The 536978-nt window shown below is 46.2% G+C and overlaps 18 protein-coding genes, 2 long non-coding RNA genes and 1 pseudogene across 51 annotated transcripts; 6 read left to right on the plus strand and 15 right to left on the minus strand.

Annotated features, from left to right (window-relative positions):
• Positions 1 to 310: 310 nt before the first annotated feature.
• Positions 311 to 13810, minus strand: PDLIM2 (PDZ and LIM domain 2). 3 transcript variants are annotated; one of them, XM_027077435.2, is made up of 10 exons: positions 13655 to 13810; positions 12121 to 12215; positions 11248 to 11399; positions 8415 to 8484; positions 8154 to 8305; positions 7919 to 7997; positions 4326 to 4414; positions 3933 to 4078; positions 2373 to 2490; positions 311 to 1056 (listed from the first exon to the last, which is right to left on the minus strand). In XM_027077435.2, the coding sequence occupies exons 2-10, from the start codon at positions 12211 to 12213 to the stop codon at positions 879 to 881; spliced, it is 1077 nt and encodes a 358-aa protein (XP_026933236.1). In that variant the 5' UTR covers positions 12214 to 12215; positions 13655 to 13810; the 3' UTR covers positions 311 to 878. The 3 variants fall into 3 exon arrangements, 2 of the variants coding, with proteins under 2 accessions (XP_026933236.1, XP_026933235.1); XM_027077434.2 differs by having other exon boundaries at positions 13640 to 13795; XR_003426722.2 differs by having other exon boundaries at positions 916 to 1056; positions 3933 to 4170; positions 13640 to 13796.
• Positions 13811 to 17154: 3344 nt separating this feature from the next.
• On the minus strand, positions 17155 to 45816 carry SORBS3 (sorbin and SH3 domain containing 3). 7 transcript variants are annotated; one of them, XM_027077422.2, is made up of 22 exons: positions 45691 to 45816; positions 41640 to 41794; positions 36400 to 36556; positions 36034 to 36151; positions 34118 to 34311; positions 33185 to 33248; positions 30744 to 30782; positions 30220 to 30313; positions 28452 to 28539; positions 28115 to 28201; positions 27962 to 28015; positions 27075 to 27161; positions 26490 to 26536; positions 25947 to 26086; positions 25671 to 25723; positions 25498 to 25544; positions 25198 to 25312; positions 23669 to 23794; positions 22178 to 22483; positions 21275 to 21375; positions 20613 to 20719; positions 17155 to 17998 (listed from the first exon to the last, which is right to left on the minus strand). In XM_027077422.2, the coding sequence occupies exons 2-22, from the start codon at positions 41744 to 41746 to the stop codon at positions 17937 to 17939; spliced, it is 2193 nt and encodes a 730-aa protein (XP_026933223.2). In that variant the 5' UTR covers positions 41747 to 41794; positions 45691 to 45816; the 3' UTR covers positions 17155 to 17936. The 7 variants fall into 7 exon arrangements, with proteins under 7 accessions (XP_026933223.2, XP_053072401.1, XP_026933224.2 ...); XM_053216426.1 differs by lacking the exon at positions 45691 to 45816 and having other exon boundaries at positions 28452 to 28536; XM_027077423.2 differs by lacking the exon at positions 45691 to 45816 and having other exon boundaries at positions 36034 to 36106; positions 41640 to 41793.
• Positions 45139 to 148038, minus strand: PPP3CC (protein phosphatase 3 catalytic subunit gamma). Of its 6 annotated transcripts, none has more exons than XM_027077429.2 (16): positions 147675 to 148037; positions 108634 to 108831; positions 108185 to 108309; positions 96312 to 96423; positions 84653 to 84798; positions 83103 to 83242; positions 77514 to 77591; positions 77333 to 77427; positions 73485 to 73610; positions 72684 to 72755; positions 60789 to 60815; positions 59803 to 59884; positions 59087 to 59184; positions 52257 to 52286; positions 50702 to 50905; positions 45139 to 50278 (listed from the first exon to the last, which is right to left on the minus strand). In XM_027077429.2, the coding sequence occupies exons 1-16, from the start codon at positions 147721 to 147723 to the stop codon at positions 50268 to 50270; spliced, it is 1593 nt and encodes a 530-aa protein (XP_026933230.1). In that variant the 5' UTR covers positions 147724 to 148037; the 3' UTR covers positions 45139 to 50267. The 6 variants fall into 6 exon arrangements, with proteins under 6 accessions (XP_026933230.1, XP_053072403.1, XP_026933229.1 ...); XM_053216428.1 differs by lacking the exon at positions 45139 to 50278 and adding an exon at positions 113380 to 113449 and having other exon boundaries at positions 50403 to 50905; XM_027077428.2 differs by lacking the exon at positions 45139 to 50278 and having other exon boundaries at positions 50403 to 50905; positions 147675 to 148036.
• On the minus strand, positions 136046 to 142167 carry LOC128314377 (uncharacterized). The gene is made up of 2 exons (XR_008295959.1): positions 139940 to 142167; positions 136046 to 139710 (listed from the first exon to the last, which is right to left on the minus strand). It is a non-coding gene; the product is annotated as an uncharacterized LOC128314377 (long non-coding RNA).
• A 13260-nt stretch (positions 148039 to 161298) lies between the features above and the next one.
• Positions 161299 to 206853, minus strand: SLC39A14 (solute carrier family 39 member 14). 3 transcript variants are annotated; one of them, XM_053216436.1, is made up of 10 exons: positions 206696 to 206853; positions 177740 to 177815; positions 175695 to 175975; positions 173744 to 173930; positions 172768 to 172937; positions 168496 to 168618; positions 167569 to 167757; positions 167243 to 167450; positions 166021 to 166205; positions 161299 to 164549 (listed from the first exon to the last, which is right to left on the minus strand). In XM_053216436.1, exons 3-10 carry the CDS (start codon positions 175959 to 175961, stop codon positions 164403 to 164405), a joined length of 1476 nt encoding a protein of 491 aa, XP_053072411.1. In that variant the 5' UTR covers positions 175962 to 175975; positions 177740 to 177815; positions 206696 to 206853; the 3' UTR covers positions 161299 to 164402. The 3 variants fall into 3 exon arrangements, with proteins under 3 accessions (XP_053072411.1, XP_026933238.1, XP_026933239.1); XM_027077437.2 differs by lacking the exons at positions 172768 to 172937; positions 177740 to 177815 and adding an exon at positions 170589 to 170758 and having other exon boundaries at positions 206696 to 206852; XM_027077438.2 differs by lacking the exon at positions 177740 to 177815 and having other exon boundaries at positions 206696 to 206852.
• A 9898-nt stretch (positions 206854 to 216751) lies between these two features.
• PIWIL2 (piwi like RNA-mediated gene silencing 2) lies at positions 216752 to 301303 on the minus strand. 3 transcript variants are annotated; one of them, XM_053216440.1, is made up of 23 exons: positions 295347 to 301303; positions 292854 to 293090; positions 291277 to 291364; positions 290986 to 291124; positions 290290 to 290496; positions 289570 to 289680; positions 285599 to 285719; positions 284989 to 285113; positions 284077 to 284157; positions 283657 to 283770; positions 273462 to 273650; positions 272782 to 272866; positions 271825 to 271914; positions 270235 to 270375; positions 265342 to 265455; positions 264462 to 264650; positions 262279 to 262380; positions 261581 to 261697; positions 260905 to 260993; positions 259948 to 260026; positions 221040 to 221293; positions 220361 to 220468; positions 216752 to 218580 (listed from the first exon to the last, which is right to left on the minus strand). In XM_053216440.1, exons 2-23 carry the CDS (start codon positions 293040 to 293042, stop codon positions 218424 to 218426), a joined length of 2889 nt encoding a protein of 962 aa, XP_053072415.1. In that variant the 5' UTR covers positions 293043 to 293090; positions 295347 to 301303; the 3' UTR covers positions 216752 to 218423. The 3 variants fall into 3 exon arrangements, with proteins under 3 accessions (XP_053072415.1, XP_053072414.1, XP_014934745.3); XM_053216439.1 differs by having other exon boundaries at positions 259921 to 260026; positions 295284 to 301299; XM_015079259.3 differs by having other exon boundaries at positions 259921 to 260026; positions 295347 to 301298.
• Positions 301304 to 322251: 20948 nt separating this feature from the next.
• POLR3D (RNA polymerase III subunit D) lies at positions 322252 to 327296 on the minus strand. 2 transcript variants are annotated; one of them, XM_015079253.3, is made up of 9 exons: positions 327151 to 327296; positions 326775 to 326944; positions 325775 to 325818; positions 324998 to 325149; positions 324714 to 324838; positions 324363 to 324531; positions 323725 to 323990; positions 323146 to 323298; positions 322252 to 323045 (listed from the first exon to the last, which is right to left on the minus strand). In XM_015079253.3, the coding sequence occupies exons 2-9, from the start codon at positions 326937 to 326939 to the stop codon at positions 322923 to 322925; spliced, it is 1197 nt and encodes a 398-aa protein (XP_014934739.2). In that variant the 5' UTR covers positions 326940 to 326944; positions 327151 to 327296; the 3' UTR covers positions 322252 to 322922. The 2 variants fall into 2 exon arrangements, with proteins under 2 accessions (XP_014934739.2, XP_053072416.1); XM_053216441.1 differs by having other exon boundaries at positions 327200 to 327221.
• Positions 327297 to 336096: 8800 nt separating this feature from the next.
• Positions 336097 to 347865, minus strand: LOC113604691 (uncharacterized). Its single transcript, XR_003426723.2, has 6 exons — positions 347726 to 347865; positions 342038 to 347583; positions 341430 to 341486; positions 338118 to 340964; positions 337884 to 337964; positions 336097 to 337432 (listed from the first exon to the last, which is right to left on the minus strand). It is a non-coding gene; the product is annotated as an uncharacterized LOC113604691 (long non-coding RNA).
• Positions 338349 to 349626, plus strand: PHYHIP (phytanoyl-CoA 2-hydroxylase interacting protein). Its single transcript, XM_015079260.3, has 5 exons — positions 338349 to 338490; positions 342205 to 342398; positions 343647 to 343821; positions 345681 to 345798; positions 347488 to 349626. Exons 2-5 carry the CDS (start codon positions 342234 to 342236, stop codon positions 348020 to 348022), a joined length of 993 nt encoding a protein of 330 aa, XP_014934746.2. The 5' UTR covers positions 338349 to 338490; positions 342205 to 342233; the 3' UTR covers positions 348023 to 349626.
• A 5143-nt stretch (positions 349627 to 354769) lies between these two features.
• BMP1 (bone morphogenetic protein 1) lies at positions 354770 to 398422 on the minus strand. 3 transcript variants are annotated; one of them, XM_027077440.2, is made up of 20 exons: positions 398132 to 398420; positions 390716 to 390829; positions 388457 to 388621; positions 388150 to 388267; positions 387667 to 387845; positions 386782 to 386887; positions 385200 to 385324; positions 384520 to 384635; positions 376209 to 376311; positions 372662 to 372778; positions 372269 to 372414; positions 371975 to 372170; positions 368784 to 368909; positions 367900 to 368060; positions 367335 to 367515; positions 363212 to 363337; positions 359937 to 360064; positions 359315 to 359528; positions 357457 to 357707; positions 354770 to 355513 (listed from the first exon to the last, which is right to left on the minus strand). In XM_027077440.2, exons 1-20 carry the CDS (start codon positions 398283 to 398285, stop codon positions 355379 to 355381), a joined length of 2961 nt encoding a protein of 986 aa, XP_026933241.1. In that variant the 5' UTR covers positions 398286 to 398420; the 3' UTR covers positions 354770 to 355378. The 3 variants fall into 3 exon arrangements, with proteins under 3 accessions (XP_026933241.1, XP_026933242.1, XP_026933243.1); XM_027077441.2 differs by lacking the exons at positions 390716 to 390829; positions 398132 to 398420 and having other exon boundaries at positions 387667 to 387882; positions 388457 to 388597; XM_027077442.2 differs by lacking the exons at positions 354770 to 355513; positions 357457 to 357707; positions 359315 to 359528; positions 359937 to 360064; positions 363212 to 363337 and adding an exon at positions 363636 to 364000 and having other exon boundaries at positions 398132 to 398422.
• Positions 398423 to 399279: 857 nt separating this feature from the next.
• SFTPC (surfactant protein C) lies at positions 399280 to 402044 on the minus strand. Of its 2 annotated transcripts, XM_027077443.2 has the most exons (7): positions 401889 to 402044; positions 401027 to 401185; positions 400575 to 400697; positions 400210 to 400320; positions 399959 to 400042; positions 399687 to 399834; positions 399280 to 399486 (listed from the first exon to the last, which is right to left on the minus strand). In XM_027077443.2, exons 1-6 carry the CDS (start codon positions 401955 to 401957, stop codon positions 399697 to 399699), a joined length of 684 nt encoding a protein of 227 aa, XP_026933244.1. In that variant the 5' UTR covers positions 401958 to 402044; the 3' UTR covers positions 399280 to 399486; positions 399687 to 399696. The 2 variants fall into 2 exon arrangements, with proteins under 2 accessions (XP_026933244.1, XP_026933245.1); XM_027077444.2 differs by lacking the exon at positions 399959 to 400042 and having other exon boundaries at positions 401889 to 402043.
• A 695-nt stretch (positions 402045 to 402739) lies between these two features.
• Positions 402740 to 404347, minus strand: LOC128314263 (60S ribosomal protein L17-like; annotated as a pseudogene).
• A 3518-nt stretch (positions 404348 to 407865) lies between these two features.
• On the plus strand, positions 407866 to 416992 carry LGI3 (leucine rich repeat LGI family member 3). Its single transcript, XM_015079257.3, has 8 exons — positions 407866 to 408342; positions 409248 to 409319; positions 410171 to 410242; positions 410591 to 410662; positions 410766 to 410837; positions 411593 to 411762; positions 411911 to 412075; positions 414240 to 416992. Exons 1-8 carry the CDS (start codon positions 408137 to 408139, stop codon positions 415055 to 415057), a joined length of 1647 nt encoding a protein of 548 aa, XP_014934743.2. The 5' UTR covers positions 407866 to 408136; the 3' UTR covers positions 415058 to 416992.
• A 2665-nt stretch (positions 416993 to 419657) lies between these two features.
• On the plus strand, positions 419658 to 423744 carry REEP4 (receptor accessory protein 4). The gene is made up of 8 exons (XM_015079256.3): positions 419658 to 420195; positions 420968 to 421040; positions 421424 to 421500; positions 421595 to 421715; positions 422143 to 422256; positions 422663 to 422798; positions 422959 to 423113; positions 423200 to 423744. The coding sequence occupies exons 1-8, from the start codon at positions 420164 to 420166 to the stop codon at positions 423263 to 423265; spliced, it is 774 nt and encodes a 257-aa protein (XP_014934742.1). The 5' UTR covers positions 419658 to 420163; the 3' UTR covers positions 423266 to 423744.
• Positions 423745 to 428152: 4408 nt separating this feature from the next.
• On the plus strand, positions 428153 to 431101 carry HRURF (HR upstream open reading frame). Its single transcript, XM_053216442.1, has 2 exons — positions 428153 to 428297; positions 430497 to 431101. Exon 2 carries the CDS (start codon positions 430841 to 430843, stop codon positions 430943 to 430945), a length of 105 nt encoding a protein of 34 aa, XP_053072417.1. The 5' UTR covers positions 428153 to 428297; positions 430497 to 430840; the 3' UTR covers positions 430946 to 431101.
• HR (HR lysine demethylase and nuclear receptor corepressor) lies at positions 430994 to 446810 on the plus strand. Of its 2 annotated transcripts, none has more exons than XM_027077447.2 (19): positions 430994 to 431122; positions 432429 to 433079; positions 433812 to 434601; positions 436268 to 436421; positions 436501 to 436685; positions 438114 to 438281; positions 439057 to 439146; positions 439323 to 439438; positions 440246 to 440327; positions 440667 to 440830; positions 440948 to 441184; positions 441397 to 441562; positions 441753 to 441822; positions 442012 to 442142; positions 442261 to 442380; positions 442480 to 442595; positions 444595 to 444759; positions 445192 to 445320; positions 445475 to 446810. In XM_027077447.2, the coding sequence occupies exons 2-19, from the start codon at positions 432468 to 432470 to the stop codon at positions 445535 to 445537; spliced, it is 3558 nt and encodes a 1185-aa protein (XP_026933248.1). In that variant the 5' UTR covers positions 430994 to 431122; positions 432429 to 432467; the 3' UTR covers positions 445538 to 446810. The 2 variants fall into 2 exon arrangements, with proteins under 2 accessions (XP_026933248.1, XP_026933249.1); XM_027077448.2 differs by having other exon boundaries at positions 438117 to 438281.
• Positions 446811 to 450883: 4073 nt separating this feature from the next.
• Positions 450884 to 453736, plus strand: NUDT18 (nudix hydrolase 18). Its single transcript, XM_027077458.2, has 3 exons — positions 450884 to 451350; positions 452204 to 452417; positions 452681 to 453736. Exons 1-3 carry the CDS (start codon positions 451189 to 451191, stop codon positions 453274 to 453276), a joined length of 972 nt encoding a protein of 323 aa, XP_026933259.1. The 5' UTR covers positions 450884 to 451188; the 3' UTR covers positions 453277 to 453736.
• A 480-nt stretch (positions 453737 to 454216) lies between these two features.
• On the minus strand, positions 454217 to 471856 carry FHIP2B (FHF complex subunit HOOK interacting protein 2B). Of its 2 annotated transcripts, XM_027077452.2 has the most exons (17): positions 471719 to 471856; positions 467819 to 467897; positions 464732 to 464904; positions 461878 to 461982; positions 461660 to 461782; positions 461205 to 461432; positions 460899 to 461095; positions 460501 to 460609; positions 460206 to 460282; positions 459458 to 459647; positions 458832 to 458977; positions 458586 to 458714; positions 458321 to 458411; positions 457973 to 458116; positions 457453 to 457593; positions 457137 to 457237; positions 454217 to 456908 (listed from the first exon to the last, which is right to left on the minus strand). In XM_027077452.2, the coding sequence occupies exons 1-17, from the start codon at positions 471761 to 471763 to the stop codon at positions 456770 to 456772; spliced, it is 2217 nt and encodes a 738-aa protein (XP_026933253.1). In that variant the 5' UTR covers positions 471764 to 471856; the 3' UTR covers positions 454217 to 456769. The 2 variants fall into 2 exon arrangements, with proteins under 2 accessions (XP_026933253.1, XP_026933256.1); XM_027077455.2 differs by lacking the exons at positions 467819 to 467897; positions 471719 to 471856 and adding an exon at positions 462352 to 462472 and having other exon boundaries at positions 457934 to 458116; positions 458321 to 458426; positions 464732 to 464872.
• On the minus strand, positions 467816 to 487096 carry DMTN (dematin actin binding protein). Its single transcript, XM_027077461.2, has 16 exons — positions 486956 to 487096; positions 486606 to 486680; positions 486081 to 486236; positions 485098 to 485142; positions 484668 to 484767; positions 484251 to 484307; positions 483868 to 484020; positions 483233 to 483357; positions 482511 to 482616; positions 478727 to 478791; positions 478510 to 478558; positions 478316 to 478323; positions 478072 to 478137; positions 477718 to 477798; positions 471719 to 477553; positions 467816 to 467897 (listed from the first exon to the last, which is right to left on the minus strand). The coding sequence occupies exons 1-15, from the start codon at positions 486971 to 486973 to the stop codon at positions 477440 to 477442; spliced, it is 1218 nt and encodes a 405-aa protein (XP_026933262.2). The 5' UTR covers positions 486974 to 487096; the 3' UTR covers positions 467816 to 467897; positions 471719 to 477439.
• A 16509-nt stretch (positions 487097 to 503605) lies between these two features.
• Positions 503606 to 512565, minus strand: FGF17 (fibroblast growth factor 17). Of its 3 annotated transcripts, none has more exons than XM_053216444.1 (6): positions 512433 to 512565; positions 509241 to 509374; positions 509031 to 509067; positions 505851 to 505995; positions 505504 to 505610; positions 503606 to 504473 (listed from the first exon to the last, which is right to left on the minus strand). In XM_053216444.1, the coding sequence occupies exons 1-6, from the start codon at positions 512466 to 512468 to the stop codon at positions 504180 to 504182; spliced, it is 753 nt and encodes a 250-aa protein (XP_053072419.1). In that variant the 5' UTR covers positions 512469 to 512565; the 3' UTR covers positions 503606 to 504179. The 3 variants fall into 3 exon arrangements, with proteins under 3 accessions (XP_053072419.1, XP_026933270.2, XP_026933269.2); XM_027077469.2 differs by having other exon boundaries at positions 505851 to 506028; XM_027077468.2 differs by lacking the exons at positions 509031 to 509067; positions 509241 to 509374; positions 512433 to 512565 and having other exon boundaries at positions 505851 to 506572.
• A 2108-nt stretch (positions 512566 to 514673) lies between these two features.
• On the minus strand, positions 514674 to 529314 carry NPM2 (nucleophosmin/nucleoplasmin 2). Of its 7 annotated transcripts, none has more exons than XM_053216449.1 (9): positions 528874 to 529299; positions 528438 to 528527; positions 528251 to 528336; positions 527975 to 528154; positions 516961 to 517051; positions 515983 to 516170; positions 515779 to 515813; positions 514897 to 514930; positions 514674 to 514815 (listed from the first exon to the last, which is right to left on the minus strand). In XM_053216449.1, exons 2-9 carry the CDS (start codon positions 528493 to 528495, stop codon positions 514771 to 514773), a joined length of 717 nt encoding a protein of 238 aa, XP_053072424.1. In that variant the 5' UTR covers positions 528496 to 528527; positions 528874 to 529299; the 3' UTR covers positions 514674 to 514770. The 7 variants fall into 7 exon arrangements, with proteins under 7 accessions (XP_053072424.1, XP_014934700.1, XP_053072423.1 ...); XM_015079214.3 differs by having other exon boundaries at positions 527975 to 528100; positions 528874 to 529247; XM_053216448.1 differs by having other exon boundaries at positions 514763 to 514930; positions 528874 to 529314.
• Positions 529315 to 536978: the final 7664 nt, after the last annotated feature.

Raw genomic sequence — 536978 nt, forward strand, 5'->3', positions numbered from 1 at the left:
AAATAAATGTTAAAAAAATTAAAAAAAAATAAAAATAAATAAAATAAATAAAATCTTTAGAGGCACCTGGGTGGCTCAGTTGGTTAAGCATCTGACTCTTGGTTTCGGCTCAGGTCATGATCTCACAATAGGTGGGATCGAGTTCTGCGTCGGGCTCTGCCAGTGCAGACCCTACTTGGGGATTCTCTGTCTCCCCCTCTCTCTCTCTCTGTGCCCTTTCCACTCATGCTGTCTCTGTCTCTGTCTCTCTTAAAATAAATAAACTTAAATAAATAAATAAGTAAATAAATAAATAAATAAATAAATAGAATAAAAAATGCAAGCCTCTTCATTAGAGGGTGTCATGTGGTGAAGCACCTGGTAAGGTTTGGTAAGGTTTGGGGATGTGGGGAATAAAGGGGGAAAATTACGTCAATAAAAACTCTTTGCCCAGTGGTAGACAGAGTTCATCCCCAGGGGCAGAGGCAGAGAAGAAGAGGAAAGAGCTACTTTGTTTCATCCATATATGTATATTTATAGAGTTCATATGCTGAAAACTTTACAGAGTGAATACTTTTAACCTCTGACCTATCCCTCTCTTTCTACATATTTATCTCTGTATCCCAACCTGCTTAATCCCTGTTGCACAAAGATATCCAATGCAGTGCCCACCTCACACTTTGGTGTACAGCCTGTTCTACAGGAGGAAGTGAGTATCTAGCAGAGGCCTGGGATGGTGAGGCTGTCCTCATCCACAGCCCATCACAGGTCCCAGGCTCTAGCCTCACCCAGCCTGGAGGCAGGGGCCCCACCACCAACCACCACCCTTCCATGCCAACTTGCTATTGGTGCACAGGTGCCTACGCGGTCTAGAGCAGGTTGAGAACCTAGCCGGGTACTCAGGCGTGGGAGCTGAGGGCGGGGGGCGAGGAGTAGCGCTGACGGGCATGCTTCTCGCAGTACAGCTCGTCTCCGACCCAAAAGTGCCCACGCATCTTCAGGTTCAGCCCACAGTCCGCACAGGTGTAGCAGCCTGGGTGGCGGTACCGCCCCTCCTGGATGCGCACAGCCTGGTTCCTGCAGGGGCAATGCAGAGGGGAGAACCATTAGCCTGGGGGAGAGTGGGGGTGGGGGAAGGCAGGGTGATAGCATGATGCTGCCATTCTCATTCCCGGAGAGCCTAGTTCCTGGCCAGTTCCAGGCCCACAGTCAGGACCTGGAAAGATCCCCAAATCTCAGACACTGGACTCCCCAAGCCTTCCTTCAGGAATCTCACTTCAATAACCCCCAACCACCACCTCCGGGACTTCTAATTTTTTAAAAAAAGGGGGGCACCTGGGTGGCTCAGTTGGTTGGGCATCCCACTTTGGCTCAGGTCATGATCTTGTGGTTCATGAGTTTGAGCCCCATGTTGGGCTCTCTGCTGACAGCTCAGAGCCTGGAGCCTGCTTCAGATTCTGTGTCTCCCTCTCTCTCTGCCCCTCCCCCTCTAACGCTCTCTCTTTCTCTTCCTCTCTCTCTCAAAAATAAATAAACATTAAAAAAAAATTTTTTTAAAGCTGTTTCTCCTTTACACAAAGGCAAATAAACTCGTCCTGAATTTTCTGGGTTGTTAATGGAGCAGTGGTCCTCTGGGTGTGGTCCCAGGTACCGGGACCATAGCACTACATCACCTGAGGACAAGTTGGAAATGCAAATGCTGGGGCCAGAGACCTCCTGAAGAGGAAACTCTGGGGTACAGGCCAGCAGTCCCTCTAACAAGTCCTCAGGGACTGTGCAGCTGCTCTTTGAGAACCACCACATACAAGACTTCCCTTGTGTCTGCACGGCAGGCATGCATAGTGTCCCATTCTGGAGCTGAGACAGTAAAGCCTGCAGAGGCTAAGGGATTTGCCTAAGGTGAGTCATCTGACCGTCATCATGGCATGTAAGAAATTCATGGCGGAGCGGGTGGACTTTCAGCACTTTTCCAGAGAATGTGGCTGCATTACAATGCCACCCTGTGAGGAAAAATGAACCTACCTCCGGAAAAGTCATCCCTTTCCAAAGGGGGTGAGGAAGGGGCAAGAGCAAAATTTTCCAGGAGGAGGCACTGCATCTAGAGGCAGATCTCCAGAGGCCTTGAGATTATTGCAGAGAAATCAGAAGCGTCGTTTCTTACTCCTCCCAGGAGGGAGGAAGAAATCAGGGAGAAGGGGATGCGGCAGGAAGAAGCCAGCAAGACATTTTAAGAAGGCTTAAAATAACCAACATAGCCCATCACAGGTCTGCTGTGGAAACACCCCTCCAGGGTCCCTGACTGGTGTTGACTCTTCCCGGGGGCATCCCATGCCCTGCCCCGCCCCACACCGCCCTGTCAGGGTGTGTCTGCCTCCCAGGCCGTAGACACTCACACAATGCTGGTGCTGCACTTCTCACACGTGTGGAGCTTGGGCGGAGTGGCCAGGGCCCTGGAGGTGGGCAGGGAGGACTGGGGGCTCAGCGAGCTGGGCAGGAAGGCAGGTGTGCCACCTGGGAGGGGTGGGGGCAGACGGACACATCAGAGCTCGTCCACTGGCCGCGGCACCCGGGCTGTGTTTACTCACTCACACTCCGCTAGCACGGTTCCCAGGAGACTCCTAAAAGGTACGCTTCCATGCAGACCCCTGAAGTAACACTGGGGGTGAAGGCGGGTGGGTAATGGAGGAAGGGACTGATCATGGCAGCTCCCTGGCTGAGGCTGAGTTGGCCCAAGCTGGGGCAACCTGAGGAGTGTCTGCGCGGTGCCTCCCACGTCCCGCCAAGCAGGCATGGTGATATTGATTAAAAGTTGCTGCTGATAGATAGTAACAGCGCCACAACACCTTTATAAAGTTTTCAAAGGGTTCTTATGGGCACAGTTGCATGCGAGCCTTGGAACAACACGAAGATGAAGCACAGATGTTACTGGGCAGTACGGTCCCTGTTTGCAGCCAAGGGCTCCGGGACTCCAGCGGTGAAGCCACTGACCGTCTGCACTCCCCTCACCCCGGGGCCTCTCCCGGGGCCTGCCAAGGCCTCCGGGTCATGATGCGCAAGGTCTGCTCCAAACCGTTTCACCCTGACCCCAGTGAACACCCCCGGAGCTAAGTGTCAGAGTTGGAGCCAGCCACCAGATACTGTGCTGGCGAGGCTGCTGATCCCGTAGTCCTGAATGTCCCATCCTCTGCCTCCCGGAAGCCACTGCCCAGGCCAGGCTTTCTCATCTCTCCCCTGGACTAGGCCGGTGCCCCTCCAACACACACAGTACAACTGCAGCACTGACCACACCTCAGGCGCTGGGTGGGCCTGTCTGTCTGCCCTCAGCCTCCACACTCTGCACATCACTGGCCCATCAGACAGGCACAGTGAATGTCTGTCGAGCGAACAACTGAATGGCTGGCAAGAGCCCATATCTCTTATGCACTTCAGCATCTGATGCACTGCCTGGCATCATTTAACCAGACCTTCTAGGTGAGGGCACTCCTCAGCCTGGCACGTGAGGCCAGGACTTAACCTCTGAGACCACCCTCCATGCTGCCAGGCCCCGCTGTTCTCTCTCGCTCCCACACCAAAGCCCTCCAGCTGCCAACCACTGCATGCCACGGCGCTCTCTGCCACCATCTTAAGGCCCTTTGTTAAAATCTTGATCTTTCTTCAAGGGTCAAGTCAAATCCATCTTCCTCTACGAAGCCCACCCTGGAGACCCAGCCCCCACAGGGCCCACCACCCACCTTTCTCATTCCCCCTTGGCACTTTCCTGACCCCAGCCAGCACCTCTGGGTCCACCCCTACAACACCCACCAGACTGAAAGCTCCTTTAGTGCAGGGACTCCCTTGGAGCCTATTCCTATGATGAGCACTTAGGAAATATTTGTTCTGTATCATGTCCAGTCAGGGTCCAGGGGTATCCTGCAGGAATCTCCTTCCTGCACCCAAGCCTCCAAGGGGCTCACCTCTCTCTTCAGCCTCCAGAGCCTCCTGCAAGAGCCGAAAGGAGCTGGACTGTCGGGGGGCCACCCGCCCCTCACGATTTTCCTGCAGCATCTTGTAGACTTCTGAATCCTCCTCCAGAAGGCGGCTTCCCCCCTCTGAGTCCACACTGCAGGGACAGGAGCGGCCAGGAGTGAGGGTTCCTTCCCGGGTATGAGGACCAGCAAGAAGGCAGGGAAAGAGTGTCCAGGGGAAGGCATTCTGAGGGAATTCAGAGGATTCAGAGGAAAGCCAAATGGGCTTAAAGTGGCCGGGGACCTCCCCCTGCCCAAATCCCTCTCCGGAAAGCCAATCTGTCTCCTGCCCCTCCCAGGCCCTCCAGGATTCCACCCCACCCTCCGGAGTCCACCGGGTACCTGAGTCTGGGACTGGAGGAGTGGGGACCCGGGGAAGGCGGCAGCACCAGCACAGCCGAGTCACCAGCCGCGGCGCGGGTGAGGCTGGCCTGTGGGACAGAGAGGCACCAGGGGAGGAGTCAGTGGCTGGAGCCTTTGGCCCGCACACCCGTCTGGGCTGCCGAGCCAAGCCCAGCTGTTCCCCAGGCCCGACACCAGAGGGCCCCCAGCTCTTGCTGACCAACAGGCCCTCAGGCGCAAGGGCCCAATACACCAAATCCTACCCTCGGGGCACTAGGGAGTGTTCTGCTCATTCCCAGAAGGGGAGAGAGGCCAGCACCCAACTATGGAGGTGTGAAGTTTCTGCAAGGAGATTGGGCAAGGGGCAGAACAAGCAGAGAGGAAGAAAGCAGATGCTTTTGCAGTGAGAAGAAAACACAAAGGGATGGAGTGAAGGGCCCAAGGACCCGTCTTGGAGTCAGGGATGGAGCAGCACAAGGGACCTCTCTCCTACACACACTTCCTCTCCTAAGAGGGCCCCGGGGTCTGGGCTGACCAGCCTCTTCTGGCTGCCCTGGAGGTCTAATTCTGCCCCATGGAGCCTTGGGGGCCAGGCCCATTCTGGACCCACACTCCAGCAGCGGCACCCCCTCCCCAGGTGCGTGCTATCCATCTTGGGCTCTTTTCACTTGCCGTCTACCTGGAAATCTTGCCTTCAACCTCATTGTTGCTCTGCTTTCTGGCATGCACCTCTGCACCCTCCCCTACTACCCTGCCCCCTCTCCACAGCCATCCCCCACGGAAAGGGGAACCCCAGAGACAAAAAGACAGGCCACCATGCACTAGCTGAGGGCACATTTCCCTGGAAAGCCAGCTTTCTTCCATTTTAAAATTCAAAATCAAGGACAAGTTATGGGGTCAAATGGTAAAACTGCATGGATTTTAAAGCTAAAAACAGAAACTGCAGAGTTTTGAGAAGAAAGCCCCAGACCCTCACTCCCCCAGCCATCTTCCCCCAGTCTACATTCCTCCTACACTTGGTGGCCTGCGGTCAACTGACAGACGGTAAGATAATTTCCTCAGGAAGGACAGTCAGCACCAGTTACTTAAGAACGACATCCCATCTCGCTGTCCTGAGCCAGCATGTGCCCTGCACAGGGGCAGCAGCTTGCAGGGAGAAATCCGCCCAGGCTCCCTTTGTAAGCCAAGTTCTCATGCCAGCCAGAGGGGTGCTGTCTTCACATCTGCTCAGCAAGGCGTGTACCTACCCAGAGGTGGCAACTTCCAGTTTCCAGAAGGGTACTATGGAGGCTGGTGGTGCCCTGTGCCTTGGACTGAGCGCAGCCTCAGCCAGCTCGAAAGCCAGCAGCAAAATCATGGCCACGGCAGACACCTCATCTACACTCACCTCTAACCCCCTTCCTCCTTCCAGACCACTGTGCCCTGAGAGAGAGGAGCCCAACTCCCTTACTGGAGAAAGTTCTTCCCTCCCTCCATCCTAGTCAGCCAGGGATACCTGCCTTCACAAAAGGAACCTTTCATCTCCAAGTCCAGCAAAGCTGTCCACCTGCCCAACAAGAGCTCATCTGTGGCCAACACCCTTCAACATGTGTTCTGGGCAACACAGGGATGTTAATAAGTGAGTGGCAGGTTGGGGTGGGGGGATTCCAGGAGAAATTCTACGGTTAAACAAGTTTAGACAACTAATAAAATTAAATCTATTTCTCATGGGACTTCTTAGAGTCTTTAAGGTGCTAAAAGTACACAGTGACTCCCAAGAGGGAAGTGTGGGACCCCGACACTCCCACACCATCTGACCACAGCCTCACTGGCAGACCAGAATGCAAACTTCATTGGATTAGGAACATCTGTTTATCCACCAACGCATCCCCAGAGCCTGGGAAGGGTGCCTGACACAAAGCAACTGCTCAATAAAAATTTGTTGAAGGAATGATCACGGTCCTTGGGGCCAAAGAAGGGAACCTGGTGCATGGGGACTGCTTATCCAAGGTTAGATGATAGAGGTGGGACTAACCCAAGTCTCCCTGCCACCCGGCCCAGGGCTCCTGTTTACACCACATGGGTGGTCCTCAAATCTTTGGATGCATCAGATCCCTGAAGGCTCCTTAAAACACAGACTGGTCCCCCTGTCCACACCCTCACCCCTGCATCTGATTCAGTAAGCCCAGGCTGAGGCCTGGAAATTTGCATTTCTAACAGGTTCCAAGGTGTTGCTGCTGCTTTGGGAGACACTCCCTGTACCACCAGCATCTCCCCTTTGCCCAAGTTTGGGACACCACAAGGAAGAAGGCCAAGATGGATGGGCCCTCTCCAGCCACGCCCTGGGCCAAGCACATTCCCAACTGGTCTCAGCCCAAAGATCTCCCAGAGAAGCCCCCCCTCACTGGGCCCAAACACGCCAGGTCTTGCTTACACACTGCTTTCCCGTCTCCCTGGCTTATCATTCTCTAATCTAAACCCTACCCGGTCCTACCTCTGACGTCCAGCAAAATTCCTGACAAAGCCTTCTCAGGCCACCCAGCCCACATTCATCTCTCCCCTCCCAGAATGCCTCCTGCTTTTATAATTAAGACCACACTGTTTAGTACTTAATTGTTCCAAAACTGCTTTACATGTCTGTCTTATCTCCCCAACTGCATTTTAAATTCTTTAAAGACGGGGATCTTATTGAATGGATTTCTATGCCCACATTGCCTGGCAGGCCACCTGGTGGGCCCATAGCAGGCCACTGGGGAGCCCCTACTGTGCAGCCCCCAGTGAAGCCCACTCCTTCCTTCTCCAGAGCCCCCAGTTTCTAATTCCCTCCCCCAGCCATCTCCAAAGACTCTGCTTTCTGGAATGCAGAATCAACTGGAGGTAGGATTCCAGCAGCTGGGCCTCATCCCTTTCACCCCAAAGGCTGGACATGCCCCCCACCAACTCTGCCCCCAGCAGCTGTGGCCCAGGACTGTTGGCCGACTCAGTCCCTCACTTCCTCAGCACCCCTGCCCTTAGAGAGGAGAAATGCTAAGGGAGGTGGAGGGGGGGGAAGGCTGTCACTAGTTCACAGTGGGACCTGGGAGGGGGGCATCCAGGGTAGAAGAGCAGGGAGAGGGGCAGACAGAGAGTAAGCCAAGTGCTACTTGAGGCAGAACCACAGTCCCATTGGTAGTTCTCTGGGCTGAGTCAGACAAGGAGGAAGGGGGATGGGTGATGGGAGTTGGGGGCAGGCATGGGGCTTGGAATGGGGAGGAATGTGTTCAAGAGATGCAGCCAGAGCCAGAGGGAACCATCCCAACAACAGCAGCAAAACTATTTCAGCCCTGGCCCAAGAGAAACACTCAGGAAGGGAGGAAGCTAGCAGAAGGGGGGAGGCGGCAAATGGGAGTATAAGAGGTAGAAGGCCACCTGGGACTGGCAGGGCAGGGCCCCAGGCACAGGAAGTGTGGCCTACCACCAGACACAGTGGCCTTCTGGCTCAGGAGAGGGGCATGCTTGTTGCTAAGAGATGAGGCGCTGGTTGCCCAGGTGGGACCCGCCATCTGCAGCCCAATGGGTGCCACTGGCAACCAGCCAGGACGGGAGGATCTATCCTCCCCACCAGGTATTCTCACCGGTCGACTTCTGGGGTGGCCCCCGTAGGAAAAGCGGTCAGCAGCAGCCAATCCCGGGGAATGTGCCAGGCTCTGGAAACTGAAATGGGGGAAATGGATGATGTGTGTGCCGGGTGTCCCACCCAGCCTGCCTCAGGGAAGAGGAGGGTGCCCTCAAACTCCCCTAAACCCAGTTACTCAGCCTGAGAGGCCTGGTCCAGACCCTGTGGCCGTGGTGCTCACCCCCTGGGCTCACCTGCGGCTGACAACAGTCTCTCCAGGGAGGGCCTGCGGGCTGGTGGGGGGCAGGGCAGAGAACGGGCTGCCGGGCTGGGGGCTGGAAAAGACTGGGCTGGAGCAGGAAGACCTCAGGGAGGACTGGCTGTCAGTGTGTGTCCTCACGGAGCCCTGTGGAGAGAAGGACTGAGAAGGGGGTACCCGTCCCCTACCAGCCCTGCCCCTCAGGTCTCCCCTCATTTTGGGGTGCTGGAGTTCCCCGCAGAAGGCACCATCCTACCTGGAAGCGAGTCGCCAGCCCTTCCACAGAGCTTTCCCCATTGGTCTCCTGGGGGGAAGCAGCCCGAGACCTGAGGAGAGGGTAGGGGGGGAGGCAAGTCACAGGGGTCCTGGCCCCCCACTAACAGGATAAGGGCCACAGATTGCAGCTGTTCCCGCAAGATTCTCAAGATTAGTACAAGGTTCAAAACATTTGGACATCAGGCTGTCAAATTTCAACTTTGCCAAATTGAAAACAAACAACTATTGTTAACAACTACCATCATTTCTCAAAGGAATGGAAGGTTTAGCATCAGTATGCAGAATTTCAGCAAAAAGTTCAATAAATTCAATTTTAGTAAAAACTCCTCCTATTATCTCTTGTCATTTTTTTCTTTTCTGTTTTTTAAAGTTTACTTATTTATTTATTTTGAGAGGGAGGGTGCAGGCGGGGGAGGGGCAGAGAGAGGCGGGAGAGTCCCAAGCAGGATCCATAGGCACTATCAGCTTGGAGCCTGAAGTGAGGCCTCATTCTGGGCCTTCACACGGGGCTCAGACTCATGAACTGTGAGATCCTGACCTGAGCCAAAATCGAGAATCAGATGCTTAACCGACTGAGCCACACCGGTGCCCCTTTTTTTTTTCTTTTTTTTTGAAGTAATCTCTGTGCCCAATGTGGGGTGGGGCTCAAACTCACGACCCTGAGATGAAAAGTCACATGCTCCACTGACTGAGCCAGCCCAGAGGCCTTTTTCTTTTCCTTCCTTCCTTCCTTCCTTCCTTCCTTCCTTCCTTCCTTCCTTCCTTTCTTTCCTTTTTTTTTTTAATTTCATACAGACTTTGTCACTGGTCAGCATCAGCTTGTAGATCAACTTTGGGGAAGATTGCTGATTTCACATAAATAATTCTTTATCTTTCACCCATAGAAAAACTGAAGCCTAGAGAAGGAAAGTGAGTTTCCTAAAGCCCAACAATGGCTGGGCCAGCTGCTCACTCTCCTCTGCCCAGCCAGAGGCTATTCCCACCAGCTTTGCTGCTAATGGCTGGAATATCTTGGGGAGGATCATTCCTGGTCCCTTCTTCTTCTTCTTCTTCTTCTTCTTCTTCTTCTTCTTCTTCTTCTTCTTCTTCTTCTTCTTTTTTTTAATTAATTTATTCTTGAGTGAGAGAGAGAGAGAGAGAGAAGAGAGAGAGAGAGGGAGGGAGCACGTGTGCTGCATGAGGGAGGTCAAAGAGAGAGGAAGAGAGAGAGAATCCCAAGCAGGCTCCACACTGTCAGTGGAGAGCCTGATGTAGGGCTTGAACTCACCAACTGTGACATCATGATCTGAACCAAAATCAAGAGTCAGATGCTTAACCAACTGAGGCACCCAGGTGCTCCATGGTCCCTTCTAAACATTTCTCCGTAAAACAAAGGGTGGAGCCAGCCCCCCTTCCTGCAGGACCTGGAGAGCCAGGGCAACAAGCAGGCCCAGCTTTCCACCAATCACCAAGGCAGCCAGCAAGAGAAGAACCCCAGGAGACCCCCTTCAAAGCCCTTCCCACTGGAGCCTTGAACAGGAAGACATTGGAGGGCTGGTACTAGCTGAGGGTGGAGAAAGAGCCTGCCATGTCCCAATCCCACTATACTGATCCTGGTTGTCTGGCCACTTCTAGAGAGGTCAACAAGAACCTCAGTCACCACACACACCAGCCTCAGCCTCCCCAGGGAGGGGTGTGGGATCAGAGTGAAGGGAGCCTGGGCCTTGGCTCCAGTCCAGAGCACTGCTTCCTGCCACAGAGCTCTGGGTGCTCAAGAGGCTTCCTGAGGTGGGGAAGACTAGGAGGGTTTAGGAGCAGGCCGGGCAAGGGAAAGAAGAGGCAGAGAGTCTTGACCTGCCCAACATGGAGCTGGAGACTTGGAGGGACTCGGCCAGGCCCACTCCCTGACGGACTGGATCCCTCTAAGAGGGACCTGAGAGGAAATGGTGGTGTCAGCAGCTCCCTGTCCCTCCCCCACCCGACTCTGCAGTCTCTTGTAGATTTTGGTCCCCTTCCCAGCTGCCATGAGGTACTACTCTCCACCCTCCTCGTCTGGGTCCCACTCCTGCAAACACTCATGAGTCTGAGTGGCATGAGGGAGTCACTAAAGGGGCCGGGACATCATGGGAGCCAGCTTCTACAGCACTGTGGGATGGTAGAGGTGAAGAGAGGGCATGGAGCCAGGGCCCAGAGAGAGCCCAGTGGGGAAGGGGGGGGGCAGAGAGGCAGGAGGTATCTGACTCAAGTTCAAGGCCCGCCCAGAGGGTTCTCCTGGCTGGGGGATCTTCCAGCATTCCTTCCCTGTGACTCACTATGATGCCCCACCCCAGGGAGCCACCTGTTCCCCTCCCCAACCCAGGCTTCTGGACTGAAAACCCAAGCCCAGGAATCTGCCTTCACCAACACAGCCTGGAGAGGCAAAGGGGAAGGACAGAGGGGTTCTTTGGGGAATGAGCCTCCAAACTCCTCAACCTACTCCCCAGGACGTGAACAAAGGCCATCCCCTCTTGGAGGCAGGGGCCCAGGAGACCCAGCCTAAGGCACACCTTTCCCCTCTTCAACCCACTTCATGCCCACACCCTGTGCCCTGCACACTTGGGAACCAGTCAAACCCGGGCATCCAGGTGGCTGATGCCAGCCTGCCCTGCCCATGGCTACATGCCCAGCTAGGTACAGGGACACCCCTCAGCCCACTCTAGACCATCTAAAGATGAGCTAAAAGGGCCCAGGAAGGCCGGGCTGGGACTAAGAACAGGGGGTGAGGGCAGCCACTGTGCAGCGGGCTGGTGAGGGGAAGAGAATGCTGGCAGGCCCAGCAGTGGTGGAGGGCCTACCGGTCTAGCTGCAGCCTCAGGGGTGAGGGGCTCTGGCGGATCTTGCTCTGGGCCTCAGCATGAAGCATACCCTCAGCACTCTCCCCGTTGATGGCCACAATAATGTCTCCAGGCCGGAGGTCAGCAGCCTCAGCCTTGCTCCTCTCAGTTACCTGGAGGGGATGAGAAGCAAGTGGTCTGAAGCACCCCTGCTCAGACAGTGATGACATTCATGTAGGGATGGAGGAGAGGGGATTTCTCTCTGTCCTGCCCAAGAAACACAGAACCTGGTTTGAACCAGACTGGCCTGTGTCCCCCTTTGTCTCTCTGCACAGCAGTGTCTGCCCAGCTTATCAGCTAATCCCCTCCAAAAGCTGGAGTGGAACCCCACCCCCCACCCCAGCACTGACACTCTAACAGGGGCCTCCAGAAGAAATGGCAGAGTTTCAGGGACTGTGCTTGGAAATACTTTTGGATAGAGAGCCCTGCCCGTGCAAATCACACCATGCAGGTGGCTGCCTGCACACAGGCCTTCTGCATGAATGCTCCCTGGCCTGGGCCTGGGTCAAGAGGAAACTGCCAAGAACTTGGGGCTCCTGTTCTCGTAACCTCCCAAAATGGCTGCCAGCAGGTATGGGGTTGGTGAGCAAGGAGAAAAGAGCAGGCCCTGTACTTGGACCAGCTCCCTTTCACTCCCTAGTAGTCTGCTCCTGAAGTGGTCACCACATCCCCACGGCAACAGGTCCCAGGAGCCTGGTCCTCCCCAGGCTAACACTCCCAGAAGCAGGCCTTCTGGATCCAGAATTAAAAAAGAAAGGTGCCTGTGGGGACCAGATAGACAGGGTAGACCCTAACTCTGGCGGTACCGCCTTAGCTCCTGGAATTAGCCCTTACCTTGGTCACCATGATAGGTGTGTGGAAATCCCTGCCCCCAGTGATCCGGAAGCCCCAGGGCCCTGGCCCCACCACATCCACTGTTAGGGCCATATCTGAGGAAGAAGGGATGGAGACATTGTAAGGTGATGGAAGAGGTAAAAGAGAGGGGATGACAGGTCCAGGGAGCAGCCAGTCAGGGGCTGGGCGGGTGAAGGGGAGGGTAGAGGAAGTGACTAACTCCCTCCCTCCCCCCCCTCCAGTTTCACTTCCCCCGCCCTGGGAAGCCGTGACTCTGAGTTCCCCCTTCACCACCACCATCTTCAGCAAAGCAACTCCCCAAAGGCAGGCTGTTAGGGTGCCTCACAGGGCCTTTTGCCGCAGAACAGGTGGCAGGGGCTAGCAGGTGATAGGAGATGTCATGGTTTCCTGCCTCTCCCCCTCCCCCACCACAAGGTTAAGTCCCACCAGTGCTGGCTTCCGGTCCCCAAAACTGACTGCACAAGGTACTTCCTCCCCACTCTGGGGGAGGGCTGCACTCTGGGAACAGGAGTGATAGCAAACAAGGGGGTGATGCCACCACAGACTCTTCAAGTAGTTGGCTGGATGGGGACTGGGCCAAGGTCTTCAGAGGGGCCTCCTGGCTGCCTGCCTGGCCCCTGGTGATGTGGTCCAGATAGGCAAGACTGGGCTTCCCACCTCCTCCAGGGGCCTGCTGCCCTCTGAACAGCCCCGGCCAGGAGGACGGGCTCATCTGCCAAGTTGGGCACACCCACCCCCTGGCAGTGGCCAGCAGGTTGAGCTGATTGATGCTGCCTGCTAGCTGGGGCCACAGGCCTCCCATCCACTGCCCCCTCTGCTGGGCAAGGGAGTGTCCTTGCACACCAAGCCCTTGTAGGATTTCCTGAGCCTCTAGTTATGGAGCTGGGAGCCAACCCAGGCAGGAAGCTGCAATGCCAGCCTGGGCCACCACCCTGCCCAGCACCCACCCTGGGGCTGCCCCTGGGAAGGCCCAGTGACTGCAAGTGCTGCCAATCAACATCAAAGACACTAGGGCCACTTCCCGTGTTTAGGAACCTGGGCAGAGGACGCCCAAGCAAGAGGAGCTGTCTGCCCTCTCCCCAGTCCTTGGCTTCCCCTTTTGCTCCGGACTAGCCCCTGTCCCTGCCTAGGTCCCTAGGTTGGCGCTGGCGGTTCATAGAGGCTTTGGAGTCTCAGACCTTTGAGCCTGCCTGTGGACTCCGCGCCCGGGGCCCCGGGGAGGTGCCCAGCCCGTCGGCCCGGCTCTCCCAGTTCTGGCACCTTCTGTGCTCCGAGACCAAAGTACCCACGGGCCGGGGGCTGGAGGAGGAGCGCCCGGGACCAGGAAAGCTCAGCACGCGGGGCGCACCAGCCTCTAGGGAGGCTGCAGGCCGTGGGCGGAGGAAAGAGCCGAGGCTCTGAGAGCTGCGCAGAGGGGACGCGGCGCGCAGAGCTGCGAGGTCCCCGGAGCCGGGAAGCTCGTCGGCCGTGCGGACGGTGCGCAGGTGGGCGCGCTCACCTGGCTCCCGCTCACCTGGCTCGCTCTCACTCGTCGGGCTGGGAGGCCAGGCCCGGTAGGGAAGGGAGGGGAAGGAGGGAAGGTGTGGAGACACCGCCGCTCCCGCTGCCGCCGCTGCCGCCGTCTGCCCGACTCTGGGGAGAGCCCGCCCGGGGCTCCAGGACCTGCCTCCGCCCATGTGATCCCGGAGCCGCCCCTGCCGCCGCCCCTGGCCGGGGAGGACGCCTCCTCCGCGCAGCCCAGCCCTGGCGCTGCCACCTGGCCCGCGCCCCGCGGGGGGTGTGCGGGTGGGGGGAGGGTCTCTTCCTAGAGCCCCCTGAAGGCTGCGGTCGTCGTCCCCGAGGTGCCCTTCTCCTCCCGACTGCCCCCTGAGGGTGCCGCGGAGGCGTTCCGATGACGGATCGCGAGCCCCACTTCACAAACAGCCGAGACTGGCGCCCCCCCCCCGAAGCTCCCCCAGGCCGGTGGCGCCCACCCGCCTTCGAAGGGCCCCTCGAGCACCCCCACACCCGGGGCTGGGGCGGGGCAGGGCCGGCTGGGTATGTCTGCAGTCCGCCTGGCATCTCCGCCCACTCCGGGCTCCGACACAGGCGCGGATGCAGCCCCGACACCCACAGATCCCCAGCCCCGGCCGCCCCTCGGACCTCTTCAACTCCGTTCCCCAACGGCCGGCGCCCCGGCTAGTCGATGGTGCAGACTGCTGGGGTTTTCGGGCTGCTCAGAGCTTCCCTGTTTGAGATGCTTCTCAAGCCTGCTCCGCTCAAGGAGACCTTCCAGGCCCAAAAGATGGAGAGACTGCTGGCTGGAGGGCGCTGGGCACTCTCCCGGGCTGATGCTCTTTCCGTTCCTAGCTGCCCTCCCCTCACGCTCTCTGCTGCCCCGCCTGGGGTGGGCCAGCCCCAACAGTCACTACTGGCCCTCGCTGCCCATGTGGCCAGCCCTCTGCCAACCACCTGGAACCCAGGCTCTAGGGCTCTGGAGAGGACAGCCGAAGAAAGGCCCCAGGCACCAGCTCAGTACCATCTGGCAAATGGTTCCCCAGAGCCATACCTGGCAACCCTCACCCTGGAGACCTCGGGGCCCACCAGAGCTGGCTCTGGCATCTTCCACCAGCCTCCAGTCTGCACTGTCTCTGTCAGGCTGGTTTGTTTTCAGGGAAGCACACCTGTGGGCACAGCTGTAACTTGCCTGCTTCAGGTATGAGTCAGTCCCTCCAGGTTCCCTCTGCAAGGAGTGCCCTCACCATCCCTCTCGCCAACCTATGCCCTGTGTCTCGTCCTCTTTGCACTCACAAACCCGGAGACTCTGGGTCTCCCTCCCACAGCCTCCGTCCTCTGTGTGCTTAAGCCACTCTCCCACCAACCACTCCTGGGCCTCCTGGAATGGCCACTTTGCCTGGTACATCTGCTCTACCTCCCCGACTAGGCTGGAAGCCCTTGAGGGAGCAGGAAGCTGCAGGACAGGCAAGCACAGCCTTGGGGTCACACAGACCTAGCCTCAAATGCATGATCTGCTTCTTATTGTGGGACTTTGGGTAATTTCCTCAGTTTCCCCACAGGTAAAGTGAGCATAATGCATACTTTAGCCTCCTGTTGCATAGACTGTCCTCTCATATAAAGCTGCTGGCGTGCAGATTCCTCTTAGGGCAGGGTGGGGGGATTGGTTCACTGCTCCATTCCCAGAGCCTAGTACAGTGCTTGGCACACAGTAGGCATTCAATAAATGTTGAATGAATATTGTTTGAAATGATTGAATGAATTAATTTCCCTTCCTTCACCCCCAATTTGTGGCAGGGCCTCTGTTTTACACCTCTTTGTGCTCCTGACTTTGCACTGGTCTCTAGAAACATCTACAGGTTAATCTACAGGATTTCTGCTCTGTGGGCCATGCAGTCACAAAACTCATGACAAAGACAAAGTCGTCCGAGCTAGGGACAAGGATCCTGTGGAACAGAAGGGAGTACTGTCCTGCTCTAAGCAACTCTGTGGCCCTGGGCAAATCTATCAGCTCACCTCTCTAATGGCATGAGCATACCCAGTGGCCTACAGCCCTTTCTGACTCTGACCCCACAGGTCCCCCTCACCCCTCAGGCCTGTGATCCTCCGGTGACCTCCTGCCTCACACCAGGTCAAGGCACAGAAGTAGTCATTGTACAGGCAGGTCTGTCGTGGCAGGCAGCCCAGGGGCGTAGGGTTGGCTTGCTGGGGAGGTTTCAGGGATCTATCAAAGAGGGTGTGGATTTGGTTTCTGCCCCAGGGAAAGGAAGTCACAACCCTGCTATCTTTGATGAGGGCATCAGGGAATGTGGAGAAGCTGGGACAGGGGATGAGGAACAGGCCAGTGGGTTCCTGGAGAATAATCATTTGCACAAGATGGGCTGGACCTACCAACTTAGAAGCAGATCGCGGTGAGGACCAGGGTGGACAGAACAGATGGTGTGCACGTAGGTCTTGTTCTTCCAGCTGCTGTTTAACCAGTGTTGGGGCCCAGGCCACACCCAGGCTATGGCCCTGTCATTCACAGGTCTCCCCAACCCCCATCCCGGCAGAGCAAGGCACCAGCACCTCTTCCCACCCACAGGCCTGGAAGACAGGATTGCCAGGAAGTATATAAAGGAGGCCCAATCTGGGGCGGCCCCAGGGAAGTCCTTGGCCTCCTGCATGACCTTCCTTCTCTGGGACAAGGACTGCCTGGGCATTTGATACACTTTGTGCAGACAGGTGGCAAGAGTCATTGGACCTGACTTCACATTCATGTGGCCCAGACAACTTAATTTCTCAGCCTCGGTCTCTTGTCCTATAAAACAGAATCATATACCTGTCATTGAGACACTTACGTCAGAGAACACACGTGTAGCACCTCATGCCCTGCTCAACTCCCAGCACCTGCCAAGGACTGGAGTTTTCTTTCTTGGCAGAGCAGCCAGCCCAAATGGTGCCACTGCTGTCACCTAGCAGGATCCACCAGGCCCCAGGACTCTGAAACCTTGGGCGAGAAGAGTCGCTTCAGGTAAGCTGTGCCCCACCACTCCCAGCTTCCAGCAATTGATTGCTCAAAAACCCGAGCTCAAAGAAGAAAGTAAACAAACACACGAGAGCTTTGGTGTGGAACTGGAGCACACAGAAGGAAAACATTAGGAGCAGAAGAACTAGAAATGTCATCTAGTCCAGCAACCCCATGGCCACTCCGGAATCAAAACAGCCTGCACACAAGGCCACATTCAGCTCCCATCTCTGGTTTCTCCCCATAATCAGGCCTTGCCCTGGGCCCTATGACGTGAGTTCTCTCTCAGCATTGCTTATCAGACTGCTGTCTGGTCCTGGGGGCTGCCCCATTCTGCCTGAGACCCGGGGGCTGAGATCTTTAGAGACAATGATGGTGCTTTTCCAGCCTCCCCTTTCACACACACACTCAACATCCCACCTGGTTCCCAGCACAGCTGACAGCAGAGAGAATTCCCACAATGCTAAGCAGGAGGAGCCCTCTCCTGCCCAGAAGGAAAAGGACTGGCAAGGTCCCTGGTCTCCAGATTTATTTGACATTCTCTTTCAGAGGGGACTTGGGGGTTGGAGGAGCTGGGGAGGCTGGAGGGCAGCACATATCAGTCTTCTGGGAAAACACCTGGAATAGGCCAGTCCTCTGAGGCCCAGCCCTTCCTGGGCACTACAGCAGCAGGATGGCCCACACAGCCCAAGCCCAGGGCTTGGCAGCCTTTGGGAAGAGGGCGCCTTCAGGCAAGACCTCTTACCAGGCCTTGGGCACGAAGGAGGTGCTGTGTCCCTCTCCCACCTCACTCCCAAGCCCAGCTGGAGGCAGGAAGGCAAAGGGGGCAGCAGGTAAGCTGGACTGAAAGAGGAGGAATCTCCTCCAGGCAGAGGCGGCCTTTGGTCTCTGTTAGGTTAGGAAGCTGGTCCTTGTTAGAAGAACCCCATGGGGGTGAAGCTGGGAGCTGGTCCCTGTTAGAGGAAATGCCATAGCAGGGCGGGGTGGGGGGCTCCAGGGTCTGGTCTCAATAAGGCCTGGAAACAGTCTCCACTTCAAAGCAGACCTCTATATTTGGGGAGTGTGGTAGGGGAGGAAATAAAAAGGCTGTTGGAGGAATGTTTGTGAGTTGTGGGTGGGAAGCAGTCCAGGGGGCTTCGAGGGGGCTCCAAAGAATGGCTGCTGGAGTTGTCTGCAGATGCCAGCAGGTCAGGTCTTGGGGAAGGGAGGAGGGTGGATCTTCTCTCCCTCCTGTAAGTGCTACCGCTCCCCACCCCATCCTGGCTTGGCTCTGAGTTGCCACGGAGACCACCACTCAAACCGGAGCTACATAATTTCCAGGGAACGTCCCAAATTTCTGGGTCCTCCGGGAGACACCTGAAAGAGAAAAAGAGAAAAGGAATTCCCTAAACTTCTTTATTTAGTAGGAATGTGGGGGTGTGGGACCTTCTCCCTACTGGCAGTGCCCGGAACTGCATGTGGAGTCCCTGTCCCAGGGAGGAAGGATTTGCTTTCCTCATTTCTGCCCCCTAGCGGGCATCTGGGCAAAGCTACACTTCCTAAATTCAATGACTCGGAGTTTGAGTACTCTACAGTGTATAACTTTGCACACAGCACTGAATTACCCAGCCTTCCTCAGGAAAGTAAGCAGGAGGATGAATTCAGACCTTAAATCTGAGATTTAGCAGACCTTAAATATGGAGGAAACTCACTGTTCTCACCTTTAATTTATTTTTAAAAACAATTTAAAAAACTTTTTTAATGTTTATTTTTTGAGAGAGAGAGAGAGTGCAAGCGGGGTAAGGACAGTGAGAGAGTGAGACACAGAATCGAAACCAGGCTCCAGGCTCTGAGCTGTCAACACAGAGCCTGATGTGGGGCTCGAACTCAAAGACCACGAGATCATGACCTGAGCCGAAGTCAGACACTTAACCGATTGAGCCACCCAGGTGCCCCTAAAAACAAACTTTTTAATGTTTATTTATTTTTGAGAGAGAGAGAGAGAGTGACAGAGAGACAGAGTGTGAGTGGGGAGGGGCAGAGAAAGAGGGAGACACAGAATCAGAGGTAGGCTCCAGGCTCCGAGCTGTCAGCACAGAGCCCGATGCGGGGCTGGAACCCACAAACCGCGAGATCATGACCTGAGCCTAAGCTGGATGCTTAACCAACTGAGCCATTCAGATGCCCCACCTTCAATTTATTTTTTTAAATGTTTATTTATTTATTTTGGGAGAGACAGAACCCCAAGTAGCCTCCACACCCAGTGCAGAGCTGGATGCAGGCCTCCATGTCACCACCATCAATGACCTGAGCCAGAATTGAGTCAGACACTTAACCCACTGAGCCACCTAGGCGTCCTTCACCTTCATCTTACAGATGGGATAGGCAGTCAAGGCCTAAAGAGAAGGCTGAGTGAGTTCCCCAAAAGCACTTAGGGGTAGAGGTGGGAGTAAAATCCAGGCCTTGGGTCTGCTACAACCCCAAAGAAACCCATGTTCTGGGGGTGGAGAAGGGGGAATGCTAGAAGACACAGGGATATAAAATGAAAGTAAAGTCCTGAACCTTCCCCTCCTAGCAGGCTGGCATCCTGACCTCCTTATGAGCAGCCTATGCTCACCCTGTCCCCAGCCCTTGCCGATACTGTTCCCCTACCTGGGATGCCTCCCCTAATCCTTCCCCTGCCCTTCAAGGCCTAGCTCCCCAACTTCCTCCAGGAAGCCTTCCCCATCCAAAATGATAACCACTAGCCACATGTAGCTACCGAGCTCTTGGACTATGCTAGCGTGACTAAGATACTGAACTTTCCAAGTCTTTCCTCTAAAAGCACTTGTGGCTTATACCACAAAAGTGGTGCTTTTTCTTCTTGTCTACATTTGCAAAGCTTTATTAGTAGTAAAGAAAAAAAATTCAAAAGCAGGGGCACCTGGGTGGCTCAGTCGGTTAAGCATCCAACTCTTGATTTCAGCTCAGGTCATGATCTCACAGTTCGTGAGTTCAAGCCCCGCATCGGGCTCTGTGCTGTGTGGAGCCTGCTTGGGATTCTCTCTCTCCCACTCTCTCTGCCCCTCCCCTGCGCTCTCTGACTGTCTCAAAATAAGTAAATAAACTAAGTAAATCCAGCAAAAGCAGAAGTGTACAGAGGAAAATGAGGATGTGCCCCCCAAGCCCACCCCTCTGAGGCAAGCGCTGTTAACACGTTAGTGCTCCATGATCGCTGGTGTGTCAGAAACTTGGTCAGCAATGAGGTGCTAGGATTCAGATGAGAAACAGTGGGTTGCCAGGTCAAGAGACTGCCCCTGGGGCCACCAAGCAGCCTTGCCACCCTTTAGGCTCGGCAGCCTGCTGTGGGAGAGGGCTCTGGCTGCTCGCTACTCTCTGAAAACGGTCCCTTCCTCTGAAGCTGAGGCCTGTATGGCCCTGCCCACTTGGAGGAAACAGGCTGTGTGAAGCCTGCTGGGTTGGTCACCTTGAACCAGGCCAAGGCCAACTTGAGGCTTCCTGCTTTAGTCCTTTGCCTGAGCTGCCCTAGGACCAGCCCTAAGGGCCGGGATCTTTCTCTACTCCCTCTTGTGGGCAGGGGAGCCAGCTGCTAACTGGGGGTGGGGGTGGGTATATTTGGATGTGAGACTTGGTCCTTCCCATCAGAGACAGGTGTGTGGTGGGAAGGACCAGGGCTGTGAGGGTCAGGAACGCTGCTGTCTTGAGTCCATGCTGACTTCATCAGTGACCCTGGGCTTGTCGGTCAGACTGCAAATCTTTGCTGAATCGGCACTGGCAGGCCGACAGCCCACTAAATCTTCCCAGGGACCCCAAGATACCCACTCTGACCTGTCCCTTGGGTCATCCCCCAGGACCCTGAGATATTCCCCAGCTATCCTGCCCAGAACTCACAGATATCCCCTTCTGGTCTGCCCCTCAGCCCATCTCCCTGGGACCCTGAAATACCCCTTCCAACCTGCCACCCCCCAGCCCACCTGCCAGGCCCACATACCCACAAACCAGCCATCATCACACTGCTGCATGACGTCTACCCGATCCCCCTCCCGCAGCTCCAGCTCATCCTCATTCTGGGGCCGGTACTGGTACATCGCCCGATACCTGTGGGAGACAGCATCATAGCAACAACTAGAGTCTGGCCCCTGCCTCAGATCAGGCCCAGAGAGTCTAACTCAAGTGTTGCCATGTCCTCTGAGTTTTCCAGATAATCCCATTGGCCCCTGGCCCAGCTTCTAGAATGGCAACTCTGTCTGGCTTCAGTGCAACCTTTCCCAGGCCTGCACCCTGTGCTCCAAGCCCTAACTACCCCAACCCCTCCTCCTCCGAGCTCCCAGTGCCTTCAGGTCTGTTCTACCAGTTCCCACACTTCACACATACATGCACTGACCTCAGGGCTGGAAACACAGTGAGGAGACTGAGGCCAAGGGGCAGAGTGTGGGAAACTTGCTTTAAGGACAAAGGGCTAGCAGAGACAGGTCAGGACCACCACAGACAAGTGGCCCCCCAGCAAATCATCCATCGGTGCCAAAGGCAGGAGTTTACCAAATCTATCTTAGTGGGAAAAGGGCAAGCTGGGGGGGGGGGGGCGTCACTGTGCTCAGCACTGCCTGCAAGCAACACTCCACCCCTGACCAAGCACCCCCAGATGGTACTCACGGGGTCCAGTGTATCTGAGTGGTGTTGGGGGAGGTCCCCAGGTCCACGGGACGGCTGGAGCCTCCAGGATGGGACAGAGCTGACCCAGAGGTGCCGAAACCCTGAGGGTCCACAGGAGGAAAGGCAGGCACATGCAGGCATGAGGGAGGGGAAGTGCAGTGGGCCCTCCCACTTTACCTCCTGCCCCCATCTCATCCTCTGAACCCCCATGGCAGAGAGGTCTGTCTGAGCATTGCACTTCACAGGGGCTGGGAAGCTGAGGCCCAGCTAGGGTAGGTGGCCGATTCTAAACGCCAGCACAAAGCCAGGCATGGGACGTGCCTCATGCTCACATAGGTTTGCTGAGTGAATGGATGAGCACAGGAGTGAGCGTACCTGTTTGTGGACTAGGTCAGCGTAAGTACCAATGATATCTTTTCCCCATCAGCTACTATAAGCTTTTAGTTCAAACCCACCCGAGTACCCTCTCCCGTGGGAATTATTATCCCCATTCCACAGTGGAAAAAAACTAAATCCAGAGACTGTATGTCATCTGCCTAAGGTCAGACGCAAGGGAATGGCAGATCTCTGACTCCCACATGACCCTGTCCTAGAAACTGATACAGGCAAATCACAAGAGTGGAGTCTATATGGTCAGGAGGTCGGGGCTGGCTTTGGGGTCACACCTAAAACTAGCTGGCTGCCCCATGCCTTCCTGGGCTGCAGCGCAAGAGCCAGAACCAACTTGAGAGGTCTGTGGTCCAAAAGGCCAGGGTGGCTCTGCCGTGCAAGGTTCTGCCCAGCTATTCCACTGATCTGTCCTGGGGCAGACTAGGAAGGAATCCAAAGGATTCTGTCAAAGGAATGGAGGAAATAGTGTGGGAAGCAGGGATCAGCTCTCTAAGCTGAGGCAGGTCACCTTACCTGGCCCTGGGCTCTGGGCTCCTGGGTGGGGAAGGAGAAGCCAGTACGGCGGGGGGAGGTCTGGCTCCCCCAGTCAGGATCGACTGGGCTGTGTGGTGCTAATGGGGAGCTGGAGTGCCGAGCCAGACGGGCGGTGGTCAGACGGGGAGATGCAGGGAGCTGGGGGCCATCGTCACAGATCCGGACCCGGGGATCACGGCACACCTGCACGTAGCTGGCAGGGAAGATGCCCTGGCGCGCTGTGCCGGAGATGCGCCCCTCGTACCAGTTCTCATTCACCTTGCGGATCAGGCAGATGCGCTCCCCCTGGGGGTGCAGAAAAGCATCAGCATCTGCAAGGCCCTCCTGGGCACCATGCCCCTGCGGGTGCCCACAGGGGCTGTCTCATTTAAACCTAATGCCTTGCACAGAGCAAGTTCAGAGCAGGTCAGCAGGTTGTGCAGTCACGTCATTAGAAGGTGGTGGAATCAGGAGCCAAGCCCCGGCTGCCTGGGCTCTTCCCACAACATGCCGCACTGGGCACGGATCAAGTCCTGCCTCTTTGGGAAGCCTATGTGACATGTACCCCTCTGACTCCAAAGCACCCTCTCCCCGGAATTCCAGTAATGGGGGAACCTGGTGGCTCTGCCAATTTCAAGTTGTGTGGCCTCGGACAAGTTACTGTGCCTCTCTGAGCCTAGTTTCCTCACATGTTAAGTGGGGATAGCAATCGTGTTGCTGTGAGGAGCAAGAGAGGTCAGTGGCCGACTGGTAAGAAGCACTGGACAGCCATCAGTCGCCACTGCCGTGACACGGTCCTGTCCCTGCCTCTTCCCTGGGTGATCTATCACCAGTGCATCAAAAAACAAACTCCCAGGGACAGCCAGTGTGTCCTCAAGCCCACATGCTGACTGACATTAGGCAGGGCTGCCCTGGGGAGGATGGTCTCCAGCCCTCTCCCGCCCCCCACCTCTCACTACCCAGCCAGCTCCTTCCCTCTCTCTCCCTGGGGCTAGCTCTTCTGGAGGACCTTTGCTAGGGGCATTCACGGTCTCTGCCCCCAAAATCAACCAAAGCGAGACCAGCTCCCGCTTTCTAGGACTTTTTCAAACTTCCTTATGATCTATAGTAAAAATTAACATTCTAATAACAACCCAGTACGCACACACGCACATGAGTACATATGTAAGTGCCTAAAAGTTTGATAAAATACCCTTTCTACATGCAAGGCATTATAAGATTTCCATTCTGTTCTTATAAAAATGCTGATTATGATCCTCACAGCCTACCAACCTGCAACTGAAAAAAGCACAACTACTCTAGAAGTTTCAAACTTTTAAAAAATGGGCTAAATTAGGGGAAACATATGCAAAGAGATTAGGAAAATTTTTAAATACTGGGAGAAGAGGGGTACACTTGACTCCTTAAAAAAATGTTTTAGCTACACATATTTACCCATGTCCTCACCGTACCCTGACCGCCCCCCCCCCCCCACTTCCTGCCTGGCCGCACCTTGCGGAAGGACAGCTCCACCTCCAGATCCCCCTTGAAAGTGTACTGGGCCACTGCTTCTCCATACTCCAGCACCTGGTAGGTTGGAGGCTTGATGGGCTTAGGGATCTCATCTGCAGGCAGCACCTAGAGGAAGAAAGGTTAAGCCTGGGCATCAACTGGGCAGACCTGAGGCTCCCGGGAGGGTGAGGTAACAAAGAGAAGATGGTATCAGTGAGATGTGCCCCAGAAGCCAGCAAGGATACAGACAGCAGACACAAGCTTTGGGGTGGCCAGGGTGAGCACAGCCAAGGGGTGGTTAGTCCCAGAAGGCTACTGGAGGAAGAATTTCCCCTGTGGTATGTGGAGTAGGCAGTGGAAGAACAAAGATGGAAGTCAGTCCTAAGAGACAGTTTAAATTAGAGTACAGAAGTAAATGAAGAGTTCTAAAAAGCAGGGAACATCTTGCAACCTGATCTAAAAGTGAGGATCTAACACCACTGCTGATACCAAGTATCCTTCTTCCCTGTCCCTTCTACCCCACCAGGTGCCTAGAATCCCCACATTCCCTTTGCTTCACCCTATTCATAAAAAAAAAAAAAATCAAGAAGCTAGTAAACTATTTCATACTAATATGTAAATGACTAATAACACGGGATACTGCATATATTTGGTGGAGTTTCAGAATCACAGAGACTGTTCCGAAGGTAAGGGAGGCCTACTGATTCTTATCAAATCAAGAGCCCAAATTAAACAATAACCTAATCCATGGGTCAAAGAGGAAGTCACAAAGGAAATGAGAAAATACTTTGAGTTGAATTAAAAAAAAGCAAAACATCAAAACCTGTGGAGCATAGTTAAATCAGTGCTTACAGAGAAATTTATATCATTAAATACTCAAGGAAAATAAAGTTTTATTTAAGTAAATTCTACTCCCAATGTGAAGCTCAAACTCACAACCCCAAGATCAAGAGTCGCATGCTCTACCCACTGAGCCAGTCAGGCACCTCTGGATCTTGTACTTAACCACTTGTCTCTGAACCTTACAAGGGCATCTGTAAAGTGGGGATGACTGATCTCTTCTCAGGTTAATGAGAGAACAAGGAAGGTACTACAGATGAAGAAAGTGATGCATGTACATGTGATGTGATTAGAAAGCTGTCACACACTACATGCCCTTGCCAGTTGCCCTCGGGATCCTTCCCAAAGACAGCTTGAGAGAGCTGCTGAATGGTGAAAGTCTGGGCACAGGGATGGGGTCGCTTGGTTCTCCTCCATGGGCTGCGCTCTACCTTTAGTCCTCATTTAAGAAACATGTCCTGAGTACAGGCAAAGTACTGGGTGCGGCCCTGTGGGGGCCAAGGGCATGAATGAGGCTGACCAGGCCCCTGCCCCTGGAGTTCACAGTTTTACCTATCAGGAAGCCTGTGAGATGTGTGGGAAGCAGTCAGCTCCAGAGAAGGGCTGTGGAGGGGTCAGTGCGTCTGCACCCTAAGTCTCTGCAACCCATCCGCCCTCCAGGCCGCACTCCTGCTTGCTCTCCTGCTTACTTCCACATAATTGGCAGGGAAGATGCCCAGTCTACCATGGTGCTCCCCTTCCAGCCAGTTCTTGTCCACCTCCTTGTGGATGTAGACAATGTCACCCTTCTTCAGAGTCAGCTCCCTGCAGGCCAGAGTAAGGACATCCAGCAAAGTGAGGCCCTCCCAATCCTCCTTCCCTTCAGACCCTGTCTAGTGCACCCAGAGTCTCACCCACCTCTGGGGAGGCCCCGGCAGCCCTGTCCTCCCCTCCTCCCATAGGGTGCAGAGACAGTCCTGGGGGTGGGGAGGAGAGAGAAGGGCACTTACTTGGGGGACTGTGCCTGGAAGTCAAACTTGAGTCTGGCGGCCTTCCTCTGGGCAGGAGCAGAGGACAGAGGGAGTCACTTCAGTCAAGCAGGCGGCGGGTCTGAAACAGCCATCACCGGGACCCACCCCAGACCCCCTCGCACCCTGACCCTAGTGCTTTCACCCCTCCTTACCTTCTTCTCTTCCTTCCTGGCTGGGCTGCCCCCTCGTTCAGAGGCACTAGGGTCTGTGGAGAAGCGCTACCTCAGCTTGGGAACGCCACGTCTGGGGGGGCGGAGTTGGGATGGTGTTCCGCTCCCCCCCCACCCCATGACAGGGACCAGTGGAAGCAGGGAGCTCTAGGAACGTCCTGCCTCCCCACCCCCACCGCCCCCCACCCCCAGCCCAGGCACCAGCATAACTGGTGCGTGGCGGCGGGCGTCTGGGTGAGAAAAGGAGCTGGTCCTTACCTCGGGCCGAGGTAGGGTAGACAAAGTCCCTGCGACCTAGGAAGGGGCTTGTTCCTTCCGCCATTCTGTGGGGGCTCAGGGGCCGGGAGGAACCCTGGTAAAGTGCATTCGGGTAACTGGAGCTCCAGGCGGAGGCCGGGCTGCGCGGGACACAGCGAGTGAGCCACCTGTCCGGGGCCTCACACCCTACGCCGCTCACCCCTGCCCGCCCAAAAGTCTCTCCGCATCTCCCGCCGCCTCCTCCCAAGGCGTCTCCCACGTCCCGGGCTCTGAACAGGATGTCCTACTTCCCCAGCGGTCGCGGCCGGGAAAGGGTGCGGCCTGGGGCCGCGGGAGGGCGCGTGGGAAGCGCGAGGCTCCCTCGGCCTCGCTCCGCCGCTGGCCGCGGCCACCCAGTCCTCGGACGGGGACAGGTTTCCCTCCGCGGCCACTGGCCAACCTCCCAGGCCCCTCCTCCCGCGCCCTCCGCGGGGCTCGCCCCCCTTCCCAGCGCGGCCGCCCCCTCCCCGCGCCACGTCCCCGGCGCCCCGCCGGGCCACTCACCGCGCTGGAGGCCGCGGCTCCCGGCACCGTCGGGGCACTTGGGAACTCTGTGCGGGGAGACCGGGCGCGGTCAGGGCCCGGGATGCCGGGGCCCCGCGGCAGCCGAGGCCGCCGCCTCCGGAAAAGTTTGCGGCTCGCAAGGGCGGGAGGGGTGGGAAGGGGCAGGAGGGACGCGGGGTCCTAGAGTCGCCCGCGCAGGCGGGAGGGCCGGGAACCCGGGAGGAGCCGACGAGCCGGGGGAGGAACCGTGGGGTGGCGGAAGAGGGGAGGCCGGCCCAGGAAACTGGGGCCGGGTAAGGGTTGGGGTCCCTGCGGGCTGAGGTGGGGGGGGGTGCGGGGCGGGGCGAGGCCGGGGCGGGGAGCCCCCGGCACTAGGACGTCAGGCTGACGTGGAGTCCGCCTGGAAGGGTTCTTAGGGGTCATTTGGAAAAGTCAACGCCCTGCATTTTATAAAGGAGAGAGCAGACAGGGATGAAGTCCGTCCAAGGTCGCGCTGGAGGCAACACCTCTGGTCTGCCTGCCCCTCCCACCCACGCTCAGCTGCTGCGGGCTCAGGGTCCCAGGAGGGGACTGGGAGGCCGGTACCTTGGGGGATGGCTGCCGGGTCTCAATTGACCGCAGGTCCTTGTCCAGCTCCGCACTCAGCTTGGCCAGCTCTCTCTCCAGCAGGACCTGGGGGCGGGTTATGGGGAGAGACTTGGGCAGTAACGGGGGTGGGGAGAGGGAGGAAGGGGCGGGAGCGCGGGGTGGTGGAGGACACAGTGCGGGAGCGCTGATCGAAGGTCAGATGTGAGAAACCCAATGGGCAGCTGGACAAAGCACGCAGTGCTTGGGTAAAGGGCAGGCTCCCTGCCTGTGGGCCTGCCCAGAGCTGTCTCAGGGTATCAGGATGGCCTTTCCACAGCTTCTCACTGGCCCCTCCCATCTGACCGGGCTCGCCCATCCCTACTCCCATGATACTACCTTAGTACTTCCTGATAGTGTCTGTTGTCTTGTTACTTCCCTGCTCCAGAGCCTATAAGGCTCCCTATTTCCTCTCTGATCAGGTCTTCTGTGCTTTCCACAGCCTGTACTCCACCTGCTCTCCCTCCTGCTGCCCCTCCAGCCTTTGCCTCTGTGTCTCCCCACACTGAGTGTTCTCTCTCTGGCTCAACAAGCTCTCCCAAATCTTGAGAGCCCAGCTCCACCTCCAAGAACACTTCCTGACAAGTCCACACTGACCACTCCCTTCTCTGGTCCTGCTTTGGTCAATAGACATTGATTCAACACATATTTGAGTGTATACTTTATGCCAGGTACTGTCCCAGGTGCTGGGCGTACAGAGGTCAACTCTATGGGACTGGAGAGGGTCAGAGCTTTGGGTCTCTGGCCTTGCCCACGGTCACTGGGGCCAATACCACCCAGGAGTCTCCCTCATTTGTCCCCCAACATAGCTGTCTCTCTCCTTCACCAACCTATCCTGCAGCACTCACCTCAATGGGCTGGGAGGGCTTCTCAACAGGGTCATCCACTAGCGGTTTCTTGGGCTAAGGGTGGGAAAGGTAAGTCAGAGGGGGTGAATCCCCTTTCGTAAATGCACTAGCTAAGGAGTATGACCACTCTCAGAGGGCCAGGAGGACACTCACCTTCTGCCCACTCTCTAGTTCTTGCAGAAATTGGTTCCAAGAATCTTCTGTCCAGACATTTTCCACTTTCTCTTGGCGTCTGAGCACCTGCATGGAAGTTGGTGGGCATCAGCTTGAGTAGAGGGGTGCCAGGAGACTGTCCAGGCTCAAAAAGTAGGCTTGTAGGCCACTGCCTCACCCCTGTGCCTGCCAGTGCCCTCCTAAGGATTCTGGGCTTTCATGGCTGCACAGGACAGGCCCCAAACTGAAAGGGCATTATCTATACTCTTTCGGCAGAGGGGACTGGCCAAAGGGCACAGCATTGGGGGTAGTGTGGGGAGGATGCTGGGAAGGCTACCTGATGTGGGGTCTGGTGTAGGGAGGATGCTCCAGGATTACAGTTGAAGGTGCTTCTAGAAGACTCTTCAGAGGGGTCCCAACTTCTTCTAAAGACAGGGGAGGACATCTCTTCAGTTTCCTTTTAGGGAGACTGAGGCATATGTGAAAACACAGCCCTGCACATACACACATCACCCCTCACTACTGGCTCCAGCCTGCGAAAGCAGTGTTACATACTGGAAAGTTACGAGCTCTGAGTTCAAATGCCAGCTCTACCACTTAGCTGTGACCTTTTGGCAAGTTACAGGGCTCTCAGAGCCTCAGATTCGATACCTATAATATGAGTAGGATTCCCACCTTCATGAGGGTGTGGTGAAGCTATGGCTAGACCTTTCCTACTGACCTTGGTGAAATACTCTACACTGGTGTTCAGTCTGGCCCCATGACTGTGGCTATGTATGTCTGTGCAGCTTTGATGAAGCTGGTCTTTCTGGCTGTCACAGCTGAGCGGTCTTACACACATGCCTGAGTGTGGGACCACATCCTAGTCCAAGGAGAACCCAGGGCAGGGGAAAGAGCCTGTGGCCCTGACTCAGGAGCCTGGGTAAGCTATTTCTGTTCCCTCAGCCTCAGTCCCTTAAGGGTTCTGGATTCAGTGATGTCATCTATGAAAACACTCCAGCCACCAAAGCTCCACACGGTCACATTTGCCCTAGTTCCCCTCCGGGGCTCCTTTCTTGGCTGGCTTAAATGTTCCAGCCTCTGTTGAGTTTGAATGTTTCCACCAAGTGGATTCACTGTACCAAGCTTATCAAATGATGGAATGTCTGACCGGAAGGTGAGGATTTATTGACTGTATGACTCTATTCTCTATTTTAGAAATAATGATATTAGTAATAACAGTGGTAATGAGAATAGAATACACCATTCCTAATTTAAGGGAGCTCTAGTCATATTTACTCCTGTATATTAGTGATATTTGTGGAGACTTGCTATGTGCCTTTATACTCACAACCACCTTGTGGTCCCCACTCAACAGACGGCTGAGATTGGTTAAGGTGCCCAAGGTCACATGGCTAGTGGCAGCACAGCAGCTTGAATCCAAACTCTGGGTTCAAATCTTGAGCTCTTAGCCTCTATCTTACTGATGACACCAAGAGCCACAGGCCAGTTATGGCCACGCTAATGAGGGTAATCCCTTCCTATAAAGGAATAAGAAACCCCTTGATTTCACTGTGAGCAGAGCACCTGATTCTCAAGGTCTGGCTGAGCCCCTCCAGGACCCTGGCAGCCTGGGCTGGGCTTGTGTGGTTTGTGCAGAACAAAGGAACTACAACCTTCACTTATGTGGAAGGGTGCCTCTCTCATCCTCATCTCCCCCGACTTGGGAGGAAACTTGGGATCCTCTGCACCCCTTGTTTTCTCTAAGGCTGTGGAGTGAATGGCCACAGGTCCACGCCCAGCCTGTGGGCCACTCCACTCTTCACCCCATATGACCTGTGGATCTTTGGTGTGATGAGTTCCTGCTACAAACCACAAAAGAATCACAAAAGAATCACAGGAATGGGTGCGGAGTCCACCCCTGCCCGCCATTCCCCTTTGGCCCTGGCTGCGAGGAGGGTATCTGGAGTGGTGGGGACCCTAAGGAGGAGCAGAGCTGTGGGGTAGGGCAGAGGGAGGGGGGCACGGAGAGGCTGCACTGGCCATGGCCACCAGGGGGTGCCAGTCCCCACAAGGAAGCTAGCACCCCTCTGCAGCACTTGGGCCCCTTTCCTAGGATGGCTCACCCACTCAGAGAAGAGGCCTGGCCTGGCCTGGCAGCCGGTCTTTGCTGGGGCGTTGGATGCCTTGAGTCTGCAGAGGCCGCACAGGAGGAAGCCACTGAGGGTGGGAGAAGACAGGCCAGGGGAAGTGAGAGCTGAGCTTGAGGATACCTGGGTGACCATTGAAGGCTCTGGCACCCATGCTCACACATGCTCATGGGTGGCTTGTGGGAACAGGGTTGGGGTTTGCACCAAGGGCTTCACACTCTTTACTAAATCTCCACAACTCTGGTGTAGGTAGTGTCCCCATTTTACAGATGATGAGAGAGAAGCCCAGAGAAATCAGAGCCAGGGCTAAGATGTCGACTGGACAGCGAAGCTGAGGTTTTTCATCGCCACCTACCAGGGGATTTGAAGCTCACTGAAAAAGGGCTATAGGAACTTCTCAAGTTGAAGGAAGCCAACGGGGGAGCCTCAAAGCCAGGCACGGCTTATGAGATGGGCAAATGCAGGCACTGAGTTGGGGCGGGCCACCCGCATCCCCTCACCTTTGGGTGATTCCTCAAAGGTCCAGTCCAGCTGCAGGTCTGCAGGAGCAGAAAGGACCAGATCAGGGATGGGGCCTCAAGTGAGGACACTGAGCCCTGTGAGGCTCCCTCAGCTGCTCCCAGCCATCCTCCTGCTAGAGCAGGGGACAAGGGGCTGAGTCAGGGCCTGAAGAATGTCCCGAGGGAGGGAAGGAATTAGGAGGGCAGTTCTCTGGAGGGCTTGAAATGCCTCTGGCAGACCTCGGGCCTGAGTGAGCCAACCCAGGCAGCGGACTTGCCCAAACCCTCCTGTTCCTCCCTCCCCACGTTCCCACACACACCCTTTCCCTGACCTTTGTAAACCTGCCCTCACCATGTCAGGTTGGGGAAATTCCACCTCCCCTTCTCCCTCTTTCCCTTTCTGCACCCCCTTCTGAATGCCTGTCCTTCCCCCTTTGCCCAGACCCACTCCTCATGGCACTCATGACTTTCCGGGGCCTCCTAGGAAAAGCTGCTGACCAGCCAACCCACTTGATCCCCTTGGCATGCAGACGTGCCACAACAGCACTTGTCTTAAATGCAAACCAAAATGCCTCTCCCCAGATCCCATATGTCCTCCAGCTCCTAGACTGTTTGGCTTTCCTTTGCAAGAAACAGCTGTGCCATCACTAACTCACTGTCTCCAATGCCCCTTTTTGGTAAGCAGATTTCAGCTCCAACAGATTGCCCCCAACTGCTCTTATGAAAGACCCCCGTGACCTCCATGTTACCAAATCAAAATGGTCAGTGTGCCTGGGTGGCTCAGTCAGTTAAGCCTCCAACTCTTGTTTTCTTTCAGCTCAGGTCACGATCTCACAGTTGGTGAGCTCCAGCCCGCATCAGGCTCCACTCTGACAGCGTGGAGCCTGCTTGGGATTCTTTCTCTCCCTCTCCGTCTCTGCCCCTCCCCTGCTCGCTCTCTCTCTCTCAAAAACAAACAAACTTTAAAAATATTTTTTAAAATGGTCGATCTGTCACAGTGGATCATTCCTCCTGGAAAGTTCTTTTTCACTTGGCTTCCCTGCTGTACCTTCTTTGTCTGCTTGGCTGATTTCTGCTCATCTCTCAAATCTCTGAACATCCAAGTACCTGGGGACTCAGTCCTTGGGCCTCTGTCTATCTCCCCAGGTGATCCTGTCTACTCTCCTGGCTTAAAAAAAAAAAAAAAATACTGTCTATTGCAGGAATTCACATTGGAATTAGTTGGGGGGGCTTTAAATAAAAATATTTCTGAGTGAATCCCAGGTATTTCCATCTGTAGCTTAGGCCTCACCCCTGAACTGCATATTGCATATTAACTGCCTGCTTGACACCCCCAAGCAGATGGACCTCATCTAAAACTGAACACCCCTTAGACTGTACCTGTCTCACTTCCCTGTACTTATAAGAGGGGCGCTCTTTGACTTGCTCAGGTTTCAAGTCATCCATGATGTCTCTCCTTAATGCCACATCCAATCCATCAGCAAATCCCCATGACTCTGTCTCCACAATCCCACAAGTCCCACTGCTACTGCCCTGGTCTGAGACACTGCCCGTCTCTAACCTGGATTAAAGCCAGGCCCCCTAAGTGGTTCACCACATCCTGCATCCTCGTCTCCTCCCCACCTGGCAGCCGGGCCTCCAGAGTCTCCTCCCCACCCGGCAGCCGGGGCCAGCCTCCAGAGCAGGTCACTCTTCTGCTCAGAACCTCCCAGTGGCTCCTCAGCTCTTATGGAGTAGAAGCCAAAGTCTGATAATGGCCCTAAAGGCCCACCGTGACCAGATCCCATCACTCTGCCTCTGTCTCCCACCAGTGCCCCTCTCACCCCAGCCCAGCCTCTCCTTGCTGCTCCAGAAAGGCCTGGTTCTGCCTCTGGGTCTCTGCCACTCCCCCTGCTGCCAGGCTCCTCTCCTGGCTCTGCAGGGCCGACTCCTTCCCTCCCTCAGCTCTGCTCAGATGCCACCACCTATCAGGGCCTTCCCTGACCAGCCCGCACTGGGCACTGACCTTTTCTTTTCTCCCTTGCCCTTACCACAATCTGCCATATTAAATATTTATCTGTTCATTCTGTGTCTCCCTCTGTCTTCAGCTTCACTGCAGCAACGACATTCTTTTTTATTCCCTGTTTTATCTTCAGCACCCAGAATAGTGCTCAATAGGTGACCAGGGGGCTGATGTGACAAATGAGTGACTGCATGGCTTCCTAGAACTCTCAGAGGATACCAGGGACAGTGTCTGGTCATCGTCCCCCCTCCCCGCCCAAGGACAGAGAAGACTTTGGAGGCTCCAAACCCTTTGGCCTGTTTTAGGGACCGCTCACCACAGAGCCTGGGGTGGTGGAGACCTCCCTGAGCAGGTACGTTCCCTTTTCTGCCCATCCCTCCCCCTGCCTCAGGGGTGGAGCCCAATCAGGCAGAGAGAGGGCCCTAGAAGCGTGTCTCACCTGGCATTTTCCGGTGAATCTGCTGGAACATTCTTCGGTACCAGTCCCTGGGGCTGTCAACACTCTGGGGTCAGAAAAGACAAAGTCAGACCACCCTCTTGATATGAAGCCACAGGAGTTTTTCCACACTGGTCATTTCTCTGGCCACCCTTGAAGCCCCAGTGGGGGGGCTGTTGTGATATGTCTAATAACAGTAACTTCATGTAGCACATTACATATGAACAAGGTATAGGGAAGGATCTCCCTCAGTGATGGTCCCGAGGCTGTGAGATTTGGGGTGTTTTCTGTTTTCCCTCTTTGCTTTTCTATATTTCTGGTATTTCTACAACAAACATATATTTGCACACAATGAAGAATAAATGCAATAACACAGGCTGTTATTTCATGGCCCCTGCCTCACTGGAGGCTGAAAACAGCTGTGGGAAGCATGTTACCAACTTCAGTTCCAGGTGGAGAACTGAAGGCAGGTGGCTGGCTCAAGACAGGCATGCAGTGGAAGAAGGGCAGGCTCCTCAGAGGCTGGGCCCTGGATCCTTCCATGCCTGCCACCGTGTGAGGCCTTCTCACTCAGAGGACTCTCGCTAGCTCATTCAGCCCAGTCATTCACTCCTTGGCTGTGCTAGGCCCCGTGGCTATGAACAGAGGGGATCCCTGCCTCGCTCAGCCCTTACAGCAGGAACTCTGCTCCTCTGAGAACCTGGGGGCATTCTAGATCCCCTTTCCCCCCACAGACCACTTGTGCAACTCAGACACACAAGAGCACCTGTAATTTTATGTGGCTTATGACCCCCCAAAACCCATCATGGTTGAGCCCTGCTTTAGTCTGAAATGGTTTGGGTGCATTCTTTGTGGCTCCCACTTTAATTCACAGAAGTGGAGATCAGCGCGGGTCCCTAGGCCCCATCTGTCAGTGGCCTCCAGCCCTGGACTCACAGATCGGGGGGCAATAGGCATGCCGCTCTCATCCACGGGCCCGATTCCTTCATACTTGATCCAGCGCTTGTCCCGACGCTTGTTGTCCTTGGTCCATGTGGCTGACCAGTTGTGGGGGTGCTGGGAGGCAGGGGTCTTCTGGCTCCCAGGGGGCTGGCTCCCAGGACCTGGCCAGGTCTGATACCAGGCAGGGTCTGTGGGGAGTGTGCAGTAGAGCATTAGCAAAGGGCAGCAGCCCCACCTGGACTTGTTTGTCCCTTTGCTCTTCAGAACACTGATCCTGTGGATGCAAAAAATTTAAACATCTCCTTGTTTGTTTGGACTGATGGCTTGGACTCTACAAACTTCCCCATCCCCAGCAAGACCACAGGCCTTTGTTTATTTTTTAAGTTCGAGTGAATGAAAGTGGATTTTTCCCGAGAAATCTGTGCCCAAGTCCACCCTATCCTTTCCTCGGGCTGCCCTAAAAGTCTTCAGAATGAGGGCTGCGAATCATTACTGGCAGAGAATACTGGGGACGGTCCCAGCTGGGAAGGCAGCAGGGTGCGGCAGAAAAGGGGTGGAGGGGACAAAGAATTCAGATGCCAGCTTGCCACCTGCTGGCTGTGTGACCTGGGGCACAGCAAGCAACCTCTCAGTGACTCAGTTTCCACTTCTGTAAAACAAGGGTAATCATGGCAATAATCCAGGGAGATCCAGTGTGTGTGACCGTGCCGAGCACAGTGCCTGACACACACTCACAAGGCTCTTTTTTCTTTTAATGTTTGTTTTTATTTTCGAGAGAGACACAGAATGCGAGTGGGGCAGGGGCAGAGAGAGAGGGAGACACAGAATCCGCAGCAGGCTCCGGGCTCCAAGCTGTCAGCACAAAGCCCGACGCGGGGCTCGAACTCATGAACTGCGAGATCATGACCTGAACCAAAATCGGACGCCTAACTGACTGAGCCACCCAGGCATCCCTCAAGGCTCTTGATAAGGGACAGAAACTCATTCACCAGACGTGGCTACGTCTCAACAGTGGCTACCATCCTCAACTTCCCCAGAACCTTCAGCCCCCAAGTCACCAGTGTAGCAGCAGAAGGTCTTCAGGCCTGGAAGGACCAGGGTTTGAGTCTCGGTTCAGCCTCTGCAACTGAACATCCCTGAGACTCAGGTTCTTGCTAGGAAGATGCTGATAATTGTAGCTTACCTTTCCAGGACTTCAAGGGATTAAATGAAATAAGGCTTGTGAATGTGTCTTTTCAGTGTCCTACAAGCTCTAAGTGTTCAACAATTATTTGTCAAATGAATAAACTACTTGACACAGAGCCTGCCTCAAGAGGATGCTCAATGAAGGAGGTTCCCTCCTCAGGAGAGGGGCCTTCAGGGTAGACCTGCACCCAGAAGGTCCCAGGATCTTCTGGACCCCATGGCCCAGACTCTGGTGACTGGTAGGAGCCTAGGAGCTGACGGGCTCTCAGAGCTGCCTCTCCAAACTTCCGTTTGGCTGGTGAGTACAGACTGGAGCAGCCCCTAGGCCCTGCTGTGGGGTTTGGCCCCCACACTTTCAGCAGACAACATATGCTCACGTTCCTCCACACTTCCATCCCAAATCCAAGCTATTCCATTGTCTGCTAGAGGTCCCCCAGCCTCCCAAGACTGTGTGTGTCCCCTGCATACTTCCTTCCCCTGGCACTGGGGTACAGGAGGAGGAGAAGAGATGTGTCGGTCTGCTCTCCCACAGCACATTTTACACTCACAGGACACCAGTGCTCACACAGAGAAGGGCAGCTAGCTGAGCTTGGAGGCCCAGGACCTTGAGAGTCCTGCCATTGCCTTCCTGGCCCTCCTGCCCATCACAGGGTGGTACCAGGTCAAAGGCCCACGAAGCTCTGATCCCCCCCACCCCCAACATGGGGATCTTGGAGCAGACCCACCTGGGTGCCGGGAAGCATCTCTCCTGGAGGGTAAGTACCCATTGCACACGGTCCTGGGCGCAGGGTCATGAAACTGGAAATTAAGGGTGTTGGAGCCACCATTCCGGATCACAGGCACCTGTGGGGAGGGGCCAGGAGCAGCAGCTCAGGCCCGAAGTTTCCGCAGAAGGGCGGGAACCATGGACAAGGTTTACCCCATGGTGAGCGCTGGAGGGTCAGCCTAACCCCTTTGTAGGTAGCCCGCAAAGCTCTCTAGAGCTATCTTCTGCCCCTTCCTTCCCTTTAATCCTCCTGCCCCCCCCACCTGTCCTTTGAGGTCCCCATCAACTCTGGGCCCACAGTAACCCTCTCTTCACTGTCACTCACCCGTGCCCCCTGGGAGGATGACCCTATGTGAGCCCGGAGATTGCCAGGGATGAAGTCCTCCAGGCTGAGCCCAGTGGGGAGGCTGCAGGGTGGAGCCTGCATGCTTGGATCAAGGTTGGAGGGCTCCTGGTGTGCCAGCTGCTCCTCTGTGTGCCCTCTGTGGGGAAGGAAGGAAGAAGGGAAAGCCCTGCTGGGCTCGGGCTGCCCATGCCCTCTGGGCTCAACCTTGGGGTGGGGGGTTGGAGGGGACAGCTGTGGGAGGGGGTCAGGCCAGCTGGGTGGGAGTCAAGGACCCAGGAAACAGGCCTCTGCGGGCGATCGCCTGCAGGCTGCCCGTGCCTGCTCTCAGAGGCACAATGGGCTGCTTGTTAGGCCCGGGCCAGGAGCTCCGGGTGGGAGTGGGGGAGGGGGAAGGCAGGCAGGGAGGAGGGGAGGTTGGCCAGGAGCAGGCCTGCTGGACAAAGCCTTGGGCACACGGGCCTGCTGGCCAGCCCCTCTGGGGCTCTCACTGCACAGTGCAGCCCGCTCCCCCAGAGGGATGAGGGAACTGGGGCAGCTGGCAGAGGAGGGCCTGGGCACTCAGGACTTTGTTTCAGTTCCCTCTGTCTCCTCCAGTCCCTCTGTGAGCATCGGCTTGCCAGCAGGCACAACAGGTTACTTGGGCTGCAGGAGAGGCCCTGAACAACAGCAAGGCCGCCACCGGCCCACTGCCCAACGGGGCCAAGGTTATGGGAGGGGGAGAGTGTGGGGGCCTTTCCAGGCAGCAGGAACCACTCCTTCTAGGCTCAAAGGACTATCCGCTCCCTTCTTTGGCCTTCGCTGGAACTGTAGCCTCAGAGGGCTCAGGGTGCTGGTGAGGGATGGGATGGAAAGCAAAGCCGTGGATAAGAACAAAGTGGGGGGTGCTTATGATGGAGAGGTGGTGTTGAGTGCCCCCACCCCCATACACCATTTTCTTTTACATCTCCAGGCTGCTTTTTTTTTTTTTTTTAGGATTTTATTTTATTTTTTTAAAGTAATCTCTACATCCAACATGGGGCTTAAAATTACAACCCCAAGGTCAAGAGTCGCATGCTCTACCGACTAAACCAGCCAGGTGCCCCTATCCTCTAGGCTGTTTTGTTTTGTTTTAACATTTATTCATTTTGAGAGACAGAGCATGAGCAGGGGAGGGGCAGAGAGAGAGGGAGACACGGAATCTGAAGCAGTCTCCAGCTGTCAGCACAGAGCCCAACGCGGGACACGAACTCACGAACCGCGAGATCATGATCTGAGCTGAAGTTGGAGTCTTAACCGATTGAGCCACCCAGGTGCCCCTATGCTGTTTTTTGAACAAGTCAAGGAACCTTGACTGATTCCTCCTTTTCTGTCCACATTTAGGGACACAAATCCCTCCTAGGAAAAGTGAAGATTAAGTAAGGGTGGGGGGAAGTAGCAAAGTCCAAAGATTTAGCCAAGAAACAGGTATCTGATTTCTCGACTCTTCCCTCCACCCTCAGTTCTGCTTGCTGCTGGCTCAACCCCACAGACAGCTGGCATGCTTTAGGGAGAGGCTGAGGATACAGAGAGCTGGGCACACCTGACTGGCCAGCCTAGTTCTTCTGCCTCATGCAAAGGCTTGGTCAGGAGAAGGGGACTCCAGGCACCCAGGAGATGAAGGTGGTCAGGCTGCCCAACAGGGCTGTCCCTCCTCACGTGTGCTGTTGGACTGGACCAGAGCTAGGCCAACCTCCACTGCCGGGGCTGGACCCATTCTGGCCTGTGTGTTCGAGTTAGGCCTGTGTGTGCCTGTGGAGCTTGGGAGCTCGTGAGAAGGGCCAGGGGGCCTTGTGAGGTGCTGTGTTTGTGTGTGGTGGAATGTAAGTGCAGAGCTGTGATTGTGAAGTGTGGGAGGTACTGTGGGGGTGGGACACATGTGAGCATGGGGTGGGGGTGGGTACAGAAGGATGTAAGCTGAAGGGTAGCTGTGGGGGGGGGGGCTGTGCAGCAGGGGTTCATAGGGGTAGCACAAGGTCTACAGAGACTAGAGGGGATGAAGATACAATAGGGGGCTGTGATTACATCCTGTGCCCTGTTCCTGCTCAGGCCACAGGGGCTGGAGGGTACCGACAAGGCTGGTGGCAGGTCCCTGTCTCTGTTCTGAGTGGGGATTTCTTCTACCGTTTGAAAGACCTACTGGGGACAGTGCTCTTCCTTGCCCATCCCTGGCTGTGGGGGGAGTGAGGGCTGAGGCGGGAGGAGGGGCAGCTCCCCAGCTGGATCCAATTAGGACTCCTACCAAAAGCAAAACATGCAGACACACCCCAGCTCCCGCTGTTCTCCCTCCCCTTGAGGGGGAAATTGAGGCAGGGGAGAGCAGGAGATCCAGAGGCCTGGGGCAGGCTGGGTCCTAGCAGCAGCCCCTCCCTTCCCAGCTGACTGCTTGAAACCAAGATGCGAGGTCAGCATCTGCAGTCCCAGCCATCAGCTGACCCAGGCCTCCTTCCCCCTCCTGCCGTCCCACCCTGCTGTGCTCAAAGAGAACTGCCCTCTGGTAGGATGGGGAGGACAGGAGGTCGCCCCCTCCCCGCACCCAGTTTTTCAGGGATTGCTGATCCTTGGTGGTGGAGCAAGCCACTCCCCAACACTGTTGCCTGTGGCAGGTATCCTCTAGAGATAGGCAGCTGTGGGTGGGGAAGAGTGGGCTGAGTTTTTTCTCTCAGTGGCTGTGCCAGCAGAAACTAAGAGCGACCTCTCATACGGAGATGGGAGCACGGAGGCACTGGTCCTGCACCTGGCAGAGGACAGAGAGGGTGCCAGGAAACCGCTGGGGTCCTCCCAGAATTCTGGCAGTCCTTCACCCCAAGGGCTGCAAGAGGTGAAGTAGCTCCCTGTTTGTAGTTGACAGACTCCTTTGCACCTCCAAGTACGGACCTGACCTTGGGGGCTTGGCCCTAGGCGTTTTTCCAGGTATTTCCCAGATACAAGTCCACGTGGACAAGGGCAAGTTTTCTCGAATTTCGCCTTTTCTAGATTGAGGAGGGACTTCTTCACCTCTTTCCACCCCAGAGTTGGGGACGAGACTCTAGGGGGAGGGGCACGCTGCCTTGCCTTCGGGTTGGGCACGGGTCCCTCCCCGCCTGCGGGGCCCCCGCCTCCTCGACGCCCCCTCCCCTTAGCAGCACCTACCTTTCCCAGCAAGCAGGTGGCGCGGACCGAGGACGCCCGGGAGGGCAGGAGCATCTCTGCCCGGCTCCTGCCTGGTGCGGCCGCGGCGGGCTCTCGAGGAGGGAGGGCAGGGAGAAGTCCGGGCTGTGCCACCCGCCCTCGTGACCGGGTCAGGACCGGCTCCGCGAGGCAGGGCGCGGGAGGAGGAAGAGGGGGATCGACCGGGCCGAGGGCACGCGCAGGGAGGGAGGACCGCGACAAGCGCGCGGGCGGGCGGCGCAGTCTGTCTCCCTCCAATCTGGGCCTCTCCAGCCTGCGGGGCGGGAGCTCCGGCCGGCCGGCCGGGGCGTGCGAGTGCCCTCCGTCGGGGCGCGCCGCGGGGACGCTGTGGCCCCCTGCCGAGGGGGCCGGGCCGGCCGCGGGCGGCGCCGGGAGGGGCCGCCGAGGGTCCCTGGGGAGCCCGCTCTGGTTTCCCAGCTGCCTTCCTCGGCCCCCACCGCAGGGCTGGCATCGGGCCGGGGTGGGGGGGGGGGTTGGGCGGGGGGGGGGGGGTTGGCGAGCGCCACTCAGAGTTTCCAGCGACATTTCCAGCGTGTGGGAAGGCAGCCCTGCACGGCGGAGCCAGGACAGGGGGCAGGAATGATTAAAGGTCCCGGGTCAAGCCAGCAACTGATACCGAGCCAGCAGCCCCGGAGACAGGACCGAGATGCAGACAGGCTGGGGCCGAGATAAGGGCACCCCAACAAGTGGAGTAGCTCAGCGGACCGAGTTAAGGTCCCGCCGCCTCCCTCCCTACTTGGGGAGACAGACTTTGTGCTTTCGTAAGCGCGTGTCCGGGCGTGTGCAAACAAACACACGCACACAGGCGCGCGTGCACCAGCAAATGGGCGGATGCTCACACACGTGCAAGCACCGCCGAGGGCGGTGGCGGGAGGAAATCGGCCTTAGGGAGCGGCCCCCTGGGCGCGCCGCACCCCTGAAGAGGATGAGGGCGGGGTCCCTTTGGCGGGGATGGGGTTACCAGGGTCTTGGTGTTCCCATACACCGTATTTGTTTTGATTTTGCTGCTTTTCCGCTGTTCCCGAGGCTCTGACACCAGTCCCAAGAGCCCGCGCCCATTGGCTCCCAACCCCTCTGGCCATCCCTTCTTTCCCCTCTCCCACAAGCCTCTGTGTCCCCACAGAGGGTGTAGATTTTACTGCTAATGTAAAGACTGGAGTACTTCTTAGCCCTTAGCTTGTCTCTAGGACCCCAAGCCCCAAAACAACCAAACAGCAAGTAGTTATTGGGCAATTTCAGATCCATTTTGGGAGTAATCAGTGATAAATTATAAAAATAAGAAAACATTTATGTGTACCTATGGGTTTAAGATTGGTGCCCTGGGGCCACCATGCACTTTAGAGTGTTTTCCAAGCACATCGTTCCACTCCAATTTGAGAAGGGAGGGAGAATGGGGAAAGATGAAAAAAAAATTTTAATCCCACCATTATTGATGCTATTAGCTTTATCTTTTCTCAATTCAGTTAAAAGCGCTATCCCAGTGTGATGAACCAGCTTGAAACAATATTGCATGTGAAAGAGGAAGGAGGGATGTTTAGGTTGTGGAGAAGCTTGAGAGACAGGCATGCTATGCTGCTAGTTTCCAGTGTTTGCGGGACTGCTGTGGGGAAACAGACCGGCTGCACTAGCAGAAGTGAGACCCTTGGGTGCATACCTGGAAGCAGGCCCAAGGTTTCCAAAGAACTTTTAGAATGATTACAGGGGTTCCAAGCCTACCGATTATGGGGCATCTTTATAAAAGCAATTGCTGCACCGAGCAGGGAGCTGAATGAACGGGTTCACCTTTAAGGCCCCTTCCAACAATCCATGGTTCTCCGGGAAAGCTGAGGGGAGGGAGGGGATGGATAGCCCCGCCCACAGAAGACAGCTGCAGAAAGGAGCATAGGCCTTCTGGGACTTCTTGAGGACAAGCAGCAGGGCATTTTCCTGCCCCTAAAGCCTGGATACTTGCTTACCCACCCTGGGCAGCATCCTCTTGCCTCCCTCAGGGATAAAATATGTGCCCATTTCCCTTGTCACCAGTCTTTTCCCACCTGTCAGAATCCTTGCGACTAAGAAGGGCCACATCTCGTTCATGTTCTTCCTTGTTCTCCAAAGATGGTGAAGCTGAAGATCTTCCAATTCCAGGAATCCTGGCCATACCCTCTCTCACCAACAGCGAGCGTCTCTTATTCTCTAGAGCTCTGACCTGGACTCCCAAGATAAATATTTAATGTAGACGGTGCAGCTGAGCTGACAAAGGTCCTCACTTCCTGTTTCTCACAAAGGGAGGTAGCCGCCAGGGGCAAGGAGCTGGGGACTGGCTACCAGTTTCATCTCTATGGGAATAGGGAGTCCAGTAAACAGCTTTGTAGGAGGAGGCCTGGTAGGTCCCACTGGAGACCTGAGCCTTTCTCCCCAGTTGCTCTGACTTCTACCTGTCTACTTAGGCCCAGGCTCTACTGGGCTTATCACCTCTCTCAGATCAGAACCTGCTCTGCCCTTGATCCAGTGGAAATTTCTCTCCTTCTGAGCCTTAGGCCATGTGCCTAGACCAAGGAGGAGCTAGAATAGGATCCCTGCAGGTTCCCTGGTGGCCATCCAGCCTCATGGCAAGGAGGATGAGAGATTGGTGGGAGCATAGAGCATAAGGAACCTTGACTGATTCCTCCTTTCCTGCCCACATTTAGGGACAAGAATCCTTCCTAGAAAAAGTGGAAGATTAAGTGTTGGGGGGGGGGGAGCGGGAAGTAGCAAAGTCCAAAGATTTAGCCAAGAAACAGGTATCTGATTTCTCGACTCTTCCCTCCACCCTCAGTTCTACTTGCTGCTGGCTCAACCCCACAGACAGCTGGCATGCTTTAGGGAGAGGCTAAGGATAGAGGAGGCTGTCCCAGGTGACAGGCTGTTGTCAACAACAAAAAAATTCTTTTCATCCCAATACACTGTCTCCTCTGGTGACTCCCTTATCTAACAGGGACCTCCCTCCCTGTGACTCTTCCCAGTCTCTGGCACTGCCTTCTGTCAGGGGGCTGCCTCTGCCTTCTCAGAGTCACCTGAGCCATAGTAAACACAGTTACATACCTACTCTGTTTTTCCTAGCTATCTGATCCTGGTCGGGAGTATGCCCCACCCCCACCTGATCCTCCAGCCTGCCACCTTTTGTTCTGTGAATTATCCCATGACACTCATGTCAACAGAGATCTGTCCATGCCCACCACCCTGATTAGCCAAGAGACTCCCAATAGATCTGGCTCTTCACATGCAGCCTCAGGAGAAGGTGGCTCTTCATACAGAGATATGGGTCACTCTGAAAACCAACCTGTGTCACCAAGAGGAAGGATGAGTGGAAAGAGCCCTTAAGGAGCTTTTTATTGTAAGTAAGTGAGCAGAGAGTTCAGTTTTAGTTCTCAAGTGAGGAAAAAGAAGCCAGGGATCCCAGAAGACATACACCTGAAGTCCCGTTTCTTGAGGAGTTTCCTTATCTAGTACTGGGAGGCTGGCATTTGAATGTGGCACTCAGATCCACCCTTGAGCAGCTAAGTGGCTTCCTGGCCCGGTGCCTCAGTCCTTCCACATTAGGCAAAGGAAGGGCATCTGCTATTCCTTCTCTTCTCCTCCACACGGATAAACTCTAGTATATTCTTTGGTTAGGCTTTGAGCAAATTTATTTGTACTCTCAGAAGAGTGTTCTCTTCCTGCCAGGGGAACAAAGCCAGCAGACCAGAGCGGAGTGAAAAAATACCCACCACAGGTCAAATATGGTCAGTGCTGGGGCCCGGCGGCTGGGGCAAGTGAGTGGACCTTCACGGGGATGGAGGAGGCGGCTTCCAGGCCTGCCTTGCACAGATCTCCCCCTAGCACACACAGGACGGAACAGGCGACACCTATTCAGGGTCCTCTGAGTCAGTCCCATTCCAGCCCGAAGGCTGCGAGAGAACTCAGCCCTTTCTTTGTCCAACTGTCCAGTCTATATTCAAGGAAGCCTTTACAATGACATCACATCAGAGACTGTTCTCTCTCCCTCCTTTTATAGATGAGTGAACAAGTGTCACGTGCAGATGTGGTGCCTTTGAGAAGAGCTGAGCTGGAGGGACCTCTTTTAGTTCTCAGGAAAGAAAGAGCGAGCCAATGGCTGTCAGCTCTTTAGAAAGCAGGTTTTATAAGGGATGGATAAATAAATGATGACCTCAGAGGGAAAACCCAGCCAAGTTAACTCAGCCACAAAGAAGGGCACACAGACCAGGAGCTGGAAAAGTAGGTCTGCATCAACCTTCTCTCCTAGTGCAGGTAAACTGAGATGAGGAAGACAAGACGGTTGATATGTTGATCAGAGCACAACTTTATGGTGTCCACTGGCCTTCAAAGTAGGACTTTGTCTTCCCACTCCTTGATTCTATGATGAACCTTCCCCTGAACTGCACCAACATTAAAAAGCCTAATTTCCCACTGTTATGAATCTACTAGATCAACATCAGTTTCTTCCTAAAACCTGCAAGTCACGATAGAAAAACCAGAAAAACCATGTAATTACATAAAGCAGGCAGCCAAGTAGGGGTTGAGTCTCCATGTAGTGGGAGGTAAACACGAGCTTGCATTTTAGCTCTTAATTTCCAGTATTTTAAATAATTTTTTTCACAACTCTGGAAATAAGGGCAAACACTGCCTCATTTTACTCAATGTTTAGCTGCGGTATAAGGACATTGCTAAGTCAGGATGCTATTGGGGAATAACGAAGATCCCAAAATGCATACCCAGCTTATTAGAAATCTGGGCTTGTTTTTAGGCCTGTAAACTGTACTGTGGCCCTTGATGTGGCCGTACTTTTGGTAAAACTGCCTTACTTAGGCCTGGCAGGGCCTCGATTTAGACTTTCTGCCTCTACTGCCAGAACTGATAAAACTCCTTCAGATACGTTTTCCTCTGCAAGGGCCCTGGGTGCTTGCCCTACCCTCAATCCTCCATTTATTTTCCCTTCTGAGTCCATAGCACCTCAGGGTAGTTCTACTTTCAAAGGAATCAAAAGGCTGGTCTTACACTTCCTTTTCTTGTTAGTTCAGCTCCACATTCAACGCCTCTCTGGCTCCTTTGACTTTTCCCAAGATGGAACTCATGCCTGTTATTATTAGGATCATATGCAGACTTATTAAATTACTACAATAAAAAGTATTTTTAATATCTTTTGTAAAGACTACACATTTTCTGGGATGTCTTTCTTCCTTTTCTAAAAGTAGTGGCCTCTGCCAGAGAAGCAACAGAAGGAGCTGGAACTTGAGTTAGTGGTGGGCAGAGTGCTGGGAAGGAGGCTGGGGCAAGGCAGTGGATTCTGAGTGAGAGAGCACCCTGCAGCCACCAAAGCCTGTCTAAAACTAAAGGAAGGGCTGAAGAGGGTGAAGGAAAGAGGTCTTTTTTTTATTGTGATGAGATTCCTTTATCAGAGACCAGACCAGACATCAAACACCAGGCCTTCCCTTGACTTCTGGAATTATTTAATGGATAAGAGCCAAATATAAGTGCCTCTAACAGGAAATAAAGGAAATAAAGACACAGGAAGCCAATAAAGTTATCATTTAATTTTAACAGTGCTTTTTTTTTTTTAAAGATGACTTCCAATTTACAATAAAATTTGAACAAATTAATTTCTTGATCACAAAAAAGACTTGTTCACTTCTGCCAATAAATAACATTTTCACCATTTTCTTAAACATAACTGAAAGCAAGAAAAAGCAAGTAATCTCTCAGCACAAGCACATAATCTATCATTCAGAAGAGCCTTTAAAAAAATGACCATCACCAGCTACTCTTATGTCTGACCACCTCAGGAAGCGAAACCAGGATCCTTTCTTAGAAAATGCCTGCTGACATTTCTATTAGGAAAAAACAATATTGGTCACAGTGCACTGAGAAAGGAAAAGGTGCTCATGATGGCATCTTCAAAAAGGTTCTCTGACAGACCAAAAAATGTGTCTTTACTGCCGTAAATCAAAATCTGTGGTAGGCCTCCTTATTACATGCACTTCCACTTTAACATGCAAAACAAAACACAACAAGTTATTTGGAGATAGCTACGTCAAGGAAGTGAGGGGAATCTGGGCAAGAACTTACAGGAAGGCAATGTGCATGGCCCTACTTTAGAGCTGCTCGGAGGGATAGTCCACATCCATGTCCTTGCTTCTTGATCTTAAGCCACCTTGACTTGTCATGAGGGTGTAGAAGAGGAGAACATGCATAACCCTGTCTCAGACAAAGGTGTTATTTAGCCAGTCTGGCCGAGGTTGCTGGGGCGTGAGGCCAAGGCCTCCCAGGAGGGAATATCCTCTCCAGTATCACCTTTACCTTTGTGACTGCATAGATGAAGGCAGCTAACCCTGGCCCCATTCACTCTGGCTGGCTAGACATAGGCAGGGCAGGTCACAAGTCTCAGAGTAACACAGGTAGCCTCTTTCACACCCTGTCAATGGCACAAAGCTTTACTGTTAACGCAGTTCTCTGTACAACTCAAGAATAACAACCCTGTTTTTCGACTACACAGCTTTCTTCCCCTACATACACATCTGCTCTCTCTTCAGGCTTTCCTATGAGCATTTGATCACAGCAGTGCCGAAGAGGGGCTGTGGCAACACTGCTTCGGAACTACCCTCCAAGTCATCCAGACCCTCCTCCAGCTCTTGTTGGGGGCCCCCAGGCTGCCCTTTACTCCCTCTTATAGCAGACTTCAGGAAAGCTGTGGACCAGGTGCCAGACAAGGTGGTATCTATCCATCATTATAACCACAAATGATTTAGGAAATTGGAGCCTCATGCCCACAACTGCGGCTTTGGGTTCACCTTTCCCCTGAAATCATTTCTGCCTACATAAGAAAAACTGAATAATGCTCTGAAAAAAAAAAAAAAAAACTTGGGTTCCACTGTTACTATAACAACTATAATAAATAGTGGGGATTCTAGAATGATATCTTAACAAGTCTTTATGGGTTCAGGAATACTTTTCAATAGAAAAACTGGAGGAAAAAAACTGGTAATACAAAGAAAAACTATAAATTAGTCAACCTGGGGCAAGCTCTTCCTAATTATTTTAACTTAAACGGTTAATTCTCAAGAACTTCAATTTTATATTTATAGATAAAGCATGGTCAAAAATTCTGGAGATCAGCTACAATATGTACATAAAACAAAGGAGGGTGGAGGGAAGTGATTTTAGCCTTGCTCCTTCAGAGAGGCTGGAGAAGACCCGCGAGTAATGACCATGAGCAGTAAGCCCAGCTGTGTGTCATGTAAGCATGGTTTGTAATGTTCTTACAAAGGGCAGCTGCCTCAAACTTTGTTTTAAAATTACTCAGAAGAGGATCTGTGAGACAATGACAAGGCTGAAAGGGCCCCAAAGTTACCTAATTCTAAAAACTCCCACCCTTGCTCCTTAATAATATTAAATAATAATATTCTGTTGACAAAACAAATGAAAGGATTTTTCTTTTCCTATTTTGAACAGTATCAGGAAGTCATACCTAAGTTATTAGGATAAGAAATCAACTCTTTGTTATTGACAGGAACTTGTTTCATTGAACCGCAACTGTTGTGTAGAAACAGAAAAGGCAATATAAATGTAGATAAAATTTACCAATGTTCCTGGAGGGCCTGATTTTCTATCTCTAGGCAAGAAGCCAGATCAAGCCCATCAGAGAGTGACAAGCAATTTTCACTCTGCTGGTCAATATCTAGTCACAAAAGGCCAGCAGACCAGCAATGTCAGATCCATAACCACGTGTTTGCCTTGAGGTTTTAAAAGAAACTGAGGCGGCGTTTGTTTTAGTATTCCATTAAACACACACACCCCTTGGCTTATGGGGGGGGGGGGGTTTGCTCTTAAATATTCAGAACACAGAGATTTAAAAAGGATGTATGTTCTAAACTTGTGTTAGATGAGTTTTTAAATTTTTATTTAAAAAAAAACGGTCACCTGATCGATTTGAAATTTCTTATGATGCAGATGTAAACACAAATGGAAGAACTGGTCCTTGGGAAGTGTCATTTTTAAAATGATATTTCAGTAAAGTATATAAAAGAGTCCTCCAACATGTCTAGGGAACTGATGTAAGAAGTGTTGTTTTTTTTCCCCAGATAAAAGAAGTTGAAGAAAATAAGGTCCCTAAGGACCTTAAAGTAAAAGAGAACAAGAGAAAAGTATTTTTAGTATCTTTAGAACCCGCAGGGGTATGATTTACTATAATAGAAGAGGCTTTGAAAATGGGAATACTGCAGAGCTCTGACAGCAGTGAAAATGTTTGTTTGAAATGATGGCCTTAGGCAAACCCAGAACAGGCAGCCAGCCATCTTGGGAGCTACTGTTTAGATGAAAACATTCGAAAATATGTTAAAACCCTCCAACGAAGTCTAAAGTGAAGAACAAGTCCTGTTACCACAATATATATATCCATATATATATATATACTTCCCCAAGGCACATGCCTTCTAAACCATCTTGAGTCACAGGTGTAAATACATATAAAGTATAGACTGACAGTCTCACTTTCAGAAGCTGTGTATTACACAGAGACACGTTTACCACACAACTTTCTCAACTGCTGAAACACACACCCCAGCTTTCTACAAAACATAAGAAATACCTTTATCTTTAGAATTCAACAAAATTTGAATTTTTAAACCTAACTTCCTTGTTGCTTTATTTTCAATTCACTCTGATTTTCTTGAATCATGACTTCTTACCCCTCTGGCTGATCCCTCAACAGCTCCCAGGGTACCTGTAAAATACATCCCCCCCCCCCCCCCCGCCCCATCTTTTTTTTTTTTCTTTTTCTTTTAAGTATAGTCGATACACGTTACATCTCAGGTGTACAACTCAGTGATTTGTCAAGTTGATACATTATGTTATGTTTACCACAACTGTAGCTACCATGTGTCCTGTTACATCGTTATTATAGTATCACTGATGGTATTCTTTATGTTGTGCCTTCTATTCTCATGATTTACTCATTCTATAACTGGAGGCCTGTATCTCCCCCTCACCCATTTTGCACCCCCTCCCCCGCCGTGCCCTCTGGCAACCCTCAGTTTGTTCTCTGTATGTACAGGTCTTTTGCCACCCTCTATCAAGGAAACTTGCTTTACTGTAAAGCTTGTTTTTGAGAAGATAATGAAGACATTTCTGAATAATCATCCTTTTTACTAGTACAGTATCTTTTGCTTGTAACGATTTGTAGTAACTATTTCACTACTTACTTGCTGACTGAAGCCCTTAAGAGTGGTTTCTACCTGTGGATTATATATGTATAACAATAGCCTCAGCTAGAAGAAAAGGAGAAAGGGGTAAGGGATTCCATCCATCAACTGTCATGTGGACTGACCTTCTTATTAGGTGAGATTTCCAAAACAGTGTCCCTTCTAGAGTGGGACTCGGGGAGGGAGGAGTACGAGGCTATGCAGATGATGAATTCCCTCTTTGAATATAAAGAAATGACGATCGGTAAAGGAAACTATTCAAGACTTTGTCTCCCTTCTTTCACAGGTTTTACTCACAACCTAGTAAGAGGTCTTTTATCTCCTTCCCCCATATCCTTCCTATCTTTTTTTTATTAACAGAGTAATCCATGCCACCAGATCCCAAGCCCCAACATGCTTTCTCTCTCATAAATTGGGAACTGTTATTAGCAAAAGGTATACGGAAACATAGATAGATGGGCTAAATCCTCATTCTTCTAGTGAAATTGTGGGTTTTTCTTTGAAAAAGGTTTCTGGTGTCCTTTAAGCTTACAACATCAAATACTACTGTCTGAGATGCTTGCTTCAATGCTGGACTCCTACATGCCAAATGATATTAAGAGCTGTGTAAATATGCACTTTGGTGTAGTATTGCCCAGACACAGACATTCACTGCAAAGCTGACAAATGAGCATTACAACATGGTACCTGTCACCAGGCTAAACCAAAAATGGGAGCCCAAGGATCACCAAAATTTCTTTCACTCACTGGTTGTTGAAAAGACTATTCAAACACTGTATCTGAACACTTGTTTTTGTTGATGGAGACTGACATACAGTTCAACCTAATGAGTGTGTAAGGTGGAGAAACATCCTAGTAACCGATACAGAAAATAGGAAATCCTCACTTGTCCAATGTCCTTTAGCAAGACTCCCAATTCATAAGGGGATCATTCTACCCTAGTCAGTTTCCTTTACCCCAGTTGGTTTTTAAAATGCTGACACAGGAATATAAGGACAATGGGGAGAACAGACGCAAGAGCTGATACAATCGCACAGAAGGACACAAATACCTCTTATTTTTGAAAGTTCTACGGAGGACATTTATAAAATATTTAGAAATGTAGCTTCCTTTGCAGTTGGGTAAATTACCTGGGCTTCAAAAATGAAAGCAAAAGGATTTGGGATAAGAAACCTCCAAAATTCTAAGGGAAGTTTGAACCAACCATGCCCATGGTTGGAAGAACAGGTTTTGAATAATTCTAAGAAAATCTCTCATTGCTTTTTATTTTGTCTTACTAGAACATATTAAAAGGAATTGAGAGTCCAGAAGAAAGTAGGTTATACGGAAAACATTCTCCTTGGCCCTCAAAATCACTGGGTTTGGGTTATTCACTGAGAAGTTTGACTATAATCAAGTTTTCCATAAGAAGAGTAGTTTTAGCCAGTGAAATCCAAGCCATCTTCTTCAACAGTACCCTGTAGAAAGGGAAAAGAAAAAACCCTCTTATGTTTGAAAAACTATTATTAGTCTGAAATGAAAGCTATCACCTTCCAAACGAACGGGAGAAAAGGCTGGCTAGTTCAAGTCAGAAGCCCAGTGTGGAGGTTTCCAAGGCCCTTTTATTAGGGGAAGGTCCCCTGTGTAGCACAAGACTTCACATATGTATCAGACAATCAGATCAGTTCCTAAAAATTAGGAAGAAAAGGGAAAAACAAAACAGATGCACTTTTTATATATATTAAACATAAATTAAAAACAATTTATAAAATGGTCACCTTTCTTACAGCATAAATGCTAAGTGTATATGAATGCACCTCCAGGTTTAAGTTGTTGAAGTTGTTTTTGTTTTGTTTTCCAATAATAAATAAATAAAATTTGTTCTTAAGTTTTCGATCCACCTGTGCCACAGCAGGGCTCTGTGTCATTGTTGGCTCTTCTCCCCCTGTCGCTCCTGTGCGCAGCGCTGGGCTGTGCCGGCAGTCTCACTGGCCCGTCAGGGTACTGGCTGTCTTTTCGGGGTGGCATCCGTTCGTTAATTCGGTCCAGTCCTCGGGCTTCTTCAAAACTCCGGATCCTGTGCTGAAGCGAAAACCCTCTGATGGCTACAGGAAAACAGGAAAGGGAGGAGCTCAGTTAGACAGCAAAGCAACAAGCTTAAAGCATGCTAGCACACAGCAACCTCCTAGAGAGTACCATACAGGGTTGGAGCAGACGTCTGGTGAAGGTAAATAGGCAATATTTGATCTGAATCAGACTTGTCTGAAGCTACTGCTTCCTTAAGGCTCAGAGGGCAGCTGACACTGTGGAAGTACTTTTCACAGAAGCTCTATGTAATTAATCATGGCAGAAGCACGCCTGACAAATGGCTAAGAGGTTCGTTCCCAACCGTAACACATTTGAGAGTTTCTTATGGGCCTAAAACATGCTGAGTGTCAGAAAAAAAGGCAATGCTAGAATAACAGAACAAGTTAAACAGAGTAGTTAACTTTAGCACAAATACCATATTGGCCACAAAAAAAGTACCAATAAGAGCTCATCTTTTTGTTTAGAAGGACAGCTTTTTGTCTTGCACGACCAGGAGCTGAATGTAAGTTAAAAGCCATCTGAAAAAGAGCTTCTGGAGATCTAATTGAATTTTTGTATCACCAAGGGAAGGCCTTCCCATTTTCAATCACCTTACTTAACAGAACAATTAAATTTATAACACATGTTTATCAATTCCAATGATTTTCACCATCAGATTCATAGATGATTTGTTACTTGAAACTTGTTTTCTTAGAAACAAAGATAATTTAGCCTGACTGCCTTAGTGCAACCTCAGAAATGAATTAAACTAAATCCCTGTCTACTTTTGACTCTGTTCTTGATGTCCTTTAGAATCATTAGAAAAAGAAGCTGACCTGTTTGAGTCTCTAGTAATCAAATAGAAACCACTTCTACAAGGAGGGGCTACTGGATTAAACCACTTGATCCCTCATGACCACTTGCTTAAGCTTCAGCCACCGCATTAAAATTGATGGAGCCCAAGGGCACCTGGGTAGCTCAGTTGGTTAAGTGTCTGACTCTTGATTTCAGCTCAGGTCGTGATCTCAAGGTTCATGAGATCGAGCCCTGTATCAGGCTCTGTGCTGTCCGTGCAGAGCTTACTTGGAATTCTCTCTCTCCTCTTTCTCTGCCCCTTCCCACCTCTCTCAAAAATAAACATTTTACAAAAATAAAAAACAAAAACTGATAGAGCCCAGAGAGGACTTCAACTGTGGAGAAAGTCATTTAAATTAACACCAATACAGGACACAGAGGAAACACTTTATGAGCATGCCTAGAAATACTTAATTCTTTTCTCACTGTTACAGTTCTGGCGATGCAATAATTGAAGATTTCAAATGTTGACACAGCTCTTTAAAACTAGTAGACAGACACATGATCACATCTAACACAGGAATATGGCCATACCTTCCCGGGCCTCTACCGCTTCTACTGTGGCTGTAAGAGGCAGGAGCAGTGGCATGCAAAAATGAAGACAGAAAAAGAGTGAGTAAACCAACAGCATTGCTGCCAGCACAGACATCCCAGGCTCCCACCTCAGCCTATTCCCATTCATAACAAAAGTCAACTAGAGAAGCGAGGATTGCTGCGAGAAACTAAATTGCAGGGAAATGTGAGGCGGGGAGAGGGTCTATTATTTTTAACATTTCAGGTGGCATGGAACCTTTTAAACTAATGGCATCCATAGCTAAGACAATGGGTCAGTCAAGCTGACTACAAACAACCAAGAGTTATGTTGCTTTCCTTATTTTAAATAGCCAACTGCTAATTTACGTCTTGACATTCACGTATCAAAATAGCTTGAATCAAATAATTTAACATTACAACTGTTCTTTAGTTTCTAACAGCTCAGATGGTATTAAATGAGCTGTTGCTGGGACCTATTCAAAACAGTTATTTAAAACTACTTCCTGCTCTTAAGCAATTTATGTGGGGTCCAACTGTCCTTTTTAATTACTTAATAAAAAAATGAATGGCCTTTGAATAACAGACTAGCATTTGGAAGGGAACGGTACGTGGGTTATAAGTGAGCGATTATTTCTTGTCCCAGGAGTGGAGTACTAAGCTGGCAAAGGCATAAAACTACTCAATCCTGGATACAAATTCACCTGCCATCTGGGATTAGAGATACAGCAGAAGCTGACATTTCCAACCCATACGGCTTCCATTTACTGTGCAGGAGGGCAGGCCAATTATTAAGGCCTTCTCCTTCGGTGATGGAAAAGGAGGCAATTTAAAGATTAGTGCCAACAGGTAAGTTTCCTAGTATCATCTTTTTAAAACAGTAAAAACTCGAATATATGAAAAGGTCACAGGTTGTAGCAAGAAAGATCCTACTAGAAGAACCCTCTCAGTTCCTCCAGTACCAATTTTTAAAAAGAAGTCAGGAAAGAATAATGAACAGTAACAGTTTGCTGTCCTGAAGTTTTATGTGTCAATAAGAGAGGAGAAACTGGAAGAACTGACAGTTAACTTCCTATCACAATGTGAGAAATGGAAACTTGGAATCAATTTATCAAGTGCTTAAATATGTCAGCCATTTGTAGGCCTGTGGTAAAGCAATGTCACACCCTCCCTAATCTCCTCAAATAGAATAAACTTTCACAAGAAAACGATAGTGCCTTCAAACAGTATATCACTGGTGCTATTACAAAGCTGACGAACAAAGTGCAGCCTGAAACTGTATACAGATTGTTGTTCTAATTGGAGTTTAAAAGCTATGTGGTAAAATATGTACTAGTATTGCACTGTTTTGGGTCCTCCTAGAACTGCTTTTTGCATTGGGTATTTAGATACCAGCCTGCATTAAAGGACATTATAAGAAATAGTCCCATAAAACTGAGAAACTGGTTTATTTTATTTATTCATATTTATATATATTTTTCTTATTTTATTATATTTATTGAAATTTTATTTCTTTGTTGAAATACCTTTCTCTACTGAAATATAATTCATACACCATAAAATTCACTTGCTTAAAGTGTGCAATTTGATATAGAGCTGTACAACCAACAGGACAGTCTGTGGTCAGAACATTTTCATCACCCCAAAAAGAAACCTATTTACCTCCCGCCTCCCTTCCCCTGATCCTAGAGTCAACCAAGAATCTACTTTCTGCCTCTACAGATTTGCCTGTTCTGGACATTTCATATAAATGGAATCACACAATATGTGACTTTAGTGACTGGCTTCTTTCATTCAGTCTAATATTTTTAAGGTTTATTTATGTTGAAACCTGCATCAGTATTTCATTCCTTTTTATGACTGAATAGTATTCTATTCTGTGAGTATCCACCTCATCAGGTGATGGGCATCTGGGCTGTTTCCACTTATTGGCTCTAATGAAAAATGCTGCTTTGGGGCACCTGGGTGGCTCAGTCAGTTGAGCATCTGACTTTGGCTCAGGTCACGATCTCATGGTTCATGAGTTCAAGCCCCACATAGGGCTCACTGCTGTCAGTGCGGAGCCTGCTTTGGATTCTGTGTTCCCCCTCTCTCTGCCTTTCCCCCTTTGTACTCTCTCCCAAAAATAAATAAAACATTTTAAAATTAAAAAAAAAATGCTGCTATGAACATTTGTGTACAAGTCTTTGTGTGAATACGTTTTCATTTCTCTGAGGTATTCAACTACAAGTGAAACGGCTGCTCATAAGGTCAACTGTATGTTTAATCATCCAAAGAACTCCCAGATTGGTTTCCAAAGTACCACATCATTTCACATTTCCACCAGCAGCGTATGAGGGTCCCAATTTGTCTACATCCTCACCAACACTTGTTATTATTCTACTGGGTGTAGTGGCATCTAATTGTGGTTTTGATTTGTATTTCCTTAATGTCTAATGATGTTGAACAACTTTTCACATGCTTATTGGCCATTTGTATGTCTTTGGAAAAATGTCTACTCAACTTTTTTACCCATTTTTCAATTGTCTTTTTTTTTTTTTAGAGTTAATCCTCTCTTTTTTTAAATTTTATTGTTTTAAATTTACATCCAAATTAGTTAGCATATAGTGCAACGATTTCAGGAGTAGATTCCTTAATGCCCCTTACCCATTTAGCCCACCCCCCGCCCACAACCCCCCCAGTAATCCTCTGTTTGTTCTCCATATTTATGAGTCTCTTCTGTTTTGTCCCCCTCCCTGTTTTTATATTATTTTTGTTTCCCTTCCCTTATGTTCATCTGTTTCGTCTCTTAAAGTCCTCATATGAATGAAGTCATATGATATTTGTCTTTCTCTGACTAATTTTGCTTAGCATAATACCCTCCAGTTCCATCCACGTGGTTGCAAATGGCAAGATTTCTTTCTTTTTGATTGCCGAGTAATACTCCATTGTATATATATACCACATCTTCTTTATCCATTCATCCATCGATGGACATTTGGGCTTTTTCTATACTTTGGCTATTGTTGATAGTGCTGCTATAAACATGGGGGTGCATGTGTCCCTTTGAAACAGCACGCCTGTATCCCTTGGATAAATACCTAGTAGTGAATTGTTGGGTCATAGGGTAGTTCTATTTTTAGTTTTTTGAGGAACTTCCATACTGTTTTCCAGAATGGCTGCACCAGCTTGCATTCCCACCAACAATGCCAAAGAGATCCTCTTTCTCTGAATCCTCGCCAACATCTGTTGTTGCCTGAGTTGTCTTTTTATTATTCAATTATAAGAGTTCTTTAAATTCTTTAGATACCAGTCCCTTATCAAATGCATGATTGTTAATATTGTCACTCATTCTATGGCTTGTCTTTTTACTTTCTTCATGATGGCTCAGTTTGCAGCCCAAATGTTAATTCTGATGCAGTCCAATTTATACCTAATCTATTTTTTTATTTTATGGTCTTTGTGAATCTGTTCAGTTCTTGGCACTCCTCTTTATTTTGGTATTAGGAAGCTTGTAGTAAAAGTTGTGGCTATTGGCTTGTTTTGTTTTGTTTTCCTTTGTGCTCCAAATTCCCAGCTTCTTTACTTTACTTTACTTCCCTGTATTATGTGAGTACTGTAACTTACTCAATTCCCTTGTGGAACAAGGTAAGATGTAAGTGAATGCATGCTATAAGGCCATATGGGATATTGTTGGTTGAAAGGTCTCCAAGTAAAGTTACAGGAACAATAGGGTAGAGGAGAGCGGAGAATGGGTGATGGGCACTGAGGAGGGCACTTGTTGGGATGAGCACTGAGTGTTGGATGCAAGTGATGAATCATGGGAATCTACCCTTAAAACCAGGAGCACACTGTACACACTGCATGTTAGCCAACTTGACAATAAATTATATTAAAAAATAAAATTAAATCACGTAAATAATTTTTAAAAAAGTTACAAGAACAATAAAAGGTCTTTTTTAGCTAATGTTCCAGTTTGCCAATGAATCTACAGAACTGAGACTCTGATGGGAAAATGACAAAATAAGCTCAGTTCCTGTCAATCAGTGAGAGAGATAAGGAGGTCTAAAAAGCTGGCTCCACCTTCAGTTCTGTTCTTACACATTCCTGAAGATGTCTATCAATGAAAAACCTTATGTGATTAAAACACTAATATTCCAATTAGGAATGAAGAAAACAATATACTTGGGACTGAGAACAGAAGGCAGATCAAAGATTATAAACAAATCTCCAAACAACACATCTATAAAATTCTCTTCATTATTCATCTCTGATTGGCTCTTTCAAGGTCCAGATTAAAACAACAACTTTGTGGATCAGCAAGTTTCCAAAACTTTTCAAGAAAGGCTGTAGAAGACACTCCCTTCTTCTTCACCCATGGTGTTTCCAACTAATTCCAACCTACCAAAACTGCTCTCAGAGTAGCTCACATGACTAATTACCAAAGTAACAGTGGGAAGTATTGCCTCACAAGAAACTGCACATTTATTTGAGAGAAAAAATTCAATCTAAAATAGTTTACTGATCCTTTTTATGAAACTAAACAAATTAAGAAAATTAGTTATATACTTCCAAGGAGAAAATGTTTATTTCCTCCTTCTAAATAGCTGAACTCTAACATTCCATTATTTAATTTGAAAGAGAAGGAGAAAATCAATCCTATAAAAAGAAAGGGGAAAAGGGGGCTTGTTCCTAGTAATCAACATCAGTGGACTGTCCACAAAATGGAAAGGATTCCTGTAAGTAATGGGATGACAAGAAAAAAAAAAAAAAACTTAAATAGAAACAATTCAATAAAATAAGGGGGCAAAAAGCAGTGAAACTCTAAGTTGCTAATGCTTCGACTCCAGTTTTTGTGCCTAGAATTAATTGTCTTGCTTGACCAGATCTATGTCTATTCTGACAAATATTGATCTTTTCATTCCAGGGATCCATAAAGCCCTCTCCTTACAAGCCAGCACCCACACACTTTTTAGAACAGACACTCTGTTTGGATAGGTGACATGGCATTGGAGTAGAACATGGCTTGTAGGCAGAGGCAAACTCCCTCTCTGAGACATTCTAACCCAAAATTAAGGTATAAAATATACATTAGGTGAGGCATATCATGTGCACGAATCTGAAGTGCACAGCTCTATACGTTTTTATGTATGAATACACTTGTGTAACTACTACCCAGAGAGTGATACAGAACACCCCCACTACTCCAGAAGTCCCTTCTGCTCCTTCAGGGTCAATTAGTCTCCCACCAGAGGAAGTGCCATTCTATTCCGACTTCTATTACCATTTGGCTAGTTTGCCTATTCTTGAACATTCTGTAAACCAGACTGTCTGTGCCATTTTGTGCCTAGCTTTTTGAGTTTACCATAATGTCTGTGAGGTTCAACCCTGTTTTTGCATGTATTCGTAATGTGATTTTTCACTGCTGTGTAGTATTCCATTGTATAAATAGAACACATTTATCTATTCTACTATTGCTGAACATTTGGGTTGTTTCCCGTTTGGGGCTATTATGAATAAAGCCACAGTGAACATTCTTATGCCTATCCTTTGGAGGACATACGCACTGATTCTCTTCAATATATACCAGGTCTTATTGCTGGGTTGCAGGGTAAGACATATGTTTTTGCTTTACTGCCCAACAGTTTTCCAAAGTGGCTGAACCAATTTCCAAGTACACCAACAATGTATCTAGTTCTCTTGTCCATAAATTCACCAACACTTGGTGTTATTAGACTTTTAATTTTAGCCATTCTGGTGAATATGTAGTGGCATCTCACTGTGATTTTAATATCTATTTCCCAGATAACTTTATTAAGCATCTTTTCATATGCTCATTGGCCATTTTGATACCCTCTTTTGTGAAGTGCCTGTTAATATCTTTTGACATTAAAAACATTAGTTGTGTGGGGCGCCTGGGTGGCTCAGTCGGTTAAGCGTCTGACTTCGGCTCAGGTCATGATCTCACGGTTTGTGAGTTCAAGCCCCACGTCAAGCTCTGTGCTCAAGCCTGGAGCCTGCTTTGAATTCTGTGTTTCCCTCTCTCTCTGCCCCTCACCCACTTGCACTCTGCCTCTCTTGTTCTCTCTCAAAAATAAACATTAAAAAAAATTACAGGGGCGCCTAGGTGGGTCAGTCGGTTAAGCGGCCGACTTCGGCTCAGGTCATGATCTCGCGGTCCGTGAGTTCGAGCCCTGCGTCGGGCTCTGTGCTGACAGCTCAGAGCCTGGAGCCTGTCTCAGATTCTGTGTCTCCCTCTCTTTGACCCTCCCCTGTTCATGCTCTCTCTGTGTCTCAAAAATAAATAAACGTTAAAAAAAAAATTTTTTTTTTAAATTAAAAAAAATTACAAAAGAAAACATTAGTTGTGTTTTTCTTATTGAGTTTGTAGTTCTTTATATTCTGAATTCAAGCCCTTTGTCAGACATACATATTGCAAAAAATCTTTTCTCAGTTAATGGCTTGCCTTTTCCCTTTCTTAATCATATATTTTTGTAAATAGAAATCCTTAAGTTTTTTTTTTTTAGAAATTCTTAGTTTTATGGAATTTAGTTGATTTTTTTTCTTTTAAGGTTAGCACTTTTTGTGTCCTATATAAGGACTTTTTATCTACCCCAATACTCTCCATCCTTTCTTCCGGGAGTTTTATTGTTTTTATATTTTATATTTAAGTTATAATTCATTTTGAATTAATTTTCATATGTAAAGAGAAGAGTCAAGATTCACTTTTCCCCCAGATGGATGTCCAATTGCTCCAGTATCATTTCTTCAAAGAAGCCCTAATTTTAGATTTTATGTTGACTGCGGGGTAATGGGAGCACATATTCCATGAAAGCAGTATTTCTCAGACTCACCTGTCTCAATAGTCTGCTTTCCTCCTGAGAGGACACCTAGAGGGAGTGTCCCTGTAGGCGTCAGGCCCTTGAGAGTCAGCACACTCTCACTCTCTTCCCTGCAAAGGAAGGTGAAAGTCCTGCATTAACGCCAGGGTGTCCACCACTCAGCAGTTCAAAGATACTAGAAGGAAGTTAAGAAAGGATGCACAGAGATGGAGGACAGGTTCTCCTTCTTCCTACCCCTTCCCTGACCCAAAGAAACAGATGTTTTATGAAAATGTTCCAATTTTAAACCCCCAGCCAGTTCTTGCTTCTCAATTAGAGGTACTTAATAGGCAGCCGCTGTTCTAATGTTTCCCATATATCATACCATTTAATCCTCCTAATAACCGTATAAGGCAGGTCTTGTTATTGTCACTCTATTACAGACAAGCAAACTGGGCTCCAAACCATTCAGCTAAGAAGAGGTAGAGCCAGGATGTGAACAGGCAATCTGGATCCAAGAATTCACACTAAATCACTCCATTCACTATACCTAAGCTTGTACCAAATGAATGTTTGCCAAAACATTTCTAGTCACTTTAATAGATAGGTCAGATTCAATCTGCACTCCGCTTTGAAGACCTATCCAATTATACTACACTTTAATTCTAAAAAAAACTGTTCTAAAATCAACTTCTAATTGTCTCTCAAAATACTTTTATCCCATACTGTAATGACAGATTTATCCTCACCGCAGAATTGAAAAGACCCGTGCCATCTTCCCAATGGCTCTGATTTTATTCTTGATGATCTCCTTTCGAACTGTAGTGCCTCCTTAAAGAATACAAAGAATAAGTGAGTTAAAAGAATGTGTTAACAAGGTTAGTTTTAAAATATGCAGGATGAAGTATCTTTCTAACTTAAAGAAATTATTGTTTTAAAAAAAGAAATCAAGGCCTAAGTTTGTTTAAACAAACAAAAATCCCAGGAAGTTCTAAGGAGCAAGAGAGAAAACAACCCAGAAGAAGGGGGGGAAAAAGATGGAAGTAAAAATGGAGGGGTCACAACAAAGACAGACTGGATGGATCTATGAAAGGTAGGAACTCATTTGTGGTTCTGAAATGTAGAACACAGCAAAGAATGAAATATACACATAAACAAAGACAGTTGCTACAGCAAAGACCTCTTTTGCAAATGCTGTGGGCCACCTTAGGATGCAGGGTTTGGCCTGCCAAATGGCAAGTGATGATTCAAGCAGTTATCTTCTGCATATATACAGCTAGCTCTCCTGAACTTAGTGAGGGCTACTTTCATTCTATAATCCTCACTTACTCACAGACTGGTGAGTTACTGCCTACCATAGACAACTGTGTGGTACAAATCATGATGATGGGTAAGGTCTTTATAAAGCAACATCAAAAAAAGTTACCACAACATTTTATGGCCTTTTCCCATCTATGATTCAGGAAACAGCTCACGTATGAGAAGCCAAGGTCCAGGCATGCACCAGGTGACCACATTCAAAAGTCAGAAAGAGAAACATGGTCTCTCCTTCCTCACCCCTCCAGCTCTCAATATCCTGCAGAATTATATGGCAGGTCCAGAGAAAACACTCACATTAAAACAGAAAGGGAGGATGGAGAGCCTGTCTGAAATTACTCAACTGCAACTAAAAAGATCCAATAAAATTAATAGACTGTGTGTGACAGACAGCGAGTAGCACATTTTAGTCGGATACCTTTCCGATAGCTTGAAATGTAGTGATCTTCAGGGAGAAGAGACACCAAGAAACAAGGAGATGAAGATAGAAATATGAGAAGAGAAATTTAAGTTTACATGGAAGAGAGAAAAAAAATCAAAGTGAAATGCAATGAGAGAAGCAGGCTACTATCTTTATCAGCTCAGAAGAGACATCCTTGGTATCATGATAGAACATTAAATTACAAATTTCTTGTCAGCAGTTTTCCATTTCTTAAAGTTTATAGTTTTACATAATTTCACATCTGTTTTTATCTAACATATCCCATCCCCACAAATCATGAAAATAAAATTAGACAAAGAAAAAGATACTACTTAAGAAACAAAACGATGCTGAAAACAAGGAACAAAAAACAAAGGACAGAATGAACAGCCTACAAATCTCGTAATAAGAGCAATATGTTTTTGTTTAATGGATTCACTATCTTCCTATACCTTTTTGGAGATATTATAGGTTTTCCTTTTTTAAGTTTTATATTTTCTTGAGAATCTCAAGTTCATTCACATTGTTTTTTGCTGTTTGTATTGTTGTTTGACTGACTCCAAGACTTTCCTGAGGTGGATGGTAATCCTTGGTGTCGGCTCCTGATTAGGAATGAGGGCCTAAAAGGCTCTCAGAGTTGCCAGGTAGACTGCAGACTTGGAGCTTTACAGGTTGTGATCAGGGTGAACTTTTGTTAGGGAATTCTCTTTATCAGTATTGAGGATGCACATGGCTGCTTAATTCACTGGTTTGGGGCCAGGTAATGATGCCCTCAACTGTATTCCTAACCCAGAAATTCTTTGGTTACACTTTTTTTTAGAGATTTGCCTCCAGACCTGGAGGAGAGGCAACTGCCCAGTGGCAATTAGGATTTTAACTGCCTTTGAAACAGCTTCCACCTAGTCTTTTTTTTTTTTTTTTTTTAGCTCAGTGCCCATCCCCTTACTCCCCCTAACCCAGTCCCCAATTCTAGAAATTGGTACTACCAATTCCTTTGCTTTTTGAGGATTCTGTCCTATAATTCAGCATTCCACATTACTTTAGCTTTCTTGAATTAGCTAAGTGAGGAACACAAATTATTCATGTTTCCCAGCTTCTAGAAGTTCCTATAAAAATCTCCACATTTTTCTAGGTTTATCACTTTTTTATTGTGAGGTATGATAAACATACAGAAAAGTGCACAAAACAAATGTAAAATGTCTCTCTCTTCCCAAAGAAAATCACTCTCTTGACCTTTATTGAAATCACTTTCTTGCTGTTCTTTATAGTTTTACCATGTAAGCGTGTGGGTATCCACAAACACTATGGTTTTCATTGTGTTTTAACTTTCTGTATTTAGAACAATCAAATATGTATTTCTGTGTCTGGCTTCTTTTGCTCAACATTATGTTTGTAAGACTGATCCATGTTTTGCCCATTGTAGTTCACGGTCATTATTGTATACAATTCCACCATATGAATATGCCACAATTTTCCTTTTTACCATCAGTGGTTATTTGGTCTAATTCCAATTTTTGGCTATTGTGAATTCAACTGCTATGAATATTCCTATGCGTTTCTCTTTACTATTTCTGTTAAGTACATTCCTAGAATTAGAACGATCAGTTACAGGGTATGTATATGTTCAACTTTGGATAAGTTAGATATTATCTACCAAAGTGGACGTACGAAGTTAGATTTCAGTGTATGAGCATTCCCGCTGCTACACGTCCAGGCCAGCACTTGGTGTCATCTTTAATTCATCTTTAATTTTAGCCAATCTGGTGGGTGTATAGAATCAGCCAGTGTGGTTTTAATCTGCATTTTCACAATCACTGATGTGGATGGATATCTTTTTATATCTTCACAGACCATTTTGATATTCTCTTTTGTGACGTACTTATTCAAGTCTCGTCTAACTGACCTGGAGTTCTTCATATATTCTTCAAGTGAACTCTTTGTTGATTGTGTTGCAAATACCCTCTCCCACTCTGTACCTTGACTTTTCACACTCTTAAAAGGGTCTTTTGATAAATATAAATTCTTACTTTTAATGTAGTCCAACTTATCAATAGTTTCCATATGGTAAATGTTTTCTGTGACCTGTATTTAAGAAATTGTCCTCTTCCCGCAAGGTCATGAAGATTATAAATATTGTATTATAAATACTAGAGGCTTTATTTTTGTATTATAAATACTAGAGGCTTTATTTTTTTGCCTTTCATATATGAATTATTAAAAAAAAACTTTTTATGTTCATTTATTTTTGACAGAGAGACAGAGCATGAGTGGGGGAGAGGTAGAGAGAGAGGGAGACACAGAATCTGAAACAGGCTCCAGGCTCTGAGCTGTCAGCACAGAGCCCGATGCGGGGCTCGAACTCACAGACTGCGAGATCATGACCTGCACTGAAGTCGGATGCTCAACCGACTGAGCCACCCAGGTGCCCCTCATATATGAATGTATTAACCCGTCTGGAATTTATTTTGTGTTTGAAATATGATATGAGTCAGGTTTAATTTTTTTCTCAGATATCCCCAAAACACTTATTAAAAATACCATCATTTCCCCACTACTCTGCAGGACCACCTCTGGTGTAAATCAAGTGTCCACAAATGCTGTGATGTTTCTGGATTCTCTACTCTGTTTCAGTGCTCATCTGTCCTTGCACTAATAATCCTAAATGCTCTAGCTTTGCAGTAAACCTTGATCTTCTTCAAGACTTAAACTATTTCCACACTAATTTTAGAACCTATCCTCAGCATTTTCATACAAATTTTAGAATCTATCCTCAGTATTTCCATATAAATTTTACAGTCAAATGGTCTGTTAATAGTTGACTTTGTACTGAATCCACAGATCAATTTGGGAATAACATATCTTTACAATATTGAGTTTTCCAAAACTCAATGTACATTTTATTTCTTTCCATTTATTTAGATCTCCTTTAATTTCTCTAATAATGTTTTATAGTTTGTTGCTTAGAGGTATCACACACCACTGGTCAGATTTATTGTTAGGGAGAATACTGTAAATGGCACCTTTAAAATTTCATTTTGCTTATTGCTGGTAATAGAAACACAAATGATTTTTGCTTATTAACTTTGTATCCAGCAGCTACATGCCCTTGTTGATTTTAACAATCTATAAATTCCTTTGAATTTTCTCTACACACAGTCAAATCACCTATAAATAATGATAGCTTTGTTTCTCTCTTTCTAATCTTTATACCCTATGATGCTTTTTCTTGCCTTATTATACTGGGTATAACTTCTTTTTTTTTTTTTTAAACATTTATTTATTTTTGAGACAGAGAGAGACAGGGCATGAATGGGGGAGGGTCAGAGAGAGAGGGAGACACAGAATCCGAAACAGGCTCCAGGCTCTGAGCTGTCCGCACAGAGCCTGACGCGGGGCTTGAACTCGCGGACCGCGAGATCATGACCTGAGCTGAAGTCGGACGCTCAACCGACTGAGCCACCCAGGCGCCCCTACTGGGTATAACTTCTAATGCGGTATTATATGGAGGTATTAATAACTGACATCCTTACCTGTTCCCAATCACTAAGGAGAACTTTCAACATCTTGCCATATGATGTTTGCAATAGGCTTTTATAAATATGTTAAAGAATTCCTCTCCAAGCCTAGATTAATGGATCTATTGCAAAAGAAGGATGAATCTTACCTAAAGCTATCCCTACATCGATGGTTTTTAATGCAGTGAATTATACTGATTTTTTAAATAAAATTTTTATTTTAGAATAGTTTTAGACATTCAGCAAAGTAGTGAAGACTCTATGGAGTTCACATACACCCCTCTCGCAATTTCCACTAGTATTAAGATTTTACATTAGTAATACTGATTAAATTTTTAATGTTAAATCTTCCAACTTGGTTGGGAGGCAGAATTCTTTTATGTATATTGCTAGTTTCAATTTGATGATGTTTTGTTTAGGATTAATTTCCTTTCACATTTTAGGATCATAGTTATACTAACCTCACTAAATTATAGGGGAGCATTTCTTCTTTTTATTTTCAGGAAGAATTTGTTTAAGATTGGTGTTGTTTCTTTCTTAAATGTTTGGTAAATCTGTTGGTGAAGTTATCTTCACCTGGAATTTTCTTCATAAAATTTTTTTTAAATTATAGATCCTGTTTCTTGGTAGGACTGTAATTATTAAGATTTTCTATATGGTGTCAGTTTGGGTAAGTTACGTTTTTCAGGAATCTGTCCATTTCATCTAAGTTTTAAAATTCACTGGTATAAATTTATTCTCATTATTTTTTTTTAAATGTTTATTTTTGATGGGGGGATGGCACAGAGAGAGAGGGAGACACAGAATCTAAAACAGGCTCTAGGCCCTGAGCTGTCAGCGCAGACCCTGACAAGGAGCTCAAACCTATGAACTGGGAGATCATGACCTGAGCCGAAGTCAGATGCCTAACTCACTGAGCCATCCAGGCACCCCTATTCTCATTATTTTCTTAATGTCTGTAGGGTCCGATGTCTCCATTTTGTTTACTTGGTAAGTCTTACCAGGGATTTATCAATTTTATTAAGTCTCTTTTAAGAGCACAATTTGGTTATTACTGCTTTTCTGTATCTTTTTTCCTATTTTGTAACAATATTCTTTTTATTTCGTGACATCTATTTTCTTTAGGTGTAAAGTGCTATCTACCCTTTGTCAACTTTTTGAGATAGATGCTGACTTTCTGCCTTTCTCCTTTTCCAAATATGTATTTAAAGCTATAAATTTTCCTCTAAGCATGGCTTTAGATACACCCAATTTTTGTTCCCCCCCCCCAAGTTTAAATCGGTTTTGAGTTTAAGCACTGATTTTATACTACAAATGTAGTATAAGATGAACTAAATTTACAACTTAATTTGTTCGTGGAAGATGCCTTACAAAACATTGCAACTAAGACATATGCAAGATTTTATATGCATTTTGGAAGAACTCACACCGAAGCAGCTGATTAGTCATTAAGCTTGACCACTTTCACATCTTTTGGTCAGTTCTCCACAGTCATGACAGAGGAGAGTCACTCGGACCTTGCTGTACACACTGAACCATTCTGGGTGATGATTCATCTTTTCTGCTTCAAGGGCAACTCAGGACATGAAGCCAAATGCCTGATTAAAATTTTTGAAGGAGGGGCACCTGGGTGGCTCAGTCAGTTAAGCGTCCAACTCTTGATTTTGGCTCAGGTCATGATTCCACGGTTCTTGAATTTGAGCCCCGTGTGGGACTCTCTCTGTTAGAGGTGTGGAGCCTACTTGGGATTCTCTGTCTTCCTCTCTCTGCTCCTCCCCCTCACACATGCTCTCTTTAAACAAACAAACAAACTTAAAAATAAAAATTTTAAATAATTCTTTGTAGATGGCATCTCTTTCACTTAATTCTGACCATCCTGTTACTTTAAGGTCAAGTATAACTTACTTCCTCTCTTCTGCTGTCAACCAGTTAGCATCTGCTGACATGGCCACAAAGTTTAGGCTCCAGCCCCAAACTCAGGCCTGCCTGGTGTGCTGCCTGTCCTCAAGTTTTAATATGTACTACTTTTCATAGTCATTCAGCTCAAAATACTTTCAAATTTTCAACGTCATCTGCTATTTGATTCATTGGTTATCAAGTGTGTGTGTGTGTGTGTGTGTGTGTGTGTGTGTGTGTATACTTAAAAAAATTTTTTTCCCAATGTTTATTTATTTTTGAGAGACAGAGAGAGACAGAGCACAAGCAGGGGAGGGGGAGAGAGAGAGGGAGACACAGAATCCAAAGCAGGTTCCAGGCTCCGCACTGTCACCACAGAGCCCAACATGGGGCTCAAACTCAGAAGCCATGAGATCAAGACCTGAGCCAAAGTTGGACGCTTAACTGACTGAGCCACCCAGGCGCCCCGTATACATTTTTTTTTTTTTAAAGTAAGCTCTAGGCCCAACATGAGGCTTGAACTCATGATGCTGAGATCAAGAGTCACATGTTCTATCAACTGAGCCAGCCAGGAGCCCCTATCATGTATATTCTTAAATCTCCCAATATTATAAGGGTGTTCTAGATTATCTTTTTGTTACTGATTTATATATTAACTGCATGTGGTCAAAGAACATAGTCATTACGATTTTAATCCTTTGACGTCTGAAACTTGCTTTTCGCTCTGTAAATTTTTGTAAATGTTATGTGTATTTGAAAAGAAGGTGTATTCAGCACCTGTTGGACGCAGTGTTCTTTATATGTCGGTCAAGTTCATTAATTACATTGTTCTAATTTTCTACGATCTTCCTAATTTTGTCTGTCTGCTTATTCCATCAATTACTGAGAGGTATGTGTTAAATTCTCCTACTACCCATTGTGAATATTTTTATTTCTCATTATACTTCTGTTATTTTTCATTTTATATATTATGAAGCCATATTATTTAATTGCATATACATTTAAAATTGTTACATCTTATTTTTTAGATTCTACTTCATGTAATATTACTCTATCTGTAACAACTTTTCTTTGGTTTGTACTTGCATGATATTATTTATTCTTCTCCTTTTACTTATAAACTTTCTGTATCCTTATGCTGTGAACTTGTCTCTTATAAAACATAAAGTCTGGGGTGCCTGTGTGGCTCAGTTAATTAAGTGTCCAACTTGTGATTTCAGCTCAGGTCATGATTTCATGGTCATGGGATCAAGCCCCTCAGTGGGATTCTCCTGGGATTCTCTCTCTCCCTCTCTCTCTGTCCCTCCCCTGCTCGAGCACATGCCCTCTCTCTCAAAATAAATAAAGTTAAAAAACAAACAAAATTTAAAAAAATCCTACTTGATAATTTGTCTTTTATCCATTTACATTTAATAAAATTTCTGAAACATTTACCATGATAATTTATTCTATTTATCTTACTGTTATATGTACCTTTCCTCCCTTCTTGCATTCTTCTGGATTATTTTTCTATCGTTCCACTTTTTCTAAAACTTGAAGGTTATATACTTTTTTTTCCTAATGTTTATTTTTGAGAAGAAGAGAGAAAGTGGGGGAGGGGCAGAGAGAGAGGGAGACAGACAATCTGAAGCAGGCTCCAGGCTCTGAGCTGTCAGCACAGAGACTGACGTGGGACTTGAACTCACGAACTGCAAGATCATGACCTGAGCCGAAGTCAGATGCTTAACCAGCTGAGCCACCCAGGTGCCCCTTGAAAGTTACATACTTAAAAAAACTCTCTTTTCTTGAAAGTTACTCTAAATTGTAACACCATTTCTTACCAAAGTATGACGTATTTTGTTTTGTTTTGTTTTAGAAGTTTATTTATTTACTTGGTAATCTCTACATCGAACTTGGGGCTTGAATTTACAACCCCAAGTTTTTGTCATCCAAAGTACTTTTACTATGATGCGTTTAAGATGGTATTATTATTTTTTAAATTCATTCTGCTTTGGTTTACAGAGCTTCTTCGACCTGCAGCTTAATGTCTTGACAAATTTAGAAAATTTTTATCCATTCTCTCTTCAAATAGTGATTCTGTCCCTGACTCTATCTCTTCTTTGGGACTCTAAACACACAGATGATATGCCTGTTCACTGTATCCTCTGTCTCTTAGGCTTTCTTTTTGGTATTTTCTTTTTTCTTTTCATGATTCATTCATTCTAGATTGTTTTTTTCTGACCTCTTACCTAGTTCATTTATTCTCAGTTTAAGCTTTATTCAATCTGTTAATTCATCTGTCCAGAGTTTTAAATTTTATTTTACTTTTCCTTCCTAGCATTTTCTTTTGGTACTTTATCAACTCTGCTACATCTCCTTTTATAATTCACAATTCTTTGCCAAAATTTTCAGCCTAGTTTTTTTTTTTAAGTTTATTTACTTATTTTGAGAGAGAAAGAAAGCACAGGTTGAGGAGGGGCAGAGAGAGAGACAGAGAGAGGGAGACAGGGAGGCAGTGGGGGGGGGAGAGAAAGACAGAAAGACAGAGAGAGAGAGAGAGAGAGAGAGAGAGAGAGAGAATCCCAACTAAGCTCTGCACTGTCAGTGCAGAACCTGATGCAGGGGTCAAAATCACAAACTGTGAGATTGTGACCAGAGCTGAAGTCTGATGCTTGACCAGGTGCCCCTTCAACCTAGTTTTTTATGATCTTGAACACAGTAATCATTGTTTTGGTTTTGTTTTTAGCACAGTTATTTTATTTTAAATGTTTTTTATTTTATTTACTTTTGAGAGAGAGAGAGAGAGCAAGCAGGAGAGGTGCAGGGGGTTTGGGGACAGAGGATCCAAAGCAGGCTTCTCACTGACAGCAGACAGCCCAATGTGGGACTTGAACCCAAGAACCATGAGATCATGACCTGAGCCTAAGTCAGACACTCAACTGATAGAGCCACCCAGGAGCCCCTAGCATAGCTATTTTAAAGTTCAGTCTGATAAAGCCAATGTCTGGAGAATCTGGCATCTGTTTTTATTTTTTGCTGTTTCTGCTGGTTCTCATTCATGTTGTTCTATCTCCTCATACGCCTAGTTATTTTGGTTGTGAGCCACGTATTATATTTGAAAGGCTATTTGTAGGAATTTAAGGCCCTACATGATGTTATCTTAGCCTAGAGAGGTTTGCTTTTGCCAGGCGCCTGGGGCTACTTTATTTAAATTTCATGGATTGAAATGATTTGAGGGTAAGCTATAGTCCCTTTGAGGGCTGTTCTATTTCCAGTTCACCCTTACCTTTACTTACATGGATGAGACCTTCTGGGATCCCAAACCAATGAGGAGAAACTTACCAGCACTCACATCATCCTTAGCAAGCCATGAGCCCTAACTTTTTAGCTTCTATCAAGAGGGCTGCTCAACCTCTTACCCTCTCTTTTGAAATTCATTAATATCTCCAGAGACAAATAGTCCCAAATGTTGGTTTTACCTCTCTGGATTTATGCCTTTTTCCAGATCTCAACTTGGTAATTATTTTACTTTGTTAGCTTTCTGAATGCCTTTAAAGCAAATTTTACAATCCTGTGTGTAGCTTTTGCAGTGATCTTAAGTCAGGGTTGATTTACACTATCTAGTCTGATATTACTAAAGTGGAAATCCTTAATTTATATCACTTAAATAAAACCAAAATTGCACTGTGGTTTTAGTGTGGTTTCAGGAAGGAATGGAATTAGAGGTGTGTTCAATTCACCATTATAACCTAGATGGTTATTCTTTGTTTCCTTTCAGAAAAAAAATTAGAAAGCATGTATCAGCTGATATCTTTACACCCTGTAAAAAATGAGAATGACAGGATTCTGTTCATTCACTTTTGCACTTAACAGAATACCTAATAAATTTTCCATATTAGCACTGATAGCCTTACTCCATTCTTTTTTTAAGAGTTGCCCTTCATATCACTGAATCTAACTCAACAAATATTTACTTTACCATGCTCACTGCACTACACTTGGCTTTAGGGCTATACTGGTAAGCCCTAAAACCAAAAACCAATTGTGTCCCAGCATTCAGGGAATTGACAGTTGAGTGGGAGTAAAATATATTAATCTTACAATAATATAAATAAATGCAAAATTACAACTCTATCAAATGCTAAGGAGAGGTACAGGTTGATATGAGACAGCATGACAGGGGTACTGGATCTAGTCAGGGAGGTCAGAAATGTCTTCCATGAGGATGTTACAATAAGCTGAATAAGAGCTGACTAGAAGAGAATGGGACAAAGGAGGTTTGCATGAAGAAAATAATATTCTATGTAGAGAATCAATCATATGGATATATCATAATTGAATTACCCACCTCTCCACTGAGGGACATTTTGATTGCTTTGAATCTGTTGCTATTATAACAATTCAATCATATGGATATATCATAATTGAATTACCCACCTCTCCACTGAGGGACATTTTGATTGCTTTGAATCTGTTGCTATTATAACAATTCTTTAATATATATATTTGCAATTTTGTAATATATATACTTGCAATCCTTTTATATATATATATATATATATATGCATGCAATTTTTGGCATAATTTTATAAGCATACCTTTATGATCATCAAGAATCCTTTCTTAATACATATAATAGAGTTCACAATAACTTCCACGTCCACTTAAATTTGAATATAAATTCTACTAGATCTATTTCTTCCTCTTCCTCCAACTTAAATTTTTTATTTCGTTTTAATTTTCCTTGTCTGTACTCTTCCCTCACAAAGAATTGGTTCCTTCTAGTGATCTCTTATCTTACATAAAGGTACTCACAAGCTATGCTCCATCTGCTCCTCACCTTCACTGTGGAATCTAAAACATAAATATGTTTAAGACTCTATCTGCACAAAGTAGGCTAGGCTTTCCCCGACGTAGATAATTTATCCTAACAGTTGAGTGAATCACTTTAGCACACAGCTTGGAAAATGAGACAGCCAGAGTTTTGAACTCAGGTACCACCATCTTTCCAAAATCTTCTGCATTCTCAGATAAGTTGGGACCTAACTTTAAAATCAACCCTCAGGGCGCCTGCGTGGCTCAGTCAGTTAAGCATCCAGGTTGAGCGTCCAACTTCGGCTCAGGTCATGATCTCGTGGTTTGTGAGTTCGAGCCCCACGATGGGCTCTGTGCTGACAGCTCAGAGCCTGGAGCCTGCTTTAGATTCTGTGTCTCCCTCTCTCTGCCCCTACCCTGCTCACATTCTGTCTTTGTCTCTCTCAAAATAAATAAACATTTAAAAATATATATTTAAAATCAAACCTCCCACAACACCCTAGGAAAAAAATACGTGGCTATATATATAACAAAATGTTACTACATAAACGTGCACATAACCCAGTAGGAAAATGGGCAAAAGGTATGCATTGACAAATTCACAAAAGAAAAACATATATGGTCAATAAATACAACAAAAAATGTTCATTAGTCATCATAAAAATACAAATTAAAATATAAAAAGCACCAGATTATAAAAACTATAATTGGAGAGAGCACTATGAACTATGCATCACACACAAAAAATATAACCTAGTACAACCTTTTAGAGGTTATCTGTATCTGATTTAAATTATAATTTCTAGAAATTTATCCTATGAAAATAATCAAGAAAATGTTATTCTCAACACCCTAATATTGCTTCCTTTCTTTCATACCATATATCAACATCTGACTTGCACTTATCTATTGTTTCTCTTTCTTCCACTAGAATATAAGCTTATTGTATGCAAGGACCCAAACAGTACTTGCCATATATTAGGCATGTGATGAATAGTGGTTGTTGACAGAATGTATAAAGATTTATCTTTAAGAATTTTCCAAACTGTGGGGTTTTAAAACAAAAATGTTGGAAAAATCCAACATCCAACAGCAGGGGACTGATTAAAACAAAAAATTATCAACAAGGACAACTATATAACTGTTAAAAATTAGTCCACAAAAAAACTATAGGGGCACCCGGGTGGCTCAGTTGGTTATGCATCTTGACTCTTGATTTTAGCTAGGGTCATGATCTCATGGTTTGTGAGTTCAAGCCCCACACTGGGCTCTCTGAATGTCCAGTGCAAAGCCTGCTTAGGATTCTCTCTCTCCCCTCTCTCTGTCCCTCCCTGCTTGCACTGTCTCTCTCTCTCTCTCTCTCTCTCAAAATAAGTAACTATAAATGTTTGTGATACTATTATATGACCTCATTTTTGTTAAAAAGAAAAAATGGGAAAATATATGCAAAGATAAAAGACAGGTAACACAGTATCACATCAAGATGTGAACAGTGGATATCTATGAGATGGCAGGATTATAGGTAACTTTTTTGTTCTTACTTACGGTTTCCTATATTTTTCAAATTTAATTTTTCTGGAACGAACATAATTCTTTTTTAATAAGTCAAAAAAATTATTCAAAACGAACTAAAACCAAAACCAAAACTTCTTCATTTCTAGTTCAAATGAGAAAAAGGCAAGTTTACCTTCAATTTCATCTTCGGAAATCAATTCATCATCAGAGCATATGTTGAGAACGTTAACCAGCATCTCTGTGACTATACAATAAGACAAAATAACCCAAAATTTATACAATTATTAAGGTACTTTCTCTATAATGATGTGGCTGTCTAAACATACATGTTAAATAAACATAGACAAAAATGATTTGTCATTATGCTACTAAGAGTATTCATAAAGAGTAGCATTAAATCTAGACCTTTGGGTTTATATAGAATTTGGGGAAATTACTTGCTTCGATGAAAGTTCGGTCTTGATGATTCTATTGCATTAATTACTTGATTTCATGAGACTGCTGTCCAGAACCTTTTCCTCACTGATATGTACATGAAAAGATTTCTTCCCACTTTACAAAGAAGTTAAGCCACCATGTCTATGTCCAACAGACTTATTTTATATTTGCATAGCTTATTTGTATAGGTGCACAAATGAAATTCTAAGGACAGTATTTTCTTTTTAAATATCTTTACCACTGAAGAAATCCCTGAAGGAATGGTGTAGTGACTTATGTTATTTTAACATCTTGATCACAGTAGGATAGCTATTTTAAGTTGATATTTACAATAAGAAGAACATAAACGACCAGAACTTTAACTTAAAAACCAAGTACCATTTAAAAACCTTTGTAGAGAACAAAGAAAATTCGAAAATACTTCTTATAACTTTAAGAAAAACATTTCTGAACCATCAGGAGACTCATGCAAATATAAAAGTGTACTCCATTACTAATTAAGACAACTGATAGCCCAGATGCTTTAGTTCCTTACCTTTTTCCCCAACAAAAGGCAAAGACCATGTGAAAACATCCATAAAGTTTGGAAGCCAGTAGGGGTGTGGAGAACAGTTAAACTGCCTGATATTCATGACATTGTTTTCATATTTTAACACAGCAGCTAAAAAGGAAAAAGCAAGAGAATCTGGCACAGAGGAACATGACACAGCAACTGGCATGCTTCACACAGCTGCATACCTACTAAACAGAATTCAGGAACTTACTCTCCATTTGTAAATTCAGGCCTTGGTATTTAAGAACAGATGGAAAATCTTAAAGCATTTTATACACCTCATTCTTTTAAGAATTACCCCAAGGAACAAAGTCACCTGAAGACCCCATATAATAAAAGTACAAAAGAAACTGAGCTCTGAAACTTCAAAGGGCCACTGCACAGTAACCATCTATAGAAATCTCAGGTTCTACATTAGAAAAATGTTGTCATAATTTCCCTTTATAGGCCAAATGGTTACAATTACAGCTCTCTTTTGAAGGCAAACATTTTTCATTAAATGAACACAGCCTATTTTGCTAGTCATTATCCAGAGCCAAAGATTTTATAAACTCTGGGAGTTTATAGCATAGCAATTATCAATTCATAGTGGGGGATACAGATGGTAAACTTAGAGCAATTTACAAGGCTCAAAAGTAGATTAAATAATTTACATATATAAAGAGGATTAAAACAGCCATCTCTCCTATACACAGCCAGTATATTGCTAGCACTGTATAAATGTTTAAATTAACCAGTTTATTTATTTGTACACATACTTTGGTACCAAACTAATTTTCTTTATATTTTAAAAGTTTTGAAATCCAATTTCTTGGACTTCACCATGAGCAAAAGCACTGTGATGTTGTTTGCATTATTCTCTTTACTCTTATTGTGATCATAAATAGAATCGGGTATGAAGTACTCCAGAAATGAGGTATAGGTCATTCCCTGGTTCCCGTTTCTTTGCTTATTAAATGATTGCCTAGCGTGCTCAAAATGTAAGTTACTGGCTGTCTAAAATGTACATCATGAAGAAAATACATGAAAGTAGGATTGCCTGCTCTTAAAAACCTGCCACTAGATACAATGTTTTCATGTATATGTATTTTATTATGCATATATTTTACTCAATAATTCCCTCAATCTACACAGGAAAAAGAGGTGAAAGGTGGGTCTTTACAGTGGATAATTATAAATGAAAGGATAAAAAAAATTGTTTTTGTGTACGTTCCCAGTGGAAACAAAAAAATAGGAATAGAAATCTTTATAAATTATGACTTAAGGACCTTTCACATAATCATTGGAACTAAGAATTACTTGTTGGTACCAATATGCAAGAAAGAAAAGCAACAGAAGAAGAGAGAGAAAAAGAAAAGGGGAAGTGAATTGTCTTGCAAGACAAGTGGTCTTGTCTTTCAAGAAAAGAAGTACTTCTGTGGGGAGTAACTGAGTACCAGCAGACATTGGTTCAGATGCCACATTTTCTTTTTCCTAAAAAAAAAATTTTTTTTGAGAAAAAGCAAGGAAAATAAGAATGTTTCAAGATAAAGTTACCAGTTATATCAAAGTCAACAGAAAATTCCAGTAAACTGGACTGTGACTTTAAAAGTTTGCTAAAGGAATAATCAAGATCAATACCAGGTTAGAATGGGCCAAAAATGAGCTGGTGTTCAGTGAGTCAGTAAAATGACTGCTGCTTTGGGTGGCACGTTTTAGTTGAGCACACCGATAAATCCACCGTGCAATCAAGAGACACACTTACCAGCTGAGGTCTAAAAAGGGAGAAGGGACAGTCTTCATCACAAATATGAGGACTATAGCCACTAAGTGTCCTTGAAGAAGTTACCAACACAAGCAACACACACCATTCACAATGGAAGAAACAAGAACAAAACTAAGTCTCTAATATATTGGGCATATTAGGAAGAAGGAAATAAGAAACAATGGAGTCAGGGAGAAGCTGAGTGTTGTGGCTAGACAGCTAAGACTCAGAAAAGAATGACGAGATGTAAAGAACTATACGGCTGGGGGAGAACTTAAGCCAAAGAAGTGTTTTTAAAAATGAATAGGAAGCCACTGAAGGACACACTAAGATGACTGATTCAAATCAGATTGAAATGAGATGTGCCATTCCATAGTTTCCCTTTACACAGGCTCAGGTTATGTAGTGAGTATACTGTGGACTGCTTTTAAACTTGACTCCCCACCTGCATATACAAGGTATGACTATAAAGTAATGAGACTTAAGAAACCACCAACTACAAACACACCAGACCTTATATATGAGATGAGTGTGGCCCTTTGACATAGTCATACGAGGCACAACTGTAAAATGTTATAGTACTACAGCAATGTAGAGTTTCATGGATGCTTTTTAATATTTATTTTTATTATTCCAACTTATCTTCAACAACCCTATATGGCAGGTATTTTAAAGATACACTGAGGCTCAGAGAAGTTAAATATCTTATTGATGTGAAATTAAGTGTCATGTTTACTGTGGACTGAAAAGTGAAGCAGGGCTAGACTAGATTTTCTGACTCAGCTTATTAGTGCTCTTTTCAATACACCTTGCTGCCTTACCGTATATTTAATCCAAAGATGCTGCCATTACTCAAAACATTTTTGGAACTCCTCTTGTGGAATTGCCTCCAGACCCATTTTATAAGCAACACAAGAAAAACCAGTCTCATTACCCTATAATCATACCTTGTTTCTGACCCCAAATGGTACCATCTAGCTTGATCACTCACCTTATTCACCAGTCTTGACTCCGAATAACTTTTGGCTGTTCCAAAAATCAAATCCACCCTCAAAGGACGAAGGTTTCCCATCACTGAGGATAATCAAAAGAATGTGTCGCAGATTCTGAAGGCAATGCCAAAAGAGGAGTTCCAAAAACGTTTTGAACAATGGCAGCATTGTTGGAATAAGCGTGTAGCTTCCCAAGGTAACTACTGTGAAGGGACAATACTCACTTGGATATATACGTTCTGGCATGTTTGTATTAAAGTTCTATTATTTTATAGTCATACTTTATAAACAACAAAATAGTTACAGAGGATGTTACAGAGGATATTACAGAGGAAGTCTGCCGAGCTAAAAAACTTACAAACTATGAATCTTAAAAAATTAAAAAAAAAAGAAAGAAAGAAAAAGATTTCAGGGCACCTGGCTGGCTCAGTCAATAGAGCATGTGACTCTCAATCTCAAGGTCATGCGTTCAAGGCCCACATTGGGCATACTTAAAAAGAAAAAATTTCAATAGGATAAAGTCTTAGAATGAGAACTTCTGGACTGAAGGCATATTTATATTTAATCCTCTTTTTTAATATGGGAAATTGAGGTTTAGAAAAATTACATGACAGACCTAAAGTTACACTACTAGTTTCTGGCAGGGATTGGACTAAAATGATTTTTCTTAATTTTTTATGGTATTCACTCTGCCTGTACCATTACTCAAGAAAACCAAAAACAGCTTAATAATGTACAAACATTAAAACACCAAACAGTGACATTTTATTGAGGTACTGTTACAAATAAATTCACCAAAACTAATAATTTATGGTGACTATTCTAACTTAAACCTGAAGTAATTTATTTGTCTTATATTTTGATTCAGGAGTACAAATCAAACCTATTATTTATTTACAGAGCCCAATACTCCTTAGGAAATGAAAACCAAGCAGTAGCCTAAATTCTAAGTTTCTTGGCTTTTGTTTCAACTAAGACCTCTTTTCTTTTTATTTAAAATTTACATATGTTTTAAAACCACACACACATATGAATTAAACTAGAGCTCACATTTACTCACAAATCCAAACTCAAATATCGCTGGACTCTTTTACCTTTATTGTTATAGACATCTAGGTAATTGGGGGCAGAGAAAATTGTAATGAGTGATGGAAAGCCTGTTGTTTGGCTCTTCCTGTACATTCGATACCTGGAAGAGAAATAACAGTCCGTCTGTCTTAATAATAAAGGCAAAAACTCCACAGTGATATCTGGTACGGTATAAATCTAACTTACCCAGCATCTTGGGCTTCATGGGCTCTGATTATTGATAACAAATTATTGTTCTGCAAAAATTCACAAACTGCAGGGTAACTGGAATAGAAAATTAGAAAATATAAATCCAGAACTAAAACAAATGTTTTTTAATAGGAGGAAGGGGAAAAGTCAAGATGACATTAGTTGAATTTGTTTCAAAAAGACAGGTTTTTGACATACCACTGGACTTTTATTGTTTGTTTGATTGTTCGTTTATTTGAGAGACAGAGAGAGAGAGAGCAAGCAGGGGAGGGGCAGAGAGAGAGGGAGGGAGACAAAATCTGAAGCAGGTTCCAACCTCTGAGCTGTCAGCACAGAGCCTGGCGCAGGGCTCAAACCCACAAACCTCAAGATTATGACCTGAACTGAAGTTGGATGCTTAACCGACTGAGCCACCCAGGCACCCCACCACTGAACCTTTATTTATGGCTTAGCAATCATCACTGTTTTTCTACTTCATGAATATAACTCATTCCAGATCAAATATACAGGTAACAGATAACCTTACGACAGAAAAAAAGCTCCTTTACCTTTTAACTGTCTTTGTCTTAATCCATAATAATACAAAACCAAAACTTTTCTTTGTGTCTTGATATAAAAAAAAGTACCAGGGAGAGGGGGAGAGAGAGAGAGAGAGAGAGAGAGAGAGAGCTAGAGAGAGAGAGAGAGAGAGAGAGAGAGAGAGAGTGTGTGGTGTGAGAGAAAGAGAGACAGAGAAAGATTATTAGTTGCTAAAAATTGAATACACAATTTTCAAACTGTCAAATGGTTTGAAAAGTTAAAGAATCTACTTACAGCTTCACAGGTAATATCTATGCCAAATTAATATTATACAGGAATATTTCAGGAGTAAATACAAATATTACACCCAACCGTATTCTAATGAAAGGTCTGATATTTACATCTGCTCCTAACATTCTCTTTCAGTAATGTTATTTTTCTACATTTAGAAATACCTGATAGGAAGAACTGGAAAATACCAAATTATCCTGGAATTATCCAAGTGTTAATTATTTACTTTATCATTATTTATTTTGAGAGAGAGAGAGAGAGCACTAGCATGGGAAGGGCAGAGAGAGACAGGGAGAGGCAGAATCCCAAGCAGGCTCAGCATCGGCAGTGCAGAACCCAGTGCAAGGCCTGAACCCACAAACTGTGAGATCATGACCAAGAATCATGAGCTGAGACCAAGAGTTGGATGCTTAACCGACTGAGCCACTTAGGTGCCCCAATTATTTACTTTATGTTTAAATCTTTGTTTCTTATGATGCTCATTAGAAAATATTAACTTTTAAAATAGATTGTACATTCATTTGGTATAAAATTGAAAGATACAAATGATTATACAATGAAATACCTCCCTTCTCTCGTTTTTTTTTGAATTTATTTATTTATTTTTAGTAATCTCTACACCAAACATGTGGCTCAAACTCTCAACCTCAAGATCAACTGAGCCAGCTAGGCACCCCAAATGCCTTCCTTCTTCCTACATCTAGCTTCCAGCTACCCTAGAAACAACCAATGTTCCTAGTTTCTTTGAGTACTCTTTAAAAGATGTTCTACAGGCATGCCTTGGAGATATAGTTGGTTCTGTTCCACACCACCACAACAAAGCAAATATAAAATAAAGTGAGTCAAATGAATTTTTTTGTTTCCCAGTGCATGAAAAAGTTACGTTTACACTATACTGTAGTCTATTGAGTGTGCAATAACATTATGTCTAAAAAACAATGTACATTTCTTAATTTAAAAATATTGCCAAAAATACTAACCATAATCTGAGATTTCAGTGGTTTTAATTACTGATCACAGATCACCATAACAAATATAGTAACAATTTAAAAAGTTTGAAATATAGGGAGAATTACCAAAATGTACACAGGGACATGACATGAGCAAATGCTTTTGGAAAAATAACACCAAGAGACCTGCTCAACACAGGACTGCCCCAACCTTCAATGTGTAAAAAAACTCAGTATCTATGAAGTACAATATAGCAAAGTGCAATAAAACAAAGTATGCCAGGATTTTATATCAGTGTACAAAGTTGTTTTTTTTTTTTTTTCTTTTTTAAAAACAGCTTCACTGTATAGTCTGGCACTTTCCATTGTCTGAATATACCACAAGGTATTTAACTAGTCTTCTATTGAACATCTAGATTGTTTTAAATCTTTTATCATAAATAATACAGCAGTGAGGGGTGCCTGGGTGGCTCAGTTGGTTAAGTGTCTGGCTTAAGTGTCAAAATTAACAGCATGGAGCTTGCTTGGGATTCTCTCTTTCTGTCCCTCCTCTACTCATGCTCTTTCAAAATAAATAAACATTTAAAAAGATAATAATAGGGGTGACTGGGTGGCTCAGTCAGTTAAGCTTCCGACTTCGGCTCAGGTCATGATCTCGTGGTTCGTGAGTTCAAGCCCCGCGTCGGGCTCCGTGCTGACAGCTCGGAGCCTGGAACCTGTTTCAGATTCTGTGTCTCCCTCTCTCTCTCTGACCCTCCCCCATTCATGCTCTGTCTCTCTCTCTCTCTCTCAAAAATAAATAAACGTTAAAAAAAAATTTTAAAAGATAATAATACAGCAATGAATAACCTTGAACCATTGACCCCTGAATAATGTAGGGAGTGCTAACTCCCTGCACAGTCAAAAATCTGTATAACTTTTTATAACTGTGTAACTATATAACCTTTTTTCACATGTATTACTCTTTTGAAGTAGGCGCCATGCCCAATGTGGGGCCTGAACTCACAACCCTGAGATCAAGAGTTGCAGGCTCTACTTACTGAGCCAGCAAGGCACCCCTCATGTACATAACTTTTGACTCCCCCAAAATTTAATTACTGGCCTGCTGACCAGAAGTATTACCCGTAACAGTCAACTGACAGATATTCTGTATGTTGTATGTATCATATACTGTATTCTTATACTAAAATAAGCTGGAGAAAATAAAATGTTCTTAAGAAAACCATATGGAAGGGGGCGCCTGGGTGCCACCGCCAATTGAATATCTGACTTCGGCTCAAGTCATGATCTCATGGTCCATGAGTTCGAGCCCCATGTCAGGCTCTGTGCTGACAGCTCAGAGACTGAAGCCTGCTTCAGATTCTGTGTCTCCCTCTCTCTCTGCCCCTCCCCCACTCACACTGTCTCTGTCTCTCAAAAAATGACTAAACATTAAAAAAAAATTTTTAGGGGCGCCTGGGTGGCGCAGTCGGTTAGGCGTCCGACTTCAGCCAGGTCACGATCTCGCGGTCCGTGAGTTCGACCCCTGCGTCAGGCTCTGGGCTGATGGCTCGGAGCTGGAGCCTGTTTCCGATTCTGTGTCTCCCTCTCTCTCTGCCCCTCCCCCGTTCATGCTCTGTCTCTCTCTGTCCCCAAAATAAATAAAAAACGTTGAAAAAAAATTTTTTTTAAATCATAAAGGAGAAAAAATACTTTTATAGTGCTGTATTATATTTATATAAAGAATCCATGTAGGGGCGCCTGGGTGGCTCAGTTGGTTAAGCATCTGACTCTTGATTTCAGCTCAGGTCATAATCTCATGGCTCTCACGATCTCTGTGATGACAGTGTAGAACCTGCTTGGGATTCTCTCTCTCTCCCTTTCTCTCTGCCTCTCACCCACCCTCTCTCTCTTAAAATACATAACTAAACTTAAAAAAAAATCCATGTATAAGTGGACCTGCATAGTTCAAATGCATCGTGTTCAAGGGTCAGCTGTACATACATTTTACACATTCGCACATTTATATAGCTGATTCTTGTTATTTGCAGTAGCTATGTTCTATAAAGTTGTTGCAAAAACGGAATTAGTCAAAACTGAACCACTGCTCCTAGAGAAAATACATAGGGTCCTGGAGCCTCTGGTCACATTTTCATTAATCAATCAATACATAATCTTGTTTTATGTGTGTTTCTGTTTAAGGACATCTTATTTAATACATACTGTTGATTCATTAACATGGAACTCATGGACAACAATGTCACAAATCATTCCTGAATTAGGTTTATATAATATACACGTATTTTCTCTGCAAGGCAGAAATACCAGATAGCACTTAAGCACTATGCTTGGGGGCCATTTTACACAGCAAAATTGCCAACAAAAAATGTGAAAAATGTTGCACTAAATGGATCACAGAAAGAATGGTATAATGATAGTCTTGTAGTATGAAAGCTGGAAAAAGAAGGCAGAGCAGCTCCTTGTTAACCTCAGTTAGGAACACACATGGGGTGACTCGAATTTTGCATCACTCTGCATGTGTGCATGTCTGTGAATGACCACGAAAGTGTTTAAGTGGTGACCTTGCAGTTACAAGTAATTCTTAGCAAGTAGGCAAATTTACAGCTCAGAATTCATAAATAACGAGGATTGACTTATGGCTATAGGATTACATTTCAGAAGGAGAACTCCTGGTTCAAAGGCCCTGGGTGGACATTTATAATTGAGAGATATTATCAAGCTGATCTCCAAGGAGACTGTACCAGTTTATACTGTACAAACAATAACAATAAAAAAATAAATGATGCTCTTTATTTTAAGCAATGTAAAGAGAAGTAAAAAAAATTTTTTTTAATGTTTGTATTTGAGAGACAGAGACAGAGACAGAGAGACAGAGCATGAGTTGTGGAGGGGCAGAGAGAGAGGGAGATACAGAATCTGAAGCAGGCTCCAGGCTCTGAGCTGGGAGCACAGAGCCCGATGTGGGGCTCGAACTCATGAACCACGAGATCATGACCTGAGCTGAAGTTGGACGCTTAACCAACTGAGCCACCCACGTGCCCCAAGAGAAGTAAAATTTAAATGACTCAAAAAGGAATAAAACAAGGTTGCTTAGAAAAATGTTAAAACTATGGCAATTTTGAAGTTCTTTACTTTTTGTATGTGGATTTCACTTCATGAATATATTATCTTAGGCAATTAACAGATTTTTTAGGGGACTACATTTATGCATTACTTGTCACAGTAAAATATTGGAACTAAAAATATTTAGACTTCAAACCTCCCTCTACCTCCCTATTTTTGAACGGCAGAACACAATAAAAGCTCATGTGAGATTTAAGACAACAGCCAACTTCCAGGAAATGTCCTGGGCTTAGTTCACAATGTCCTGTTCTTTTTATATCTTTGCCTATAGCAGTGGTTCCAGAAGTTGGAGAGCTTTTAAAAAAATAACAGGATTTTCCTGTCTCAGACCTACTCAATCAAAATCTCTGGGGGAAGAGTCAACAAACCTTTATTTTTAAAAAAGCTTATCAATGATGTTTGGGAACAAATAATCAAGATTATCTAGAGTCTGAAAATAACATTTAAGCACTGCAAGATACTCTGTTCAATCATGTTCAGTATATTACACTTAAGTATCATGAGGGTATTCATATATGAGGGCATAATGCCAATTAAGATATAAAACACAAAACAAACAAGAGTTTTCTGCCTTCTGTTAATTAAAAAATTAAACAGAAGGTCCGATACTATACAAATTAAAGATATAAAATACTTAAAAATAATTTGATGAAACATATTGCAATTGCCTTTCCTAATTTTATAACTTTGAGGATTAGCTTACCTGTAAAAATAAGAGCACCCTCGGACAGTGTTGTGGGTATAGTGCTCCAAGGTCTTTTCATTGCCATAATCCTCTGAGGGATCAGACCAAAGCAGGTCACACACTGGCCCAAAGGCTGGAGGTTCTTTAAACCTGTCTAACTAGAAGACACACAAGAGCCAAAAGAAGAAAAATCATGAAAGCAAAAGACCTTTTGGAAACTGGTATGCATCAAAAACCCAAAAGCCAAAAACCTCCCACCCACAAGAATGTATTAGGGGAAAAAACAGCAAGCACCTTAAAGAACTGTTCCTTTAGGAAGAATACAAACACTTAACAAACTTGGATATACAATTTTTATTATTTTCTTGAAATAAATTTTTATAAATATCTCTGTCATCTAAGAAAAGGACTGCTTTACATCCTAATATTAAAAGCAGTACTCATTTAATTCGAATGTGAAATCAACCACTATAGGGATATACTATTATTGAGAAAGGCTATGGAAAGTCTTCATTTCAACTGCCTAGGTAAGCTAAGGTTACAATCAAAGGAGCAAAGGTTTTACAATGGTTCTGTTCATTTTTTACCTCATCCCAATGGAGATTTCTAGTTTTATTTTGTAAAGGACTTTCATCCTTTCCATTCTATGCAGTGGAGGCATTTCAATGTAAGTTATCAATTTAAAGCCTTTAGTCACTGCTGCTTTGGTTAGCAGCGTAAAAACAAAGACAAAATGAGTAACTAAAATAGCTGAGGACTTCTACTAAGTGAAAGGAGAGTGTTTTTTTAATACAGTTGGTTCAGAATTGCGAAACTCAAGACTTACAATGTAAAAGAGAAATTCTGGTTATTTTAAAGATGGTAAGGCAGCAGAGATGTAGGCACACCCTCTTACCCTGAGGAAAGTAACTTAATTCAGAGAAAAGTTTTATAAACAGAAAAATCTTTACTTTCAGTACCTAGACAGGTAAAAGAATACAAAGGTAGAGAAAAGAAGATGGTAATGTAGAACAACAGAAGTGAAAAAAGATTGATCATCTTTTTTTGAAGTCCTGAAAATAATAATCACCAACTCACGCAAGTATAGCAACTTAAACTCTATCATTTAAAATGTCAATGTCAACAAATTTCAGAGCTGGAAGTCCTCAGACTATCCATTCTAACTTCCTTATTTCCCAGAGAAGAAAATGTGACTAAGACTTAAGGGATTTGGTCAAGATTGCACAATTGACTGCAGGACAGGGATTAGAATCCTGATTTCCTTCCTTTCGTACTGCTACACAATTTATTTAAAGTCTCAGGACTGTACCCAAAATATGTTATGTTTCTACTTGGTAAAAGTACAGATTTCATTAAAATCTACAGAAATTTTCTGGAATAGCAAAATATTATCAGTAGTTATCTCCCAATAATGAGATTGTAGGTGATTTCCAGTTTCTTACTTTTGATTATCAGTATTTAAAAATTTTCAGACGGAGGCATATTAGCTGACTGCAAAAAAACCAAAAAACCAAAAAAACTGAACTAAAGATATATATACTCCATGAGACGAATGAAAGATTACTTACTTTCCTAATGTCATCTAAACTAGTAATTTCAGGCGACATCCCTCCATGTACACACAGAAACTGCTGGTTTAAGAGGGCAGCAAGAGGAAGACAGTCAAATGTCTCCATACACGCATCATACACCTGTTCAGAATATTTGATTCGACCTATCAAAAAAGGAAAAACAGTCAAAGGAAGAAAAGCTAAAATTTACCATTATAGGACAGAAAATTATGAAGCTACTTCAAAGCCATTTATTTCAGGCAAATTTGAAATCACAGTCATCTTTATAAAAATACTCTTGAGAAGTTGTGGATAAAAGGTAAAAAAATCTCCTTAAAGACAAGTGTGACCTTGGATTAACTTTCTATCTCTTTTGCCCTGGAAACCTGATAAGGTGAATGTCAGCTGTGTTACTAGGCAACATTGCTTATGGTAAAAATCACTCAATTACCTGGTGGGAAGCTATAGCTTTGAACTTCTGAGTGGGATGACTCAAGGTATGTCCCTAGGGGACCCTGGAATCTATACCAATAAAGCTTTTATGGGAGATATTAGCAGTTGTACTATATGAGGCTTCTAACCCATGGTGGCTCCCTGATCTGCACAATGTGGATGTTGTTTTCCTGCACCTGAGCTGTGACTTGGAGGGGGTTGGGGAAGGAAGAAGTGAAAGGCGGAAAACCTTTGGACTGCTATACCCACTCCTATGAGTACTACTCCACTGAAAAGGGATGCCTAGCACTGCCCCTTCCTGGACTGTATCCTCCTAAGTAGATGAATGCCAGTATGGCCCCTGGCAGTCCTGTAAGCCCGAATATTTTGTTGGGTCTAAAAAGACTCCTTGGGGGTACTGAAGACATGCAAGTGGAAACTGAGTTTTAGGAGTAATCAATAAAAGGGGAGCCTGGGTGGCTCAGTTGATTGGGTGTCTGAGACATTGGCCTAGGTCATGATCTCGCCATTCCCAAGTTCGAGCCCAGCATCGGGTTCTGTGCTGACAACTCAGAGCCTGGAGCCTGCTTTGGATTCTGTGTCTCCATTCTCTCTCTGCCCCTCTCCCACTCATGTTCTGTCTCTCTCTTTCTCTCTCAAAAATAAACATTAAATTAAAAAAAAAGAGTAATCAATAAAATATCAATAATCTTTGCTCATGATTTTTAAAGTCTTTAAGTAAATTTTGTCCTGATTCTATTTTATGTAAAAATGCTCATCTTAATGAATTGTATTTTGATGTGGTTGTCATGTTGGGGCTAAAGAACAAGGAAATACTCCAGTGAGCAGAGGGTAGGGTCTCCACAATTATCCAGAAAGAATCCATCATGAACTAACAGATGAGAAACTGAAAGATGGCTTTAGTTTAAAAAGAAAGGGAATATTTTCTTCTTCTTTGGCCTTGGATTTCAGAGTCAAGTCATGCTTGGAAGGGCATGTTGGTAGAGAAGGCCAAAGATCATACAGGCAGGCAGCCCTACAGAACTGAGCTCCTTCTCTTCCAAGATTCTGTGAAGATGAAACAGAGCCTACAGGACCTAGAGCTACAAAGCTACAGCAAGCGAGTTAGATTATGCAGTTGATAACTATTTGTGTATTTCCTTCTTGTATTTAAGTATCAGCGCCTGGTTGTGGCAAGCCATGGGAGAATAAAGTGAAGGGTAATGGTCTAAATTTGGGCCAGAGTACAATGCATGGTTGACAGACATGTCTGGAGAGACATTCCTAAAGGGAAGGTATAAACCAAGAGACCATATTCGAGGTTATAAAGCTTTCTATCCTTGAATGTGAAGATTTTCTCTTTATTGTCAAGATTTGAGGACACTAAGGGAGTTTGTGGGTTCCTTTAAAAACTTTCAGAGCATTCTCTATTACATGACAGCAGTTCAGATCATCTATTTCACAACATATGCTAACTCTATTATGACAACCAAGTTAATAGGAGCCAGATCTTAGGCGTCTTTACATCTCCTTACAATTACATCCTTATATTCTTTTTATTTGAACACTATTAAATTTTGGCTATTATGAAAGTAGATTCATATTGGCCATAAAGTCTATGTAAGAAAAAAAATCAAACAAAAAATCCTTTCATTTGTGGCCAGTGATTGACTTTTTCTCCTGAAAATCCTTGTAGCCAGAGTTCCCTCTGTTGTCAATGTCAATAAGAAATTCCCTTATAAGGGGCAGCCTGCGTGGCTCAGTCAGTTGAGTGAATGACTCTTGATTTCAGCTCCGGTCATGATCTTGCAGTTTGTGGGATCAAGCCCCGCACTGGCCTCTGCGGTGACAGCACGGAGATTCTCCGTGCTTGAGATTCTCCCTCTCTTCTCTCTGACCCTCCCCTTACTCCTGCGAGCACGTGTGCTCTCTCTCTCTCAAAATAAATAAACTTAAAAAAAAAAAAAGAAATTCCTCTGTAAGAGTCTTAAGCTTGCATATAGGCAGGGATTTTTTTAAATTGAAGTACAGCTGACATGCAATGTCATATTAGTTTCCGACATACAACAGGGTGATTCAACAATTCTACACATTATGCAATGTTCACCATGATAAGACTAGTTGTCATCTTCATCATATAGTTATTACAATATTATTGACTATATGCTCTATGCTATACTTTTCATCCTTGTGACTTATTTATTTTCTAACTGGAAGTTTGTATCTCTTAATCACCTTAACCCATTTGGTCCATTCTCCCATTTGTTTCCCCTCTGGCTACAGATTTGTTCTATGTAATGAGTCTGTTTGTTTCTGTTTTGTTTTTCAGATTCCACATATAAGTGAAATCATGGTATTTGTCTTTCTCTGTCTGATTCTCTGATTCATTTCACTTAATATAATATCCTCTAAGTCCATCTATGTTGTAACAAATGGCAAGATTTCATTCTTTTTTTTACGGCTGAGTAATATTCCTGTGTGTGTGTGTGTGTGTATGTGTCTGTCTTCTTTATGTATTTATCTATCAAGGGACACTTGTGTTGCTTCCATATCTTGACTACTGTAAATAGTGCTACAATAAACATAGGTGTGCATTTATCTTTTTTTTTTTTTTTATTTTTTTTAATGTTTATTTTTATTTTTGAGACAGAGAGAGACAGAACGTGAAGAGGGGAGGGGCAGAGAGAGAGGGAGACACAGAATCTGAAACAGGCTCCAGGCTCTGAGCTGTCAGCACAGAGCCCGACGCAGGGCTCGAACTCACAGACAGTGAGATCATGACCTGAGCCGAAGTCGAACGCTTAACTGACCGAGCCACCCAGGCGCCCCTGCATTTATCTTTCAAATTAGTATTTGTGTTTTCCTTGGGTACGTATCTAAGTGATAGAATTATTGGATCGTATGAGACTTTTATTTTTAATTTTTTAAGGAAACTCCATAGTGTTTTCCATACTGGCTGCACCGATTTACACTCCCATCAACAGAATCCAAGGGTTCCCTTATCTCCCCACCTTTGCCAACACTTGCTATTTCTTGTCTTTTTGATACTAGCCATTCTGACTAGTGTGAGGTGATATAGCTCATTGTGGTTTTGATTTGCATTTCCCTGATGATTAGCGATGTTGAGCATCTTTCATGTGTCTGTTGGCTGTATGTAGGTCTTCTTTGGAGAAACCTCTATGAATGACTCAAAAGAATTCCTTAGCTTACTTCCAAAAGAATACCAAATCTAGAGAAAGATGGCAAGCAATACAGTATCTTACCACCATTTTATACATTAAAACAGGAGGTTACACAAGAAACAAGTGTTGGTGAGGATGTGAAGAAAAAGTAACCTTTGTGCACTGGTGGTGGGAATGCAAACTGGTGCAGCCACTGTGGAACACAGTATGGAGGGTCTTCAAAAAATTAAAAATTGAACTACTCCATGATCCAGTTATCGCACTACTGGGTATTTACCCAAAGAATACAAAAACACTAATTTGAAAGGATATATTCACTCTTACATTTACTGCAGCATTATTTACAATAGCCAAATTATGGAAGCAGCCCAAGTGTCCATCAACAGATGGATAAAGATGTAATACACACACACACACACACACACACACACACACACACACACACACACACACACAGGAATATTATTCAGCCATAAAAATAAGGAAATCTTGCCATTTGCAATGACATGGATGGAGCTAGAGAGTATAATGCTAAGTAAAATAAGTCAGTCAGAGAAAGAAATATCATATGATTTCATTTATATGGAATTTAAGAAACAAAAAAGAGAGAGAGACAGAGAAACAAACCAAGAAACTGACTCTTAACTATAACAAAGAACAAACTGATGGTTTCCAGAGGGGAGGTGGATAGGGGGATGGGTGAAACAGATAAAGGGATTATGACTTATCAGGACTCCTGGTGGCTCAGTTGGTTGGGTGTCTGACTTCTGCTCAGGTTATGATCTCATGGCAAATAGGTTTAAGCCCCACGTAGGGCTGTGTGTTGATAGCTCAGAGCCTGAAGCCTGCTTCAGATTCTGTGTCTCCCTGTGTCTCTGCCCCTCCCCGACTTGGGCTCTGTCTCTCTCTCCCTCCCTGTCTCTCAAAAATAAGCAAACATTAAAAAAATTTTAAAAAAGAGTACACTTATGATGAGTACTGAGTAATGGATAGAATTGTTGAATCACTATATTGTACACATGAAACTAAGATAACGCTACATGTTAACTATACTGAAATTAAAATAAAAAAATTTGATAAAATTTTTTCAAAAACCCAGGAGATGATGAATCAAATTAAGCAAAAAGGAGTTAATGCTGTATTAACACATGACCAAAGTAGTTTACAAAATGCTATTTTCTTTAAAAAAAACTTTTTTTAAGTTTATTCATTTTTTTTTCTGAGAGCATGCACACAAGCAGCAGGGAAGGGCAGACACAGAATCTGAAGCAGGCTCCAGGCTCCAAGCTGTCCGCACAGAGCCCAATGTGGGGCTCAAACACACAAACCCACGAGATCATGATTTGAGCCAAAGTCAGACTGAGCCACCCAAGTGCCCCAAAATGTTATTTTCTTAAAGTATATGAATAGGTATATAAATACAAACATATTTGTTTTCTGAGGGGTTAGACTGAAGATGATATCTATATATTTTGTTTACTTCGTTTATCTGCATTTTCTCCAATGAATATATAACTTTTATAGTAACATTTATTATTATATTACCTTTATTATTGAAATTTGTTGAAGGCTCACAATTCATCTGTGCCATCAGGGAGCTATGTGTTCTACACAGCATGGTGGTCAAGAAAATGCAGTTTGGAACCTGACTGCCCTGATCTGAACCTTGGCTTACTAGCTGTGGTACTCAGCACAAATTACTTCATGCCTTGTGCTTTGATTTCCTCATCTATAAATGGGCATAATAACAATACATATCTATGTTACAAGACTGCTGTGAAGATTAAATGAATTCATATATGTAAAATGCTTTGATAATGTCTGGCACACAGCAGATACTATGTAAGTGTTAACTAATTAAATTATTTTATCTTCACAGAAACCCTATGAAACAAGTGCTATTAGTATCGTCCTTAAAAAACTGAAGGAACTGGGCCTACTTGCCCAAAGTTGCAAGCTAGTAAGTGGCAGGACTGGAAATTGAACCTGCTTATGCTCTTAATACCATGTGATACTCCTCCCAATCATTATTTGAAATGAAATATCTACTAGGAGAATTTAAGTAGCCAAATATGTAACTCCCAAACATTAAATTAGTTGACTCAGTGTTTTATTTTCATGACAAATTTTAAGCTACATCTCATAAAACAATCATTTCTATAATAAAGGAAAAATGTACCTCAGTCACAGGGATCACACAGATGATACAAGTTCTAACTAGTATCAATAATATAACATTCACAAAACAAAATTTCGACAATATTCTCTAAAGTGATTTTGAGGGGCTTCTGGCTGGCTCAGTTGGTGGAGCATGTGACTCTTTATCTCAGGGTTGTGAGTTCAAGCCCCACTTAAAAAAATAAAATCTTAAAAAAATTTAAAAAAAAGTAATTTTGAGAGTCAGCACTATTTGTAAGAAACCATGACCTGGTCTAGCCACTGATTATACACTTGTCTTGATTTTCACTTGCTTTCATTATTTAAAAAAAAAAAATTACATTTACATGGTTCAAAAGCAAAAGTCACAAAAGATTATATGGTGTCTCCTACTCCTACTCCTCCTACTCACTCCCTGAAGGCAACTAGTGTTACTAGTTTTCTGGGTGTCTTTACAAAGATACTGTATGCAAACACACAAGATGTGTACATTTATTCTCTTTTCAACATCCTTTTGCTTTTTACATAAATGGAAGCATATGCACACTGCTTTGCACTCACTTTTTGTACTTAACACATTTTGGAGAACATCTTTATACGGAGAGCTTTGTAATTATTTCTTTTATATCTACAGAGAATTTCACTTTAAGGATATACCACAATCTAACCACACCCATCTCTTACTACTATAAATAATACTGTAATTAACGACAAACAATATTTGTTTATTAAAAAAGAAAAAACTTGTCCAAAATATAAATTGTCATAACAATACTGTTTTCTTTTTAATGTTTATTTAATTTTTGAGGGACAGCACAAGTGGGAGAGGGGAAGAGAGAGAGGTAGAGAGAGTCCCAAGCAGGTTTGCACTGTCAGCGCAGAGCCTAATGCTGTCCTTGAACTCACTAACCCCAAGGTCATGACTTGAGCCAAAATCAAGAGTCAGACACTTGACTAAGTCACCAAGGCACCCCTATTTTTTGTAAATATTTATTTATTTTGAGAGAGAGCACAAGTGGGAGAAGGGCAGGGAGAGAGAAGAGAATCCCAAGCAAGCTCCACACTGCCAGCACATAGCCCCATGTGGGGCTCGATCCCAGGAACTGAGGTAAAATCAAGAGTCAGTCACCTGACTGACTGAGCCACCCAGGTACCCTGAGAGGAATATTTAAAGACCCCTGCAATATAAAGCAATTCAAAAATTGATGTAAGAGGGGCACGTGGGAGGCTCAGTCGGTTAAGCATTCGACTACAGCTCAGGTCATGATCTCGTGGTTTGTGAGTTCAAGCCCCATGTTGGGCTCTGTGCTGAAAGCTTGGAGCCTGGAGCCTGCTTCGGATTCTGTGTCTCCCTTTCTCTCTGCCCCTCTCCCACTTGCACTCTGTCTCTCTCTCTCTCAAAAATAAACAAACATTAAAAAAAATTTTTTTTTAAAGAATTGATGTAAGGAAAAAACAACTCCTCCCTTACAAAATATTCTAACTCCCTTAGAAATACTCTCAAGACTACAGCTGCACAATCTGGAACTAAGCATCACTTAGCAGTAATTATAAGGTGCTGATTCTAAAAGCCATGGTGGCCCTTTACGAGAGATCAGCTTATCACTGAAAACATCCATGCAAAGCAGCACACATGCTCCTTGCTTATAAGAACAAAATTTGAAATTATATTCGTGTATTTGTTCCAAGACTTATTCACATTTCAGATGTAGCATTAGAAGGAAACAGGAGTATGTCTGTAGGTAAGAGAAGAAAAGAAACCTGGTTTAAAGCATGTGAAAAGCAAATAAAAACCGAAGATAAGAAATTCTGTGAAAAAATGAGAACACTTAAAATGTTTCCCAAACCTATTGTTCCATCTTCTAAAAATAGTCTGAACCAATTTATACTAGTCAAAAAAAGAACTCTGATAAAACAGAGGAAGAACTGGATAAAATGTTGCCTAAAAAAACCTAAACCTTAATTCAGAACAGAGGCATCCTGAGGCAGCTTTCTTATTACTTATCTATTGCTAAATACTAATCATTCTAGGGCCTTTGTCAACTGCTTGATATGCATTATTTAATTTTCCCAGGTAAAGAAAGAGAAGTGTAATGAGTAATATCCCCATATTTGGCTTAGAAAAATAATACAAAATAGTTGCAATTTTTCAACTATTTGGTGAAGTGGTTCTCAAATGAAAAATAGTAGATATTTTCCAAACCTCTGGAGCAGGTGTGCTAAACTGCTGCATGCAGGACAATTATCTGGGATCTTTAAAAAGCCTCTTAAATGCTTGGCACCCATCCAGGTGGTTTTGAAGTTACCAGTTTAAAAGTTTATTACAGTAGTAGTACACGGTGGTGATGAAGCACAACTCCAGCAGCACCACAGGAAGATACAAAATCAAAAATACAAGTCCTGCTGACTCAACTCCCCACAGATAATCACTATCAATTTCTTCTGCTCTCTCTCTCTCTATATATATTCCTTGTGTGTGTGTGTGTGTGTGTGTGTGTGTGTGTGTGTGTATGCCCCTACACATTATGTATTTTTAATTTACAAAGGAGCACATCTAGGCCCACGGTGATCTTTCAATAGCTGCCTAGTATTTCATTTTTTAAAACATATTATCACTATTTAAGCAGTCCCTTATTGATATTCAAATTCTCTCTCTCTCTTTCTCAAGGGCGCCTGGGTGGCTCAGTTGGCTAAGCATCCAACTCTTGGTTTCCGCTCAGGTCATGATCTCACAGTCAGTGAGATCAAGCCCGCATCTGGCTCTGTGCTGACAGTACCAAGCCTGCTTGGGATTCTCTCTCTCCCTCTCTCTCTGTCCCTCCCCCACTCACATGCATATGTGTGTATGCATGTGTGCTCTCTCTCTCTCTCTCAAAATAAATATTTAAAAATAAATAAGCCTGGGGCGCCTGGGTGGCTCAGTCGGTTAAGCATCTGACTCTTGGCTGTGGCTCAGGTCATGATCTCACAGTTTAAGGTTCAAGCCCCACATCAGGCCCTGCACTGACAGTGTGGAGCTTGCTTGGGATATTCTCTCTCTCTCTCTCTCTCTCTCTCTCTCTCTCTCTCTCCCTCCCTCCCTCTCTCTGCTCCTCCCCCATGCTCTCTCTCTCAAAATAAGCTTTAAAAATAAATAAACTTTAAAAATAAATAAACAGCTAAATTTGTGGTAATTTGTTATATAGCGTTAAAAAACCTATACAATCCAAAAAAAAAAAAACAAAACCAAAAACAAAACACCTATATAATCTGCATGATAAATTCCTAGAAGCCAAATTGCTGGGTCAAAAATTTTTACAGAAATTCCAGAACTGCTGTTCAAATACTTTATAGCAATTTAAACATTCACCAAGAGATCTAACTTAAAAAAAAAATTTCCTGGTTATTACCTACTGATTTGAACTGTTTATTCTAATAAGTCCCAAGGGCTGGAATGATCTGTAGGGCAAAAGCCCACGTGTAGCTGACTGTTCTGTCAGAGGAATTTTTTTTTTAAGTGTTCATTCTCTAAAATTTTTTGTAATAAGAATGACCTTTCCTTTCAGGATCTACTAGGAGAAAGGCCATCATTACAACTGTCAACTTCAGTGTAGGAAGCTATGGTAACAAGAGTTAATATGAGCATATGAAACACTACCAAGTTGTATCAATTAAAGGGATTTTGGGGCCAAGGATTGGATAAACTCTTGAGTCTCAGAAAACAAATTTAAAAGTTTTTTTTTTTAAGTTTATTTATTTATTTTGAGAGAGAAAGAGAGGAGGGGCAGAGAGGGAGAGAGAAAGAGAATGCCAAGCAGACTCCGCACAGCGACTGAGTGGAGTCTGATGTGGGGCTCAAACGCATGAACTATGAGATCATGACCTGAGCTGAAATCAAGAGTCGCTCATTTAACCAAGTGAGTCACCCAGGATCAGTTTTTTTTCAACTTTGAATATTTTGGGGGGAATAAAACTTTAAATATTTTATAATAGATTCCTCCAAGATAAATCATTGGAATAGGACACAAAGTGAAATCCGATCAAACCATCGGTTATATGACATTAAAACATTTGTATATATTTATTCTTATTTGAGGAAAGCAGCAGATTTTAGAGCCAGACAATATCCAAGAATTTAGTTCAGCTTCCTTATTTTATACAGAATATACTAAATTTTAGGAATGAGAAAAGGTAAAATTTTGTGGTTTTTATTTCAGTATTTTCTTTTCACCTTATATAAAAATACAAAACTTCATTAAAATATAAACTGATATATAATCTTTTTGGAGGGCTATTTAGAGTATGTATCAAAAAGTCTTTTAAAATGTTCATGCTCTCTGACTTAGTAATTCTCTTCTGAGAATTTGTGCTAAGATACAAATTCTAGATGATCATTCATTTAACAAATTAATTCAACCACTATTTTTAAACATCTCCAATGAGTTATTAGATACTATTCTGGAAAAATAACAGTGGATAAAACATGTCATCATGGAATTTAACTCACGGCAGGACAGAAAAACAACAAACAAATAAATATATTTTTTAAATATAAATTTAATTTTTTTAAAGAATGCTAAATAAAAAAGTTTTAAATGATTATTTATTTTTGAGAGAGAGAGAGACAGAGAGACAGAGTGCAAGAGAGGGAGGGATAGAGAGGGAGACACAGAATCCGAAGCAGGCTCCAGGCTCTGAGCTGTCAGCACCTAACTCAACGTAGGGCTCGAACTCGTGAACCACAAGATCATGACCTGAGCTGAAGTCAGACACTTAACCAACTGAGCCACCGAGATGCCCCTTGAATATAAATTTTATATAAAAAAATATATATATAAATTTCAGGCGTTGATGGATACCATTAAAAAAAAGACAAGGTATGAGAGTAAAATGATGAGATCTTTAATTTAGAAAAAGGAACCAGGGAAGAAAGTCTCTGAGGAGATGACAAGAATGAAGTAAGGATGTAGGTCTTATATATAAACAGATAGCTATCTGGGAAGACAAGAAACAATAAGCACAAATGCCCTGGGGCAAGTTCTCTCAAACAAGCCCAATTTAGTTACCATCACACTGAATGTTAAGAGTCAACTGTGAGTGCTGGTCAAAGAAATGTGCCCGTTTTTTTGTTTTTTTTTTTTCAAATGGTTTAGCAATGTTTTGCCTTTCAAAAAAATTCTACCTTAATAATAAGCTTTTTTTACTAGTACAGTATGATTTATAGTTGGAAACAACAGAAATGTCATACAGCTGTTACTAAATTGGCTACATATATGATAGTGCATCAATAAGATGAAATACTTTTAAAATATTATAATAACATTTTAAAATCATGTTCAAAGATATTTAATGGTACTTAATGATTTAATTAGAAAAAGTTATTATATAAAATGTAAAGAGCAATTTATTAAACAGTACATTTAATAGTCTAATTTTTTTGAAAATATGTATAGATACATATGTATTTCAACGATTTCATGATAGGTTTTTATATATGCAGAAAAGAAGACTATATCTCAAATAGTGAGATAATAGTTATTATTTTTAAGTGGTGTGACTGTGGACAACTTTTATCTTCTTTGGACTTTTCTATGTTTTCCAAATATCCCAAATGTATTACATTACATAATAGGGAGAAACCACAAAAGATATTTTCAAAATAAATGTCTTAAAAGGTAGAATCTTGGTTCTTATCAGAAAATAAACAACAGAAACCATTTGGGTTCCATTAGTTTCTTTATTTGGTTTCTGTGCGATTCATTTTGGGACTGACAAAAGGGTAACTAAAAATGTTATGGGGCGCCTGGCTAGCTCAGTCGGTAGAACATGGGATTTTCGATTTCAGAGTTGTGAGTTCAAGCCTGTGAGGGGTAGAGTTTACTTAAAACAAACAAACAAAAAGGTTCTGGAAAAGTGATCATACTTACATTCCTGTTTGAAGGTGAAATATTCTGTAAGATGCCTGCACTCATGATTTCCTCGAAGCAGAAACACTGTTTTGGGATGATTAATCTTTAAACTCCACAAAAACAGCACACACTATAAAAAGACAAACGTAAGGATAAATTTTTATTTGTGACCATGACAACGCACAAAGACAATTTACGTGAATTCAAATGACTTAAATGACTTGTTGTAATGGCATATCTAATTGTCATTCCCAAACTGAAACATGAAACCTTCCAGCTTTTTGAAAGGAACAAGCTGTTGCCCTAGACTCCAACAGAGCATAGAGTAGACTTGATAGATACCTTTCCTTAATTTCTATTTCCATGGTTTTTCCAAGTATCTAGAGCTCTGTGACAAATCCACCCCCATATAAATATATATATATATACCCATATATAAATATATATACATATATTTTAAAATCTGTATTTTATTTAATGAGGAAACACCAGAGAAATTTCCACTAAATAAGGAACTAGACAAGGATATCCACTATCTCTGCTACTATTCAACACTATATTAGAGGTATTGGCTAATTGAATTAGACAAGAGAAATCGATTAAAAGCTTAAGAATGGGTAAAAAAAAAAATAAAACAACTCTATTTGAAGATGATATGATAGTATACCTGAAAAACTCCAGGAAAATCAATGATTAAACTAATTCAAAAAATAATTCAGTAATAAGGCAGGATATAAAATTAACATACACAAACAATAAATAGGACACATGGTGGAGAAAACTCCATTTGCAATACCAGCAAAAAAGACTAAACACACAGGAATAAATTTAGTAAGAAATGTGCAAAACTAATACCAAGAAAAATTTAAAAATCTCCTGGAAGAGACAAAAGTAGGCAAAAACAAATGGAAAAACATTCCTTGTTGTTGGATAGGATGATTCAGCATCAGTTCTTCCTAATTTATAAAACCACTGCAATTCCAATACCAACAAGTTATTTTATGGAGTTAGATAAGTTGATAATAAAATTTCTGTGGAAAAATAAACATGCAAGAACAGCCAGGAAACAGCCAGGAAAAAACAAAAAACACTGAAAAAGAGAAATATAATGGGGAGGGGGGCCTAGCCCTACTGGCTATTAAAAGATACTGTAAAGCTTCTATAATTGGGAGCACCTGCGTGGCTCAGTTGGTTGAGCATCTGATTTTGGCTCAGGTCATGATCTCGAGGTTCAGTTCCTGAGTTTGGGCCCCAGCATCTGGCTCTCTATTGTCAGTATGGACCGGACTTCAGATCTTCCCTCCCTCTTTCGCCCTGCCCCTCCCCCTCTCCTGCTTGTTTCTCTCTCTCTCTCAAAGCTAAAGATTTAAAAAAATTTTTTTTCATTTTCTTTATTTGAGAGAGAGAGAGAGAGAGAATACGAGTTGGGGAGAGGGGCTGAGGGAGAGAGAGAAAATCCCAAGCAGGCTCCATGCTCAGCACAGAGCCCATAGCAGAGCTCGATCCCACGACCCTAGGATCTTGACCTGAGCCGAAATCAAGAGTCAGATGCTCAACCAAGTGAGCCACCCCCGTGCCCCTAAAAATAAATAAACATTTTTTTTAATCTTAAAAAAACAAAACAAAACCGTAGTACTGGCACATATAGAAATAAATATACCAGTGGAATAAAACAGTCCAGAAATTAATCCAAGTACATACAATATTGGTATATAATAAAAGTAGCATCCTAAATCACAGGGGGTAATGATGGACTTCTCAAAAAATGCCTCTGGGACAATTGGTGGCATTTCAAAAAAATTAGATCTATATTTCTTACATAATACATAATGAATGACAAATGGATAAGGGAGATAAATGTATCAAAAAACAAATATATCAAAATGAAGTCATACAAGTTCTAGAAGAAAAAGTGGTGAGAGTTCTTTATCCTTTAGTGTAGGGGAAAACTTTATCACTAATGACAAAAAACCAAATGCTTCTTGGCCTTTTGGCTAAGATAAAGTGTACTAATGACGAAAAACCAGAGGCAAAAAATGGATAAATTTGACTATCTACAAATAAAAATAATTTGCACAGTAAAAAAAAAAAATATGGCGAAAACTGATAAAACAACATATTAACTTTTGACCACTTCTAGAAGCATACCCTAAAGATACACTTCCAACAATAAGAAAATACATATGCACAAAGTTGCAGTGTTGCTTATAATAGCAAAATTTTAGAAACAAACTAAATAACTATACATAGGATGTAAGGCTGAGCAAACACAATAAAGTACCATGAAGCTGAAAGAAAGAAAGAAAGAAAGAAAGAAAGAAAGAAAGGGAGAAAAAAGAAAGAAAAGAAAGAGAGAGAGATCTCTATAAACAGATTTGGAGCAATTTCCAAAATATACTGTGAAGTGAAAAAAAGCAAAGTACAAAAAAGTATGCTACTGTTTCTGTAATAAAGAAAGGATATAAGAGATCCACATGTATTTACTCATTTGTGCAGAAGAAATACAGGAAGTATAAATCAGAAACTAGAGAGAGACATCAGTTACCTACAAAGGGCACAGAGGAAAGGGGTGGAAAGAAGGGAGCACTGAGAACACTTTAAGGGGGATGAGCAGGGTGCAACACTTCTCAAAGCATACCTTTTTGGATAGCTTTGATTTTCTACAACAACAGTAATGTTCTACATGTGCCTCTGCAAAACAGGTAATCAACCAGCATGTGAAAATAGAATGCAAACAAGTAATAAACCTAATTGTATTATAAATGAAAAACAAAGCAACAAAGGAGGATATGGGGAAAAAAGAACCCAAGTAACTTTGGAAAACAGCATTTTGACTGCATACTGCAAGGCAAAGACACAAAGAAATATACACAAATACTGTATCTCTAGTTAGTGAATCTGTTTTCAAAGCATGATTTGGCTGCTATATACCTACTTTGTGAGTATACTAGAATTGAACAGACAAGTGAATATATTATAAATCATGAGAGTAGGAAAGAGGTAAGGTTAGGCTGAATCTTGTGAATTTGGACTGAAATCAAAACTCACCTTTCTAAGGGTATATACAGATAGATAAAAAAACAGATAAAAATGTGGGTATATGTGCAGCTTAGTATGCTTATATGTATTTCCTAGCTCCTGATGAAAGGGACTAGAACCTCAAAATCACTATGTGTATTGATTTTGGGACTACAAATAAATTTTAGCAGGGAGGCATGTATGCAAAACGGAATCTGCAAATAATGAAGAGCAATCATATATACTAATAATGAAGTATACATATTGATAAGTTTTGGGGTGATGGGGGGTGGTCTGGAGCCAACAGCCAAGAAATTCTTGAGGACATCTTTGGTGCAAAAAGGTGATTTTATTAAAGCATGGGGACAGGACCCATGGGGCAGAAGAGCTGCACTGTGGTTGTGATGGGTTACTGATTATATGATTATATACCCTCAAGTTGGGAGGGGGTCGGGTATAGAGTAAGTACCTAAGGTATTGTGGAAGCAAGGTTTCCAGGACCTTGAGAGGCCAGCTGTTGCTAGGGAAATGCCATTTATTACCATTTAGTAAAACCGTAGTCATGAGACCTTTCAGATGTATGGGGGGTGGGCATTAAGCTTGGAGTATGATTGCCAGCATATATCTTGGGCCACTTGAGATAAAGGAAGTAGATTTACAGGATCCTGGAGGTTGAGATAAGGTTAAGCTAAGATTCTCTTTTGCCCCTAGCAAAAATGTCATCCTTAAGGCAGCTGGGATCCTAAAGGGAGGTCACTCTGCTGGTTTCAAGGACTTGTCAATGGGCTGCAGGCAGCATGGAATTTAATTTTTCATTTGCCTTTGCTTCCCACATTACCATGGCAAGCCCTTTAACCCCTTTCCTTTGTTCTTGGGTAGCCAGGAGTGTCCACAGAATATCACGCATACTCCACCTAAGGTAGGAGAGGGGGTGCTTTAGCCTGCATTTTGCCCTCAGCTTGCCACACACTCCCTCATTACATATCTCACAGTCTCAAAACACACGCAACAACTGAGAGGACTATGGTAAGAATCAGTAATAACTGTAGTTGGCTCTTCTGAAACACCCAAAAAGTAACTCCTAGTTCAAGCAGACAAAAGTAACGAACGTCACAGGGAACAATTCAACAGAGAATGCATTAAGTTTCAAGTATACACAAGACAGTCATAAAGGGGTGGTTGGCTGGCATAGCTGGTAAAGCATGTGACTCTTGATCTTGGGGTCATGAGTTCAAGCCCCATTTGGGTGCAGAGATACTTAAAAAAAAAAAAAAAAAGATAGTCACAAAAATCTACTAGGTATCTCATCACAAATAGAGTCCCCATAAATTCCAAAGAATGAATATGTCCAGGTTATGTTCTCTAATTAATTACACTAATAAAATCAATAACAAAATATTAACTTTATGAAAAAAATCTTGCATGACTAGAAACAAAAAACATACTACTTCATTGTGTTAAGGTTAAAGAGAATCTTAAAATATAAAATACTGAATGATAATAGAAACAATACGGGTCAAAATCTGAAGGACCCAAATAGAGCAGCACTTAAAGGGCAAATGTACACTGATAAGTACATTTATTTTTTAAAAATAGATATGGAAATATGCTGGTAAATGCTTAACCTATATCTTAAAGGTCATATAAGAAACTCTTAACAGTGATTGTAAGAGTGGAATGGCTAACATGTAAGGAGATGCTTAATTTCATCAGTAATTGGAAAAATACTACTTGAAACATAAAATACTATTTTATACCCATCATTTTTGTAAATATTAGAAAATGAGATAAAACCAAATTCTGGAAAGAGGGCTGTAAGGAAATATGAACTCTTAGCTGCTACAGGCAGGCGTATAGATTAGTACAGCTATTCTGAAGAGGAATCTGTGATGGTCAGTTCAAGTATGGAAGGTATATACCCTTTTCTCTGCCAATCCCACTGTTGTACATAAACCACAGAGAAACTAAAACATGGTACCATCAGTAGATTTATATTTTTATGAATATTCATAACAGTAATGTTCATAGAAAAAAGAAACTGGAGGCAACCTAGGTGTCCACCATTGAGAATAAAGAACTAAAATGTCATAGATGTATACTATGGAATACTCTACAGCAAGCAGAAAGCAATGACTGAGAGACAGCAACTTGGATAGATCTTAAAAACATCATGATAGATGAAAACTCAAATCAACAGAAGCAGGGCCATAGTGTGGTCACATTGATCTCAAGTGTAGTGCATTAGCATCACATGGGAACTTGTTAGAGACAGAGATTTTCAGACTCCAGGAATTCTGGGGTGGGGCCCAGCAATCTGTTTTTGAACAGGTGCTCGAGGAAATTATGATGTATGCTTGAGTTTGAGGACACTGAACACTACCATATTTATGTAAAATTAAAATACTTTTATCCACCAAAACCTTACATATTATAAAATTAGCATAATGTATTATATGTCTTCTGAGGCATATACCAAATATAACAGAAACATATATAATGGCAAGAGGGGGAAAATATTAATAGAGATCATAGATAAGAAAAAAATAAAACAGAGAGGGACTTTGCAATGACTAGTAATAAATGTGTCATGATCTGAACAGCTTGATGAATTTAACTGAGATTTTCCCACCTCCCCCAAAAAAGGTTTCAAAATTCTAAATCCAGATGCTTCCCAAAATGCTTAATTTAAATCACCAACATCTCTTGCCCATGCTTACAGGATTAGATTCCTAACTGGCCTCCCTGTACCCACTCTTAGGCTTCCAGTTTATCACAAAACAGCCAGAGTGACTGTTTCAAAACATATATGTGAATATGTCACTCCCACCTCAAAACAATCTCCAATGGCTTCCTTTCGCATTCAGGATAAAACCCAAACTCCTTACTATGGTTTCCAAGGCCTGATATCATCTAACCCTTGCCTATCCCTCTGACACATCGCCTACATCTTCCCCCCTACTCATTTTTCCATCTAGCCAAACTGGCCTTGTTACTATTCCTGGACTGCATTACGCGTGCTCCAGCCTCAGAGCTTTAATACTTGATGTGTCCTCTGATGGAATGTACTCACCCCTCCCCCACCTCCCATCAGGTAAGCAGGGCTCATTCCCTCAGGTCATTCAAGTCTCTCTTCAGATGTTACCTCCTCAGATAAGCCTTCCCTAATCTCCATCTAAATTAGCTATCCTTGCGGGCTCTTTTAGTCCTTACCCTGATTTGATTTTCCTAACACTAAACAAATACACAATGCTGCCCCTTTCACTAGAAAACACAGGAAAAGACTTGGCTTTGTTTGTTCACACCCATCCCCAAAATTTAACAGTGTTTCCCAACAGAGGTAATACTATGTGAAAAGCATGATCCTTTGTTGTTTAGGAGTTTCTGCATATTGCAGGATGTTTGTTTCCCTGGACCCAGCCCATTAAATGCCAGTAGGACCCGGACATCTCAGTGAATCAAGACAGTTGAGCATCCAATTCTTGATTTTGGCTCAGGTCAAGATCTCACGGTTCATGAAATCAACCCCCACGTTGGGCTCTGCACTTAGCATGGACCCTGCTTAAGATTCTCCCTCTGCCCCTCTCTCTTGCTTTCTCTCTCTCTCTCTCTCTCTCAAAAAAAAAAATCCCCTTTAGCCCTTTCTCTTATTGAAGAATCAGTTAAAAGAAACTAAAATTTAGCTTGCCCTACCTCAGAGTAAGTAGTTTATAATAGGTACAAATGAAGAAGGGATGTCAAAAAGCTCAGAAGTAAGTGAACCTTTACTATTTTGTTTTGTCAATGACATTTGGATCACTCCCTAAATGCCAAAAGTCCTTAGTATTTGTACCAATCAAAGTTTGCATTGCTTCAGGAAAGACATATGCTTGCTCTGGGCATGAAAAAAATCATCTTGCCTTGATTATTTCACATAGGCTCAAGGAAAACAATTATTAAGTATAGAAAGAAAATATAAATACAGTGAATAAAGTTCTGTGAAAACAATTAGGCAATATGTATCAAAAGTCTTTAAAATGTTCATAGTCTGGGGCACCTGGGTGGTTCAGTCCATTAAGTGTCTGACTCTCAGCTCTGGCTCAGGTCATGATCTCACTGTCATGGGATAGAGCCTCATGTCGGGCTCTGCCCTGACAGCGAGGAGCCTGCCTGGGATTCTCTCTCTCCTTTTCTCTCTATCCCTCCCCCACTTGCTTGTGCACTCACGTGCTCTCTTGCTCTCTCTCACAAAATAAATAAACTTTTAAAAAATAGAATGTTCATAGTCTTTCATCCACTTCTTTTACTTATAAGAATCTAACCTAAGTAAATACCAGAAATGTTATTAATTCAGAAAGGTGTAGCAATATGCAGAAGTAACTAGAAAACATCCACTTACAGTACGAGTGATAAATATCCAATTAACAATTGTTTAAGCCATAAAGACATTAAGTATCTCATGAAACAAGAAATCTGGAGGTAAGATGTCCAGATTTAGTGTACCAGCTTAATGCTGTCACCAAGAAACCATGTCCTCTTTCCCTCTATGATCTGTAATTCACAGGTCTGCTTTTCATCCTTAGCACCTCCTCATGATCACAAAATGGCTGCTATAGTGTACCCACCCACATTTGATATGATGTAGTTAAACAGGGGTTCAGAAACTTTCACCTTGCTAGTCTTTTCATCTGGAAACGAAGTGTTTCAAAGTGTGTGTCAGCACGCATGCACATGCAAGCACACACTCACACACCTAAAAAGCACCCAGCAGAGTTCCCTTTATATATTACTGGGCAAAACAGAATCCCATGTTTATCCCTAGACCAATCACTGGTGACAAGGAATGGGTTTATATGACTAGCTCAGACCAATCAATTCATTCCCTGGGGCTGGGTTAAGGGCTTCCCCATACTGAAATCAAAGGTTTTCTCTGAAACCCCAATCTCACTTATCTGAAAAAAATAGAATTTTGATAGTAAGGAAGAAGGAGAGAAAAGATAGGCAGCAAGCAGTATCAACAAACCAAACATCCAAAAATAAAGAATAGTGAAGTAAATTCTGGTATTTTTACCATTAACCACAGAGAAAAGTGTTTTCAATACAATGCTGAGTGGGGAAAAAAAGACTACAAAAGGAAATGTCCAAAATGATTTCAATTTTCTTTAAAAAAAAGGATAAATACAAATGTAAAAGAAGAAAAAGGACTGCAAGAAAATACAAGATGTTGGGGCACCTGGCTGCCTGAGTCAGTGGAGCATGCAACTCTTGGTCCAGCGGTTGTGAGTTACAGCCCCACATTGGGTGTAGAGATTACTTTTAAAAAATAATTTAAAATCTTAAAGAAAAAAAAAACTATGATATTAACAGTGATTATATGTGATTTATACAAGTTTTTGTTTTCTTAGAGTCTACATTTCCCAATTTTTCTACAAAAATGAACTATTTACAACAACAAAAATGTAATAAGGACTCCATTACCTTATTTTCATCCATTTGACAAAAACAACATACTCATGCTTATCAAGGACACTGATAAAAAAAAAAAAACTGTGATCAAGTATATACCTATATCATGCTGGACTAAGCTGTAGCCTACAGAAGTTTATAACCTTGGTAGTTTATAAGTAGGTGACTTCCAACTAACACTATATACACCCTGAATTTTAGTTTTAAAACTGGTATAAAATAGCATTGTCACTTTAATGTTTTGATCCATTTACCTCTTAAGCTATTCCAGAAAAATCCTTTAAGTTAGTCAAATGTCAAATAACAGGATAAAGCCAAATACAAACTATGATTTATTAACATTCATTCATTGAGCAAATATTGAGTGCCAACTATGTGTCAGGTACCATGCTAGTATGCTAGGTCTTAATATGAAGAATATTGCAGAAAATTAAACAAGCACTTTTATACTGTATTGAAAAATCTAGTTACAAGTGCATCTTTTCTAACAGACTGTCAGCTCCTATAGAAAGCATTAATCTTAAAAAACAAATAAAAATAGAAAGCATAAATCTTATTCATTATTTTATCCTCAGAGCCTGCCATAAAGTTGGCAATCAGAAAACATTTGTTGATGAATGAGGAAAAAATATGTAACAGAAAATATTCTGAATATAGTATGTGTGTACAAAAATCATTATGGAGTTTTTCAGTGTGTGCTTTATATTGAATGTATTAATACATTGAAACTATTTGTAAATATGTCAGTTAACAACAACCTGAAGATGATTTGCCATAATATCTTTTTAAGAAGTTGTTTCAGGGGCGCCTGGGTGGCGCAGTCGGTTAAGCGTCCGACTTCAGCCAGGTCACAATCTCCAGTCCGTGAGTTCGAGCCCCGCGTCAGGCTCTGGGCTGATGGCTCGGAGCCTGGAGCCTGTTTCCGATTCTGTGTCTCCCTCTCTCTCTGCCCCTCCCCCGTTCATTCTCTGTCTCTCTCTGTCCCAAAAAATAAATAAAAAACGTTGAAAAAAAATTAAAAAAAAAAAAGAAGTTGTTTCATTAAATATAATGACTAATTAAAAATTCAGTAAGTTCTGTATTCTTCTCTTCAGCCTCTAAAACTTCTTCATGCTGGGGCACCTGGTGACTCCATCGGTTAAGCATCCAACTTTGGCTCAGGTCCATGATCTCATGGTTTGTGAGTTCCAGCCCCGCTCTGGGTGAGCTTGAGCCCAGCTCTGGGCTCTGTACTCTCCCTCTCTCTCTGCAACTCGTGGAATTCTCTCTGCCCCTCGCTCACTGGCTCTCTCTTCTCTCAAAAATAGATAGATAGATAGATAGATAGATAGATAAAACCTCTTCATGCTAATCAATACCCAAAGAAGTAAACATTCAATGTGTCTTTCAAACATCCATATTTTTGATTGTCTCTTGAAACATGATGTGAATAGGAATTAGAAAGCTTTTCCTTTTTAGACTATGTTTGCTTCCCTTTTTATTTTATTTATTTATTGAACTACAGTTGACATACAATATTAGTTCTTGGTGTACAACATAGTGATTCAACAATCCTATATATTATGCAATGCTCACCACAATAAGGATAGTTATCACCGTCACCATATGACGTTATTACAGTATTTTGACTATATTCCCTGTGATGTACATTTCATCCATGACTTATTTATTTTATAACTGGAAGTCTGTACCTCTTAATCCCCTCTACCTATAACCTGACTTCCTACTCCCCTCTCCTCTGGCAACCACCAGTTTGTTCTTGGTGTTTATAAATAAGTCTGCTTCTGTTTTGTTTGTTCACTTGTTTTGTTTTATAGATTCCTTACCTGAGTGAAATCATAAGTATCTGTCTTTCTTGGACTTATTTCTCTTAGCATAATATCCTCTAGGTCCATCCATGTTGTTGCAAATGGCAACACTTCATTCTCTTTTATGTCTGAGTAATTTTCTATTATATTATATCCATTATATATATTTATTACATCTTATTTATTCATCTATCAATGGACAATTTTTTAATTAAAAACTTTTTTCATGTTTATTTTTGAGAGAGAGAGAGACAGAGCATGAGCAGGGGAGAGGCAGAGAGGGAGACACAGAATCCAAAGCAGGCTCCAGGCTGTTAGCACAGAGCCTGACTCAGGGCTCAAACTCATGAACCGTGAGGTCATGACCTGAGCTGAAGTCAGACAATTAACTGAGCAACCCAGGTGTCCCTATCAATGGACACTTAGGATACCTGGAATAGAGAAGCATTTCAATGATACAGTCTGCAGGTATCATCTCCACTCATCCCAGGTACCTACTTGGAGACCTTGGGAATTTACTGAGCAGCGGGGCAAGAAGATAATTTTCTTAGCTTCTACCATTAACCTTTGTCCTCACAGATGACACTAAATTAATTTGGGGCACTGGCACATAACTCTGAACTTCACTGATTCATGAATAGACACATCTATTTAACTAAAGAGTTTCTTCCAGCTTTAGAATAACCACTGCTTCTTTAAGCACTAGGTGAGATAGTTGACTTGGATTTAGGAGTGATGCTGCACAAATAAACCTTTAACCACTAGAAACACACTAAATACACTGAGACCGTCACACGATGAGGGAGAGGCAGGACTAAAGACTACAAGAACAGCAAGCGGACTCAATTTCTCATCTCATGCTTATTCTTGGGCACATTATAAATTCAATTATCTGTACTATTTCAAACGTTACTTGCCTTTTATTTGCAAAGCATGTACAGCTAAATCAATTGATATTAAATATGAATATGGTTCCACTGTACTCAAGTCTTTGCATGATGTTCTAAAATAGTTTTATTTTTTATACACAACAGCTTATACTTTAATTCCAATCATTTTTTTCTCTTCATTCAGTTTTCAAAATACATGAAAGTAAATTTTGAGTTTCCATTAACTTCATTAATTTTAATCACTTTTTATTCAATGAACATTTATTAGTGCTTACTATGCATAACAGTATCAAAAATTATTCCTACAGTAAACTAAGTGCCTGGTGGTTTAGCATCGGAAGTTAATCTAAGAGTAAATTACAGCCCACCAGCTTGTGGTTTTAGAATTAGTGTCTGCTAATCCAAACCCTGTTTAGGGTGAATAGCAATTTATGCCATTTATATACAGCCTGTGCACTATCTTCAAAGAGGAAAGGTTGGTAAACATTTGACTTACCTGCAAAGCTGGGTTTAATATAGCCCCTTCTATATGTCTACCACATATAGAAGCTACAAGAAGGAATAGAACTTTCTTACACCAGTGAAAACATTTTTCTAACACCTTAATTACTAAAAGTAACAAGGTTTATAAATTCTGCCAGTGTTCTCATTTTAATTTCTTCTACCGAAGAGTAGAAAGCAAAGTTCTAAAAAAAGGTAATGAAAGTTCCCACGTATCCAATTTAATTTTTACCTCTATACTGAAATAGCCTCTGTCCACATAGTCACCCAGAAAGAGGTAGCGTGTGTTAGTAGGTGATCCTCCAACTTCGAACAACTTCATCAAGTCAAAGAATTGTCCATGAATGTCACCACACACTAGGAAAAAAAGGGCATAAGGTGAGGTGAAAAATGATGTCTTAGAAGAGAAAGGACAGTACATCAATAAGATCACAGTTTAACTTTTAACTGAAATCACTTTAGCTTTTGACTGGGCTGTTCTATAATTGTAGTCAATCTATCAATACTGAATAGTCCTATAGGAAATATGAGATATTTTAAGTTGTATTTCTTCAATAAACAACAAACAATCCTAAGACTAACTCATAATTCCTAGAAAAATTATCACACATTTTAGTTGGTTATTTGTAATAATTTTTCAAATAAGCTCAAATCTAAGTGCCACCCAAATATTTCTCATACCTGTGATTGGAGAATCTAGTTCTATCATAGTCTTCTCTTGTCTCAGGATAGCAGCCCCATCATTGATTATCTTTAAGGCTACTTCCTCTTCCAGTCGCCCTTCCTTCACCAAATGGTTTCTTAAGACATCAATTTTAGGTTTCCCATTCTCAAATACTTCCTTCAAAGTAAGCCGTTGGGTTGGAGGAAAGGGGACAGCTAGAAAGAGAGGAAAAGTAATTCAAAATACTTAAATGCATAAAGAACTGTGAACCCATTTTTTTTTTTTAATGTAACAAATTAAACCTAATACATCACCATGATTTCAAATCCACAGCAACAGAACCATGTGGGGGAAAAAAATCTAAGATACTATATGTTACAGAAGATCAATTCTAATTTTTAAAAAGGCCACAAAGTCGAAGTCAGTGTGTGGATGTATGAATTATACTGTTTTACATATAAACGTCAAAGACTTGAAGCTGATTCAGAAAATAAACTAAAAAATAAAGAACTAGATGATATGAGTTATCTTTTACTTATAGAAAAAGTATTAAAACTGAAACTGTGGTTAAAGAAAATGAAAGGAAAGAAATTTCAACACTAAAGGGTATTTATTTTTCCAAAGAACTGGCCTAATGGAATTGTGTTTTAAAAATCTGACTTCAGCTCCTGATCGGGGCAATCATAGATGTATACTTTATTATTAAAAGGTAGCTGCTTAATGGGAATGCAAGCTGGTGCAGACATTCTGGAAAACAGTACGGAGGTTCCTCAAAAAAACTAAAAATAGAACTACCCTACAACCCAGCAATTGAACTACTACGCATTTATCCAAAGGATACAGGGTGCTGTTTCGAAGGGACACATGCACCCCCATGTTTATAGCAGCACCATCAACAATAGCCAAAGTATGGAAAGAGCCCAAATGTCCATCGATGGATGAATGGATAAAGAAGAAGTGATATATATACACAATGGAGTATTACTCGGCAATCAAAAAGAATGAAATCTTGCAATTTGCAACTACATGGATGGAACTGGAGGGTATTCTGCTAAGCAAAATTAGTCAGAGAAAGACAAATATCATATGACTTCACTCATGTGAGGAATTTAAGATACAAAACAGATGAACATAAGGGAAGGGAAGCAAAAATAATATAAAAACAGGGAGGGGGACAAAACAGAAGAGACTCATAAATATGGAGAACAAACTGAGGGTTACTGGAGGGATTGTGAAAGGGGGGATGGGCTAAATGGGTAAGGGGCACTAAGGAATCTATTCCTGAAATCACTGTTGTACTATATGCTAATTTGGATGTAAATTTTAAAAAATAAAATCAAAAATAAATAAATATTAAAAAAATTTTTAAAAAGGTAGTTGCTTAAAATATTACTGATAATAAGCAAACACTAACTGGATGGAGCTGTTTCTGAGAATTACTTGCTATAGTAACACAGCATAAACTTGAGAAGAATAGATAAAGAAGGTCTAGTTGTGTTTTCTAATCTGAAAATGCTAAAAACTAATTTCAGTTTATGCTGGGTATAAAGTTAATCTAATATCATGGTGAATTACCAACTTTAACAGAAAAAACCTTTGACATTTTAAACTTGACCATCATTTCATTTACCTAATCTACTGTATAATGTATTCTAATTCTCTATGATCTAATATCCACAAGCCTATAAACTATACATTTAAACAAGGGGTTCATTTTAATTTGTGGTTTATGCCTGATGGTTCCACTTCTACTTTTATGAAAGTGTCATTAAGAACCAAGTTAGGGGAAGCAAAAATAATATAAAAACAGGGAGGGGGACAAAATATAAGAGACTCTTAAATATAGAGAACAAACAGAGGGTTGCTGGATGGGTTGTGGGAGGCGGGATGGGCTAAATGGGTAAGGGGCATTAAGGAATCTACTCCTGAAATCATTATTGCACCATATGCTAACTTAGATGTAAATTGTAAAAAATAAATTAATTTTAGAAAGAAAAAAACATTAAAAAAAGAAGATACATGAACAGTCAATAAGTCAATAAAAGATCTTTAACATCCCTAATCATCAGGGAAATGCAGATTAAAACCACAATGAGATACCATTTCATACCAAGTAGAATGATTATAAGAAAAACACAAAAACAGAACAGAAAATAAAAAGTATTGGAAAGGATGTGAAGAAATTGGAAAAAAACAAAAACAAAAAAAAACCCAAGTTGGGGCACTTGGGTGGCTCAGTCAGTTAAAGCGTTCAACTTTGGCTCAGGTCATGATCTCACAGTTCCTGAGTCCAAGCCCACCTACACTGGGCTCTGTGCTGACAGGGCAGAGAGAGCCTACTTGAGATCTTCTTCTGTCTCCCCTCTCTCTCTGCCCCTCCCTCACATGCATATTCTCTCTCTCTCTCTCTCTCTCTCTCTCTCAAAAATGAACATTTAAAAAACCTAGAAAAAAGAAGAACCAAGTTGAGGGGTGCCTGGGTGGCTCAGTCAGTTAAGCAACTGACTCTTAATCTCAGCTCAGGTCATGATCTCACAGTTCATGAGTTTGAGCCCACATTGGGATCTGCGCTGATGGGGCAGAGCCTGCTTGGGATTCTGTCTCTCCCTCTCTCTGAGCCTTCCCTGTTTGTGCTTTCTCTCTTTCAAAATAAATAAATAAACCTAAAAAAAAAAAAAAAAGAACCAAGTTGAGGGCACCTGGCTGGCCGAGTCTGTGGCGTGTGTGGTTCTTGATCTCAGGGTTTTGAGTTGAAGCCCCATGCTGGGTGTAGAGGTTACTTAAAAATAAAATCTCTAGGGGTGCCTAGGTGGCTCAGTTGGTTAAGTGTCTGACTTTGGCTCAGGTCATGATCTCACAGCTCATGGGTTCAAGCCTGAAGCCTATTTAGGATTCTGTGTCTGCCTCTCTCTCTCAAAAATAAATATTAATCCATCCATTGATGAATGGATAAAGAAATTGTGGTTTATATACACAACGGAATACTACGTGGCAATGAGAAAGAATGAAATATGGTCTTTTGTAGCAACATGGGTGGAACTGGAGAGTGTTACGCTAAGTGAAATAAGTCATACAGAGAAAGACAGATACCAAGTGTTTTCACTCTTATGTGGATCCTGAGAAACTTAACAGAAGACCATGGGGGAGGGGAAGGAAAAAAAAAAGTTAGAGAGGGAGGGAGCCAAACCATAAGAGACTCTTAAAAAAACTGAGAACAAAATGAGGGTTGATGGGGGGTGGGAGGAAGGGGAGGGTGGGTGATGGGTACTGAGGAGGGCACCTGTTGGGATGAGCACTGGGTGTGGTATGGAAACCAATTTGACAATAAATTTCATATTAAAAAATCACAATCAATCAATCAATCAAATAAGTTCAAATTAAAAAAAATAAACATTAAGAAAAAAATGCTTAATAAAAATTAAAAAATAAAACCTCTCAAAAAAAAGAGAGAGAACTAAGTTGAGGGGTGCCTGGCTGGCTCAGTCACAGGAGCATGCAACTCTTGATTTTAGGGTTGTGAGTTTGAACCCCCCATTGAGATTACTTAAATAATAAAAAACTTAAAAAGAAAAAAAAAAACAAGTTGAAATCTACAGGCACTATAAAAATTTTAGACTTGAGGGGCGCCTGGGTGGCTCAGTCGGTTGAGCATCCAACTTCTGTTCAGGTCATGATCTCACGGTCTGTGAGTTCGAGCCCCGTGTCAGGCTCTGTGCTGACAGATGAGAGCCTGGAGCCTGCTTCGGATTCTGTGTCTCCCTCTCTCTCTGCCCCCTCCCCCGCTCATGCTCTGTCTCTGTCTGTCTCAAAAATAAATAAAAACATTTAAAAAAATTTTTTTTAATTTTTAGACTTGAAAATTCTATGGTAAGTTTCATCATGCTCCTAGCTACAACTTGACTAATTTAGGCAATTCAAAGCTTATTGAAAAAATGTAGCTATCCAAACAGCAAATATTACTTTGAAAGAGAGGACCACATATATCCGAGTTTAATCAGGACAGTCCTAGATTTCCACTGCTGTCCTAGCATAACTGTTAATAGCACCCCCTTTCACTCTCACAAGTATTCCAATTTGAAAGATAAATCAGTTTAATTTGTGTTAATTTGTATAAGATATTATGACGAATCTTTTATTTATTTATCTGGTGAGTCTTTAAGACAGAGTGAAAGGTAAGTCCTAAACAAACTTACTTAAATTTTTACTAAAATGTAATGGCAATATGGTTGTGTTTAACAACAAAAATCCTTTATAGTTTAGAGATTCTTACTGAAATATTTTCAGATGAAATTATATGCTATTTGGAATCTGCTTCACAACAGTGAGAGGACAGGGAATAAGCAGGGGTACAGATGAAAAAAAAAACTGGTAAGGAGTCAATAATAACTAGTGAGGCTGGATGATGTTTACTTGGAAGTTCATAATACTATTCACTCTACTGTTCCAATATGGTTGAAATACTTATCATAAAAAGGTGGAAAAGTTGCCCAAACTAAGAGTATATCTTTTTTTTTTTAAGTGTATTTATTTTCAGGGAGAGCAAAAGAGAATTCGTATATGCATGCAGGCATGAGCGGGAGAAGGGCAAAGAGAAAGGGAGAGACAGAATCCATAGTCAGCATAAGGCCCGACTCTGAGCTTGATCCCATGAGCCATGGGATCATGATCTGAGCCTAAATCAAGAGTCAGACACTTAACTGACTGAGCCATCCACGTGCCCCTAAGAGTGAAGTCTTAGAGAAACTTTCTTTAGAGAAACTTACATGAAGTTCAATCAAGAGATATACTTAATCGCTTGTTTGTGACGTCAGAGAACCCTCAGTCCTATGAAATCTTGATCCAGAAAAACAAATGGAAGATACCACATTTAATCATTCCCCTTTTCATACCTAGTTTACCTTTTTTGGTTTTCAAACTCTTACTCTCAATTTCTAGCTAGCCAATCTGCCCTTCCCCATTTTGAAATGAACCCCATAAGAAGCCAGCTTGTTTTTAATCCCCACTTTGTAAATAATTGAAATTGGTTAACAAACTAAAAATAAAATGAAATACAAAATCAAATATATTGGAATTGACAAAAAAGGTATTATATATAGAGGTAGTTCCAGAGACAAGAGATCCACAAAATATTACTTGACTTCTACCAGTAGTATTATACCTACTAATAAAAATAATTTTCCTCCATTACTGTTGCAATCAGGTAACAGTTTACAAAATAGGAAACCATTTTTCTTATGTATCATATAAGTTATGAAAGAGATAAGCAACCTAAAGAACTTCCGAGAAAAAAAGTTAGAAAGATATTTTTTCTTTCTTTCAAAGTCTCTAGTTGCAATTTACTTAAAACAAGTAAACAAGTCACCTAATTAAATGAAAGCAAAAGCAAGGTTGAAATGGATCAAGGGGATTATGCCCAGCTAAGAGAAATGGGACACAGCTGATCCAGGAACACTAAGAGGAATTAAGATTGGCTTGAGACAACATACATAACAGAAAGTTCCAGAAGAATCCTAAGTTTTTAGGTAAGGGCAGATAAATTCAATTTCCTTCAAATCAAAAGAAAAGAATCTTCAACTTTAAAGGAGTGGGTCCTATCCCCTCTCAAGTTACTCCTAGCTATGTTTAGAAGCCCTAAATTACAACTTCCTTCCTTTATTAGATAGTTGTATACACAATATAGTTGAGGTTGATTCATAGAAGAATGGGAACAGCCACCATCCTGAGAAGACTAAAAGGAATCTAGCTAAGTTTGGTCATGATAGGAAATAGCAGGAATTTTCCAATTAAATTTTAAAACCCTATTTTTAAGGGCTTCTGGCTGGCTCAGTCGGTTAAGCATCTGACTCTTGATCTCGGCTCAGGTCATGATCTCATGGTTCATGAGACTGAGCTGGGCTCCTAGTGACAGTGCAGAATCTGCTTGGGATTCTCCCTCTCCCTCTGCCCCTCCTCCACTCGTGCTCACTCTCTCTCTCTCAAAATAAATAAACTTAAAAATAAAATAAGTTCTCGAGTGAAATTTTAAAACTCTATTTTTATTTTTTTTTAATGTTTATTTATTTTTGAGAGAGAGAGAGACAGAGAGAGAGAGAGAGACAGAGTGCGAGTGGGGAGAGGGGCAGAGAGAGAGGGAGACACAGAATCCAAAGCAGGCTTCAGGCTCTGAGCTGTCAGCACAGAGCCTGACTCAGGTCTCGAACTTACAAACTGAAATCAGAAGCTTAACCAACTGAGCCACCCAGGCACCCCTGAAGTAAGCATTTTTAAATGAAAGAACCAAAATGTCACTAGTGTCAGCGCTCAAGTTACTTACTGCTTTACTGGTTATATCATATCCTAATTTGGGGGGGAGAGCAGTCCCTTCATCTTTAATATAGGTCTGTTATTTTATAAACTACAACCCTTACCAATGAGAAAGGAGACTTAACAGAGGGTTGAAGGGTCTCAAAACACCACTACACAGTTAAAAAAAAAATGTGAACCGAAACATCACTTATCCAGAAATGTAATAATTCATGGGTAATAAAACTACAGTATTTTTCTTTTTTTTGAAGAGTAGAGGAGGTACTTGTTATTCAAAGATGACTGGTACTAAGAAAGGCCACTTAAAGTGTATCCACATAAAATAAACATACACAGTAAACTGTGGGGGAAAACAATTTGGCATTTTATCTTTAAATACAAAGAATTATGAAAATGTTTCATTTCATAATACAATTTACAGCATGATCATAGAGTTGTTTTTACAAATACAACCAAGGATTTCATCATAAAACTTCTAAAAAATGATTAGCCTAAATTCTCCTTTGACTCTTAAATCCAACAGCCTATTTAATATCTGCTTGGAGGTTTAATAAGCATTTAAAATTTAACATGTCATGGAAACAACATAAAAGTGGACTGATGGATGAATGATAAAGAACTTGTGATACACACACACACACACACACACACACACACACACACACACCAGAATATTATTCAGCCATAAAATATGAGGAAGTCCTACTATTTGTGACAACATGTATGGACCTTGAAGGACTTTGCTAAATGAAATAAATCAGACAGAGAAAAGACAAATACTATATGATCTCACTTATATGTGGATTCAAATCAAAACAAAACTCACAGAAAAAAAGAACAGACTTGTGGTTGCCAGAGGTAGTGGTTGGGGCAAGGGAGGTGAAAATGGAGGACTATAATCAAAAGATATAAACTTCCTGTATAAGGTAAAAAAGTACTAGGGATATAATATACAACATGATAACCACAGCTAATACTGCTATATGACAGAACAGTTGTTGAGTAAATCCTAAGAGTTCTAATCACAAGGAGAAATTTTTTTCCTTTTTTTTCTTTTTATTGTATGTATATGAAAAGATGGGTGTTAGCCAAACTTACTGTGGTAATCATTTCAAAATACAGTGAAACCTTGGTTTATGAGCATAATTTGTTTCAAAAACATGCTTATAATCCAAAGCACTCATATATCAAAGCAAATTTCAAAAACCATTGGCCCAGTTGTGATCATGTGATATTGAGTGTCACATACTACTCATTATGCAAGACACTGCTACTTTATCAAGTTAAAATTTATTAGAAATGTTTACTCGCTTTGTAGAACACTCACAGAACAAGTTACTCAAAATCCAATGTTTTACTGTATATCTAAATCAAACCATCATGCTATATGCTTTAAACTTATACAGTGATGTATGCCAATTATTTTTCAATAAAACTAGAAAAAAAATAACATGTCTAAAATTAAACTTATAATTTCCCAGACTGCCTCTAATCTTTTCCATCTAAATATATGGAAACATCGTTAAACCCAGGTGCTTAGGCCAAAAACCTGTGGGATCTTCCCTTAATCCTGACTTCCCCAGTTCTCCCCAAATCCCAATTTATCAGCAAGACTAGCTCTTTTTTTTTTTTTTAAATGTTTATTTTTGGAAGAGCACAAGCAGGGGAGGGGCTGTGAGAGGGGGGACAGAGGATGGAAGTAGGCTCTGGAATGACAGCAGTGAGCCCAATGTGGGGCTTGAACTCTCAAACTGTTAAGATCATGACCTGGGCTGAAGTCAGACACAACCAACTGAGCCACCCAGGTGCCTCTCTTTTTTTTCCTTTTTTAAAGTAAGCTCTGTGCCCAACATGCAGTTTGAACTCATTACCCTGAGATCAAGAGTCACATGCCATGCCGGGATGGCTCATCAGTTAAGCACCCGACTTAGGCTCAGGTCATGATCTAGCGGTTTGTGGGTTCAAATCCCTCATGGGGCTCTGTGCTGACAGCTCGGAGCCTGGAGCCTGCTTCAGATTCTGTGTCTCCCTCTCTCTCTGCCCCTCCCATCTTGTTTGATCTCTCTCCCTCTCTCTCTCTCAAAAATAAATAAATGTTTAAAAAAATTTTTTAAAAAGTCACATGCCCTACCTGATCTCTACCAACTGAGCCAGCCAGGCACCCCTAGCTGATTCTACCTTTAAAATATACTTTAAATTCAGAAAGTCTCCAGCTAGCCCTCATTTATGTTGGGAGTACAGTGTAGGCAGGAGTTCCAAGCAGATGCAGTCACACTGAGTTTCTGTCTTTTGAAAGTGGGGGGAGGTTTTCCAAGGTGTATATTTTTTTGAGGCAGCAGTTTTAATTGCTTTGAATAAATATTCCCTAATAAAATAAACTCTGGATTCAATAATTTTTAACACATCCATCACTACTACCTTAGTCTAGCCATGACTGTGTCTTCCAGATTACTGCAACAGTTTTCTAACTGGTCTCTTTTTCCACTTCTCTATTCTTGGCCTTTTACAGCAACTGAAGCGACCTTTCTCCCCCAGCTTCGTTGACACAATTAACATATAACAATGTGTAAGTTTAAGATGTACAGCCTGTTGATTTGTGGTAAGAATGTTTAAGGGGCGCCTGGGTGGCTCAGTCTGTTAAGCGTCTGACTCTTGCTTTTGGCCCAGGTCATGATCTCGTGGTTTATGGGATCAAGCCCCACATCGGGCTCTCTGCTGACAGCTCAGAGCCTGCTTGGGATTCTCTCTCTCTCTCAAAAAAATAAACATAAAAAATAATTTTAAAAAATTCATGCAGTGGCATGTTTAAAAAATAAGAAGAGGGGCGGCACCTAGGTGGCTCAGCTGGTTAAGCATCCAACTTTGGCTTAGATCACAATCTCACAGTTCATGAGTTTGAGCCCTACTCGTGCTCTCTCTCTCGTTCTCTCTCAAAAATAAATAAACATTAAAAAAATCTTTTAATAATAATAAGAAAAAAATAAATGGCTGTCCTATATTTTCCAAGCTATTACCAAATGAGAATATTTATTCACTTATTACAGGGAAAACATTAAAGTAGATATATTCCTAAATGTTTCAAAATAATTTAGGGTGCTATATTAGAAGTTGCATAAACTAAATATTTTCTGATTAGCCAGTTGTTTAAAAAAATCAAGATTTTTTCCTTCTAAATAAACAGAAGGGATAAAAATGCAAAAATAAACTATCCATGTAAAGTATACATTTTTAAAATACTTGATTCAAAATAAAATGGCAAGTTCCCAGTTTAAAATGAAGCTATCATGGTACTAAAGACTTTCAAGTCTAGCTTTTATCTACTTTGAACCCTAGACTCAGAAGTCCAGGTTGATTTCAAGATTATGCAACTCTGAGATCAAACTTCTCCTCGTGTGCATAACAACTTCCATTTCAGTTCCTTCCCAGTCCCAGAAAGGTGTTTCTGGAATGATTTTTTTCATCCCATTGTTAAAACAGAAACTCTCTTGACATGGCTGATGACCACATCCAAATTACATTTTGGACACTCTGCAAGGAAAATTACATAACAAAATATCTGTCTTTCCCTCCCCTCTCTCCTCAAAAGCAGAAGCACAGTAAGTAATAAACTATTTTCACTGCCAAGTAACTCAAATAATGATTTTCCGTATTATTTAAAAACTCACATAGCAAGACGGGAGCCTGGGTGGCTCAGCTGGTTGAGCCTCTAGCTCTTGGTTTCGGCTCAGGTCATGATCACATGGCTGGTGTCTGCAATGAGTGTGGAGCCTGCTTGGGATTCTCTCTCTCCCTCTGTTTCTGCCCTCCCCCTGCTTGTTCTCTCTGTCATAAACAAACAAACAAACAAACAAACAAACAAACAAACACATAGCCAAGAGAGCCCAGTCTGGGGGCCCCTGGGTAGCTAAGTCAGTTGAGTATTGGACTCTTGATTTTGGCTCAGGTCACGATCCCAGGAATATGAGATCAAACCTGAGTTGGGCTCTGTGTAGAGCCTGCTTAAGATTCTCTCTCTCCCTCTGCCCCGGCTTGCAGGTGCTCACTCTCTCTCTTTCTAAAAGAAAAAAAAAAAAAAAAAAAGCAGCCCAGTCAGTGTTTCAGCAGAAAGACACTGCACTGAGAACTGGTATCAGTCAGTACCTTCAGCTGAGACATTCTGGCATGATAGTATAAGAAACCAGGAGAAGAGGTGAGAGGGGGCACATAGTGCTCTGTTTTACTAAGTCTGGAATGTTCTTTTGAGAAATTTTTTCAAAGCGTTTTTTTCTCCTAAACTGCTGCCCCCACAGGGATGCCAGAACCAGGGGAATCTTGTCCCAAGGAGCAAGAGGGAAGAGCCAATGGAAACACTGATGTCCCTGGCCCATTGATAATAATAATAAACAAGGTACAGTGAAAACTCAGCTGTCAGGGACCCTTAGGGAGTGAATCAATTTGAGCAATGGAGTTTTTTGTGTGTTCTTTTACTATTTCATTAAATACTGAATTATGAACCTATATCAATACAAATATATACAACAAATATATACAACTACAAGCATATATAAAATTTTAAAAATAAAAAGCACATTTATGAATCTAAAACAAACTTATACAGAATCAATGAAGTTGTTTTAATGGTTAGGACAAAAAAAAATGACTAGGCAGTAAATAATATGTCAAATGCCTCTTATTTAAAATCTACAAGTGTTCCAGTGTTAACTCTACTTAAAAATAAATCCATACAGGGGAGCCTGAGTGGCTCTGTTAAGTGTCTGACTCAATTCCAGCTCAGCTCATGATTTCATAGTGCATGAGAAATAAAAACATTTTTAAAAATTTAAAAAAAAAAATCCATACAATAGGATCTAATCTGTGACCAAGGAATGCATTAGAACAGGCACTAAGGAAATATACCCAAGTATTAGTGCTGGGTAACAAGATTCTAAATTATTTTATTTTTCTTATTACTTTCCTATTTTTAACTTTCTCCAATGACTGATTTTTATTTTTTTAATGTTTATTTATTTATTTTGAGAGAGAGAATACACACCCAGGGGAGGGGCAGAGAGGGAGAGGGAATCCCATGCAGAGCCTGACCTGGAACTTGATCCCATGAGCCATGAGATCATGACCTGAGCCAAAATCAAGAGCTGGATGCTTAACTGACTGAGCCACCCAGACGCCCCTGTATTACTTTTATAATCAGAAAAAAACATATACTTAGGAAGTCAGTATATATAATTATTTCATATATACATGATTATAATAATATTCTTTTAATTGAACAATAAAAACTGGAAGAAAATGATAAAAGTATAAGGAAGAGTGTTTGGACTACAGGTGATTTTTGTTATTTTTCTATCTGCTTTGCCCTACATTCGAGTTTTTCCAAGTTTTTATAAACTTTATTGAAAGAAAAGTAATAGACACTAAGGGGAAAAAAAAGCAATCGCATTGGCAATAACTTTCCTTCTATTATTCAGTTTTATGAATAAGACTTTTCTCATATCAGCAGAGCTGTATCCCAAGCTGACTCTTACCAGTAACATTCAAAAATTCAACCTCAAATTTAAGTTACACCTATAAACCACCAAGAGTTACTAAGATGACCCAGAGGCTTATGCTTAAAATGTTAAAAAGACATTATGGTAGGCTGGAGGTAGGCTCCCCAAGATTCATGGCCCATGATATACACATCTCATCCCAGTTATTCCAGCAAACAGTGATGTAGGTACTGCTGTGAAGGAAGTCTACACACATAATTTAAGTCCCCGGGGTGCCTGGGGGACTCAGTTGGTTAAGCGACCGATTTTTGGCATCAGCTTGGGTCATGATTTCACCGTTCATGAGATCAAGCCCTGCATCGGGTTCTGCACTGGCAATGCAGAGCCTGCTTGGGATTCTCTCTCTCCTCACTTCTCTCTGCGCTCCCCACCCCCCATTCTCTTTCTCTCTCTCAAAATAAATAAACATTTTTTTTAAAAGTCCCAAATCAGGGGCCCCTCGGTGGCTCAGTCGGTTAAGCATCCGACTTGGTCTCGCAGTTCTTGAGTTTGAGCTCCCTGTTGGGCTCTGTGCTGATGGCTCAGAGCCTGGAGCCTGCTTCAGATTATGTGTCTCTCTCTCTCTGCCCCTCCCCCACTCATGCTCTGTCCCCCCCCTCTCTCTCTCAAAAATAAATAAACATTAAAAAACAAAATTTAAAAGTTCCAAATCAGCTGACCTTTAAATGAGGTTATCTAGATGGGCCTGGCCTAATCATATGAGACCTTTCAATCTGGATCTAGAGGTCAGATATGTAGGATTTCAGAGATTTGAAGCACAAGAGGGATTTCATGTGCAAGTTCTGCATTGTTGGCTTTAATAGAGGGGGCCATTTAGCAAGGAATGCAGGTGGTCTCTGGGAGTTGGGAGTGACCCCTAGTTGACAGACAGCAAAATTAGGGACTTCATTCCTACCACCACAAGAATTGCCAACGACCTCAATGAGCTTAAAAGCAGATTCTTCCCCAGAAGCTCCACATGAAAACTCAGCCTGGTGGGCACTTTGACTTCAGCCTTTGAGACCCTGAGCAGAGAAATCCATGTCATGATTGGACTCTGACCCACAGAACTTTGAGCTAAAAATTGGCCATTGAGTTTGTGGTAATTTGTTACACAGCAATAGAAAACTAATGCAGAGGCACCTGGGTGGCTTAGCTGGTTAAGCATCTGACTTCAGCTCAGGTCATGATCTCCCAGCATGGGTTCAAGTCCCGCATCAGGTGCTGTGCTGATAGCTTGGAGCCTGGATCCTGCTTGAGATTCTGTCTCCCTCTCTTTCTGCCCCTCTCCCACTCTCTCTTTCTCTCTCTCAAAAATAAATAAATATTAAAAAATAAAAAAGAAAGAAAACTAATGCAGAATTCTTTCAAAATTATTTTCTACGTCCCTTCAACAATTATAAACACAGTTTTAAATACACAAGAAACTAACATGGGCTGTCTCTTAGAACTGAAAACAGAAGCCACACCTTATAACTGTACTATGACTCATAAAACAGATAAACTGAACAGAACTAAACCACAACATGCAACACAGACTATCTATGCTCAAACTTTTTATTTTTCCATTTTTCTCCTTATCTATTTCATCCATTCCCCTACCTATCTCCTCTCTGGCAACCACCAGTTTGTTCTCTGTATTTGAGTCTGTTTTTTTGTTTGTTCATTTGTTATATTTTTTGAACTTCACATACAAGTAAAATCACATGGTATTTGTCTTTCACTGTCCAACTTACTTCACTTAGCCTAACACCCTCTATGTCCATCCATATTGCCTCAAATGGCAAGGTCTCTTTTTTTATGGCTAAGTAATATTCCACTGTATGTACATATATATGTATATAGACATACACACACACATATACACACACCCCACATCTTCTTTATCCATTCATCTATTGATGGACACCCAGACTTAGACTGCTTACATATCCTAACTAATGTAAATAATGCCGCAATAAACATTGGGACGTGTATATCTTTCTGAATTGTTTTCATTTTTTGGGGTAAATGCCCAGTAGTGGAATTATTGGACCACGTGGTATTTCTATTTTTAACTTTTTGAGGAACCTCTGTACTGTTTTCCATAGTGGTTATATCAATTTATATTCCCACCAACAGCGCACAGGGTTCTCTTTTCTCCACATCCTCACCAACACTTGTTATTTCTTATGTTTTTTATTTTAGCCATCTGACAGGTGTAAGGTAATACCTCACTGTGGTTTTGATTTGCATTTCCTGGATGATCAGTGATGTTGAGCATTTTTTCATGTGTCTGTTGGCCATCTATATGTCTACTTTGGGAAAACGTCTGTTCAAGTCTTCTCCTCTTTTCTTAATCAGATTTTTTTTTTTTGTATTGAGTTCAAACTCCTTTTAACACCAGATCCTTCAAATCCATATGTTCCAAGATAAGACCTCACACAAACTAATTTAATAGTAATTGCACAACACTACATCTGATCTTACACTAGAACTTCACAAGTTCTACCAACTCATCTATTACACAAATTCTATCTAATCCTTGCTCAGATTACAAACTTCCACCCTAAAATCTAACAACAGTCTCAATGAGCAGCCTTTCTTAACTGTCCTCCCATTTTGAGAAGATCCCAAGTTCCTCCACTTCTCTCTGCTTGTTGCAGCAGGTTAAATAAACCTAACTTTTTTTTTCTTAACTACAAATAAATCCTGGATGATCTTTAGTAGGTGGTTTATGGGTGTCCTACTATTTAACAATTGGCATTTCCAAGATTCAGCCGACCTCCTTTTCCTGGGGAGACATATGACTCTCTGCCACAGTGTGCACGTATGTGACCACTGATTTCTACCTGCTCAAGGCCATCCTGCCTGTGACAGTGAGGTATCTGAGCCTCAGTAATTTTGTTGAGCACTTCAGGATTGAGGTGATAGTTGGGTCCTCTGACTTTAAGTCTTATTGATTATACTGTTCATGAGTGAAGTTTGGCTTCTGCCTAATTAACAGCATTCCTATCATCTGCCTACTTGCTCAGTATCTTTTTTTAAGTAGGTTCTATGCCCAACATGGGACTTAAACTCACAACCCCAATATCAAGAGTCACATATTCTACTGCCTGAGCCAGGCAGGCACCCCTTTTTCAGTATCTTGAGTGTCATGCATCTGTAAGACGAACTCCACAGCATAGATAGGACAGACATAGGCCTAATATGTACATCTTCCAGCCAGCTCCAAAAGCTGACAAGTCCAGGAGGTCTTATCAGACCAGTGTCTTTACATAAACTTTGTACTGGGTCACATTTCCTAAAACTTCTTAAGGACTTCCTTAGTCCTTATAATCTTGAGATATGTTTTGCTTAGTTCTGTCTGCCTGGAGCTGAGGTTCTGCTAAGTCCTCAAATGATGACAGCCAATCTTTGGTGTCACTTCATGTCTTCTGGAGACAGGTGGTTGCAAAAGCCCCATCCTCACCAATTACCATAGGTCACATAAGAATCTTCTCAGTCTAAATCCACGCCTACTCTGTGCTTTCTCTATCTACTTCTTTCCTGTTTTCAGATTATGAATATAACTCAACAATAATTTCACGAAGGAAAAATTCTGAATTACAAATGTCTTCTTGGGGAAATTTTGACATGAACAAGATTGTTTGAGAGGCACCTCGAAAGAAAAAAGGAACCAGAACTCTGATATCCAATGGTTTGCATTCTTTAAATGCAATTCAAATTCTAAAACTGCCTCCCTGAAAGAATTCCCAAACCCCAGGGTAAAAAGCAGAAAGTTTACTGAAAAAAAAATCAGCCTTGCGTAGGCCTCCCAAATCAATTAGTCCATACTTTGATGTGCCTACAAGATGCAAAACCTGGAAAAGGCTAGTTGGCATCACCCTAGAAAGAATTTCAAGATTAATCCTTAAGAAACAATTAAAAGCCCTTAAAAATTTTAACTCTCTGGGAAGCTATGAGATTACTCAGTGAGAGCAATTCCTAACACCTCAAGAGTTTCCTTCTCACTTTAATATTGTCTTGCAGTTACAGTGATTTGGGAGGAATATAAAAGAATGTGTGTGAAGACAAGAGAATATGAATGCATAGTATCAGAAATGCTTTTGTTTATCTAGAAATAAAAAGGATAACTTTGTCTTAAATAAGTAATGTACGATTTACCACAAAAAAGAAATGGTAATTATGTGGTGTTATATGTCATTAGCTAATCCTATGGTGGTAATCATTTTCCAAAATATATAGCTGTATCAAATCGACACACTGCATACCTTAAAATTATGCATGTTATATGTCAATTGTATCTCCATAAAGCTGGAAAAAAAGAGAAATTTCTGGTTGTACCAAGATGTGAAAGAATCTAGTGAGAAACAAATTTGACAATACACTGTAAGGGAAGAAGGTCTAAGAATAAGTACACTTTATTTGTCTGGGTTTGTAATAGTTACAAAAAAAAGAATGTGAAGGGAGAAATATATTAAAATTTTTGACAAAAATTGGTCAAATATGAGAGGTTTATCATAAAAAAATAAAACCTTATAAATCCTTTTAATGTAGCTTCTTCATGAATAATAGACTAAATCTAGAATTTAATTTTCATTTTGTTTTTTAACAAGAAAAATTAGGGGTTCCTGGGTGGCTCAGTCAGTTAAGGGTCCAACTCTTGGTTTCAGCTCAGGTCACGATCCCACGGTTCATGCATTACAGCAATGTTCAGCTCTGTGCTGATGGCAAAGAGCCTGCTTGAGATTCTCTCCCTCCCGCTGTCTCTGCCCCTTCCTCTCTCTCTCCCAAAAATAAATGAATAAACATTAAAAAATATAATAAATAAATAGCTTTGCTTTGTTAAAAAAAAAAAAAGCAAATGTTTTGTGCCCAGATAAAACATCCCTTACATCATCAAAATATTCGGTTAACTCTCTCTGCTTTTTGAAATAGTCTAGTCATAAATATATATTTTTTTAAGTTCCTTACTTTTAGGGAAAAGTTAACTGTCATTTATCGCTGTTTTTGAAATTACTGCCTGGGGGCACCTGGTTGGCTCAGTCAGTAGAGCAGGAGACTTGATCCTGGGGACTTGAGTTTGAGCCCCATATTAGAGGTAGAGATTACTTTTAAAAAATTAAAAAATAAAATAAATTAAAAAACTGCCTATAACTGTTTCTTTGGATAGTCATGACTTACATTTTGTCAAATGAAAATTCTCTTTGATTTTCTTCTTCTCCAAATTCAGAATAATAAAACTGTTAAGATGCTTCTGACACCTACGACATCTTTGGGTTTATGCTAAATGATCATTAGGCAACATAAAGATTTGTCCTTCATCTTATTAAAAATGTTTTTAAAGGATTACGGGAATTATTAGCTTTGTTTGGCATTCTCCAATTTTTAATTAACTCAAAACTATTATGAGAGCTTTTTTGCTTTATTAAAATTAGGTTAAAAGAAAAAAAAAAACCTGATAAAGAGTTCAACCTTCCTAAGTTAATCATGTGTGAGTAAAATATGCTTCAATGTTTGTGTATCTTTCAGGTTAAAGGAAACAAACCTTCATATACAAAGACTGACACAACAGCTGTCTACACAGATTGTATCTCCAGGCTTAAATAAGTTTGTACTGGTGAAATTCATGATACATTTTATAGGGTAAATAAAAGGCCCAGAGATTTGGCATAGCACATTCTTACTTTCAGGATAAACAGTGACTAACTCCTTATAAAACTGATTATGGGGTCACCCAGGTGGCTCAGTTAGTTAAGTGTCTAACTCTTGGTTTCAGCTCAGGTCATGATCTCATAGTTGGTGAGATCGAGCCCTATGTCAGGCTCTATGCTGACACTGTAGAGCCTGCTTGGGATTCCGTCTCTCCCTCTCCCTCTCTGTCTCTGCCCCTCTCCTGCTTATGCACTTGCTCTCTCCTTCTGTCTCTCAAAATAAATAAACATTTAAAAAAAAAAAAACCTGATTACATACATCAGTAGAAGATTCTGGTTAACAATGCTGGTTAATATAATAAATTAACTAAAGCCTATAGCTCAATATCCACAAGTGGTTTCTGCTTTTTCCTTACATTCACCTAAAGTTGCCATCTATAATCTAAGATCAAGTATTGAACTGTGTGGAGATATATCAAAAGAACTTCTATAAAGGTATGCATCATGCACTTACAACTATTGATGCTGCAGAGAATGAATTACATGTACTGCTGACATCATTGCTGCAGACAGACCTTGTGGCTGAATCTGGGTTTTCAGAACAGTGTTGATCCAAAAGAAGACAACAATGTGAACAGACCACTTATTTCCAAGATCATCAGAACACAACTTCTCAGATGCTCAGAAGCCACTGATTACCATGTACTTTGCATGATTTTGTCCTTTATCCTCATGGCTATTTTCTTCTCTGCTGGTTCAAGATTACAGACTGTCAGGCACCTGGGTGGCTCAGTAGGTTAAGCATCCAGCTTTGGCTCAGGTCATGATCTTGCAGTTCATGAGTTCAAGCCCTGAATCGGGCTCTCTGCTGTCAGCACAGAGCCCACTTCAGATCCTCCGTCTTCCTCCCTCTCTGCACCCTGCCCCCCGCTTGCTCTCTCTCTCAAAAAAATAAAATATTAAGAAAAAAAAAGAGGGGCGCTTAGGTGGCTCAGTTGGTTAGGCGTCCAACTTAGGCTTGGGTCATGATCTCACAGTTCGTGGGTTTGAGCACTGCATTGGACTCTGCACTGACAGCTCAGAGCCTGGAGCCTGCTTCAGATTCTGTGTCTCCCCTCTCTGTCTGCCCCTACCCTGCTCACAATCTCTCTCTGTCTCTCAAAACTGAATAAACATTTTAAAAAAAGAAAGAAAAAGAAAAGATTCCAGACTTAGGGTGTCAACAAACACCCTATCCTTTATTCTTAGTACTACCAACACCTTTATCCTTGACAATCACTTTTACATAAAGGACGAATTCTTCAGACACTGGTAAGGCAAATAATCCACATTCAAAATTAAAGGAGAAAAATTTACTTGGTTACTAAAGGAAGATCCAAATAGATAATGGTACATATAGGACATTATTTCAAACTTTAATAGTAACTCGTTTGAGGTTTTGTTTGTTGCAGAAACCATGTATGTGTGATGTCCAGGGTCTTAAATGCTACAGTCAGATATTATCATGCCAGATGATTTAACACATGATCATCTAAGAAACAGAACATGGTTGTGGTGTTTACAGAGGTCAAAATTCCTACCATCAAAAGCTTGATAAACATTCACAACCTACCTAACAATGGTATAGATCTTGACTGATCACTTCCCCTAAAAGTTAAATCCTCTAGCTTAGAAAAAAATGATCAAAAGCAGAGACTAAGAATTGAAAGAGAAACCACAAAGTGCTCACAAACACTCTGAAAAACACCATGACTTATAAAACAGATAAACTGAACCAAACCAAACCACAATGTGCATCACATACTATCCAAGCTCAGATTTCTTTAAACATTAGCTCATTATGTTCCAATACCATAGTCAAAGTTATCTAGCTATAACTTCTCAGGGACTCTTGTGCACTAAAGATAAAACCATTGCCTATTCCAGCAACTCACCTAAATTACAGATTTTAGCCAATCCCCGCTGAAACTAATTTCCACCCTAAAATCACTTTATAACTAACCTCAGCTCCTAAAACCCTGTGTATCTTCTTTGCTAACTGCCTCCTTCTGAGATGCCCCACAGTTATTCTGGTGTGTGTCATTCCTTGCTGTAGCAAGCTAAATACACGTGAACTTATTTTTGATTACAGATATGTTCCTGGTGGTCGTTGGCTGTGGGCTTTAACATTCCCAAGGCAGGCAACTGGGGGCCCAGAATTGGGAATAGGAAGAAGACTTTTTGCTGTATACCTTTTTATTATTATTATTATTTTTTTTTTTTTTTTTTTTGAAAGAGAGAGCAAGAGACAGAACAAGAGACAGGGCCTCCAAAGCAGGCTCCAGAATCCGAGCTGTCCACATACAGCCTGACCCAGGGCTTGAACTCACAAACCATGAACGCATGACCTGAGCCAAAGTTGGTCACTTAACTGACTGAGCCACCCAGGCGCCCTTGCTATATACCTTTAAAAATTTTTATACCATGTTATTATATTATTTAAAAGAATAAAATGAGAATCTACAAATATATATAACTCTTATCATAAATGAGTCAACCAACAGTTACACTACCAATATACAATCAGTAACAATTCATCCAGGAATCATAGTATTGCTGGCTGTCAGCAGACAGGAAAACTCACTACCTGTTTCTATAAGGCTAAGAGGGATTACAGAACATTAACAGATCATCAATATATCATCAATCGATCTTTATGTCAAAATTCAAAATCTCAGGGCACTTAGGTGGGTCAGTAGGTTGAGCAACTGACCCTTTTTTTTTAAATTTTTTTTAATGTTTATTTATTATTGACAGAGAGCAGAGGAGGGGTAGAGAGAGGGGGGAGACACAGAATCTGAAGTAGGCTCCAGGCTCTGAGCTGTCAGCACAGAGCCTGACGTGGGGCTCGAACTCACAGACTGGGAGATTGTGCCCTGAGCCGAAGTCGGTCGCCTAACCAACTGAGCCATCCAGGCACCCCAAGCAACTGACCCTTGATTTCAGCTTAGGTCATGATTTCGGGGTTTGTGAGATCAAGCCCAGCGTCAGGCTCTACTCTGTCAGCACAGAGCTTGCTTGGGATTCTCTCTCTCCCTCTCTCTCTGCCCCTCCCCCACTCTCTATTGCACTCTCAATCTCTCAAAATAAGTAAAATTTATTTTTTTTATTAAAGATTTTAAGTTTATTTACTTATTTTGAGAGAGTGAGAAAACGTGAGAGAGAGCAAACAGGGGAGGGGCAGAGAGGGAGGGAGGGAGGGAGAGAGAGTATCCCAAGCGGGCTCCATAGAGTCAGTGCAGAGTCTGACTTGGGGCTTGGCTTGACACAGGGCTCAATCCCTTGGACCGGAAGATCATGACCTGAGCCAAAACCAAGAGTCAGACGCTCGACTGAGACACTCAGGTGTCCCAGCAAATTTTTCTTATAAAATGTTCAACAGCATAATGAATACCCATGTAGTATCAATTATCAACCTTCAAACTACTCTTTGAAGATTTCTTTAAATCAAAGATACTACATTATAACTCAATGCAAAAGAATTTTTTAAGACTAAAGAGCACAAAAAACAGTAACTACCACAAGACAAAAACAAATCTCTTAGAATGTCAAAGATAACCATTTAAAATTTTGGTATATATCTTAACATTTTAAATATTTAAATATATTATTTTATAAATAGTTATACTATACAATCTTGTAATCTGTCTTTTGTTAAATTTTGTAGTAAACTACTAAAATCTTCTCATAACAACAAATGTTCTTCTATAATTTTCAGACTGCATCATGGAGATAACATAATTCACCTAACTAATCTGCTTTATTAAACATTGCAGATTTTTTTTTATTTTCTTTGCCCTTATGAATAATGTAGCAACAAGTATCTTTGTTCATACATTATAAGCTCACGTGTTTATCAGCCATTTAAATGTACTCATTTATAAATTATCTATAAACATTGTATCCTTTGCTCATTTTTCTTTTTCTCTTTTTCTGTGATTTGCAGGGAAGTATAAAAGATCATTAAAAACACACTCACATATTAAAGCTAGCAATAAAGAGCAGATATTTTTTTCCCTATTTAAAAGGCATTTCAACTCTAAGCAATGTTTATTTTTTAAGTAATCTTTGAACCCAATGGGAGGCTTGAACTCACGACTCCAAGATTGAGAGCTGCATTGTTTTTCCAACTGAGCTGGCCAGATGCCTTAACTCCGGGCAAAATTTTATTTTACTTATGTTTTTAACATTTTATTTGCAGGCAATCTTTACACCCCATGTGGGTTCTGTGCTGAGAGGAGAGAACCTGACGTGGGGCTCGAACTCATGAGTCACAAATCATGACCCAAGTCAAAAATCAGACATTTAACCAACTGAGCTACCCAGATGCCCCTACACTGAATGATTTTCAAACCAATTTTGCATTTCTGGGATATACCCTACTTGCTAATGATGTGTTACTCTTATAATTCATACATTCAATTTGCTTTAAAAAAAAAAGTACATTCAATTTGCTAAAAAACATCTGATGCTAAATTATTTATATTGTGCTAAACTGCTAAAACTACAGTATCCACAAAGCCTTTTCAATATAGGTTTTAGATTTCAATTTTCTTAACTGGATTTGCAATAATAATAATGACCATGATGTTTACTGTTTGTGTGCTAACTACACAACAGGCATTATGCTATGTGCTTTATATATACTCTCATTTAACCTAATAACACTCTATGAAGTATTATTTTCTCTTTTTGACAGGTGTGGCAACTAAGGCTTAGGAAGTTAGAAAATTTGTCTAAGACCTCACAACTAGCAACTAGAGGAGCTGGACCTTGATCCCATGTCAGCAGAGTCCAGAGCCTAAGTAAGCTCTTCTCCCTCTTTCGCTACACTGCTTTACCAAATAATCTCTAATACTTTTTCTTAATATACAAGTCAACATGATATAACATGGGAAGGAATGAAAATAAGCCAAGTGGCCACTAAAGTGTAAGTCCAAATGAGAACTATGTAGGCATAACACACAACAAATACACAAAACATACTCTCATGGAAAACAAAAAGATTGTACACAATTCTAGATAAATTAGCTATAACTGTCTCTTTTACATTAAAAAAAAAAAGCCCACACAACAAAGTGAGTGACAATAAAGTGATTATTAGTGGTCATCTTGAATCCACTCTAATTCTCAGACAAATATACAAAATCATTCAAAAACTTCAGAACTTCCAATGTTGTTAATAACAACTTCACACCGGGATTGCATAAGGAGTACTAAGCAATCTGTGGCTCTATTATAAAAGAGAACAGAGATTTTTTAAAAAATTATTAAATTTACCTTTCTAGTGTCAACTTCAATATGTGAAGTCTACACATGCTAAGATTGCACTGTTCTTCATAATAATGAAGCATTTTATACTCTTATCATTCTACCTACTATTGCTATTTGTTTTAAAAGTAGCAAACTTAGAAGAATTCACTATCTCTCTTCCTAATAATTGGAGCTAGGAAAGATTGGATACAATCACCAAATCTTTCCTGTTTCTTTATGAAACTCTGGCATTTTACCTTCATCTGCAATTTACAATTCAAGTCTAATTATCCAGTGTCATCCTTGTAAAAGCTGAAAGACTGTATGATAGTAAAAAACAAAACATTCAATAACTGAATAGATCTAAGTTTCTACAGCTAGCCTTCCTGGAACTGGATAATAATATCTGCTAAAGTCTAAAGTTCTGAAATCTATAGGATACAGAGAGCTGGAAGGGTTCGTTAAGTAAAATTCAAAAATACTAGGGAAGTAGTTATATTCTGAGTTAAATAATTCAGTATTTATCTGGCACCTATTACATGCTCACATTGTGTAAGTCATTTATAGATTACACAGTTTCAACACATAGCAGCACTTTATGCTCTACTTTTTTTTTTTTTTTTTAAAGATTTTATTTTTGGGGCACCTGGGTGGCTCAGTCAGTTAAGCATCTGACTTCAGCTCAGGTCATGATCTTACAGTTTGTGGGTCCGAGCCCCACATCAGGCTCTGTGCTGACAGCTCAGAGCATGGAACCTGCTTTGGATTCTTGTGTGTGTGTGTGTGTGTGTCTCTCTCTGCCCCTTCCCCACTAGCTCTCTCTCTCTCTCAAAAATAAATAATAAATAAACATTAAAATTTTTTTTAAAGATTTTATTTTTAAGTAATCTCTGCACTTTTAAGTGATTATTTTTAAGTAATCAACGTGGGGCTTGAACTCACAACTCTGAGATCAGGAGTAGCCTGCTGCACCGACTGAGCCAGTCAGGTGTCCCATGTTCTATTTAAGTAGGCAAAAGAATTCACATAAAACAAGATTTAATATGAACACAAAACAGTTAAACAATACATTGTATGGTACAGGCTCTTAGCATGGAAGAATATAAAGGGGATGTCAGCTGTAGCTACAGAAATCAAGGAAGGACATCAGAAACTTGAGACTTGAGCTGGATCTTCTCAAAGTTCCAAAGCCACTTCCACACTTTTTAGGTATTTGTTATAGCAGCACTTGACTCTTGGCACCAAAATAAAAGGTATACTAAAAGAGAGAAAGGAAGAAATGACAGACAGACATCTAATATACTGCATGTATGGATTTTTTAAAATCTTTTTAAGTGTATTTATTTATTTTGAGAGAGAGAGAGAGAGAGAGAGAGAGGGAGAGAGTGTGTGTGAGCAGGAGCAGAGAGAGACAGAATCCCAAGCAGGATCTGTACTATCAGTGCAGAGTTCAATGTGGGGCTTGAACTCACAAACTGTGAGACCATGACCTGAGTAGAAATCAAGAGTCAGATGCTTAACCCACTCAGGCACTGAGGTGCCCCTGTATGGATATTTTTAATGAAATATTTCAAAAATAATTTTACATAAAATGGTATAGGAAATAATATTAATAATTCAAATGTTGCTACCTACCCATATACCTAACATGTAGATTTAAAATATTAAGTTTGCCATATCTGTTTCAAATATTTTTAAGAGCTAAAATGTTGCTTGGGGCGCCTGGATAGCTCAGTCAGTTAAGTGTCCGACTTCGGCTCAGGTCACGATCTCACGGTTTGTGGGGTCAAGCCTCACATCAGCCTCTGTGCTGACGTCTCAGAGCCTGGAGCCTGCTTCAGATTCTGTGTCTCCCTCTCTCTCTGCCCCTCCCCTGCTCACCCTCTGTATCTCTATCTCTCTCTCTCTCTCTCTCTCAAAAATAAACATTAAAAAAATTTTTTTAAAAAAGAATAAAATGTTGCAGATATAATTGAGCAACCTTCATCCGATTCCTTCCTCTCCAGAGGTTATTACTACATTTAAGTAGTTGTATATCCTTCCCACATGTATATAATTTGTTGTATCTATACACAACACAGTATATTTTAAATTTTATATAAACGGTATCATACTGTACATCCTTTTGTAACTCACTTTTTTTTTTTTTTTGGAACTTACATTTTTATACTTGACACTGCTTTCTAGACTTATCTAGAATGGGGCCACAGAAGCCATTTTTCTGCATTTTTTTAAAGCTCCAGAGCTGATTCTGATTAGTTGAGGACCACCATTCTAAGCCTATATATATTCATCCAAGAAACTTTTTAGTGCTCTCAAATTGCTAACATATTATTTTTTTTAAGTAAGCTCTATGCCCAACATGGTGCTTGAACTCAAGATCCTGAGATCAAGAGTCAAATGCTCTGGGGTACCAGGCTGGCTCAGTCAGTAGAGCATGTGACTCTTGATCTCAGGGATATAGGTTTCAGTTCCACGTTGGGTGTAGAGATTACTTAAAAATAAAATCTTAAAGAAAAAAAAAGTCACATGCTCTACTGACAACCAGCCAGGTATCCCTGCTGATACATTTTAACCTAGCTTTTTACCATGATTCAGTTGTTGTTAGATTACCTGTATTTCAATAAAAATTTTTTTGCAGTGCTTCCAACTCAGAATCAAAAACCCTAATCCAACCAAGCGTACACATGATTTAAAACAAACAAGGGTGCTTGGCTGGCTCAGTCAGAAGAGCATGTGACTCTTGATCTTGAGGTTGTGAGTTTGAGTCCCATGTTGGGTGCACAAATTTCTTAAAATAAATGAAATTTTTATTTTTTAATTTGTATTTATCTGTGTATTTATTTTTTGAGAGTGTGAGCAGGGGAGGGGCACAAAGAAAAGGAAAGAGAAAATCCCAAGCAGGTTCCATGTTGTCAGCGCAGAGCCCCACAGGGAGCTCAATCCCAAAAACCATAAGATTATGACCTGAGCCAAGATCAGGCTGGACACTTAACCTATTTAATTGGACACTTAATCTACTGAGCCACCCAGGTGCCCCATAAATAAAACTTTTAAAGAACATAATAAACAAACAATATTGAGTTTCTTGAAGAGGATGAGTGTGGCTACAAAGAGGCAGTAACACAGGAGTCTTGTGGTGAGTTACACTGATCATGGTGGTAGTTATGCAAGTCTACGCAAGTAAAATTGCATAGAGCTACACATACATGCACGCGTGCACAGGTACATGTATAACTAGTGAAACCTGAATAAACTCTATGAATTGTGCCAATGTCAATTTCTCGGTTTGGTACAGTGCTGTGGTAGTGTGGGATGTTGACACTGTGGAGGACAGAGACCTAGGGGAGGATGCGTAGGACCTCTCTCTGTACATTCTCTGCAACATCCTATGAATCTATAATCTAAAAACAAAAACCTCATAAAATTTTTAAACTAAGTTTCTAAAGCACACTGAAGAAATTCTACAGCCTCTTCACAGGCAAAATCAGTTCAATATCCTGCTACAATATAGATCTACTACATAAATGATATTTTTAGGTAAATATTCCTAATATCAGGTGCAGAGCTGTATACAGAGAAAGAAAACATTGGTGATGACCACTTTAATCCAGCAGCAACTATGAAATATAAACCTTAAAAGCTATTGGCCTATAAGCTTTATTTTTAGATTATTGTGTGGTCTTAACCCCCACGGGACACCAGGATTTACCCAAATAGCTATCTCTGTTCACTACAAATAACCCTGCTTTCATTCCTATTTTAAGCCAGCAAGCCTGCCCTACTTTTGCAGACTTAGTTCCTAATCTACTCACCTGCTTTTCCAATCATGAACCAGTTAAACACCACTGAAGAGGTTATGTTAAGTATTATTACCGAAAGTCATATGTAGCTTTCAGATCCTTTCATAACCTACTAGAACAAGTAGTTTTATTTCAATGATCTGACATAGCTCTTTGAGATCATTCCCTCTATTCTCTGATAGTCCCAGAGCACACTTTCAAAATATTAGGAACTAGCCCTCCCAGAACCAATTAAGTAATAATCACTATCAATGATAATCTGATAGAAACAGTAAGTTTATAGTGACATTCATAGTTTTTAATAAAACAGCATGCAATAGTGAAAAATAACTAGCTTCCTTTTATGGATAAATCTACCAATTACCTTTATTACTCTGGCCATTCACTGAAACTCTTATTTTATTTATGGTTTTTTCTTTTAATGTTATTTAGTTTTTTGTTTTATCCTATGTTATTTTTAAACCTCCACAAACCCTTAGGTCACAAGAACACAATGTACCTATGGATACACACAAAAAAACCACAAATTGAGTCTTACTTAGGCTACTGATCAATGTCCAAAGTTTAAACTTGAAAGGATTGTCAATTTGTAGAGTGAGGAAGCAAAGATTTCATATCAGATACAGTCTACCATTTAGATGTCTGCTCTCCATGGTGGTATTAGTCCTAGGAAGCTCCATACTTCTAATCTCTGTCACGCTTTTGGGAAGCTATTATATGCTGAGTACTTTTCAAGACTGTATTTAAGTTTAAGAGAGAAATGTGTTTCTTGTGGTAGGAATTCATCAAATATGTTTGTAAATTTATGATTTATGAAATTCTATCTATACTATAGAAGGAAATTTCCTTATTTTTTTTACTATATGCTTATTTTTGAGAGGCGGAGAGAGCACAAGCAAGGGAGGGGCAGAGAGAGAAGGGGACAGAGGATCCGAAGCAGGATCTGCACTGAAAGCCTGATGCGGGGCTAGAACTCATGAACCCTGAGATTATGATCCAAGACAAAGGCACAAGCTTAATTACTGAGCCACCCAGATGCCCCAAAGGAAATTTCCTTATCAAGCATTTTAGGTTTAAATCCTTTCAAAAGTCCTAAGGAGACTACAGTTGGGAAACATAAAATACAACACTCTTAAACATTCATTTCACATATGCCACTTAAAGTCAAACAGATCTGCTATCAAATCTCACTAAGACTCAAGATTAACTCCTTTAATAAAGAACAGCTAACATTTATTAAGCACCCACTAGAGGTACTATGCTTTACATACAATAGGGGAGGGGCAGAGAGGGAGACACAGAATCAATCCAAAGCAAGCTCTAGGCTCTGAGCGGTCAGCACAGAGCCCGGTCGTGGGGCTCAAACTCATGAACTGTGAGATCATGACCTGAGTCAAAGTCAGACACTCAACTGACTGAGCCACCCAAGCGCCCCCTGTTATCACTCATTTTAAACTCAAAGCAAGGAAGGGCACCTGGGTGGCTCAGTCAGCTAGGCATCTGACTCTTGATTTTGGTTCAGGTCATGATCTCAAGGTTCATGAGTTTGAGTCCCACATCGGGGCTCCACTCTAACACTGCAGAGAATGCTGGGGATTCTCTCTCTCCCTTTCTCTCCCTGCCCCTTCCTCTGCTCGCTCTGTCTCTCAAAATAAATAAACTTAAAAAAAAATAGTAATAGAGGCACCTGGGTGGCCCAGTCGGTTAAGCGTCAGACTTCAGCTCAGGTCATGATCTCACGGTTCATGGGTTCGAGCCCCGCGTTGGGCTCTGTGCTGACAGTTCAGAGCCTGGAGCCTGCTTCAGATTCTGTGTCTCCCTCTCTCTCTGCCCCTCCCCTGCTCATTCTGTCTCTCTCTCTCTCTCAAAAATAAATAAACATTTAAAAAATTCTTTTTAAAAATAATAAACTTCAAGCAAGGAAAATAAATAAAAAAGTATCAGAGCTAGTAATTAGCAGAGCCTGTGCCCTTTTCTACACTATCTTCCATAAAATAAGCTTCTTAAGCTTTCACTTACTTAAACATTTACTAAGCATTTATGTGCTAGGCACTGTATCCAGCATTAATAATGCACAGTTCTTGCCCTTGAAGAGAATAGTTTAATGTAAATAAATAACAAAAATATTTAGAGAAATTTGAAAAGCAATGAGACTGTTCATAGGAGCAATATCTAACCCTTCATATATATATATATATTTTTATATATACATATATGTACACAAATATATGTACACATACATATATGAACCCAAAGCAGGGCTCAAACTCAATAACTTGCGAGATCATGACCTGAGCCAAACTCAAGAGTCAGACGCAGGGCACCTGGGTGGCTCAGTTGGTTGAGCGACCCACTTCCACTCAGGTCATGATCTCCTGGTTCATGAGTTCCAGCATCACATTGGGCTTGCTGCTGTCAGGCTGTCAGTGCAGAGCCTGCTTCAGATCCTCTGTCCCCCTCTCTCTGTCCCTCCCCTGCTTGCGCTCTCCCCAGAAATAAATAAATATTAAAAAAAGAAAACGAGTCAGATGCTTAACAAACTGAGCCACCCAGGGGCCCCAGTATCTAACCCTTCTAATGATGATGATAGCAGCTAACATACATTGAGCACTTACTAGGCCCCTATCACTGTTTGTGGAGTTTATTTAATCTTTACAACTATCCTGTAAAGTGGGTTATATTATCCCTTTTCTTCAGATAGAGAAGCTGAGGAAAAACAAGATTAAGTGACTGGTCCAAGGTCATACTGCTACTAAAAGACGCAGCATTTGAATCCAAGTATGTCTGACTTCCAAGCCTGTGTTCTAAAAACCATTATTCTAGACAGCCTCTTAGTAAAAGAGAAAATGCTTCTCAGATGTCCTCTTAGCTAAATCTTGAAAGAGAAATAGGAGCTGGTCAAGTTGGGGCACAAGAGTCTATATAAAAATAATACAAAGAACCCATTCACAGATATAAAATTTCATGGCATTCTAGGGACCACAAGCAGTAGTAAAGTTTGGGAACAGGGGTATGAAATGAGAGGAGAAAGTAACACACAGTTTAGCATGAGGGGAACTATAGATCAACAGAGTTTAGAGTTCATTCTGTGGGCAGAACAGGCTCATGAAGGATTTCAAGCATAAGAATAATCCTTTACATTATCTACAGATCATGATGGCAATATGGACATTAGATTAAATAGCCCTAGCACAAGGCTACTGCAATGGTATAAACAAGAAGTCAGAGAGGGAGATGAAGTAGAAGGCTATGTGCAAACCAAAAGTCCATAGAACTGAGTCTGGAAGAACTGGATGTGAAGTGCAAGGGACAGGACAGGGTCTGGCCTGACTCCCAGGCTTGTCATCTGAGCCAGTGACTAAATGGGTAAGTGGTGTGATTAACAGGGATGGGGAAATACACTTAGAAAATCCTTTCTATCTCCTCTGCTTATTAGTGCTTTTGAATATTTGTTTTATCCCTATGCCACCTTTTCCCACTTTTTTCATAATCTCTTCAATAAAATTAAAACAGGTCTCACTTTCCACAATTTCTATTTGTACGATGTTTCAATTGTCTATAATTCTTTTAATTTTTTTAATGCTTTATTTACTTTTGAGAGAGAGACAGAGTACAAGTGGGAAAGGGGCAGAGAGAGAGGGACACACAGAATCCGAAGCAGGCTCCAGGCTCTGAGCTGTCAGCACAGAGCCCACCGCGGGGCTCGAACTCACAAGCCGTGAGATCATGACCTGAGCCGAAGTCGGACACTCAACTGACTGAGCCCCCAGGCGCCCCTCAATTACCTATAATTGAGTTACATTTATAAGCCAATTAAGCTTTGGGTTTTTAAAAACATATAGCCATCAAAATAATCTTGCTATTCCCTTAATAGAATCACCATCAATTGCCCTAGTAGTTTTCAGCTATCTCTCTTCCTCTTTTTTGTTTTACCTCTTTCAATTCTTTGAGGTTTCTAGTCTTACCCACCCTGTCTACTCCTTAATCAAATACACTTTGTTTTTCTCCATCCTCATTTCTGCATGTTTTTCCAAACCCTATGTAACTGCAATAACCTCTTGTTCTGCTAAAGAAGTTACCTCTACTTCACATCAGGTATAATATACTTTAAAGTTTTCTTCTTTTAAGCTTTCCCTAAGACACTACTGAATCCTTAAATACGATGGTAGCCTTTCCGAAGCCTTTCTCTCCCCAACTTTGTATTTTGAAAAACTGAAATCCTATAAGAAAGTAAAAGATTAGGGGTACCTGGCTGGCTCAGTGGGTGGAGTGTGCAACTCTTGATTTTTTGTGAGTTGTGAGTTCAAGGCCGCGCTGGGTGTAGAGATTACTTAAAAATAAAATCTTGGGGCGCCTGGATGGCGTTTGAGACCCATGTCCGGCTCTGCGCTGGGGGCACAGAACCTGCTTGGGATTCTTTGTCTGCTTGGGACTCTCAGTCTCCCTCTCCCTCTGCCCCACCCCCTGTTCAAACTTGGGCTTTCTCCCTCTCTCTCAAAACAAATAAATAAAAGCTTTTTAAAAATCTGGGGCGCCTGGGTGGCGCGGTCGGTTAAGCGTCCGACTTCAGCCAGGTCACGATCTCGCGGTCCGTGAGTTCGAGCCCCGCGTCAGGCTCTGGGCCGATGGCTCGGAGCCTGGAGCCTGTTTCCGATTCTGTGTCTCCCTCTCTCTCTCTGCCCCTCCCCCGTTCATGCTCTGTCTCTCTCTGTCCCAAAAATAAATAAAAAACGTTGAAAAAAAATTTTTTTTAATTTAATTAACACCTTAAAAAAAAAAGTAAAAGAATAGTTAAATGAATACACATTTGCTCCTTACCTTTTCAACATGGTGAACATTTTGCTACTTTTACTCTCTCTCAACAAATACATAATTTTTTTTTCTGAACCATTTGAAAGCAAATTGCTGACATCATGACATTTCAATGTAAATACTACATCAGGTATTGGCTAAGAATAAGAACATTCTCCTTTATAAGCACAATACCATTATCATCAGATCCGGACATTTAACACTGACATGTTATTATCTATTATATACTCCATATTCAAATTTCCTCAGTTGTCTCCAAAATGGCCTGTACAGCTTTTTATTTTCCCAATCCAGGCTTGGCAATATACTTGTCATTTCTCTTTCATTTTCTTTCATCTATAATAGTCTCTCTGCCTTTTATATTTTTTATCACCTTGACATTTTCGAAGAGTTCAGACCAGTTGTTTTAGAGAAATCCCACAAACTGGATTTGTCTGATTGTTTATTATAACTTGATCCAGATTAAACATTTTTAGCAAGGATTATATAGGTAATTGTTGAATAAATTCTTAAATTGTCTCCCAGTATTTATTTCATTTGTTTCAGTCTGTTGGGCTAACACTGTCTAGACTGCACAAAATCTCATCAATTGTTCACATTCAATAAATCTAATAATGATCATAGAAAATGCACATTGCCTTGGCCAGCTTATACAGTGTATCTTTCTGTCACCAGTCTAGAGATCTAGTTACCAAGTTGTACGCTTTTCTAATAATAAAGACTCAAGAAACAAATTTCTTGATAAAAATCTAGTTTGTATCAAATAAATAAAACTAAAAGTACTCTGTGCATGTATCTGAATAATTAGGTAGATTATAAAAATACCTAAGTCAGATACCACCAAGGATGAGCTGAAATTTTTACATCTCAGTTTTGCAATTTAAAATGCGGCTAAGGGGCACCTGAGTGGCTCAGTTGGCTAAGTCTCTGACTTTGGCTCAGGTTATGATCTCGCTCTATGTCAATTTGAGCCCCACATCAGGCTCTGCACTGGTAATGCAGAGCCTGCTTGGGATTCTCTCTCCCTCTTTCTCTCTGCCCCTTCCCCACATGTGCTTGCTCTCTCTCTCAAAATAAACTTAAAAAAAAATAATAAAATGCAGCTAAAATTTAACATGAAAACTTTAAAACAGAGTATAATAGTCTATTAATGATCACACCAAAGGATGATAATGATTACCAGACACTCCTTTATTTCCATTAGCCCTTCCAATTAAGTAGCAGCAAAGCTCCAAAATGACTATTAGCTGAACAATTTTGTCTCTCATAGATATGTCTAAAAATTATTTTTTTTCCCAAAATGTTACTTTAATGGTAAGGTATTTTATTACCAAATACCACTTAAGAAAGGTTTTCAATTAATTCTTTAATTCATCTTAACTACTGAATCCTTAGCATTTTTCACTCAAATGATCCAAAAACTTTATTTATTTATTTATTTATTTATTTATTTATTTATTTATTTGAGAGAAAGACAGAGTGGGAGCAGAGGAGGGGCAGAGAGAGAAGGAGACAGAATCCAAAGCAGGCTCCAAGCTCTGAGCTGTCAGCACAGTCCAACGCAGGGCTCAAACTCACAAACCACAAGATAATGACCTGAGCTGAAGTCGGATGCTTAACCAACTGAGCCACCCAGATGCCCCAATGTTTATTTTTGAGAGAGAGCGCACACAGGCACGAGCAGGGGAGGGGCAGAGAGAGGGGGTGGACAGAGGATCCAAAGCAGGTTCCATGCTGACAGCAGGGAGCCCGATGCAGCTTGAACTCATGAACCACGAGATCACAACCTGAGCTGACGTCAACGCTTAACCAACTGAGATAACCAGGTGCCCCCCAAAACATTTAAGTTTTATTTATTTATTTTGAGAGTGGGAAAGGAGCAGAGAAAGAGAATGCCAAGCAGAGAGAGAGGGAGAGAGAGAATCCCAGGTGTCCCCAAAAACATTTTTTTAACTTTACTAAAAGTGATAATATGTTGCTTTATAGGAGAAAGATTTATTACCACATGTGTTATAAATAAAGCTTTAATCACAACCATTAACATACAGGTAAGAAAGAACACCTTATTCCTGCTCAAAAAAGATTTAAGTGTTTACATTAAGATGTCCTTTCCAAGGTTTGAGACTTCCACTGAGAGGTATGAAACTCAAATAGCATAGATTTCCAGTGTTTAAATGTTGTGGTGGGGGGCGCCTGGGTGGCGCAGTCGGTTGGGCGTCCGACTTCAGCCAGGTCACGATCTCGCGGTCCGTGAGTTCGAGCCCCGCGTCAGGCTCTGGGCTGATGGCTCAGAGCCTGGAGCCTGTTTCTGATTCTGTGTCTCCCTCTCTCTATGCCCCTCCCCCGTTCATGCTCTGTCTCTCTCTGTCCCAAAAATAAATAAACGTTGAAAAATAAATAAATAAATAAATAAATGTTGTGGTGGCTTGTTAATTACAATGGTAAACTAAGTATAACTTAAATGGTATTCACAAATTCAACAGATATGTACTATATGACTTGACCACATTAAATATTTATACTTAAAAATGTTTCTTCTAGGTTGGCACTGTATCAAATGATTGAAAATACAAAGGACCAAAATATGAATACAAGCACTTTCAAACCGTTTTCATATTGGTTGAAATCATCATGAGTATTTAGGTAAAATTACAATATTTGTGTTAAAATAATATGAAACATTTGCCAAGTACAAGCTTTAATATATGTGATCCATTCTTCTTTGAATTCAAAATACACTAGCAGATAGAAATACATGAAAAGTATTAAGAGAACTTGTTTCTGCAGGGAAGGAATATGACACCTTTGTTTTCTTCCCTTTCTGCCTTTCAAATGTTATAATAAGCAGGATTGAGCTTACATTGAAAAGAAAAAACTTGGCGGGCACCTGGGTGGCTCAGTTAAGCATCCGACGCTTGATTCTGGCTCAGGGCATGATTTCACAGTTCAGAGATCAAGCCTCTTGTCCGGCTCTGTGCTGACAGTATGGAGCCTGCTTAGGATTCTCTCTCTCCCTCTCTGCCCCTCCCCTGCTCACCCATGTGCACATGATCTCTGTCTTTCAAAATAAGTAAATAAACTTAAAAACAAAAACAAAAACAAAAAACCTTAGTAAATCCATTCTCCTAATAAAAATAAAAAAAAAAAAAAAAAAAAAAGGCAAGAGAAGACAAAGAGATGTGGAAATAAATGAGGAATAGGTACCAAAAACTGAAACAGGGTTCAGGGTATACCTGAGAAAACAGCAATTTCTGTCCATACTATTCTTAAAATCCTGTAAGAAAACCACAGCCACACTATTCCAGTTGGCAGGATATTAAAGAACCAGTAGCCTCCAGTGTGTGCTACCAAGGACACAATTCTTCCTGTGAATATACAATATACCTGAATTCCAAATGAATGGGAGCAATATATCAGCATCTTATTGAAAAGAAGTCAGACTTTTCTGTAAAACACCATTTGGCCACCAACAATGGATTCTCCACATCTGTCATGTAATTCCTGGTGAAATTTCCTTGCTGCTTCTGAAAAGATTCAGCCTAGGGGAAAAAACTGTTTTTATAACAATCACTGTCAAAGAAAAAAATTCCCTCAAACAGGAAAAGAAACTTGGAAACCGGAAGAAAAAAAAAATCAAGCTGAAAGATTTTCACAATTCAGTCATTTGAGTTTCTGGGGTTTTCTGCTCTCGATACCAGTCACCAGGAGTGATACCCCAATGCATATGGACTATTCTAGAGACACTCAGAACTGTTACTTTAAAAATTTTAAAAAAGGGGTGCCTGGCTGGCTCAGTTGGTTAGGCGTCCAACTTTGGCTCAGGTCACGATCTCACGGTTTGTGAGTTCGGGTCCCACGTCAGACTCTGTGCTAACAGTTCAGAGCCTGAGCCTCCTTTGGATTCTGCATCTCCCTCTCTCTCTGCTCCTCCCCAACTCACGCTCTTTGTCTCTCTCTCAAAAATGAATAAACATTGGGGCACCTGGGTGGCTCAGTCGGTTGAGCGTCTGACTTTGGCTCAGGTCATGATCTCACAGTTCATGAGTTCGAGCCCCGCGTCGGGCTCTGTGCTGACAGCTCAGAGCCTGGAGTCTGCTTCAGATTCTGTGTCTCCCTCTCTCGCTGTGCCCCTCCCTCATTCATGCTCTGTCTCTCTTTCTCTCATGAGTAAATAAAACATTAAAAAAAATTTAGATCCAGACACCTTCAACTGCTAGGGAAGAAACCAGCTGTCAAGAAAGTACTAGGCAGAACTGTACTGGTCTCTCTTCACTTTCTTTCACATGGGACTCCACCCAGACAGATACCCTCTAAACTGTAAGAGAGAATGGGGCACCTGCCTGGCTCAGTCAGTACAGCATGGGACTTTTGATCACGGTGTTGCAAGTTTGAGCCCCACATTGGGTATAGAGATTATTTGAAAATAAAACTTTAAAAAAATAAAATAAAATAATAAATTATAGAAGAGATATTTTCAGTTTTCTAACTTATAATTTCATATACTTTCTAATTCTGGTGTTTTTCAAATGTTAACGATTTCTCTACCTACCACTTCTGTAGAAACTGATTTATTATCAAACTACTTTCATGTTTCATAATACTACCTTGTCTTTATTTATTTTGAGAGAGCTTATTTATTTATTTTGAGAGAGCAAGAGAGTGTGCAAGCGAGCAGAGGAAGGGCAGAGAGAGAGAGGGCAGAGAGAATCCCAAGCAGGCTCCACTCAGTCAGCGCAGAGCCTGACACGGGGCTTGAACTGGCAATCTGTGAGATCACGACCTGCGGCGAAACCAGGAGTCAGACGCTTAAGCTACTGAGCCACCCAGGGGCCCCCATAATACTACCTTGTCTTAAGCTTTTCATGTCAGTTATATCATTTGCATGGCTCAGATGCCTGACGAAGAAGGTATCATTAACCCTACTATGCAGATGAGATTGTAGAAAAAAAGAGAGAGAGAGAAAGTTTCAAGGTTACAAGTAAGTTCCAGAGACAGTAAAATCTAGGTTTTTCTGATGATCAGCCTAGTCCTTCATTTTAGGAAAGTTGCTTTTCAAAGGACACTTAAAATACTAATCACTCCCTCCTACCTACCCACTTCTTCTCCAAGATTTGTTCAAACAAAACAATTAAGTAGACTTTTAAGTTAACAGGAAATGACAGAACCAAAAATAACTCTGGTGTGGTCTCACCTCTGAAAAAGATTTCCAGCTGTGAATAACTGCAGACAACTCTGGCCAGGCAGGACAACATCCTATCAGGATTTAGTACCCAGTACAATGGATCTTAGCTATATTATACATACAGTGACACCTTACTTTCTTAGAACAAACCTCAACTATTTCAAACTCTGGAAAACCCAGAAAAAAAGCAACATAAGTCACGGAGAAGCCAAAATTGCTGTGGTCAAGTTCTTATACTAAAGTGTTTGGTTGTTTTTTTTTTTGTTTTTTTTTTTAATGTTTATTTATTTATTTTGAGAGAGAGAGAGAGAGCTCAAGCCAGGAAGTGTCACAGAGAGAAGGAGAGAGAGAGAATCCCAAGCAGAGCTCCAAGCTCACCTCGGAGTGCTATGAGGGGCTCGATCTGACCACCTCAGAAGAGTCAGCTGCTTAAAGACTGAGCCACCCAGGTGCCCCACACTAAAGTTTTTATATACAAGATAAATCCATACATTTCTAAGGGCTTGAAATCACTATATTTCATTTATTTAAGACTAATCTTATAAGTATACAACATGCATTAATTTATAAGTTCGCCAAAAACCAAACTTAAATGATACAAACTATGAGGGTGTTTTCTTAACTATGAGCACGCCTAGCACTAAGACAGCACCTGCCTTTTAACTATGTTTTATTTTACTTTACTTTTATATTTTAAGGGTCTAAGAGGGTTATTTTAACATCTCTTTTATATCTTATGATGGAAATTACATGCAACAATGGCGATCAGAATTTGATAATACCTGAAGGTTTGAGGACTGCCACTAAGCTTCGCTCAGATCCTATTTATTCTGACTTGACACACAATTCTGGTTTATCTGGTTTCCCTGCCTACTTCACTAGAAACAGCAGATTAGAAGGGCATATTTTGACAGATAGAAAACAGTCCTGGAGGAGATAAACTAAAAACAGACAAAAGCATTAAATGGTATAGCAGTAAGGAGTCATTTTGGTACAGGAAGAAACTGCCAACACCCTTATTCGGCAGAATGCACCAGCCATGTTAAAAGCACAGGACAGAAATTAATGTGCACAACTGACCTTGATTCATCAAAAAAGGTTATGTTTAGTATATTCTTTATCTTAAGAGAATTTTTATACTTTTTATGGGTTATATGCTATATAAACTGACATTAAAATGGTCAAAATATTTAACAGTTAAAGGGCTGTCAGTTATATGAACAATTCACTTAGATCCTTAATAAAACCAAACAAACTGACAAATCTCAAAAACCCATTACCTTTACTAAACATTATGTAGTGTATGTTTATGATCATCACTTATGCTCCTGGCTTTTTAGAGGGGAAAAAACTAAGTTACACACTAGAATTATGTAGTGTAGAAAATCAACATTTATGATGATTCATGTTTTAGGAGGGGAAAAAAATCTAAGTTAAACGCTAAAATTCTCCCCCTTCACTGAACATTCAAGAGACTTTTCCATTTATATATGCATTCTTGTCACCAATCTTAGTTTCCTTTCTCCTTCTAATTACCAAAATGAAAAAATAAGAGCATTTTAATAGTTTTCCCCTCTTACAGCTAACCCCTTTATCCAGAAGCCACTAACACGGCTTGTCGAGGTATACGCCCTTCTTATAAAATCGTGCTATCAAACCGATTGTTAAAACTCGGGCGAGAAGAGTTGTAGTTAACTGTTAACGCTAAACAAAAGTGCATAAATTAGTGGTTATGTTTAAACCAGTATTCTTAGTTTAAGAATAGAAACAACAATGTAAAATCCCACAAGTATTAGTAAGGAACAGTTTAGTTTTGGTTAGACCTCTGAATCAGAGAACATCCTTCTCCAAGTCTCTTTGGCCAAAAAATAAAACACCAACATCATGTCAAGAGATCTGTGAATCCCTTTCACACATTCCCAAATGGATTTATTTGTATTTATTTCACCACACTGTTTCTTTTAGTAACAACAGTGACTTGTGACGATCTCTAGAAAGTGGGCCAAAAGGTACGCGTAAACGTCCTTTAAAAAAGGTGGGGGAGGGGCGAGATAATCAGATCCTAAAGACCGGGAGCGGAGCGGCAGAAGATCTGACTTGGGAGAATCTGCTAAAGTCCCTGCCCACGCCACTCTAGATGGCTTCACCAGATACAAGACGAGAAGAAAGGAATTGTTTCTTTTTTAAAAAGATGGGGATCCTGGCCCTTTGGGGTGGTGGCAGAAGAAATCCCCACCCCACCTGCAAGTCCAGCTCGACCGGAGATAAATCAGCAATCTCCAGCAAACTACGGGTCAAGGCGCAACAGAAAATGCCCGGGGCTCCGCGGGGAGGGGATCCCCCTCCTCTGTCCCATAGCCCCTCCAGGTCCTCCTCCTCCCGGACGGAAGCAGCCTGGGTCGCCGCCGCCCTCCCTCCTCGGCTCTCCCCCTCCGTTCTCCCGCCATCGCCCGGCCGAGGGCCGTTTCCCGCGGGTGGACGAGGAGGGCCCAGCCCGCCCAGCACCTTTGATGACGCGTTCGGTGGTGGAGAGGTGGAAGTTCCTCCCAGACATGGTCCCCTCAGCCTCCTCCCGGCGCCAGGCGACCGCCGGACGTGCACCTCCGCCTTCAGGTCCAGCAGTCTCAGTTCCCCGGGACCAGTCAGCCCTCCGTGACCCGGCCCCGGCCCCTCCGGGAGGCTCAGGCACCAGAAAGAGGTGGCCGCGGCAGCCTGGCCTCAGAACCCCACTGACAAGATGCTAGCCCACTGGCCGCTCCCTCCTGAGGCGCCGAGTCCCGAGCACACCGGGCTAAGGGAGGCAACCGGGGCGGCCGCGGCTGCTCGCGGCCCGGGCCCGCGTGCGCGCGCGCGCGCCGCCGCACGCCGCTCTCCCAACTTCCCGGCGGCCCGTGCGCGCGCGCCGCCGCTTTGCCGAAGCCAAACGCGCGGTCCCGCTGCCCTGGCCGAGGCGGCCACCTGACTTCCCGCCTCCCCACCCCCCCCAGTCGTTGCCGACCCCACTCCTGAGGCCCGAGGGCTCCGCGGCCGCTCTCTGCGCTCGCGTGCTTCCTTTCTCCCCTCCTGCTTCCAACGGTCCGTCTTCCCTTCTCCTCAGCCTGACCTCCCCGCAGCTGACTCCATCTGGGCTGCCTGCCGCTGCCCGGACCTGCAGCACCTAACACCAGCCCCCGGGTCCTGCACGGAAAGCCGCAGCGAAACAGCAGCCATCTTGTGCCCCGGCCGCAGCGACCCAGCAGCAGCTCGGTGGAGGTGCGAACCTCACCCTGGGCCCACCTTGCCGAGAGCCCTTGTCTTCCCAGACCTTCCCCACGGGAGGCCTCCCTCTTTTTCTTCTGGTCTTCCGCCCACTCTGTCTGTGGGAGTCCCTAACAATTTGACTACGCTCCTTCCCATAGTTTATCTCCCCCGATTCATCAAACCCATTTAAGACCTGATTTCAGTTTTCACATTTGTTGAGTGCAGTTAGTATTGTAAGAAGTACGTTCGTGTCCATGCCAGTTCCAGTCCAGGACGGGGGGGGGGGGGGGGGGGGGGACTCAGATTCCAAGTGGCCTGAGAGGAGGCTCGGTGGCCTCCTCACTTCCTTGCCACCTCTAACAGAAGGGAGGGCAGCCGCTCCAGGGAGCCCCTGAGCCAGACCTCCACTGTGCAAGGAACTGACCTTATAATTATGCTCTGCGTGTCCCCTACTCTACTAGAAGCAACACCTCTTCCCCTTTGACACAGTGACACAGTACCTGTTTGCCCCGCTCATGCTTACTGTGGAACACGATGGGCAAGTCTCTAGAGTCTTAATAATCTAGCGCATCTCTGGGTTAAAAACCGACCTTTTCTTTCCTTACATTGTAAGTCTAGAGTAGAAACTATGACTGCCTTCCCTCACTGAGTATAGCTTCCAGCAAGGTCAAAAATATTTTGAATTTGGCAATGATAATGCAATATAGAAACTGAGATACAAGAAACAGAGTCAAACCAGTCTTAACAGTTATAATGGTGGCCAATAAGTCATTTGTGGTTATACACATTTAAGTTAAATAGAATTAAAAATTTGAATATTCATTTCCTCAAGTGCATTTCAAGCGCTCAATAACTCTGTGGCTAGTGGCTACCCTATTGGACATGGTAGCATAGTACATTTCCATCATAGCACAAAGTCTTTTTGGACAGCCTCTAACTAAAAGATTATAAGGGTTAAAGCCTAAATCTCCATTAATATAGATTTATGTATTGGGAGGAGATCTGGGGGGTATACATTGGAGGCATCCCTTGAATTATGCCTGGCAGTTTTGACCTAAGGCCATTCATAGCAACCCCAACAAGGTAAGAGCACTTTGGAAGCTGGATTTAATTTAGTACTGTTTTCTTGGGTCTTAACTTAAGGCTTTCACCCAAGAGAATTGTTCAGATATCCTGAGGAAGTTCTTCATTTAAGAAGTAATGAGTGGGCCCCCTTGGTGGCTCAGGTAGTTAGGCATCCAACTCTTGGTTTCGGCTCAGATCATTTTTTTTAATTTTTGTTTTTTTAAAGCTATCTTTTTAATTGTTAAAAAATGTTTATTTATTTTTTAGAGAGAGAGAGAGAGAGCACAAGCAGGGAAGGGGCAGAGAGAGAATACTAAACAGCTCTGTCCTGTTAGTGCAGAGCCTGATTTGGGGCTCAAACTCACCAACCCTGAGATCATGTCCTGAACCAAAATCAAGAATTGGACACTTAACCAACTGAGCCACCCAGGCACTCCTCCGCTCAGGTTATGATCTCATGGTTTGTGGGTTCAAGCCCTGTGTTGGGCTCTGTACTGACAGCAATGGAGCCTGCTTGTGATTCTCTCTCCCTCTCTCTCTCTGCCCCTTCACCGCACACTCTCTCTCTCTCTCAAAATAAATAAACAAAAACCTTAAGAAAAAAAAAAGTTGGAGCGCCTGGGTGGCTCAGTCGGTTAAGTGTGTGACTTAGCTCAGGTCATGATCTCATGGTTTGTGGGTTTGAGCCCTCCATCAGGCTCCACGCTGATGGTGTGGAGCCTGCTTGGGATTCTTCTCTCTCTCTCCCCCTCTCTGTCCACCCCTCCCCCACTTGTGCTTTCTCTTTCTCTCAAAATAAATAAACTTTTAAAAAATCATTAAAAAGAAAGTAATGAGAACACCACACTTCTATCAAACAGAGCAAATCTTTAAAGGTCAAAACTAAAGTGGTGCCTGCAGCATAGTAGAGGCTAAAATTCATCTGAAGAACATAGCTAAAAAACAAAAAATGGTAAGAAAACATTGCAAACCAATGTGAAGAGATGGAGTTTTCAATAATAATAATAGTAGTAGTGGAAAAGTTACCATTTGGATCTCAAGTTGGAGCCACTCCATAATATCAAAATAAAGTGAATCTTGTTTAAAGAGTTACGTCGAAGGGCGCCTGGGTGGCTCAGTTGGCTAACTCTTGGTTTATGGCTCAGGTCCTGATCTCACAGCCCCGTGCGGGACTCTGCACTAAGGTGGAGCCGGCTTGGGATTCTCTCTCTCTACCCTCTCACCCTGCTTGTGCGCGCTCTCTCTCTCTCTACCTCTCTCAAAAACAGATAAATAAACATTTTTAAAAGAGAAAGAATCTTTAAAAAAAAAAATAGTTACATGCAAAAGTAAAAGAAAAAAACCTGGAAGAAAATGAAGTTATCCTACTTGGTTGATTGGCGTAACTCCAGAGCTAATAGATGCCAACAGATACTGATGCTCCCTCCCCCCATTTATCAGATCAAAAACAACTTAGTTAATTCAGATAAGGACTTTCTAAGCTTAAAAGTACTGAAAGGAATCACAAAGGAATGTTACGTTTGACTACTTGAAAAAGATAAACACAATTAAAAGGCACAAAAGCAGGAAGATATTTGCATCTTGGAAGTCAAGATAAAGAACTTTCACTATTCAAAAGAAGAACTCGACAAGTATGGGTAAAGGCCATAAGCAAAGAGTTTATAAAAGAATAAACATTAAAAATGTTCAACTTCAGAAGAAATTAAATCAATTTAAAGATGCCATTTTTCACATAGCAAATAGGAAAACATTTTGAAAAGGTGACACTGTTAGCAGAATTACAAATTAGCACAACTTCTCTAGAAAGGGATTTGTCAGTATCAATAAAGAAGAGATTACATATGGCCAATGAAAAGATTCTGTCAACATCATTTGTCATCAAGAAAATGTAAAATAGGCCATATTGAGATACCACTTCACTAGCCTACTAGAGTAATTGAAACTAAAGATTCTCAATACTGGGGTGTCTGGCTGGCTCAGTCGGTAGACCATGTGACTTTTGATCTCAAGGTCATGAGTTAAAGCCCTTTAAAAATAAATAAAATACAGTTTAAAAAAAAAACTATTTATTTAAGTAATCTCTACACTCGACATGGTGCTTGAACTCATGACCCCAAGATCAAGCATCGCATACTTTTCAGACTGAGCCAGCCAGGTGCCCCACCAAAAAAAGATTCTCAGTGCCAAGTGTTGGGCAAGGGTGAGAGCAACTGCAACTTTCCCACGTTACTGATGGGAAAGTAAAATGCTATACCTACTTTGGAAAACCGTTGGGAAGTTTCTTATAAAGTTAAATATACACCTACTCTATGACTCAGTAATTCTGTTCTTAGGTGTTTTACCTGACAGCAGTGATTATTCAAACAATGAAATACTACTCAGCTAATAAAAGAAATAATTACTGGTACATACAACAATATGGATGAATCTCAAAAACATTGTGGGGAACAAAAGAAGCGAGATACAAAATAAGACATACTATATTATTTCATTTGCATAGGAAAATGGTTAAACGAAATATGATATCGGATGGAACATTATGTTTTAAGAAAAACCAACATATTTAAAAAATTTGGGGGGAGTGCCTGGGTGGCTCAGTCGGTGACTTCGGCTCAAGTCATGATCTGGCGGTTCATGAGTTCAAGCCCCGCATTGGCCTCTGTGCTGACAGCTCGGAGCCTGGAGCCTGTTTCAGATCTTGTGTCTCCCTGTCTCTCTGAGCCTCCTCCACTCGCACTCTCTCTCTCTCAAAAATAAACATTTAAAAAAATGAAAAAAATTTTTTTTGTTATCTGTACATTGCATGTGGGACTTGTACTCACAACCCCCGGGATCAAGAGTGGCATGCTCCTCTGACGGAGCCAGCCAGGCACCCCCCAAAAACAGCATATTTTAGACTACAAAGATATTTGATATGAGAAAAGCCTCAGGAAATAATAGAATATAATAATGTACAGTATGGACCCCCTTTGTTAACAAACAAGCAAATGTATGCATGAAAAGGCTAGAAGGAAATATTTGTTCGTTCAATAAACATTAATCAAATGCCAACTGTGCCTGCTGGCCCTATGCTAGGCTGTAGGATACAGTGATGAACTAAAATTGACACAGTTCAAACCCTCACGGAGCATTGTCTGTTGTGGAAAAGAATGTTAATTGTAGCCATCTCTGGGTAGTGTGACTTAGGAGAAGGGTGGCTTAGGAGAAACAAATGAACAATAATTTCTGCATTTTACAAATTATCTATGCTGAGGAAGTATTACTTTATAACTAGGTGAAAATAAAGAGCTCTTTTCTTTCAAAGACCTATTGTCCTGGCCTATTTCCAGTAGTGTTACATACTCATTTGGGGGATTTTCTGACAGATTTCTCTGATCAGAGCCACTCAATGAAAATATGAAAAGAAAACTCTAAGCTCCTTCCCAAATAATTTTTTTAAATAAATGAGATTCAAGCTTATTGGTAGTGGTGATGCTTTTTTTTAGTCATGACATTAAGAGTTTCCAGCAACAATCGAATGTTCTATTTCATTCAGTTTGTACACCCATTCACCTGGCCAGGGTATGTGGTATTTTTATCTAACTAGCAAATCTGGTTCTCTTTCTTTTTGCTTTCTGCATTGGTTATAATTGACTATTAGAAATCACCAAGATCCAGGGCCCCTGGGTGGGTGGCTCAGTTGGTTAAGCATCTAACTTCAGCCCAGGTCATGATCTCACAGTTTGTGAGTTTGAGCCCCGCATCCAGCTCTGTGCTGACAGCTCAGAGCCTGGAGCCTGCCTCGAATTCTGTGTCTCCCTCTCTCTCTGTTCATCATCTGTTCATGCTCTGTTTCTCTCTCTCTCCTTCAAAAATAAAAACATTAAAAAAATTTTTTTAGAAATCACCAAGATCCATGTGTAATTGGCATTTCTACTAATCTCTTCAAATCTAGGTTTCCATTTTACAGAGCTTGTGAGATTTGGTGTATTTCCTTATGAAACTCCCAAGGCACTTCATAAATCTTAATTAATGACCAGCCCTTCTGAGAAATAATTATTAATGCTTTCAATTTAACAAATGTACAGGGAATCCTAGTTTCCATTGTTGTATAAAAGTAACCTGGTTTCAGTTTTGATTTGTATGAAGCCATTAAATATTAAACTTCTGTGTTAAATGCAGGTAAGAGAACTATAGAATTTTTTAAAAATTAGAGTAAAATGAAGCTTTCTAAAATGGCTACACAGGGGTGCCTAAGTGGCTCCGTCAGTTGAGTGTCCAAATTCAGCTCAGGTCATGATCTCTTAGTTCATGGTTTCGGGCCCTGCATGAGGCTCTGTGCTGACAGCTCAGAGCCTGGAGCCTGCTTCAGATTCTCTACCTCTCTCTCTGCCCCTCCTCCACTCATGCTCTGTCTCTCTCTTTCTCTCAAAAATAAACATTAAAAAATATTTTAAAATGTCTACACAGAAAAGGTCTTTTATGGTGTATACTTCCTAAATTTATATGAAAAGCACTGCATAATTTTTTTAAAGCAGTCTCTATGCCCAATGGTGGCTCAACCTGAGATCAAAAATTGCATGCTCTACCGACTGAGCCAGCCAGGCACCCCAGTTGGTAATATATATGGTATAGACATCATATACTGTATTATATTTAATTCATATCTTCCTGAGTATGCTTAGTTTCGATTAAATTACCTTGGTGTGGAAACTCCACAGTCTTGATGTCTAAAAAAATTAGTGAATCAAAAAATATATATATTTATATATTTTGTAATGGAAAAAACACAGTCCAAAGCAACATCCTACTAATTATGATAGCCTGATATCAAATTAGGAATCCCTCTAGACAGTTGTAAGTAAAATCTCATGAAAGTTCTGCTGGCTGTATAATGTGTAATATGTATTCATAGGTTGATATTCAGCCCATTTTGGGGGGCAGTATGCAAATGTCTTAGCAGTGGTCTTCCTGGACCAAGGTCTCCCTTGGTCTTTCTGGGAGACTCCAACACTGTGAGAACTGTGATGTGACGAGGAGCCCCAAAGCTGCCATCATTCCCTATTACTTTTGTTTACATCATTACAAAGCAGGAGATAATGGTGATAGTCATTATTGGCTACATAATACAATCGTCTAGGAGAGCGGAATTTAATACCTCTCTCACATCTGGGCCCCACAAGGGAAATGACACTGACATTCATCAAGTCACTTGTGCCAGAAATGTAGAATGGGCGGGCTGTTGGAGGAGGAGGCAAGATCCCTCATAGGACATATCCTGTCAACTGATGCCCTCTACAGTCCATTTTGCCACACAACAAATCTTCCCAAACTGAAAACATAAATCTGATTTATGTCATTCCTCTGCCTGAAACCCTCAAGTGCTTCTTCATTTCTCCAAAGTGGCCTGTCTCTTTGAACTCAGCTCCAACCTCATTCCCTATGGCTGCTGAAGTTCAAACATGGTGGCCTTGTTTATACTGTATATACTAGATTTATACAAACTGGCCTCACACAGACCAAGCTCCTTTCTGTCCCAGAGCTGTTGTATTTGCCATCTCTTTTGCTTAGAACATTCTCACAAAGCTGCCTCTTCATTGTTTATGGCCAGCTCAAATGTCTCCTCTGATTATGGCTAGCTCTAATGCCCCTCCTCTGATCGCTGTGCTAACTAAAGCTAGGGCACCCCCACCACTCTCTTACCTCATTACCCTAATTTACCTGTAGCACTTGTTTCTTTGGGTCTACCCTCACTCCTTAAGGGAAGCGCCTTCTTCTGTCTGTTCACTGGCACTGCCATTGTCATTGCTGTGTCTGGCATGAAGTCGGAGCTCAGTAATTTGTTGAATGGGTGGATATCTTACTCTTGCCTGGAGCAGAAGTTCTTTTTTATTTTTTGAAGCTTATTTATTTGGAGGGAGAGAGACAGAGAGAGAGCAAGCGGGGGAGGAGCAGAGAGAGGGAGAGACAGAATCCCAAGCAGGTTCTGTGCTGTCAGCATAAAACCTGATGTGGGGCTTGAACTCACAAACTGTGAGATCATGACCTGAGCCGAGATCAAGAGTCAGACGCTTAACCGACTGAGCCGCTCAGGCACCCCTGTAGCAGAAGGTCTTAACCTGTGGTGCAAGGCTTTCAAATCATTCCTTCCCAACTGTAAATGAAATTAAGGGTTCGAGTACATTTGCAAGTGCTTTTGGGAGTGTGTGAGAGAAATGTTGGAAAACCTTTATTTTTCAGATTCTCAGAGGAATCCAAACAGCAAAATGTTAATTACCACTGGTATAGAGTTATAATTTATAAAGCACTTTTTCATACGTTTAGTTCTCATTCCATCTATGGAGATAGGATAGAAATGGTAGTTTCTACTTGACAGATAAAGGCATTGAGGTGCAGTTCACATAGCTGGTCAATAACAGAATGACAAATCCATTCTTTTGGCCTAAACATCTTGTGCTCTTTCACGTGAAGACAAAGACAGAATCCAGAATCCTGGGCTAGTAGTTTTGCATTCATTCTTGCTCATCTTCATTGGCTTTAAAAAGCACCAAACTTAACGCTTTTTTAAAGACTTCCTTATTTAAACTAGCATATGAGGCTGCATTAAAATTTTCAATGAAAAATTATTACCATCAGCTAGATCAAGGCAGTTTTCAGGGAAAATTTTAATGTATGAACCAAGGAATGAAAAATAGTTTTCTGCTAGGCTAAGTAGAGCATAATTAGGAAAATCAGTTTGCAGGAATAAATATAACCCTTAAAATCAAATGAAAACGATGTTGAGATCTCTAATGTTTCAATTTTATCTACTCTTTTAGTTATGATACACAATTGAACCATCTATCTTGAAAAATCAGTTTAATCTAATTTTTTTTAAATCAGTTATTCCAGGGGCACCTGGCTGGCTCTATCCATAGAGCATGTGACTCTAATCTCAGGGTTGGGAGTTCAAGCCCCATTTTAATATAACCCTTAAAATCAAATGAAAACGATGTTGAGATCTCTAATGTTTCAATTTTATCTACTCTTTTAGTTATGATACACAATTGAACCATCTATCTTGAAAAATCAGTTTAATCTAATTTTTTTTAAATCAGTTATTCCAGGGGCACCTGGCTGGCTCTATCCATAGAGCATGTGACTCTAATCTCAGGGTTGGGAGTTCAAGCCCCATTTTGGGTGTGGAGCCTACTGGGGAAAAAAAAGTCAGTTTTTCTAGAAAAAAGGCAAATCTGAATTAAAAATTTTTTCAACGTTAATTCATTTTTGAGAGACAGAGAGACAGAACACAAGCGGGGGAGGGGCAGAGAGAGAGGGAGACACAGAATCCAAAGCAGGCTCCAGGCTCCAAGCTGTCAGCACAGAGCTTGATGCAGGGCTCGAACCCACAAACTGTGAGATCATGACCTGAGCCGAAGTCAGACACTCAACCAACTGAGCCACCCAGGTGCCCCAGGAAAATCTGAATTTAATCTCTTTTCTGCTCACGCAATTTTCAAGAGAAGGGGTGGGGATGTGGAAACTACATTATTTGGAGAATTAATACAAAATGTTTAAACTATGTGAATTTAGCAGCCTGAGAGAGTTCTTCTCAGGGGCCACGTCTCTACGATGCAACCAGCCACTGGCTTCAAAAGAGCTTGTTTTATTAACCCCAAGAAGTTATAGAAAACATGCCACTTGAAAGAATTTCCTATTCTGGGAAGATACACTAGATCAAAGAGACTTTTTTCCCTCCTCTCTAGCATCTGTAATTAAAGACCTAAACCTTTATTTTAAGCAACAATAACAAGAAGTCTTTATTGAATTAGTTGTTTCCCTTAAAACCCACAGGGTTAACATCATGTTTGGCAGGAATTTTCATTTAACCGGCTTGGGTGTCATTCTTAGATTTTGTTGCATTTTAAACGGTTAGTCAAGCAGAACACACGTTCTTCCCCTGGGCCCTGCCCCGCTCTGTGTCCAGTCTCTGCTTTCCGGGCAGCCTGAGCACAGCGCAGGACTCAAGCAGGACACCCCCATCTTCCATGTTGGCAGCCATGGAAGGGAGAAGACCAAACCTGCCAGCTAGCAGCAGCAGCAGCAGCAGCAGCAGCGTGGTAGCAGACAACCACCACCAAAGTATCCAGATTTTCTCTGGTGAAGACCAGTTCTGGGAAGATGTGCTCTGGGATTTGAGAGCATCACCTGGGCAGCTTCAGTGCCTTCTAGCTGTGGCAGTGGACACCAAGGGAGATGGTAGTGTGGCTGTGACAACCACTGGGGCAGCATCTTCGTTTAAGACAAAGATCAGAGCTGGCTCACAGGCCCCCGGAGTGGCCAGAGCATCGTGGCCGGCAAGTTCTGTCTTTACCTCCCAGCCCAATGGCACTTTGTAGGGCCCCATCTTGTAAACAGGAATGCAGTTGTAGTGAAGGATTTCCAGTCATTCAGTGGGGGTGTACAGTGCCAGTGGAGAGTTCCTTTTCAAGTTTGGCTCCCGTGGGAGTAGCTGTGGACCCCAGAGGGATTGTGGCTGATCCAAGCATTCGACAGCTCCTTCTGCTCCTAGATCAACAAGACTGCAGAACCAGTGCAGGGGCCATCGGGATAGGCACTGGCCACATGGTGGTGGCTTCGGCTGATGATCACTGATTTAAGACCTAGTAGCTACATCGGGGTCCTGCCTGGCTCCAAGGGATGGAGGTAGGGGTGGCCAGTCAAGAGGGTCTGGCCAGGAGGTGGGCCAGACCCGGCAGCACTGAATGTGGGCTGCACATGTGTCCGGTGCCTTCCCTTTCCTGCCTCCCAACACCGGAGTTGCACTTGTTGTATTCGATTCTTGCTTCGGTGACAGAGTGGGCCTGGACTGTGGTCCAAGGATGTGTGCAGAGCTTTACCACCCTACCCACCCCGTCCCCTCAGTCCGCATCCTTCTCCCCAGCCTGGGGCCAGAACAGCTTCTTACTCTCTGGTTGTCTCCCTACCACCCTATACACACTGACAGAGACAGTAGTACCCCACTCCTCATATTAAATGTGCACACACAGAAAACCAAATGCAGGGCAATATGTATTTTAAGAGCACATCTCACAGTTACAATTACTTCATCAAAAGAGGTCTTGTCAGGGGTCTCCAATAAGAATTGCCTGATGGCTTTCTAGGATGTGTATAGTCTTTGTAAAAACCCTTATGGATTATTGCCTGAGTTTATTCTTAGTGTTCCAAAACAACTATAAACAAACCACAGACAGAGAAAAAAATCGAGAGCCCAGTGGAAGAAAGAACTACTTCTTGGCTTGTGATTGCCAGAGTCAGAACACTTTTGGGTTATTCCTTAACTGTAATTGATGCTACCATCACGGAATCCCACCTACTGCCAGGGTCAAAGATTGCTGTTATACAGGGCGGATAGTCTCTGTTAACTTCCTTCCTTCATTTAAAACAAACCGTGAGTGGGGGCACCTGGGTGGCTTATTTGCTAAGCATCCAACTCTTGATTTCTGCTTAGGTCATGATCTCACAGTTAGTTCATGAGATTAAGCCCCACGTCAAGCTCTATGCTGACAGGGCAGAGCCTGCTTGGGATTCTTTCTCTCCTCCCTCTCAAAAATTGTTTAAATAAACATTACAAAAATTCTAGGTTGAAAATAAATAAAAATAAACCATGATGGGTTCCTGGCTGGGCCCGGTCAGTAGAGAATGAAACTCCTGATCTTGAGGATGTGAGTTCAAGTTCCACGTTGGGTGTGGAGCTTACTCAAACAATTACAAAACAAAAAAACAACCACGAATGGGCATCTGGCAAGAAGGTGCTGTGATGTTGGTAAGAAAAATGATTTTTTTGACCAGCAGTTCTCAACATACTTAGCCAAAGGCCGATAAGGACCTATGAATCTTTTCCAACCACTAATATTTTTTGCTGTAAATGGAATGTTAACCCATTTTATTCCCGAAGGATGAAAGGGATTCACTTCTGCTGGTATTTGAACCTATCATTCTTCATAAGTTTAGGTATTTCACACTAAAGCATTAAGAATAAAAAAAAAAATCTTAAAAAAAAGAATAAAAAAATCTTTAAAACAGATGAGCATTGGGGTATCTGGCTGGCTGGAGCATATGACTCTTGATCTCGGGATTGTAGGCTTGAGCCCCATGTTGGGTGTAGAGATTACTTAAAAACGCTTTGTCCACATTTGGTGTCTCTATTATTTCTTAAAGGGGGCTTTGCTCAGATCACATCTCAGCATCACTGCATGATAAAGAGTGTGCTTCTAGAAGCAAGGAAATAGAAAAGCATTTACCTTCCACCAAAAATGTCCCAAATGGCCTAGCTGGTTAAGAACATTACAAAGAATGGTCTAATATCTAACTTTTAACCTCCTGAAGGACTTGTTTACTCTGCTTAGCTCTGTTCCACCTGGGTCACAAATTCATCTCTCAAACTTGTTTCTAAATGAAGGAGGACCAGGGGTACCTGGTTGGCTCAGTTGTTACAGCAACTCTTGATCTTGGGGTCATGAGTTTGAGCCCCACATTGGGCATGGATATTACTTTTAAAAGTAAAAGCTTAAAAATGTTAAGGAAAAAAAAGGAGGGGGGACCTGGGTGGCTCAGCCTGTTAAGCATCTGACTTCGGCTCAGGTCCTAATCTCGCAGTTCACGAGTTCGAGCCCCACGTAGGACTCTGTGCTGATAGCTCAGAGCCTGGAGCCTGCTTCTGATTCTGTGTCTCCCTCTTTCTCTACCCCTCTCCTGCTTGTGTGATCTGTCTCTCTCAAAAATAAATTAAAACATTAAAAAAACATTAAGAAAAAAAATGAGTAATAAGAAGACATAAGCAAAACCAACACTAAAGATAGAAAAACACCAATGGAATAGCTGCTGGTGGAAAAAGATTGTTTTCACAGACCTTTGAGATGTTTCTTTTTATTTTTTTTTCCCCATTCATTCCTCCTATGTGGCAGGTGCTGAAATCACAACAAGAAACCAGATATAGCCTCCACCCAGTAGGAACTTGGTGTCTGAAGACAGATTACAGCGCAAGCCCACTGACTGGGATATGTACAGGGAGGCACCAATGCCAACCCAGGAAAGCTTTCCACAGGAGGCATACAAGCTGAAGAGTGGAGTGAATGTCATTTTGAAGAACTCTGGCAGATGGCAGCCCCATAGAGTAGCTGGTTAATGCAACTTAGAAGACCAGCATGAGCTACATAATTTTTGAGTTTTAAATAATGGAAGGGTTGAGCAATAGGCATTTGGGATTTTCTAGTGTGGTAATAAGGTCACATCAATTCTTATACCTTACTGCTCATTTTTGTTGTGGAAGAAAAACAACAGCCCTGGCCCTATGACTAAACTGGAGAACAGGTTTAAACTTTTAGGTCCCATGACAGGATTTTTCCCTGTTAAGACATACAGGAGGTGTGGTCTAAATGAACCAAGCATACTCTATGAGTTTCAAATCGTAGAATTACACATGGGGAAACAGCATTGACAGAAAGTTCTTCTTAGGAAACATAACAGTTCTTCCATCATGCAACAGCAGTCAAGTCATAGGCTCCACAGAAGATAAATTAAAAATTATTTTTTAAGATTTTAAGTAATCTCTACATCCAACATGGGGCTCAGACCTACAACCCCAGATCAAGAGTTGCATACTCTATCGACTGAGCCAGCCAGGTACCCCGCCTAAATCATTTTAAAGTGAGCAGGTTATACCTAAGGTTCCTCCTAAAATCTCCCCACCAAATGTAAGGTGGGGCAGTAAAACAAAGCTTTAGAAATCAGTGAGACACCATCGCCACCTTGTGTCCCTCAGCCTCCATTACACCCACATTCCTTTAAAAAATCACACTTGGGATTCAGCAGTATAGAATATAGCTTTATTTATAGAATCTTACAAATAAAACATTTACAGTCCACATAAGTTATTTTCTTTTCTAATTTATTTCATAACACCTGAGTTATTTAAAAAAATACTGTGATGGAACTGCAGAACTGTAAAAGGAAATATGAATAAAAACCTCACCTCTCTTTTGCAAAAATCAGACAGCTTTTAGTCTTTTAAGCAGATTTCCACAATACTACCATCTCTTTGGAAGAGGACTTACCAAAAACAAGTCTTAGGATACCCAAACAGAGATGCATTCTCTTTTAAACCCAGGGTGAAGGACCAAACGAGGGAAAGCCCCAAGCTGACACTAGACACAAAAGACACTGAACACCTCAGGGGGCAAGGACAGAAGGCAACCCGCACTCCAGGGCAAGAGTAAGAAGCAGCACAACCCTGCTCCTGGGTCACTGCTCCCGCATGGGACATGTGCTTTCCTTGCTGATGTTAGGAGCTGGTCATCTGGGGAAAGACACTGAAGAGGACAATGCCGGGGGCAAACAAGACCTCACAACTTGCTACTCCTCAGACTTCTAATATGTACAAATGCTTAAAACAGCAAATCTAACACTTAAAAGTCAAAAAGGAATCGCCACAAACTTCTACGCCTGAGGCAACTCTGCTGCCAATGGCAACATTTGCTCGCTTGTACTAGCTTGTACTATCCGAGCGCCTCCACCCCTGAGTTCCAGCCAGCACTGGCCTCTGGGCCAACTACAGTTTAAAGAGAATTTCCCTTTGAGGCAGCGGTCTATAAAAGGAAAGTTCTTAAGTTAATATGGATGTGCACAAAAAGGGAAAGCACCCTACTACTTCGTATTTTATTTTTTAATTTGTTAAAGATTACATTTTCAAGCTCTTCTCCTAAAACTAGAAACCCACTAACTCTAACTTAGTATTTTACTCCAAGAATAATGGTATTTGTTAGGAATGGCAGATCTACAGGGAATGCTAAAATTATACATTTCATCTATCAATGTGAATTAGGGAAAGAAAAATCTTGTAAAGTCTTAAAGTTTGAGTGTTATTTGCTACTAGCTCCTGAAAGCAATGTCAGACACTGAGGAAAATAAAACAGAAGACAAAGAACCGTTTTAAAACAGTAACAATAATAAAAATAATGATAATATAAAAGTTAGATTCCAACATTCAAGGAATTGGTTCTTTGGTAAAATTGGACCATTAATCCTATCAGGAGTCAGTCCTGATATTTACTCTAGAATCTTGAGAACTCAAGTTTTCCTTCTTCTTCTTCAGCTCATTCTCAAATCTATCAAAGTCAACAGCAAGAGAAGGAGACAAACTTATAAAGCATCACCAGCAATTTTCCCACACATACTCTTTTTCAAGACTATTCCTGGTTTGAGGGCCATTTCCCAAGAAGAAAAAAAAAACAAAATAGATGCTGCTTTTAATTACTGTATAGTGGAAAGTCTTCCTGTGTAAGAACAGAAAAACTCACAGGTGTTGGCCACGACCAGCACTCATCAGTCATGCACACAAATCAGTCAGTGAACACAGCCCCTGGGCTGCAACTGTGGGCACCACTAAGAAAGGCTTCTGGAGAGACTGGCTCCCCAAAGTGGCTAAAGAATCTCACATTATCAATATGATAATAATAAATCAATTCACCTAGTGAACCTGGAGATGAGCTCCCCTTGAAGCCAGAGTTCTGAGGAGAGGGCTCCACAGTGCCTGAGGCTGGCCTACAGTCTCTCGGACAAGTCTAAAAATCCATCTTCTGAAGAGGGTTAGAGCAATTAATATTCAGTTCGGTACAGGACCCGCCCTTTCTTGTTCAGGGTGAGGAAGGAAGGGGAACCCAGGCCATGCCGCTAACACGTACTCTCAGCGTCATCAGGAAGCCCCTATTCTGCAAGCATCTGCAGTGCCCCACCCAAGTTCTGGACCTTCCATCTCAGAATTCTATTGCTTATACTTTTATTTATATAATTAGCAGATCCTAAATTGTGCCCACACCGATTCCATTGCTGATCACCTCTGTCTAAGAAGCCCATAAGCTGCACTCCATAAGTGCACAAGTAAACTTGCCACTTTGCAGCGGAAGTGTTGACTGGGGGAGGGACATTTGTGCAGTCTCCCCTCTAATACAAGATTGTAAATGTGCTCCAAATGTGCTTCTAGGGAGGCAGCTAAAGTTGCTCAGAAGATGGGAGAGGGGAAGGGGAGGTGGAAATGACAATGAAACCAATGGATTTCTTGCAGGTCTCCATTCTCCACCTTCCATTCTGTCAGTGTCATTGTGAAAGAAGGGGACGTCCAGGCAACAGAACCCGCACAGCAGCTCACCAGCAGCGAGCCCTAGCTCACCCATACAGCCATGAAGTGCCAGCTGCAGCCACAAAATCAACATTGCAGCCCAGTGGGAACAAGTGACTGCCACAACAGGATACACACTGTCAGTTCTCCTTGTCCCCCCCCCCCCCCCCTCAACTTCGGGATGATCCTTGCCTCCTCTTGCCCTACACATGTGTTCTAACTTTCAGGTCTTTTTGAGAAAACAGGCAACTGAACAGACCTTGAAAAAATAGGAGGGATTCTTGTCTCCTGTACCTTTTCTGTAAAAACAGGTGAATTTATTCCAAAATGGGTCATCTTGAGGTCTAGGACACACATTTAGATTCACAGGCCCTTAAACTACAGATTCACCTCCTGGTATTTCTAACCAAGTCATGAGCACTGGCTATATTTTTGCATTGTAGGGCAAGGATTAAAAAATTTCTCAGTGCTGGTTCAAAGAGAAAGAGGCCAGGGTAACCAGGGAAAAAAGTTAGGCTTGTCTGCTAAGTAAGCTGCATTCAGGTTCCAGGGTCACTCTGAGAAAGGGGGAGGAAAGGCAGAGAGGCACTATCTAGAGACTGGTTACCAGGGCAGCTTATTCCTAGGATTGAGCATGTTTAAAAACAGCTGACATCTGAATGCGGGAATACAGTCCGTGTCACAGTTTTTAATACAATTGCCTCTTCTGAGGTGCGTCGTGGTTGCCGAGTCCTTGGGCCAGGGATTGGGCAGCCAAGGGCCAACTTCCAATCCCAGAGGCTCCTGGCAGGGCCCTACCCAATCTGGATCTGCCCTGAATACATAGTGAGGACCAGCATGATGGTGAAACCAGTCAGGAGGCCCAGGTTCTGGATGACAAAGGGGATCAAGATGCTGCCATTTCTTTCATCCTCCTGGCAGACCTCATTCATCTCAGGGAACTGAGAAAGAGGAGAAAAACAAGAGAGCTGCAGTTTTTCTCAACCTGGTACGTCCAGGACGACTCAGCAAGAGAGAGATAGTACACCGAATCATCGTTATGAGACGTGTCCTAAAAATATTTGTTAGAACATTAACACAACAATTGCCATATGATTATAACTTAATATATGTTATCTACCATTATATAATATACAATTATCATATAGACTATGTAGTTAAGATATATGACTATTAGCAGCAATAGCCTTCACAGCGTTTGCCCACGGTGGCTACCACTACTTTTCAACTATTGAAGTAAAACAGTATTATACGTGCATGTAGCCCTGTAAAGGTTTAGATGCTGGCTAAAAAATTACTGCTTTGATAAAAATAAATTTTTTTGCTGTGGATTTTAAAAACATTTGAGAAGGTCTTTTTGTTACCAAAATGCTGCTGCCACCTCTTTGGGAAATTGAGCAACTGTGGAAGGAACCAGAGCTTGGGGCTGTAACACTCCTAGGACTCAAGGGCCCCGCTGCTGGCCAGTAAGGCAGGGGACAGAGAGCGGACCTTCTCATTCAAGCAATCCAGAAAAATGTCTTAACTGTGGGGGGGGGGGAGCTCCCCACAAGAGAAGAGAGAATCTAAAATGCTTCCAGGGAGTGAGAATGGGTCATGGTGGTCAGCACTCTTATCACTGCAACAAAAGTATTATTTTCAAGGGACATGGAAAATAATTCATGCAAAATATGACCTCAAAGAACAGGTCATGCCAACAAACAAGAAGTCAACCTCGTTATGCAAAATATAATGAATAATGAAATACCAATCAGGTATTTCATTAGCCAACTCAAAGCCACTTAAAGGGGCTACACCAAACATCAGTGGGTACCGTTATAATGCATGCTTTCAGGCACCGCTGACACTGGCAACACTCATTAAGAAGTGTTGAGTTGGGTTCAAGCATCTTTAATAACATATGCTGGTAAGTTTTTTTGTCCTTTAAAAGCTAATGTCCTCCAAATGAGTGTGCTTCAATCCTGAGGCAAAGTAATGAAATGTTTTCATCTTATCAAGAAAATAACGGACTATTTTAAGTTTTTATTCTACTCTTATATGCTGGACCACATTTATACACAGCATGAGGTAAGTCAGGTTCTTTACAAACGGTATTTTGATAGATACTGTATTATGTCTGTGCCATATGTGTGCCCACTTTTTTAAGGACAATGTTATATTATATTCATTTGGATAAAATGTGATTTGACAACTGATTTAAATAAAACACTTGCTTCACTTAAAAAAATAAAATCTAATGTCCTTTTAAAAAGCATTGAACTATATGCCTTAAATAGGTGACCTGTGTGGTATATGAATGATTCCTCAATAAGCTATTATGAGCAAACTAACTCATGTCCTCTTAGCTGCCTCCCCTCCAAAGAATAACCTAGTGCAATTCTGCCTACATGGCATGAACTATGGAAGACTTACCATATCAGCCAGAGCAATATACAAAAACATTCCTCCAGCCAGTGCAAAGATCCAGTTGGCAGAGAAGTGGCTGCCAGCCAGGATGCCAAAGGCCAGACCCACGTAACAGCAGCAGGCAGAAAGGAAGTTGAAGAAGAGAGCCTGCTGGATACTCATCCCAGCATTCAGCAGGATGACAAAGTCTCCTAAGGCGGGATAACAAGAGGGAACGGGTGTGGAAGAGTTACACCAGGTCACGGACAGAGAGCACAGTGAGGACAGACTGCTTGAACTATACATAACATCTGGGTGAAAATCAAGACAGCCTCAGACCTGAGAGCGCAGGGACAAGTCTAAGGCACCCCTCCTCTTCACCTCTTCACATCTAGGAGTGGTCTCCATTTGCAAAACTTAGCCACATACTTTCAGCCTAGAGGCTGAAAATGCACAGGATTTTCAACATAGCCAACCAACTAGCAGTTGCTAGCAATTGCTCTTTTGCTTGATGGTGAAGTAGAAGTTTTTTCCTCACAACTATACTGAATGATGTTTTTAGGAAACAAAATGGAGACTGAGAGAAGTTAAGTAATTTGCCCAACGTTACAAGCCAGTAAATTGGCAAAGGTAGAACTTGACCTTGAGTCCCTGAGCCTCCAAAGTCTAGGTCTTTTATACTCTTGCTCTGCTAAAACTAACCCCCTAACTCCAGGTTCATCTACTTCTTCCATCCACCAGACCTCTAACAGACATCTCAGCCTCTGGAAGACTAATAGGATGAGAGGTGCCTGGGTGGCTCAGTCAGTTAAGCGCCCCTCTTCGGCTCAGGTCATGATCTCATGGTTCATGAGTTCAAGCCCCACGTCAGGCTCTGTGCTGACAGCTCAGAGCCTGGAGCCTGCTTTGAATTCTGTCTCTCTCTCTCTGTCCCTTCTTCGCTCATGCTCTGTCTCTCTCAAAAATAAGTGAAAAATCTATGAGGTAAGTATTATTATTAACCCCATTATAGAGGTGAGGAAATAGCACAGGATATGGACTGGGAAGGGAAACAAACATCCCAATAAAAATCTTCATCATTTTCAATGATCAATTTTCAATTATGAATTCAACTGGTAAGAATTGGTGGTTAGATTTTACCACAGAGAATGTGTTAAGCAGTTACAACAAGCATTCTGAAGTTGGGGGCAGGGGCAGTGGGACACACGAAGGGTGCTGCAGGGGACGCCAGCAGTGCAGGCACACTCACCTAGCTCATGTGGGAACTCCTCGCACAGGATGGCTACCGAGGTACTGATGCCTTGGAAAACAGACACGGTGAAGGAGGCACCAATAGCCAGGCCATCGATGAAATTGTGGAGGCCGTCACTCAGGGTGATCATCCAGGCCAGAGTGCCAATATCAGAGTAGCGGACACCTTTCAGCCAGTAACAGGCACTCTGGGAAGCCTGCAGGTCCTACAATAAAGTCCATCCCCACGGCCCCAGGTCAAAGGATGAATGATGGACCTTCAAGGTAGGCCCAAATCATCAAGGCCATTACTGGTTAAAGGCCAACAGCAGATGGCCCACTGACCTGGACAGAGAGTGAGCCCACGATGACCTTCTCGTCCATCATGGGGGCCTTCCCATCCAGCTCACTGCTGCAGTGCTGAGGAATCATATGGTCCAGATCCCCGTTCTGCAGCTTCTCGGTCACCCCCTCCTCCTGGTCCTTCTTGGAAGGAAGCGTCTCAGAGGCATAATGGCTATGTCCATGATGATGCTGGAGGAACCATGGGGAAGGGTCAGCATGACACTCACCAAAACCACAAAGCTTCTTGAGCACTGGTAGGTGCTCCCAGCACTGGGAAGACCTCATTCCCACCATCAGAGAAAACATAAGTAGGCAATGCACACAGAAACCAAGGGAAAGCTGTTATAGAAAGCTGAACTAAGGTGAATGTAAGGGCTTAGTGTAGGACAGAAATCAAAACGGTGACCTCATGGCCACCACTTGGTCCAACGAGGTGGTATTGCTAGTGAGGTTTAGAGCTCCTCCGTTGCACTGGATAATGTTATTCCATTCGGCAACTGATCACTGTGTGCCAGGCACCCAAAGATACCTTTTTGGAACTATACCGCAACAATCATTCCTGTTCTCTGCGGTGGTACCTCCTATGTAATGACTATGTCCCAAGCCCCTCCTTCACCTCCTAAAGTACAAAAGGTATATTAAAAAAATAATCTAGAATAAAATGAGGGGATACACCACTGCCTAGCAAAAGGCACACAGGGCCAGATCGGGCTTCTGGTCTGTCCTCAGCCTTTGCTAATATCCTTGTGAGGGGAGATGGGAGATCTATTCCTGAAATCTGTCGGTTATAATCCACTCTTGGGGGAAGAGGGGGGACAGCAGGTAAGCTCACTGCATTGGTGACACCACTACCAAGACATACAGACATTTCTCAGATGGATGCTTTCCCTACAAGCACTTTTCCCTTTACTAACAATTAGGCCTCACCTCATTTTTCTGTTTAAGAAGCATCTTCAAGATCTTCTCTGTGAAAAAGAAAAGATAAAAGCCCCCAAACACCACCGCAGACTTGGAGACATAATAATCTTCCAGAGGGTTGAAACCAAAAGCCTGTGGACCCAGGAAAACAAAATGAGTTTAAGAAAATAAAAAAATCTCCACGGGTCCCCTCTCATCTCTTAACCACTTCCTTGATTCTAGGAAAGGAAAGAGACGCACTCATTGTGATAGCTCTGCCGCCTTACCCCTTCCTGCCCTTCCAGCAAAATCGAGCCCTTGACTTTCCTTCATGCCATATCACTAGGGCCTGTTAGGTTCTCTCTAGCTCATTTTCTGATGCAAAAGATCAGTCCCCTTTAGAATTATACTCCCAAGAACAGCCTTGGATATGGTTTTCTACTTTTAATTAGGACTCTGTCTTCATTTTTCCTTTGCTACAAGGGCAGAACCTGCCTGCAAATTCCATACTTAAGGAGACACTTATGTTTATTTCCATTCCTTATCTAATGTTCCCAGCTGATCTGCCTGTAAACACAAAGAGAGATGGTGTAATTATACTTTCTAAAATGGGAAATCCATTCCCCAGTTAAATAGTAAGAATTGTGGCATCTTCCTGACCGCAGACCTTCCAGTGACCACAAAGCCAAAAAAGCAGACTGTGTCACTGCACATGTCAATTTTGGGGTTTTTGTTTTGGGTTATTTCTGGAAACTTCACTTATCAAGGGGGGCAAAGAAGAATCCATTGGGAAAACCACTGGAGTAGGAATCAGGAGAATCCCATTCTCAGTGATATTCCTGACTTGTGGTGGGGCCTTGGGTAACTGTCCGGTGACTTGCTCCCTCCATTTTCTGACAGGAAGCAAGCCTCTCAAATAAACCAGCCTTCTCATGAATAGGTCAAAGATAAAAGTGACCATAAGTACCAGGAACCTTGGGCTGCTTAAAAGATGTTTCTCCTTTCTGTTTTAAAGGGACAAAATCCATCTCTACTCGCTTGTGTAGTTTTCTAAGAGACATAAAGGTCAAGTTCTAGTATGTCAAGAAACAACACACACAGGCCCAATTTCCAGGAGAGGCAAATCATCTTAAGGAAGAGTGGAGTGAAAACTATCCATTGACAGTTCTCTGCAGGAAGCCATGAAGAATGGCAGAGTACAAAAGCATGGCTTTAGCAGTTCTAACACCTGGCCTCTAGGATACGTTTTCTTGTTCTCTATTAAATGGGTAAAACCCTACTTCTCTAGACATCAGCTGATCTAAGAAGTCAACTAGGAAAACACAAACCCACATCATGGAAAACATAAGGTACTATCAGAATGTGGCATCATCTCTGTGCTTCAACTCTGGCTCGGCCCAGGCCTGTCAGACCACCTACAAGGAGACACCTCCTGCATATACTCATTAGCAGGTCTACTGCAGAGATTACACCAAATCAGATGAAGCTTCTCCAAGGCTGCCTGCCAAACATTACAAAGACTAAGCTCCTCCTGTTCTGTGGAGATTTTCCCACTAACCTTGGCAAAGGTGCCATCAATGTATGTGAAACCAGGCCATTTTATTTAGATTACCTTTGTCCCAAAACAACCTACTGCGGAGAACGGATCGTTTTATTGAGATCTAGGGATTCTGTCGGTTTTTCTGTGTGTGTGCCTGCAGCCTCAAATCGGGAGCCATCAAGTGATCTAACTGCACTACATCTTTTCACCCAGCAGTCAGAGCGCATGAACCAGGCACCAGGCACTTTACAAATACTAACTCATGTAGCCCTCACAATGCCAACGTGGGATCAGTCCTATCATTTCCCCCATTTTGCATATGAGGAAACAGAAGCACAGAGAAGTTCAACGACTTGCCCAAGGCCACAGAACTTGTAGAAGGGTAGAGCTGGGATTCCTACCCAGCTCCCAAACCTATGCTATGCTGCCTCCTAACTCATGAATCAATCTCAACTTCACTTTCCACAAGGAAGGGACCTCCTTCCTATGCCTTGTGTAGAAGTGGAGGGTGCTCCCGCTATGCCCCGCGGTCCCCCCCAGAGATTGGCATGCTCCTGTGTGAGAAAGCCCTGGCTTGCCATACCTCGGGGATGAGCTGGAAGAGGGCGTTGGAGTAGAGGGTTCCAATCGCCAGAGCTATGAAGTAGAGCAGCAGCCTCTTGTAAAAAGTCTTCTTCATGAAGGGCACCACGCTGGCCCCCATGAGGGAGCAGAGGGAGATGACGGTCACACAGAGGAGACCGTATCCCCACACTGCCGTTGGGGGAGAGCCAGCCCCACCCAGGACAGGGAGAAGGGCAAACGCCCCATTTCACAGCGACCACCATTTAGGGGAAACATGGGGTGGAAAGGACGGGGAGGCAACGAGGAAGGTTTTGGTGGATATTAACAAGGAAACAAAAAAGGAAAAATCAGAGAGACAAGTAGGGAGGGAGAGAGAAATAGAAAATTTGTTAGTGATTCAAGTCTGATGAAATTTCCTTCAATCAGTTCAGAAGAAATGAAGAGGAATTCAAGGTGGCCTTGGAACCCGTGGCTCCCACCCCAGCTGCTGCCTTTGGTGGCCCAAGTGACACCTGGAGGTGCACCTGCCAGCTGGTGTGGCTGCAGGGCGGGGCCCTGCCTCCTCACACAGCTGAGGTGTGCTCAGGCCTATCCACAGGCTGCCCATGGCAGACTTTGGACTCAGAGGGCTCTCTTCCATAGGAAACAAGATCAAGGAGACAAAGAGAGCTCATTGTGCTGGCTGCCATGTTTGCTTTTCACATCTGGCTTATACCATATAGGCACACGCACTTCCACCTGGACTTTGTTTTATCTTGCAAAACCAGACCAAGTCAGACGTGCAGGGCAGATGGATGGAGAACCAGTAAAACCCAATGCCCGTATAACTTAGTTTCTTAACTTCTCAGGTTTGTTTGTCTCAAGTTTGTTTCCATTTGCTCCGAGAGAACTCCAGCATGGAGGACAGAGTTCCAAGATCACCTTGTCACAAAAAAGATCTCCTCTATCATTTCCCAGTGTCACACACTCCAGGTAGGACAAAACTGAGCCAGGATGAGGCACTCCCCTGGGAACCCCAGGGGCGGAGCATGTACAATTATTGTTTTCCATTTAATAAGCAACAAGGCATTTCATTTTGAATCTTTAAAAAATTAATAAATTCAGTTTCTGGAGCTGAAAAAAAAAAAAATAAAAGCCCAAGATGAAGTCTCCCCTGGAAGCACTTGTTAGATTCATGTGGAGTTTTGAGATAACATGGAGATAGTTACTCTTAAACCAGATTTCTTCTCTCACTTAGAAGGAACAGGCAAGGCCTGGGCTTTGCGTCTGGCATCTATTCTGGTGAGAGTCTTTTGATTGGCAAAGACTGGGCAGCCAGTGACATGCGCTCTTTATGAAAGGCAGCTGCCACCAATCCCCAAGGGGGTCCCCACACAATCACCCCTACTGCATGTGCACAGCCCTGCCTGAGCTGACAGAGTGGGCAGACTATCAACTTGGGTCTTTTTTTTTTTTTTTTTTTTTTTAGCTCCTCAGTGGTCACAATTAAAAAGCAAAATTAACAAATATTTCAAACAGTCAAGTAAGGGCACCAGGAAGTCAGTCCTATCCCAGGAAAAAGTCAAGATGCAAGGTATGAAGGCCTGAGTGCCCCTTTCATTTATCTTGGAATTTTAATTTGTTTTCGTTAAATAGTTTTTGTTCTATTTGGCTCTCTATGCTACGAATTATGGCCTACTTGGGGTGGGGCGGAAGGATCCCTCACTTTTTAGGCCAGTTCTATTGACCAGTTGGTAACCTCTTTTCCTTCCACCTCATTCCAGATGGGTGATCCCTTGGTGGCCACACCTGAACACTGTCAGGGCCTCTACTTAAAGCACGTACAGAGTACCAGGACTTGGACAGTGACCACCAGCTGCAGTGTTCCTCCTGAGCCCTGCAAACAGGGCAGTGGAGAGGCAGGGACTGGGAAAGGGAGGCTGAGAGATCTCCAACAGCGAGGGCACATGCGGAGAGCCTTGCATCTGACATCACCTGAAGAGGCCACAGGCCAACCTGGGTGCCCCAGGAGGGAGAGAAGTCCCTTGAGATCCAGAGTCAGAAGTCATTTGTGTTCCCTGATATGAGGGAGAAGTGAATGTTCCAGGTGGCAGTTGTCAGGAGCCTCGGAACACGTGGTGGGGGCAGGGCCATTAGGTAGGGGCTCAGCTGCAGGGCCCCCAGGGAAAGAGGACGCGCAAGTTTCTGTTCTACTGCACCTCTGGGATGAGCTGGAAGAGCGCGTTAGAGAGCAGCGTTCCAATGGACAGGGCGATGAAGTAAGTGAGCACACGGCTGAAAAATGCTTTCTCCGTGCACGGCAGGACGAGGACTCCCAGCAGAGAGGCCAGGTTAATCAGTGAAACACTGAGGAAGCCAAAGCCCCACACTGTGGAGGAACAAGAACAGACGAGGGCCTCCATTACTGAGGGTGGGGGTGCTCTTGCTGCCTGGGGTGGCCCATTCTCAATTCAGCTACCATCTGGGCAGACAGAGAGCACCAACCCGTCAGTACATTAACGGTTGAGTCCATCTCTTGCTGGGTGCTGTGGAGAAGTCTGAAAACAACCCAGCAAAGTCGCTATCCAAAGAAGCTTACCTTTTAGATGGAGAAGCAAGTGAAAACAGTAAAGTCCAAAAAACCATAGGAGTGAAATGATGATAGCAGGAAACAACAAAGGCAGCATATGCTAGGTACCAAGGGGTGGGCAGCGCACATCAGTGCGACAGGATTTCAGAAGGGCAACCCAGGCCCGCAGGAGTCACAGATACTCACAACCATGGTGAGTCCACTGTGGCTGGAGCAGAGGTACTGGGCAGGGTGGGGGAAAGGATAAAGTGGGCTGGGGGCAGCTAAACTGAAAACAAAACAAAACAAAACAAAAACAAACAAAAAAACCCAAGGCCATTAATCCCTTGTAGTTTAATAAAAACAAAAATGAAAAAATAGCCAAAAAAACCCCACCAGGCTGGTCCAAAAGCCCAACACTGAACATTGAGCGGCCGGTCTGACAACATGCTGGAGCAGTCTTGGGAATGCAGAAGGTATCAGTGTAATCATTACTCTGATTCACTCCCCTAGTGGTGATGAGCTGGTCACTTGTGAGACCTTCCGTGAGTGGCACCATCTATCAGCCCAGGGATCCACGTGACATGAGCACGGCGTCAGGCCCCTGCCTTCCTGTCTGAGCTCACCTTCAATTGCGCTTGGCTTCCCCTCTTCTGTCTGCTCATCCTCCTCGTTCTCCTGGTTCTCAGAGGAGCAGGCTCGGGAATCCAGCTGCTGGAGGATGGTAGGGCAGAACTCCTGGAACTCTCTCCTTCCAATCCGTGACTGGTTGCTGAAGTTGTGGGCAGCAAAGAGGTCTCCAGAACTAAAACACTGAGACAAAGTGGGAGAGGCAGGAAGCCTCTCAGAACCCAAAGTCACACCTCACCCCTTGTAGCAACCGACAGCCTTCCACGAGGAGAAAATGAAGATGGAACCCTTCCTAATCTTGGGGAACCTTTAGACTAATCTCTAGGAACGAGAGCAAGGTAGTCCCTAAACTTGAAAAACTGATAGGCAATCTCAGAGATCAGCCATGCAGTGAAAGTCACACACTTTACACACACCCATTCATACAGGGCTGCCCAGAAGGTCTGGGAACAACTGAATTCCAATCTTTGTGACCAGGGTGTGGTTTGTGGAAAACATGATCTATTTGCATACCTGAAGAAACAGCTTCATTCAGATACCAAATCTGGCTGCACATCACAATAGCCTGAGGAGCTGTTATATTAAAATGCAGATTCCAGATACTTGTCCAGAGCTGTTATTGAGCACTGGCATCTAAAGAAGAACATCAGTCCCCAAGACCCTATACATGGTGTCCCCAGTCTGAAGAATGTGTTGACAGAGATTAGCGGAGGAAGGAAGGAAAATCTAAAGATGCAGTGTACGTTGGAGCAAGTATGGGCTGGCCAGAGGACATGAACGCTCAGTCCCCTTGGGAGGTGTTAGGTTAGTACTCTCACATACCGTTCCTGTGAAACACTGCAGTTTTACTTCTAATTATACTTTATATACTTACACATCAGTCTTTATCTGAGGCGGTTTTACATGGAGCCGTCTTAACAGCCCTCTGGGTGTGGTGACAAGTGAGAGCTTCTGGGCCTACAAAGCTGAGGGCTGGACTCTGGTGACCCCAAGCTACTGCTGCCGTGCCAAGGGGCCCTCTGGGGTCAGTCTGCAAGAGCCTGTCAGGGCAGCCTTCTCCCCAGCTCAGACATTACCGCGTGCCTGTGGTTCTGCATCCAGGCTGCCTGGCCCTCTGGCTACGTGGCCTCTCCAAACTGTTCTCCTTCAGGCTGAAGCCCCCGGATGCCTAACCCACGAACCTCCCTCGATTCCTCTAGCATACACTCCCCTCCCTGTCTCATTTCTCAACTCTATCAAGACTATCCAGCCCACAGAATTTAACACTTCATGTTATTATCAGATGACTCTGTTCTCAGTTGGTTAAGCTCCCCATCGTGACAGCAAACTCTTCAACATGACTCATTTTTCTCTTTCTCACAGTCCTCAGCACAGGGAACAAAGCAGATATATAAAGACACTGCTGGCTGACTTACATTTGGCTGCCACAAATAGCCTCAGACTAGGATTAGCAAAGATGACATGGAAGAAAGAACAAAGAACCTGGGTCCCAGTCCTGAGCTCTCCAGGAGTCACCGCGAGACCCTCAGTATTGCTTTCTAAACAATGAAGACTTTCCACCTGCACCTGAGGTAGTGTGAGGTTCACCTGGGATTGCAGGCAAAGGGCCTTGTAAACTGTAAGCCCTATGAGAAATGCTAGCTGTCAGGGAGCTCCGGCTTGCCAGTGGTTCCAGGTGATCCCAGTGCAGCTGCAAGGAAATCTGTGGAAGGCCGAGAACCCCCACTGAGAGCTCCCTCCAGTAAGGGCTTCAAAACAGCCATTTGGGAGGGCAGGAGGTGCTGCTGGGGACTCAGACTCACTGACCCAGACAACAGGAGGAAGAAGAGTTGGCCCCTCTGCTCTGCCATCAAGGCTCACCTGCTCTAAGCTGCTTGGGCTCCCCATGCCTAACCAGACTGTGACCCTAGGAGGGCAGACAGTGCTCAGCAACACTGGGAGCCTTACCGTCGAGAGGTTCCTCTGTCCCTGCAAAGGCTGGGTGACATTGTCCCGGCCCACTCCCACATCCAGGTGGTTGAGCAGGGCCTTCAGCTCCTGCAGGGTAAGGCTGTTCCCCTCCCCATATCGATGCAGGAGGTCCTGTAGGAAAGAGGCTGCGCTGATGGCTGGTGTCCCCGTGGACATAGCGTGAGCTTCAGGAACAGCAGCACTCCATAAGCTGAGCAGGATCAGCAGGAAGCAGTCAGGGAAGGCTGGGTGTAGCAGCTTCATGGTGGCAAATAAGCCTGTAAGAAGGAAAAGCAGGTGAGTGAGAGGCTCCAGAAACCGACCCTCTCCTCTGGCTTCCCCACCAGACATGGCAGCCTCACTCCAGACAGCCTTCCCTCCCCCTCTAACTCTTTACCCTTCCCTAATGCCTCTACCAAGCTTTTGAGAAAAACACTTCTCTTCAAAGCATGGAATAAAAACATAATAAAAGGACAAATTCAACAGGTTTGACTAAACTTAAAAATACACAGTAAAAAAACTACTTGATTATGCTTAAAAAGTTTTTATCTTTTAGAGATTCAGAAATAATTGTGGATTAAAGGATATCTTACCTGGAACTTGCTTCAAAATAACAAAGGAGGGAGTAATTTGCATTGGGAGCATAGATGAGACACAATCAGGCATCAGGCATGAGTTAATAACTCATGAAACTGCTCAATTAGGTGAATGGGAATTTATTATACTATTCTAGTTTTTTTTTTTTTTTAAGTAGGCTCTATGCCCAATGTGGGGCTTGAACTCACAACCCTGAGATCAAGAGTTGCATGCTCTACCCACTGAGCCAGTCAGGAGCCCCTATACTATTCTACTTTTGTACATTGGAAATTTCTCCAAAATAAAAAGTTAAATTATAAATAAATAAATAAATAACAGGGCGCCTGGGTGGCTCAGTTAGCTAAGAGTGCAACTTTGGCTCAGGTCATGATCTCGAGGTTCATGAGTCCGAGCCTTGCATGGATCTCTCTGCTGTCAGCACTGAGCTCACTTAGGATCCTCTCTGTCCCCCTCTGCCTGTCCCTAACTTGTTCTTTCTCTTTCTCAACAACAAACAAACAAACAAAACCTACAACTAAAAGAGGGGAAAAAAAATAGACCAGGGGAATAAATACACCATCAAACATGACAAAGGTTTACCTATACTGCCTAAATTAGAGAACATGAAGAAATACTGAGATTCTCTCATTTGTTAAGAATAGAAACTTAAGGGGGTAGAGGGATGGGCAAAACAGGTGAAAGGGATGAAGAGGTACAAACTTCCAGCTATAAAATAAATAAGACACAGGGATGAAAAGTACAGCTTGAGGAACATAGTCAATAATTCTGTAATAAATTGGTATAGTAACAGATGGTGACTACACTTACCTTGGTGAGCAATGTGTAACGCATATACATATTGAGTCAATATGTTCCATACCCAAAACCAATACATTGTATGTCAACTACAGTTCAACAAAAAAGAATACAAGTTTAAAAGATGGACAGTGTTATATTGCTGCTTATTAAAATAGCAAAACAGATTTACAAAAGGCACACCTGAATGTTAGTGAGGTTAAACAACAGAGTAAGATATGGCTGGTGGCTATATAAATCATGAGACTCGAAAAGTTATATGATAATAAAAGCATTTCAATCCTTTGAATTATTAAGTCTACCTTTGGAATTTATACTAATAGAAGCAATCCAAAACTACAAAGGCTGTAGGCAGAAAATTATGATCAAGCAAATTATATCCATTTCATTGAATAGTATGCAGCTATAAAAACGAAACCATGAGTTTCATGTAAAGCAAACAAGCAGAACAATTATGTAACAAAAGTAGGAAGTGAGAAGGAACAGGGAAACATACGCCTAAAGTAGCAGGGCTGATGATTTTCTTTCATTAATCACTTCCTCAGTATAGTTATAATTTAATTAATGAAATAAACAAATACTAGGTAGGGAAAATGAGCCTCCTATTTAATCCAGACCCGGGAACCCCATCACTACAGGTGTTTCCATACCTCCCAGGCTCCCGGGGCCCTGGCACTCTTCTCACTGGATCACTCCACCACAGGGTCTTTGCTTGTGACAGAGGAGCTAGAGCAGAGTGGTTAAGAGTAGCCTGGTTTGGTTTGCATCCTGGTTCTGCCACTTGTTTACAAAGCGTGCGATCTTGGGCAAGATATTTAAACATTCTAGAGTCACTCGCAGTAGTGATGCAGGGGTGCCTGGCTGGCCCAGTCAGTGGTGTGTATGACTCTTGATCTTGGGGTTGTGAGCTCGAGCCCACATTGAGTGTAGAGATTACTTAAATAAAACTTAAAAAGAGGAGTGATGCAGCTTACCCTGGCCTTTTGTGTCAGAAAGACCTGGCTTGAATTTCTGCTGGCCAGATTAGTGACCTTAGGCAAGTTACTTAGGCTCTACCTGTTTTCTCATCTATAAAATGGGTACGCACCTCACTGGGTTACTGTGAAAATTTAATGACATGAGCTACAGCAAGTCACCAAGTGCCTGACCTACATACAAAAAGCACTCAATCCAATGTTGTGATTTGATTATAATTAATCCACTTTGACTCCCTCCCAGCCCAGATACTGAGCTGCTAATGGAACTACTGGGAATATCCCTATGGCTAACTTTATTCCAGGCCTGTAGCACACATATCCCACAGGTCTCCCCAACAAATATAACAGGGGACATTCCAGGCTTTAGCTGCCACACATGGGGCATGCACAGCATCTGGAGACAGAAAAATATCCCTCTTCAAAGGAATGTACTTTGAGTCACACAAAGAGATGGATTAGCCATCAGCCAAAATAGGAGTGAGTAAAGTGTTACTTTGAGACTAACAACTCTCAAATCTACACTGAGAACCAGAAGTTAAGTTACAGTCAGCAGGTGGGATCTTAGGCTGAAATGGCTAAAATCCACCGTACAAAGAAAACCGTCCTCTACCTGGCCACACTATAATCTGAGGCATGTGTTGTACTATCAGAGCGACAGAGAGGAGGGCCGCGTGGATTTGGCAAAGGAGGGCAAAGAGATGATGAGGTCAGCAGCTGGTGGCACCAGCACCAACGCCGCTAAGCCCGTGACAGTTATGGATTCCTTGAAGAGAAGCTGGGATACTTATCTTCACCTAATAGATGAGGAAACCTGGTTTCAGAGATTAGGAAACATGATCCATAGGCAACAAGTCAAGTAGATTAAATTTTTCATGAACTGAAGCCAGTCTGAATGATGGGAAAGTCAGCGTACTCTGAACCACTTCACCGCCGTATGGAGACATAAAATATGCACCCTGGGTCCCCAAGGAGGTCCGCAAAATCCTGCAGGTCTCTAGGCAGCTCTTCCCAATTTTATTTGTTTACTTATTTAAGTAAATTAAGTAATCTCTGCATCCAACGTGGAGCTCGACCTTACAACCCAGAGATCAAGAGTCACATGCGCTACTGACTGAGCCAGCCAGACACCCTAGCTCTTCCCAATTTCTATCAGCCCAACAAGCACCCCAAGTCCAGGCATAACATGCGCTGAAGACCTGTGCAAGGGACCCCACAGGTACACGTTAGAGGCTAGCCTGTGTTACAGGGTGCCTTCTTTCTGTACAATCACTTCAACAAAACAACGGTCCCCACTTCAGCTATATTTCTCAAATTTATCTGCAGCAACTCCAAAACATCCAGAACAAACAAACAAAATCACTTCAAGTGTGAGACAGCCCACATAACTTGAAAACCTTTGCCTGTCTGGGCATTCATGTCAAAGTAAGCATTTACAAAGAGTATCTGTTCTCCGTTAACTCCGCGGCCCCTTGGCCCCTCGGTGTGGCCAGGAGAGCCTCCTGAAATGCACAGGCAGAACCTCCTGCCTGACCCAACACTCAAGACATGACCCACTCCCCCGAGAATCTAAAAACAACTAGGAGGGCAGTTCAGAAGTCCTGGTCCAGGGATCTTGGCATTGCTAAAGACACTTCAAATTCAAGTGACCCTGGCCTTTTGGCAGACACAAAAGGGGAGCTTTCTGCTCCAATGGAGATTTTTTTTGTTAGCTACTAGTTATTCTTAGGGGAGAAAAAGAGTTTATAGAAGATTGTCTGGAGGAAAAAAAGGAGAGAGGAAGAGAACACATACAGCTCTTGATGCAGCTGTAGGGTGAAGCTAGGCAGGGGCCCTTACCACATGGGCCCAGCTATGGGAGGAAGCCCGGGTCTATTAAGGCTATGGAAATGGGCGGGCCCCTGGGTGGACTCCCCCCCCCCCCCCCCCCCCCCCCCCCCCCCGTCCCAGGGAGCCAAGCCAGCTGCCCTCAAGGACACCTTCCAGGAGTAGTAAGAAGAGTGAACAGGGCAGGGCATGAAAACAAGCTGGAAAGAGACAAAGGCTCGAATGTGCTCTTGGCTCAGAGGACCAGGCCCTCCCACTAAAGACAAGTTGGAGTCTCTCCACTCCTTTGTTCACCTGGCTTGGGTTCAAAGAAGTAAATTATTTTAGTGCCTTTAGGTCTGCCTCCAAGGCGCCAGAGCCAATCCTCCTAGGGGGAAATAAAAATCCTAAAAGAAAGTCAGCAACAGATGCTTGCTCTCAGACCTTCTGTGAAACTTTAGGTTTCCTCACCATCTTGGAGGCTCCTGAATTAGGATTCCACTTGCCTGCCATCCCTTCACTGGATCCAGAAGTATCTCATCCTAAAAATGGCACTTCTGTCCCATGGACATAGTTTAACTATCGTACTTAACAGGCTGCTGGTTATCTATGCCCATTTACTAGGAGCAAAAACATTTACTTCCAGCTAGAGTGTCAAAGCAGCGACTGATTATGACGCTTGGTGCAGAGGTTGGACATTGGGACCCAACGGGCCTGGGAGTGCCAGGCCTCCAAACATCCACTCCCTTCCCCGACTACCAGCTAGCCAAAGAGACCACCATTCTCACTCACTCTTGGAGCCTTCTGGGTTGAGGAATGAAACACGAAGACTGAATGCTCCAGAGACAAACATGGGTAAGGAACAACTGTTTCCAAGGCCACTGGTAAGCCACAGGAAATGGGTGAACAATGTTGTCTGTAAACCCACCTACTTGTGCCTATTCTGTGCCCCTCAAGACATGGGCTATGTGGGAGCACAACAAATTATAAAGCTAGAACTCTTAAGCTGAGGTCTTACCTGCAGGTTGAAGGGTAGCAATCAGAGGAAGGGCAGCCTCAACTAGGTTTTTACAAAAAGCACTTTACTTAAAATTGAGAAAAGGTTGATTGTCTATACAAAAGAAAGACAGAAAGACACTGACCATGGGGGTTGAAGGGGTGGAAGAGGAGGTGTGGGTGGAGGGAAGGGGAAACTATAGTGATAGAAATGATGGCTCCCCAGAACCCCTGGCCTTAATGAATCACCTTAAGCTTTCCCCTCAATTGTTTTCTCCCCCACCCAAAATCCAAAGGATGTCAAAAGAGGTGTCTAGTTCTCTTATGTTCCTCTTGGGAACAGACAGCAAGGACACTAAGGTACCTATGACCTCAGTACACATTCAGGGCTTCAGGCCTGTGACTAGCTACAAGGCCCCAACTAGCTATAAGGCCATTCCCTGCCCCTCGAGGGTTCTTTCCCGGTCAACAGTTCACTTCTGTAGAACACCTTCAAATAGATTGGTCTTTATCCAGTCTCTACCCCCACCCCATTCTAAGGCTGTGACCTGTCAGCCCAGTAGGACACTCCCAGGAGTCCCAGGAGACACTCCCCACTAATGGTTAACTATTGCAGATGGGTCCAGGTGACCCAAGGGGGCAACATTCCTCAGCCTCCATCAGGAGACGTGCAAAACCCTGAAACTTGCAGACAAAAGACAAAGCCAGGGGGAGGGGAAGAGGAGGGGGAGGTCTTGAGGAATCAAATCCTCCCTCCCGCCCCAGCGTTCAGTCTTAGTGGGTCCAAGTACCAAAGAAGTGTACTTCTAGCTTTGGCAACAGAAGGACCACTGGACCTGGTATGAGAAGGCCAGTTTGCAGCAACTCCAAGCAACGCACTGAGCTCACTAGATCTGTTTCCTTAGTTCAGAAAGAGGAAAATAAACATGCAGAGTTTTGAGTATTAATATAAAGTATGTTGAAACATTATATGAAAATAAAGACTTCTGAGTTAAGATGGAGAAATGAAACTGGCATCACAATTTTCCTTCCCCTGATCATTGATTGATATTTGAGTACCAAGGGGCACCTGGGTAGCTCAGTCAGTTAAGCATATTCTTGATTTAGGCTCAAGTCACGATCCCAGGGTCATGGGATGGAGCCCCATTGTCTCCACACCATGCTGAGTGTGGAGTCTGCTTGAGATTCTCTCTCTACCCCTTTGCATGCTCTTTTTCTCTAAAATTTAAAAAAGAGGGGTGCCTGGGTGGTTCAGTCGGTTAAGCGGCCAACTTCGGCTCAGGTCATGATCTCGCGGTCCATGAGTTCGAGCCCTGTGTCAGGCTCTGTGCTGACACCTCGGAGCCTGTTTCAGATTCTGTGTCTCCCTCTCTCTCTGACGCTCCCCCGTTCATGCTCTGCCTCTCCCTGTCTCAAAAATAAATAAACGTTAAAAAATAAATAAATAAACTTTGAAAAAAAATGTTTTTTTAAATAAATAAAATTTAAAAAAGAAAATTTTTTTGAGTAAAATCAGAAAAAAAAAAAAGAGAAAAAAAAAGACACCAACAGCAACCAAACACAGAGATGGGCATAATCTGATCAGTAACTTCAAAACCAGAGGCAAGTTAAGAAATGCAGGAGGGGGGCGCCTGGGTGGCTCAGTCGGTTAAGCGTCCGACTTCAGCTCAGGTCACGATCTCGCGGTCCATGAGTTCGAGCCCCGTGTCCAGCTCTGGGCTGATGGCTCAGAGCCTGGAGCCTGCTTTGGATTCTGTGTCTCCCTCTCTCTCTGCCCCTCCCCCGTTCATGCTCTGTCTCTCTCTGTCTCAAAAATAAATAAACGTTAAAAAAAATTAAAAAAAAAAAAAGAAATGCAGGAGGCACCATCCATGGCTTCTCTCCTAGGCCTGGCCCAGCCCTCACAGCCACAGCAAGGACAGAGGAGCCAGAATTCTCACTGACCTCTCCCAAATCTGCAGGCAAACAACTGCCAAATCTTTTTTCTCTTCAATTAAGGAGTAGTGGGAAAAGTTGCTGGGAAACAAACAGGTGACACTGGAACAAGAACAATGAGCGACTCTCCTGGAGGGAAATCAGGGCCCCAAGGCCACATACTGAACTGGGGAAGTGATCCAATTCCCAGTGAGTATTCCTCCCCTTCCAACAGACCTGAACGCACCTCCTAGATACGTGGCAGCCCACGCCATGGGGGCTGCTACCAAAACCCAGAATCTGGGGCAGATCCAGCTCCCCCACCGCAGCTCCTCTCCACTCGCTACAGGCCACAGAAAACAGGACATGAATACCCGGCCCTCAACCCTGCTGTCGTTGTGGTGGAGGGGCAAGTCAGCCTCAATGTAGTGGGAAGAAAGTCTCGTTTTAGAGCCGACAGAACCCAAAAGCACTAGCATGAACACGATAAGAATAGCAGGCGAACCATGCAAAAGACAAAGATGTCGACCCAAAGTAAAACATTAACTCCAGAGAAAGCAATTCCTCACAACTGCTTCACACTGCAGAATAAGTTAATTAGAACATTAATGCAATAAAACCAAAGCTCAAAGGTGAAATTAGGGGCGCCTGGGTGGCTCAGTCGGTTAAGCCTCCGACTTCGACTCAGGTCACGATCTCAGTTTGTGAGTTCGAGCCCCGCATCGGGCTCTGTGCTGACAGCTCAGAGCCTGGAGCCTGCTTCGGATTCTGTGTCTCCCTCTCTCTTTGCCCGTCCCCTGCTCACACTGTCTCTCTCTGTCTTTCAAAAAAGGCATAAATGTTGAAAAAAAAAATTTTTTTTTAAAAGATGAAATTATAAAACAAAGTGACATTAAAGGGGATGCAGGCTTACTAAAAAAAAAAAAAAAAAAAAAAAGAACAAAACATCACTAAAGAATCAATAAATTAATAATCATGAACAGAGAACAGAATTCTGCCAGTAATTTAAAATAGAAATACTGACAAAAGAAGGTCTGAAATAACCACAGTGAATGTAGAAGGAAAAGACAGATTAAAACATGTAATGAGGGTGGCTCAGTTGATTGAGCGCCCAACTCTTGATTTTGGCTCAGGTCATGATTTCACAGTTCGTGGGATCGAGCCCCATGTCGGGCTCTTCGCTGACAGTGTGAGGCCTGCTTAGGATTCTCTCTCTCCCTCTCTCTCTACCCCTATCCTCCACTTGCATTCTTCCTCTTAAAAAAAAAAAGTTGGGGCGCCTGGGTGGCTCAGTCTGTTAAGCATCCAACTTCAGCTCAGGTCACGATCTCACAGTCTTTGAGTTTGAGCCCACATCAGGCTCTGTGTTGACAGCTCAGAGCCTGGAGTCTGCTTTGGATTCTGTGTCTCCCTCTCCCTCTGCCCCTCCCCTGCTTGCACTCTCTCTCAAAAGAAAAAAAGAAAAAAGAAAAAAGCAATGAGGAGCACCTGTCTGGCTCAGTTGGTAGAGCGCATTGACTCTTGGTTTCAGGATGTGAGTTCAAGCCCCACAACTTAAAAATCTGATGCAGAATGCTGAACTTAAAAAAGACATTTTTGGGGAAGCTGGGTGGCTCGGTCCATTAAGCATCTGACTCTTGGTTTTGGCTCAGCTCATGATTTCATGGTTTGTGAGTTTGAGTCCCATGTCAGGTTCTGCACTGACAGCATGGAGAATGCTTGGGGATCCTCTCTCTCCCACTCTCTCTGCCCCTTCTGTGCACTCGTTCTCAAAATAAATAAATAAACTTAAAAAAAAAAAAGACATTTTCAGGCATCTCAAAGAAAAATTTTCCCCCAAAATATTTTACTACAAAAATTGATACATATTAAAACTTCTCTTAAGTGGCAGAAAATTCAGACAGCCTTCATCTTCACCAGAGCAACCTTCAGTATCAGAAGAAAAGGCAACAATGTTTACATCATTGAGACACAGTGAAGGAGAAACCCACATACATTGTTCCCAGCCAAGATGTCACACAAATCTATAAGGACATAAGGCAGAAATTTTCAAGCATGAAAGATGTCAGAGGCTATAGTCTCCTTCCCAGAGTGAAAAAACAGGAGAATGAAATTAGCTAATAAAAATAAAGGTCACAGGAATGCAGAAACCATGATAATGCACTGATGGTAAATATTAAAGCCCTTCAAAAAAGAAATGAAGGTTGAGTGTCTGACTCTTGACTTTAGCTCAGGTCATGATCTCACGGTTCGTCATATCGGCCCCAAGTCGGGCTCTGTGCTGACAACTCAAAGCCTGCTTGGGATTCTCTCTCCCTCTCTCTCTGCCCCTCCCCTGCTCAAAATATTCTCCCCTAAAAACAAACACACACACACACACACACACACACACACACACACACACACACAAACACACACACACGGGATTATGGCTACAGGACAGAATCTAAGTGCTACAGAAATGGACAAATTCACTAACAACAATTAATACAATCAAAAGATGAAGGGCACCTGTGTGGCTCAGTCGGCTAAGCATCTGGCTCTTAGGCTCAGGTCATGATCTCACAGTTCGTGAGTTCAAGCCCTGCATAGGGCTCTCTGCTGTTAGAGTGGAGCCTACTCTGGATCCTCTGTCCCCACCCTGTCTCTGTCCCTCCCCCATTTGCACTCTGTCTCTCAAAAATAAATAAAACATTAAAAAAAAAAAAAAGAAGATGAGAGGGGTACTGGGTGGCTCAGTTGGGTAAGCAACCAACTCTTTTTTTTTTTTTTTTTAAGTTTATTTATTTACTTTGGGAGAGAGTGAGACAGCGCAAGTAGAGGAGGGGCAGAGAGAGAGAATCCTGCTTGGGATTCTCTCTCTCTCCCTCTCTCTCTGTCCCTGCCCCACTCTTGTTCTCTCTCAAAATAAATAAACTTAAAAAAAAAAAAGTGCAAATGCTAATGTCCTCATCTTTCATAGCAGAGTCAATAAATACTATCTAAAATGGGTAGTTAGAGGGGAGCTTGACTTTGGCTCGGGTCATGATCTCATGGTCTGTGAGTTCCAGCCCTGCTGTCACCACAGAGCCTGCTTTGGATCCTCTGTCTCCCTCTCTCTCTGCCCCTCCCCTGCTCATGCACTCTCAAAAATAAATAAAACATTAAAAAATATAAAAATAAAATGGGTAATTATAGATATGACTCACAAAGTTTTTTAAAACCTCTTTCATGAAATAATCTCTTGGCAAAAAACATTTCTTTAAAGGTTAATAATTCCTTTAATTTTGCTAGTTTTCTTTTCTTCTGTTATATTCAGGGAAACTTTAAATACTTTTTTACAGGATTATTTATTTCTATATGCATGTATCCATGAGTATGCCTGGATGGTTATCCAGAATAGTATTCATTTAATAGTAGTGATGACTATTTGAATGGTGGGATTTGGAGTATTTGCCTTTTTTTTTTTTTTTCCTTTACTTCAACTTATTGATGGGAGGTGGGGGTATGGCAATACAAGAAAATACGGGTGGTTATTTTTATAATCATGGGGTTAGGGAGAACTTTCTAAGTATGGCACAAAACGTACAACTTGTAAAAGCAATGATCAATACATCAGACTACAAACACTGCCCAGTGTTCTATAAATAATGAGCATACTCCCAGTGTTCATGGTCAAACTAATAACGATACAGTGGTCTGTTTAAGTACCAACAGACCCACTTAGAAAACCAGTCGTCTCACAGAGTGGTCCTCAGGTAAATACCACCCTAGTGGCTCTCTGGAGTTCAAAGAATTTTGAGAAAAACTACCCAGTCTGCGGCCCTCCCCACCCACCAGATGAACACCATCCAAGAAGCCACTCTCCTCCAGGGCAAGCTGAAGCCCCTTCCCAAGTACAGGGCAGTGTAGCCAGCAGGTGGCCTCACCGAAGAGGCCCAGGACTCAAAGGGCCCATTCTTCTGCCCCCTCTGGACTTCTGCTTTTTTTAGCTCTCTTACAAACCCTAAAAGGACGTCTTCTCTTCTCTCAGCTCCCACTACCAGATCCTTAGCCTCAAGCTTTGGCTCAACCAAGGCCACCCAGCATGGGAGATTTCCAAAAACAATGCAGAAGGTCTGGGGGCAAGGAGGAGGGTGGTGTTACCAGGAGGCAGTGCCTTTTTTACTTAACCCAGGAAACCCCATCACTGGGAGGGGCAGGATGAGAAAACACACACAAAAAAGTGGGGACACAGATGCAGGGAACAAAATTAGAACCAGCAGCTTGCTGCTCCCTGTCGGGTAATATTTACTGAGCCCCCACTGTGTGTGTCAGTGCCTGTGGGAGGGAGACTGGGAAGGGCAGAGCCTGGTGTCGGGCCCAGTACAGACAGCTGGAGGTGGGGCAAAGGGGTGGGGGTGGGGTGGCTGGCGGCTGATTTAGCCACCTGCTGAGCCCTGAGTGAAGGAAATGACTGCCAGGTCCAGGCGGCTGGACTAGTAGGGGAGAGAGGGAGTGCATTTGCCAGGCTCCACCGTTCAGCAGAGAAGTCTTCCAAAACTAACTAACTGAGTCACGCAGCCTGGGGAATAGTGGCCAGCTGGGGCTTCCCCACCAGAGGCCAGGGCAAGAGTCACCGCTGTTCTGATCATTCATCCATCACCACTTCCCAGACACTCAGTTGCAAAATTCTGACCTGTTGTCCCTTAAGTCCACTCCTGTTTGTCAGGCCATGTGGCTCAGGAAACATGGTGCTCACGTCCACCACTTACGTCACCTGCTTGAAGCATAACTCTCTGACTTGTTATTTGAGGTCAAATAAATAAGGAAAATATATCATCTAGTGGCCAAATCATCAGACAACATGACAAGTTGGGCAGAACTGGGTTCAAATTTGGGGCCTGCCACAGGGATACTTACCGTGTGTCCCCAGCACAATTAAGCTATGAAATGTCCCACCTCGCAGGGCACTTTGGTAAATGAGAGAGCTTAAGGGTCATAGCTTTAGGTCTGTTCCTTCTGTTCCGTCCCTGGAGCTCTGAGGCCAATCCCTTCACCCAGAGCTGACTCCTGCCTATTCTCAGAAGGCAGCTCAATTATCTCTTCTTCCAGGAAGCCGTCTTGGACCAGACTTTGGGGACTCTTTTCCAACTACTCTGGACTCCTCATTATCTGGTCTCCCAGGGATCCTTCCCAACAGATTTTTGTTCCTTGAAGGCAAGGAGGGCCCTCCCTTTAGCCCTCCCCAGAACACAGTGCCTAGACCAGTGCTGGGCAAACAAGGAAGAAGCAGAGGATTTCTGCTAGAAGGCATGGAGTCATCACTCCTACACCCAGATAGGAACAGTGAACTCAGTGCTTCCTTCCAGAGACATCCTGTCGCCCCCACCTGGGGCCTACAGACACTATCTGAAGTCAGTGGCAAACACCACTCACTCTCTTCCAGACTAAACAATCCCCATTCCTTCAATTTCAGTTATATTCATTGAACTAAAAGCTACCTACACCCATCAGACTCAAAAACTGAGTGCAAGAGTTAACTTATTCAAGACATATTCATTGCATGCTGGCTTCATACGAGGAATAACGCTCGGTACTGGGGATGCCTAGTACCTGTCTTCACAGAGCAGGGAAAGCGAACAATTCAACTTGTAAGAACAATGATGAAAAGGTTTACCTGCTGTTCAGGGTTCAGTTAGGCTATTTAAGCAGAAAGGGATTTTGTGTACCATATTAAATGGCTTAGAGAATCACGGGAAGAGCTGGAGAAACACTGCCGATGGAGGAGTTCCTCCCCCAATCGCAGTACAGAGATGGCTGCTGCCATCGTGTAGCTAAGGCATCAAGAAGCTGTCTGCTCCAGAATTATGTCACCCCTGCCACCGTCTAACACCCACAAAATGGACATCCTGGGGTCCATCCTGAGGAAGAGGAAAGCCATACACTTAAGACTGGAGTGCAGCTAACCGGCAAGTCCAAGTCACAATGGCAATTTTAGTGCGAGGATGCCTGGCAAGTTTTTGATTCTCCACTTTCAGTGGGTTGGACCATAGTTTATTATCCAAAGTAGTGGGCTTGATAGTGAAAGGAGGTGCCATTAATAAACACATGGGGAGAACAGAAATAAACCACAGACCACGGATGTCTGGTGAAGAAGCCAGTGCACACTACTCATCATGGATCATGACAAGGAGGGGTACAGGAGGCTGTGGAGAACACAGCAGGACAGTCAAATCTAGTGTCAGAGATCGGAGGAAGCCTGCAAAGACATATTACTACAGCAGAGACATGAAGGACATGTAAAAGCAGGTCAGGTAAAAGTAAAGGGAATGGGGGTGAGGTGGAATGTTCCAGAATGTAGCTGAGTTTGGAAAGACTCAGTTAATATAGTGCATGTAAGGACTTCAGAGTCTCGTGGGGCCAAGGCAGGGACAAGGCCTATAGGCCACGTTAAGGTGTCTGGACCTCATTTTCAGTAGAGACGTGATCAGATTTGTGCTTTAGTTTATCAGCCTGGTTGCAGTGTGGAGAAGGGGCGTGAGGTGATTAAGAACCGAAGTTGGGGGACCAGGAGGTTCTCTGGTGGCCAGCTGAGAGAACACAGCACTCAGTTTGGTCTAAAGAGCCAGGCTTCTTTCTCCCTGTTTCAACACAGCCTGGGGTGCTTCCTCTGCCACTGCAGCCACTGGCCTCATAGTTTTCCATTAAAGAAGTGAATAGGCTCCTCTCTAGCCGCTACTAGGGGAGGAATAAGCCACAACATTGTCCTCATAACCAAAGTATCAGAGTGAGTTCGAGAAGACCAACCCACCTACCGCCATCATTTCCTAAATCACGCTGAGACCAGTCTGCTTAACTGTCCTGCTGTCATATGAGGGCCATTTGTAAATGCTAACTCCAAACTCCCTGGCAGCAATGCTGTGGGCAGAACTGGCCACCAACGGCTCTGACAAGAAGTCTCTTATGCTGTCTTCTTCCCGAAATGGGTTAGGAATTATCCTCTGAGCCTCAGGCTCCCTCTGGTAGGTGAGGTGGGCTCTTCTCAGACAGTGAGCCTTTATAAGACCCTGAGCTACAGCCAGCAGAGGCATGCTGGGTTTTCCTGGCGCAGTGAAGCTCTCTCTATAGAAGCCAGGCCCTGGGCAGCTCCACAGCTTGGTCTGACGGAGCCTATCTTTGCCCTGAGGCCAGCTGCTCCACCCACCCCTCCCCTCCAATGTCCTGCTGCACCACTAACTTCCCCCTTCACAACCCTTCCATCCTCAAGCCCGCTCAAGCCCCCCACTGCTCCTCAAAGACTCTGGACCTTGCCAATCTCTACAGCTCAGATGCTGAACTGTGTGTGATTTTTCCAGAAAAGTGGCTCTCAAAGTGTAGTCTCTGGACCAGCAGCATCACCATCAGCTAGGGAAGTGTGTTGGAAATGTAAATTCTTAGCCTCACCCAAACTTGCTAAATCAGAAACTCTGGGGTGGGGCCCAGCAATCTAGTTTAAGAAACTCTTCAGGTGATCTCGATGCATCCTAAAGTCTGAGGACCACTGCTCTCAGAGCAAGATCTAGAGCTTTCGTTAGAGTTCCAGAGTTCTTCACCAAAGAGGGCAACCCCTTCCTGCCCAGCTACTGCTCCTGCACATGACCAGAGGCCCCAATAGACAGGCATAGGCTCCATCTGGGGTCTTAGATTTCTCAGTGACCATCAAAGTAATTCGTTCTCAGCAGAGTAATAAATGAGCCTTATTCTCATGAGAAAGGGGATTACTGGGGAAAAGAAAGAAAAAGCCCATATTTCCAAATCGGGGAAAGTGGCAGGAAAGGGAAGGGCACTGAGTAATTACATTCCTGAATCGTAATTCCTCCATTTTCCCTCCCACTGTCCAAACTGACCACATGGCTCATCACTGGCCCAAGGTTACTGGCAGTCACCATCTGATTACTGAAGCAAAAGGCTTTACCACATCCTCTGCTTCCTCACTGTGGGCCTCGCCATGTGACCAGAATGTCCCTCTTTCTACCATTCCTGAAGAGAAACCAGTGCCACCCACAGCTTCATGCTATCTGCTTACACACTCCGTCCCTCCCCCCCCCTCCCCTCCCCAGCCCCATGCCACCTTACCTGCTGCTATAATGCTAACTTTGGGCACTCCCCTCCACCCTACAGCAAACTTGGAGCTCAGTCCCTCCACCTGTAGTTAAGGCTCCGTGCAACTAGGCTCTATCTTTTCACCATAACCTGCCTCTACTCTCTGGCCTGGACCCTGGGTTCCACCTGGAATCCTGCCTCTGCCCCACTTTACCCCAGCACCTCCTGTCTCTGCAACCCACAGGCTAGGAAGTCTGATTAACTTGTTAGAAATGCCTGTCAGAAAGTCCGCATGTGTTTCCAGCACTTTCTCCACAAGGTATGAGGGCCTTGATGTGTTTTGTTTGTTTGTTTGTTTGTTTGTTTAAAAAAAGAAGGCTGACCTGCAGGCCAAAGCTCCTTCCCTGACCCCAAACCCTCCCCAGCACAGGCCCTACCACCCCAGTAAACACCCTTGCCTTCCTCTGGCTCCCAACAACCCCGTCTTGATAGTATCCTCTCCTAGAAGGCCAGGCTGGTTCTAATGTTTTAGGCTAACTTCCCAGGTCTTTCATAACAGTCCTGGGTTGCCAGGACCTAGAGAAGTACTTGCTGCATGAATATGTAAATATTCATTTGAACTTGCATATGGTATGCAGATATACCCCCACCTTTTCTAGAGATTACAGAATGGCTGGGATAGACTTCACTGCCTGCTTACAGCCAAGGAGTTAAGGGCAGGAGTAGACGACTATCTTCCCAAAGCCCCCTCTGTAAAGAAGCAAAGGAGGGCATGAGGATCTGACCCTTTTCCCTCCAGATGGTCCCTTCTCTGCCAGAGCTCTAGAGAGGCTGTCAAGAGCACAAACAGATGGATTCCAGAGCAAAGGCAACCAGGTTTCTGGCTCCTATCACACTCAGATACAGACCAGGGCCAACAAAAGACCCAAAGGGTACAGCTCCCCTTCCCCAGGTTAAAATATCCTCAAGGCTGTGGGTATGGCAGCAGTCTGGGCATTGTGGTACAGAAGTGACTTCCTATTTCCACTTGCCCTTCCACTCCCCTACCTCCTATAACTGCTTGCCTATTAAAAAGGGATCAACATTCTGACCAGACTTAAAGGCTTACTCCTCTCTCGCCAACCCCAACCCCAATGCCAAGGGGCAATCAGACTGCCTCCTGGAAAGGGTTTCTGATTTTAGCTTGCAATTCAGACATGCTGTAGTTTGGGTAACTTTCCACCCCAAACAAAGAGAAAAAAAGAGAGTAATTCTTAGGGCTGTATTGTTCACAATAACAAAAGCTTTGGAGGCAACTCCAAAAGCCCATCAGCAGGAGTGGATGAATAAACAAACCAATTCGCACAATGGAAGAATAGTAAACAAAAGTGAGTCAGCTACTGCTACATTAACACTGAGTGTACATTACAAGATGTTAATAACAACTGCCTTGTGAATACCACTCATTCTTCAAGATCTCTCCCCTCCAGGAAGATTTGGAAGGACTGTCTGAAACTGAAGACACTACACTGTAAACTCCCTGAGGACAAGAGCCCATTCCAGTTTTCCTTGTAAAGCCGATGGAGCACAGGGAATTTGAGTGGAGGAAATGTTGAAAGGCTGGTTGAAATGAAACCTCTTAGCCAGCCTTCCAGATTCCACTGAGCACCTACCCCCATGCTGTCAGTCCTTTCTTTTTTAAGTACACACATGTAAAGTGCCCAAATCTTAAGTGGATAGCTCAATGAAAGAAGTCATCCTTTTAAACTAAAAATCTGATCACAGCACTTTCTTTGCTTTAAACCCTCTGATGGCTCTCCAGTACAAATGGAATAAAACCTAAACTGTCCTCTGTCCCTTGCCAACCCCACTGACATTTTTGAGTCCTCTCATTCACTAGGATCCAGCCACCCCAGCCTTCTTTCTGTCCCTTTAATGTAGCATATGCATTCTGAGCTCAGGGCCTTTGCACTTGCTGTTTCCTCTGCTTAGAGTGCTTTCCCCTTAGATTTTCATAGGCCTCAGTTCAAATGTCACCTCTACAAAGTGGATGGCCAGATGACTCAAAAGGGAAAAAAGTCCACTTTCAGTCATTCAGAATCCCAACACACATTTTCAGTTTCTTCCTAGCGTATGTCACTATCTATAAAATAGTCTTCTTTCTCTGGTTTTGATTACATATTTATTTTCTGTCTCTTACTACTACAGTGTAAGCTCTACAGTGGTGCAGATTCCAGGTCTATGACCCTCCCAGAGGGTGGAGGAATGAGTGGCTGGCACTAAGTCAGCCCCCAAAAAATACCTGCTGAATGAAAGTGTTAATTTCCCAGCTGCCAACAGTTTAGAATCGTATTGTTCTTTGGTCTCTATCCACAGTTGAACTATTAACAACCTTAGGGACTGGACCCCTTCTCCTGTAGCTTAAGTAGAGATGAAGACCCCTAGAGAGCCAGAGAAGTTTGTCTGGAGCTGGAATAAAAAACATAAGGCAGAGAAACTGAAGAGAAACATCAACTGTAGTGGGGGATCCAAGAGGAAGGTGGTGGGGGAGAAACAGGCACAGGCAGGCAGCCGCCCTTCCCTCCAACTCCATAGACAAACGTGCAACAATGGGCAACCATCTGATAATCCTGCCGAAAATAACATGATAACTTTTCTCCCATGGCAGGGGAAGAAAAGGACCTAAGGAAACTCCACAAGTACAGGCTGTTTCTAGAATTTCTCAGCTGCTGATGGAAACTGTGAGTCTCAGCCTAGTTGCACATAACCTCTAAATGTGCCAACTGCACACATCCTGAAATGCAGGGGGAGGGGCTCATGAGTGGCTGCCAAGAGGGAGTGGTGTGAGAATAGTCAAGGTCACAAGCATAATCTGGCCGGCAGGGCTGTGCACACACCACAGTTTGGCCGTGGTCAAGGCCTCGGCCATGGGAGGCATCCCCACAGTGTCTGCAAGATGTGGGGGTGGCTGAAGAGAGAGGTGCAGGGCCTGGGACACAATCTCTGTTCCTAGGGCTGGTCAGGTTACTCCAGAAGCCACTTTGGCTAGTGGCCCAAGTCTGGAGGAGTGGGTGACTTTGTACTTTTTGCACCTTTCTGGGAAAGGTGATGACAACAGTCGTGGCTTGCTGCCCCTGGAAACTAACCAGGGGCCTAGTATCCTGAGAACTTGCCTGGCCTCTCATATGGAACATCTCCAACATTGGAGAAAAATGGTCAGCACTGAAACATATACTTGCCAATCAATGTCACCTGGGCCTGGGATGGCAGAGCACAGACACATGCCATTGTGAGCAGCGGGAAAGAAAGAGGCAGCAAAGGATTTCAGGGCCTAACGCCTCTGGCTCATCCCCTGGAAGAAAAGCAGAGCCAGCTTCCCCAGACCAACATGGTTCCACCTCGCCCCAGGCCTCATGTTCTCTGTGCTCTAAGAAAACTGGAGTCCACAGGGCTGGCTGGGAGCCGTCTAGTTTCCAGGAAAGGATGAGAGTGCCCTGCCCCCCATGATTTACAGGGCTTTCTTGACTAGCAGGACACAAACATACCCCACCCCCTTTCCTCACAAACCAACCTTTCAGGCTTCCGATAAAAAAGAGAAAAAAACAGCTGTTGGGTCTATCCTCCCCTTCCTCCCTTTGGGAGGACAGCTCAGTAATCCTGGGGCAGGGGAGGTGGTGGTAGAGAAAGGCCTTCAGGTAAGCTGACTGCCTCCTCCCTCAACCTCCATCTGGCAGCAGGGCACACGGGAGAGGCCCTAAGGGGTAAAGGGGGTCTTCGCAGAAGGAAAGTAATCAGTGAGATCCAGGAGCAAGTTGTGCCCCACAGTGGCAGTCAGCAAATATTTATTAAGAACTTACTACGTGATATGCTAAACCACCCTTCTGAAGGTTTAACTAATTTAATACTTCTAATATCTGTGTAAAAGAATGCCTATTTCCTAAGATACTCACCAATATTGACTATTAAAATAGTATTCTAGGGGCACCTGGGTGGCTCAGTCGGCTAAGCGTCCGACTTAGGCTCAGGTCATGATCTTGTGGTTTGTGGGTTTGAGCCCCACGTTGGGCTCTGTGCTGACAGCTTGGAGCCTGGGACCTGCTTCAGATTCTGTGTCTCCCTCTCTCTCTGCACCCCCCTGCTCATGCTCTGTCTCTCTCTCAAAAATAAATAAAACATTTAAAAAATTAAAAAAAAATAGAATCAAAGTAAATATATCACACATATCCTTTAAGGTTTCTGCTTTAGGTAGTATGCTTGGAAAAATCCTTCCCCACTCTGAAATTATAGAAATCTATACCTGTATTTTCCTGATTTATAATTATATTTTTTTATGTTTATTTTTATTTTTGACAGAGTGCAAGCAGGGAAGAGGCAGACAGAGGGGGACAGAGGATCTGAAGCAGGCTCCGCCCTGACAGCTGTGCAGTGATGTGGGGCTCAAACTCAGGAACCATGAGATCATGACCTGAGGTGAAGCCAGACGCTCAACCAGGTACCCCATGTATTTTCTTGCAGTTAAAAAATTTCAATCTGTCCTCTAGAATTTGATTTGTCACAGTGTAAGAAAGAAAATTTAACTTAAAATACCCAATTATCCAATATAACAGTCTATTCTGTTTATAAACCTCAACCATAGAGTCTATAAAAGATAAAAGAACAGAGATAAAGTCAAATACAGTTGGCTGTTGTAGCTAATAAAACACGGGTGCCATCTCTTTCCCTTCCTCCTTCCTGCTCAAGGGGACAGGCTGGCAAGCGAAAACAAGAACAAAGTCCTACCTGCAAAAGGATGGCGAGCACAAATATACACAGAGGAGAGCCTGGGACTCCCAGGCAGCACCAAGCAGGAACATGGACCTCCCACAGATAATTGCCAGATGCTTTATATGTTATCTGCTAAACCAGCATGGATTGGACTCTGTCATTTGCATCTAAATACCCCTGTAACTTACCCACAATTCTTTCTTCCTTAATTTTACAGTAAGAATTGCTAGGATTTATTGTTGTCTACTAGGCACCATGGCTAAGCAATTTGTTCTCATGCTCATTTAATCTTCTCAACAAACTTAGTTACGATAGAGCCTACAGGACTTCCCTAATTATAACAGGACCAAGGGCAGCTTTTCAGAGTAGGAAAAGACACTGCATGAAACTCCCTACTTTGGAAACATAGAATATTTGCTCAAAATCAGACTGCAACTAGTAAGAAACAATGTCATTATTTGCTAAATTCCTACACGTATTGAGGTCTAGTTTTGGATGTTTCTATTTTGTTCCATTTACCTATCCTGTCCCAATGTCACCAAAAAATTTTTTTTTCTGGTAAAGCAAGTCTAACTCCACTACTTTCTTCATTTTTTATTTTTTAAAAGATTTTTATTTTGAGAGGGGGTAGGGGAGAGGGAGAGAATAAGAGGGAGAAAGGGAGGGGTGCCTGGGTGGCTCACTCGGTTAAAGGTCCGACTTTGGCTCAGGTCATGATCTTGTGCTTTGTGAGTTCGAGCCCCGCATTGGGCTCTGTGCTGACAGCTCAGAGCCTGGAGCCTGCTTCAGATTCTGTGTCTCCTCCTCTCTCTGCCTCTCCCATGCTCATGCTCTGTTTCTCTGTTTCTCAATAATAAATAAATGTTTTTAAAAAAATTTTTTTTTTAAAAAAAAAGAGGGAGAAAGTGAGAGAAGGAGCCTAGCATAGAGCTTTGATGCAGGGGTCCATCTCACTACTGTGAGATCATGACTTGAGCTGATATCAAGAGTTGGACACTCAACTGACTGAGCCACCCGGCGCCCCTAAAGATTTTATTTTTAAGTAATCTCTACACCCAATGTGGGACTTGAACTTATAACCCCAGGATCAAGAGTTGCAGTCAGCCAGGTGCCCCATTATTTTCTTTCAATTGTTTTTGGCTATTCTCATACATTCATTCTTTCAGAAAAAAACTTTTAAGTCATCTTGTCTAGTCCCAATACTTCCCTTTGGGAATTCGTCCTATGGAAATCATTTTGAAAGGGGGTACTAGGCTTTAAGGACTGTCTACCTTCGGTTCAGGTCATGATCTCGTGGCTCGGCTTGTAAATTTGAGACCTGCATCAGCATCAGACTGTCTGCTGACCCTGCAGAGCCCACTTCAGATCTTCTGCCCACCCCACCCCTTACCCCTCCCCTGCTTGCATTCTCTCTCTCAAAAATTACTTAATCATTTTTTTTTAAATAAAATAAATAAGTACACAATAGAAGGGGACTACTAGAGTAAGGTACCACAATCCATATAACAAAATGTTTATAGTTTGAGCACAGAGGTTAGGAGCTTCAGTTCTGGGTGAGACAGACTTCAGTGTCAATCTTGAATCTGCTTTTACTAGCTTCAGGGCTTGGGTCAAGTCAGAAATTCAAGACTTATTTTCCTTACACAGAAAAACAAAGCCTACTGACAGTCCCTCCTGAGAAGCAGGTAAGAGAAGTAAATGAGGGGCACCTGGGTGGCTCACTAGGCTAAGGGAGTCTTGATTTCAGCTCAGGTCATGGTCTCATGGTTCTTGAGTTTGAGCCCTGCATCGGGTTCTGCCCTGACAGCGGAACCTGCTTGGGATTCTCTGATTCCCTCTCTCTCTGCCCCTCCCCACTCATGCTCTCTCTCAAAATAAACATTAAAAAAAAAAAAAAAAAAAGTAAATGAGACACTGAATATAAATACATTGCCCAATCCACAGTAACTGTTCGATAAATGCTAGCTATTTGGGGAAAGATTAACATGGAAAGATGTTCATGATATGTTAAGTGGAAAAAAATAAACAGAGCCTATAAAACTATAGGCACAGACATTCCTTAAAATGTATACATTCACAGAAAAAAACTAAAAATGCATAATTGTTATCTCTTGATGGTGGCTTTAATGGTAACTTCTGTTACCTTTTTATTCATCTGCATTTTCTACAATGAACATGTATTACTTTAACAAGAAAGTTAACTTTAAGAGTCCAGTTAGGAAATGGGAAAGGCTTAATGATGACCAGGTGGGAAGGCTTTTCCCTCCCCTTTTTAAAGATCTTCACTTAAGAGTGTGGAGATAGATTGCAGTCCTCCTCTGCCCTGGGCTGGACTACATCTGTGCCTGGTTCCCTAACCTGGCCGCCCCAGTGAGCAGGGCTTCAACCTCAGTTCTCTGGGATCAGAACTTCTTGGGCAAGATCCAGGTACCTGTACATCTAGTTCTGAGAGATCATTTCAGGACTGCCGGACTAGACGCAGACTAGTTTTAACATTCTGTGATTTATCTCAACTCTTTGAAGTCAGATCCCCCTCCTCTGCCAAATGGGTCCCACAATCTCTGCCCTGTCTATCCTACAGGGAAACTAGCACTCAGTGAGAGCTCCTTGCAAAGGCAAGTTGTTGGGATTGCAAAGCGTCTGGATTCCAAGCATGAAAAGCCTCTTAGAGCAGCTTTATAACTTATACTTGGTGGGGTGCCTGGGTGGCTCAGTTGGTTGAGCGTCTGACTTTGGCTTGGGTCATGATCTTGAGGTCCATGAGTTCAAGCCCCATGTGGGGTTCCGTGCTGACAGCTCAGAGCCTAGAACCTGCTTCAGATTCTGTGTCCCCCTTTCTGCCCCTCCCCTCCTCACACTCTGTCTCCCTCTCAAAAAAAAAAAAAATTTTTTTTTAATTTATATAATTTATACTTGGTTTCCAGATCTGTGTCAACAGGATGGGAGCAGGCAGGCTGAGGCCAGGCCCTTGCCTCAGTATCAAGGCCTGCTTTCTGTCTTGATTTTAAAAAGAAACCTCCCTTTTCTTTTGCAGCTCTGTGAATGACAGTCTACAAAGGACATTTCCCCCTATTGTGAGTGTAGTGGGTTGAATACTATCCCCCAAAATCCTTATCTACCCAAAACTTCAGAATGTGACTTTATTTGGAAATAGGGTCTTTGCAGATATAATTAGTTAAGGATCTTGAGATTAAATCATCCTGTATTTAGGGTGGGCCCTAAATCCAATGACTGGTATCTTTACAAGATAAAAGAGGGAGATTTGGACAGAGGGACACAGTGGAAGATCTGAAGATGAAGGCAGAGACTGGAGTGAGCCAAGGAACAGCTGGAGCCAACAAAAGCTGGAAGAGGCAAGGAAAGATGGCCCCCTCAAGCCTCTGGGGGGAATGTGGTACTGCTGACACCTTGATTTCAAACTTCTGGCCTCCAGAACTGGGAGAGGGTACATTTCTGTTGTTTCAAGCCACCCAGTTTGTGATAATTTGCTAGAGCAGCCATTGGAGACTAATATTTTGATGCTAGAATTAAGGCCTGATCACTTTTATCTGGGGTTCTCTTGGGCTGGCAGACAGAATTCTAAGATGACCCCCAGGAACCCTCACCCTTGGTGTGCGGGCACAACCTACAAACAGGAGATACCACTCCCGTTATTGTGTTACATAATCTGGCAAAAGGGATTTTGCTGGTGTCAGCTAACCAAATTCATTGATCTTAAGACAGAGAAATTGTCGGGGCGCCTGGGTGGCTCAGTTGGTTAAGCATCCAATTTTGACTCCAGTCATGAGTTGCAATTCATGAGTTTGAGCCCCTCATCGGGCTCTCTCCTCTCAACACAGAACCCACTTTGGATCCTCTGTCTCCCTCTCTCTGCCCCTCCCCCACTCATGCTCAAAATAAAATAAAATAAACAAACATTAAGAGAAACTAAAGAAAAAAAAAACAACACAGAAATTACCTTATATGACCAGAACTAATTAGGTGAGCCCTTGAAGGAGATAGGCTCATCCTGGCAAAAGGGATTTGAGGCAAAGGAGTCACCTTGGGAGAAAGTAATCTTGCCAGTGCAGAAGTCTAGCAGACACCAGCCTCACCAAGTGATCCAGGAAAACATCACCAGTAATAAGACATACTGGCATCATGAATGCTTTGATAGGATGCTCTGAAAAGGATGCAACATCATTTTTGTGATGTTCTTGCCCCAAATGCACAACCCCATTCTAAGAAGAAAAGACACAGGAACTGTTATACACTAGAGGAGAAGAACTGTTATACACTAAGGAGAAGTAACAACTAAATGCAACGTGGGATCCTGGAACCAAAAAAAGGGCATCAGCGAAAATACTGGTAAAATTCAAATAAGGCCTGCAGGTTAGTTAATAATATTTGCCAATGTTAAAAACTTTTTTTTTTTTTTTTGCCAATGTTGATTTCCTGTTCTTGATAAAAGCACTATAGGATGAGGGATAGAAGGAACTGTTACATTTTTTGCCACTTTAAATCTAAAATTAATTCAAAATAAAAAGTTTAAGAGGAAATGGTCACCTAGGTTATTATAGAGCCATAATGCAGACCCAATGCTTAAGGAGAAATTTTGATGCTAAGGTTAGGATCCCTGCAATTGTATCATGAAAAAACAATTATAAGGAAATGTGCAATACGTTAACAGAGGTTGCTTCAGGGTGGCAGGATTACAATTCTTCTTCTCCAATACTTCTTTATACTAAGCATGCATTACTTTATTTTTTTTAATGTTTTATTTATTATAAGAGAGCACAAGCAGGGGAGGGGCAGAGAGGGGGGGAGAACAGAGGATCCAAAGCAGGCTCTGCATTGATAGCTGGGAGCCCAATGTGGGGCTTGAATTCACTAACTGTGGGATCCTGACCTGAGCCAAAGTTGGACGCTCAACAGAATGAGCCACCCAGGTGCCCCAAGCATGCATTACTTTTGATAATCAGAAAAAAATAAAATTTTCTTTCTTTTTTTTTTAATGTTTGTTTTTGAGAGAGAGGGTGCCAGCAGGGGAGGGGCAGAGAGAGGGGCAGGGCAGAGGATACAAAGCAGGCACTGACAGCAGTGAGCCGAATGCGGGGCTCAAACACAAACCAAGAACCGCAAGATCGTGACCTGAGTCGAAGTCAGACGCTCAACCCACTGGGCCACCCAGCCGCCCCCAAAATAAAATTTTAAAAAATACCAAACAGTTGCTTGGGGATGCTGTGGTAGAGGCTTTTAAGGTAGAGAGGGCTGTGTTAAGATGGGATAAAAAGGTGTTCCCTGCCTCTGGAGGGCTAGAAGGAGGCAGGAGGTAGCAGTGGACTGGTGCAAAGGATATAGATTTGGGGCCACAGAGTTGTTCTAGGTAAGTGCAGTCTGAACCCCAAGAGAGAGGGCGGGCTGCTGAAACAGAGCAGTAAGTCTTTGACATGGTAACAGCTAAGTGTTCTGGGAGAGTATCAGTACCTTAGAGCCCAGAGCCCTCTAAAACCCCTGTATCCAACCTAAATTTCCAGCCATGCCTGTCACCTGCTCTTCCCTCTATCAGCCCCTGCCCTAAAATGATCACCCCCTGCCTCAGGATAATACATCTTTCTGCCATTATTCACACAGCCCTTCTCTCTAGGGCTCCTCCTCCTTTTCTCCTTTCTCCATAACTTTCAAAACGTGGCTTAATTCCACCTCCAGGAAGCCTTCCCAGACCACTCCTGCCCTAGTCACTTCACCTTCTCCCAGCCTGCTTAAGTAGCTCACCTGTTCCACTCAACGTCACTTAACAAACCCACAAGATAGCACATAAACTTCCACGTGTTCTTGGAGCATCTCCACATGGGTTTACAAGCATCTTCAGAACAGAGACAGTGTTTTGCCTGTCTTCCCCGAGTGGAAGCTCTCAGCTGAGCTCCACTGGCTTGTCCCCCTCCCCCACCCAGCCTTCAGCAAACTGCCCCTCTGCTGCCACCAGTCACAGTCACATTTACCAAGTCAGCTGTGCCTATGCCCAAGCCTTTTCATGCTGGTTCCATTTGTTTTTGTGGTTATAACTGAACAGCAACTGAAATGTAAGTGCAGAAAGGAAAAGGTTTGATTTCTATGAAAATTAAGTGATCTAGAAAAGCAATTCTGAAATTCTGGTCTTTGAGGACAACCTGGGGTCCCTGAGACCGTTTCAGGAGGGCTGTCAGGTAAAAACTATTTTTATTATAATAATATTAAAATGTTAAAAGCTTTTTCATGCTCATGTTTCAGAGGCTAAATGAAGTGTGGTGAATATAGTGGTCTTGAGTTTTGTAGAGATTTCCAAGGTAAAAGTTTAGGGTATAAACGTGTGTTTTCAGAGATTAACTCAGTTTATTCTCAGGACTTCAACTGAATATTTACCAGCAAACTTACATTAGACTTATTATAATCTCTCTATCTCATCATGTAATAAATCACTATTTTGAAATCCTGCAGATCAGCAAAAAATGTAAAAGCAATGCCATTCTGTTCTCCTTTTTTAATTTTGGAGAACATTTTCATTAAAATATGCTTTTAATGTTAACATGTAATGACCTTATATTATTTTAAATGAAAACTTTTTTAATTTGCTTTAATTTTTAAAACAGTAATATCAATAGATTTGGCACATACACAAAAGACAATAATATTAAAGAATCCTAGATCAAAAAGTCTGAGAACTGCTCATCTAGAAAGACAGGTTACAAATGAGGGGAAAAAAGACTAAGTTAGGTAAGTGTATTTAGAAAGTAGATTTCTGCATGTGGAGTCATATGTAACATCTTTTCACTTCTTTAAGAAAAACTAATAAACGGATATATATATTTTTACCCAGCAACCTCGCTTCTGAGAATTTCTTCTAGAGTCATAATTACACTTGTAGGAAATGCCATTTGAACAAAGTTATTCACTGCAGCCTCGGACATAACAGCAAAATAGACAAAATAATGGAAACAACCCAACTCAAGTTCTGGGCTGGGGAGAGAGAGAGAGAGGTGACCCACATATCTTGGTTAAAAAATTATCTCACTTCCATATCCTGAATATTGTGCAGGTGTAATAAAAGAATGACCCAAGGGTTCTATGTGCCCATATGGAAAGATCCTATACAGTTGCTAGGTGAAACAAGCAAGGTGCTAAACAACATGTCTAAAGTGCTAACTTGAACCAACTGTAAGAAAAAGGGGGCAGGGGTACAATGTTTCACTGCCTGCCCGGTATGTTGTGTGTACATGTATTGTTGGTTTTTTAACCTTTTGATTTTTGAACTATGTGAACATATAGCCTAGTGAAAAAATTTAATAAAAGGAAACGTGAAATTGCAGGTGATATGTGTAGGTGTGATTTTTATATACAATTTGCAAGTTTAATTAGAGTACCTAGAAACCCAAAGAAAAGGCCTTTCAGCCCTAAATCAGTTTTGGTGAATAAAGAAAAATAGATGCATATGTTTTTAAAGTAAAATGAATTGTTTAAAACATGGATTGTTTTGGGGCACCTGGGTGGCTTGGTCGGTTAAGCGTCCGACTTTGGCTCAGGTCATGATCTCACGGTCCGTGAGTTCGAGCCCCACATCGGGCTCTGTGCTGACAGCTCAGAGCCTGGAGCCTGTTTCAGATTCTGTGTCTCCCTCTCTCTCTGCCCCTCCCCTGTTCATGCTCTCTCTCTCTCTGTCTCAAAAATAAATAAACATTAAAAAAAAATAAAAATAAATAAATAAATAAAACATGGATTGTTTTAAAACTCCCTACTTTAAGCTGACTTTTTAAAACTACTGAGTGCCTTGACTAAAAGCCCCTAGGGACCCAATGGTAACAAATTCAAGACTGTCACCTTGTTCCATCAAACCCCAGCACTCTCCTGGAGGAAGGTAGTTAGGAGGCCTGAGAACACAGTCAGATCTGGACTTTCCAAGGCAGGGAATGTAGTTTCCCACAGCTGGGCATGCCAAGCTCTCTTCAGGCTGATTCTGTGGCCACGCTCCCTCCTGCCCTTGTGGGGGTCCCAGAGAACCCACAGGGAGTTCTGTCTCTGGATGTTAGCTGGGCCCAGTAAGGGGATGTCTCTGGGAGCCTTGGTGACCACAGTAAGGGTAGGCGTCAGAGACCCTGCGGTGAGGCTGCCCTGCTGGCTCCCCCGGAGTGCACAAGGCCCCTGGCTGGCAGCAGACTCTGGACTCCTTATCTGCTGGCGTGCCGCCAATCTGCCAGCCTCGAGGTCAGAAAAGTCCCACTGTAGACATCTAGTGAGTCCTGGCTGGGGCCCCAGTGGCATGACCCTTCCACACCCCATCCTCGCATGTCTCAAGGCATTCTGGAAAGAGAAGCAGGACTCCTCCAGAAGAAGATGACTGTGCTGTGACTTCTATCTACAAAAGCAAAGGACCTTCCTTCCCCCTAAATAAGCACCAAGATAACTGGCTCCTTTCCTCTTCATGTTTTTAAGGAAAAGACTAGAATCATCAGCAATTTCATCATTACACTTAGGAATAAAAACAGAACCTGTCTTTGGTCTTCTCCATCAAGCTTCTTGGTCACTAGCAAGCAATGTGACTTGGGAATACCAATTAACCTCTCTAGACCTAGTTTCTTTAGTTGTAAAACAAAGAGACTAGACTGGAAGATTCCCAAAGTCCCTGCAGTTCAACATCCTATTGTCTGTAGTTCTGCAAAATGCCTAAGCATTACTTTCTTCAGGCATCCACTGCAAATAGTTTGAATTATTTTAGCACAGTAGAGAGAAGGAAGTCCCAGTTCCCAGACATATACAATCTATTCACAGCACTACCATTTAGATCCCAAGATCCTGTGAATATTGTACACGGATTCAGGTTCCTCTGGAATAAAGTGGGTTTGAGCAGGTAGGGAAAAAGGAAGACTGAGCAGGGTTTGAAAAGAGAACAAGCCCAGTGACTGATATATACCCAGTGCCCAGACCCCCAACTCAATGTTAGTCCTTCCAGCCTATTATCAGCGCAGAAAAGGAATACTTCTATAACCTGAAGAAATCAGAGTAGCTCCCAAAACTAAAGGCGGAAAAAAAAAATCTCTTTTCCTTTTGCCCAGTGATTCTGTGGGACAATCTCCAGCAGGGCACAGAAAAGTGGCCTACTCAGAAAAGCAGGGAAATTGCATCCATGTTCCTAAGGAGGAGATGAATCAACACTAAGTCTGAGCTCATACCACTCCTACAACCCAACCTACCTAAAAGCTTCTGGGACCCCTAAATAATCCACCCCATCCCACACAGATGATGATAATGATGACTGTGATGATGACAAACCTCTGCCATGTCCCAGGCACAATCACAACATGCTTCACGGCAGGGAGAACAGGCTCACAGAGGTTAGGAAACCTGCTGGAGAGTGACGGAGCCAGGATTTGAACAGATTCATCTAGCTCAAAAGTCCAGAATTTTCCTACCACCTCATACCATCTTTAGTAGAGTGCTGTCTTCTCTGAACTTAACAGAACACAACAGCGTGGCCTCTCTTGCGTTGCTACCTTATTCTTCGTGTCTGGATGTTCTCTCTCCCCATCAAAAGTCTACAGGAGCCAGGCCTCATCCCCTCTTTGCACTTGGCAGTGGCTACTCCAAGGGCTGAGCACAGACCAGGCCCTGTGTACTGGCTAACCAGAGGGGTGAGGATGCATCTGAGAGTCATAGAACCTGCAGTTCTTATTCTTGCCTAAATGACAAAGCCATTAATTCCGGTTGGTGCCCTTTAGTCATACTTGCAGACCAATGGAAGAAGGAGTACCACTAGTCTATCTCCTAGCTATCCATGATATATGAAAATTCACCTCTGAGCCTCCAACAAGAAATGGAATATTAGTTTTTAATTCCACCCTATAAAAGTCACAATTCTGGACATTCTTTCTCTTGCTTCATCATCAAGATCCTCTCAGTTTCTCTGGCTCTTGTTTAAGACTTAAGGATTAATCACAGATGTTTTGGATAAAAGATCTATTCTGACCTTAGCACTTACCCCTTCCCAAGGTCATAGGGCAAGTTAGAGGCAGAGCTAGGACAGAGACCAGGGTAGCCAGGCCAGTCTCCAGTACATACTACCACCACCACTTCCCAGCAGCCTACCCACGTGGCCTGGGGTTTCCAGGGAAAAATGACTCTAAAGACAAATCCTAACCCTAACCCAAGAAGAAAAGTCAGGTGCAAAGTTGCTCCTGCCCCTATGTTCCTTATGCCCCAGGTGAGCACTCTGCCCTCATCAAATCATGCGTCCTATTGGACACCCAGGCCCTGGCAGACACTAGAGCCTCAAACCCGAAGCCACAACCCCGAGCTGGGAAATTTTTCTTTTACTTTAACTGAACTTCAGAATCATATCCTGAAACTGCTTGGATGGCTATTTTGTCCCATTGCCCTAACCCACCAAGAGAGGGCAGCCTGAGCCATAGCTCCCAACTTGGTCGGTAGGACCAAAAATAGCTAAAAAAAAAAAAAAACAAAAAACAAAAAACCGTGCCCATGGCTAAAGCCAGCTCAGGGTTTATCAGAGTGGCTCCAGTGCCATTCTCCAGCTCCTGCTACTAGTCGGCCGGAAAACCCGCGGCATTTTTTTTCTCCAGCTGGTAGGTGATCTGGCCAGGGTAGGAACACAGTTCCCAGAAAGCAAAGTCCGGAGACCAGTGTCCCATCGGAGCTGCCCCAAGAACTGCCCACCAGATTTGCCCATCTACTCCCTCTGCTTTTTCTGTCCTCCTATCTGCGGGTTTCAGGAAGCCTCTCGGCTTTTTAGTGCGGCTGTCTACGTGCCGAACACCGTTCTCTATCTAGCTCCCACATCCCGCGATCTCCAGTCGAAAGGAGTGCAGCTGCGAACCCCCTCCCCTCACCACAAAGTATCCCCCATCGTGGCACCCCAGCCAGGTGTCGCCTCCATCCAGCGTCCGGGCCCATGTGCTGATCCTCCCGGGAGCCTCCCTGCTCTAACCCGAGGCTTCGGAATCCGGAGACGGGCTCTCGGTCCTCGGCGCCGCCAGGCCCCCACTCCCACCCCCCCACCCCCACCCGGTGACCCCAAGCGCTGGAGGCGCGCCGTTTGTCGGCGCGATGCCGCACGGTTGGGCACTGCGCGGTCCCGCCGGTACGCACGCTCTCCGCCCTCACCTGAAGCTCAGGCGGACGCCACCGGGGCCCCGCGCAACCTCACAAGCCTGGCCCTCCGGCGGCCCGCAACGGCAGCGGCAGCGGCAGCTCGGTCGGTGCGTCCGCGCGGGTAGCCCGCGTGCCCTCGCCCCCCTGCCTGCGTCCGTCCCCGCCACGACGCGCATGCCCCGCTATATAGCCTGCGCGTCAGCGACAGGGCCCACCCCCGACCCTGGGCCCCGCCCCACCCTCGCCCCACCCTGCTCTCCCCAGGGCCTGCCACGTGGGGCCCCGGCCCACGATAGGGCGACGTGCGCGAGCTGTCAGCCCGCCGCGCGCTCCACCCGGCCCAGCGCCGGCACCTCGCCGGCCCAGGCGGAGACCTAGCTCTCCGGGATCCTAGGCGGACCAGCTTCATCTTGTAACCGTTCTGCGAATTCCATTCTTCATTCACTTAGGCCCACAGACTGACTCCTCCTTCCTCTGGAAACTCCCATTTAGACCTTTCCCTCTCCACGTGGGAACCTCTTACAACCTGGCCTCCATCCCTTAGCAGTAAGACTGCTACTCACCTAATATGTATGTCTATAGTTTAACACTTTTGATTAATGTAAAAAGCTTCTCAACCTCCAACTCAATTCTGAAATGTGCCCTAAAAGGGGACGCCCCATAGACGATGTTTCTTCTCCATATTTCAACCAGCCAAAAGAACAAAAATTAAAATAATTTCCTGTTCAAGTTCCAAGTAAACCATACTATACTCACTTTCCAATTAAATGTCGCACAACCCCTCCCCCCCCCAATAATCAGGCTCTTTAAGGGAACCACATTTCTGAATCCCAGTCAGGGAGAAATGTTAATTTGGGGGTGAGGCGTGTCCTAGGAGTCTCCTCTGTTGTGGGATAGTCCTATTGAGATGGATATCAAGCCTCGGAAATGGAAATTTCTTGAGAAAATAAGCCACCCATTAAACGCCCATTGTTCTATTCTGGTGGACATCAGGATTATTTCCTCTACAGCTAAGCCAGCTGCCACCTGGGTCTAGGGGACCCACAGGAAAGGTCTTCTAGCAGAACTGTAGCCAGTTGGTATCCAGGTACCAGTTGTAGCTCAATGTCTGGTGCCTAGCTGGCACTTAGTGTTTCTGTGAATTTGCACAGGGAAGGGGCCCCGTATCCCATGCTGCAAATTCTGGAGAGAAGAACCCTCATGCTGGCAGTGCAGACAATCTCTGGAGCATGTAGCAGGGAGAATCCAGAGTTCAGTGGCAGCTTGTTCCTAAGGACTGGGTAAAGAGGGAAAAAGAAAGCCTTGAAACAAAGCCAGAAGAGGCCAGATTGTTTATGCCACTCGTGAAGAGACTAGCCCGGCCCTGGTTGTTCTAAAATTGAATTATTCTCATCCTGCAATTACAGTCGGTGCTCCAGTTGGGTAAGGGGTGGGGTGATAGTCCTCTCATTTTCCAAGTGATTTCAAAGTAATGGTATCTCTTGCAGAATTTCCCTCAGAGCCCCTTCATCTTTGTAATAACCCTTTATATTTGTCCTTCTTGGTTAAACTCAGAGTATTTTTCAGACATTATGTCATCCATTGGGACTTAATCCCATCTCCAATGGGCTGTCAGAAATGGTCCAGTCTATACCATTCCTTCCTTTTCTTAAAGTACTGGAAAGGGAATGAGCAGCTGAGCCAGAGACTAAATCAAACAAGAATGCTTCTAACACATACAGCTCTGAAAAGTTTTTAAGGCTATAAATGCATATTACACAGGGGTGTTAATCTTTTCTTAAACCTGAGGTCCAAAAATAATCCCATGGCTTTTCCAGGCAAGGTGTCAGCACTACACACAGGGAAACAAGGCAAGAAGGCTCCTGTCAGACAGGAGGAGGCAGGACAAGACACCCCACCACAGGGCCTACAACAGCATTTCACTTGTTTGCAACCAGACTGAAGGGTAGAGTTGCCAAAGTCCACCAAAACTGATAAGCTATCAGTAATCCATTAGGGGAATACAATTAATTATTAACATAGCTTAAAATCAAAGGGTTTTAACTCTTCACATCCAGCCCCACACAAAATTCTTCAGGTGAACCGTAAGTCTCTCCTTGTTGCTGAGTAGTACTCAATTTTTTATGCCTGGTGCCATGCTTGGGCCCACAATTCTATATTTCTTTCTGCATAATATGCCTTTTTCCTCTTATAAGCCACATTTCCACTCATTAAAATTCTAACTTTTCAAAGCTACTTCCCTTCAGAAAGCTTCTTGATTCTTCTGTGGCACATTTGACCTATCCTTTCAAACTCTTTTGACTGTAACCCACATTAAAAAATATTTTACACGGCAACTCCAGTATAAATAACATTATAGCAAACAAATGTTTTCCAGAATTTCCCTAATACAATAATACCTTGGTTTGTGAGCATAATTCGCTCACAAATTCCGGAAACATGCTTGTAATCCAAAGCACTTGTATATCAAAGTGAATTTCCCCACAAGAAATAATGGAAACTCAGATGATTTGTTCCACAACTCAAAAATATTCACGTAAAAATGATTACAATAATATAATACAAAATAATAAAGAAAATACAAAATATAAAGAAAAATAAACAAATTAACCCACACTTACCTTGAAAACCTTTGTGGCTAATGTGAGGGTTATTGTGTAGGACAACTTTCACTATCACTAACTGAATCACTGCTATCTATTGGCTCAATGGAATCTTCTTCTTTTCAAGCAACTTTAACAAGGCACTTATCCAATGACACTTGCTTTTGCCTCCTTTTGAGGATTTCGTGGAAATGTGACATTGCGTTGTTGTTAAACAGTTTCATCACTCACACTGCTACAGACTTATTCAGGTGGTGTTTTTCTACAAAATTTTGCAGTTTCCCACATTTTACACACCTCCCTAATATCATTTGAAGTGAGTGATTCTTCCACCTTTTCCCCCTCCTCCTCTGAAGAAGAAATGCAGATGTAGACTTCTTACAAAATCTTGCAATTTTGGCCACTCACAAACTTCCTTCGTACTTCTCAGTGATTTCCTACTTCCACCATAATCATCTCCTTCCTCTTACTGCCTTTCTTTTCAACATTTTTCTGCACGGGGGCCATTGTATACCCTTGCACGGATGTTGACTACAGTACAGTATTAATAAACTCTTGTCATATCCTATATTTAATATAACTGGCAATAAGGCAGCAGAGGAAAGGGTCTGTATCTGCAGGCAGCCTGACCTAGAATGAAGCCAAGCATTCTTAAGCTTACTCTTGTATGGAAAAGCAAAGGACTGTCCATAGGTGCTCTGAAGTGACAAAGACACACTAGTGCCAGTTGTGGGCACCTTCCAATGTTCTGAAAACTCACTGATTTCTGCCAAACACTGCAGCCTGAGACAGCATCAGAGCATGGAAGACAATCACCCACAATTCCGCAGCGAGAGACAGAGAAGAACCATTGGCTCAGTTGTGATCATGTGACATTTGGCATCACATACTGCTCATATTGCAAGACATTACTTTTTATCAAGTTAAAATTTATTAGAAATGTTTGCTCATCTTGCAGAACACTCACAGAATTACCTGCAATCTAAGGTTTCACTGTACATGCAATGTACTGATATTTTATATTTTACTTCAATTTCAAGTTTATTTAGAGAGAGAGAGAGCAAGAGTGTGTGTGCACATGTGTGTGTGCAAGCAGAGGAGGGGCAGAGAGAGAGGGAGAGAGAAAGAATCCCAAGCAGGCTCCACACTGTCAGCGAAGAGCCAGACTCAGGGCTTGAACCCATGAACCCTGAGACCATGACCTGAGCTGAAATCAAGAGTTAGACATTTAACCAACTGAGCCACCCAGGTGCCCCTGCTTCAATATTTTTTTAGTGATAACAAGCCCACTAAATTGATTTCAGGACCCAATATTGGGTTATGATGCATAGAATTAAAATATTTTATATGGTTCAGGCCTGGCTGGCTCAGTCTGTAGAACATGCAACTTCTTAATCTCAGGGTTGTGAGTTTAAGCCTCACATTGGGTATGGAGCCTATTTTAAAAAAACAAAAAAACCCACCACATTTTATGGTTTATGGTACTTGCATTTCCCCCTTATTTCAGTTTTATTTCTAACTTAATTTGACCTTAAACTGTCTGGATTATCAAAGATTTCTGCATCTCCTAACATAACATCTTGCATGTAAGAAATTCTCAGTATTTGATGGATGAATGAATAGGCCAGCTCACTAAAAGTTTGAAGTTGGATGATATTTAAGGGAACTAAGCACAAAAACCTGACATTTTCTTGACTATTTCCTTTTTGACAAGGTACCACAGCTACCAGCCAAAAGATATGCAGATTACCCATAGCTGAAGCCAATGAAACAGCCTTGGGGAAGAAGCCAGAGAAATAAAACCCCAGCTATGAGCGTGTATAAAATGGGATGGGGACTCAGAAAACAAAAATTCGCTCTGTGGTTTCTGTTGACAAGGTAGGCAACTTGATCAGCAGGGTGGGCCAAAGATCCCCTTTCTACTTCTCAGCTCTCAGAACAGTTGAAAGAGACTGGAGAGAGAAACCAATGACCAGGTAAGATAGTTTCAACGGGAAAAATGAGTTTTCCATGTTAATTTAAAAAAAAAAATTTTTTTTTAAATGTTTATTTACTTTTGAGGGAAGGAGAGAGAGAGGAGGGGGGAAAGAGACAGAGAGGGAGAGAACGAGTGGCGGTGGGGCAGAGGCAGATGGAGACACAGAAACCAAAGCAGGTTGCAGGCTCTGAGCTGTCAGCACAGAGTCCCACGCGGGGCTTCAACTCACAGGGCTCCAACTCACGGGGCGTGAGATCGTGACCTGAGCTGAAGCTGGACATTCAACCGACTGAGCCACTCAGGCGTTCCAAGTTTTTCATGTTTTTGCATGTTTTAATGAATTTAAGAGGATCAGAGGAAATGTAAGTTTCTGGTTTACCCAAAATCATGTCAGAGCACCAGCACTCCACACTCTGTCAGCCAAAAGAGCTAGAATCCTTTCAGCCTCAGTCATTTCTGTTCTCATCTAATGCTTTCAGCAGACACACACACACAAAAAAAAAAAAAAAAAAAAAAAGCCAAATGGTAAAAATAACACTTGATTAAGTAACAACTATAGAAATTTTCCCATTTCGTCTAAGATAACTTAGTTTGTTGGCATACAATTGTTCATAGTATTCCCTTATAATCCTTTTTATTTCTGTCAGGTCAGTAATCCCCTATCTTTCATTCCTGATTTTAGTAATTTGAGTCTTTTCTTTCTTTGCCAAACTAGCTAGAGGTTTGCCCACTTTTTAAATATTTTCAAAATTGATTTTGTTGATTTTCTCTCGTTTTTCTATTCTTTCATTAATTTCTGCTCTGATCTTTATTAGAAAATATCATTGTTTTTGCCCTGTCCCTTGCATGAATGTTTAGCTGGGAAAAGAATTCTAAGTTGATGCTGCATTTTTATTATTCCTTTTGTGTTAAGCATCTATTGTTGAATGATGACAGTCTGCTGCTAGTTTGATGAACTTCATAAGCAATGTCTTTCACCTCTTAACTGTTGCTAAGATTCTGTCTTTAGGGTTCTATAGTTTCAGTGCAGTACATCTAGAAGTGAATGTGCTTTTCTTTATCCTCAGTTTCTCCAAGTAGAGGATTGATATTTGTCTTGAATTCTGGAAAATCCTACCTTTTCATATTGTGTCACTCATTCTCTAAGCTGCAAGAGCTCCTATCAGACAAACATCAACTTTCTCATTTTCTTTTTTTCCTCCTCCGGTCACTTTTCTTGCATAGTTCCCATTTATACCTCTTTGGGCTGCAATTCAATTGACTTTGCACTTGTTTCCGCAGGGCTCAACGTCTCTCACCAGTCTGAGCCAATCTTCGTGGTAATTTTTCAGCTTGTGATCCTTCCACATGCTCCTAATATAAATTCAGCCTGCACATACCTACATGTGGCCCAAGCTTTGAGATCTCTCACGAATGCCTTTTTACCCCGGAGTTCCTTGCTGCTGATGGTTGGCAGGGACCCTTGACTCCCCTTCTAGATTCCAGCTCTCTTCATCCAAGAGATTTCAGTCCTGGGATCCTGTACCTCATACGGTGTGAGACCGTATCTTCTATCCTTAACTGGAACAAGAATCCTGGGGGCTCCTGCTCCTGCATTTTTGTCTGTATCCCTGGGAGCTGTGTTGGAATCAGCTATTACCATTCTGGCTTCCCTTTCTTTCTTGTACCTTGATATTTTCTTTCCTTTTCCCTTTCCCATTCCCCATTCCATTTCCCCCCAAATTCAGCTACCTAACCGAAGGAAAAAATCTTTTTTTCTATTTTGGCCAACATTTGTCAGTATGGTCAGTTCAGTCTGCCATGTTGCCAGAGGTCTCCCTAGTTTACTCACATAAAAAAAAAATATTTTATTTTTTAGAGCAATTTAAGGTTCACACAAACTGAGTGGAAAGTAGAGATTTCCCATGTACACACAGCTTCCCCCACTACCAATATCCCCTACCAGAATGACCCATGTGTCACAACTGATGAACCTACATTGACACATCATAATCACCCAAAGTCCATAACTTATATCAGGGTTGATGCTTAATGTTTCACATTCTACAGGTTTGGATGAATAGATAATGACATCTATCCATCATTACAATATCATACAGAAATGTCCTTGCCCTAAAAACCTTCTGTGCTCTGCCTGTTCATCCCTCTCTCTCCGCAACCCTGATCTTTTCACTGTCTCCATGGTTTTTCCCTTCACCAGAATATTTGGAATCTCACAGCATATACCTTTTCAGATTGGCTTTTCAGTTAGTAATGAACATTTAGGTTTCTTCCATGTCTTTTTGTGGCATGATTTTTTTTTCTGCTGAATAATATTCCATTATCTGATGTACCACATTTTATTTATCCTTTCACCCACTGAAGGACATCTTGGTTGCTTCCAAGTTTTGGCACTTAACGAATAGAGCTGCTATAAACATCTGCATGCAGGTTTTTGTGTGGACATAAGTTTTCAACACATTTGAGCAAATAGCAAATACCAAGGAGTGTGACTGCCTGCCAGAGAATATGGTAAGAGTAGGTTTAGTTTTTGAGGAGTCTGGCTAAAGGGTTATCAATTTTGTCTTTTCAGAGAAAGATCCTGAATTCATTGATTTTTTTTTTTTTTTTAGTTTCTATTTCATTTATTTTTGCTCTAATCTTTATTATTTCCTTCCTTCTACTGGTTTTCGGTTTTGTTTTCTAGTCCTTTAGGTGTGAAGTTCGGTTGTTAATTTGAATTTTTGTTTCTTGAGGTTGGCCTATATTGCTATAATCTTTTCTCTTAGAACACCTTTTGCTGCATCCCAAAGATTTTGTGTTGCTGTGTTTTCATTTGTCTCTCCGTGAATTTTTTAATTTTCTCATTGATTTCTTCTTTGACCAATTCATTGTTTAGTAGCATGTTATTTACCTCCATGTATTTGTGTCTTTTCCGGATTTTTTTCTTGTGGTTGATTGCTAATTTCAGACCATGGTCAGAAAAGATGCACGGCAGGACTTCATCTTCTCTAATTTGTTAAGACTTGTTTTGTGGCCTACCATGTAATCTGTTCTGGATAATGTTCCATGTGCACTTGAAAAGAATGTGTTATTCTGCTGGAATGTTCTGAATATAGCTGTTAGGTCCACCTGGTCCAATGTGTCATTCAAAGCCACCGTTCCCTTCTTGATTTTCTGTTTGGGTGATCTATCCACTGATCTAAGTGGGGTATTAAAGTCCCCTGCTACCATTATATTACTATCAATTACTTTCTTTATGTTTGTTATCAGTTACTTTATGTATTTGGGTGCTCCCACCTTGGGTGTATATTTACAATTTTTATATCTTCATGATAGATTGTTCCCTTTATGATCATATAGTGTCCATTTATTTTTTAGTTTTTTTTTAACATTTATTTATTTTTGATAGAAAGAGACAGAGAATGAGCAGGGGAGGGGCAGAGAAAGAGGGAGACACAGAATCCGAAGCAGGCTCCAGGCTGTGAGCTGTCAGCACAGAGCCTCACGTGGGGCTTGAACCCACGAACCCTGAGATCATAACCTGAGCTGAAGTTAGTTGCTCAACCGACTGAGCCACCCAGGCGCCCCATATCGTGTCCATTTTTGCTTAAAAAATTTTTTTAACTGGAATAAAGCACACATAACCTTTGCTACTTTAACCATTTTATTATTTTAAGTAATCTCTACCCCCAAAGCGGAGCTCGAACTCACAAGATCAAGAGCATGCTCCACCAACTGAGTCAACCAGGCAGCCCCTTGACTTTTATTAGTCTTTCTTTTAAAGTCTATTTTGTTTGATGACAAGTAGTGTTATGCCAGCTTTCTTTTCACTTCCATTTGCATGATAAATGCTTCTCCATCTCTTCACTTTCAGCCTGCAGGTGTCTTTAGGTCTGAAGTTAAGTCTCTTCTAGGCAGTATACATGGATCTTTTTTATACATTCAGTCAGTGTTACCTCTTTTGGAGTGTATGTAAAAAAACTGCCAAACTGTCTTCCTAAGTGGTTGTACCATTTTGCATTCCTACCAGCAATGAACAGAAGTTTCAACTGTTCCATATCCTTGTCAACATTTGATTTTGTCAGTGTTCTGGATTTTGGCCATTCTACTGGGTGTGTATCTTGTTTTAATTTGTAATTCTGTACTGACATGTGATGCTCAGCATCTTTTCATATACTTATTTGCCAAGTGTATATCTTTTTTTTTTTTAAGTTTTTAATGTTTATTTTTGAGAGAGAGACAAAGTGTGAGTGGGGGAGGGGCAGAGAGGGAGACACAGAATCGGAAGAAGGCTCCAGACTCTGAGTTGTCAGCACAGAGCCTGATGATGGGCTCGAACCCATTAACTGTGAGATCATGACCCGAGCTGAAGTCAGATTCTAAACCAACTGGGCCACCTAGGCGCCCCTAGCAAGTATATATTTTTAATGAGAAGTCTGGTCATGTCTTTTGCCCAATTTTTAATCTGGCTGTTTGTTTTCTTCTTATTAAGAGTTCTTTGTATATTTTGGATAAGTCTTTTACCAATATTTTTGGCAAATATTTTCTCCTAGTCTATGGGTCATTTTCTCATTCTCTTGATTTTCCTCATTTTTTAAAGAAACAAAATAAATCCAGACAGGAAAAGTAAGAAACTCAGATAAAGCTAGGTATGGAGCCACAAAGTGAAAGTAGGGTCTTCTCCAATAATCTCAAATCACTGAGAAATTTCAGGCACAAATTTTGTTTTCAATGTAGAGAGACAGTCATTTAAAAAACTTCTTCCTTTTTCACATCATTCAACAAAATGTTGCCCAATGAAAAGGGCCCTATAACATTGTACAGAAATTAGGTTCTGTCTAGGGGTGGCTAGATGGTTCAGTCCGTAGAGCATGTGACTCTTGATCTGGGGTCATGAGTTCAAGTCCCATGTTGGGCAAAGAGCCTACTTTTTAAAAAATTGGTTCTCTTGAGAATGAGTTCAAGAAGCACTGCACCATTTCAGAATGGAGTTTCTAAATAAACTGAAAGAGATGTAGTAGTGAAACAAGCAACCAGGGTGCTTTGGGAAGGTATTTTTAAGGGGGTACAGACACACTGTAAAGTATATGGAAAGAAGGGCAAGCATTAGAATAAGGGGAGAGAAGAGGCCACTCTTGGAGCTTTCACATAGGCTAATAGAAACTGTCTGATGGGAAAACAGATTTGAAAAACAACACATACACACATACCCCTCAATTGTCCCAGAAGTAAGACTATTAGTCTTATTTTCCAAGAAATCTTACTACCAGATCACAGTCAAATTACCTAATATTACTGAAGCTGCACCTTGCTTGCTGAGTAATAAATCAGTAATTCTAACAAATGCTATACAGCTCTACAAAGGAAAAGAACTATATCAATATATCAACAGCACTATTTCAAATACAACTACATGTTTATACAAATTTGTTTTTATTTATTTCCCACCCCACAGCCCAATCATTGCACACTAAGACTGAAAAAAAAAAAGCAAGAGAACAGGAATAAAAAGTGAAGAAATTTTGTATTATATTCAAGCATTTGTCTTTTCTGATTATATAAGAGAAAATGAGTATTAGGAAATCCAACTTCAAAAGAGAAATTCAAAATGCTTCCACAGAGAATCAGAAAGCTGATCTGTTGAGACGGAGACCAGTGGTCCAATTTGTTTGATTCAGTGGGTTTTAAATTCCAGGCTTTAGCCTTGCCCTATGTCCCACACTCTAAATGAAACTAGGAGTGCACTTCAGGACTAGCAACACTCATTCAAAGTTCCTCAACCTCTGTGGGGCACTGCAACAAACTGAAAACTTGCTTGCTTTTATTCTTCTAAGGAGTTTTAAGCTAAAGTTTCTCTTCTCAGACACTATTATATAAAATGGGAGTTTCTGCTTTGTCCCCTCCCTGCCATCACACCAAAAAATAAATAAATAAATACAAATTTGAAATGGGTAAATAAAATTGGCGTTTAAAACCAGTTAAAGCAAGTTAAAACTGAATTAACCCTGAAGGGGTCAGAGGATTTTAAAACAGGGAAAAATAAACACAAAAAAACCCCACAGACATATTGACAATTTTCTAAGCTGAAATGTCTGGACTCTGGCAGGAGTGTCATGTTTTCCAAAGCTGACTTTTGGAAATCTTAAGCTGGATTCAGAAAAATTCCTAACAATATGAGCCAACAGCCAGGAATAGGTTATTGAGCAAGGGAAATGAGTGATTCCATTTACAAACACATCAACGAAAAGAAGGCCACACACCCAGGAAAAAGGTTTAAGAAAGACTCACTCCATCATGAATCTTCCTAGCTGTTGAATTTCACCGTGTTCTGATTCTTAATTTAAAAGCTGAAACTTTATTAAAGATCAATAACAAAGAGCCAATGTGTGGGGGGGTGGGGTGGGCGGGGTAGGTGGTGTGGGAAGAAATCAACATGGTACACTGTAAAGCAACTAAAATATACAGAAAAAAACTTCATCTGGCCTTTCTCAGGAGGCCAAGGAATGGCTAAATGCCCCTTTCAAAGCTTCAAAGCCAACTCAAGGCACAGGTGTCATAAACTCAATTCCCAGACAAGATTAGGTCAGTAGGACTTGACTACACCACCAGCTGGTTTTACTACGTGCCTTTCACACTTACTAGCAATCAAAATATCTAGAAAAACTTTGCCTCACAGGTGTTTTTACTACCTTTCTCAGTTGCCCAAATAAAGTAACTCTCTACTTCAAGAAACTTGGAATGACTTCATTCATTATCACCTCTGGCACAGAAATAGGGAGTGCTTAGTAAGCATAACTTACAAGGTGTAACTGCTGTTTCTGCAGGTTTCCACAGCTCATGTTGGCTATGGGGGCTTTTAGAGGTTCCCTTGTATTCACCCCCTCCATATATACAGGACCTGTACTGCCACCACTTGCTCTACAAAGGCAACAAGGAAATTTCCAGCTGATATTTAGAAATGGAACTTACTTCTTGGTGATATCAGGTATAAAACAGAAAAAAAAGAAAAAAGAAATCTTATTCTACCAGGTTGGTAAAAACACACACACACACACACACACACACACAACAACCCACCACCAACACAAAAACCCCTTGGGTCCCTCTTGATCCTGCCTGAGTTGCAGCTGAGTTCAGAAGTCTAATCTCCCTAAGCACCCATATCCTGGCTGCCCAGTCACAGGAAGAACAGGTTTTCGCACAGCTGGATGGCTGGTTCATGATGCAAGATCTGTCCTGACAGAAAAGCTAGCTTGTGGGCATACTTGCAGGGAGCTGGGACTCTGATGGTGCCAGGCCAGTTCCAGTACATGTGGCACAGCTTGAAAGTCAACCTGTAGGCCAAGAAGAAAATAGGATCCAAATCACTCTCCACCTTTAATTTTGGGACATGATTAGGTACTAATGGGTGTATGACACACAGCATGCTTTCCAGAAAACTGGGGAACTAAGAAATACATGATGCAACTTTTGGGAATCATTACTTTTAAGTGGAATTATTTCATTTCATTTCTATTTGTAAGTAAGAGGACATGGGTAAATTCCCTCACTTTAGGTACCCTCATTTTTAGACTGAAACAAGGAAAACAACAGAATTTTTTTTTTTTTTTTTTTTGCCTCAAGAATAGGCTGAAGAATGCGTTAAGTACCCCAGCAAAGTACTGAAATAATCTGAGCCCGATGACATTGGGTCTCAAAACTGGCTGTGTGTTGTAATTATCCAGAGTAGTTTCTTTTCTTAAAAGAATTATTTTTTAAAAAAATGTTTGGGGCACTTGGGTGGCTCAGTTGGTTGAGCTTCTGACTTCGATTCATGGGTTTGAGCCCCATGTCAGGCTCTGCTCTGACAGTGCAAGCCTGCTTGGGATGCTCTCTCTCTCCTCTCTCTGCCTCTCCCCAGCTCATACTTTCTCTTTCTCAAAAATAAATAAATAAGGGGCACCTGGATGGCTCAGTCAGTGGAGCATCTGACTTCAGCTCAGGCCATGATCTCACAACTCGTGGGTTTGAGCTCCACATTGGGCTCTGTGCTGACAGCTCAGAGCCTACAGCCTGCTTTGGATTCTGTGTCTCCCTCTCTCTCTCTTCCTCCCCCCGCCGCTACACTCTGTCTCTCTCTCTCTTAAAAATAAATAAACATTAAAAAATTGAAAAATTGTTTTAAGTAAAATAAACAAAATTTTAAAAATGTTTATCTATTTTGAGAGAGAGAGAAAGAATGTGTGCAAGCACATGCAAGTGAGCAGAGGAGGGCCAAAGAGAGAGAATCCCAAGCAGCCTCCCTGCTGTCAGCACAGAGCGGATGTGGGGCTTGATTTCATGAACTATGAGATCATGACCTAAGCAGAAATCAAAATTCAGACTCTTAACCAGCTGAGCCATCCAAGCACCCCCAGAGCAGTTCTTTTTTTTTCTTTTTTTTAACGTTTATTTATTTTTGAGACAGAGAGAGACAGAGCATGAACGGGGGAGGGTCAGAGAGAGGAAGACACAGAATCCGAAACAGGCTCCAGGCTCTGAGCTGTCAGCACAGAGCCTGACGCAGGGCTCGAACTCACGGACCGTGAGATCATGACCTGAGCCGAAGTTGGCCACTTAACCCACTGAGCCACCCAGGTGCCCCAGAGCAGTTCTTAAAATACAAATGCCTAAGAATGCTTGGGGTAAAGCCTGGGCATAAGCTTTACCAATGTTTTGTTTTAAGCTCTTCAAGTAATTTTATTTATTTTTTTTTTCAACGTTTATTTTATTTTTGGGACAGAGAGAGACAGAGCATGAACGGGGGAGGGGCAGAGAGAGAGGGAGACACAGAATCGGAAACAGGCTCCAGGCTCCGAGCCATCAGCCCAGAGCCTGATGCGGGGCTCGAACTCACGGACCGTGAGATCGTGACCTGGCTGAAGTCGGATGCTTAACCGACTGTGCCACCCAGGCGCCCCTCTTCAAGTAATTTTAAAGTGCACAGGAATTACCAATCACTCTTCAAAAAAAATACCATTATGAAAGACATGAAAAAAATTAAAGGGTAAATATTCCAGTCAGGTGGCAGTGACCCCATCTTAGCTAGTTGGCCATGATTAATTATGAGAAAGAGTAAGTTATTGGTCAGCTCACCTCTGCATGTGATCAGGACTCAGGTTTGCAGTGTTGAGAACACAGACATAATGGGTAGGAATGCCACAACCCTGCCGTACGTGATGGGCAAGAAGGTAGAAGTCCACCCTAGGAAGGAAAAAGTACAAAGGAATGATATGATCAGATTTGGCCAAAGAGAGCTGAAAAAGATCTTGGTGATCATTTTGCCTCCTTCACCTAAGGCTCAGAGAGGTCAAATGACTGGATCAAGGATACACACAGACCAAACCATATTATAGCTCAGGAATCTGGACTCAACAGTATATGGTATTAGAAGGGTACCTGATTGGCTCAGTTAATAGTGTGTGACTCTTCATCTCAGAGTTGTAAGTTTGAGTCCCACATTGAGTGTAAAATTACTTAAAATTGTTAAGAAAAAAAAAAAAGGGATCGGTAGCAGAAACTACCAAATCTGTGTGCAGGAAGTTAAAAGTATACATAATCTTAGGAAAAGAATGTGCGTTCAATATTTTATACTTAAGAGGTAAAAGATTTATTGTTGGTTTGTTCTTCAGTTGTTTTGAAAATATTTTATGACCATAAAATCTCTGAGGATTCCATTCCACATCTCTCTAGTCAACCTCCCCATTCCAATACCCAAGGAACAAATAACCCCTCCAACCTATTCTTGCTGAAATATAATGTTTTCCCCACTTACCACTCACAGCTTGTTATGGTATGATCTACCACAGTCCCAGGGGAGGGAGTCACAAAGTGCTCGGTAGCAGCCAGGTACAAATTGGTACTGATTTTCTTCTGAACTACAAATACTACCATCTTGGGCTGATAATTCTCAAAAGCTTCAAAACACTTCTGTAGCTGAGGAATCTCATAGCTGGCAACTGTCTTTAGTTGGCCATCAGACACTCCGTCACGGTATACCACAATCTTCTCTGGGAGACAGTGGTTCACCTGAAACGACACCCTCCTGAGGTGAACTATGGAGTCTGGGTTGATGACCGCAGGCAGTATGAAGCTCACTCAGCACACAGCTTGGCAATCTGGCAGTAGGTCCCTCTGACAGCTGGGCCCAAAGCCACCATGTCAGAAGGGAAGGGAGGAAAAGCTTCTAGTCATTTCTAGACTTCCTCAGGGTAGTAAAACAGACCTGGTACAGCAAAAGTGTTATAAACTATGAAAGTAAAATAAGCCAGTGATGAGTCACATACATAAGGCCCATACTCAAAAAATATGAACAAAGTTGAAAGAAATGGTAGGAAAATTATGGGATGAATCAACCTTCCTTTGACTTGTATTTCACATGAATTACCATTTAGACAAAGAACATGGTAAGTGTTAGAGAAATTCTAACATAGGACTGCACAACCCACAGATCCATCTTCTTCACATTTTTATGTACAAGCAACATCTAAAGTTGCTAACAAGTGAAAGGATCCCTTACAAAATATTATCCTACAATCAGGTATAATGTGAAACATTTTTACTAAATAATTAAAATTAGCATACAGTTATGGTAAATTATCCATGCATCCAAATTAAATTTGGATGCGGGATTCAATCAGTTTGAAGAATAATGCTTTTCCCATTTAGAGAATATAATTATGTTCTAGCTGTGTTTGATTTCAATAGTTCAAGAGAATAAGCTGTTCTTTTTTTTTTTTCGGGAGAGAGAGAGAGAGAGAGAGAGAGAGAGAGAGAGAGAGAGAGAATGCTCATGTACACAGGCAGGGGAAGTGCAGAGGAAGAGAGGGAGAGAGAATCTTAAGTAGGCTCAACACCCAGCCCTGAGCCTGACACATGATTCTATTTCACAACCATGAAATCATGATCTGAGCTGAAATCAAGAGTCAGATGCTTAACCGATTGAACCACCTAGGTGCCCCTAAGCTGTTCTAACTTTAAACTAGAAGTTCCCTGAAAAGTGCTTTAGTTTAGTCCACAGTCCGTAAGTGGTAGTTTGATTCTAATCAAGTCGTATAGGTTATTCACAATTCCCCTCAGAAACCTAAATTATTACTGAATTAAATATATATACACTATACATTCTTTATACATTTATTCTTTTTAAGTTTCAATTCAAAGAATCCTATTTTTTTTAAATGTTCTATTTATTTTTGAGAGACAGAGAGAGAGAGAGGAAGAAAGAGCGTTGAGTGGGAGAGGGGCAAAGAAAGAGGGGGACAAAGGATCCAAAGTGGACTCTGTGTTGACAGTACAAAGCCTCACATAGGGCTCAAACTCACAAACCATGAGATCATGACCGAGCCAAAGTTGGATGCTTAACCTACTGAAACACCCAGGCGCCCCAAGCATCCTTTTTTTTAAAAAAAATGGTTATTTGGGGCACCTGGGTGGCTCGGTTGTTAAGTGTCCAACTTTGGTTCAGGTCATGATCTCACAGCTAGTGGGTTCCAGCCCCGTGTCAGGCTCTGTGCTGACAGCTTCAGATTTTGTGTCTCCATCTCCCTCTGGCCCTCCCCTGCTCATACTCTCTCTCAAAAATAAATAAACATTAAACAAAAATTTTTTAAATGTTTATTTTTGAGAGAGAGAAAAAGTGGGGAAGAGTCAGAAAAAGGGAGAAAGAGTATCCCAAAAATCTGCGCTTACAGCGCAGAGCTGGACACACGGCTTGATCTCACAACCATAAGATCATGACCTGAACTGAAATCAAGAGTCAGACACTTAATTGACTGAGCCACCCAGGTGCCCCCAAAGAACCCTTTTTAAAAAAATGTTTATTTTATTACGTATTTTGAGAAAAAGAAAGAGAGAGAGAAAGAGCGTGCATATGCAAGTGGCAAGGGGACAGAGAGAAGGAGAGAGAGAATTCCAAGCAGGCTCTAGGCTGTCAGCACGGAGCCCAATGCAGGGCTCGATCCCATGAACCGTGAGATCGTGACCTGAGCTGAAATCAAGAGTCAGAACCTCAAACGACTTGAGCCAACCAGACGCCCCTCAAAGAATCCTTTTTAAAAATAATCCCCTAGAATCTTGCTGAAGTTAAAGCTCAGAATTTCAAATATTTTTATAAATGTGCCTTTTTTTGAGACACCTCAAGTATTACATTTACAAATGTGTAATTCACCTCACAGTCCCAAACTGTAATTATTGCTCTTGTTTGTATGACTTTTCTGTTTTTGTGTTGTCTTTGGCTGTCCAGAATCTATTCTATCATTTTTGGTAAGAACGTTTAGTTTCCTTCTCCCCCCAACAGGATACGTCTGCTGGGACTATTAATTGAGGTGCCTTCCCCTAATCCAGGATATCTCAACACTCATGATCTATGGAGCTAGATTATTCTGTTTTGGGGGGCTGACAATGTTTAGAAGTATTCCTGGCCTCTACCCACTAGATGCCAGTAGCAATTGCCCCCCACTAAAAATGCCTCTAGACATTGCCCACTGGGAGGACATAACTGCCACCAGCTGAGGACCACTGCACTAATCAAAGGACATAAAGATGACCCAAGTTATGCCAACATAATGCGCCTCCTTGCTTTGAATCTTGAGCAGATAATGAAAATCACTTGGAGTATGGTCCCTCTGTGGTGGTGTCTCTTTAGGTCCCTGCGTCTGGAACTCCAGGAGCTACCCTGACTCCTGTCCATTTCCCAGTTTGATGTTAAGCCTTCTCAGCAATCATCTGAGACTCTCCATGATTTTACCAATTAATTCTCACTTTGCTAAAGCTAACACATTTCTATGACTTCTCAAAGACCCCTTACTGATATACTATGTTAAAAGGTAGATACCAGGGGTACTTAGATCAGGAAGAAACCGTCATTTCAGAGAAGGAAACAGAGTGGCAGTCCAATGGATCTGGGGTCAGGAGACCTGGGACTGAGTATGATTCTGCTGTTCCTTGGCTATGATCTCAGAATACTGTTTCCTCAGTTGAAAAATGGAGATAAACCACCACCTTACCTTCTTGTCAGAGTTGTTAAGGGGGATAAAGTAAAAAATATACACAGTTGACTCTTGAACAACATGAGTTTGAACTGTGTGGGTCCACTTATATGTGAATTTTTTCAATATAGTACATTACTGTAAATGCATTTTCTCTTCTGTATGATTTTCTTAATATTTTTTTCTCTTATTTTATTGTAAGCATGCAGCGTATAATGCCTTTAGCATACAAAATATGTGTTTCATCTACTGTTTATGTTATTGGTAAGGCTTCTGGTCAACAGCAGGCTATTAGTAGTTACTTTTTTGAGAAGTCAAAAGGTATACAGTTTTTTGACTGCATGGGGGGTAAGTACTCCTAGCCCTTGCATTGTTCAACAGCCAACTGCATATATTTTTAAAAGTTGTTCAGAATGCACTAGATTAAGGAAATACAGATATTCCAAAGCATCGAGAAGTAACATAACGAGATAAATGGAGTGAAAAATAGAATCAAATTCATCTGAAGTATTCACTGACATCACCTCTTTCTTTAAAATTTGCTAAGCAACCACTCAGTGTGAGATACTATACTTGGCCCTATAATATAAGCTGCCAGTAGAAGTGAAAGATGATTCCTGTTATCAAGGAGCTTAAAAATCTAGTAATAGTCAACGATGGTAACTCTTCTAGGTCATCTAATCCATACTCTTTTATTTCATAAATGGTTAAGATTAGGGTCTAGACAAGGATCAGGATATAAGACAAATCACAATATTGAAACATAGATGTTAAATGTGTATTATTAAACCCCTTCAGTATAAGAGTAAATAAATTAATAAATTAATGAGTACCTTGAAAGCAGGACTGTGACTGTTTGACTTGTATTGCTAGCACTGAGTACGATGGCAAGGACCAAGTAGAAAATAAATATCTGCTGAAAGTTTGAGATGTTCTTTTAGGCATGGCTCCATTCGTTCATAAAATAAACACTTAATGCCACTACATACAAGCAATTGTGTTAGTCTCACAAAATTAAAAAATTACTTTGATACAATCCAAATGTTCATGGAACTCAAATTAGAACTGGAGAGACAGACACATAAAGTAAACGTTTGCAACAAATTACAAATAACATAATAAAGATAACATTTGTTGTCTGCAGGGAAAAGTCAACATTATGCCTCAGGAAAAGGTGTAATGAAAGAATCAGCAGATAATTCAGGCAGCAAAGAAGGGTAAAAGGTTTCCAGGCATAACACAAGCAAAGGCCTAGATTGTGGCTGGACAAGGGGTAAGAAAACAACTAGAGACCACTATATTATCAGTCATACATTTGAAAACTACTCTGGCAACCATCTACAAAACAAATCAAAGATGATTAAGAATGAGTATTAGGACCAGATCACTTCCAGTTGAGGATGTCAAATGAGAACACTGAAACCCTTCACTCTTATGGTAACACCACAAAAATCAAAATAATATAAAAATCACACTTACATATGGGACTATCAAAGACCAGTGGAAGCAAGAAAGCCTCGATGAACTTGAACAGAGAGGAGCCTTCAAAAAGGAGCAGTGAATTTCTGAAGCATCCATGAGACAAATGACAAGAGTGAATGTGGGTAGCAGGAAGAGGCGGCCTGAGGTTGCAGAAATTTTACCAAGAACAGACAAGACTGACAGGATTCTGGGGAGATGGCAGAGGAGGAAGAAAAGGACATTCTCTCCCCACCTAGATAACAAATGTACTAGCAGAATCTGTCTGATGTGAATAATTTTGGAACTCTGGAGTTTGTTGAAGGCTTGCAATTTCCCAGGGAAGATGTGGACAGTGAACTGCGGTTAATTTCCACTCTTGGTACAAAAGCTGTCCTATACCTATGCTCACCCACACTGCAGGGCCCTGTCCTACAAACACTGGAATCTGTTCTCTGAGTGCTGCTTCTGATCACAGAAGTGCAGACAAAGAGGCTGGCAGCCATTCTTGTTGCATCTAACTCTCTAGCTGAAGTGACTTCCAGGGTATTTAATGGGCAAGTGCCATCCTCCCCTGACCCTTCATTTTTCTCTTTATCCTTTTTTGGAAGTCAGACATTAAAGACTGGAACATTCGAAAACAACTGCATAAATGTCAAAAATCAGAAAGTGACAATGCATGCTCAGATAAAAGCTCAAAACACTGAAAGACCTTAAGTTCTAGCACAATCATAACCTACACCAGCCAAGAAATAAAAAGTAACAAACAGAGCAAAGGCCTGAAGAAGGGGGCCAATCTGATTTCCAAAGTTACCACATTATTAGATTCAAATGTCTAGTTTGCAACAAAAGTCATAGGGCAAAGAAAGAAACAGGGAAGTATGGACCAAAGGAAAACATTAAATCAATAGAAATGTCAGTGACTAAAACCTCATGGCAGTTACACTGACCAAAGACCTTAAAACAATGGTCTTAAAGGGGTGCCTAGATGGCTCAGTCAATTAAGTGTTTGACTTTGGCTCAGGTCATGATCTCATGATTTGTGAGTTCGAGACCTGCATTGGGCTCTGTGCTGACAGCTCAAAGCCTGGAGCCTGCTTTGAATTCTGTGTCTCCCTCTCTCTCTGCTCCTCCCCTGCTCACACACTGTCTCTGTCTCTCTCAAAAATAAACATTAAAATAGTAAAAACAAAACTAAAAAACTATGGTCTTAAAGATGCTCAAAGAACCAAAGGGGATGTGGACAAAGTAAACAATGTTTGGAAAAAGTGAAGTATTAATAAAGAGAAAACCTAAAAAAGTAAACAAAAATAACTACCAGAGCTGAAAAGTACCATAACTGCAATTTCACTGGATGGATTCAAATACAGATCTGAGCAGGTAGAAGAACGAACCAACAAACTGAAGATTGTATAATGGAAATTATTGTTCACAAATAAAAAAGACTGAAGAAAAGAGAACAGTGCCTAAAGGACTTGGAGGACACAATCTAGCAGACCAATATTTGCATCTTGGGACTCCCATGAAGAAAAGAGAAAAGGGGTAGAGAGGATATCTGAAGAAATAATGGCTGAAAACTTCCTAAATCTGATCAAACACATGAATATAAACAGTCAAGCTCAATGAACTCCAAGCGATATGAATTCAAAGAGAACCACACTGATACACACAATTAAATTTTCAGAAGCAGAAGATAAAAGAAATCATGAAAACAAGATAGAAGAAAATCATTGCACGCAGAAAAGATTATCAGCAGACTGCCCATCAGAAACTCTGGAGACCAGAATGCAGTGGGTTGATACATTCAAAGTGCTAAAAGAGAAAAACCGCCACTCAAAACTTATACCAGCAAACTATTTCTTTGTCAAAAATAAGAAAGAAATTAAGACATTCCCAGATAAAAGCTCAGAGAGTTTCTTGCCAAGAGACATGCCATGCAAGAAATGGTCAAGGGAGTCCTGTAGAATGAAATAAAAGATGACTCGACAGTAATGTGTAGCCATAGAGAGAAATAAAGATTTCAATAAAGGTGACATATCATTGTATTATCATAACAGTGGTTTGTACTACATTTAAAAATTTTCTATATGATTTATGACTCAAGTAAATTTAAAGAAAAAAAAAAAGCATTAGTCTAAGACCGAGTATTATTTAACTTTGGTTTATAACTCCAAATCTTGTCTTTTTTACAAAGTTTAAAGACAAATGTATTTAAAAGGATTATCAGTCTATATATGAAGGCACAAAATATATAAAGGTATATAATTTTATGACATCAACATCTAAAGAGGTAGAGATAGACCTGTAAAGGAGCAACGTTTCTATATGTTACTGAAGTTAAACTACTATACATTCATATTAGAGTGTTTTAACTTCAGGATATTAAATGTAATCCTCACAGTAACCTCATACAAAATAGCTATTGATCATACACAAAAGGAAACAAGAGTCCCCAACAAAATTAACCCAAGGAGGTCCACACCAAGACACATAATAATTGAAATGCCAAAAAGCAGTGGTAAAGAGAATTTTATTTTATTAAAAGAAATTTTTTTAATGTTTTATTTTTGAGAGAGACAGATAGAGGATGAGTGGGGGAGGGGCAGAGAGAGAGGGAGACACAGAATCTGAAGCAGGCTCCAGGCTCCAAGCTGTCAGCACAGAGCCTGATGCGGGGCTCGAACCCACAAACTGTGAGATCATGACCTGAGCCGAAGTCGGACACTCAACCAACCAAGCCACCCAGGTGTCCCTAAAGAGAGAATTGTAAGCAACAAGAAGGACGCCTGGGTGGCTCAATTGGTTGAGTGTCCAATTCTTGATTTCAGCTTAGGTCACGATCCCAGGGATGTGAGGTTAAGCCTCCTGTTAGGCCCCACACTGACAGTCGAGCCTAGTTAAGATTCTCTCGCTCTCCCTCTGCTCCTTTTCCCCACTCATGTGTTCTCTAAAACAAAACAAAACAAAACAAAACAACAGATAAGATAAAATAAAGTAAAAGAAAAAAAAAAGAAAAAGAAAAAAAAAGAAGCAAGAGAAAAGAAAACAGTTACATATAAGGGGAACTTCAAAAGCCTATCTATCAGCTGATTTTTCAGCAGAAACTTTGCAAGGCAGAAGGGAATGGCATGATATATTCAAAGTAATGAAGGTACAAAATCTGCATCTATGAATACTCTACCTAGCAAGGTTATTAATTCAGAATAGAAGGAGAGATAAAGAGTATTCCAAACAAAACTTAAAGAAGTTCATCACCATTAAATCAGCCTTACAAGAACATTACAGGATATTATTTGAGTGAAAAAAGGCCATTATAGAAGAAAATTAAGATCACAAAAGCAGTAAAATAAATTCTATCTATAAAAATCAGTCAAGGGAATCACAAAATAAAAGGATATAAAGTAGAACATCATATACATACACCATGGGGTGGGGAAATAAAAATTTAGTGCTTTTAGAATGGGTTCAAACTTAAGTGACCCATAAGATGTTATATATGAACCTAAGGGTAACCACACATCAAAAACCTGTAACAGATACACAAAAAATAAAGGAAATGGAATAAAGGCAGTTCACTGAAGAAGGCCATCAAACCACAAGGCAAAAGAGCAAGACAAGAAAGGAATAGAGAAGAACTATAAAAACAACCATAAAACAACAAATGTTAATAAATACATACCTATCAATAATTAATTTAAATTTAAATGGACTAAATGCTCTAATAAAAAGACATAGGGTTATTGAATGGATAAAAAAGCAAGATCCATCTATAGGCTGCCTACAAGAGAAATCACTTCAGATATAAAGACACATAAAGATTGAAAATGAAGGGATGGAGGGGTGCATGGGTGGCTCAGTCAGTTAAATGTCCAACACTTGGTTTCAGCTCAGGTCATGGATCTCATGTTTTATGGGACTGAGCCCCGTGTCGGCCTCCATGCTGACAGCACAGAGCCTGCTTGGGATTCTCTCTCTCTCTCTCTCTCTCTCTCTCACTCTCTCTCTCTCTCTCTGCCCCTCCCCTCCTTGCATTCTCTCTCTCTCAAAATAAATAAACGTTACAAAATAACCCCCACAAATGGATGGAGAAACATTTATCATGAAATAGAAATGAAAAAAAAGCCAGGGAAGTAATATCTGTATTAGACAAAATGGACAAAGGAGGACACTACATAATGATAAAGGCAACAATCCAACAAGAGGACATAACAATTATAAATATTTACCCACCCAACAAAAAAGCACCTAAATATATAAAGTAACTATTAACAGACAAGGAAAAAAATTGACAGTAATACAGTAATAGAAGGGAACTGGAAAGACATTCCATGTTTATGGATTAGAAGAACAAATATTGTTAAAACGTCTATATTACCCAAAGCAATCTACACATTTAACGCAATTGCTATGAAAATACCAGCAGCATTTTTCACAGAGCTGGAGCAAACAATCCTAAAATTTGTATGGAACCACAGAAGACCCTGAACAACCAAAGCAACCTTGAAAAAGAAAAGCAAAGCTGGAGGCAACACAATTCTGGACTTCAAGTTCTATTACAAAGCAATAATCAAAACAGTATAGTACTAGCACAGATATAAGACACATATATCAGTAGAACATAATAGAAAACCCAGAAATAAACCCATAACTATATGACCAATTAATCTTCAACAAAGCAGGAAAGGAAAAGGACAGTCTCTTTAACAAATGGTGTTGGGAAAACTGGACAGCAACATACAAAAGAAAGATACTAGACCTGTCTTAATCATACATAAAAAATAAATTTGGAACGGATTAAAGACCTCAATGTGAGACCTGAAAACTTCAAAGTCCTTAGAAAAGAGAGAGCAAAGGCAGTAATGTCTCTGACATCAGCCATAGCAACATTCTTCTAGATATGTCTCCTGAGGCAAGGGAAACAAAAGCAAAAATAAAGCATTGGAACTAATCAAAATAAAAAGCTTCTGCACAGTGAAGGAAATAATCAACAATGAAAGGCAACCTACAGAATGGTAGAGGATATCTGGAAATGACATATCCAATAAAGAGTATCCAAAATATATAAATAACTTATAAAACTCAACCCCCCCCAAATAAATAATACAATTAAAAAATGGGCAGAATATATGAATAGACATTTTTTCCAAAGAAGACATACAGATGGCCAAGAGACACATGAAAAGATGTCCATCATCACTTACTATCAGGGAAATTCAACTCAAAACTACAGTATCACCTCACACCTGTCCTAATGGCTAAAACACAAGAAACAGGTGTTGTCAAAGAGGTGGAGAAAAAGGAACACTTGTGCACTGTTTGGTGGGAATGCAAACTGGTCCAGCCACTGTGGAAAACTGTATGGAGGTTCCTAGCAATTGCACGACTATTTACCCAAAGAGTACAAAACGCTAATTCAAAGGGACATATGCACCCCTATGATTATAGCAGCATTATTTACAATAGTTAAGACAGGGAAGCAGCCCAAGTATCCATCAACTGATGAATGGATAACAAAGATGTGTCACACACACACACACACAGAAATATTATTCTGTCACAAAAAAGAATATTTTGCCGTTTGCAAAAACATGTATGGAGCTAGAGAGTATAATGCTAAGTGAAACAAGTCAGAGAAAGATAAATACATGATTTCACTCATATGTGGAATTTAATAAATGGACAAAAGAAAAAAAAAGAGAAAAACAAAAAAACAGACACTTAAATACAGAGAGCACACTGGTGGTTGCCAGAGGGAAGGTGGGTGGGGAAGATGGGTGAAATAGAAAAAAGCGATTAAGAGTATATTTATCTTGATGAGAACTGAGTAATGTACAGAATTGTTGAATCAGGGGCTCTTGGGTGGCTTAGTCGGTTAAGCACACTGTTGATTTTGGCTCAGGTCATGATCTCACAGTTCATGAGTTTGAGCCCACATCAGGCTCTGTACTGACAGCCCAGAGCCTGCTTGGGACTCTCTCTCTCTCTTCTTCTCTCTTTCTGTTCCTCACCTACTTGTGTAATCTCTCTCAGAATAAACATTAAAAAAAATAATAATTATTGAATCATTATGTTGTACACTTTGAACGAATATATTGTATGTTGATTACACAATTTTGAAAAAGGAAATGAGAAAGAAATTTAACCATTTCCCTACAAAAAATGAACTAAACACAAAAGAAGACAGTAATACAGTAAATGGAAGACAAAAAAAGGAATAAGGCATATAGAAAACAAATAGCAAAATGACAGAATTTCTCCCCTTATTAATATGGATTAATCTCTACAGTAAAAAAAACCCAAGATTGGCAGAATAGATAAAAATACATGATCCAACTATATACTGTCTACAAGAGACTCAATTTAGATCCAAAACACAGATCGAAACAGAAATAATGAAAAATGATATTCTGTGTAAATAGTAATGAAAAGAAACTAGGGAGGGCTATACTAATACCAGACAAAACAGACTTCAAATTGGAAAGAAAAGAGACAAAGGTCATTATATATTAATAAAAGGTTCCAAAACTGTGAGAAGATATAACAATTATAAACATGCATACAGTTGATAACAGATCATCAATATATATGAAAATGACAGAATTGAAGGGAAATGTAAACCAAAACTACAATAACATACCACCTCATGTCCATTAGGATGGCTAATATATACACACACACAGAGAAAACAAGTATTGGCAAGGATGTGGAGACACTGGAACCGCTGCACACTTATGGTGGGGTTGTAAAATGGTATAGCTGCTGTGGAAAACAGTATGGCAGTTCTTCAAAAAGTTAAAAATAAGACTTACCATATGTTCAACCAATTCCATTTCTGGATATATACCCTAAAGATTGAATGCAGGCTCTCAAAGAGATGTTTGTATATCCATGTTCACTGCAGCATTATTCACAATAGCTAAAACATGGAAGCAACCCAAGCGTCCATAGACAGATGAATGGATAATCATGACTTCATACATACATACAATGGAATATTATTCAGTCTTAAAAAGGGAGAAAATTCTGCAATATACTACAACATGAATGAACTTTCAGGACATTAAATTAAGTAAAATAAGTCAGTCACAGAAAGACAAACACTGCGTGATCCCACTTATGTGAGGTACTTAGTCAAATCAAAAGAATAGAATGGTGGTTGCTCAGGAGCTGGGGAAAGAGGAGAATGGAGATTAATGTGTGCAGTGTTTCAGTTTTATAAGATGAAAAGAATTATGGAGATGGTGGTGGTAATGACTACACAACATTATAAATGTATTTAAAACCAATGAACTGTGTTACTCAAAAATGGTTAAGACGGTAAATTTTATGTTATATGTATTTTACTCAGTTAAAAAAAATGTGGAAAAAAAAAAAGTAAGAAGAGGACAGGCAAGCTACTGGCAACTGTGGGTTCAGGAAGGACAGGCTGACATCTGGAAGACCCCTCTAAACAATAATCACTTGCTCGAGTTAGCACTCTGCCCCAATCTCTTCCCAATTCTGCTAAAAAAAGAGAAGTGAAGGTGGAACTGAAAAGCAGAAAGAACCCATACCACATATTCTACAGCTGCCTGCAACTTTTCATTCCAATGGCAATACCTTGGCTCTTCCCCCTCTAAAGTCAAATAATAGTCAAGAACACTCTAGCCCTACATAGTCCTAGCCACAGCCAGAATCACATCAGCAGCAACAAGGGTTGATCAGAGCTGAGTTCCAGCTTCTTAAGCTCAGGCAAAATAACTGATGAACTGAATATCTGCTGATTACTCATCACGAGTGATAAAGCTGAGGTGGCTTGGTTTTGATTTTCACACTTGAGCAGAAGTAAACACTGGCATTCAGACTCACATACTAGGTGTTTCAATGACCCCTGAGACACTGAACTAGAGAGGCCAGGTAGGTAGTTGGAGATAAGAGTAGGAGTTCAGATGAACAGTATAGGCTAGTGTGTTCTCTGGGGTCCCATCTTTCTCTACTCAGAAGTCCTTGAAACATTCTAGGGAGTCCATAAAGTCAAAAATATGCTGCTGCTGCTGCTACTACACTATCTGCCATTTTCTCTGTAATTCTCTCATAAATATATACTAGAATTTTCCAGAGTAAATGATATGTGACATCACAACAGATTAAATGTAGATTATTTACTTGCGGGGTGCCTGGGTGGCTCAGTTGGTTGAGTGTCCCACTTCAGGTCAGGTAATGATTTTCTGTCTGTGAATTCAAGCCCCACATTGGGCTCGCTGCTGTCAGCACAGAGCCTAATTCAGGTCTTCTGTCCCCCTCTCTGTGCCCTTCCCCTGTGCTCTCTCAAAAACAAACATAAAAAAAAAAAGAATATTTACTTGCATTTTGTTAACCCAAATATTAAAAGGCTTTTGCAAAAATGCAATGACTCTCTTCTCACTAAACATTTTGGAAATAGTTATCTTTAATTAAAAATGTTATATTATTGGGGCGCCTGGGTCACTCAGTTGGTTGCGCCTCCAACTTCGGCTCAGGTCATATCATGGTTCATGAGTTGGAGCCCCACATCAGGCTCGCAGCTGTCAGTGTGGAGCTCAGTTTGGATCCTCTGTTCCCCTCCCTCTTTGCCCCTCCTCTGCTCATTCTCTCTCAAAAATGAATAAACATTTAAAAAATGTTATATTATTGGGGCACCTGTATGGCGCAGTCAGTAGAGTATGCAACTCTTGAACTCAGGGTTATGGTTCTAGCCCCATGTTGGGCATAATGCTTACTTAAAAAATATGTAAAATAAAAACAAAAATACACTGAGTTTACAGTTTTTCTTATTTTTATGATATAAATGATACAGGACATTCATTTCAGGTGTACAACGTAATTATTTCATATTTATATATACTGCAAAATCATCACTAAAATCAATCTACTTAACATTCATCACCACATAAAACAATTTTTTTCTTGTGATGAGAACTTTTAAGATCTAGTCTGTTAGCAACTTTCAAATATACAACATGTGATATTTATTAACTATAGTTATAATGCTGTTCTTTACATCTCTTTGACTTTTATCATTTTATAACTTCTACCTTTCAACTTTTTCCAACCGTTTTGTCCACTCTCCTTGCTCCCCACCTCTGCAACTACCAATCTGCTCTCTATGAACTTAGGTATTTTATTTTTTTGTTTTTTAAGATGACACATATAAATAAAGTCATATGGTATTTTTCTTCCTCTGACTTATTTCACTTAGCATAATGCCCTGAAGGTCTATCCATGTTGTTGCAAATGGCAAGATTTCATTCTTTAAAAAAAAATTTTTTTTAACGTTTATTTATTATTGAGAGAGAGACAGACAGACAGAGCATGAGCAGGGGAGGGGCAGAGAGGGGGAGACACAGAATCCGAAGAAGGCTCCAGGCTCTGAGCTGTCAGCAGAGCCCAACGCAGGGCTCAAACTCACAAACTATGAGACCAAGACCTGAGCTGACGTCAGTTGCTCAACCGAGCCACCCAGGCGCCCCTAAAAAAAATTTTTTTTAATCTTTATTTACTTTTGAGAGACAGAGCCTGAGTGCGGGAAGGGTGGGAAGGGGAACGACAAGAATCTGAAGTAGGCTCCAGGCTCTGAGCTATCAGTACTGAGCCTGACGCGGGGCTTGAACCCACGAACCGTGAGATCGGTACCTGAGCCGAAGTCGGACGCTCAACCAACTGAGCTACCCAGCTGCCCCAAGATTTCATTCTTTTTTAATGGCTAAGTAATATTCCATGGTGACATATATACCACAATTTCTTTATTCATCCACTAATGGATAATGACGTTGCTTCCATATCTTGGTTACTGCAAATAATGCTGCATATACCACTTTAAGTTAGTGTTTTCATTTTCTTCAGATAAATACCCAGAAGGGGAATTGCTGAATCATATGGTAGTCCTATTTTTAATTTTTTTGAGGAACCTCCGTACTGTTTTCCATAGAGACTGCATCAATTTACATTCCCACCAACAGTGCACAAGTGTTCCCTTTTCTCCACAACCTTGCCGGTATTTATTGGTTTTTAAGCTTATGTATTTATTTTGAGGGGGAGAGGGGCAATGAGAAAGGGAGAGAGAATCCCAATCAGTCTCTGTGCTGACAGTGATATAATTAACATAGTGCTCTAAATTAAATAATGAGTCACTTAACCGACTGAGCCACCCAGGTGCCTTCAATGTTTTGTATTTTTAAATTTAATTTAAAATAACAGTAAGAGGGGCATCTTGGTGGCTCAGTCGGTTAAGTGTCTGACTCTTGATTTCAGCTCAGGTCATGATCACATGGTTCACGAGATCAAGGCCCATGTGGGCTCTGCGCTGAGCATGTAGCCTGTTGGGATTCTCTGTCTCCCTCTCTCTCTCTCAAAAATAAAATAAACTTAAAAAATAGTTAAAAAAAAAAAGTTCCTCAGTTTTCACTCTGAAGAAGGTAATTATTGATATATACCATATAAACAAAAACTCATGAATTTTGAAGAATGTAAAAGGTTCCTTAGACCAAAAATTTGAGAATGGCTGGATTAGAAATATAAATCTAAATATAGATATTAAATAAAGCCATGATGAGTTTAAAGCTTGCCTGCAATGCTTCAGGTGGCGGACCAGGAATACTGAGGAAACCTTACAACTGAAAAGCTGGACCAAGTACATAAACATTCAGGGGAAGGCCTTAGATCCAGGTAGCATCAGTGAGAGAATGGGGGCTTAAGGAAATAAACCAGGCTTCTGTATCTGTTCTTCCCCTGGCAACAGTTGCTGGTTTTATGATTCCACAAAAGTGCCTAAAAGGCTAGAAGGTTTGGAGGTGTTTTCTTTCTTTTTTTGAACAGCTTTATTTCGTTCTAATTTGCTATACCATAAGCTCACCCCTTTTAAGGTATAAAATTCAAAGGATTTTATGTTTATAGAATTTTGCAATCTTCACCACTAATTTCAGAACACATTGATGACCTCAACAGGTAATCTCACACATATTAACAGTCACTCCACATTGCTCCCCACCCCTCTTGGAACACATCAATGTACTTTTTTTTTTTTTTTTTTTTGGATTGGCCTATTCTGGACAGAATCATAGAACATGTGGTCTTTTGTAACTAAATAATTTCACTTAGCATGTTTTCACAGTTCATCCATACTGTAGTATATATCTGTCCTTCACTTCTTTGTGTTGCTAAATAAATTCCATTGTGGGATAGACCAGATTTTGTTTGCCAGTTCATCTGTTCATGGACAGTTTGGATTATTTCCATTTGCAGCTATTATGAATAATACTGTACGAACATTTGTGTACAGGTGTTTATGTGGACATATGTTTTCAATTCTCTGAGGTATATACCTAGGAGTAGAATTGCTGAGTCATACAGTAACTCTATGTTTACCATCCTGAAGAACTGCCAAACTGTTTTCCAAAGTAGCTCCACCATTTTACAATCCCATCAACAATGTATGAGGATTCTAGTACCTCCAAATCCTCAACAACACAGTATCTTTTAAAACTGTAGCCACTGTAGTGTGAGGTGGTATCTCACTGTATGTTAAGAGATTATTTTTAGACTACTTAAGTTCACACAAAAATTGAGGTGACAATACAGAGTTCCACATACTCCCTCCCCTAACTACAGTTTTCCCCCACTACCATATTACATTAAGATGGTATCTTTGTTACAATTAATGAGCAAATATTGACACATTGTTAGTAAGTAAAGTCCATAATTTATATTAGGGTTCATTTTTTGTGTTGTATGTTCTTTAGGCTTCGACAAATGCATAATGCCATGTGTCCATCATTGCAGTATCATATATAATAGTTTCACAGCCCTGAATATTCCTTGTGTTCCCCCTATTTATGCTTCCCTTCCTTATACTCCTATACCTCTGGCAACCATTATTCTTTACTATCTCCATTGTTTTGTGTTTTCCAGAATGTGCTAGAGTTGGAATCATGCAGTATGTAGTCTTTACAGGTTGGCTTTTTTTCACTTTGTAATATGCATTTCAAGTTCTACCACATCTCATTATGAATTGATAGCTCACTTCTTTTTATTGCTGAGTAACATTTCATTGTCTGGTGGTACTGCAGTTTATTTTTCCATCTACCTGAGAGACATCTTGGTTGCTTCTAAGCTTCAGCAATTATGGATAATACTGCAATGAATACCTTTGTGAAAGTTTTTGCATGGACATAAATTTTCAACTCATTTGGGTAAATACTAAGAAGTGCTACTGCTGGATCTTACAGTAAGGGATATCTTTTTGTTAAGTAGGTTCCACTCCCAACATGGGGCTTGAACTCACAACCATGAAATCAAAGAGTCACATGTTCTACCAACTGAGCCAGCAAGGCACTTCAGGAGTATTTTTAATAGAGTTTTGAAAAAAAAAACTGCCAAATTGTCTTCCACTGTATCTATACCATTTTGCATTCCTACCAGCAATAATGAATGAGAGTTCTTGTTTCTTCACATCCTCATTGACATTTGGCATTGTCAGTGTTTTGGATTTTGGCCATTCTAATGGGAGTGTAGTGTAGTGTTATCTCATTGTTTTAGTTTACAATTCCCAATGTTATATTATTATATTGAGTGTGTGTGTGTGTGTGTGTATGTCTGTATGTGTGTGTGTGTGTGTGTGTATATATATATATACACACACACACACTTATTTGCCATTTTTATAACTTTTTTGGTGAGGTATGTGTTCAAGTCTTTTGCCCATCTTTTTTTTCCTAATGTCTGTTTTGAGAGAGACAGAACAAGTGGGTAACAAGCAGAGAGAGAGGGGGAGGGAGAAGGAGAGGGACAGGGAGGGGGAGGGGGGAGAGGGAGAGAGACAGAAAGAGGAAGGGAGGGAGGGGGGAGGGGAAGGGAGAGAGGGAATCTTAAGCAGACTCCACACTATCAACACAGAGCCCAATGCAGGGCTCGAACTCACAAGCTGCAAGATCATGACCTGAGCCAAAACCAAGAGTCAGATGCTTAACCAACAGAGCCACCCAGCTGCCCCCAAGTGTTCTGGCCATCTTTTAATTAGATTGTCCTAAATTTTAGGAGTTCTTTATATTTTAGATAATAATCCTTTATCAGATAGGTGGGTTTTTTGCAAATATTTTCTCCCAGTCTATAGCTTTTCTTAGTGTCTTTCACAGAAAAGCTTTTATTTATTTATTTATTTATTTATTAATTTTGAGAGAAAGAGCAAAATCAGGGAAGGGGTAGAGAGAGAGAGACAGAGACAGAGAGAGAGAATCCCAAGCAGGCTCTGCACTGTCAGTGCAGAGCTATATGCAGGGCTTGAACTCACAAATTGGGAGATCATGACCTGAGCTGGCATCAAGTCAGACACTTAACCGACTGAGTCACTCAGCCACCCCTAATCTTTTTAAAAAGTTTTGTTTATTTAAGTGATCTCTAGACCCAATATGGGGGACGGGGCTTAAACTCATGACCCTGAGATCAAGAGTCACATGCTTTTCTGAGCCACCCAGGCACCCTGGGGAAGTTTTTAATCTTAATTAAGTCCAGTTTATCCTTTCTTTTATGGATTGTACTTTTGTATCTAAAAAAGTCATCACCAAAACCCAAGGTCGCCTAGATTTTTTTCCCTATGGTAACCTGCTATATCTCCAGTTGGGGTTTTTTTTTTTTTTTTTTTAAGATTTTATTTTTAGTAATCTCTACGTCCAGCATGGGGCTTGAATTTACAAGCCTGAGACCAAGAGTTGCATTCTGTATTGACTGAGCCAGCCAGGCACTTCTCCTATGTCACCTTCTAGAAGTTTTAACATTTTGCATTTTAAATGTAAGTTTGTGGTACATTTTAAGTTAATTTTGGTAAAAGGTATGCATTTAGGTTTTTGTGTGTGTGTTTTGTAGGCAGTTGTTCCAGCATCATTTTTTGAAAAGACTATCATTTTGTGGGGCCTGGCTGGCTCAATTGGTGGGGTATGTGACTGTTAAATCTCAGGATGATGAGTTCGAGCCCCATGTTGGGTATAGAGATTAAAAATAAAATCTTAAAAAAAAAAATTTTTTTTTTAAAAGCAAAGACCAGGGCTGCCTGGGTGGCTTAGGTCACGATCTCACAGTTCATGAGTTCCAGCCCTGTGTCAAGCTCTGTGCTGACCGCTCAGAGCCTGGAGCCTGCGTTGGATCCTGTGTCTCTCCCTCTCTCTGCCCCTCCTGGCTCATACTCTGTCTCTCTCAAAAAGAAAATAAACATAAAATAAAATAAAAAATAAAAAAAGACCACACTTTTTCCATTAGTGTCTATGCTCCTTTATCAAAGATCACTGGACTCTATTTGTAGAAGTCTATTTCTGGGCTCTCTATTCTGTTTCATTGACATCTATTTTTCTGGTCAAGACCACACCACCTGGATTACTATAGCTTTATAGTAACTCTTTAAGTTGAGCAATGTCAGTCCTCCAACTTTGTTCTTCAGTATTGTGCTGGCTATCCTGTGTCCTCTGCCTTTACGTGTAAACTGTATACTTTGTAGATAACCACAAAATAACTTGCTGAGATTTTTATTGGAATTGCATTGGCTCTACAGATCAAGTTGGGAAGAACTGACATATTAATGGTAGTGAGTCTTCTTATCAATGAACATGAAATATCTCTCCATTTATTCTTTTTTTATCACAGTTTTATAGATTTTCTCATGTAGATCTTATATCAACTTTGTTAGATTTATACTTTAATTATTTAATTTTTTGGTGCCAATAGAAATAGCATTTTTAAAATTCAAATTCCAGTTGCTCACTACTGGTAAATAAGAAAAAAAACTGACTTTTATATATTAGCCTGGTATCCTGCAACTTTATAATTCTTGTTCATTCCAGGTTTTTTAGTTGTTAATTCTGTGAGGTTTTCTACATAGACAGTCTATCTGCAGTTTTCTTTCTTCCTTCACAATATTTATATATTTTATTTCCCTTTCTTGTATTTTTGCATTAGTTAGAACTTCTAGTATGATGTGAATAGGAAAGGTGAGAGGGGAAATACATGTTCCCAATCTTAGGGGAAAGTATATACTGTTTCATAATTAATAATAATATTAGCGGTAGGGTTTCTACAGATGTTCTGTATTAAGTTTATGAAGTTCTCCTATTGCTAGTTTTCTGGGAGTTTTTTTGTTTTAATTTTTTTTTTAAACATTCTTAAGTTGTTTTGTTTTGTTTTTTTGAGAGAGAGAGAGAGAGAGAGAAAGTGGGGGAGGGACAGAGAGAGAGACAGAATCGAGAGAGACAGACAGACGGAGAGGGAGACAGAATCCCAAGCAGGCTCTGCACTCCACACTGCCAGCACAGAGCCTGATGTGGGTCTCAACCCCAGGAAATCACGAGATCATGACCCGAGCCAAGGGTTGGACTCTTAACCGACTGAATCACCCAGGCATCCCTGTTGTTGTTGTTTTAATGTTTATTTTTAAATATTTTTGAGAGTGTGCATGAGCAGAAGAGGGGTAGAGAGAGAAAGAGGTCTTCCTCATAGATTTACCATTATAAAACATCCTTCCGTGTCTTTATTAACAATTGTTATCTTAAAGTCTATTCTGTCTGGTGTTAGTACAGCCACTCCATCTCTCTTTTGGTTATTATTTGTATGGTATATATTCTTGTTCTATCCTTTACTTTCAATCCACTGTGTCTTTGAAACTAAAATATGTCTCTTGCAGAAAGCATAACCATGTATTTTTCCCTTAATCCATTTTCTAATTTTTTTCTTCTAATTTCTATCTTTTGAATGGAATGTTTAGTCCATTTACAATTAAGGTAATTACTAATAGGGGAAGATTTACATGTGCCATTTCACTGTTTTCCACATGCTTTGTAACTTTTTTGTCCCTCTGTTCTTCAACAACTGCCTTATATTTTCTATTAAACAGACACTTTCTAGTTACCATTTTAACTCCCTTTTTTATATTTTTCAGAGTGCTTTTCATAGAGTTTTCCCTGGAGATTACAATTAACATATTCACTTGGAATAGTATCATCTAGTTGACTAATATAAAATTAATTCCAGCAATATTAAAAACTTTGCTTGAAAAAATAAAAATTAAAAAAAACTCTTGCTTGTATGACTCTATTCCCTCCTCTCTCCTTTGTGCCTTTATTGTCAAATTGCATCTTAATACACTGTATGCACATCCACTCACATTTATTGCTTTATGCAGTTGTCTCTCAAAAATGGAGTAGAAAAAAAGTGACAAAAATAACATTTTTGCTCTCTTTTATATTTATCTGTATGGTTATCATTTCTGGTGCTACTGAGTTTTTCATGTGGACACAAGTTACTGTCTAGTGTTATTTCCACATGAAGGACTCCTTTTAGTATTGCTTGTAGGACAGGTCTACCAGTGCCAAATTCTCCCAGTTTTTATCTGGAAATGTCTTTATCTAAAAAAAAACTGACATAAATCACATACCATGAAATTCCCCATTTCAAAGTGTATAACTCAGTGGTTTTTAATATGCTCACCAAGCTATGCAGTTACCAACATTAATCCCACATTTTCATCACTCCCCACCCCCCAAAACCCTGTACTCGTTAGTAATTACTCCCCACTCTCACCCACATCCTCATTCTCTGGAAACCAGTCATCTCTTTTCTGTGTCTATGGATTTGCCTATTCTGGACAGTTCATTGAAATGGAAGAATATAAAATGCAGCTTTTTTACATCAAGCTTCTTTCACCGAGCTTAATATTGTCAAGGTATCTCTCATTTTTAAACAGTTTTTCCTGGATATAGAGTTCTTATTCAACCTTTTTCTTTCATTACTTTGAATATGTCATCTCACTTCCTTTTGATCTCCATGATTTCTGATGAAAGATCAGGTCTTAATCTTACTGAAGATGCCTTGAATATAGTAAGTGGCTTTCTCTTGGTGCTTTCATGTTTCATGCTCTTTCAGCAATTTTAGTGTGATGTGTCTAGGTGTGGATATCTTTGAGTTTTTACTACTTAGTATTCATTGGGCTTCTTGGATAAGTTTGCTACTGGTTTTCATCAAATATGAGAATTTGGGGCAATTCTTCCTTCCAATATTCTTTCTTCTCCATTCTCTCTGTTCTCCTTCTGAGAATCACATTATGTTTATGCTGGTACGATTAGTGGTGTCCCACGAGATCTCTGAGTCATTTTCTTCATTCTTTTTTTCTTCATTTTCCCCACACTGGATAATCTCAATTGACCTGTCTTCAAGATTGTTGGTTATTTCTTCTGCCTAGTCAAATCTGATATTAAACTCCTCCACTGAAATTTTCATTTATTGTATTTTACAACTCCAGAATTTCTGTATGGTTTTGAAAAATTTTTTTAAACATCTTTTTATTCAGATATAATTCACATACCATACACCCCACCAATTTAATGTGTAAAATTTACTGACTTTTGGTATATTCATAGATATGTACAATATTACATCAGAAACATTACCACCCTAACCACCATTTCATCCTCTCTCCCCACCTCAGGCCTAAGCAACCACTGTATACCTTTTGTCTCTGGTATCTCCCTCTCCTGAACATTTAAAAAAAATTTTTTTTAAGTTTATTTATTTATTTGGAGAGAGACAGTACGAGTAGGGGAGGGGCAGACAGACAGGGAGACAGAGAATCCCAAGCAGGCTCCATACTGCCAGCACAGAACCCGATGTGGGGCTTGATCTCACGAACCATGACATGATGACCTGAGCTGAAACCAAGAGTTTCAGTTTGGAAGTTTCAGCTTGTAAGCTTAACCAACTGAACCCCCCAGGTACCCCCTGAACACTTGAATAAATGGAATCTGTGGTCTTCTGTTCACTGAAATGACTGGCTTCTTTAATGTGGTATAACATTTTCAAGATTCAAGAAATGCATGCTATTTGACTCACCTGTTCCACATTTTCCCTCTCTTCCTTTTTTTTAAGTTTTTAAAAAATTATTATGCTTTCTCTTATCTTGATATTTATATACTTTTATTATACTTTTAGTGGCTAACCTGGAAATCACAACATAGATCCTTAACGAATCTAGTGTAATATAAATTAGTATATTAAACAATTCAAGCAACTAAAAGCAACAGAATTTCATTTACTTCCTCCTGATGTATGCACTATTGTCATTAATTTGAAATTTTTTTTTTTTAACGTTTATTTATTTTTGAGACAGAGAGAGAGCATGAACTGGGAGGGGCAGAGAGAGAGGGAGACACAGAATCTGAAGCAGGCTCCAGGCTCTGAGCTGTCAGCACAGAGCCCGACGCGGGGCTCGAACTCACAGATCATGAGATCATGACCTGAGCCGAAGTCAGCCGCTTAACCGACTGAGCCACCCAGGCGCCCCTAATTTGAAATTTAAACACACACATGAATATATATCAGGATATATATTATCAGGATAGTATATTATCTTAGATGGTATGTATTCATTCAAATTTATCCCATTTTTGCCACTTTTATTCTTAAAACCACTTCTAAGCTGCTCTCTAGGGTAATTTTCCTTCCAGGTAAAGAATGCCATTTAGTATCTTCCTTCAATACAAGCTTGCCAGTGACAAAAAGTCTCAATTTTTTTATTTGTCATGGAATGTCTTTATTTCACTTTATTAAAAATTAGTTTTAGTGAATACTAGATTCTATGATAGCAATTTTTTTTTTAAGATTTTATTTTTTTTTCAATAATGTCTATATCCATTATGGGGCCTGAACTCACGACCCCAAGATCAGAGTTGCATGCTCTACTGACTGAACCAGCCAGGCACCCCTGGCAGTTATTTTCTTTAAGCACTGTATAGCTATTAATTTTATTATCTTGTGGCTTACACTTTTCCTTTTGACAAGTTAACTTTTAGTCCATTTGTTGCTCTTTTAACGTAACCTTTCTTTTATTTTCCTTTCACTGTTCTTAACGTGTGTGTGTGTATGTGTATTTGTCTTTCAAGACTTTTATTACAATGTGCCTAGTATACTTTTGTTTTTATACATCCTACTTGGGATTTTGTGGGTATCTTGTATCTGTGCTTTGTTATTTTCTATCATGACTCTTGGAATATTCTTTATTATTGTCTTTTCAGGTATTTCTTCTGTTGTATACCCTCTTTAACTTCCCTCTGGGCCACTTATGCATATATTATATTTTAACCCTTTATCTCCCATCCCTTTGTATCTCAATGTTTCAGTTTGATATTTTTCTTATCTTTCAGTTGACTTTTTTTTTTTTTTGGTTTATTTTTGAGAGAGAGAGAGAGAGAGACAGAAGAGAGAGAGTTCGTGTGCATGTGCGCAGAAACTGGTGAGGGTCACAGAGAGAGGGAGACAGAGGATCTGAAGTGGGCATTGCACTGACCGCAGAGAGCCTGATATGGGGCCTGAACTCAACAACCGTGAGATCATGACCTGAGCCAAAGTCAGATGCTTAACCAACTGAGCCACCCAGGCACCCCATCTTTCAGTTGACTATTTACTGCCTCGATTAAGTCTAAACTACTGTCACCCATTTTTATACAAGGAACAGACTCTAATCAAATATGACTAGTAGTGCTTTTATAAGAATATATTAGGGGGGGTGCCTGGGTGGCTCAGCTGATTAAGCATCTGACTCTTGATTTCAGCTCATGCCATGATCTCATGGTTTGTGGGACTGATCCTTGCATCGGGCTCATGCTGACAGTGCAGACCCTGCTTGGGATTCTCTCCCTCTCTCTTAGTCCCTCCCCCACTTGTGCACACATGTGCTCTCTCTCTCTCAAAATAAATAAATAAACTAAAAAAAAAAAAAAAAAAAGGAAGATATCAGGACACAGATCCTGATATACACAGGATGAAGACAGTCATCTATAAGACAAAAAGAGAAACCTCAGAAGAATCCAGCCCTTCCAAGAAACAGTAAAATATGGCCTATTCACATGAAAAAAAAAGTAGTCAATAGAAACTTCCTGGGATAAATCCAGATGGCTTTACTGGACAAGGACAAGGACTTTAAACCAGTATTTTATTTTATTTATTTATTTTTTATAATGTATTTATTATTTTTTTTTAATGTTTATTTTTGAGAGAGAGAGAGAGACAGAGAGCGAATGGGGGAGGGGCAGAGAGAGAGGGAGACACAGAATCTGAAGCAGGCTCCAGGCTCTGAGCTGTCAGCACAGAGTCCGATGCGGGGCTCGAACTCATGATCTGCAAGATCATGACCTGAGCCAGAGTCAGACGCTTAAGCAACTGAGCCACCCAGGCATCCCCAAACCAGTATTTTAAATACTGTCCAGGGGTGCCTGGGTGGCTCAACTGACTGGGTGGCTCAGTCGCTTAAGCATATGGTTAAGCATCTGACTTGGGCTCAAGTCATGATTTCACAGTTTGTGGATTCGAGCCTGGTGTCAGGCTCTGTGCTGACAGCTCAGAGCCTGGAGCCTGCTTCAGATTCTGTATCTCCCTCACTCTCTGCCCCTCCCCCATTCACGCTGTCTCTGTCTCTCAAAAATGAATAAATGTTAAAAAAAATTTTTTTAAATACTGTTCAAAGAACTAAAGAAAACCAGATCTGAAATCTTTAAAGAAAGTATAGGAAGTATCTCACCAAAAAGATCATCAATGAAGAGAAAGAAGTTACAAGCAAGAACCAAATAGAAATTCTGGAGTTAAATGGGGCGCCTGGGTGGCTCAGTCAAGTCAGTTAAGCATCTGACTTCGGCTCAGGTCACGGTCTCATGGCTTATGAGTTCAAGCCCTGCACTGGGCTCTGTGATGACAGCCTGGAACCTGCTTTGGATTCTCTGTCTCCCTCTCTCTCTGCCTCCCACCCCTGGTTTGTGATCTGTCTCTCTCTCTCTCAAAAATAAACATTAAAAATTTTTTTAAAAAAATTCTGGAGGTAAAAAGTGTAATAACTGAAAGGGAAAATTCCACCAGAGGGGCTTGACAGCAATTTGACTAGGGATAAAAAATAACCATTGAAGCAGGAGATAGGTCAATTGAGATTATCCAGTATGAAAAAGAAGAAGGGAAAAGAAGAAAAATGCACACAGCCTCTGAAACAATGTGATGTCATCAAACATACCAAATACAAATAACTGTAGTCTCAGTAGGAGAGGTGAGAGAGAAAGGGTCAAAAAGGATATGTGAAGAAACAGTGGACCCGAAATTACCAAACTTGATGAAAAATTTAACTGAACATCCAAGAAGCCTAAGGAATACAAATTAGGATAAACTCAAATTTGATCTTCAACATCAGCTATTCTCTAGGTCTCCAGCCTGCTGACCCACTCTGAAGTTTTTGGACTTGCCAGCCTCCATAAATTATGTAAGCCTTAACGTAAACAAATCTCCTTCTATACACACACACACACACACACACACACACACACACACACACTACTGATTCTGTTTCTCTGGAGAACCATAATATAGAATTAGCACACAAAAACAGGAGAATAGAATCACATAAGAACAAAGTTTTTATGTACTACCAAAATCAATTTGGTATTAATCTGAACAAGATTGTTAAAAATTAATATGCAAAAAAAGCATTTGATAAAACCCAACATGCTTTCAACATAAAAATGCTCATCAAATTATGAACAAAAGGAAACTTCCTTAACATGATAAAACAAGTTTACGGAAAACTCACAGTTAACATATACTTAATACTGAAACACTTAAAATTATTCCCTAGTAAGTTCAAATTTATAGATTCAAAGCAATCTATAAATTCAGTGCATTCCTTATCAAAATTCCAATGGCTTTTTTTTTTTCAGAGATGGAAATTTCATATGAAATTCTAAGGGGCACTGAACAGCTAAAACAATATTGAAAAAAGAAAACCTGGAAGACTCACACTTTCCAATTTCAAAACTACCTAAAAAATAAAAAACAGGGGTGCCTGGGTGGCTCATTCAGTTGAATGAGCTCAAGTCATGATTTTGAGGTTTGTAAGTTTGAGCCCACATCAGGCTCTGTGCTGACAGTTCAGAGCCTGGAGCCTGCTTTGGATTCTGTGTCTCCCCCTCTCTCTCTCTCTGCCTCTCCACTGCTTGGACTCTTTCTCTCTCAAAAATAAAAATAAACATTAAAAAAAATAAGATCTATCAACATTATAAAAAATAGTAAGTAAAAATAAAAAAACAGTAATCAAAACAGTCTTGTACTGACAAGAATGATATTTAGACCAACAGAATTTAGACTTCAGAGATAAACTCTATGAAATAAACATCTATGCCCAACTGATTTTTTAAAAATATTTATTTTGAGAGAGAGTGAGAGTATGCACACACAAGCAGGGGAGGCACAGGCAGAGAGCGGGAGAGAGAGAATCCCAAGCAAGCTATGTCAGTGTAGAGCCTGACAAAGGGCTTGATCGTACAAACTGCATGATCATAACCTGAGCCAAAATCAAGAGTTTGACACTTAACTGAGCCACCCAGGCACCCCTATGCCCAGCTGATTTTTAAAATTTTTTAAAAAGTTTATTTAAAAATTTTTTTTAATTTATTTATTTTGAGAGAGAGTGAGCAGACCAACAGGCAGATCCAGAGGGAGAGAATCCCAAGCAGGCCCCACGCTGTCAGCACACAGCCCAACACAGGGCTTTATCTCATGAACCATGAGATCATGACCTGAGCCAAAATGAAGTTGGACACTGAACCAACTGAGCCACCCAGATGCCCCCCAACCAAACAAGGATGCCAAAACCATTTAAACAAGGATGCCAAAACCATTCTATGAAGAAGGAATACAGACTCCTCAACAAGCGGTGCTGGGATAAGCGGATAACCACATGTCAAAGAATAAAGATGGATCCCTACCTCACTCCATATATAAAATATAACTCAAAATGGATCAATGACCTAAATACAGGAGGTAATACTCAAAATTGTTACATGAAAACATAGGGGTAAATGTTCACGACCTCAGATTTGGCAACACGTTCTTACATTTGACACCAAAAGCAAAAAAAGAAAAAGAAAAATACAAAAATTAGACTTTATAAAAACTAAAAATTTTTATGCATCAAATTAACATTATCAAGAAAGTGAAGACATCCTATAGGATGGGACAAAATATTTGCAAATCACTTATCAAATAAGCATTCTGTATCCAAAATATGTAAAAAAAAACCTCTTTACAAGTCAACAACAAAAAGACAAATAGCTCAATTAAAAAATGGGGAAAAGATCTGAAAAGACTTCTTCAAAGAAGATATACAAATGGACAATAAGCACATGAAACGATGTTCAACATCACTGGTTATTAAGGAAATGCAAGTTAAAACCACAGTGAGATACCACTTCACAATGGTTATAGTTAAAAATGGAAAACAAAGTATTGGCAAGGATGCAGAGAAATTGAGACCCCTATACATTGCTGGTAGGAAAGAAAATGCTGTAACCACTGCAGAAAAGTTTGCTGGTTCCTCAAAAAGTTGAATACAGAATTACCTTATGGCCCATCAATTTTACTCCTAGGTATCTACCCAAAAGAAATGCAAATATGTACTCAAACAAATACATAATCAAGCATGTTACAGCAGTATTCTAAAGTCAAAAGGTGGGAACAAGTCCAAATGTCCATCAATAATGAATAGATAAACCAATTGTGGAATAAATATGCAATGGAATATTATTCATCCATACAAAAAAACAAAACTTGCATGAGCTACAACTACATGAGCTACAACTTGCATGAGCCTTAAAAACACACTGAAGCAATAAGGCAGACACAAAATGTCATGCATTTTACGATTACTTCTATATAACCCAAAATCAATAAATGAGAGACAGAAAAGCACAGTAGACATAATCAGTAAGTAGGGGGGAGAGTAAATGGGGAATCATTATCTTGAGGATCAAAAAGAGGTTGGAACTAATAAGCAGTTATTTTGGTGTGCTTGTTTGTCTGAGGTGACACCTGGATCCATGAAATGACACTAGGGGCTACGGCAATGCAGAAATGGGTTGAATCTCGATACTTCTCTTACACCCTCAGAAGTGCAAAATGCCAACAGGAATTCTTCTGACAAGAGGAGATACAGAGAATGCAGATGGTTCTGGGGTAGATTCCCTGAACGGAAGGCCTTGCACATAGTTGGCAAGTTACACGGACCCTGGTAGCTCCGGGAGGCAACAAACAGTTCTTGACATAAACAGACATCTATTGTTGACTGGGCTATGCATACCTGCTGGTAGATATAAATGTTCAAAATACTAAACAAAAGGACTGAAACAGAAGATACTGCACCAATTTGAACTGCCAACTCACATTTCCTCAGACCAAGGAACATATTTTCACCCTCAGAGTAACAGTTTGGTAGAGAATAGAATGGGCAATTGAAACGTTTTTTGTCTAACACCAAAGGGATAAAGTCGAGAAAGGCTGATTTGCATGCTTTCGAGAGTGTGTACTAACATTCAACATGAACAGGGCCCAGAAAATGTCCCTCCCCTTCCCTGGGGGATCTAGAGAAGAGGGAGTGGAGAAGAATGCTAGTATAACAATATTTTGTTTTCCCCACAAGATCTCAATATTCTTTTTTCCTACTGGTTCTCAGACCAGAGCTGAAACTGCAGGTGTTAGAACTGGGATGAACTGTGTATTTGTTCACTAGGTCTACCATAACAAAGTACCACACTAACTGAGTGGCTTCAACAACACAAATGCATTGTTTCACAGGGTTAGAGGACAAGAGTCTAACATCAGGGTGCTGGCAGGGTTGACTCCTTCTGAGGGCTATAAGGGACAATCTGTTCTACGACCTCCTTCCTAGCCTCTGGTGGCCTTAAGTGTTCCTTGGCTTGTACATGGTGATCTTTGTCTTCACATTGTCTTTTGTCTACATGTATCCACCCCTGTGTTCAAATCTCCTCCTTTCATTAAGACCATAGTCATATTGGATTGGGGCCCACTCTAATGACCTCATCTTAACTCCATCTCATCTGCAAAGGTCCTATTTCCAAACACATTCACTAGTACTGGGTGGTGGTTAGAACTTCAGTATCTTTGTTGGGGGTAGGAGGAGATACAATTCAACCTATAACAATCCCTAAGCAAAAAACTGTAATCAGGGATGCCTGGGTGGCTCAGTCGGTTGGGCAGGCTACTTCAGCTCATGTCATAATTTCATTGTTTGTGGGTTCGAGCCCCGTGTCAGGTTCTGTGCTGACAGCTCAGAGCCTAGAGCCTGCTTCGGATCCTGTGTCTCCCTTTCTCTCTTTGTGCCCCTCCCTAGCTTGTGCTCTGTCTCTCTGTCTCAAAAATGAATAAATGTTAAAGAAAAAAAACTGTAGTCGTATATATTTTTTATAACTATATTTTTAAACCTTTATGATAAAATTCCTAAGGGCCTCATGAGGTGGACTGTGCTTTGATCCCCTCTAGCAAAAATGGAGGTTCACAGGAAATACAGCTAAACTGTATTTAGCTAGGGGCGCTTAGGTGGCTCAGTCAGTTGGGAGCCCGACTCGACTCAGGTCAAGATCTCACTGTCCATGAGTCCAATCTCCGCATTGGGCTCTGTGCTGATGGCCTAGAGCCTGTTTCGGATTATGTGTCTCCCTCTTTCTCTGCCCTTCCCCCACTCACACTCTGTCTCTCTCAAAAGTAAATAAACATTAAAAAAAAAAAAACACCTTTATAAACTGTATTTAGCTAGAGGTCAGAGAGTTCACTAATTCTGAACCTGTGTAACCCTTCCCTATTAATGAGAATGGATTAAGGGGGAAGCACCTGCCATCCTAGCACTGCTGTCAGCAATCTACACCAGCACAGTGGCCAAACCTAACACTGGCTCCAAAAGTAGAAATGTTAGGGTAGAACTGGAAAGATGAAAGAATGGGAGCTGAGGATAAAAGAATGAATCAATCGTTATGCAATATTGTATTTGTATCTCAAATAGGCTTAGAGTAAGAGATGATCCTATTGTGTGTTAGCTCAAGTATACCAGCAACCTGAAAGGGTGAAGCCATGTTGCTGAGACTACTTTTGCTTTTAGAACCTGACAATGTCAAATGGAAGTCTGGAAATGTAACTGGCATAGTTCTGGGAGACATTTTGGTCATGTAATATGATGAAAAACTAGACTAATTATTCATGCCTGAGTGGGACTCTAGCAACATGCCACTATCTTTTGACTCATATTTCAGATTATATTTACTACCATATCACAATGTGATGTGACACTAACCTCACTGGTAAGATTCAGTTATATTACTTACACAAATCTTATGATAATCCTGATACTGATAATCAAATATATTGGGAAATTGGGTTAATGCTTCTTCAGGATATAAAACTGATGGAACAAATGGCCTAAGAAAGAACTAGATTGGTTAACAAACCACCAGCTACTTTCTATGCCAAAGAGTTCTGTACAAATTTATTGTGTACAAACAGTGGCAAAACAAGGGTGAGGGGAAGGCAATTAAATTAGAACAAAAATATGAAAATGTACGTAACAGCTTTAAAGAGCAGATTAGTTGTTTCTTTAAATCTATCCTTACTCCACACTGGCTCCTCCAATTATAAGGCATATTCATAATGATATACTGGACAAATGGAATGCAGTGAACGTGATACTGCATAACTTTCAAGGCTAAGGTATAAAAGCAACATGACTTCCACGTGACTCTCAGTTTCTTGGAAACCGTACATCTTGAACTCTGCCACCACAATGTGAGGAAGCCCAAACTAGCTCATGTGGAAAGACCACATGAAGAGGCACCAGAGCCCACTGCATCCTGTCCAACTTCTTGACTTAAACGTTATAAATGCTCACTGCATGCTACTAAGTTTTATGGTAAATCTGTTACACAGCCATCAATAACCAAGCAGTGCTCAAGTAATTTACAACCTGGAGAAATAAGGATGCAAATAACTAATATAAGGCAGGATATAACATCCACTAGACAGAATATAAACAAAGGGCCTTGGAAGAGGAAGGAACATAAAGAAATAAGTCTCTTTACGGGAAAGAGCAGTGGGGAGAAATGGAAAAGCCTTCACAGAAGTAATCTTTGAGCTAGGCCTTAACAGACAGAACTTGAAGGAAAACCATAGCATCAACAACAAGGAAAAGGAAGGTGTGGGGAGGGAGTTAAGATGGCAGAGAAATAGGGGAACCAGGATTTTCCTTGTCCCTCAAACACAGCTGTATTGAGGTCATTATCACTTGGAACACCCAGGAAATTGATCTGTGGAGTGGCAGAAGGATCTCCACAGTTGGAGGGAAACAGCTTGGCAGGATCAAGGTTTCCCCTCACCTTTCCTTTTGTTTCCCAGGGTTACTTCAACAAATGAATCAAAGCATACCTGGTTGAAGGTCTAAACACCCCACTACTACAATCAAGGAAGAGCTCTACAGAGGACTGACTAGTGGGATAAAGCAGCCAAAGCACAAGAGAGTGCATGCAACACACGCCTGAAACACTTGCTGAAGTGCCAGGCTTTAGACAGTGTTATGACTCCTTCTTAATATAATACTCTCAGGTGCAGGACACATAACAAGCTTTTAAAACATGCAAAAGACAGAAACTTAGCCAAAATGATAAAACAGAGGAATTTTCCCCAAAAGAAAGTTCAACAAGAAATCACAGCCAGAGAATTGCCAAAACAGATATAAACAATATATGTGAACAAGAATTTAGAGTAATGGTCATAAGACTAATACTTGGGCTTTAAAAAAGCACAGAAGACACCAGAGAAACTCTTGCCTGCAGAGATCAAAGACCTAAGAACTAGTCAGGATGAATTTAAAAACGCTATCACTGAGATGCAAAGTAAACTAGTAAACTAGTTACAGTGACTAGGCAAGGATGGAAGAAGCAGAGGAGAGAATAGGTGAAACAGAAGATAAAATTATGGAAAATAATGAATCTGAAAAAAAGAGAGAGAGGAAAGTACTAGATCATGAACTACGTGATTCCATGAAATTAAACAAAATCTGTATCATAGGAGTAATAGAAGAGGAAAAGCAAAAGAAAGGAGCAGAAGATTTATTTGAACAAATTATAGCTGAGAATTTCCTTAATCTGGAGAAGGAAACAGGCATTCAAGTCCAAGAGGCAAAGATAACTCCCTTCAAAACCAACAAAACAGGTCAGTACCATGACATATCATAATGAAACTGGCAAAATACAAAGATAAAAAGAGAATTCTGAAAGCAGCTAGGGACAAAAGGTCCTTAGACTACAAGGGTAGACACATAAGGTTAGTAGCAGAACTGTCCACTGAAACTTGGCAGGCCAGAAGAGAGTGGCAGGAAATATTCAGTGTGTTGAATAAGAAAAATATGCAGCCAAGAATCCTTTATCCAGCAAAGCTGTCATTCAGAATAGAAGGAGAGAGAAAGACTTTCCCAGACAAACAAAAACTAAAGGAGTTTGTGACCACTAAACCAGCCCTGCAAGAGATCCTATGGGGGACTATGTGAGTGGAGAGACCATCACAACAAACACAAAATGTACAGATAACAGAATGGTACTAAATTAGTATCTTTAAATTATGATTCTGAATGCAAATGGACTAAATAAAAAGGCACAGGGTATCAGACTGGATAAAAAGACAAGATCCATCTATATGCTGTCTACAAAAGACTCATTTTATTTAATATTTATTTTTGAGAGAGAGAGAGAGCTACAGAGCACACGCATGCATGCTGGGGAGGGGCAGAGAGAGGGAGACACAGAATTGGAAGCAGGCTTCAAACTCTGGAGCTGTCAGCACACAGTCCAATGCAGGGCCTGAACTCACAGACTGCAAGATCATGACCTGAGCCAAAGTTGGACACTTAACTGACTGAACCACCCAGGCACCCCTAAGAGACTCATTTAAAAAAAAAATTTTTTTTTTACATTTTATTTATTTTTGATAGATAGAGACAGAGCACAAGCAGGGGAGGGGCAGAGAGAGACGGAGACACAGAATCCGAAGCAGACTCCAGGCTCCAAGCTGTCAGCACTGAGCCCGACACGGGGCTCGAACCCACAAATTGCGAGATCATGACCTGAGCCGAAGTTGGACACTCAACCAACCGAGCCACCCAGGCACCCCTCTGAGAGACTCATTTTAGACCTGAGGACACCTGCAGACTGAAAGTGAGGGGATGGAAAACCATCTATCATGCTAATGGACATCAAAAGAAAGCTGAAATGGCCATACTTGTATCAGACAAACTAGATTTTAAAGACTGTAACAAGAAATGAAGAAGGGCATTATATCATAATTAAGGGATCTATCCATCAAGAAGAGCTAACAATTGTAAATATTTATGCCCCCAACATGAAAGCACCCAAATATATAAATCAATTAATCACAAAGAAACTTATTGATAATAATACCATAATTGTAGCAACTTTAATCTTTATTTATTTTTGAGAGACAGACAGAGTATGAGCAGGGGAGGAGCAAAGAGAGAGGAAGACACAGAATCCGAAGCAGGCTCCAGGCTCCGAGCTGTCAGCACAGAGCCCGAAGCAGGACCAGAACCCATGAACCACGAGATCACGACCTGAGCCGAAGTTGGATGCTCAACTGACTGAGCCATCCAGGTGCCCCAATTGTAGCAGACTTTATTTATTTTTTTTAATATTTATTTATTTTTGACAGAGAGAGAGAGAGAGAGAGAGAGAGAGAGAGAGAGACAGAGCTTGAGCGGGGGAGGGGCAGAGAGAGAGGGAAACACAGAATCCGAAGCAGGCTCCAGGCTCTGAGCTGTCCACACAGAGCCCGACGCGGGGCTCGAACTCACGGACTGTGAGATCATGACCTGAGCTGAAGTCAGATGCTCAACCGACTGAGCCACCCAGGCGCCCCTAGCAGACTTTAATACTTCAATTACAACAATGGACAGATCATCTAGGCAGAAAATCAATAAGGAACCAAGAGCTCTGAATGACACACTAGACCAGATAGACTTAACAGATATATTCAGAACACTTTACCCTAAAGCAGAATACACATTCTTTAGTGTGCACATGGAACATTCTCCAAATAGATCATATTTTGGGTCGTGACACAGCCCTCAACAGGTACAAAAAAACTGAGATCATACCATGAGTATTTTCAAATCATATTATGAAATTTGAAATCAACCACAAGAAAAAACTTGGAAAGCCCCCAAAATACATGGAGGTTAAAGAACATCCTACTAAACAATGAATGGGTTAACCAGGAACTTAAAGAAGACATAAAAAAAAAAATACATGGAAGCAAATTAAAATGAAAACATGACAGTCCAAACCCTGTGGGATGCAGCAAAGGCAGTCCTAATAGGAAAATACAATGCAATTTAGGCCTATCTTAAGAAAGGTCCCAAATACACAACCTAACCTTACACCTAAAGAAGCCAAAAAAGGAGCAGCAAATAAAGCCCAAATCCAGCAGAAAAGGGGAAATCATAGAAATTAGAGCAGAAATAAATGTTACAGAATCCAAAAAAATAAAAAAACAAAAACAGTAGAACAGATCAATGAAACTAAGAACTGGCTTTTGGAAAAAATAAACAAAATTGATAACCCCTAGCCATACTTCTCAAAAAGAAAGGACCCAAACAGATAAAATCACAAAAGACAAGAGATCACAACGAACACCACAGAAATACAAACAATTATAAGAGAACTATAAAAATCATATGCCAACAAACTGGACAATCTGGAAGAAACGGACAAATTCCCAGACACACACACACACACACACACACACACACACACACACACACTACCAAAACTCAAACGGGAAGAAATAGAAAATCTGAACAGACCCATAGCCAGCAAAGAATTTGAATCGTTTATCAAAAAAATCTCCCAAGAAATAAGAGTCTTGGGCCAGATGGCTTCCCAGGGGAATTCTACAAGACATTTAAAGCAGAGTTAATACCTATTCTTCTCAAACTATTCCAAAAAATAGAAATGGAAGGAATGCTTCCAAACTCATTCTATGAAACCAGCACTACCTTGATTTCAAAACCAGAGACCCCACTAAAAAGGAGAATTACATGCCAATATCCCTGATGAACCTTGATTCAAAAAAACTCAACAAGATACTACCAAATCGAATTCAACAGTATATTAAAAGAAGTATTCACCACGATCAAGTGGGATTCATTCCCGGGCACAAGACTGGTTCAATATTCGCAAATCAATCAACATGATACAGCACATTTGAAGAAAGGATAGGAACCATATGATCCTGTCAGTAGATGCAGAAAAAGCATTTGACAAAGTACAGCATCCTTTCTTGATAAAAACCCTCAAGAAAGTCGGGATAGAAGGAACATACCTTAACATCATAAAAGCCATATATGAAGGCCCACAGCTAATATCCTCAATGGGGAAAAACTGAGAGCTTTCCCCCTCAGGTCAGGAACACAATAGGGATGTCCACTCTCACCATTGTTGTTTTACATAGTGTTGGAAGTCCTAGCCTCAGCAATCAGACAACAAAATGAAATAAAAGGCATCCAAATTGGCAAAGAAGTCAAACTTTCACTCTTCGCAGATGACATGACACTACATGGAAAAACCTGAAAGATTCCACCAAAAACTACTAGAGCTGATGCATGAATTCAGCAAAGTCGTGGGATATAAAATCAATGTACAGAAATCAGTTGCATTTCTATACATCAATAATGAAGCAACAGAAAGAGATATCAAGGAATCAGTCCCATTTACAATTGCACCAAAAACCATAAAACACCTATGAATAAACCTAAGCAAAGAGGTAAATGATCTGTACACTGAAAATTATAGAAAGCTTATGAAAGAAAATGAAGAAGACAAAGAAATGGTAAAATATTTCATGCTCATGGATTGGAAGAACAAATACAGTTAAAATGTCAGTACTACCCAAAGCAATCTACACATTCAGTCAAATCCTTATCAAAATAACATAAGCATTCTTCACAAAACTAGAACAAAGAATCCTAAAATTTGTATGGAACCACGAAAGACCCCAAATAGCCAAAGTACTGCTGAAAAAGAAAACCAAAGCTGGAGGCATCACAATCCTGGACTTTAACCCGTAAAAACAAACACATAGACCAATGGACTAGAATAGAGAACCCAGAAATGGACAAATAAATGGCCAACTAATCCTTGACAAAGCAGGAAAGAATATTCAATGGAAAAAAGACAGTCTCTTTAGCAAATGGTGCTGGGAGAACTAGACAGCAACATGCAGAAGAATGAAACTGGACCACTTTCTTACACCATACACAAAAATAAATTCAAAATGGATGAAAGACCTAAATGTAAGACAGGAAACCATCAAAATCCTACAGGAGAATGCAGGCAGCAACCTCTTTGACCTAGGCCACAGCAACTTCTTATTCAACATGTCTCTGGAGGCAAGGGAAATAAAAGCAAAAATGAACTATTCGGAACTCATCAAGATAAAAAGCTTCTGCACAGCAAAGGAAACAATCAACAAAACTAAAAGGCAACCAACAGAATGGGAAAAGATATTTGCAAATGACATATTAGATAAAGGGTTAATAGCCAAAGTCTATAAAGAATTTACCAAACTCAACACCCAAAAAAACAAACAATCCAGTAAAGAAATGGGCAGAAAACATGAAGAGGCGCTTTTCCAAAAAAGACATCCAGATGGCAAACAGACACATGAAAAGATGCTCACCATCACTTATCATCAGGGAAATACAAGTCAAAACCACAATAAGATATACCACCTCACACCTGTCAGGAGGGCTAAAATTAACAACTCAGGAAACAACAGATGTTGGCAAGAATGTGGAGAAAGAAGAACACTTTTGCACTCTGGTGGGAATGCAAACTGGTACAGCTACTCTGAAAACAGTATGGAGGTTCCTCAAAAAATTAAAAATAGAACTACCCTACGACTCTGCAATTGCACTACTAGGCATTTATCCAAAGTATACAGGAGTGCTGATTCAAAGGGACACATGCACCCCAATGTTTATAGCAGTGCTATTAACAATAGCCAAATTATGGAAAGAACACAAATGTCCGTCAATTGATGAATGGATTAAGAAAATGTGGTATATATATACAACGGAATATTACTCAGAGATTAAAAAGGCTGAATTCTTGCCATCTGCAACAATGTGGCTAGAACTGGAGGGTATTATGTGCTAAGTGAAATAAGTCAGTCAGAGAAAGACAGATATCATGATTTCACTCATATATGGAATTTGAAAAACTCAACACATGAACATAGGGAAAATGAAGGAAAAATAAGATAAAAACAGAGGAGACAAACCATAAGAGACTCTTAAGTACAGAGAACAAACTGAGGGTTGCTGGTGGGGATGGAGTAGAGGTTAAATGGGTGACAAGCATTAAGGAGGGCACTTTTCAGGATGAGCACTGGGTGTCCTTATGTAAGAGATGAAATCACTGGGTTCTACTCCTGAAGCCAACACTACACTGTATGTTAACTAACTTGAATATAAATTTTAAAAAAAAGGAAAAGGAAAAAAAAATGAAGGTGTTAGAACTTGGTGACAAAGTAGTGTATCATACAGGTCTCCTTAGAGACAAAATTCAACTTTTTTTTTTTCCTTATCTCTAACACTGAAAAACATCAAACTGTTTGAAGGACAGTGTAGGGAACATTAATCTAAAAGGAAACAAGGTGGAGTTCTAGTGACTGACTGTAATCATATGAAATTATTAAATTTCTTGCTGTTAATCTCCATGCAAAGGGCTAACTCTGACCCTAAGAAATGAAAGCCACTTATCAACGCTTCCTTTGATGTACTGGCCAAGGCAAAACCCAGTATTTTGCTTGCTCATTGTGCCAGACCCAATATCAGTTTAATGACAGCAATTCTCTATGGTTAGCATTCCTGGGAGTTCTAGGGGTGATTATAGGGAGGCATTTGTCTTTAACCAAAATGAAAAGTGCCTAATAATAGTCATAAAAAGCTGAGTAAATTCAAAAGCTTTAATTGCTGAAATTTACCCTCACTTCCCTGATAAGGGCATGAGATTATATCTATAGGCATCAGGCTTATTACAATCTGGGAAATAATCATTACTTACCCAGCAAAATCAAAGCATTTATCTCTTTATGCTGCTCTGTACAAGTAGAAGCCTGAAGGCAGTCCCTTTGAGCTGCCTGTTCAGCAATGACTAACTTTTGAGTCTGTTTAGGAGATTCACCTCCAATATGGGATCCCTCCCACTAAATCAGACTTCCTCTTAAAGTGGTCAGATAGGTAGTCCTTAAAAACAACTCTAGAATTTCTGTTCCCCTTACCTCATAAAACTTTTTTAAGGAACCCACCAGGCATAGCTTCAGGCTATCCACAATCTCCTGATGAGGCATCTGGAACACCACTCGTGAATACCATTTTGTGAGTGTGCTGTGGAGGAGGTAGTAAAGAGAGAGAGAGATGAACACACACTCACAGAGGAAGGCTCACAGTCTGAATGTCAGCACACAGGCACCTCTATGCACCGATACGATATCTAGTAAATGCATTTATGTTACGGATAAAAACATACGTTAATATGAGAAAAGATATACATGTAAGTCATACACAGAATGTAAAAATATAGGCATAATTGTGGCATTTGATACAAAACTGCTTCCAACTGAAAAAATTTCAGATATCCACCAACAGAGGACTAGTTAAATAGTGTTCTGGCATACAATAAATTCCATGCAGCAGTTAAAAAGAATTGGTTGGGATTCTTTGTATTGATATGTGAAAATATCTGCAATATACAATTTAAGTACATAAAACAAGTTAAGAAATAGTATACATAGCAATATGCCATTTTGTAAACATACATGTACCACCTATACGTGTTACTATGCACATAAGTGAGAATTTGAAAAGTATATATACTTCAAACCTTTGGTGGTGGTCAATAAAAGATGGTCCACGAGGAACCTTCACTTTCTAAATTTCTGCAGGTATCTGCATGAACAGGTCTTGTTTTTAATCAGAACAAACAAAAAAATCCCTCATTCCTAGGGGGAAAAAACACCAAGACAGAGCCCCCATTCTGAAGAAGACCAGACCACATTTGAGGCAACAAACTTACAGACCTGACAAGCTTGCTAAACAGACTGCATAAACTAATAGAAAGATAAAGGAGAAAATAGAGTTTAGTATTCTTTTCTAAAGTATACTTTTACTATAATACAAAATATTCAAAAAGTATTTGCTGGATTTACAATAAGATTAGGCATCAAAATGAGGTAACCAAACAAAATGGAACTGAGTAGACTTACAGATTGATGCTTGCAACAAAGCCAACCACGGAGCGCATGCCTCGGTTGGGGTCATGGTAAACATCCATCCCAATCACCATTAATTGTTTCTGGGTTAGAAAACAAAAAAACAAACCAGAAAAACCAAGCAATCCATCACCCCATCTTCAATTATTATCTGAACCCCAAAAGCAACATATGAAAATGAATTCTGGAGGAAGAAAGAGACTGTAATCAACTTGACATTTTTTTAAACACTATGAATAAGTCAGAGATCTAGAACAAGGGTCAGCATGCTTTTCCTGTAAAGGACCGTACAGTAAGTAACACTGGGCTTTGTGAGCCACAGTCTCTGTAGGAACTACTCAATTTTCTCTGTCATTACAACACAAGAGCAGCCACAGTTAGTCTATAAAGAAGTATAGCTATATTCCAATCAAACTGCATTTATGGACAATGAAAATGGAATGTCATATAATTTTCATGTGTCAGAAAATATCAGTCTTATTTTTATTGGTTTCAGCTAAGGTTATAGAAACCATTCTCAGCACGTGGGCTACACAAAAGCAGGCCATGAACCATTTAGACCACTAAGCATGGAGAATAAGGATAACTCTATGAGGAAAACTAGGAAAATAGCTAGGTAGGAGTCTCTGGAGAGCTAAATTGAATGAAGAAACATCTCAGCATCACTCACCAGAGGAATATCCACTCCCCAGAGCTCACCACCCAATTTACAATTAATCTGAAGTAAAATTTTCTGGGCCACACTCCGAAGCCTGGTTGGCTGACCAATGGTTCGAACATTGATGACCTATAATAAAGGGGTGTGGAGAAAGGGGACACTATAAGCCTGTCAGACGATATAAACAATCCTGAAGTAAACACTACATTTGTTTAAGAAACCCCAGTTAGCAGGCAATACACTATGCATGACTAGCTCTAATTCTAGGATTTCTATGTAGGCATGCACGCGCACACATAACACACATCAAAACAAAAAGACAACCAAAACCCAAAAACTTTCAAAAGGATCTCACACAGAATAAATTAAACAAACAAACAAACAAACCAACAAACCTACTTAGGATTAACAGCTTTCCCCTTTCAGAGTGAAGCCTATACTCTCAGAACCCAGTCATGTGAAACCACCCAGCAGCTCACTGTCTGAACCAGCAAGAGTACTCATTTGTGGATATGAAGGCAGTATTTATTTACAAAGAGCCTCTGCTTTTCACCAGGTTACTCTAATAAGGGGAACTTTCCACCAGAAGGGTTACACATGATGGCTTCTAACAGTAACTTCAGTTTTTGAACATCTGTACCCCTCTTTTCAAAACCTCAAGGGAGGTTATAGAGTTTCCATGTATGCCTCCTGCCTAGCTCTCCACTCACCTGTGAGGGCACAGGAGCCTGCACACAGCACAGCTTTTTAATAGCCCCATAGAGATCGTCACGTGTTCCCATGATGATGCAAACAACCATCTGTATCTTCCTCTTGAAGAGATAAAGTACATATAAGTCAGGCTTTGGAAGTCGCAGGGGACCTTGATGGGACTCCAGCTGTGGGCAGTCTAAGAGCCTGTGAAGTCATAGGACCTTTAAGGCAAAAGGGACTGAAACAAAGAGGGTAGACACTCCAGCCCCGAACAGGTCCTTGAACCTTTGCTGGATTCAGGGCTTCTTTGTAGAAATACGGGATAGAATACCATAAATTATCTAGAGGTGGCCCTGACTACCTGAGTTCTTCCTTAGGAAAATTAAGATGCCTGAACAAGGCAGTCTTGAAAATTTGCAAAGATTACTTTTTAGTTGCTGCTTTCAATTCCCTAGAATGCTTTTACCACTCTCTTCAGTAAACCAAGCACCTTATTACATTCATACCACAAAACTGAGCAAACATGGAATGCAATACCACAAGAAAAGATTCAGAGCCAAGTACAAAGAAATGAAGCTACTGCCAAATCTGTAAGTGGCTTTTCCTAACTTCCTGGTTAGGAGAGAGAATGATATTGCCAGCAGCATATCTCATATAAACATCTGTGATCCCTCACCATTTAAGAGATCCAACACTGGAAACAGAGGATCTTTCAGCATAAATAAAGAAAAGTAGCACTGAAGGGAAATGAAAGTGCCAATCCTTTATGCCAGAAACAGCTATTAATGGTAAATCAATAATATATTATTCCAAATCAAGATCAGTGTTAGATTAAGACTTCTCAGAGAACACACGTTCCAGCAATCACATCAAAGAACTTCTGAAGTCACGTAGAACACAGGCTGCACACTGGGAGCCTATGGGTTGGATCTATCAAACACATGTAGCTTTTTAGTCCCTGCAATGAGTTACATGTTTTTTTAAATTAACATTTAAACATATGGAGGGGCACACACATACAAATCCAGATTTTTTGTTTCTACTGAAAAACAAATAAATCAAAAATTAATTTGATAATGCTGGGCTTTTATCTGCAGTCATGGGGTTGATTACTCTCTTAAGTTCACTATAGTCCCCTCCTAGCCCACTACACTTGTGTTTCTCATCTGGCTCCTGCAGACATGTGTGGGATAATAAATAAATAATAATAATAAATTAATGAGTAAATAAAAATAATAATAAAATATAATAAAACAGCATGCCCTAAAGATGACAAAGAGACAGTAAGACCAAGATGAGTTAAGTTTGGTAAACATGAATGAAACTTCTATCCATGCTGCATAAAAACTGTTGGAAGTACACTCTTCTAAAGAGAACATGAACAAGTATGAGATTGGGGAGTTGATGCACTACACTGGGCAATTCTTCTGAAAGCACAGCAGAATTATCAATGATCAGGCTCAGGGGGTAGCCATGGCAGAGTACAACTAGCATGGGGAACCAGAAGGAAATTACAAAGACAGAATATGAGGGTGCTGCTCTGGGTGATAACCCAGAGTTGGGGATCAGAGAGATCCCAGAAAAATCTAATTCCAGTACTGATCTCACAACAATGGACTCTTCAAGTCACAGACTAATTACTTCCCAAAACATTTGCTCTGCTTTTGTTCCTTAAGCTTCTTCCTCCGTTTTGTGTGCAAACAGGTAAGAACCGCAGGCTTGAACTACTGAGTTATGAGTGCTATGACCTGCTCAGCTGCAGCGCTCACAATCAGCTATCAGGACCGAGCTGATGGCCCAGGTGCCAAGTTCATCGCCAGAGCAATTCAAATCTTAAGCCAGACCAGACCGTGACAGTGCAGTACTGAATTGTGCAAAATGGCACTGGGCCCAAAAAGTTGCTTTCTGAGCACAACATGTTCTATACAGATAACGAACTAAAGTTAAGTCAGCTATTCTCTCCGTCAATTACGTGAAAAAAGAACACCAGAGTGAGAGAGACTACTGCCAACATAGAATGAGAGAATCAATTAACCAAAGGGCATGAAGACTACTTGGTATAGTATTTCATGTGTACGTGAGTAAGACACAGATTTCTGGGCATCATAAACAGCAGACTGATAAGCAAGAGAATTTAAAATCAAGTATGCAAGTATTTTAAAACAAGCATTCTACTCATATACTCAAATTAGTTTATTACCTCAACTCCTAGCATGGATTGAATGCTTCTGACATAGGTCTCAATTCGATCATCCTTTAGTTCAACCCAGGCTGGTGGGCTCAGGCGCATACCAATGGGGCCAGCTATCTTTTCCAACATATTAACCAATTCTCGGGCCTGATCCATTGCTCTCTTTGGGTAAAACAGTGCCCAGAAATGCATGGGGACCTAGGAATAACCACAAGCTATTTTTAGCACTTCCCACAACTTAAACACTCCAAACTCACACCCAGGAGATATTAGTCTAGAGAAGAAACTGCTTTTAATTCTCTCTTGCTTGAGTCCTTTTTGATCTAATTCCTATAACTAACATAGTTGTGGGTGATAAGTAAACTGTGGCATACTCCCACAGTGGAACACTGTATACTTGTAAGTATACTTTTCCTTTAAATATATTTCAATAAAAAGTTTTAGCAACAGATGTACTTTATGCATGGCCAAAAAGACCACATTAGCCAAAAACATTTAAAAATACTGATACACAATTTTGTTCTTCAGTTCTCTTGGTGGGAGACTGTTTTAATTACTTCTTTCATGGATAAAAACATCTTCAAGGAACTCCCAGGGAAAATCCAGGAAGATAAAGGAAAATAAATGGGAGACTGGGTATTAGGCTTGCACTACATGAATTACCATAGCAATCTATTTCCTTTTCCTAAGTCTATGGCCAACCAAAGTGCTTCCCTCTAACAACTCATCAATTTGCTCTATTTGAAGGACCCCTGTTTAGCAGATAATTCAGGATGGGAATTCAGTTGGTACTCTCCCTCAAAAAGAAGACACTGAATCATCCCTGCTTTCTAATTTCCATATTTTTAGTAATACTGGTCCTCTCTTCACCACCTTAAAAGTCACTTACAGTCAAGATGGAAAGGTCTCTGGTTACTTCCTTAATCCAGTTTAGTTCCTGAGATGTGATAAATGAAGTATTTCTTAAGTTAATTCTTTCCATTGGCAGAACACGTCCTTCAATCTATAACAGAAAACAAAGTATACATGACATGAGTCATTTGCAAACACTAATTTAGGAAAAAACACTAACGCTGTTCTCTCTTGGGCCTTGTCAACTCCACTGTATAGACCTGTTCCTGTTATAACCCCTGAGAATGGCACAAAAATGAAACTGCTAGCAATGAGTCCAGGTCAATAAAACCCTGGACAAATACAGGTAAAATTTTTATAGGCAAGGCTTTTTAATTATTGAAGTTTCCAACATGGTCTCCCAAAACAAGGATTAGAAAGCATTATCTCTTTAGAAGTAGACAATGCATATAAAACAACTATAATTTCAAGATAAATAGGAATATAATCTTTAAAAATATTTTAAGGGACAAATTGCAAGTAGAAAATTAAAAGTAAAATTTCTTTTTTTAAAAAGAATTCTTCTAAAGTTTATTTTGAGAGAGCGAGCGAGCGAACACGCACACATATGTGCAGGGCAGAAAGAGAGGGAGACAGAATGCCACGCAGGCTCCACACTGTCAGCGCAGAGCCTGATGTGGGGCTTGAACTCACAAACTATGAGATCATGACTTGAGCCAAAACTAGACGCTTAACCAACTGAGCCATCCAGGTGCCGAAAAGTAAAATTTCTCAAGAAGGCTGAACATAAACTATACCTACTATTATACTCTAAAAAGAAAAGCAGGCAGGAAAAGACATAAATATAATGAAAGAACAAATTAAAGTTAGGAATAAGTCAATCAGATCTAAATATCCAAACACAGGAAAATAATTTAGTTGATATAACAGCATAATGAACCATTTTGCCAACATTGAAATCACTTTTTTCTATAATTTATTTTTTATAATCTACATCCAAGTTAGTTAGCACATGGTGCAACAATGATTTCAGGAGTAGCTTCCTTAACTCCCTTACCCATTTAGCCCATCCCTCCTCCCAAAACCCCTCCAGCAACCCTCTGTTTGTTCTCTATATTTAAGAGTCTCTTCTGTTTTGTCCCCCTCCCTGTTTTTATATTATTTTTGCTTCCCTTCCCTTATGTTCATCTGTTCTGTGTCTTAAAGTCCTCACATGAGTGAAATCATGTATTTGTCTATGACTAACCTTGCTTAGCATAATACCCTCTAGTTCCATCCATGTAGCTGCAAATGGCAAGATTTCATTCTTTCTGATTGCCGAGTAATACTCCATTGTGTGTGTGTGTGTGTGTGTGTGTGTGTGTATACATATATACATCTATATATACGTACACCATTGTGTATACAATGTGTGCATGTGTATACATGTATATATATATATACATATATACATACATATATATATATATATATATATATATATATATATACACCACATCTTCTTTATCCATTCATCCATCGATGGACATTTGGGCTCTGTCCATACTTTGGCTGTTGCTGATAGTGCTGCTATAAACATTGGGGTGCATGTGTCCCTTCGAACAGCATACCTGTATCCCTTGGATAAATACCTAGTAGTGCAATTGCTGAGTAGTAGGGTAGTTCTATTTTTAATTTTTTGAGGAACCTCCATACTCTTTTCCAGACTGGCGGCACCAGTCTGCAGCCCCTTTGTAACAACAGGTAATATGATCCTGTTTTTACAAAAAAATAAATAGTAATGTATGCATCATAAAAATTGAGTCTGGGGCGCCCAGGTGGCTCAGTCAGTTAAGCATCTGACTTTGGCTCAGGTCATGATCTCAAGGTTCATAGGTTCAAGCCCTGCATTGGGCTCTGTACTGGCAGTGCAGAGCCTACTTAGGATTTTCTCTCTCCCTCTCTCTGCTGCACCCCCACTGCTTGCGCTCTCTCTCAAACTAAAAAAAATTGAATGCATCTACACTTAGTGGTGATTATCTCTGGGGATGTATAATTACAGAGGATTTTTACTTTCTATGATCTCTACCATTTGCTTATTAAAAAATAACAGAGGTGGGGCACCTGAGTGGCTCAATTGGTTGAGCATCTGACTTTGGCACAGGATCTCACAATCCGTGGGTTTGAGCCCTACATTGGGCTCACAGCCTGGAGCCTGCTTCAGATTCTGTCTCTCCATCTCTCTCTGTCTCTCCCCTGCTTGCACTCTGTCTCTCTCTCCCAAAAATAAACAAACATTAAAAAAATTTTAATACAAAAAAGTAATAACAGGGGCGCCTGGGTGGCTCAGTCAGTTAAGCATCTGACTCCGGCTCAGGTCACGGTCTCACAGTTCGTGAGTTCAAGCCCCACATCAGGCTCTGTGCTGATAGTTCAGAGCGGAGCCAGCCTCAGATTCTGTGTCTCCCTCTCTCTCTGCCCCTCCCCCTGCTTACACTCTCTCTCTCTCTCCCAAAAATAAAAAACATAAAAAATTTTAAAAAATATATCTACTTATTTCATCTATAATCAAAAGAAATTTCAATGATTTAATTACCATTACCAAAATCTAACATAAAGAATAACAATGCCCATATTAGCATGAGTGTAAGGAATCAAACTCATGATATGAAAGTAAAAACTTGAACCTTAAACATTGAAACTTGAGCCTAGAAGGCAACTGGCAATATACAACAAAAGCACTAAAAACATAAGTGTCCCCTGACCTAATAATTCCACTTCCATAAATTTGACTATGAAAATAAACATGTAAAAAGATTCAGTTACAAGGCTCCTCACTGAATAACTATTTCTAACAGAAAAATACTAAATTCAATTTGAATGTAAAAGAAAAGGAAATTGTTAATAAACTATCTGGCAGCCATTAAAATATTCAGAAAAATATTAAATGACATGGAAAAACTGAGGGGAAAAAAGGAAACTATATGAATACATGCTATGTGTGAGTGTGCGTAAGCATGTAAGCATGCACATACATACACACACACAAATCCAATGAAGGTTATGTACCAAAATGTTAAGAGTAGTTATCCTGATACAGCAAGATGAACTTTTTTCTTCTTTGGTTTATGTTTTCTATGTCTTCAAACTGACACTTAATAACATGGAAACATGTTCAGGATATGATATTAAATGAAAAAGAAGATGTAAAACCATACACAATATAATCACAACTTTGTAAGAAAAAGATTTATTCTCACAGAAAAATGTGTAGGGAAAGGAAATACACCAAAGTATATTTTATGTTATTTTGTTATGTTATGTTATTTATTTATTTATTTATTGAGAGAGAACATGTGTGAACAGAGGAGGGGCAGAGAGAGAGAGGGAGAGAAAGAGAATCTTAAGTAGGATCCACGCTCAGCTCAGTACAGAGCCCGACACAAGGCTTGATCCCACAACTTCGAGATCATGACCTGAGCCGAAATAAAGAGCTGGACACTTAACAAACTGAGCTACCCAGGTGCCCCTGAAGTTATCTTTTATAAATATCTAAAATAAGTCACCGAGATATCATCTTTGGATGATGAAATTACTGATGTTTTTATTTCTTTATATTTTCTAAAATTTCAAATTTTCCTTATTCACTATCCATTACTTTTATTAAAACAGAGAAAAAGAAATTAAAAAAAATTTTTTTTAACATTTCTTTATTTTTGAGAGAGAGAAGAGTGTGAGCAGAGGAGGGGCAGAGAGAAAGGGAGACACAGAATCTGAAGCAGGCTCCATCCAGGCTCCAAGCTGTTAGCACAGAGCCCAATGTGGGGCTCGAACTGTGAGATCATGACCTGAGCTGAATTTGGACGCTTAACTGATTAAGCCACCCAGGCACCCCGAGAAAAAGAAATTTTTAACAAGGAGTCAATTCAAAATGCAAAAGAATTACAGAAAAGACAGAATTAATTATTTTGGTATAATCTCGAAAGCAGGTGAAAAATAATAACAGCTAATGTTTACTGAGCACCTGCTATGTGTCACATATTATACGAAAGATGGTACCATTTAAGTTTTTATAATTCAATCATTATCCTCATTTTACAGATAAAGAAACTACAATATGCTATGCAATTTGTTCAAAGTAATTAAGATGGCAAGTGGTAGAGCTGAGATTCAAAGCCAAATAAAATTTTTTTTTAATGTTTATTTTTGACAGAGAGAGAGAGACAGAGGGGGGAGCTGCAGAGAGAGAGGGAGGCACAGAAGCCAAAGCAGGCTCCAGGCTCTGAGCTGTCAGCACAGAGCCTGACGTGGGACTTGAGCCCACGAACCCTGAGATCATGACCCGAGCCACAGTTGGATGCCCAACCGACTGAGCCACCCAGGCGCCCCCAGATTCAAAGACAAATAAGCAGATACTGAAGGCCAAGGACTCTACCATCTCATGCTGCCTCTACCCTACGGATCACGTTGCATAAAATACAACATAGCAGATTCCAGCAAACCGCAGGTAGAAAGGGCCATAAGAAAATTCGATTGTGTAAGACTAAGACTCTCTATGCCTACAGAAAGCATGACAATAGTATATTCAAAGAATCACAAGTTACTTCTTGGAGAAGAAGAAAAAGAAAAGGACATACAGAACCTTAAGAATTATTTGGGTTGGAAACCTGAAAATGAGGTAAATTGTAAGTCAATATTCCTTGTGCCATCTGCCTGACTAAAAATTAACACCTCGGAGCCCTGGGAAATATAGAAGAAAAATCTGTAAGAGCTAGTAGCAAATTAAGATAAGGAAATTCAAATATTATGACTAGGACCCAAAAAAAGTATAATAATAAAGCAAAACTCCAAAATAAAGATAAGGTAGGGAGCTATCAGCCAGTTTCATTCATTAAGCTCTTAAAATTGCTGGTCAATGCTGGTTCCTACTCCACTACATCCTCCAGTTCACCTTATGTACATCCTTCTGGAGACAGAGTCCCCAGCGCGCCAATTCATTGCTAGCTGTCTCATTCTTCGAAATTCTCTGCAGCAAGCATTCCAAAGCATTATGGTGCTGTTTGGGGCTCAGGTTGATCTGCTGGGTTAAATCCTAAATAGAATTAAGACAGAGATAATGTTATAAGTATTACTTTCTCCAACATGAAGTTAAACCCCAATGTGTCTAAAACATTTCCAAAAGAAAACCTCTTTCCCATTGAAATCTGTAGAATTTTCAAATACCTCCAAGGATTTTAATAAACATCTGTCAGGAATGTGAATGAGGTCTACAGTTAAAATTTTAACCATAAAAGAATTTGAAATGTTATTGTTTCTTTCTCCCATATGACCTTATCTCTTTCTCAAAGCCAGGTTCTGAATTTAAAATTCCTAAGAAAGTCTATGAAACAGGAGCAAAGGGGGCTTGATTATACCTATTTAATATTTCAGAAAAATATGGGGGAAAGCGTTCTGTACCCAGCACAGAGTCAAACATAACAGAATGGAAAATCACATCCAGTCTTAATCTTCATGTCATACTACAGAGCACTATATTTAATGTCACCATAAGACACTTTTTGTCCAATGTTTCAACAATAATAGGTGCTTTCTAAATGTTATTGTTGAATGAATATCTATCTAGAAGGTGTATATGAAGACTATCACATAAGTGAGTTCTTTATTTTTCTGAGACCAAAGAACAGTACAGTTGTTCCCTGCGAGGCAGTCATTAGCACCAGTCAACGTGGCTACACAGATAGCTCTGTGATCATAAAATCATTAGGTGACTGAGCCTTGTAAGGAAGGAGCCTTGACCTATGTAAGAAACAGAGAAGGAACAAAAGTAAACATGAAAGAAATCTCTTACAAGAATGTTAAGCTTCACTTCAGGCTCTTGACGATGTTACTGAAAATAGTCTGTGGCATTGGAGACAGGAATGGATCCAAGGGTAACACAGACAAGGGCTGAAAAAGTGAGGCAGCACAGTAGTTCAAGTGTGGAAAGTCCCAAGCGTTGCAGACAGAGTGGAGGCAAAGCACTCTGGCTCTGGATTCATGCTGCTGCACACGTCTCTGCTTCTCAGCTATTTCCTACCGGGGCTGAGCCTGACACCTCCTGGACACTCCAAGCCCCAAGATAAACTTTTATCCTTTCACGTCAGCCTCTGACTTGTGGATTGCCTTTTGCTACATTATCTCCTCCACTCCTTCAAATAGACTGAAGGCTTGTAGCAATGCTAGAAAAACTCAGTGCTCTCAAAAAACCTCTTATGATCATATGACTAGCTTACAGTCATCTATTTGATTGGTTAGGGTTAAAACAGAGATACTTGTTTCCTTTTACCTTATAATCCAATCATTCCATTGTTCTAACACTCTTCAAAAGGGAAATCTGATCAGCTTTTTCATAGCGTGTCGGAAGGGACATTGGATCATGTTTTACAGAAAGGAGAACTGGAGCCTGGAAGAACAGACCTACCCAGGTGATGCCACAAGCCTGCCCAGGTCTAGCTCAAGCTGCTATCAAAAAGGACTTCCATTCAACATGGGCAGTTCTCACCTTCATGGCTCTGAAGTCCTTCTTCATCTTCTCAGGGATTCCAGTCATGAATGAAAGCTCAGGCAGCAGCAGGATTTCGCCTTTCAGCAGCTGTGAAGAGAGAATGGAAAGCAAAAATAAGGAAGTAGAAGATTGTCTTGTTCCCGTGACCTGAAAGACATGCCATGCTCATGGCTGGGCCTGCAGGGACATAACTGGCACACTAGGGAACATAAAACCCCAAAGAGGGCAATGAAACACTGCAAGTATTTTACCCTTTTCCCTTCAGTCACAATACTTTGAGCCTGTTGTATTAGGTAAAGGGAAAAAAAATATTTTTTAATGTTTGTTTATTTTTGATACAGAGAGAGAGTACAACCAAGGGAGGGGCAGAGAGAGAGGGAGACATAGAATCCGAAGCAGGTCCCAGGCTCCCAGCTGTCAGCACAGAGCCCCATGCTTGAACCCAAGCTTGAACCCATGAACCATGAGATCATGACTTGAGCCAAAGTCAGAACCCTAACCAACTGAGCCACCTAGGCACCCTGGTAAAGGGGAAAATACTGATATGGTAAAAAAGAAAGGAAAAACTAGAAGAAAACAATCTGTCCCTCTTGGGCCTCCATACAAGCTAAGGTGATACCTCCATCTCATCTAACCCATTGATCTTCAGCTTTCTCACCTAAGACCGAGGAATCAGTATCAAGGCACTTTCCCCTGGCCCCTAGCCCTGTTTGTTAAATGTCTACAACTTCCCTAATGGATGCAGTGCTCTAATCTTTAGCAGCAAGTTCTTTCTTCCTTAACCTAACTTGCTCATATGGATACTTAGCTCCTCACTACGGGGGCTTCAAAAGCAAGTCCTAGCCGTGCACAGCATTCCCCAACCACATTGTAACTCTGCTCCAGGGTCCCCAGCACCATGGATGAAGATGAAGAACTTAAGCTGGAAGTACAAATCTGACACTCCCCACTCACCATCCCTTGGTTATTCTGTCTCTCACTGGGCCTATGGATCAGCAGTGGCTGGTCCTCTTCCTTAATTGTGATCCCATAGTTTTTGCTAGAGCAGGGCAGAGGCAGGAAAACATTTCAGAAGCAGCATCACTACTCTTAACAGCAACACAGTCTGACTCTCTTAACTAGCACTGAGGCACACAATTTGCATAATACCCTTGTCAAGAATCCACTAGAAACTCATTATAGCGTATTTATAGCTGGAAAAGGCAGGCTCAAGTTAACACTGCAATTAAATGGAGGAGAAATTGTCTAATAGTCCAGGGAAAAATTTGCTTAAAACTGTATCAGGTTGAAGGCTTGGGCAACTGGAAAGGCAAAATGATAGTCAAATGATTAATGACTCGAATTTCATCTCTCCAACCAGACTTCTAAACCAGCAAAAGAAATATAATTCAAAGCCCTGGCTTTAATTTATAAAGTAACTTCCAAATGCACTAAAGGAAATGAAATTGTAAGGGTAGCATATTGAAATCAAATCCCACAAACAAACTCATTCAACCTTAGGTGTATTACCAATCCAATTATTTTAAAAGTGTCCTGCTGTTTGCTACTATGGAACTCAATATCCTGCAATAGAATGGTAGATTACATTCCACACCCTCCCAAAGGCACAAGCCCAGTCAGTCTCTTCTTTCCACCTGTAGTATTCCAAGAATGTGATCTGCTTCCCATCAGACATTGTGAAGCTATCTTTTGGTGTCTTATTCCAATCCACATCATCAATGCGATAGGTACGATTGTTGTATCGGGTTATAACAATATTGCCAACCAGAAGCTTAGTGCACTCATCCTGGAAGTTTTCTTTGTTCTGCTGATACATGGCATGCCTTTGGAAAGAGACAAAAGACTGTTCATCATATTTGTACATGCAGAGCACAATGAAAAGGATAGGGGATGCAAGTAAGTACCTCAGGGATATGATCACAGCTATATAGCACCAGAAGGCTCCAGTTGTCTCTTTAAAGAGATAGGACTCTCATCTCTTTTCTTTAACATTACCAAAAAAATCAAAATCAATAAAAAACAGTGAAAAGGTAAAAGTCAAAAACAGCAACTACAAATTAGTAAAATTCATAGTTTGCCTTCAAAAAGGGTATTTATTCAAACAAATCAAACAAAATATTTTGTATCATCATTATTAGGATAGTCTACAGTGGAACAACAAAACATTCTTTCAACTATATTTGCCCTTTTGAGCTAATGGAAAGGATTACAAATACCTATCATTATACAGCACTGGTGAAGATGCTGAAGATGCAGATAAGCAGACTCACCATAGGCAAATGTACCCTCAAGGTAACCTCTAAACAATGCCGTGAACAAGCCCAACACAGGTAACTCACAGGAAGCATGTGTGAATATGCCCAGGGAGTCCAGGAAAGTTTACAGAGGCAGCTGATACTTGAAGAAGCAATCTGCCAAGCAGAAATGCCAGGGGGCAGAGGAATGAGTGACACTCCAGGCAGAGGCAGCAGTATGCAGGGGACAAGCAGGGATCTGGGGATGGGGAGGACAAGGAGGTGGAACAGGGACAGAAGATGGTAAGCACAGGCTGAAAATAGGCAGGGACCAGATGTGAATGTCCTTGTAAGTCAAGGAGCTTGGACTTTGTTCTGTGGGTCAGTGTCACCCAGGGTATATTCTTCAGAAACACTGGTCCCTTGAGAAGTTGTGAGAAGTGTGGAAAAGGTTGTACAATCAAAAAAGTTGAGTCCATTCTGCATATTATAAGCCCTGCTTAGAGATTCACTGCATACATTAGCATATCAGGCTACTAAAGAAACATACCTAGCTTGATTTACCTCCAATGTATTTAACCAGATTCCTCCCACCTTTTTCCTTTTTACCTCACAGAATGAACATTCAGTTCATTACCACTCTGGATAATTAGTGTCCTGCAGAACTCTCCCTAAGAAAGACTATAGTAAGTGATGAAAATCAGACACCTGAAGCAGTTCAACATTGATGACAGACCCAGAGCCAAAATGCCTGGGTTCAAATCTTGCATCTTACACTTACTAGCCTATGAAATTTTGAGCGAGTTACTGCTCTTTGTGCCTTGGTTTCCTCATGTGAAAGTGGGTCAGTGAAAGAACCTAACTCATAGGGTTGTTGAGAGAACACAATGACTTTATATAAATGAAGCGTTGAGAACAGTGCCTAGCACAGATAATAGAACTGTGTTAAGTGCTTGCAAATATCATCTCCATCATTGCCATTAGTGCTTGATACATGCCGGATGCAGAGTGTGTGTGCGTGTGTGTGTGTGTGTGTGTGTGGCCTTATTCTGTCTGCTAGGTTAAATACAGAGGAGAGATGGCTACAAACACAGTTCGCTATATATATGTAGCTGTGGAAGTCAAAAGTAACCACTAGTATACAATCTATATTCAAACACTTTTTAAGCTGTAATTTATTTTCAAAATCTTCCATGACAGTTTTTAATATTCTCTCACCAAAGCCCATTCCCCTAATCATTGTCTTTTGCATTAGAAAAGGTAGGTGGGAGATGTGGAAGAGGGAGGCCCAATCAAGAAAAAGCTAAAAATGGACTGAGGAAGGCAGGAGATAAAGAATATAGACCTATATCTTGTTACTCCAATATTCAACATCGAAAAGTAGATAAAAATCAATGATTTTTAACTGTACTATTTTACCCTGACTGAGATTAAAATAAAAAATTAAAATAAAAAAAAATCATGCTGAAAAGAAAGCAGACCAAATAACAAAAAAACAAAAAATGAGTCTATGCCATATAATTCTACTTACATTTCTAGAAAGTTCTAGAAAATGCAAACTGATCTCTAGTGGCAGAAACCAGATCAGTGCTTGCTGCCCATGGTGGGTAGAGAGAGGTCTGAAACAGACATGAGTAAATTTTGAGTGGGAAATGGGTATGTTCATGATCTTCACTGCGATGTTTCATAGGTATATAAGTATAGTAAAACTCATCAAATTGTATACTTTAAATGTATAAGGTTGATTGTGTCCACTGTGCCCTACTAAATCTGAAAAAAGAAAAAACAGAATAGAGTAAGATCCAAATGAGACTGGAATATACATTAGGATTGAGTGTCCAGTGATCACTAGTGGCATTTCAAGTTAGTGAGGGGAAATATATCATTAAAAAATGGATAAGAACACTTGCTAATCATTTACAAAATAAATTCTTATTAAGTTAATGTTAATGTGTAAGAAATTAAGTAATAAAAGTAGATGATAACAAACATTCACATCCTCCTGGAAATTAAAAAAGAAATCATCACAAACTTTGGAAAAGATAATTTTGTAGCCACAGTAACCAGTAGCCACAAAATCCAGTTTAAAAAAATTTTTTTTAAGTTTTATTTATTTTGGGATAGAGAGAGAGAGAGAGAGAGAGAGAGAGAGAGGGAGGCAGAGGGGGAGAGAGAGAGGGAGAAAAAGAAAATCCCAAGCAGGCTCCACACTGTCAAAGCAGAGCCTGACGTGGGGCTTGAACTCAAGAACCCTGAGATCGTGACCTGAGCAGAAGTCGGATGCTTAACATATTGAGTCACCCAGGTGCCCCTAAAAACACTTTTTTAAATGTTTATTTATTTTTGAGGGGGGGGGGGTAAGTAGAGGAGGGGCAGAGAGAGAGAGAATCCCAAGCAGGCTCTGCACTATCAGCACGAACATGAACCGTGAGATCACGACCTGAGCTTAAGTCAGACAGATGCTCCACCGACTGAGCTACCCAGGCACCCCCATAAGATCCAGTTTTAATACATCTGTATCAAGTCACCTCTTGCAAGCTATCTAACCAATGTCAACCCCTTGTTTCTATACACTGAGGAAAGCCTTAATCCAATAAGCATCCCACAGAGTACTAATCAATCAACAATAGACTGCCTGAGCAACCACTTTCTACTGCTTGCCCCTCTGCAAGACTGCCGTCCTGAACTCCATACCTCTCCAATACTCTATGTAAGGTCAGCAGTCTCTTTTTACTGCAATAAGCAGGAACTCAGCCTTTTCTTTATTTCAGATAAAACAGAAGTCTCGGGGCGCCTGGGTGGCGCAGTCGGTTAAGCGTCCGACTTCAGCCAGGTCACGATCTCACGGTCCGTGAGTTCGAGCCCCGCATCAGGCTCTGGGCTGATGGCTCGGAGCCTGGAGCCTGTTTCCGATTCTGTGTCTCCCTCTCTCTCTGCCCCTCCCCCGTTCATGCTCTGTCTCTCTCTGTTCCAAAAATAAATAAAAACGTTGAAAAAAAATTAAAAAAATAAAAATAAAACAGAAGTCTCATCATTCTTTGGCAATTCTGAAGGTTTCACCAAGGTAACTATGGAAGCTCTTCCTCAGCAACACTCCAGGAGTTTCAGACCAACAGATGCACTCACTGGGCCTTTTGTGCTTAACTCTATTTGTCCACCAGATCTGCTGCAGTGAGTCAATCCCAACAACAAGCTGAGCTCTGACTAGTTTCATTAGGCTTTGGTTGCCTAATGACCTTTCAGGTTAGAAGTCATTGTTTGGCAATCCCTATCAAAATAATGCCAGCATTGTTTACAGAACTAGAACAAACAATCCTAAAATTTGTATGGAATCAGAAAAGCCCCTGAATAGCCAAAATAATCCTGAAAAAGAAAACCAAGCCTGGAGGCATCACAATTCCGGACTTTAACCTATATTACAAAGTTATAATCATCAAGATAGTATGGTACTGGTACAAAAACAGACACGTAGACCAATGGAAAAGAATAAAGAACCCAGAAATGGACCCACAAATATATGGCCAACTAATCCTTGACAAAGCAAGAAAGAATATCCACTGGAATAAAGACAGCCTCTTCAGCAAATTGTGCTGGGAAAACTGGATAGCGACATGCAAAAGAATGAACCTTGACCACTTTCTTGCACCATACACACACACAAAACTCAAAATGTAGGAAAAACCTAACTATAAGACAGGAAGCCATCAAAATCCTAGAGAAGAAAGCAGACAAAAACCTCTTTGACCTAGGCCACAGCAACTCCTTACTCAACATGTCTCTGGAGGCAAGGGAAACAAAAGCAAAAATGAACTACTGGGACTGCATCAAAATAAAAAGCTTTCGCACTGCAAAGGAAACAATCAGGAAAACTAAAAGGCAACTGATGGAATGGGAGAAGATATTTGCAAATGACATATATGATAAAAGGTTAGTATCCTCTAAAAAGAATTTATCACTCTCAACACCCAAAAAACAAGTAATCCTGTGAAGAAATGGGCAAAAGACATGAAAGACACTTTTCCAAAGAAGACATCCAGATGGCCAACTGACACATGAAAAAATGCTCAACACCACTCATCATCAGGGAAATGCAAATCAAAACCACAATGAGATACCACCTCACACCAGTCAGAATGGCTAAAATTAACAACTCGGGCGACAACAGATGTTGGCAAAGATGTGGAGAAAGAGGAACCCTTTTGCACTCTAGTGGGAATGCAAACTGTTACAGCCACTCTGGAAAACAGTATGGAGGTTCCTCAAAAGATTAAAAATAGAACTACCCTATGACCAGCAATTGCACTACTAGGTATTTCTCCAAAGGATACAAGTGTGCTGTTTTGAAGGGGCAAGTACACTGTTTATAGCAGCGCTATTGACAATAGTCAAAGTATGGAAAAAGCCCAAATGTCTATCAACTAATGAATGGGTAAAAAAGATTGTGATACACACACACACACACACACACGCACATACACACAATGGAGTACTATTCAGCAATCAAAAAGAATGAAGTCTTGCCATTTGCCAATAATGTGGAGGGAACTGGAGTGTATTATGCTAAGCAAAATTAGTCAGAGAAAGACAAATATCATATGACTTAACTCATGTGGAATTTAAAATAATGAACATAAAGGAAAAGAAGCAAAAATAATATAAAAATAGGAAGGGGGGTGCCTGGGTGGCTCAGTTGGTTAAGCGTCGGACTTCAGGTCAGGTAATGATCTTGCAGTCTGTGTGCTGGAGCCCCGCGTCAGGCTCTGCGCTGACACACAGCTCAGAACCTGGAGCCTGCTTTGGATTCTGTCTCTCCCTCTCTCTCTGCCCCTCCCCCACTCGCATTCTGTCTCTCAAAAATAAATATTTAAAAAAAAACACAGAAGGGGACAAAACATAAGAGACTCTTAAATACAGAGAACAAACTGAGGGTTGTTGGGGGGAGGATGGGGGAGGAGATGGGCTAAATGGACAAGGGGTATTAAGGAGGACACTTGCTGGAATGAGCAATGAGTATTTTACTAGGAGACGAATCACTGGATTCTACTCCTGAAATCATTATTGCACTATATGCTAACTAACTTGGATGTAAATTAAAAAAGAAAAAAAAAGTCATTGTTTGGACCCAAGTCTTTGTTTTGAAAATTATTTTTGCCATTAACTTGATTATTCTCCATTTGCTTACTTTGCTTTTGCTGTTATTTGTCTAGATGCATAAAGTCTTCTTTCATATGTTTTTGTTTTGCCCTAGATTTCCTTGTCTCTGTTAAATGTATGAGGGTGTTCTATAGAGAATGCATGGAGGCATAAACCAGATAAAGCCTCCAAACTAAGCTAATCCACTTCAGAGACATCATACTTGAAGGTCCATTAATCCAGCAACCAATTTGTAAAAAAGCAAGTGGTCAAACGTTAGTTAGGAAGGCACTTCTTGTCTTGGCAATTTGTGAAAGAAGCTCACTGTGTTTATTTAGTTCAAATTCCAGGGTCAATGATAGTTGGATCACTGATCTCATGGCCCTTTCTATCTGTGCTTGGAACCTGAAATACGGTTCACAAACACACATCCTTAGACAACTTTAGTGCTTCTCTTTCTTGTTTGTCATTAAGTTTGCCTATGTCAAAGGTCTCAAACTCTGCCTGGAAGGATTTCTCCTTCCAATATAAAGGTATACCATAGTTGTTCTGATTCTGGCACTTTCCTTGATAAATGTAAAAAAAATTTTGAGTTAAAATTACAATGTCGAAAGCGCACACAGAACATTCTCCAATGTGTATCATATGCTAGATCATAGAACAAACTTCAATAAATATAAAAGGATAGAAATACAATTCTGTTGTCTGGCCACAATAGAATGAAATTAGAAATCAAAAACAGAAGAAATTCAGAAAACTCACATATATATGGAAATTAAACAACACACTCCCCTAAATAATCAATGGATCAAACAAGAAATCATAAAGGAAATTAGAAAATATTTTGAACTAGATATAAATGAAGACACAACATACCAAAATGTACGGGATACAGCTAACGCATTACTTAGAGGGAAATTTATAGCTGTAAAAGCCTATATTAAAAAGAAAAAATATCCCAAATAAACTAACCTTCCACCTCAAGACACTGGAAAGAGAAGAGCAAACTACACCTTAAGTATGCAAAAGGAAGGAAATAAGAGTGGGAATTAATGAAACAGAGAACAGAAAATAAAGAAAATCAACAAAACCAAATACTGGTTTTCTGAAAAGGTCAACAACACTGACAAACTTTTAGGTAGACTACCTGTGAAAAAAAGGAGACTTGGATTTCTAAAACCTGGAATTCAAGAGGGGACATCACAACTGGCTCATAGAAATAAAAAGAATTGTAAGGGAACACTTTGAACAGCAATATGCTAACAAATTAGATCACCTAAATAAAATGAACAAACTCCTAGAAAGACACAAATTACCAAAACTGACCCAAAAATAAACAGAAAATCTGATAAATATCTAACATGTACAGAAATTGAATTAGTAATTTAAAAACTGCACACAAAGAAAAACCAAAGCCCAGATGGCTTCTCTGTTGACTTTCTACCAAGCATTCAAAAGAAAATGAATTCTAATCCTTCACAAACTCTTTCAAAAAAACATTGGAAGGGAATACTTCCCAACTCTTCCTATAAGGCCGGTATTACCGAGATATCAAAATCAGACAAAGGCCTCACAAGAAAGATACAGATATTGTTTAGGAATACAGACAAAAATCCTCAACGAAATACAAGCAAACCAAATCTAGCAACATATAGAAAAAATCATACGCCATGAGCAAGTAAGATGTATCCCATGAATGCAAGGTTGATTTAATATCCAAAGATCAATTAAAAAAGGATTTTTTGAATAAAATTTATTTATTCTGAGCAAGAGAGCAAGCAGGGGAGAGGCAGAGAAAGGGGAAAGGAAGGAGGGGGAGGGGGAGAGAGAGAAAGAGAGAAAGAGAAAGAGAGAGAGAGAGAGAGAGAGAGAGAGAGAGAGAAGTCCAAGCAGGTTCTGCACTGTCAACACAGAGCCTGACGTGGGACTTGAACCCACAAACTGTGAGGTCATGACCTAAGCCGAAATCTAGAGTTGGACATTTAACCGACTGAGCCACCCAGGTGCCTAAAAGCAGGATGTTTTTTAAAAAACGATCATCTCGGGGTGCCTGGGTGGCTCAGTCGGTTAAGCGTCTGACTTTGGCTCAGGTCATAATCTTGCGGTGAGTTCGAGCCCCGCATCGGGCTCTGTGTTGACAGCGCAGAGCCTGGAGCCTGCTTCTGATTCTGTGTCTCCCTCTCTCTCTGTCCCCTCCCTTGCTCATGCTCTCTCTCTCTCTCTGTGTCAAAAATAAATAAACATTAAAAAAAATTTTTTTTTAAATGATCATCTCAATAGAAAAAGCAATTGACAAAACCCAAGAGCCTTTCATGATAAAAACACTTCATAAACTAGGAATAAAATGGAACTTCCTCAATCTGAAAGAGGGCTTCTAAAAAAGCTCACAGAGGGGTGCCTGGGTGGCTCAGTCGGTTAAGAGTCCAACTTCGGCTCAGGTCATGATCTCACAGTTTACGGGTTCGAGCCCCGCATCAGCTCGGAGCCTGGAGCCTGCTTTGGATTCTGTGTCTCCCTCTCTCTCTCTGCCCCCCCCCTGCTCACTCTCTCCCTCCCTCTCTCAGAATAAATGAACACTGAAGGAAAAAAAAAAAAACTCATAGATAACATACTTAATGGTGAAAGAGTAGAAAAGAAACTGACTGAGCACTACTTTCAAAATATATCCAGGGTGCACCTGGGTGGCTCAGTTGCTTAAGCTTCCGACTTTGGCTCCAGTCATGATCTCCCAGTTCATGGGTTCAAGCCCTGCATCGGGCTCTCCACTGGCAGTGTGGAGTCTGTTTGGAATTCTCTCCCTCCCTCTCTCTCTCTCTGTCTCTCTCTCTCTCTCTCTCTCCCCCCTCCCTCCCCCTCCCCGCCTCTCCCCCACTCACACTCTTGCTCTCAAAAATAAATAAACTTAAGTTTTAACACACACACACACACACACACACACACACACACACGAAACCAGGAGTCAATCACTTCTCACCACCTCCACTGCTGCCATCTTCATGTCGCCACTGAGACTCCTGATTGGTCACCCCACTTCTATCCCTACCCTTTTAAAAGTCTCTCCTCCGTGCAGCAATGGGAGGGATCATTTTACAACTCAAGCCACATCATGTCACTCCAGCCACAAGTCCTGCACTTCACTCAAAGTAAAAGATAAAATCCTTACAGTAGCCTTCCTATACTGTCATTTCCTCCATCTTCCCCTTCCTCCCACCACTCTTTTACTTGCTCTGCTCTAGCCACCCTGGGTTTCCTGCCACTCCCTGAATGAGCGAGGCATATTTCTGTCTTTTAAAGGCCTTTATCCTAGCTGTCTCTCTGACAACAAGTCCTTTCGACCATATATTCACCTGGCTAAATCCCTCATCTCCTGCAAGTATTGGCACAAACAAACTTGACCACTCTATTTAAAATTACAGCTCTCCAACCTACCCCATCCCACCCCTGGTACTCCCATCTCTCCTACCCTGTGTTCTTTTTCTTCCTTCCAAAGCTCTCAACACTTCCAGTACGCTATACAATTCACTTACCTGACTACAATGTAAACTCCATGAGAAGAGGGATCTTTGTTAACTGATACACCTCAAGGCTCTGGTATGTAATTGGAGCTCAAATGCATATTGAATGAATCAATCAATTTATCAGATAAGCAAAGATTTATAAGCCTGATAACACCCAGTAGTTGTACACAGATGGTGAAAAAAATGAACTAACGTCTTCTAGAGGGTAATTTGTCAACGTACATTTAAGTATTTTTATTATAGAAATATTTATCAAGTTTCTATAATGTTCAGCCCTTTCATTAAGTGATTCCACTTCTAAGTACATAGCCTTAAAGACTCCGCGATGAACGCAGGTTTAATCTGTAAGATGAGATTTCGTGAAGCCATTACAAATTGTACACATCTATATTTACTATAGTAAATGATTCACTATAGTAGCACATTTAAACAAAATCCAGGGTGCCAGTGTTTTTTTTTTAACTTTTTCTTAACGTTTATTTATTTTTGAGAGAGAGGGAGAGAAAGAGAGCGCGCATGCACACACGAGTGGGGAATGGGCAGAGAGAGCGAGCGATACAGAATACAAAGCAGGCTCCAGGCTCTGAGCTTTCAGCACAGAGCTGGAAGCAGAGCTTGAACTCGTGAGCCATGAGATCACGACCTGAACTAAAGTCACATGCTTAACGCTTAACCGACTGAGCCACCCAGGTACCTCAGGGTGTGAATGTTTTAAACCAAGCCTTCTTAACCAGAGCATTAAATACAATTCCTCCTCAAAGTACAGCAAGTAATACCTACCTCAGCAAGACTTATCAATAGAGCACATATATTCAGTACCCTTAATCAGTTGTACAATTTAAAACCCAAAGAGAACAATGGCCAATCTGTATTTATTACCAGCTATTATTAAACTTTTCAGAAAATTGTTAGCTTGTTAAAAGTTGATCCCACCGTTCACTCACATGACATCCAGCACTGAATCATTCCGAATGACCTTATGGGAGACATCAGCTAGCAGAAAAAGACCTCCATCTGTTCTTCGGATACTAGCTGCATAGCCTGGCCAGATCTGCAACCTGAAGAGACAGGTGAGTTTTATCTTAGGGTTCTAAAAGGGCCACAGATACTTCCCTGCCCCATTTGAAACAAGTGAGTAAATACCACCCGCCTCCCTAATAACAATGGAAAAAGCACCACAAATCAAATTAAATCAACATCATTGTGAACTTACTAAAAAAACTAAATTGTGGAATAGATTTAACTGATAAATTGTATTCACAATCATAAAATACTGTTGAGATTTCTGTACTAAATATGGTAATCACAATGAAAAATTTCTTTCCAGAACATTCAAAAGTAAGGAAGAGAAAAACACCACTGACCTGTGCTGCTGTAGAACCATAGCACTTGTAGGGTCATAAAAGTTTCTCCCTACAAGCTTCATATCTAGAAGTTTCATTACCCTGAAATAAAAAGCAAAAATGGGTCTTCTAGAGAAGAATGAAAAAAAATTAAGCTCTATTACTCTTAGTTATATTTTCCTTTTAAAGCCTGAAATGCCAAAAATGTTGGTGTCCTTTGCACAATATAGCTTTTATGCTGAGAACACCCTTGCCAAACGAAAAAGAAAAATTATCAAAGCATTTACCCTGGAGTACATACAACTGACAACAGCTTGTCTTAGTTACTAGGTAACCAAAAACTGAGTTGATTTCCCAAGTTCCATTTACATTATTTTTCACAATTAACTAAAAAGAATGCAAGAGAGTCAATTTCTGTTTGTAAAGATCACTCTGGCATAGGAAGTTATGTTTGTCCTGGTAGTTCAGCTTATTAGTTAGAAATCAGGTTCTGTGTTTCATTTAAAAAGAGGTGGTGCAGGAATAAGTTTTATGAAAATTTGGATCTTATAAAAAGTTAAAAACATATGAACTGTCTGTATCCAAAAATTCAAGGGACCTAGAAAAAATTCTTCCAGCAAAAATTTTTGTGCACTACCACTTTGAATAGCCCCATCAGTAACACCATTAAATTACGCAATATAAGCATCTACTTTTAAAGTTCCTGAATGATTCCAAGGAACCCATCCTGCTACTGACCTTCATTATACCCAAATCTGGCTAATCACTTGACATAATTTTTGAATAAGTTAGCCTCAATACCATCCATTTATTTATTAAATGTTTCCAAACTCATCTCTATAGGAACTGTGGTATATAATACCATCCAAGTTTCTTGAAGAGCACTGTTACAAACACAAGACTGTGATTAAAGAAAATAAGCTGTTTTCTCACCGACGGAAAACAACATTGTAGAAGGGAATGCACAAGTCAGAACAGGGCTCCAGGATCTTTGTCAATTGAATCTTAATGCTGATCTCTGCATCATCAGTTTTCCTTTGACTTTTTAACTCAAGGACCTAACAAATAAATATATGCAAGTAAAAAAAAAAAAAAAGACAAAACTACCAAGCCCTAATCTCATCAAATGTGTTCTAGAAAACACTAAAATATCTTAACTATATTTTCCACTTTCCCCTCACCTTGCTGTCCACACTGAACAAAATCATAGCATGACAACAAGGATTTAAGAAAGGATTTGGTAAGAGAAATGTAATGGAGAACTGACTAGCAATAGATCCCTTTCCATCTGAAATCTTAAACCATTTCCTATCACTGAGTTCACAGGCTTCAAACCACTCCTCTTATTTAAGAAGGGACTTCTTGGAGAACTCAGATGAAAAAGTGGCTTAGTTTGACATTTCGTTGTTATGGAGAAGTCTGTCTTCCCTCTAAGAATAGGAAAGAACAACTCAAACGTCACGATGTCTATGACTTCCTACCACTCAAAACACCAGAACTCTCTTAGGTTTCATTCCAAAATACATTTCCTATTTGGTCTCACTTGTTTCTGAAGTTTAATAGGCAGATAGAGAATGGATCCATCAAAAGCAGTAACGTTGCCGGTGACAGCTTGATGGTCCTTCAGCATGCCAAACCTCATGCTTTTGCACTCCACATTGGGGCTAGAAAACAAAAAGGATTTTACTTCAATTTGCTCAAATGGCAACCTTTACTAAATAGGTTTGTTAAGAACCAGTCAGTTGTAACTACTGCTCCATCTAGTGGTCGTATGAAAAATTCAAATACAGTTTACCTGACTACAAAAGGAACTTCAACCCAAGAATACCTGCCCACAGAAAAAAAACCCACTACCCAAAGACAACTGCCTTAGCATGTCAGCATATGTTCTTCCAGATTTTAGAAAAGACAGACAGAAAACTTTTTCATTAAAGGACCTGATAGCAAATATTTTAGGTTTTACAGGCCACATGGTCTCTAGTATAGCTACTCAACTTGACCAACACGTACCTAAACACCACAAATGGTATGTACACCAATGAGCCTGGTTATGTTCCAGTAAAACTTTATTATAAAATAGATGGTGGGCCAGATTTGCCCTGCAGGCCAGTCACAGTTTGCCAATCCCTGCTCTAGAACCTGCAGAGATACACACTTTAAAAAGAACTTTTTAGGGGTGCCTGGGTGGTGCAGTCGGTTAAGCGTCCGACTTCAGCCAGGTCACGATCTCGCGGTCCGGGAGTTCGAGCCCCGCATCAGGCTCTGGGCTGATGGCTCGGAGCCTGGAGCCTGTTTCCGATTCTGTGTCTCCCTCTCTCTCTGCCCCTCCCCCGTTCATGCTCTGTCTCTCTCTGTCCCAAAAATAAATAAACGTTGAAAAAATAAATAAAAATAAAAAGAACTTTTTAAAAACATGATTTTATGGGGTGCCTGGGTGGCTCAGTCAGTTGAGCATGTAACTCATGATTTCCGCTCAGGTCATGAACCTGGGGTCATGGGATCCAGCCCCAAGTCTGGCTCCGCACTGAGCGTGAAACCTGCCTGGGATTCTCTCTCTCTTTCTGCCCCTCTCCCCCACTTGCACTACAAAATTAACAAAAATAAATAATAAATAATAAAAAAATTTTACTCTTTTTTTTCACTTGTGGCAATTTCTACACTTTATTGATTCATTGTCACAAATCTTACAGCTTTGAAAAGCTCCAGTAGCTACTTTGGTACAATGACTGTCCCATTTCATCTCAGTAACACACCATCTCTTCTCTAACTGCAAAATTTAAACAAATCTAAGGCTTAAAAGGATGAAGTATGTTCAAGTACATGATGAAAGATTAAAAAATTGGGGGCTCCTGGGTGGCTCAGTCAGTTAAACGTCCAACTTCGGCTCAGGTCATGATCTCACAGTTCGTGAGTTCAAGACCTGCACTGGGCTCTGTGCTGACAGCTCGGTGCCTGGAGCCTGCTTCAGATTCTGTGTCTCCCTCCCTCTCTGCCCTTCTGCTGCTTGTGCTCTTTCTCTGTCTCTCAAAAAGAAATAAATGTTAAGGGGCGCCTGGGTGGCTCAGTAGGTTGAGCGACCGACTTCGGCTCAGGTCATGATCTCACAGCTCATGAGTTCGAGCCGTGCGTCGGGCTCTGTGCTGTGCTGACAGCTCGGAGCCTGGAGCCTGCTTCGGATTCTGTCTCCCTCTCTCTCTGCCCCTAACCCACTCGTATTCTGTCTCTGTCTCTCTCAAAAAGAAAATAAACATTAAGAAAAAATTTCAAGAAAAAAAAAAGAAAGAAACATTAAAACAAATTTTTGAAATAAAAATAAAAACGTCAAGTGGTAATCGAACATAGCTGTCCCCAAAACTAAACACGCACATGCTAACATCACATTTCAAAAAGCTTCTCTAAAAAAAAATTCATATACATGAAAGGCACTATGTCCTGAACACAACACTTAAAATTGTCTTTCTGGACTCCCTTCACATAATACAAGGAAGCCACAGGATGACCACTCCACTAGAATACATCTTCTGAGTATCCTCTTCATGGCCTGGCATCCTCTTCATATTGCAGCTTCAAAGGTCCAGATCTACAATCTTAAAATTTATAAAATCCATGTCTTTTTCACTGTCAGCAATGCAGAGACCTGTGAGGACTCATACTCCTTTCTGCATCATGAACATTTGTCAATCCATTTCCACAGAAACGGTTCTTTCCTCTTGTTAATGCTCATTCCTTTCCCTTACATTCCAGAGCAGGGACATTCCCACTACCCTCCCTTCTCAGGGGTTCAATTTTACCCTCTTTTTTTAGTTCCTTCTCTTCATCTGTAACGTGCTCAGCTTTAAAGCAATCATCCTGGTACTCTCTTTAATTATCATTCCATTTCTCATTCCTCTTACATACTTTTTAAATAAATGGCCAACTTAGTGGCTGTTTCTCATGGCCTATGCTCTCCTTGGTTCTTTTTTTTTTTTTTTTTTTTTAAGTTTTATTTAGTTTGTTTAGAGAGAGAAAGAGAACAAGTTGGGGAAGGGCAGAGAGAGAAGGACAGAAGATTTGAAGCAGGCTCTGTGCTAAAAGCAAAGAGCCCGACTGGGGGCTTGAACTCACAAACTGTGAGATCATGACCTGAGCTGAAGTCGGATGCTTAACCAACTGAGCCACCCAGGTGCCCCTCCTTGGTTCTTTTAGTCTAGTTTTTTCTCCATAACTCTAACAAAGCTACTAGGAAATCAACAAGGGTGCTCTTGAAAGTAAATTCAGTTAACTTTTTTTACTGTAGCCAAAGTCAACCACCTCCTTCTCATTCAAAGGAGCCCTTTCTTGGGGCGCCTGGGTGGCTCAGTCAGTTAAGCGGCCGACTTCAGCTCGGGTCATGATCTCGAGGTCCGTGAGTTTGAGCCCCGCGTCAGGCTCTGTGCTGATAGCTCAGAGCCTGGAGCCTGCTTCGGATTCTTTGTCTCCCTCTCTCTGACCCTCCCCCATTCATGCTCTGTCTCTCTCTGTCTCAAAAATAAATAAACGTTAAAAAAAAAAAATTTCAAAGGAGCCCTTCCTTTGGTCTTTATAATCTATCTTCAGGGTATTTCCTCCTAACTGCTCCTTTCTTCTCTCTTACACTCTATGTATTCCTCTTGTACCAATTAGCAGCTGTGCTTCAAAAATTCAGTCTTCCGTTTTCCTATTTTCTCCCCAAAGATACTCCAAAACACTCATTTTCACAATTCCAGCAATAACCTCCAGCTAATAAGTTTCCTGAGATTTTAAAAGAGAACACAAACTAAAATGAATTCTTTATTTTTAAGAATGAGAAACCCTGAAGTTACTGACATAATATTAAAGTTATTCTCTCTGATTTTCTCACTCTTAGATTTTTTTAAATGTCTATTCATTTTTGAGAGAGTGTAAGTGGGGGAGGGGCAGGGAGAAAGGGGACAGAGGATCTGAAGCGGGCTCTGCGCTGACAGCAGCAAGCCCCATATGGGACTTAAACCCACGAACAGTGAGATTATAACCTGAGCCAAAGTCGGACACTCAAGTGACTGAGCCACCCAGGCACCCCTCACTCTCAGATTTTGTCGTAGACTGTCACTGGAGAGCCATCATGGTAGGAGACTTATTGCAAGGAGGATCTGCGTTTTGTGAGATGTGGGTCTCACGCCACTGGGGGAGAGGGGTCTCTCCTTAAGACAAGGAATACAAAATAATAGATACAAAATAAGTTAAAAGATTATGGAAGGGGTCTATGCAAGTAAAAGGCCCTGCACTTAAGCTTCATTAACTTCACAGAAAATCCACCTTACAGGCACATAAAATGGTAAAACAAAAATAATAAAATCTGAAATGGTAACATAGCTAAATATAAATAACGTTAACCTTAAATTTAATGCAAAGACCAGAGTTTGTGCATTATTGTAGGCAGAAGTTCATTATGAAACACACAGAAAAATATTCAGTTTTTCCAGGAAAACTATTTCATTAATGCTAAGAAGTGAATACAGAGAAAAAAGCTGTGAATACCTGAAAGTCACATGATATTGATAGACTGCTTCATTATGACACTGTATTTTGATAAGATTCAATCCCAAAGATTGAGGTGTACCTTTTGATCCTTGCTTCACAAAAAGCTCTCTGAAAAATAAACAAAAGCATGCATATATACCCAAAACAAAAGTGCAAGCCCATACCACAAGAAAATAAATAAAAAGAAATAAAAAAACATTGAGGGAAGTAATATTTTACACTTAGCTTACACAAGACACACAAAAGCAAGCTTTGAAGGCTAGAAGCTAAATTCTTACCAATCTCTAATTAGAGAGGCAAGTTCACCTTCTTTGCTCCAGTAATATAAATGGAATAATCTAGGCCAGATAACTAAGAACACAAAAATTAGTTCCACTAAGATAAACTGCTGCAATATCTTTCCTAGATGACTTCCTTATCTTCAATGTGACAAAGAACTGCTGTGCCTGAATTGAGAAGAGAATGAAAAATCACTTGAATCACTCTCTGGTACATGCTATCTATACCATCAACCCATTTTACTTCATCAGGAATTGTCCCACCTCTTGTCATTCCCCCCACTGGCAAAAAAAAAAACCAAGAAACACAACAAACAACCCTCCAGTAGCTACCACCCACAAAGGAGCTTAGATACAACAGAAAACAGTGTTTACAATATTATGAGAAGGCCTCTCCCCACACCAATGCCAAGCAGAGAAGGCAGTGCTCCGGACTTACTTTCCCTTGTGTTCTACAGTCCCAAGTAGAGGGTGATCCAGAGAGTGTGGTGAGGATGGGGGCAGAGGTGGTGGTGATGACAGCTGGGCAGGATCCCGAGAAGTCAAGCTGAGAGTAGCAGGAGCCTTGTATACTCCTCTGCCTATACCACCAGCTGCTCTTCCCAAAGGGAATAAAGACATATCCGAATTCCCTCTTCCAAGCATTCTGAAACATTGAAAAGAGAACAAATCAGGATTTTCTTGACCGTCTACAACCCATCTAAATGATTCCTCCAAGTCTACATTCTTTTCCTGGAGGAGTCAGCAACAGGGACCCAACCTTGGGATTCTCTCCAGATCCAATACACCTACCTGACTCATTTCGCTAATTTCTATTAATACTGACTCTCAGGGCCAACTTTCATGGCAGAACTGAGGTGGAAGTTAGAATCAGCCAGGTTAAAGAACCACACAATCAGGTTAACTTAACAGAGCAAATGGAGTTGTAAACTGCTCAGTGGAGAACTACTTTTTACCCTTTTCTAATGACTGATTACATCAGTGGCTCCTAATTATTCTTGCAAAATATCCATTCTTTAATATAAAACCATGCATTGTTTATAAGATAATACAACCCTTTTCAGAGTTTCTCTCTGGATTTACAGAGCTATTTCATCTGAATTTGACACTTACCTGAGAAGGCAACTTTACCTACCTATTCCAACCAACACAGGCCTCTGCCATCTTGTTATCCCCAGCTGCCAGCACTGAAGGATCCGGAAAAGTGGGATGGGGTTCTTCTTTGTCCTTGCGTACCATACTGGTAGACAAGCCTCGACCTAAAATGCCTCTACCTGAATGGAAGGGCCAAAACCCAACTATAACTGTGAGCTGAAGATGTTTTAAAGTACAATTATTTTCCTGAAGATAAACTGTACGAATTTAAGAACAAAGCAACCATACATACATACCACCACATTTTTTTTCAAATTAGTTTTTCACATACCTAATGGAGGCATTTCCCGTTTCAGAGGGGTCCGAGACACTGTTTTAAGGCCCAGTCCTCGGAACATGGAGACCAAATCCACACATTCCTATGAAAAGAGTAGAGTTATTCTAAGATATATTTCAAAAGTTATTCTAAGATGCAGAATGTATTTCATTTCTAAAATGAAGTAACAGTGTTATTTCAATGACTGGAAGTGATGCACATTCTGTAATGCACATAGTGAAGTGTTTAAGAAGATGTAATAAAAATCATCTTTGAATTCTATACATGTTACAACCATAAAAGAAAAAATGCTTTATAAAAAAATTATAGGTATATTTAATAAACCCTTTAAAAAAGAAAACATTTATTTATTTTGCAGGAGAGTGAACACGCATGGTGGGGGGAGGGGAGGGATGGGAGTGGGAGAGAGAATCCCAAGCAGACTCCATGCTCAGTATGGAGGCCAATTCAGGGCTTGATCCAATGACTTTGAGATCATGACTTGAGCCAAAATCAAGAATCAGATGCTTAAGGGACTGAGCCACCCAGGCATCCCAATAAACACTTTTAATAAACACTTATAACTACATGTGACTATATATGACATTTATAACTATGTCATATTAGACTGTCAAGCATATATACAGCTATAGCCCATGATTTGATGTATAGAGTAACAGAGTGCAATTCTTCTAGTTTATTTCCTATACACCCAAGGTAAGAGAAAACACATATACTAGTTAATATATTTTCAGAAAAACCGGATCATTTAAAAGTATCTGAAGTTTGTGGGGTTTTTTTAACAACCTCTAACAAAACTTGCTGTTTTCTTGCGGCAGTTTTGAAAGTTTACTGCTGTTATACCTGTTAGAGCTGCCACTTATAGACTCAAGCAAGTCATCTGAGTAAAAACACAACATAACGTCATCAATTTTTCTTCCTACAGAATATTACATTTGACACTGTCAACTCTTAAAATTGTCATAACTGTTTATCAGCTTCTTCCTATATGTGCTAACTCCTTATTCTTAGAGATTTTTAAATTACAAATACCACTCTTAAAATTACTATATAATTAAGAGATTAAGAATGCATATACATGCAAGAGTACACACATTAAAAGCAATGGCTGAAGATCTTTTTATTTAAGATTTGGGCAAGGAGCCTTCTGGAAAAACTTTCTTAACAATTATTACCTCAGAAGCAGGACTGTCTGCTAATATCACAGAGCCCAACCCAGCATGAAAATCTAAACACTTAGAAAAGAACAACAAGCTATTATCTTTAAACTTGTCATTTGTGTATATGCATTTATATGTATAGATGCTAGGGAACTAAAGCATTTACCCAACTCTATTTAGCATTCTTTATGAGGCACTTTTTCTAAACTCTTGCAACTTTAGGATTTGAAACAGATGCCCGGCATGCAATTACTTGTTAAAGAAAAACCAACCCAACCCAACCAACCAACCAAAAAACCCCAACCATTTTTTTTTCATACAGGGCTTCAGTTTTCTAAGCACTTTGAAATCTCTTATTTCCTCTGATGATAAGCTGTATGCTGCTACATCTGCATCCAGACATGGTCTTACCCTTTGTGCTGGCCCACTCCGTGGGCTTGGTTCCCCTGGCTTCCCAAATACATGGCCTCTGCCTGTAGATCCTGCCCTGCCCAGCGCTGAGTCCAAAGGTTTAGGAGCTTGTGGCCAAGAGCCAGGCATCCGTACACACTGAGATGGGTTCACAGAAGAGCCCCTGTAGGGTGGTTGGACAGGATCCATTCAACGGCTGCAGAGGACACTGGTGTCGATCCTATTCTGATAAATTACCTGCCAACATTTCATTTTATAAAGATTAAAGATTCCCAATTGTTTTCCTTCTCCTTCAAGACAGATTCACAAAGCATTAAAAACATAGTTGGGTTTTTTTGTTTTAGAGAGAGAGCGCATGCACACAAAAGCCAGGGGTGGGGGAGGAAAGAGGGAGAATTTTAAGCAGGCTCCACGCTCAGTGAGGAGCCCAATGCAGCTCAATCCCACGATGCTGGGATCATGACCAGAGCTGAAATCAAGAGTCAAACTCTCAACTGATGGAGCCACCCAGATGCCCCGGAAATATAGTTTCTTTAGGTCAGACCAGTAATACAACCAGCCTCCTTCCTGTATCACGTTCACTTCAAAAGCTCTATTTATAGGGCGCCTGGGTGGCGCAGTCAGTTAAGCGTCCGACTTCAGCCAGGTCACGATCTCGCGGTCCGTGAGTTCGAGCCCCGCGTCAGGCTCTGGGCTGATGGCTCAGAGCCTGGAGCCTGTTTCCGATTCTGTGTCTCCCTCTCTCTCTGCCCCTCCCCCGTTCATGCTCTGTCTCTCTCTGTCCCAAAAATAAATAAACGTTGAAAAAAAAAATTAAAAAAAAAAAAAAAGCTCTATTTAGCCCAGAATATTTTGAATATTCTCCATCAGCAAGCCCTTAAAAGCCAAGCTCTCCTCAAAGGTACTTGTATTTTCTACCCAAACAGCCTCTCAGAGAACCCAGTCCTGCGCATTAACTACCTATTGCACAAGGAAGCACTTTTTATGTATGGACAGGATTTTGGTTTATGAACAAATTCACAGTTAACATAATCATACCACAAAATTATTCTGTCAGTAAATAGTTATGGGTTTTGCTTTGTTTGGGGCCTCTCTTTTCTCTACTAGACTCGTAATTTTTTTCCCAGTCTACTTTCACATAAACTATTCCATCTCCCCCTTGATCTCCATAGTTGCTTCTCTGAATCTTTATCCAATTCTTCTCTATAAAACTCTTCTTTCAAACTCTACCAGAACTGAAGTCTCTAGGATGCAGACTCTTCTGCTTTGAGCGTGCAATACCTGTTGAGTCTCACGGGTGACATTTAACGCTCTTTTCTCACCCAGGTAACCAGGGATAAGACTCTTCCTGGCTCCTCAAATCTCAGGACCATCAAGCCTCTTCAAAATCACTTTATAATCTATAGAAGTCAGGACTCCTTTAAAGAGCTTCCTTCATTGCCCTGACCCACCCCTGATCCCTTAACTGACAAGGAAACCTCTTAACTTTTGCAAACTTGCCTTAAGTATTAGCTACAAAAAATCAGGCCATCCACATACAGAAAAGACTGACAGAATTCCTAAGTCAATACTACAGATGGTTATAGTTCAGGATCTGGGAAAAAACAAACAAACAAAAACCACAAAACAAAAAAACAAACTTTTGATTTTTAACTAAACTATAAATGTAAAACTAAAATGGCAGGATATGCCTCCCTTCCTTAAAGGCTACAATAGTACTCCCCTTTAATTGTTTAAACTCCTTTTCAGTTGCCCTGGCCTCCTTTCTCACATCTTCCCAACAGCACCCAAAGAATCAGTTGTCTAACCAGCACACACTGAGAGGCGCTATAATACCTACCAATTACAGGATTTCTGGAATCCTCCTCTTTCTCAGCCCTTCCCTCATCTCCATCATCACTTCTAGGGATTCAGGCTCCTCCTACAGTATGCCCTCCCTTAGTATGGAGTTTTCTCCTTTGATTAGTGAGCAGAGAGCCGGTTGGTTAGAAGGCGCGATAGGGGCGGGCCCCAGGTCAGGCCTACCTTCCCGACCTCTCCAGGTGGGAGCTCTGGGCTGGGGAACTATGACTTGGGGCCTAACCAGAAGGGAGGCCTGTGAAGGCGAACCCTACTCTCCCACCCCAGAACAAAGTCCTATTCCCAAAACCAATAGCTCTGTCGGGGTTCCCACTCCCCGTTTCCGCCTAAGTAACTTTCACGCTCTCCTCTGGCCACAAGCTTCCCACCTTTTCCAGTCCTGCGTTCCTCCTACACACCCAGCCTCAAATAACGACTTCCCGCCCCCGCCCTGGCCCAGGCCCCGGCCCCACCGGGGACCCACAGCCCCTCCCGCCTGGGGTTGGGGGGTGGAGGGCGGAGAGTCCGCAGTGGGCCGAAAGGAACCCTCCCCGCCCCCACTCGCCACCTGGAGCTTGAGCGAAAGCCCACCTGGCCTGCCTCGGGAGCAGCTGCGCCTCCCTGGCCTTCCAAACCTGCGTCCCGTCCACTCACGAATCTCCAGCCGTCGCCCCGCTCTGCCGGCCTTCAGGAGAACCCGGTGCTCAACGCCCCCGACACGCCGAAAGGCCCACATGCTCCAGACCAATTTCTGGTCTTCTCGCGAGGCCTCAAGGGCTGAACCCATTGGCTAAACGACGTGCCACTCACATGATGCAGCCATCTCATTGGCTCGTCTCAGAAAAGAACCTCTCCCTTTCTAGCAGCTTCGTTCTACAGAAGGTTCGTCCCCAAAGAAGTGCTAGAAATGGGGGTCCGGAAGTTAGGGGTAAACCTAATTAAGTGTGTTTTTTCTAAGCTCTAGACTCCGTTCTGTGGGCAACTCCCGTTAAAAAAATTTGTCCATAATGTAAGTGACTTGCCCCATCCTTCTCAGTTAGAGGATATAGGAATATAGGTGGTGAATAAAGGGTAAACTTGAGTTTACATTCCAACTCAAGGTCACCTGATTACGTGATCTCTGTGCCTCGCTTTCTTTATATATAAGATAGGAATAAAAACATCCATTCACAGGGTTGTATGGAAATACATCATTAATGGGATGATGTATATAAATGACTTACTTACCACAAGATTGCCTGCAATAAATGTTGCTTACTATTATTATTTATGGATGTTTGAATCTGTTAGCCAAGAAAAGCTTTCTCCAAAGTATATAAAAGTATTGGTGGTTAATTTTGCAATTACAGAATATTTTCACCCCAAAAAATAAAGATTTCTCCCCCACTCCAAATATTTTGACAAATAACTACACCCTTACCTAAACCCAGCTTTTCCAAGGTGGATGGGTTTAAGCTTCAAGAAACCTTGGCTGATGCTGCTGAGACATGCAAATACTCTGCATGAAACAGCACTAGAGAAGGCTTTTCCAAACCTCAGATATTTCATACCTTGTTTTAATCCACACATTCAAGGAATCTCCTCTTTTTCTCAAATCAGAGTTTGAAAATTATTGGAGCAGGAGGATTTACAAAGCAGGGATCTATCTGCAAGATACCCCTTTACTGTTTGTAGATATTATTTGTTTAACGTTGTAACGTTGTAAGTTCTTCTACCCTACTACCTTCCTGCCTTGCAATGTTAAAATGTTATGTTCTAATAACATACATAGTAGGCAGAATTTTGTTGCCCATGCAAACATTTAGTAGCAAGTGCACTCAAAAACAGTAATAAAAACTGTTTTGTAACCTTGGTAAAGTCCCAACTACCTGTCCTTCTGGGTACTTTCATCAAACTTCGCATGGAAGATTTATTCCATACCCAGGAAACAATATTTTAGGGGCAGGATTCAGCAGATCTTCACAACAACAATTCTCAGGTAATGTTCTGAAGTTGTCAGTTTGGGAACCTAAACCAAGAGCACCATTACTAAGGGTAATGGTAATATATCAAAGGGCATATTTAGGGTTCCTTGTCATGCAAGAGTAGGTGGCCTCTGTACAGTGCTTCTAGCCAATCCATACATTATGAATACTACTTATTTCACCAAAGAAAAATCCATATAGTCTCAATGTTGAGTGGACATAAAGATGGTTGAAGCTCTCTAAAGTGTGGACATCTGCTTAGAATCTTTCAAAAGCTAATCAACCTTTCCTGGAGTTTATACTCCCCATCAGGGTACTTCACTTGTTAATTAACCATACGTAGGATATCAATTAAAAATAGCACGCATACATCATACTGTCTTATTTAAAATTAAATTATCAACGATATTTTCATAAAACCAAATTCATCTACTTAGCCCTGCCAGGCTCTAAAGCTCAGGATGAAGATGACCCTATAACTACCTGCAATCTGATTTTCCCAGGCAATCATGACTTCAAATACTCTGGCCTTTTGTCCTCATAACTACTTCCATTCTGACCACATTTCCAGAGTATTTTTGTTCAGAAAATATAGTCACCACAGCCACAGCATTGTCAAGGGCAGAAAATTACATTGCCTGTTGGGCCTAGAAACTACAGGGAGGATTTACTTGGAAGTAGACCTATGTCTGTAGTACCTCTGGGTTTCAGGTATAAGTAAATACAGATCCTCCCAGGAGAAATATAGCTTCAACCTGGCCTCAAATGTCCCATTAAAAAGTGTCAGTAAATATGAACTCACAAGAAAAATAGATACATACAAAACACATTTAGGGTCAATAAATGAGTGAACAGTTCTTTTGTTATTTGCAATTTAAATCTAAAACACATATAAACACACACACACACACACACACACACACACACACACAGCTCAATAAGAAGACAAAACAATCCAATAAAAAAGCAGGGGACAAGTGATTTCAACTGATCTTTCACCAAAGATGATATACAAATGGCTAGTAAGCACATGCAAAATATGCTTAATGTCATTAGTCACTAGGGAACTGCAAACTAAAACCACAATGAGATATCATTTCACACCCACCAGAATGCTTATAATAAATAAGACAGATAATACCTGTGATGCTTAATTTTATTAATCAGTTTGACTAGGCCATCTCTGGGGTGCCTAAAGATTTGGTCAAACATTTTGTGTTTTGGATGGGATTAACATTGGAACTGAGAGACTGAATAAAGCAGACTGCCCTCTCTAGTGTAAGTGTGCCTCATCCAATCAGGAGAAGGCCTAATTAGGACAAGAAGTCTGACCCTTTCTGGAAAAAAAGGATTCCTCCTACCTCACCGCTTTTGAACTGGGATATCCGCTTTTTCCTGCCTTCGGACTCAGACTAAAACATTGTCTGTTTCTGGGTCTTGAGCCTGTCAGCTCTCAGACTGAAACAGCACCGTATATGTACCCTAATGGTTCTGTTTTTCTGGAGAGCCCTGACTAATAACAGATTTTGGAACCATGAAGTGGGGTGCTGTTGTAACAAATACATAAAAGTTTGTAAGTGTTTTTGGAACTGGGTGATTAGTATAGACGGGAAGAGTTTTGAGGTGCATGCTAGAAAAAGCCTAGATTGCCCTGAAGAAAGTGTTGGTAGAAGCACGGATGTTAATGGTGCTTCTGGTGAGATCTGGGACTGAAATGAGGACCATGTTATTGGAAACTGGAGGAAAGGTAATCCTTGTTATAAAGTGGCAAAGAACTGGGCTGAATTGTGCTCTAGTGTTTTGTAGAAGGTGGAACTCATAAGCAATGAACTTGAATATTTAGCTAAGGAGATTTCTAAGCAAAATGTTGAAAGTGAGACCTGGCTTCTCCTTCCTGCTTCTAGTAAAATGTGAGAGGAGAGAGAGAAATTGAAGGAAAGATTGGGGCACTTGGGTGGCTCAGTCAGTTGGGTGTCTGATTTCAGTTCAGGTCATAATACTGCTTGTGAGTTCAAGCCCCAAGTAGGTCTCTGCGCTGACAGCTCAGAGCCTGGAGCTTGCTTTGCATTCTGTGTCCCTCTCTTGCTTTGCCCCTTCCCTGCTCATTCTCTCTCTCTCTCTCTCTTTCTCAAGAGTAAATATACATTAAAAAAATTTTTTTTAATTGAATGAAAGATTAAGCAAAAAGGAACTAGAACTTGATGATTTGGAAAGTTCTCAGCCTACCCATATTGCAAAAATGGGAAATCTTGCTCTGGAGACAACACCAAGGGTGTGGCTAGACAATCCAGTCCATTAGGAGATTATCTAAGATTAACTATGGAGTTAATCAGCTATCTCAGCAGAAACTGGGAGTAAAGATGGGATTACAACCAGCAGAGACACTGCCAGTTTGAACCAAAAGGAACAGAGCCTGGATGAAAGAAAGGAAGGCTTTTGGACTTCTGGGACTCTAGAAGACAGGACAATACAGCTATTCAGTCTGCTTTATCCTTTAAGGCGAGGAAAGAATAACCCCAAAGGTGACTCAGAGATGTCAGGGCTGGGACTCACACCCCAATCTGGGAGGGAAAACTGTTTCTTCTTTACAGGTTCACAGCTGGAGAGGACAATTACCTCAGGATGAATCAAACTTGATTTAGATGATATCCAGATGAGACTTTGGACTGGGAGTTAACACTGGAATGGGTTAAAAGTTTAGGGGATGGGGTGCGTACTGGGATGGGATGAATGTGTTTTGCATGTGATAACGACATGCATTTTGGGAAACCATAGGGCAGGAAATCATGGACTGAATCTTGCCATCCCTAAATTCATACGTTGAAGCCTGACCTCCACTGTCACTGCATTTAGAGACAGGGCCTCTACAAAGATAATTAAGGTTAAATGAAGTCATGAGGGTAGGGGTCCTGCTCTGATAGGATTAAGAAGAGGAAGGGACACCAGAGATCTCTGTTTCTCTCCATGTGAGCAAAGAGGAAAGGCCCTGTGAGGACACAGCAAGAAGGTAGCTGTCTACAAGCCAGGAAGAGGGCTCTCGCCACAAACCAAATTTGCCAGCACCTTGATCATGGACTTCTAAGCCTCCAGAATTGTAAGAAACAAATGTCTGTTGTTTAAGCACCACTGTCACCACCCTCATATTCTGTGGCATTTTGTTATGACAGCTGTAGCTGACTAATACAATAATAAATATCAACAAGAATGTGCAAGTGTATGTGCCTGACATTAAGCTTTTTGATTGCTGAGGTGCGCATTTCAAAGACCTCCATCTCAAATACACGTGTTGCCAGCTAAACAACTAGATAAGGAGCCAGGCTGCCTTTATCCATGAAGTTCTTTAGAAAGCCTTGTGGAAGTCTGACTTATTGAGGGCCCCTATTTTTCCCTCCCCACATCCTGATTCCTGCTCTTATGTTTTAAATTCACCAAAGAGTAAACCCACACAATGCCAGCACCCCACCTTTGATCCTAATAAAGGTGGAAGTTCAGGTCCCCCCCTACCCCATACACACACACCTTGTGTCTCTCCTTTCTTTCTCTCCCCTTGACCTTGCTATGTGGCCCTCAGGCATTTTGTATACCCTCCAGGACTTGTGAATAATAAACAATAAACTTTGTGTTTTGTTTTTTTTTTTTCAAAGTTCCCTGATGGTTGTTGCTGAGATGGGTCTTATAATGATAAGAACCACAAGGGTGGGTCCAGCCACAACATTAGCTCCAGTCAGGGAAATGTCTGTGGGGGGCCCACCACAAGTAGAACAGCGAATGCCAGGTGAGTACCCCCCGGCATTCCTAGCTGACAGCATCACTATCAAGAGGCTCATGTAGCAAAACCAGAATCCCCATACATGGCTGCTGGGAATGTAAATTGGTGCAACCACTTTGGAAAACATTTGGCAGTTTCTTAAAAAGTTAAACAAAAAATTTCACTTGAACCAAAAATTTCACTTCTTGGTAACTACCTAAGAGAAATGAAAACATATGTCCACCCAATGCACGCATGAGAGTGTTCATAGCAGCATTACTGATTAAAGCCAGAGCATAAAAACAACCTATCATCAACTGGCAAATGGACAAAATGTGGTACATCGAAACAATGAATAAATGTAGCAATAAAAAGGAACAAACTATGCCAGATGCCATGGATAAACCTCAAAAACATTATGTTTAGTGAATTAAGCCAGACACAAGAGACCATATATTGTATGATTCCATTTAGATGAAAAGTTTAAAAAAGACAAATGTGTAGAGACAGAATGTCGTCTAGCAGCTGCCCGAGGCTGGGAGCAGAAATGAGGAGGAGTTATTAATGGACCTAAAGGATCTTACTAAGATGATGAAAATGCTTTAAAATTGATTTATGGTGATGTCTTTACTTACTACTCAATAAATTTACCAAAAATTATTGAATTTCATACTTGACTAGGGTAAATTTTTGATATGTAACATAGACCTTAATAAAGCTTTTTAAAAAAACACATTAAGAAATAAGCAGAAACTACAATGAACAGAATAAGACCCACAAATATCTCAAAATAAGAATCACTAGACACAGTATAAATAAATCTGTAAGATGTTTCAAGAAATGAAAGTGGCAATTAAAATCACGAGTCAAGAGGAAAGTCTATCAAAGTTGACTAAGCAGACTTGAAAAAGAACCAAAATGGAACTTCTAAAGATGAAGACTATAAAAGTTGAAATTAAATATTTAGGAGAAAAATTACACAAGGGGGTAGACATGGATGAGGGGGGCCATCATGAATTATAAGAATAATCTGCAGTAATTACCCAGAATGTGGCACTGATGGAAAAGCTGAAAAAGAGGTTGAGATACATGGAGAACAAAGTTAGAACAGAGTTTGAGAAGGAGATAATAAAGAGAAAAGAGGAAAAACAATATTTAAAGAGTTAATGGCTGAGAATTCTTCAGAATTGATGAAAGATGCAAATCTTAAATTTTTTTAAGTTTATTTATTTATTTTTGAGAGTGAGTGAGAGAGCAAGCGAGAGAGAGCACAAGGTGGGAGAGGCAGAGAGAGGGAGACACTGAATCTGAAGCAGGCTTCAGGTTCTGTGCTGACACCTCAGAGCTTGACACAGGGCTTGAACCCACAAACCAGAAGATCATGACCTGAGCTGAAGTCAGACGCTTAACTGACTGAGCCACCCAGGCACCTCTGAAGAAACAAATCTTAAGAATCAGAAAGCCCAGTGAATCTCAAAAGAAAAGTAAGAAGAAATCTACACTTAGCACATCATACTACATACATACATCACATTGGGCAGCAGAATATCAAAACCAAAGAAAAGATCTAAGAAAAAACACATTCCCTACAAATGAAAGAAAATGGGCTCAACAGAAAAAGCCTGGAAGACAGTGGTATAATATATCCACAGGCCTGAAAAGTTAAGAGGGGAAAAAAAACATGACAAAACACTGTCAACCTAGAAATTGCATATCTAATGAAATTTTCTTTCCAGAACAAGAGTGTAATAAAACATTCTGAGACAAACACGAAGAGAGATTTACTTCCAACAAACCCTCTCTAACAAATTCTAAACACTAAAATGAAGAAAAATGAACCCAAAAGAAAAATCTGAGATGAAAAAAGGAGTCATAAGGAAAGTAGTTGTCTGAATCAAGTAATAATAATAATGTCTGATAGGTGGGTAGCTTAACAGGAATTCCTCAGAAGGCAGAGCCCGAGATAAAAGTTTAAGTGCAAAGATTTTATTGGTATGTGTGATCTTAGGGAACAAGAGTAAGGGACGGAGGAAATTGTAGGGCAGAAGAGTTCATTCAAGGATACATGATTAATTTGGCCACTGCTACAACGGTCTGGTTGCTCCATTCCTCAGGATCATTTAAGAAACCATATGAAGTACCTATCAAGACTACCCATCTTGGGGTGCCTTGGAGGCTCAGTCGGTTAAGCATCCAACTCTTGATTTGGGCTCAGATCATGATCTCCGGGTCGTGGGATTGAGCCTCACGCCGGGCTCTGCACTGAGCATGGAGCCTGCTTAAGATTCTCTCTCTCTCTCTGGGGCGCTTGGGTGGCTCAGTCAGTTGAGCGACCGACTTCAGCTCAGGTCATGATCTCACAGTTGTGAGTTCGAGCCCCACGTCGGGCTCTGTGCTGACAGCTCAGAGCCTGGAGCCTGCTTCTGATTCTGTGTCTCCCTCTCTCTCTGCCCCTCCTCCACTCATGCTCTGTCTCTCTCTGTCTCAGAAATAAACATTAAAAAGATTCTCTCTCTCTTTCAGGAAGGGATTGATAGGTGTGGCCAACTGAGGAGCCTGGGTGGCTCAGTCGGTTAAGCATCCGACTCTTGATTTCCATTCAGGTCATGATCTCACGTTTCGTGGGTTCAAGTCCCTCGTTGGGCTGTGCACTGACAGTGCAGAGCCTGCTTGGGATTCTCTCCCTCTCTGCCCTTCCCCCACTCATGTGCACTGTCTCTCAAAATAAACTTAAAAAAATAGGTGTGGCAAAGGAGATATTCAAATTAGTGAAAGTGTTTTATAGAAGAGTGTAGTATTAGATACATAATATTATTCATTTGTTAAACTCATGGAACTGTACAACACTGAGAGTGATGCTGATGTAAACTATGGCTCGGTTAATGATAATGTACCAATATTAATTCATCAATTGTATGGAACTGGAGAGTGTTATGCTAAGTGAAATAAGCCATACAGAGAAAGACAGATACCATATGGTTTCACTCTTATGTGGATCCTGAGAAACTTAACAGAAACCCATAGGGGAGGGGAAGGAAAAAAAAAAAAAGAGGTTAGAGTGGAAGAGAGCCAAAGCATAAGAGACTCTTAAAAACTGAGAACAAACTGAGGGTTGATGGGGGGTGGGAGGGAGGGAGGGGAGGGTGGGTGATGGGTATTGAGGAGGGGGCACATTTTGGGATGAGCACTGGGTGTTGTATGGAAACCAATTTGACAATAAACTTCATATATTGGAAAAAAAAATTCATCAATTGTAATAAATGTACTGCACTAATGCACAATGATGCTAATAGGGGAAGTGAGGGGGGAGTTGAGGAGGCTAGGTTATGTAAAAAATCTTTATACTTCCTGCTTAATTCTTTTGTAAAACTAAAAAAACTCTAAAAATAAAAAAAATTTTTAAAAATTTAAAAAAGATTCTCTCTCTCTCTCCCAGGGGCACCTGGGAGGCTTAGTCAGTTGAGTGTCCAACTTTGGCTCAGGTTATGGTCTCCTGGTTCATGAGTTCGAGCCCCACATTGGGCTTGCTGCTGTCAGCCTGTCAGTGCAGAGCCCAGTTGGGATCCTCTGTTCCCCTCTCTCTGCTCCTCCTCCACTTGTGCTCTCTCAAAAATAAATAAACATTAAAAAAAAAAAAAGATTCTCTCTATCTCAGGGTGCCTAGGTGGCTCAGTCAGTTAAGCACTGACTCTTGATTTCGGCTCAGGTCATGATCTCACAGTTTTTGAGTTTGAGCCCCCCATCGGGCTGTCCCCTTCACTCTGCCCCTCACCCACTTGTATTCTGTTTTTCTCAAAATAAATAAACATTAAAAAAAAATGCCCCCCGTCTCTCTCTCTCCCACTCTCTCTCTTCCTCTGCCCCTCCTGGGATTCTCTGTCTCTCTGCCCCTTGCTCACTTTCGCCCCCTACCCTCAAAAAAAAAAAAAAAAAAAAAAAAAAAAAAGAACTTCATCCTGGGGGGAGGGGACACTACCTAGGAGAGTAAGGGGGATGCATGTATCCATTGATTCTCTCCTTTCCCTTGGTCAAAGGTTCACCTCATGGAGCGTTAACCCCTCATACCTTCTAGGTGCACCATGCCAGGTGAGAGAGAGCATGTCCCTATGCTCTTCTGTGCTTTGGCATCATCCCCTTCTCAGGGGAGAAGGCAGGGGATGGACAGGGCAAGCCTGAGGCTAGGCATTATCAGATTGTAATTGTGTAGACCTGGTGAGTGCCCACAGAGAACTGTTCACTACAGAGCTGGCTGTATAAAGAGAAGTAAGGCCAAGAGGATTTGTAATGAGACATAAGAGGTGTCCAATACAGTGAAGTTAAAAAAAAAAAAAAAAAAAAGGGAGAGCCAGGAGTTTGAGAAAAATAATAGGTAAGAGGGAGGTAACTAGAATTAAAGCATTATGAAGTTCTGGAGGAGAGTATAATAATTAACTTTACACTCTATAAGTATGCATATTAAAACTTTAAAAAATATTGTTTATTGAAGTATAATTAACATACAATTTAAAATTTTTAATTAAAAATTGAGGTGTAATTGACATAAAACATTACATTAGTTTCAGGTGCACAGTATAATGATTTGATATTTGTACACATTGTGAAATGATCACACAATAAGTCTAGTTAACATTCGTTACCTTACGTAATCACAAAAAATCATTTATTTTCTTGTGATGAGAACTTTTAAGGTTTACTTTTAGCAACTTTCTTTCTTTGTTTTGAGAGAGAGAGAGAGAGAGAGAGAGAGAGAGAGAGAGAGTACATGCAAGCAGAGGAGGGACAGATGGAGAGGGAGAGAGAGAATCTCAAGTAGGCTGCACACCCAGCGTAGAGCCTGAGGCTGGGCTCGATCTCATAACCGTGAGATCATGATCTGAGCTGAAGAAATCAAGAGTCCCACACTTAACCAACTGAGCCACCCAGGCACCTCCCCTACTTTTTTAAGTAGGCTTCACACCCAGCATGGAGCCCAAGTCAGGGCTTGAACTCACAATTGTGAGATCAAGACCTGGGCTGAGATCAAGAGTTGGATGCTTAACCAACTGAACCACCCAGGTGGCTTCCTCTCTTAACAACTTTCAAATATGCAGTACATATTAACTATAGTCAGCATGCTGTGCATTACATCCTATGACTTATTTATTTTATAATTGGAAATTTGTACATTTTAACACCCTTCATCCTTCTCTCCCACCCTGCCACCCCCATTGCCACCTTTGGCAATCACCAGTCTGTTCTCTGTATCTATCAGCCTGTTCGTATTTTAGATTCCACATATAAGTGAGATCATATGGTATTTGTCTTTCTCTGACTTATTTCACTTAGCATAATACTCTCCAATTCCATCCATGTCATCATAAATGGCAGGATTTCCTTCTTTTTTACAGCTGAATTATATATGTATGTATATATACAGAAATTCCAAATACATACACACACACACACACACACACACACACACACACACACACACACACATATTTGGAATTTGGAATTTCTGGATCACATGGATCATGTGGTAGTCCTATTTAAAGAATTGTTTAAACAAGTAAATGCATATATTTCCAATCAGTAGGAGGAAAAATGAGAAAAAACTCAATCCAAACAAAAAGGCAAGAAAGAAGAAAAATAAATCATAGAAAAAATATGGACAAAGAGAAAGCACAAATTAAATGGTAGAAATAAATCCAACAGTGTTAGTAATTACAATACAAATGGACTGAACTTTCCAAATAAAAGACAAAGATTATTGGGCTAGATTTAAAAAACAAAATCCAGGGGCGCCTGGCTGGCTCAGTCAGTTAAGCGTCCAACTTTGGCTCAGATCATGATCTTGCAGTTCGTGAGTTTGAGTCCCACGTTGGGCTCTGTGCTGACAGCTCAGTAAACATAAAATAAAAAACAAAATCCAAAAAATAAAAAATAAAAAACAAAGTCCAATGATATGGTGTTTAATAAATATTAAGTAGAGATAGACATAAAACATAATAATAGAGGAAGGCTGAAAGTCAAATGCTTTAAAAAAAAAGAAAAGAAAAAAGAAGCTGGTGCTACTGTATCAATTTCAGACAAAATAACCTTAAAGCAAAAGTATTATTAGACAAAAAGTGGGTCAATTAATGTCAGAGGATTCAAGGACAATTCCAAATTTCTATGCATCTAATAACATAGCATCAAAATATGTAAAACAAAAACTGATGAAAACAAAGAGAAATAGAAAAACCCGCCAACAAACTGGAAGTTGACAACATGCATCTCTCAGTAATTGACTGATCAAGTAAACCAAAAAAATCAGTAAGGTTAGAGAAGACTTGAATAACACAGATCACAGGCTTTATTGGTTTTGTTTATGTACTTGTTGTTTAACAAATATTCATATGGAGTTTATTATGTAGCAAGTGCTATTCTATTTCTGTTTTAATGTTTATTTATTTTGGGGGCACCTGGGTGGCTCAGTTGGTTTGGTGTCTGACTTTGGCTCAGGTCATGATCTCGTGGTCCGTGGGTTCGAGCCCCACATCAGGCTCTGTGCTGACAGCTCAGAGCCTGGAGCCTGCTTCAGGTTTTCTGTGTGTCCTTCTCTCTCTGTCCCTCCCCCACTTGCACTCTGTCTCTCTGTCTCAAAAATAAACAAACATTAAAAATTTTTTTAAATGTTTATTTTTGAGAGAGAAAGTCAGTAAGAGAAAGGGGTAAGGGCAAAGAGAGGGGGTACAGAGGATCCTAAGCAGGATCCATGCCAGACTCAGGGCTTGAACTCACAAACTGTGAGATCATGACCTGAGCTGAAGTCGGACACTTAACCAACTGAGCCACCCAGGTGCCCTGCAAGTGCTATTCTAAAGAAGTTTTGTCAAGAATTGGAAAGAAAGGGCTCTGGTCTGAGTACCTTCCAGAGTCAAGGTGGTGTCATTAATCACTTCAGCTAAATTCAAGGACAAATTTTATAGCATTTTCTCTAATAGGACAACTCCCATCATGAAGATAACTCCCCACGTAGTGCCACACAAATAACAAGCTAATTATCTCCCAGTAATAAAAGACAGGCTCATTTTGAAGAGGTCTCTACAGTTGTCTAAGAGCCACATGATCTACTAGTCATGTTCTCATGGTCTCTTATTACTCACCCCAAAGTACATACAAGTCACTATGATTTGGGGATACAGGCAAGTTAATGCCTGGCTTCCATGTATCAAAAGTATTCATGGTGCTTCTGGAAAAAAAAAAGCATGGTTTATAACTGTTGGGTCCCCCTAGTAGGACCCTACATCAGTCACGGGTACAGGCTGACAGTATTTCCAATGTGACCTCCCAGCAGGATTGTAATCCTTAGGGTTCATAGTGTTGTTCAAAGAATTGAGTCTAATCCTTGTTTTTGGAGGGACTGCTAGAAGGCAGTCAGTTCACCCTCCTCTACCTGTCCACACCACCAGCCAAGTGGCATTCATCAATCCATCCAGTGGAATGACTGATCAATGGCTACAGGAATGATGGTGAAATCCGGAGGTGCTGATGGGTGCTTCATGTGGAAGGGGAAGAAGCTAGGACCGGCCCCTGCTCTTTCCCATAGACCCTAGCTAAGATTAAAGAGAAAGGTGATCAAATGGAGGTCAGAGCTATCTTGCAGAGGAAGGCCGACTCAGCAGTCAGTTCAGTGTCAAGGGCTTGTGACAGGTGGAGAGAAGCAAGGTGCTTTCCTTTGCGGGGAAGTTCCAGAGGCAGTTCTGACAGACAAAGATAATTAAGGTCTCACCCTCTCCCATGCCTTCTCAGGGACTGAAGTGGTCTTTCCCTGGCAAGTAATTCATTATTCTCTCTCCACTGTTTCCCATTCCAGTAACTGTAAACTTACTATTTGTCACACCAAGACCATTTGTCCAGAACGGTCAGGTACAAGAGGGACAAGGGTAATTTTATAAAATTTAATTGTTTGTGTTCCTAGTGCTGGGTAATTTATTTCACAGCAACTCAGGACAAAAGAAACACCTAACAATCCCATTATTAGTTTGTGAGGTCCCAGTATCTTAACACATATTTATGTTGTCATAGTTTGTAACCATTTGAAAAAATAATACATATAAATTGGAAGAAAAATAATACTTTAATTCTATTTTTAAGTAACCATAATTATTTGCTAATGGGATGTTCTGAGTGCTGTACAAGTTCTCAAACCTTGGAGTCAGATTGGACACCACCATATTCATTGCTTGTTCCACACTGATATTCACACGGTACATGCTTTTTAATCACAGCAACAGCAGGAAACCCAACTTTGCAAAGATATGACATTATTAAAAGGATAATACTCTAATTCTGGAGCCATGATCTACCTTGTACTAGCAGTTCACAGTCTCCTACAGATGTCGAGGGTGCTTCTCTTGAACATTTAAAATAGTCTGTGGTGTCCCATGGGCTTACTGCTGCAGCACCCTGGAGAGCCTCCTGATACAGTTTGGGAACTGAGGTCTAACACAAAATCATTTACTTTTAGGCACAAAATTCTTGGGGGAGGGATTCAGATTGTCACATTTAATATTCCTTACTAGTGTGAATGTTAACAAACCGTATAACAAGTTAATATTTTAAAAACTTAATCAGCATTAAATTTGAATCCCCAAGGCCCCCTTTTAGCTGGGCAGCCACCAGAGGGTGAAGCTACCAGGTCTTCCAGGGTTGCCTTCAAGAGGAAGAAACATTACATGCATAAGAGAATCTCAAATTCTCAAAGTAGGCCTATGTAACACCCCACCAGTGGTTAAGAAGAAACGATTGCTTTCTAAAACAGTCAAATTTAGTGACCACACTGCCTAACTAACATGCCTGAATCAGGAGGAGGTGATGGAGGTAGGGTCAGAAATTGTTTTGAGTTGATTTTTGAAGAATCCACTCCAATGCTCAACAATCACAGATGCCTGTGGATGGTGGATGGTACAGAAGGTCCATCAATAAATACCTTGAGTGGCTTGAGCGCTCACTGCGATCAAAGATACATCATGGTCAGACTGCAAATGTCTGGAAAGCCAGAAACATAACAAATATCAATTTCAAGTGTTACAATGGTCTAGCCAGAGTCAACTGATTGGACTCAGCACTGCAGCAACATTGCAACCTAAAAAAATTATCAACAGTGGTAAGCTACCACCGGTAGCCCCAGGAAGGGGGTCAAATGTTCGATGGTCTCAACTGTCTCACCCTGTGCAATGGGCCTTCCTCACGGAGAGACAAACAGTTCAACTTTTATTATGAGTCACAGGTCTGGCATACAGTAATAGCTGGTGCATCTGAGTCCTTTACTCAGTGCCCAGTTTATGCTGGTGGGTATGCTGCGTGTCTGATTTAATGATGGGTCCACACAGCAAAGGTGACTGGGTGGTGCAGGCTCAACCTGCAGCTTGACTCCAGTCGGTCTCAAAGAATGGACCCTCACCATGGGCACTTAAATGAATGACCCAAAAATTTCCATCATCAGCCATGATTTGTTTCCATGGTTCATGGCCCCAAAGAGGGAAGTCTTTAATCTGCCAGTCTGTAGTTTTCCAAGTGGCAGACCAAACAGCTAGGCCAGTGTTAACAGCCAGTAGAAATGTAACAACGTTCAACAAGGAGTACTGGCTGGAGCTGTGAGGACAGCTTTGAGTTCTGCCCTCTGAGAGGAGTGACCACATCTGTTTTCCATTCCACGTAGCTGGCACCGGTGCCGACCAGCCACAGCAGTCCAGTGGACATCATGGGTTTCAGCATAGCCAAACCATCAGTGAACCACGCCCAGGCATTTAGGGGAGCCTCTGTGGATTGAGAGCCCCACTGAGCAAATGGCTTTGCTTTAGCTATGGAGTGGAAGATAACATTTCCCCCAAAGGGATAGATGTTTTCTTCATGTAAAGCTGAAAATGCCATTGAGGCCAGGCAGCTGCAGACTTAAATACACCATTTCCATCACAACAGTGAGACTTGTCGGGCCCCTTCCCAAGTTATTAGTTGTCACAAGGCCACCATCGGTGTGTGTTCTAGCACCTTCAGGCGCTCAGCTTTGACAAGAACTGCTTTTCAAAAGAGGTATACCTCTTAGCCACATTAGGGAGGAAACCCCTCACCTCCACCCCCAACAAAGGGTGCCTCATGGTGAAGGCAGCCTCCTTGGAAAATGATCAATCAGGAAAATGATCATTTAGAGAGATTTTTAGCTCAAAGGGGCCTTAAGGTTATGATGTCCCGCCAAATACTAGCAGTTCCCTGATTCAGCATTCCGGACTGGTCTAATCCCTTTGGGCACTTATGAGCATTCACAGTACATTCATGGAAAACACCAGTGCCAGTTACACACTCAGCAGTGAAAGCCATGAGAACAGTACACGGAATTGGTCCAAAGCCCTGCCTACAAGGTCAATGAGATCCTTTCTTCTCTCTGGAAAAGTGAGGAACGTTCTTCCCTTGGGAGGAAGAAAGGAGACTTGAAAAGTCCTTTTTTGCACTTGCTCAGGAATATGGTTATCAATTCTTTAGCACACACAACCTACATAATGATAGTCATCCCTTCATTGTTTCAACAAACATTCATTTGGTGCCTATTATGTGCAAGGAACTATTTCAAGTTCTGGGGATACACTAACAAGCAAAACAGTCTCTACTGTCACATAGCTTATGTTCTAGAGGGAATATCAAACAAACAAAAAAATAATATGTCAGATGGCGGTAAATGTTATGGAAAAAAGAAAAGCAGGAAAAGGGGCATAAGGAGTGTCTGAGATGGGACTTCACTAATTTATGCAGCACAACCAGGTTATGTTGTCTCAAAGACCGGAAGGAATGAGAAAACAAGATGTGAAGATGTCCAGGAAAGTGGGTTCTAGGTGGGGTTGGGGGGGGGGGTGGTAATAATGCAAAGACCCTAAAGCTGGAGGCTGCCTGCTCTGTTTCAAAAGTGGCAAGGCCTGTGCGGCTGGAGTTGAGTGACCCGGGAGGGTAGGACACGAGATCATGAAGGACATGTGAGGGTCCCGTGAGGTCTTGGTAGATTGAACAGACCTGGCTTTTACTCTGAATGAGGTGGAAAGTGGCATGATATGGCACATTTTACCAGGATCTCTCTGGCTGTGTGTTGAGAACAGACTGGGGCAGGGGGGCAGTATAGAGGCAAGAGGATTGTTTAGGAGGTAATCATGAAATCCCAGAAGAGAGAATGCTAGATTGGAAGTGCGGTGAGAAGTGGTAACATTCTGGAGAAATTCTTTTTAATTATGATTTTGAAAAATATAACCACAACACTATTATCACGGCTTAAAAAATAACAACTATTGATATTATCAAGTATCTAGTTGACATATAGACATACCAGATTACCTCATGAGTTATTTTTACATGTGTGAGAAATGTCAATGATAAAGCTGGATATTAGTTAAAGCAGTGAAAACAGTTATTCAGTAACTACTGACAACAGGGAAAAGAGCTGAGCTCCATTCTGATTTATGAAGAGGCTACTTGGCATTTTAAAGGGAGAATGAAGGCAAAGGGGCAAAACAGGGCCTCATGCTGAAAATTACAAAGGGTTGGTCACTGTCAATGGGATTAGGCCAGCAGTATCTGTTAGCTGGCAATTATGGAAGTTAGGAATCTATCCTCCCAGAGACTGGGAGACAGAAGCCCTCTCCTTCGTGATTATATTTCAAAGGAAGGCTTTCAGGTCCTTGGGACAGAGTTGGGAGTTATAGAAGATATACATACACCTCAAAGGGACAGAGGAAGAATTCACAGTTGTAAGCCCTTTTTAGTGAGTGCTCTAAGAAAAAGAGATGGGGCCGACGTCAGGTGTTAGCTGGAGCAAACAGCAGTTTTTGTTGTTGTTGTTGTTTTTTGTTTTGACAGCGCTGAGCTTTTCCAAACAGGAACTCAAAAGGCGCTGGGTTGTCTCAGGGATGAGGCCTTGAGATGTTACATGCCAAGTTAAAATTTGGTCAAGACTCTTAGGTCAGGAGTTTGAAGGGAGTGTTCATGCTGAGAGTTTTCTGCAGTTCTCAGAATCCGTATCAGTTAAGGATTGTAACTGATTGACAATTGTCTTAAATTTCTTTTAATCTATAGGGTCCTCCTTCATTTCTCTCTTTTTTCCCTTACAGTTTGTTGAAGAAATGGAGTCCTGTAGACACAATCAAGATTTTGCAGACTGGACTCTCTTGGGTGATTTTAATGTTTTTTGGGTCCCTGTATTTCCCCAAATTTGGTAGTTAGGGTTGAGTTGCCTAGTAGACATTCAAGAAGAAATGGGAGAGTGGCCAGTTGGATATAGGGCCGGGGGACAGGAGAGATCCAACTGGTGATAATAATTAAAAGTCCTAGACATAGTTCAAACCATGATCCTGGCTGTGATTGCTGAGGGGATGAGAGGACAGGAGAAACCCTCTAAGGCCTGAACCCTGGGCACTCCCATGTTTAGAGGTCGGGAGATGGTGAGGGAGGGACTAGGAAGGGTGAGGAGCACATCCAACATGAGACAAGAAGGAACAGTTAGGGCAGTGACTCCAAAGCCAAGAAAAGAAGGTACATAAAGAAGGAAGGAGTGCTCAACTGTGTTAAATGTGGTAACAGATTCAGTCAAGTAAGGATTGCAAATTTACTATTAAGTTTGGTAAAGACGTCACTGGTGACTTTGAGAAGAGCTGATTGTTATGGGTTCAAGAGGGAATGGATGAGACCAAGTGGAGACAAGTAAAGACAACTCTTTCAAGAAGTTTTACTGAAAAGGAAAGCAGAGGAAAAAGGTGAACTGGAGGCCAACACAACCTTGAAGGAAAATTTGTTGTTTTCAAGATGGATCCGTAAGAGCCTATTTGTATCCTGTGAAACGGGTCTCTGTTTTTTTTAAATTTTTTTAATGCTTATTTATTTTTGAGAGAGACAGAGTGTGAGCGGGAAAGGGGCAGTGAGAGGGAGACACAGAATCTAAAGCAGGCTCCAGGCTCTGAGCTGTCAGCACAGAGCCAGACTTGGGGCTTGAACTCACGAACCACGAGATCATGACCTGAGCTGAAGTCAGACGCTTAACCAACTGAGCCACCCAGGTGCCCCAAAACTGATCTAATAGAAGGGAAATTGGGGTATTGTGTAGGGGGGGTTGCTGGAGCAATACCCTTGGAATAGGCAAGAGGAGACGGAATTGAGTGCCCCAGTGAAGGGTATGGTCTCAGGGAGGAGCAAGACAGTTCATCCATAGTAACAGGAGGTGAGGCTGTAGACCCAGACACAGATGCAAACAGACCCATAGATGCTGTAGAGGGAATACGTGTTCTGAGTGCTTCTATTTTCTTAGTGCAGTAAGAGGCAGGGTCATCAGCTAAGAGTGAGAAGGGGAGAGGTACTGGAGGTTTGAGGACACAGGAATAGGGATTCACTGGTCCTCTCTGGGGAGTGAGGAAAGTTAAGTGGACAAGGAAAGCTGGTCTAAAAGTGAGATCATCAGCTTGGCTGGGTGTTTCTCCAGCCAAATTTCAGCCCTCAGGGGAAATGCAGAGTAGGTAGAGCTTTCCATTTACCTAAAAGTGGGATTTTGTCCCATGAATAAGACAGGAGAGAGGGGCAAGGGCACTGAGAGTGTATGCAAGGAAGTGGTTATAACAACCACGCATGATATCTACACAGACAATTGAGGGTTTGCTTATGCAAGTGATGTGCCTTCGCAGTTCTTCTCTGTCACAATTGGGACCAGCAGTTGTTCAGTTATTCTTAAAGTAAGTTAAATAGATGTGACAGAGGCTGTTTGTCATTCCTCAATATCCTGTTTCTTTCATGATCATGAACCTTGACTTTTAGGAGTGTATATGCTCATTCAAGACAAAGACCACATTTCTCAGCCTCCTTCAAGGCCAGGGGTGACTATGTCTCTACTTTCTGGACAAAGGTATATCATCATCAATATCATGACACAGCTCCCAGGAACCTCCCTAAAAGAACTGATACACACCCTGTCATCTGGCAAGGGGTGGGGGGTATGAACTTTTCATTCGTCTAGCTGCCTAGAGTGGGGATGCAATGGCTAGAGCTCTGGTCTTCAACTGAGAACATGAGGATGAGGTCCACACCCTAGACACCATAGGGAGATAAGCTGGAGGAACCCTAGGCCACTGGGGCTTTGTGGAGCTGAGCTGCCATACCAGCTCAGACTGTGCATCTTTACAGTTTTATAAGTGAGAAATATAATTTTGTTTAAACTACTGTTTTGGGGGGGCTCTGTTTCTCATAGCTGATCTAACCTTAACTGACATTTTGGGCAACATTTTTAATGAAAGAAGCATAGCTATTTTAAATATTTTAACATGACACTTATACATTTATCTTGCCTACACTTAATTCAACAGCACTTTTTATTGACTCACCTTTATTATGTCTTCCCACAGCAGTTACCTTAGTTTAGAAATAAGAATTTTGTTTTAATGCTTATATTTTATCAGTTTATGTAAAACTTAGTTACACATTTACCTTATTTTCATCAGAAACACTTTCTCTTAGCCCTCATACTTTATTAGTTTATACAACGTTTAACTGAATTACGTAATTACAACAGTGAACACAGCTGGCAAAAATGAGCTGAGTAAAACACGACTTTGGGGAGCATATAATCAATTGTGGGAGCAGTGTATTCTTCCCACATTAACCCTCTCTGATGTTTGATGGAGGGAGAGAAAGAACATTAGTTATCTATCCAGACAGCCAGTTGAGTACAGGTCAGATCTGCTACTTGGCATCTTTTAACATTTATATAGTTGTTTTTGTTTGTTTGTTTTTTGTTTTTTAAGTAGGCTTCATGCCCAGCATGGAGCTCAACACAGGGCTTGAACTCACAACCCTGAGATCAAGACCTGAGCTCAGATCAAGAGTCAGATGCCCAACCAACTGAGCCACCCAGGCACCTCCTACATTTATACAGTTTAACACAGAATCTTGACTATGCATTCAACTTTACAAGTGTAAGACCTCCTCTTATACACTGCTAATGGGCATGTGAATGGATAGGAGTACTCTGGAGGTATTTATCAAAGCCTTAAAAATGTTATAGAATTGGCTCAGCAAAGCCATTTTTAAAAAAGGATCCTAAGAAAATAATTGAGGCATTTGCAAAAGAATTCCTGTGGTTATCTTGCCCTGGGGAAAGGTTTAAGAGCCATGCTCAGTACAGCTAGTTTTAAGTACTAACTGCGTTTTCATTTGGAATATACTGTGTTAAAGGAATGAATCAGTGAGAACTTTAACTTTGGATGGCAGCATGACATGGTCACAGAAAGCTTTTATTAAAATTTTGGGTCCTTGGGGCACCTGGGTTAGTCAGTTAGGAATCCGACTTTGGCTCAGGTCATGAACTCGTGGTTCATGGGTTTGAGCCCCGCATTGGGCTCTGTGCTGACAGCTCAGAGCCTGGAGCCTGCTTCAGACTCTGTCTCCATCTCTGTTTCTGCCCCTTCCCCACTTGTGGTCTCTTTCTCAAATATAAATAAAAAAACTTAAACAATTTTTTTTTTTTTTAATTTTGGATCCTGAAGCCAACTGTGGTAAATACAGCTTACCAGCACTCAAGTGCCACCTGATTATCCGGGGTTAGAAAAGGAATACCACATTTCCCCAAATCTCTTGTGCTGGGGTTCTGGATGTGAATTAGATTCTACCAATTGAGATCTTAAAGGGGGAAGTGAAAGCCATCTTCACACTGCTTTGGCTGTATTCTGATGCCAAAGCTGTGGAGTCTGATTCTTCTGTTTCTCTCACACCTAACATCTACTCTATCAGCAGACTAAGCCAGCTCTACCTTTGAAAGAACTATCTACAGTCCAAGTACTTCCAGGCACATCCGCTATTCCCACCTTGGTCCACACCACAACCATCTGCTGCCTGGATGACTGGAGCAGTCTATGAATTGGTGTCACTGCTTCTACCTTTGCCTCAACACAGCAGCTGAAGTGAGCCTTTTAAAACTTAGACAACACTTGCCACAGTGAACCATTTCACTTATGATAAAACCAAACTCCTTACAGTGGCCTAAAGCCCTGGGTGACCTAGACTGCACACCCCACAACTCCTCTTCCACTGGTCTCCCGTGGTTTCAGCTCTAGCCAGCCTCCTTTACTGTTGCTGATTCTAGCTGTCCTCACTCCCTGATCCTGCCAGTTCACATCCTCAAATGACACTTTCTCAACTTCCTATAATGTGTTGAGCTGCCACCTGTAGATTCCCCTTACCATTTTAAAAAAATTTCTAAGCACTGTCACCTTCCAAATACCATGCAACATACTTACTTATGCTTGTAGTCTGTCTCCCTCACCAAAATGAAAGTTCCAGCAGGACAGAGTTCTTTCTGTTTCACACTGATGTATCCTAAGCTACAACTGTATCTAGCACCCCAGAGGCACTCCATCTGTGTGGGTTTTTTTCTGCAGGTGTTTCAGGGTCCAGTCTTTCTCTCTGTGGCTCTTCAGAGGTGATTGAGACTGGGGATTTCGTGATCACTGGAATGCAGCATGCAGTGTGTTCTGTAACTCAACTGCTCTATGGCCAGATTCTCCACCCTCTCGACTATGGTGGAGGCTGTAGCTCCTCTGGTGGTCCCTTCTCTGGCGTTCTGATTCCTGAAGGCCCAACCTATTACTCCTCCAGCTTTCCAATGAGTCTATAAACACTTATTTTCCTGTATTAAACTTTTCTGCTTAGAATAATTGGAATGGTTTATAAAACAATAAATTCAAAATGGGTGAAAGACCTAAATCTGAGACAGGAAACCATCAAAATCCTAGAGGAGAACACAGGCAGCAACCTCTTTGACCTTGGCTGAAGCAATTTCTTACTGGACACATCGCCAGAGGCAAGGGAAACGAAAGCAAAAATGAACTGTTGGGACTTCATCAAAAGAAAAAGCTTCTGCACAGCAAAGGAAACAATCAACAAAACTAAAAGGTAGGCTACAGAATGGGAGAAGATATTTGCAAATGACATATCTGATAAAGGGTTAGTATCCAAAATCTATAAAGAACTTAGCAAACTCAACACCCAAAAAACAAATAATCCAGTTAAGAAATGGGCAGAACACATGAACAGACACTCTTCCAAAGAAGACATCCGGATGGCCAACAGACACACGAAAAGATGTTCAACATCACTCATCAGGGAAATACAAATCAAAACCAAGATGAGATACCATCTCACACTGGTCAGAATGGCTAAAATTAACAACAAAAGAAACAACAGGTGTTGGTGAGGATACAGAAAAAGGAGAATTCTCTTACACTGTTGGTGGGAATGTAAATTGGTGCAGCCACTCTGAAGAACAGTATGGAGGTTCCTCATAAAGTTAAAAATAGAACTACTCTACAATACAGCAATTGCACTACTACTAGGTATTCACCCAAAGGATACAAAAATACAGATTCCAAGGGGTACATGCACCCTGATGTTTATCTACAGCATTATCTACAATAGCCAAAAGAGAGCCCAAATGTCCATCGACTGATGAATGGATAAAGAAAACGTGGTGTAAATATGCAATGGAATGTTACTCAGCCATCAAAAAGAATGAAAACTTGCCATCTGCAATGACATAGATGGAGCTAGAGTACATTATGCTAAGTGAAATAAATCAGAGAAAGACAAATACCATATGATTTCACTCATACGTGGAATCTAAGAAAGAAACAGATGAACATAAGGGCGGAGGGGGGGAAGAAAGAGGGAAACAAACCACAAGACTCCTACAGATAGAGAACAAACCAAGAGTTGATAGAGGGAAGTGGGTAGGGGATGAACTAGATGGGTGATGGGTATTAAAGAGGGCACTTGTTATGATGAGCACTGGGTGTTGTATGGAAGTGATGAATCACTGAATCCTACTCTTGAAACTAGTATTGTAGGTTAACTAAAAATTGGAAAAAGAATAATTGGAATGGTTTTTATTTTTCCACTGAACCCTGAAAAACACACAAGATACAGTTGTCAGGCCAATGATGATCAGGACTACATTTTTTCTGACTAGATCTTAGATGTAAATGAGACAAACAGAAGAAAGCCCAACCCCTGCTTCAGTTCGTGTGGAGTTGGACTCATGACTGCTCTAATACAAGGGAAGGAAAGAAATGCTTCAGAAAAGTGAAGTCATAAGTTGGCCACACAGGGAGTTACTAGAGTTGGCATTCTCTCTCCATTTTTTCTGAGGATAACCCTGAGACCCAGCTGCACTCCAGTCCCTATCCTCTATTGGAGAACTTTGGCAGCTGAACCATGTCCAAGAGGAGCTGTTAATACCACATCTGTCATTAGCTACAGCCATCTGAAGAGGGCAAAAGCCCAAACCGTGAGTGTCTTGCACTAGGATGGCGGTGGAAGCACAGGATGAACAGGCAATTGTGCATAATACCTTAGAATTAAGCCTCTTTTCCTTTAAAGAGCCAAGTGTTAAGTGATCAGTTCAACTGGACCATAGGGGTAGTCTAGGATTAAAAGATCCTGTCTTTAATTCGTTCAGCTAGCTCAGGCATATCTTTTTTTTTAATGTTTATTTATTTTTGAGAGAGAGAGAGAAAGCACGAGCAGGGGAGGGGCAGAGAAAGAGGGGACACAGGATCTGAAGTGGGTTCCACGCTGACAGCAGAGAACCATGAACTCACAAACCATGAGACCATGATCTGAGCGAAGTCGGACACTTAACTGACGGAGCCTCCCAGGCTCCCCTACCTCAGACGTATCTTAAGTAAAAGATGTTCATTAACAAAGAACTATATATACTTTCAAGCAAGATAATGCACATAAGACAGTATAATGTTTATATCATCATCCAGAATATACACAATTTTAGAGTCTGAAAGAGCATGTACTAAAATGTTAAAACTGGTTTATTTAGAAGAAAAGGTAATTAAACATTTAAAAAATTCTACCTAGATATACTTCAACTCTATCATTGCTGTTTTTTCCCTACTAACAAAACTCTGTCTCAGGTAACAGGATGCCAAAGGCCAGGAGACAAACTGATCTACCCATCCCTCTTGGTCAGTGCCCCATCCTAGGGTAGTTATGTGGCCCAGCTGTCAGAGACACAGGGGCAAGTCTCTTTGGGCCTCTGAAGGAACTTCCTCCCTAAGAGCATAATGAGGAGAAAGTTCCTTTACTGCTGTTTACTTTGCTTCTTGCTGTGTCTTTGGACGGTTATTTGAAGAAATGACATTGTGTAGCAGCCACTTTGCAGTACTGAGGCTAGCAAAACCAAAGGATCTAAGAAAAATCTTGATAACGTTTTGGCTGCCGCCCAAGTCTGGAGCCATTTATCTCTAGACTCCTCCTTACAGGTGATAACATCCTTATTGCTTATGTCACTGTCCGCCCAGTTTCCTGTCACACTTGTGCCAATCTCATTCTGCAAGAAACACTTTTGTGTCTGGCAACAAATAAATGCTTTATGGTGCTCGCTTCAGCAGCACATATACAAATAAACGCTTTACGTTCGCTCCAATTGAAAAACAACCCTATTAAAAGTCTACTATGACTTCATTTTTATAGAAAGCGAGTAAAACTGAACTTAGGAAGGGTAACCAATTTTCCCCAAAGTTACTGGTGGAATTGAATTAAAACCCAACCCTGACTCTAAAGCCTACACTGTGTCACTTACAGTTAAAAAATGAACAAGTCTATAGCTCTCTCTTTTAGAATCGTAACAAAATGCCTACACGCAGATGCAGGTAGTAATAAATTTGCATGCATTTGCACTCACACCTATGAACTTGACTCTAGGCTTTTTACTCTCCTTATTTGCATGTATTTCTTGGTAGAAATGTATACGTCAGAGGCTTGGTCAAGAAAGTAGACTTGGGGGGGCGCCTGGGTGGCTTAGTCGGTTAAATGTCTGACTTTGGCTCAGGTCATGACCTCACAGTTCGTGGGTTCAAGCCCCATGTTGGGCTCTGTGCTGACAGCTCAGAGCCTGGAGCCTGCTTGGGATCCTGTGTCTCCCTCTCTGTCTCTCCTTCCCCGGCTAGCGCTCTCTCAAAAATAAATAAACATTTAAAAAAAATTTTTTTTAAAAGAAAGTAGACCTGGCGTACCTGGGTGGCTCAGTTGGTTGAGCGTCCCACTCTTGATTTCAGCTCAGGTCATGATCCCAGGGTCATGGGATTGGGCCTGTGTCGGGCTCTGCACTGAGTGTGGAGTCTGCTTGGGATTCTCCCTCTCTCCCTGCCCCTCTCCCTCACTTGCACATGCTCTCTAAAATTAAAAAACAGACTTGCTTCATCTTTTTCCACACTTTCACTGATGATCTCCAATCTGTACACCAGGGATATAGAGACAGGTCACGGGGACTCTGATGCAGGATCATAATATTCAATCGCTAAGATACTTGAAATGAATAATGTGAAAGTGGTACACACTCTTCCTCAAGCTTTCTTAGAAGTCAAAGAGCTAAAGACTGCAAGACACCAAACAGCTAAGGAGGCAGGGCCTTTGAGTTAGCCCAAAAAAGCAGAAGATTTTTTGAACCAAAGAAACAGAAGAGAAACAGAGAATTACAAGAGGCCCACTAGCAGTGCATTAGCTATCTAAAAGACAGCACGAAGCCCAGAGAACAAAAACTCAGCGTTAGACAAAACAGAACTTTCATGGTATATGCCTCCACAGAAGACTTCTGTCCCTTATAATGAAGACACCAGAGCAACACTACCAACAGAGCTCATGTGACCTCTTAGCTACAGAAGGAGCAATGTTCAATCACCCCTCATACCTGCTGGCTAGGCAGTTTGAGGGGCTCAGGACAGGAAAACCCCAGCTGTCATGAATAAAAAACAGACTTGAGGGACAGAAAGGTGAGACCAAAGGAATGTATATCCATCCAAAACCTCTGGGACCACCTAAAAGTCAGGAGGAGGCACTCTTATGAGCCTGTGTGGTCCATCGCTGTTCCAGAGGTGGTTGGCTAAGCTCTCAACTTGGGACCATGATGTCACCCAAGGGTAACTGTAGGGTGCTGGAAGGAGTCTCTGACTTTACCTCTGGTATAGCCTATAGCTAGCACCTCACTACAGTGAACAGGGAGCTGTGACATCAGCATCTAACAACCACAGACACTGCTGCGAGCAGCCTTCCCTAATCCCAAAGATGTCTCCTACCACTGAACCAGTGAAAAAACCCAGCCTGTGGACAAGGGAAGAGAAGCTGCTCCTCCAGAAACTACACTGGAAGGTTCAAGGGTGTAATGACCTGGTATAAGAAACAAGATCACAGACCCATGAACTCAAAGGCCATTGTGGCCAGCTGGGATTGAGATGCAGATCTGGTGACGGTAGGACAGGAGGTAGAGGGGGGCCTCTCAAATTCAAAGCTTTGAAGTGGGAGGTCATCTGTCAAGTGTCAGAGGCGGCTCTCCAATAAATCCTAATTTCTCTTATCAGAGGTTGTTCTTCAGCAGTATTTGAGTGTGGTTATAATTCTGAGTGGTCACAGGATTCTGTTGGGAAATATATTTAAATGGAAGTCAAAAGAGTACTGCTACTTATTGGAGGAGTTGGGGGGATAGGGGAGAGGAGTTGAGGGATAGAAGGAAGGAGTCCCGGGACCATGATGTCACCCAAAGGCAAGTGTAGAGAGCTGGGAGGAGTCTCTGACTTCACCTCTGGTAGAACCTTTGGCTTGCAACTCACCACAGTGAACAGGCAGCACTTAACTGCTCAGGAGAAAATGGGCAGAGAAGGGCCTGAACCTATACCTTGAGAGCCTCAGGGCCTAGGGGGGGATGGGAGGTGCAGCAAGAAAGCAGAGATACAGCAGCTCTATTCACTTCTCTCAAGAGATTCTTGAAACCTCTATTTTGTTTGAAAACAGACTCAGGCAAAGGGAAGGGAAACTAACATTTATTGAGTGCCTACTGTGTATATCTGGCCTTGTGCAAGAATTTTCATCTACAACATTCCATTTAATCCTCACACCAACCCTGTGAGGTAGGTATTATCCTCATTTTTGTCCTATGAGGAGTATGAGGCTCAGAAAGGTTAGGTAGTTTGTCCAAGGTCACACAGCTAGTAACTGATGGAACTGGGACTGCACACTGAGTCCCAGACTCAAAAATTCCCTGCTCTCTCTCCAACACTGTTTCTTGGGAAGGAGGAGGGAGCAAAAGCAGCAGCAGTCTTTACGCTTCCTACCCTGAGAACAAGACAGTCAGCAAGAGAAGGAGACTGGGCTTTCCCACAGACCCTCCCCTCTCTACCAGGGGAGGGTGCAGTCATTTGAAGAGATAAGACATAAATACAAAAATAAATAGAAGGGACAAGCCCCCCAGCATTGAGGATGTGCAGGATCCATGCTGTGGGAAGGCCACTGTGCCATTCACAGCTGCTGTGGGAGGGAGCCACGTGGGCCCTATGGGGAAAACTGGGACAATGGCCGCCAAAGGCTGGAGTGGGTGGGCTAAACAGGCCCCTTCTGGGTCGCACAGATTTGAGAACAAAACGTCTGGAGCAGGCAGCAGCCGTGGGCACAGTCACCATCATCCTCCATCTGCTCATTTTACCGGTGTTTGTGATCCAAGAGGGACTCAAAATCGGGGGAACATACAAGTTTGTGCTTTATGTGTCCCAGGACTGTCATCTCACCCGTCCTACTGTCTCCAAGGCCCACGGACACCAGCTCCTGCCAACCAACAGAGACAGTGAGGAGAAACAAACCAAACAGCTCATTACTCAGTCCTATGATTCTCATGTGATAATCCCCAACCCCTACAGGCTCTCACCTGCAGAAAGGAGCAGGTGGTTCCCATCGTTACATCTAGAGTCACCTTGCCCAGGAGGAGCTGCACCTTCCCTGACTTGCGGATGAGCAGCTTGCCAACCTGACCCTCTGTCAAGTCAGCCAGGGTACAAGCATTCTCTCCCAGCCTGGCTTCCTGTGGAGAGAATCAGGAGATGGACACTGGGTAAGGAGCGCTTCCTCCATCCTTCATGGATGAAACCTTTTCTAAAGGAAGGCAGCAGCAGCAAAGGTTAGAATGAGCTCCTCAAGAAGGCCTTTTCCCAAGGATGCCTGTCGTTGGCCGAACGACAAAACCCAAAGCAAACAGATGAACGAATGGACAAAATATTCATAATTGCGGACATTTTCTCATTTGTACATTTTTAAAATATTTCATTGTAAAAGTAAACACGTGTAATTGGGGTTGAAGTACAAAGCCCCAAGCCCCTCATGGGTAGAAAGAACAAATGTGTATTATTTTGGCATTTCAGCTTGGGTGGCACACTTTTGCTTCCCCAACAGGTTGCTGTTTCCCTTCCTGGTCCCCCCGCATTTTCACAGAACTCACTCCTGAGCATACCCGGTCTTTCTCCTGCTTTATAACCACCATCTGTCCATCCTCGCTCTGCACTTCGGTCTTGATAGGCTTGATGTCCTGGGTAGGCGGCTGACCAGGGAGTGTGTCTGGCAGCTGAAGAAACAGCAACTCTTCATCCTGGGTGAGGCTCAGCTCCCTGAGCAGCTCTGCCACAGATACGTCCTTTGGAAGGCTTGGGGTCTTTCTGGCTGTTCTGGGAGGAACCTTCATCTTGGCCTCCTCCTCCTCATCCCGGGGCTCCTCTTTCACTGCCCAAGATAACAAATGGAAGAGCTATCAAGTGGCCACCCTCTACGTCCTCTCATTGTACCCATCCCTTCATCCTTGTCTGCTTCACTGTCACTCAGCTAGGAAGCTGGAGGGTTATGGTTATGAAGAAGGACCCAGGAGTTGTATGACTTACCTAAAAAGGATTATCTGAGGCTGACCCACAGATCCATGGCAGCATGAACCCTCTTCGAGTGAGAACTTACAGTCTCTGTAAGGTCATGTATTTTACAGCTAGAACGTGGGGGAGGGGGATCTGCTTATTAGTCTGGGAGGTTCATTCCTAGGGAGGATTCAGGTGAGGGGGGGGCATCCACAGGAAAGGAGATGAGACGTTAATGGACACAGAGTACCTCTCACAGCAGGTACATCCACCTCCATGTCCTCTTCCTTGGGGCCACCCAGCCAAGGCTTAACATCTGGTTCTTCATTCTCTTCCTTGAAAAGCCATCCTGAGTGAGCCAGCGGCAGCTGAACAGGCATGTTTCGAGTGTCATTCCTCAGCCCAGGGTCATCGATGAACTACCAGAGAAGAGACAGGGGGTCACGTGGTCTGGCTAGCATACACACAGGTGGACTGCAGCCCACCTCAGCGTTTTCTAACTGAAGATTCCTCCTGCTCACAGGCTTCCAGGACATCAGAGAGTTCTGCCACCAAGCTCGGCCCCCCAGAAGCCCATTCCTCCCAGTCTGCAGGTACCTACATCATCCTTTTCCAGCATGCGCAGGATCTGTTTCGTTTCTTCATCTGTCTCCCTCTTCTCTTTTTTGATGTTGATGATATGAGAGGGCCCCATGTCTGACACATCCACTGTCTTATCCCAGTTCCCTGTAGGAAATCACTCAGTTCACCAAGGGTACGGAAGAGGCCAACAGCAAGGAAAACTAAACTGGGAGCAAGGTAATTTTACTGCCCTTGCCCTTCTCTCAGGCAGTCTGAACTGAAATCCACTGATTCCTTCCTCCCGGAACCCCAGCAGCTTGGTACCCTTTTTCTTCATCATTTCAGCTGGGCCCTGCTCAAAGATGGAGTGGGACTGGATCACTTCTGGGCGGCCCCGCCCCCGTCCATGCCCCTCTCGCTGCCGGTCTCTATCCCTGTCACGCTTCTCCTTCTTGATGGCTACTTCTTCCTTGGGCCTAGAAAAGAAAATGGATTAAGGAAAACCACTCATTCACTCCACCTCAAAGAATTGGTCTTACTTCCTCACACCACTCTGCTCCTCCACCTGAGTGGATAAGTAGAGAGCCAGTAACTGTATCAGAAACAGAACCCAATACTAAGTTTAGCTAGCACCTTTTCTACCTGATGGGGCAGCGTCCTTTCAGTTTGCTTTGCTTTACCTTCTTGCTTGAGAAGAACTGTATTAGAATTATAACTCAAACGCTGAATTACAGAGACTGCCCCCAATGTGGACTTTTTACAATTGCCTGAAAGCAAAAGGTTGTAATACAAAAGAACATAAGTGAAAACCTGATACATCTTTGTCTAAACTAATGGCTCTCAACTCCAGCTATAAATAATCACTGTTGCATTGCAAAAAAGTTAAATCACCATTTCTAGAAATGGATTTCTAGGCATCAATATTTTTTTAAAACTTGCACATTAGAATCACCTGGAGCCAGGGTTGAAAATCACTAGTGAAAAAAACTAAATATGCACATTTAGATGTCTGAGGAAATAACATACCTAGTTATTTCCCAAAAGACCAAAATTCAGAGCAAGTAAATAAGGGGAAAGTTTTTAGAAGGCCCAGCTACTTACTCTTCCTTGATTTTCCGACTGATGATATTTGGGGTGAAGGTTTTCTGAAAGTAAAATATGGGAGTCACTGATTTGGTAAGTTCTGATCCCAAAGTACAGAGAAAAATGACAACTCTTAAAGGGCATCTTGTATGGACCAAGACTACCACTCTACATTCCACACTGTTGCCAGTGATTTACAGAGACATACGTGTACTTAAGAGGGAAGAACAGCATGTCATGGCAACAGTGGGCTTACGGAACAGGATACCAAAAACCATTAAGCTAGCAGCCTCAGCTTCTGCCCTCTGAAAAGAGAGCCCTCGGGATTTCTAAAACTTATTTATCTAATCTCACTTCTTGTCCTCAAACAGCTATAGAAACCATTGAGTATCACAGGAAAGAGGTCTAGCAGCAAGGCTCAAGTAGGAAGTAGGCCAGCACTCACAAATGGATGATAGCCTTAGACTGCCACCAGCATTTCCCAATGCAAACAAGTCTTCAAACACTGGCTGCTTTATGCTTGTTATCCACCCCACCCCCCAATTTCAGGGGTATCCCTATATCTACAGTCATAAACACAACAGAAAAGGTCACAGAGCCTCTTATGCTGTGCCTAGGATTCATTACACTCTAGATAAAAGTTTGCCCCTTAGGATCCACGGCCAATTCGGAACTCTAAAACTGCAGGCAAAATTTATGCCTGCTGGCTTCCATGGTTTCTTAAAGGTGTCTAAAACATATAAAAAAGGTAAATAAACAATGCTCAAGTTGCTTGGGAACTAGTTAGGATTCTCGGCCCTTCAGCCATCTCTGAGAAACATGTCAACATCTTGTACCCTGTATCTAGACTTAAAGGTAGGGCAGGCTCCCTTGAATCTGTTGGCCAAAGTCTGGGGACAAGATTTGTTAGGCCCAAAGCCACGCCTGGCACAAGGCAGGCCCTACGTGAACATCGGTAGAACCCCAGGTCCTGGAATTCAAGGTAGTTGGGTTTCTTTAGAAAGGTGCCATTGGGTACCTTCTTAACTCCTCCGAGGGTGAGGTCCCTGGAGCGGATGGAGGGAAGACGACCTGGGGTAAGTGGAGGGGCCGGCCTCCGCCCGATAAGCCCCCGGGCCCCAGAGAGGAGGGGTCGGGGCCCTCCCGGACCACTCGGCTCGCCTGCGGCGTTTCCTTGCGACATGTTGCCTGGGAGAAGAGGATGAAAGGGGCAGCAAAGTCACTCGAGGGGGCGGACACGCGGACCCTGGGCGGAACCCTGCCCACGTGGCCACCCGTCCCCCCGTCAGTGCGTCCCTCCCTTTCCACGTGGCAAGACTCCCCGGACCACCCACTTAGAGAGCTTGGCTAGCCCTGTGCCCAGGACCCGGGTCAGGCACGAGGCTGAGACGCACCCCAGCGCCCCCGAGCTGTGGCTCCACACCAGGCGCGTCCCGACTTCACGTCCGACGCGGCCCGCAGCCGGCCCTGAGTCTCTCCGCCCGGCGGAAGTCTGCGTGGCAGGGTCCGGGCGCCGCCATCTTGCCGCGGGGCGGAAGTGAGGTCGATGGGCGGGGCCGGGCCACAGTATTTATCCGGCGGCGCCTCGCTCCCCTCCGCCTTCTCTTCCCGGTTCTTCCCGGAGTCGGGAAAAGCTGGGTTGAGAGGGCGAAAAAGGAAGAGGGGTGTAGGTTACACTGCGGTTCCGCGTTCGGGGGTCTTGGCCAGCGGCGAGTGGGTAGACGCGTCCAGCTCGGGGTCTGGGGGTCTTGGCACGGCACGACCCAATATGGGGATTTGCCGTGGCGGAGCCTCTGGGAGCAGTGGGGTCGCGGCTCCGGACAGGGCGAGGGGCCGAGAGCGAGATCCGGACTCAGAGTTGAAGATCCCTGGGTCCGGCCGAGTTGCGGCTGCGGGCTCGATGATGACCTTGGAGTGGTCATTGTACTCTGGGCTCCGGCCTCGCCCTCGTTTGGGGGGTGTCCCTTCCCTGGATTCCTGGTGGGGTCCTGTAGTGGGGCTGTGGGCGCAGCGCTAGGGCAGCTGTAGCGGACTCTTGTTCCAAGCCCGGAACCTGAAAAACGAAGGTCGATCGACTGGGAGGCAAGAATTTAAAGAACTTTTATGATGATTCCAGCATTTGTAATTTAACATAAAAAAATGCCTTTACTGTTCTCCCCACCCCCAAACCATGTAAAAATCACTTAATACTGCGGAAAGTTTGAGGGAAGGAAAACATTTCTGCTACAATTCCACATAGAATACTACTTTTAAAACTTCTGTAAAATATTACAATCCCTTTCATAGAGCTGTCATATTGTACTACAATTTTGAATCCTTCCTTTTGAAATAACATTTCTTTGTTGCTGCATCAAATAACTGATGTAATTCTCAATGGCTATGTCATGATTTGCCTATTTTCCTATTTGGACGCTTAGGTTGCCCCCCACCCCCACTCCCGTAAATAATGCTGTGGTGAACATCTGGTGCATCTAATGTTTTTTCTTCTTTTGGATTATATTCGTAGGACTAGCTTTTTTTTTTTTTTTTAATGTTTATTTACTTATTTTAAGAGGAAGAGAGCTGAAGCAGGGGAGAAGCAGAGGGAGAGGGAGAAAGAGAGAATCCCAGTCAGGCCCTGTGCTGCCAGCACACAGCTGGAGATCAGGACCTGAGCTGAAATCAAGAGTCCTATGCTTAACCAATTGAGCCACCCAGGCACCCCTCCGTAGGACAACTTTTCAGACTTGTGATAACTGGCCAAAAGAAGATGTACTCTTTTAAAAAAAAAAACAAACAAACAAATTGAGATAGTAGGTATACATGTGGTTTTAAGAAATAATAACAGAGGTCTCAAGTTTCCCCCAATAGAAACATACCGCAAAACTATAGTACAATATCACAACCAGAATATTGACATTGATACAGTGGAAACATAAGACATTTCCATCACTCCAAGGAGCCCTTTTTGTTGCCTTTTTATAGCCACACCTCCCACCTTCCACCCACACTAATCTGTTCTTCACTTTTATACTTTTGTTATTTCAAAAGTAGAACTCATTCAAAAATGGAATCATATGGTATGTGACTTCTGGGGATGGCTTTTTTCACTCAGCATAATTCCCTGGAGATTACCCAAATTGTTGTATGTATCACTAGTTCGTTCCTTTCTATTGCTGAGTATATATGGTTTAACCATTTGCTCTTTTTAAAAAAGTTTTTTAATTTTTTTTTTTATTCTTGAGAGACAGAACATGAGTGGGGAGGGGCAGAAAGGGAGGGAGACAGAATCTGAAGCAGGCTCCAGGCTCTTGAGTTGTCAGCACAGAGCCTGACACGGGACTCGAACCCACTAACTGTGAGATCATGACCTGAGCTGAAGTCAGACACTTAAACGACTGAGTCACCCAGGTGCCCCTAACTATTTGCTCTTTGAAGGACATCTGGGTTGTTTCTGGTTTTTGGCTATTACAAATAAAGCTGCTGTGAACACATATGTACAGGTTTTTGTATAAACATAAATTTTCAAAAACAACAACAACAACACACACACACATTAAGGGGCACCTGGGTGGCTCAGCCAATTGAGCATCAGACTTCAGCTCAGGTCACGACCTCATGGTTCATGGGTTCAAATCCTACATCAGGCTCACTGCTGTCAGCACAGAGCTGACTTCGGATCCTCTGTCCCCTCTTTCTCTGCCCCTTCCCTGCTCATGTTTTCTCCCTCAAAAAATAAGTAAGTAAATAAATAAAAATTTTCATTTCTCTGAGATAAATGCCCATGAGTGCAATTGTTTGGTTGAATGGTAGCGTATGCTTAGTTTTATAAGAAACTGCCAAACTATTTCCACAATGGCTATACCATTTTGAACATTGTACATTTTATAGTTCTTCATCTGTATTGCTGAATTGTTTTCAAAGAGGGTCATGCTGGGGTGCCTGGGTGGCTCAGTCGGTTGAGTGTCCGACTTCGGCTCAGGTCATGATCTCGCGGTCTGTGAGTTCGAGCCCCACGTCGGGCTCCATGCTGACAGCTCAGAGCCTGGAGCCTGCTTTGGATTCTGTGTCTCCCTCTCTCTCTGACCCTCCCCCGTTCATGCTCTGTCTCTCTCTGTCTCAAAAATAAATAAACGTTAAAAAAAAATTTTTTTTAAAAAGGGTCATGCTAATATGCATTACCACTAGGAATGTAGAGTACATAAAATATGTAATGTTTTGCCACGTACTTTTAAAAAAATGTTTTATTTATTTTTTGAGAGAGAGAGCACGAACAGAGGTAGAGGCACAGAAAGAGTGGGACATAGGATCCAAAGCGGGCTCTGCGCTAACAGGCTGACAGCAGTGAGACTGATGCAGGGCTCGAACTCATGAACCATGAGCCTGAGCCTAAGTCGGATGCTCAATTGACTGAGCCACCCAGGAGCCTTTTGAGTATGGGCTCTTAAGATTTTAAACTTTTTTGCCAATTTCTCAATATGTTAATATTAAATTAATATTTTTTAGGTCAGTTTCTAACCAGACTTTTTCAACTTCTTTTCTCCATATTGGTTTCATGATAACTAAACCCAACCAAAGGAAGACTCTTCCTGTCTCCTATAGAGCTATACACAGTAGCCCTTACCTTCTGACTAGAGCACTAGATGAAGTTGCTTTGATTTCTCTGGGCTCTGAGGTCAGAGACCTTTTAGTATCTCCTAGGTTTTTTGTTTCTTGTTTTGTTTTTTACAAAGATACTTATTCATTGCAGAAAATTTGGAAAATTTTAACAAGCACCCAGAAGAAAATGAAAGTCATCTGTTATACACTTGAAGTATTAAAACAAGTATTTATTACTTGTAGTAATAAAACAAAGTTGTTTTTCTATGCATGTAGATTTTTAAAATGTTTTTATTATTTTATATTAGAGAGAGAAAAAGTGAGAGTGGGGGAGGAGCAGAGAGAGAGGGAGAGAGAGGATCTAAAGTGGCTCTGTGCTGACAGCAGAGAGCCCAACGTGGGGCTTAAACCCACAAACCGTGAGGTCATGACCTGAGCCCAAGTTGGATGCCAAACCGATCAAGCCACCCAGACGCCCCTATGCATGTAGATTTTTTTTAAATTGAGGTGTTTTACATATGGTTCTAAAAGCTGCTTTTTTCCCATCTTAACAATATATTATAAACATTTTTTGAGTTACTGAATATTCTTCTAAATTGTAATATTTTTTATTTTAGAGAGCGAGGGGGAGAGAAAGAGAGCCAGTGCACGTGGGGGAGAGGGGCAGAGGGAGAAAGAGAGAAAGAGAGGGAGACAGACTCTCAAGCAGGTTCCACATTCAGTGCAGAGCCCAACACGGGGCTTAATCCCACGATCCTGGGATCATGATCTGAGCTGGAACCAAGAGTTGGATGCTCAATGGACTGAGCCACCTAGCGCCCCTACCTTATAGTTTTTAATAGCTAAATAGTACTCCACATTGTTATCTTGCACCATAATTTAACCAGTTTCCTTCCTGCAATGCTGATTGGATTTCCACAAAATTTTTCGCCCCAACAGGACAATTGCTTCCTAACAACAATTACTGCAATTTTCCATTAAGAATATTCTCCAGTGTTCCCTCTAATTAGACTAATATACTTTTGGCACCATTCTCCTTTATTTACTCTAACACCTCCCTCTCCATTTTCTTTCAAAGAGTGTACGTTCTTTTATCTAGCCTCAAAAGAAACTTGTAAATCGTTACCAGCTGAACCCCATGTCATTGCATCTGTGGTTCTAGCGATCTTATTAATAACATTTTATTTCTACCTATTTCATAGTAAAGGCAATAATCTCATTCTTGTCTGATAATGAAATTAATAAACTCAAGAGCAAATACAGTTTTTTTGGTCTAATGCAGAATTCAGAAGGTATAAACATTCTGTCAAAAGCCTATCTCTATGAATTCTCGGTGGGCATTGGAAATACTAAATGAATAAGAAACTGTTTGGGATGTGTGTCTGTAGAATAAAAGGAATGTGTGGTATGAAGATGCTATCCAAGTTCAAGCCATTGCATGTTCTCTATGAGTAATTTACCCTAATTTGTTTGCATCATTTTGCAGACCATTATTTGCTGGTTCGTCCTCAGGTCTTTGACCTCTGTGCATTGGAGAGCTCAGGATTCAGTCCTCAGGCCCCGTCCCTTTTTTCTCTATACTTACTCTTTTGGCAATGGTTCAGTTTCTCAGCTTCAACCCCTGTGATAAATGCTGATGACTCCCCACTGCTTATCTCAGCATGGACCTCTCTGAACTCCAGATGTGCATCTCTGCCTAGCCCACCCTTCCACCTGCATATCTGCGAGCCATCTCAAACCTGTGTCCACACCCAAACTTTTTAAGGTTTATTTATTATTATTTTTTTAATGTTGATTTATTTTTGACAGAAAGAGGCAGAACACAAGTGAAGGAGCGGCAGAGAGAGAGGCAGACACAATCCAAAGCTCTAGTATCTGAGCTATCAGCATGGAGCCAGATGCTGGGCTCGAACCCACAAACCGTGAGATCGTGACCTGAGCCGATGTCGGATGCTCAGCCAGCTGAGCCACCCAGGTGCCCCTAAATTTTATTTTTATTTAAGTAATCTTTACACCCAACATGGGGCTTAAACTCATGACTCCAAGATCAAGAGTCCCGTGCTCTACCAACTGAGCCAGCCAGGTGCCCCTCACACCCAAACTTTTGATGTTCCTCAACTACATAAAACCATTTTTTTAATGTTTATTTATTTTTGAGAGAGAGAGAGAGAGAGGTGTAGGGGCAGAGAGAGAGAGAGGAGGGGAGGGAGGGAGACACAGAATCTGAAACAGGCTCCAGGCTCTGAGCTGTCAGCACAGAGCCTGACGCAGGGCTCGGACTCAGGAACCACGAGGTCATGACCTGGGCCAAAGACAGCCGCTTAACCAACTGAGCCACCCAGGTGCCCCTCCTCCTCAAACTACTTTAAAGTGTTCCCCATCTCCATGCACGGCAACTCCATCCCTCTAGCAGTTCAAGTAAAAAATTTTGCAATTATTCTTCACTCCTCTCTCTCGTGTGACACATCTAGTATGTCAGCTTTTCCAGATCTATCCCGAATCTTACCACTTCTTACCACCTTCACTGACATCCCACCCTGGGCCTGGCCATCATCATTTTTTTTTTTTTTGCTGTGATTATTTAAAACAAATTTTTTTATGTTTGTTTGTTTTTGAGAGAGAGGAGGAGGAGCAGAGAGAGAGGGAGACAGAGGATCTGAAGCAGGCTCTACAGGAGAGTCAATGCAGGGCTCATACTCATGTGCTGTGAGATCATGGCCTGAACCAAAGTAAAACTGCTTAACCAACTGAGCCACCCAGATGCCTCTGCTGTCACCATTTTAATAGCTTCCTAACTGGCCTCCCTGTTTCCACCTTGGCCCCCTCCATCTAGTCTCAATGTAGCATAATTAACATATTTCACATCAGGTCACATCTCTGCTCTAAACTTCCCAGCGGCTTCCCATTTCAGAGTAAAAACCAAAGAATTTAGACTGGCCTACACAGCCCTACATAATCTATCCCTCCACCCACCATCTCTCTGTCCTTGACTCCTACCACACGCCCCCCACTCACTCTGCTCTAGTTGCACTGGTCCCCTTGCTGTATCCGAAACAATCTGATGTGTTTCCTCTTCTGGGCTTCTGCACCTGCTACCTGGAATGCCCTTCCCCCACATATTTCTGCATAGCTCCCCTCCTCTCTTCAGTCAGGTTTTTTTATCCCAGAGTCACTTTTTCAAGGAAGCCTTGTCTGATAGCATTATTAAATATTGTAACCTCCCCCACGACATTCTCTTTCCCTATTTACGGACTTCTTTTTATCTATAGCACTATATTTTCTCTAATATATTTAATGTATTTTCTCTAATAGACTGTAGAGTTTGTCTGTCCGTCTTCCCCCCCCCACCAGAAAGTAAGCCCCATGAGAGCAGAGATTTTTCCCCTTCTTCCACTACAGTATACTAATTGCCAGAAACAGTGTCTCACACAGAGTAAGCACCCAATAAATTAAAAAAAAAATTTTAATGTTTTATTTACTTTTGAGAGAGAGAGAGAGAGAGAGAGAATGAGGGGGAGAGGGGCGGAGACAGGGAGACACAGAATCCATGAAGCAGGCTCCAGGCTCTGAACTGTCAGTGCAGAGCCCGATGTGAGGCTTGAACCCGTGAACCACGAGGTCATGACCTGAGCAGGAGTCAGATGCTTAACCGACTGAGCCACCCAGGCGCCCCCAATAAATTTTTGTTAAATGAATGAATGAATTCCAGTTTGTGTTGAGACCAAGTAGCAAATCCAGATGTGTGCTGGAGAAATAAGGGTGGATTGTTTTCTGGTGGATTGTATCAGTGATTTAACTTTAGCACCATTGATGTAAGAGCTATCTTTGCATTGTGTGTCTGTATGTCTTCTCTATAGGTTCTCTGTATGCAAGTCGCTTCATAGAGTAAGTAGGTAAGCAGCAAATCGTGAGTGGAGGGAAGCCTTTGCAGCATGGCAGCGGTTTCTGTACACACTATGTCAAGACTTGTCCCTGGTGTCTTGCCAGGAAGTGCCCAATGGTATTCCATAGCTTCTACATTATGCTTGTCCTCTCGGATGTAACTCAGTGGCTATTCCAGGACCATGGATTCATCATATTAGTCTTTTCACTTCTTATTTTGGTTGTGATTCTTTCTTCATTGCTTGTGGTCTTTTGTCCCTTGAAGTCCCTTTTGCCCCTCCAACATTTCATTAGTATCTCTCCTGTAGCTTTTTCAGTGTCCTTAAATATAATTCAGCATTTTCCCAGTCTTAAAATTATTAAGTCTTTAAGTAAAAAACAGCTGAAGAACTTTAAACGTTCAATGTAGTGAAAGTTGTAAGAGGTCTAAACATAATTTCAAAACAATAAAGTAAATAAGCACTGAGAAATCCACGCAGTTCTTATAAATAGTCACTGCCCACTCCTGTCATTGCCAACACATGTCAATGAACAAAGTTGTTTTTATGAGCTGTCTGGATGTGTTTGCATTCATTGGCCCTGAGATCTCCACACTTAGTTCAACCATGGGGAAATACATGTAAACATTTTCAGTCTTTAAAATGCACAAATAATATTAAGACTGTAAATCTTTTTTCCTTACAGCCTCTATCTATTGCCTCAGACTCTATTTGCTCTGTGTCCTACCATGAACAACCCAGCCTTTGCAGTCAGACCTGAATTTGAATCTAGTTTTACTTCTTATGAACTGAGTCTCATTTCCCACCACCAACCATTTCAAGATGAGACTGAAAGATCCACCTTTCAAGGTTGTTGTGAGAATCCCATGCCTAGGGTCTTGGTACTTAAATGCTGTTGTTATCATTGGAATCATACTTTAGATATACTATTAAATATGGAAACTTCCAAGCATGCACAAAAATGCTGAGAATAGTTTATTGGACCTCCAAGGACCCAGCTTCAACAATTATCTACCCATGCCAATCTTGTTTCATCTGTCCGTCCTGTGTCCTCCTTCCCCCCAATTATTTTGAAATAGATCACAGATATCATGTCATTCATCTGTAAATATTATAGTAGGTATCTCTGAAGGACACATTCTTTTGAAAAATAACCATAAAATCTTATTATCAGAATGTCATTCCTAAAAACTATCAAATACCCCGTTAGTATTCAAATTGCCCAATTGTCACATGGGGTTTGTTTTTGAACAGTTTAAGTCAGTAGCCAAATAAGGTCTTTACCCTTTAATATTTAATTGGAAATATAATCAAGGTATGGGAAGAGTTTTGCCATAAGAATGTGCATTGTAGGGGCATCCGGGTGGCTCAGTCGGTTAAGCGACTGACTTCGGCTCGGGTCATGATCTCACGGTTTGTGGGCTCGAGCCCCATGCTGGGCTCTGTGCTGACAGCTCGGAGCCTGGAGCCTGCTTCGGATTCTGTGTCTCCCTCTCCTCTTCGTGCTCTCTTTCTCAAAAATAAATAAATGTTAAAAAACAATTTTTTAAATAAAAAAAAGAATGCACATTGTAGTGTTGTTTAGGATGAAGAAAAATAAAATAATCATAGAAGAATAGGGGATTGGCTCTTAAAAAAGGGTATGTGACCTGACAATAGAACATACACAGCAGTTTAAAACAATACTGTAGAAAGACTGTGTATTGAACAGAAAAGGTATTGGTGAGTGAAAAAAGCAGGTTATAAAACAGTATTTACACTTTCTATTTTTGTTAATAAAATATATATCTCATATGCCTATTTCGAATGGTGGGGGAATGAATGATTTTAATTCTCTCCTAAATTTTAGAATTAACATTTCTCATCATTCTATAGTGATCATGTATTACTTGTGTAATAAAAAGTTGTTAAAAATAAAAATGCAGCAAAAGTGCATTTTGGTGGTTGTTTGGTTTCATACAGAGTTACTTATATTTGGCTTGTTAAGCTTCATTCTTACCATGTGTTTTCTCATGTGATCTGCAGAGAAGTCCTCAGAGGCAAGAAGAAGCAGAAGCCCTGAGAGGCTTTGTGCCTCCACCTGATGCTAGCACATAGCTCCACAAAAGCGCATTCATATGCCTGTTGTTCACGCTTGGGACACATGATCTCACGCGGTCTCCACATGCCATCCCGGGAAGGTGGGAGGCAGAGGTGTGCTGGGACTCATCTTCCTTTTAAGGGGAGAACCGAGTCATAGAGAACATGACTTTTCCTCACACCGCCTCTCAGGTTAGCTGTAGGGCCAGGTTTTGGTCCAGATGTTTGGTGCTGGCCATAACCATGAGATTACGTTTTGCATCTCTTCGGGATTGCAACATTTCAGTGTAGGTGTGCATGGGGCGGGACCTACCTCTGTTTGGCGAAGGGAGTGCTTAATCCTGTCTCAGTGTAACACACGGCACTGAATTCTGTGGTTCAGGATCTGACCCAACTTGCTCAAATTCTCCACACCCATTTAGGGAAGGATTGGCTTCTGCTTGTCTTTGCTTTCTGTGCAATATTCACATTCTGTCCACTGTCACCTTCTCTAACCTTTACCGCCTGCTGATGTCCGCAGCCCCCGGGTCCTGTGCACTCAGCTCATGTCTTCTGTGGCACTCTGAAGCCTGCATGATCTGTCTGCTGCCCCTGCACCAAGCCCTCCCCACCCCCACCATGCTCCTGCTTCCATGGTCCCCTCTTGGCCATGCTCCACCTGTATTCAAGCTGGTTCAAGACTTCTTCTTCTCTGAATCCTTATCTGTACCTTGCAACTTAGTTGTATATTTCTTGTTCTCTATGTCCACCCTTTTCCCCCTAAAAGACTGTGGGCTCCTTACAGGCAGACATTGTCAATAATGATGGCAATGATAACAGTTCTGATAGGTGACTGGGCCCTTCTGGTGTACAGGCCCACAGTTTAGTGATTTACATAATTTCTCACTCAGTGATGGCAGTGTTTATAATGTCACTTGACAGATGAAGAAATCAAAGCTCTGAGAGATTGAGTAACTAGTCCAAGATCACTCAGCTAGAAAGTGAGAGAACAAGAATTTTAATTGTATCTGTTTAATTGTAAAGCCCAGCTTTTCCACACTGCACACTCTTTGTCACTGTTGGTTGCTTGATTCAAATTTCCTTGAGTGTTCTTCACAGTGGCATCCCTGGAGTTTTCCTTTGGTGGTAGCAAAGCCTCCTGTCAATAAGAGAGCAGATAGTACTCTCCCTGGCCCAGATGGTTGGCTGGGATGAGAAAATTCCAGGCTCTCTGTGTGTTCTTCCCACCCCCTTTCTTGCCTCTGCACACCCTTCACTGCCCAACAACTCCTCTCTCTTGTCCCTTTCCCCAGGGACACCTAAGCAGCCAGAGGACTCTCCCTAGACAACTGGGAATCCCTGGGACTGCAGGTCTAATATGTTTTGATAGAGTTGGTAAAAAAAAAAAAAAAAAAAAAAATAGAGCCATGGATCAGCCTAAGTCCCTGAGGAGAGAATCCAGACTGAAGACAAACCAACCTCCCCTACACCGCCCCCACATCCCCCATCTGGACCCTTTCCCTTCATGGCTCCCCTTCCCTTCCCCCAATCAGAATCCCTGTTTAGGGGCTCCCAAGCCTTTGAGCACAGCTCCACCCCTCTCCCAGCACCTAAAGTTTGGGGGCTGCATTCAAGTGAGAGATTTCCAAGTAGGGGTGTGTTAGAGGGACTTCTTCTGAGGGCAGCTTGTCCTGGAAAAACAAGGAAAAGAGTGGCAGCCACCACTGCTATCTCTGAGGACATCACCGTAGCTTCCCAGGAGACCCTCTGCTCTTTCCCCTCCCACACCAACCCAGGAGAGCGAGCGAGCAGAGCGATCAGGGACCGAGCTTGCTTATCGTCACCTGACGCTGGGCAGCCACTGATCCCATTGGTGGAGCCAGATTCAGTCTGGCTCTCTCGTTCTTTCTCGCCTTCTCTGCCTCTCTCTCTCTCCTCCACGCTGCTTTGATTTCGCTCTTGCCTCTCCTTGCGCTCGGCTGGGAATATCGCCTCTCTGGGGGCAGCAGCAGTGCGCTGCAGAGCCGGCAGGAGCTGCCTGCCGGGGCATGGAAGAAGCCTCTTTGGCAGCCTCGAGAGGAGCGAGAGGAGAGCGAGCGCGCCTCTGTCTGTGACCCAGGCGTCGCTGCTGCCCCTCTCCCTGGGGAGCACATCCACACAGAGGTCTCTCCCTTCCCTCCCTTCCAGGTCTTCCTCTGCAGAGCCCAGTGGAGCCAGGTGAGTGCCCTTTCTCCCCAGAGCATCCTGCTGTCAATTCTGAGAGGGACTCAGGTGGCAAGGGGCTAGGAGGTGGGGGCACCAGGGGCCTGCCACTGCCCATGGTACCCACCTGGATTGCCAGGGCCAACGACCTTGTCCCCTGTTCCCCAGGGCCTTGGCAAAGAGGTTAACCCCCGGATCCAGTCCCCGGGGCACCACAGTCACCCCGTGACCATTCTGCTGCAGTCAGCGATGCCAACAGGGACAGTGGGGTGGAGAGAGACTTCCCTCTGGCTTGTGGGTGGCTTTTCTGGATGGGCATGGGCAAGGGGTATCCGTGTGCACGGCATGTATGCATGCTTGCAAGGAGCCTGGAGGTTTGCTTGCGCAGATAGTTCTGTATGTACACGCCTGTGCTCATGTGTGGGTCTCCACAGCTGTGTGGCATGTTTAGGAACATACGTTTCTTGTACATGTGAGGTACGTGTGTGTGGGGGGGTCACTTATCTGAGTAGCCTTTGGGTTATGTGGGCGGGGGCAGTGTGAGGCAGTATATTTATGGGGTGGACATATCACTTGTCATGTGTGTGGGAGTACATGGTGAGGGAAGGAATGCGTGCAACCAAAGCATTTCTATGTGGGGAGGGGTGACTCCAGAGCAGAAAGGGATAGGTAGGTGGAGAGTGTGGGCAGAAGCCACTGTCTGTGGGCAGCCCCTCATAGGTGTGCAAACCTGTTGGCACGGGAAGGATCAGGGCTGGCAGAGTGTGGCTAGAGACAAACCACATTTCCATAGCTGTGGTCTTTGAGCCTGGGGAAGACTTGAGAGAGAATATCAGAATATGGGCAGAGGTTGACGTGCGTGTGAATACACATGTGTGTGCAAGCAGGCATATGGATTGTATGCCTTCTGTGGAGGTAGGATGCGCCTGTGGCTTTCTCTTCCCCCCAAATATAGCTTGTGAGAATGTGTGCCTGTATATGTGTGTGCGTGAGCCTATGAACTTGAACATGTGTGGGTCTGTGTGGAGGTGACAGCATGTAGAGGGGAAACTGTGGGACATTCTTAGAATGTGGAACGTGGCGGAGGCACCCGAGTGCGTAGGTGAGTGAGTGGGTCCGAGAATGTCCGAGGAGGCGTGTGCAGCCCGTGTGTGGCAGGTGTGGGCAGGCACATTCAGTGTATGTGTGCGTGTGTGTATACGTGTGCACGCACACATGTGCTTACCTGTGTGTGGGTGTGTAAATGCTTGTCTTGGCAGTGTGGGTGTTTCTCAGGTCCTGTCTCAACCTGTCCCTCACAGCCCGACCTTCCCCAGTCACTTGGACTTGGAGAACTGGGGCTCACACCCACCCTTGGTCCACCCTGGCTTTGCTGTTCTCCCGAGTGTCACTCACGACCACTCTCCCAAACTAGCATGGGGGAGTAATCTCAGCTTTTCTAGAACTGTAGAAAGAAAGGATGAGCCAGGTCCTGGAGATGCACCCCCCCCCTTGCAAAGATGGCTGCCCCGTCTCTGGAGGAGACTCTGAAGAGAGGAGTATTGAGGAATAGGTGTCCACATGTGGGGTAGGCATAGACTGAATCCCCTGTGGATGGGAGGTGGTGGCTCAGGCCCTTTCTAGCGTGGGATTGTGTCTGTGTTGGTGTGTTGTGTTGGTGCATGTGTGTGTGTGTGTGTGTGTGTGTGTGTGTATGTGGGTGCATGTGGGTGCATGCGTGTGTCTCCCTGGGGAGCTTCTCACAGGGAGCCCAGAGGATAGCAACTCCCCACATCTCCACATCTGTCCCCATGAATTGCAAACTGGTTTATTATCATCCAGTTGTTTACCAATCCTATTCTGTTTTATTTTTGGGTGGACCTGGTAGCACCCCCATGCTTATTTACCGTAGGATTCTCTGTGCACAAGCCACCGGCATTTGGCTGGACTTCACAACAGGCAGGCTCACGCTTTAGGGTAAGAAGCTCAAATGAAACAAGGGCTCAGGGGACACCCTGGAATAGGTAAAAGCCATCACCCATATCCTTCACCCTGTGCCTGCCACTCAGGCAGCCCACGGATGAATTTAGAGGTATCAGGCTCCACAACAGGCTTAATTGACAGGAGAGTGTGGGTTGGATCTTCTGGAAGCTATAAATAGAAGTACCTGCTTTCGAAGGCACAAGGTACCCTTACCCTTAGCACCTGGGCAAAGAGAAGAGAAGAAGCAGAAGGGGAGAAAAGGAAACCACATTCCAGAAAGCTGAGGTGTGCTTGGACGGGGCTTGAGAAAGAACCAGGAAAGCATGAGCTTCACTGGGCACTAAGCAAATGCCCGGGAGCAAGTCCAACCCACATTCATGTTCTTGTCCCAGAGACAGTCTCTCCCCACTCCCTCTCCCTTCCCCACCCTGTTTCCCAGACCTCATGAGCCAGGCCACAGTCAAGGACAGGGTCAGATCTTCCTAGCAAAAGCACAGGTGAGTGACAGTGCTATGGTCCTTTTATACCTGGAAGAGCAGCTGGGGTAGAAAAAGCAAAGGTGAGAGAAGAGGAAGGTGAGAGAAAATGCAGTTACTTGAAAGGGAAGGATAGAAGGAAGAAAAATAAATAGCAATAAAACCATGTGCACCTATGCATATACACATGCCACACATGTCACACACACACGCACACGCACACACGAGGGGACACAAACTTGGCTTAATGATAAAGAGTTTGAGCTCTGGAGTCAGATGTGAATTCAAATCATTTTTTAGGCTGTGTGACCTTTGGCATCTTGGTACCCCCCCCCACCTCAGTTAACCCATCTGTAAAATGGGGATAGGGGCCCCTGAGTGGCTCAGTCAGTTAAGCATCCGACTCTTTATCTCAGGGGCTTGAGTTCAAGCCCCACATTGGGCTCTGTGCTGGGCATGAAGCCTACTTTAAAAACAAATAAATAAAATAAAATGGGGGGCAATAAGAGTACCTACCTATTGTGAGGTTTGCACGATATGATGCTTATGCAGTTATTATTACCACACAGATGCCTGAGGAAAATGTCAAAGGTAAAACCAATTATTTAAACAAGTCAAGCAACAGAGGATCAGCTGAAAGGAGAGAGTGATAGTTGAAAAGTCATGGGTGAAAGAAGAGCTGTGGCCCACGCTGCCCCCTCCCGCCACCAGTGTATCCAAGGGCATCTCCATGTCACTTGTCCTCCTAGCCCTGCATCTTGGTGACCCTCCCTGAGTCACCCCTAGAGACGAGGGCGGCCCAAGCCAGAGCGACCTGTCACCCTTGGCCTCTCGGCTGCCAGTGCCCTCTGCCCACCTCAACCCTCACACTGGTCTCTTCCGTGGGTGCTTCCTGTCTCTCCTACGCCTCGCACAGCTCTCTCCACCCCCACCCCCTTTCTCTTTTCACGCCTGCTGGCTGAGAGCCCCCCTCCTCGGTTCCATCTGCTGCAAATCTGTCCTGCCTGGCGTCTGCAGCATTCCCACTGCCTTTGCCACCTGTCAGGTGCGTCTGCTCAGCAGACCCCTCTGAGGAGAGCCAAGAACCCCCCAGGGGGGGCACCCCATCCCACCTTTGGTCTTACCCCTCCACCATGCAATCTTCCCATGCAATCTTCCCATCAGATTGGATGAGGCAGGTGTAATCAGTGGATTATCCCCAAGGTTCCAATTTGCAAGAGATGCTGGGAGCAAGACATTCCAGAAAATTCGGTGGCAGGGAGGAAGCTGCTAATTCTTCCTCTCCCATCAGTCCCCAAAGGAGCCAAGCCACAGGGGAGCATGGAGCTGCTGTCCACGCCCCACAGCATCGAGGTCAACAACATCACCTGTGACTCCTTCCGCATCTCCTGGGCCATGGAGAACAGTGACCTGGAGAGGGTCACCCATTACTTCATTGACCTTAACAAGAAGGAGAATAAGAACTCCAACAAGTTCAAGCACCGGGTGAGTGGAGGGTGTGCAGAGGGCCTCTTGTTTACACCCCTCCTTAAAGGGAGCAGGGTGATGGAATGCTTGTGGGTGATCGTCGGGAGTCAGAGAAGCCTGGTTCAGATTACCCTGTGTAATCTTAGGAAAGTTCTTTAGCCTCTCTGAGCCCAAGTTCCTTCACTGGTAAAAAGGGAATAACAATGCCAGCCCCCGCAGGCTTGTGAGAGGCTTTGGTGAGGTAATGTTTGCGTGGTGTCTGGCTTGGGGCCCAGCCACCATGGACACCGTTATCGGCATCATGACTGGGCTTCAGACGGATCAGGAAAACCTGGGCAGGGGGAGGGGCGGGGGTGTGGGGGTGTGTGTGGGGGGCACAGACATCACACCTGGGGCTGGTGTCTCAGGATCCCACAAAGCCCCCGACTCAGGAAGGAGCTTTGTTGTTAACTGTGTGGGCCACTCGGGCCATGGGCAGGGGTGGGGCCCTTTGCTTGGTCCTCAAGGACGCCTCTTAGGCCCCTGTGATCCTCTCTGGCCCTGGCCCTCTGGCTTAGTGGTGTGGCTGGGTTTAGGAAAGAAACATGAGAGTCCTCCGCTGGCTGGAGTGTCCTTTCCCTGGGTCAGAGCAGTGTGGGGGTGGGCGGGAGGAAGGCTCCCACCTTCTCAAGCTGGCAGAGATGAAGGGGGAAGAGTGAGGTGGGAAGGAGCTGGTTCCCACGACGACCGTATCATGTGGGTTACTCACCCTCTCTCTCTTTGGAACTGGCTCTCCCGATCTGGGTGTCTTTTGGCAGGCCAGTTGCCACGGTGACGTGAATGTTCAACACCACCCCCTTAACCCTCCCCCCCAAAGAATAAGGATATTTTCCCTTCCTCCCTGGCTCTCAGCATTTGCCGTTGCCGTGGAGACGGCACTGCAGTGTGCAGAGCTCTCGAAGTCTCCCTCGAAAACGGAGGTCTCACCGCCCTCAACTTTTCAGCCTCCACCCCAGTGGCCTTTCTCCCTAGTTCCCAAGAGAGTGGGTGTCAGGGGGCATGATGAGGGGTGGAGGCTGGGGGCTATCAATATGGCCTTCCCAATGGCCACTGCTTCCTTCCTCAGGAAAATGGTGGCCAGGGCACCAAGCCATTGAATCTTGGAGACTTTGGCCCTCCTCAGGTGGCCCAGGTGCCATCTGGGGAGTGTGAGGTCTGGCAGAATGCCAAGATTGGACGTGACTCCCAGTTTGACTCTTGGCTCTCCGTCTGTATCCCATTTCTCAGGATGTCCCCACCAAGCTTGTGGCCAAGGCCGTGCCACTGCCCATGACAGTGAGAGGCCACTGGTTCCTGAGCCCCCGCACAGAGTACAGCGTAGCTGTGCAGACCGCCGTAAAGCAGAGTGATGGAGAATACCTGGTGTCCGGCTGGAGCGAGACAGTCGAGTTCTGCACTGGGGGTGAGGCCCTGCTGTCCTGCTGCTTTAGCACATCTGGCTTAGTTGTGATCTTACCCCAGCACACACTTAGGAACACCTGCTGTATACAGGCTCTATGCTCAGGCTGTCAGGGAGATACTCATGGATGTGCCTCGCCCCTGCCTGCAACAAACCTGCAGTCTGACACAGGAGGCAGACGTGAGCCCTGCTAATCATGTTGACAATACCATTCCCGTACAGGCATGGAACTACTTTTCTGGCTTGGGGCAAGCATATTTTTCTGAACTGTAGTAAAATGCACACCAACACAAAATTTCCCATTTTAACCATTGTTAAAATGTATAGCTCAGTAGTATTAAGTACGTTCACACTCGTGTGCTGCCACTGACCTCCAGAACTATTTCAACTTCCCAAACCGAAACTCTAACCCCATTAAACAGCAGCTCTCCCTTCCCTCCTCACTCCAGTCCCTGGCAACCACCATTCCACTTTCTGGGTCTGTAAATTTGACTACTGTTGGTACTTCACGTGAGGGGAATCACAGTATTTGTCCTTCTGCAATTGGCTTATTTTGCTCAGCATAATGTCCCCAAGATTCATCCACGTTGAGCATATGTCAAAACGTCCTTCCTCTACAAGGCTGAACAATTGTATGTGCGGACTACACATTGTTCATCCATCGTCGGTAGATGGATACTTAGTAGGTCATCACATTTGCTTGTCTTGAGGCTCCACTTAGCCTGGAAAATGACCCCTGTTTGGTGGTCCTGCAAACCTCTTAGCAGAATTCAGTTGGCAAATTCCAGCATGAACAAACACCAGGCTTATGTGTACTTGGTCGTGGATGACCCACGATCTGCCCCACAATATTCCATTCCTTTGGTGTCCACAGTGAGAATTGCTCCAGATCTCTCTCTGTCACAAGGAAGGGGCAGGGAACATTCTTAGCCCCGGGCCTCTGAAGCTGCTGGTCCCATCCTCTGCCAAGGCCTATGCCCCAAGTCTCCTTGACATGCCATTCTCTTTTGAGTGGTGCTTTTTCTTAGCTCGGCTGCAAAACCCCACTCTCTGGAGGTGCTCCCACTCCTTGTGGGGAAAGCCTCTGGGTTTACCCCAGAACTCCACACGTGGTGGAAGTTTAATTCAAACTGGGGAGTTGGGGATGGCTGCAGTCCAGTCCACACTACTCTTGCCAAACCCAGCACCCTGGCCAGGGCTACATCAGCAAGGAGGAAAGGGCACCTTTTTCTAATTTGTACAAAGGCTCTGTCTTGGCTAGCAGCTGCCCTGCCTGGGCCCCAGGGCCCCAGACTCTGATCCTGGCCCTGGGAGGTGTCCAATCTTACCATCCTGTTTCCAGCCTTCCCTGCTTCTCCTGGGGTGCAGATGCACTCACTGCCTCAGACCCTAGTCCGGCTAACCATTCACTTCAGTGCTCTGTGATCTCCTCATGAGCCCCCACCTGTAATTACCACTGGCTTCCACAGCCTTTTGCCTGCTGGGTTTGAGTTCTCCCTAGAGGACCTCAAATTCTCCCCTCTCAATCCTTCCTTTGCTTGCTGGTCCTCTTCACATGAGGATAGCTAGTGATTACAGCTCCTGGGGTCCCCAGCGTGATTGTCTAACTGGGCAGCCCCTGCCCCTTTCTGACTCAGAGCCCTGAGCCTCTGGCAGCAAGGGTGCAGAGGTGCACCCAGCTGTCCATGTTCCCAGCTGGGCCACCTGGCCTGTTCCTATGTGGTCCAAGGTGCTGTAACTCTTTGGTATCCCCTGTTGCTCTGAGGACAGTTGTGGGCTGGTGTTCAATGTGCACAGTGGGTGAGTGTGGGAGGCTGTGATGCTCAGTCTGGCCCTGGGCTTACCAGCCTGGACTCTTGCAGACTATGCCAAGGAACACCTGGCCCAGCTGCAGGAGAAGGCTGAACAGATCGCAGGCCGCATGCTCCGCTTCTCTGTCTTCTACCGCAACCACCACAAGGAGTACTTCCAGCATGCCAGGTACAGCATGGCCCCTAGCAGGGCCTGGGTCTCTCCTTCCTCCCCTGGCTCTGCTTTGCCCACACAGCCCTGGCTGTCTGACATCACCCCCACCTTGTCATTGCCAGACCAGAGTCCCCATGGCATCTTATCACAGGCTGGCTCTGGGGGGGTGGCTGGCTGTTTGGGATTGGGCTCCAAGGAAGGAGAGGACTCTCCTTGGGATGGGGCTGCCTGGGGGAACCATGCTAACTGGCCTGGGTGAACGAGATCTCGGGTTTGTTCCTCCTTTGGGACAGTTCCTTTCACTGGGTTCTAATGCCAAGGGTCAGCCATCTCTCCAGTTCAAGCCCTGGGTCCCTGGGGGAGGTGGTGAGGGTAGCACAGAGCGACAGGTTTCCATGCATGAAGGGTCATTGTTTTCAAACTGTGTGCTGGATAGCCTGGAGGCTCCAGGAAGCTATCTCAGGGCACTTTGTGGTGGGGGGAGAGGGGGGTACTGATGGGTTGTTGAAGAAATCAGGCTGAGTCTTGGTGGGCCCCACACCTATCATTCAGCGGGAGCATCTTCAATTTTATTGCCTATGGACCGCCTATGTATAATTTCCTTCGGGGAAGAAAGAGAGGGGCTCTGTAGTCCAGAAATATTCAATCTAATTGATGATCTGGTCCAACCCACTCAGCCTATAGATGGAGAGCCTGAAGCCCAGAAAGCCAGTAAGTCACTAGTTACTTGAGACTTCCAGGACCAGGCAAGGGTGAGGCTGGGTCTGGGGCTGCCCATCCTCCCCAGGCCTGCTGACACTGCTCCAAGACATTGTCCTTCTAAGGCTGGACTAGGGCAAGCTGCTACTCTTACTGTCTTTGTCATTGCATTCAGCCGGGGTGGGGCGTTCTGACCCTACCCCAGGGCAGCAGGGAACAAGGGAGATCTTTGGTGTTTGTACTAAAGAAGAGAGGCAGTGAGGTGTGTGGTGAGCTCACTGGCCCAGTTTGAGCTCCTCTTTCAGCAAGTAAGAAAGAGTCAGAAAGCACCCATATGTGCTAGGATATAAAGGTGAATAAAGGCAGAGTGCCCCCTCTTGAAAACCTCAGAGTCTATTGGGGGGACAGTACAGACAGATGGAATGTAATGAGTGTGTGTGTGATTGTTGAGTATAATTCAGTGTCTGCACATGGTTTTGTTGAATACAAATGCCTGATGCTCCTGGAAGATTTTGAGAGCAGGGGATACCTATGCTGGGCCTTGATGGATGATTAGGAATTTGCCAGGGTAGGTGAAAGGAGGTGGGAAAGGCAGTCCAGGCAGAGGGAAGAGCACTGCAAAGGCACAAAGGCAGGAAAGTTGGGGTTCACATGTGGCTGGAGGATCTTACCTATGGATGTGGGGGTGTTGGGAGGTGGGGTTAGAAAGGACAGATCGTGATAGCCCTGCTTTTCATGAAAGCCCCATTAAAGGGTTTTAAACTGGGGAGTGGTAGGTTCAGACATCTCCTCTGCGAAGGAGTGGGCTGCATCAGCCCATCTCCAGGGCTCTCCCTGCTCTCACATTCTGGAATGTTCTATTTGTGACTGATGGAGGCGGCAGCGGGTGGGAGAGCGGGGTGCTGCGCTGGCTCCCTTCTCAACCACACACAGCAGCCAAGCCTCAGCCCAGCTAACCAGCGGCATTTTCTCTTCCCTTTGGCATTTTTCCCCGGGGGTGGTTAGGACCCACTGCGGGAACATGCTGCAGCCCTACCTGAAGGACAACAGCGGCAGCCATGGCTCTCCAACCAGTGGCATGCTCCACGGCGTCTTCTTCAGCTGCAACACAGAGTTCAACACAGGCCAGCCGCCTCAGGACTCCCCCTACGGCCGCTGGCGCTTCCAGATCCCTGCCCAGCGCCTTTTCAACCCCAGCACCAACCTCTACTTTGCAGACTTCTACTGTATGTACACAGCTTACCACTACGCCATCCTGGTGCTGGCCCCCAAGGGCTCCCTGGGGGACCGCTTCTGCCGTGACCGCCTGCCCCTCCTGGACATTGCCTGCAACAAGTTCCTGACCTGCAGCGTGGAGGATGGGGAGCTGATCTTCCGCCATGCCCAGGACCTCATCCTGGAGATCATCTATACCGAGCCCGTCGACCTGTCCCTGGGCACCTTGGGGGAGATCAGCGGGCACCAGCTCATGAGCCTGTCCACTGCTGACGCCAAGAAAGACCCCAGCTGCAAAACCTGCAACATCAGCGTGGGCCGCTAGGGACTCCTGGGGAGGTGGGGGGCTAGAGAGAGATGACAGGCAGGGTGGCGATGGGTGGCCTAGGTTCAGGGAGCTGGCTGTCTCTCCCCGGCCCCCCCCCCCAACCGCTCCCTCCACGCCACGGCCTCCCCCTTCCCCACCCCGCAGGCGTTAGAGGCAACAGAGGGCGGTCCCCTTGGTGGGCGTGGCCTATTCAACGTCTGGCGGACTTGGAAAGGCTTCTTAGCCGCGGTAGGTTGGTGGAAGGAGGGTAGATCTCTGGAGATTTCCCCATTCCCGGTTTCCCCGTCCTGCTGTTTCTTGCTTCATTCCGGCCTCCACTTAACGGAGACTCTCAGCCTGGGGGCTTTCGCTGAGCAGCCCACCCTAGCCAAAGCCCACGAGTTGCTTGCCCGCCCCCAGAGGCACAGCAGAGAGATGCGGGGTGCTCCTTTTTAGCCCCGCCCACCCCACTCAGGGCCAACCACAGAATGCCCCTCCCCGCTCTGCTGGGCCGGGGACCTCCCACTTCAGGCCTGGCCCTTTCCCTCTATACATAGTCTCTTGCACCGCTCTGCCCCCCAGCTGCTCCTTGACTCCCAGCACCCTCTTCCTGCATGGGGAGAGCTGTCCCTTCCTTTCTCCACCTGCCCTCTAGAAAGGGGCCCTCTTTTTCCTCTCGGCTTTGGGGGCTCCGGGCTGTTGGGACTTTTCCTTTCTTACCTGGAGATGATAAATACCCCAGCATACCTTCTCTCTTGCTCAGAGCACTGAGGTCTGGTTCCCCCAATGGCAGCCACTGGGGTTGAGGAGGGGGAAAGAGACCCCTGAGACCCAGAGGTACCCCTTTTAGGCCAGGAATGGGCGGCCTCACGCTCCGAGGGGACCCAGTGTGGAACTAGAATTGAGGGCTTTCCCTAAGAGCCCTGGCACCCTGCCTGACTGTGCGCTTTGCTCGCTCTCTTTGCCACGGTTCCGTGACTGCCCTGTGCCTGTGTGTGACCTGGACTGTGGCTTCCCTGCCACCGCACCTCACACCCCACCCACTGGCACTGTCTGCTCCCCACTGCGAGCCTGTTGGCAAAGAGCTCCTTCCCTGGGGAGTTCTTGACGAAGTCTTCCTGGGCTTCCCAGCGTTTTTGCCAATTTCCTACTTTTGTATGGGTCATGAGGGTGGTGAGGGTGAACCCCTGAGATAAGCGGACCAGGTCGGGGGGGTGTTGGGTAGAGGTGTGGAGGAAGGCAGCTAGCTGTTTGGGGGATGACGGAGGTGATGTCAGGCAGAGGACAACAGCCCCCACAGTGAGAACCGGATTTCTGTGATGAAGTACAGAAGGGGCCAGCAGGCCAACAAGGCCATATCTCAGTAAGGGCACAGGTGGGACAGCTGGTTGCCTCTTGTGTAGCCACAGGGAGTGGTGTGGTCAGCTGTCTCTGTGGCACAGAACAGGTCTGGGGGCGAGATGCATGGAGGAGAGGACATGGGCCCCCAGGCCTTTTCCGCCTCTGCTGACAGCATTGCTGTGGGGGTGGCCCACTGCTCTCCCCTGGCCCTGTGTCTGCCCTGAGCTGGGGGCACACCCGCCTGTGTTGTGCTTGCATCAATAAACCACCATGGCCTGAGAGCCCCGACTCTCTTTGGGCTCTGGGAGGGGTAGTTCTGACTAAGCAAGTTGCACAAGCACAGAGGAACTCAAATGGGGATGCCCCCCAGGACAAGACATCTGGAACTGTCTCCAAGGGTGTTCCAAATCTTGCTGTGGGAGGCAGAGCTCAGAGAGCAGAGCCATATCTCTAGCTTGGAAGGGAATTTGAAGGTCTTTTGGTACTTATGACCTTGCACTTTGCAGAAGGGGAAACTGAGGCTTCTTAGAGGAGAACCTATAGCAATCTGGAGACCTAACCAAGGTCCTCTTTTTGGAGCCCTTCCCAGTGCAGCAGCCTGACACTGCATCAACCCCAGATGCTACTGAATTTCCCTCCCCCAGAGCCCAAATGTCCCCTCCCCAGCAGGGCTCCTCATTTGCAGATCTGAGTCACCTCTGCGTCTATTATTATGGACTTATTAAAATGATCCTCTGCCAGAGTTTGAAAGCTCCAGAAAAATTAGAGTCACCTCGCTGACACTTGCCTGGGCTCAGGGCCAAATGAACATGTGTCATCCAGAGCTTGGGGCATAGCCTCCTTGGGCTAGGGGAAAGCTGAAGGGCAAATGACCACTTCCTGAGGGCCTATTATGGGCCAGGCATCTGGCCAGGTGCTTTCACACACATCAGCTTCACAATGTGCTGTAGTATTCCCACTTAACAGATAAAGAAACTGAGGCACAAAGAAGTTAAAAGGATTGCCAGGTAGGCGACAGTGCCTGGGTTTGATTCAGAGGCTGGAATCTTCCCATTGCACTGTCCTGTCCTCCCTCATGTATGCCACGGACCACCTGGGCTGTAAGACATGGGCAGGCCCATCTGAATATGTGGCCCTCTCAAGGGTCTCCTCCACATCTCTTCTGGCTGACCAAGGCTGCGCCTCCATCCTGAATAACACCAGGGGGGGCCGTGGAGTCACAAATGCCAAGGAGCCTTCTTTTAAAGGAGTAGTGGGCAGCACTGTGTCCAGAATTCCATGGATGGGGAGTGACCTCCAGGATCCATCCTTCCACCTCTGGTCAGGACACCCCCACCCCACCCCAGAGGGGTTTTTGGAATCCTCCCAGAGGAGCAGGCTTTAGTCTTCCTTTTGTGAGCCCTCTGGGTTTCTTAGGAAAAGATTGACTCCCAGTGTCCTCTTAGTGGGGGATGAAGGCAGCAAACTGAGGTGGGGGTGGGGGTGGAGCCACATGCAGGTTTCTCCAGAGAGCCTGCTTCTCCTTCCTCTCTCCAGATGGCTGCTCTCTGGCATACTGCCAGCCCTGTGCTGCTCAAGGCGCGCGTCAGAGCTGGGTCAGGGCACTCGCTGGAATCTGCCCTGGGGTCCCTTCTGGCCTGTGTTTCTCTAATCTGACCTGGTGGAGGGAAAAGAGGTCTACATGAGAGTGGGTGCACACGCAAACGTACGGAAACACCACCTCCCTGTGCTGGGTTTAGAAGACACGCTTGGCTGCCACAGAGAGCCACAAGGTGAGGGACTACCCTGGGCTGTGGCTGCCACTGTCCAGCCAAGGGATTCCAAGTTAGCCCCGCTCCAGTACAGGCAGGGAGGGAAAATGAGGCAGAGGCCACCAAGGGGGTGTTTCCAGGTTACAAGTGGGGCATAGCACAAACACATAGACTCAACACATACACATAGACACACACACTCATGCCTCCACCTCCCTGTTTTGGTCTCCTCTGCCTATTCCTTCCCTTCTGGGCTAGCAATGTTCTTTTAATCTTGAATGGATGACAGTTCTCCCAAGGTAGTGGGAGGAGAGGTGCCAGTCCTGAGGACCCTCACCGTTTTGTATGGTTTTGGTGTGCGTCTCTTCTCTGTGTTAGGAAAAGAAGTGGCTGGGGTCCCAAGGAAAGGGATGAGGAGGGACCATTCCCCCAAATGGAGGGAGGCCTTCAGGAAGCTGAGCTGAGGTGATTGGCCGTAAAACAGCTTGGCCACAGCATCTGGAGGAGATTGGAACCAGATGTTCCTGGGATGGGGGAGGGGAGGGTGTGGGGCTGGGAGGAGGCTGGAGCAGGAGAAGCAGGCTGGTCAGCAGGAGGCTGGGTTGGGGGGGAGTGGGGAGGGCCTCGTGGCTCTCTGGGGAAGACAGCTGGCTGCCCTATCCCCACTCCCCAAATCAGACACTGCTATTTTTGCAAACTGGAGCAGCAAATCTTTTCACAGATTCTAGAATCAGCCTGTGTGTAGGGACAGTCAAGCACAGGGTGTGACTTGGGAGGTGCCCAGAAAGGCTACCAGCTAGCCAGAAATGTCTCCTGCTGCCCCACAAGCCCCGCCTTGCTGCGGGCTAAGTGTTGCCTTCTCTGGCAGGAGTACATCTGCCCTAAGCTCCTAATGCTTGACTGGAAACTAGTGTACCCAGAAGTTTCCTTTTTGCATAGAAAGAGAGTAGTCCAGGAACTGGAAAATTGTCTGGCAGAGGAAAGGAAAAGAAGGTCCATTTATGGAGAGCCTCCTATTTGCCAGGATCTCTTCAAAGGTTATCTCATTCCTTCCTTGAAACCCTGTGAAGTGTTGTCATTCCATGTGTCTAGATGAAGAAACTGAGGCTCAGAGAGGTTAAATGACTCACCCAGGGGCACACAGCCACCAAATGGTAGCACTGATGTTCAAAACCGGCTATGTTTGCATGCAAGTTTGTGACCTTTTTCATGACAGAGAAGCATATAGGGTTAGGGTTGGGGGAGGGGGAAGGGAAAAAGAGGAAAGAAACAGTGAAGCAGAGGTACAGGGCACGTGACTTTCCTTCCACTATAGTTGAGCCAAACTTGGCCCTAGACATCCACCCCCCCACTCCCCCACCCCCCCGCCATGAAGAACCCTGCTCTCTGGCTGCTTGGAGACTAGACAGACCCTGAGTCTTCTTGTCTGTCTCAGCAGTGGCAGGAGGGAGGAGGGTTGCTGGGGAGGATGACAGGCTTGGGGAGTAGAGGCCCAGGGAGGAAATAGCTGACCAGCACCACTGGGCAAACCATGGCAGATTCAGGTCTCCTGGATCAGTATCTCCTAATTCTTTTGTCCTGTCCTCTGAAGGCTACAAGGGTGCTCCTGGAAGGACAAGTCTGAAGCTTCAGGTGCTTATCTCAACCTAGAAGTCGGGCAGATCCATCCCAGCTCTTCCACTACTGGCCATGTACTCAGAACCAAGGGGGCCCTCAGGGGGCCCTCTGGAGCTTGGAGACAGTTGTGGGAGCAGGAGTACCTTCCTGTGACATGGAGTCAACTGAGCTGATGGTAGCCACACTGGAGTTGGTCTAGTCTAGAACCCTGAAGCCGGCAGAAGGTGAGGGTGAGCAAAGCATTGAAGAGTGCATGAATAAAGTTCTGGAATATATATTAATGACCTGCACCCAGGTCCTGAGCAGCCTCTACCACTGGGAGGCAGCCTCTGAAGATAGGCCCAGAGAAGACAGGGAAGGCCCACCAGCATGATTCCTAAGTCGTTAGAGGGATCTGGGTCTATGGTGGTGATGAAGTCTTGGGACAGGCATCTGGGGTGGCTGCATGAGTCAATCCTGAGCTGCCTCTGGCTGTGGCATTGCTGTTCACAGAGCCCTTGTTCGGGGTGGAAGACTGGGTACTCGCTTTGGGCTGCAGGCCACTCTCCACAGTCCGGGGGGGTTCTGAGCCTGGTTCCTTCTGGGCATGTGACTCATGAACTGGAAGTAGGGTCCTCTGAGCTTCAGAGGGCCCTGGAGGGCTGGTGAGGAGAGCTGTGACCACCAACTACAAATTCTGCCAAGTGGGAATGGCAAAGTGTCTGGGTGAGATGCCCAGGCAGCTCCAATGGTTTGCGGGCCTCTCCATTCTACTCATGGTCCTCCAGGCTGTCCTGACCACCGAGGTCAGAGGAGGTGGAGGCGGGGAAGGGTGGTTATGATGTCACAGCCTGTGACCTCACTGGAGCAATAGGCAGGAACCCCTCGGGCCATCCCCCCTTTCTTGCAGGACCTCAAGGCCTCATCTGCTCTCAGGACGGAAAGAGAGGGCTGCAGCCTGACAGTGGGAGCAGGCTGGCTTCCTGGAAGGAGAGGGTCCTGCATACACATCAGATGCCAGCAATGTGTCTGGTTTCCACTACTGCTTTCTGCTTCAAGGGCCCATCTGGGGTGTACCGTACCATAATGCTGCCTAGGGGTATGTCCCCTCCCACAGTCCAGAGAGCATAAGGCACAACATGTGCTTCTGCAATAGGGCGGAGCTTGAGGCCAGTAAAAGACCTACAGACCCACTGAAGGATCTCAGGGAGCCCTGGGGGTTGGAGCAGCATGCCTGGCTCTGAAATGTGGGAGGGGCTAGCCCAGGCATAAGAACGTGGGTCTTCTCTCTTTCTTTCCCTCTGAGATCCATGTAGAGTAAAGGGAGAGAGAGGCTCCTCTGAATGGAAGGGGCAGGGATGTGGCTTCTCTCCTCCTGGTCTCTGGGAAACAGGTCTGTGCCTCACTGCTGTCTGGGGAGGGAGGGGGCAGTGGCAGGAAGGAGGAGGCCAGACAAGACACAGCCTTGGGAGAGGGGGCCAGAGCTGGAATGTTTGCTCAGTGGCTGCCTAGTGTCTGGCTCTTGTCTCCATGAGAAGAGAAGGACCTGCAGGGGGCCAGCACTGGGTGTTTGACCTTCAGGAAGGCAGAGTTTCAGGGCCAATCAGTAGATCCATTCAGGCTGATGCCAGTTTTCTGGCTTCTGGCGAGCTCTCCTGGGACACCCTCCAGCCCACCCACCCCTTCCCCAGTCAGAGACAGAAGACATAGATGGACACCAGCTGGACAGACACATGCCTATCCCCTTTTACTTACCTCCCCCCACTCCCGCCCCCAAACAGCCTCTTTACAGAATGTTCCACTCCTCTCGTTGTGTGGGAGGGCTATGAGCAGTGCGTGTATATGCGGTACGCCTGCAGGCTGAAGTGTGCTAGGAGGCTGTGTTTGTGTGTGCCTGAGTGTGAAATCACACCCTCAGGGGTCCTGGAATCGAGGGAAGGAAGTGAAGCCAGCAGGGCCAGGTGTCCTGGCTGTGGGCTGGTCTCAGACACAGCAAGCTGCACATCTGGAATGAGATGCACCGCACCCCCCCCCCCCCCCCCCGCCCCATGTCCCAGACAGCATCTGGCACAAGATACTGGCTGTAACACTTTCAGTTTATTGGCTGGTGTGCCCTGGTGTGGCTGACCAGCCGCTGGGCCTGAGAGAAGCCCCGTCTTGTTTCCCCACCCCCTCTTCTGCAGCCCCTCACGGTGCATCCTGTGGGACTCGTATGGAAACTCACACCCCAGGAAGTGGGGAAATAGGGGCTCAAAAAAACCATGTCGAGGTTGGAGAAGGGGTGGGAAATGTACATTACAATGAAGCTATGCCACCGGCTATACACAATACGGTGCACTTAGAGAGGGCAGGGAAGATGGGAGGGTCTGCTGACAGACGCTCTCCCCCCCAGGCCAGGCCCCCAGAGAGGAATGGCCACTTCAAGTGTCTCCGTGAAAGCTCTGGCTCCCTGGCCCTGGCCCCTTGTTCTGGTGGGGGCAAGGAGGAAGGGATCACGGGGAAGGGGCTCACAAAGCAGTCCCATTCCCCCGCCTCCTGAGGACAGCCTCACCTGGACCATCGGCCTGCAGGTCCTGGCGCCTGGGGGACAGGGACGGGGTGCCCACCTCCTGCCCACCTCCCACTGTCCAGTCCAGGTGACTGAGGGCAGCAGGCCTCCCGTCCCCGCCCCCGTGTGAGGCAGTGGTCATTTCTTGCTGTGCAGTGTGTCCTGGAACTTGGTGCTGGTGAACCGCAGGTGGAAGCCTTTTTTGGTGATGGTGTCATCTGAGTGGAATTTCACCAGGACAGAATCTCCGGCCGAGTACACCTCCTCAGGAGGCTGACAGAGGAAAAGGATGGGCATGAGGCTGAGGCTGCTGTTTTTCCTCCCCAGGATCCCCCGCTCTAAGGAAGGTGGGCAGCTCCCAGACATTCACCAGATTCCCCCAGCCCCTTGAAGCAGGGGGAAGACTATTGATAGCAAGAGTTTAAGGGGACACCTGGAGGAGGGGAAGAAAAGCAGGGGATAGAGAAGCTTGCCTTAAGTTCAGAGTCACACTTCATACCCAGCGCTGCTATTAACGCTGCTATTAACAAGTTAGTTGTGAAGTCTCAGGCAAGGCACTGTCCCCCTCTGGGCCTCACTTCCCTCAAGGGCAAGCGGAAGTAAATGCTCCCTGCTCTCCAAGCTCAGAAGGGCTGATGGGGGTTGTGGGAGGGAGCAAATGAGAGTGTGGTTGTGAATGGGTTTTGCAAAGGGAGTGGGTTCTCTGAGAGGCTACCTTCTCACTGTCTCAGCTGCCTCTCGGAGAAGACAGAATAGCTGGGTCCTCCAGACATAGCTGTGGCCATTCCCCTCCCATCCTCCCCCAGTTCTGGCCATGGTTGGCTCTAGGCGATGCCTCGGCCTAGCTCCTGCAAGCCCCTCCTTACCTCTGTGTACAGGCCCTCAGAGAGCCGCCCACAGAGCCTCAGCACACGGATGCCCTGGCTCTCAGGGCACAGAAAGCATCATTTCCGAGAACCTTGGGGACATTTCCAGCAACCCTGCCAGGAAGCCCTGACAGGATTGGGTTCCTTCCCCAGGTTCCTCCCGTTGGCTCCAGCCTGGTGGAAGTGTCTGGAAGAAGCCACCTGGGGACACCCAATTTGGTGTGTGGCTCACTGGAATGTGCCAGATCAAGGGAGTTACAAAGGGCAAAATGGGGAGGGGGTGCCGGCTTGGTGACCAGGGGATTCCAGAGTGGTGAGCCAGGCAGGGGAGGGGCCTATGTGCTCTGCTCCTGCCCCACCCCCCCACCTCTCTGCCCTGTCCCAGACCCTGTGAAGCAGAAGCTCTGTCCTAAGGGCACATTCAGCTGGCTAATGCTAGGCCCAGCAGATGCTGCTGCTGCTCCAGGAAGGAAGTTTAACACTTCCTAAGGTGCCCAGGTTACACTGGAGCATAGCCATGAGAGAGGTGAGGGACCAGGGAGGTGAGGGGCAGGAGGGCGTGTGTATTTGTGTGCGTGTGTGTGCACACGCATGCACGGGTGTGTAATGGAGAGGAGAAGACGGTGTTCTCCGAAAGGGGAAAGGATTCACAAAAACAAAAAGAAGCCACAGCTCTGAGAGGAACATAAATCCACCTTTGTCATTTTCCTGTGGCTTCAGTTAAAATCAAGCAAACTTTTGCCCACTGCCTCTGAAAGTGCCATTTTATGGACCAAGAAGCAATGCTCAGTGTCTGCTTGGACAGTAGCACCAAGGGCTTTGGGACCAGCTGGCCTCCCACCAAGAAGGGAAACTGGCAGTGGAAGAGATGAGGGTGTTTTTATGGCTCAGCCAGATGACTGGTTAGCACAGTTCGGCTCAGGTCCTAGGTCCCTGGCTTTTGCTTCAACCTCTGCCCCCGACCCTGGGCCCTGGTAAGCTGCTTTGGGACTGGAACAAGGGCGGGGGGGGGGGGGGGGGGGGAGGGAGAGGAGGGGGGGGAGGGGGTGGTAGAGGGAACTCCATCCACCTCCCCGGATGCAAGCTACCCTGTAGGTCCAAACAAACTGGTGCTGAGCAGGCTTGGGTCAGGGCAGGACCTGTCCCAGAGGATGCAAAAACCACAGTGTTGGGCAAAAAAGGACAGAGTTTCCTGGGTGGGGATGGCCTAGGGCAGGGCGGGCCTCTGTGAGCAGCCACCCACCAGGCAGGGTCTCCCAGCTCCTGCAAAGGGCCAGGCATGTGCTAGCACCCATACCGGCACCCCACACCTGCAGAGGCAAGGGCACTGGGCAGGGGGCGGGGTCTCACCCCTGAGCCGCAGTAGCGCCCCAGTCTGGGGGCTGTGCTGTCATAGCCATCGAAGAGCTCCATGTAGTCGTAGCCACAGTCTGTCTCCTCCTCCACCTCGAAGGTCTGGAACACCAGCTCCACGCCATATCCTTCCTCTGCCACGATGACCCATTCGCAGTCCACCCCCCCAGGGTAGTTGTTGTCACCAAACTGCGCATGGGAGTAAAGATCCTTCGTCTTCACCTCTGCCCGAACCTGGCCTCCACACTCTGTGGGGGAGGAGCAACAGGATTGGCCACCACTCCCCGAGCATGGCCAGGGACAGGGTACCGCGCCTCACTGTGCTGAACCCTCATGGCTCGATGGAGAGAGGGCCACATGGCTAGGGGCGAGTGGGTTTGGACCTGCCTGGGATGTGGCCCGGAACAAGTGCTCTGCTGCTCTACTTCTGGATAGATGCCCACAGAGGACCAGGGACACACCGGGCTGTTAGGCAACTCTGAGCTGAGGCACTGGGGAGGGCACGCTTGTCAAAAGAGCACATTGCTAATTTGCTCCAGCTGATGGCTGTCATGGAAGAATGTGGGCCCTGCGTTGCCAGGGCTTCCATTCTTAAGAGAGAAGAACGACATCTGGATTTTCTGCGAAAACTCTTGATTTTTCAATGTTGGCTCACATTTTTAAAAAACACACTGTGGGCCAAACAGAGCGGAACTGAGGGCCAGATAGAGTTCTGGGCTTCCAGTCTGTGACCCTCTGCTGGGAGGGGCAAATGAGAGCACGCAGGACAGGGTCCTCAGCGTCCATCCTCCTCTGGAAGCCCTCTGGCCTCTAGGAAATCTGGTGCTTATGTCTCCCTGGAGGGGTGAGGAGGGGGTGGGACAGGGCCTGAGCTACAAGGAAGGATGAGAGGCTCTGGACCCAGCAGTCCTGGGGACTCCGCAACAGGTGGCTCAAGACCCACAAGGAGCCTGTGAAGCCCCCATCTGACACCTGATGTTCCAGGCCTCCCAAGCCTGGGCTCCAGGCTTCCTCTACTGCTGCACTGTTTCCACCTCACTACTGTCCTGTCTTTACATACCAATTGCTCAGGCCAAACGAAATGACCTACGGTCACCTGTACATACCCAGAGCTGTCCTGGGATTGTGGCTGTGCCTGGGCTCCTCCCCCTCTGGAATGACCCCACCAACTCCTGCCCAGAGCTAGACCTTATCATGTTTTGTCTCATGCTATAACTATCTGTGCACGTCCCACCTCACCTCTGGACCGCGAGTTCCTGGTGTGCAGGGGTGAAGGGCTCATGCCTGATTCACCTCCATAAGCCCCTCTGAGTCTTGCATACAGCCAGAGCTCAGCAAATGGTTGTTAGATAAATGGACAAACGATCACTAAGTAGCCCCTCAAGGCCTGAGATATTTGTCTGCTTCATTTTTGTGACCTGCACTTAGAGCACTGCTTCATCATACATGTTATGTGTTAATAAATATCTCTAGACGAGTGACTTTTGGGTTTGGAATGCGGGTGGGCTGCCACACAGTCAGGCGTCCTACCGCTGGGGACTGTGGGGCTTCCCTCCCCATCCCTGGATTCCCCACCCACTGGCGTCACTGCCCTCTGTTTTCCGGCAACTTAGCGGCCCCTAATCGGGACCTCTCCCACTCTCCCTTTAGTGCTCACTCTCTGCTCCCCTGCCCGGCCCTCAGAACACAGTCTCTGTCTACCCAGGCCATAGCTCTGTCCATCTGTCCCTTCATACACTCTTTCTAATCCCCCTGTGAAACTCCAGAGCCTGGGCCTGCCTGTCAGAGCAGGATCAGCAGAAGCTCGCAGAACAAGACAGCGTGAGGACATTGGGCTAGCCTGAGATGGCCTTACCTGTGGAGTGGGATGCCTGGAAGCCCTTCCTTTGGACGGAGTTGTCGGAGTAGAAGCGCAGGAACATGCGGCTGCCCGTGGCCAGGACAGGCTCAGGCTTCTTGCTCCCACAGAAGCGGCCCAGGACGGGGGCCTTGGCGTCACGGCCATCATACACCTCCAGGTGGTCATAGGCACACTCAGGCTGGGACTCGATATCCATCTCCATGAAGGTCTAGAGGGCACGAGGGAGGACAGCAAGTTCAGAATGCGTCTGGGGGGGGGGGCAGCAGGTGACCCCAAATCTAGGCCTCCAGACCCCAGCTGATGGAGACCAGGGAAGCAGCCCCTGCCAGGGGCACTGCTGGTAGCAGTGAGGGAGGACCCGGGAATGGGTAATGGCAGGCACACCCCCAATATGTACTGGGACCGGGCCTCTGTCCAGACCAGACTTGGGGCTCATGAGGATCCTCACAGGGATGGCAGCCCTGTGGGCTCAGCCAGGCCACCAGCCTGCAGTCTGCATGGCTCTGGTCAGGACCTCTGAATTACCCAGAGCTTTGGAACTGATAGGAAACAGGTGGTAGCCCGATGGCACGGAAGAGCAGGGGTCCCCATGCAGGCTGGGGTGTGGGTACCTTACCAGCTTGACCCGGTGGCCAGGGGTGCTAGAGATAGCCCAGGTGCACTCCTTCTTACTGGGATATTTGTCAGGCCAGTTGGGGCTGGTGATGGTGCCGCTGGTGGATGTCACCTTGTGGTCACAGCCGGCTGTGGGGAAGTGAAGGTAAAGGGATCAGCAAGAACCTTGGTGCTCTAGTGCCTCCTGTGAGGAAAGGAACAAAGCCCTTCCCTCCTGCCCTCCTTGCTTCTTTCTCTTGTCCCCCACCTACAAACTGATGGAAGGCTTACATTACTTCTTTTCTGTTCGGTTACCCATGGCCGGGGAAATCTAGCTGCTTGCCTCCAAGCGAGGTCTGCCTGGCAGCATCCATGAAAGCCGCCCTCACAGGCACTCCCGTGCAGATCCCTGGACCTTTGAGGCCTCCGGCCACACCCCCTCTGCCCTCCATCATGTTGTCATCCTCTGGTATCCTGCCACACTTCCACATTCACAGAAGACTTTGGCACCTGACTCAGTTCTATACCCATTCCTGCTGCCATCCCAGGTGATGTCAGCCAACACTCTAGCCTCTCTGTTCCTGACCTTCTCAGCTCTATTGGCACTTATCTTCTTCCTCCCAAGCCAGTCTTGCTCATGACCTTACTCTAGGCCTTGACCATTTCCTGATGCTACAAACACATCACCTCTCTGTGACCACTTCCTGTTCTTCCAGGGTGCTCAGGCCCTCACTATCCTTTCAACGCTTCTTCAGCTTTAGAGAGACTTCCAGGGTCTTGATCCTTCTATTTTCTCCCAATATTTCCTCCTTGGTTGACTTAACTTGCTTCCCTATCTGGCTGGACTATATGGCTAATCACCCCAGCTGCTCATCATCATACTGTCCTTCTACTGTGTCCTCTCGGAAAACCCCATCTGCCTCAACCACTGGGAACCGAAACCACTGGATACTCTTGGATCTGTCCTTCACCACCTCCACCCCTTACCTCCTCAACAACGGCTCCAAATCTTCAGCCCTCTCCACTCCCATCCCTTCCCTCTCAGAAGATCACCTCACCTCCTGCCTCCCTGAAAAAAATCAGGGCCTCAGATATGAACAACTTCAGCTTCCCAGCCCCTCCCTGCAAACTCACCTTCCTCCTTCCTCGTCTCCAAAAAGGAGTCCCAGGTCCACCTGGGTACCTTTGTACCACAAATTATCCACCCTCACTCTCTGTGCCATCTCTGCCAGCCTGTGGACCCTCCTATGCTTTGCCCCATCCTAAAGTAACTCCCCCACAGCCCTACATTCCCCTCTAGCTGCCACCCATCCTTTCTCCTTTTCTTCTCAGTTGTTCTTCAAGAAAACTTGCTATTACCCCATTCTCACTGTTTATGGCTCTTTGATCCATTGCAATCTGCCTTCCCACCTCTGAGAGTGTGGCCTCACAAACGAATTTAAAAGCTGATGTTCATGATTTATTATCATCCAATCTGACAGATTTCTTGGGGAAAAACAGGCGGCCAGTGCACTGTGGGCTGGGGAGGAGAAAGGGATGGATAGGTGCCTATGGTCAGCGGCTCACAGGATGAATACACAGCCATGAGGCCCAGAGAGCAGTGTGCAGGCTGCCCAGAGGCCCTGTGGAGGCAGGTAGAGCTCCTGGCTCTCCACAGTGGACCTATGGGCTGTGTCCATCATCCTTCTGTGGTTCTCCAAGGCCACATTCACTGCTCTCCCCCATTTATACACAGGTCTTTGGGGCCCCCTAACTTCTCTGTGTGTGCCCACTTCTCCCCTGGCTAGACTGCAATCTTCCGGGGGGCAGAGGGACTCCCCTCTTTTTTTTTTTTTTTTTAGTGAGCCTTATGCCCAATGTGGGGCTCAAACTCACGACCCTGAGATCAAGAGTTGCATGCTCTACCAACGGAGCCAACCAGGCACCCCAGAGGAACTCCCCTCTTGAGGTCCCTGCAGAACTTTGCACAACCTCTGCAAGGAGGAGTCAGGAAATACTGATTTGTAATTTGCCTATCATTTGAGTGAGGAATCATGAGTGCTTCTAAAATGACTCAGCTATGTACAGGTCGTCCACCCTAGAAGTGTAAAACCTCTCACAGCTATCTTGTTAATGTTGATGTACTCTTTTTCACACAGTACACACAGAGAGAGAATGCACTTTGGACAACCACAGAATAAGGTCCCCTCCAGCTAAAAGACGTGGAGGCCCTGTGAATCAGGAACTTCGTATTCGGGTAGACCGAAGTAATCGGGTTGGAAGCTCTTTAGTGTCCATTGGGTCACTGCTGAGTGCTTCAATTCTGTTTATTTTATCCAGGAGTTTATTTGTTTATACCTTGGTTGTCCACCTAAGAACAGTGAGAAGAGGCATTTGCCAGGCACTGTGCTAAGTGTTCAAGCAAGATCTGTAAACTTTAGTATGCTGCAAGGCAGTTACCATTGTTAATCATCTCATGGGTGAGGAACTGGAAGCTCAGAGAGGTGCAGTGATTCACCCAAAGTCACACAGACATTCAGTGGCAGAGCCAGGTCTGTGTTGTGCTGCTGGGATAGTATGCCCCAGCAAGCGGGGGACACAACGGCATTCAGGACTTGGAACAGGCCAGTGTTGTAGCATGTCCAAAGAGCTATCAGATGATGTTGGTGATGATATGAGTGCTGTTTTCAAATATCTAACTTTAGTGTCTGGGAGGCGGTGACCCTGTTCTGAATGTCCCCAGGGGTCAGCAGTGTGACCAATAACGGCTGACATACGACTGTGCTTGCTATGAGCTCAGCACTGCTTGGAGCACTTCAGAGAGCCCTGTGCCCTGATGAGGTAGGTCTATTGCGACCTACGTGTCACACAGGAACAAACAGAAGTGCTCAAGGGTGCGCAGCTGGCTAAGCAGTGGGGCTGGGCCAGGTAGCCTGGCTCCAGCCTGTGCTCTCGACCTCTGTGCCATCTCGACTCTCTGCCACAGGAAGGTCGTTATGAAGACAAGGACTTGCCCATGGATTTTAAGAAGCACTAAGATCAGTCTAAAAATGGAGCCTGGGGATGAATGTGAGCCCCTCCTCTCCTACCATGCACAAGGAGACACGGAAGCATGTGTGGCTTGGATATTTTGAGGACGGAAGAATCTGTGGGCCAGGTGGGAGGCAAAACAAGGTAACCTCAGAGACCACTCGTGACCTTGAGTCTACACCGGGCCAGATGGAGATGGCACCCGTGTCCTCGTGTCCCCAGCCTCCAGTCCTTTGGGCCTGCTGGCCCTGCCCTAGGGGCTCTGGGCGCTGCACTGGCAGCGCTTACCTTCCTTGCAGTCGTGTTTGTTGTCATGTAGGACGAAGCCACTGCGACACTGGCACTCATAGCTGCCGAAGGTGTTGACGCAGTCTTGCTGGCAGCCGCCGTTATCCTTGGAGCACTCGTCCTTGTCTGCAGGGGAGCAAACAAGGCGGGCCCAGGTCTGTGCAGGGCTGAGGTCGGGGTGGTCACCCCAGGGGAAGCAGGAGGCTGGCTGGGTTTCCTCCCCCCGGGGGGGCCAAGGCCACGGTGGGGTCCAGGGCAGTGCATCCAGCGGAGCCAGCTGAGTGGCCCAGCTGTGGGGAGAGAAAGTAGAAGTGGGGTGGAGGGAGGGCTGGGGGCTGGAGCTGACCAACATGGGCACCCTCTACCATTACCTGCTTACTGGACAGACGGACAAGTGGAAAAACAGACACACGGACAAGCAGACTGCAAGAGAAAGGAGCAGGACGCAGGGGTCCCTCTTTTACTTCACAACAGGAAATGTCACAGACACCATCAAAATGGGAGGGAGTGGGGGCAGGGAAGGTCCCCTGTCCATGGGAGGGGGGGACAAGGGGAGAGGAGAGCACCAGTTCTGTCCGGCCAGAAGGAGGCAGGCCGGAATGGCAGAGCGGAGGTGGGGGGTGGTCGGGCACTGAAGCCCCCATCCCATTCCGTCCAAGGTGAGGTTCCTGAGTAACAAAGGGTCCGGGAGGCCTGGCAGGCCTCACTGGGGGGTCCGGTTTCTTTTCTGCACTCGGAATTTGAGCTGGTGGGGGCGTCCCCGAGGGGGCTGCAGAGCGGGCCTCTTTTCTGAAACGAGAGAGAGAAGGAGAAAAGGGACCAAGGGGTGGGGGTGGAGGGCAGGGACCAGGGAGGGAGAGCAGTGAAAACCAACCCGGGGCCTCAGAGGCAGATTCACAGGGCAATGCAGGAAGGCGGCGGGACACACATGCAGGACGGCCATGTCCGGCGCAGCCAGGTCAAAGAGGAAGAGCAAGTGGGAAGAGGCACAGCGACAGAAACAGAAAGGAAGAGAGCCTGCGGCAGGAAGAAGGCCTGGAGGGGTAGGCACGAGGCCCGCACATATGGAGGGAGAGAAACAGAGTCTCTGGTAGAGGGGAGCAGCCCACGGAAAGGGTGGGCCCGGCTGGGAGCTCCGAGCTCTCACTCTGGATGCTGCAGCTACAGGCTGTGTTTAGACACACACACCCACACCAGCATGCCCACAGACACGGGATCCCTCGGGGATGTACTGCGGTCCCACTGGGGCAGCACAGACACTGACCCACAGGTACACCACACTCAGGCGCAGGACCCACAGGCAGACATAGAGACCGCATGCACACATACCACTGGCCAGCCATCCACCTGTGTGCACGTGTGCATAAGGGACACACACTACTTCTTCCCACATGTGTGTGAGGAAGCGTGCGCACAGATGCATAGGCAGGCACTCAGGGGCCAGTACGTGGGTATAAAGACACAAAAACACAGAGACCACAGGCTCTTCAGCAGACCTGTGGACTCAAGTGTGCTCACACATGCAGCTGCTCAAGTTCGGGTCAACCCACACACACACTCTCCCATGAGCACACACACACAGAGACACAGGCTACAGGCATGTGTTTGTCACTCCCACACATGCTCCAGTCTGTCTGCGGTCACTCTGGGGACTGTGTGCTTGGCACAGAGGCAGGTGTTCAGGGAAGCTGTGTAGATCGAACGGACACCCAGATTTCCAGAGGGGAATCGCGAGGTAGAAAGATGTCCGCTGGCATTCAAATGGACAGGTGGGGTCTGTGACAAAGGTGACCCTGTTCCTGGTCTCCATCAGTAGTGGAGGGGCCTGAGCACTGGCTTCCGGAAGGCCCGGCTTCTCCACTCCATTCTCAGGTGGGCCAGACCCCTTAAGGCCCGCAGGAACTCAAGGTCAAGAGGTGGGATCCCCAAGTCCCTCCCCAGGGCTCCTTTTCAGTTACAGCCTCACAGGGGATCCTCGCTGAGGGTCCTGTGGAAGCTGCCGGCCCTGCAGGAAGGTGGGGGTGAGGGGCACCCTACAGCCCAGAAACTCGCCTGTGACTACACTAGGAACTCTAGGGCCCCCATCTTACAAATGGAGCAAAGATTTGCCTGAAATGTCTTGAACCCCACACCTTCCCTATATGTGCACCCTAAATACCTAGTACAGTGCCTGACACATAGGAGGGGTAAAAGAAATACCTGCCCAGTAAACGAATGCGTGCGTGGGCAAGTGGGTGGCTGAATGGATGAGTGACAGAAAAGTGAGTCCTGAGGAAGGCCTGCTGTAGCATCCCGGGGCAGGGCTCTGGCATGGGGGGTGGGGAGTGGGAGTGGCAGCCTCACAGCCTCACCTCAGAGGAGTCGAGGAGCCAGGGAGCAGGTTGCAGGAGGGGCAGGAGCGGGGAGGGTGGACATGGCCCGGACAAGGAGACGGCACTCACCCTCCAGTGCCAAATGCCCCGGAAGGTGGCTGGGGTCAGACTGAAGGTCTTCAGGCTCTTTCTTCTCCTTCTTGGCTTAGGGTCTCCTCGCTGGGTGTCCCAAAAGTCCAAAGAGCCCCCCTCCTGGGGGGCCAGAGTCAGATGCCCCATGCCCTGAGGGCTGAACGAACCTTGATGCCCACTGGTGAGGGTCCTCTGCAGGTTTCTTAGGCAGCAGGGCATTGCACGTGTGTGTGTGTGTGTGTGTGTGTGTGTGTGTGTGTGTGTGGCTGTGCACGTGTGTGTGTGCGTCTCTGTGTGGGGCTGAGGGGGCAGGTGGCCCAGTGTCAGGCCAGGGCAGGGCAGTACCCAGGGGTGGAGAGACCTGGGCTCTAGCCTGACAGATGTGTCGGTCCCCCTCCCGCCTCTGAGAGTCAAGTAACAGAAGGGCAGAAAGAGACGAGAGTAAGCAGGTAATGGTTTCCCCAGGGCTGAGCCCACCCCTGAGTAGGTGTTACATCCCCTTGGCCCTCTGGTGAGCACCCTGTAGGAGTTCCAGGTGGGCATAGGGAAGAAAAGGATTCGCATTGCAAGGGGAGGGGGTCTCAGCAAGCAGTGGGGCAGGGGCTGTGGGGCACTTTAAGCAGAGCAGGATGGCTGGCAGTGACAAGCAGGGAACCAGTGCACAGGGGCAGTGCATGGCATCCAGGTGGGGCAGGCAGGGGTGCAGGGATGCAACATAGGGGGCTTGAGGATGCAGGACCCTGGGCAAAGGGGGGGAAAAGGAAGGCAGTGTGGACTAGGCCATGGGCTTCCTGCCTTCCTGCTACCCCATGCCCGGCCCACCAGGCCAGCTGGAGATCAGAATCCCTGGGCCACTCCCATATAAAACCAGCTGCTTCAGCCACTCCCTCCACCTCCCACTCCCCAACTCAAGTTCATGGAGTTCCCACCCCACACTATCAACATCCCAAGTCAAAGAGTGCCTCTGAAAGACCACCAGCCTTGCCCCAGGATGAAGGACTGAGGGAAGACTAAGGCAGGGGGCAGGTCTCCTGGGACCCCTGGAGGCCCAACTCAGAGAGGTTGACTGCATTTTAGGCCTCCCAAGAATGGGTCCATCAAAGGGGCTTGATCACAAGCCTTATACGGGGCAGCTCTCAATAAACATATGCTGGTTGGATCTGAGTCCCTCACCTATGGGCTGAGGGTGAGTGGGAAGGCTTTGGTGTTGATGAGAGGGAGGCTCCTCATCGTTTCTGAAGGCCTCGACATGAACCCATTTGGCATGTGGGTCTGATTAGAGATGTGGCCGCTGCCAGATAATCTGCCCCACACACTCCAAGGCAAACACCCTCCTCCTCTGCATGCACCCTGCGTTCTCTGGCCATGCTGAACTCCCTGTTTCCAGGGCCTGCCCTCTCTGGGGCCTCAGCATGATGGCTCCTGAAAGGAAAGCCCTCTCCTTTCATTTCTTCATGCCTATGTACTGCCCATCCTCAGGCTGTATGCATTCCCATACAGCCCAGAGGGTTCAGGAGTAATGGGGTTCAGGAGCAGAGGGGTTGGCCTGGTGGTGGTGGGCTAATGGGGGGAGCAGGGGACAGACCCTGCTGGCCTGGTAACAGAGAGGGCTAGAAAGTGCAGGGGTAGTGTGGCAGGGGGTAGGGGCGGTGGGCTCACAGCTGGGTAGTCCGGGTTACCTGAGAAGAAGTGGGCCTTGAAGCCCTTTTTGGAGACGGTGTTGTCAGACTTGAACTCCACACGCATGTTGTTGTACTGGGAGGTGATGACCTCGGGCTTCTCGGAACCACAGAACTTGCCATGTAGCTTGGAGTCAGCCGTGAGCCCACTGCGTACTTCCACGAAGTCATACTTGCACACCTGCAGGGCAGTGCAGCTCTAGGCCTGCCTCCTCCAGGAAGCCTCTCCTGACCACCCCCACCTGGGAAGGCTCCCTTTTGTCCTTTTGTCTTTAGTCACCCATCTTACATAATCTAACAACTCAAAAAGGTGCCAAGCCACCCCCACAGGATCCTCTTGCGCTCCCCACACAAGCCCTGACTGAGTCTTGCCTTGCTCCACATTCCCCTGTGCACTCCCTGACCTTCAAGCCCTCCTCCCCGACCCTCCCCTGCTTCCTGGAATTGGGAGCAGTCTCTCCTCCTCTACATTCTTCGGGTATTTCATATGGAAGGAAGCAGGCACTGAGCCGAGCTCCCACGCCTCAGACCTTCCTGAGTCTCCTCAGCTCTGGTGGGCACTTACGTCATTGCCTTCCGTCTCGAAGAAGTCGAACTGCAGAGAGATGCGGTACTGGGTAGGGGCCACCAATTGCCAGATGCAGTTTTTGTTAGGGGGGTATTCCTTGGGCCAGCCTGGGCTGGTGATGGATCCGTTGAGCTTGGTGAGGAATCCACCACAGGCAGCTGTGGGGACAACAGAGGTGGCATCAGCCACCAGGAGTCCCCACTCTAGGTAAGGGCCAGGGGTAAGGGTGCATTAAGGAGAAGAGGGGGATGTGTGGATGCCCTGCGGTCCTGGGGCTTGTGTCTGGTCTCTCAAGGATGGGAGGGAAGCAGGCAGGGTGAGGGGTGTACCTTCAGAGTATGAGGAATTGGGGAGTCATATGCATGAACACTCTACTTTCTCAGGGCCTCTGCTAAGAAGGAGGCGGGGAGTGAAGGGCTCAGGGAAGGCTGGGCCGGTGGGCAGTGAGGACTGGAGGCAGGGAGAGGAAGGTGGGTAGAGAAAAGACACACAGCAAACCCAGGCTGAGCTGCAGGTAGTTGGCAGGGAATGCTCTCACCTCAGGGGCAGGTATAGGGAGAGGCTGAAAAATCATTGCCTGTCTGAAAACAGTGGTTTCCAAACTGGGGATCATGACCTTCAAGAGGATGATGAAATCAATCAGCAGGTCATGATCAGCATTTTAAGTGAATAAAAATGAAAAAAAAAAAATACCAGAGTGCATCACACCTGGTAAGTGTGTTCAGGGGGCTGCAGCGCTGCCATATAAAATGTATTCCTTGTTGGTGATGAGTGAAGAAAGTGCTAGGGAATCTGGGCTTTCCCAGGAAGGGGTGTGTCCAAGGGCTTAAGAGATCTGGGCTAGAGGGTCTGGGCCCTGGGGCTGTGTTGGAGGCACTCACCCTCACAGCGGCGCTTGTCCGGGGCCAGCTCATACCCAGGGTCACAGCTGCACTTGTAGCTGCCCAAGGTGTTGAGGCACCGCTGCTCGCAGCCTCCGCGGTTGGGCCGTGAGCACTCGTCCACCTCTGCCAATTGGGAAGAAACGGTGTCAGTGACTGCCAGGCCAGGGCCTGCCTCCTGTGCTCTGCTTGAGAGTCAAGTCCAGTGTCCCTCAGCCTTCCTGTGACCACCTCCAGCCCCACTGCAGGGGACAGGAGTCAGCTGTGGACCACTCAGCTTTGAGGCTGTGGCCCTCTCTACCCCAGCCAGCCCCCCAACTCGGTCCCCAGGGGTTCCTACTCCTGAGAGCCCCAAAGGGACAGGACAGGTAGTAACCTGAAGGAGGGGACAGGTAGACCCCACAGAGCCTTTCTTTGACCACAATGGCTGGGCTGGTGACCACCACCATTTATTGGTGCCTCTTGTGTGTCATTCCCCAGCCTTTCTTCATTTATCCTTCAATCCTGACATGACCAGTGATGGAGGGACTGTTACTATCCCCATTTTACAGACGAGGAAATGAGGTTCAGACAGATTACCTGTCCACAATCACACCGGTAAAAGAAATCCATGCTGCCTTGCTTCCTCCCTAAGCTTCTATGGCACTTCCTGCCTCTATGCCTCACTGGCATTTCTTCTACACAAACATTTGGACTTTAAGGCAACTCCTGAACTACTATTTCAATTCACAGTTGAGCACCTACCACGTGTCAGCTACTTTTACATATGTGTGTCATTTACTCAATGAGATATGCAGTTTCTCAGTGCAGTTGACCTCTTCTCCCCAGTTAGGCCATAAATTCAAGCACAGGGTACCATGGTCTATGCATCCCTCATAGAATCTCTGTGTAGAATGGGTGAATAAAGAAGACATGAAGTCACCACAGCAATATTCACAATAGCCAAGATGTAGAAACAGCCTAAATGGTCACCAACAGATGAGGATAAAGAAAATGTGCTACAGGATTTAGAAGAATTAATATTGTTAAAATGTCCATACTACCCACAGCAAACTATAGATCCAAAGTAATCCTGACCAAAATACCATTTTGCACAGAACTATAACACATTATCCTAAAATGTGTATGGAACCACAAAAGATTCCAAGCAGCCAAAGCAATCTTGAGAAAGAACAAAGCTGAGGGGCATGCTCCCATATTCCAAACTGTAGTGCAAAGCTATAATCAAAAACAAATAAATCAAAATGGTATGGTACCGGTACAAAAACAGACAAATAGATCAGTGGAAGAGAATAGAGAGTCCAGAAAAAAAAACTCATGATTATGTGTTCAATTATTCTATGACAAAGGAGGCAACAATATACAATGGGGAAAAGACAGCCTCTTCAATGAATGGACAGATCAGACAGCTACATGCAAAAGAATGCAACTGGACCACTTACTTACATTATACACAAAAAGAAACTCAAAATGCGTTAGAGACTTAAATATTCGACCTGAAACCATGAAACTCCTAGAAGAAAACCAAGGCAGTAAGCTCTTTGGCATTGGTATTAATGATATTTTCTTTGGATCTGTCTCTTCAGGCAAAGACAACAAAAGCAAAATAAACAAATGGGACTACGTCAAACTAAAAAGCGTTTGCACAGTGAAGGAAACCATCAACAAAACAAAAAGTCAACTTAATGGGAGAAGATATTCACAAATGTTATATGAAATAAGTGGTTGACATCCAAAATATATAAAGAACTCATAAAACTCAATATAAAACGACTATTGATTAAAAATGGGCAGAGGACCTGAATAGACGTTTCTCTAAAGAAGATATACAGATGGCCAACAGACACATGAAAAGATGCCCAATATCACTCATCATCAGAGGAAATGCAAATCAAAACCACATTGAGATATCACTTCACACCTGTCAGAATGGAGAGTATCAAAAAGTTAAGAATAACAAGTGTTGGTGGAAGATGTGGAGAAAATAGAACCTTCTGCATGTTGGTGGGAATGTAAATTGGTTCAGCCACTCTGGGAAACAGTATGGAGATTCCTCAAAAATTTAAAAACAGAACTACAATATGATCTAGCAGTTCCACTTTTGGGCATTTATCTGAAGAAAATGAAAACACCAATCTGAAGAGATATATACAGCCCCATGTTCACTGAAGCATTATTTACAACAGCGAAGATATGGAAGCAATTAAAGTGCCCATCAATAGATGAATGGATAAAGTAGATGTGGTATATACCTACAGTGGAATATTACTCAGCCACAGAAAAGAATGAAATCTTACCATTTGTGACACCATGATGGACCCAGAAGGTATGAGGCTAAGTGAAATAAGCTAGACAAAGATAAATACTGTATGATTTCACTTACATGTTGAATCTAAAAACAAAACAAATGAACAAACAAAACAAAACAGAAACAGACTCATAGATATGGAGAACAAACTGATGGGTGCCAGAGGAGAGGGGGTGGAGGGATGAACAAGATAGGTGAAGGGAATTAAGACGTGCAGTTTTCCAGTTATAAAAAAAAAAAAAAGCAAGACGTGGGGATGTAATATACAGCATAGGTAATATAAGTCAACAAGATTGTAACAACTTTGTAAGGTGATGGATGGTAACTAGACTCACCGTGGTGACCATTTTATAATGTACATAAACATTGAATCCCTATGTTGTACCCTTGAAACTAACAGGATATTGTGTGTCGATTACTCTTCACTTTAAAAAAATGTGTTATATACACACAGTGGAATAAAAATGGATGAACCTTATGAACATTATGTTGAGTAAAAAAGCTAGTTACAGAAAGACAAATACTGCAGGATTCCACTTATACGAGCTATCTAAAATAGATTCAATAAATGAATGAATGAATGAGTGGATGAATGAATGAATGATGGCTGCCAGGGGTTGGGGGCTGGGGGAAATGTGGAGCTGCTAATCAAATAGGCATAAAGTTGCAGTCAAGCAAGATGAATAAGGCTTGGAGATCTGCTGTAGAGCACCGTGCCTTCGGCCAGCAACATGGTATAGTACACTTACAAATGCATCCAGAGGACACATCTCAAGCTACGTGTTTTTACCACAACAAAACACAATTTTAAAAATTAAAAGAAGGAATGGAGGAGATGGATTGGCCATGGGGGTGGGCCAGGTGGGGAATGGGGAAGGAGCACCTTTGAAAAAGTTGACAGCAAAGCCAGCTTTGTTAATGGATCCGTCAGAGACGAATTTGAGCCAGAGGCGACTGGAAGTGCTCTTGATGTCATCCGGCTTCTCGTAGCCACAGTAGCGCCCGATGAGGGTGCTGCTCTCACTGTGCCCATCACGCACCTCCAGGTAGTCGTAGGCACAGCTGTCATGGCGCTCGATCTGAGGGTCAGGGGCTGGATCAGCTGGAGCAGCTCTGGTGGCCAGGGCCCAACACCAGGAAACCCACAACAGGTGGGACAGCAGGGTCTCCGACCTACCTCAAAGGACTGGAAGGTGAGGCCCACGTGGAAGCCCTCAGACACCTGGATCCGCCAGATGCAGACTTTGCTGGGCCGATAATCATCAGGGTAATTGGGTGACTGGATGTGGCCATTGTCCTTCTTCACATCTCCCCCACAGATGGCTTTGGGGACACAGGGTGAGGTCAGTTAGAATGCTCTGCTCAGCTCAAGAGCCCCTCTCTCCCCTCCTTCAGTCCTTCCTATGTACCCCTCCCCCCAGCTTCTTAGTGCCCCCAGGCCTGGCCAATCCCACTGGGGTCTCTGCTTCCTCCCTCATGCTCCCTTGACCTTGCCCTTAGTGTGCCAGGAGTGAGCGTTTTGATCCCCAGGGACCACACCCAATCCTCCCTCGTCACTCTTCTTCCGTACCTTCATAGACGGCAAAGAAGCCCTTCCCGACCCAGTTGCTGCTGCTGCGGAACTCGACCCAGAGACGGCTGTCGGTGGAGACAATAGGCTCGGGGAGTTTGCCCCCGCAGAAGCGGCCTGCGCAGACAGTGTGGACAGAGGGCAGTGAGGCCTGAAGTGGGTCCCTCTCCCCTCCCTGCTCCAGGGCTGTCCCTCCAGGGAGCCTGTCCCACCACTCTAGGGGCTCAGGGGCTCAGGGGCTCAGGGGCTCTGGCCTTGGTCTGCACTTGGCACACAATCTCAAGGCCCTCCAGTTGGCCTGAAACTAGTCTAAGGTCTAGTGTGGTCTTGAAGGGCCAGAGAGTACTAACTTCTACAGGATTTTATGCACTCGAGGAATAGAATATGAGTTCTGGGAGGAAAGGGGACTTCCCAAAATATCAAACTGTATCTGTGTTTTAGTTACCTTTTTTTAAAAGTAGGCTTCACGCCCAGCACGGAGCCCAATGCAGGGCTTGAACTCACGACCCTATTAAGACCTGAGCTGTGATCAAGAGTCAAACACTTAACCAATTGAGCCACCCAGCAGCCCTATTTACTTTTTTCAAAGAGCATATTACTTTTCTTATTTGACCTTCATGCAAACAAGTAATAACTAAGAACGAACTCAGCTTTCTTTGTACATTTAGAATGTTTTCATTTGACCAAACGCAAGAGATGGCAGAGGACCCCAAATAAATCCTAGAATCTAGGGACTGGGTCAGAAAATGTCCCCTTTGAAATAAAACCTGACAGGAATCTGTGTAAGCAGATGAGGCTGGCCATTTGCAGAATTCTTTGTAGTGGAGAATCAAGTAGGGATGGTTTGTGTGTTCTGAGTAAGATTGGGTGTTTCCCAACCTTCAGCAAGGGACAGAGGGTGCTGACCCAGGAATGTAAGTTATGAAAAAGAAACTGTAATCTTGGAAATGCTAACATGTCTTCAGGAGGAAGTGTTGTAATGACAGCTGCTTTGGGTGACTAATAAGAAATATTCAAATATCAGAAACTGGGGGGAAAAGAGATGGTTAGTAACGGTTTGTCATCCTGCTTCAGACGCAGGCTGTGGAGCAAAGACTCTAGTGACAATGAGTAGTCCCGGGCTAATTAGGGTTATGTCCAGATTGGAGAAGGAGAATTCACACAGCTCCTCAGGCTCGACGCAAAAGCTTCTTTTGGCCCTAACTCCATGTCCATTAAAATAACTTCTGTCCTGTGGTTCTGACTACACATCCCCCACTTACTCACCACCCCCCACCACCAAGGGACAAAGTATCCTGTGCAAACAAGTCTGTGCCAGGTAGGTAGGCCTCTGTGGTGTGCCAGGCTGCATTGTGGGTACCCTTAAGCCAGACCTTGCAGATAGAGAAAACAGAGCCTCTGAAATTGCCCAGATGAGGAGAGCCTGGAACTGTGGAGATGTGCCTGTCTGTCTCCCTCTGTCAACTTATATGACTCCCCTGACCCACACACTGAGAGTCACCTCTGAGGGAGGCCCAGAAGCCCATACCAAAGACCCTAAGGTCCAGACTAGGGAAGGGATTTGCCCAAAGTTATACACTTGGTGATGGAGTTATCAGGCACTGACTCTATCAGGAGTCCAGTTTCCCACACCAGATCACCCTTGGCCAAGCTATGGGTTTCAGGGGAGGATGAAGAGAATATGAGTAGGTGTAGGAAGGAAGTAGCCACATCAAACTGAAAAGCTTTTGCACAGTGAGGGAAATGGTCAACAAAACGAACAAGCAATTTACTGAATGGGAGACGATGTTTGCAAATCATACATTGGGTAAGGGATTTCTATCCAAACTATATGTAAAGAATTTACACAATTTAATATAAAAAAACCAAACAACCCAATTAAAAAACGGGCAGAGGACTTGAGTAGACATTTCTCCAAAGAAGACATACAGATGGCCAACAGACACATGAAAAGATCCTCAACATCACTCATCATCAGGAAATGAAAATCAAAACTACAATGAGATATCACCTCACACCTATCAGAATGGCTAGTATCAAGAAGACAAGTTAAAAAAAAAAAAGGTGGGGGGCGCCAGGGTGGCTCAGTCAGTTGAGCATCCAGCTCTTGATTTCAGCTCAGGTCATGATTCCAGGGTTATGGGATCAAGTCCCGCATCAGGCTTCATGCTGAATGTGGAGCTTGCTTAAATAAGACCACCGACAACAGGTTTGAGGAAGTGGTGATAAGGGAACCCTTGTACACTGTTGATAGGAATGCAAACTGGTGCAGCCACTCTAGAAAACAGTATGGATATTCCTCAAAAATTAAAAATAGAACTACCGGGGCACATGGGTGGCTCAGTCGGTTAAGCATCAAACTCTCTCTCTCTTTTTAATGTTTATTTATTTTTGAGAGAGAGAGAGGATGAGAGAGAGAGAGAGAGAGAGAGAGAGAGAGAGAGAGAGAAAGAGGGAGAGAGAGTGGGAGAAGGGCAGAGATGGGGAGACAGAATCTGAAGGAGGCTCCAGGCTCTGAGCTGTCAGCACAGAGCCTGACATGGGGCTCGAACCCACAAACCATGAGATCACAGCCTGAGCCAATGTTGGACACTTAACTGACTGAGCCACCCAGGCGCCCCTAAGTGTCGGACTCTTGATTTTGTCTTGGGTCATGACCTCATTCATGGTTTGTGAGATCAAGCCGTGCATAAGGCTCTGCGCTAACAGTGTGGCTCCTGCTTGGGATTCTCTCTCTCCATCATTCTCTGCCCTGCCCTCCGCTCAAAATAAATAAATCAACTTTAAAAAAAATCTAAAAAAATATAACTACCTTATGATCCAACAATTCCACTTTTGGGTGTTTATCAAAAGAAAACGAAAACACCAATTCAAAGAGAGATATGCAATCTCATGTTCATTGCAATATTATTTACAACAGCCAGGTGATGGAAGCAACCGAAGTGTCCCTTAGTAGATGAATAGATTGAATAAGATGTGGGCTATCCATATCACTCAGCCATAGAAAAGAATGAGATTTTGCCATTCGTGACACCACGGATGGACCTGGAGGGTATGATGCTAAGTGAAACAAAGAAAAATACCATATGATTTCACTTATATGTGGGATCCAAAAACAATACAGATGAACAAACAAAGCAAAACAGAAACAGACTCATAGATACAGAGAACAAATTGATGGGTGCCAAAGGGGAGGTGGTGGGAGGTAGACAAAATAGGTGAAAGAGATTAAGAGACACAAGCTTCCAGTTGTACACTTGATCTTAGCCAGAAGGCCGAGAAGTGATACAAGCTTCCAGTTACAAAATAAATCAGGCATGGGGATGTGATGTACGGCATGGAGAATATAAGCAATAATATTGTAATAATGTTGTATGGTGACAGATGGTAACTACCCTTATCATGGGGATCATTTAGTAATACATGAAAATATTCAATCACTGTGATGTATACCTGAAACTAAGAGGGTATTACATGTTAATTAGACCTCAATGCACACAAAAAAGAAGGCTCCACAGAGGAGGCAGGGGGCGGGCTAGTGCCTTACCTCGGAGGGGTGCTTTCCTCCAGAAGCCGTCTCGGACCTCCACGTAGTCATACCAGCACAGGCGGCTGCGATACAGGTCCATGGACGTGAAGTTCAGAATGATCTAGGGGAAATGGGAAGAGGAAGAGGGTTACACAGCTCCCCACCAGCCTGGCCTGCCGGCCCCATGACCACTGCCTGCCTCACTCTGCATAAATAGTGAAGGGGCTTAGAAAAGGAGCTCCTGGTGCAGAGACGGCACTCCTCTCCCCAGCTGTCTGCCAATGACGGCCAGCTTTCTCAGATAACTCAGTCATCACTTAACATACATGGCCTTGCTGAATATCTGTATAAGACCAGAGGTCTCATTTTACTGATCCCCTTAGTGAGGAGACACTGGTTTGGGTTAAACAAACCCATCTCTCCTCCTGGTCGACTTAAACAACACCAATCACAGCACCATTAGAGGGAAGGGTCCAGGGTGGCATGTGGGTACCAGGGGCTCTGAAATAGAAATGAAGGGTCCAGAGAGGAGAGGCAGAGAGACGGGCTGAGTCACCCATCATCACATATTCATTGAATGTTGATTCCAGGCAAGGGGTCATGCTAGCTGCTGAGGGGAATACCAGATCTGAATCCTTCCTGTGAGTGGGTTTAACGTCCGTCCCTGTCAAGGGGCTTAGGATTTAGAAGGATAAGAAATACACATGATTTAGAAGGATAAGAAATACACATGAAAATCTCACTAAGTAAAAAAACTCAGACTCCACACACATGGGCCTGGGTTGGAACATCACCTCTGCATTTCTTGCTGGGAGTCCTTGGGTAAATCACCCAACCTCTCTGACCTCAGCTGCCACGAGCATGAAATGAGGAAAGAGCACCTCACCCTGAAGTAGCACCTCGTAGGTACAGCCACCGCCCTAAGTGCCTCCTGTTCATGAACTCATTTCAGCCTTTGAACTCATCAAATGGTCATGTAATACTGGAGGAACGTTTGACACCTTGGTAAATACCAACTCTCCCTAGCCGGTGGGCATATTAACAGTAGACAGGTACACTTTCCAAGAGGGAAATTGCTTTAGTAGTTTCCAGAATGTGCCCGCAAAGCCTCTTTTGTATCTAGAGTCCAACAAGCAGGAACAGTTCATGGTGACCTGAAAGGTGTATACAGTGGACACAAATGGCCCAGGAACCCACCTGTTAGGTCTAGCTGGCTTCTCTGCTGGAGGAAAAGGGGACAAGGTGTATCTCCCCTCTGGCTCACTGCAGTTAGAGACAGTCAGAGTGGAGGTGAGAATGAAAAAGATCCCAAAGCAGGCACTGGCAACTGTGGTCTGTAGCCTGTGTCAGTGCTGTGACGGTCGATGGTCAGAGAATAACTCTGGCTCTCGGTCACTCCCTGACACCGACCCCTTTAGAATTCTTGGTGATTTCAATAGCCACCTAGATGACCCTTCCCATTTCTGGGCCTCCCCATTCCCTGACTTCCTCTCTCCACCTCTTCTCGGCCACACATGGCATGATATGCCCTAGACCCTGTTATCATCAATAACTGTGCATCCCCCATAAGCTTAAGTTCAAGCACTCCACTGTCCATCCACGTGCCCCAATCTCTCCTCGTTCACTTGCTCCATACACCTAGTCCAACAATCCTTCCAGTTCACCATGACCTTCCACCTTCTGAGCCTATGGGGTTTTCCCACCCTTTATCTCCACGTACTCACATCAGTCCTTGCCTGGCTTGGAATCCATAGCCCATCCTGCCTCTTTTCTTTTGATTTGTACATGAGTTGAAATGTGTTTGTGTTTGGGGAAACATTTATGAATTGTGGCACTCTGAGATGAAATCAAGCAAGACCAGGTTTTGAAAAGTGCACCCTATTACTCTTGATGATTGTTATTAGTCACCATTGAGTGTTATTATTGTTATTATAAAGATACAAGTCCTGGTATTTTGAAAAACTGAAGTTGAAAATCTGTTCTGCTCCTGCTCTGGAGACAGACAGTGTGCCTGGATCAATGACCAAAGTAGGACATAGATGAAGTGGCAAAGGCCTGGGGCAGTCACCTCACTTCAAAGCAAATCCATGGTCCATCTTTATCATCACCTCCTTGTACAGGACCTCAACTCTCTTTTTCCTCTTTTCTCCTCATTGTATTCACTGGAAAACCACACCCCTGCTTAAATCCAACTTTCCACCTACTCTGTGCCTGTTCCCAGGAGGCTGAAGTCATGGTTAGAGGAAATACAACCATGTGGCTTGTCTCACTTGAAATTTGAGACCACTGACCTCCACTGCGTCCTTAGCGCTGCCAGGCACACCTTTCACATTCTCCTCCTCTCTCCTCAAACCATCTGTACCCCTTCTTGAACTCTCAGTCCTGGCCCTACCATTATCTTTTTCCAAGATTAGTTCAATAGTCCCTGCTCTTGATCTTGCCTCCCAGCAGAGCAGAGCTTTCATGATGTAATTGGATCATATCTCCCCACTGCTCAAAATCCTTTAAAGCATGTTACTCAGAGTAAAATCCAAAGTCCTTACTTACCATGTCCTCTATGGCCATTTATAATCTAGCCCCCTGCTATCTCTCTGACCCCATCGCCTACCACTTTCCTCCTTGCTTACTTGGCTCTGGCCACATGGACCCTACTGGTCCTCAAACACACCAAGCCTGCTCCTGCCTCGGGGCCTTTGCACTTGCTGTCTAGAAGCTCTTCCCAGCTACCTGCCTGATGTGTTCCCTCACTTCCTATCCATTTCTACTCCAACTCACCTGATGTGAATGAGGCCTTCTCTGACCATCCCACATGTTACAGTAACCCCCACCTCACTCCTTTATCTCCTATTGCTGATTTCCTTCATAACACTTATTACCATCTGACCTATCACATTTACTTTTTATTTGTTGTCTGTCTCCCCCTTACCCCTACTCTGCCAAAATGTAAACCCTATGAGGACAGGAATTTTATTTAACTCGATATGGAATCTTTGGTGTGTGGCATGTAGTAGTTGCTTAATAAATGTTTCTTGGATAGAATTTTTCTTTTAGGAATCTATTTTATAGATACACTTTCCCAAGTATATAAAGATCTCAGGTTTGAGATATTTACTGTAGCATTTTTGGTAATGATAAAAACTTGGAAAAAACTTAAATGAAACATCAGAGGAATGGGGATGACAGCATGTTAAGCAACCACCAAAATGTCTGAGGTAGGACTTGATGCGCTAACATGGAACAATGACCATGATTTCCTGCTGAGTGAAAGGCAAGTTACATAAGACCACATATCCATACACACATGCACGCACACATACTTAGAAGAGTCTGGAAGGACATACCAAGTGTCACCAATGTTTGGTCGCCTCTGGGGAGTGGGATTTGGAGGAGGACCCAGGGCAGAATATTCACTCTTTACCATATGAATTCCTATACTTTTCAAAATACTTATCTCTATATCTGACAAACAACAAAAACATCTTTAAGGAGTTGCTGGATGGACGAAGGAATGCAGAGGGCTGAGTGAGGGCAGTCTGGCTCCTAAACTTACATCCTTCACCACGATTCCATGTGGCCTCCGATCAGTTTTGCTCAGCAGCTGACAAGAACAGCAGCAACTTTCCCTTCGCCCTCGGAAACTACGCTGGCTCTGTCCAGGGAGGATGGCTTCACACCCTCCTGAAGAACCACGCCCACAGGCAGAAGCCCAAAGGACCCACCCGAGACCTCCTATGGGGCAGGAGGAAGCAGTTGTCACCTCGCTCAGGAAGAAGAGACCTGTGCTGGCAGTTAAAGGCATCCTCCAGGAGGGCACACCATGGCTATATTGAGACCAGAGATGTCTAATTAAGAGTTGTAATGGCTTCTGTCATGTGGAAACAGCTGTGCTCTGGTGGCAGGGGCACTGCCCTTTGCCAAAGAAAACCTGGCCACCTCTACCACTTCCTGGCTGGTGATGATAGGCCCGTGGCTTGACTTCTTTGTGCCTTGGTGTCTTTGTCTAAAAAACAGCAGTAATCACAAAGAGCTGGGGGATTCAATGAGAAACAGGGTGCAGAGTGTCCACAAGTGGACCCCACAAATGGGCAGCACCCCCCACATTTGTTGGATGCTCTCAGGGAGCAATTGGGATGATATGTTGACCCCCGGGGACTCACAGTCTGGCTTCAGTCTGACTTTGCTGTATGACCTTAGGCTCATGATTGAACACCTTTGTGCCTCCATTTCCATATCTATAAGATGGTAATGGTAATAGTACCAACCTCATAGGACTTAGAGAATTAAACCAATACATGGAAAGTTTATAACATTGACACATGTATGTGTCACACATGCAATATACATACATGCCACACGTATATAGTACTGTGTATGCCACTCAAAAAAAGTTAATTTCACTGTTGGAGTTGAGTTTGCTTAAGATTTTGAAATTTGAAATGGTTCATCCCAGAATCTGGAAGTAGAAGGAGGCAAAAGGGGGACCTAGGAAGTCGACCAGGGATTACCGATTTAATAGATTAAGATTATAGAATGACATTGGGCACCTGGGTGGCTCAGTCAATTGAGCATCTGACTCTTGGTTTCAGCTCAGGTTATGATCTCACAGTTTTGTGGGGTCATGCCCCTTGAGCTGTCAGCCCAGAGTCTGCTTGGGGTTCTCTCTCTTCCTCTATCCCTCTCGCCCCTCCACTGCATGCATGCATGCACATGTGCTCTTTCTCTAAGTAAATGTAAAAAAAAAAAAAAAAAGAAAAAGAAAAAGGCTACAGAATGACAGTAGCAGCCAACATTGATGGAATTCCTGCCATGTGCCAGGCACAGCACTGAGCACTTTACGTGCAGTAACTTGTCTAATCCTTGTATCAACCACATGAGGGAGGCACAACCATCAGACCCACTTTACAAACGGGGAAACAAAGGCACAGAGTGGTTAAGTAACTTCCCCAAGATCATGCATCTAGCAAATAGCACGGCTGGGAGTCAAACCCAGGCACTCGGGTCTTAAACTTAAACCCTTAAACTTATATTCCATGTGGCCTCCCCAGGCCTGCCAGTCAATTTTGCTTAACAGCTGCATGAAGAATGAGGGTCAACTTTCCCTTCACCCTCAGAGCCCTACACCCTTCAGCACCAGGAAGCAGGGACTTAAGGGAGGGGTCATAGCTGCCCAACTGGAGGACTGGAGGTGGGGTTGGGGAAGGCATTACAGAGGAGCGGAATTTGGAACTTGAAGAATAGGCAAGATATCACAAGGCAGGGATGGGAATGAGGGTGGACACTGTCAAAGCCAAAAGACATTTTAAGTTCTTATCTTTTTGGCTCGGCTGCAACAATGGACCATGATCTCCTGAAACCACTTTCCTGCTCCTAAGGGGCGGGCTTTGTCGCTTGGGAAACACTCTTAAGTCTTCTTTGGAGCAGCTGCTAATGACGTGCAGTGGAGACATGGGGGTCCTACAAGAAGCCTTCCAAAGTGGCTCTTTCTTGTTTGATATATCCCTGCCTTGCATAAAATTTCTGTATCACTCAAACTTCTGGCAATAAGCAGAGAACTAGGAGGCAAGTGAAAACAACCTCTCAGCACAAAAGAAGCATCAAAGTCCACCCACGAATGCAAGCGAGTTTATTTAAGGTTGACTGTTGAAAGAGCGTAGACTTTGGAGTTGGACGGTCCTGGAACTAAATGCTGGTTCCACCATGACTGCCTGTGTAAACGTGGGCAGATTTACTGATGCCCTCTGAGCCTCGACTCCCTCATCTACACAGAAGGGACGAGAACACCTGCACCACAAAACTGATGTGGGGAATAATGAAGTCATACATACAAGATGCCTAATACTTTGCCTGAAACGTAATGGGTAAACAGCAAAGAATGGTCACTATTATTTCATGACGCTATCCTCCCTGGCTCCCCAGCCTCTGCAGACCCTTAGAGGGTTCCTGTCCCCCAGGGTTCCATCTTTGACTCAATTACAGCTCTACAATTTGATCCAGAACTGTGAGTGAATTTTACTTTTTCTATTTTTGCAGCTACGCACTGAAAAGTTTGAAATTTTTCTCTGTAGCCTACTTCTCTCCCTGGAGCTCCAGGCAGGCCTCTGAAAAAGGATGGGGAGTCTCTTGGGTGTTGTGGAGGGAGCATGCCTAAGGCACAGAGAGGCTCCTGGGGCAAGTCCATTTGTCTACTAGAGACTAGGGCCAGCCCATGCCAGCCTGGAACCACAGGGAAAGAAGCTGATCCTGACCAAGGTTGGCATATCCCTGCTGGCTGAGCAAACTTCTTAAACAGGAAAAAAAGCAACGCTCTACCCTACTCTGTGTTCCTCAGGGGCTGGGGACTCTCTCATGCATCTCTCTGTCCCCAATGCCGGGTGTGTAGTGAGCACACAGGTCTCTGGAAGGGCACTTTAGCAATTGTTGATGTGGGACAGGGTTTAGAATTCACAGTATTGCAATCATGGACTTTTGTGTCATAATCTTTGGGCAAGTTACTTAATTTTTCCAAGTTTGTTCTCTCATATGCAGAATGGGGACAACATTAGCACCCGGCCTAGAATGTTGTTGTGTTAATTATAAGACATAACACATAAAGAATTTAACACATGCCTGGCCAATCATGTGCTCAATAATTTCAGTTGTTTTTATTGTTATTTGCTGTGAGATTTCCAAAAGCGGAAGTTGTGGAGACCTTTGGCAGAGAGATAAAGGAAGCCAGAGAATGGTCACAACAAGACAGCAAAAAGGACAGCAATTTTTAAATTAGATTCAGAACAAGAAAAAGAACAAGGAAGGGATGGATTCACTTTAAAAAATTTTTTTTTTTAATGTTTATTTTTGATAGACAGAGAGAGACAGAGCATGAGCAGGGGAGGAGCAGAGAGCGAGGGAGACATAGAATCCAATCTGAAGCAGGCTCCAGGCTCTGAGCTGTCAGCACAGAGACCGATGCAGGGCTCGAACCCACAAACTGTGAGATCATGACCTGAGCCAAAGTCAGATGTTTAACTGACTGAGCCACCTAGGGTGGGTTCACTTTTGAGGGAGGGTGACAGAATGTTAACTGAGAGAGATGACGGAATTACTCAACCCTCAATAAAAGACTACCACAAATGAGAATGATCTTCAAATTGCAAAAAGTAAAAGAAGCATAGTTTGGAAAGGGAATAGAAACTCATTCATATTGGAGGGGAGTCAGTGAGCACCTCTTTAAATTGGCTGTTGCCTCTAGGCTCAAAAATGACATCAGAGGACATTCAAATAACTTACAGATGTGATCAGTGTCTGTAATCTCGAAAACTCAGAACAAAAGCTTTGCCAGTTTCCAAAAGGGGTGTGTGTGTGTGTGTGTGTGTGCGCGCGCGTGTGCGCGTGTGTGTTGGAAGAGGGGTTTGGAGTGAATCCTGGGAATCACAACCCACTAAGTTGAATGTCAATCCCCAATAAACAGATAGCCTGCTACCCTTTAGAAAAGAGACACTCGATTATTAGGAGCTGGTTCAGGTTCACTTAAAATAAAGCACATCAGACAAATGTCATTTCCTTTTTAAAAGGTGTTTCACCAACTGGTGGAACAATGGCTTTGATTTGGTAAGGCAATCCATCTATATATTCAGCATTTATGAGCTGTTTCCTATGCCAGGGATATAAAGGTGACAAATTCGTGGTCGGAGAAGCTCACTTCACAGTCAACAAGGTGATGACTCATGGCTGGATGGTAGTGTAGCAAGTGGTATCATAGCCAGTGGAATAAATCTGCCCAAAGTCTGCAGATGAACAGTGTCAGCTCAGAGAGGGAACCTGGCTCTGCTTTGATTCATGTCATGTTCAATGTTTCAATCAAAGACCAGTTTCAGAAGACCCAGAAAAGACATGCTTATCAAATGAGCTCAGGACAGAGTAAGAGAGATGGCACCTGCTGAATGGTGGAATTCAGATTCCAAATGGTCTTGAGAGCTGTTGGAATGAACAATGTGACCAGTAATAAAATCTAGTCAAGCTCAAGACTGCACGAGTACATTAAGTACCATATTCCAATCAAGAGGAATAGAGTCTTAAAGTTGACTATTGGGAACAATAAAAATGCACGGAAGGACACTGAAGGTAAAGGAGTGAGTGAGAGGTCCAGATACCACAGGAAAACCCTGTGGATAGATCTGAGAAGACCTTGGAAAAGTGCCTCTCGAGTAGTAAGTCAGCCCCTCCTCAAGGTAGTGCTCCATCGTTCTTGTGCAGTGAATGGGTCTACATTTCCCAGATGGGTCATTCACAGCCACAATCAACTACGCTCTCTTACTCTGGGGTCCTGGCAGAGGAGGGGACGCTCAGTTACCTTCTCTCCAGGTGTGACTGAGATACGCCATACGCAGTGCATGTGGGCGGAGTAGCCATTGGGGTACTCAGGGGAAGAGAAGTTGCCTGTGCTGTCTTGTAGGGTCTCTCCACAAGCTGTCAGAGAAAGGAAATGACTGAACTGCTGGCTGCAGATGCTCAATGCCCCCAACCTCCTGGCTTCCCACGCCCTGAACTCTGGTATCACTCAGGGGAGAGAAGAGCGGCTAAGCAGAGGAAGGAGTCTGGGGTGGTCCTGTCCCTTTAAGATCCACTCCATGCTCTTTACACATAAGCCCACACCATTGGACCTATTTGGCCTAGTGCTGCAGGATGCCCTGCTGTCCAGGCAACATGGCTTCCAGAGCTAAGGTCAAGCTCCTTTGGTGGGCCTCACTCTACCTCCGTCCCTGAGAATTGCTCTGCTAGTCCCCTTTACTGCTCCTACTGTCCTATTCTCCCAGACCCTCCGAAGGTACATGGCTCAGTATCTCACCTGATCCCCTCACCACCTGATCCCAGCCCCAGTTTGGTTCCTTAACTTGAACACTGCCCCTGCCTGGGTACCTCCACCCCTACCACCAGGCAGCTGCTGGCCTTCTCTAAGACTTACAGCCTTAACCTCCTCAGCCCCAGGCCCTGCCCTCCACCCTTCCCTGGTCCATCCCTCCCTGCCCTGACCTGGGCACTTGTAGAGCTTGCGGGCCTGGGCGATGTCCCCCTTGCTGAGCCGGGTCCTTTGGCCAATGGGAGGTTTCACCCCATTGACCTCGTACTTGGGAACAATGGTGTCCAGGAAGATGCCCCTGAAGAGGAAAAGCCCGATCTGGGTGAGAGTCTGATGGAGGGAGGGGTGGTGTGCCTGTGTGTACCCAAGGTCACGACCCTGCCAGAGCCCAGACATTCCTCAGTAGGGTCAGGGACGGGTGGAGATTGCTCACCCTATCATTATGCTGCCCACTGACCAGCAGCCACCCTGCTCCGTGGCAGCCACACTGCTGGAGCCTGGGGGAGCCCCAGGAATATGCTGGGAGGTCAGGGACACAGGCTCCACATGCCCTGGGAACCTAGTGGTGTTCTGGCTCAGTCTAGGTCCAACCCCCAGCCTCAGGAGAGCTTGGGACCCCTAGCGACCATGTCTCTAGCCTCACCAAGCCTCTGCTTCTGTGGCCCCTCATGCTCGTTCGGCCGTGACTGAACTTCTCCCAGGACTACCAAGGCCAGTGCTTCATTTTGCTGGCACGGATTGCTTTTGACAAGTTCCACCGTGGTCAGACCACACAACTCCGGATCCATCCATGTCTCCTGTCCCCCCTGCCCAGTTCCTGCCTGCTAAGTCCTGGGTGTTTCCATCTGGGAGGAGCAGGATGAAGGGAAACAGGCGGCCCTCTGCCTCCCCAGGGTCCCTGACTCACACCCAGCTGGGTGGAACTCAGCAGGGGGTGGGGTGGGATGTGGTGGGAAATGTCCAGGGGAGGTCTGTGGCTGTGGGGGGCAGGATGACCTCACCACCCTTCCTTGGTCTCTGTTCCCTCAGGTCTGGAGGCAGGGAGACTGAGGAGGGGCACTGTGCGTGGGACAGAGCAGGACTGCAGACAGAGGATAAGGAAAGAGCCAGGCATGGGAAAGGCCAGGCTTGGAAGGGGAGCCTGTAAAGGAGCAGGGAGGGGCTGTTTCCCACACTCTGCTAAGGAGAAGCTGCCGGTGCAGAGGCTGGGCCACTACCTCTGGGGGTTCCGGTCATGATTTCGGGGAATGTGGGCCCCCAGGAGGAGTGTGTGCGCTTGTAAGCAGAGGAAAGGGCTAGTTCAGGGCAGTAGCCAGCCTTTGTGCAAATTAGCCGGTTCCAAAAAGGCAAACTGATTACAAAGGATGCCCCCAATTAGAAAAATGTGTCCTCTTTTAGCTGACAGATGAGGGAAAAGCTCAGCTCCCTTGGCTGATACAGTTCTGAGCCACAGCATATACATATGTGTCAGGCAAAATGGCTGGACTTCAGCCTCCTGAGCCAGGTATCTGAGGGGTCCACAGTACTAGGCTTCGTGCGTCCAGGCCCTGCCATGGACCCACAATGGAAGAGGACAGCAGGGCAGGCAGCATCCATGGGTCCTCTGCTCGGGAGCTGGGGCCACCCAGAAGCCCACTCTCACCCTTGGTGACTGCCCCAGCAGGGCAGCCCAGTGCAAAGTGAGAGGCCCAAAGAGAACGCCCTACAGAAGGCAGGATTAGGCTGCTCCAGAGGAGGCCAGGCCCCATCTCTCACCTGGAGAATGTGTTCCGGGCATAGTGCATGATACTGTCAAAATCATAGGTCTCCCCTAGGGACTCCACTTCCTGGAGCTCCATCTTCAAGAAGTTATACTCCTGCCCTGCGAAGACCAGGAAAAAGGTGTGGGGGGTGGGAGGGGTGGGTCTGTGTGCCACACAGTGCCACTTTTTCAGGGTGGGGAGTGGGGCCCCTCAGGTACTCGAGAGGTGCCCCCCTACCTGAGGGTCCAGGGAGCAGCCAAGGGAAGTCTGGGGGGGTAGGGGCGGGTCTCTAGAAGAGTCGGTCCAGCAGAGGGGCAGGGTCAACGAGGACTGGCTGGAGGGAAGGCTCAGAGAGTATGGGAAGGAAGCACCCATTTCTAGAACCACAGGGAGATGAAAGCAGGGAAGAGCAGAGGAGGCCTGGGGAGGGAGGAAGAAAGCAGGAAGGGAGGGGAGAGGGGGTAGCCAGGAGAAACAAGAGAAAAAAAAAACCCTTAGAGGGGAGAACAGGCAGAGGGCAGAAGACTGGGCAAAAGTGAAGAGAAAGGCTGAGGTGGCCTGGGGGATGGGCCAACTCCCCCCTCCCCCCCTCCCCCCAAGGCCAGCTGGGCTCTGGGCTGCTCTGGAAGGCCTGCGTGTCCAGGACCAGGACCTCTCCCAGCCCCCCAAACAGCTCCACAACTGATGTTCTGTCTCTGAGCTGCTACTGGCAGGAAGCAGATGCCTCAGGGGCAGGGTCTGGACCAACCTGGGCCCTGGGCAAGGGCTGCCACAACACTGAGCTGACCACAAGCTATGGCTCCAGGAAGCAGCTCCCACCCCTACTAGAGGCCCTGGAGTGGTTGGGGGCGGGGGGCAGGTGTGGCACACAGCTAGGCACTCAGGCCAAGGTGCGTACCTGGCTGGATGTTTTCACGCACGATAGAGACATGGCGGTCCCGGTCTGGCCGCGTGTGCTCGTGCCAGAAGCCAATGACGTGGCCCAGCTCATGGACAACAATGCCGAACTTGTCACAGTTCTTGCCGATGGAGATGGCCTGTGGGCCTCCACCGCGGCGACCCACGTAGGAGCAGCACCTGGAGGGCGGGGCCAGCTCAGGGGGGCGGTCCCGAGCTGGGGGAGTGCATCCACTCAGGGGCCGGGCGAGGCTGCCAGGAGGGTGAGGGAGTGAGGTACAGGGGAGGGGCCTGAGCGTGGGATGCCCAGGCTGTGTTCAGGGGTCATAGCCACACCAGGGGGCAGCTCCTGGGAAGATGCCCGATGGCAGGAGTGGGGACAGATGATGTAGGATCGTGCCCAGATGGGGCAGCAGTAGTGCCCAGAGCAGAATGTGGACTGGGGTGATGGCCGAGGGTGCAGTGCCCAGGGGCCCCTGCTCACCCGCAGGGTCGATAGGTGAATACAATATAGCTGTCCTCATCAGTGCGCTCCAGGAAGGTGACACAGGTATGCTTCTCCCAGTGCCTCATGGCTTGCCGGAAGACTGCCCTCTGACTGCCTGCCAGGATGAAGGGGGCCAGGCTGCCACAGTGTCCAGGTGGGCCCACCTCAACCCACTGCCAGAATGTCAGCCTCTTATTGGACAGATAGGCAGAGGACACCACTCATACCACTACACATGACAAGGCTGCCCCAAGGCTAGGCCCCGATGCAGGCTGCTCCCTCGGCCCCACAGCATCATGCTCACCAGTGAAGTTTCCCCCAATGACAAAGGGGATGACCCCATCAGGCCACACACGCTCTGGTCTGGATGTGGCTGCCCGCCGGCTCCGGGACCTGCTTCTCCATCTCCCACGGTTTCTCCTCTGTGGCTGCCCACTGGTGCTCTGGCAGTTGGGGGTAGAAGAGTTTCCTGGTGTTGGGAGAGGAAGACACTGGTAGCAAGTGAAGGAATAGGAGTACGGGGAAACAAATTATACTCTATCCGCATTTTGGGGGGATTCCATACCTGTCCACTCACTAAAATTTATTTGTAACCCCCAAACCAATAACCTTAGCTCTTTCACGGTCAATCACTGACACGCACAGGACAGTGAAAAACATGAGTCACCCCCATACCCAACCGAGGTTGAACAAGGTGACACTTTGCCTTCTTGGTTCAGCTCTCAGAATGTAAATAAGCATCTTTTTCATAGTCTGTTTAGTGCCACATTTTTTTTTGTATGTGGGGACTTTTTATTGGTGATTTTGCTGTTTAAAATGACCCCCTTCTGCCCTGATAGTACAGAGGCACCGGACCACTGTCCAGCGTTCCTAAGTGCAAGAAGGATCTGATGTGCCCTATGGAGAAAATACACGTGTGTTAATATGCTTTGTCGAGCCCCTAAGTTACAGTCCTGTTGGCTATAGCTCAAAGTTAATGAATCTACTGTGTATTAAATAAGGGGTCTTTAAACAGAAACATACCTAAGACAGGGTTACATACTGATCAGTTGGTGAGAATGTTGTGACAAGAGGCTTGCAGGGACCTAACCCTGTATTTCTGCTAGGAGTGATGACTGACTCAGTATTTGTTAATTCAGTGTTCACAGTGACTCTATAGAACAAAGTTATTCCATAACTCTATTCATAACTACCACAGATAGCAAGAATGGACTAAAACTGAAAAAGAGAACAATGGTGTACTAATTTCCTAGGAACTATAGGGGACTTGAGACCAGGAAATGTTGACTTCTCATCTAATAAAACTTCCTCCTTGTGGAGCATATAGAGCTAGACGTCTTTAAGTGTTCCCAAATATATGTTCTCATTTGACACAGTAGCTCTCTGGGATGCACTGTGCAAGTGTCACTGTGTATTATTCGACAGATAAGGAAACTAAAGCCAAAGATTTGCCCAAAGTCACCTAGTGAGTTAGTGGCAGGCCCACATGCTCCAGTTCCTCCATTCTGCTTGAACCATGTCTGCTGGTCCCCTCTCAGGCCAAGTAAGCCTTGCTAGTCATCAGGCCACCATGTTCCCCTCCAATGCCAGCTCCTCTCTGGGAAGTTTGACCTTTACTCCATGGCTGCCCATGCCAAGATCCTCTCTCATGCTGGACAGGACAACCACCAGAGTGTGTGCAGAATGGGCTCTGGATGAGAATCCCTATCCTTTGTCAGTGGGAGGGCTCCCTGTGGGCAGCACCATGTTCCTGAGCAGTGACAAAGCTGGACAGAACTAAACCAGCCCAGGCACTCATTCTTCCTATTCTCTCACCCATTCATAAGTGCCAGGTGGGTTGCTAGGTGCTTGGGCCACACCCAGGGATAAGAAGGACCCGTCCCTGACCTTAAAGAGCTTTGAGTCCAGTTAGGGAGATAGACATATAAAAAAAAATCATTGAAATATGGTTCCATGAGTGAGATACTAATACTGTAAACAGAGAGCAGACAGAGCACAGAAAATGGATGGATAACCATGCCTGGGGGATGATCAGAGAAGATTTCATCAGAGAAGCTCTTGAGATGGGCTTTGAAGGAAGTATAAAAGCTTGCAAAGTGGGAGCATGAGGAGAAGCTGGGAGGGATTGGGGTGTTGAGCAAAGAGCATCAGATTTGGAGTGAGAAGGCTTGGGTTCCTGTCCCAGCACTGCCACTGACCAGCTATGTGATCTTGAATGAGTCACGTTATCTCCATGAGTCTTAGTTTCTGGATCTGCAATGCAGGACTTGTCCTACATCTACCTTTGAAGGTGGTTGGGGAAAGGTTAGATAATGCTGGTGAAAGTACTTTGTAAACTGTAAGCAAAAAGAATGTCAGTTCTTTGCTCCTGGGTATGTCTATACTTGCTGCTCCTCTGGGGAAGGGACAAAGATATCCCAAGGGAAGATAAGCCATTATGCTGGGTTCAAGCTCATAGCCTCTGTCCTGAGAGGGCCTGGTTGGGAAACAGGGAGGTTGCTTGTTTCTCTAATTCTGGAACCCATTTCTGGGACATAGAAGGGCCCGCCTGTACCCAGAGTACCTGTAGTTTTGATGGAAGACCTGTGGGTTGCACGCTGCCTGAGGTCCTCAGCCTGCTGAACCTGGAAGGCCCTCAGGTCCTCCTCATCCAGGGCGATGTCCCCAAGGAAGGCAGCTAGAGAGAAAAGACGAGGCCTGGGAAGTTAATCCTCCTACCCAGCACTGACAGTTCCAACCCCATAGGTACCACCCCTACCCCCATAGCAACATCAGTCTTCAAATGCCTTCTGAGGAAGGGGGTCATAGGGGACTGGATTTGAGGATCCCGGGGGAGACTCGTGCTCACTTCTAAGTTGGGAATCTAGCAAAGCTGATACATGCTCCCTACCAGAGGAAGACACGATCATGTCACTTTTCCCATCGCTCTGTGGCAAATATTTAGTAAGCCAGGTACCACTCGAGTTATTAGCAAGACAGAAGAGGTTCCTGCTTGGAATACCTGGGTGACTCAGTCGGTTAAGCATCTGACTCTTGATTCGGCTCAGGTTGTGACCTCATGATGGTCGTGAGATCGAGCCCCGAACTGACAACAAGGAGCCTGCTTGGGATTCTTTCTTTCTCTCTCTCTGCCCCTCCCCTGCTTGTGTTCTCTCCCTCTCTTCTTCTTCTTCTCTCTCTCTCTTTCTTTCTCTCTCAAAATAAATAAATAAACTTAAAAAAAAAGAGGTCCCTGCTCACATAGAGTTAACCTTCAACAATACATAACTAAATAAACACTGAACTCAAGAATTCCAGACAGTGATGAATGCTATGAAGAAAACAGAAGGGGGTGAGATGATAGAGCATCTACTCTGTGGGCCCATAACCTTGGCACTGCTCCGAGCCTATGGTATTCACTCAACAAGTGCCGTTTCAATTAAATTGAGGGGAGGCCGTGAACAAAAATTGGAGCAGATAGGCCTATTAGGGAAACCAGGACACTTAATGGGAGCTGCCCAGCTAGGAGGAAAAGGTTTAACGGTTTTCAAGCGATTCCTATTCTGAGTCTCAGGGTCTCCTCTCTGGAGGAAGAAAGGCCTGGGGGAATAGAGCCCCCTGAATAGGCATTTTGATTTCTGGACCTGGGGAGAGATGTTTCTGGAGAGATGAGCTAAACAATCTGCCTGCCTTTGGAGAAGCTGGGAGCAAGAGGAAGCTGAGTGCTCTGGAAGGAGCTCAGAGGCGAGCTTCATGCTGAGCTGGGCTGGGGAGGCGGGAGGGTGAGCTGGATGGAGGTGGGGCGCAGAGCAGCTTCCCTGAAGCTCCACCCATGGCAACATCTGCTTCTCATCCTGAGTGCTACACAGGCCTGGCGGCAGCATTACACAAATTATTTTAACCTTGAGGCCTTGCACACAGGTTTCTCCTCCCCAGATGGCCCGCTGGGTGGACACACACACACACTTCATCACACAGAGAATCAGCCACATGGGTTAGTGATCCTACAGACATTTGGTGACATCCACAGCCATGCCCTCAAACACAGAGCTATGTGAGTCACAGAGATGCCCCCTCCCCCAGCAGCGCCCACACCACCCTTGTAGGTAGAAGGCACTCCAGAACATTTATTCGAGTGAAGTATCACATCAATAGTCTTTAGGCCTGCAAACACATGCCCATAGATATGTACTCTGATGGGACCTTCACCTGGATCAACAGAACGTGGGAGTCCCTCTAGCAGTTATCTAGGCCAGCCTTCCATTTTACAGATATGGAAACTGAGGCTCAGAAGGGAAATGGTCTCCCACACTGCTAGTCATTGGAGAGGCTGGATTCATAACCCAGGCCTCCTGATTCCTAGTCTGGCATTCACTGCACTCAAGTTCATTACCTCTGTGGAGCCATATACACAAAGATAGACACTCACTCAGACACACGCATCCACACACAAAAATACAGTCATAAACCACGTGTTCTAAAAAAACACACATGCACAAGCTCCAACACACACACAAACTAACTGCAAGCTCCAAACCCATGAAGCCAATAATGGTAGCAATAATGACACCTTATGTTAATGTTGAAATCAATGTTGTGCTTCCTAGTTGACAAAGTGCTTTCTCATTAACGGATTCACTTAATCCTGGCCCACTCGGCACGTGCCCGTTAAGCCACACTCCATCTCTGCATTTGCCTGGGTGTGTACAATTACAAATTGCTGGAGAGAGAACCGAGTGGCTAGATTCCAGCCCACCTCCCCGACTTTAGTGATTAGAACACTTGGGCTTAAGAAAGGAAATGAGTTGCCCAAGGTCACCAGCTGGTAACTGGCCCAGAATCTCTTCCACCACACGAGCAATATTCTTTTCTGTAAAATGTCGCCCTTGGTGGCCTTGGCTCAGGAACTGGTGGGACAGCAACAGAAGATATTTCTTAGCTGACATGCAAAGATCATAGGATCAGAGGGACACTCCAAGGAGGCAGTGATGGCTTCCTGCACGCCAACATTCAGACAGGTACACTCATGCCACATGAATAACCCCACACCTTTGCACAGACACAAGTACCTCCAAGCTCACGTGCCCGTGGGCATTATCATATACACATGTGGCTGGATATTTAGACTCGTCTCTGCACACAGCAGCAAAAAGCAAAGTCTTTGTAGTTAGACCTGTCTTTGAATCCTAGCTTGGCTAATATTAGCTGACATGTCATATAAGCTCTACTAAACCTCAATTTTCTCCTACATAAAAAGAAGCTAACAACGGAATCTGTCTCCTAGAATTACTGCATGAAATAAGGCATGTAAATAAAGCACCTAGCACAGAGTGTGGAGCACAGTAAGTACCCACTAAATGACTACTGTTAATATTACTCCAATAACAGCCCCATAAGCTCATAATCTGCTCTCTACTTTCCAAGGGCACATTGGTTCACCCACATTGGCCTCCCAGCTGAGGGAAGCCCTGGAGTGCTCAGAAGTAGAACTTCGAATTCCAAGTACAGAGGCCACAGAACTGTGCTGGCCTGTGAAACCAGGACAGTGGGGGAAGGGAGCAGGGAGCAGGGCAAGTGGAAGGCGGGAAGGCCCTAGGCTGGCCGCAGAGCTCTTCTGCAGAGCCGGAGTCCTGTGGTGGGGATGTCATGACTGAAGAATGTGTGGGAACAGAGTGGGGGTGGGGAGACACGGGGTGGGCAGGAGAGCCTTCTGGCCAGGAGCTGAGCCTGAAGGCCCTGCCCATTTGGGATTCCCTCATGGGGAAGCTAGGGAATCTGGATGCTGGAAAGTCCAGGACACCTCCCCCCTAACCCTTACCCGGAAGGAAGCCCTGAGGTCAGGGTCAGAGTAGTAGTTGTTTTCAACACAGGATCAAAAGTTTGTTTTGTTTTCCGGCTGTAAACCAGCCAGGAGCAATCGTGGCTGCTCCATTTGCCAGGCTGGGAGCAGGAGAGGAAAAAGAGTGAGGTGGACCTCATATGCCCATCCTGTAGGTAGGCCTCTTGACTCCAGAGTCTCCTCCCCACAGGGTGTTGCAAGGCATCCCCTTCTGGGGAGAGGGAGAGGACCCTCACTGGTGTGATGGAGCCCCAATGTCATGTGTACCGGGTATACGCATGTCCTATCACATAAATGCAAGCTTCTAGCTGGGGAGAACATACTTAATCACAGCTGTATGCTTATATACAGGTGTGTATTTGCATGCATCCTTACATGTACTCAGGAGTACCCATATGCACAGTTGAAGAGACTTGCTCATAAAGCAGAGGTGCACCCATAAATGTGCCCAAACACCATCCTTACTACTTCCCTGTGTAAGCCGTAGTGTGTTCAAACATACAAATAATTGCATGTGCACATTTCACAGGCCATACCCCCAAAAGGAGAAGGGTGACCTTAAAAATGGATGGGGGGTGCAGACAGAGAGAAAGAGACAGAGAGATTAACTGATTCCTCTGGATACCCTTAGGAAGTCCTTAGTGGCCTGAGTGACACATTCTACTCTCTCCCTGTCCTCCCCTAATATCTTCTCCCCAGATCTCTAGAGAAACTAGAATTCTTGAGAGTTCCTTCTTCTGGGGAGTCCCATGGTTCCCCTCCATCTGGAGCCCAGGGAGACTGTCTTTTCCTCCTCCCTTGGGGCACCTAAAAGAGAAGGTGACTCAGGGAGCAGGGGCATAGGTGGGTGGGTGACTCATTCAGAGTGTCTGGAGGGGGAATGTGGTCTAGCAAGAGAAGGGATTGCTTCTCGACTTCCGGAGCTTGTGACCTACTCCTCTAAGGCCCCTTGAAGTCCAAATCTGGGCCACAAGGCCCTGGGCTGAGGAGAGTGATAAGGGTTGGTAAGCTACCCCCATACCTCACCTCCTAAAAGCAAACCTCTGGGATGCAAGTTGAGGTAAAAGGAAGGTCCTCACTGGTTCAAGGGTAGTCCCTATGTGTTTCTCTGCTTATGGGAGCAACCATGTCCCAATTCCTGCCTCCTGGGTCTCTCCCAGAGTCCTGAGGGTCATGGCCAAGTCTCCTGGGGCACCAAACAGAGCTGGGAATCTCAGGGAAGGACCCCTCCCCCCTTGATGGTTTGGCATCCTAACATACAAGAAGTCAGGGCTGACTTGCAATCTCCCTGGGCAAGGGGGAGAGAATGAGAGAGACAGAGAGACAGAGTTCATATTTGCATTTGACAGCCTGCATACCAGAGTGCAAGCTTGGTGGGACCAGCAATCAGCACACACATAGGCCAATTTGGCTTCCCGCCTATTGTTCTGGTGTTGCCCAGAAGATCCAGGAAACTCTCCAGGGTATCAAGGGTCTTAATTTTTCCTTACTTCCCTCAATTTTGCCCTAACTCTGACAGTAACTGCAAGACGTAATCTCAAATGAAGAGGCCTGGTTATCCTGAAAAGATCACAGGTGAGCCAGGGGAGTGAACAGGGCTTTCATTCTTGGTTCTCTGTGTGCAAGGAGGAGAAAAGGAGAGAGATGGACAGGGTCAAGGGAGAAGAGGGAAGCAGACATATCAGGTGCATCCAAAGGAGGTAAATCCAGGTACACCTACCACCAGAGCTCAGAGAGGGCAAGAAGACACAGCAACATAGAGAAAAGAGCCTAGGGACCTAAGGCTTGAGGGTTGTCAGTGTGGGGTCTTAGGGAGTCAGGGCAGAGGTACGCAAGGCTGCACTAGTCACACCCAAGAGGGAAGCCTGATCTGACCCTGAATCTTGGCCTTGTCAGGCTTTCGGGCCCTCTCGGCCACCCCCCAGGCCTGGCCCAGCTCCCCACCAGCCTCACTTCACCCTGGTGCAGAGCTTTCTCCAGAGCCCTTGTTTGAAGTTCCAACTCAGCCAGCCCCACCCTAGCATGAAATCCGAGACTGGGGATAGAGCCCTCAGCCTCCTGCTGCCTCTTCCAAAAATCACTCCAATTCCAACCAGGAGTGAAATACATCAGAGTGACTTCCTACCCATTCTTTAAGGCCTTGCCTCCTGCATGAGGACCCCCCCCCCCAACCTTCCCAGCCTGCTGTGATCACGGTTTCTCTGCCACTGTCACCACTGGGACTGCAGAGGGACAAGAGGCTCCTTGAGCCTTTAAGTCCTTTCCTTCCAAGGTGGCACATAACGCATTGTGGTTTGTGCTGTTGTTTACACGTCTTGTGCGCCTGCTGGACTGGAAGCTCACTGAGGGCAAGGGCCATGTCTTACACTTTTCTGTATCTCCCACAACATCAAGCCGAGGGCCAGGCACATATTAGCACTCAGTACATGTAGACCAGTAGAATAAACAAGTAATACAAAGGTCAGAGACAGGGAGAACACTTCCTTTTCCTGAAAACCAAGCCCATTCCTCAGAAAAAATAATGAAATGAGAGTGTGAGGCACAGAACACAGGGGAGTAGGCAGCAAACATTTATTAAGTGCTTACTGTGTGTTAATCTCTAATAAGTGTTTTATATATGTTCTCATATTTAATCCTTACCACCAACTCTACAGAGAGACATATTATCAGTTCCATTTTACAGGTGAGAAAAGCCAAGTTCAGAGATGATAATTAACATCCGCCAGGCAGTAGAGCTAATGAGCTGTGGGTCCAGGATTGACAGCTTAGGTCGGCCTGCCTTCAAAGGCCAAGCTCTATCTGCTTAGCCTCATGCCCACCCCAAGCCCAGGGAGAAAGATGATGGCTAATGTCTGGGTCACCCACAATCCAGAGGGGGTGGAGAAGAAGGGCTGAGAGATTTGGCTTCTGCTCCTCCCACTGGAAGAAGGGTCTCCTACTTTGCAGCTTATTGTGATCCATTCACCCAAAGTGGGGAGCCCAGGGTTAGGACTAGAGTGACCCAACCTCTTATGCCACATACAGGCACTCCTAGAACCTTAGGGACTGTGCCACTGCCCCTGGCCCTGGCTATTTGGAGACAGGCTGAAATCAGAGGCAGGAAGTTGAGGAAAGGTTCTGACATCTTATGCCCTGTGTGTTCTCTTGTCCCAGGCAGCCTGTTCAGGGTCATCTGATTAGGCAAACGGCCTGTGCGCCTGGCCATCTGGTCACTCCAGGGGCAGGACCCCTCTGGGCCCAGCAGGAGTGAAGGGGTTACTTGGGGTCTTCATGGACAAAGAACACACACACGCAAACACACACTCCAGGGCCCTGACCTCAGCTAATTAGCCTCCAGTGTCTGTGGACTGAGAGAGCTGATATACAGTATTTGAGTTCTCTGTGTTTTTCTCCTTTCCACCCTAACTTGGCCTTGTTAGGTCTCTCTGGCACATAAGGGCAGAGGTAATTCTCCCTCCCTGGCTGGCTTCTCTAACTTTGACAGCTGTCTCCTCTGTCCCAGAAGGTTGCTGTGTTTGGTGGGGTGACACATGGGATACCCAGGGAGCATGGTTTCAGAGGATCCCTTGAAAGACTTTCTTCTTTCTCTTGGCTGGGTGGGGGCCTCAGGAGACTTGCTGCTCAGAGATGCAGGCCTCCCGCACCCCCTGGGCAGACAGATGTGCAGCCTGGGGGCAGCCCAGACAGGCTGGAAAACACCAATGTCCTGGAGCTTGAGATGGGGGAGAAGGGAAAAGTGCACGCGCGCGCGCACGCACACACACACACACTCACACACACACACACACACACACACACACACACACACACACGGGAGTTTGGCCAGAAAAGTTTCCTGCAGGAGGAAAAGCCTCCTTGGCCGCAGGTTTCTCCCTGGACCCAAAGAGCTTTCCCCAGGAATCCTCTGGGAAGAGGAGGCAGCGGCAGCAGCTTCCACAAATAGCAGCAAAACTTCAGTCCTAAAAGTCCCCCAAACTTCCCCCTCCCTCTCTCCCTCTTTCTTTTGTTCCCCACTGCATTGCCAACCAGGCAGCTCCCGGCTTCCCACACTGGACTGTCCTCCCCCAACCCCAAACCCTAAGCAGCCCGCGCCTCCCCGCCGGGCCTGCTCGCTCCCCGGCCCCGGCGCCCCTGCCGGTCGGCGGGGTGGGGGGCGCCTACCCGCCTTGCAGGGGTCTTTGTAGTTGACGGGCTCCGAGTCCTCCTCCTCCCCCAGGTCATAGGTGTAGTCGGCCAAGTCCAGTGGCCCGCCCGGGCGCGCGAGCAGCAGCAGCCAGAGCAGCAGCGGCAGCGGCAGGCGGGCCACGCCGGGCATGCTGGAGGGCGCGGCGGCGGCGGTGGCGGCGGGCGCGGTGGCGGCGGCGGGTCGCGCCCGGACGCGGGAGCCGGCGAGAGGGGAAGCGGAGGACTGGCGGCGAGGGGAGGGCGCTCCCCTCCGCTCGCCCGCGCGCTCCCTCCCCGCGCTACCCACCCCCCCCCTCGCGCGTCTCTACCTCTCCCCCTTCCCTGTCCTCGCCCCCCTCCTTCCTGTCTCCCGCCCCCTCTCCTGCGCGGCTCCTCGGCTCTCTCCCTGAGCCTCCAGCCTTCTCCGCTCCTTTCCCTTTTTTCCCTCTTTCCTTCTCTCCTCCCTCCCTCCCCCCCCCCCTTTTTAGGGAAATGAGCTCGCTGGAGGGCGGGTTTTCGCCTGGAGCTCGGCCTCCCCCGGGTCCCGGACAGCGCTCTGCCGGGTCGGGCCGCGAGCCAGCCGGGGGCGGGGACCGCGGAGAGCCGGCCCGCCCCGGGAGGGGGCTCGGCCGCCCGGGGCGCGGGGCGGCGGGGCCGGGGAGGGGGCGCCGGGCCTCGGGGTGCCCGGCCGACGGCCGCTCCCGCGAGGTGCCCTCTAGTGGCGGCTGGTCCCGTGGGCGCCGGGCCCGAGCCCCGTCCCGGGCAGCGGGACACGCTGTCAGGTCTCTCCCGGGCTTCAGCTCGCCTCTGCCTCCTCGGTCTCTGACTGCGTTTCTCCTCCCGCCTCTCTCGGTCTCTGCCTTTTTCGGACCCTAGCTCTCTCCCATCGCGGTCCCTGTCTCTCTAGTTCAGTCTTTCGGTGTCTGGCTGTCTCTGTCTCTCTCCCTCCCTCGGGAGACACCACTGGGGGGCGCCTCGAGCCCGTGGATTGCCTAGTCCCCTCGCCACTGTCCCCCGCCCCCGCATCGCTCCTGGACGAAGTGGGAAGGGGAAACCCCCATTGCTTCCCCAAGGTCCTACCCTTCCCCTGACCCACCCACCAAGAGCGGGAGCGAGAGGGTGTGGGAGATAGAAAAGGCTCACCCTTCGTTTTTCAATTGGGTTGCTTTATTCTTTCATGGTAGTAGCCCCCTGGCCCCAGGAGCATCTCCGCTGCCCGTTCCCACCTCTCCCCACAGCTCCCATTTCTCCAGCACCAGTCCCTATGGTGTGGGCAGGAGCAGCTTCCTGCGTCTCTGCAAAAGACCCTTTTCTCATGGATCTTTCCTGTCCATTTGGGGTTTCCACAGGCCCTGAGAAGCAAAGAAACACTGTTTATTATGAGAGGGAGAGAGACTGGGGGGAGGTATCTATGAACCTTCCCTCCCCTGAGCTCCCTAGATGACCTGGCTTCAGTGGATCCTCCCTGTTGCTTGGTCAGCTGACATGGGGAGGTGGCCCAAGCCTTCCTGGGCCACAGCTGCTCAGTGCCCTGGCAGTCACACCTGCTCACCTGAGGGGTTCTAGATGTAGTAGAGGGGCACCTCGCCACACAGGGTGCTCACAGTGGTGCCCAGGAAGTCCAGGTCCACAGAGGATGCTGAGCCAGCATCACGGACCTCCTCCTGGCCCAGCTTAGAGGTAGACACTGCAGGCTTGACCTGGAAAGAGCACCTGATTTTGAGCCTGGGAACTGAGTTTTTGTTCCACCTGTGGCCCTTATTGTGGGACCTCAGGCATGTGAGACCATCTCTCTGAGCCTCCTAAAAGCCTTGGTTTCCTTACCAGTAAAGAGGGGGCTGTGCTGGAGTCAGAAGCCCCCAAGTGGTGAGGCTCAGCTGAGCCCAGCAGCTTGGCATCAGGGCGGGGCTGGGGAATAGGAGGGAAGGTGAGACACAGGTGAGTCTGGAGAGGGGCACTCACCTGGCAGCCCACAAGGAGCAGCGCTCTACAGGTGACAAATAGCTGTTATCTAAATGCTCCTCCGAGCAGCCCTGGGAGGGAGACAACTTATTCCTCCTCACTCACACACCCACCTGGAAGTTCCGGAACTTTCTGGTGAGAGCCTCAAGACTTGGGATGTTCTCTGGAGCCATCTTCATGATGTAGCAACAGGTTCCTGGGGCTGGCTTATAGGCAATCAGGAGCTGAGGACAGAAACCCCAGGGTTCATTCAGAAAGGCCCTGCCTTACTCACTCCCTAACCCTGATCCTGGGCTATCTCCCTCTAGGTTAGGCACTGAAGGCAGTCATATTGGAATCTGGGGATCAGCCTGGGCAAGCAAAAGAGCTAGGGGCTGGGGAGAGATGGATATGCATGAAATGGCACAGCTGGGTGGGTCTAGCAAAGTCTCGTCACTGGCCCCCCGTCCCCAGCATCAGGCGGTCCAGGTATACCTACCCGCTGGTAGTCATACACTACAATGCCAGTGGAGCCGATGGAGAAGGTGGCAGTGGTACCCACACGCTCACTCAGGGCCAGGCGCTGCTGGGCTTCTGGTCCCCCAATGCTCATCTCTAGGACCTGGGGGAGGGCATAGGGTGGACTGACATTTCTCTTTCCCCACTCATCCCTTTGGCACCCATGTCCACTCTCAGCCCTCTTTACTCAAATGCAATCCCTTCTTCCCTGATAGCTCAGAGAGCCTGGAAAGAACAGGCTGCCATACCAGCAACAGGCCTGGTGCAAAAACCCAAGCCCGATTTGCCACCAGGTGCTTCTGTCCTTTATTGAGGCACCCTTGCCTCCTCCCCTCCGATCCCCTTGGACCATTCATTGTCTACCCAGCCCATTCAGCCCCTCTGTTTGGCATGTCCTGTGTCCACTGCCCACTCCATCCCAGGCCTGCTCACCATCTCGGTGTGTTTCTGGCTCATGTGAAGACCCATTAGCAGGGCCCCTACAATCACCACGACCACAAGGACTACCACCACGACGACGATGAGGAGGCGTTTGAGGTTCACAGGGCAGCAGGGGATGCTGAACCGGCCCCGGGGGGCTGCTGAGTAGTCCTGACATGGTGAGGCAGGCAGGGAGATAGGTGTGAGATCATGAAGTTGGCCCTTCTTCTCCCTGCACAAGCTGGATACCCTCCCACAGCTGGACACCAATACTATGGACATGCAGAAGAGGGTGAGATCAGAGAAGGCTTCTTGGAAGAGGTGGCCTGGATTCCAACAGAAATGCTTAGACGTGAAGTCTAGCATGAAGAGACCCAAGAGACTCTGCTTTGCTAGTCTCATCTGCTGTTTCCTCCAGACCCCTGGCACCCCGGCCATGCCCAGTCCCTCTCTGTTCCCCCAAATAATCCACAATCTCTCACACCTCCCCGCCTTTACACGTACTACCCCCTTCTTCCTACAATGTCTGCCTCTTCCACCTAGTGAGCTCCTACCTATTTTTCCAGAGCCAGTTCAAATGTCATTTTCTCTGCAAAGCTTCCTGTGACTTCCCAAGTAGTGGCTGCTTACATAGCGCTCTCTATAGCCCTTTCTACTGACCACTGTGGTGGCTCTCAGCCCCTCACATTGGAATTATTGGCTGCCACGTCTGTCTCCCCGAAGGACTGTGCCTTGGTGGTTGGTGTCCCTGCCCTAACTTAGCACAGTCGTGGGTTAGTTTAATGAATGAATTTGGATGAGGAAACAGTCTCAGAGAGGTTGGATGAAGCAGGGCCCAGCTCACACACACTTATACACACACGGTCACACTCACCGGCGGGCTCTCAATCAAAACCTCCTTGCTGCCCACATCCATCTTGCTGCAGACACCTTCCCCTCTCATCCCCCAAGTGTGACTAGCATCTTATATGTGCTAGTAGGGAGAGGGGACAGAGGTGAAGGATCCAGGCCCCTTCTGCCAGCCAAGCCCTTGACCTTGAAGCCTGTTTGTTCCTGGCCCTCCAGAACTGATGTCCGGAGAAGCCAGCTGCAAGAGCGCCTAAGGGCTCTTGGCCGTGGCACATGAGTCCTCTCAGCCCGGGCAAGAGCGAAGCTGGGCACACTGAGCAAATTTGCCCTTGGGCAATCTGCACCTCTCACTGTGGGTGTCTTCCTGGCATTGGCTGCCTTTCTTGCTGGCACCTGCCCCTGCAGTCTTGTGGCTTTCCCTGTTCTTCTGCCAGCTTGAACCTCTCAGGCAGCCAGGGGTCTAACCCAATGGGGAGTCCACCACATTTCCCAACAGAATTTCTCTCATGCATAGGGATGAGCTCCAGGAACAGGAGTGAGGAGGCAGTGCCTATGGACCCAGAAAGGCAATGCTGAAGGCAGGTTGTGCTTTGGCATCCCTTGTGGGGGTCCATATATGGCCATTTCTCTGAGAGCCTCACATTTTCAATTCAAGTATGCCACCTGCCTGGCCCCTTCCAGCACATCTGCTACCTAACCTCAGACTTGCCCCTGGTCATTCTTTTCCTAATTCTGAAGACTCTGTCCCCTCTGGCTATAAATTCATACCCACTAATGTGTGGTTTTTTCCTTCTTTGCTTTGGGCTTGTTTGTAAACTGAAGGCCACCCCTCCCACCACCGTTTTTACTTTCATTTCCATTTATTCTATGCTGAATTTATTCCCCAGTCATATACTGTTGTTTCTCCAGTTTCTTCTTGGATATCTTTCTCATCTGTGCAACCTCATCTGGTTTGGCAACAATCTGCTCTGTTTCAGTAAGGATTATCTCAGTGTGGCAAGGAGAGCTCATGCTGGGATTAATCTCACCATGAACTCTGTAAATTTAGTGGCTCATTTTGGGGACTTTGTTCACCTGGATGTGCTCGATGACCAGAGAATGTACCTCTAAACCCTTAAGTTCAGCATTACTCTCTGCATGTTCAAGCAAGTGCGGTAAAAATCCAGCACCCCTTTTAGGCCACTGACCCTGTGCACAGCCCCACCATTTGGCCTGGACACACCTATCAGCTCCACCATTATGATGATGGAATGGCACACATTGCTTCTGTAAAGTGACATCCTTCAGATACTTGGTGGCTTTTCAGATAGACATGCCCTTAATGATCTGGGGAGTTTCATGAGTGTTCTTAAAATGAATGTAAAGATTTGAACCTCTTGATTTGAATGATTTTGTGGGTTTTCTGCATCAAGTGAATAGTAACCATTTTCAGAGATCAAGTTGAGGGCTTTTGATAGCAGATTCCACACCTGACAGTTCTTTCTTATACCTCAGCAGCCTTGCACAGGGATGGGTGTGGTGACTGATGGGGTCTCAATCCCCTCTTCCTTGAATCTCATCTGCTTGGTGCTGCCTATGACCCTATTCCTCTGTGTTCCTCTTTTTATACCCTTGGATCCTAAATTTGCCTTGGGAATGCTACTCATTCCAGTATAATCCACTTTCTGGACCTTCTATTTCTCCCTTCTGTCCCTTTACCTCCTTCCTCAAAGACACTTCTTTTGCTTTGTTGTACTAAACCAGATCTACTAATGGCTGCATCCTTTCTCTTGGGTTCCCCTCCACTTGCCAGGCCAGGTGGTCTCTATAGTGCCTTTACCTTGGAACTTCCATAAGTGTGTAAGTCAGAGCCCCACCCTCACTCCTCTAGGCCTAACTCCCTTGTCCTCCTGACACTTTACCTCCAACACTTCACCCCAGTTCCTGTCCCTGCCCTGGGGGCTCCCTCCACACCTTGGCCCTACCATTCAGTCATGAGCTGACCCCCAGCTCTCCAGCACTGGCAGGTTGTCCTTCCCCACAAGGACCCTCTCTCCAGCTGGAGGGCCTTCAGCCTCCAGGTTGCACAACAGCATGGCATCTGAGCTGAGAGTGCCTGAGAAGCTCAGGGAAGGAGAGAGGGAAGGGAAGGGTGTTTGCTCCCACCACCCTCCAATAGCCCCAACTACCCCTTTAAATATTTGCCAAAACCTCTCACAGCAAGTGTCCTAGGAGGAGTGAAGGGGGGAGGGGTCCAGGAAGGAGGGGGAAGCATCCTCCTCTCAACTGTGTGTAGCCTCGGCTGGCTGTGTGCAGGTGCCAGATGTAGGAGACAGCTGCCTGCAGTGCCCACCCCTGCCCGCCCCTGGTTGTCCAGGCAACGCTGGGATTGATTGGCTGACTCACATGCACTGGGCCTAAGCCAGGTGGGCAGGAGGCCAGCAGGAGAGCCAAGGAGGACTGCAAGCATCTCAGGGTCCCTGCGGGCATCTCAGGGGGCCGCATGGTCCAGCTGTGGAGCTTGTTCTGAGCAGGCGCTGTGTGTAGGGCTTGCCATCATCAGCTGGTGCGGGGAAAGGAATCTCTGTTGGAAAGAGGCCTCTGCTCTCTCAGGTCCTCAGTCTCCCCTGCAGGCTGCCCTTGGGCTGTAATTCTCACAAGTTTTATGCCCCCCCCACACACACACACATACTTGTTTTTGCCTGTTCAGCAATTGGGGAAAGAACGTTGCCCTCAAATTTCATAAGGGGAGTCCAGATGCTAGCACTGAGACTTCTGGAACTGACCCAGTAGAGGTCTTGCAGTCCTCGTCTTCCTTCTCGGGAAGCGAGGAGGGACCTTTAGCTGAGCACGCATAGCTATCAACTCAGCCCCAACAACAGCCCTCTGTTGTAGACTTCTCATGTCTTGGTCTTTACTGAGGCCATTTTTCTCCCCTGGAAATCCCACCCTTGATGCCTCTCCACCTCTCTGAGAGCCACCTACCCTAAAAGGCCAGACAAGAGCCAATCGCACCTGCTCTGTGACCACACCACTCCAGGCAGTGCCCCATCCCTCCTCCAAAATCTCCCAGTCTCCTGCTGCTCTTTAACCTGCCACTTAGCATCCACTGCTGTGCTCCTCAGCTATGTGGGTGCTTATTGTTGCCCTATGTTCCCTGGGACTGGCCCTGAGACCATGCTCCCCCGAGGATTCTGTGTACCTGTTGCAGGGCAAGGAGCATGCACACAGCCAACATGGAATTATATTCAGTGGTATAGCCAAACACCAAGTGGCTCTTGGCCAACAGTCGATAGGTTGTTCCTTCAGTATGTGGACATTGCAATGCTTCACTGACAGCTCTGGGACCCTAAAGGAGTCATTCTGCCTTTCTAGGCTTTAGTGTGGACAACTGTGAAATGGGACCAGTCTGCCCATTCTGTCTCTCTCCAAGCTCTTGTGAGGATCCAATGACATCATCAAGCTGATCATCATGATTATCATCATATACTTCGCTGACCCCCCCCCCCAAGACATCTCTTCTCATTAGCTGGCAGTAGGACCCAGACTCCCTCTTTTTGTCTGTCTCCAGGTTAAATCCATCTGGGAGAACCTTGGGTGATGTAAGCCCTATGGTAGCCACTCCTTTTATGTGTGCCTCCTCTTTTCTTCCTTCCAGCTCTTCAGCTGCAGGGGTTAGGACAAGATTCACTCTGCCCTTTGTGTGCTGGGCAGAGCCGTGCCAGGGACCAGTGGGGACGGTTGCCCAGCTGCCCCAACCACGTTCCCCACCCCCATTGCTTGTATTCCCACAAGCTGGCATGGGAGGGCAGCACGGGCAGCTGGATGGGCATTGGCAAGTGAGCATCAAAGGGAAGGGACATCCCTGGTTGAGAGAATATGGACATAAGCTCCTACCAGAGAGGCCCCCACTGGCAGAGGCTGGGGACAGCTGGGGACACATCTTAAACCCAGTGATCTTGATCTCAGTTTCCTGGCTTGATGTGGAAAGAATACCAGACTGAGAGCCCAGCCAACCTGACCAAGTCTCCCCTTGTCCTGTACCTGTGAACTTTTGGTACAGTCAGTCCCCATGAGGACCCCCAGGGAGGTATAGAGCAATGGTTCTCAAACATTTCGAGAACATCCTTCTTCTTCTTCTTTTTTTAAAAGTTTATTTGGTTTTTGAGAGAGAGAAAGAGAGAGAGAGAGTGAAAGCATGTGTGTGAGCTGGGGAGGGGCAGAGAGAGAGGGAGACAGAATCCTAAGCAAGATCCTGACAGTGCAGAGCCCTATGCAGATCATGACCTGAGTTGCAATCAAAAGTCAGACACTTAACCAACTGAGCCACCCAGATGCCCTGGACCCCTTAAAATTCTTAAAAAATACTGAGGGCCCCAAAGAGCTTTTGTTTAGGTTATTTTTAAATGTTAATTAATTAATGAAAATTGCGATAAACTCATTCTATGTTTTAACATAAATAACATAATTTTTAAATAAATTTATTTTACAAAGCAAAAGAAATTAGAAGCAAGAATGTTGTTGCCTTGCATTTCTGTAAATCTCTTTATTTTTTTTTAATGTTTATTTATTTTTGAGACAGAGAGAGAGAGAGAGCATGAACAGGGGAGGGTCAGAGAAAGAGGGAGACACAGAATCTGAAACAGGCTCCAGGCTCTGAGCTGTCAGCACAGAGCCGACATGGGGCTCGAACCCACAGACCGCGAGATCATGACCTGAGCTGAAGTCAGACACTTAACCGACTGAGCCACCCAGGCGCCCCTCTGTAAATCTCTTTAATTTCTGGCTTAAAAAATTTTTTTTAGTGTTTATTATTTTTGAACGAGAGTGAGACGGAGAACAAGCAGGGGCGGGGCAGAGAGAGAGGGAAACACAGAATCTGAAGCAGATTCCAGGCTCTGAGCTGTCAGCACAGAGCCCAACATGGGACTCAAACTCATGAGATGTGAGATAATGACCTGAGCTGAAGTTGGATGCTCAATCGACTGAGCCACCCAGGCACCCCTAATTTCTGGCTTAATAGAAGATATATTGTGTAGCCTTTGGAAAATTCCAGGATACTTTTGTGAAAGCATGAAAGTGAAAAGGTAAAATTATGTTCTAACATTATTAGGACAATTGTTTTGACCTCAGCGACTCCCTGGAAGGTTCTCAAGGCCCCCTGGACTCCCTGGACCACACTTTGAAGACTCCTGGTGTAGAAGTATGACTGTGAACTTTGGCATTGGGCACTGTGGGTTGAAATCCTGGTTCTGTCGCTTTCTTCAGGTACTATCAGCCTTACTCCTCTTATCTGTAAAAGGGGGCTTACTATCATCCTCAAAAGGTTAGAAGGATTACATGCCTAGAGGGCACACCACACAGTGGATGTGACATCTACTGTGGAAAGCTTGGCTGCTTTCCTCCAAGTTTGGGCCTCAGTTTCCTCATTTGTGACAAAGAGATGGACTGGAAAACACCCAAAGCTCTTCCCAGCTTCAACAGCCTGCGGTTGGGTAGTGAGATATGTTCCAGAATTCCACACGCTCCCAGTCCAACTCAGTGACAAACATTTCCCTTTTCCCACAGAGACACACAGGCACATTCTGTTCACTGGCTCTTGGAAACAAAAGAACACAGATGCACATACATGGCGCTTATGACACACCCATGAACTCTTGTTTAGAGGATGTGTCCCCTAAGGGCCAGGACAGATATACAGGCACACAGAGCAGGTGGACCCACAACGCAGAAATGCCCGCAGCAGGGAGACTGTGCCCGTTCCCGTGCAGAGGCAGGTGTGTACGCGTGCACAGTCATGCCATCATAGGATGCACATGTATGCCTCGCACACCTGCGCTCACGACAGACCCTCTGGGTGCCAGAAACGCAAGCAGATGGCCCCAGAGTCCGCTGGTAGTGCATACAGCGGCCAGAGCCCCAACCACTTCTTTCTTTGGCTACTCCCAGCCCGGGACTCCCCCCGCCGTCCCCCCGCCGCCCCGCTCCCCGCCCCCCTCGGCCCTGCGCGCGCCCCCGCCGCAGTCCGCGCCCGCCCCCGTCGGTCAACCCTCGCTCGGCTCCGGGCCCGCGCAGCTCTCCCAGCCGGCTCGCGAGAACGAGCAGGGGAGGGGACGGAGCCCGCGGCCGAGGGCTGGAGGACTCGGCTCTCCGCAGCGGGCAGCCGGGCCCCTAGCTGCGGCAGCGGCTGCTGGCGGCAGTGGCCGGGAGGTGCCAGCCAGCGCTGGGTGGCGGAGAGCCGCGGGGCGGGGGCTGCGGCCCGGTGACCCGAGGGAGAGCTTGCTTGCAGTCAGCATGGCGGGGCTGCGGGCCAGGCGGGGCTCCGGGCTCCGGCTGCTGGCGCTGTCCACGCTCGGCTTCTGCCTGATGCTGCAAGTCAGTGCCAAGAGGCCCCCCAAGACGCCCCCCTGCCCGCCTAGCTGCTCCTGCACCAGGGACACCGCCTTCTGCGTGGACTCTAAGGCAGTGCCCAGGAACCTGCCCTCCGAGGTCATCTCTCTGTGAGTGCCCTGGCTTCTGAGGTGGGGGAGCAGAGAGAGGGAGGAAGGCAAGAGCCTCTCTGGGAGTGGATGGGAAAACCCTTGCTCCCCGTCTACAAAGCGTGGGGAGCAGGAAGACTCCAGGGGTCCTCAGGACTGGAAATTCAAGGCATCCTCCAGGTAGGGAGTTCTGTAGTCATGCAGGCTCAGCAGCCATGGCTGGGGAAAACAGGAGTTTATGGCCAAGAATGAATCATCACCGGCAGCATCAATGAGACCTACTGTGTGCAGGGCTCTGAACATGGGGGGAGGGGTTGTTTACAAGAGCATGTGGGCTCCTGCCTGTGATGTCACACCAAGGGCAGAAAGGCTTTTTGTGGGGGGAGGGAGGGTGGAATCAGGGGAAGGGATAGAAGTGGGATATACCCACACAGTGCCCTGTCTGGGGACAGACGCCTGCCGCTGGTCTCCCATCCGCTCTGGCACTGGGCCAGCCAGCCTGTCACTTGCAGTTAAGTGGCCTCAGGGACTAGATGAGCTGTGTGGTCCTTGAAAGCAGGGTGCTAATCCCCACCGCCATCCCAGTGCCCCATCCCTCCATAGCACCCAGCACACTGTGGGTGTTTGGATGATCTTGAGGGTGTGGGTGATGGCACCTTCTTTTGGCTGAAGGGGAAGCTGAGCCTGGGGCCACTGGTGCTGAGGGAGGCAGTAGGGGAGGATAGTGAGACGGAAGGCAATGAGTTTATGAGGAGAAGAGAAAGATAGCCCTAGGTGGGTGGCCCAGGCTGGTGAAATGAGTGGTTTCCAGGGCAAGTGTGCACAGAACAATTGCCCTGTTCACCTTGTGAACCCCGCCCCTCCCACCCCCACCCCCCCCAGTCCCTGCAAAGTCCCCACAGTACTGACTCAGGTGTCCCCTGCAGGACGCTGGTGAATGCTGCCTTCTCGGAGATCCAGGATGGAGCGTTTTCCCACCTGCCACTGCTGCAGTTCCTGTATGGACAGGGCCTTGAGGAAGGGCGGGTAGGGGGTGGGGCAGTGGAAGGGGGCAGACCCTGGATTGGGGGGAGGAGAGCAAATGAAAATAGCCATTGGAGATTAACATACAGGTGTCCCTTACTTTTACTGGATGGGATAGCCACAAAAGGTGCAGCAGCATAGAGTCAGGAAGGGTGAAGGGAGCCGCAGTGGGGAGAAGGAAGTTGGGGGTTGCATGCAAAAGCCAAGAGTGGATATTTAGGGCCCAATTAGGAATGGACTTGCCTCCTCTGGAGACCCAAAAGAACTGGGGTCAGTAACTTGGGCTGGTGCCGTAGGATGGACACTGCAGGGAGAAGGGTCATCATAGAGACCGCTGACACCAGGATTTGAAGGAAGAGTTGGGGGTTGAAAGGGAGGGAGGAGAGGGTGTGGAATTGTAATAGGGAATGTTTCTGTTTGGAGAGTCAGTTGCAGGAAAGGGTGCTTGTGAGTTACCCCAACTCCTTTTCACTGTGGGTTATCCTCAAACTCACCACCAGTCTGAAAGGGACAGAGTGAGCTGGGGTGAGGGTAGGAGGCAGAGAGTGGTGATGGAGACAGGAATGATGCAGTGGGGAAGGACCCAGCTTGACCGGAGAGATCTGCCCCTGGCTGTTTCTACCCTTGAAGAAGATTCTGGGATCAGAACAGGTTCCTGGCTAGTCTTGCTGCTGGGCTTCTCTGGGGCTCCCGGCTGGGGCTGGGGTCCCAAGGTGGAGTGGCAGGGCAGCCAGTCTGTGAGGAATCCCCAGGGTGAGGCAACAGGCTGGGGGCTGGCACAGCGGGCACAGGCTTGGAAGCTCTAATTCTCCCTCTGTCTCTCCAGGTTGCTCAACTCCAACAAGTTTACTCTGATTGGAGACAATGCCTTCACAGGACTGTCGCACCTGCAGTACCTGTGTGTGGCAAGGAACCGGGAAATGGGAACTAGAAGGGAGGAGGGAGCTGGGACCTGGGTGGGCTGAGAGGGGAGGGTAAATGAGGAAGGCTAGGGGAAGATGGGGGGAGTGGAGAGCCCTTGGATCCTCTGACCGCAGGACCCGAGCAGAGGGTCATTTCATCCATCCCTCTGCCTAAACCATCCTGCCTGGATGCCCTGTCACCACAGGCTTAATGTCTCCAGAATCAGAATGGAAGCCTGGCTTCGGACCATGGGCAGAAATCTAGATGGAGCAGAGGGAAGGAAATAGCTGGTTGGGGGTCTGGGATGCTGAGTGGCATCTAAGACAAGTTCTCATTTTCTCAGCTTCATTGAGAACAATGACATCTGGGCACTATCCAAGTTTACCTTCAGAGGACTCAAGTCTTTGACACACCTGTGAGTACATCATGTACATGAGCACACCAGACCAAAGCCCTTCATCTCCTGTGGCCTATGGCCTTAGCCACAATCTTCAGGTGACTCAGGGTCTCTCTTGCAGATCACTGGCCAACAATAATCTGCAGACACTGCCTAGAGACATCTTTCGGCCCTTGGACATCCTGAGTGACTTGTAAGGCTGAGCCCTACTTCTTTTAACAATGCCACATAGGGGTGCATCCCTGGAGGGAGCGGTGTGGGAACCAGAATTGGGAAGATCATAAGGTCTTGAGAGGCTGGGAGGGCTTGGGTTTGGAGATGCCTCCCGGAAGGCTGTGTTGATACACACGAGACACTATGTTTTTTTTTTAAGTTTATTTATTTATTTTGAGGGGGGGGAGGGGCAGAGAGCGAGGGAGAGAGAGAATCCTAAGTAGGCTCCATGATGTCAGCGGGTCTCAATCCCATGAACCATGAGACCACGACCTGAGCCGAAACCAAGAGTCAGGTGCTTAACCCACTGAGCCATCCAGGTGCCCCCAAACACGTGCTTTTTAAATCTATGTTTGATTTGAACCTTCACTGAAGTCCTAGAGCATAGCCACAATCAATCAGTACTTACACAAGAAGAAAACCAACCCAGGATTGTGGAAGGTCTGGAGGAACTGAGATGTAACATAGTTGTGCAGGTTCTACACTGCAAAAGGCCCCTAACCTAGGAGGCAAGTAGGGACTAAAACTCAGCTCCCACTCCACTGGCCAAGCATGTCTCCACAGGGGTGTACCTACCCCCAGGGGAACCTTTCTCTAATCTGTGCAAAGATGCCATGTGAGCAACCAGCAGTGGCCTTGATTATACCTACTTCTAAAAACCTAGAGAGCCTGGGTGGGCAGAACAGCTGGGAGCCTGTTCCTCTCTATATTCCCTCTGTCACCCTCATGATCCAGGGACTTGCGGGGCAACTCACTCAACTGTGACTGCAAAGTGAAGTGGCTGGTGGAGTGGCTGGTGCACACCAACACCACGGTGGCTCCCATCTATTGCGCCAGCCCGCCCCGCTTCCAAGAGCACAAGGTGCAGGATTTGCCGCTGCGGGAATTCGACTGCATCACCACCGGTAGGAGATGCCCCCAGCAGACCTCCCCAGGGCAGCCCCACAGGCACTCCCAGAACCACCCCCAACATTGGCCTTGCAATCCAGCAACCTAATCACCCAACAAGCTCTTACCCTTCTTCACCCCACCCCTCACTTCTTGACCCTGCAGATTTTGTGCTGTACCAGACCCTGCCCTTCCCAGCAGTATCAGCCGAGCCCTTCCTTTACTCCAGTGACCTCTATTTGGCTCTGGCCCAGCCAGGTGCCAGCGCTTGCACCGTCCTCAAGTGGGACTATGTTGAACGGCAGCTTCGAGATTATGATAGAATACCAGGTACCTGCCCCAGTCTGGCTGTGCTGGCCCCACTTTAAGGGGTTGGGGTGGGGATGGTCTTAATTGTTCCTCTCCAGTGGGTTCCTATAGGTAGAGAGATAGATGAGACATGGTCTCTGCCCATAATAACTTTCCAGTCTTTGGGGGAGAGGCCAACATATACACAGATAACATTCATGTAATAGATGGGTGTGAGGAGGGAGATATGTACATGATGCTCTGGGACCGCAAAGGAGAGGTGTACCCTGGACAATCAAGGAAGGCTTCCTAGTGGAGCAGACACCTGAGCTGAGTCTTGAAGGTGAGGGTGAAGGACAAGTCAGAGGTGATGTCTAAGAGCCTGGCTTAAGTAACTGGGTGGGGCCTGTAAACCAAGGAGGAGATGGGAGTGGCTAGTGAGCTCAGTTTGGGATCCACTGAATTTGAGCTGAATCTAGAAGGCTGAGGGGATACCTAGCTCAGAGAAAAAATGTGGAAAGTATATTCTGGCAGAGAGAACGACATGAGCAAATTCAAGAAGGAGTGCAACAGCTTAGTGTATGAATGTGTACATGTGTAAACCATAAGCAGCTCATTTGACCGCACCATATGGTTCAAAGTGGAGAGAGGCAGATGAAACCCAAAAGACATGAGGACCAGGTCATGGACAGGTTTTGAGCAGAGTGTGTGAACCAATCTAACCTGTATTTTAGAACACTCTCTCTGTATGCGGCATGGAGAGTGGCTTGGCATGGGCCAAGTCATGTGGGCACACTATTAGGGGGATCTGCTGGAACCTGGACTGGGGCAATAGTAGTGGGGTGGAGAGATAGATTTAGAAAGGAGGAGCGAACTGACACAAGATGAAACAGAAAATTTAAATTTCCCTGTATCTCTAAAAGAACTTAAAGTCCTTATTAAAACAAAAGCAAAACAAAACAAAAACTTCCCCCAAAAGGAGACTCCAGGGCCAGATGGTCTCCCTGATAAATTCTATAACACATTTATGGAAAAAAAATAACAGCAATCCTACACAAACTATATTAGAAAGCAGAAGGGAGGATTGACAGGACTCAGGACTAATTAGTTGTGGGTGAGTGAGAGACAAGGAGGTGTTGGGGATGGCTCTAGGTTTCTGGTTGGGGGGACTGGGTGAAGCCACAAACTGAAGCTGAGAACACAGAGAGAGAAGAGGACCAGGTTTGGGGGCACATATCTGCTCAGTAATGGCCAGCTGGAGTTTGAGGTGCTTTTGGGTGTGTGGGCAGGGAGGGTCTGAGCTGTAGCTCGGGTGCTGGGGGAATCATCAGTATCTATACAGGTGCACCAAGGCTGTGAAAGGGATTTGGGGGTGACTGCCAGAGCCTGGGGCTCAGCATGAGCTTTCTTGGGGAGAGAGGAGAGGAGGAGGAGGATGGGTGAAACAGCACTGGGAAGGAAGAGAGGAGAGGAAAGGAGAAGGGGGGGGAAGGAGAGGGGAGAGGTGGAGAGGAGATGACTGGGGACACTAAGATAGGTAAAGAGTGTGGCCCCATGTGCTTTGGGTGCCTGAGAAGGGGTCAGATCTGTCTGGTTGTTGACAAATACATTTGTGTGGACGTCCTCATACATTAAGGCCCTTTCAAAAGTAGGAGTTCTTAGGAGAATGCATTTTCATACACAACTATCCAAACATCAAGCTGTCATTTTGTATACCTTGGCTCTATCACCAGGCTGTGGACAGGCACAGACTCTTCCTCCTTCCCCTGCCTGGCATCTGGCCAGTCAGGTAGCTTTGGGCAAGTCACTTAGACTCTGAGCCTGCTTCTGGGCAAAATAATAGATTCCACTTCGGAGTGATTAATTGAGGAACTGTGTTCACACTTAGCACAGTGACTTCACACAATAAAAGTTCAATAATGACATTATGGATAAACAACGGGTCAATAGCTAGGGATACCTATTTTGTGCTTAGTGTCAGCTTATATTTAAACTCTGGGAGCAAGGGCGGAGGGAGCATGATGCTGAGACAGATTATTAGCTGTGAAAAGTGGGTGGGCATCAGGGGGAGGGATGCTCTAGGGGAGAGCCTTAGTTCTGGCCCGGGGCTGGAGGGAACTGACCCCCTTTGCCAAGGGCATGGCGTGGGCTGGGGGCCCACGGCTGCCTGACGCTGCCTTCACCCTGCTTCCCTCCATCTTGGCAGCCCCCTCTGCAGTGCACTGCAAGCCAATGGTGGTAGACAGCCAGCTGTACGTGGTTGTGGCCCAGCTGTTCGGTGGATCTTACATTTACCACTGGGACCCCAACACCACACGCTTCACCAAGCTGCAGGATATCGACCCACAGCGTGTGCGCAAGCCCAACGACCTGGAAGCTTTCCGCATTGACGGCGACTGGTACTTTGCCGTGGCCGACAGCTCCAAGGCAGGTGCCACCAGCCTCTACCGCTGGCACCAGAATGGCTTCTACTCCCACCAGGCCCTGCATGCCTGGCACCGTGACACTGACCTGGAGTTTGTAGATGGCGAGGGCAAGCCACGGTTGATTGTGTCTAGTAGCTCCCAGGCACCTGTCATCTATCAGTGGAGCCGCACCCAGAAGCAGTTTGTGGCCCAGGGTGAGGTGACCCAGGTGCCTGATGCCCAGGCTGTGAAACACTTCCGTGCTGGGCGCGACAGCTACCTGTGTCTCAGCCGCTACATCGGTGACTCCAAGATCCTGCGCTGGGAGGGCACCCGCTTCTCTGAAGTGCAGGCCCTGCCCTCCAGGGGCTCGCTGGCCATGCAGCCCTTCCTCGTGGGTGGCCGCCGCTACCTGGCACTGGGCAGCGACTTCTCCTTCACGCAGATCTACCAATGGGATGAGGGGCGCCAAAAGTTTGTGCGGTTCCAGGAGCTGGCTGTGCAGGCCCCTCGGGCCTTCTGCTACATGCCTGCTGGGGATGCTCAGCTGCTCCTGGCCCCTAGCTTCAAGGGACAGACGCTCGTGTACCGACACATAGTGGTGGATCTCAGTGCCTAGAGGGGTGCCGAGGCCTCTGTGTTCCTCGGGCAGCCACTCGAGGCTGAACAGAAGTCTCTGTGTGAGCAGCATGTGTGCCCATGTGAAGACACATGTAGCCAACCTGTGTACATGCCCTCACATACACCCTCCGCACCCCCCATGAGCATGGGCCACACTGTGGACTGGCCCAGGAGAGCCACTTGTCATAGTTGTAATCAGCATGAAGACTTGTATACGCACCAGGCAACCCAGCAACCCTGTGCCCTCTCATATGTGGACACTTGTCGGCCCCACACCCTACCTGAAGGCCCCCCCTTGGTCTGCTGCTTTCCCTGTGCTCCGGCCCCAGGGAAGGAGTACGGGAAGGAAGGGCAGGGCCACCCCCTCTCTTGTTTTTCAGCTTATTCTTCCTACTCCGCAGTTTCTCCTGTTGGTGCTCCAGGTGTCTGTTTACCTACTTGTGCTTTGCCCTGCAGCCCACAGCCACATCCTTCACACTGCTGGGCTCACTCACCCATGCTGTACTTCTGCATGCACACGTGGACACACGCACACACACCTGCTGACACTCCCATTTCTGTGTGCACACATGCAGGTTCAGTGCTGCCTAAAGAGGCTCTCTTTCATCACCTTGCCTCTCTTCTTGGAGAAGACACACAGTACCCACCCTCCTCTGCTCACCCCTGGTGTGCCCACCCTGTAGCTGATAAGGATGGGAATGGTGGTGCCAGCCTCTGGACACCAGCTTGATCTCCTGGGGGCAAAGCCCCTCTGCCCAAAGCAATAACAACAGCAGACCCTGACTTCTTCTTAGGGCTCTCTGTTCTTACTGGAGTTCCCTGCTCTGATCCTGAATGCCGCTCACCTGTGGACAGGAGACCACCCAGATAAAAGCCTTCCAGCTTTTCTTTACTATAGCTGCCGAAGCCTCAGACCACCCTGTCGTTCAGCCCCACCTTTGGGATTGGACCTTGAGCTGTGTAGGCTCCTTTAGGTGGGTCCAAGAGCTGGCCGAGCCAGGGACTCTGCAAACATGAGCCAACTGGGTGGGTGCCAAGAGTAGAGCAGGGCTAGAGAGCATCTTGGGGGATCTTGGGACCTCTCTAGTCCACAGAGACAGGTCCCAGGTGCATTGCCTTCTAAAGCAAGCTGAGTGGTGGAGGGGGTGAGGGTCCTGTGGGAGTAGCACCTGGGAGTCAAGCTTCTGCTGCCCTCTGCTGTATGCTGGGAATAGGTAGTTCTGAGCTGGAGGCCAGTGGAGAAGGCACAGGGTGGGGAAACGTCCCTGTGCCCAGGCTGTGTGAGGGTGTACTGGTGGCAAGATGCCCAGGGGCACTTGGGAGCAGTGTTACGACTCACTGCTGCAAATAAAAATTTCCTACCCCATTGCTGGCTCTCAGGTGTCCAGTGGCTTTGGTGGTAGCTGTTTGACTGAGAACAGAGCCAGGGCTGTGCTCTCTGTCCCTGCTGTTCACGGAGGCGTGGGGGGCGGGGGCAGCATTAGTGTTCAGACTCCCTTCTTCCATGTTCTCTTTCCTTGGAGGAGCGAGTGGGCACCCCAAGGTCAGCTGGTCCTGGAGTCAGGAGTTCATGGTGATGATACTCAGGTGCAGAGAAAGTGTGACTAGTCTCTACCACCTGTGGCTGACTCATGACCCAGCTGTTTCTTCCTGGAGATCACAGTCTCGGGGCCCACTGAGATTGGAGTCTGTCCCTCTGTGAGGTCAACTCCAACCAACATAGCCAAAGACAAGCTCAGCAGTCCCTCTCCTCTCCTCTCCCCTTCCCCCATTGCTGCCAGCCCTGCCCTATGTGTGAGATTTCAAGCAAGTTGACTGATTTCCCTGGCCTTTGGTTTCTCCCTCTGTAAAGTAGATAATAAAATGTACACTGTCAGTTCTTGATTCTGCCACTTACTAGCAGTGGTGGCCTCAACCCTGTTACTTAGCCTATTTGTATCTCAGTTTTCTCATCTATGAAAGGTGGATAATCGAGATACATACCTGACAGGGTTAGTGCGAAATGTAAATGCATTAAATATACAATACATCAATGTATGAAAGACCCTTGGAATAGTGTGTCTGTCACAGAATTATGATTTGTATTGGTCTTTAGGACCATATGAGATACAGAGGTGGCTCAGAGAAGAGTGCTTGGTGGGAGAGAAGGTTGATCTTTGGGGAGAACTGCCGTCTGTGGCTGAGGGTTCCTTAGCCATCAGTCTCAGAGCCCCTGTGCCTTATGTCTCACCTGTAGCCTCAGATGCCCAGCCAAGCCTGCCCCTGACCAGTCCTCAAAGCGGAGTCTCATAGGTGACATGTCTGGGTTTCCACCTCTTCAAACCACATTCATGTGTTCTTGGCTTAGCAGGTGCCCCTCAGGCCCCACAGCCATACTGTCCTGGGAATTCCTGTTCTGCTTTTTCAAATGGGCAACGGACCCTCATATTGTGCCAGGGAGAAGTTGCCAGGGAAAGTGGGTTGAGTCTCTCAGACACGTTGGCACTCTGTTGCCCAGTAGGAAGATAAACATCATTCTGTCACTTCCCCCCAGGACTCCTTCTCTCCCCAAATGCCCAGCTTTCTGCTATATGCCTGCCTGGTCACCTGCCCTGGGGGTTCATCTGTGTGTCCAGAGAGTTGCTCAGCAACCCAGTGTAGCTGGGTGACTGTGTCAACATCTCATGACCAAAGGCCGTGAGAGGCAGAGTCCACTCACTCTGCCAAAGCCAAGAAGGATGATACCCCTCAGCTGCCAGCCACACGCCCCTCCATGCTGAGTCCTGCTCTCAGGAGCAAACCTCTGATGTCCCTTAGATTTCCTAAGCACAGTCATCAGGACCAGGAGTCTCCATGTGAGAGACCTTCCCGGCTGGGTAGCCTTCAAATAGGTACAGGGGAGGTCTTTGCCAGCAAGTAGGGGTAGATGCTGAGGTCAGGGCAGGTGACTCTGGAAGGCAGCTGGGAAGGAGGTGGTTCTGTAGCAGGTACCAAAGGACCCAAGGCACACATGCACACAGTCAGCCTAGTACCCTTTCCTCCAGAGGAATGGATGTCCCTTCCCTCTTCCGCAACCTCCTTGTTCCTTCTGAGCTGGCCCCCTATTAAGTCAGTCACATCCTTCTGCTCCAAGGACACAAGGATGTGTCTCCTTGATGAACCTCAACTTTCACCTCGATCACAATGTCTGTGCCTAGAGATAGATGGTGGGATCCTAGCCTGTGGTGTCTCTTGTTCTTCCAACATAGGGTGGGAGCAAGGCCCAGGGTGAGGGGGTGGTTAGATGGGAAGAGCAGGCCTCAGGGGAGTTTCTCCTGTGGGTCAGTTTCACTGCTAGCTCTCACACCCAGCAACACCAATAAAATTGATGATAGTAATTAAAAGAACATAATTACCACGAGTTTATTTATTCCCAGGAAGCCTCCTTTCCCTGGTCCCAGTCATTACCTGTTCCATCCTTTCCATAGGTGGTGGGTGTTAACTATAGCTCTAATAAAAAGTAATAACTGCCAAAGTTGCCCACCTCCATGGCTCTGGGGAACTCTGCTGTCTCCTTCACACCAGCCCTATGAAGCAGAGGGGAGGTGGCACAGGGTCTAGGTGGGGGAGGCAAGGTCCCCATTGCCCGAGGGAGGAATGGAGTGCTGCGCAAAAGAGGTACAAGGAGTGCAATCCTATATACAAATTTCTAGAGGCAACAACTTTTGCCTTCTCTTTTGAGCTCCCACCTTCTTCCCCATATGCACCTCCCCCCAGAGGAGCTTCTGAGTTCCCTGTCCCCTTCCAGGCTGGAGCTCAGAAGACTTGATAAGCCAAGCATTATCATCCAGCAATAAATACCACCAGGTGAAGTTACTTTTCATCCCAGAGGGAATGTATTTCTTAAATGGTAAAAAAGGGATCTTTGTAAAGGTCAAGACCCTGCATACAAAAACTTGCTACAAAGTGGCAATTGTTGATATGATTAAGCTCTTAGGGATATTTGTGTTCTTGACTCCCAGGAATAGGTGGAATTTCAAATTTCTGGTGAAGAAGGCATGGGGAGTGTGGGTGCTCAGGGCTCTGCGGAGAATCTCTCAAATCATCATGGTCAGCCCACCCAGATATGTGGGCTCTGGAGAGGTAACTCTGAGAGACGTCAACTCCTGAAGCCCACTCTTCAGGGTGAATCTCATGGGGATGTTGAGCCCCTCAGATCCCCTCTCCCTACTTCCTCCCGCTTTCGCTCTAGGTCAACTCAGCGTCTTTGAGGCACTCACGCATCTCCTGGCCCAGTGGTGCAAGACCTGGATTTGTCCAGGCCTAGCCTCCTTCCGAGTGTGCGTGAACCTGGAAGCGGGGTCCTGCATCCATCCCATGCCCTTTCTCATTTTACAGAAAGGAAAGACAAGGCAGAAGGAGGAAGCCGGTTTTCTGAGAAAACTCTGGAATCCAAATTTCCTTCTTTTCCTCCTCCCCCCCTTTTTGTCGCTGTTTCCCACCCTCTAATCTTTGCAATCAGGGCTGCTACTCAACCTATGGACCCCATCCACAAGTAGGAGGTGCATTGCCCCTTTAAGGGGCAGGCCCCTGGCCTCCCTGACCTCGTCCCGCCCTCTCCGGGGCCGCACTGCGCCTGCGCCGAGCGCCGGAGACCTGGGGTTGGGCAGAACCCAGTTCCGTGCAACTTTCAAGTGAGTTGCAAACTCCGCCCCGAGGCCGGAGCCGGTGGCCCAGCGCTCTGAGACCTCGGGGACCCGAACGAACGAAGGCCTTGACCGCAACCCGCTGCCTGGGACGCAGCAGCGCCGCGGGGAGAGTCGAACAGCTGGTTCTCCGCAGCAGGAAGTGCGGGTGGGAGCCGTAACTGCCCGGCAGCGCGGCGAGGCGGCAGAGCGCGCCCGCCCTTACCGGCTCCCTAGTCGGTTTCTCCGAGCCCCGACCTCCTCGCCTCAGCCCACGGGTCTCCCCATTCTTCAGGCTCCCCGCACTGCAGATTTAGGGGGCGGCCAGCTCCGCCTCTGCCAAGGGGCAGCCGGAGCGCCCCTCTGGTTCTCGCCCTTCCGCTGATTACCCCATCCCAGCCCTGCGTGAGCGTCCCTCTAGGCATCTTGTAGGGGTTCTCCCTTCGTCCTGAGGCTGCGGGATGGTGTCCTGGATGATCTGTCGCCTGGTAGTGTGAGTATGGCCGCTTTCATACCCCCTCTACCTCCAGGTGCCAGGCCGCCCTTGAGGTGGAAGATGGGAACATCTGGTGGGAAAGGGGCTTTTAGTGCCCGCAAGGGTTAACGGACCTTCAGGCCTACCGCGTGGCATCGGGCACCCGTGCTTGTACTCTACCCCCAAAGCCTTCTTGGCTCATGGCGACCGCCCTCTCCCCCGCCCCCCGCAGCCACATACACTGCAGAGAGGAGTGTGGGACAGAGGACCTCACACCAGCCTGCAGCCCCTTGGCAAACAAGGTGTTGTGGCACGTTGTGGGCGGAGATTTCAGGTGCCTGCTTCCTGTCTGAGCAGTCACATGACTCACCACCCTGGCCTCAGCCTCCCCACTCTGTCCTACCTTTCAGTACTCCAGCACCTGGCTCCAAGATCCCTGTCTGCAGCCTGGCAGTGCCAGGTCTGGTGGCCCTGATTGCGTGTCCATGGGAGGGGACAGCCTGGCCCTCTCACCAGCTCAGAAGCCTGCTTCCCACCTACCTGCCGTGTGTGCTCCCGCTCAATAATGCACCCATAGGCCACTGGTGCAGGCTTGGGCAGGCTTGGACTGTTTGTAAACAGCAGGGTGGGGAGGTGGCCTCCAGGGCACTGACTCAGGCACAGGTTGTGCAAGCCAAGCAAGAAGAACAGGGTAGGCCCTTGCTACTTCACACCTTTCAGGGAAGTGGCCACCTGGTGTGGTGGGGGGGGGAGGGCATGATGCCCCTCATACTCCCCCTCTGTTTTCTAGGCTGGTGTTTGGGATGCTGTACCCAGCTTATGCTTCCTACAAGGCTGTGAAGACCAAGAACATACGTGAATATGTGAGTGTGGCTGTGGGCAGGAGAGCTTGGTTCAGGTTGGATGGGATGACAGTCAACCTTGGGGGGTATGGTAGGCCTTGGCAAGGTGGGGACGGTCTGACCTGGCCTCCCCTTCCTCCAGGAGCATAAGCAGGTGCGTGTAGAGTGGGTGTGGTTGGAGGGCAGGCTATGGGGGTGCCTGTGCAGAATCTTGTGGGTGACGCTTCTTGGGGGTGGGTACAGGAATGAGTGGCAGTTTCTCAGAGGCACCTCTCTAGGGCCAGCCAGGTGCCAGGAGAATGCAGTAGGACAGGCTCTCTGGAATCTCTGGGTCAGCCTGGGACAGGGGAGTTGGCTCTGCAGGCTCAGCTGTTGGCCTCTGACACCCCCACCCCCACCCCCAGGTGCGGTGGATGATGTACTGGATAGTCTTTGCACTGTTCATGGCAGTGGAAACCTTCACAGACATCTTTATTTCCTGGTATGCATGCAGGGGGTCTGTGGGCTGTGGGGAGATGATGGCCCACTCTTGGCCCAGCTCCCTGGCTGACCTTACTCCCGCTATGCTCTGACAGGTTCCCTTTCTACTATGAGGTCAAGATGGCCTTTGTGCTATGGCTGCTCTCGCCTTACACCAAAGGGGCCAGCCTGCTTTACCGAAAGTTTGTCCACCCATCCTTATCCCGTCATGAGAAGGTACCTCGGGGAGAGCCAGGGAGGGAAACATAGGGGTGGGTGTGAAGGAAAGAGCCTTGGACTCGGGGTTCAGGACACTGGGTGAAACCTGGGTTCTAATCTGACTCCTGCTGCCCTTCAGCTGTGGGACCTTGATAGAACCTAGCCTTCTTCCTCTTCTGTGATAATCAAATGGGGGCACAGGTGAATGAGCATTTGAAGGTGTGAAACACCAGCTGGAAGTTGTGTTGGGGATGGTGGGAGGAGGCTGAGCGTGGTCATTCACTGAAGCATGGTAATGTCTGCTCTTGGTGTGGTTGCTAGTGCACTGTAGGCAGGGGTGGGCAGGGAGGCATGGCACGCACTGGCTTCTCTGGGGCTGCAGAGGAGGAGTGACTTCAGTCTTCAGGTGTCCACCTGAGCTCTCTCCCCTTCCTGACCCCTACAGGAGATTGACACCTGCATCGTGCAGGCCAAGGAGCGCAGCTATGAGACGATGCTCAGCTTTGGGAAACGGGGCCTCAACATTGCTGCTTCGGCTGCTGTACAGGCTGCCACCAAGGTACCTTGGGCCCCAGCCCTTCAGCAGTCCTCCCAACCTCGTGCCTTTTGGGCGAGTCCAGCTCTCTATCAGGGAGCTGAGAGAGAGCAGCTGACCATGCCAGGGAACAGGATGAGAGGTGACAGTGGGGTGTTGGCAGGAGCGTGGAGCGGGAAGTTGACTTCCTTGGCTGGGACAGTGACTGAGTGGTTGCTCCTGCTCTCTGGGCCTGTTTCCTGTTGGTGCCACAAAGGCACGGGGCTAGAAGGTCACTGGGTTGCTTTTAGTTCTGAGGCCTATGCCCCAGTGATTACCCACCAGTCAGCCCTTGATTTTCCTGAGTAGCTGCCCCGACTCAGACCCCTTCCTACTAGGATCCCCTGCCCCATTCCTCCAGGTGATAACAGTGGTTCCCCATCACTTGCAGAGTCAGGGTGCACTGGCCGGAAGGCTGCGGAGCTTCTCCATGCAGGACCTGCGCTCCATCCCTGATGCCCCTGCCCCTGCCTACCAGGATCCCCTCTACCTGGAGGACCAGGTACCTCGCCGCAGGCCGCCCATCGGTAAGTGGACAGAGAGATCCAGAGCTGTTCCGGAAGGAATGCCTCTTCCATGCAAACTGTGGCTTCCCTAAGGGTTAGAAGAAGGTCTATCTTGGCCCTGGGCCTTCAGACTATGGAAATGCCCAGCTTTGCCTCCCTGGCCTCCCTCTCCTCTATACAGGGTATAGGGCAGGGGGCCTGCAGGACAGCGACACTGAGGATGAGTGTTGGTCAGATACAGAGGCAGTCTCCCAGCCACCTGCCCGGCCCCGAGAGAAGCCTCTGAGCCGAAGCCAGAGCCTGCGTGTGGTCAAGAGGAAGCCACCCATGCGGGAGGTCAGTGGCAAGGAAGGCGCAAGGGAAGTGGGCTGTCCAGGTACTTAGCCTACACCTCTCAGGTTGTGCCTGCCCTCTCCCCGCAGGGCACCTCGCGCTCACTGAAGGTTCGGACAAGGAAAAAGACCATTTCCTCAGACATGAACAGCTAGGGTCTTCAGAGCCTGGCTCAGTCTTACCCCTCTTGCCTTGTGGAGCACCGGGTACTGTTTGGAGGGGACCTCTGGCTGCATGTCTGACCTACCTGCACCAGCTGCTCAGGCTCTGCCCCCTCGGCTCCTGCTGCTGGCTAAGGGCTGGGTGCTGCCCAGGCCATGCACAGGACTATACCTGTAATGTACCAAAGCAGGCTGGGCCCAGGATTCTATTTATTGTCTTTCTCATCCTTCTACCTTCCCAGTGTGTGGGACCAGCGCCCTTCTCAAACCTCTGCAAATGAAACCAAAAGTCCACCCAGCTGTGTTCATTCCTTCCTGTCCTTCAAAGTACTTGACAGTTTCCTCCAAGGCCTGTGTGTGTGTGTGTGTGTGTGTGTGTCCGTGTGTGTGTGTGTGTGTCCTGGTTGTACGTTTTATGTTGGTGAATGAGGTCAGGTTTATGCAAATTTTGGTAAATAAATACATAAAAGTGGTCTGTTTGTCCTGGTTTGTACTCCTGGTCCTCATAGCACATATTATTAAACAGCCTTCTACAGGCCAGTCCAGGCCTAGGATGGGGGCTCAAGGGACAGACAGACTGCCAGAGGGGCCCAGTCTAATGGGGGAGGTAGCCATTGACATATAGTTGTAATGGGTCAAGTACTGTCACAGGAAATTCTTGGAGACCTCTGAGAACATAGATGGGGGACAGAGGGAGTAGGTGAACAGCCCTAAGAGGGGTCAGAGTCTAAGAAGACTGCAATCAGGAGATGGGGTTAGATCTTGATGGGAAGTAGAAGCCAGTGGGAACAGAGGTGTGGAGGGAGCTTGGGCAGCACAATAATCCCATGGGGACTAGCTGGAGCTGTAAACAGACAAGGCCTGGGGAGGCCAACTTCCTCCATGGGCCTGAGGTGGTCTCTAGGCAGCTCTGGGGACATTGAGTTCCTGTAAACACCCAGGATAATGCAGAGAGCATTGCACCTCTTTGGAGTGGCCGTGAGAGGGCAGCAGTTGCCAAGGTCTGGGCTGCCCCTAGCTTCCAGGTCAAGGAGGGCGGGGTTGGGAGGCTGGCCAGAGCCCTGCCCTACAGGGGCCTGGCCGCTGGCTGGCTGGCTGGCTGGCTAGCTGGCTGGAGAGACGATGCAGAATGCTGGCCTGGCCTCCAATGGCTCTTTCTGCTGTTCCTTCCTGTTGTTTGTGGTCATTGGTCCTGTCTGCCCCCTTCACGGAGTCTCCCCTGTCCCGAGACCCAGGCTTTTTGCCAGAGCTCGCTCTACTCCATCCCCTCCTCTAATCCCTGGGGCAGTCAGTGCTGGCTTTGCCCTCTCCTGCTCCTGCTCCTGGGTGCTGGTCTCAATGCAGTGTCCCAGGGCTGCTCCCCTTGCCCACCCCATGCCTGTTCTTCCTTCCCACTTTTGATTAAGCAAAGAGGCGGGTGGGAAGAAGGGAAATGGTGTGGTAACCCGGAGTGACCTGAGGAGTGTGGATTAACTCTTGGTGTGGGGATTATCCGGGTTTTATTTGGGGAAGGCACTTAATCGGTCGGGGTGGTTTAGCTCCTCACGTATTGGTGTTCAATGACTTCCTATGTAGGTATTCCCTTGCATCATGGTGTTGCCTCATTTCTTCATTTCTTCATTCAGAAAGTCTGTTGAGCATCTATCGGGTACCAGGCGTGTTTCCAAATACTCAGAATGCAGTCTAGGAATGGCTAGCACCTAGAATGTGACTCCCCAGCAGGTGCTGCTCTAAGCCCCTAACACATTCACTTGATCTTCATGACAATCTCCTGAGGTAGGTACTATTATTATGACATCCATTTTACAAATAGGAAAACAAGGCACTGAGAGGGCAAGTGATTTGCCTGAGGTTACACAGCTAATAAGTGGCAGAATTAGGCTTTGAACCAGGCAGTCTGGCTCCAGAGTCAGTGCACTTAACCACTGTGCAGGACTAAAGTAAATGAGGCAAGAAGAAGGAGGTAAGTGTGTAGCAAACATGCAGTTGTGTGTGTAGTTGTGTGCCTGTCCTTGTGCTGGGCATTTTATAGGGATGATCTCCTTGAATCCTCCTGACGAGCCTGAAGGGAGGGGTTAGACCCATTTCACAGATGAAAAAACAGAGACTTGGAGAAGTGAAGCAACTTGTCCCCAGTCGTGGCTGCCTGTGGGTGGTGTCCCTGTTTCCTGAGGCAAGCTTGCCCAGAAGTTGCTGCGGTAGACGTGGAATGGCAGGATCCACACTCCCGAACTGGAGGAAGCAAACAGGAATGTGTGATGAACGGGCAAATGACACAAAAACTCCGAGGAAGGGGAAGGCCTGAAGTTAAAGGGTGTTGAGGGAGCTTTCATGGGAGCTGGAGCTTCACCTGCCCTCATTCCTAGAATGCGCTTTGAGTGGGGAGCACGGTCTTTTGGGCCCCTAGGCTGAAATGGTGACACTTTCTCAGGCCCAAGATCTCCACCTCCACCCCCCTCCCCGCCAGCCTCTTTGCTAGCCTGGCTGCTCTGCAGCTCCTGCCTTTTCTGACTCCAGAGCGCTCAAGTTCATCTGTGCATCCACATCAGCCTCCAGGCCTTTGCTCCAGCTGTATGACTCTCCTGCCCTCTGAACAGTCTTTCTTTCCTGGCCCCCCATAGCCTTCCTTTGAGACCTGCTTTCTCCCAGAAGCCTTCCGTGACTTGCCAACTCCTCTTCAAGCTACTAAAGCTCCTGATCTCTGGCTGGCTCACCAGTCTTGGGCTCACAGTGGGCTGCTTGGGTGTGCCAGTCCCCAGCTGGCCTCCCTTAAACCTGATTTGCTTTGTAATCCCCACCTCATTCAACCCGACTGCCTCATACCTTCATGCCATTCCCCCTGACATGATCTTCCGCCTCTACTCAACTCTCTGTCCTCCTCCTATGTGCCCTGTGAACCTCACTCAGACACCACCTATCCCAGGAAGCCCTCTGTGAGCACGCCCCCCTGCCTCCTTAGAGTTGATTGGTCATCCAGACCACACCATAGCTATTCTTACACGAACCTCTCTGTTTTTGCCTTGAGCACATCCTATTTTCTCCCCCAATTCATTGTGGCTTCATAAAGAACAGACTTGCAACTTATTCACTTTTGTATCCAGCCTGGAATAAGTGGTGGTTTAGCCAAAGTGAAATGTCGTCGTATGTGTGTGGCTCAGTGAAGGCCCACTTATTCTCTGACTTGTGAGCTCCAGCATCACTTCCTCCGTGAAGCTTCCCCCCACTTCCCCAGGGTGGGACTAAGAGCACCTCGTACTCATTTGTTAATATGCCGACTCCAACAGTCACCCCACAGTGCCCAGCACAGGGCCTGACATGTAAGAGGCCCCAGTGAATGTTTGCTGGTAAAAGAACAAAGGCACTAAGTGAGTATAAGCTCCTTGAGGGCAGAGATGGCCTGTGCTTTCATCTTTGTGCACTGTACCTCTTTGTGCCCATCACAGAACCTTGAAAATGCCAGGGTCTCTACAACACACACATTTGCCAAATCGCTGCTGCTGCAGTTATACGGGTTCCAAGACATCCTGAGGCCAGAGGGGAAGGGGTAGTAAGGAGAATTCCAAGTTCTGGGGCATTTCTGGCCAAGCATACACGTGATCCTGAGACTAGAGCCTTGGGTGTGGGCTGGGCTTCCCTCAGAGCCTGCCCTGTCCCTCTGACAATCACTGAGATGTCTGCCTTCTTCGACACTGCTTCCCTCTGCATGGGGGGCCTGGCCCTAGGGCCCCCTAACTCTGGCCTGCCCATAGCCCTCAACCTCCTATTATCCACTAGTATGCCCAGGTAGGATCAAGGCTGGACTTCTGCTGCAATTGACTTAGGGCACAGATGTGCTGGGCTCCATGCTGGGCACCCAGTAGGGAGATGAGACAACCTAGGCCAGCCCCCTTGCAAGAACATACCTCTGCTTGGCCTCAGTACTAGTCCCACTCGGTTTGTGCCCAGGGCTTACTTTCTGGCTTCTCAGTCCACCTTGCCTGCTCGAGGGTCTCCTCCATTGCCTCCCAGTTGCCAGGTGCGTGTGGTCCTGAATTCCTGGCCTCCTCTTTCCTGCCTCTGCACTGCCCCACCTTCTTTTGGACCTTAGATGGCTCCCCCCTCTCCCTGCCTCTTCAGCCCCTCTCAGCCTGTGGCCCTTTCATGTCCTGGTCCCCCTTCCTGCCTCTGGCCTCCAGGTGCACTTGGCCCCCTGCTGTAGTCTTAACCACCACTCTTGGGCTGCAGATAGTTAACCTCTTGTTTCAACACGGCCCTGGCCCAAGCTGAGTTGGGGAGTCTGCGCTGGCACTGCCCCACCCATAAGGGGGTTGACAAGAGCACCCAGGCTCTCGCCCCTTGTCCCTGATAAACATCAGGGATAATGGCTGGGTAGGGGGCAGAAATGCCGGCAGGAGGATGATGCCTGCTGCTCAGGAAACCCTGGGGGCCAGAGCCTGGTTGCTAGGCAGAAGGTCTTGAGCCTGGGGCAGAATGAGGTAGCTTTCTCTACTAGGGTGGTTAGATGCCGGGAGGGGAGGGTGGGGGAGGGAGGATGGGGCACTGGGGAGGTGTGGGCTGAGAAGAGGAATTAGGTCAGGGATGTGGGTGGGTGGGCATGAGGGGAGGGGGCATCTACTGTAGAGCTTCCTCCTGGCTCCAAAAGCATTTCCACACTTCCCTTCCTCTCTCCCCCTCACCCCAGGTCCTGGGGGAATTCTCCCCGGTATTCCCCCTCCCCCATGCCCTCCCGGTCCAGGCTTTGCCACAAGGGTGGGGGGCAGAGTGGGGGGAGGCCAGCCTCAGCTGTCTGAAGGATGGAGGGGCTGGGGAAGTAGGGCTAGGTGCCCAGACGGCCGCGTGTGTGGGAGGGGATGTCCTCAGATGCCCTCCACCCGGCAGTCCCCGCTCTGACGTGGGTGCCCCCCCCCTCCCCGCCCGGATTAGTGGCAGCTTGGCCTGACTCTCCGGGGCTCCTTCCCCCGCCCCCGCCTGCTGCCCTCCCCTGGGCAGGGGGCTGTTCCACCCGAGGGGCACTGTGCTTGCCCAGGTAAGGGGCTCTGGGGACAGCGTGAGGGCAGCTGGCTCGTGAGTGCTGCTGTGCTTGTCAGCATGAATGTGTGTATCAGAGTGTGTGTGTGTATGTGTGTGTGTGCTCTTGAGGGCTCTATGTGAGCCTGGGGTGGGCCAGTACGCATCTGGGGGTGCTGGTCAGCTTGCCTTTGTCCACGAATTCAGCATTGTGTCCCCGCGTGTGTGGCTTTCCTTCTGTGTTTGTGTCTTTGTGTGTCTCCTTAGATCTTCTCCGTCCTCAGGCACAGAATAGCCAGCTATAAGGGCTCTGTGGGCCGGTGGCATGGGCTGTGAAGCAAGATGGGGAGCTGGGTGAGGGTGGAAAGGGCCTTCTCCCCGCACCTCCCTATAACCCCCTCGGCATTTCAGGAACCTATTCTGAGAGTCCTGTTCTAGTCCAGAGACTGTGACCTAACAAGGCAGACAAGGCAACTGGGGGTGAGGTGGGGGGAGTTGTCTGTCATACTGCCCTGGGACAGTCCCCATCTCCTTTGGGATGACAGTGACAGGCCCTCAGCACCCAGGACAACCCAGAGTCCCACCCTGCCCTTCCCAGCCTCTTCTAGGCCCTAAGCTGAAGGGCCCAGACTTCTCCCCCCTAGACTCTCCGACCAGCTTTGGCTGCCAGAGGACACAGATGGGGGACCACAGGCACACCCCAGCCCCCCATCTGCATTGTGGAGCCAGCCTGGGGGAGGGTCTGGGGCTTGGGATCTTGGCATTGCAGTCTGCATTAGACCCTCCATGATCATATTCCTGGGCACACTCAGGTCCAGGCCACCCCTCAGGGGAGCTGGGGGAGGAAGGGAGTGTTAATAACTTAGTCATGTAAACAACCCCTACCAGCCTGCCCTGCCACAGAAGCGGCCTCTGGGGGGAGGTGGAGGGGCTGAGTGAATCTATGCCAACATGACCCAAGTCCTGCCCAGTGCCCCTTCAGGACTCCTCTTCTTAGGCCCCCTCCTCTTCTCCCCATCTGGGAAAAGGATTCCTGCCTTTGTCTCTTGGGAGGAAGGCTTGCTCCCAGCTCTTCATGGCTCCCCTCTCCAGGCTAGAGGCATCTGAGAGCTCATCCCTTGGTTGGGATGGGTGTGGGTGGGGTGGTGCTGCCTCTGTCCTAGGCCGGGTGAAGGCAGGCCAAGGACGGCTTCCATAGGGTGGCAGGGGAGCTGTGGGGTGAGAGGTGGGGGGGCCTGAGGGGAAGGGAAGCGCCCGTTGGGCGTGTGGGTTTCTATGTGTGTCTGAATCTGTCTGTGTGTGTTTGAATCTGTCTGTTTGTGTCTGTGCTCTGGAACCACCCCCGCAGAGGAGCCGGGATGCTTCCTCGGGTGGAGGGTGCCCTGCTTTCCCATTTCCTCTCCTCCTCTCTGCTCCCTCCCAGCAGCCACTCCCATGGGCTGCTCTCCAGTGCTGGGCCTGGAAGCACTAGGAACTGGGATAGGGCAGACCCCCAGAACACCAGGCTGGAGCAGGTGTTGGGGCTCATGTGGTCCCACCTCCTCTCTGGACACTTGGTGAAACCTAGGCCCATAGAGCAGGGACAGACCAGAGCCTAGGTCTCCCGGAACTGCTAAGGCAGGACACGGGGCCTGCTACTGGGACTTGGAAGGGGGCTTTAGTCAAGAATGGTGAAGAGCAGCTTGGCCAGGTGAGGATGAGGTAGGGCAGACCTGGGCCACGGGGGGTGTACCCATGTGCCAGAGCTGAAGGACCACAAGCAAGTGGTCCAGCAGGCACAGGGTCAGCTGGCGTGGGTCAGGAGCCCATCACTGACCCGTGAGAACCCGACTGCCCCTGCCAGCTCTGGCACTGCCCCCTCCCAGCCGCCCCGCCCTAGCACCCCGGGGGGCACCCCGCCCCACCATGGCCTGGTCCGGCCCCTCCCGCCCTTTGCTCCAGTTCCCGGGCTTGGCACCTATAGTGGGGGTGCTGCCCGCCTGCCAGGCTCCGGGGCCGGGCCCACGGGAGGGTGGGGCGGCTGGGAAGCTGGCACCCTGCCCCGGGGGAGCCTCTCTCGGCAGGCGCCCGGGTGCCGCGGGGGGGAGGGGGGAACAAAGGGCTCATTCTCCCCGTGCGCAGCCGGTGGCATCGCCGGGGCGTTGGCGGAAGCCCCCAGGGCCCGGGAGGGGGCAGGCCCAGGCGGGGCCGCCGAATCACGGGCTCCTGTTTCCCGCAGGGTGCTGGAGGAGGAAACCGGCGGAGCAGCTTCCCCACTCTCAGTTGCGCGTCTGGCGATGGCGATGAGAGGTCTTGCTGCGCTGTCCGCCGCGCTCTCCCTCCATTAGCCGCGCTGCGCCGTGCTGCGCCCTCTCTGGTGCTTCTCTCCTGGGACCCGGGATCGGGCCCCCCCTTCCAGGCACGACCCCCTCCCCCGGCCCTTCGGCCTTTCCCCCGACTCGGCCGTTTCCGACCCGGGGCGCACGTTCCCCCCGGCCCGGCTCCCACTCTCCCTCCGGGGGCACCCGCTCCCTAGCCCCGGCCCGGCCCTCCCCGCGGCGCAGCACGGAGTCTCGGCGTCCCATGGCGCAACCCACGGCCTCGGCCCAGAAGCTGGTGCGGCCAATCCGCGCCGTGTGCCGCATCCTGCAAATCCCGGAATCCGACCCCTCTAACCTGCGGCCCTAGAGCGCCCCCGCCGCCCCGGGGGAAAGAGAACGCGAGCGCGCTGAGCAGAGAGCGGGAGAACGCGTCCTCGCTCGCCGGCCGGGAGGCCCCGGAGCCGGCCCATGGGGAGCGGGCGCCCGGCGCCGGCCACGACGACCGCCGCCGCCGCCCGCGCCGCGCCCGGCCTGCGAAGCCCAGGTAAGGGCCGAGAGGGGGCGCCAGGGGCGGGCCTTCAGGGGATACTCGTAGCGGGGCATTTCTGAGGCAAGCTTGGGCTGCACGCAGCGAGTGAGTTCCCTGTGCTTTTCCAGTGTGCTTCTCCGGGCTGGGCCACAGATCTAAAAGTTAGGATGCCAGACAGGGCTGGACTGCGACGGAATGGTGGCCCCAGAAAACCCGAGCGACCTCATGCCAAGGCTCTCTGGGCTCCCTCACCTTTCTCCTGGGGCTTCATCCAGCCGGCAGAGGGGGCCGTGCTGGGAGAGCGCTGCGGTTCTGGTGCCACCTGTCATCCTGGTCCTTTGCATGCACGTTCAATTTTCCCTCCTTTGCCTCTCTCTGGGGCCCAGCCCGCTTTCCCCGCCTCCTTCCCTCCCCCTGCCAGGCTGCAGTTACCAGCGGCCGCCAGCAGCCCTGGCACTGCCTGCTGGACTGGAGCGGCTTGACCCATCCCAGCTGAGTCCTCTTAATCCCCCTCTTCAGTGCTGGCTCACTCCTTCCCTTGGGGGCAGTGGTGAAGATCCCAGCCCCCAGCAGTTGCCCGGGGACTCTGCTTCAGAAGCCAAGAAACTGTACAGAGCTGGGAAGAGACACACTAGGGGCTGCCCAAGTGTAGGGAAAGATACCAGCCAGCAGCCCTGCCTGGCAGCTCTCCCCAGTGACTCTGGCCTGCCCTGCCTTCACTTCCCACCCCTATAAGCTTGAGTAGGGCTGAGGGGTGGGTAGGCAAGCAGTACCCCCAGATCCACAGACTGCAATGTGGGAAGAAGCCTCTGAGACTCCCAATTTCCAAGCCCTATTTTGCACAAGGGCACACTGACGTCCAGAGGAGTGATATGACTTGCCCAAGGTCATGCAGCAGGTGCTGAGTCAGGGCCAGGATCTAGCCTTCTTGTCCCCTTGTGCAGCACCTCCCACCGAGCTCATCTTTTGGGTTCTTCCCCCTTGCCCTTCCCAATGGCTCGTGACCAGGGTCCAGGCTCAGCAATGCAAGGACATGTTATCCTAGAAATGGCAGTCTTTGCTGAGGGGCTCTGGCCCAGGTGGGTTGTCAAGTCCCAGGTATTTGGGCAAAGGGGTGACCTCCCCACACTTGAGCATCCCACCCAGGCAGGTCCTTTGAGTCACATGTGGGCAGGCAGTATGGAGTCTAGCTGTGGGTTGGCACTTGCCTTACTGGTTTGAGCTGCCTTGGTGCTGCCAGGGCGGTGCCTGCTCTGTAGCAGGTGGTAGGGTGCTTGGGGCATGTGCCTGAGAAACTCATGCTTTGTTGGTTATGCTCCAGGGAACCCCTCTTGGAAAGCCCCATGAGGGCAGGAGAGTAATGGAGAGTACGCCCAGCTTCCTGAAGGACGCCCCAGCCTGGGAGAAGATAGCCCCTGAGAATGGCATTGTGGGACAGGAGTCGGATACCCTGCCTCGAGATGGCCTGCGTCGTGGGGCACTGTGCCTGGGAGAGTCTGCCCCCTTCTGGAGGGGTGTCCTAAGCACCCCAGACTCTTGGCGTCCCCCTGGCTTTCCCCAGAGCCCCAAGGACACGCTCCCACTGGTGGAGGGAGAAGACCCCCGCAATGGGGAGAGGAAGGCCAGCTGGCTGGGCAGCAAAGAGGGTCTGCGCTGGAAGGAGGCAATGCTAAACCACCCACTGGCACTCTGTGGCTCCGCGTGCCCGCCCCGCTATGGCCCCCTGATTCCTGAGCATAATGGTGGCCATCCCAAGAGTGACCCTGTGGCCTTCCGGCCCTTGCACTGCCCCTTCCTGCTGGAGACCAAGATCCTGGAGCAAGCTCCCTTCTGGATGCCCACCTGCTTGCCACCCTACCTAGTGTCCAGCCTGCCCCCAGAGCGTCCATGTGACTGGCCCCTGGCCCCACACCCCTGGGTGTACTCAGGGGGACAGCCCAAAGTGCCCTCTGCCTTTGGCTTAGGCAGCAAGGTGAGTGATGGAGCAGAGAAGGTACCTGAGGCTCAGGCCACACGAGGTAGCTCAGTGATCCCTGAGCAGCCCTGCCAGGGCCATACAACTCTGCTCTTCCATTCTGATGACAAGATAAGACAGCACCCAAGTAGTCAGCTCAGAGTCAACCCCAAGCAATTCTTCTTCTGAGCAATTCCATCTCACAAAGCCTTCCTTGCCTTTGGGCCATTTCAGGGTTGACTCACCCATTGTCCACCCAGAACAAATCCCTGGGAACTGGGATCTCAGAATGTGTGGTCTCATCCTGGGGTTGTGGGGCAGATGAGGCTGTCTGTCTGGGAGTGGGACATGAGGGTGCCCCATGGCCTGTGTCTACGGCACCTCCCCCTGCCCCAGGCAACCCACCCACATGCCTAGGAATAAGATTTAAAATATTTTAAGACCAGTATGGTACTGGTCATCAAACAATCTCAATAGATTCTGGAGGCCCTTTGGGGGTGGCAAGCACTAACCTTTTAGTTGCTGGATTTGTGCGGAGGTCTGAGAAATCCTGGGGGAAGGATCTGGGGTGGCCAGGGCAGTGGGGAGGCACTTAGGGAGCAGTGCCTATAAACCAGGCTTGAGTTCTTCAGTGTTTTCACAACCCTTGAGGCCACACAGGCGCACACCTGCTGGTTGTCGGTTCTGTTCGTCCTTTGAAGCACTGGGGATCAAAGTCAGCACTAGCTCCATCCCTTCTCTTCTCTTTAGGGCTTTTACCACAAGGATCCAAGTGTTCTCAGGCTGGCAAAGGAGCCATTGGCAACTGTGGAACCTGGGTTGCTGGGCTTAGCCCCTGGTGGGCGTCTCCAGAGAACTGGGGAAGTGGAACGTCCTTCATTCCATCAGAGAGACGGAGAGGCAGGAGTCAGCAGGCATCAGAATCTTTGCCCATTTCTCCTGGGACATCCAGATGCTGTTCCCCAGAACCCCTGGCCCACTTGTCCCCCAGGCCTGGTTCATACTCTTGGCAACGTCTGGGCTGTACCAGGGGGTGGGAGCCTTGGGTGCCAGCTGGGGCCATCAGCCACGCTGAGGTGCCCCTCTCCTGGGCCTCCTACCACGCAGGTGGGCTGTTGTTCGTCTCACCCACCTGCTAGAGATAGAGATCTTGGCCCTTGTGGGAAGTGCCAGGAGCGCCTAGAGGGGGGCACCATTGGGCCCAGTGAATCCAACGAGGAAGCAAACAAGACCTCTGGTCCCAGGGCCTGCCCACCCAGCCATCATACCAAGCTGAAGAAGACATGGCTCACACGACACTCAGAGCAGTTCAGGTGTCCAGGTGGCTGCCCTGGCGATGAGGAGAACCCATCTGCCCACCTGCAGGCCCTCAAGAGGGCAAGCAGCCCTGAGGTCCAGGGGGCAGGTGGCAGCCCAGCTGCCAAGCGCCCACCCAACCCTTTCCCAGGCAGTGCGGGGCAGGGGGCCAGAGATTGGCAGGAGATCCTCAACTCATCCTTTGGGAACAAAGTGGAGGCAGAACAGCATGATGACCACAGAGGTAAGTGTGCACGGGGCCCTGCTTGGGAGGGGGCAGCTGGGACTGGGGCTTTGTGGGGAAGTGGGGTCATTAGAGGTGTTTATGAGTGGATCGCACAAGTTGTCTGGTTTCCCACCGAAATGTGATAGTTCCCTGGGAGTTCATTAGCATCTATAGGCCAGAGCCTTCTAGAAAGTGGCTTCTTCTTCCCATCTGCCTCCTCCCAAGCTATGATGTGTTGGTGGCAATATAACAACATGGTTCAGAGCATGGGCTCTGGAGTCAGAGTGCCTGGGTCCAGACTTTGCTGACTGGTGCTATGTGACCTTGGGCTAGTTACTGCACCTCTCTGGGCCTCAGTTTGTTCATCTATAAAGTGGGGATAAAGACGGCATCTACCTCATAAAGACTGCTGCAAAGATGAAATGATATCATTCACATAAAGGGCTTTGAAGAATTCCTGGCACTTTATTGAGTAAGGACTCAGTAAACATTCGTCTTCATTTTTTTTTAATTATTTTTTTAATGTTTATTTTGAAAAGAGAGAGAGACAGAGTGTGAACCAGGGAAGGGCAGAGTGAGAGGGAGACACAGAATCCAAAGCAGGCTTCAGGCCCTGAGCTGTCAGCACAGAGCCCAATGCAAGGCTCGAACTCACGAGCCGCAAGATCATGGCCTGAGCTTAAGTTGGAGGCTTAACCGACTGAGCCACCCAGGCGCCCTGCTAAACATTTGTCTTTGTGCTTACTTGTGCCACTTAACCCTGTCTGGCAGATTATCCCTCCTGAAGGACCCCTTGTCCTGCCCCAGGAATAAACAACTACTCCCTTGGGCAATGGGATCATGGAAACTCAATTTGGACTCTGCCAGTATTAGGACTTTGGGCACATCCTGAACCCCTCTGTCATGCTGTGCTCTTCATGGAGGGAGCCGGCACTGATGGCCCATCACCTCAGTCTTGGCCTCCAGGACCGCCGGACCTGGATCCCAACTCTCAATGGCCTTGCCTAAGCACCCCTGCACCTGGCGTGGGTCTGTCCACACTCTCGCAGGCCTCTGCCTGGGTTGGGAAGCAGTTGGCCCCCTCTCCCTTCTTGGGTTACTGCACCTGTGGCCTATGTTGAAACCCTCAGGCCTTCTCACCTTCCGGCGCCCTCCGTCCCATGCCGGGATTGTCTCCTCAGGCTGACACGATGCCAGAGGTATTGCTAAGCCCACGGCGCAGCAATCCAAAAGTCTACACTGACTGAGGGACGCCTGGCTGGCTCAGTCGGTAAAGCACGTGGCTCTTGATCTCAGGGTTGTGAGTTCAAGCCCCACACTGAGGCTTACTTCAAAGGCAGAGCTTACTTTAAAAAAAAAAAAAAAAAAAAGATATAACAAAGCCCACACTAACTGGATCTTGAACTTGGGGCAGGATAATCATCCCACCTGCTCCAACCTTGGGCCCAGCACAGTAGACCCCTCCTCTCAGCCATCTGCCTGTGTCATTCTCAGACTCCCTGCCCAGCCTTTTTTTGTGAAGTTTCTGGCTGCCTGGTTCACTTTCACTAGCTCCAAATCAGGCTTAGTAGACTAGGGCCTAGGGGCTAGGCTGGCTCTGTATGTGGGTGGGCTGACTGCTAAGGCACGGCCCAGGGTTCACATAAGCCCAGCAAGTCCCTGACCAGCTTCATTGTCTCCTCAGGACCCCAAGATGGTAGGGCCAGCAGCCTCCAGGACCCAGGGCTTCAGGATACACCTTGTTCGGCTCCTCTGGCATGCGTGGCTCAGTGCCAAAGCTGTACGCATGCAGCTGGAGAGGTGGGAGGGCCGGCCTGCCACTCCCGGCAAGTGCTGAGGTGAGCCTGTTGCCCCAGTGTGCCCCCAGCATCTTCCCAGTGGGGGCTCCCTCCTTACCTTCCTGTGCCCTGTCTTCAGATTGCCTCCGGAAGGGGAGCAGCATCAGGAGGAAGACTTAGCAGTCAGCTCTGAGGGAGGAGGGTCTGGCCCTGAGGCCCAGCTCAGCAAGGGCCTTGCCAAGCATCTGCTAAGTGGTTTGGGGGATCGACTATGCCGTCTGCTGCGGAGGGAGCGTGAAGCCCTGGCCTGGGCGCAGCGGGAAGGTGAGCAGGACCCGTGGGGCAGCCAGGAGCCCGAGAGGGCTGGATCCTGCGGTCACTGTGCTTTTACAAGGAGCAGGAGGTCTGCAGAGTGTGGGCCCCTTCCTCCCCTTAACGCTGTCTGTCCTGATAACGGCTCAAGGAGAGCTCCTGCACTGCTTTGCCCTTATTCTTGGCTTAGGCTTCTAGTTAACATGAGTTCTGAAGTTTCTGGCCTGGGTGAGGGATGTTGGGAGGGTGTGAAACCCGGTCCAGTCCAGCTGCCTAAGAGCTTCTGGGTTTGTTGGGGGAACAAGACTGAGAGCCAGGTATATGTACGAACTCTGGAAGGTGAGGGCCCTCCCTGCGTTTCGAGGCTAATGGGCCCTAAGAAAGCTAGTAGGGTCTGGGCTGATGTGAAGACACCAGTGGGGAGCCAGACATTCCGTGGGTCCCCCTGGCTTCAGGCTCTCCCTCCTGCTCCCTCTCACAACACTGCATGTGCATTTGAAAATGTGTGCACACACCTGCAGCAAGGTCACAAGCCGGCTCCCTCCTATCCCAGAAAGTTCAGCTCCCTCCCCCTTTCCTCAGCCCATCTAGCCTGCCACTCCCTCAGCCTGGATTCCCAGCACTCCACATCAGCCAGCAGCCTGTCCTCCTCGGCTCACCCCAGCTTGCCCAGCCCCTCAGGCCTTGGCACTTTCTGTTCCTTCTGTCTGGAATGGCCTTCTCCTCCCTTTCTCCCTGATGAATGAACACTTACTCATCACTCTAGGGGCGCATTTTGTGAAGCTGCCCCCACCATCCCTACCCTCGTCTTTCTATCCCTTTCTCCTACTCCAGCGCCCACCCACCCCGTGGTGCCGTGGTCATTGCCCCGTCTATGGGCCCATCTCCCCTCTTGGAATGTGAGCGCTAGGAGGGCATCTCTGAGCCCTGACCAGCTCTGAGTCCCCAGCGCTCAGCCCCACACAGGACAAGGTGTCTGTTGCATGAGTAAATGAGCGTGTGCTCACTGGCGTCCTTCCACCTACTGCGGAGGGCTTAGTCAGAAACCCCAGGCGAAGGAAGGAGTGGCCGCCTAAGGTTTCCTCTTCTGGTGTACAGAGTCTCCTGCAGGAACGCCACCTCCGGAGGGAGGGAGGTGGGTGAAGGAATGTGTTGGAAATGGTGTGGATTGGTAATTCAGGACTGATGGGGAAATCCTTGGGGCAGGAATTGGGGAGGTGAGGCCTGCACTCTCCCTGGGAGGGTTTTCTGGAGACGTGCTGTGGGGAGTTTCTTTACAGAGGCTGTCGAGTAGGTGGGGGTGTCTGCAAGGGGCCTGTCTCCCTTCCAGGGTGGCCCCACAGTGGAAGCTGCTCCTGCTCTTCTCCATCCCTGCCTGGAGGTCCTCAAAAGGGACCTATGGCTTGAGCCTCCTCTGACCCTGTTCTCTCCCGTGGTAAGCAGGCCAGGGGCCAACCAGGACAGAGGACAACCCAGGCATTCCACTCTGCTGCAGCAGCTGCCATCGTGGACTCTTCAACACCCACTGGAAATGCCCCCACTGCAGCCACCGGCTGTGTGTGGCCTGTGGTCGCATGGCAGGTGCTAGGAGGGCCAGGGACAAAGCAGGTAGGAAAGGAGCTGGGGGCTGAGGGTGGGAGGGCAGAGACGGGGGCCTCCAAGGGCTGCTCTAAGGTGTGTGGCCATTTCTTGGCTGCCTCTCCCCAAGAAAGCCTCCCTCCCCAGCCCCAGCCTCAGCCACCATGGCTCAATGCCCCTTAGAGCAGACTTTTCCCTCTCCCCAGATCAGAGGGCCACGCCTGTGTCCTTGCCCACCCTTAAGAGAAGTCGAGTGCCTACTCTATGCCTCCCACTTTGCTCAGCTTGCATCTTTTTAAACCTTACAACATTGTGAGGTGGGTATTATTGCCTCAATTTTCCAGATAAGAAAAACTCAGAGAGGTTAAGTGACTTGTTCAAGGTCACACAGCTAGTAAGTGTTAGGTCCAGGATGCAGACTCACGTCTTCTAATCCCAAGTCTTACTCTTTTCATGGTTCTCAGATTTTTCTCCCTTGGCTCCACTCAGTCACCTGAGGACTTAAAATTTCCCAGTGTTCCAATAGAGATAGCCAAAAGGAGGTGCAGGGTCAGAAATGTTTCAGAACACCGTATTCTATGTGATCATCTTGGAGTCTGGCAATGCATATCATCATTTTAAAGGCTCTGCATTCTGCAAGCAAAGGATCCTATGTCACTCTTGAACCCAAGTTTCCTAGAAAGCCCATGTTTTATGGATTGTCAAGCCCCTTGATTTAGATATCATGCCCTTGTCCTTCTTCCCTGTCTTTAAGCTGTGGTTACTTTGGTTTCCTGACCTGCACCTTCTCTCTTCCTACCCACAGGCTCTCAGGAGCAGTCCACAGAGGAGTGTCCTCAAGAGGCTGGGCACAGTGCCAGTTCCCTGATGCTCACCCAGTTCATCTCCAGCCAAGGTAAGCCATCTTGGAGAAATGGGGTGTGCAGAGGGCGGGTCCTGGGGAGAGCAGCTTTCTGTGTGGATGTGCCTCAGCCTAATCCCATGCCCTCTTGCTCGGTGAGGCCAAGCAGCACAGGGACAGCCTCCTGTCCACACTCACCACCAAACTCTATCTCCCTTCCCCACTCACAGCTCTGGCAGAATTGAGCACCGCCATGCACCAGGTTTGGGTCAAGTTTGACATCCGGGGGCACTGCCCCTGCCAAGCTGATGCCCGGGTGTGGGCCACTGGGGATGGGGGCCAGCAGGTAAGAAGCAGGGCATGGGACAGGTGCCAGCACTAGCTGGTTGGCCCCAGGATTGGGCAGTGTGTTTGGAAGTTACTGACCTTGGCAGGGTTTGGCCCGTATCTTTTGATGGGACTGAAGGATATGGAAGCTGGGTAAAATCAAGCTACTTCTCACCTTCCTCTGGGGATTGGGATCCATGGATTGAGCTCTAGCACCTGTCCCACCTCCCTCGCTCCTGCCCAGAGCTCCTGTCCACCTTGTGTGTGTTACAGCTTAGCGTTTGCTGGCGGGTCCTGTCTCTCTACTCAGCCGGCATGGACTCCTGAAGGTGGAGTTTGGACCCACCTTCCCTGTGTGCCTTGCACTTAACACATAGCAGGCACTCAGTATGCATTTTATAAACTTTTTATAAAGTTCATGCTTTCATTATAAAAATCATTCATTCAAGAAATGGCTTATTGAATGCATTTCGTGTGCCTGACAGTGTTACATACCCATGGTGAAAACTACAAGCAAGTAATAGGAAGAAAACAACGGTAGCCCTATAATGCCGCCATTATCATTGTGACATATTTCTTTCCAGGCACTTGCCTGTATATTTATTCAGTCTGTTTTTGTGTATCTTAGATCAGACTGTGTGTGGCATTCCGTAAGCAACTGTTTCCCACCTAATGTTATATCACATAATATTTTGCTCCTTGTAAACACAGTTTTAGGATTTATAAGAGTCTGTTGTTAATACTTGTGGGTTGGGTTGGACTGAGCTGTGTTTGCCATTTTTAAATCTCTGGTTGGATTGGGGGGGTTGGTGGATGGGTTTAACAGAAGGAGCCGACAGAGAAAACTCCCCCAATTCCACAGTCTTCTTGCAACGGGGATACTGACAGGACCAAGGACATCAAGGAAGGTGAGCAGCCCCCCTGGCCCTCGCTCACACTGTGCATGGGGAGGCTGGGCCAGGGCTGGCATCCCCAGGACAGATGGGAATTGCTTTAGCCAGCGCACCCCTCCCCCCCGCCCTGCCCCCAATAATCTTCCTCACTCTTCTCAAGTCATTCCAGATGAAATAAATCTAAATACAATCTAGGACAAGTCTCCCCACCCCTGTCCAGTCAGAACCCCACTGTGAGCCCCTCCTTTGGAGAGGCAGCGGGAGGCAGACTTGGCCAAGAGATGAGGGCAGACCCTATGGGCTGTGGAGCCTCGAAGGGAAGGGGAAGCCTCTCACCATTTTCCTCCCTGCCAGAGACCCCCGACTCCACGGAGACCCCAGCAGAGGACCGTGCCAGCCGAGGGCCCCTGCCTTGTCCCTCTCTCTGTGAACTGCTGGCTTCCACTGCTGTCAAACTCTGCCTGGGGCACGAGAGGATACACATGGCCTTTGCCCCAGTCACTCCTGCCCTGCCCAGTGTGAGCGAGGGCACAGAGGGAGGCCTGGGGGCCCGGGGACAGAGGCTGGGCTGGCCCTCCCTGTGGGGTAAGGCAGGTCCTGAGCTGTTCTGCTCCTCCATCCCTCCCTTCACACAGGACGACCGCATCACCAACATCCTGGACAGCATCATCGCACAGGTGGTAGAACGGAAGATCCAGGAGAAAGCCCTGGGGCCGGGGCTGCGGGCTGGGCCAGGCCTGCGCAAAGGCCTGGGCCTACCCCTCTCGCCAGTGCGGCCACGGCTGCCTCCTCCCGGAGCTTTGCTGTGGCTGCAGGAGCCCAGAACTCAGCGAGGCTTCCACCTCTTCCAGGAGCACTGGAGGCAGGGCCAGGTGAGGCTCCTCACCTCCCAGCTCCCCATTCTCATGGCCTTGGTCACCCTCAGGGCCTCAGGGTCACCATCAGGCAGACCTGGTCCATCACACAGAAGGGGCAGCGGGGCTGGTCCCCACACTGGTCTGGTGTCCCTCACAACATGCTCTGGCCTGGCCAAGTTAGGTGCCTGTCCATTCTCCCTGCATCCCTTTTCCTTTCCTCACTACAGCCCGTGTTGGTGTCAGGGATTCAGAGGACACTGCAAGGCAACCTGTGGGAGACGGAAGCTCTTAGAGCACTTGGAGGCCAAGTGCAGGCACTGACCCCCCTTGGACCTCCCCAGCCCACAAGCCTCCACAGTGCAACGTTCTGGGAGGGATTCTCCAGGCCTGAAAGTAAGTGTCCCTGATGTGGGGTATGGGGAGTTGGGAGACTGAGCCAGAGGGCAGCGAAGTCCCATGGTGACCCTGGGGGGCAGCTGGAAGCAGAGCCCAGGGCAGAAACTAGACTGTCTTGCTGCCAGGGGGCCGGGGTCCTCTGGACAAGGAGGTTCTCCCCCGGCAAATGGCATGTCTCCTCCTCTAGTTCGCCCAAAGTCAGATGAGGGCTCCGTCCTCCTGCTGCACAGAGCTCTGGGGGACGAGGACACCAGCAGGTGTGTATAGTACCAAGGGCTGGCCCCACCTGCCGAGGCTCTGCCCAGCCCCTTGCTGTCACTTCTCCTTCTTCACCCCCCACCTCAGTGTTCCCTGCTTGCCTCTGGGAGTGACCCCACTAGTGGTGGGCTTTGAGGGGATCTGGGTGCCTGGGTTGAGCCTGCTGGGTATGACCCTGCCCCCTTCAGGATGGAGAACCTGGCTGCCAGCCTGCCACTCCCAGAGTACTGTGCCCACCATGGGAAACTCAACCTGGCTTCCTACCTCCCACCTGGTCCTGCCCTGCGTCCACTGGAGCCCCAGCTGTGGGCAGCGTATGGTGAGTGCTACTCCACCCTGCCCAGCCCTGAGCCCATTCCTGTTACCTCTGGGCCCATGTGTGTCTGTGCCAAAGTCCTGGAGCCCGTGCCCAGCTGTCCCTTTTCTGCCTCCATCAGGTGTGAGCCCACACCGTGGGCACCTGGGAACCAAGAACCTCTGTGTGGAGGTGGCTGACCTGGTCAGTGTCCTGGTACGTGCTGAGGCCCCACTGCCTACCTGGCACCGGGCACAGAAAGGTGGGTCCTGGGCCAGAAGCAGGGGTGGGGACAATCTGCAGATTTCAGCGTGCTGTTTCTGCTTACCCTGGGCCCTCCTGAGCTGTTTTTCTTCCACAGACTTCCTCTCAGGCCTGGACGGGGAGGGGCTCTGGTCTCCAGGCAGCCAGGTCAGCACCGTGTGGCACGTGTTCCGGGCACAGGATGCCCAACGCATCCGCCGCTTTCTCCAGATGGTGAGGAAGGAGCTGGGAGCCCTCTTCCCCTGCGCTGCCCTCATGCTCCCTGGGAGTCGGGGTTCCCAGCCCAGGAAGCCCTCCCTGTTGTGTGTGTTCCATGTGCTCACTCTCCCTGCCCCTTAGGTGAGCTGGACAGCCTTGACTCCCACAGACAGGTACAGAGAAGGCAGACTGGGACCTTATGAGTTGTGTGCTGGGGCACGCAGAGAGAGCAGGGGCTGAGGAGGGACCTCATGATGAAATGAAAGCAGGAGCCGTCACAGGCTAGGCACTGTGTAAGAGCCTTGGGTACATTATCTCGGTTAGTCGTCATAACCACCCTGTGTGGCAGGCACTGCTGCTTTCCCATTTTGCAGATGAGGATACTGAGGCTAAGTGGTAGAGTGGAGACCTGAGCTTATGGCTATTCCCACCTCAGGTCACTACACTGCTCCTCCTGGGGGCAGGCAACATCCCCTGCATAGGCTGGGGGTGGAGGGGGGGGGCCTGGCAGAGGGCAAAGGGAAGCCCATCTGAGATGTCCTCCTGCTTCTCCCCTGTCCATTGTCTACACCTTATGAGGAGGTGCTCTTTGGGATGCTAGCACTTGAAGGCTGAGGGAGACAGCATGGTAGGTAGAGGGACAGACTGGACAGGATGAGGAGCAGGGAAGGAGAAGATGAGCAGGGGGCAGGAAGCTCCAGGGGGTGGAAGGCAGTGGAAGGCTAGTGTTAAGGTTAGGACAGGCACAGCAGTTCCAAAGGCCAGCTGAACTCTGATTGTCCTGGGAAAAAGATGTCCACCAAGTGTCACCCCTGCTAAGGCACACACATACATATACACAGACATGCAGGTGTTAAACTTGCTGTCCACCACCACCCTCCTGCCCACAGGCATGTGTATCTGCAGACACATCGACAAACACACACAGATCTGTAGATGTACACACAGATGCTAGAACACACAGAGGGAGCAGACAGAAGCACACCTTCATACATAGACAGCCTCATCTAGTCTGGGTGTGGTTCCTCTAGGCAGTCTCATATGGCCAAACCTGATGATTCATGGAGAAGGTTTGAGGGGCATATTCTCACTGGGTGGCCTGGGAAACACTGATCGAACTCCAGGATGCACTCAGAGGGCAAAAGAGCCTGGGCACCTGCGTGGGGCTACCTAGGGTCCAGCCTAACACACCAGCCTCCCCTTTCCCCATGACCCAGTCTTGGAAGCCTGAGTCCTAAGTCCAGGGACAATTGCTGAGGTCCTACTGAAGGGGTGGATTTGTCCAGCAGCCAGTTGGGGCACGATGCTGGCATTTACCCCTACGGCTATTCCCTGGGCGTCTACTTCTCTGTCCCCTGTGAATCCCTGTGTGCCCAAGGAGTTCCCCACTCTGGTTGGGCTGATGAAGGCCACCCCTCCCCATAGCCATGCCTGCTCCAGAGGCCTCAGCCCAGCAGGCAAGGCTGTACTTCCACTGGGCATCAGAACTTCTGTGTGGCCTTTGTTGCATCTAGGATCTTAGAAGAATCTGATAAATGCTTTAGATCATCTCATCTCAAGGATATACAGCTATCTAGTCACCTACAACTTAGCACACAATTCAGGACGTTCACAGGACTCCAAGTCAAGATCTCCTCATGTAGACAGTTTATGAGTTGGGATTATGCAGGATATCTTTCTGGGTTTTAGAGAAAGGGGCCCAGGACCAGGGACACAGAGGCTACTGAAGGCATCTAGCCCCACGAAAGGTGGGGGTTTAGACTCCCAGCCTCAGAGCCTTAAACCTTTCCTCTAAGCTGTTTCCAGCCACATCTCTGTTCTGCCAACCTGAGCAGCCCTAGCTTCTCACCACCCAGCCCCTTCTCCCACTCCTATGACCTCCCCTCCTTGCCCCGCAAGACTTGACCCCTTCAGCTCTTGGCCTTTGCTCCCTGACCTTTGGGAAGTCTGTGCCCCATCCGGCAGCCCTGTCCTTGTTTCCCCACCTTCCTCATTCTGCCTTCTCTTCTTTGAGGTGTGCCCGGCCGGAGCAGGCAACCTGGAGCCTGGCACCCCGGGCAGCTGCTACCTGGACGCAGGCCTGCGGCGGCGCCTACGGGAGGAATGGGGCGTGAGCTGCTGGACCCTGCTGCAGGCCCCTGGAGAGGCTGTGCTGGTGCCTGCGGGGGCTCCCCACCAGGTGCTTCCCCAGCAAGCCAGGGGCTCTGCAGAGAGCTCACACTATGCGAAGCGCCAAGAGCAGACACCACAGTGATACAGTGTTCCCCGGCCTGCTCTGTCTTTGCCCCTCCCGATGCCCTGAGAGCTAGGCAGGGCAGGAAGTCATGCCCCGTTGTAAGGAAGAGGAGAAGCTGAGTGGTCTTGAAGTCATCTAGCCCAACTGAGCTTCTTGTCCTCGGTTCCCCACCCTGCCTGTGCCACCTCTGGCATCCCCTGGGCTTGGTTTTGGCCTTGCCCTTTGAGGTGCCTGGTGCTGGATCCAGGGCTTCTGCTCTCTGAGAGCTGGGTGGGGGTCATTATGGGAAGTAGACCTCAGGGACAAGAGGGGCAAGGGGAGGATGTGTGAGCCCGAGTCTCCACTGACTCTCTGCCTACCTCCTGTCTGGCACAGGTACAGGGCCTAGTAAGCACAGTGAGTGTCACTCAGCACTTCCTGTCCCCGGAGACCTCTGCCCTCTCTGCTCAGCTCTGCCACCAGGGACCCAGCCTGCCCCCTGATCACCGCCTGCTTTATGCCCAGGTGAGTGTGACACTGGCCAGGAGGGCAGTTGGGGTGGCATAGCAGATCTACTCTGTGCCAAGCAAGCAGCCAGCCAGGGCCTAGGAAGGGCATCCTCAGTGGGAAGAGCCCAGGAATGTGACTGTAAACACCTTGTCCTCTCTTTTTCTCCTAGATGGACTGGGCTGTGTTCCAAGCAGTGAAGGTGGCTGTGGGAACATTACAGGAGGCTAAATAGGGGTATCCCCAGTGTCTGGGGTAGGTTGGGGGGCAAATACTCAGTCCAGGCACAGCTTCAGCAGATAATGATGCTGGGATAATTGGGGACTTTTGGTCAATCCCTCAAGCACCACTCTGGGCACAGACAGGGCACCCTGTTCCCCGCTCCAACCTAGGCCCTACAGCCAGAAACCACAGTGCCGTTGAAGCTCACACCTGCCCTTTGCAGGCTGGCACCTGCTGTCCCTGCATCTCTTGCCATGGTACCAGGCCCACACTGGGGGTGAATGACTCCCTTCAACCCTTGCCCCCTGAACCCAGGAGGCAAACAGCCCTTCCCTGGGGCACCTCGGGAATCATTCTGGCTTAAGCAACACCTTCTTCTGCTGCCTCATCCCCTGCTGTCCCACCTGTGCACGTGCTCTGCTTACACCACCTGCATCTTCACTGGGCTCCCGGGTGGCCCTTCACACTGCAGGCATGCTGGACAAGGGGCCACTGAAATCCTGCCCTCTCGCCAGAGAACAGTGAGGTGTGGGGAGAGGGTGGCATCAGAACATTGCCCAGGCTTGGCTGGAGGGAATGATATGGGTGATGCCCTGTTCCTGCTCCCTCTTCTCACCTCCCTCCTTCATGATTTCCATTAAAGTCTGTTGTTCTGTGAATGCTGCTGGAGTGGTTGGCCCTGCTCCTGCAGGCCACATGGACTGGGGAGGGGTGGGGAGATAAGGAAGTGAAGTGGGGCAGGGGTGGGGGTGATGACAGGGACCTCAAACACCCCTGCCTACTCTTCTTCCTGGGGCCTGGATCCTTTTCCCACTGAGGAGCAGATGGAACATTCCAGGGGTCTGCCCCTGAGGATGCTCCTGACAGCAGACGGTGGGCAAGGCACCCTGGGGTGCAGCAGCATGGCAGCTTTCCTGTGCACACTGGCTGCAGAGATCTAGAGCCCCAACCCGCGGGCAAACTTCAGGCTACCCCAGCTCTCCTGTCTGCCCTGACCTGGAGCACTGGGAGTGCGGCCCAGGAGAGCCCTTGCCTAGCCGTCTGCCCTCAGTGCCCGCGGCTGGCCCCAGGCCCGCTACCCGGGGACTGGCTTGCTGCCCGAGAGACAGTTGACGGGCCCCTCCCTGCCCCCAGGGCCCTCCGGGGTGGCTCAGCCCACTCCGCTGCCCTTGTACATCTTAGCGCCAGCATACTCCAGCTCTTGTTATACCTAATTGTTCCTGCGGTGGTTCGGGGAGTGGGTTTTTTTGTTTTTTATGAAATAAAATTTTTTATTATAAATTTAATATACTTTCAGAACATTTAGAAAATAGGAAAAAGTCACTTGTAAGCTCATCTCCACTCACCCCGACCCAACCACTGTTAGCATTATTGGTGTATTTCCTTGTATTTTCTCTAAGGGTTTCATACATGATTGAATTGATGCGTTTTGTACTTGATTTTTCCTTTCAACACTGTGTTGTGGTCATTTTCTGTGTTGCTATGCAACCTTCATTTTAAATAGCTGCTTATATTCCCTTATGTGGCTTTGCTGTGGTTTACATAACCATCCTGCACCTAAAAAATTAGGTTTCTTCATTGTTTGCAAAGCAAGGTTATTTTCATTTTATCATGGGATAGAGAGAAGAAAAAATGGAAGGAGTCCTACACTTTGCCACTGTTTTCATTTAATTGATCTCATTTAATCCCTTATCATGGTTTTGAGGTAGATATTATTTATTTATATTTTACAGAGAGGAAAGAGGCAGGCTGGGGTTGAGTCACCCAAGGTCACGCAGCAATTTTAGTGGCAGGATTGGGATTTGAACCAAGCTTCCGGACTTGAGCCTCGTTTACATTAGTTTCGGCCCTTAATGGACTTTGCAGATGAGCTTGCTGTTCTGTCCTCCTTCCAACACACACACTTTACAGTTGATCATGTTCCAAGTGGCACTGCACGACCATCCCTACTTACACTTCACCTTATATATAGCTATGTCCTAATGTCACCCTAGAACCCCAAACATGGGGTCCTTCCTGCGGGAAGACAGAGATAGCCCAGTCACCAGGCCTCTCTTTTCTGCACACCTCTCTGCTGCCTCCATCTCATGGCAGGTCACAGCACCCTCGAGTGCATATTGGATCTGACTCTTGCAAACAGCAGGTGGACCAAATGTTCTAGGACTGGCCCTGGGCATGAAGCCAGTCCAGGTGGGTACTAACCCTGAGACGTCTGGGGGCACTTGGTGGCACTGTTCCTCATGGAGGCTCAGCTGGCTCACCCCAGTCCAGCACTGCCCTTGGGGTCTCTGCTTCTCCCAGCATCCCCGCTGTCCACTGTCTACTCCAGCCCCTCTCACTCGCCCAGATAACACAGAAGCACAACCCTCAGCGCCGGAAGTGACATCAGCATGTAGATAAGCAGTGCCGCCTTTTTCTTTTTTCTTATAAAGTACCTTTTCAGAGTTTTTATTTTGAAATGATTTTAGATTTACACTCAAGTCACAAAGATAGCACAGGAATTTCCTGATTACCCTGCATCTAGCTTTGTCCCATGTTAACATCTTACACAAACATGGCACAGTGATCAAAACGAAGAAATCATTATTGACACACTAAACATTTTTAAAAATATTTATTTATTTTTGAGAGACAGAGGGAAACAGAGTGTGAGTAGGGATGGGGCAGAGAAGATACAGAGTCCAAAGCAGGCTCCAGGCTCTGAGCTGTCAGCACAGAGCCCAACACGGGGTTTGAACCCACAAACCCTGAGATCATGACCTGAGCTGAAAAACGCTCAACCGACTGAGCCACCCAGGCGCCCCTATTGATACAACACTATTAACTAAGCAACAGAATTTTGGGATTTCACCAGTTTTCCACTAATGTCCTTTTTCTGTTTCAGGATCCACCTATGCCTGCATGATACAGAAGGCCTAGAGGGGAGATGTGGCTCTCCCAAGGTCATTCAGCCAGCTAGTGGCAGAGCACAGGCTGAGCCAAGCCTCCCCCTCCCTGTATACCTTGGGCTGCTGCCCTCCTCACACTCCTACTTTGTAGAGGGACGGCATTTGTTGCTCTGTAAAGGCCTCCAGAATCACAGACACCCTTGCCCCACCCTGCCTGCCCATCCCTGGCCCTGTTTCCAAGATTGCCTACACTGCCTTCCTGTACATGTGCTCACATGCGCATGTGTGTCCACGTGCTCTGAAATGACTGCTTCAGGCTTTGCTCCCATGGATGCTGGGAGTCCTGTACTCTGTGATCTACCAGTTTGGCCACACTTGTCCATCATGCTGGGCAGCCCCCCCCCCGCCCCACCCCCACCCCACCCCCCACCAGTGTTCTGCTCTCTCTGGAAATGGAGGATACAGAGCAAACTTTAACAAAGAACTTTCTTTATTTCTGGTTCTGGAGGCTTCTCCCTCAGCCCCCCTTCCTCCCTCAGCTTTTCTTGTCAGTCTTAGGGCCTCTGCTTAGTCTGGTGTGTTCTGTCTTCCACCCAATGCCTTGAAAAAGTCTACTTTCTGTTGTCCCCCTCTGCACTCCCAGAAGGGCTGGGTACAGTGCCTGGAGAGCCCTCTGCCTGCGCAGCCCTTCTCAGTTTACAAGGGGCTTTCCTGTTGCCTCGTGTGTTCCTCACCACAGGGGTGATTAGGTCCACTTAACAGGGGAGGAGTGTTTTTCCCAGTGATAATGGAGCCGTGGTTTCTTGCAGTCTGCTCTTCCAGGCGGCCTGGTGTTTATCTTAGGCTGCCTCTGAGGCTCTCATAGCCCTGCCAGACATGACCTCATTCTCTCTCAAATCATCCCTGGGAGGCAGAAAGGAGTCTGGGACCAATGCAGTCCCCACTTCACAGATGTGAAAACTGACCTGCAGACACACACACACACAGCAAATACGTTGACAAGTTGCTTTTCAGTCCTAGGGGCCTGACTCAGTCCCGTGAGTTCCGTTGTTTGGGAGTGGAGAGGTCTTGGATAGGGCTGGGGGCAGCAGTGTTTGCCAAGTACTTCAAAAGACTGTGGGCCTGGCAGGGACATCCCACCTTCACATGCAGGGCCCTGTCTCCAGGGAACCTGCAGTCAGTTCCCTGGGAGAGAAAGGCCTAACGAGGCCAATCTGGTGTGACTGGAATTCCTGAGGGTATAGTTCTGTAGGCATATTTCATGACAGTGGGCCTTTGTGTGGCAGCAACAAGAGCTGTGGCCAGGAGGACCCACCCTGAGGCTGCCTGGTCATGGTGACCCACACTGGACAGTCTATAGAGCTCCTCCCATGACATCTCACCTTCCCAACAACCCTGTGAAAGAAGAGCTACTATGAATCTACTGTTCAGATGAGGAAACTGAGGCCCACAATTTATCCAGGGGCACATAGCCAGCCAGTGAGCAGTGGCCCGACATCTGCTTCCAAGTCCAATGCTTTGCTCCACCAAGCTCCCAAAAGGAAAGTGCACAAAGCCAGCAGGCAGGGAAAGGGGAGACCCAACTGAGGACAAGAAGCCCAAAGTTGGCTGGCTTCACAGTTTCACTCCAGTTGGCCCTGTCCTACTGTCCTGAGAGTAGGTTAAGGGAAGCTCTGAGGAGGAAAGGTCAGTCTGGGAGAGAAGTAAGAACTCGCCAAAACAACCCACACCCTGCTCTCATTGCGCCAGGCCACCAGGCTGTGTGAGCTGGGTGTGTGTGTGTGTGGGGGGGGGGGGGACAAAGATGAAGGAGCAGGACCTGGTCCCTACCCTCCACAGGGCTTTCAGTCTGCAGTGGAGAGGGCCCTAAAACTGTGTGGGAAATGCAGTGGGCAGGCCGCCAGGACATCGATGAAGGCTGGAATGGCTGATTCCAGACCTTCTTTCTATCCCCAGTCCCCTCCTCCCATCTCCAGCCACACCTTGACCATCTCAGCCCTGCTTCCTCCTTCCTCTGAGCACCTGTCACACCTCTTGACCAAGCCAATCATTTAGCACTTGGCTTATAACCCTCAGATGACTTTTTATTATATGTTTATGTCCACCTTCCTAAGGTCAGAATCTCCTCCAAGGCAGGAGCTACTCTTCCTCCTGCGACAGTGACATGAGGTACATTTTTAGTGAAGAAAGAAGGTTATTTGGGAAGTGATCAATTTGGGCAATACCATGGTATGTGTATAACCACAGCTGCACAGTATAGGTCCAAGCCACAGCGCCGGGCCTCAGTGATGTCATCGGCTTGCTGTGACGTCATCGTCGCTGGCCACCGTGGCGCTCCTCTGCAGCCTGCAGGCACGATGACGTCACCGTCCGAACTCGCCCAGACAAGTGCTTGCTGCAGGAATTAGCGAAGCTGGCAGCTAGAAATGCCGGAGAGAGGCCGGGGCGGGGCGGGGCGGGGCGGGGGGGCGGGAGGTAACTGAGAGGCAAAGGTCAGTGCGCTGCGCACACCACTCAGACCTGGCTCCTGGACCCCCTTACGGACTGGCCCCGTCCCCTCAGTCTCTGACGCGAGCCAGCCAATCCGGGCAGCCCGCGGTGACGCGTAGCCTATCAGCGGACAGGGCTCGCCGGGCGCTTCCGCGTTCTCGAGCGCGCCTGGTCCGAGTCGGCAGGGGGAGGGGGCGAGGGCGACTGACTGGGATCTCACCCGCGTCCCACCCCATCCGGCGCGACCCACCTGCGGGGGCCCGTCCGCTGCCTCCCAGGGGACCCGATGGCCTCGGAGGGTCTGGCCGGGGCGCTGGCGGCGGTGTTGGGGGGCCAGGGGCTGAGTGTGCACAGCTGTGACTCGGAACCGGCCGAGGAGCCGCCGGCGCCGGTGCGGCTGCGGAAGAACGTCTGCTACGTGGTGCTGGCCGTGTTCCTCAACGAGCAGGTGAGCGTCCGCCCGCCGGGCCCAGCGCCAGGCCCTCTGGAGCACGCAGCCAGCCCCGGTGGGGACAGAGGACCTACCGACAAGAGCCACCGCTTCTTAGTGCGTGGTGCTTCCCAGTTTTGCAAAGCACTGACACTCACACTTACATCTGAGTTTTGTGCGGCCCAGCCCCGAGACTGTACCCTCAGAAGAGGGATCTGAGGCCCAGGAACCTGTTTATTTCCTCTCGCTAGGCCTCACTGTCTTGAGAGGAGGGCTGCCTTCTTTCCCCAGAATCTAGCATAGTGCCCGCCTCGGAGTGGGCTCAGATCTGTCCAGTGCTTCAGAGACCTCTGGGTCCCATGGACAGTAATGGCACAACCTGCACTTAGACTTTCTGCCCCACCGTGTGATGTTCTTTTGTGCTGATCCCTGTACAAGTTGCTGCAACAACAGCTAGAAGGGGCCAGGGCTGTAGGTAGGAGTTTATGGGGTGGGGCCTGGGAGTGTGTTTCAAAGCCTAGGCCCCAGTGTGAGGCCCCTCCATGAGGGGAGGGGGGATGTCTACAATGCATCTACAGACAGGAGTCAGCGCAGGATACATGGCAAGCCTCACTGTGGGGCCTAATCCCCAGCCCCTGAAACAGCTCCCAGGAATCTTAGCCCCTTTCTGAAATGGAAGTCTGAAAGCAAAGAGGGATACATTGCACAGAGAGACAGCTGCAGCCCCCAAGCACACAAGGACCAGTCAACAATTTGAGGTATCCACCAGTAAGGGGGTGTTGGGTGACTCTGAGCTAGGATCTAACCCCAGGGCAAGGGAAGGTTCCCAGCCCAGCTGTGGTGGGGGTGAGGATCCTCTCTCTCCCCTCAGGATGAGGTGCTACTGATCCAGGAGGCCAAGAAAGAGTGCCGTGGGTCCTGGTACCTACCCGCGGGGAGAATGGAGCCTGGGGAGACCATCGTTGAGGCACTGCAGCGGGAGGTGAAGGAAGAGGCTGGGCTGCACTGTGAGCCTCTGACGTTGCTGTCTTTGGAGGAGCGGGGCCCCTCCTGGATCCGCTTTGTGTTCCTCGCTCAAGCCACAGGTATGGCCCACCTGGTGGCAGTGTTTGGCAGGGGGCAGTTGACACCTTTCCCCCAACTTGTCCTCTGGTGAGATGAGCCCCTTATTCTGTCTGGTACAAGCCTGGCATCTCCAGATTCCAGCCTGAAGATTTGACCCCCAGCCCCCACAGCCCCATGACCCTGGGTCAGGGCTAGAATGCCTGGGTGGCCATTTACTCCGCCAGGCCCAGCATTTCTCTCAACAGAGACCCTTTCCTCCACCCCATCCTTGACGTCCCTGCAGGTGGAATTCTCAAGACTCCCAAGGAGGCAGATGCAGAGTCCCTGCAGGCTGGCTGGTACCCTCGGACCTCCCTGCCCACTCCGCTGCGAGCCCAGGACATTCTGCACCTGGTGGAGTTAGCTGCCCAGTATCGCCAGCAAGCCAGGCACCCTCTTATTCTGCCCCAGGAGCTTCCCTGCAGTCTGGTCTGCCAGCGGCTTGTGGCCACCTTTACCAGCGTCCAGACAGTGTGGGTGCTGGTGGGCACAGTGGGGATGCCTCACTTGCCCATCACTGCCTGTGGCTTCACTCCCATGGAGCAGAGGGGTGGCATCAAGATGGCCATCCTGCGGCTGCTACAGGAGTGTCTGACCCTTCACCACTTGGCAGTAGAGACCAAGGGGTTGCTTGGACTGCAGCACCTGGGCAAAGACCATGCAGATGGCATCTGCTTGAATGTGCTGGTGACTGTGGCTTTTCGGAACCCAGGTATGCAGAGGGAGCCCCCAAAGGTTCGGGGTGAGAACTTTTTTTGGTGGAAGGTGATGGAGGAAGACCTACAAAGCCAACTCTTACAGAGGCTTCGGGAATCCTCTGTCGTCCCAGTCAACAGATAGGAAGGTGCCATCTCTGTGCAAGGAGCTGGGTGACGGTGCTCCCCCCACCGTGGCTTTGCTTTCCTCTGGGGGAAGCAGGAGGTTGGCAGTCAGGGATCTGGTGGTGTTGGGAGCAGGCAGGTTGTCTGGTCCCCTGGTTGTCAGGGGAATTTCCTTCTCCATGGAGCTGGTCCCTACATCGCACTGAAAGGACAGTGCCTTTAACCCAACAAGGATTCCAGAGCTCAAGGACCTAATTGCCCATGGGTACCGATGAGGGCCCTCCTCCCTAAGGGGATGGATGTGAGAACCTTCTGAACGTGAGATGGCTACTCGTCATCATGAACCTACTTGTCATTTTCCATGCTTGCCTCAGGAAAGGCCTACATCTGATTCTCAGGCGCTGAGAACATGGACTGGGTGCTGAGGGAGGTCATTCCAAGGGAGTGGGCCCCTTGCTGAGTAAATACGTGGTACTTACTTTGCTTTCCTGCCTAAATGTCTCTGTGGAGAGGGAGTGAACAGGAAGAGGGGAGCACATCAAAAAAGAAGCTCCTCCCCTTGTCCCACCACCACCCCCCACGTCTTCCCAGACAGCAGGCCCGTGTCCCCCACTTGCAGGACTGGGGCAGGCCGACTTCCTGCCACCCACCGTAGCGTCTTGGCCCAGTGGGATTCTCTTTCTCTTGTCTGCCATGGTGCGAGGTGTCCACATCCCCTCCAAGGTTTGAGCTGTGAGAACACCAGAAACTCCAAGGGGGGCAAGGAGTTGTGAAAGCTGGCCCTGCCTCTCAGCAGAGTTTCATCTCTTTGGGCTTCCCTGTCCCCTCCCTGCATCACTCTGCCTACCTCTAGGCTCCTGCCTCTGCCATTCTACAACTCCAGACCAAGCCAGACCAAAACCTTTTATTCATTTCCCTTCAGTTCAGAAGAATTTTGATTTAAAAAAAAAAAAAAAAAATTTTTTTTTTAAAAAGAACTTTACTAAAATTTAAGGAAAAAACCCACAGGAAGTGAACAAAGAAAATATATTGTGTGCTACTCAATGGACGTAATACAGATTTCTGGTTCTGAGCAAGGAAACACTTGATGAGGCTTCCCTTCTGAGGTAACTCCATTCTGACACTGAAGACCCAGGATAACCCCCAAGGCCCCCTTCCCATCCCCTCCCCCTGCCATCTTATCTTTCTAGCGTTAGGCTGTGCTAGGAATCCTTTTGTCCCCTCTGAGGACAAACATCTCTCACATGATGGAACCAAACCCTTTCACTCTGGTTCACTTCTCTCAGGGTCTGAGGGACCCACCAGTCTATATCCATGTCGAAGGGCAAACTTTGCTCCCACTTTATTTAGCCTATAGTAGTTTTCAACCCTGGGTGCCCATTAGAATCACCTGGAGAGCTTTAGTAACAATGCTGGGCCGCCCCCCAGAGACACAGCTTTCACTGGTATTGTAAAAAGCAAACCAAGTGATTCCGACATGCACTGAGGTGAGAGCAACTCAGCAGCCCTCTCCAAGTTTCCAACTTGCTCTCTCCTGGAGTTCTCTCAGCTACCCCTCCTGAGCGCACCCCCACACGCATACATTTAGGGACCAAGTTTTTAAAATATGAAGTCCTCTAAAGCATTCATACAATTCCCAACATACAAACCTCAAAATGAGACTTGCATACAGATGCTTCAGATGGCCCATTCTTTCCCGGAGTCTCCAAGGCTAGCTGGCTCTCGGCTGTAGGTAAGCTGGGCAGAAATAGTGTGGCTTGGCCAAGAGAGAGCCTGGTTCCTGGCAGGCGCAGAGGAACATCAGATTTGCGCTGCCAGAGCCTGTCTCTATTTACCACCCACCCCCCAGCACACTGCCCCCCTCCGCTCTAGTGCTGGAAAAGGAATTTGTCATTCTCAGGGAGGAAGATGGGCCTGAATGAGCAGCGGAGGCCTGCGCAGGAGGACACGAACAGTGGAGATTGGGGCAGCTGTGCCCACGCAACCAAACCATTGATTGCTGTGTTGTCTGGGGGGACGCAGTGCGAATGCTGAGGGGGATGGAGGAGGGGAGGATCTGTGACTCCCGGATGCTCAAATGTTTTCTGACTTGAAGAGTTCAGACCCAATTTGCCCCATGAGCTCTGCTCCCGTCCCACGCCAACACCCACGTGCGCACACACACATGCACGCACATGTATGGTGTCCTTCAGAGCGGCAGTTAAGTCCTCCCCAGCTTGGAGGAATGCAGGAGAGGGAGAGGTCACTGAGTTCCTCCTCTTTCATGTCACCTCCTGGCAACCTGCGGCCGGCTTCTAGAAGCGGCATAGGCAGGAAAAGGAAGCGAAAGGGGCTCTGGCCTGCTCCTCCTTGCCCAGGAGCGAAGCCAGCCACTGCAGTCCTGCTATGAGGTAATGCCTGGCGCCGCCTGTGTGTTCCTGCAGGTTGAGACAGATTCGGGCCGGGTGGGGTGGCAGCCCCAGCTGTGAAGGGCATGCAGGGAGAACAACACTACAACTGGCTGCCTGTGCCCCAGCACCTCCCCGCTAGGCCTTGGGGGCTTGGGGTCAGGTGGGCATCCTGGCCTCATCTCTCCCCTTGGCTCCCTTGCTCCCCTGGAAGAGTATTCCGTCAAGAACTCTGTGGGCTGGGTGAGATGTGGAGGGCCAGGCCTGGCCTCCCCGGGTCTCTGATCCCCTCTGCCCAGGTGTTGAGGACCTGCCGAGACGGGTTCAGAGGCGCCAGAGAGAAACCAGTTGGAGCCAGGGCCTTGGCACCCAGCCCCCCACTTCCCAAGCCCTCTCCTGCCCTGGCTGCAGTTGCACCAAGGCTCTCATTAGCAGCTGCCCCCGCCTGGGCGCGGAGCATGCTTTGGGCATTTGCCATGAGGTGGTTGGGAATTTTGCAACAGCCTCCAAAAGGGCCGGGAAGGGAGAATGGGCTTCTCTGCCATCCACTTCCCCTTCACCACAGGTTAAGTCAAGAAGGCAGGAGAAAAAATGTCAAGTCTCAGCAGCATCTGTGGTACCTAGCAAGACAGAGACAGGGCTCCCACGCCCCCATCTCTCTGGCCTACAGTTCTGACCAGCCTGAGAGCCATCACTCACTCCCCCTGTGCCCCTGGAATTGAGCCACAGGTTTTGGCCCTGGCCACAAATTGTCCGTAGAGACAGGTGACACGCACGGAACACATGAGGGTTTGGGTCTGGGTGCTCAGCTGGCAATTACCCAGCTCTCCTGAGAAAGCCCCGAGGACACCATGCTGTCTGGGAGGCCATCTCTTTTGCTCCTTGGCCTCTGGTACCTTGGAGACCCACTCCCTGAACCCAGTCTGGTGTGACCGACAGGCCACGGTCTTCTTGAGTTAACCTGGGAGTGGAAGCCCAGGCCTCCTCAGAGGCAGAGGCACCTGGGATGTAGAGGTGGAACCAAGCTCCCACCCTGGGAGGCGGGAGGTGGCAGCCATGCCAGGTGGGAGGCAGCTCTTGGGCAGAGGTGAGGACAGGAGTCCCCCATCTGGTCCTGCTCTTGGCTCAGACGTGCCCTTCCTGGGGCGGGGACAGGTGCAGGTGAGGACTGTGCGGGGGGAACTTGACAAAAGCGATGGCAGCCAGCTCCTTGCAGAATTCCTCAAGAACCACCACGCCCTGGAGGAGAGTCTGGTGGTCCAGCCTGAGGGAGACAGCATGGGGGTCATAGCTGGGAGGCAGCAGGAGCATACCCAGGATGACAACCCAGTGTCCATGAGGTACATCCCAATGGCAGACACCTCTGAGGGAAGATGGAGTTCGGCAACGGGCCCTCTTTGCCCCCTGGCCTGTGCTCCTCCCACTTCCCTTGATCACTCTGCCCTCCCACCCCAGGGTCCATCCTTGGGCACCGCTTCCCTCGGTTACTTACTGCTCCCCGGGGACCTGACCCATCAGCTGCTTGCGTACCAGGAGCAGTTTGCCTGGGAACTGAGGTACTCTCTGAATTCTCTGCATCAAGTCCCCGATCACCTAGAGCAGGAATGAGACAGGACTGAGGGGGGCAGTGGTGACACTCATGCAGGGTCCCCTGGCTCTGCAGTACCATGGCAGGGGAGGGGCCGTGTGCCTGTGCCTTCCCCTGGCGCTGGCCAGGGTTCCCACTCCTGTAGCCCCCCACCCCCGTCCCATTGCCCTCCCTTCCTGCACCACCAGCGACACACGCCCTTTGGCTCCGGCATCCTTACCCTGACAAGCACAGAGAACAGACTCCTGCACCCAGGGGCCAGGTTGATGTAGGGATCCAGGAGATACTCATGGATAAGGGGGTGGGGGAAGAGGGCAAGCCGGGACAGGACTGAGGTCACTTGCAGGTTCAGGCTGTATGGCTGTAGAGAACACAGTGGACAAGCTGAGGGTTGGCAGGGGGCGGTGAGCATTTTTGCACTCCCCCAGCCAGGCGCCTGGCCAGTGTGAACGTGTGCGGGGGTGGGAGTCTCACGTGATGTGTGTGTGTCATGGATTCCCTGGGGCTGAGGGCCAGAACATGTTAGGGCGTGTGGAGCAGAGGCAAGATGGGGCTTCCCGCCTGGAGAACGGAGAGGGGAGGGGTTGGGGGAATGAGAGTGTGGAGCTGAAGAACCAAAGAGGGCTCGACCCCCAGGGCCAGGCCACTCTCCTGAAGGACTCCAGAGGCAAACTGCCTCGAGTTTTCCTGTGGGCCCTCACCTTGTAACCTTGTAGCCAGGGCCCAGTCCTGTTGACTACCTGTTCCAAAATCCGGGACATGCGGTCAAACAGCATTCGGAGGAAGTGACCCTCAAAGAAAGGCCGTTCAGGCTCATGGGGGTCCAGGGGTGTGGGACCGAGGGGCCAGCCCCAAGGGGAGACTCGGGAGCTGCACTCCTGGAACTGAAACAGAAGTGAGAGTTGAGGAGGTGAGCCCAGTGGTCAGGAGGCACCCACAGGCAGAGGAAGCCATGTGGGAAGGATACACTTGAGGTTCTTGGCCGGAGCAGGGAAGAGAGAGAGATCACAGAGGGAGAAGGTGGAATTTATCAATACCACGGCTTTGAGGGATGAGAAGTGGATGTTGGCAGAAGCTTCAACACTTACCAGTCCATAAGCATCGTGGACGTACGTGTCATATCCAGTCTCCTCTAGGAAAGCTGAGGTCTTGGCTTCCTCGGGAACCAGGCAGAGGAAACTGAGAGACAGGACCCTAGGTGTGGAGGGGCTCCGGCTGGGCTGCTCTGTCTTTCCCTTCCCCCTCTCCAGCCCTGAGGGAACACTCCCTCCTGGGCTGCCCCTCATTGGGGCTATGGCCAAAGATAGAACAAACAAACCTCAAGTGACTTAGATTTCCTGACCAGCTCCCTACCTGTTGACGATCTCGGTCACTGCTGTTTTGCCATCTGAGTTGGTGGCAGGGGCTGGGGGAGGCTTTGCAGAGGGTTGAAAGCTGGAGTTGAGGAAGCCGTCCGTGAAGTAGGGGTCTTCCTCCAGATCTCTGTGGCCAGGGCAGACGAGTGGTACCAAGGAATAAATGAATAAGTGTGGGGGTACTGAGGGCCGTAATGGGTCCTGGGCAGCCTGAGGCTTCCCAGAGGAACAAGGTTTCACTTACAGGGTGTCCTCGTAGCTCTCGGGCTCAGGTGAGCCTCGGGCCACATAATGGCGGCCCTCAAGGTTGCAGAGGACCAGGCTGCGGAGGACCTGCTCGTGTGGCTTCTGGAGCAGCTCCTCAAACAGCCGCAGCGTGGTGATGCTGATCTGGGTAAGAAAGGGTCAACAGGCGTACCTAGGAATTGCTCACTCGGATAAGAAAGATCAGACAGCAGGGTTTGGGGGGAGTGGGTGGGTGCTGGTCTAGGAGCCAGGAGTCTGCCTGGTGCTGGTTCTGTTACTAATTTGATGTGTGCTATCGGGTAAGCCAACTGGCTTTTCTGTGTCTCAGTTTCCATGTTTGCAAAACGGAATATCGGCCTCACCTAGCTCAGAGTGGATGTAAGCCTCAAACAAGCCAAATGAATATGAAATAGGTCTGGAAAATATCAAGTCACATGGCAAGTATGCAATCACAGAAAACTATGTGACAAAAGCAGTCTGGCCGCCATGACCATGTCACTGTTGGGGGCGCAGGTAGGAGTTCCAATGCCTCAAGGTAAGCTAACGACAGTGGGAAGAAGCATGCAGGAAATCCCTTGGGTTGATGGGAGGCAGTAGGATAAGCCCCCTCCTGCCCCACCTCACCTCATCAGAGAGGTGATCGCAGTGCCCGATGAGGTGAGCACACAGAGTGCGGGGGCCATCTTCGGGGGCTGCGGGCTGCGGGTCTGCACCCAGGAGGAAAGCCACAGCCTCTCGCAGCAGCGCAGGGGAGCGGAGCTGGCGCAGCATGGCCGTGAGCAGGGCGGTGGAGGTCAGCACACTCTGCTCAGAACTACAGGGAGACAGGGGCACCTGGTGGCTTAGTCAGTTAGCGTCTGGACAACTGGACAACTGTCAGTGCAGAGCCTGCTTGGGATTCTCTCTCCCCCTCTCTCTCTCTGTCCCTCTCCTGCTCGCTCGTACTCCCTCTCTTTCAAAAGAAATAAATAAATAAACTTGAAAAAAAAAAAACTACAGGGAAAGAGCACTGAGCCAGGCCTGGGGTCTGAAAGCCAGACAGGGGACGTAAGACCAAAGAGGCAGCTAGGAGTGAATGAATGTGGTGCTGACAGAACCCCTTCCTGGTTTCCTTACATCTTGGCTTATATTTCTCGCTCCCTAGCCCTCCTGAGGTCCTAGAGTCCAGGAGCGGGAGGACTTTGTCAGCCCATGTGGCTCTGAGCCACGTGTGTCAGGGGGCCAAACCTGGCAAACATTAACCATGGAGCCCACAGACCCATGTGACCATGGCCAAGGAGGTCCCTGGCCTTAGGGACAGGAAAAGGTTTGGTGGGGAGGGGCAGCTGGATCCAGACCATGGCCATGTCCAAGGGACTGGACATAAACTTACACATGCAGGAGGTGGGGCTGCAGAATCTCCATGAATAATTTCTCAGCTACAGCCTTTGCCAAGGCGTCTGCAACCACCTAGGTGCCAAAGAGCATGTATTAAACACATTTTACCCCACGAGTGCTTTCCACTGAGAAATAACTGTGTCCTTGCACAGTGTCTAACATAACAGGCAGACCTGGGGCCCTAGTTCCTGAGAGACCTACTTGTTCCTCAAGGTGGATGCAGTGAAGAGAGTGGGGTGAACCGCGGGGCACCCCCACAGAGAGCCCTGTTGATGTCCGCCCCTGCTCACCACGTGTGCCTCTGTGATGAGATGGTCGCAGTAATCAAACCAGCCCAAAAAGGCAGCCAAGGCCTCCTTGCCAGGGAAGGAAGCCTCATCAGACGGGGCACTGGGCAACCTGAAGGGAGAAGCAAGAAAGGAGCTGGGAGGCCTGCCTCAGGTACCTTCTGGAATCTGGGCCCCTTCTCCCTGCAACCACTGTTGCTGGGAGATCAGGTACAGAAGCAAAAGTGGTGTTTTCCTCAAGGGAAAGCTGGGATGGGCTGGGTTGGGCTATACCCTCAGGAAGAGGGTGGCCAGCAGGGGTCCCCATCCCTCCTGGGAAATCAGAGGAGTGGCTACCAGAGGATAGGGAGGGCTGCTAGCCACTGAAGATGTAGCCCTGCTTTCCCTGGCCAAGTGCCTACCTCCAGCTGATGCCCTCTAAAGCGGCAATGTCTGCGGGGTCCAGGAAGGTGGGCATGGACTGGTACAGCTGGCAGAGGTGCTCGACGATGGCAGGGCAGCAAGGGCTGCTGTGCACCAGGTAGGTGGCAGCTGCCTGTGAAGCCACACTTACCAGGAGCAGCAGGTTCTCCTGGGCCTTCAGAGCCACCCGACCTTTCTAGGGGTAGGGGTACGGGTACAACTTCAGGGACATACATCTGAGCCCCCAGATCCCCTCCCAGCAGTTCACCCTCCCCACCCCTGCCCACTCTGTGTGCAGCTAGCACCTTGCTCTTGCACAACCCGATCAGAGAGGTGATCAGGTTGCTTTCCCCAACTCCTCCATCTGGCTCCTCCGTCTCAGCAGGCAGCTGGGCGGTCAAGGCCTGGGCCTTACAGGGACTCAGGTCAGGAGACTTGCTGTGGGGGTGGTCCTTGTCTTGGATGCTGGCTGCCTCTCTAGGCAGGGTGATGGGTTCTTTGGATGACTTCTTCCTACTGACAATCTTTTTACCCTGCAAAGAAGGTTGCATGAGGCCAGCTCATGGTACAGACCATTCCCCATGATGCCCCCTTGGGAATACAGGCTGCACACTGGCTGGCAGGGCCTCGGCGTGGAGCTAGAGAGGAAGCCGCCTAGGTGCCTGAGTACCTGCTCCATCCTCTACTTCCACAGAAGGGCCACAGGGGTCTGCCCTGGGGTCTGGGCCCTCCCGCTTCTGTTCCCCACAGAGGTGCTCACTTCCAGGATGTAGGTGAGCAGGGCTGGATCCTGTTGGATCTTGGAGCAGAGAACGGTGGTGAACTGCACCTCCTCCTTTTCTGTTTGGGATCCAGGAACTGTCCCACCAAGTCGGAGAAGCTTCTAGAAGGGAGGCAAGATAGAAACAGAAGGGAACGGGGTAGCAGGGAGGAGAAGGGCTTGACCCTCAGACACCCCTTAGTTTCTTGGTCCCTCACCTGCACAGGCCTGTGGACGTTGAGGTAATGCAGGAGGGGGTGCTGCACCTGGGCCAGAACCTTGCTGAAGAACTGGAACACCTGCTGTCGCATGCCTGGGGGGTACTGGGGGTCAAGGAACAGAGTGCCCATCAGCAGATGAAGCCATGACCATCACCTGGAGTGCTCCTCCCCCATGGGCCATAGCACAATCCTCCCTTCTGTCACTGCTCAGAGGGCGCCTTTTCTGCAAGCCTCCTTCCTTCACTTCCTGGAGATACTACAGGTTTGCTTCCAGAGCACGACAATCAAGTGAGTATTGCAATAGGTGAATATCGCGATAAAGCAAGTCAAATTAATTTTTTGGTTTCCTGGTGAACATAAAAGCTGTGTCTACACTATACTATAGTCTATCAAGTGTGAAATTGTCTTATATCTAAAAAGCAATGTACATGATCTTAACTTAAAAATACTTTATTGCTAAAAAATGCTAACCATAATCCACACTTCCAGCGAGTCATAATCTTTTTGCCGGTGGAGGGTCTTGTCCCTATGTCGGTGGCTGCCGACTGATCAGGGCGGTGGTTGCTGAAGGTCGGGGTGGCTGCGGCAATTCCTGAAAATAATACAATGAAATTTGCCGTGTTGATCGAGTCTTCCGATTTCCCTGCAGCCCGCGATGCTGTTTCATAGCACTTTACTCACAACAAAACTTCTTTCAAAATTGGAGTCAAGCCTCTCAAACCCTGTCGCTGCTCTATCGATTGAGTTTATGTCATGTTCTGACCCCTCTGTTGTCATTTCAAGCATCTTCACAGCATCTCCACCAGGAGTAGCTCCCACCTCAAGAAACCATAGTCTTTGCTCATCCAGGAGTAACTCCTTATCCGTTCAAGTCTGCTCACGAGACGGCGGCAATTCAGTGCCATATCCAGGCTCCTCTTCCAGTCCCGGCTCTCTCGCCGTTCCCCCCGACACACACTCACAGACACCTCCGCCACCACAGTCCAGAAGCCCTCACGGTCCTCCATGGGGGCTGCGATCGAATTCTTCCAAACTTCTGTTCATGTTGCTATTTTGACCTCTTCCCGTGAGTCACGAATGATCTTAATGGCACCTAGAATGGCGACTCCTTTCCAGAAGGTTTCAATTTACTTTGCCCAGATCCATCAGAGGAATCCCTGTCTGCGGCAGCCATAGCCTTACAACATGCATTTCTTAAATAATAAGACTTGAAAGTTGAAATGACTCCTTGACCCATGGGCTGCAGAATGGATGCTGTGTGAGCAAGCACAAAGACCACGTTCACCTCGTCGTCCATCTCCATCAGCGCTCATGGGTGACCCGTGCACTGTCAGCGAGCAGTGGACTTAAAACACTCAGTGAGCAGAAGTGTGGTCGTTCAAGCTTTGTTGTTCCATGTACTGAGCACAGGCAGAGTGGATGGATTTAGCATCATCCTTATGGGCCCTCGGCCTTCCAGAATAGTAAATGAGCACTGGCTTCACTTGAAGTCACCAGCTGCCTGTCCTTTGAAGCTTTGAAGCCAGGCATTGACTTTGCCTCTGTAGCTGTGAAAGTCCTAGGTGGCATCTTCTTCCAACAGAGGCTGCTTCACTACGTCGTAAACCTGTTGTTCAGTGTCGCCGTCCTCATGAATCACCTGAGCCGGATCTTCTGGAGAACCTGCGGCAGCTTCCACATCGGCTCCTGCTGCTTCGCCTGGCACCTTGATGTCACGGAGACAGCTTCTGTCCTCAGACCTCGTCAACCAACCTCTGCCAGCCTCAGACTTTTCTCCTGCAGCTTCCTCACCTTCTCAGCCTTCACAGAATTGAAGAGAGTCAGGGAGTGCCGGATTAGGCTTTGGTTTAACAGAATGTTGTGGCTGGTTTGATCTTCTATGCAGACCACCCACATTTTCTCAGTAACAGCAACAGGGCTGCTTTGCTTTCTTATCATTCGTGTGTTCACCGGAAAGCACTTTTAATTTCCTTCAAGAACTTTTCCTTCCCATTCACAACCTGGCTAACTGCTCGGTGCGTGAGGCCCAGCTTTTGGTCTATCTCAGCTTTCGACGTGCCTTCTTCACTAAGCTTAATCATTTCTAACTTTTGATTTAGAAACATGCAACTCTTACTTTCACTTGAATACGTAGAGGCCATTATAGGGTTATTAATTGGCCGAATTTCAACACTGTTGTGTTTCAGGGAATAGGGAGCCCCAAGGGAAGGGAGAGAGATGGGGAGTGGCTGGTAGGTGGAGCAGTCTTACATGGGCACTGTCTGTGGTGCCCCCAATTATAATACCAACATCAAAGATCACTGATCCCAGATCGCCATAACAGATATAATAACGAAGTTTCAAATATTATAAGAATTACCAAAATGTGACACAGAGACACGAAATGAACAAATGCTGTTGGAAAAATGGCGCCAATAGACTTTCTCAATGCAGCACTGCCATAATCCTTCAACTTGTAAAACATGCAGTATTTGTGAAGCACAGTCAAGTGCAGTGCAATAAAATGAAGTCTGCCTGTATGAAACTGGCCTCCCCTGCACTGCCAATTCCCCGTCCCGCTTTATTTTTCTCCATGACCTTGTCATTGTTGAATATACTGCATGCAGGCTCCTCTTATTATCCACCACTCTCTGACTAGAATTTTTGTCTGTTTTAATCACTGCTGTGTCCCCAGCACCTAGGACCCTGCCTGGCACATGGCTGGTTCTTAGTACATCTTCACTGAATGAATGCTGACAGTAATGGGAGCATTTCCTCAACCTAGGTGACGGGAGGACAGGTGGAAGAGCCTGGAACACAGGGGCTCCAGTTTGGGTGGAAGGTTCCAGGGGCACCCCAGGGTCCTGCCCACCTCAGCCTTGCCCAGCGTGCACAGGGTCTCCAGGATTTTGTGCTGCAGCAGGTATTCCAGACAGGGCCCTGCCTCGCCAGCTGCTGTCTGCTGCCTCTCCTCGTAGACCAGGATGTCCAACATCTGCCTCAGCCGCCAGGGAATATCTGTTTTCTTGGCGGGGGTGTTTTCATCTAATAGAGATTCAGGAAACAAAGGTGGGGGGGAAGAGGGGCACTCTGTGTTGAGGAGGTCAAGCCCACAGTCGCCCCGGAAACACTGGGGGGGGGGGCGGAGGGTAAACCTGGAGTAAGGCCAGGTTAACAGTTTGCTTCAAAGACCAAAGGAAATGGAAGTTAGCACTTGGTGCCTCTATATTTAACAAGACAAAAGATCTTTTAGGGACACCTGGGTGGCTCAGTTGCTTAAGGGTCTGACTTTGGTTTTGGCTCAGGTCATGATCTCACAGTTCATAGGTTCAAGCCCCACGTCGGGCTCTGCGCTGACAGTGTGGAGCCTGCTTGGGATCCTCTCTCTGCCCCTCCCCTGCTCACTTGCTCATTCTCTCTCTCTCTCTCAAAATAAATAAAATAAACATTAAAAAAATTACAAAAAAGTGGCATCATTTTTTCTCCAAACTCTGGGACATACAGAGGGGTACACTACCCAGGCTGCAGGCCAGCTCTGGGCCAAAGTGACAAGCCATGGGCTTAGGGGTCTCTGTCACATAATGTAGAAGCTGTCTTCTAGCAGCTTCCTGAGAGGTAACCTCCTGTCCTCTTTACACTCACAGGAGACAGTACTCCATTTTTTACAAGGCAGAAAAAAGTCCATGCACAACCACAGGTTCGGAGGCAAAGCAGTTTCACTGTGCGAAGGTCTTGGTGGAGAAGCAGGGGCTTTTGTAGTCAGAGTCTCAGACGGAGTGTGCTTGTAAAACTAGTTTTGATGCTTTGGGACTGGCCTTGGAGCACCCCCTAGGCTTTTCTCAAAAGCATTGGCTTTTGAGCAACTTGGCTCGCCTCCCCCACCTCTGCACCTCTGGTCTAGGTACTGTTCAGGAAATGAATGGATGGGGTCAGATGAAACCTCAGGTGGACCTGAGTCAGTTCTGGATCTTTTCCCACTGTCCTGATAGATTGGGGCTCTCTGTCAAGAGATGTTCAGTCTAAAAGGTACAGACTTGGGGCACCTGGGTGGCTCAGTCGGTTGAGCGTCCGACTTCAGCTCAGGTCACGATCTCGCGGTCCGTGAGTTCGAGCCCCGCGTCAGGCTCTGGGCTGATGGCTCAGAGCCTGGAGCCTGCTTCCATTCTGTGTCTCCCCCTCTCTCTGCCCCTCCCCCGTTCATGCTCTGTCTCTCTCTGTCTCAAAAATAAATAAAACGTTAAAAAAAAAATTAAAAAAAAAATAAATAAAAGGTACAGACTTCCAGTTAAAAAATAAGTAAGTCCTGGGAATGTTAAGTACAGCATGGTGACTATAGTTAATGTACTGTAAATTTGAAAACTGCTAAGAGTAGATCTTAAAAGTTCTCATCACAAGAAAAAAAAAATTGGTAACTATACAGGGTGATGGATATTAACTAGACTTATTGTGATGATAATTTCACAACATATCCATACATTGAATCAGTATGTTGTATATCTGAGTTATATGATATGTTACATCAATTATATCTCAATAAAAAAGGGTCTTCAGTTTAATTTTTTTAATATCTAATGACATTTCTGATTCCTTTTAAAAATATTTATTTATTTTGGGGGAGAGCGTAAGCAGGGGAGGGGCAGAGACGGGGACAGAGGATCTGATGCTGGCTCTGTGCTGACAGGCTGATAGCAGCAAGCCTGATGTGGGGCTTGAACCCACAAACTGCAAGATCACGACCTGAGCCGAAGTCAGATGTGCAAATGACTGAGCCACACAGATGCTCCTCTGATTTTTTTTTTTTCATGTTTATTTATTTTGAGAGAGAGAGCAGGGGGGGGCAGAGAGAAAGAGAGGGAGAGAGAGCAAGAGAGAGAGTGAGAGTGAGTGGGGGGGGGGGGAGGGAGGAAGAGAGAATCCCAAGCAGGCTCTGCGCTGTCAGCACAGAGCCCAATGTGGGGCTCAATCTCAGGAACCATGAGATCATGACATGATCCGAAATCACGAGTCAGACACTCAACTGACTAAGCCACCCAGGTGCCCCCAAAGATCTTCAGTTTAAAGCAATTGTTCTCAACTGGGGGCAATTTTGCCCCCAGGAACATTTGGCAATTTTTGGAGACATTTATGGTTATCACAATGGGTAGGAGGTGCTACTGGTGTCCAGTGGGTAGAGGCCAGAGCTGCTGCTAAACACGCACCCCCAAAAGCTCCCCCCCACAACAAAGAATGATTAAGTCCAATGTCAACAGTACCAAGATTCAGAAACGTGATTTAAAAGGACCTTTAGGGGTCCCTCAGAGTGTCCAAAGACTGCTTTTTAATTTCTTGGGCTGGCTCAGGCTGGAAATAAAGTCTTTAGGAAAGATGTAGACTGGAATCAAACCCTAGTCTGAACCAGGAGGTAGAAAGCCAGGGATGCAGGACAGGGTTACCTGGCCACCAGTGTGTATCTGCCAATACCAACATATTGACTACAGAGCAGCCAATCAGATTCCGCCCCTCAGAAAGCCATCCTGATGGGCCCAGATTACCCGAGGCTCTGGCTCTCAGCTAGGGGAGAAGGACACAGGCACGTTACATGACTGGACTTCAGTTCTCCTCCTACCCTAGATTTCTATAAGGGAAATGCCCTCTAAGTCAGCTCAGGGAAAAGAGGAACAGGTACCTGGGGACTACAGGCCTGGACGTCTGCAGAGCTGGAAGCTAGGGGCAAGTGGGGCTCAACCTCTGCCTTGCAGTGTCAGGCCAGTGAGATGCCCAACTTCCTAGTCCCCACTCCTACTTCACTCGGCTCCTCTCCCAAAAGGTCAGGGTGGGGCCAGCCCCCAGTCTGAACTCCTCGGCAGCAGTTGTCACCTTATCCAGGACACCTGCATCTCTGCCTTGCATGGTGACCCTGCCTACACCTTCCTCCCCACTCCCTGCAGGAGTCCCCCGTCCAAGGGGAAGCAGGCCCCACCTGTGCTTTCAATGTAGTAGTGCGTGATGCCCTTCCAGTGCTCCACGAAGGCCTCCAGCAGGTCAATGCTGGGCTCCCGCTGTGGAGAGAGCAGAGACACACAGCCTAAGTAGCCACCACAGTGATCACGGGCTCCGCTGCCACCATCACCCATCAGAACAGATGTTCCACCATTTACCAAGTGTTGGGTCAGTGCTAGGCCCTGGAGGAAGCACTGTGATCCAGGTTCTCAAAGGGAACAATAACACATTTTCCCCAGGACAATCTCTTGGCACCTCTCCTGGACCCCCTCTGTCCTGGAAATGCTGTACTCCTGCTACATGTCATGATTCCACAGTCCCTGTCCTGGAAGAGCTAAGAATGTTGGTGGGGGAAACAGACACAGAAACAGATCCTCTCAAGACAGTTACACTACAATAGAAAGACATAGAGGAAAACAGTGAAGCGTCCCCAAAATAACAAAATAAAAATGATACACGTGGAAAACATGGCAGAGACAAAGCTTTTAGGTCCCTCTCAATCTGAGAGTCTGCAAAAATCTGTGTTCAAGGCCACTGAAAGGCTTCGTTCAACCAGATGGGTAATGTTAGCATAATATTAATAAAGCGCCTTACTTACAACATGCTTGCATCTTTTATCCAAGGCTGAGAACTGCTGGAGGAGTTAGGGGTGCACAGCCTGAAGCCCCAGGGAATTCTATTCCCATTGTGAGCAAGCCCCAAACCTCTCCCTTTTCCAGAAGTGATCTCTCCATCTCTACACTGAGAGTAGCTTTGAATTGATAACTACTTTCTCTGAAAACTCCAAAAAAGTGCATTTGTTCCCTTTTCTTGTGGAGTAAATGACTACAGGAGAAAAATGCACAAATAATCCCTTACCACAGATGCTCATTTCTACCTCTCCATCTCTGCTCAGGCCACTCCTTTACCCCGGAAGCCCTGCATCCCCCTACGCTTGCCTAGATCCTAACAGTCACCAGTGAGGTCTGGCTAAGGGCCACCAGCTCCAGAAAGGCCTTGCCAGAGTTCTTGGACACATCTTTCTCTAACCTCACACTTTACTACATCATAGAACTGACAGTCTACTCCTTATTTATTCAGTATCTTTTGAGTGCCCACTGTGTACGAGACGCTACGCTAGACACTATAAGCAATATAAGGATGTTGAAGACCCAGTGCCAGGGAGAAGAGAATATAAAACCACCCTGAATAACTCAGCTACAGGAAGTTGCATGAGGACACAGGAGAGATGGAACATGATCTCTGGGAAAAGAGCACTGGAACAGAGAAGGCTTTACTGAGGTTACCCTTGAACTAAAACTTGAAGAACAGGGTCCGAGTTCAACAGTTCAAGATGAAGGAAAGACATTTCCTGCAGAAGGAACTCTGCACAGAGTGTCTGGGACAAGGATGGGTTGATGAGTGTATGTGTCCCTGTACATCAAGCCACCAAGTCAGGATTGTTTTTTGCAGGCAGTGGGGGGCAGTCAACGACATCTTCTGAGCAGTGTTCCAGGCAGGGTCATCTGGCAGTTTTGCATAGGAGATGAAGGCAGGAAGAATGGTTGGAAGGCCATTAAGATAGGAGAAAGAAGCAGTAACACTGAATCAGAGGCCCTGAAACGCTCCCAGACAACCTTGTCTTCTTTCAAAGTTAGCTGTGGGGGGCATGACTCTTACTGGAGTGGCACCTCCAGTAAGTCATTCCAAACACACTTTCCACATGAATTGACTGCATCTTACCACGTCCTGTGTGATACTATTATTGCTGGATTAGTGCTCACCTCTTCTACCAGACTGTGAGCTCCCTGAGGGCTTGGGTTCTGTGTTTTCTACCTCTGCCTGCTCCTAAAGGGCTCTGCACATAGTGACTACTCATTCATATGTACTAAATAGCTCAGCAAACTCCTTAACACCTCCTTTCCATAGTTTCTTGTCTCTTGGAAAGCCCCCTGCTCCTTGACCAGCACTATAATTATCTCACTTTTCTGTGATGGGCTCTCATCTAGTCTCAAAATTCATTGATATTCTCCTAAAACCTTGAGCTGGACTTACATTAGAAAAGAACAATTGGGTAAGAGGAGAACCCAGAGAACACAGACTGTTAGCAAACTGTAACGGACTGTCACAAAACAGACTGTTGGAAGAAAGCAAGGGAATCTACTATTAGTTATCATAACTCCAAAGGAACTATACCACATGATGATCTTTACTATCTTCGTTAATGATAACAAAGATGTTTTTTAAAAGAACCATAAGGATTGCTATTCTGTTTTGTCAGAAGAGGGCAGGAAGGAGCACTCTCCCTCCTTATAACAAGGAATCAAGTAACTTGCTGGGGTCCTAACCTGGTGACCCAGCCAGGGGAAGGGCTATGCCCTGATCTGGGGGGTAGAGAGCAAAAGAGGGGCTCCTATCTCTCCTGACAGCTACACTGGGTCAGCCAAACTTCTCCAGAATTGTCTATATATTGTATACTCAGGAGCAGAAGATCACTTGCCTAAAAATATCTCCCTTGACCACCAGTACCCCCTCCAGCCACTGATGCAGAAATTCCCTCATTGGAAGCATTAGAAATTCACTTCTCAAAACTAAGGCTCTCTCTGGCCTACCTACCCACGCTGCCCATGGAGCTTTCCCTGACAGGTATGAAGTAGTTTGTCACATCACTTTCTAAGATGACAGCTGTCTTGATAGGAGACAAGAAGGAGCGGAAGAAGAGATCATTTTAGAACCCCTCCCAAGGGGGGCTGCCCTGGAAGCACCTGGACATCGGGAAGGGCAGGGCTGGGGACAGGAGGAGAGGCAGGAGGAGAAGCTTTTCACTTTCTTCACAAATCTCATTAAGGCTGAGCCTGTTCCCATGTACAATAAGCTCTGTTTCGGGGGGGTGCGTTGAGGAGAAAGGAGGTGAAACACAAGTCTGTTTCTCCAGAGCAACTCTGATACAATATACTAAACCGATCAATTAGAGGAGGACTTCTACTTTGAGACAAAAGAACTGTTAACTCTACCGACAGATTCTTGGCAGGGTTGCTTTAAACAGAAGGCCTCTGGCCTACCCTATCCACACTGCACTTTTATCTCACTGAATGAAGTGAACCCGCCTGTGACCAGCCTTCAACTCCCAACAGAAAATGGCAAAAACACAAACTCTTCCTCACATGGCTGCCCCAAGGCCCCACCAGGCTGGCCTCTCCTGACTCAAGGTCAACCTGGCTCGGCTGGTGTGGTGCGGCTAGTGTGGTGGGAGATAACATTCTGTATACAGCCCCTGGGCCCTGCTGTTTCCTGGGCCAGGCACCCACCCACCCACCTCTGGGTTGTGTATACACGGTCAGGGCTTGGGCCATTTGGGCCGGGACTTCTCAAGTGGAGGCTGAGAGACACGCGCCTGACTAAGGTCCTGGGGTTGTCTGGAGGCTCAGAAGGAGGGCAAGGGACGTCTATTTTTCAAGCCCAGGTGACCAGGAAGGGAGGAGCGTGGGCCGAGAGGAGGGCGAACAGCCTGGGGAGGGGACTTTGGGGAAGAAACTCTTGGGTGACAAGGGAGCCCTCTGGCACAGAAGAGTTGGGGAACTGGGAGCGAACTGGGAACGGGGAGCAGGAAAAAGAGACAGGAAGCCATTTGGGGAGAAGGGTTAGGGGCTGGGGCGATACGGAGAGGGGCTGGAAGTCGGTGCGATCGGGAAAGAAGCCATGCGAAGCAGGAGTGCTGTTCGGGGGGTGGGGGGGCGACGGGGGAGAGAGGAGGCCGGGGAAAGGGCGCCGCGGCCTGGGTGGGGGTCCCTTCCCCGAGGCGGGCCCGCTTCCTCCGCCCGCCCGCCCGCCGGATCCTCCCCCGGTCCCGCGCCAGCCCTTCCGGCCTAGGCCCCGCGCGCCCCGGCCTCCCCCGCCTCACCGCCCCCACGGCCTCCTGCAGCAGCGCTCCGAGCCGGCTCAGCATGTTGGCGGCCCGGCCCGGCCCGGCTCGGCTCGGCTCCCGGGCGGCGGCGGGCGGCGGCGGCGGCAGCGGCAGAGGCAGCGGCGGCGGAGCTCACAGGCGGAGCGCGGCCCGGGAGGCGCGGCGAGGAGGCGGGGCCCTGCCTGGCCCGCCCCGCCTCGGCCCGCCGGGGCAGCCGCTGCCCACCGCCCCAGCCCCGGCCCGGCCTGGCCCGGCCCGGCCCGGCGTGGTCGGGAAGGAGGCCGGGCGCCGACGTATTTCGCCCGTGGAGAGCCAGGGGGGACGCTGAAGCCCGGCGTCGCAGCGGAGGGGTGCCTTCAAGTGCTGCCAGGGCTCCCTGGGGAGCCAGATGGCAGCGAGAAGGGCGAGTGGGACCGGGAGGTTTCTTCCTCCCGAGGAAGACAGGCTTGAGAACGTCTGTGGATCCTGTAAGTCTCTAGATGCCCCTACCCCCGCCCTCTGCCCAACACAGTAGCCACTGGCCGCATGAGGCTGTGGAGCCCTGAAACAAACGCGCTAGGCCTGATTGAGATGTGCCGAAGGTCAAGTACACTTCGGATTCTGAAGACTTAGTACACAAAGAAAATGTAAAATAGCTCTCTGATGATGTTTGATGTTGATTACCTGTTGAAATCGTAATATATTAGATATATTGGGTTAAACGGACTAGATTATTAAAATTAATTTCCCTTGTTGCTTGTTCCTTTAAGTGGATACACCACTGGTGCAGAGGTTCTGCAGAGGAAGCGACAACTGGCCCGGTTGCCCTTCTAGCAGCACCAAGGAAAGAAACAGAAGATGGGTCTCCCATGTTGAGGCGCCCCCTACCAGGGCAAGGTGAGCCCAAGAATTACACAGGCAGAACCCTCAACAAGAGCAGGGTTTCCTGGAACGTCTGGAGCAGCAACTATTGACAGTTTAAAGCCCATTTTCCCTACCACCTCCACCTCCAACCCTCAGGAATGGAAAGATCTTTCTGAGAAGAGGGCTGATATCTGTTCAAAATGTATTCCTGCTGACCACTGACATCTGATGAGAGGGTGAGGGGTAGCCTCTATCACAAAGCTGTAGGACCTAGAGCTGGGGGGAGGGGGTCTTGGGGCTTCACCGCACTAGCCCTGCCTTTTGGGCTCCATTTACCAGTCAGGCTGAGGCCCAGGAGACAACGACCTGTCCAGAGATGGCTGTGTACCCTGGAGTGGAGCCTGGAGTCCAGGCTAAGTCACGAGGGGGGGTGGGGGTGGGGGGCAGGGTTCTGCCCAGCCCATCCAGAGCTGGCATTTGGATCTCAGTTCTCTGACAACTGCTTGGGAAAAAGAGACCTTTTAAAATAGTCCATCTGCAAATGGGCCCCTGTGAGGAGCCCTATGGGAAAGAAGAGGAAACTTTCAGGCCAGAATGTGTAAGAACAAAGGGAAGAAACAAGCCTTTTGTGTACAGAGAGGCCACCTGGAGAGGTGGAGACCTGAGTCCAGTCCTGCGCTGTGTTTTTCTGGGCCAGCTTCCTCATAGGTAAGGGAAGCAGCTGAATGGATTAAATCAGCTTTCCCCAAGAAACTCTGGGATATAGTGAAAGTGCATCAGGAATTCATAACCTTTCATTTGGCTTCACTTTAAAAATTTTGTCTTAGAACTTCTAATAAATGTTAGCGGAAACGTGTTATATGCCAAAAGTGTTGGAGCCCACTGATGTACAGTTGACTCTTGAATAACATGGGTTTGAACCGTACAGGTCTGCTTATACATGCATTTTTTTAGATACAGTGCAACACTCTATCTGTAATTTCTCATCCTTAAGATTTTTTCTTTTTAAAAAAAATTTTAAAAGGTTTTTTTATGTGTGTTTTTGTTTTTTGTTTTAATGTTTATTACTTTTGAGAGAGAGAGAGCACACGTGGGGGAAAGGAAGAGAGAGAGAGGGAGACACAGTATCCAAAGCAGGCTCCAGGCTCTGAGCTGTCAGCACAGAACCCAGTGTGGGGCTCCAACTCAGGAACCGTGAGATCATGACCTAAGCCGAAGTCGGACACTTAACTGACTGAACCACCCAGGTGCCCTTATTTTTTTGGGGTGTGTGTGTGTGTGTGTATGTGTTTGTAATCTCTGCACCCAATGTGGGGCTAAAACTCACAATCCCAAGATCAAGAGTTGCATGCTCTTTTGACCAAGACAGCCAAGTACTCCTCTCCCTTGTGATTTTCTTAATATTTTCTTTTCTCTAGCTTACTTTACTCTAAGGATACAGTATATAGTGCATATAACATACAAAACATGTGTTCATTAACTGTTTTATGTTAGTAAGCCTTCTGGTCAACAGGCTATTAGCAGTTAGATTTGGGGGCAGTAAGAAGTTGTATGTGGATCTTCGACTGCACGGAGGAGTCAGCATCCCTAACCTGCATGCTGTTCAAGGGTCAACTGCAGTTAAAGTCTGACAGATTAGCTCATTGGGGAGAAGACCTTTGAATAAAGCCTTTTCTCCTGTCAGTTTAAATGAGGGTGGAAGGCTATTGGAGGGTGAATAGTTTTAAATGTGCAAGTCACTTAAGCCCTGATTCAAGAAGAGGGGGCATGGACACTGCCACTCGATGGGAGGAATGAGAATGGATTTGTGTGCATTTTTAAACCACCACAATTTTGTAACTACTTATCTGTATGAATCAGGATTTTCCTGATACTATGCAGCCAAATGCAACAAAAAAGGGCAACTGTCATATACAAATCTCAAAAATTTTTATTCATCAGAACTTCTTTGTTCTCACTCATTTTTATAATTAACTATAAAATTCAATTTATAAATGTATTCCAATTACTAATAATAAGATGTAATTTTTACTTTTTTAATGTTTTTATTTAATTTTGAGAGAGTGTGAGCAGGGGAGGGGCAGAGAGAGAGGGGAAAAGAGGATCCGAAGCAGGCTCTGCACTGACAGCAGAGCATGATGCAGAGCTCAAACCCATGAACCGTGATACCATGACCTGAGCCAAAGCCAGAGGCTTAACTGACTAAGCCACCCAGGTGCCCCCAAGATACACTTTTTGAAAAAAGTTTTGCAAACTGCTAAGTAATCATGAAGATTTTGTATCTGTTCATGTACATGTGCCTGTTCATGTGCATGTGTGTGTGTGTGTGTTGCAGGAAGAGGCACTGAGAGATTCTTCTAAGGTTTTGTTTTAGGGACCCACTTCCACTTCAGGTCTCCAAATCTCAGGAACTTAAAATCCTTTAGGTGTTAGCATGCAGTCTGCCCCACCAAAAGCATTTCCCAGTGAATTGTGATCAAACACTGCCTCAGCATCCCTTGGTGCTCAACACCCTGGGAGTTCCGTGGCCCTGAGGATGCTGGCCTTGTCACCGCTGAATCTCTAATGCTGGAACAGGGTAAGCCCTCCAAACATTGGTTGAACACCTAAAACTGGGTACTGGCATTGGAGACTATTCTCTCTACGCCTCCTAGTCGGCCCTCCTTGCTACCCCTTGAGAGGGAACTACATTGGGGAAAGTCCTGGGTTAACAGTGATGAAACTTGGATGTCTGTCTCCATTCTCCACTCATTCACTTACACGTACCTTCAGGCTTCGGCTGAACTCTTCTACAATTTTCTCATTGCCTAAAAGGATTAAAATGATCTATGCTGTTACCTCGCAGGTTGTTGAAAGGATAAAACCATGTTGTAGACGTATCAGAGCTTCTACAGCTTAAAATAATTGTCTGCATTGGAGGGATTCTTATCCCCTTTGCTTTTGTTTCAGCCAAAGGGGATAGAAACTCGTCTCAGGGGTAGCAGACTGGAATCAGGTTCCAGCTCTTAGGTTCACACTCCAGCTCACCTAGTCCTTCTGACTGCGCGCCTCTTTATGCACCCACATCTGGGTTCTGTTCTGGCCAGGTGAGCCCAGCCCCTCCCTTCAAGCACCCACACCTGAAGTTCTTCTGATCTTCTAACCTTCACCCCCTCCACCCACCTCCACACTCCGGTTCCCTGTCTACCCCCAACCCCCCCCACCGGAGGCCTTGCTAAGTCAACCAAGACCATGTGACCCACCTCCTCCCTCAGCCTCCACTTAACCAGCCTTCCGCTAGATCTCACCCAGCATTTCTCCACTGATTGGTTTTCCCCGCCTGCTCTTCACAAGTCAGCTCACCGCCTACTCCTACACCATTGAACTGCTCTGTGTGTTTGGCCTCCCCATTGAACAGTGAGTATCTTAGGCCCCAGAGGGTGTATTCACATCAGGTGTTGATGAGCTTGACTGCCAAGGTGAGTATATAGGGCCTCAACAGAGGACAGACAAGCTTTCCTCCCAGCTGGCTCCTATATCAGGCTCCACAGTGTGACTTTCTGCCCTTCCTCCACACCACCATCACACAGCCCAGAAGAGGAGGCAGATGGGACCCTGCTATGCTAGCTCCTGCTTTTGAGGGCAGTGTGTGTGCTGTCCCCACCTCTTCCGACCCTACGTGCTCCCCATTTGAACCCTCACTCCCATGGATTTCCTCATCCTGGTGTCACCTCTCCCTCCTTCCCAGATCTGGTGACTCAGAAAGAACAAATAGATTTGGGGGCCCAGTGCAACCTTTTAATTCCAAGCAGAGTCCCCCTCCCACAGCATTATCACACACACACACAGTGGAAAGGGATGCCAGAGTCTGGGCAGGTACCAAACCCAGCCCCAGGCAAAAATATATATATAATTATATACACATACGTTTCTGTAGAGAAGAAAAGCTGGGAGTGTGATTAAAGTAGGGCAGAGAGTTAGGAGAGAAAGCAGCTGGGGGGGTGCCCCAATAAATTACATTCTTTAGACAGCGTGGTGGGGGATGCGTGGGAATGGACGGGACCTGCTAGCCAGGACACTCAGCCTGGCCTCTTGATCCCATCTAAGGAGCCTGAAGGCCTGGGTTCTGCCCGGGACCTGGGTGCTAGAAGTCTAGCGGACTTTGCCTGCAGGCTGACGGCGGGCTGAGGTTCTGCAACATCTCCACTCTAAGCCAAGGCTTCTGGGGAAGCCACAGGGCTGGAGCAAGAGGCTCTGAAGCTTAGGGGTCACAAGGAGAGGACAAGGTGAGCTGGAGGGCAGGGTGGCCTCCTTGTTAGAGGCTGAGTTCAAGCCTGCTCCTGCTAAGAGTCAGAGAAGCCAGAGGCCCAGGTGTAGGGGAAGCTGTCCAAGGTGAGGTGAGGAGGCGTGCTTGGGTGCACACAGCATCCTGGGGCTCTCCCTGCCTGCCTGGCTGCTTCCCACCCTCACCTGCCTCCTAGCAGGTCCGAGGGTCCTACCCACCCATTTGGTCAAGACAGCCAACATGCCTGACCACTAATGCTGCCTCGTTTCTCCTCACTCTCTTGTGGGGACCTTCATGTGGGGTTGGGGTGGGGAGAGGGTGCAAACATTAACTCTGTGTGTGCTGGAGTCCAAACTGGGTTTGCCCTGTGCAGTGAGGACCAGGGATGAGGGAAGGAGGCCCCCCCTAGCTCATTATGGGGAAGCAAGTTCATGTCCTACAACCCCAGCACTGCAGAGGTCTTGGTTCCTCCTCACCTGGGGAATGGAGCCAACCCTACCTCCACCCCACCTCCCTGCTCCCCCAAGGAATGATGCTTTGGGGTCTAGTGACCCAGCTCCAGAGCCCTGAAGCAGCAGGGGACAGGGTCAGTCAAGGAGTGGGAGGGGTGGTCAGAAGAGAGAGGCCTTTTTCTTGAGTTCATTCCTCTTCCACAGGGCCAGCTTGCTAAACTCTTCAGGAGACATGGAAAATACTCTTGAGAAGTCCTCCGCAGACAGATGCCTCTGTAGAGGGGACACGCAGGGGCAGCTTAGGAACAGGGGTGCAGGGTGGGGCTGGCCAAATGACTAAGGGAACACTCAAAGAGGCCCCCGGTTCTCCCCATCAGGCAGGGGAAGGCACACCATCAGTGGCACTTAAGCCCACCCCACACATTTCCTCCGCATACCTCAAGCCTCATCCGATCCACACCTGGAGGCAGTTTGGTTCTCCCCTTATTGGTCACCACCAGCATTTCGTAGGGATAGATCTGGGCAGGGAGGGGAAGGGGCAGTCTTAGGCTCGTAGAGTTCCCTGTCAGTGTTACCCTTCAATTCCCTGGGCCCCTTATCAGCCTGTAGGGGCCCTCAGGGCTCATGCCATTTTTGCCAGCCATGTCCCCCAACTTCCCTGCTGCCTCTCCCATCATCGACCCCTTAGTGCATTCACTTCCCTGGCTTCTCCCCCCGGCTGGCTGGCCCACCCCCACTGTAGATGGTTCTGTCCCCGGCCCACCACCCCTGACTCTGCCCTTGCCCCTCACCTTCTGCTCCAGCACACAGGGCAGGGAGTTCCCCCGGTCCATCCTCCCCCTCTGGCCCTCTCCATTCTGGGGAGACCAAAGCCGCAGTGAGCCAGAGTGGGGCAGGGAGACCTCCCCAGCCTTACCCTGGGCTTCTCGAGTCCTTACCAGGCTTCTGTGGCCCCACACCCCCCTCCCCCAATGCTGCCTGTCACTCATCCATGGCTTCTGCTGCTCCATGTGTTCCCCTCCAGGAGGCACTCACCTGCAGGCCTGTGGGAGAGAAGAGTCATTGTCTGGAGGTAGCTGAAAGGTCAGCAGGCCTCCAAGCCTGCCAGCTCAGCCTCCCCAACCTCCAGCCACAGCCCAGCCCACATCACAGACGCGGGGCTGCCCTGGGGCCTGCTGAGGCCCCTTTCTTTCCCTGCTCGCCTGGTATTGGATGGCCCTGCCTCTCACCTGGGCTTCCAGTCTCACTCCCAGAGGGGCTGAAGTCTGTGGACTGTAGCTAGAAAGGACATGAAGGGATCAGAAGGAAGCTAGAGGATTCCACACTGTTCCCCCTCACTTTAAGGGTCTCCTGTGCCCTCAGGATGCCCAAGTAGCTCAGTCCCTCAGAGGTGCCCAAAGACACACTCTTCCCTGGCAGGCGCTGATCTCTGGTCTGGGACCTTACCCGGCTCAGAGTGGTCCTGCCATAGGCGGGGAGAGAAGATGACTTTGATGTTCCTGCATGCAGGGCTGGAAGAGAGCAAGAGGCCTGGTCGGTGCCTTTGGACAGCCATTCCTGAGAGGGCTGCCTCCCTGGCCTCCCCTGCCAGAGGCAGGGCCATGAAGGGCAGACCTGGGGGGCCCGGGGAGCCCCTGTTGGCTTTTGGCTCTTGCCCATTACCTTCAGCAAGCGGCACTGTGCTGGCAGCTCTGGGCTGTCTCTCTAAACAAACACACATCTGGACAAAATGCCCAAGTGTTAAAACTGATAGTTGGCCAGTGACAGTCAGATGATGAGGCTCACCGTCATAAGATGAAACTCTGGACTACAGAAATATATCTGAAATTTCGTCAAAATGACGGACGGAATCATAATTTACAATTAGCAATGCTAGTAATCACATTTCAGATGTATGACGTTATCATACAGAAACGATCATTTCCTCAGCGCCATCAGCTGCTAGACTGTGGCAGCAGTATACGAGCATAGAAGTCCGTATACACCATGTTTGTGGGGCGCCTGGCCGCCTCAGTGGGTGGAGCATGCGACTCTCGACCTCAGGGTCATGAGTTCGAGCCCCATGTTGGGTGTAGAGATCACTTAAAAATATCTAGAGAGGGACTTCACGTGTGCAAGATCAGATATCACTTTGAACTTACACATTTCATAGGATCACTAGGCGTTCTATCTCTACATATTGTTGGTTTTCAGTAACAGGTTTTCCTAAAGAGAACTTTGTACCTAAGATTCTTAGTTTGCCCAGATCTCAAAACTCTTTCATGTCCAAATGCTAGAAATCATTGGCAATCTATGGCAATCATTTTGATTAACATTTTTTTAAAATGTATGTATTTATTTATGTAAGTAATCTTTACACCCGATGTGGGGCTTGAACTCACGACCCCAATATTAAGAGTCACATGCTGCTCTGACTGAGCCAGACATGTGCCCTGATAAACAATTTGTTTGAAGGTTCAGCCTTGACAGATTCAAAATTATAAGGAATTGTCTTCTTAAAACATTCTTTTAAGGGGTGCCTAGATGGCTCAGTGGGTTGAGCATCCGACTTCGACTCAGGTCATGACCTCACAGTTTGTGAATTCAAGCCTCCATCAGGCTCTATGCTGACACCTCAGAGGCTGGAGCCTGCTTTGGACTCTGTCTCCCTCTCTCTGTCTCTCTCTATGCCCCTCCCCTGCTCACGCTCTGTGTCTCTGTCTCTCAAAAATAAAGAACCGTTAAAAAAATTTTTTTAAATACTTCTTACTTTTGTATAGGAAATTATCTGTTTCTACAATGATCATTCACTATTGAAGCATTTCATTTCTGTGGTAAGTATACATTTATATTTCAAATGAATGATAGAATTTCAACCCACAAAGCATATCAGAAGATTTTCACTTGGAATTATTTTTAGAATGCTCATTTACGTTTGAAAGTGACCATTTCAACACTACCATCAAGTCAGAATGACATGCCTGTTCACAATTCTGAAACTGTTGAGGCTGATTAGCTATGACAGTAATGTAAGCAGTCAAGCAGTCATGTGATCACTGGTCACATAGGAGTTCAGGGATGCCAAACATGATGGTGTGGTAGATATTTGGCCATTCAACTCTGCAAGGCCAAAATGGAAGTTAAAGAGCTAATTTTGACTGAATAGCAAATTCTGGTAGAACATGAAGATTGAATCCAACCTTTGGGACATCTCTCTATCTGCTTCTTTCTTCCGGCCTTCACTATTCTACATTCTCTAAAAAGGCCTTACTGTAACTCTTCCCAATCCTACTGAAATATCATCCTGGGGACCTTCAGTGACCCTGTGGATGTCCAAGCACATATGACCCTTATGGCTCCTTGAATCCCACCCCCTCTGTGGCCTTCACCTCAGCCCATCAGGCAGCCCTTCCAAATGGCCACCCCCTAGGTCTTGTCCCCAACTGCTGCACATTTGAAGCCTGGGAATCCCACTTTGCAGCCACAGCACCTTTCTTGTTTGCGGCTTCCTTGCATCCTCATTCCCAGCACAAATGTCCATCAGTCTCATGGGGACCTCCAGTGTCTTGATCCCCCTGCTCCCTGCTTCCCCTGGGACCTTTGACCCATGGTGGGGTATATAACCACTTTCACCACCACTCAGCAGTTCACCCAGCCCCTCATCCCTCGACACCTGCCTTATGAAACTCTAACCCTGGATCAGCCAGCAACTCTTGCCTGCAAACCACAGAGATAAGGCCCACACTGCGTGGATGATCATCACTACAGTCCGAAAGACTGGCAACGGTTCCCCTCCCCTGCAGTGTCTGGTCCTAACCTTTCCAACCTCACCCAGCCTCACCCTCTTTCCGCTCAGCAGACAACCTCAACTTCCCATGTGGCCTGCTCCCAGACCCGAGTCCCCAGCCCTCAGAGAAAGGGGCCTTTTAAGGCTCACCTCCCACATCCGGAGGCTGGGCCTCCTCCTGGGACCTCCAGCTGGACATTGCTGGGGCTCTTACCACTACATACAAGCTGAAGACTCAATTTGCCCTTCAAGCTTCCAACTCAGTAAGACCCAGCTTTCACCTACATGTACTTCAAGCCCAACATGTTCTAAACCAGTCCCTTCATCTTTCATCCAACCCCTTCCTCCCTTATCACATCAGTTCCAGGTATGTCCCCACCTAGCACCCAAGCCAAGACCCTGACTCGGCTCTCCTTTCCCACAGCCAGTCAACCACTTAGTCCAGTTGATTCCACCTCCTATATATTTCTCAAACCCAACGCCTCTCCTCTGAACCTATGTACAGTTTTAGTCCTTATCCAGACTATTGGGAAATGTGTAGAGTGTCTCCAAAGATGGCTTGCACATTTTCTTCCAGCCCGTGAGCCTCTGTACCACTGCCTTCATCAGGCAGTGGAATGCCTCTCCCCTCCCTTGAGTCTAGATTGCCCCATGAGCTGCTCTGACCAATAGGATGCAGAGGAGTGATGCTGGGTGGCTCCTGAGGCTAGGCTTTTAGAGGCCTCATTGCTGCAGCTTGGGCTTTCTGCTCTCCCTCCCTCTGCTGTAGCTGCCCTGCTCTAGGGAAGTCCAGGCTAAACTCCAGTGATTTAGAGGGCTTAGTACCCAAAGCCCAGGACACCCTCCCCCCCGTCTCTCTGGCTAATCCCTGCCACCCCAAGGCACACTCTGGGCTCTGTAACTGCAGGCTCCTGCAGGCCCTGTAAGGTGGCCAGGATGTTTCCTGTTCCTTGCCTTTGCTCGCACACTGTCCTGTGTCCACAATGCCCTTCTCCCCCACTCACTCTTTTGCTTCAAGACCTAGTTACCCTCCTCCCCGACCCTCCAGCCCCAGGCCCAGTCACCATCCTCTCGAAGCACTCACTGTGTGCCTCTCATGTCACCATAACACCTCCCCAAACTGCACTGACCGTAATTCTCATGTCAGCTTCCCCATGGACCGGGAGCTACTGAAGGACAGGATATATTTTCGACTCTTTATAATCCCCAATGTCTAGCATATGTTGAACACACAATAAGTGTTTGATAAGTTAAACAAAATTTGCTAATTCTGCTTTAGTCTTATTCCATGACTGGTATTCTTGCCCTAAGGAGAACACGAGTGCCTTGAGCCAGTGACACGATCTTTTGTCCCTTACACCGCAGGAGCACAGAGCTGGGCATATGATAAACAAACTCAGACTCCGATTCTGGCCTCAAGGTCTGGCCAGGTGATTCGGAGCCCCCCCACCCCATGGCACTCACAGGTATGAAAGGGTGTCCGGTCAGGCAGAGAGCGAGTTTTCCTCCGGATAGGCAATGACTTTTCCATCTCTTCTTTCAAGATCATCTTTCCCAAGTTGGAAGTAACCTGGAGAAGGAGAAAGGAAGATGGGTCCAAGACTTCTACCCGCATTTCTCATCTCCAAAAGGTTCAGAGCTGGGTATCTGCAGGCAGGACTGGGGACTGGTTTCCGAGTGGCTCGGTGGTGCCCTGGAGCCTGTGGGGCCTGTCACTGTCTGATGCACTGCCACACTGGGTTTGGCCACCCTGGAGAGCAAGGAATCAGCGCAGCTCAGTGTAACTGTATCCTAGTGGCTTCTGCATCCCAGAGCACAAGTCCGTGCCACCGTCAGTGACCTTTCCAGGACCCCCAACACCCTTTCTCCTGCTCTGGAGACCAGTGGCCTGCTCTCTCCTTGCTCCTCTTCCCGTGAACTTAGTCTACTGAAGCCTAGCACTGTGAGGGGGCACCCTTTTCTTTCCTTTTGACCCTAAATTAACTAGTGTTTCCCAAAAGCAGTACGAGGTCCTGGTGTCCATTCGGTAGCAGCAAGCTGAAGTCCTGGGAAGAAGGGGGGTTCCTCGTGTTCCTATAAGGATGTTCTTCAGGCATGACACCATTCAGAACAGAACAGCTAGTGAACCAGAACTTTTGTCCCCAAGAAGATATAGGCAGTGTGTCTGGGGGGTAGTGAGATGCTACCTTACTGAGTTCCTCTCTCTGACGCTCCCTGAGAGCCTTCATCTCTTCCCCAGAGTCGTCATCTTCCTCCTCTTCCTCTTCCTCTGCGCCCCTCCTCGATGCCTTCCGCTTCCTCCATTCTGTCTCTGGGGAACACAGGCAAAAGCAGGCTCGTCAATCAGCCATTCGCTCAACAAGAATTTGTCAGGTGCTGGCTTTGCGCGTGGCAACTGGGCTACACCTTGAAGAGAACACTACAAATTATTTTGTAAAAAAATAAACTAAAGGTAACGTTTTCTAGCCTTGTGGTAAAGCTGAGTAGGCAATGCACACTCACATGACTTAAATTTACAGGGGACTAAACCCTTGTCTTGCTCCTCTTTCTCTTTCCCAGAGCTCCTGTCACAGAGCTTGGGAGGCAGACTTCTGGTAAATGTCTGCTGAGTGGCCAAATGAAAGGAAAGTGAATGAAAGACTAACAAGCAGGGCCACACACACCAAGAGCCATTGGAACACAGGGAAGGGCGATGAGCTGAGAGGGCCATGAAGGACGTGGGGTGGGCATGGGGAGAGGGTGGGTTCATGGAGCTTCAACAGCAGCCCTCGGGAGGCAGTATCCCAGGCTTCCCTTTCCCCTCTCCAACACAGTGTCCTACCCACGACGGCCAGCGACGGGGGGCATGGCCAATAGTCGGTTTCAATCTTGGCTGGCTGGTTGGGGTCAGGCGGCTGGGCTGCAGGGAACTTGGAGGACTCGATGATGAGGTCCTCGATGAGGTGCTTGCTCTGAGGGCTCCCTCCCATGGACTCTGCAGGTGAAGGTCAGGGTCAGCCCATACCCCCTGCCAGGCCACCTCGGCCTAGCCCAGCCCCTAACTCCCTCTCCTGTCCTCTTTCACACCTGTGAGACCATGGGTGTAAACACAACACACAGCAAAGAATACAGAGCAGAGGTTATATGCTGTTATGAACAGCTATTCTCCCACGGTCCCCTAGCCGGTGGCGCAAAGCGGCCCAGGTCAGTGAGGGGAACCCTCACCTCTCTGCTTGTAGATAGGTGGCTTCTTGTAGATGTTGGAATCTGGGCGGGTTGTCTCTGTGGACAGGGAGCAAGAGCAGATGAGAAGGAGGATATGCTGATGGTGGGCGAGACCAGGCCAATGAGGAGGCACAAATGGAATGGAAGAAGGCAGGAAATTCATGGGCTCCTGCCAAGAGCCAAGACAGAACTGGAGTTCCTAGAGCTGTCCGTCAGGGGATTGGGACTTTTCCCACTTTTCTAGTTGGGTGGGAGGGAAGGCACCATCTGCCTGTGGTCCTGCCATCAGGGGTTCCAGCCGATTCCATAGTGAGCATATACCCCAGAGAGTGGGGGACAGACAGTAAAAAGCTTGGGTTCCTGCAGGAAAAAGAGGTCCCAGGGAAAGGGTGCAGCCACAATGACAGTAAAGCCTACCAGGATGGTGGAAATGGGGTAGGCTGGTCCGTGGGGTCCCAGTGGCTCTTGGGGCTGAAACCTGAGAGATGGTTCCAGGGGACCGGCTCTCTGCCCACACCTGCAGAACAGAAGTGTGGTTCACTGAAGCTCCCAGGTCTCCCACCCTACCCTCTCCAACCCAGAGAGACACTGCTTCACCTGACTCCACCATCTCTGTCCCCCCCACCCTGACAGCCCACAAGCCCCCAACCCCAGGGCAGAGGAAGGGTATCCAAGGACTCGACCTACTGATGATGTCTGACCCAGGGAGAAAGGGTTAAATGAGGTCCCGGGTCAGACAGACAGATGGACACAGAGCTGGTCAGCAACAGGATGAGGTCATCCCATGGGCTCTGCATATGTGTGGGGGAGGGGAGCTGGGCAAGTGTCAGGTGTGGGGCAGACTCACCTCTGGGGATGGTGGGGGGGATGTGGATTTGGGTGACAGTGAGCGCTGCGGATGGAGAGGAGGCTGGTCAGAGCCACAAGGGTAGGGGTAAATCCTCATCCCTAGAGCCCCGGAAGGGCCACTTCATCCCCCACCCAACTCTGCACCCTTGCCCGGCCAATTTCTGAGCCACCTCTTCTCTCTCAGTCCTTGCCAGTTCCCAGAACTGGCCCTCCATCCTTCTTCATCCTAGTGCTCTCCTGGGCAGAGCCCTCTCTTTCTCTGAATGTACGAAGAAGCCATGGATCTTGGAGCAGTGTGCTTGTGCTCTGAGGGCCAATTGAAGGTGGCTCTGACCCTGTCCTCAGAGCCTAGCGCCCAGGGGAAGGGACAAGACCCACAAGCAGCCAGGATGGAGTCTGGGCTCCCAGCAGGGTAGCCCCCAGCCTGCCCCCAGCCCACAGTTCAGCCATGACACCACCCCTTTCTGGAACACGGCTTACAAAGTAGCTGCCACAAGTTCTCTCTCACACTTAAATAGCTGGTGAGGTGGGAGGGCAGATGTATTGCCTCGATTTACAGGAGGGGAAACTGAAACCATACTTTCACGCAGGTCACTCAGCTAGGAATTCCAGCCTTCTCGTCCAGTGCTCCTGAGGGCTTTTGGCAAATTTGCTTTTTCTGTCCACTCACACCCTTTTCTTCCATTACCCCCCCCCCCCCCCCCCCCCCCCGTCCCCACCACCGGCTCTGTGAGGCTGCCATTCAAACATGGCCTCCCCACTCTCTGCATGGAGCTTATCCTCCAGCCTCCGGCCTGTCTCTGCCTGCTCTCCACAAACACTGGGTTGACCATTGGTTGATTTCTGCCCACAGTTCCTTTTCTCGTTTTGGAGTCTGGCCACCAGGAAAGGAAGCATCAGAGGGATTCCACCTCCTACCCGGTGTGGCTGGGGGAGCCCTTTCCCCCAAGTCCTGTCCAAGAGGAGCCTCCCACCCCTCACCTCCCGGCTTCTGGGAAGCTCCACATGTTCCAGGAGAGAATAGGTAAAGTGGGGCTCGTAGATCATGAGGTCAGGCCGCTCGATGTCCAGGATGGCCTTGTCCTTGGGGATGGCAGCCAAGTCCTTGTAGCCCAGCACCTGATTGTCCATCTTGGCCTGAAGGGAAATGGTGTGAATGGAACAGATGTGCCAAAAGCCTCACCTAGAATACTGGCCTTAGGAAGAAAATGGGCAGCCATCTGAGATGTCAGCTCTTCAAAGTTAATAATTCTATTATTTTAATTTTAAGAGTTTAGAGAGTTACCTTACAAAATGATAATCCTTCGCCTAGCATTTTGGGTACAATGAGGCAGGACCAGACCAGAGAAGGGGGATGTGGAGAACCTTCTCTGGATTTCTGGGTTCTCTCTGCCCATCAGCCCTGGCAGGACCATCGTCAGGGAGGCTCTGGGTGAAGTGGCCCAGCAGTGTCCCCACCCCATCCCTGTCCCAGCTTGGGGGTGCTGGTGGCCGAGAAGTACTCACCACGATGCTGGAGGGAGAGCCAGGAACACTGGAGCCTCGGGAGGAGCTGATGCTCCCAGGGGAGGTAAGTGGTTGCTGGGGAAAGTGAAAGGCGGGCGGGTGGGAATGAGCGTGCGTGCCAGGGCCGGGTGCGGGCTGGCTCTCCTCCGGGCGGAGGGAGGGAAGGAGGGTGGGGCTGGGGCAGGGGAGGGCTTCCTTAGGCCTCTGGGGCCCCGAGGTGCGGTTCTGCAGGCAACCAGCAGGTGGCACCGTCGACTCCCGACCTGACCCTCGGCGGGGAAGCCTGGCCCCACCCGGTGCCCAGGCCGCGCACTGCCGGGACGTGGGGGCGGGGGGCACCTCCCGCGCACCTTCTGCAGCCGTTCCATGCAGCAGGAAGCTGGCCGGTCCGGTCACCCGCAGAGCCCCGTGCGCGAGGGTTGACGACAGGGCGTCAGGCTCTGCCCGGCTCCTGGGCGCTGCGCGCTCCGGGCCACGAGAGCAGAAAGTGCGTTCCACCGGGCTGTGGCGTCCTCATCCCTCAGTGACTCTCCCGGCTGGTGACCGAGTGCCGGGCCTGGGAGGGAAGAACGTGCCAAGGAGGGCGGTGGGGCCCCGGATCTCTGGGAGCTCCGGAGAGCAGGGCGGAAGGGAGCCAGCGCCCTTCAGGGTTCAGGCTTTCCATTCGCTCAGCCCCGGGTAAGCAAGCGAGCACCCGTGTGGACGGCAAAGCGGGAAAAGCGGAGGGACTGCACTTGTTTTTGAGCCATTGTTCTCTGGCCGGAAAGGAAATGACTGCAGGGGTCACCCGTTCCGGTGCAGCCTCACATTCCGGCTCTGTCACACCTGCCCTGCCCTGGGGCTGCAGTCCGGTTTCAAGCCCTGGTTCTCACTCCTCTCGGCCAAGGCCGTGGCCTCTCTCTCTGGCTCTGTGCTGGCGCCTGTCCTTCTCCCTACTCAATCCATTGTCCATTGTGCCCCCTGTGTCTCAAATCCCAGGCAGGTTTAACACAGAGGGACCTACTGAACCTATCAGGTGAACAGACTGGGTGGAGATGCAGTGAAACTGACTTGGCATGAAGTGGCCCTGTCATGGGCTGGGGGAGGCCTCCTGGAAAAAGGGAGGGGAGTGTGGAGGGAGACCACATTCGGTGTCCCTGTCCCTGTCCAGCAGGCAGTCTCACTTGCAGGCATTTGATAGAGTCCCCTTTGGGGTCGAGGCCACATCCCAGCTCTGCACAGCCTTCTCAGAATGCCTGTGCTGAGGCTGTCCTCTGAATTGCTACTTCTCTACAAGGCAGGGCCCCTAGCTTCAGCAGGAAGGCATCCCAGCTGGCACTGCTGCCTCTTTGTTCCTGGGGAGTTGGGTCTTGTCTGCTGCAGTAGATTATGAGTTCCCTGGGGCCACAGTCCATGTATTGCCCTTCATCCCTGATTCCCTTAGCAATCTTCCCATCCCCCCACTGCCTGTACTAGACACATAATAACCACTCAGTGAATGCCTGGCTGACTTTCCAGCCATGGTGGCCATGGGCCTTTGAGTGCAGAGAGTTGATGGCTACAGAAGGTACAGGGAAGAGGCAGCATGAACTCTGGACCAGAGTACCTGGGAGTGAGTAGACTCTGCTACTCAGCAGCTGTGTGACCTTGGGCAAGTTACTTACTCTCTCTGTACTTACATTTCTCATCTGTAAAATGGAAGACAGTCATAGTATCTATGTCATGGGGTGGCTCTGCGTATTAGATAAGTTATAAAATGTGAAATGCTTAAAACATTATAAATTCTACTATGTGGAGTATTAACTATTATTATTTCTATTTCCCCAAGGGCTAATGAACTTTTGTGTCTTTTCTGTAGCTGTTCTTTACCACAGGGGGTAATGAAAGACTGAGGTCACTGGTGCTCCCAATCTTATCACCTGTTACTTTGTATCAGGCCATTCTTCTGCTCACCCTCTTTCCCCCACCAAAACCACCTGCTTGCTGCAAAAGCAGCCCTCACTCCCATGTCCCTGCTTTTGCGCATGCCCTTTCCACTATTCTCTGTCCCCTTCCATGTCTCCTAGAACCCACTAGTCCTTCAGGGGCCATCCTAAGCTCTGCTCCTCTGGGAGGCCTCCTCTACTATTCTAGGCCTTCTTATAACACTTCTCAGAATTCCAGTGGGACTGAAAAAGAAACCTGCATAACTTTGCCCTTGATTATATGTTGCCTAATGCCAGAAAATGTTTTTTCACTAACCAGAATGAGTGCTAACTTCTGGAGGACAAAACAATAACAATAGATACCATTTTTTGAATGGTCATGTTAGGTACTTTGATAAGCACTTTTTTTTAAAGATTTTATTTTTAAGTAATCTCTATGCCCAGTGTGCGGCTTGAACCTACAACCCTGAGATCAAGAGTCGAGTCGAATGCTCCACCAACTGAGCCAGCCAGGTGCCTCTGACAAGGACTTTAAAAGAATGATTTTGTTTCATCCCCCCTCAACAACAAAGGTAGACCCATTTTACAGATGAGAAAACTGAGGCTCAGGTTAAAAAGTTGTCCAGAGTTGTGAGCTGAAAATGACTGTTCTTCAGCATTGGCATGATTCAAAGTGCCTGCCTAGTGCCGTGTCAGGTGCATTGTGGGGATAGACTAAAATCTGCCACATTTCTCAAGTCTTTTTGAAATTCTAGAGTCAAGGCTTGTCTAAGACAGGACTCTGGCCATCAGAGTCCACTAGGTATTTGGTTCCCATGGAAAGACTCCATTCCAGAGCTTTATCCTTCTCTTGCCTTCTTAGCTCTCACTTTGTAATGCTTTTAACTAGGTGTCTGAGGATCAGAGTAAACTCTAATACATATTCAAGAGCTGTTAGTTCTTTTTCACTCCTCTCTGATCTTTACTGTGTTAGCAGCCATTGTCAAACTAACTATATACTTGGTTTAGCCTTAGAGCCAAACACTCATTCATCCATGTATCTACCCATCCTTCCATCCATCCATCCATCCATCCACCCACCTACCCAGGCATATATTGCTTTATCCATTCATCAAATACTTCCTGAGTACCTAATTCTTCAGTAACCACAGACAACACTCAGTGATAAGCCTTATGGAGAACAGAAAGATGAGTCAGGGGAGCCGAGCTGCCCCTCCAGAAATGAGGCATGTATGTAGATAACTTGCGCGCAAAGCAGAAAATTACATGTGCTAGATAAGATAATATAAGGAGCCATGAGAAGTCACAGGAGGAGGGAGCACTCCTGCTGGGGTGTTGAGAAAGGAATGATAAAAAAGATCCCTTAGAGGAGGTATTCGAGGTAGGCCTTGAATGCCCAGTTTGAGTTCATGTAAAAACCGAAGAAATGGATTCTTGAGAGATAAAGCAGCATGAGCAAAAGTAGAGATATGGGGAGCAGCACTGGGTCTGGCTAGGGAACAGCACATATGGCTAAATTATAGAGCTCATAAGGTTGAAATATGTTTGATGCAGGAGGTCAGAGGTCAGATTATGGAGGCCTCCAACCCAGACTAGGGGATTCAGACTGTATTTTGTGGGCAAGAGGAGCCATAGAATGCTTAGAAACTTTTTTCAAACAAAGAAGTGACAGACCCAAGCAGTGCTTTGAATGTGGCTTCAGCCTGGAAGACGAACTGGACAGGAAGGGGCAGTGTGGACAAAGACCAGCCTGGAAGCTACGGCAGCAGTCAGGCAGGGGCTTGTGAGGGTCTTGACTTGGGTATGAGGCCCATGATGGAAAGGAGGCAAAAGGGAGAGATCCTAGAGGCACAATGTGCAAAACAGACTTGATCTGGAGAACCCCTGGGGGATGGGGAGGTGGCTGCCCTCAGAGACAGAAGGGGAAGCATGGAGTTCACTTTTTGAGGTTGAGGTGGGTGCAGTCGATGAGCCCATGGGAACATCCAGGAGGAACAGGAGGTTGAGGGAGGGGCAGGCTGGAAATAGAGATTTGGAAGCCATCTGACTACAGACGGTACTTTGCACATGAGGTTGTCAAAGGAGAAAAGAAGTTTAAAACCAGCATCCTGGGAAATACCAAGGGGACCAGAATAGTCACAGATGGCATGAAAGGGAGAGGTGAAACGGAATGGCCAGCTCCTTGGGGGCACGGAGTGTATCTAGTGCACAGTAAGAGTGCAATAAATATGGAGAAAAATGGTAGGCAAGTGGGGCTGAGAAAAGAAGGTCATGGAGCCAAGAGTCCCTGGCCCAGAGAAGGCGGGAAGTGTTGCAGGGAGTGAAGGCTCTCTGGTTTGGTGGCCTGTGAGAGCATTTCCAGAGTAGTGAGGCTCCCTTGTCAGGGCTGGCCTAGATAGCACACAGGCAAGAAGAGTGTGACAGAGGGTGGGAGAGGGTTGGAGAGTGGCTCTGGAGGAGGCCGATTGGCTGAAGGTGTTTAAAGAAAGGGAAGACCTGAACACGCTTGTAGGCATTGAAGAGGGAAGAGGGATCCCAGCAGGGGAGAGGCATGTGGTTCAGGCCCAAGTGGAGGGCTGGCTTTGGAAAGAAAACTCTAGGCTTCCCTGGAAGGAGAGGAAAGGGAAAGTTGGGTATCCACAACACAGAAGCATGTAGCCTGGGCCAGTCCCATTGGGAGGCCATTATTTTCCCAGGAAAAGTGACAGATAAGGCCATACGCAGATCTGACAGGTTGGTGAGCAGAAGCTAAAGGCAGTAGAAAAGGTCTGGTGGGGAGTGTGGATGGCTGAGCTGCCAGGGAGAACTGAGAGTTTCCATGTGTTCTGAGCCTCAGGCTGAGCCTGGTGGTGGCCCTGGCACCTTCCCCTCGAGCACCAGTGTGTGTGTGTGTGTGTGTGTGTGTGTGTGTGTGTGTGGCAGGGAGGTACAGGATGAGGCAATGACTGTGTATCAGAGTGGTAACTGCCCAGGCAAGAAGTGAGGGGAAGGGTACCAGACCAGCCATGTCACTGCAGTGCACAATTGCCCTGAACCCACACTCACATGTGCACAAACACTGGCCTTCAGGCATAGCCACTCAGAAACAGGATTCAAAATAATGATGTGTCTGCTCTGTTGCCCGGGCCTTTCCAGAGCTGTCCACAACCCTGCGGCAGTCCCCTGTGCTGGGTCTCATCCCCTTAGCCTTAGAGTCTCCTCTCCCTTACTCTGAGCCACATTCCTTTGAGCCTGCTTGGCAGTGCCCAGTGTGTTAGGAAACACGCTGACAAACTGATCTCTTACTCTTCCAGGGCACTACATTTTAATTTAGGGCTAGCCTTAAGAAGTGAAGTTCTTTCTGGTGAAATTTTAAGGAAAAATGCTTTGGGGTGGAGTTTCTCTCTCTCTCTCTCTCTCTCTCTCTCTCTCTCTCTCTCTCTCTCAGGAGAGAGAGTGAGGGAGAGGGTGAGAGGGAGGAAAGGAGGGATTTCTTGGCTTCTCTCAAATCACATTATGCAGGCAATTGCTTACTCCACCCACAAGAGGCCCCCTCCCCCAAAGCTAATTTCCTCCCAAGTCAACACCCACTCTCCCCTCCTCCAGTCCTGACCCTCTCTCCCGACCGTACACACCCCTTGTGTCTGCACATGCACATGCACATGCACCCCCTCAGTCCCAGAAACCTCCTATGAACCAGACCAAAAGGGCAGGCTGCAGCAGGAAGGGAGGGCAGGATGGAAGGACAGGGAAAGAAAGAAAGGCGGTGGAGGCAGGCAAGCCCAGGTGGTGGAGAGGACTTCCCAGCTGCTCACTCCCATCACACACTGGGGCTCCTCATCCCTCCTTCTCCACCCCACCCTCCCCCAGCCCCGCAGCACTGCCTTATCTAAGCCACCAGCCCAGCCCCACCTCACATTGCCCACCTGCGCATCTCCATGGCAACTAGAACCTCTCAGCTTTGGGCTGGGGGTGATAAGACCTCTGCACCCATCCCAGCCGGCTCCTCCTGCAAATAGGACTAGCCTGGCTGTGCCTCCCTGGACTTGTAGAAATGAAGGCTCAGCGGGCAGAACCACAGCTGGGGACCTCCAGTTCAGCCTCTGCTCATATCCTAAGCCAACCCCCGCTGGCTCTGTGCCAGTTGCTGTGCTGTGGACTTTCATAACATCCTCTTTACCCTCCACACAAGCCTTTCCCACTTAGAGATGAGGAAACTGTGGCTGAGAGGCTGACTTGCCAAAGCCACACAAATAGAAGGCAAGCTGGAATTGCTACCCAGGCCTGTCTCAGGCTAAAGCCAATGGACAGTCTTCTCAGTGGGTCTCTGAAGATCCTACTTCAATCTGAACTTGGGTCTTGGGGCTAACCTTATATAGTGCTAACCCTACATGGTGGAGCCACCCAGATTCCTGCCCACTGGCCTGACTTGTGGACAAGGAACAGGGAGACTGGGGGACTGGGACTTTGTGCCCCTGGGCAGGGTCAAGCCAGCCTGGGCGCAGGTAGTGCAGAGAGTAAGTGAGTTGTGAAATGAGGCAAATGAGCTGTCCAAGTGGGCTGGGGTCAGTGTGGGCAGGAACTTTGCCCCTCTCCCTTTTCTCCAGTTTCACTCACAGTGTGACTGCCTGCCTTGCCCCTTCCCTGCTCCTTCTCCACTCTCTGCTTTCCATTCCCTTTTTCTTCTCTTTCTTCATCTTTCCTCCCTTGGCTCTGTTTCCCTTTCACACTGTCCTGCTCCCAGCCCCACCCCCACAGTTACTGTGGCAACAATTCAGTGCCAGAAATAAAGGAAGGATCCAGCTAGGTCACTGGTTCCCAAAACAGCATCCCATCCTGGGGTGGAGAGGGGAAGAGTGGGCAGGAGCAGACCAGCAGTAGCCAGGCAGGCCTGAGGGTGTACGTGTGGGTGGGTGGGTGTGGGTGGTTGTGTGCACGCATGCGCCGGGGGCACCCATGCTTGCTCCAAAAGGACGTGCAGGAAGGCCAGGAGAGGGCTCCCAGCTCTGGGCCAGCAGTTCATGGAGCATCCATCAGGCCTGTGCCTGCCCTTCTTCCCTTCTCTCCTCATCCCCATTTTTTAAGGCCTGCTCGATATGCTAGGACTAGGGTTGGTGTTCCTCTAATACCAACACTATATATATATCACCCTCTCACACTCTGCTGAAGCATCAGGCAGGGCAGGTGGGCCCAAAATCTGGGCCCCAGCCTGAGAACCCACCTGCTCAAGGCCCTGCCCCATCTTTGGTCCTGATGACAGCAGGACTGGGCCCAGGCAGCCCCTTCCACTCCCCCCACTTCATACAAATATGCATCTTTTCATTCAGTTTCTCCTAGACTTCTCTTGTGTTGATGTACCCTTTCTCTATACCTTCCTTCTGAAGAGGCCCCTCTTTCTGTGTCCCCCCAACTCCTCAGGCTTACTTGGTCCTCAGCATGCTTCTGCTCTGGTCTCTACTTATAGCTGGTTCTGTTGGTACATTGTGGTGCCACTGGTACAAAGTAGATTGATAGAGCTGTGGGGAGATGCAAGGATCTTGAGTCCCAAGTTCAGCTTTCTGAATTCTGAGAGTATCCTTACTGTGATGTTTACACACACACACACACACACACACACACACGCATGCGAGCCCCAAAAGAGGAATTCCTATAGACCTGCATTCCCAGGTGAACTGCCTGACTCAGGTGTTGAACATAAGGAGAGGCCAGCAGCACTGAGGCAAGACACATGTGGACATAGCACTTTGCCCACACAGGCAAGAGCCCACACTGAAACACAGTTGCAGAACCCATGCACCCTGCTTGCAAGATCATGCCCCCACTCTCCCAGCAAGGCCCCCACACAGTGACACACAGTGCTACTGACACCCACTCCCACCCACCCACTGATCCTCTCTTGGCACCCGTTCTCCATGCTCACAACCACTCGCATCACGTGCTGACACCCCCTCCCTGAGCTGTGCACATGTATGCCCCCCATTTACCCACTCCCTGGTGGCTTCCCTGCTCCCCATTCCCAAAGCATGACTGCCTTCCTTCTCCTACACCTGCCCCTGCTCCCCTGACTCTCAAACCCTGGCAACACAGTCCCCTGGGAGGGAAACACTAGGTGCATCTGCCCAGGGAGGGGGCTTGGCCTGCTAGGCTGGCAAGGGGTTGCCTCTGGATCCTCACAGGCCTGAATGTCTGCTCAGCCCCCAGCCTCTTCAAGCACTTCAGCAGTGGCCAGGAGTGAGCAGGGGTCAGGCCTGCAGCCACGCCCTACCACCCAACATCATTCTGCATTTGGTTCTCACCCCAGCCTGGCCAGCCAAGGGCTAGAAAGGGGCTCACCAGGTACCTCCTCCCAAGGAACACACCCCTCACCAACAGCATTCAGGTGTCTGTGTGTAGTGCTTCCCCCTCAAAACCTGCAGCACATTGGGAGTGAGGGGGACAACCCCTTCCACTCCCCGTTATTCAGCAAAGAAAGAACAGCTCCCCTGCCCACCCCAGTGCCCCCCCAATTCCATCACTTGCACTTCTGCCCAGCACAGCTAGGTGAAGGGGGCACTGGGGTGACAGCATGAACCCTCAGCCCTCTTCCTCAAATCAGGCTTGATGAAATCAAACCCAGCTAGTCCCAGGGTTTCTCCCCCTGAACAGCGGCCATAGCCGACCCCTCCTAAGGGGATCCGTGCCACCACCCAGAGCCTCACTCCCAGGCAGGGGTTGTGGCCCAAAGTGCCCAGAGAGGTGAAGAGAGATGGGAGACCCTGCCACCTACCTCTTCCCAGACAGTGTCGCCCAGATGCTCTGAGGCCCCAAGACTGGGCTGGGCAGGCACAGGCCCAGATCCCAGCGCTGTCGCTTTTTCTCCAGAGCCAAGGTAATAGGCGTCTCTTCCAGGAACCCAGCCGTGCTTTCCCAGAGCACAAATAGCAGGAAAAACCCGGCTTGGGGTAGGTGGGCGGGTGGGGGGAGCTGGCACAGGAGGGGACCTACCCTCTGAGCCCCCACCCCCTCGTCCCCACCCTGCTTCTCCACAGGCTTGCGCTTGGAGCCTGCGTCTGGCGGTCTGGCGGGCGGGCCTCTGGCTCCCCCACAGCACCCTCCCCACCTCCAGCTGATAGCGTGTGGCCGGCCTGAGGGTGTGTGTTTGTATGTGTCTGCGCTTCCACCTAGCTCAAAGCTGCAGTTCAATCCGTTTCAAACAAGAGGAGCATTAACCCGGCATCATGACGAAGCAGAATCGGAAGCAGACTCGCGAGCTGTTGGCCTTTTTCCCTTTCCCACACCCCCAACCCTGCAACATTCCATGCTCACACACTTTCATACACACACACACACACACACACACACAGCCCCTCAAGCCTCCTCATAAACAGAATTTGAGTTGGGGTGGGGGCAGAGGGGGCTCTACTGATAACTGAGAGATGACAACACCTTTTTCTCCCAGCACCTGTATCTCCTACTCCTTGCCTAAGAGCAGCAACGGAGGCCTCTGGGGTCCTGCCTCCCTGGGGTGCTAAAGGGCATAGATTCTCAGTGGTAGGGAGAGGGCAAAGATGCCGGAATTGGTCACTCAAGGAAGGCTTAACCCCCTCCTGGTGAGGGACAAATGGGAAGATCTGAAAAACCAGGTCCTCAGCACAAGAGACTGGGTTGGCCCTTAGATTACCAGAATCCCCTGGCAACTGTGAGAAGGACTCCATCTCTCACTGGGGCAGCTTCATCAAAAGGGAATTTCCGGCCAGGTGATGCCCAGGTCCCAGCACAGAACTACAGGATGTGCCCTCCCTGTCTGGGAAAACCTTCACAAGTCCAGGACCCTGTCATTGGCCTGTAGGTTCTCTGTGGGCACAGAGCAGAGCATGGTTCATCTTTGACCCCTGGGGGGCAGGGGAGGGAACTCAGCCGGCTGGCCCTGGCCGTGGCCCCAGCAGTCTCTCCACCTCACAGCAGACTTGCCTACCTAGGCAGCCCTTGCTGTTGCCCTGGTAACCACTGCCCACAGCCGGTCAGCTGATGGTATGAGCTGTCCTTCGGGAAATCTAGAATCTGGGGAGGGGGCTCTGGGGTATCTGAATGGAAAATCACAGGGGGAGGGTCTTGAGGGGGACAGGTGAGAGTGTGCTCCAGACCTCTTGCTCAAGGAAAAGAGGACAGGAGGGGACAGGTAGGGACAGTAAGGGAGGGATGTCTGGGTTAGTGAAAGATAGAGAAGAATGAATTTCAAAGGATGGGCTCCAGAAAGAATGGAGAAAATGAAGAAGGCAGGCAGCTGAGTGACTGAGGAAGGGTAGAAGGAATTCAGCTGCTGGGGAGTGGCTAGGGAGAGGGCCCTGTGGAAAGGAATGAGAAAGCCTGGGGGTGAGAAAAGAAACATCTAACCATGAAAAAAAAGGTCAGGACATGATGCAGGAGGAGGTGTACCTTTGATGTGGCAGGAGGGGCTACAGCCTCGGAGGAGGAGGAATCAGGCCTTTCTGGGTAAACTGCCAGCCTCAGACAGCCTCTCTGCTTCCCTCCCTTCAAGCCCACCCTTAGTGCCCTGGCCCTGCTGCCAACCCTCCAGGAGACCAAGCACCAGGTGCTTTTCCACCTCAGCCCTTTAGGACCCCTGATTTTTCCCACTACCACGGTTCCTGTCCTGCTCCCACTTGCCCCCCACCAGACAACGCCACCCCAGGAGATTTGTCTTCCGGTGCAAGAGTGACCAGAGGTAGGGCTGGAATGAGCTGGTGCGGGGAAGGACAGCTGTGGACAGGGGCCTGGAATGAGGTAGCTCATGAGAAATGGATAGGAGTCGCTATGGCCTGGGAGGAAGGGAGCATTCTCGTCTGTGAAACAAGGCCCTTCTCGGATAGAGTGGGGGAATCCAGGGGAAAGGGCAAGGGGAGGGGGAAGGGAGGGCTCTCCGGTACCTTCAGGGGCCTGGGGCGTGGGGCAGGAGCACGGCAGCTTCCTCGGTGACATACACCTCCATCCCTCGGCGCATCTCCTCTCCGCCTCCCGTTGCCAAGACAACCTGCCGGCTCAGCCGCGGCGGCAGCAGGGAGGGGGGAGGAGGCGGCTGTGACTCCTACTGCCTCTTCAGTGATGGAGGGAGGCGGCCTGAGGTCTGCCTCGGTGCTGAGGTGGGGGTGGGGTAGCTGCAGGGGCCAGGGCTCCCACTGAGTCTCCCCTCCCCATTTCCATAAGGCTCTGGGGTTGGCTCCCAGTATGGCCTCAGGACAGCTCTAATTCAGGGCCATACAGCAGGCCGAACTTGCAAAGGGAGGCAGCACTGGGCAGCATCCTCCATTCCAGAAAGCTTGGTGTGCAGCTGGGGAACAGTGATAGGAACAGGGAGGGATGACCTATGTTAAAGGGTCAGAGGGTGGCTTCCAGCAGGAAGGCTGGGGTGGACACAGGGCTTCAGGCCCAGAAGTCTGCCCCGCATCTGACCTCGGCTATCTCTGAGCATCTCCTCCTCTCATTCCCCTTGACCAAGAGGAGAATCAGAGTCTTCCAATCCTGCAAGGCCCATTCTCACTGCCCCCGACTCTACAGGAATGTCCTTCCACAGGGTGGGAGAGCCACCTTGGGCAGGAACAGTCTGCCACCAGCCAGCCCTGGAACCAAGGGGACTGCAGAGTTAGGGCTCCCTCTGTCGACCTGAGGCATGGTAGCTGTCAAGGTCATTCCTTACTGAGAGGGATCCTGGTGTGTGTGTGTGTGTGTGTGTGTGTGTGTGTGTGTGTGTGTGTGTGTGTATTGGTGCTCACAGGGAGGGCACAGCCAGGCCAGGAGACCCTTCTGTTGCCTGCCTCTGCTGCACCTCCACTTCCTCTATTGTCCTACAGTGAGACTTGCTCTGTCACCAGTGGCTTCCTCCTGGGAAGGCCCTAGACTCCTCAAGACCAGTAGACCATCCCCCCTCCCAGTGCTTGCCTCTCTCCCCTTCAGGCTGGGAGAAGAGGGGAGGCAAAATCTTTCCCCTAGAGCCAGGCAACACTGAACACCAGTGCCTACTGTCCAGGCCCCAGGGTAGGCTTCCTGGGTACCACTTGGCCATACCCAGCTACTAAGGGGACTAGCATACCTTTAAGTTCAGGAGTGCCTTGAGGCCTTGAGGATGGCCCCTTTCGTCCACAACAAGGGCTGGGGCTCCTGCCCCTCTCAGGCAGGCAGTCCCAGGCCCCAACTAGTTCTTGGCTCCTTTCTGCAGCAAGATCACTGGTGCCAGATGTCCCGGCTGGACTTCGGCCCTGCCACCAGCCCCCTCACCAAGGCCTGTGCAACAGGCTTCTCTGTACTCTCTCTGTCTCACTCCATTGCCCCTTGCCCCGCCCCATGCACCAGCCTGCTGGGGCTGGGAGCACCAGGGACTCTCCCCCTGTGCTATCTAAACATTAACTCCTGGAGAGGCTGATGAGGGCACCTGGGCACCTAAGGAGAAGGGCAAGGTGATGAAGAACTGGGCCAAAGGAATAAAGGGAAAGATGAGGGCCTGGAAATGACACTTTCTCCAAAGCGTTTAGAAGTCACACACACACCCCACCTCTATGCACTGGACACTCTGTCTCAGGGACCCCAGAGCCTTAGTTCACAGCATGCTGCCACCAGACCAGTCTCTCTCCCAACCTCCAACCCCACAATTGCATGGTCACTCTCCTTCTCAAAGCCTCTGCCACACAAAACTCTCCATCATGTAACCCAATCATTTCCTGCCACTTCTCCAGGCAAACTTGCAATTTTATCCAAACCCAGGGACTGCTCACCTTCCCCTGAACACTCCTCACATTTTCCTATCTCAAAACCTTTTTTCTTTTCTTTTTAATGTTTATTCATTTATTTATTTTGAGAGGGGAGGGGCAGAGAGAGAGGGAGAGAAAGAGAATTCCAAGCAGACTTTGGGCCGCCAGTGCAGAGCCTGACTTAGGGCCCGAATTCTGGAACCGAACCGTGCAATCATGACTTGAGCTGAAATCAAGAGTCCAACGCTTAACCACTTAACCGACTAAGCCACCCCAGGAGCCCCTCAAAACCTTTTTTCTCATGCTGTTTTCCCTCTTAAATTTTTCCCTTACATATCTTCTCTGCTAACTGAAATCCTGCTCATTCTTAAAGATCATGCAAACTCCAGCCTTTCCCAGTGTCCCAGCCCCACGTACTCTCCCACCCTGGAGAACCCTCCCTGCTTGGCCACAAGCAGAGAACATCCCACTCAGATGATGAAGACTGGCAAGAACCTAGACTGTAATGCTCACTAGCTGCAACTGTAGATGAGTTAACATCTCTGAGTCTAAGCTTGTGCACACATTATATGGGAATACCCCCTGAATAAGGGGTTACATGTAAGCACATCTCCAGAGTTCTGTGCACATTAGTGTCCTTATTTCCAATAGCTCCTGTTTCCTTTTCCCCTCTTTTGGGATGTACCAAATGCCACTTTGCTATCTTAGGTATAAGAGAGATTTCCAAAAGTTCCAAAATTTCCAAAAGTGGGTTTATCCCCCCACCTATATTTCAAGTGTCTTGAGATCTTGACCGGGGATGACATAATATCTTGTCCATCTTTTTGGTCAGTTGAAGGGCTAGCACAGTGCTTGTACATTGTAGGGGATAAATAAGTATTTGGATAACTGCTTAGGACCCCTCCCCACCCAAGTCCACCTAAGGATGGAGGGTGGAGGCAGGATTCTGGTTCTCATTCTGCCTCCATCTTGAGGGACTGCAGGGCTCAGAGCCAATGACTTCTTTCTGGACCTTCAGTTGATTTAATTCCCTCAACAAATACTTATTCTGTGTAACATACTGCACTGGGTACTATGAGGGACGCAAAGACCTACTACTTCTACATCTGAGACACTTGCTTTGTAGCACAACCATTACACAAGCACAAATAAGTACAGTTCCAGAAAACTGTGATATAGGCCATAAGGGAAGGGCAAGTCGGCAGCCAGAGACACTTGTGTCACCAGAGACTGCCACTAGCCCCAGAGGGGAGGAAAGTCTATGGAGCAGAGGAGACAGCAGCGTGCAAGCATTCTGGAGAAAGGTGTGCTGGGCAGTGGGAACCTCAGGAACAGAGCCAGGCACAGGGTGCTGGTTGGCTATTAAACCAGAGCTCCTGGAACTCCCCAGAGGGGACTTGTAGGGACAGGGCTGGGAAGGGAGGCTGAGCAGGATTGTACAGGAGTTTTGAAAACCACGCTAAGGAGTCTGATAGTGATCAGGTAACACTGGCAGAGCTGTGGTTTAGGGTTGGGTAGGGCCAGGGAACAAACTGTGTGATGTCCTGGAGGAGGTGGGGGTGTCAGGAGGCAGAGACATGACTTTGAAAGCTGCTGTAGTAACTGAGACAGACCCCAGCGAGGCCTGGCAGTGGTGCAGTTCCCAAGTGTGGGAGAGAAAGCAATGGTGTGCAAGGTGGTGACAGCTGACATGTTGCATTGTTAGGAGAGACTCAGCAGGAAGAACAAGGAGAGAAGAGAAAGGCAGAAATCTTAGGGAATGTTTCTCTAAAGAGGAGCCAGGAAGAGTAGGGTCCCAGTGAGAGAATGAAGAAGGAGGAAAGAGCTTCAAAAAGGTGTGTGTGGGGGGGGAGGGGGGAGAGGTCCTTCAAAGAGTCCAGGGATATGAGGCTGAGGACAGCCAGGTCTGAAGCCAAGGAGGTCACTGGCCACTGAAAGTATGAGGGACAGGGCTCAACAGAGTTATTTAAATAGTAGCCTGCTTGTGAGGACTAGAAAGTAAGTGGATGTCCCCCTCTGCTCCATCTGGCTGTTGGAGGACAGCACAGAGGAGGGGAGATCAATATGCAGGCTATTCTTAGCTGGAGGTCTTGGTAATCCTAACCAACACAGGATCTGAGGCACCTGCCGCCTGCTCCCTCCACTTTGTCACATCCTCCCCGAGATGGATGTGCTCATCTTGCCCTAAGTCTTCCCCCACACTGCCCACCCCCACCCACACACTTGCTTAGAACCTTCCGGCACACAGAAGCAGCCAGGGGTAGTCTGTGGTCCTCTGGGAAGTCTTCTCCCCCTACCCCCCTTTCCACATGTTAAATCCCTTGAGACCCCATTATCAGATCTATTCCTTTGGCTTCTTCCTTTTAGCATCTTTGAACTCACCCCCAGACCAGATGGAATCAGCTGGAATAGATTTCACTAGATATGACAAGGCCCCCTAGGTATGGAGCCTGGACTTGGCAGAGGCACTAAAAGGTGTGGGGAGAAGGTTCAGAGAGCCAAGCCAGAGACCCAAGACTTGCCAGGCTTGGTGCTTGGGGCAGGGCAAGGCACTCAGGGATGGCACAGGCCTCCAGAGCTGCCTTCCTCCCTCACTCCTCCCTGTCTCAGGCCCTTCCTACCAGGTCTCACCTCAAAAAGCAAGAAAGGAAACAGTGAGGGCTTTCTGGAGCCGGCCCCCAGAGGCCGTCTGTGCTGGGGAGGTCAAAGAGAGGGAGGGAGGGGGAGAAAGGCAGAGAAGAAAGCAGAGGCAAGACAAAGGGCCCAGTCCACCTTTGAAGCTGTCTCTAACCCGAGCCAGGGAGGGTGGGGTGGGTCTGAGAGCCGGGCTGGGGGGAGGCAGTCTAGAGTTTTAAAGAATGTCTCAAATTCCTGCGGAAATCAGAGGGATTGTAAGAGCTCCCCCTCCCCAACACACCTCCTTCTCAGCCCCCTGCCCCTGCCCCCCAAGTCCAGACCTCCACACCTGGGGGCCCCAACCCTTTGTCCTCAGGTAATTGCTGGGCGTTGCCTCTGTGTTTAAAATCCCATTGAACTCGCCAGTTATCAGCTGTGGCTCCGGACCACCCTCCCTACACCGCCCCCCTCCCAGAAAACGACCCCCAACACGTCTCCCGCAGTCTTCACCAGGATTAAGGCTCTTTGTGATTAGAAGGGGGGAGAGAAAAAAGCAACCTGGTGCAAAGCAATTATGACAAGCTGGAGGGAGAATGTCTGTCCTGGGGCCTGAGAGACCTCCCTCTTGGCTGTTGCCTTCTAAATTGCCCAGAGCTGGGGGCGTCAGACCTCTCTCTAGTCCTCACCAAAGGAGAGGCGGGGGCGACCCCTGGCCCCCACCGCCTTGGACGGCTGCTTCACTCACCTCCCATTATGACTAAACCAGGCTCCTCCCTAATTGCCCATTCGGTCCTTATTTTTGGGCCATTTTTGGGAGAAGTGGGGAGAAGGGATGTCTCTCATCCTTTTCCCTCTCTCTCCGTAATATTTCCCTCCAACAATTTCCCAGAAAGAAGAGGAAGGAGAAACTGAGGCTGGGGGGGGGGTCCATCAACGGAAGAGCTGGCTTGCGCGGGGAGACGTGCTGGAAGGGCCTCCCCCTCAACAAGATTACACGCCGACGAAAAGGAGGAAAGAGGCGGGTTTTATGGCTCTTAGTTCCACTCCCCTAAAGCACACCTGGAGGCGTCTGGGAAAGCCCACCCGAGAAGCTCCGGCTGGGGGTGGGAGCGTCCTCCCCCCCTCCCTCCCGCCGCGGCCACCCCTCCCCCCGGGGCCGCGCGGCCCAGCCCGCCGCCTCTAATTGCATCTTCCCCTCAGGTGTGGCCCCCGCCTCCGCTCCCCGCAGGGGCCTGGGGAACAAGGGGACGCATTCTCGCCCTCTCTCCCCCTTCCGCTCGGCTGAGCCCTCCTCCCCCATCCCCCCTCCTCACCGGAAAAAAGCAATCTGGCTACCGGCGGAGAGGCTGCAGAGTCCGCGGGCCGCCCGGGCGCCGCGCCTGCCCGCTCCTCCGCGGGCGCTCGGGCCTGCTGCCCCGGCCCCGGCCGCTCGCCGGCCCTAGGGTTGGGTTTGGTTCGCCCCAACAGGTAGCACGGGACGCGCAGTGCCAGCCAGGAAACCGGAGCCTGCGCGGAGGGAGGGGCGCGCCCGCCGGTCCCGGGGCCTGCGCCCGCCCCGGGCCGCCGGCCTCGCGTGGGGCGGAGGTGCGGGGCCTTCCTGGGCCACCCACACCCCGCTTTCCCTCCAGGCGGCACTGCCCGCCTCCCCCCACGCGCGCGCGCGCGCTGCCCCTCCACCTGCTGGGCCACGCCCGGGCCGGGGCACTTGGCTTCCACGGCTTCCCCGGGCGCCTCTCCGAGAGACTTTGTTACCAATGCCGTTTGGTAGTGGATCCCTCCACCCCGCCTTTAGATAACCCGTTTGCAGGAAAATGGTTTTATTCTGGGGCTCGAAGTCGGGGATGGGGGTGCAGGCCTGGGTAGTGGAATGTGAAGAATGGCCAACCCTCTTTTTTTTTCTTTTTTCCTGAAATAAACACAAAAGTCCTTTCCTACAGTCTGGCCAGGAGGAAACTGGAGGCTGGGGGCAGACTGAAGAAGATTTGGGGAGAATTTAAAGAGAGCCAGCTCCAGACAGTGTCTGCAAGGCTTTGAACCTGCTGCCCTTTTTGCCTGTTTCAGGGAGCCTGAGTCCAGGGTAACACTACAGTTCCTCTCCTGGGGGTCTGCCATCCCCCCTCCCCCCCCGGGGCCTATTCCATTGTTGGGTCTGGGGCAGCTGCCCTGACGCCCCAGCCCTGCTATGTGGCAGTCCTGTCCCCTTTCTGGCTTGAGGCTCTGACGCTTGTAGTTCCTCAGGGTCCTTCCTCCTTGGGGGCTCTGACTCCCCTCCCTCCACCCCAGCCCAGTCTTGGGATTAGGAAGGGAAGGGGATGGGAAGGCTGTTGAGGGGCAGCTGCCCCCAGTGTCCCTGACTACGTCAGGGGCTGTGGCCTCCGAGTACGCTTGGTCCGGCGGGTGGGGGCTGAGCCCACAAACTCGAACTGCTTCTGCCTCTCAGCGTGGTTGGGGAAGGGCAACTGGCCCTGGTAGAGGCGCTTGATGAAGTGAGCCTCTCGCTGGTTCTGGCGGCTGCGGGAAGCCTGGCGGGGCCGACCCTGCCTGGTGAAGGCCATGAACCAGCCCTCGTGCCGGGCGTTCTGGAAGGCCGTGTAGTTGTTCTCCAGCACGATCTCTGTGAACACACAGTCTTTGCTCTTCCCACTGGGCTGCGGGGAGGAGGGAAGGAACAAGAGGAGGCGAGTTTGTCCACCCAACTTTCTGCCCTACTTGCCTTTGGGGCCTATTTTGTGGGACTGAGGAAGGAATGACAGGAGCCGTGTGCCCAAGGATTTCTGCCTGGTGAGAGGCAGAAGTGGGAGAAAGGAGCAAGCTTTGCTTGGAGTCAGGTCTGAACTTAAATACAGCCTGGTCATTTGGAAGTTGTACACCTTGAGCAAGGTATTTAGCCATGCAGAGCCTGTTTCCCAAGATGTGGCATAAAGATCAAGATTATTATGCAGTTCAGCGCATACCCAGTGGGCACTCTGTACACGAGCACACTCCTCAGTCTGGGCCAATGGTGCTGCTGGGTGGAGGAAAAGGAGTCTTTGATGAAAACAAGGGGCAAATGTTTACAGAATACCAGACTATGTCAGGAGCCACCCCACCACCCATTTGACCCAATAGATAACCTTGACACTATGCCCATTTTTATAGACAAGAAGCCTGAGGCTTAACCAAGGTAAGCAAATAGTTGGTGAGAACAGCCAGAACTGGAAGCCAGGATTGACAAATGTTAAGGGAAGTGGACTTCTCCTACCCAACAGTGCTGGAACTGCCCCTGCAGGGTGGTTACCCTAGCAGGCAGTTAGTGTGCATCTTGCTAGTTGGATCCTGTGGACCCCACTGACCTTGGGGAAACTAGTGGCCTTGTATGAATGTCAACTCTCAACCCTGATCAGCGCTTAAGCCTCAACATAGGGACTGCAATATCATGTAAGTGCTAAAATTCTGACTCCTTGAGTTGGGGAAATACCTCATAAATCAGAGCTGAAGATCCTTATGGGTCAGTAAGTGTCCTCAGAGGGCTTCTTGACCCCACAGGGACTCATTTAAATGGAGAAACCAGAGTGGCCTAGTGTTGGGGTGTGTGCGTAGTCAGTCATGGCTTGGGCCTAGTAGAGGGGAGTAGGGGGTGCTGTGGGGCACGCAGTAACATTGATTCCTTCATCCACTCCCCCTCCTTCCAGTTCTCACCTTTCCGATGAGCTTGCCCCTCTTGTTCATACAGATGTATTTCTCGCTCTCAGCACCCTTGATGCGCACACGGCTTCCAAACGTGTCTGTCTCCACTATGAGTTTGGCTATGATGGGGGGAGGGGGAGAAAGACCTCCGTCCATTGGGGTTGCCGGCTCAGGTATGGCAGGGGGCCCCCCAACCAGCCTGACTTCCGCACTTGGGTGGGGGGGCACCGAGAGGCCCTACTCCAAGAGGCTTCTCCCTGTTCTCCCACTGTGGCCCCTGCCCTGGCACAGGATCTGGGGACGGACCAGGTTAGGCCGGCCAGCAGTGTGAGTGGCCTCTGGTGAGGGCTGGGTCTCACCAAACTTGTTGCCGTCCTCCGCGGTGGCAGAGATGCGACGCCCGGTGACCTGCACGTGCTTGCCACTGGTCCGGCTGTAGAGCTGGTACTCACGGATCTGCCGCCTGCTCAGCTGGTCAGTCATGGCACCCTGGTCCCTCACGTACTGGTTAAAATTAGGAGACGGGTGATTCTCCCCCTTTGCGGTTACCAAGGGAAAAATAGTGTCAATTTGCTTTGGGTGACACCACCACTGGTCCATCCAAGGGAGAGGGGTGTGGAGGTGAGTGTGAGGGGGCCAGGCCATTTGTCCTGGGAAGCAGAGGTGCAGGGTGAAGGGTGCATATGGCCATGGTCTTTCCAGGCCAGCGGGTGAGCCAGTCATGACCTCTTGGCTCCCCATCTGCCCTGGAGCAGAGAACTGGTGGCCGCACAGGCTTGGGGGACCCTTGGTGATGCAGTGCAGATCTGGAATCATGACTCTGGTTGCTAGACAGAACCTTCACAGTTATGGTACCCAATTCCAATGTCAAAGAGGTGCCCTGGGTGACCCAGCTGATTAGAGACAGAAGTGCTGTCCTGCCTCTAGGACTGGAGCTTGTCCCTTCTCCAGAATGCCAGGGTCTTGGCTCCATTAGCCAGGATAACCAGATTTTTTCCTTCATCCTCCCCACTGGCCTTGAAGGATCCTACCCCCAGGCACACACACATGCACAGGCATATGCATACATGCGCATACAGAAGCTGGTCTGTTAGGCTTACCAGAGAGCATTATGGAGGCTCTAAGACCTTTTGTTTAGGCTCCTGTAATGCCCCTGTAAGCATTTCTTTTTAGCGCTAACTGTGGAATCCTGAGCTCCTGCCCATCTCCCCTGCCTTTGCCTCTGGGTGCTCAGGACCCTCAGAGAACCCCATCGCCCTTTTGGTCAGTGTTCCTCCCGCCACTAAGGGTGAGGTGCTTCCTTAGCCAGGGAGATGGAGGCTGCAGCAGCGAGAGGAGCTATCAGTGGTGGCCCAGGCTCTCCTGTGAGCCGCCTGCCTGTGTCACAATGTAACAGAGGCTCGTGGCCAGTGGGGGCAATACTGTTGCCTGCCCGCTAACCAGGTTCTACCCATGCATGTTGCAAAGCCAGGACGATTACCTTCTTCTGGCCTGTCTCACCTATCTGCAACACTGAGTGGGAGAAAAACAGACCCCTTCCTGTCCTCTGTCTCCAGGAAGGTGCAAACCAGATGACATTTCTCAGCTGCTGGTGACAGCCTCAACCCTAGGCTAAAATGTTTCTCTCCCCACCCATATCCTACTGGCCTGTGCTGGAACAGACTTTCTGTACCCCAGATCCCTAAGGCCACCTTTATTCCAGGCCCCGTAGAAACCACCTAGACAGATCTCGACCCAGATCAGCATCTGTTAGGGGCCACTCTCTGGTAGAGGGAGGAGCAGGAAGGATCAGCTTTGAGGAAGGGGGCGGTGAGGGAGCAGCTACAGGCTGACCCTGTAACCTGCTCAGGGTTAACCCTTCATGTGTGTCACTGCTCATTTCCGACTCCAGCTAGGCCACAGGCCAGGAGTGCCACCAGGAGCACCCCCCCCCCCCATTGCCTGTGAGAGCAGGGTCTGGAAACTCAAAGCAGCAAAGTGCACCCTGCACCCCACCCCAGAAAACCTGAGGCCAGCATTTGGGGTGAGGGCCTGCCTTCCTGCCAGGGGGTGGGGTCTGGCTGGGCCAGGACCCTCGGTGGGGTCCAGCCTATCCCCAGCCCCCATCTCCTGGCCCAGGTTCAGGCCCTCCGCCCCTCTTGGCGGGCAGCCTCCTTCTGGCTGTCTGTTCCAGGTCAGGAGCAGAGAGGCCCCCCTGAAGCCCCCTCCTCTCCTTGTCCCCCTTCAGGCCCTGCACAAAAGCAGCCCCACGCCCCCCCCACAGCCCACAACCCACAAGTCGCTCTCCCCGCGGGACCTGGCCTGTCCCTTTCATGTTCCCGCTGCGGGGGGACCTCCCCTTCCACTGCTGCAGACAGCTGCTTGTCAGACGGCCCCTCAAGCATGGCTATGGTCCGGCCTGCCGGCCCCCCCTCCAAGGGGGGCGAGGGGGCACTTCAAGGGGGAAAGGACAGCTTTGCCACCTTCCCTGAGTCCTGAATGGGGCCTCAGCCAGGCCATAAACGCCCCGGCCAGCCTCACCATTGTGCTAATTCCCCTTCCAGAACAGGTTGGGCCCACCCCCAGCCCCCTCCCGGCCAGGCTGGGGGCTTTCTTCTTGCTCTCCCTGGATGTGTGAAGCAAAAGGCCTGGAACGGGGGCTAGAGCAAAAGGGGGAAGGAAAAGGGGGGGAGTTGTCTCTCTCTCTCTCCCACCCCCCCACTGCTTCAAAGGCAGCCCCTTTCCCTCTCCCAGAGAAAAGGCATTTACCTTCAAAAAAAGTCCCCACTGGATATGAAGAGAAGCCGGCCTCTGGCCTGGGAAAGCCAAGCGATCTCTCCCCAGAGCGGTTCTGGACCAGTGCATTTTAATAGCTGCACTTTTATGGAGGATCACAAAAAGGGACCGAGCCTCGCACAGGGGGCTGAGGCTTGGGGTGGGGGTGTGCATGGGGGGGCTAACATGGGGTGGGGGGAGTGTGGAGATGCAAACCCTGAATCTTGTCCCAAACAAACCCCTTGGGGCTTGACCTCATTGCCCTGTAGGTAAGGAGTCACCCGGCCCTGACTGGGGCTATCCCCCAGGACAGTGATTCCCCAGGACATCTATGGTGGTGAGAGTGGGGTAGTAAGTGGAATACACAACTGGTTTTGCATGAAAACCTGTCTTTTCAGGTACCTCCAAGTACAAGCCTCACCTGAGCCATCACCTCAGCCCTCTTCCTACCACTCCAGACTCCATCCCTCAAGACTGGGTTGCCCCATGCATTTAGCCTTGAGGGGAACACTTGAGGGGAGCCGGATGGAGAGAAAAGCAGAGACCTCAGGACATGTAGAGAGGGTCATGGAGGGAAGACAGATAAAGACCTTAGTCAATCCCCAAATCTGCCACAGCCCCTTCTATACACCTCCAGAGGCTGACACCAGCCCCCACCCTCAAAAACCTTCTGGATCCAGGGAGAGGCCAGAACCTGCCTCTGTCCACCGAAAGGAAGCTACCCCCCCCCCCAGTTGGGTGGGGTGGGAGAGATGGAGAAAAGCTAGTGGGGGGCGCCCGCCTACCTGAGTTTGACAGCAGAGAATCAGTAGCTGCAAGCACCTGTGTGAGAAGACAAGGCAGACCTTGGTGTGGGTGCCAGTAGCCAACCCAGGGTGAGAAGGCAGAGCCCCCCGCCCCTCCCTGCCCCTCCGTGTGGGATTCCCGGTAAGATTAGGTCTGCCCCAGGCTGCAAATGGCAACAAAACTTCAGTTCAGAGAGGCAGTGCACTTACAGAGTGAGGTTGGGCAGCAGGCGGGTGGCTCCCATCGCCGGAGAGATTTCTTGGGGCGGTTGCCCTCCTGCCCCCAAACTCAGGAGCAGATATGGGCAGTCCCCAGGGGTAGAGTCCCAGAGAAGCCAAGGTCTCTTCAAGCCACAGGTTTTCAGGGGGGAGCGGAGGAGAGAAAGGGGAGGAGGAGGAGGAGAGAGAAGGGAGGGGAGAAGGAATGGGGGAGGAGGGCGTAATTGGGAGACTGAGGTGTGAGGTGTCCACCTTCCTGGCCAGTGAGACAGCAAAGCAGCCGCTGGCTGGCGGGGTCTGCCAGCCTCTTGCTGGGCTACCCGAGCACAGAGGATGGAGCTGTGGAGCCTTCTTGATAAGGAGGCTGGCCCCTGTAGTCTCCCACGTTTTTCGTGACCCTCAGACCTGGACTAGAGGGTCCCTCCTCCTCTCCCAGGGTCAGCTCCTCCTGCCCTCAGGTTTGGTGCCCCACCTCCCCAAGGGTGAGCGCAGGTATCATTCCGGGCCAGGGGTTGCTGAGTCTGGCTCCGGGGGTGGAAATTCCCAGAAGCAGCCTTAAAAGGAGGAGCCTCCCTCCAGGGGGCAGGCGGTGGGCTTGGCTAGGAGCGGTTGCTTCCCCTGCCTCTGTCACCCCTTGCTCCCCCTCTCTGCTGTCTGGCCACCGGGATGGAGGTGTTAGGGCTGTCCCAACGGCAGCAAATAGTGGGTGCCGCAGGTTGGGGGTCAGGGAGGGGGAGGAAGGTGCAGCTGTGGGAGGAGGACGCGATGGAATCTTGAGAGCTGGCCTGACATCCGGGAAGAGACAGACTCAGAGGAGCTGGTGCACTGGCACAAGCTACTTTCCTCTGGGCCTCGGCAGTTTTGCCTGAGAGATGGGGGCAGTAGTGCCTCAGGATGCCGGCAGACCAAAGGAGATAACTGGGCTTAGCAGACGTCAAGTGTGTCATATGTTCTGGGCCTCACTCACCCTCCTCTCTGGGGCAGCAGCCATCCCTAGGGCCTCCTCCCTCCCTGTGCCCACCAACCTCTTCACATGGCCTCTGGTCCCACCCTGCTCTGTACTGTGCAGGTAGGACCCCATTCTAGGACCCCTGTGCAGAGGACACTAAAGCACATGGGGCAGGGGTTGGGGGGGGCATGGGGGTAGTTAGCTCAGAATGGCCCAGCCAGTGAATGGCAGAACTAGGTTCCTAAGGTCCACATGGATCGTGCCTGGAGCCTTGCCACTGTGTCCATGCCCTCCGGGCTGCAGTACCTAAGGTCCCAGAAGCTAGGTGACCAGGGACTCTAATGGTTCCTTCCCTACAGAAGGTGGGTGATGGTGGCTGTGGAAGGGGGCATGTGCTTAGAGGGATCTCTGAGGGAAGTCTTCTGTGTAGGGAGTGGAGCTCCCTCAGCTCTGGGCTCCCTGCAGGTCTCAGTGCCTCCAGGATGGAAAGAGAAAGGGAAATGCTGGATGTGGAGGTATTTACCTAAAGAGATGAGCAGGAGGGCGAAACTCTCACCTCCAAGTCTCCTCACCTTCCAGAGCTAGATCAATCCACAAAGTTGTCTGCCACCCCTCCCCCCTCCCCCCTCCCCCAGACAAGCCCCAAGGCTACCTCCTGGCCACCTCCAGCTTTTGGGCTCCTAGCCCCACCCCCCACCCCTCAGGCCTCTGGGACTCAAGGCCCTGCTGAACCTGAGCTGGTCTGGAGAGTGCAGGGGTAGCTCCCTGTAACTGGCAGAGTCCAGGCTTGGAATCAAATAGAAGGGATGTCAAAACTGGAAGGGGTCTTAGAGATTCTTCATCTGGTCCAGCCTCCTCACTCACTGATGAGGCCCAGCGAGGGTCTCACAGCTAGTTAGTCAGTGGCACAACTCAGACAAGGTGCCAGGTGCCCAGACTCCCAATCCAGTGCTCGTCGTTGTCCGAGCATGCCCTAGACCGTCCCACAGCTCTGCTTTGCTCAGGCTGATGCTCCTGATCATTTCCATCTTCCATATTTGTTCTGTTTGGGGTCTTGATTTGAACTCTGCCTCTTCTGCGGAAATCCCCAAATCTACTTCTGGAACTGGTGCTGGCTCTGGCTCTATTCTTGGTGGGCCTCTGACCTCACCCACATCTCCACCAACAACTAGCTCCCAGGTGGGGTACTAAAGGCTACCTCCTCCCACTTTCAGTCCTGGGATGACAGGTAAGAGCAGATGCATGAAGGAGATAGCTCAGGCTTGAGGTTCTGGGGTGGATGGGTGAGCTGGGGGGTGGAATGAAATAAGGAGGCAGATGCGGGAGCCCCATCTAGTGAGGTCTGGACTCCAGGCCTCTGAGCCTGAGTGCCTGGTTCCTATCAGTGGGGGAGGGGCCTGTTGTCAGTGGCCAGCCCCCCAGCCAGGCCTGGGTCTCCATGGTAACAGATGCCAGCAGTCAAGCTTGGCCTTGGGGCTCAGCCAGGGGCTGGTGCCAGGGGCCTCTGGGGCATGGCTGGATAGCCTGTTTCATGGTGTGACATCTGCTCCTTGTCCCTTCCCATTGTGCACCTGCAGGCCTGCCTTTCTGACTCAGCTTGTGCTTTTATCCCCATGGGAAGGCCAGTGCTGGGCTCCAAGAGGGGAGGCAGCATGAAGAGTGTTCCATGGATTTTATCCCCGTTCCCTGGCCTCTACGACCTATGGCAAGTCCCTTCACTTTTCTGGTCTCAGCTTCCTAATTTGTAAAAAGGAAATGGCTATTATCACTGCTGTCAAAATTGCCACCATGAGTATCAACTGAGATGGACACTCCATGAAAAGTATCAAGTGCCACAAGAATGGAAACGAGGGGCATAGACCTTCTTATATGGTCCAGACTCAGTTGACCTAAACTTTGACTCCCTTGACTAGAGGAGAGGGAGGGAGAATAGCAGGGTTCATTAACATTTATAGGGGGAGGTGGCAGGAGGTGATAAAGGAAGTGAGAAGTAGCCTGGGCTGGTTGGTTAATCCCCACCCCCTAGTGCCAAGTTCAACACCCCCCAACTGAGGCGTCTCACGCCTGCTCCTTCTAACAGCCCAGCTGGTGCAGACACTGAGCCCACCTGCGGACCTGCCACTTGTCACCACCTGCTACAAACCCCAGCCCACCATTTTCCTGTTGGAAAGCAGAAGGGCTGGGGCTGGGGCAGGGCAAAAGGCAAATGGACTCTTAAAATTTGGAGCACCTACCATCCTTGCTGTTTGATCCCCATTGCCTGCCAGCATTTGGACATCAAGTCAGGAACGGCTTAGCTGTTGCGTGCCCTTATGTACAGAGCTATGGCTGAGCTAGGCTGCTGGGGCACTTGCCTGGGTGAGATGAAGGGAAGAAGTATCTGTGTGCATCTGTGCTTTGCTATAACTGGCTGGGGGCTGCCCCTCCCAAGGTGCGGGTTACACCGTGGACCTTATTCTTAACTATTATTTTCAGTTTATGAGACTTTGTAGGACTCTGGCTGCTGTGCTGTCCGTCTCAGTCATTTCAGAGTGGTTCAAGATAAGAGCCGTGGGTCCAGACAACCTGGTGGTGAACCCTGCCTCCTCCACTAGCTCTGTGGCCTTGGGGGCAAGTTGTTTCACCTCTCTGTGCCTCGTTTTCCAGGTCTGAGAAATGGGGCTTTATGGAGTGAGTCCCAGAAGGCGCTCAGCACCTAGCTTCCAGCATGTTATTACCAAAATCCTGCTAATCCTCTCTCTTTCTGCTTGCTCTGCCTGAGGCCCATTGCATTGCTCGGTTCCTGCTCCTGGGAGTGTCCTTCTGCCAGCTACTCATGGAGCCTGCCACCCTCTTCTTGTCAGTCTTCTCCTTTGAGGGACTTTCTCTGATCTCCTAATAGGCTAATTCCAGGCTGGAGAAGTGCTGTCTCACTTCCTCCAAAGCACTTGACAGTAACTGAAATTTTGCTGTTGGCTTTTGTGTTTCCACTAGACTGTAGGTGGCTTGAAGGTGAAGAATTTGTCTTGTTTACCCTGTGTCACGAGGCCATGGTAAATGGTCGCTGCCCACCTGGAGCCTGATGTGAACCCATGTGCCTTGTTGCTCTCTGGGTGACCTGAGGTCAGTGGCTCATTCTCATTTGCTCGAGGGTGGGACGGTGCCCACATCTGTCTCCTGGGATGTAGAAAGCAAGCAGCAAGAATGCTAAGCTACCGTCCTCAGTCTCTTCTGGCATTAAAAGAAACTGAAGCTGAACAGGAACACGCAAGCCTGGTTGCTGACCTTCCCGTGCAGGCATTCAAAGACCTCCAACCTTCTGGGACCCATGCCTAGGGATCCTGGAGAGAGGACAGGGCCATTTCCCCATTGGCCCACTTTAGGTTTGGCCAGTGGGGGTGTAGAGGAGGGCCAGGGAGAAGCCCAGTGGAGGCCCTGTAACTATAACCCCCAGTGGGAGGCTATCTGTGTGTCACAATGGGTGAGCCAGGCTCCAAAGTGGCTGTGCAGGCCTGGGAGAGGGCAGGAGCCCAGAGCCACCCAATGGGTCATTCGTCCCCTTGCCAATCCCTATTGCCTTACCCTAACAATTTGTTGAGCCCTGTTCCCATGGCTCCGAGAATTGCCCTGGGTGAACCCTCGCATGAGAGTTAAAAGTGTTTACCTGTCCACCTCCTGTAAGAGACCCTCAATAGCTTCTGCAAAGCCTGCCTCATCTGCCCTGTCTGGGAGGGCTTCCTTGAAGGTCCAGGCCTCTGGGCTCCTGCTTGACACAGATCTTCACACAAATGAACAGGAGCTCACCCTGAACAGGAGAGGCAAGCCCTGGGAGAGCAGCATTAGCATTGAACTTCCGAGGTTCCAGTAGATGTCCTGGTCTGTGCATTTGATAATGAACACGTGATTAGGGCCAGGAGAGAAGATCCCCAGGCTAGTCTGACAGGGACTAAGGTCCTTCCCAGCGGGGGGCAGGCAGCTCTAGCCTTCTGACTCTCTACCTGGAAAACCAGCCAGAAGGGAGTGTGGACACAGGAAGACCCACAATGTCTGGAGCTCCCTCCCTCAGGACAAGGGCACAAAGTTGAAGCTGTGCAGGGGGTTGAGACCCTTGGCTTTTTGTCCCAAAGCTGGGGGGGTTGGAATGGGTGGGAGTTTGAGGACATGAGAGGGAGATGAAAGAACAGAACAGAGCCCAGCTGGCTGGCTGGGTGCCTCAGCCTCAGTCCAGGTGGCGGGCCAGCCACCAGGTAGGGGTGTGCTGGCACATGGCCTCCCTCTGCTGGGCACACGGGCTCACTGCAGCCAGCAATAAGGACAGGCCCTCTGGAACAGATGGCAGAAACAAGGTCCCGGCAAAGCAAACTTTATTGGGGCTCTGAGGTCAGGGTTCTTCCCTCCAGGTCCTGCTGAAACTTGATAGTTGGAGTGTGGGCCCCTTGTGTTGCCCCCAACAGCTCCGTCACATTCAGACTCAGAGGGAGAGAGGCTGGGTGGGGGGAACATGGGGTTGCAGCACACCCGCAGGAAGGCCACTCTGTATGGTGTTCTAGCTGGCTCTCTCTCCATCACTGCAGCCAGGCCACTCCTGGCTCCTCATTTCTTGGATCCTGGCTTTTTAGGTTTGAGTGTGGGTTTGGCCTATGGAGAGAAGGGAGGGCACCAGAGTCCCACTCCCTCCCTCTGCCCCCAGGAGGACCAGCCCCTTCTCCTGGTACTCACCTTTTTCACAGGACTCTTGTCTTTAAGGCTGGGTCTGGAATAGGGTGGGGAGGCCAGGAGAAGGGATGAGGGTGAGAAAGAGAGAGAGCTCAGCAGGACACCAGTAGCCCAGAACCTCCTAATGCCTACACTGCAATGCAGGGCCCTGGCCACTTCCAGGAAAGCCAGGGGCTGTGATATGGAGAGCTGGGAGGCTGCAGAATTCACCTCTCCACCCCGTCACCTGCTGGGACCATTCTGACTCTCTCTTATTTTAACAAGAGGTGTTTTCTTGTTAGACTTCCACCTGCTTTCTTTTATTTATCACAAATAGGTCTCTTTCATTATAAAAGTAATATTTAACTACATTGCACAAAATATAGCAAATAGAAATCACTTGTTTCTTTACCTCCCACCGGTATTAACATTTTGATGTGTTTCCTTGCAGGACTTTTTGCTTTTTCTTCTAAAAACATGTGAAATAACATGAAAATGATTTAAGATCCTGTTCTTTTTAAATTCTGTAAACACTTTCCAGGATGCTATATTCTTCATAGGCATTATGTCACATTCTACTGGGAAAATGTGACCCAGCTTAATCTACTATATTGGTAGACACTTAGAATGCTTCCATTTTTCACTATTACTTGAATAATGCAGGGATCAGTTTCTTAGTGCATATGATTTTACCTGTATTTTGGATGGGGTACTTGGGAAGGGGTTACCATGAGTGGAATTAGGTCAGAAGATAAGAATACTTTGATGCCTTCCAAAAAAGGCTGTGCCGGCCATCAGAGACAGCACATCTGTGTGGTCACAAACATGCACACACGCCAGACCCTTTCTAACCCTATAGGCTTCAGCTGTAAGATTTTGGCCACGTTAACAGATGGAAAGAGTTACCTCACTGCCTCCTCTTCTTTTTCCACCTTTTTTTTCTGGGAAGCAAACACAAGCAGCATGGGGACAGTTAGGGCAGGGTCCAGGGCCAGCAGACTCCTGCTGGGCACCTGGCAGGACCCCAGGCCTCTGTACACTCACACTCAACTCGGGAGGCCTGGCCCAGGTTTCTGAGGAGCCTGTGTGGGGGGTTGTCCCTTCCCTCACCTTGGCAACACCTGTCTGCTTCTGGGATGCTAGCCTCTTGACTTGTTTAAGAGGGGTCTCCTCCTCTAGGGACACATCTACATCAACATCATCATCGTCATCATCATCATCATCATTGCTGTCATCTTCCTCCTCTTCCTCCTCCTCCAGGTCCTCCTCCTCCTCCTCCCAGGACAGGTCTGAAGTGTCTGTGAGGGTATGGAAAGGGAGCAGGGATGCTGAGCTTCAGGTCTCGGCCTAGCTCCTGTTCCACGATCGGTCTTGCTTTCAGAGCTGCCCTGGGGAAGCCAACACCTGCCACTTCCTAGAGACCCTTTCTGGCCTGACAAAGTAGAAGCTCAGATGGAGTGAGGGGTCTGGGACCCCAGAAAGCTGCGGTGGTAGAGGAGGGCAGGTGAGGTGGTAAGCTGTGGCTCTGGCTGGGAAGGATTCAGAGGAGGGTGAGGGTGGGCAGAGAGCACAAGGGAAGGGAGGAAATGGAAACAGCAGCTAAGGAATTTAGACCTCATCCTAAGGGAAGTGGAGCCTGCCAGGGTTTTTGAGTAACTGTACCCTGATACAGAGGCACAACTGGGCTGAGAAGGATATGAGAAGAGTCAATAGCACAGTGATTTGATAGAGCCTATATTGCTCCTCCAGCTACATACCTCATAGCACCTAACATTTTACATGCGGGCTAGTACTAGCTATCATGCAAACTGCTTCTCCCTGAGTATCCCATTTATTCCTCACAGTGGCTCTTTGAAGATGAAACCAAGTCTACACCTACCCTCATGGTACAGGCAAGAGGACTGCAGCCCACAGAGGACATGGCGGGGAGGTAAAGGAGAACTTCCATTCCAGGCTACCGGCCATCACGTTGCCTTTGGAGATTTTCTCTAGTAATTCAAGAATCCATCCAGCGTTTGAATACCTATTCCCTTGGCCCTGTGCTAGGCACTATAGTCAGACCCGCCTCAGGTCCAAGCTCCAACTTACCATAACATTCCTGGCCACTGAGGAACACGGGTCCAGAGCCAGCCCGGAGCTGGAAAGTGACTGGAGGAGAAAGCTCCAATCCCATCATGACCTGCAGAAGGAGGGATGTAGGGGCAGGAGCAGAAAAGATGGGCTCACTCAGGCCTGGCACCTGTCTGGGGGATGGTGTCTAATAGAAACGTTCAGAATTTATTCCCCAAACCCCAACTACACACACTTCACAGGTTCTCTGGACCTCATTGTGTTATCAAGCCCTTGGCCCTTCCTGTTGAGGTGGATTCAAACGGAAGACTGTGAATCTGATAATCCCATTCTTGTTAAAGATCACAGACAGGCTTCTAAGCTGAGGGGCAGCTGTTAGAGAAGTCTGATGGCTACAGATTAAATTGTGTCCCCCAAATTCTTTTTTTTTTTTTAACATTTTTTAATGTTTATTTTTGAGAGAGAGAGCGGGGGGGTGGGGGGGGAACGCATGGGGAAGAGAGAGATGGAAACACAGATTCTGAAGCAGGCTCCAGGCTTTGAGTTGTCAGCACAGAGCTCAATGGTGGGGCTCAAACCCATAAGCCGTGAGATCATGACCTGAGCTGAAAGTCACATGCTTAACTGAGCCATCCACGTGCCCCTGCCGAATTCTTATGTGAAGCCCTAACCTCCAATGTGATAGTATCTGGAGATGAGGCCTTTGGGAGGTAATTAGGGTTAGATGAGGTCATGAGAGCTGGGCCCTCATGATGGGACTGGTGCCCTTATAAAGGAGACCAGAGATTTCTCTCTGTCTCTGTCTCTCTGCTGTGTGAGGACACAGAGAACAGGCAGCCATCTGCAAGCTAGGAAGATGAGCCTACCCAAATCTGACCACACTGGCACCCTGGTCTCAGACTTTCAGCCTCTACAACTATGACAAGATAGATGCACATTAAGTCCTTCACTCTCTGGTACTTTGTTATGGTGGCCCAACCCGAATAAGACACTAATCAAATGAGAAGAGCGGATGCAAAGTTGTATGTACAGTACTACTTTTGTCTTACACGTGTGGATATACATATGAATAAAGTTAGAATTCTATTAAGTGTGAACCCTAATTTTCAGTGGACAGTACGGTGTTTCTTTTCCTGATACTCTTCCAAACTTTCCACATTTTCTATTGTATCAGTGATGATACTCAGATTTATTGACTTCCTACCGTGTGCCAGGCCCTATGCTAAGCATTTCACCTGCTTTCCTCTTTTAACCCCTCACAACAAGCCCACAACGGAGGGGCCGTTCCTTTACAGAGGAGGGAACTGAGGCTTAGGGATATTAATTTAGAGTTTCTGGCTCAGACAGGAAGGAGACAAGCAAAAACTGAAACTCTGTAGCCACCAATGCCTAGAAATGCTGGATAAAATGTATTCCGATGTTTTCACTGTTTGGTTGAACAGGACAGAAGGAAGAGGCCCCGTGCACCAGAAAGGAGGGCAGCACGCACAAGCACCGGTGCTGTAGCTGCTGAAGGGAAAATGTGCCCGAAAACAGCCTCGGCCTTGGGTTTTAACATGCGCTTATGGACAGGAGACAGGCCTGGGCTCCAGAGAGGCGTGCGGTCAGTTGGCCCACTGAATGGGGCTGGGGTCCTCCACGGGTGCACCTCAGGAAGAAGCTCCAGGGTCAGGGGTGAGGACGGGGGACGGAAGAATCCTAAACCCACCCACCAGGAACTCCTCTGCACTGAAGGAAGGGAATAAGGAAATGCATGTGGGATAAAAGAAGTCTCCTGTGAGAACTTAAAAACCCATGGCTGTACCTGCCACTCACACCAAGCTTGAATTCACTTGGTGGGCACTGCGAAGCCAACAGACCCATATAAGATCCCAGGCTGGTGACTCCTGGGGCCAACAGCAGGCACAAGCACAAAACCAATCCCTTGGGGTGCTGTCAATTTTCCTCACACAGAATTCTCTTGGAGAAAACAGTGGAACCACGAAGACACCTCACCGTGTAAAGTGACAAAATGTCCAAGGCACGGTCCTGCTAGAGTGAGCGGAAGGAAACGAGATGACTGTAGACCGATGCAGCCAAGAGCCAGAGAGAAAAGAACAACAGTCTAGCAGTTATGACATTAGGTTGATGAAAGTCAAATAAACATAGAAGTAGGAATCAGAAGCATAACAACAAGGTATTATGAGAAATAACAAGAACCAAATGCAGCTTCTAGACTGAACAAATGGTTAAAAAGAATACACCAGCTAAAGCAAGTATCAGTAAACTGGAACCATGCTGTGAAGAAACGACCCGGTACATAGCACAGAGACAAGAGGAACGAAATATGAAAGAGAGGCTGAGAGATACAGAGGACAGAATGAGATCTAAGATGCATCTAATCACAGTAAGGGACTAGAAACAACACAATGTGCAAAGTGATAACCAAGAGCTTCTAGAAATAACCAAAGACACAGATCCTCATGTCCAGGAAACCTAGGTCCTGAATAGATAAATAAAAGTAAATGTACATCTGAACATCCCATAGTGAAATGGTATATACCAAAAACAAAGAGGCTATCTTAAAATAAACCAGAGAGGAAAGACAGATGTCCAGAAAAGGAACAATAGGCAGACAGACTGAGGGTTTCAACAGCAACGTCAGAAACCAGAAGACTAGAATGGCGTCTTCAACGTTTTGAGGGAAAGTACCTCTCTGTGTAGAATTATACAGAACCAAACTACCATGAAGGAATGAGGGTAAAATAAAGACATTTCCAGGCAGAGCCCAAGTAAGTTCGCTCCTCCCAGACCCATTAAATGAGGTCTCAAAAAGCTGACAATCGAATTGAGAAGGAAGAAGTGGATATGAGCAGCAGTGGTGAGCAAGCAACTTGGTCAACTAAGACAAATCCAAGTCAGTATTATTGTAAAATAAAATAGTACTAGTAATGACTAGTATTGAGTGGGTTTAAAACAAGTTGAAGCTAAAACACTACATGATAACAACAGGTCCGTTAAGAAAAGGGTGCTCAGGAAAGTTCCGTGGATTGTCTGGGAGAGAGAAATATAGCATTAATTTTAAACTGGTCATGCATGATTGTTAAAAAAATTAAGGATAACTACGCTAAAAAGTAGAGTGAGACTCTACAGTTCCAAACCAGTAGAAAGGAAAAGGGGGAAAGAAACCTTAATCTAATAAAAGAGGGAAAAGGAAAAAGGAAAAAGAGGAAAAAATGAAAAAAAACAATGAACATAGAAGCACAAAGTATATATTACAAATAAATCCAAGTATGATAGCATCACAGTAAACACAAACAGATATTATTGGCCAGATAGATTAAAACAAAGTTTAGCTACTTACTGCTTATAAGATACATGCCTAAAATGTGAGCACATACAAATGTTGAAGATATGGAGACATATTTACCAGATGTGGCAGAGGCTTCTCATTGCTTATCCAATATCCATTCTTCCCTTTTCCCATAATATCAGCGCCCTAATATTGTACCCACCATAGACCGTATTCCCCAGTTTCCTGTGCAGTTGGCAGTGACCGCAATACTAATTTCTGCACCAGTGAGTTGCAAGCAGAATTTGGTGGGTGGTGCTTGTGTGAAGACACCTTAAGAGGTATACAGAGAAGTGAGAAAAAAAATTAAATCAATAATGTAAGATTCTGCCTTACAAAACTAGAAAAAGAGCAAATTAAAACCCACACAGACAGAAGAAAGGAAATAAAGAACAGAGGTCAATAAAATACAAAAGTGGGTAAACAATAGAGAAAAGTTGAGACCAAAAGCTGGTTCTTGAAAAAGATGGATAAAAATATTAAACCTCTAACCAGACTGCACAAAGAAAAGGGGAAGAAGACACAAATTATCAATATCAGGAATAAGACAGCAGAGTTTACTACAGATTTTACAGGAGAGGAAGAAAGGAAATATTATGGACAACCCTATGCCAATGAATTTGACAATGTGGACAAAATGGAAAAAATCCTTGAAAGACATAAACAAAGCTCTCTTAAGAAAAACAACCCAAACTGTCCTAAATCTATTAAAGAAATTTAACTTGCAGTTAACCAGATTGCTTCACATGAATTCTATCAAAACATTTAAGAAAAAAATACCAAAGTTACACAAACTGTTTCAGAAAACAGAAAAGGAGAGAATACTTTCCTTCTCATTTTATGAGGCCAGCATGACCCTAATACTAAAACCAGATAAAAACAAGAAAAGTACAGTCCAATGTTGTTCATAAATATAGACACAAATTTTTTTTTAAAATATATTATTTTTAAGTAATCTCTACACCCAGTGTGGAGCTCAAATTTACAACCCTGAGATTAAGAGCCACACGCTCCCCTGACTGAGCGAGCCAGGTGCCCCAAAACAAATATCCTTAATAAAATATTAGCAAATGGAATCCAGTAATATATAAAAGGATAATATATCATGATCAAATGGGGCTTACCCCAAGAATGTACAATGGGTTTAAAATTTGATGGGGTGCCTAGCTGGCTCAGTTGGTAGAGCATGACATTCTTAATCTCAGGGTCATGAGTGTCAGCCCCACTTTAAGTGTGGAGCCTACCTAAAATAAAAAAACTAAAAGTTAATAAAAATAAAATTTGAAAACAAATCAATAAATGTAATTTGCCACTTAATAAAGGAGGCCAAAAAAACCCCTCAATAGATGCAGAAAAGAATTCTTGGACAAAACTCAACAGCATCTCAATAAATTAGAACCAGAAGGGAATATCCTCATCCTCATATAGGACATCTGTACAAAAATCCTTCATGTGTCTTAATGGTAGAAGGCTGAACACTGGTAGAAGAGAAAAAGGCAAGGACAGACATGCTGTCACCACTTTTATTTGACATTATATTTGAGGTCCTAGTCAGTGAAGCAAGACAAGAAGAAAGAATGCAAGAAGTTGAACTGACTTTATTCACAGATGACATGAATAAATCCATAAGGAATCAACAAAAAGCTGCTAGGATTTCTATGCAAGTTTCGCAAGGTCAAATAATAGCAAAAAAACCCCAACACAATTATGTAACTATATACTACTACTGAACAATGATAAAATGAAATTTAAAAATACATTTGCATACGTTATACTATACACAAAAATGAACTCCAAATAGATCATGGACTTAATTAACTAGAAGAGTTAAAACTATAAAACCCCTAGAAGAAAACATTGGAGCAAATTTTCATGACCTTGGATTAGGTGACAAGTTCTTAGATTTGATACTAGAAGCACAAGAAACAAGATAAAACATATAAATTAGACTACATCAAAATTCAAAACTTTTGTGCTGCAAATGATATCATCAAGAAATTGAGAAGACAACTCAGAAAATGGGAGAAAATATTTACAAATCATCTGATAAGGGGCTTGTATGCAGAGTATATAAAGCGCTCATACAATTTAAAGTAAAAAGACCAATATTAAAATGTCAAACTCAAATGCAATTTAAAAAAAAAATGAAGAAAGACCTGAATAGACAATTCTGCAAAAAAGATATACAAATGACCAATAAACACATGAAGAGAGATGCAACATCATTAGCCATTAGGTAAAGCAAACCAAAACCACATTGAACTATCAGTTCACACCCACTAAAATGACTAATCAAAATTATAGACAATAGTAAGTATTGCAAGGATGTGGGGAAAGTGGAATCCTCATATTCTGTTGGTGGGATTGTAAAATGGTGTGACTACATTGGAAAATAATCTGGCAGTTCCTCAAAATGTTACATACATAAAGCTACCACAATGACCTAGCAATTGCACTCCCAGAGATATGCTCAAGAGCAATGAAAACATATTCATACAAAAGTTTGTACATGAATGTTCATAACAGCCTTCATAATAGCCAAAAGGTAGACATAAAACAGGTGTCCATCAGCTGCTGAATGGATGATTTCATATATATCCATATGATGGGTATTACTTGGCAATAAAAAGAAAGTAGTGCTATATGCTACAACATGGATGAACCTTAAAAACATAATGCTATGTGGGGCTACCTGGGTGGTTAAGACTTCGGCTCAGGTCATAATCTCGCGGTTCACAAGTTTGAGCCTTGCATGGGGCTCTGGCTGATAGCTCAGAGCCTGGAGCCTGCTTTGAATTCTGTGTCTCCCTCTCTCTCTGCCCCTCCTCTGCTCACGCTCTGCCACTCTCTCTCTCTCTCTCTCTCTCAAAAATAAACATTAAAAAAAAAAAACACCACACATTATGCTGTGAAAGGAGTAGTCACAAAAGACCACACATTTTGTGATTCCATTTATACGAACTGTCTAGGATAGGCAAAAATAGGCAGAAAATAGATGAACAGCTGCCTAGTGCTGCAGGTGAGTGTGGGAAATGGGGAGTGACTGCTAGTAGGTATGGAATTACTTTTGGGGGTGATGAGAATGTTCTACACTTAGGCTGTGATGGGCATACAGCTCTTAATTTACTAAAAACCATCTGATTGTACACGTAATAGATGAAGCTTATGGCATGTGAATTATCTTTCATTAAATACTTTAATACCATTTTCAATAGCACCTAAAATCAAATATAGCAGTATGTTGGGGTAGATCTTACAAAGTATGTACACAACCAGTTCCCCGAAAACTACAAAATATTAGTAGGAAAAGTTAAAGTTAAAGACATACATTAGAGTAAAAAGTGACAGACTTAAACAAATAGAGAAACATATGCTCAATTATTAAGGACTAAAAATTGTTAAGATGCCAATTCCCCCCAAAATAGTCTATAGATTCAATACAATCTCAGTCACAACCCAACAGACTGATTTTCAAAGAAAGCCTATTTTGAAATCTATGTGGAAATGTTCAGGACCTAGAATTGCCAACACAATTTTGGAAAAGAAAAACAAGGTTGGAAGACACACTAATTTTAAGACTAACTATAAAACTATAATAATCAAATCAGTCTGTCATGAGAGTAAAGATACAAATACAAATCAATGAAACAAAATACAGGAATACATGCATACATACACAGGCAACTGATTTATAGCAAAATGCCAGCATAATTGTATAGTGAAAGGACAGTCTTAAAAAAAAAAAGAAAATAGTGCTAGAGCAATGGGTATCAGCTTGGGAAAAAAATGTTTCTCTACGCTTATTTTATACCATACAAAAAAATTATCTTGAAATGGAGGAATACAGACAAATGTAAGAGCTTAAACCATAGCACTTCTAGAAGAAAGCATAGAAAAAGACATTTGCGACCTTAGTTTAGGCAATGATTTCTCAGGACACCCGCCCCCCCAAAAAAAGAACCGTAAGAGGAGAAAATACCAAATTGGACTTCGTAAAAATTAAAAACTTGTGCTCTTTGAAGAAATCATTATGAATGAAAAGGCAAGTCATGTACTAGCAGAAAATATTTGAAATAAATATTTTTGATAAAAGACTTGTATCCAAAATATATAAAGAACTTCTACAACTCAATAACTTGATTTAAAAATGGGGAAAACATCTAAACAGGCATTTTACAAAAGAAGATATCAAATGACCAGACAACAAGATGGTCAATATCACTAGTCATCAAAGAAATATAAATAATAACCACAATGAGATGCCACTATACATATGGCCTAAATTTATGAATGGCTACAATTAACACTGACAATGCAAAGTGTAGGGGAGGATGTGGAACAACTGGTAGGAATGCAAAATGGTGTAGTAATTCAGAAAATAGTTTGGCAGTGGTGTGTAAGGTTTAACATATGCAAGAGGATGGGAGGGGGGAAATAAAGTTTAATATATGCTTACTAATGATTCTGCAGTTTTACTCCTAGGTATTTACACAAGAGAAATGAAAACATGTGCATACAAATACACTCAAACTTCATAGCAGCTTTATTCATAGTATAAAACCAGAAACTACCCAGGGCACCTGGGGGGGCTCAGTTGGTTGAGCGTCTGATTTTGGCTCAGGTCATGATCTCACAATTTGTGAGTTTGAGCCCTGCCTTGGGCTCACTGCTGTCAGCGCGGAGCCTGCTTGGGATCCTCTGTCCCCCTCTGTCTCTCTGCCCCTCTCCTGCTTAGACTCTTTCTCAAAAATGAAAAAAAAAAAACAAACAAAAAAACAAAAAACTAGAAACTATCCAAATGTCTGCTAACAAGTGAATGAATAAATAAATCTTGACATATATATGTACTTGTAAAATAGAATGTTACTCAGACATAAAAAAGGAGCACATTACTGTTCCACCAACAACAGATAAATCTCAAAGCATTATGCTAAGTGAAAAAAGCCAGGTACCAGACACTATGTATTGCATGATTCCCTTTAAATGAAATTCTAGACAAGGCAACAGAGTAGTGAAAGTAGATCAATGGTTGCCAGAGGCAGTGATAGGTGGAAAGGGCTGACTGCAAAGAGGCATGAGGAAATTTTGGGGGGTGAAGGAAATTTTCTCTACTTTGATTGCAGTGGTAGTTACAAAATTATATACACTTATCAAATGCATCAAGTGGTATACTTAACACTGGTGGATCTTATTGTATATATATTATATCTCAATAAAGCAGATATAAAAACTGACTCAAAGAAATGGAAACATCTAGACCTAAAACTTAAATGACAATAGTTTAAAATCAAACCAGTTGCACATAGTTTGTTCACTTCCTTACTCACTCATTACATGTTGAGTGTCTACAATATACCAGTTTCTACAACATACCATAACATATGGTATATAGGCATTATGGCTAAGGCAGTAAATGAAAAGGCAAAGTCTTTGCTGTCTTGGAGCTTGTATCCTTGTTGGGGAGAAAGACAGGCACAGATGAAAACTGAAGCCAGTGATGGGTTCCATGGGAGAAAAAGTGGTTACGGAAGGGTAGGAAGAGGGGATGCGGTTTGTGGTTGGGGAAGACTTTTTTTTAAAGCAGGATTCACGTCAGACACAGGGACCAAACTCATGACTGTGAGATCAAGACCTTAGCCATGATTGAGAGCCCAACCAACTGAGCCACCCAGGTGCCCTGGGAAAGACTTCTTGAATGAGGTGATGTATGAACAAAGGCTGAAGTGAGGGGCAAGTGAATTCCTAGCATGGGGAACAGTAAATGCAAGACTCCCAGGAAGGGGGTATGTTTGAAATTTTCAAGGTACAATCAAGAAAGCCAGTGTAGTTTGAGCAGGATTAGGGAGGGGAGGGTAGCAAAGGGTGAGTTTAAGAGAGGTTTCTAAGGGCCAGAACATAAAGGATCTTGGATTTCATTCTAAGTGAAATGGGAAGCCACTGACATAAGTGTTCTAACAGAGAAGCGACATGGTCTGACTTTTGTTTAAAAGGATCCTTCTGGCACCTGGTGCATACATAGAATAGACTAGAGATTGGGGAATTTTTTTTCTGTAGATTTCCAGTATTTTAGGCTTGTGAACCTTATGGTCTCTGTGGAGACTACTCAGTTCTGCTGTTACCAAGGGAAAACAGGTATGGATAATATACAAAATGAAGGAGCGTGGCTGTGTTTCAATAATACTTCATTTACAAAAACATGCAGTAGGCTGGATTTAATCCTGTAGGTTGTGGAACCCTGGAATAGACTATAAGGAACCAAGGGTGGGGGTTGGTGGACCAGTTAGGAGACTCTGCAATAAAACTGAGCACCTGGGCCAGGACATGGCAGGGGGTGGTGACAGGTGGTCAGATGGGGGTACATTGTGAAGGCAGAGCCAACAGGATTTGCTGGTGATATGTGGTGTTAGAGAAAGAAGTTTTTGTCCTGAATAACTGGGAGAGCAATTATATTCTGGGAGAGGCTCAGGTTTGGGGGTGGGAGAAGAGATTATAGATAAAAATCAAGAATCTGGATTTGGATTTGTTAAGTTTGGGTTATCTCTTAGATATCTATTAAATACACTGAGTTGGACACAGGATCTGGAGCACAAGAGAGGGATTGGGTCTATAGAAATAAATATCAAAGTTTTGATTTGTATAGATGGTCTTTAAAAATAAAACCCTGGGAATGAAGGAGATCTAGGGAGAGCTCATAGATGGGGGTGGGGGGGTAGTTTTGGGGCAGTTTTACAGATGGGACTCCCAGATCTTCAGGGACAGATGATACCGGTCTTACATTCACTGTTCCACCATATAGAAGGAGAGAACACTCCATCCCCCAGTTCATGAGGCTAGTGTGCCTTGACACCCAAATAAGATAGGCCAACCGCACGAGTATGTAAGATTTAAATTTTTAAAAAATATATTAGCAAAGCAAATCTAGAAATTCACAGTATGATCTATCAGTGTTTATCTTAGGAATGCAAAGTTGGCTGAAGAGTATTCTATTAATATAACTCACCACCTTAACAGATTAAAGAAGAAAGAACCTATGATCATCTAAATCTAAAAAAGCACTTGATAACCATTTTTGATTAAAAAGAAGAAATCTCAATTTTAAAACGCAGAGCAGGACTAGATGGGGACTTCCTTAACTTGAAAAAGGAAGTTATCGTCTTATCAGATGTGCCACACTTAATGGAGAAACGTTAGAAGCACGCCTTTAAAAATATACATACATGTATTAAGAAAGGAACAAGGACATCTACCATTACAATCTTCCTCAATAGTACACTGGAGGTCCTAGACCGTGTAGTATAATTAAAAAAAAAAAAAAAAGATACAAAAACTGCCATTAACAATGATGATTTGCATAGAGAACTCAAGATAAATTACTAGAGATAAGAGAACTTCTGGATACACAATCAATGTGGAAGTCATCAACAGTGTCCTGTCACCAGCATCAAAAAGTTTAAAAACGTGATTTTGTAGAGAGGTTAACTTGCCCAAGCTGGGAAAAGGTGAGCTGGGATGGAAACGGGGCTCCCTGCCTAAGTTCAAGGCTCAAAGTCATTGGCTATACGGCCCCCTGGCGGGACTGCATTCCTGCAGAACGACTGTATCCCACCTTTGTCCGTCCACACCCGCTCAGGCGGTGAGTGCCCGGGGCAGGCAGCCTCCCGAAGCCTGCGGGGGCGGGGGGGATGGGGTAGGGAGGCTCACCATGGGGAGCACCGAGGCCTGAAGAGAGGCGATGGTGATGGGCTTGGCCTTCTTGTCTTCCTGGCTGGCTGGGGGCAGGATTTCCACGAGGTTCATCTCTTCTTTGGCTTTCTCCCCCAAGCAAATCTGAGAGCGTTTGAAGACAGGCCACCTCAACACCGGAGGGGACCCCTGTTCCACCTGCAGAGACCAGAGAGCCCCACCTGCTCCCCCGCAGCTGGCCACGTCCCTCCCGAGTCCATCCTACCATCCCCTCCTGGGGGCCGGGACACCCACCGTACTGAGCAACAGCTTACAGTCCTGCTTCCCTTCCTTCTGGGGTTTGACGGTCCAGGTCCGCTTCTCCTGGTTTAGCTCACAGCCTGCGGAAGGAGGGCAGCGAGGGGGCCGGGCCGGCTCAGGGAGGCTCCCCGTTTCTCCTCCGCCTCCCTCCCCACCCTCCACCCGCCGGACCCTCACTCACCCCAGAGCATGGCTGTGGGCGCCTTCTCGGCCGCGCTGCTCGTGCTGCTGCGGTTCATGACTCTGGGCGCGGGCGCCGGGGTCCCGGCGGCTGTGAGGAAGGGGCGCCCGCCGTGAGGCGAGGCCCGGTTCCCCGCTCCCGCCCGCATCCCGGCCGGCCGCCCCGGATTCCGAGCCCCTGGCGGGCGCAGGCGTCCAACCCCGCAGCCCGGGGCCAGCGGTGCGGGGTGGGGTGGGAGTGGGGGCGACGCTGAGGTTGCCCGGGCTGGAAAGGTGCTGGGCGCCGGCCCGCTGCGCCCGGGGGCCCCGTCGGCGCCGTCGCGGTCCCGGCTGTACTTCCCCTGGCGCCTGACCCGCTCGCCAGCCCGCCTCCGCCTCACCGGCCCTGCGCGCTGGGCGTCTCGGGCTCCCTCACTCCGGCCTCCTCGCAGCCGCACCTGAGAGCCGCCGGCCGCTGCAGGCTGTTAGGAGGCCCGGGAAGGGGCGGCGGGGGGCGTCCGCTCCGTCTTAAAGGAGAGGCCCTTCTTTCCCCAATCCGCTCCTCCATTCGTTGCTCTTCGTGCCTCGGCGCACCTGGAGGGCTCGTTAAAGCACCGAGCTAGGTGCCAGCGCCACAGTTTCCGGTCGTGGAGGGCTGGGTGGGGCCGAGGTAATTTGCATTCTAACGGGTTTCCAGGTGAAGTTGCTGCTGCTGGTCGAGGACCGCGCTGTGAGCACCACCTTCATGGCCCCCGGGGATTCACCGAGGCCTACTGGGTGAGATCGCCTAGCTTGGACTTGCGTTGCCACCCAGTGGGAAGCAGCATTAAGGCTTTTTCCTGCTCAACGCCTTCCTTTTTTCATACCCTCTCGGTGTGGGCCTTTTCCAAGGCCAGGAGGGCCCGTCCCCCAGGGTTTTGGGCCCCAGAGAAGAAGAGCCCTGTTTCCAGAAGGATAATTTGTCCCACGGACAGGAAGGGGGTGGGGATGAGTTAGGACACCAGAGGTCACCAGCTGTGGCAGCTGGTGAGGAATACACCATAGGGCCCAGTGAGTGACTTTACCAGGGCCAGTCATCTAACAAACAGCAGCTCACAGGGCACTGTGGTTGGGGGTGGTGGAGAGGACGCTGCCTTTCAGCCGGCCACATCCCCCTTTGGCCTACTCTGCACATGCATCATCTCTGGGAGTCAGAAATAACCAGGGATCTCTCTCTTTGAATTCCTTTTCTTTCCTTCCTCCCCCAACCCCTTTTTAAAAATGAAGTATAGTTGATCAGATTGCATTTTTATCCTTCCTTTCCATTCTGGAAACTTCTCACCTACACATAAAGTTCAGTGCTTAAAGTTCAGTGCTTTTCAACAAAAGTGCCAAGGTAATTCAATAAGGAAAGGTTAGTCTTTTCCAAAAATAGTGCTAGAGGAACTGGATATATCTCTCTGGAACCTTGATTGGAGCTTGTGCTGTGCAGGAATCAGCTTTTAGTTTTTCCTTTTTAACATGTCCACTTTATTGAGAAATGATTTATTTCTTAAAAGGCACTCATTTAAAGTGTATAATTTGATGAATTTTGACAAATGTATATACCTGGGTAGCCACCACCACAGTCCAGTTACAATATCCATCACTCTCCCAAATTTTCTGGTTTCCCTTTGCGGTCAGTATCCTCACATCAATGCCTAATTGGCATTAGGCATTTACCTGCTTTCTGACACTGTGGATCATTATTGACTGTTCTAGAATTTCATATAAGTAGAATCCTACAGGGTCTTTTCACCAGTCCTTTTGTTGAACAAAATGTGTTTTGAGAGTTACTTACCCATATTGTTGTTTGTATCAGTAGTTTGTTTCTGTTTATTGTTTATCCATGATTTGTATACTCACGCATGTGCTGGTCAGTTTTATGTGTCAACTTGGCTAGGCTATCATACCTACTTGTTCAGTCAAACGCTAATGGTGTGGCTGTGAAGGCATTTTGTAGAGGTGATTAACACCTATAATCAGCTGCCTTTATATAAAGATTACTGTCAGTAATGTGGGTGGGAGGTTTCCCTGAAAAAGTTCTGCCTGTGGACTGCGGCTTCAGCTCCTACCAGAGAGCTTCCAGTTTGCTTTTTCTGATGACCTGCCCTGTGGATTTCAGACTTGTTGCTAGCCCCCAGAGCCGCATAAGCCAATTCCTTGTGATATGTCCCTGACTGATATACCCGTTGATGCATACTTGGGTAGTTTTCAGTTTTAGACATATATTATGAATAAAAATAACATGAACAAGTCTTTGCATGGACATATGTTTTAGTTTTTGTTTGATAAATACCTAGGAGTGGAATTGCTGGATCATTTTGTAAGCATGTATTAAACTACGTGAAACTGTAAAACTACTTTCTGAAGTCATTTTGCATTTCTACCAGCAATGTATGAGAATTCCAGTTGCCATACATCTTCATCAACACTTGGTATTGTCAGTCTTCTTAATTTTAGCCATTCTAGTGGATGTATATAGTGACATCTCTTGTGTTTGTTTCTGTTTGATGGCAATGAGGTTGAGTATCTTTTCAGGTGTTTACTGATCATTCGTGTATCTTCTTTGGCAAAATACCTGTTTAAATACTTTGTTCATTTTTAAATTGGGCTATTTCAGATTATTCTTACTGAGTTGCAGGGATTTTATATATATATTGGATACCTGTGTTGTGTCATGTATATGTATCACAAAGATTTTTTTACTCCTGCCTATAACTTGTCTTTTCATATTTTAAAACGGTATCTTTCGAAGAGCAGATAAATTTAAATTTGACGAAGTCCAATGGCTCATGGCTTTGGTATTTGAAGGAATCTTGTTTAACCCAAGGTTGTAAAAGTTTTCTCCTAAGTTTTCTTCTAGAAGTCTTGTGGTGTGAGCTTGTACTTTTACATTTGTGATTGATTTGAAGTTAATTTTTGTGTGTGGTGTTAGCTAAAGGTCAGGTTCATTTCTTTTACCCCTCAAGTGGATCTCCACCCAGTTCATCTAGCACTATTTTTGGAAAAGACTAGCCTTTCTCTATTGAAATACCTTGGCACATTTTGCTGAAAATCATGAAACCATGTACATGTTGGTCTATTTCTAGACTTTATTCTGTTCTATTGATCTGTCTGCCATAGTGCCAACACTACAGTCTTGATTACTGTAGCATTAGAGCAAATCTTGAAATCAGGTAGTTGAGCTCTCCAAATCTGTTCTTCTATTTCAAAAATGTTTTGGATGTTCTAGATGTTTTGCATTTTCACATAAATTTTATTTTACTTTTAATTTGAAGAGAGAGAGAGCACACAAGTCGGAGAGAGGTGGAGAGAGAGAGAGAGAAAGAAAGAAAGAGAAAGAGAATCCCACGCAGGTTCAGAAAGAGAACCTGCAGCGGGGCTTGATCCCATAACCCTGGGATCATGACCTGAGCTGAAGAAATCATTGGACACTCAACTGACTGAGCCACCTAAGTGCCTGGATTTTCATATAAATTTTAGAATCAGCTTGCCGTTTTCTACAAAAAAACTTCCTGGGATTTTTATTGGGGTTCCTTTGAATGCATAGTTCAATTTGGGGAGAAAGGACATCACGGTTTTGAGTCATCCAACCCATGAATATGTTATGATCTCTGCATTTGTTTAAAGATTTTCCTCTGCAGTGTTTTACAGATTTTAGTGTATATATACTTGTTATATATCTTGTTAAATTTATTCCTATGTATTTCATGTATTTGGATGCTATAGCAAATAATATATATCTTATTTCATTTTAAAGTCTTATTTATTTTGAGAGAGAAAGGGAGAGAGAGCAGGGGAGGGGCAGAGAGAGAGGGAGAGAGAGAGAATCCCAAGCAGGTTCCGAGCTGCCAGTGTAGAGCCCAATTTGGGGCTCAATTTCATGAACCCTGAGATCATGACCCGAACTGAAATCAAAAGTTGGATGCTTAACCAACTGAGCCACCAGAAGCCCCACAAGCAGTATATATTTTAAAATTTCATCTAATAGTTTATTTTTTAAGTTTATTTATTTATTGAGAGAGGGAGAGAGAGAGGGAATATGAGCAGGTGAGGGGCAGAGAGAGAGGGCGGGGCAGAGAGAGAGGGAGAGAGAGAGAATCCCAAGCAGGCTCCATGCTGTCAGGGTGGAACTGGACTTGGGGCTCAAACTCCCAAACTGTGAGATCATGACCTGAACCAAAACCACGGGTCAGACTCTTAACCAACTAAGCCACCCAGGTGCCCCTAATAGTTTTAGTGTATAGAAATATACTATTTGGTTTTCGTCTACTGACCTTGTATTCTGTGATTTTACTAAATTCACTTATTAGTTCCAGTAGCTTTCTGAACCCCAAATCATGACATTTATGAATAGTGTTTCACTTCTTCCTTTTTGTACTGTGCACTATTAATTAATTAACTGATTAATTAATTAAGTGCCTATGTGCTCTGGTTAAGACCTGAGGTACAATGTTAAATAGAGGTAGTAAGAGAGGGTGGCCCTTTCCTTGTTCTTAATCTTAGGGAAAACATTCACTCTTTCACCATCACATTCTGTTGGTGGTAGGTTGTCGTAGATGTCTTTTAATAGGTAAAGGATGTTTCTTTTTATTCCTAGTTTGTTGAGACTTTTTATCATGAGTATTGAATTTTGTCATGTGCTTTTTCTTTATCTACTGAGATGATTGACTTTTTGTCTTTCATTTTGTTGATACAGTGAATTATTTATTGGTTTTCTGAATCAAAAAATTGTTTTAGAAATATTTGGCTTTCTGTTTTTAGAGAGAGCAAGCACACAAATGGGGGAGAGGGGCAGAGAGAGAAACAATCTTAAGCAGTCTCCACGCTCAGCACAGAACCTGACACAGGGCTTGATCCCATGACCCTGAGATAAAGACCTGAGTTGAGATCAAGCATTCAACTCAGATGCCTCAGGTTTTCTGAACGTTTTAAACCGACCTTGCATTTCTAGGATCAATCCCACTTGGTCATGATGTATTATCTTTTTCATGTATTCTTGGATTAAGTTTGCTTATATTAAAAATGTTTGCATTTACGAGGGATATCATTCTAAAGGTTTTTTTTTTTTTTTTTCTTTTAACATCTTTGTCTGGTTTTGGTATCAGGGAGATGTTTGTTTCATAAAATGACTGGCAAGTGTTCCCTCTTCTGTTTTCTTATGTTTTGTGCAAGAGTAGAGAAGTGTCCTTGGATCAGAGTTCAATTCAGGCTCACCAAGAGCTCTGCACTCATCCCTGCATTGTCTCATGCTTCCTCTGCCTTGACTCAGTTGCTGCCCCATTCTAGAACCTGAGAATTCTATTAGAATCCTCTATTCTTTACTCTTCACATCCAATTGGTCACAAAGTGTGTTGATTCCAACCTCCACCCCCTACCTCCCCAATCTTTCTTAGCTCTCCCTCCACAGTCCTTGTCTTGGTTCAAATACTTATTACCCACTAGCTGATGGGTTAAACAAAGAATGATCACTAGCTTGCTTTGCAAAGTAGCCTCTTGAAACTTGAGGCTTTTAGGATCAAATACTAACCTCTTTCTCTCTCTCTCTCTTTTTGAGAGTCACAGAGAGAGAATGAATGAATGAATGAATGACAACCTGAGCGGGGGAGGGGAAGAGAGAGACCAGGTCATAGAATCCTAAATTTTTTTTTTAACGTTTATCTATTTTTGAGACAGAGAGAGACAGAGCATGAACGGGGGAGGGGCAGAGAGAGAGGGAGGCACAGAATCGGAAGCAGGCTCCAGGCTCTGAGCCATCAGCCCAGGGCCCGACGCGGGGCTCGAACTCACGGACCGTGAGATCGTGACCTGAGCTGAAGTCGGACGCTTAACCTACTGAGCCACCCAGTCGCCCCAAGACCGGGTCATAGAATCCTAAACAGGCTCCAGGCTCTGAGCTGTCAGCACAGAGCCCGGAGGCATGAGATCATGACCTGAGCCCAACTCCGACGCTTAACGGACTGAGCCACCCAGGAGCCCCTAAATCCCAATCTCTTGTGCCCAACCCCTCATTGACATGTGCACTTTCCTTTCAGCCGTGCAATTTTTGCACCCTCGAGAAAGGTACAAGGTGTACAATGCAGCGGCTTTTTGCACTGCCTGAATATTTCCCCCTGCCTTCTTCCAAACGGCTTATTCTGCTAGGGCTCGACTTGGGGGCAGGGGGTGGGCTCCTTGGTACTCCCAGAGCATACTGAGCCTCCAACGATCACCCTTTTTAGCCCGTTTGCCCACTTCATTGAGTCCTTCCCAGCCATGAACCAAGTCCTTGAACAGTAACTCTATGATTATTACCGCAGATACTAGGTGTGAAGCCACGGTGCTCGTGAACTCGAACCCCTACGAGGCACAGGGTTGGGCAGAGGTCCGGGCGCCTTAGTAGCCCAGCTCCGCCTTCCCCAAGAACGTCCCAGGACCACCCAGCTGCCAAACCCTCCTCCAACCGCAACCAAGAGCCGCCGAGAACAATTAGGAGTAACAACTGCGCTTGCGCAGGGCGGCAGAGGCGGGGCAAGCGACGGCGCCGAGGAGATGCCGGAAGACAGGGCCTATGTGCGCAGACGCGACGGGGACGGAAGGAACGCGTGGAAGCTCTTCCGGGGCGCGGCGGTTTGTCGGGGCGGGGGTACGGCGTCGGGGTGAACTCTACTTTTCTTCTTCGTGAGGTCGAGGGGTTGATGTTAGCGGCTTCTACTCGTTTTCTTTCGGTATTGACTGTGGCAGCGATGGAGATTAACCCGCCCGTACCATGCTGCCGGGGCCATTTGGTCCCGACTCGTAAGGAGCACATTTTAGCTGCTGAGGGGAGAAAGGGGGGGCTAGGAATATCTCAAACCTGAGTAGGCCGTAAGACGTGGAGACAGGGACAGTGGGGAGCGACTCCAGAGAGGAAGTGGGGTTCTACTTGGGGTCTTGAAAACGGCAGGTCGGCAAAGGGCATGGAAATTTAGACTGAGAAGAGAGGGTTCTGCAGACGGGGAAAAGGAGGTAGGATGCACGAGATAGGATGTGGAGGCAGATGCCTGGTTGAAGGGAAGGGTTCTACTGCAGCGTTTGTAGCCTGGTTGGTAAAGTTATAACTTGGTTTGCTTTGTGGCCCCTGTCCCACACGGCAAGGTGTTAAAGGGTAGGCCCTGGGCTTACTGATAAATAGAAACGATAATGGTCTGCTTTCTTAAAAAGTGGTTTCATTTTTGATTTTTCAGTTGAATTAATTCAGCCTCTAGAGGTTGCTTTACCTTCATTGCACAATATAATCAGTCTGTAAGAGCTGAGTTTTTTGACTTTGTTCTTAAATTCATCCACCCTTTTACTTTATCAGACTGTGTAGTGGCGTGAGCTTCTCGAGGCCAAATCTATTTTCCAGTTAGTTTTTGTCTCGAGTTTGGTTGTCCTCCAGACCTTGAATGGACTGAATTTGTTATCTAGTAGCGGAAGTTAGGAGATTGCCCACTTGTCCCTCTTCATTCCTTTGTAACGGATAATGGGGTGGTTTGGCCCATATAGGTAATCCTGTATGCTTAGATCTATTATAAATTGTCTTCATGGTTATCAAACAGAATTAAAAATATAATTGTGTGTGATGCCTGTGTAACAATGTAAGTACTGTTCACTATGCTTTGTAGTTAGTTTGTACTCTTGAGGGATCTTATGCGAAAGAGTGGGAAGTGAATTTGCCTTGCACATGATGTTGTTTGCTTTGGGGTTTCCTTTTCTGTTGCTGACCGTCAAAAAGGTATTTGTCCTGAAGTGGATGCTAAGTATTTGGTAAATGAACAGGTAGCAACAGTCAGGCTACCCTGAAAACCGTTAAGGGTTTTCTGAGGAAGAGGGATTAATATTCTAAGCTTGATCCCGTCCTCCATTCTGATCATCTGATGTCTCACGGTCTGGCAGCTGATTCATTTAGTTGACCCACTGCTCCTGAAATACACCAAAGTGGCTGACCAGTGAATTCCAGGGTATCTAAGAAATTGCAAGATAGATGTAATGGACCCAGGAGACAAGCTACAGAGGCAAGAATTCTTAGGCATTCATTACCTAGCACTCAGTTGGTAGTTGTATTAATTGTGGTTGGTGTGTACATTTTTATCCTTTCACATTTACTTTTGAAATATCTAGAGTAGGGCTTTTAAAATGTTTACAGACATTTATGGCTTGTGCAGGTTCCCTGTATTCTCTTTGCTTTCCTTTTTTGTCGTGGCACTTGGCACTTTGGCAGCATTGGAAGGCAACTTAGGTGTGTTTGTAGATCAAGCCAAAAATCTTGGGTGGGAGAAGGGTTGGCTGGTGGCAAATGGATACAGAGAGGTGCTTTGGTTCTTTACACTCAATTCCTGTTACTTCATGACATTGGGTTAAAGTCATATCAAAACTTAAAATTTGACCCTGGGCCAAATCCTTCATCTGATTTATACTTTAGTGGGAATAGATAACCCTTATTTAGGCAGAGGCAACAAAAAAACATGTACATACATAATACAATTTAGTCATCTGCCGTAAAGACTTTAGGTGTTTTGTCAACGTAAGGTATAGTTTGTGT

Source organism: Acinonyx jubatus, chromosome B1, assembly GCF_027475565.1.
Source record: "Acinonyx jubatus isolate Ajub_Pintada_27869175 chromosome B1, VMU_Ajub_asm_v1.0, whole genome shotgun sequence".
Lineage (NCBI taxonomy): Eukaryota > Metazoa > Chordata > Mammalia > Carnivora > Felidae > Acinonyx > Acinonyx jubatus.

Excerpts from the sequence above, each read along its gene's own strand:
- PIWIL2 (XM_053216439.1), bottom strand. The coding sequence starts at position 293,042 with ATGGATCCTGTCCAACCACCCTACAGGGGCTCTTCTGTGAACCCATCT. Across the intron at positions 265,456-270,234 it reads TCCAGAAGGATGTACATAAG|ATTGAAGGACGTGTTCTGCC; the intron begins GTGAACTGGAGG and ends TTTCTGTTATAG. Across the intron at positions 218,581-220,360 it reads AGTCCTGATCACATGCAGAG|GTTGACTTTCAAGCTGTGCC; the intron begins GTGAGCTGACCA and ends CTTGGCCTACAG.
- DMTN (XM_027077461.2), bottom strand. Across the intron at positions 483,358-483,867 it reads CCCGTCGCTGGCCGTCGTGG|AGACAGAATGGAGGAAGCGG; the intron begins GTAGGACACTGT and ends TGTGTTCCCCAG. Across the intron at positions 477,554-477,717 it reads TGGATCGGATGAGGCTTGAG|AGGCATCTGTCTGCGGAGGA; the intron begins GTATGCGGAGGA and ends TCCCCTCTACAG.
- POLR3D (XM_015079253.3), bottom strand. The coding sequence starts at position 326,939 with ATGTCGCAAGGAAACGCCGCAGGCGAGCCGAGTGGTCCGGGAGGGCCC. Across the intron at positions 324,532-324,713 it reads GCATGCTGGAAAAGGATGAT|TTCATCGATGACCCTGGGCT; the intron begins GTAGGTACCTGC and ends CTTCTCTGGTAG. Across the intron at positions 323,299-323,724 it reads TAAAGCAGGAGAAAGACCGG|GAAGCCAGGCTGGGAGAGAA; the intron begins GTATGCTCAGGA and ends TTCTCTCCACAG.
- FHIP2B (XM_027077452.2), bottom strand. The coding sequence starts at position 471,763 with ATGCTGAGCCGGCTCGGAGCGCTGCTGCAGGAGGCCGTGGGGGCG. Across the intron at positions 461,096-461,204 it reads TCGGGTTGTGCAAGAGCAAG|AAAGGTCGGGTGGCTCTGAA; the intron begins GTGCTAGCTGCA and ends CCCTACCCCTAG. Across the intron at positions 457,238-457,452 it reads TGTTCTCTGTGCTTGTCAGG|GTGATCGGGGACTTGATGCA; the intron begins GTAAGGATGCCG and ends TTCCTGCTCTAG.
- FGF17 (XM_027077468.2), bottom strand. The coding sequence starts at position 506,307 with ATGATTCCAGATCTGCACTGCATCACCAAGGGTCCCCCAAGCCTGTGC. Across the intron at positions 505,611-505,850 it reads GGAGGACGGCAACAAGTTTG|CCAAACTCATAGTGGAGACA; the intron begins GTGAGACCCAGC and ends CCCCCATCATAG. Across the intron at positions 504,474-505,503 it reads GGGGCAAGCTCATCGGAAAG|CCCAGTGGGAAGAGCAAAGA; the intron begins GTGAGAACTGGA and ends TCCTCCCCGCAG.
- LGI3 (XM_015079257.3), top strand. The coding sequence starts at position 408,137 with ATGGCGGGGCTGCGGGCCAGGCGGGGCTCCGGGCTCCGGCTGCTGGCG. Across the intron at positions 408,343-409,247 it reads CCCTCCGAGGTCATCTCTCT|GACGCTGGTGAATGCTGCCT; the intron begins GTGAGTGCCCTG and ends TGTCCCCTGCAG. Across the intron at positions 410,838-411,592 it reads TTGGACATCCTGAGTGACTT|GGACTTGCGGGGCAACTCAC; the intron begins GTAAGGCTGAGC and ends CTCATGATCCAG.
- SLC39A14 (XM_053216436.1), bottom strand. The coding sequence starts at position 175,961 with ATGAAGCTGCTACACCCAGCCTTCCCTGACTGCTTCCTGCTGATCCTG. Across the intron at positions 168,619-172,767 it reads TCTTCCAGCTCATCCCAGAG|GCTTTTGGTTTCAACCCTCT; the intron begins GTGCAGTAGAAC and ends CTGGGTCCACAG. Across the intron at positions 166,206-167,242 it reads GGAGTTCCCACATGAGCTAG|GAGACTTTGTCATCCTGCTG; the intron begins GTGAGTGTGCCT and ends ATCCCGCCTTAG.
- PHYHIP (XM_015079260.3), top strand. The coding sequence starts at position 342,234 with ATGGAGCTGCTGTCCACGCCCCACAGCATCGAGGTCAACAACATCACC. Across the intron at positions 342,399-343,646 it reads CCAACAAGTTCAAGCACCGG|GATGTCCCCACCAAGCTTGT; the intron begins GTGAGTGGAGGG and ends CCCATTTCTCAG. Across the intron at positions 343,822-345,680 it reads AGTCGAGTTCTGCACTGGGG|ACTATGCCAAGGAACACCTG; the intron begins GTGAGGCCCTGC and ends GGACTCTTGCAG.
- PPP3CC (XM_027077428.2), bottom strand. The coding sequence starts at position 147,723 with ATGTCTGGGAGGAACTTCCACCTCTCCACCACCGAACGCGTCATCAAA. Across the intron at positions 59,885-60,788 it reads CATTTCAAGCTATCGGAAAG|GAGGCACTACAGTTCGAAAG; the intron begins GTATCCGACTAA and ends GTATTCTTTAAG. Across the intron at positions 59,185-59,802 it reads CGGGTCTTTTCAATTCTGCG|GGAAGAGAGTGAGAGTGTGC; the intron begins GTGAGGATAAAT and ends CTTCCTTTGCAG.
- SFTPC (XM_027077443.2), bottom strand. The coding sequence starts at position 401,957 with ATGAGAGGGGAAGGTGTCTGCAGCAAGATGGATGTGGGCAGCAAGGAG. Across the intron at positions 401,186-401,888 it reads TTTTGATTGAGAGCCCGCCG|GACTACTCAGCAGCCCCCCG; the intron begins GTGAGTGTGACC and ends TCACCATGTCAG. Across the intron at positions 400,043-400,209 it reads GAAAGTTCCGGAACTTCCAG|CCCCGCCCTGATGCCAAGCT; the intron begins GTGGGTGTGTGA and ends CCTATTCCCCAG.
- SORBS3 (XM_027077422.2), bottom strand. The coding sequence starts at position 41,746 with ATGGCCAGGATTCCTGGAATTGGAAGATCTTCAGCTTCACCATCTTTG. Across the intron at positions 27,162-27,961 it reads AGCCCTCCCAGCCCATTGAG|GTCCTGCTGGAGAGAGAGCT; the intron begins GTGAGTGCTGCA and ends ACCCGCCCCCAG. Across the intron at positions 26,087-26,489 it reads GAGCCGCGGCCTCCAGCGCG|CCCGGCCTCCGCCTGGAGCT; the intron begins GTGAGTGGCCCG and ends TGTCCCGCGCAG.
- HR (XM_027077447.2), top strand. The coding sequence starts at position 432,468 with ATGGAGAGTACGCCCAGCTTCCTGAAGGACGCCCCAGCCTGGGAGAAG. Across the intron at positions 433,080-433,811 it reads CCTTTGGCTTAGGCAGCAAG|GGCTTTTACCACAAGGATCC; the intron begins GTGAGTGATGGA and ends TCTTCTCTTTAG. Across the intron at positions 444,760-445,191 it reads CTGCGGGGGCTCCCCACCAG|GTACAGGGCCTAGTAAGCAC; the intron begins GTGCTTCCCCAG and ends TGTCTGGCACAG.
- HRURF (XM_053216442.1), top strand. The coding sequence starts at position 430,841 with ATGGCGCAACCCACGGCCTCGGCCCAGAAGCTGGTGCGGCCAATCCGC.
- NUDT18 (XM_027077458.2), top strand. The coding sequence starts at position 451,189 with ATGGCCTCGGAGGGTCTGGCCGGGGCGCTGGCGGCGGTGTTGGGGGGC. Across the intron at positions 451,351-452,203 it reads CCGTGTTCCTCAACGAGCAG|GATGAGGTGCTACTGATCCA; the intron begins GTGAGCGTCCGC and ends CTCTCCCCTCAG. Across the intron at positions 452,418-452,680 it reads GTTCCTCGCTCAAGCCACAG|GTGGAATTCTCAAGACTCCC; the intron begins GTATGGCCCACC and ends ACGTCCCTGCAG.
- PDLIM2 (XM_027077435.2), bottom strand. The coding sequence starts at position 12,213 with ATGGCCCTAACAGTGGATGTGGTGGGGCCAGGGCCCTGGGGCTTCCGG. Across the intron at positions 11,400-12,120 it reads CACCTATCATGGTGACCAAG|GTAACTGAGAGGAGCAAGGC; the intron begins GTAAGGGCTAAT and ends CATCCCCTCCAG. Across the intron at positions 4,079-4,325 it reads TCCTCCAGTCCCAGACTCAG|TGTGGACTCAGAGGGGGGAA; the intron begins GTACCCGGTGGA and ends CTGTCCCTGCAG.
- NPM2 (XM_053216445.1), bottom strand. The coding sequence starts at position 528,495 with ATGAACCGCAGCAGCACGAGCAGCGCGGCCGAGAAGGCGCCCACAGCC. Across the intron at positions 517,052-527,974 it reads AGGCCTCGGTGCTCCCCATG|GTCATGATGGGATTGGAGCT; the intron begins GTGAGCCTCCCT and ends CTCCTTCTGCAG. Across the intron at positions 516,171-516,960 it reads CAGTGGCCAGGAATGTTATG|ACACTTCAGACCTGTCCTGG; the intron begins GTAAGTTGGAGC and ends ATACCCTCACAG.
- REEP4 (XM_015079256.3), top strand. The coding sequence starts at position 420,164 with ATGGTGTCCTGGATGATCTGTCGCCTGGTAGT. Across the intron at positions 421,041-421,423 it reads CCAAGAACATACGTGAATAT|GTGCGGTGGATGATGTACTG; the intron begins GTGAGTGTGGCT and ends CCCCACCCCCAG. Across the intron at positions 422,799-422,958 it reads TCGCCGCAGGCCGCCCATCG|GGTATAGGGCAGGGGGCCTG; the intron begins GTAAGTGGACAG and ends TCCTCTATACAG.
- BMP1 (XM_027077440.2), bottom strand. The coding sequence starts at position 398,285 with ATGCCCGGCGTGGCCCGCCTGCCGCTGCCGCTGCTGCTCTGGCTGCTG. Across the intron at positions 387,846-388,149 it reads TTCACCTATCGACCCTGCGG|GTGCTGCTCCTACGTGGGTC; the intron begins GTGAGCAGGGGC and ends CCCGCCCTCCAG. Across the intron at positions 372,171-372,268 it reads TCACCTTCCAGTCCTTTGAG|ATCGAGCGCCATGACAGCTG; the intron begins GTAGGTCGGAGA and ends CCTGACCCTCAG.